A 576,716-nucleotide genomic window follows, 5' to 3' on the forward strand; every position below is an offset into this window, starting at 1 on the left:
TATGTGGTTTGCTGATACTTAAAATATCTATCCTTGCATTGTTAGAACTGTCAGGCGTCAGCAACATCGAAGCATAGGAACGTGCCCAATGACTCAAAAGGTAAAAATAAAGGCGTAAAAAAAATGTAATACTATAAATAATGTGCCAAGTGAAATTTACAAAATGAATAGCCTACTCATCTCTCCACTACAGCTCCTCAAATCGTTGCCTGTCAAATCTGTATTAAGATATCACTTAAATCAGAAAAATAATAATAATTAAGGCCACAATAATAATATAAAATGTCAACCGAAGTATGTGTGTCTGTGTGCATTTCAAGAGAGTGCTGGCTCAGACTGATGCATGTTCATATATATTTTATATAATGTATATCAAACTAAAACTAATACAGCATCAAACTTAAAAAGGATCAAGAAAAATAAAGAACAGTTGGTTGTGGAGCCTTTTGAAATTAAAACCAGGCTGGTCGGAGCAGAGCAGGAGGGGTGCAGATCAGGAACATTGAGCCTCTGGCTGCTTGTGAGGGTCGGGTGGGAGGGGGTTAGGGGGGTCCGTCACTGGCTGGGTGAGTGGAGGGGTAGGAGGGTGGGGGGGTCAATGAGGGTACGGGCCAAATGCAGGTGGAGATGAGATAGTCCAGCATTCTCCAGGAAATGGTTCTTCGTTTTTTTTGTTTATCTTATTGAAACACAACACGTCTAAAATAGCAGCCGTACTATAGTGGGAAGTCCTTGTTCGTGATGCTGTTCTTCTACTCAAAAGTTTATTTTTAATATCCTTGATCATACTGTAAGAGTGTGGGCAGAGAAAACCATGACACTGCAATTAAGTGAGGGGCGAGAGTGTTTGGCTGTGTGATTGTGGTTGCTTCTCTGTGCATACGTGTACACTAGGCATTCAAGTATGATGCACAGGCCAAGAGCAGAGAAGCTTACATGTGAGTTTTGTGGGTGTGTTTGTGTCTGAGTAGTGTACTGTATGTTGTGTATTGTGTGTTTGAGAGTTCACATCTGTGTGAGAGGGTGGTCGGTCTCTGTAGACCCACTGGGACCATGCTAGAGCTCTTCACTACTCTTCCAGCCAGTCCCACCACCACATGGCCAGGCCAGTCAGTCCTACTCTTTAGCTTCCAGGAACAGGGTCTCCTGAGGGAAAAGCTTGGCCTCCAGTAAAGACGAGGCTGGGTCTAGCTGGGTGATCTGCAGAGAAGGAGAGAACAAATCAAGAACCATGAGACTAGTTCACATTCATACAGGTTACATGACAGTCATTACAAGTCTTTGTTCTAGCTTGAGTTGGAAATGACCTTTCACTACATGTTTACATCAGGGTTTCTTAAAGGGATACTAGCATGCTAGCAGATACCCATAGACTTCCTATCATTTTGATAACGCTAATTAGCAGTGGCTCGCGAAACTACCTCTAACTTCCTTCATACTAGACACAGACATAAAAATGGTATCCATGAGTTCATCTGACTCTGGGGAAGTAGATAAAGGGCCTCATTGCCAACATCCCGAAGTATCCCTTTAAACTATGGGTCGGGACCCAGTGGGCCATGGGCATGTGCTAAGTAGGTTACGAGTTATGAGAATACATCTATAATAACACACTATTTCTTAATTTGTGACGTTGGAGGAAGATTGTCAATTTCTAATTTGGGCATCGAGCTGAAAAGGTTTAAGAACCCCTGGTTTACATGAAAAGTATTCAGTTGCAATGTGCTGAGGAAATAGTACAAATGATCAACTAGTCCAATTCTTAGCCTTTATCTCCTTGTACACATCTTTCTATGTACCTTAGGATATGTACACAAAAGTGGATCTCCCAATGTACGCCTTGCAACGATATGTACTCTGCGTGGTGTAAGTCTCTTCCATCATATAGAAAAGCTGGGACCGTGAGGCAGTAATCTGATCATTTATGTTCCAGTGGCCAGCGTTACGTTTCCCAGAGAGATTTATAATTTCTGTTTTTGTAAGGCTTCCATCCAAACTAAACTGCTGTGGTTTCTACAAGGACCTGCCTTGAACGATGTGTTACGACCATAAACGAACCCCCTCGCCCTACTGAATGAATGACCAAACACAGACTTAAGGTAGACGGTAATATTAAAGTGACACATTCACAGTGTATCAATAAGCGGCAAAATAATTCAAATCCAAGTTGAGTGCACCGGCAGCGCAAGACCATAATGCAGCTAATTTTCTTAGGTTACCCATGTGTCAACATGGCTATGTTGTTTAACATGAGGCGACCCTGCCTCCTAGCTTATGAGGGTTAATCACCGGGGGTCTCCAGTTACATAGGCCCCTGTCGTCCCCGTCCCCACACCTGGGCCCTCTGTCTACTGTGACGTGGGGGCCAGGCCAGGGCTTATCTGCTTGCCTGTGGTTAGACCTCCTATTATGATCACTGGGGTGGTAATTAACTAGCAGGCCTCAGACAACCAGCGCAGTAAGGTCAGAGTTCAGCTCACACTGATGAGCCCATCCTCACAAAGACAGATTAGGTGGAGAAACACCGCTGGATAAGGTAATGGCTGAGAGACCTTTGAGGAGGCTGAAACATGAGCACTGAAACCAAGTCAAACACCCACCTCTCCTCTCACCGTGGAGTCAGAGTTGGCTGCGTAACTATCCTTACAGATGTGTCTCTCTCAATCACTGCTCTGGCTGGGGGAGTAATCCCTGGAGTTGTAAATTGTCTTGCCCGGTTCTCCGTTGAAGTTGGATGTATTGTGACTTATGCTGCCAACAGGCTGATCCTACTCCCTGATATAACATCTCATGTTCTTCTGTTCTACCACACATACGGAAATAAAACACATTTTCCCTCAATGAGTCACCTTTCCTAATGAGTCATATTTCCAATGATCATTGAGTCATCAAAAGCTAACCTTCAATAGAGCTAGATAAAGTACATCATTTCAAAGCTATGATGCCTGGAGTTCAAAGAGGAGCAAGAATTCATCAGCAAACACAAATATTCCCAGAGGAAGGGGGAAATGTCACACCAATGGAGGCTGTTTGGCTTCATCTCCTCATACTAATTTCTCCTGTCATCTGGGCTCTCCGCTCCTCAGCATGACCTGAGGGCGTAAGTCAGCACAGGGAGGGGGTGTCACGGCAACCTACACAACACACCACAGCGAGGGGAAAGCAAGATGGCGTGCTGCTAACAGATTACATCCCAACGGGTGAATGCCTTTCTCCCCACCTTCTGCTCAGTATTTCACAAATGCCAGCTATGCAAATGAGCCTGACAAGCATGTTATTACACCACAGCATCAGGTATGAGTAAATGAGGGTTTAGGGAGGGTCAGGTGCGGCTGTGTGTGTGTGTGTGTTGGGGGGAGGGGAGAGCATCTGACTAAAAAGAAAGTAGAGAAACAAGATGCCACACTGACACAGGAGACAAGCGCCATTGGTGATTGTTTACATTGTTATCCAATTAACAGACCACAAGCATCGGGGCATCCGTCAACAAACAAAGCTGTTGTTTTCCTCTCCACTCTGCGTCGCAATCTCCATATTTTCACTGTCTGGCTCGGCCTAGACTCGATGAATTCTCTTCTCCCCTGACTGACACATACCGCAGCACATATACAGTCCAACATTATTCATGATATGGCTAACAAAACAATCTTATCAAGAACAGCTCTATGATAAAGGCAATGCACAAGCATTAGCATATGTTAGTATAGTAGATAAACCAACTAGGTGTAAGACACATCAACATGAAAGTCAAGCACCAGTGTGTGGAGGGTCATTTTAAGAGTGTTTTGAAGATTCCGGTTGAATCCGTAGCAGTAGTGTTTTCTCTAACGCTTGATGATGTTGATGGTGGATAATCCTCAAACCCTATCACACGTACTCATCCTGACAGGCCTAACACAGTGGCCAAACAAATCCTGAGCAGAGCGAGATGCCACCTTGCTTGAGAGATCCACTACTACTGTAAATGTTGTACATTTGTATGACGTATACATGCAAGGCTCCCTTGAAAAAGAGGCCTTGGTCTCAAATGGTACTTCCCTGCTAAAATAAAGCTTAAATAAAACAATTCAAACTACTGTCACAATAGTCTAATCCCGCTGAAAATGTAATCTAAAACTAAAATCTTTATTTACGTCTATGGCAAAAAACAAAACAAAAAAAAAAGCATTATTCATGTACACTACTTATGCAAGTTACACAAGGACTACAGAGGTTTCAGTGTGAACATCAATATGTGGGTTGTATAAAGAAAATAACGCACAAGATTAATTTCATTCCTACCATCGAACAGAGCTTCCACCCTCCCGCTGTAAGTATATGTTTGAAGGATTACATTTCTAGATTTTATTTGAGATCATGTTGGATCTCTACTTCCAATCTCTAGTGAAGGACTAGTAGGAACATTTCAGCATATTTATATGCGTTTGAGACAATCTGCTATTACATTACAGAAAATAATGTATTAACTCAATGTTACGGTCTTCAGTGTTATGATTGCATCATGTTTAACATAATTAAGAATTAAGTTGAAATTAAAATAAATATTGCAAATCACTTCATTAGCATGAATAAAACACATTTGATAACTTGAGTGAAAAAATAAAAACACCTGTCTCAAGATGTCAATTTCCAACAATTAAACATGCAGCTGAAATAACGCATTTTTAATGAAGCCATTTAGGTTCTATGTCAATTAAATCCAAATAGCTTGTCTGTTTTAAAGTTGTGTTGTCAAGTGTTTATTCGGCCAATTACAAAAGCAGTGGGAGATCATTATGTGCTTCCAGGAACGATGGCAACACGTAGAGCAGGGGTGTGAACAGCCCACTTCAAAGCGGGCCGCCGCGTAGCCTGAAGGAGGGAGGGAGGACTGGAGGTTGAAAGGGGGGACTGCCGTTACCCAGGGGAACAGGCCCTGAGCTTTTAACTTCTCTTGAACAGGGAAGCACTACGCTCTCACAAGACCTATCTGCTGCCTAGAGCAGAGCCAACACAAACAGCAGTCACACACACAGTTGATACAGCGTGAGACTGAGTACAGTATGCATGTACAGCACTGTGGGGCAGGGGTGTGATAAGTCTGTCAGAGCGCTATATCCTACATGGAGCTTTGGAGCTATACCCCACATACAGTCATATAGGTGGGAGAGGATATTGTGGAGTTTTGGGGAAAGAGTATGAATTTTGGGACTATATCAATAAACTGCAACTGTTCTTCCTGCGCACTTCATGGTTTCAGACTTGAAATGAACCAAGTGGTGCAGCTGATGTCCATTTCATTGCACTGTTTATTTTTTCTACAGCTTTGTCTAAATCATTCTACACATCGGCACTTTCAAACATTGTATTTTCAAAAACTTGGAACATCAATTAGGGTAAGGTAAAACCCGGCACAAAGTACAGTATCACAACATGAAGAAAAATAACACGTGTAGACAATGTTTTGGTGTCTGAAACCTATTGGGTATACTGTGCTAAATTAACTCATGACTGGAAAAACGTACAGCTGCGTTTGCACAGGCAGCCCAATTCTGATATTTTTTTCTACCAATTGGTCTTTTGACCAATAACATCAGATCTTTTCACATCAGATCTTTTCCAGAGCTGATCTGATTGGTGAAAAGACTAATAAGTTAAACAAATATCAGAATTGGGCTGCATGTGTAAACGCTGCGTGAGTGTAAAGAGAAATGTTGAAGCAGACCAAAAATGAAACTTCCCCAATAACAAACAAGCAGGCAAAAAACCCAAAGTATAAAGTCAGCAATGCATTTTCCTTTCTTTCGGTTTAATCATCTTGCACTAAATTGATTTCTTATTGCTGGCAATTCTCTTAAGTTGTCATGCATGGGAAGTAAGGAGAGATGAAGTTTAAACATTTATGGTGCATTACAAATGCAATAGTGGTACATCCACTAATCCGAGCAGAGCAACAGTGGGAGCGTCTGGAGGAGATTGAGGCTCATTTTAATTAGAGAGAAGAGCTGGAGGATTAGACGGACTGGGCAATGTGTTCCGATGCACAAACATACACTGGCACATTCTGCTAGATTGCGTCCCAAATGACACCATATTTCCTATGTAGTGCCCTACTTTTCACCAGGGCCAATAGGGCTCTAGTCAAAAGTAGTGCATGATATAGAGAACATGGTGCCATTTGGGACGTAGCATAAACTCTCATTTCTCCTCCTCTGCCTCATATCTACTGGAATTTCTAAGGAAATGAAGACACATTTTTTATCTTTGCCTAATTTCTCTTTGGTTTTAATTCTGAACACAAAACTGTGAATCCTTGGATTTTAAAGTTGTGAATAAAGCTATACACTATATTACCAAAAGTATGTGGACACCTGCTCGACGAACATCTCATTCCAAAATCATGGGCATTAATATGGAGTTGGTCCCCCCTTAGCTGCTATAACAGCCTCCAATCTTCTAGGAAGGCTTTCCACTAGATGATGGAACATTGCTGCGGTGACTTGCTTCCATTCAGCCATAAAAGCATTAGTGAGGTCAGGTACTGATGTTGGGCGATTAGGCCCGGCTCGCAGTCGGCGTTCCAATTCATCCCAAAGGTGTTCGATGGGGTTGAGGTCAGGGTTCTGTGCAGGCCAGTCAAGTTTTCCACACCGATCTCAACAAACCATTTCTGTATGGACCTCGCTTTGTGCACGGGGGGGGGGGGGGGGGGGGGGGGGGGGGGATTGTCATGCTGAAACAGGAAAGGGCCATCCCCAAACTGTTGCCACATATTTGGAAGCACGGAATCATCTAGAATGTCATTTTATGCTGTATCGTTAAGATTTCCCTTCACTGGAACTAAGGGGCCTAGCCCGAACCATGAAACACAGCCCCAGACCATTATTCCTCCTCCACCAAGCTTTACAGTTGGCACTATGCATTCAGGGAGGTAGCGTTTACCTGGCATCCGCCAAACACAGATTCGTCCGTCGGACTGCCAGATGGTGAAGCGTGATTCATCACTCCAGAGAATGCGTTTCCACTGCTCCACAGTCCAATGGCGGCGAGCTTTACACCACTCCAGACGACTCTTGGCATTGCACATGATGATCTTAGGCTTGCGTGCAGCTGCTTGGCCATGGAAACCCATTTCATGAAGCTCCCCACGAACAGTTCTTGTGCTGATGTTGCTTCCAGAGGCAGTTTGGAAGTCGGTAGTGAGCATTGCAACCGAGGACAGACGATTTTTATGCGCTACAGCACTCGGCAGTCCCGTTCTGTGAGCTTGTGTGGCCTACTACTTCGCAGCTGAGCCGTTGTTGCTGCTAGACATTTCCACTTCACAATAAGAACACTTACAGTTGACTGGGGCAGCTCTACCAGGGCCGAAATTTGACGAACTGACTTGTTGGAAAGGTGGCATCCTATGACGGTGCCACTTTGAAAGTCACTGAGCTCTTCAGTAAGGCCATTCTACTGCCAATGTTTGTCTATGGAGATTGCATGGTGGTGTGCTCGATTTTATACACCTGTCAGCAATGGGTGTGGCTGAAATAGCCAAATCCACTCATTTGAAGGGGTGTCAACATACTTTGGTTTATATAGTGTATCTGCTTGAATAAATGAACGCAAGTGTGTGTGTGTGTACACAGTATATTAAACATTAGGAACACACTTTCCTAATATTGAGTTGCCCCCCCACTCTTTTGCCCTCAGAACAGTCTCAATTCGTCGGGGCATGGACTCTACAATGTGTCGAAAGCGTTCCACAGGGATGCTGGCCCATGTTGACGCCAATGCTTCCCACAGTTGTGTCAAGTTGGCTGGATGTCCTTGGGTGGTGGACCGTAATTGATACACACAGGAAACTCTTAAGTGTGAAAAACCCAGCAGCGTTGCAGTTCTTGACACAAACCGGTGCGCCTGGTACATACTACCATACCCTGTTCAAAGGCACTTAAATATTTTGTCTTGCCCATTCACCCTCTGAATGGCACACATACACAATCCATGTCTCAATTGTCTTAAGGCCTAAAATCCTTCTTTAACCTGTCTCTTCCCCTTCACCCACACTGATACGGAGATGGTCAGATGACGCGGATGCTACGCTACAGGACTGTTTTGCTAGCACACACTGGAATATGTTCCGGGATTCATCCAATGGCATTAAGGACTATACCACCTCAGTCAGTCATCGGCTTCATCAATAAGTGCATCGATGACGTCCCCACAGTGACCGTACGTACATATCGCAACCAGAAGCCATGGATTACAGGCAACATCCGCATCGAGCTAAAGGCTAGAGCTGCCGCTTCAAGGAGTGGGACACGAATCCGGACGCTTATAAGAAATCCCGCTACGCCCTCAGACGAACCATCAAACAGGCAAAGCGTCAATAAAGGATTAAGATTGAATCCTACTACACCGGCTCTGATGATCGTCGGATGTGGCAGGGCTTGAAAACTATTACGGACTACAAAGGGAAACCCAGCCGCGAGATTCCCAGTGATGCGAGCCTACCAGACGAGCTAAATGCCTTTTATGCTTGCTTTGAGGCAAGCAACACTGAAGCACGCACGAGAGCACCAGCTGTTCCGGACGACTGTGTGATAATGCTCTCGTTAGCCGATGTGAGCAAGACCTTTAAACACGTCAACATTCACAAAGCCGCGGGGCCAGACGGATTACCAGGACGTTTACTCAAAGCATGCGCGGACCAACTGGCAAGTGTCTTCACTGACATTTTCAACATCTCCCTGACCGAGTCTGTAATACCTACATGTTTCAAGCAGACCATAGTCCCTGTGCCCAAGAAAGCGAAGGTAACCCGCCTAAATGATTACCGCCCTGTAGCACGTCTGTAGCTATGAAGTGCTTTGAAAGGCTGGTCATGGCTCACCTCAACAGCATCATCCCGGATACCCTAGACCCACTCCAATTCGCAATCTCAATCGCACTCCACACTGCCTTTTCCCACCTGGACAAAAGGAACACCTATGTGAGAATGCTGTTCATTGACTACAGCTCAGCGTTCAACACCATAGTGCTCACAAAGCTCATCACTAAGCTAAGGACCCTTGGACTAAACACCTCCATCTGCAACTGGATCTTGGACTTCCTGACGGGCCGCCCCCAGGTGGTAAGGGTAGGCAACAACACTTCTGCCACGCTGATCCTCAACACTGGGTCCCCTCAGGGGTGTGTGCTTAGTCCCCTCCTGTACTCCCTGTTCACCTACAACTGCGTGGTCAAACAACTCCAACACCATCTTTAAGTTTGCTGAACTACACGGGAGGATCTTGTCAATGGCAGCTGGGACTATAGTCACCAAGAAAACAATTGGTAACACACTACGCCGTGAAGGACTGACATCCTGCAGCGCCCGCAAGGTCCCCCTGCTCAAGAAAGCACATATACATGCCCGTCTGAAGTTTGCCAATGAACATCTGAATGATTCAGAGGAGAACTGGGTGAAAGTGTTGTGGTCAGATGAGACCAAAATCGAGCTCTTTGGCATCAACTCAACTCGCCGTGTTTGGAGGAGGAGGAATGCTGCCTATGACCCCAAGAACACCATCCCCACCGTCAAACATGGAGGTGGAAGCATTATGCTTTGGGGGTGTTTTTCTGCTAAGGGGACAGGACAACTTCACCGCATCAAAGGGACGATGGACGGGGCCATGTACCGTCAAATCTTGGGTGAGAACCTCCTTCCCTCAGCCAGGGCATTGAAAATGGGTCGTGGATGGGTATTCCAGCATGACAATGACCCAAAACACACGGCCAAGGCAACAAAGGAGTGCCTCAAGAAGAAGCACATTAAGGTCCTGGAGTGGCCTAGCCAGTCTCCAGACCTTAATCCCATAGAAAATCTGTGGAGGGAGCTGAAGGTTCGAGTTGCCAAAAGTCAGCCTCAAAACCTTAATGACTTGGAGAAGATCTGCAAAGAGGAGTGGGACAAAATCCCTCCTGAGATGTGTGCAAACCTGGTGGCCAACTACAAGAAACATCTGACCTCTGTGATTGCCAACAAGGGTTTTGCCACCAAGTACTAAGTCATGTTTTGCAGAGGGGTCAAATACTTAATTCCCTCATTAAAATGCAAATCAATTTATAACATTTTTGACATGCGTTTTTCTGGATTTTTTTAAAAATTCTGTCTCTCACTGTTCAAATATACCTACCATTAAAATTATAGACTGATCATTTCTTTGTCAGTGGGCAAACGTACAAAATCAGCAGGGGATCAAATACCTTTTTCCCTCACTGTATATACTATATTACACTGCTGCTACTCGCTGTTTATTATCGATGCATAGTCACTTTACCCCTACCTACATGTACAAATGACGTGGACTAACCTGTACCCTGCACATTGACTTGGTACCCCTGTATATACAGTGGGGAAAAAAGTATTTAGTCAGCCACCAATTGTGCAAGTTCTCCCACTTAAAAAGATGAGAGAGGCCTGTAATTTTCATCATAGGTACACGTCAACTATGACAGACAAATTGAGAAAAAAAATCCAGAAAATCACATTGGAGGATGTTTAATGAATTTATTTGCAAATTATGGTGGAAAATAAGTATTTGGTCACCTACAAACAAGCAAGATTTCTGGCTCTCACAGACCTGTAACTTCTTCTTTAAGAGGCTCCTCTGTCCTCCACTCGTTACCTGTATTAATGGCACCTGTTTGAACTTGTTATCAGTATAAAAGACACCTGTCCACAACCTCAAACAGTCACACTCCAAACTCCACTATGGCCAAGACCAAAGAGCTGTCAAAGGACACCAGAAACAAAATTGTAGACCTGCACCAGGCTGGGAAGACAATCTGCAATAGGTAAGCAGCTTGGTTTGAAGAAATCAACTGTGGGAGCAATTATTAGGAAATGGAAGACATACAAGACCACTGATAATCTCCCTCGATCTGGGGCTCCACGCAAGATCTCACCCCGTGGGGTCAAAATGATCACAAGAACGGTGAGCAAAAATCCCAGAACCACACGGGGGGACCTAGTGAATGACCTGCAGAGAGCTGGGACCAAAGTAACAAAGCCTACCATCAGTAACACACTACGCCGCCAGGGACTCAAATCCTGCAGTGCCAGACGTGTCCCCCTCCTTAAGCCAGTACATGTCCAGGCCCGTCTGAAGTTTGCTAGAGTGCATTTGGATGATCCAGAAGAGGATTGGGAGAATGTCATATGGTCAGATGAAACCAAAATAGAACTTTTTGGTAAAAACTCAACTCGTCGTGTTTGGAGGACAAAGAATGCTGAGTTACATCCAAAGAACACCATTCCTACTGTGAAGCATGGGGGTGGAAACATCATGCTTTGGGGCTGTTTTTCTGCAAAGGGACCAGGACGACTGATCCGTGTAAAGGAAAGAATGAATGGGGCCATGTATCGTGAGATTTTGAGTGAAAACCTCCTTCCATCAGCAAGGGCATTGAAGATGAAACGTGGCTGGGTCTTTCAGCATGACAATGATCCCAAACACACCGCCCGGGCAACGAAGGAGTGGCTTTGTAAGAAGCATTTCAAGGTCCTGGAGTGGCCTAGCCAGTCTCCAGATCTCAACCCCATAGAAAATCTTTGGAGGGAGTTGAAAGTCTGTGTTGCCCAGCGACAGCCCCAAAACATCACTGCTCTAGAGGAGATCTGCATGGAGGAATGGGCCAAAATACCAGCAACAGTGTGTGAAAACCTTGTGAAGACTTACAGAAAACGTTTGACCTGTGTCATTGCCAACAAAGGGTATATAACAAAGTATTGAGAAACTTTTGTTATTGACCAAATACTTATTTTCCACCATAATTTGCAAATAAAATCATTAAAAATCCTACAATGTGATTTTCTGGATTTTTTCCCCCTCATTTTGTCTGTCATAGTTGCCGTGTACCTATGATGAAAATTACAGGCCTCTCTCATCTTTTTAAGTGGGAGAACTTGCACAATTGGTGGCTGACTAAATACTTTTTTCCCCCCACTGTAGCCTCATTATTGGTATTTTATTGTCTTACTTTTTATTCCCATTCTTTACTTTAGTTTATTTGGTAAATATTTTCTTAACTCTTTCTTGAACTGCATTGTTGGTTAAGGGCTTGTAAGTAAGCATTTCATGGTAAGGTCTACACCTGTTGTATTCGGTGCATGTGACTAATAAAGTTTGATTTGATTTGATTCAAGTGGATTTAACAAGTGACATCAATTAGGGATCATAGCTTTCACCTGGTCAGTCTATGGCATGGATAGAGCAGGTGTCCTTAATGTTTTGTACACTCAGTGTATGTGCGTGTGTAAATGTTTTGTGTGTATAATGTGTGTGTGTGTGTGCGTGAGTTAGAGAGAGAGAAATGTTTGTACCCCCATGTTCCCTACAGACCAGGATGGCAGGCTGTCTGGGCGGGCAGCCCCCCCCCCCCACCCCCACACACACACACACACACAATTAATGGAAATCCAATTTTGTTTCCACCACTCCAATTAAGCAGGTAGTTAAAACCGTGCTCATTAGCTACCTGCCACAGCTCAGAGCAGAGCGTGGCTACCAGCTCTAATTACTTGGAGAACTCCGGTCAGTGCTGCGCTGTGCACCGCGGCTGAGGAGAATACTGCTGACTGTATTGTATCCTAAGTAGCCAGTGCTCTTTTGTGCATGTGCACTGGCTCCTAATTAATATTCACCAAATTAGAAATGCACTTGTGGATAGAAGCAAAAACACACTTGCGTGTGGACGCATGCACATGCATGAAAAACACATTTCTCATTAGCCCACCATGGCTTTTAATTATACAGCAATCTTCTAACTATCTGAACAGTCACACTCTCTGGGCACTGGGGATTGAGATGAGCAACAAACTCGAGCCACTTGCCGGGATGAGCCAATTATTACTGTGGATTTCTCCTGCAGAGATGTTACATTACAATCAGGACGACTGAGCATTCTGCTGAGTTTATGATGACTGCTCAGTACCTGTAGTTAGGGAACTGCAGGCACTGAGCAAAGAAAGCTAAACATAAGAGGGTTAAATGTTAGTCATTATAGACCATGGTTCTATCTTGTTATAAAGCATCTGAATTGATGCGTGTGTGTGAGCTGTGTGAGTGTTTTTACTGCAGCATTTTAAGGCTGTACTCACGTTTCTGCGGGGGAAGGTGGTGAGCAGTTTGAAGTCGTCCCAGGGGTAGCCCTTGGAGGCCACAAAGTCAAACAGGACCTGCAGCTTGGTGCTGCCCAGGAAGCGCCGCACCAGGAACTCTCCACTGGGGGTTCGGATACGCAGCTTGCTAATTGGCTCTCCTCCCTCCTCCGCAGGCTCTGGCGGCAGGGCGTGCTCCAATGAGAGGCGGATGGCCTGGACAAAGGGGAGGGACAAACAGATAGGTCGTTAGGTACGGAAGACAGTGATTATTCACAGTTGGACAATATTAATTGTCATTTATAGGTGTGATTTATTTGCTTACTATATACCTACTTAAATGTTAAGATATAAATAACAGATTGATTTTGTAACTGTTTAATGTAACAAATTGTGGTAGAAATGGGCACTCAAACTACAAGGCAAAATTTAGATTCAACGTAATTTATAAGGCATCGAATCCTGACCTGTTCTTCTAAAACGTGTAGGCTTTAAGTTACCTTCATAAAGACATACAGTACAGCGCTAACTCGTGCCGAGGTAGATTAGATAACGGCCCAGAACAAAAAGGCTAGCCTCATCAACAGCAGAGAAATTAATCAGGTCTCCAGTGTCACAGAGCAGGACCTGCTGCTTCCGCGGGCTCTTTCCCTCCAGCTTGTTGTTCCTGTTTTGACAGTGGGTAGCATATGCTGTGACAACACACGGCAGCTTTATTTACCAACCATAATGCAATTATATTTTATAAAAGTGTACAACAGTAGTTCATTAGCACTTCCAGGCTTTGAGTGGGCACGTGCCGGAGGCTCTCCCCCAGGTAGGGGCCTGGTAAAGGGGCCCCCAGGGCCCCCTGCAGCACACGGATCTGTGGCGTCTAAAGCCACACGGCACGCCTCACTCAAGAGTCTGCTCCACACAAAGAGCACTCGGGGGCATCACCACTCACCGCAATAAAACAAACACCACCACAGGAGGGGCAGGGGGGAGGGGCCAGTGCATGCACCTGACAGAAGCACCATGGGGCCCCTGAATGTGTAAAATAATGACATCACCACTCCCCCCTCTGCCTACCTCTTCCTTTCATCTCCCGCTCCACAAAAAAAAAAATATATATCACAGAATGCATTCCCCTTGTCCTCGTGTGTGTTTACTGTGGTGTTTGTTTTCCTGCTGCCTGCGGGGTATTGTGGCGGGTGGTGCAGGGCAGAAACAGCCAGAGACGCACGGCAGACCGGAGGGTTCTGGTCTGTGGGTACAGTGTGTAGGCCAGGGAGGGAGTGAATGGCTGGCTGAGTGCTTGGCTGGGCTCCAGGTGTGGGACACCATGCTGCCTTGTTTACTCACACACAATGTCAAAGAAATGAGGCGTTGGAGCAACCAGGGGTAAGCAGCACACAGCTCTGAATGGTTGGGACAGGGGTTGTCCTTCCTCCACACGCCATAGACACACAGGCTCCGCTTAATGTCTCCCATCTTTCTACCGGACGACCAACAGCAGTAGTAGCGAGCGATAGCGCGAAACGATCTGGAACTAGATCTGTGTTTTGAATTCTAGCTTTGTTTAAACACAGAGGTTCCAGTGCCAGTTACTGTTGTGTGATGATTCATGAAGTTCTGATGTATGCACAAACTGTATGTAATACTGATGTATAGCTAGATGTAATCTATGAAGACGTGCAACCTGTGAAAGACTGTCATACACAAATCATGGCACACACACAGAGACATCCCTTTACCTCACCACTGTTGTACGCGATCATGGTTGTGGTATGATATGTGTTGTTGTGTATCTGTGGCTTATAACTTGTAGTCTTCCTCCAGGTTGTTTGCGTCTTCCTCCAGGTTGTTTGCGTCTTCCTCCAGGTTGTTTGCGTCTTCCTCCAGGTTGTTTGCGTCTTCCTCCAGGTTGTTTGCGTCTTCCTCCAGGTTGTTTGCGTCTTCCTCCAGGTTGTTTGCGTCTTCCTCCAGGTTGTTTGTGTCTTCCTCCAGGTTGTTTGTGTCTTCCTCCAGGTTGTTTGCCCCCTCTTGTCCCTTAGGCTTCATTAGTGACTCCACTAGTGTCTCTCAGTCTCCACTGTCATCATTAAACACACCCTCCTGCCTGCCTGCCTCACACAACCAGACACGTGAAACACATCAGTCGACCGGCTGAAAATACACCTGACACAATCATACAGGTCAGGTCAAAGAATAAAATGATGTTTATGTTTGCCCCTGTTTGAGCCTTTAGGGCCACAAGGTATCTGTATTTTGAATGTTTCCAAGGCAGCAGCTACTCTTCCTGGCATCCAAACAAGATTAAGGCAATTACATCAGATTTTTTTTTTTAACAGTCCATCATACAACACATTATTACACCATTACATATCTACAAAACAAAATGTATAATACCGCAATACAACAATATTACAACGTTACAATACACGTGTGTGTATAGTGCGTGTGTTAGAGTCCGTACAGTGCCTTGCAAAAGTATTCATCCCCCTTGACGTTTTTCCTATTTTGTTGCATTACAACCTGTAATTTAATTGGGTATTTATTTGGATTTCATGTAACGGACATACACAAAATAGTCCAAATTGGTGAAGTGAAATGAAAAAAATAACTTGTTCAAAAAAAATCTAAAAAATAAATAACGGAAAAGTGGTGCGTGCATATGTAGTCACCCCCTTGCTATGAAGCCCCTAAATAAGAGCTGGTGCAACCAATTACCTTCAGAAGTCACATAATTAGTTAAATAAAGTCCACCTGTGTGCAATCTAAGTGTCACATGACCTCAGTATATATACACACCTGTTCTGAAAGGCCCCAGAGTCTGCAACACTACTAAGCAAGGGCCACCACCAAGCAAACGGCACCATGAAGAACAAGGAGCTCTCCAAACAGGTCAGGGACAAAGTTGTGGGGAAGTACAGATCAGGGTTGGGATATAAAAAAATTGAAACTTTGAACATCCCACAGAGCACCATTAAATCCATTATTAAAAAATGGAAATAATATGGCACCACAACAAACATGCCAAGAGAAGGCTACCCACCAAAACTCACGGACCAGGCAAGGAGGGCATTAATCAGAGGCAAGAAAGAGACCAAAGATAACCCTGAAGGAGCTGCAAAGCTCCACAGCGGAGATTGGAGTATCTGTCCATGTCCATAGGACCACGTTAAGCCGTACACTCCACAGAGCTGGGCTTTACGGAAGAGTGGCCAGAAAAAAGCCATTGCTTAAAGAAAAAAATAAGCAAACATGTTTGGTGTTCGCCAAAAGGCATGTGGGAGACTCCCCAAACATATGGAAGAAGGTACTCTGGTCAGATGAGACTAAAATTGAGCTTTTTGGCCAGCAAGGAAAACGCTATGTCTGGCGCAAACCCAACACCTCTCATCACCCTGAGAACACCATCACCACAGTGAAGCATGGTGGTGGCAGCATCATGCTGTGGGGATGTTTTTCCATCGGCAGGGACTGGGAAACTGGTCAGAATTGAAGGAATGATGGATGGCGCTAAATACAGGGAAATTCTTGAGGGAAACCTGTTTCAGTCTTCCAGAGATTTGAGAAAGGGACGGAGGTTCACCTTCCAGCAGGACAATGACCCTAAACATACTGCTAAAGCAACACTCGAGAGGTTTAAGGGGAAACATTGAAATGACTTGGAAAGGCCTAGTCAAAGCCCAGACCTCAATCCAATTGAAAATCTGAGGTATGACTTAAAGATCGCTGTACACCAGCGGAACCCATCCAACTTGAAGGAGCTGGAGCAGTTTTGCCTCGAAGAATGGGCAAAAATCCCAGTGGATAGATGTGCCAAGCTTATAGAGACATACCCCAAGAGACTTGCAGCTGTAATTGCTGCAAAAGGTGGCTCTACAAAGTATTGACTTTGGTGGGGTGAAAAGTTATGCACGCTCAAGTTCTCTTTTTTTGTCTTATTCCTTGTTTGTTTCACAATAAAAAATATGTTGCATCTTCAAAGTCATAGGCATGTTGTGTAAATCAAATGATACAAACATCCATTTTAATTCCAGGCTGTAAGGCAACAAAATTGGAAAAATGCCAAGGGGGGTGAATACTTTGCCAAGCCACTGTATGCGTTTTCCTGTGTGTGTGTGTGTGTGTGTGTGTGTGTGTGTGTGTCTTCACAGTCAGCGTTGTTCCATAAGGTGCAGTTTTATCTGTTTAAAAACAGCCCCGGTAAGCCTGTCTGAGGTATAGGAAAAATACGTTGTATATACGTTATGTACAGTGCATTCGGAAAGTATTCAGACCCCTTAACTTTTTTAACATTTTGTTACTTTACAGCCTTATACTAAAATGGACTAAATTGTTTTTTTCCCCTCATCAATCTACACACAATACCCTATAATGATGGTTTTTAGACATTTCTGCAAATGTATAAAAATTAAAAAATGTAAATAATACGTTGACATAAGTATTCAGACCCTTTACTCAGTACTTTGTTGAAGCACCATTGGCAGTGATTACAGCCTCGAGTCTTCTTGGGTATGACGCTACAAGCTTGGCACACCTGTATTTGGGGAGTCTCTCCCATTCTTCTCTGCAGATAATCTCAAGCTCTGTCAGGTTGGATGGGGAGCGTCCCTGCACAGCTATTTTCAGGTCTCTCCAGAGATGTTAGATCGGGTTCAAGTCCAGGCCCTGGCTGGGCCATTCAAGGACATTCAGAGACTTGTCCCGAAGCCACTCCTGCGTTGTCTTGGCTGTTTTCTTAGGGTCGTTGTCCTGTTGGAAGGTGAACCTTCACCCCAGTCTGAGGTTCTGAGTGCTCTGGAGCAGGTTTTCATCAAGGTTCTCTCTGTACTTTGCTCCGTTCCCCTTTCCCACAATCCTGATTAGTCTCCCAGTCTCTGCCGCTGAAAAACATCCCCACAGCATGATGCTGTCACCACCATGCTTCACCGTAGGGATGGTGGAAGGTTTCCTCCAGACGTGACGCTTGGCATTCAGGCCAAAGAGTTAAATCTTGGTTTCATTAGACCAGAGAATCTTATTTCTCATGGTCTGAGAGTTTAGGTGCCTTTTGGCAAACTCCAAGCGGGCTGTCATGTGCCTTTTACTGAGGAGTGGCTTCCGTCTGGACACTCTACCATAAAGGTCTGATTGGTGGAGCGCTGCAAAGATGGTTGTCCTTCTGGAAGGTTCTCCCATCTCCACAGAGGAACTCTGGAGCTTTGTCAGAGTGGCCATTGGGTTCTTGGTCACCTCCCTGACAAAGGCCCTTCTCCCCCGATTGCTCAGTTTGACCGGGCGACCAGCTCTAGGAAGAGCCTTGGTGGTTCCAATCTTCTTCCATTTAAGAATGATTGAGGCCATTGTGTTCTTGGGGACATTTAATGCTGCAGAAATGTTTTGGTACCCTTCCTCAGATCTGTGCCTTGACACAATCCTGTCTCGGAGCTCTACGGACAATTCCTTTGACCTTATGGCTTGGGTTTTGTGCTGACATGCACAGTCAACTGTGGAACATTAAATAGACAGGTGTGTGCCTTTCCAATTCATGTCCAATCAATTGAATTTACCACAGGTGGACACCAATCAAGTCGAAGAAACATCTCAAGGATGATCAATGGAAACAGGATGCACCTGAGCTCAATTTCGAGTCTCATAGCAAAGGGTATGAATACTTATGTAAATAAGGTATCTGTTTTTTATTAATACATTTGCTAAAATTTCTAAAAACCTGTTTTTGCTTTGTCATTATGGAGTTGTGTGTAGATTGATGAGGGAAAAAAATTATTGAATCAATTTTAGAATAAGGCTGTAACGTAACAAAATGTGGAAAAAGTCAAGGATTCAGACCCCTTGACTTTTTCCACATTTTGTTACGTTACAGCCTTATTCTAAAATTGATTCAATAATTATTATTGTGCATGTAAACGTACTCAATGGGCCCCCTCCTGTTTACATGCAGTATATACAGTATATACTGCATGTAAACAGGAGGGGGCCCATTGAGTACGTTTACATGCACAATAATAATTAGATATTAAACTGATTATGGCAGTAGGCAGAGTATGGAAATAGTCATGTAAACACCTTCCTCTGCTTATCTTAAATCGGTGTACGGTCAAAATCAAGGTAAGCATACGCTGATTAAAACACCTGGAATCTTTTGAATTATTAGGACATGCTTAAATCGGCATTCCAGCGGTGCATTTGATCTGCGCATATGCCAGCACCAGCAGCGCAAGCCTCCCTCTTAAGCACGAGTTTAGTGAGTTCTGAAAAACTGAAAGTATGCATCTTATAGTTTTCACATACAAACTTTACATGTCCGAACTCAGAATCAAATAGACTTGCAAAAATAACATGGTTACTGTGGTAGAACGTTTATTTTGATTGCCGATTTTATGCATTTATCAAAAGTCCCATCAAGTAGCCTGATTTCAGATGTGTCCATATAAACAGGATTATTAGGGAAATCGTTCTTCTTGCAAAGCATGTAAACGTTTTAAACAAACTATTGCATTAATCTGACTATCCACCATAATCGTATTATTGTGTGCATGGAACCGTGCTCATTGTTGGGTATCATGTTTCTGAATATCTACAGTTGTTGCATACAAGCAGGGTCTGTTGGCGGAAAATAAACCATGGCAATGGGCTAGAGGACTACAGTGATATAATTAACAGCGGACAGACAGGGCTTTTGTCCGGGGCTGTTTAACTAATGTGACAAATCATCTCAGCTAGCTGGTTCACCTGATCCCTGCTGGCTGGAGAGTTTGCTGCTGAGTAAATAGCCAATCATCTGGCTAAAAAGAGCTATAACTACAGCATCCACAAATGCATTGCCACTGCCATAATTGTTTTTCTTTGTCCGACCGTGCTTTGTGCTGCCCCTTTTGTTCACTTGGTTTCAATATGAGCTTGTGTGTTGTAGGGCATTTGAACAGGACAATAACATCTCTGTATGACAAGCTTAACGGGGATAGGCCTTACTGTACACACTAGAGATTAGTACATGTTGCTCTGTGTCTCTGACCCCACCATGGGGATCACATGCTAGTATAAACTCCACAAACGACAAAGATAAGGAAATGTATGATACGCAGGAAGGAACAGACTCAAATATCAATGTTTAAAAAAAAGAAATCTTCAACAAACTGACCATGTGTTTTCAGTGTTACAACATTGTCTAAATGGGAAATGATTTATCTAAACAAACATGATGAGATAATGAGATATGGTTAATGTTCTCACCTCCTTCTCATCATCTGCTTCTTTCTGGATCTGTTGCAGGCGAAGCTGTTCTGCCTGCTCCCTCTCCTGTGCTTCTCTCTGAAAAAACAAATATATTTGTATACATCCAGCCATTCAATATCATAACATTATGAACAGTGATCAAGCAATAAATAACGTGACTTAACACGTTTACTGGGTAGATTCTCAATAACAACCATTTACAACACCCAGTAATGACCAGAATCATAACAGGATTATAAAAGGGTATACACTTTATATTTGTGTTGTGTGTAATATTTCACTTGAGGTTAATACTAAAATGTATAATCTTCAAAAACCCTCACACATCTATCTGATGAGAATGGATCCATGTCATTGTGTTGTAGGTGTTAGAGTTGATGACCAACCTTTTTACGGTCAGCCTCTAAAGACAGTTGGTAGGCCTCATCCTGCTCCCTCTTCACCATTTCCCTGGCTTCACGTTCATCCTGGATAGAGAAAGAGAACAGGTCAGAAAATACAAATATCTTAAAGTTATAAGCGAAACAATAACATCAATAACAATAGAAGCAGTTAAAATACTAAGTTGCTTTCGCCCTCTGCCACATGTAATATTGTGCTGTATTGAATAGCTGTGACTCTGGGCAGCAGAGCAGCAGGAAGTGGAGTAGAGCTGAATGAGAGAACTGAATGCTTTCTGCCAGACAAGGCTTGAAAGAGTATCATGTGGGAGAAGGGAATTCATTCGGGCCTTGACTTCCTTAACAGACCGGAGGGCGCTTTTCTTTTCCCTCAGAGCTCCTGTTTGCACAGAGGCCGACGGCTGCCTTTCTACCTGCTGTGTGTAAAGCAGGGAGAAAGAACTGTTTCCATTGTGTCAGCACTGGCATTTGTTTTGGAGCTTGGGAGACTACATTTTATTTTCTGAACCCCTGGACTTTGTGCCAATGATGTGAAAAGGTGACGCTATTGTGATTTGTGAGGTTTGTGCACTGGGCAGGGGGAGTGGTCAGTTGTCGCAATGAACTCTGAAAATGAAAAGGATACATTTGACCCTTTATCCTACAGACAATGTAGTCGCATGGTTGAGGACAAAATAATAATGGGTCACTTATTGTAAGTGCATTCGTCCAGTCATAAAATAACAGTTAGTGTAAAGTATTATGCTCTTTATTGTGCTCATTACCTTTGATGAAATATCATGAAACAAACAAAATAAACTATGGTTTTATTGTTGATGTACCACTCACAATGGACAAGACATGGTGCCTTTCTTCAATTATCTACAGATTATTGTATGGTGTACAATACCACTACTTTGTATCTGATATTAAAAGTGATCAAAGGAATACACTATTAAAACACTGAATGTTTTCCTGCTGATGAACACACAATTTGCAGTGAAAATAACTAACTAAACAGACAACAAGAAGCACGGCTGAGGCAGCAAAGTTTGCTCAAATGTGTGTGAAAGTATCTTTTTGGCTCTGCTGCTGTCCACCTCCCAGGCATGTCAGTCAGTGAGGAATGTGAGTGTGATGTTGGCAGATGTCTGTGGTGTCTGGATCTGTCCACAGAGGAGTGAGAGAGGAGAGCAGGACAGCCACAGACAGTGAGTAGTTGTGAGCTCAGAGCAGTCTGGGGCAATGGGTGCGACCATCCGGTACAGGAACAGGTCATTCTGCCCTGTGATGGGAGACGTGGTGGAGGCTTTGGCTTCACGTCAGAGTACAGCAACACCCTTAGAGCTTATTCCCATTGACGAGAGTAAAAGTAGAGGTAATGGGTTCTATATTAACACAACTAAAGCAATGGTAAATCTTAGGTAGCGTTATCGGTTCGGTGGTGTGTCAGAAATATTTTTGCTATTTTCACAACCAGAATTATGGGCGCAGTACCTGGCGGTGGCAAGAAAGGACTGGGTTTTGACTAATAATTTGTAAGTCGCTCTGGATAAGAGCGTCTGCTAAATAAAAACAATTATAATAATAAAATAATAATAAAAAAAAATTTATACAAAAATAAACAAGTTGTGGGTGTGTCGAGGCTTGGCCCCTTACTGGCCAATCAGAACATGCTCCATGGCTAAATATGTGGTTGCTTCAAGTTGAGAATTTACGGTCTTATGTATTGCATTGTCATCAACTCTAAAATCGAATGTTAGTCCGTTATAGGCTAGTTCGTTAAAAAGCTTTGTCCACATTGTTCTAATTGCATTGCTTCATTATGGAAATACATGGTTAAACATAGGCTATAGCATTCGCAGGGGCTAGGCCTACTGTAAATTGCAGTCTGGACATGAACATGCCAAATGTAGTCAATAAGCAAGATTAAATGTATTATGCTATTGATAAGGCCTAAAAAAAAAAAAGTATAATTCTAATTGTATTATAATAAAAACGAAAACTTGTTTTAAATAGGCTATGTCTAAATACAGTTACAGGCACCATAATTGCTCCCTGTGGGCATATAATACAGACAAGGCAACTGAGACTATGGAAGGTTTTACGCACATCCAAACATTTTACAGGAGCTGGATAAAGAACCAATATAAAGAGAAAGGGGGAATGTCCACTCACTCTTATACTGCTCCCAAATATAATGTTTTATATACATATTGGAACCATCTTACAGATCATATTTGCACTTCTCCTTATACTATTATTATAAATAGCAGATGAAATTGCATTTCATTCGAGCCATGTACATTCTCATTATAAACCCATGAACAGTGAATAAGTTTGGTTTTTATTCAAATTAAACAAAAACAATCTGTTTCTAAGAACTAACAACAATAATTCTAAATAGGATCGGGTCAGAAGCATGATATCATTAATCACATCTCTCGTTCAATGAGCATAATTCAATGTGTGCAGATGTAGGCCTAAGAGCTCTTTGGCAGGAGGCATGGATGTTTGTCCTATCGATTGAATATAGTTTATTAAATAGTATACACTAACCCTACAATAGGCTTAGTTATAACAAACATGTAGCCAATCTAGTTTATTTTATTTTATTGGCTTCAACATTGAAATATTCAACGCACTGCATGTTCGAGCCATGGACAATTGGATATTGTCCAAATGTTATAATAAGATTAGCATACCATCGCCGTTGACCATCTCCTGCTAATGACTTTGTCATGTGAAAGGTAAACAAACGAACAGGCAAATAGTCTAGGCTACAAGCGAATTCAGCACCAAGGACAGCGAGAGGAATTCCCGCGATTTGACAGTTGGGTCCAAGATGCAATTTCTTTCCAAAACGATGAAGGAAACTATAAGCAGTGTATTGTTATAACTTGATGTCCCTAAACAGACTTCCTACAGTAGGTATCGCGCATTCAATAGGTATCGCACATAGGCCTAATGAGAAATTTGCTGCATGGACTAAAATTATGTCCAATATAAAGAAAAAATAGGAATGTTTGTTGACTGTTTTGCTGCTTGTAAAATAAAAAAATAAAAAAATATATAAATATATATATATATACACATACACAGTGAGGGAAATAAGTATTTGATCCCCTGCTGATTTTGTACGTTTGCCCACTGACAAAGAAATGATCAGTCTATAATTTTAATGGTAGGTTTGTTTGAACAGTGAGAGACAGAATAACAAAAAAGAAATCCAGAAAAACACATGTCAAAAATGTTATAAATAAATTAGCATTTTAATGAGGGAAATAAGTATTTGACCCCCTCTCAATCAGAAAGATTTCTGGCTCCCAGGTGTCTTTGATACAGGTAACGAGCTGAGATTAGGAGCACACTCTTAAAGGGAGTGCTCCTAATCTCAGTTTGTTACCTGTATAAAAGACACCTGTCCACAGAAGCAATCAATCAATCAGATTCCAAACTCTCCACCATGGCCAAGACCAAAGAGCTCTCCAAGGATGTCAGGGACAAGATTGTAGACCTACACAAGGCTGGAATGGGCTACAAGACCATCGCCAAGCAGCTTGGTGAGAAGGTGACAACAGTTGGTGCGATTATTCGCAAATGGAAGAAACACAAAAGAACTGTCAATCTCCCTCGGCCTGGGGCTCCATGCAAGATCTCACCTCGTGGAGTTGCAATGATCATGAGAACGGTGAGGAATCAGCCCAGAACTATGATGATCTTAAGGCAGCTGAGACCATAGTCACCAAGAAAACAATTGGTAACACACTACGCCGTGAAGGACTGAAATCCTGCAGTGCCCGCAAGGTCCCCCTGCTCAAGAAAGCACATATACATGCCCGTCTGAAGTTTGCCAATGAACATCTGAATGATTCAGAGGAGAACTGGGTGAAAGTGTTGTGGTCAGATGAGACCAAAATGGAGCTCTTTGGCATCACCTCAACTCGCCGTGTTTGGAGGAGGAGGAATGCTGCCTATGACCCCAAGAACACCATCCCCACCGTCAAACATGGAGGTGGAAGCATTATGCTTTGGGGGTGTTTTTCTGCTAAGGGGACAGGACAACTTCACTGCATCAAAGGGACGATGGACGGGGCCATGTACCGTCAAATCTTGGGTGAGAACCTCCTTCCCTCAGCCAGGGCATTGAAAATGGGTCGTGGATGGGTATTCCAGCATGACAATGACCCAAAACACACGGCCAAGGCAACAAAGGAGTGGCTCAAGAAGAAGCAGATTAAGGTCCTGGAGTGGCCTAGCCAGTCTCCAGACCTTAATCCCATAGAAAATCTGTGGAGGGAGCTGAAGGTTCGAGTTGCCAAACGTCAGCCTGGAAACCTTAATGACTTGGAGAAGATCTGCAAAGAGGAGTGGGACAAAATCCCTCCTGAGATGTGTGCAAACCTGGTGGCCAACTACAAGAAACGTCTGACCTCTGATTGCCAACAAGGGTTTTGCCACCAAGTACTAAGTCATGTTTTGCAGAGGGATCAAATACTTATTTCCCTCATTAAAATGCTAATCAATTTATAACATTTTTGACATGCGTTTTTCTGGATTTCTTTGTTGTTATTCTGTCTCTCACTGTTCAAATAAACCTACCATTAAAATAGTAGACTGATCATTTCTTTGTCAGTGGGCAAATGTACAAAATCAGCAGGGGATCAAATACTTTTTTCCCCTCACTGTATATGTATATATTTTTTTGTGTGTGTGTCTAATTTACCCCCTTTTTCTCCCCAATTTCATGATTAAGATCTTTTCTCATCGCTGCAACTCCTCAACGGGCTCGGAAGAGGCGAAGGTCGAGTCATGGGTCCTCTGAAACATGACCTGCCAAGCCACGCTTCTTAACACCCGCTCGCTTAACCCGGAAGCCAGCCGCACCAATGTGTCGGAGGAAACACTGTTCAACTGACGACTGAAGTCAGCCTGCAGGTGCCCGTCCCGCCACAAGGAGTCGCTAGAGCACGATGAGCCAAGTAAAGCCCCCCCCCCCCCCCGGCCAAACACTTCCCTCACCTGGACGACGCTGGGCTAATTGTGCGCCGCCCAATGGGACTCCCGGTCACGATCGAACCCCAGGCTGTAGTGACGCCGCAACACTGCGATGCAGTGCCTTAGACCGCTGCGCCACTAGTGATATTTTAATAAAACATTGGTTATAGGCTACTGATGAGGCTACTGTGCACCTCTGCTGGCAAATGCCATAACCAATTGCGTTACCACTAAGACCAGCTTTTGGTGAGTGTTAAATATCACCAGTTGTGCTGCTTGAAATTGGCACACATTTTTTTCCAACCCTCCCACTTCAGCACAAGCGAGCTGATATAAGACAGGTAAATTACCAACCCTGGTGCCAGGGTAGGAAAATAGCAGAGCACTGGCTTTTACAAGTCCAAATTGCCAAAGCTTGTGTTTGACAATAGTGCTACCTGAACGGCAGCCGAAATCTAGCCCAATATGTACATAAACGTTTAAAAATTCACATTAGCAACGGGAATGTCACAAGCCAAGAGAGGGTTCGGTGACGTTCTTGCTTCGCTGCTCAAATGTACCATAAATGTCACAGTAGCCACTAACCAGTAGGTTACTGGTACGGATAGATACTGGTAGCATGCAAACTATTCAACTAGCTAGCTAACGTTATGCAAGCAACTACTAGCCTTGGGCTGTATACCATAAATACCATATACTGGGGTATTTGGAAATAGCCATGGGATGGTTTATTAATACTGTCAACACTGTTGAAACTATTTATTTGAAGTTTTTCCATACATGTTAATATTTGTAGCTACTTTTTAAGTAAATATCTGCAGTTAACTTGTGCAATACTTTAGGAGATAAAGCAGATCGTTTTCTTCATTTCACCGGTCACATTATGAAGCTTACCATAGTTCCCCAGAACAGTTGAGAAAGTCATGTGTTTGTTTTCAGAAAGCGGGCGCATGGGAGTCCAGCTGTGTATTGACAGGGTCGCATTTTACATTGAAAGTCAAGTGTTTTTTGCTTCAATAGCTTGATCAGGGACGTGCAACTATAGTTTTCCTTCACAGAAAATACATTAGTGCAACACATTTCGGCAGAAAATAGCTTCATTGTCATCAGATGACAACAGATGTGCAATGCTATTCCTAATATTTTTCTAAAAGTTAATCTTGCATTTTACCGGAGAACAGTAGACTGGAGAAAAGTAGCTACACAGTCAGCAGAGTGCTGTCTGCAGATACAGTGGGGGAAAAAAGTATTTAGTCAGCCACCAATTGTGCAAGTTCTCCCACTTAAAAAGATGAGAGAGGCCTGTAATTTTCATCATAGGTACATGTCAACTATGACAGACAAAATGAGATTTTTTTTCTCCAGAAAATCACATTGTAGGATTTTTAATGAATTTATTTGCAAATTATGGTGGAAAATAAGTATTTGGTCAATAACAAAAGTTTCTCAATACTTTGTTATATACCCTTTGTTGGCAATGACACAGGTCAAACGTTTTCTGTAAGTCTTCACAAGGTTTTGACACACTGTTGCTGGTATTTTGGCCCATTCCTCCATGCAGATCTCCTCTAGAGCAGTGATGTTTTGGGGCTGTCGCTGGGCAACACAGACTTTCAACTCCCTCCAAAGATTTTCTATGGGGTTGAGATCTGGAGACTGGCTAGGCCACTCCAGGACCTTGAAATTCTTCTTACGAAGCCACTCCTTCGTTGCCCAGGCAGTGTGTTTGGGATCATTGTCATGCTGAAAGACCCAGCCACGTTTCATCTTCAATGCCCTTGCTGATGGAAGGAGGTTTTCACTCAAAATCTCACGATACATGACCCCATTCATTCTTTCCTTTACACAGATCAGTCGTCCTGGTCCCTTTGCAGAAAAACAGCCCCAAAGCATGTTGTTTCCACCCCCATGCTTCACAGTAGGTATGGTGTTCTTTGGATGCAACTCAGCATTCTTTGTCCTCCAAACACAACGAGTTGAGTTTTTACCAAAAAGTTCTATTTTGGTTTCATCTGACCATATGACATTCTCCCAATCCTCTTCTGGATCATCCAAATGCACTCTCGCAAACTTCAGACGGGCCTGGACATGTACTGGCTTAAGCAGGGGGACACGTCTTGCACTGCAGGATTTGAGTCCCTGGCGGCGTAGTGTGTTACTGATGATAGGCTTTGTTACTTTGGTCCCAGCTCTCTGCAGGTCATTCACTAGGTCCCCCCGTGTGGTTCTGGGATTTTTGCTCACCGTTCTTGTGATCATTTTGACCCCACAGGGTTAGATCTTGCGTGGAGCCCCAGATCGAGGGAGATTATCAGTGGTCTTGTATGTCTTCCATTTCCTAATAATTGCTCCCACAGTTGATTTATTCAAACCAAGCTGTTTACCTATTGCAGATGCAGTCTTCCCAGCCTGGTGCAGGTCTACAATTTTGTTTCTGGTGTCCTTTGACAGCTCTTTGGTCTTGGCCATAGTGGAGTTTGGAGTGTGACTGTTTGAGGTTGTGGACAGGTGTCTTTTATACTGATAACAAGTTCAAACAGGTGCCATTAATACAGGTAACGAGTGGAGGACAGAGGAGCCTCTTAAAGAATAAGTTACAGGTCTGTGAGAGACAGAAATCTTGCTTGTTTGTAGGTGACCAAATACTTATTTTCCACCATAATTTGCAAATAAATTCATTAAAAATCCTACAATGTGATTTTCTAGATTTTTTTTCCTCCATTTGTCTGTTGTAGTTGACGCGTACCTATGATGAAAAAAATTACAGGCCTCTCTCATCTTTTTAAGTGGGAGAACATGCACAATTGGTGGCTGACTAAATACTTTTTTTCCCCACTGTGTGTGTGTGTGTGTGTGTGTGTGTGTGTGTGTGTGTATATATATATATATATAAAATATAGTTTTTTATCAAGGTATAATCTTCATAAATGATATCATAGGTAGGACTGGTGGAGTTGTCGCACATGCAGCTAACAGAAACATATGGAAATCTCTGCTCTACCCAAAATTACAACCAAATAATTGCAGCATTACCGCAAAAATGGAAGAGGAGTGGAAGGGGGAAAAAGTAAGGAACTTGTCTGTCGGCCCTGCATTAAAGACCATAATTGGTTAAAGAAAATTGTGATAAATAAAAATTATACCAGATTCATTTAAGGACCAAAGACTTGACAGCCGTCCCATATAGATTGCAAAATAGTTGGGAAGATTTTTGACATACCGATTCCATGGCAAATGGTTTATGAAATGAAACGCAAAACGACGCCGGATACAAAACTTATAATTTTTCTATTTAAATTATTATACAAAATTCTTGCTACCAATTCAACGTTATTTTTATGGGGGATACAATCTTCCCAGCTTGGCAGATTTTGCTGCGAAGAGACAGAATCATTAGATCATTTGTTTTGGTACTGTCCCACTATGCCCTCCGACGAACCATCAAACAGGCACAGCGTCAATACAGGACTAAGAACGAATCATACTACACCAGTTCCAACGCTCGTCGGATGTGGCAGGGCTTGCAAACTATTAGAGACTACAAAAGGGAAGCACAGCCACGAGCTGCCCAGTGACACGAGCCTACCAGACGAGCTAAATTACTTCTATGCTCGCTTCGAGGCAAGTAACACTGAAACATGCATGAGAGCATCAGCTGTTCCGGATGACTGTGTGATCACGCTCTCCATAGCTGATGTGAGTAAGACCTTTAAACAGGTCAACATTCACAAGGCCGCAGGGCCAGATGGATTAGCAGGACGTGTACTCTGAGCATGCGCTGACCAACTGGCAAGTGTCTTCACTGACATTTTCAACCTCTCCCTGTCTGAGTCTGTAATACCAACATGTTTCAAGCAGACCACCATAGTCCCTGTGACCAAGAACACTAAGGTAACCTGCCTAAATGACTACCGACCCGTAGCACTCACGTCTGTAGCCATGAAGTGCTTTGAAAGGCTCGTCATGGCTCACATCAACACCATTATCCCAGAAACCCTAGACCCACTCCAATTTCCATATTGTCCCAACAGATCCGCAGATGATGCAATCTCTATGGCGCTCCACACTGCCCTTTCACACCTGGACAAAAGGAACACCTATGTGAGAATGCTATTCATTGACTACAGCTCAGCGTTCAACACCATAGTGCCCTCAAAGCTCATCACTAAGCTAAGGATCCTGGGACTAAACACCTCCCTCTGCAACTGGATCCTGGACTTCCTGATGGGCCGCCCCCAGGTGGTAAGGGTAGGTAACAACACATCCGCCACGCTGATCCTCAACACGGGGGCCCCTCAGGGGTGCGTGCTCAGTCCCCTCCTGTACTCCCTGTTCACTCATGACTGCATGGCCAGGCACGACTCCAACACCATCATTAAGTTTGCAGATGACAACAGTGGTAGGCCTGATCACCGACAACGACAAGACAGCCTATAGGGAGGAGGTCAGAGACCTGGCCGTGTGATGCCAGGACAACAACCTCTCCCTCAACGTGATCAAGACAAAGGAGATGATTGTGGACTACAGGAAAAAGAAGAGGACCGAGCACGCCCCCATTCTCATTGACGGGGCTGTAGTGGAACAGGTTGAGAGCTTCAAGTTCCTTGGTGTCCACATCACCAACAAACTAACATGGTCCAAGCACACCAAGACAGTCGTGAAGAGGGCACGACAAAACCTATTCCCCCTAAGGAGACTGAAAAGATTTGGCATGGGTCCTCAGATCCTCAAAAGGTTCTACAGCTGCACCATCGAGAGCATCTGGACTGGTTGCATCACTGCCTGGTATGGCAACTGCTCTGCCTCTGACTGCAAGGCACTACAGAGGGTAGTGCATACGGCCCAGTACATCAAGGGGCCAAGCTTCCTGCCATCCAGGACTATAGCAGGCGGTGTCAGTGGAAGGCACTAAAAATGGTCAAAGACTCCAGCCACCCTGGTCATAGACTGTTCTCTCTGCTACCGCACGGCAAGCGGTACCGGAGTTAGGTCCAAGAGGCTTCAAAACAGCTTCTACTCCCAAGCCATAAGACTCCTGAACATCTAATCAAATGGCTACCCAGACTATTTGCATTGCCCCCCTACCCCTCTTTTACGCTGCTGCTACTCTGTTTATTATCTATGCATAGTCACTTTAATAACTCTACCTACATGTACATATTACCCCAATTACCTCGACTAACCAGTGCCCCCGCACATTGACTCGGTACCCCCTGTATATAGCCTCGCTATTGTTATTTTTACTGCTGCTCTTTAATTATTTGTTACTTATATTTCGTATTATTTTATATTGTATTTTTTTGTGATTCTTTCTTAAAACTGCATTGTTGGTTAAGGGCTTTTAAGTAAGCATTTCACTGTAAGGTCTACACCGGTTGTATTCGGCGCATGAGACAAATAAAATATTTGATTTGTAGCTTGTTTTTGGTCACAGGTCCAGGAATGGCTGAAGGATTGCAATATTTACCTTGAGCTAACGCTGCAGATAGCACTACTGGGTGATCTGAAAAGTCATAGTCAAATCGTCCAATAAAAATAATTTCAAATTGCAATCTGTAGAAACAATGAGAATAGAAGGGTTCAGAACTTTTGTGAAACATCACAGTACAGTTGAAAAATATATGGCAAATAGAAATCCTATATGGATGGTGTTAAGAGATAGATAGGAGGGGTTGAATGGAGCTGAAGTTTGGGGCTAATAACAACAAGATAACTAATGTAAAACATACTGTGTCCATAATAAGTATATAGGTTATAGGTTAAGAACTTTTGTGAAAGAGCACAGTTTGAAAGATATGGCATATAGAAGCAAACTGATGGACATCATGAAAATGATTGGAGAGGTTGAGGGTAGAGGAAGTTCAGGAGTAAAAACAAACAAAATAGAACTATTGTAAAATTGACTGTGTCCATAAAATGTATATAGTATGTATAAGATGGAAGTAGAGGCCTAAGCGTTGTTGTTCACTAGTTTACTCCAAGTAGGGGAGGGGTGGTGGGGTTGGAAAGTAATAATCACTATCGTACATTAACCACTCATTATAATTTGTTCTCCTGATTTGTGACATTATCACTTCACATTTCCCTCAATCCCGACAGGCCTGTGTAATTATCACAACCAGTGACTGTTATGGAGACAGCTCGCTTGTCAAGGTGCCAATTCTGACAGAAAATGAATTACTTCTTGTAATGAACAGAAACATTCTATATATGTAAAATTGAAAGCTATTCAATAAGAGAAATGTTGAATTAAAATACTGACCCATAAAGGACATTTTAAGTATTTAAGAATCAAATGGTATGGTATGCTAATTTAATAACTATTTCTGTTCACAGCAAAAGCTGTCATATTTGCTTTGCATCTATGAAGACAATAGCAAGGCAATCAACTGAGCTTCTCCCCATGAAAACCTGTCACTCAATTAATCATACTTCTCTAAATGCTCTGAGCTTATTACTGTAGCATCCAGTCTGGTCACACAGGACATACAGCTTGGTGACATGAGCAAATAGTGTACATACCTCGTTGCTTATTGGTCCTAGGTATTTTTCTGAAAGAATAGGCATCCAATGAGAACCTAATGGGAATCCCAGTTACAGACTGAGAAGTGTCAACACTCATCAGCTCACCTACAGTTACCCCCTGGCTGTGTGCAAAACAACACTAATGACAATTCCCATGACCGAGATGCTGTAACAAAACTAATCAACCACTGAAAAGGTCACTAAACTATAGTATTGTTACAACAACACCGTGGGAGTCTAACTCATTCCTGATATGATGTGACAGAGTAGAGGAATGAGAAAGACAGCCAGCCAGCCAGCCAGGCCTAGTGCTGCTGAAGAACATGAGACAATCTCAGGTTTTAATCTACTAAAACACACTGCTGCAGATGCCTTTCATCTCAGAGACTGTAACCACCTTGTGACCATTCATTCTCTAAATCTATATCCCATCAACAAGAGTGAAAGGTCTAAAGACAAGTCAGAGAGAGAGAATGTGTACTGGTATTCAAAGTAATCTCCCAGTGACAAGTTTACTCTAAGTATTGAGCACATTGGACTGAGCCTGATGACACGTCATCTCTTCCAGACTGCTGATTAATAAGAGGTTTAAACAGTACAAACAGGGTATGGAGTCATCTGTAATCACTAACAACACAAACTGTATGCCTGAGACAACATGGTCTAGAGCAGTCAGCTTAGGAGGACTACCTAAAGAATGCCTTTCTTTGGTTATTGGATGTTGAGTAAATAGTGAGAGAATGGTTAAATAAATCCATTCATTGTGACACAGAAAAGAGAGCGTTCATGAGGTCAGGTGAATGTCTGACACAGAGGGACCCCTGCCATACTGTCCCCACATTCCTGTCCTCACATGAAAGAATACCGCCTCTGTTTCGCTGCTTTCTTCTCAGAGTGGAGTTTGTTTGTGAAGTTTCTATTGGATTAAAGCAGCGATAGACAGAGAAGGGTGAAAGAGAGAAGAGTTTGTATCCTGCTCCCATTGTGAAGACCTTAGGCACAGTAAACTAAAACAAAATGGGAGGGAAATGAATTGTGCTTTCGCCCCCCTGACCCAGATAAAGGGCCTCTCAGAGTATGTATTCTTTGCCTTGGCCCTAAGTGGAGCTGGTGGCAGTCACAATGCATTCCGATTTGTCTCAGCATGTCCCCATTTAGCTCCCGGACAAACTATGGCATAATTATATGAGCTTGGCTCAAATGGCACAATAATTGGCTCCCTCTTGGCCTCCTGCGATGAAACAAATCATGGTATATTTCAGAGGTCATGGCCTAATAATGGCTTGCATTTCAAACATCTACTCCTACTTAACTCTGTTCCTCTGTGTGCTTTCAGAGTTCTTCTCATACATACTTCATCCTTGATGTCCTCTTGCTGCTGAGCTGTGAAGATTTCCATTGCACCCATTAGTCTCATCATCAACTCATCCACTGTCGTGTTGCCTTGAAAGAATAGTAAAAAAAAAAAACAGACATTTCAGAATTACAATTTTAAAATGCCTTTTGGGATAAAATAAAATATGTATGCACTCACTAACTAAGTCGCTCTGGATAAGAGCATCTGCTAAATGACTAAAATGTAAATGTAAAAAAAAAATGAGTCACACTATTTCAGCATTATTAGAGGGTCACAAAGTAAATGGTTGAACATATTTTAGAGCTCTTCAAAACCTATTTTCAACCAGAATGTGATTGTTCAACACATTGATATTGTTGATATTTATGCAGTCATTACCTTGAATAACATTTAAAACTTCATTTGATGTCCTCTTTCCCATGACAATAAGGAGCAGGGGGAACTGATCAGTCTTGTATGTCCGAATCGTCTGTGCCACCACACTGCCAAAGTGCCTTGTGCACATAGTGAGTAGTCTGGGAAAGGAAAAGACAGGACAGACATTTTTTCACATGAACAGCACTTGAATGAGGTACACAGCTCATAGCATTAAAGGAAAACTCCACCCAAAAACTAACTTTTGGTATTTGTTTCATTAGTCCATTCTTGACAAATGTTTTGCTTGTCAGCGCTCAAGTTTTCAAGAAATATAACTTTCAAAATACAGAAATCATCCCTGTATGATGCATTTAGCATCAGTTACATATCTTGAAAACTTGAGCGCTGACAAGCAAAACATTTTGGGACTATGTCAACAATGGACTAATGAAACAAATACCAAAAGATAGATTTTGGGTGGAGTTTTCCTTTAAGGAATTTAAAACCAATTCTGCCTTTTCTTCCAGGAGACGTCCCTGTCTAAATAAGCCAGGCAGACAAATTAGTATTCTCCACCAGAGGTGATGAATTGATAGGGCAGAGAGGATTTCTTATTCCATTACAAAGACAGAACTTTAAATTAACATTTCACTAGAATGAATAGGGTAGCAGCCAGGCCCTCGGAGCTCACTGTAAATGTCATAATATTAATGAGTCGCTATAGACTGAATGCAAATATAGATTAGCTTTTTCACTCGCATTTTAATAAGATCCACTTTAATAACTGGCTGGTAAAACAGAGGAGTAATGGAATGGGTGGAGGATGAGGTCAGAGAGGAGAGGGATGGATGGAGTGAGTGGTCTGGGTGTGGTTGCTACTCATTAATCATGAATTCAAAGTTGAGAGCGCTAGTTGCATTACTTTTCAAACTGTGCAATGGAACAATAGCGGCTCAATGCTTAACCATGGGAAGCATGAGCACCAATCTCCACAAGCATTCCAGGAGAAACAAGGTAATTTCTACCACAATCCTTAACCCCAACATTACTCTAACCCTAAGTCAACACCAAATAGCTCATGTAGTTGCTCATGGGTTCTGACAATGAGGCTGACTTGTCTTTTGTCCATTCTACTGTGGTTAAGGAGAGGGGTTCTCCCCCTGACACAGTGAAGTTAAGATGATGTCCATGCCCTGTCCTTGTCCCTGCTCTAGAGAGGGCCCTGAAAAGGCCTAACCATGGCCAGGCCAAAACAATGGACAGGAGTAATTCTAACCTGTCACCAAGGACTTGGGAACAATCATCAGGGCCTTCAGAGAAACCCAATCTTAATTCCCTTATTAAACACAACACAACCTCCTTTTGTTCCAATCAATCAAACACCTCAGGAGTCAAACCAAAACAGTAAAAACCTGTTTCAAGGAACCAACTACGTAATTGGACACAATACAGCCTTTTTCTTTTACACCATACAAAGCTAATGCTTGACTTTTTATTTTTACTCCTGAGTTTGTAAACCAAAAGAGAAAAAAAAAAATCTACATATGGCGCACAATAACAAGTACTGACACAGCATCACATACGAAGGATGAAAATTGTGTCAAAGGCTAGGAAGTAAAAATGAATTGCTCTCTCTTTCAGGCATAACATATCTTAAAGAATGTATAGCTTTGCTTCTCACAACAACCTTAATGGAGTTACTTATTTTCTAACTACTCGAAACACCTGGGCCCGGTTTCACGACAGCGATGGAATTTAGGATTAGGAGTGATTTAACGATGCATCTTTCCTACAACGGCTGAAGATAACATGAGTTTCCCAAAACACCATGCAGACAGAACGTTAGCTAAGTGCGTCATTGAGGCATGTGTCAATACTGATAGGATCGAAAGAAATGCAGCGCTGCTCTCGTATCAGCTTTCTCCATTCAAATCTTACCTTAACATCAGAAATATTCCACAATACTGATGACGGATCAGCTTCTAGAGACATACAGTGAGGGAAAAAAGTATTTGATCCCCTGCTGATTTTGTACGTTTTCCCACTGACAAAGAAATGATCAGTCTATAACTTTAATGGTAGGTTTATTTGAACAGTGAGACACAGAATAACAACAAAAAAATCCAGAAAAACACATGTCAAAAATGTTATAAATTGATTTGCATTTTAATGAGGGAAATAAGTATTTGACCCCCTCTCAATCAGAAAGACTTCTGGCTCCCAGGTGTCTTTTATACAGGTAACGAGCTGAGATTAGGAGCACACTCTTAAAGGGAGTGCTCCTAATCTCAGCTTGTTACCTGTATAAAAAAGACACCTGTCCACAGAAGCAATCAATCAATCAGATTCCAAACTCTCCACCATGGCCAAGACCAAAGAGCTCTCCAAGGATGTCAGGGACAAGATTGTGGACCTACACAAAGCTGGAATGGGCTACAAGACCATCGCCAAGCAGCTTGGTGAGAAGGTGACAACAGTTGGTGCGATTATTCGGGGGGCTCCATGCAAGATCTCACCTCGTGGAGTTGCAATGATCATGAGAACGGTGAGGAATCAGCCCAGAACTACACGGGAGGATCTTGTCAATGATCTCAAGGCAGCTGGGACCATAGTCACCAAGAAAACAATTGGTAACACACTACGCCGTGAAGGACTGAAATCCTGCAGCGCCAGCAAGGTCCCCCTGCTCAAGAAAGCACATATACATGCCCGTCTGAAGTTTGCCAATGAACATCTGAATGATTCAGAGGGGAAAAGGGTGAAAGTTTTGTGGTCAGATGAGACCAAAATCGAGCTCTTTGGCATCAACTCAACTCGCCGTGTTTGGAGGAGGAGGAATGCTGCCTATGACCCCAAGAACACCATCCCCACTGTCAAACATGAAGGTGGAAACATTATGCTTTGGGGGTGTTTTTCTGCTAAGGGGACAGGACAACTTCACCGCATCAAAGGGACGATGGACGGGGCCATGTACCGTCAAATCTTGGGTGAGAACCTCCTTCCCTCAGCCAGGGCATTGAAAATTGGTCGTGGATGGGTATTCCAGCATGACAATGACCCAAAACACACGGCCAAGGCAACAAAGGAGTGCCTCAAGAAGAAGCACATTAAGGTCCTGGAGTGGCCTAGCCAGTCTCCAGACCTTAATCCCATAGAAAATCTGTGGAGGGAGCTGAAGGTTCGAGTTGCCAAACGTCAGCCTTGAAACCTTAATAACTTGGAGAAGATCTGCAAAGAGGAGTGGAACAAAATCCCTCCTGAGATGTGTGCAAACCTGGTGGCCAACTACAAGAAACGTCTGACCTCTGATTGCCAACAACGGCTTTGCCACCAAGTACTAAGTCATGTTTTTCAGAAGGGTCAAATACTTATTTCCCTCATTAAAATGCAAATCAATAACATTTTTGACATGCGTTTTACTGGATTTTTTTTGTTATTCTGTCTCTCACTGTTCAAATAAACCTACCATTAAAATTATAGACTGATCATGTCTTTGTCAGTGGGCAAACGTACAAAATCAGCAGGGGATCAAATACTTTTTCCCCCCTCACTGTATCACCTATGGCTGCAAATATTGAGGCGGCTTATTCTAATGCTTAGCCTATAATAATTGACTAAATCAAGATTTGGCACATCATTGCACAGGTTGTTACACATCATGAAATATATTGACGCAAAAATGACCAACAGTGAACTACAATTAGCAAAATAGAACTCAATTGAATTAACATACATTTATTTTAATATTATTGAATTATATACATTTACATTTTAGTCATTTAGCAGACGCTCTTATCCAGAGCGACTTACAGTTAGTGAGTGCATACATATTTTTATTTATTTTTATTTTTTCATACTGGCCCCCCGTGGGAATCGAACCCACAACCCTGGCGTTGCAAACGCCATGCTCTACCAACTGAGCTACATCCCTGCTGGCCATTCCCTCCCCTACCCTGGACGACGCTGGGCCAATTGTGCGCCGCCCCATGGGTCTCCCGGTTATGGCCAGCTACGACAGAGCCTGGATTCGAACCAGGATCTCTAGTGGCACAGCTAGCACTGCGATGCAGTGCCTTAGACCACTGCGCCACTCGGCGTATGTAGGCTATACTGTAGGCTATTTATGCAGTAATCTCGGTTTTTATTTGAAGCATCTTTTTAATCCTTCACTTGTTTGTAACAATTGCAAAGAAATTGGCAACTTTGTATTTATAGTCACATTCGTTCTGAAGTCAGCGGCGGACACAGAAAGACCGATGAACATCTTGATTTTGTGTTTAGCAGAGATCTTCGGTGTATAAAGTAACGCCGATGGGCAAAAAAGCACCCAACAACGCACTTAGCTGTGGTCTGAGGCAGTTAATAAATAACAAGGATTTTCAAGATAACCTTTACTAACGATGGTTTTGGGAAACAGCTCGGAGATTTAACGATGCTCTTACGAAGGTTCTAACAATAAACTTGCTTTTGGGAAACCGGGCTGGTTGGGTAGAGTGACAGGTTTGAAGGGTGGATTTACAATAGTAAAATATGTCTAGTGAGATCTCGTCAACATCAGATTTATACCAGCATGTCACCTGTGCAACTAGAGACAAAACTCTAGATCACCTTCACTCCACACACAGAAACGCATACAAGGCTCTCCCTCACCCTCCATCTGGCAAATCTGATCATAAATCTATCCTCCTGCTTACAAGCAAAAAAACAAACAGGAAGTACCAGTGACACGCTCAATACGGAAGTGGTCCGATGAGGCGGATGCTAAACTACAGGATTATTTAGCTAGCACAGACTGGAATATATTCTGGGATTCATCAGATAACGACCACATCAGTCACTGGCTTCATTAATAAATGCATAGATGATGCCATCCCCACAATGACCGTACGTACATATCCCAACCAGAAGTACTGGATTACAGGCAACATCCGCACTGACCTGAAGGCAAGAGCTTGCGCTTTCAAGGAGCGGAATACTAATCTGGACGCTTATAAGAAATCCCACTACGACCTCCGACTAGCCATCAAACAGGCAAAGCATCAATACAGGACTAAGATCAAATCCTACTATGCCAGCTCTAACGCTCGTCGGATGTGGCAGGGCTTGCAAACGATCACAGATTACAAAGGGAAACCCAGCCGCGAGCTGCCCAGTGACGCGAGCCTACCAGACGAGCTAAATGCCTTCTACGCTCGCTTCAAGGCAGGCAACACTGAACCATGCATGAGAGCACCAGCTGTTCAGGACAACTGTGTGATCTCGCTCTCCGTAGCCGATGCAGGTAAGACCTTTATATAAGTTAACATTCACAAGGCCTCAGGGCAGGACAGATTACCAGGACAGGTACTCAGAGCATGCGCTGACCAGCTGGCAAGTTTCTTCAATGTCATTTTCAACTTCTCCCTGAACCAGTCTGTAATACCTACATGTTTCAAGCAGACCACCATGGTCCCTGTGCCCAAGAACGCCAAGGTAAACTGTCTAAATTACTATCGCCCCGTAGCACTCACATCTGTGGCCATGAAATGCTTTCAAAGGCTGGTCATGGCTCACATCAACACCATCATCCCAGACACTCTGGACCCATTCCAATTGGAAAATAGCCCCAACAGATCCACATGACGCAATCTCTATTGTACTCCACATACTGCCCTCTCCCACCTAGACAAGAGGAACACCTACAGTTGAAGTCAGAAGTTCACATACACCTTAGCCAAATACATTTAAACTCAGTTTTTCACAATTCCTGACATTTAATCCTAGTAAAAATGGCATGTTTTAGGTCAGTTGTGAAATGTCAGAATAATAGTAGAGAGAATGATTTATTTCAGCTTTTATTTCTTTCATCACATTCCCAGTGGGTCAGAAGTTTACATACACTCAATTAGTATTTGGTAGCATTGCCTTTAAATTGTTTAACTTGGGTCAAATGTGTCGGGTAGCCTTCCACAGGCTTCCCACAATAAGTTGGGTGAATTTTGGCCCATTCCTCCTGACAGAGCTGGTGTAACTGAGTCAGGTTTGAAGGCTGCCTTGCTCACACACGCTTTTTCAGTTCTGCCCACACATTTTCTATAGGATTGAGGTAAGGGCTTTGTGATGGCCACTCCAATACCTTGACTTTGTTGTCCTTAAGCCATTTTGCAACAACTTTGGAAGCATTGTCCATTTGGAAGACCCATTTGCGACCAAGCTTTAACTTCCTGACTGATGTCTTGAGATGTTGCTTCAATATATCCACATAATTAGTAGATGTTCTAACCAACTTTCCAAAACTATTGTTTGTTAACAAGAAATTTGAGGAGTGGTTGAAAAACGAGTTTTAATGACTCCAACCTAAGTGTACGTAAACCTCCGACTTCAACTGTATGTGAGAATGCTGTTCATTCACTACAGCTCAGCGTTCAACACCATAGTGTCTCTAAACTTATCACTAAAAGGCAGGAACTTGGGACTGAACACCTCTAGGGTTGGGCGGTATCCAAATTTCTATACCATACCAGTGTATTTTGCTCAAATCTATTTAGGCAACAGGGATCTTGATCCAGGAGGAGATTGAACGTCTCTGCTTGACATCGTCACTTAGCTAAAAAATTTGCTAACCAAATGCATAGCTGGAGCCCTGAGCTGGATATGACGACATCTTACTTTCTATAGTTATACTTAACATATAGTTTATAAGCAGTGGCGTAGCACGCACACACCCACCCCAAAATAAATACATATATATTTTTTAACAGTATTGAAAATCATACCGTCGGTATTTCAAAATACCTCGGTATACGGTATAAACGGTAGATCGCCCAAGCCTACCTTGGATGTGTTATGGCCAAAGCCACATTCCTGCTTCAAGTGTGAGTGCAGCTATTCGCATACCATAAATATCATAGTATATTGACAAACAAAATAAGGATACCAATTCAAACTATACAGGAGCTTCTCATCTAAACCATATTGCACAGAGTTGCACACTTGCTTAATGCAACAATTCACACGTGTGGATATTTTAAAAGCCTTTCATTTTCAATTTGGCTAACATTAAGGTAATTCTTACAAGGACGTGGTGTGGGAGAGCTGTTGCCTTTACACTGTACCACTCAGAGGGGGGTATGTGGTGATGGCCACCTATTCATCTCATTCATCCCCCGCCGAACTGCAATCAGGTCAAGATCCTGGTGAGGACGACAAGCACGCAGATGAGCTTCCCTGAGACGGTTTCTGACAGTTTGTGCATTAAGTCTTCAGATGTGCAAACCCACAGTTTCATCAGTTGTCCGGGTGGCTGGTCTCAGACGATCCCGCAGGTGAAGAAGCCGGATGTGGAGGTCCTGGGCTGGCATGGTTACACGTGGTCTGCGGTTGTGAGGCGGCTTATGGTAGAGAAATTAACATTAAATTCTCAGCCAACAGCTCTGGTGGATATTCCTGCAGTCAGCATGCCAATTGTGCTCTTCCTCAAAACTTGAGACATCTGTGGCATTGTGTTGTGACAAAACTGCACATTTTAAAGTGGCCTTTTATTGTTCCCAGCACAAGGTGCACCTGTGTACTGATCATGCTGTTTAATCAGCTTCTTGATATGCCACACCTGTCAGGTGGATGATTACTAACAGGGATGTAAACTAATTTGTGCACAACATTTTTGGGATCTTTTATTTCAGCATACGGAACATTTCTGGGATCTTTTATTTCAGCTCATGAAACATGGGACTAACACTTTACATGTTGCGTTCATATATTTTTGTTCAGAGTAGTTTGTGTCCTCAAAGTAGTGTAGTGTAAAGAGGCTCTAAATCAGCTCACTCGCTTTCTCTGCACAAAATGTTAATGTTTCCTAGGACTGTAAGGTTCCCTTCTTTACATCAGTCATGCGTGAGATCTTGAGAGACTGCTGCCACCTTACATCCACTCCAGTGAGCATCCAACAAGCTCTCAGGTGTGCTTTAGTCAATCACGTGGAATAGAAACCGGACGCTACTCACACAAAACACAGATACTTTCTGTGCAGACATGTTGAATGGAAAATTGAATTTCTCAGGAGAGATTCTCATGTTTTGAATACACAGTGCTTCTGAAGAACTCGGATGGCTGCACGATACCCTTCACTGGTAATGTGTTGAATAATGATTTCAATTCCATTTTTGATCGGTACAGCACCATATGATGCATTAAACTAGTTGAGATGTGGTGTGAAAGTGGGCAGTCAATACAAAACATGTAATCAAAAGCAAAACAGACATGGATAACAATCTGAAAGATGTAGTTTCATAGCATATGTATTCATTAAGTTCAATATTTTCTGTGTATGAGGTTAAGTGTCTATCTGGTATTTCAGAGACATTTCCCATGGGTGACAATAACATTGGCATGTTTTCAGCAGATTTGGTTTTATGCATAATAATGAATCATTAAACTAAGAGGACTGTGAGAATACAGAAGCAACCTAACTGGCTCATTTTACGCTATGGGGCCCTATAAATGTGGATACCTTCTTAATAGTTAGTCACTGCGACTCATGCCAATCACCGGTGACTCAGGATCAACCTAAGAGTTTCAAGTTAATGTCACAGTGAAATGCCTTTCTTGCAAACCCAACAATGCAGTAGTCAATATCAATGTAGCACAAAAAACTACATAAGGTAGAACAAAAACATACAATAAATAAAAATAAGAACACGAGAAGTAAGAAGCTATATACAGGGTCAGTTCCAATACCGTATTTACAATGTGCAGGGATCCTGGTGCAGGGATAAGTGCGTGAGAATGTGGGAAAAACTGTGTGTGTGTGTGTGTGTGTGTGTGTGTGTGTGTGTGTGTGTACACGTACAGGCGTTAGAGCAAGTAGAAGTGCACATTATGAAAAGCTCCAGATGTGGCTGGTCTTTAATCTGCAATAAAAAGGCTCAGCTGGAAGCAAAAAGCAAGAAGCAAAAGGGAGAAAGGGTACAGAATGAGCGAAGGAATATCCTTAAAGGAAATAAAAAAAGGAGTGAGGTCAGTGTCTGAGCCTCACCCCCGGTCTTTCGTAAACGCCTCCTACCAGGGGGTGGGCTTAGCCCTGAAGTCTAGTGGAAGGAAAATCTGGGGCCTGCCGCGGAGCAAGAGGCTGCTGCTGGGCCCCAATCAAACCTCCATCTGGCTACCGGCCCGCCCTCCTCCTCCATCCTCCCCACAACAGACACATCACACCTGGGCCGCTGCCCCATTCTTCCCCTTGGCTAGGGGAGGAGGAGAGCAAGGCCAGGGAGAGGCCAGCCTGGCTTTGGGGTCAAGAGTGGCGGGAGTGTAGTTGGGTAATGCTAAGCACAAGGAGTCACATACGGGAACAGCCACGGCCTAGGTGGAAATAAGAGTTGGAATTTCCTGTGAATTGGAAACTAACTGTTGTGAAGTTATGGAGGAGAGATTAAGTTGTTGTCACGTTGATAAAACAACTCCCTCAGCCTTGGGTAAATAGATATGGTCTCCCAGGCAACGCAGACTTCATGTGAGCTTCATTTCTAACTGACCCTCCATTGAGCCAGAATAGTGAAGATTGCCCAATTGGGGCCTCATACTGCAAACACAACTGCTTTTGTTAGCACACATCCCCCTCCCCAATGAAGAGGGGCTTGAGTTAAAGAGAAAGTGGTGTGGAGCGGACAACTGTGGGGTGGGGGCTGAATATCATCCACTTCTCAGACAATCTCTAATATTCAGTCTGTTCTCCAGTAGTGGATTCCTGAGATGTGATTAGGGCATAGAGTACTCAGACATACCTGGCTTTGTTAGCTTCTTTAGTGACATCCCAGGCCCATGTGATGAAGTTCTGGCTCAGATAGGACACTATGGAGTCTGCACACATCATCTGGGAGCAGAAGACGTTGCCGAGTACACTCTCGTCGTTGTGGAGGTAGATTGCCAGCAGTTTTCTCTGTGGAAACGGACAGCAGAGGTTTTTCATTAGCAGAGGTGTGAGGATTGAGAAGCCAATTAGTAAATGACCAGACAGACCCTGAAACACAGGGGCTTTGCCCAATAGAGCACTGGGAAGGGAAAACAAGTGTCCTTGCTCAGAGTCTGGTTATCTTATTATTGAAGGGAGAGGTTTTATACAGCTTTTGCGCGTCGTTCGACAGGAGACCGCGAGTAAAGAGACTACTTTCACCGACAACAAGGCCAAACCAGTGAAAAGCAGACACACTAAATCAAATGGAAAGGGAGTAAATAAAACTTCCTTTGAGGCGGCCAACGAGAAAACAAAAACAGACAAATCACTTTATTTTACACTAAAGGTTAGCAGCAGGAGCGGACAATATTGACGACGCTCTAAATCCATGGATATTGACACCATGAGCCACAGATTCTCAGGACTCACTGACAACTCATTAAAAAACAAAACACAGCCACAAACAATAGGTTATCTTGGATAATGTAGGAAATAAAGCCCTCTAAATTACAGAACACTCAATCAAATTTCTTTCTGACCCCCTATGTTCCTCACAACACTCGGAGGGGGTGATTTCTCAGGAGCTGCTGTATACACCAAAAGCAAAATCCACACAGGCAGAAAAGTGAGGGAAAGTTGTGCTATATTGTGGCCTGTGTAGAAAAGAAGTGGGAGAGCACTGCTGTGTTTGCTCAGCGATTAGAGGTTTAGAATAAGCTCCCCGGTTCCTAGCGGGAAGGAGCTTGAGGCGAATTCAGTGGCCCAATTGAACGCCCTGAAAAGATTAAACACTCATGCTGAGAAGACAAGCAAATGCAGCCTTGAGAGGAGAGGGTTTTTTTCTTCTCACAAAAGACGAAATGAGACGCGCACACACCCTCGCACTCATTATCTTATACACACGTGCACGTAGGCGCACGGACACGCACTCGTCCCTCTGCAACTTATAGAAAGTTCTAAGTCTCCAGAGGACATTTTCACAAAAACATACATTATGTCAAGAAAAGGGAAAAGCCCTCTTCTCTAATAACACCCAATCACCAACTTCCTCATTTTACTTAAACGGTCTTCTCTAACTGTTCCCATCTTCTTTTACGATTAATCTTCTGTAGTGCTTTTCTAAGCAGGGACAAATCGCCTGTAAAACCAAATTACTAGGTTCAACCCGAGCTAGAAAGTGACCCAAAAGGCACTGGTGTGAATCCTCCCACCTGCTCACCATACAGAGAAGGGGAAGAGGAGAGTGAAGAAGCATGAGAAAACCGATCCGTTCTGTGAGCAAGACTGTAGTGACTTTCACACAGCACCCTGTCAGTGTTCACTCTGTCTGTCCCTCTCCTAGTGTAGACTAGAGCCATGTGAACCAGGTAGCCGTTGGCCAGGAGCTGGGCAACCAGAATGGGCTCAGCTCACATACGGATGTATTTTGTGTCCGGCCTGGACCATATGATTATCTGCAACATGAGTAGGAATTCTCCCACACAGGTGCTCCACTGGGGGCTGAATAGAGTGACAACTGGCAGATGAAGACCAGTCTGAGAATAAAACTCGCAAAGAGTCTAAAATGTAGAACCAAACTCATCTTTAACCACATCAACCAGACACGGATTGTTATGATAACGCAACACGACACCAGTGAAAAAACAGGCATTAGTTTTGTTTTACACAATGAGTTTCTGTAGTATGGGTCATTAGAGGATAAGGTGAAAATACACCTGCCTGATAACCGTGGCCCCTGATAAACACACTACCATATGTCATTTGTGACAGCCATCCATTTTCATTAGTCTCATTCAGTTTATGTATGTGTGTAGTGGGAGGACATTTTTAATTATATCCAGTGTTTGGGAGCGTTGGAACTGGGTGAAAGTGATCATCCACAGCAGCCTCAAGAAAAGCAAACACTTCAAAATGAAGAACTCAAATTACTGCTCCCCTGACCCCACACACTGAGAACACACATTCAGATCAACGCTTTAACAGATGGTAGGTACATGATTTAACCGATTGAAAACACATTATTTTGTATTAACAGCTATATTTAGTCTAAACAGTTCTTATTTCTTTTTTTTTTTTTTTGGTGCAACAACTAGTCAAAAATGGAGTGAATACAAAACAATAGCATTCAATTGTAGAATTGCATTAAAATAATATACCTCAGTCTTTACACACATGAAACTATAATAGTCAAAATATTCAGCTGGGCTTCAGTTCACCTGGCTGGAACTGTTCTAGCAGAAACAAATTAAAATATTAAAAGCCACTAAAATGATCACTTTCACCAGAGCAGGGAGGGATGGATGAAAATATGTTTATCCATTTCCCTACCTGAGGTATCGATTTCTCCTCTCTCCCTCTCATTGCTCTTTTGCTAAACTACGGGGGATTTAAGCGGATACGCAAGTGTGATAAAACCCTCACCCCAGCATTGCTATGAATTTTGATGTGTGTCTTTGTGTGAGTGAGAGCAGGGTTACTCCGATTAACCACACCGTTAAGGGGATTTAAGGGGAGACTTGGCAGTGATGGGTGGCCTGTCTGAAGAGCCTTACTGCTGATCCCCTGGAGGGCTCAGCAGCCCAAAGCATTTTCATTAAGGCTGGATTGAGGTGCATCTCCCCCTCCAGAAACACTTCATCAAATGTAGTGTTTTACTTAGTGATTAGCCCGCCAGCCTTTGAGACTGAGCAAAATCCCTTCACGATCCCCTTCTCCTGAAATCTGCCCCATTCCAATAGCCACTTAATGAACAGCTAGTTGCAATGACAAGAAGCGAGCGATTTAGACCAATTTCGTCAAGAGGGAAGAGGGAGGAGGTGGTGGTTGGGAGGTTTCGGTATAGTTGACACCCAATGGTCACATCAGTGGGAGTCAAATGTGTGTGTGTGTTTCTCCAGGCTCATCTCCTCCAGGGCTACAGGCAGAGAGCAGGGGGTCAGCTGCATGTGTCCCTTCATATTGGTTTATTTTCATTGACACAATGTACAGTCTCCGGCTGCACCACAGAGAGGATATCCACGGCGAGGAGGCCATATTGTACTGGCTTAGCGAAGAGGATATCAGCTGGGATACAGGCAAGATGCCAACCGAGCCTCTGCCTCATGGTCTAAAAAACCCCAAACATCTTGCCGTGTTCTCCCATTGTAATAAGACAGTAATCCACACAAGCTGTCAGTTGATACAACCCTCCTCAAAAGGACAAAGCAGAAAAATGAAGAAAAATTGTGGGCTAAAGATAAAGCGGCAGCTGTCGTGAAACACATTTTATGAGGTTTATGAGAGGAATCAAATGGTGGCTCTTCTTGAACAAACACTCCAAATGCTTATTTTAAAAACCTAACTAGCATGTATAAAAAACATTTTTTTTTGACAATGGTCATGTAGGATAATGTCCTGTTAACCTGTAAATCATACTACCGAGACAGGCTCCTGTATTGTTACTTACATCTCTGGCTTTGCCATAGAAGGCCTCTTGAGATGCCGCCTCCAAAGTCCCAATGAAGAACACTGGATGACATTCTCCATACCTGCAACACACACAAAAAGGAGATAGATCATTAAGCAAGAATGAATGATCTTCCACATCGTTTTCCACATCAGATGCACATCTTTTGAGAAGCATAGACCCCTTTCAATGGTAACGATAAAACAATACTAAAAACGTACCTTGTGGAAAATTCGGCAGTAAAGTGCAGTAAGGCATCACCTTCATTTTCAGTGTTCTCTGGCACTGCAGAGACACACGCAGAGAGTAAAACGCATTAGCTTACTAACAGATTGATAAACAATAAATCAACCTTTTTGAATCGAGTGGTAGCATTATGCTCAGTGAGGTACGTACTCAAGGGGGCTTTCCGACAGCCTGTAGAAGACCCCATTCCGAACATCACTGATTCGTCCACTCCAAATTCAGATGCATCCTCAAAGTCATCCCCTTCGCTGTCGCTTACCATGTGGACATCTGCACACTGTACAAACACAGTCACTTCAGTATTGTTGACCCATCAAAACACAATGAAAAATGTAAAACAAGGCCAAATATACTGTGTGTATGTGTGTGTGTGTCTCTACCTCTTCTGTGGGCTGCTGGGTGTTGGCTGGTGAGGACCTTCGACACACACCGAGGTGATGGCAGGGGTAACTGATTCCAGAGGCAGCTAGTGTCATCTGGGGACAAACAACACTGACATCAGGAAAAAAAAGATTTACAATAAAAAATCTGAATAAACTTTATGCATTAATTACTATTTTAACCTTTGAAGGGTAAAATACACTGAACAAAAATATAAACGCAACATGTAAAGAGTTGGTCCCATGTTTCATGAGCTGAAATAAAAAATCCCAGAAATGTTCCATACGCACAAAAAGCTAATTTTTGTCAAATGTTGTGCACAAATTAGTTTACATCCCTGTTAGTGAGCATTTCTCCTTTGCCAAGACAATCCATCCACCTGACAGGTGTGGCATATCAAGAAGCTGATTAAACAACAGTATCATTACACAGGTGCACCTTGTGCTGGGGACAATAAACAGCCACTTTTCAAATGTGCAGTTGTGTCACACAACACAATGCCACAGATGTCTCAAGTTTTGAGGGAGCGTGCAATTGGCATGCTGACTGCAGGAATGTCCACCAGAGCTGTTGCCAGAGAATTGATTGTTCATTTCTCTACCATAAGCTACCTCCAACGACGTTTTAGAAAATTTGACTGTACGTCCAACTGGTCTCACAACCGCAGACCACGTGTAACCACGCCAGCCCAGGACTTCCACATCAATCTTCTTCACCTGCGAGATCGTTTGAGGGGGAGTGGGGGGGACTGTAATTCAGTAAATGAACTGTAATTCAGTAAAATCTTTGAAATTGTTGCATGTTGCATTTACACACTACATGACCAAAAGTATGTGGACACCTGTTCGTCAAATCTCATTCCAAAATCATGGGCATTAATATGGAGATGTTACCCTCTTTGCTGCTATAACAGCCTCCACTCTTCTGGGAAGGCTTTCCACTAGATATTGGAACATTGCTGCGGGGCCTTGCTTCCATTCAGCCACAAGAGTATTAGTGAGGTCAGGTACTGATGTTGGGCGATTAGGCCTGGCTTTCAGTCAACGTCCCAATTCATCCCAAAGGTGTTCGATGGGGTTGAGAGTTCTTCCACACCGATCTCGACAATCCATTTCAGTATGAACCTCTCTTTGTGCACGGGGGGGGGGAATTGTCATGCTGAAACAGGAAAGGTTCTTCTTCCCCAAACTGTTACCACAAAGTTGGAAGCACAGAATCGTCTAGAATGTCATTGTATGCTGTAGCGTTAAGATTTCCCTTCACTGGAACTAAGGGGCTTAGCCCGAACCATGAAAAACAGCACCAGAACATTATTCCTCCTCCACCAAAATGTACAGTTGGCACTATGCATGCGGGCAGGTAGCGATCTCCTGGCATCCGCCAAACCCAGATTAGTCTGTCGGACTGCCAGATGGTGAAGCGTGATTCATCACTCCAGAGAACGTGTTTCCACTGCTCCAGAGTCCAATGGCAGCGAGCTTTACACCACCCCAGCAGGCGCTTGGCATGCAAACCCATTACATGAAGCTCCCAATGAACAGTTACTGTGCTGACGTTGCTTCCAGAGGCAGTTTGGAACTTGGTATTGAGTGTCGCAACTGAGGACAGACGATTTTTACGCACTACGCACTTCAGCACTCTGCGGTCCCGTACTGTGAGCTTGTGTGGCCTATCACGTCGCACTTCACAATAACAGCACTTGCAGTTGACCGGGGCAGCTCTAGCAGGGCAGTAAATTGACAAACAGACTTGTTGGAAAGGTGGCATCCTATGACTGTGCCACGTTGAAAGTCACTGAGCTCTTCAGTAAGGCCATTCTACTGCCAATGTTTGTCTATGGAGATTGCATGGCTGAGTGCTCGATTTTATACACCTGTCAGCAATGGGTGTGGCTGAAATAGCCGAATCCACTTATTTGAAGGAGTGTCCACATACTTGTATATATAGTGCATTTGTTCAGTATAAATATACAGTGGGGTCCGAAATTATTGACACTTGACAAAGAGAAGCAAAAATTACCTTTCAACACATTACATTTTTTTTACATTTTAGTCATTTAGCAGACGCTCTTATCCAGAGCAACTTACAGTTAGTGAGTGCATACATTTTTCATACTGGCCCCCCGTGGGAATCGAACCCACAACCCTGGCGTTGCAAGCGCCATGCTCTACCAATTGAGCTACAGGAGGCCCTTGTGAGGATAATGGCACTAAGCCTTTAATTTATTTATTTTTATGATTAGGAGAACACGTTGGGAGGGAGTCTGAAACTTGGCTGCAAGTGGATCTTCCAGCAAGACAATAACCCCAAGCACACATCAAAATCAACAAAGAAAAGGTTAATTGGCCACAAAATCAACATTTTGAAACGGCCATACGTAAAAATGTATGCACACATGACTGTAAGTCGCTTTGGATAAAAGCGTCTGCTAAATGGCATATTATATTATTATATAATATCATAATCTCAGTCTCCGGACTTGAAACCCATTGAAAACCTGTGGATTTATTTGAAGAGGGCAGTCCATAAGCGAAGACGAAGGATATCAAGGATCTGGAATAATTCTAACCTACCTTTTTGAGAAATGTTTTTATTAATTGTTAAACAAAATGTATTTCGCTGAGCAATTGTATTAGTATATAGCTCAATATTGGAATGTATTATATATATATATATATATATATATATATATATATATATATATATATATATATATATATATATATATATATATATATATATACATATACATATATATATATATATATATATATATATATATATATATATATACATACATACATACATACATACATACATATACACACACACACACACACACACACACAGTGGGGAGAACAAGTATTTGATACACTGCCGATTTTGCAGGTTTTCCTACTTACAAAGCATGTAGAGGTCTGTAATTTTTATCATAGGTACACTTCAACTGTGAGAGACTGAATCTAAAACAAAAATCCAGAAAATCACATTGTATGATTTTTAAGTAATTAATTTGCATTTTATTGCATGACATAAGTATTTGATCACCTACCAACCAGTAAGAATTCCAGCTCTCACAGACCTGTTAGTTTTTCTTTAAGAAGCCCTCCTGTTCTCCACTCATTACCTGTATTAACTGCACCTGTTTGAACTCGTTACCTGTATAAAAGACACCTGTCCACACACTGAATCAAACAGACTCCAACCTCTCCACAATGGCCAAGACCAGAGAGCTGTGTAAGGACATCAGGGATAAAATTGCTCCATGCAAGATCTCACCTCGTGGGGCATCAATGATCATGAGGAAGGTGAGGGATCAGCCCAGAACTACACGGCAGGACCTGGTCAATGACCTGAAGAGAGCTGGGACCACAGTCTCAAAGAAAACCATTAGTAACACACTACGCAGTCATGGATTAAAATCCTGCAGCGCACGCAAGGTCCCCCTGCTCAAGCCAGCGCATGTCCAGGCCCGTCTGAAGTTTGCCAATGACCATATGGATGATCCAGAGGAGGAATGGGAGAAGGTCATGTGGTCTGATGAGACAAAAATAGAGCTTTTTGGTCTAAACTCCACTCGCCGTGTTTGGAGGAAGAAGAAGGATGAGTACAACCCCAAGAACACCATCCCAACCGTGAAGCATGGAGGTGGAAACATCATTCTTTGGGGATGCTTTTCTGCAAAGGGGACAGGACGACTGCACCGTATTGAGGGGAGGATGGATGGGGCCATGCATCGCAAGATCTTGGCCAACAACCTCCTTCCCTCAGTAAGAGCATTGAAAATGGGTCGTGGCTGGGGGGGTCTTCCAGCATGACGACCCGAAACACACAGCCAGGGCAACTAAGGAGTGGCTCTGTAAGAAGCATCTCAAGGTCCTGGAGTGGCCTAGCCAGTCTCCAGACCTGAACCCAATAGAAAATCTTTGGAGGGAGCTGAAAGTCTGTATTGCCCAGCGACAGCCCCGAAACCTGAAGGATCTGGAAAAGGTCTGTATGGAGGAGTGGGCCAAAATCCCTGCTGCAGTGTGTGCAAACCTGGTCAAGACCTACAGGAAACGTATGATCTCTGTAATTGCAAACAAAAGGTTTCTGTACCAAATATTAAGTTCTGCTTTTCTGATGTATCAAATACTTATGTCATGCAATAAAATGCAAATTAATTACTTAAAAATCATACAATGTGATTTGTCTCTCACAGTTGAAGTGTACCTATGATAAAAATTACAGACCTCTACATGCTTTGTAAGTAGGAAAACCTGCAAAATCGGCAGTGTATCAAATACTTGTTCTCCCCACTGTGTGTGTATATGTATGTATGCATGTATGTATGTATAGCTGCGGAAAACATTAAGAGACCACTGCAAAATTATAATTTTCTCTGGTTTTACTATTTATAGGTATGTATTTGGGTAAAAATAATTTAGAGCATTTATTTGCAGAAAATGACAACTGGTCAAAATAACAAAAAAGATGCAGTGTTGTCAGACCTCGAATAATGCAAAGAAAATAAGTTCATGTTCATTTTTAAACAACACAATACTAATGTTTTAACTTAGGAAGAGTTCAGAAATCAATATTTGGTGGAATAACCCTGATTTTCAATCACAGCTTTCATGCGTCTTGGCATGCTCTCCACCAGTCTTTCACATTGATGTTGGGTGACTTTATGCCACTTCTGGCGCAAAAATTCAAGCAGCTCGGCTTTGTTTGATGGCTTGTGACCATCCATCTTCCTCTTCCAGAAGTTTTCAATGGAGTTCAGGTCTGGATATTGGGCTGGCCATGACAGGGTCTTGATCTGGTGGTCTTCCATCCACACCTTGATTGACCTGGCTGTGTGGCATGGCGCATTGTCCTGCTGGAAAAACCAATCCTCAGAGTTGGGGAACAATGTCAGAGCAAAAGGAAGCAAGTGTTCTTCCAGGACAACCTTGTACGTGGCTTGATTCATGCGTCCTTCACAAAGAAAAATCTGCCCGATTCCAGCCTTGCTGAAGCACCCCCAGATCATCACTGATCCTCCACCAAATTTCACAGTGGGTGTGAGACACTGTTGCTTGTAGGCCTCTCCAGGTCTCCGTCTAACCATTAGACGACCAGGTGTTGGGCAAAGCTGAAAATTGGACTCATCAGAGAAGATGACCTTACTCCAGTCCTCTACGGTCCAATCCTTATTGTCTTTTGCAAACCTCAGCCTGGCTCTTCTTTGCTTCTCATTGATGAAGGGCTTTTTTCTAGCTTGGTACGACTTCAGCCCTGCCCCTAGGAGCCTGTTTCGAACCGTCCTCGCCGTGCACTTCACCACAGCTACCGTTTGCTATTCTTTTTGTAGGTCACTTGATGTCATCCTAAAACAGGGATTTGTAGGGAGTTTTTCCTAGCCACCGTGCTTCTACACCTGCATTACTAGCTGTTTGGGGTTTTAGGCTGGGTTTCTGTACAGCACTTCGAGATATTAGCTGATGTACGAAGGGCTATATAAAATAAAATTGATTGATTGATTGATTTGTTACTAGGATTAAATGTCAGGAATTGTTAAAAACTGAGTTTAAATGTATTTGGCTAAGGTGTATGTAAACTTCCGACTTCAACTGTAGGTAGGGGTAAAGTGACTAAGCAACAGGATAGATAATAAAATGTAGCAGCAGCATATATGAGTCAAAAGAGTTATTGCAAAAAGTGTCAATGCAAATGGTCAAGTAGCCATTTGGCTAACAATTTCGCAGTCTTACGGCTTGGGGGTAGAAGCTGTTCAGGGTCCTGTTGGTTCAGTGTCCTGCGGTAGCAGAGAGAACAGACTATGGCCTGGTTGGCTGGAGTTGGACAATTTGTGGGGCCTTTCTCTCACCGCCTGGTATAGAGGTCCTGGATGGCAGGGAGCTCGGCCCCAGTTGCCGTATCAGGCGGTGATGCAACCAGTCAAGATTTTACTTGGCTCATCGCGCTCTAGCGACTCCTTGTGTCAGGCTGGGCACCTGCAGGCTGACTTCGGTCGTCAGTTGAACAGTGTTTCCTCCGACACATTGGTGCGGCTGGCTTCCAGGTTAAGCTGGCGGGTGTTAAGGAGCGCGGTTTGGTGGGTCATGTTTTGGAGGACGCATGACCTTCACCTCTCCCGAGCCCATTGGGGAGTTGCAGTGATGAGACAAGATCGTAATTGGATATGACGAAATTGGGGTGAAAAAAAAAATATATATAATAATAAAAAATGAACACCCATGCCAAATCTTTTTAGCCTGCTGAGGGGGAAGAAGCGCTTTCGTGTCCTCTTGACAACTGTGTGAGTGTGTGGACCATGTTAATTCCTTAGTGGTGTATTTTGCTTATTCTTTTTTTATTAGGATCCCCATTAGCTGTTGCAAAAGCAGCAGCTGCTCTTCCTGGGGTCCACACAAGACATGACATAATACAGAACATTAATAGACAACAGCTCAAGGACAGAACTACATTATAAAAGGCACACACACGTAGCCTACATATCAATACATACACACAAACTATCTAGGTCAATGGGGAGAGGCGTTGTGCCGTGAGGTGTTGCTTTATCAGTTTTTTTTAACCAGGTTTGCTTTTCATTTGAGCAATATGAGATGGGGAACGGAATTCCATGCAATAATGGCTCTATATAGTACTGTACGCTTTCTTGAATTTGTTCTGGATTTCGGAACTGTGAAAAGACCCCTGGTGGCATGTCTGGTATGGTAAGTGTGTGTGTCAGAGCTGTGTGTAAGTTGACTATGCAAACTATTTGGGATTTAACACAATGTTTCTTATAAAAGAAGATGTGATGCAGTCAGTCTCTCCTCAACTCTTAACCAAGAGAGACTGGCATGCATAGTATTTATATTAGCACTCTGATTACAATAAAGAGCAAGACATGCAGCTCTGTTCTGGGCCAGCTGTGGAGACAGAGGAACATGAAGCGCTCGACCCGCTCCACTAAACAGCCTCATCGATGTGGATGGGGGCGTGCTCGCCCCTCAGTTTCCTGTAGTCCACAATCAGCTCCTTTGTCTTGCTGAAGTTGAGGGAGAGGTTGTTGTCCTAGCCCCACACTGCCAGGTCTCTGACCTCCTCCCTATAGCCTGTCTCATCTTCGCCGATGATCAGTCCTACCACCGTCATGCCGTCAGCAAAATGTATGTTGTTCGAGTTGTGAGCGGCCACACAGTCGTGGGTGAACAGGGAGTACAGGAGGGGACTAAGCACACACCCCTGAGGGACCTCCGTGTTGATGGTCAGCGTGGAGGATGTGTTGTTGCTCAACCCTCACCGCCTGGGGGTGACCCTTCAGAAAGTCCAGGATCCAGTTGCAAGGAGGTGTTCAGTCCCAGGGTCCTGAGCTTGGTGATGAGCTTGGAGGGGCTATGGTGTTGAATGCTGAGTTGTAGTCAATGAACAGCATTCTTACATAGGTATTTCATTTGTCCAGGTGGGTGAGGGCAGTGTGGAGTGCAATAGAGATTGTGTCATCTGTGGATCTGTTGGTGCAGTATGCGAATTGGAGTGGGTCCAGGGTGTCAGGTATTATGGTGTTGATGTGAGCCATGACCAGCCTTTCAAAACATTTCATGGCTATGGAAGTGAGTGCTACAGGACGACAATAATTTAGGCAGGTTACCTTGGCGTTCTTGGGCACGGGGACTACTCCGAGCATGCACTGACCAGCTGGCAAGTTTAGAAACATACATTTTCAACCTATACCTGACCCAGTCTGTAATGCAAACTTCTGCTTAAAACAAGTTGGCATTACAGACCGGATCAGGGAGAGGTAGAAAATGTCAGTTTAGAAACTTGCCAGCTGGTCAGTGCATGCTCGGAGTACGCGTCCTGGTATTCCGTCTTTTGACCTGTTTGAAAAGGTCTTACTCACATCAGCTACAGAAAGCGAGAGCACACGTTCGTCCGGAACAGCTGGTGCTCTCTCATGCATGGTGCAGTGTTGCTTGCCTTGAAGAGAGCATAGAAGGCATTTAGCTTGTCTGGTAGACTTGCGTCACTGAGCAGCTCACGGCTGGGTTTCCCTTTGTAATCCGTGAAACTTTGCAAGAACTGTCACATCCGTCGAGTATCAGCGGCGGCGTAGCAGGATTCGATCTTAGTCCTGTGTTGACGCTTTGCCTGTTTGATGGCTTGTCGGAGGTCGTAGCAGGATTTCTTATAAGCGTTCAAATTAATGTCCCGCTCATTGAAGGCGGCAGCTCTAGCCTTCAGCTCATTGCGGATGTTGCCTGTAATCCATAGCCTCTGGTTGGAGTACGTACGGTCACTGTAGGGACGACGACGTCGATGCACTTATTAATGAAGCCGGTGAAACTTGAGACTTCCTTAGAGTTTGCGCACCAGCTGTTGTTAACAAAGACACACCCCTCCTCCCTTCGTCTTACCCAGGTCTGCTGTCCGGTCTTGACAATGCATAGAAAAACCAGCGAGATGTATATTATCCATGTCCTTGTTCAGCCACGACAGAATATCACAGTTTCAGGTCCTGTTGATAGTATAGTCTCGAACAGAGCTCATCCAGTTTGTTCGCCATTGTCTGCACTTTCGACAATAGAACAGAAGGCAATGGCGGTCTATTTGTCACCGACGTAGTTTAGTCAGGATGCCGGCTTGTCTGCCTCTTTTGCGCCGTCACTTCCTCTTTCTAGTCCCGGATATTAGGGCCTGGTCCGAAGTAGAAATATTCATCCAAATCAAGGATAGAGACTGCTGTTCTGATGTCAAGAAGCTGTTTATGGTCATAGGAAATTATGTCGGAGACATTATGTTAAAAAAAAGTTACGATCAGCGTAAAAAATATATTTTCTTATTAGCCAAGTTGATTCTATTAATTTTTAAAAGGAATTGGATGGAAATCTCCTTGACTGTAAATTGAATCAGGTTGCCACACTTTGTTGGTTTGAAAGAGCACATTTCCAAACAACGGATCATAGAAAGCCAAGTGCTGTTAAAAAATGATCGGCACAGGGGATTGAGAGGCTGACCCTTTGAGCAGGACAGAGACGAGGGCTTTGAGATGTGAAGGAATGCCATGCTCTTTTCTCTAGCCTCGACAATCGAGTGGCAATCAAACGTGAGAATTGAACAGCAGCCGAGTGGACCCCCTTGACAATAAGAGGCTTTCCTCCTCCAAGGCCCTAATATGTGTATAAATAAAGTTGATCACTTCCCCTGCCAATGGGGGACCTTGAGGGGAGGGATGACATGTGTGCCGAAAAAAAGAAATAAAGTTGAGCGCTCACCCAAGCCAAGCTTTGACCCTGATGCTGCGGGACAAGTGCAGCTCCACAGCTCTGTGGCGGAACGCCGCGGGGCATAGGGGAGAGGTTAACCCCTCCCACACTGACCTTCTCTTCCATCCTTACACAATGAACAAGCTCCTCTTTTTTGGATTCTTTTAATTAACACTTGCATTGAAGGTTCTAAGCATTGGGGAGCAATGCAGGGAAATAATTCTCTCTCAGCCCCCCTCACTGCCTCTCTTTCTTTCCCTCTCTCCCTCTTTCTCTTATTCTCTTTCTGTTTCTTTTTTTCAGGCAGTGTTTGGATTAGGTCTCTGGCTGTGAGTGAGATAATTACCACTGACAGCTGCACTGACGGCACCCAGAGCCCCAATTGCACCTTGTTCAACAACTCTTTGATGAAGGGGGACAACAGAGCCTGAGAAAGAGAAAATAAAGACGGAGGAGAAGAGAAGAAAAAGAAGAAAGAAGCCCCACCCTAAACACCTGTTGGTCCCTTTTCAGGTTCCTCCTTGCCTGCTGCAGATATGTCACTCCTGATTAGGATCAGGGGTCCTGCACCAAGTGTGTGAGGTTCACACAGGCAACTCTGATCACCGGCTTCTCCACAGAGTCACAGTGGGAAAGGAATGCCTGTCTGCTGCTGGATCAACAGCGGGGTGTTTTACCACCATGTAGAGCTGGCACAATTATCGTCTAATCGTGTAACCGACAATCATGGAAAATAACCGTGAACTTAAACAAATCATCATAAACTTCTTAATACTTTCCTTTTAGGAGAAGGTGCATTACAAGCTCAAAACATTTATACAAAATAAAAATAATATAAAAAAGAGAATGTGGCCATTTCCCACATTACTCCAAATTCCATAATTGTCACTTCCCTACCACTATGCTCACAGACCAGAAGATCCAAGAAGTGGCCAAGCTAATGAGGAACATTAGCTTTATGCGTGCACGAGCATGCCCAAATTTTTTTGGGCCTATGGGCATTATCATAGAATTACATACAGAATCCCTATTCATTCAATAGGATCTATGTTAGCCTAGTCGTAAAGATTTCTCATTGAACTTTTACAACTTATTACCTTTTATTGTGGCAAACACAACCAGTCATGTTCTCATCTGATTGTCAAACAATTACTTCAAAGGGCTCATTTACTAGGCTACCAGCACACGTTCATTCACTTGCAACATTTTTCCATCCTCTAAACAGTGGTGAATGGAAAGAGACATCTGTTACACAAAACACCAAAAAGTGTCATGACATTTGGCATCATTAGGCCAGAATTTATGCGTCCACTGCTGTCCGCGCACGTCTCGTGTCGGCCACTCATCTCTGCCTTGGCAAAATGTGGCGCGTAGGCTAAGTCCATTCGTTCATTTTTCATGCCTCTGACATAAACTAATGATAAATAATGGTGTAATAGTAGGGGTGTAACGATCCATCTACTACATCGATGTATCGATTTATATTCCTATGATCCAACTACATCGATCTGTGCTCGGCGAGTTGGCCTTTTGGACAACATATATCAATCTAACATCGTTTTAAAATGTAATAAATCGATTGTATCGATACTAGGAAATAACCCATTGGATTTAAGCACGTCAGACTTTATATGGATGTTTTTTCTTAGCACTTTTAATGATAAAGGCTTTAAACATTACTCGATTCAGTCTGCCTATCCGTGACGTCATCGCCCCGCGCCAGCAGCAGCGCAAAGGCGCAAAGACAACAAAACATAGCATGGCTGACGACACAGGAGAAGCCGACGAGCGAGAAATTATCAAGCCACCATTGCGGTCCTTACAAGAAACAGGAATCTAGGAAACTTCACCTGCACTGTCCAGTATCCAGGTATTTATTTCAGTCACACTGGTTGAATTTTTGGCTAAAAGGTTACTGAATCGATTTCAAGTCACTGAATCATTTCGGATCGTATCGTTCTAAATGAACCAATATTGTCCTTGAATCGTATCGACAACCACGAATCGTGATACAAATCGAATCGTTGTTAAAACGAATCGTTACACCCCTATGTAATAGCCTATAGTTTTCTTGACATTTTGTTTGAAAAATGGTGATAGGCTCATGTTTTACTGGTACGGCATACCCCCACTATTTATTTTGCTGGGACGCCGTACCGGACCGCCTTACTTTTACCCGACTCAAAGTAGCATTAGCAAATGTATTTGGTCAGAGGGAGACGGATAGACAGCCTACATAGTCTCTCCTCCATAGAGCGTATGTCCTCCTCACAAAGTCTGGGCCCACTGAATGTCACCTAAAGACAGCAATCACACAGGGGTCTCTCTCTCAGCTTATCACTGAGCCCTGTCGCTACGGCAACCAGCAGGCCCCAATAAGCCTGCACGGGCCTGTCAACTTGAGAATCCATTAAAAGCCGGGAGGCTCGGAGCCGGGCCCAGAGCCCTCTGAGAGTGGCTGCATTAATACATTAGCAAACACCATGAAACACTGGATAAATGTCAGCAATTATGGCAGCAGAGAAAACAAGAGAGTCTAATAAGGATGTCCCACTGTCTGTCAATCACTCCCACAGGTGCAGGATCGCCCTGTCAATCAGAATGTCCAGAGCGCCTACCGCCTGGCTCGGCTTGTTTTCTCAAAGATGTTGAGGAAGGAGATTGTAATAAGGAGGTCTCACAACAGATCAATCATCTTTCACACCGAGGGCCTCCCGAGTGGCGCAGTGGTCTAAGGCACTGCATCGCAGTGCTAGCTGCGCCACTAGAGATCCTGGTTCGAGTCCAGGCTCTGTTGCAGCCGGCCGCGACCGGGTTAAGCGGGTATTGTGTCAAGAAGCAGTGCGGCTCGGTTGGGTTGTGTTTCGGAGGACGCACGGCTCTCGACCGTCGCCTCTCCCGAGTCCGTACGGGAGTTGAAGCGATGGGACAAGACTGTAACTACCAATTGGATACCACGAAATTGGGGAGAAAAAGGGGTAAAAATAAATACAACCCCCCCAAAAATATATATCATCTTTCACACAAGGTGGTCAATGGCCCTTTACCTCAAGGAACAACTGTTTGCTCATAATGTGCCTTTATCGTTTTTTCATCCCAGCCAATCACAAACATCTTTGTTTTGAGCATCAGCTTCATCATAATCTAAGGCACCATGGATATAGGCCTACAATTGGCCCAGCGTCGTCCGGGTTTGGCCGTCATTGTAAATAAGAATTAGTTCTTAACTGACTTGCCTAGTTAAATAAAAAAAATATAAAAAAATAATGCCAAATGAGCATCACTCTCTCGTTTCTGTGGCCAGGTTGCTTGCATTTCCCTTTACCCGCTATGTTTATATTTCACTTCCTTTTCATTTGAAATATCAAGTTACCTCACTGAATCACATTGCCAACCAAAACAAGAGATGTTTCGTCCTGCTCTGATTTCAATTATATGTAGGCTAACCCTTTGTGGCTCAATGCACAATGAAGGCACAGTATCAAGGAAGTGAAGTACGGAAATAAATAACTCGTTTCTCCACAAGTAAGCTCCTACCCGATTTACTTTCATGTACAAAAAAAAAAAAAAACTAGATTTTCAACATCCACAAGGATCAAAATGAAAGAGACTCTTGGCAATTGGTTGCCAAAAGGCTGTGTGGGTTGGAGTGGCTGGCAGAGGTGGTGCCCAGCTGAGCTTGTGAAATGATCTTTAACTCCAGAGAGCTGCTTCAGCAGTGTACAGTACACTACTATGCCTTCACCAATATAACGGCTGTTATCTAACAACATGTAGGTGTTTATCTGTGGCAGAATTTTTTTGCTCCACATTCACGCAATAATTTCTGATATTGCAACAGGTATTGGGTCTTTAATTATAAAACGGACGGGTATCAATAAAACCTCTTGGTTTGAACAATATTGATATCCAAATTGAATAAACATAAAATTATTACACGTTAAAAGGGAATTCTGCCCCCCCCCCCCCCACTACTAAACAATAAGTGAGAGCATATGCTGAGAATAATGAAAGCAGAGGTGAGTAGTAGTCAACGATTCTGACTCCTTGAAAATGTCATTTGAAGCCATGTCTGCCATGTTTATTGGTACAAATCTCTAGAGATGAGGCAGGGTTAATGAGATATGCAATGAAACAGCCAGGCTGGCATGCAAGGGCTTTTCTCTGTAATGCTCAGAGAGACATTTCAATAAGGGTCTGGAGAGGGCCATTATTGCAGTCAAGGCTTTCAATATCTCCTCCCAGGAAACATGGGAGCAGTGAGCCGCCTTAGCCAGGCTATGGCCAGGCACACGCCTATGACATACACCCACTTTCTAGTCATCCCCAAGCTACCTTAGCGCTTTGGTCGAGCCAAGGCTCATTGATAAGCAGCCTCACTCATATTCTGGAAACAGAACATTTGTGGACTCAAAGGGCTGTGGGTGTGAAGTGATATTGTACAATTTACTGTGGTTTCAGATTGGACTTGATCTCTCAGCTAGAGTTCTTGGTGCCCGTCTAATGAAAGAAATGGATAACAATTAAAATACACTGTGTACAAAACATTATCTTCCAATGAAAGACTGACCAGGTGAATCCAGGTAAAACGTATGATCCCTTATTGATGTCACTTGTTAAATCCACTTTAAAATCAGTGTAGATGAAGGGGAGGAGACAGGTTAAATAAGTATTTTTCAACCTTGAAATGATTGAGACATGGATTGTGTATGTGTGCCATTCAGAGGGTGAACAGGCAAGACAAAATATTTAAGTGCCTTTCAATGGGTATGGCAGTAGATGCCAGGCGCACCGGTTTGTGTCAAGAACTGCAACGCTGGTGGGTTTTTCACGCTCAACAGTTTCCCGTGTCTCAAGAATGGTCCACCACCGAAAGAACATCCAGCCAACTTGACACAACTGCGGGACGCATTGGAGTCAACATGGGCCAGCATCCCTGTGGAATGCTTCCGACACCTTGTAGACTACATGCCCCATCGAATTGAGGCTGTTGAGGGCAAAAAGGGTTGCAACTCAATATTATGAAGGTGTTCCTAATGTTTCGTACACTCAGTGTATATATGTTGTATAGAGTTTGTCATTTAAGAGGTTGCGTTTGGCCACAGTGTTTAGCTTTAGGACACAAAGAGCAAACAATTTGGAACAAAAAGGAAGTAGAACCTTTTGTCTCAGTCTTTCAGGAAAATACATGGTTGCAATGTAGGCCTATTTGCTTTCACAAGAGAGCAACCAAGCAAGTCCTAAAAGCTTCACTTAAAACTAAACAACAAAAGGTGCAGTTATTTTTAATCAATTCATCAAAGTGAATATTTGAATGTAGATGGGAAAAGAGAGAGTTCCCATCTGAACCACAAAACATTTATAGAACAGGTTACCGCACTCCGTACTAATATATCTAAAACAGAAATGTTATTATAATTATAATTCAAACAGCAAAGAAAACATTTAAGGGACCAACAAAATGTGTGCACAACAGCCCAGTTGCATTACCATCCACACAATTAGCATGGGAACATATAGGCCTAAGCTGTCAAATAAAAGAGGGGGGGGGGGGGGGGGGGGGTTCCTCAGGGCTTCGTGTGAGGATGCTTCTGAGCACTTTGACTAAGTTCAGCTGAATGGCTGGGAACCATGACCCCGGGCGGGAGAGGTCAGTGACACTCAATGACGTGAGCTTTAATGTCCACAGACAGAAGGACATGGGGGACAGTCTTTGACATCTTAATTAGTTTCAACATCTGGGAAGATGGTTTCAGCATTGAAAACATTGAACAGTTTCTCTCAATTGGGATCCACTACATATTGTAAAATAATAGACTTTTGTCTAGCCTTCATGGAATAAACTAACTGGGCCTTGAACCTTTAATCAACCGCTGAGCAGATAAAGACCTGCATGTCAAATGGGCCAGTTAGAAGAGCATCCTTGACGAGATATATTCTGCAATGAAAACATGGTAACACATTTTCCTCATGCCGGTGAACAACAGCTATAAGGGCCAAAGACAACATTGGTGTTCCCAAGCCCAAGAGACATGTTGGTGTATTTTTGTTCCTTACTGAATCATCAGATGCCGAAGCAGGCCAGCCCTCCCATTGTTGGTGTCGCACTGGGATGTTTGTCAGGTCTGAAATATTCCTCTTCACCTGAAAAATGACAATGGCAAATAATTATGAAATCAATCATTTCAGGTTTATCAAACATCCTGAAGGAAATAATTCTAACTGCAAATCCGTAAGTAGGCTGTACCAGACCATAAAAACAGTAAACGCATCATGAAATAGACAAAACATCAGTGTGTGCTGTGGGCATAGTTTTGATAGTTCCTTTCCACACCTCCTTCACAGGAGACCAAGAGATAGCCACACACTTTAGCATCACAGGGAATAACAAAGATGGAGGGAGGGCACATTGGACAGAGAAAGAGCCAGTGTTATCTGCATTATCTGCATTCTGCGGATGCCTCGCTTAATGCCCAGGAACAACAGAACCACGCTCTGAAATGAACAGTATTTCTCTTCTCCCACTCATGCGCGGTGTATTTGCACTTAATAACATTCCGTGCTTTTAAACAGTTAGCAGCGTCCCCGAGCGACACGCTCCGCCGTCCCTGGCCTGTTGGTTTAAAGCCCAACGCCAGCCTGATGTGCGGCGGCAGAGGGTGATCAAAGCAGGCGTCGTCTGAGCGTGTCGGGCGCTGGATTCTAGCGCATTACGCCCGCAGAATGCACTACCCTGCGGTGGTAGATACTGATGTTGAGCAAACTGGCCATTGTGGTGGAAAGCTCCCTCCACACACAGCCAAATCCTCCCTACAACACTCGGAGGGAGATGTATCTTTGGTGAGACCGAGGGCTCGTGCCCATAGAGGTGGAAACTCCAAGAACGTTACAAAAACAGAGGATGCCAAGCAAAGCATGCAGAGCTCACACTGGTCTATGGGGAGTGTGTGAACTTTCGCTCACTTTCAAATGAGCCTGTATACCATTTTCGGACCAATCTGCTAATATCAAGTTGATCTAAACCAAAAGGCTGGTTAATGAGGTACAAGACAGAGCCCCAACATCTACTACCATTACAGAAATGATTGAGGAGCAAACATCCCTCAGTGGAGTTCTTTTCCATATTGAAAAAATAATAATTTGCAGACAAGAGTGTTTTTGTTGGCGTGGTCACCTGGTAAGAAGCAGACCGGCCTGAAACTGCATTGGTAAAAGTTTATACAGTGCATTCGGAAAGTATTCAGACCCCTTGACTTTTTCCACATTTTGTTACATTACAGCCTTATTCTTAAAATTGATTAAATATTAATTTTCTCATCAATCTACACCCAATACCCTATAATGACAAAGTGAAAACAGGTTTTTAGAAATGTTTGCAAATTTATAAAATTTCAAAAACAGAAACACCAGACCCTCTGGTATGAGACTTGAAATTGAGCTCAGGTGCATCCTGTTTCCATTGATCATCCTTGAGATGTTTCTAAAACTTGATTGGAGTCTACCTGTGGTAAATTCAATTGATTGGACATGATTTGGAAAGGCACACACCTGTCTATATAAAGGTCCCACAGTTGACAGTGTATGTCAGAGCAAAAACCAAGCCATGAGGTCGAAGGAATTGTCCGTAGAGCTCCGAGACAGGATTGTGTCGAGGCACAGATCTGGGGAAGGGTCCCAAAACATTTCTGCAGCATGGAAGGTCGCCAAGAACACAGTGGCCTCCATCATTCTTAAATGGAAGAAGTTAAGAACCACCAAGACTGTTCCTAGAGCTGGCCGGCCAGCCAAACTGAGCAATCAGGGGAGAAGGGCCTTGGTCACTCTGACAGAGCCCCAGAGTTCCTTTCTGGAGATGGGAGAACCTTCCAGAAGGACAACCATCTTTGCAGCACTCCACCAATCAGGCATTTATGGTAGAGTGGCCAGACGGAAGCCACTCCTCAGTAAAAGGCACGACAGCCCGCTTGGAGTTTGCCAAAAGACACCTAAAAGGACTCTTTAGAAGAACCATGAGAAACAAGATTCTCTGGTCTGATTAAACCAAGATTGAACTCTTTGGCCTGAATGCCAAGCATCACGTCTGGAGGAAACCTGGCACCATCCCTACGGTGAAGCATGGTGGTGGCATAATCATGATGTGGGGATGCTTTTCAGCGGCAGGGACTGGGAGACTAGTCAGGATCGAGGGAAAGATGAACGGAGCAAAGTATAGAGAGATCCATGATAAAAACCTGCTCCAGAGCACTCAGGACCTCAGACTGGAGGCGAAGGTTCACCTTCCAACAGGACAACGACCCTAAGCACACAGCCAAGACAACGCAGGAGTGGCTTCGGGACAAGTCTCTGAACGTCCTTGAGTGGCCCAGCCAGAGCCCGGACTTGAACCTGATCGAACATCTCTGGAGAGACCTGAAAATAGCTATACAGCGACACTCCCCATCCAACCTGACAGAGCTTGAGAGGATCTGCAGAGAGGAATGGGAGAAACTCCCCAAATACAGGTGTGACAAGCTTGTAACATCATACCCAAGAAGACTCAAAGCTGTAATTGCTGCCAAAGGTTCTTCAACAAAGTACTGGGTAAAGGGTCTGAATACTTATGTAAATGTGATTTCAGTTTTTTTTTAAATTGTTAATACATTTGCTAAAATTTCTAAAAACCTGTTTTTGCTTTGTCATTATGGGGTATTGTATGTAGATTGATGAGGGACATAAAAAAATCAATTTTAGAATAAGACTAACGTAACAAAGTATGGAAGAAGTCAAGGGGTCTGAATACTTTCCGAATGCACTGTACATAAGGTGGCGGCTGACATGGGGTCATGATATTCAAAACTAATTCTCTCTTCTCTGAAGCAGGACGCAAGTCTAAAACACACATGCAGTTCCTTTTTTTAATGAAGTGGAGTGGGGTCAGGCCAGGTGGCCAGTGTTATTAGAGAGTGTAATATCTGTGTTTGACCAGTGGGCTACAGTGATTTCTCCTCCGAGCGCTGACCGTCAGACAGGCGTAAACACTAGCGCCCAGCTGTAATGAAGAGTCTCCAGTCAGAGATTAAAGCAGCCTCAGAGAAACAAACTAACGCCCATACAGAGGTCCTGATGGCTGGCCACAGCACCTTAACAGGCCTACTCTATCAGAGCAGCCCAATCTCATAATGCTATATACTACACACTCAGAGCACAAAACATTAAGAACACCTGCTCTTTCCATGACAGACTTACCAGGTGAATCCAGGTAAAAGCTATGAACCCTTATTGATGTCACTTGTTGGATCCAGTTCAAATCAGTGTAGATGAAGGGGAGGAGACTGGTTAAATAATTATTTTTAAGCCTTAAGACATGGATTGTGTATGTGTGCCATTCAGAGGGTGAATGGACAAGACACAAGTTGTAAGTGCCTTTGAACGGGGTATGGTAGTATGTGCCAGGCGCACCGGTTTGTATCAAGAACTGCAACGCTGCTGGGTTTTTCCACGCTTAACATTTTCCCGTGTGCATCAAGAATGGTCCTTCACCCAAAGGACATCCAGCTAACTTGACAACTGTGGGAAGCATTGGAGTCAACATGGGCCAGCATCCCTGTGGAACGCTTTCAACACCTTGTAGAGTCCATGCCGACGAATTAAGGCTGTTCTGAGGGCAAAAGTGTACAACTCAATATTAGGAAGGTGTTCCTTATGTTTTGTACACTCTGTGTATACGTTTATTAAGTCCGATATTTCACTCAACGCATAACAATCTGCCAAAGTTCTCTGTATCCACATCCTCTGACATGAGCATAGTAGACAGAACTTCAAGCAGAGACAAAAAAACTAAAACCCAAGAATCTATACATTTTATGATTTGCAAGCAACTGAAATTTGACATGCAAACAAAGTAATGGTTTCAACAAAACTTCTATGAGTAAAATATAAAGGGAGAGTTGGGAAAGATGTTCATGTTTGCTTATAACGACCATCTTCGCTAATTCTCTCTGAAGCTGCCCTAAAATCAATTTCAACATAAAACCAGGATAACTTTAGCTATTGATTTTGAAATATTTTTTTACAAAATTGTGCTCCAAAGGATTAACTGATACTCTAAATCAGTGGTCACCTTCCTTCCTAGTCGATCACCAAACATTTCTGTAGGAATGCCAACGATAAAGGCTTAAAGACTTGCGCTCCTTTTTTTTGTGTTGCTCTGTTGGCGGTAGGTGCACTTGATTCAGAAGCCCTGTTGGCGGTAGGTGCACTTGATTCAGAAGCCCTGTTGGCGGTAGGTGCATTGATTCAGAAGCCCTGCGCAACGGGTAGGCAGTGTTCCCATTTTGAACCATTTCATTTGTCTGAAAATACATACTTCGCCTACCTGGCGGACCGGGAGATCTGTGGCTAAATCTAGTATGCCTACTGCGCTGGTCAATCGGATAGCTCAAATCACCGTGCCTACCTACAGCTTCCACGACCCCAGCCACAGGTCGTCAAAACATAAAACGCGCCTCTCTCTACTCCCACTCGCACTGCAGCCGCAATGAATGAGTAGCCAAGTGTATCAATAGCTAAGGCAAAACATTTACTTTTTGGTCCACCAGCCACTGCGGCAGGTAGCTTAAAAAATTAAAAATACAATTCTACCAGCCACTCAGATTTCTTACCAGCCAAAATATTTTTGGCCTGCTAAAATTACACCAACAAAACATTGATGAGCATGCTTTGTAATGTTTCTAAAACAATACATGTATTACCAGTAAGAAGTAAATGTGGTATATTGTTTAATTTTATTTTTTGTGACGGAGTCTTTTAACCAAAATATCACAGATTACATTTTTTAAAATACTGTGGTAGCGCCACGAGTCATTTTTGTGCCTGTGAGATTGAGTCTGACTAGTAGAAGAAGCCTTGTCTTCTCTGCACTAGCAGTTGAAACCCAAACATAGAAAAACAACCTAGCTTGTGAACAAAACAATTTAAATAGCCAAGAAACAAGGACAGTCTCACTTCAGCAGACGTTCGTTTCAAGTAAATTAGACCAACTTTTATGCCTGTGCGCAGCGCTTCTAAAAATGAATCCTTCACTCAGCTCTTCACGTGCGCACAGCCACTAGCCAGACAGTGTAGGTGGAATAGGCTATAGGATTCGTAGTTCTTTGACTTTGTGATATTAATTTACCAGCTATGAAACAAAACGGCACAAATACTTTTTAAAACAGCTACTGCAGCATTTATTTTACTAGAAATGTGATCATACTTGAGTATTTTATTTCACAAATGTGAGTGAAATGCTCGCACTGTGGAGGCCTGACCACCCGCCAAAGTGGCTGGTGAAATAGACATTTTACCAGCCAATGCCAAAATCTACCCGCATTTGGCAGGTGGCGGGTGTTAATTTAGGCCTGTCGACAGCCCTACGTTCTTGTTAATATTAGCAGCTCGTCATGTATTTTAATACCAAGGAGTATTTCTGGTCATAGGAACAACATGAATGAGGCACATGAGGCAGATGCGGTGTGACTCGAGTTTCGCCCTCAGGTGGAAGACAGTGTCCCCTCTCTCCGGTCAGGCTTACAGGAGGAAAGGCAAGAGCATGGACCGTGAGATGCGGATCCTCTGCTGCTATCTCCCTCTGCTGAGACTAATGCCAACAACTGGGAACTCTGGAAAAAAACCATGGGGAAAATCGCTTTGAACTATCATCCAACTCCGTCTTGAAGTTCATTGATGTCATGATTTGACCTCGTTTTTTCCGAGTTCCCAGTTGTTTTGAAAGCACCATGACCATCAAATGTCAGTCCAGTAAAAATAAAAAAAGCGAATTTATGCTCAGGTATGCCTCGCAAGTGCTACACCAACTGATCAATTTTGTTATCAAAGCTTGAGTTTTGAAATATAATATGGTCTGAGAAGAACAATATTGGCAGGTCAGGCATATAGCCAATGTTGTGATAATGTATTAGGCCTACTGCACAAACCTCATTCCTACATACCTGTTTTTATTAGGCTAATTTTACATTTTTTAAGTCACGTTTAAACATGTATTATTCTGCGCTGTAAATCTCGACTTGCTTTTTGACTGCGAAAGTGATCTTGACTAAGAAAAGGTTGGTGACCACTGCTCTAAACTATGATTTCTTAACTAAATATTAAAAATATTATTTAAGAAATGTTATTTGTGTTTTACATGATACCCACCAAAAAGCAACTATATCCTCTATAAATACAAAGCACTTGTTGAGTTTACCTTCTTAGATACAACTTAAAGATGTGTCAATCTATGGCAGTGGATAAGAATGCATAAGTGTTTGAGCTGAAGCACCACAAGCACACTAATAAACAAGGGCTGAATGAATTAAACTTTATCTCAAAGTAATCTGAAACTGCACTGTTCACAAGATCAAACTATGCAGTGAAATGCAGTAACATGCAGTCCATAATGTCACCACTAGATGTCAGCATCAGCATTTGTATAGAGTAGATTCACTACAGCGCTTTACAACAGTCAAAGGTCATGTACTAAGGCAACCTGGCAATGAGAGCTTGTTATCACACAGAACAATGAGCCAGATATTTCACCCGATGTATAAATGTGAAGTATCCGGTTGGCGTTTCCACACACGACCAAATATGGTCGTGAGAGGAAGCCCAATGGCCGGCAGTGGGAGAAGATGGAGCGACATGGATTTTGGCTGACATTGTGCTAATTTTCTCATCGATTAAACGTTTGATCTCAATACAGTTGTTTTGTGTTTCCAAAACTCTGTTACTAACAGAGTGGACTAAGTTTTGTAGACTTTTTTTTTTTTACTTTGGCAAAGGTTAAAACGTTTTTGTTTAGAAGGAGTGCAAGGACGAATTTAATTATTTAACACAAGCACTTCACAGAGTAGTCATTCCCTAACGGAAATATGCAAATACATACTAGAACTCGCCAATAGGCTCTGCTTGCTTGTTCTGCCGACTATGATTAATTTGCTCCCATTGGAAAAGATAGGCTGTGGTCTATCTTGGGTTAGTTATAACAATCTTTGTTGTTATGACAGGCAAAATGCTACCTGTTCATTACGAAAATGTTTTCTTACTGAAACCATAATGTAAATTACACTGTCATTCAATACAATTGTATTAGCTATATATTTTCAAGTCAACTGCAAATGTCATTCGCTGATAACTGAAAACATTCATGCAGGAAAATGTTTGCTGCACTGGTTTTAGTCACACGTTCTAATTGAGCTAGCTAGCTAGCTAGCTAACTAACACGCTTCTCATCATGAATGCAAGCACATGGCCTGAATGATAGATAGCGCAGATCTGTCTCGCTTTTTGCAGATTGCATGTTTCAGAAAATAACAATTTTCCCATTTTATTTTTGTATCAAGGATGAGTCAATGTTTACATTGGCGCCAGTCCAGTGGTTGCACATAAGTAGCACAGATTGATTGCTTGCTAGCTAGACTAACTACTTTGCTGGCTAGAAAGAGCCTAACTACAATACATTTCCAGCTAGCTAGCCAGCTAACGTTAACCAAGTGAGCATGTGATGAGGACAGGGCTGCTTACTTGATGAAGTGTACTTTTGATTATTTACTTATTCAAATACACTGTTGCTGGCTGCGGCAAGCTACTCACTATCAAACCACCATGCCCACTAATTCTCACATCGTGACTTAAAAATGACTGCAAATGAGCAGGCTTATTTGTTCATTCTATGTATAGAACATCTGAGCTTTATCTGAGGAATAAAGACTGATACAAATATTTCTGATAAAGGCTAATATCGGCCGATAACATCGGTCAACCGATTTATCGGTCCGGCTCTAGTATTGATATCTGGCTAAATAGAACCAAAATTTAAAAAAGGCCCAATTCAGCCTTTTTATATCAATATCAAATCATTTCTGGGTAACAATTAAGTACCTTAATGTAATAGTTTTCCATTTAAAACTGACAGAAATTGCCTTTTAGCAAAACACTTTCTCAAGCAACAATTTTGCTAGGACTGTCTGGGAGTGGTCTGAGTGGGGAGGGGAAACCGGAAAACTAGCTGTTTTTGGCAGAGAGGTTTGAAACTCTATGTTATTGGTCTATTAACCAATTTACTGCCTGGTGATGTCACCAGGCAAGCCGAAACTCCCGGCCATGCAAATCTGCTGATTAGAAGGTCTTGTGTAGATTGCAATTTCAACCAGCAACTAATCAGGAAATAACACTGATAAAAAATCTAATAAAACACTGTGTTGGTTTCATCAGCTGTTAAACAAATTTGACTACACTGGGCCTTTAACTATTCACCATGCCACCTCTATGTACTACAGCCTTTTGCTGGGCATTCCAATTAGAGATCTCATTAAAACCCCCAATCACCCAACTCTGTAGAAAAGTTGTGCTTTCACCAAAGCAATCTACTATTACTACTGCTGACCAACGCTATAATACAATCAAGTTTTCAAAAAAGCCCATCCCATTACTAGTAAGGCCAGTGATATTGACACACTCCGATAACCGTGCTGTCTAATGCTGCCCCCTGTCTTTCAGAGAACTGTATTCAATTTCGAGAGCAGCTTGAGTCGGGTCTGACTTTACCATATTATTAGCACACGAGGTTGGTGGCACCTAAATTGGGGAGGAAGGGCTCGTGGAAATGGCTGGAGTGGAATGGCTGGAGTGGAATGGCTGGAGTGGAATGGCTGGAGTGGAATGGCTGGAGTGGAATGGCTGGAGTGGAATGGCTGGAGTGGAATGGCTGGAGTGGAATGGCTGGAGTGGAATGGCTGGAGTGGAATGAGTCGGAATGGTATCAAAAACAGCAAACACATGGGGGTGGCAATGTAGCCTGTTTTTTGTCCCCCCCACTTTGGTTCTGAAATCACCCACTAATCAAGTGTTTGAGCTAGTAATATATCAATATTTATCCTTCACAAATTAGCTAGGACATAGCCAATGAATATCACAATTTAGGATTTCACCCCCAGCTTTTTTTCTCCTCCCGCTTTGGCCATGCAGTGCGCTTCGCAAAAGTGATTCTTCATTATTAAATTATTAACTTTACCCTGTGTATCTAAAAATGACCACATACATTGATTGTTTAAAGCAGAACTACCTAAACTATTGCTGATGGTGAACCTGAACAATGGAAATAAGGTATATAAGGTTCAGCAGGTATAGCCAGATGAGAGTTGCGTCTCCGGTAGCTTACGTTTATTCTGGTAAAACACAATTTGCAACAGCGCATAGACAACAATAACCTAGCAAATTACATAGGTTGTCACTCAACTAGTAAAGCCTAATATCGCGCAAGCCATTTTACCATTTGAATGCTGAATGTGCAAGATCAGTCACAGGCCGCCTACCTCACGTTGGTCAGCTCGCGAAGCTGGGCACAGTGTACAGTTTGACTAGGCTACATATTCCCTAGGGTTGTTCAGCATGCAAAATGACTTGTAGATCAATGACTGTCAACACAGTTACATGATTAGTTTGACACAAGTAACCCCTTTACGCATCAGTTGTCACAAAATGTTAGGTATTTACGGAAGGTAGAAAGAAAGTAATGTGAGCAAAACATTTTAGTGAATCGGCGATTCGTAACATTTTAATTGATTTTCTGACTGATGCATGCTACATTTGGAACGGTTTAACGTCTGCGGACCGATGCGGTCGTATCTTAAACATTTGAATCGGGGACCGATGCATATCGGTGAATCGTTACATATTATACTACATAATATAAAAATTTGACACATTGTACTATTTCTTAAAGCTGCAATATGTAACTTTTTGGTTGACCCGACCAAATTCACATAGAAATGTTGTTATAGATCTGTCATTCTCATTGAAAGCAAGTCTAAGATGCGGTAGATCAGTTCTGTGCACTATTTCTTTGTTTCCCATTCTTAAGTTTCGTATTTGCGTCTTTTACTTTACGTTTTGTACACTAGCTTCAAACAGCTGAAAACACAGTATTTTTGGTTATTGACAAGATATTTCACAGCAGTTTACACGGTACAATGATTCTCTACATTTGACATTTCTTGTTTTGTCACAAACAGAAATTAGGCAAACTATTAGAATTTTAGCAACCAGGGAATGGCGGAGCGACTTCTGCATATTGCACCTTTAACATGTAGCCTAATAGCCTAAACCCCTTTGTGTATGAGCAATTTCCAGAGGGCTGTGCCTAAAAAGGTAATAGCAGTAAAAAGAGATGCAGACAATGCAAAAAATAGTTTAATGTCACAAATACCTTTGAGGCTGTGTCATTTTACGTAGCCTATAGCCTACTTTGTCAGGACATAGATTGAAAATGAATTATCCACTGCAATTACACATATTTACATTTTAGTCATTTAGCAGACACTCTTACCCAGAGCGACTTACAGTTAATGAGTGCATACATTTTCATACTGGCCCCCCGTGGGAAACGAACCCACAACCCTGGTGTTGCAAGCGCCATGCTCTACCAACTGAGCTACAGGGGAATAAAGTGTTAATAACATAAAGAAAGCCCCTTCCCTGCTGTTAAGGCTGAGACCAGCATGTACTCGATATCACAGTGCTTGGGCGATATACACAGAAACATTAATGATCTAATCATTCTTAATGCCAAGTACTAGTAATCCTTGGCTGGAGCGCAATCAAAGAGAAGAAAAGGTTGCCGTTAAACAGTCACAAGCTCTCCAGCACCAGATGCCTTTCTTTCAGTCTCTCCCTCTCCATCTCTCCCTCTTTCTTTTTTGTCCTCCGTTCATCTCTCCAGCTGCAGAGTAGAAACGACAGGGGCTGGAGAAATCCCCCGGACAACTCGTCTGGTCACGGACACTCCAGACCCATCGGCCACCCCTATTCTACCCGCCACTTTCCTGGCAAACATTTGCTCTCCAGCTTAGCGTACCCCCACATTTTGGCTGGGAATGCCAATCAGAGCCCAAGCCCCGAGGCCGAACTGTGGCGAGCGAGGGGAGCTGTTCCCTGGGAGCCACAAGGCAAAGCCAGAGCTTTTGGCAAAGACAAACAAGAGGACAGGACTCTCCCCATTAATATGCACAAGCAGAGACCATTGGCTAGTCTTCAACGAAGACAAAAGTGGATGAGGGGGAGAAAGATGGTTTGCAGTGGGCTCCATATGTGGCCGGGTTGGGGACAGAATGGGCAAAAGGGAGCGGCCGGCATCTTTGAATATAGTGTTGCTTCTTTGTTGCTTTCTTATTTGGTCTTTCAGATCTCCATCATGACTGCAATACAATCCCTTACGTTAGAACTTTTACTTGGCAAGTAAATTAATAGACAACCAAAACTACATAATTCCCTGCACTACTTTTAAGAATGTCATTTTATGTAAAGTATTCCAAAACCCTTTGATGTTCTTTAGGCTTGGCACTTGACGATAGAAATTGCAGTTTTCTACCTGTAGCGATCACACTAGTTTTTTAACCATCACCTGCATTCTGCCTTATGTTCTACACGTTTTGGTGCAATAAACGTTGACCAAACAGTAAATAAGTGCCCAACAAGCACTGAACCACAGATCGATGTACAGGGGGATAAAGGTGCTTGGCCTCATTTTCTCTGAGGCAACAGAATGCCTAAAGACAAGCTTGCGTGAGGACATGGAGGCCTGTTTGAATTCGCTTTGTCCCCTTTCCAGCTCCCCCACCAAGCTACCAGCCTCTTCCTCCTTTCTTTCCCCCCCCCTCACAACAGGGACCCCTCCTCAGTGTTTGTAATCCCAGCAGAAACACTTAAGGTTCACAGTGGGCGCTCATCAAAACCATCTGCCTGAGGAAGGGGAGAGGCCGCCCCCACTCCACCGCTGCCGTATTAATCTCTTCAATTAGCACCATTACAAACCCTTCAAGTAGGCTGATTACAGTAATGGTCACCAGCGCCATACAGGCGGAAGCACTGAGAGCAGGGGATGCTGGGACCCATGAAACCAATCTAACTGATGCACCAACGCCACACAACAATACTGTCTGTCTGCAGTTTGGCTAATTATGAGAGACCGAAACAATAACCACTCACTGGCATTTTGGCATCGCTAGAGTCACCAGTAGCGGAAATGCTGCCATTGACATGTGCAGAATAACATGAAAATAACTTCACCACAATGGTGATACATTGGTATTTGAGTATCATCTTCCTTTTTCTTAATCAGATTGTTCTCTGCCTTGGGACTGTCAGAGACGTCATTGCAGTCTCAACATTCCTAACGAACTTTTGATTCAAACTTCAAAAGGAGGCTACTCCTTGAGTACGCCATGTACCCCGGCATGGATCTCATTAGAAAGAGGGATTTCAGTGACACTGTCAGTCCATGGGGAGCCTGTTACACTTAACGTGGAACTGACTTCCTGCTAATAATTAATGGAGACATTTCAGATTTGCATATGCTATTAAAAACAGGAGGAAGAGGTGCATCCTTATAATAGAACACTGTTTTGGTTCTCTGAGCTAACTTGAAGTGGAAACACTCGAGGCTAAAGCTGCAATGGATGAAAAGAGAGCAACTGAGATGCACTGATGACTCCAAGGCAGTCCACCCACCCAACTCCCTTCAACCCTCAAATCAAACTGTAGCTGAGACTGTCATAAGTGAAAGGGGCAAATAGGCAGTTGGTGGTCCCAGTATGAATATTTAATCTGCTACCAAATCCAGTGTTTGGTTTCAGATCGAGAAAATTAGCAGGCCCGTTCCCTGCCCCCACTGTCACCCCCACTACACAAACACATTTCCCACAATGTTACCTACAAATGCCAATTTGTCCTCAGATCAAACAGCGTCCAGCCATTTAGACAGTCTCTGGCAATGTGGACCTGATGGATAGATAATCTTGGAGAATAAAAATAAGATCTACCCTCTTGAGGTGCCGCAGCAAGCAAACAATGCACCACAGCTGTATGAGCAATTGTGTGTAAACTTCAGCATTCGTGATGAATATTGATATTCATTCCTATTGTAGCAACATGGCTGAGCAAAACTTTGCGATTGCAGTTATAGTTTATTAGAATTGTATAGTAAATTCTAATATTTAAAATGTTCCTACTCAGTGATGGCAGTTATGTTTTAGTGATGGCAGTTATGTTTTCTAAGAACTGTAATATTATCAAACCATACAACTATCTTACTGGTAGAATGCCATATCTTGAGGCCCTTCTAGTACTGACAGGACATTATGTGTAGAGACAGAGGGAGACCCACCTCCTGTATGGTTCTACTGCCGGGGAAGTTGAGGTTGTAGTCTCTCTGGGCTTCACGGTGGCTGATGATGAGCAGGAAGTTCTGATTTAACGACTCCTGGAGAACGCTGGAGAGGGAGGAATAAAAAATGAAAACATCAGAGTCAAGCGGAGAACAAGCAGAGACTTGTCAGACACTTATCCCTGCAGTGCTGTGGCTCCCTGCGTTTCCCCTGGGGCTCGTGCCCACTCCTCGGTCTCTGTCCAGACAGGCCTCGCCTGGTGCTGGGAACCCTGTGCTGCTCAACAGCCCCCAGCAGCCTTCTAGCCTGCTCCCTGACCCAGCATGGGGTGGCCAGGACACAGGGACACAGCAGGGACATCCCACACACAACCTGTTCCCCACAACACATGGCTGGTCTGGAAGTCAAGGGCATGTATTGATTTCTCAGAGGGTCTTTTCTCTGAACCTATACATTGGGCCAGTGTGGTTTTTAAGGGCAAACAGGTGGAGAGTGCTGGGTCCTAGCTTGCAGCTTTGGGCAATGACTGAGGATATGTGCAGCAGAACAGGGAGATACTTTGTGTGCTTCACAGAGAGATTCAAGTTTTGGAAGCTTCACTTATAATAAAATGTTGAGGTTAAGTAGCGGTTTGAGCAAACGCTCAGTCTGTGTTCGTGAATATGAATCGGGAGCTTAGTTCAAGCCAAGCAGTTAATCAGAGCTCAAATCCAAGCGAGGAGGAAGAGGAGAGTCAGAATTAATATGTAGCACACACATTAATTATGCAAGCACTGCCTTAATCTGTGCAGATCTGGACGAGCTTATGTTAACAGAAGCTCAAATGTACTGTAATGACGGCATATTTACATTGACTAAAACTACGAAATCAATATGTAAATGTTATGTTTGTTGTAGCTAACCGGGAAGATTGAAAATGTGTGGTGTGGAAGGACTGCATATATAATGAGTTTAGCAGGGACAGGCAGGCAGGAGAGAGAGAGGAATGGGGACTCACACACAGGGGATCAAGCTAATATCGCCATGATTTGTTTGGACACAGTCCTGATTGTTGCTGGCAGACTAAACCGCGAAAGGGAAAAGTGGGTAGCTGTGTTGTAGCGTTACCATAAGCCGTTGTGAAGACCGCAATAATAATAAATGGGTACTTATGGCTTTACACAGTAAACACTTTGAACATGAGCGGACTATGAGGTCCATACTGTGAGGTATTTGTCTCCTCTGTAACTTAGCTATTTGGCTTCCTGCAAGTTGGTCGTATTGAGATAAAAGATCTATGCAAACCTATGGCGGATAATTAATATCTTTGCTTCTGGGGTCATACTACCAACTCAACAAAAGTGCTTTCAGCTCCTCTCATGTTTTCTCTACACTTGACTCCCATCAGGCCATCCTGCTGTGAGGGCTTAAGGGTTACGTCAGTGTTTGCTTCAGCCGTCAGTGCACTCTATACATGGAGACACCGGGCCGGGCTCCGTCCTCTCAGGAGTACTTGACACGGCATGAGGTGCTCCAAGTAAAATGTCACTTAGATTTATAGACAGAAAATAAACAGTTTTGCAGGAGAGGAGGAGTCTCAACAGATTGGTTTCATTTTGAGATAAGCCTCCCTGCCACATTGAGGGTCCCCAGGCACAGAGCAGACACACAGACATTATTAAACTAGCCATGCCAGACACACACGCACACAAACTTTTTCCTTCACTTTAGAACATCACAATACACACACTGACCATCTCATCTGTGACATATGATCTAAAGAGGTCAAAACTACAGGCAGACAGACATGCAGAACCTTCTTTCCTCCACATTTTACATCCACTACAAAGGCAAATTAAGGCAAATACACAATCTCCCATTATCTGGTATGTCTTGGTCTGCCATTTTGTCTCAAGACTAAATCAGCATACTAATTGTTAATAGTTCCCTGTGCTTTTGGCCAGCCAGCATCTGAGGCATCAGTATCTCTGAGGGGTTAACAGACTGGGGAGAGAGGGAGGGACGCGGCAAATAAATACCAAATGTCTAATGATGCATTTGTATTTCACATGCAGAGTTCAAATTAAAATAACCTTCAATAAACACACTTCCTGGAAGCAACAGAAATAGATGAGTCACATTAAAATATTCATCTCCCTACATTATTTATGCAAGAGATTAGCTCCATCTAGAAAGCCTCCTATATTCACCATCAGTCAACATAGACACCGGGAAATGTTTGTTTGGCTCAGGAGTAGATCGTTGTAACTACCTTTGAGGGAGAGCTTGTCTGAAATCTCAAATGTATTTATTATCAAACAGAGGATTCAAATGAGTGGGCCTGGTGATAACTATTTGATTAGTCTGTTTGGTTAATGTGTGCAGAGATGTGCTTTGAAGTAATTGCCTACTGTGTCTTTTATTTGTTAAGTTATGTCCCATTTTCAGAAACTGCTCCCAATTATTACAAAGGAATAGGAACTAAATCAGAGGAACAATGTTCTCTTTTAGACTCAAGCAATGAGTAAATTAAATATGGACATAAGTTCTCCAGGCATAGTAATATACACAAATATTAGTGAAGTACTAAATACTGATGTCTATTCCAGCATGTAGTAAATATGATTATTTCTGAATAAATACATTACCACCAAATATAACTGCCTTCCATAACTTAAAACAGTTAAGCAGTAATATAAAAGTGTTAATGCCATATAATAAGCACAATTTATTTAGGCCTACATATTATTTCCAACTTATACTTTATTTCATTGGCTTTTCAGCTTGCTACCAACCACAAAGTCTAATTTCAGTTAGAATTACGCAGGCTTGAATGTACCCTCCTCAGTACAATTAAAAAGGGGCTACTGTACGTCTCAGTTGTTCCCTGTGTGATATAAAAGGTAGTACCCAAGGTAGCCCTGCTAGTAGTGCCTTGTCAGCCCAGTCAGTCTCCCGTTTCAGCAGGTATTAGGCCTAATACAGGGTTTGGCAGAGCGGTGGGGATGTCAGCTCTCTGACAGCAGCAGACTAGCAGCTCGGTGACTGCGCTGCTAAGGTTATTTTTAATGCTGCTGTGCTAACGGCTTGCCTGCCCTCCCTGCAGGAGGCCTGCTCCTCTGAGCGGTGTGATCGACATCCTCTTTCAGCAGCAAAGATGACTACAGGGTCGCCAAACACCCCCGCTAACTCCACCAAAATAGTTTATGGAAGATAATGAGCTCCTAACACTGAACATTATAGCGATAACACTTTGAAAATAGGAAATTGTGCCACTAAGAGACCGCAGTTTGCACAGTTAGCCAGAAAATGGCCATTAGCTGCCTGCTACACCGTCAAACCTCTACTTACTGGTTGTCAAAGCAGCACAGCCAACGGCAGCAGCAGCAGCATTCTTTCTTTCTGGATATCAACCCCCTACATATCTGTGAGATATTACAAAACTCTATCCATACAAGGCATTGCAATACTTGACCCATGCCGGTATCTGCCAGTCTCTCTGTGTCTGATTCAACGTGTTCTGAGAGGAACACAGGGGGAAGAAACATGAGACCAATTGTATTTCGACCGGTCCTCCAGTCTGACACACGTCGGTGCACAGTGACTGGTGTAGAGCCGGACTGGCTTTTCATAATGCATGGCAGTGCCACGTCTCTATCTCCTCAGTAACCCCACTGGGCCCCGACTGCCTCCCTAATCAACACATAATTACACAGACCCATGCCCTCCTGTTACAACCGACCACGGACACACTCCAACAGCACTACAGCTCATCAACAATTAGTGCCTTGCCTTTAACACGGTTCTCTCTCTACATTTGGTTAAATCTGATGTTGCTAAAGTATGTTCAGATAAAGATTGTATAAGTGTTCAACCAAATCCTAACAAGCCTTATTGGTTTGGTGCCATGCTGGCAAGCAGGTGCACCAGAGAGCATTATTACCAGGGGTGGGATTTCCTTATTAGTATGAACTTTACCTGGCTGATACAGATGAGAAATCAGATCAGACACAAAACCAGCCTTTGTGATGGGATTATAGCTCAATGATGAGTAGTTTGACATTTTAGATGGAAAGGTTGCTAAACCCTCCTTGGATTCATAAAGCTTGGTAGAATGACCTTCTAGAGTGGCTTAATGGATCCCCCTCAATGAATCTCAAATGTCTCTTGATATTACATAAGTGAAAGTGCTTTACTATTGGTATAGGAAAATAACATTTCCAGCAACAATGTGAAAGCTATGAAATTGATACAAATACACCTCTGAAAACCATTATTTACACTACATTTACATTTTAGTCATTTAGCAGACGCTCTTATCCAGAGCGACTTACAGTTAGTGAGTGCATACATCTTTCATACTGGCCCCTGTGGGAATCGAACCCACAACCCTGGCGTTGCAAGCGCCATGCTCTACCAACTGAGCTGCAGCTACTCTGCACAAAGAGAGTATTGCAGTAGCCTTTCATTTTAAATGTCAAAATACATGACAGAAACCTTCTGTGCACAAAAGGTCAAATATCTTTGTAAATATTCCAATCACATTGAAATCTATGGTATAATACTCATGGTGTGGTATGTAGTCCAGAAACATTTGTACCATTATTAGGTGTATAGTGCCACCTAGTGTTCAACATGTATGAAAACGTGGGCAACACTAACAGTCAATGCTAATGCATATTTCCATATCAGAAAAAGTGGCAGTGTCTATTTTACCAAGATACAGAGGCAATAATGCTTTTGCTGGGAGGGTATTCTACAATAATTGTGCTGCAGATAACACGACTGAAAACAAAAAAAATGAGCAACTAAGTGAAAATGACTGAAAACAAAAAATGTGTGAGTAAGTGAAAGTGAGTGAAGTTAGTTACCTGTTTTGGCTGGTGCTGGCAGTGGGGGAGATATCTGGGGTCAGCACATACAGGCTGTTGTTCTTGGGCAAGTGTAAACTTTGCAGAACCATCTGAGGACACAGGGACTGACGAATTAATAATGCACAGTGGTACTGTATCCATCCCCACTAGATGGGTGTGGGTGACATTTGTGAAACCTCTTGAAACCATTTGTGAAACCTCTTGTTGACATTTGTGAAACCTCTTGTTTCACCATTGTGAAAAATAAATTAAGATAAAGCAAAACATTTTGCAGAGAGATGGTTTAAACATGCTTATTTGAAGAGGCATTCCATTATCAAAACAATTATTTTGAGGGCAATACTCACACTGTCAGATACGTCTCCACTTTTCCAACCTTTCAACTGCATTTTTGATACGGGGACCTGAAGCTCCGTCTCCAGAATCTGTTTGATTTCCCCTACAAAGAATAAAGGAAAAAATACAAAATGTAATTGCAATGGCAGTTCAACATTAGATGGCAGTAAAAGACAAGTTACACAAAATCTTCAAATATGTTGTTTTCAATACAAAGTCAAATTACAGAATTGGGGCGCAAACATATGCTTAATTAATCGTTTAACACTACATTATTTTCACAACAAAAATTGTTTCAAAACTGGTTACAAAAGTGTTTAGATTCTGAGAAAGGGATTAAAGTCTAAAGACTAAAGCACTATACCTTAGTGTCGTATTTTTATTGTGAGGTTCATTTGACCAACATCGCTTCTTTTACCAGGAACTGACAATATTTTGGGTTGTCTAACACCACATCTGTAACACCCACATTGTCTCAGAGTAAGCAAGCAGTAAGGGTATGTGATGTGTAGGCCCATAGTTGAATGTTCGTGTAGGAACCATAGTATGAGTAGTGTATGGTGAGAGCATCTCCTCACCGACTGCGCTGCCCTCCTCTACAACCACTTCCACAGTGCGCTGGCGGTACTCCACCCGGAAGTTGAGCATGCGCGGCTGCCGCTCCACAATGTGTCGGGAGGGGAGGGCGGGGCAGAAGGCTGAGGAGGAGGATGGGGGAGAGGAGGGGGAAGACGAGGAGGACGCTGGTGGAGCCGCTGCTGCCTCTGCGTGGCTGTGAGGTCCATAGATGTTGGCCTGGGAAGCCACGCTGGAGAAGTTACTGTGACAGTTAGCAAAGGGTCAGACGAAGAGGAAGCATCATGTAGAGCAGTGTTATTAAAAAACTTTTCCAGCAGGGAACCCATATTTTTCCCCCACCAGAATTTCTGGCAACCCACCACAAATCTAATGACAACCTTAAAATTATTTTTCAATTACATTTGTATCCCATTTCACATAAAATAATCTGGAGTCCAAAGAAAAATTGGGGAACAAAAAAATCATACAAAAATAAATGTTGGTTAATTCTTATTATTTGAATGGCAACCCCACTGCCATTCCCTAGTGAGGTCGCAACCACAACTTTGAATCCCACTGATGTAGAGCAACACAGAGAGCATAATTGAATTGTTTACAGTCTTTCTTTCCTTTTGTTTCAACCACCAAAATACAATGTTATTCTTAGAAAATACCACGGATAAGACCACGAAATCAGAGCACGCCCCCCTCCAAAAAAAAAAAAATTCTGAGGCAACGACGGACGGCCACTCAGCAGCAATACAAACAGTTTCTGAGTCAGTGTAAACAGCCTTCACACCATGGATAATATGGGCTGGGCCCAACAGACATTGAATTGTCTGCCACAGTGCAAAAAAGTCTTTTTTTTCAGCCTCTCTCCCTAGGGCCTCTATGTCTAGGGCCTGAATTCCCCTGAGCCCCAGTCCCACATGGCAGTAAATAATGTATTTTCTCTCTCCCAACCCAGACAAAGACGCTTCTCTCTTCCTCTGGGGTCAGCACATATCGCGCTTGGAGGGGGAGCAGGGTGCCAAGGCCTTGCACAAAGGCTGTATTTATCCCACCTGATTACAATACCAAAAGGTTAAAGACGTTGGGATTCTGAGGCCACATATAAAATTGTCACAGAAAGAACTCCAATGTTCCATCATAACATCATAAGGCATAAAAACAACAGTCATCATACCATAAAACAGAAGACATAGGTCAGGCTTTGAGTTACCCACAGCCAGAAATTAGGCATACCATCATAGGTGGAAGAGCAGAGAGATAGAGGCATGGATCAGAAAACAAGTCAGTATCTGGTGTGACCACAATTCGCCTCATGCAGTGTGACACATCATGCATAATGTATTTCTATGGGCTTATTTCCCGACTAGCATGGTTAGGGCGGAGACGTGCATCTCGTCATCATATACAGATCTCTGGTGTAAATCGGAAGGTGCCCTAACCAAAGAAGACGAGACCAAGCTCACAACATGAGAACAAGCTGACATAAACGATCATAAAAAGAAAAATAACAAAACCTAGATTTTTGCGATACAGGCATTTGGAATATCGCGCAAAAACATACATTCGAATTAATCGAATTCGATATATTGCCAGCCCTACATCAGCAAACCGTTCACATTGACAGTTTGAGGTAATCCACCATTACCTAGTAAATGTTTAAAACTGAAACTGGAAATAGCGCGAATGAACACTTCCTGTAGCTACACAAATGAGAAAACCAGTGCACAGATACTTCAGTTTCAACCTTGGTGCAGAACTAACTTATTATTATCATACATATCCATCATAGAAGATGTTGGTGTTTTTGAGACCGGCCCATCTATCACATTATAGGCCTAATTCATTGTGAAGCTTCTAACTTCATCACACACGTAGACACAACCAATGACTAAATATATATATGGCGTGACAAAAATGAGGTCAAAATTCACCATGGACAGTATGCTACACATTTCACTTGGAATGTGATGGAAGGTTCAGATTACAACAAGTATCGTAATTTCACGTCACTACAAATTTGGCACATTGATACTAAGGATCGTTTACAGTCAGGAGTGTTTAAAATAAAACGGCTGTTCCATGTCATACATCTAGATGGCACTCTCCACCTATTCAATGTGGAGCAGGATATGGCTTTGTGGCTGAGAGCAAGCCTCCAGCTGGCTCTGGTCACCTCAATGGAGCCGTTTACTGTGGAGGAGTGCCATCCTACGAGAGCAGCCTGGTGCCAGCTACTTAGTATACGGGCTGGCTGCAAGTCACGCTGCCAGGCTCCATTCATAATTGTGTGCCCTTAAGAAAACCATGTTCTCATGCCCAAAGTCTTAAGAAACTTGCAAAATAAACCGTTTAACAGAATGTGCCCAGCCTGAATGTATTTGTTCTTCAGCTCAGTGTATTCATGAGTGCTGACTGACCGTTGAGCAAAAACTTCGTGCACAATGCCTCTTAGAGGCTTTTCTCAGTTAGTAACACTCTTAATTCCAGCTTTTGGCAAGATCTTTTTTTCTGGATTTATCCTCTTTCCCAAAACACTATTTTGATTCTGTTGATACCTACAACTGTATACTAAAATAACATATCAAATACTATCACAGCTTACAGTCTGTTCCATTTTTCTCCCTACCATTGAAATTCAGTAATTCAAAGCAATAACACGCCTACAATCTCTCTACCTTGAATATCATCTCAAACTATAACCACCACCAGAAATACTAGTCTTTCACCTGATATTGCCCAGCTTTGGGCTAGAAATCTGGTTGCTTGATTTCCGGCTACTTTGGTGTTGAAATCTTGACTGAGTTAACATGAAACTGAGCTTCCTGGGGAAATGAGATCCAAAGCCTCAATTTCCTGCACTGATGATCACAATTGTTTCCTTGTTGTTCCTCCATTTGTCACAGTTTGTGCCTACTCAACAGGCTTTGTACAAGAAACAGAGCTACATCTTCAAGAGGTCAAGTGCGCTTGTGAAAGCAATCATTAAACTGATGTTGCGGTTTACTACGTGTCCTGAATCTACATCACGCAGCAATCCTCATCAGGCCACACTAAGGTTAGGCCTATTGCAGCTTTACAACAAAAAAACAAACAAAAAAAAGCTATTTATTACTTTTTTTTAAACATCTAGGCCTACACATAGACGATGGACCAAAGCTGCACATTATAAAATGATGAAAATATGCTTTTTTGAGAAGAGAACAATTTTATTTTACAGGAGCATGAAAAAGTAACCACCACTTCTCTAAAATGTGCTTTCACTGTGAGTGATACCAGATACTATGACATTTCTATAATCTCTAGCAGAAGTTCATACAAATGATGTACTGTTCTATATTCAGTTCAGCAAAACAAGGTTTTCAAGGCATTGCCCGTACCTGTGCTTACAGAAAGTACATGAAGAGCGTGTTCAATGGTAGTTTGAAGCTGCTGGCCATGATTTCCATTTATGCAGATATTTCAAGTGAGTAAGAACAGGACACAGTTAGGTTAATATTGAAACGTTGAGGCATGAGCAATAGCTGACATACTGTTCCGTTTTTGCGTATGGATTTAACTGTGGCACTATACTTGCCTCCAGTAAAAGTTGTTTCTCCTATTTTGGCGTAAGTCATCATTGACTTCATGCAATATGGTCTCAACATTAGTGCAGTGGGGTGGATGTTTAGGAAACCGGCTACATTTTATTATCCATTCCTCACAAATCTGACCAAAGCCAACTGACAAAATTTGCACAGTGAACACTTAATTGACTCTTCTGAAGAGGCAACAGTCATTTCTGGCATATTACCTTTGCAAGATCCCATTCTCTTGTGGTATCACACCATTGATGGCCGCCTGTAAAGAGAGAAAAGACCATGGAATAAAATGTGTTGCAACTTATTACATTCCTGGAAGCATGCGTGTTCCAACTTCAAATCCTGATAACCTACAGTAAAATGTTCCCTTAACAGTCTACTGCCAGTTCCTGCCAATAGAATGACGGATTTGAATTTCAAATGCAACCTTTTGCAGCCATGCGTGTGGCTGTGAGTCACTTGACGCAAATATAATTCAAAACGGAAAAAAACCATTTAAATGTTACGGTACTTGCAGTGCATACACCGAATTCAAAATGGATGAAATATATTTTTACCCGTCCATTTCACAGACAATACCCAATAATTAAAGTGAAAACATGTTTTTAGACATTTTACCAAAATTATTGAAAATGACATACAGAAATATCTCATTTACATAAGTATTCACACCCCTTTGGCAGCCATTACAGGTGGGAGTCTTTCTGGGTAAAATCAGAGCCTTACGCACCAGATTGTACAATATTTCCCCATTATAATTTTCAAAATTCTTCAACTGCTGTCAAGTTAGTTGCCACAATTTTCAAGCAAATTTAAATCAAAACTATAACTCGGCCACTCAGGAACATTCACTGTCTTCTTGGTAAGCAACTTCAGTGTAGATTTGGTCTTGTGTTTTAGGTTATTGTCCTGCTGAAAGGTGAATTTATCTCCCAGTGTCTGGTGGAACGCAGACTGAACCAGGTTTTACTCTAGGATTTTGCCTGTGCTTAGCTCCATTACATTTCTTTTTTATCCTGAAAAACTACGCAGTACTTAACGATTACAAGCATACCCATAACATGATGCAGCCACCACTATGCTTGAAAATATGGAGAGTGGTACTCAGTAATGCGTTGTATTGGATTTGGCCAAAATCATAAGGCTTTGTCAAAGTTACTTGCTTTGACAATTTTTTTGCAGTATTATTTTAGTGCCTTGTTGCAAACAGGATGCATGTTTTAATAACTTCACCATGCGCAAAGGGATATTCAATGTCTGCTTTATTTTTATTTTTACTCATCTACCAATAGGTGCCCTTTGCGAGGCATTGGAAAAACTTCCCTGGTCTTTGTGGTAACTAGAAAGCAGCAGTGCCAGTGCTCAGTTGTACTGTAGCATGATTTGATTTAGTCAGGTTCACCATGTAGACTAAGCCTTTGTGGATGTCATGAGTAGAGAATTGTGAATTAGGCCTACCTAGGCCATCATTTTATATAAATAGCTCTACATTTGATAAAATGTATGTTTGCATAGAGTAAGTGGACTATCACTAGACATTAGCTTACATAGCTTTCCAACTGCAAAATCAATGATTTGCATTTAATTGATTGAACTAACAACAAAAATGCAGGCATAATATTCTAGAAACTACAACATAACAGTAATATCACTGTAAAGCACATACTGAAATATATATATATTTTTTTTAAATATAAACCTATAACTCACATTACTCAAGGGTACGTGCAACACTAAAGGCTATAGTCGCTACGCTGGCCAGGTTGTTCAACATAATTTGAATAGCAAAATAAATAGATAATATACTACCAATTTAAAAGAAGAACATTTAATCTGGTTCGTATGACCTACTGATGTTTGAACTTACCACTAAATCCCAATTATTGAGTTCTAAGAGCGTGATTGCCTCTGCAATGTCGTCAATGCCAGTGCAAGCCTGTGAGAAAAACAGAAACAGAGGTCATGTACATAACACACAAAGACCAATAGAAAGTGTAATTGAGCAGCTATAGTGCTAACTGACAACACCAGGGTTATGGGTTTGATTCCTGCACTGGCAACTGAATGTGTGTCACTATGACCTGTACTGTAGCCAAGTCACTTTGGATAAAAGCATCTGCTTAATAAACCAATATAATGTATTAAGAGATTGGGTTTATAGATCATTTTCAAACTGCTCCGTGTTCCCAAATGTGCCTCCCCTATACACTAATGGACACTGTGTGGAAAGTACACTACTCGCATAAATTACAATTATCAGTACCATAACACTGAATGATACTGTAATTACCTAGTATAAACTATCCTAATGTATCTAGTCCTTAATGAATGAGGGTCCTCCATTCAGTACATCACTGAGTGGTTTGACTAACAAGTTATAATAGGTTATTATCAGTATCAAGATACGTTACAGTGACCTAGTTTTATTTCCATTGCACTAACCACCTATGCTCAAGCTAGTATTCATGTGACATTGAAAGGATGCTTTTCCAGAATTCAGCAGAGTTAGCTGCATGAAGCCTAATGTGGTTTAACAAGGATCTAAAAAGGAGTGTGTACTGTGAAGAACTTCTGTCATCATGGATAGCCGACTAAACTATTTATGACTGAGTTGAGCGGCGACTAGTGTGGGTGGACAGGAGCTCCGACGTCACGTGTAAATTCGGCCTATTCTTTGAATGCAGACATACGTCGTTTTTTATATGTAGCTATTCCCCAGGTCGTTGCTGTAAATGAGAATGTGTTCTCAGTAAACTTACCAGGTAAAATATGGGTAAAAAAAATAAAATAAACTACAGTGAGGGAAAAAAAGTATTTGATCCCCTGCTGATTTTGTACGTTTGCCCACTGACAAAGAAATGATCAGTCTATAATTTTAATGGTAGGTTTATTTGAACAGTGAGAGACAGAATAACAACAAAAAAATCCAGAAAAACACATGTCAAAAATGTTATAAATTGATTTGCATTTTAATGAGGGAAATAAGTATTTGACCCCCTCTCAATCAGAAAGATTTCTGGCTCCCAGTTGTCTTTTATACAGGTAACGAGCTGAGATTAGGAGCACACTCTTAAAGGGAGTGCTCCTAATCTCAGCTTGTTACCTGTATAAAAGACACCTGTCCACAGAAGCAATCAATCAAATTCCAAACTCTCCACCATGGCCAAGACCAAAGAGCTCTCCAAGGATGTCAGGGACAAGATTGTAGACCTACACAAGGCTGGAATGGGCTACAAGACCATCGCCAAGCAGCTTGGTGAGAAGGTGACAACAGTTGGTGCGATTATTCGCAAATGGAAGAAACACAAAATAACTGTCAATCTCCCTCGGCCTGGGGCTCCATGCAAGATCTCACCTCGTGGAGTTGCAATGATCATGAGAACGGTGAGGAATCAGCCCAGAACTACACGGGAGGATCTTGTCAATGATCTCAAGGCAGCTGGGACCATAGTCACCAAAAAAACAATTGGTAACACACTACGCCGTGAAGGACTGAAATCCTGCAGCGCCCACAAGGTCCCCCTGCTCAAGAAAGCACATATACAGGGCCGTCTGAAGTTTGCCAATAAACATCTGAATGATTCAGAGGAGAACTGGATGAAATTGTTGTGGTCAGATGAGACCAAAATGGAGCTCTTTGGCATCAACTCAACTCGCCGAGTTTGGAGGAGGAGGAATGCTGCCTATGACCCCAAGAACACCAACCCCACCGTCAAACATGGAGGTGGAAACATTATGCTTTGGGGGTGTTTTTCTGCTAAGGGGACAGGACAACTTCACCGCATCAAAGGGACGATGGTCGGGGTCATGTACCGTCAAATCTTGGGTAAGAACCTCCTTCCCTCAGCCAGGGCATTGAAAATGGGTCGTGGATGGGTATTCCAGCATGACAATGACCCAAAACACATGGCCAAGGCAACAAAGGAGTGGCTCAAGAAGAAGCACATTAAGGTCCTGGAGTGGCCTAGCCAGACTCCAGACCTTAATCCCATAGAAAATCTGTGGAGGGAGCTGAAGGTTTGAGTTGCCAAACGTCAGCCTCGAAACCTTAATGACTTGGAGAAGATCTGCAAAGAGGAGTTGAACAAAATCCCTCCTGAGATGTGTGCAAACCTGGTGGCCAACTACAAGAAACGTCTGACCTCTGTGATTGCCAACAAGGGTTTTGCCACCAAGTACTAAGTCATGTTTTGCAGAGGGGTCAAATACTTATTTCCCTCATTAAAATGCAAATCAATTTATAACAATTTTGACATGCGTTTTTCTGGATTTTTTTGTTGTTATTCTGTCTCTCACTGTTCAAATAAACCTAACATTAAAATTATAGACTGATCATGTCTTTGTCAGTGGGCAAACGTACAAAATCAGCAGGGGATCAAATACTTTTTCCCCTCACTGTATTTTATGTGACGTTGGAACGCCAGTCTGCCCACACTAGTCACCGCTCAACTTCATCGTAAAACGTTGAGTTTGGTCAGCTACATGGATGACACACGTGTCACAATCCATAGGTTAGGCAATAGACTGACTGAAAAGGTGATTCCCCAAAATGCATGTTCTGCAATTAGGGCTGTGACGGTAATATGCCACACCGGCAGTCAAATTTCACGTGACCGTTTAGTCACGGTAACTAGGCTTCTCCAAAACTGCGCTCTGATGCCGCTGATGGTCATTAGTAGCCTACCAAACTTGCCAACTGCCAGTCGCTAATGGCCTGGTACTCCACGCTTTATACAATAACATGTATTCTTTCCCCCTGCCACTGTTCCAGCAGGTGCATGATAATGGTCTATTCTAAATCAAAACTAATTTCACATATATTACTTAGTATATGTAAAGACAAGATTAAATTGAGAATAGTCTGATGGGGGACAATATCTCCCAGCATGTGCAGCCTAAGACTAGAAACAGTGCATGCCTCATGTAGCCTAGCCCATAGGCCTATATGTTTTGATAAGGTTTCTATCACAACTCAAAACGTAGCCTATAGGTCTAGGACCCCTGGAACACGGTTGGAGAGCACATAGCCTACAGAGCCTAGTGAAACGTGTTCTTATAAACCCAGTCATTGCGCAATTGCGTGTGAAAACAGAGTTTTGACTGGCCACCATTTAAAAACAGGATCCCAGCTTTCTTGTGCTGCTATATTTATTGCTAAATTCTTAAAATTAAGCAGATTTATCCGCTTTACAACCGGTGTAGCCTGCCTGGCATACATAGGCGGCGCTTGAGTTTCAAGTTTGGGGAAGCCCATTTTTACCACAGAAATGCACCTTTATATTCATTCAATCACTGTTCGCAAAAAATATGTTTAATGCATGGCTGAGCACGTATAGCGTAGAGTAGAGCTAGGCTATAGGCTATATCAGATATGCTTCTTTCTTTGCATCTGGGGTAGCAGGTAGCTTAGTGGTTAAGAGCGTTGTGTCAGTAACCGAAAGGTCGCTGGTTCTAATCCCCGAGCCGACTAGGTGAAAAATCTGTCGATATGTCCTTGAGCAAGGCACTTAACCCTAATTGCTCCTGTAAGTCGCTCTGGATAAGAGCGTCTGCTAAATGACAAAAAAAAAAAAGTGGCCTTTTATAAACACATTTCTACTGCAATTCTACTGAACTTTATTGACTGGAGACATTAGCAGAATCTTTTTTAATACAACAAATTATAGGGTAGGCTACTCTGCTGACTGACAAACAGATCGATAAAAACGACATTGTCTATATAAAATCGGCCTACAAGAAGTGAATAGAATATGACGTCCATCTGAACTGGAGAAGGAAATTATTGTCCAAAAAACATTTCAGTAGCACGGACCCAAAAATTATAAATAGTGAATATGTGCAGTGCGCACTAACCGGGGATATTGCCGATGCTCTCCGCAGGCACCAATAAGTTAGGCTATACTATTGTTCTCTCAATTAAGTTTAGAATTTTGTTAACTAAAATACAGATTGGTTTTTTCATTGTCTTCTCTCTACAGCAAAAAACATTTACTTTCCAAACTGTGTTGTTTTCCCGCGATTGTATTTTCAAATATTGCGATATGCCTGGCTTGGCCTCTAATTTTCACAGACAGTCGCAAATCAACAATAACCTGCCCAAATTGCGCGCGCTGCCTTTCCTTCCGACTTTAGGCAATGTGATCTAAAACAATCCACAACTTCATTTTTTTTTAAGAAGCGAATGATCCTCTGTAGCCAAATCATGCATTTGTTGACTATTTTGAATGATTTTATTTATTTCTGTATAGACAGGAGTAGGCTAATTAGGCTATATAATTGTGGCTATTTCATTCAATTTACTTTAGGGAAAGCTTAGCTTCCCATTGTGGACGTGCCACCTATGCTTGCATATAAAAAACATAATGCACGTAACCTCCACTCGCTATTCGAGGGCAGGCTACGGATCACGTTTTTGTTATGGGCCATTCTAAATCAAAAATAATTCCACACATACACTACATGGCCAAAAGTATGTGAACACCTGTTCAAATTAGTGGACTCTGCTATTTCAGCCACACTCATTGCCGACAGGTATAAATCCATGCAATCTCCATAGACAAACACGAGCAGTAGAATGGCCCGTACTGAAGAGCTCAGTGACTTTCAACGTGGCACCGTCACAGGATGCCACCTTTCCAGTTTGTCAAATGTCTGCCCAGCTAGAGCTGCCCCGGTCAACTGTAAGTGCTGTTATTGTGAAGTGGAAACGTCTAGGAGCAACAATGGCTCAGCCACGAAGTGGTAGGCCACACAAGCTAACAGAACGGAATCGCCGAGTGCTGCTTCCAACTTTGTGGCAACAGTTTGGAGAAGGCCCTTTACTGTTTCAGCATGACCAGAAATGGTTTGTCGAGATCGGTGTGGAAGAACTTGACTGGCCTGCACAGAGCCCTGACCTCCACCCCATCAAACACCTTTGGGATGAATTGAAACGCTGACTGCGAGCTAGGCCTAATCGTGCAAAAACAGTGCCCGACCTCACTAATGCTCTTGGCTCATTTTTCCAACATCTAGTGGAAAGCCTTCCCAGGAGAGTTGAGGCTGTTATAGCAGCAAAGGGGGGGCCAACTCGATGAGCAGGTGTCAACATACTTTTGGCCATTAGTAGGCTATATGTAAAGACCAGGTTAAATTAAGAACAGTCTGCTCGGTGAGAATATTATCAAGTGCTTGTCAAATTGTGAATGAGAGACTGATGAAGTGTGTGCAGTCTGCAACCTGCACAAGAAACAGAGCAGAGCTCATGCCTTTCATGCGACTTTTTTCAAATTATCATGCAGCCTTAGAATGTATTAAAAATCTAAACATATAGCCTAACATTTGTATCACAACTAAAGTTGCATAAATAACTAAATTAAGCATATAGGAGGACCTGTTTCTTTGTTAACTGCTCAACACAGAATAGCCACATGTGCGTACTCCCTCGGAAATCGTTTGGGGAAAATATCCTTTCTATTTTGTTCAGCTATGTTTTATTGTATTCTTCATACTATAAAAAAAAAAAAAATGCCACGGAATTCTAAGCAAATATTTTCTGCTAAATGAACTAGTGTAGCCCACAACCATATGAAATAGCTAGATCAGGGCCTAACATAAGGAAAACTCAGAATATGCTATTCTGTTCTTCTGAAACAGGCTACATTTTCTTCAAATAATGTTTCTTTAGACATGTCTAAATAAATAATGCATTTATTGTTATGGTGTAGGCTATATTCAAATGTCTTTATTCAACTTTTTTAAATGTAGTTGTTTCAACGGTCCGCATCAGTGGCTTGTAGGCTATGCGTGGAAGCTAGGAGATGCTAAACGTGTTTATGTTATTTAATGGTCCATTACCGTGAGACCGGCAGTTATTTGCATGGCAAAATGTCATGACCGCCACAGCCCTATTCAGACTGCAATAAGACGCTAATATTTGTGTAAACTCTACATAGTTGTGTTCTGTGGGTATCACTGAGTAGGCTGATACCCCATTTCATGGGTGCACAATCCGTAAATTAGGCTGTACAGTGATACCGATTCCACTATTGTTGCTCACGCCGTTGTTGTTCACAACACACTGTTCCGGCTAGCCTAAAGCTTGTTTATATTCTGTCACGTGATGCACTGTTCTTCAGCTTTTTTGTGGCCTTGTTATTCAACAATCTGTTCAGGATGATACAGAGTTGATTTGAACGTTAGGTAGCTAGCCAACTAACTTACCTGGCTAATAATCATCACCGCATTACAGATACAGTCAATCTTACTCCAGCTCAAGCTTTCAAACACTAGATTTACAAAGCTGGGACACACATTGTACAAGAAATTCAAGTCTCAGCTGGTCAATAGTGACCAAGCAAGTTAGCAAGCTAGGTAGCTAAGCCAACACAAGTTAGCTAGCTGGCCAACTGTGTCAGTTGAGAATATTTACTATTAATATGGCTAACTTATCTAAGAGAAGACACCAAGCTCACTATATCATATTTAAATCCATGTTAGTTATGTACTCGGCTTTGTTGTTACTACTAGCTAGTCAGCTAGCAAATGACGTCCAGCCATCTAGCTACCAGACTGGCATTCCACATTATTGATAGCTAGCCAGCGAACGTTAGCTAAGACAGCTCCTTTTGGGGGCAGACAGCTCTTTACGAATTGCTCCGCAACAATGTAATTCCTCAGTACCAAGGACGTTCCTGTGTCTAGAATTTGTTAAAATGCATATACTTATTGGACAGTGGTGCAGCTCAATTAGTTAACGTTGGATAGATCGTTAGCTAGCATGCTAACTTGAGCTAAGCAAGCGTTAACTCGCTAGCTAGCGAAATGTGTTTGCCTTGTCAGCTGACGAGACAGCACTGTTGACATTAACAATGTCTATTGATGTACTTTAAGATTCAACATAATTCAACTAGGTAGCTAACTAGCTTTGTTATTGTAACATGAGGAAAGTTGGAACCCACCTGAAAGTCAGCCAGAATAATTTCTCTGTCCATGTTGCCATCGGAGGCCATCGCAGCAGTGACTGGCTAAACGCACGCTAGATATTCTTCTTCTATCGCTTGCTTTCTCGCTTCACTCACTCAAGCAAAGGCTCACTAAATATAATGTAAATATCGTCTTAAGTAAACTCAAGACATCAATATGCGGCAGCTATCTAAAGAGCAAATGCCGCACTTCGGGTTGGTTTGTACAGCTTAAATGAATTTAAATGATCTGTGTTATCGTCACTTTTTTTCTGGTCAGTATTCACGTCTATGTCTTCGCTTTACGGCAATGGCAAAGTGGGGTATCGTTCATCTTGCTGCAACGTTCTGAACACATATAAATGCAATGTATAGAGCGCGAACGGGTCTCCAAAGAGTTGCAGGGCTCTCATTTTCCTGAGAACTAATTTCATTCTATGCATTTAATTTTCTATCTACAACATTGGAACCTTTCGCCTTCACGGTATGCCAAAATTGTCGCATCGTGAGTAAGCTCAGCTGTTATACTTAAAGTGAAAAGCAGGCCTATCAGGACTACCCATCAAAAGAGACAGAAAATGTAGCTCAGTTAACGTTTATTTTGTGTGTAGTGGTTGGCTATTTTGCTTCACTACAAGGCCTATATGCTACTACTAGTGGTCAAGCCTATGATGTGTGTGTTGTGTCAAGTTGGAATGGTCCTCTGTAGCTCAGCTGGTAGAGCACGGCGCTTGTAACGCCAAGGTAGTGGGTTCGATCCCCGGGACCACCCATACACAAAAAATGTATGCACGCATGACTGTAAGTCGCTTTGGATAAAAGCGTCTGCTAAATGGCATATTATTATTAGGGTAGCTACTGTGAGTGACAGAAAAATTTTAAGAATGTCCAATTTGAAAATGGACCACAAAACGGATTGTAGGATTGTAATTTGTTTTAACATTAGCCTTACTTTTGAGCTTTCACATCAAATGTTTAATAGACTACTATGAGAAAACAGAACACAAACTTGAAGGACAGCTCCAATGGCCCACAATGTGCGTACTCAAGGCCTATACGCTACATATCTCATGTCTCACAAGAGGGCAATCGCTAACCCTAATTCTTTTTTACCATAATGAATTCAGTAGCCTAAATTATACCTAATGTCTCACAATGGTAGCCTTTTGATATGACCAGTTTGTGCAGAAAAAAGGCTCTGCTTCTGTGCTCTCCTCAAGTTTCATTGTTGTCTTTGCCAGAGAGCATGACAACCGAGCCTAACCAGAGAGCAATGTGAACTGTTCTAGAACAACACTCCGTGGCATTTCTTGGTTATGAAAATTGCACCCGGGAAAGTAGCCTAGGACGCTATCGTCGTAATTGCAGCCTCCACAGCCTTTTTGATGATCACGGTTTTCAGTCCCGCCCTCTCGCTGTAGTCGACTGTTATGTGGGCGTTAGGGTTCCGTATTTCAAAAATAGGCTAAAAGTGATGTCAAGAACAGCCTTTTTTCCTCAAATACTGACTGCCAACCAATCGAATGAGTGAAGTCATATGTAATATGAAGGCTATTGGTCGAAAATTGTGGAGGCTATATTCCTACATGACTAGGCTACATCTACCCGGCATATGCCTATTGCCTATTACAGGCTGAACTTGAAACTACTTAACCCATTGTGTGATTGATTTCATTTATTTACCCAACTTTACAAGTTTAGTAGCCTAAATCTTTTCAGTGTAACAGATGGTAGGCTATGCTGCTACAGTAATGTGCTCAGCAGAATAGGGTAATAGAACGTCAATATCAAATTACTAAACTGTTCCCGCGCACTGTCTGAACAAACACTTTAGGCTACTATTAATGAATCAAAGAAGGACGATATCCAGATCGTGTATCATCATTTGAAAATGGGCGGGAAGTTTACATAAAACTCTGAACAAGCATTTCTCCAAATGTCATTGGATAACCTAACGTTGTCAGAATGTTTTTTTCTAAACTCTCTTTCTCAGCCTCGGACTGGTAATCGACAATCAGACGCTACATAGTTGCAAGCCCTAATCGAAACGGCAGTCATCCATGGATACAGTTGCTGCAGGACATCATAGGCAACGTTTTTGAGAGCAGCAGACAGACCAATATTTTGGAGAGTTGCAGAGGAGTTGCACCTGTAGGCTAACCTGTATCGTCAGTCCGGGAGGGTAGTGGGCCATCGAACGCGTATATGAAATATAATAGCGTAATATGGATTTTTACTCAACGTCGATTTCGACATTGAATGTGAGTTGTAGCCTAATGCGTTGTAACTGTTCGGTGATATATCATGTAGCCTACAATCCCCCCTTCCCCCACTTTTAAGACATTATTAGGCTATAGGCTAAAATGTATGCGTAATTAGGGCAGGCTACAGTATAGCCTAATTGCGGAGTTGGATAGAATCAACTTGAATAACATGGGTCTATAAATTAACCGTGGGAAATATCCCTGAACTTTATTTTAGAATCTCAAACGTTATCGACTGCACGCGAACGGGGTTCAAGAATAAAGATACATTTAAACTCTGCAGGCTGGACGATTGGAATTCGTTTTTAGTTTTTCAACTTCGTGCATCTTGGTGCACAAGTTGACATCCAACATTCCAATCCAATGTGATAAAAAATTACATTTTTAAGGAAGGTGGTGATGACCATACACTTGAGTTGGAAATGGCGTGACATCACTGTTTTCCGTGATGATGCGAGTTGTTACAGCGGGATGGTATTAAAAGGGAGGCGGACCCTGGCAGTGTACCACACTTCTTTCAGCCTACATACTAAATTAGTTACTACATTTTCGCGTCACAACCAAGAAGACGTATAGAATCAAAATCAAGCACACATACCTTAGTATCAACTTTTTAAACCTGTATCAAATAACATTATTCTCTTTATTGTTTTCGTCCACCAAGAATGGCTGGAGTGGCAAACAGACTGAGCAGTGCATCTGCAAGAGGAGATTTAGCAGAAGTTGAGATGTTATTAATGAACGGAGCAGATGTTAATGAAAACAATGCATTCGGCAGGACACCGTTACAGGTTGGTTATGCATTTTATTTTATAAACATGTAAATCTATAAATTCATGATTCAGTCTATTTGATCGCTATGAACTTAAACCACCACATCTTAGCATATGTGTGTATTAGTATAGCCTAATGTAAAATAGAATGAACTGTGTGCTTTATTGACAAATAAAGTGTTAAAAGTATCCAGTGGGTACAATTCTGTAACTTGGACTTATAAGTATACTTGATCCAAATGATTTTCAACGAATAGCCTAATAAAGCATAAAGAGTATATGCTGTGTTAGGTGTCATATTTTTATTTGTATGATTTATGGAGAGTGCAGCAAAGTGACTTGTAGGCCTTAATTTAGTAGCAATATGTGAACCCAATGTAGACTAGAGTAATGATGTAGACCTATCTATGATTTACCAGAGACGTGAATAATCGCGAAATACATAATACAAAACTGTAATTGAAATGCATTATTTATTTGTTGTTGTTGAATATATTCATATTTTTTACATTCTGTAGACTAAAAAGTTTAGCAGGTTTATTATATATCTTGATGAGGGTGGTAAATCACATGGGTTCAAACACTATAAAGAAATATCATTGCTCAATAGTGATAATTACAGAAGATAATATAGTCAAGACCCTGATGCTTGACCTCATGCGCTACTCTTTGGGCAAGCATGTACACTCAAACACATAGGCCTATGAAACATGTAATTGGTTTCAACAAGACTATTTCTCAAATTGTAGGCTTATAGATAAAACACTAATTTGCTGTTTCTTCGTGTCATGATACATTTATGGTGGTTGATAACTTGGTTGGTTGGTTAGGCTATGTTTATACCTCCTTGGCCGATACCTCTGAATAACTGCCTTGGATCACATGGGGAATCTCACAGTGCAAAGTTTGCTTTAGTAATATAACTACAGTTTATTGTTTTGTCAAATTACACAGTCAAACTCATATGAAAAGCTAGCAAATTGCAGATTGTGAAAGATGGTTGATTTGGACAGTTCATGACCATGCTGGATAGATGTTCAGATAGGCTGATCTCTTATCATGTTATTGGTCCCAGGGCACAGATGAAAAGGCTGAAAGGGGTTCTTTGACCGAACCACACGTTTTTAAAAGATTTAGGCCAAGTTGCATTTAGCCTGTTGAATGTGTAATTCCAATTTAGGCCTATACTCAAATTCAAAGTGCTCTATAAGATTTACATTTGTTCATTAAAAAAAACGATATAAGTATGACATGTAGGCTAACGCACAAAACCGTAATATGCTATTAGTGTCACCCTTTCTCTTCCAAATGAAAAATATATGTTATGACTACTATTTCTATATACCTAATAATGATGACGAACTAAGGCTCTATGATTTATTAGAAGGTAATAGGTTTACATAATTTAGGTAAAAGACAAATTAAAAAAGGTTCAGAAAATGAATAAATAATCAATTGTTTTGTGGTTTAGATTAGTTTTTGATCGTTCCTTTTGAAAACAACAGGTGTAAATCTAGACCTGTCTCTCTTTGTAACATAGCCCTAAAGGATTCCTATTATCCATTAAAACAGTATACTTCTTACAGCCTACATGTTCTGTTTTTGCATATACTATACTTATTTATGTCGAAGTATTCTGCTCTCTACCCCCTCTCATATTCTATTATCTATGTTTTCCTTTTTTTTCTTTCTTTCTTTCTTTTTTACAGGTGATGAAACTTGGTAACCCCGCCATCGCGGAAGCGCTGCTGAGGGCGAACGCAAATCCAAACGTGCGCGACCATGTCAGAGGTCTCACCATCACTCATGACGCTGCAAGGGATGGATATGCAGACACCCTACGCATACTGATGGTTCATGGCGCAGACGTCAATCTCCTGGACAATGATGGCAATCTTCCATTGCATCTAGCCGCAAGGGAAGGCTATCTTGATGTGGTCCAGCTCCTTGTTGGTTCTACGACGGACGCCACAAGGTGCAACTCCAAAGGCCACACACCTTATGATTTGGCGACTACGAACCATAGAGTATCCATTGCGCAATACATTCAGGCGCACACTAATTAATTAATATATATCGGACAATCCTGGCTGGGATAGCGAGGTGGTAGGCCTAAAGAAAAACGAGGGAGAAAGTAGCAAAAAAATGGCTAATAGGCTAATCTACCTCTCTGGTTACAATGTATTTGGATGTTTTTCAGACATGATAGCCTCAATTCTCAATCATAAAGAATGGGCCTATCATGAACTCAGGGGAGTTACGTTTCCTCCTAACCTAATAAGAACACAGCCTAATCCCATTTGCTCCATCGCAGAAAACATTTGACGAGATTATATGCCACTAGAATGATCATTTGAATCTATTTAATATATTAAATATTTTCAGGTCCACAACATTTCCCTAACAACATCTCCAGCTGCTTTTTTTCCTATTTATTTCTCATGTTTGCCGATGTTCCCTAGTGGCATAAGTAAGGTGGGGATTTGTCTTTCAAATTCAATTCATTACCAACATTTTAATAACTATTTGAGATGTGAGTTTAATAATTCAACGACTATTTAAAATGAAATGAGGAACAACATTTTGTTGTTTAACTTCAAGACCATAGGCTGTAGGTATTAAAATAGACGACCCTCTTCATCCAAGGGAGGCTACTCTTGTGCGCATAGCAAATGTCTTATTTTGTCCCCATAGCCTATATTGTCATGGTTAATTCAACGCATGCTATTTTCAATAATAACGCAGTAACCTAGGTCTACCTTTATTCTCCTTGTCCAGACCATTGGTCATACATTATCAATCTATTAGTAGCCTGACTGATGCGGCGATTCTTTTCGATTTTCATTGCACTTGTAAATAATCAAATGAATAGATTTGGTAAGGAACTGTGAAAGCACGCGTTTACTAATATTCGCGTTTTATTTTGTACCAAAGACAACAACTGTCTGCAGGTCTGCATTGTTTTAGGCTTACCTGTTTGTTTAATTTTCTGATTGACTTTTAGATAACAATTTGGTTGAAATATAATGTATGTATGGCTTTAGTACCGGTAGGCCTCGTTTTACTGTATTGTCTTCTATTTGAATATTGCTAATCGATGTTTTTCACTGTTGTTGTCATTTGTGAGAAGAATAAATTAATTTGTCCACTGATTATTAGAAGTTTGCGTCATTTTTTGAATCATTAGACAATTTTTCTATATCCCACATGATGCTACTCAGCACTGCTGTTGTGATCAATGCACCAACATGAGAGATTGTGCCATATAATATAGACTCATTTAAGGAAAATATAGGCTATTGAAAGTAGGCCTACCCTATCTTGGAATGAAGTAATGAGCTGGACCGAAATGCTACACTAGGGGTCAAAATGAAAATGTAGAAAAATATTGTTACTCCAAACATTAGCAAGTTGATATCTGCTTTGCTTCTGAATGTTTTATCACTGTGATTATGAAATCATGTAATGTTAGTTTTAAGGTGGCTATAGAGTTGCTAAAGTTTCATGGTGCTATTCAAGCCGTCGAATGTCTATCCACTCACCACTTTGATAGGCAATTCTTAGATATATTCTTATATTATTGTTATTCCTTTGCAAATTAACAGTGCAATGAACATTCAAATACGAACTTCAAACATTCACGGCTTGTGCTGGCCACTTGGAGAAAAGCACAGCAAAGCCATAAAGTATAGGCCTAACCTGCTACTTTCGGTTAGGTGAGGAGGAACATGCCCTAATTTCAGTCCCACGGTCATATTTGAGAATTTTGGCACTTTGAATGCCAATATCATTTGTCTTTTAAAAGCGAGAAAACGTTTATTAGAAAGAAGTTTAGTCAAACTGTGAATGGCTATGTAATAGCCTAATAAAAATGTGGTTGACTTCTTCCTAGTCATGTAGGCTATCTCATCACGTTGTCTCTCAAACAAGCTTGATAATTAATGCAAGCAAAGCGATGAGACTACTTTTTTTAAATTGGGAAAGGCCTACACTACAGTTATGAAGGCAAAAGTAATCAGGTAGGTATCCGCTTGAATGTAATGATCCCTTTTACGCCACATTCACAGTGTTGTTTTGGGGGTGTCGGAGGTGGAACTGCGTCGGTTTATGTTCAGATCATTGTTATATTAGCCCAACCGGCCGGCAGATGGCGCTATTATTCCTTTGACGTTGTCATCGTCATCCAACTGGAATGTATGCAGCAGGCTAGTCATAATACCATAAAACCTAGTGGTCAAACAGGGAAATGGTTCCAATCGTTTTTCCACCATTCATTTTTCCCATAGAGGATTTTAGAAACACTTAAAATTAGGGCTGTGTTTTGTGTAGGCTTACCCTGGAGTGACATTTTCATAACCATATAAATCTCTCTCGGACAAGGTGACTTTTATCATTAAACCCCTACAACTTATCCAGAACGCTGCAGCCCGTCTGGTGTTCAACCTTCCCAAGTTCTCTCATGTCACCCCGCTCCTCCGCACACTCCACTGGCTTCCAGTTGAGGCTCGCATCTACTACAAGACCATGGTGCTTGCCTACGGAGCTGTGAGGGGAACAGCACCTCCGTACCTTCAGGCTCTGATCAGACCCTACACCCAAACGAGGGCACTACGTTCATCCACCTCTGGCCTGCTAGCCCCCCTACCTCTACGGAAGCACAGTTCCCGCTCAGCCCAGTCAAAGTTATTCGCTGCTCTGGCACCCCAATGGTGGAACAAGCTCCTCCACGACGCCAGGACAGTGGAGTCAGTGACCACCTTCTGGAGACACTTGAAACCCTACCTCTTTAAGGAATACCTGGAATAGTATAAAAGTAATCCTTCTACCCCCCCCCCCCCCCCCCCCACTCCCCCACAAAAAAATACAAGTGGTTGTCCCACTGGCTATCATAAGTTGAATGCACCAATTTGTAAGTCGCTCTGGATAAGAGCGTCTGCTAAATGACGTAAATGTAAATATAAAAATACATTCGGCTCTATTTACTCTCAGATTCGAAAATGCTAATTAGCATCAAAGTAGATGTCATGCAAAACTACAAATCCCTGAATGCTCCTGCACGTCATCTGTAGCTGACACCTTTGCTAACAGGCATTGTGTTAATTTAAAACTTGCACAAGACAGAATTGTCCATTTAAAGAAATGTAGCTAATTTATTCATTACTGCATCTAAAATCCCCTATGGGAAAAATGAATGGTGGAAAAACGATAGGAACTATTTCCCTGTTTGACCACTAGGTTTTATGGGTATTATGACTCATACTGTGGTACTCTATACGCTCATGTCCCTAGGCGACCAGCTCATAGGCCTATATACAACATCCTCCATTCAGGCTGCAATGGCTACGGTTTCCTAACTAGCCACTGAAAACAAAACAGGGAAAAATCAAATCAAATTTTATTTGTCACATGCTTCGTAACCAACAGGTGTAGACTAACTGTGAAATGCTTACTTAAGGGCCTTCCCAACAACGCAGAGAGAAAAAAAGTTGCAAAAAGTTAAGATCTGAGTAAAAAACACACAAAATATATGAATACTGTCATAATAAAACAATTTTCCACCACCATGCTAGAGTGGCAGAAAAGGCTATAAAGACAGTCACGATATTTCATTTCAGAATTGATTAAGATTAGGGTTAGTGTGACGAGTACTGAGTATACGAAGAGGCAGGACGCAGACGCAGGAATTAACAAGGTCAAGGTTTACTAAACAATGACAAAGAGAAATAACAAACATAGAGTAAATGACACAAAGCTAAACAATCACACACAACATCATCCAGAACAGTCCAGGGCTAAATAGGGGTGGTGATGAGGTGATGAGGTGCAGGTGCACTGGAGGTTGGGTTTTCATTCCGGTGTTGCCGAGGTGGTGCGCTCAGACCGGTAGCTCAGTAGACCGGCGAATCAGAGCGCCGGAGGGGAGCAACGGGAGGAGACGTGACAGTTAGGGTTAGGGTAAGGGTACCTCAATGTCCCCCGCCCACTCTGCCTCTCACCGCTTTCGTTCCAATTAAAAAATAAATAATGGGAAGCCGTTTGTTTCACTGTGTACGATTTCTCTGTATATGAACCAGGGGGCCAGGGTTCCAGTCTGCAAGCACGCTTTCCACTGTGCTCAGAGGGCACTTTCAGTACTGCAGTTTAGCTGAAGTCGAGCCCAAAAGGAAAATTCCCATAGACGGCCCCATAGAGAAGTCAAATTAAAACATTCCTAAAAATACACTTTTGTTATCACATTTGAGCCCAAAATATCCATTGATTTATTTAAGTAATTGTAATGGAGGCTGATTTTTACTCATCACACCGCCGCAGATATTAACATTTTATATTCATCCAATGTCTTATGTTTCTGGATGATATGAGGAAGTCGTCGCTGCTCGCGCTGCTCCATTGCTCACTGTGAGTGATAGTGCGCAGGCGTTATCGGCTCTGTGAAGCCGATGGCGACCACAACGAACCGGCGTACGCGAACGTGAGTAGATTACATTGAAAACAACAGGCGTCCATCTTAGACACTGACTCTAGTTCATAGATAGCTCTACATTTACATTTACATTTTAGTCATTTAGCAGACGCTCTTATCCAGAGCGACTTACAGGAGCAATTAGGGTTAAGTGCCTTGCTTAAGGGCACATCGACAGATTTTTTTCACCTAGTCGGCTCGGGGATTAGAACCAGCGACCTTTCGGTTACTGGCACAACGCTCTTACCCACTAAGCTACCTGCCGCTCTAGCCCAATCAGCTGGCAGATGGCGCTATTATTCCTTTTATGTCATTTCTCATCTGCGTCCATCTGGAATGTATGCAGCCGGCTATACACTTGTGTCCCCCAGCGACCGGCTCATACAGTCCGTAAAACATCCTCCACTCAGGCTGCAAGGGCATCGGTTTCCTCCTTAACTTGCTTTAATGGCGAGCTGCCCAGAAAAAAAATAACTGGAAAAATATGCATACTGTCGTAATAAAACAACATTTTCCACCACCATGCTAGAGTGGCAAACGCAGTCTGTTGTTTACCCCTGGCTGAACGCTGTGTGCAAAATCAGGATGTAGCATTAGCCACTCTAGGTAGAGACTATAAGGACCCAGCTGACGCTTAAACTGACTAGCAAAAACCTAAAACTGAACTTTACCATAACCCTAACCCTAACCAAAACCTTAACACTGACTCTAACTCTAACCCTAACCCTAACCCTAACCTAATCTTAACCATACCCCTTACCTAACCCTAATCTAACCCTTACTTTAACTGTTTTAAACTTCAATGGGTTGACGTCAGACTTGAGACCTCCCAAGGATCCCGTTTGGAGACTGCGTCCAAGATGTCCGATCGTTGAACAACGTAATCTACTCATGTTCACATACGCCGTTTCGTAGTTGCTGACATCTTTCTTACTGGGATTACTACGCATGCGCACTAGCACTCAATGCACACTGGACAGACAGCAGTATCGTGCGAGCATGCTCCGTGAACTCTGTCAGAGCGTGGATAGCTAAACAAGCCAACCGGAACATCCCCTGGCTAGTTGGGCTCATGTCTTAGAGCATGAATATAAAATGTTCATATCTTCACCTGTGAGTGATGGACAAAAATTATTTTGAATAACTCAATGGATGTTTTGTGCATAAAGGGGATGACTAAACTGTCTTATTAGGAATTTTCAAATTTGACTTCTCTATGGGGCCGTCTATGGGAATTGTCTTTCTGGGCCATACTTCAGTTAAACTGCAGTACCGAAGCAAAACTGTAGGTGCAGTCAAAAGCGTGCTTCCAGACCGGAACCCTGGCCCCTTGGTGAGGGAGTTGAACAGGGCGGGACTAAAGTTGGGAAAAGCTTAACTTTTTGCAAGTCCTCCACGATATTGCGGTGCGAGTGACCAATCAAAGTTCATCATAGCTTCCAGACCCCTAATGGATTGGCTTGCAATGGATGTTGATACCTAGCACTACCTAGCTTGCTTGCTAACTTGTTAGCACCCACATGACAACAGCTGGTGCGCAATCTCTAATATTAACCCCCCCCCCAGAGTCGATGTCCGGAAATCTAATAAGCATAATAAGAAAATCCCCATCAAAATCTGTTTTTTTGATTGGGATGCATCTTAATCCACCGCATTTGCTAATGTTGGCCTTCTGCATCTGCGGTGGAAGGTGGTCGAGCTACAGAGGTGTTTGTCAGACCAAGAGACATTCCGGAAATCGGTCTTCTCACGAAAACATCGGTAGCGTCCGAACGGTTTGGCCTACAAACTAATATGACCACTCTATCGAAAGATGAGACTCACGAACAAGTACATGTCAGTTGTTTTGATCTAGCCTCACAAGACTCGTCTGAAAAGTATACACTCAGTGGCCAGTTTATTAGATACACCCATCTAGTACCGGGTCGGATCTCCCTTTGCCTCCAGAACAGCCTGAAACGTTGCTCAATTGGTATCAAGGGACCTAACATGTGCCAAGAAAATACTCCCCACACCATTACACCACCGCTGTGATGTATACGCACGCAGTGAATCAGGGAGCAGGTGCAGAAAGAGAGTTTAATAAGACAAGGCAGATGAACAAAAAAACAGTAGCGTACTGAACGTGAAAACGAACCAATACTGCCTGATGACTGAGGCTACTGGGGGCTAAATAAAGGGAAGGTCATCAAGGTGAAGATGAGGTCCAGGTGTGTAATGATGGGGAGTAGGTGTGCGTAATGATGGTTGCCAGGACCAGTGGTTAGTAGACCGGCGACGTCAAGCGCTGGAGAGGGGGAGCGGGGGTAGGCGTGACACCTGGCAGGATGGGGCCATGGACTCATGCTGCTTATGCCAAATCCTGACTAAGCCATCAGCATGATGTAACAGGAACGGGATTCGTCAGACCAGGCAATATTTTTCCACTCCTCAATTGTCCATTGTTGGTGATTGCGTGCCCACTGGAGCCGCTTCTTCTTGTTTTTAGCTGATAGGAGTAGAACGTGGGGTGGTCGTTTGCTGCAATAGCCCGTCCGTGACAAGGACCAACGAGTTGTGTGTTCCAAAACGCCGTTCTGCACACCACTGTTGTACTACACTGTTTGTGGCCCGCCTGTTAGCTTGCACGATTCTTGCCATTCTCCTTCGACCTCTCATGAACAAGCTGTTTTCGCCCACAGGACTGCCGCTGACTGGGTGGTTTTTGTTTGTCGTAACATTCTCTGTAAATCCTAGACACTGTCGTGCATTAAAAGCCCAGGAGTCCGGCCGTTTCTGAGATACTGGAACCGGCGCGCCTGGCACCGACAATAATACCACGCTCAAAGTTGCTTAGGTCACTTGTTTTGCCAATTCTAAAGTTCATTCAATCGAACAGTAACTGAATTACTCGATCCCTGTCTAACTGCTTTATATACAGTGGGGGAAAATAGTATTTAGTCAGCCACCAATTGTTCAAGTTCTCCCACTTAAAAAGATGAGAGAGGCCTGTAATTTTCATCATAGGTACACGTCAACTATGACAGAAAAAATGAGATTTTTTTTCTCCAGAAAATCACATTGTAGGATTTTTAATGAATTTAGTTATGGTGGAAAATAAGTATTTGGTCAATAACAAAAGTTTATCAATACTTTGTTATATACCCTTTGTTGGCAATGACACAGGTCAAACGTTTTCTGTAAGTCTTCACAAGGTTTTCACACACTGTTGCTGGTATTTTGGCCCATTCCTCCATGAAGATCTCCTCTAGAGCAGTGATGTTTTGGGGCTGTCGCTGGGCAACACGGACTTTCAACTCCCTCCAAAGATTTTCTATGGGGTTGAGATCTGGAGACTGGCTAGGCCACTCCAGGACCTTGAAATGCTTCTTACGAAGCCACTCCTTCGTTGCCCTGGCGGTGTGTTTGGGATCATTGTCATGCTGAAAGACCCAGCCACGTTTCATCTTCAATGCCCTTGCTGATGGAAGGAGGTTTTCACTCAAAATCTCACGATACATGGCCCCATTCATTCTTTCCTTTACACGGATCAGTCGTCCTGGTCCCTTTGCAGAAAAACAGCCCCAAAGCATGATGTTTCCACCCCAATGCTTCACAGTAGGTATGGTGTTCTTTGGATGCAACTCAGCATTCTTTGTCCTCCAAACACGACGAGTTGAGTTTTTACCAAAAAGTTCTATTTTGGTTTCATCTGACCATATGACATTCTCCCAATCCTCTTCTGGATCATCCAAATGCACTCTAGCAAACTTCAGACGGGCCTGGACATGTACTGGCTTAAGCAGGGGGACACGTCTGGCACTGCAGGATTTGAGTAGTGTGTTACTGATGGTAGGCTTTGTTACTTTGGTCCTAGCTCTCTGCAGGTCATTCACTAGGTCCCCCCGTGTGGTTCTGGGATTTTAGCTCACCGTTCTTGTGATCATTTTGACCCCACGGGGTGAGATCTTGCGTGGAGCCCCAGACCGAGGGAGATTATCAGTGGTCTTGTATGTCTTCCATTTCCTAATAATTGCTCCCACAGTTGATTTCTTCAAACCAAGCTGCTTACCTATTGCAGATTCAGTCTTCCCAGCCTGGTGCAGGTCTACAATTTTGTTTCTGGTGTCCTTTGACAGCTCTTTGGTCTTGGCCATAGTGGAGTTTGGAGTGTGACTGTTTGAGGTTGTGGACAGGTGTCTTTTATACTGATAACAAGTTCAAACAGGTGCCATTAATACAGGTAACGAGTGGAGGACAGAGGAGCCTCTTAAAGAAGAAGTTACAGGTCTGTGAGAGCCATAAATCCTGCTTGTTTGTAGGTGACCAAATATTTATTTTCCACCATAATTTGCAAATAAATTCATTAAAAATCCTACAATGTGATTTTCTGGAGAAAAAAAATCTCAATTTGTGTGTCATAGTTGACGTGTACCTATGAGGAAAATTACAGGCCTCTCTCATCTCTGTAAGTGGGAGAACTTGCACAATTGGTGGCTGACTAAATACTTTTTTCCCCCACTGTAGCAAGCCATGACCACGTGACTCAGTCTGTAGAAGCGAACCATTTTCTTGAACAGGGTGATGTACATAATAAACTGGCCAGTGAGTGTATATAAGTAGTTTAGCACCAAAAAAAGGGGTTAAATATGGGTAAAACAATCTGTATGAATAGGTTATTCAATGCGTTTCTATGGGCTAATAGCATTAAGGCTATTAGCCCATTTGGCAAATCTGACCATAACTCTATATCCTGATTCCTGCTTACAAGCAAAAACATAAACAGAAAGTACCAGTGATGTTCTCAATACGGAAGTAGTCTGATGAAGCGGATGCTAAACTACAGGACTGTTTCACTAGCACAGACTGGAATATGTTCTGGGATTCATCCAATGGCATTGAGGAGTTTACCACATCAGTCAACGGCTTCATTAATAAGTGCATTGACAACATCATCCCCACTGTGACCGTACATACATATCCCAACCAGAAGCCATGGATTACAGGCAACATTTGCACTGAACTAAAGGCTAGAGCTGCCACTTTCAAGGAGCAGGACACTAATCCGGACACTTATAAGAAATCCCGCTACGACCTCAGACGAGCCATCAAACAGGCAAAGCGTCAATACAGGACTAAGATCAAATCCTACTATGCCGGCTCTGATGCTCGTCGGATGTGGCAGGGCTTGCAAACTATCATGGATTACAAAGGGAAACTCAACTGCGAGCTGCCAAGTGACGCGAGCCTACCAGACAAACTAAATGCCTTCTATGCTGGCTCCGAGGCAAGCAACACTGAACCATGCATGAGAGCACCAGCTGTTCTGCGTGATCACACTCTCCGTAGCCAATTTGAGTAAGACCTTTAAACAGGTTAACATTCACAAGGCCGCAGGGCCAGATGGATTACCAGGATGAGTACTCAGAGCATGCGCTGACCAGCTGGCAAGTGTCTTCACTGACATTTTAAACCTCTCCCTGACCCAGTCTGTAATACCTACATGTTTCAAGCATACCACCATAGTCCCTGTGCCCAAGAAGGCCAAGGTAACTTGTCTAAATTACTATCACCCCATAGCACTCACATCTGTAGCCATGAAATGCTAAAAAAAAGTCTGGTCATGGCTCACATTAACACCATCATCCCAGACACCCTGGACCCACTCCAATTCGCATACTGCCCCAACAGATCCCCAGATCACTCAATCTCTATTGCACTCCACACTGCCCTCTCCCACCTGGACAAGAGGAACACCTATGTTGAGAAGACTGTACATTGACTACAGCTAAGGGTTAAACACCATAGTGCCCTCCAAGCTCATCACTAAGCTAAGGACCCTGGGACTGAACACCTCGCTCTGCAACTGGATCCTGGACTTCCTGACGGGCCGCCCCCAGGTGGTGAGGGTAGGCAACAACACATCCGCCACGCTGACCCTCAACAAGGGGGCCCCTCAGGGGTGCGTGCTTAGTCCCCTCCTGTACTCCCTGTTCACCCACAACTGCCTAGCCGAGCACGACGCCAACACCATCATTAAGTTTGCTGACAACAAGATGGTGGTAGACCTGAGCACTAACGACGTTGAGACAGCCTATAGGGAGGAGGTCAGAGACCTGGCAGTGTGATGCCAGGGCAACACCCTCTCTCTCAACTTCAGCAAGAGAAAGGAGTTGATCGTGGACTACAGGAAACAGGGCTGTTGGAGCGGGTCGAGAGCTTCAAGTTCCTCAGTGTCCACATCACTAAGGATCTATCATGGTCCACACACACCAAGTCGTGAAGAGGGCACAACAACAAGCATGTTACTTCTCAGGAGGCTGACAAGATTTGTCCTGGGCCCGCAGATCCTCAAAAAGTTTTACAGCTGCACCATTGAGAGTATCTTGACTCGCTGCATCACCGCTTGGTATGTTAACTGCTTGGCATCCGACCGCAAGGCGGTACAGAGGGTAGTGTGTACGGCCCAGTACATCACTGGGGCATAGCTCCTTGCCATCTAGGACCTCTATACCAGGCGGTGTCAGAGGAAGGCCCTAAGAATTGTTAGAATCCAGCCACCCAAGTCATAGACGGTTCTCTCTGCTATCGCATGGCAAGTGGTACTGATGCACCAAGTCTGGAACCAACAGGACCCTGAACAGCTTCTACCCTCAAGCCATAAGACTACTAAATAGGTTTTATGGCTCAGTTGGTATAGCATGGCGCTTGCAACGCCAGGGTTGTGGGTTCGTTTCCCACGGGGGGCCAGTATGAAAATGTATGCACTCACTAGCTGTAAGTCGCTCTGGATAAGAGTGTCTGCTAAATGACTAAAATGTAAAAAAAAGTACGACTCATACTGTGGTACTCTATAGCGCTGTATAGTTCTGCATTAACATGATTGGTTGACGGTAGGTGCGGGCGGGAGGTCCTGTATAAACACAAACTCACTTCTTTGGCAACTTCCTTCACAACAGCTCTGCTCTGCGAAGCGCAAGAAGTATGAATGCCCTGACTTCTGCAGAGGCCATATCACAGTGAATGCTGTATGGCCACTGCAGACATCTGGCTGGCTGCACCCTGGTCTCAGAGCGTTTCGTATTATTCTGTATGTAAATCCGAGACACTCCTGAAGGAAACTCTAAAATGGCATTTCGTTTTTATGAAGATTTTAGAATATTCACATGAAAATCTGTCACTAATTGGATGAAAACCTAGCTATAGACACCATAAAGACCCTGGCAAGTGCGCTAGTTCAGTGTTACTTGTATTATGCCTGCAGCCCCAAATATCTAAAGAATAAACTACCAGCCAAACAAGTTTGTAAGAATTGTACTTCAACTCCCCCCTCATACTCATCTGAAGGTTGAGCTTTTTTTTGTCTCTAGCTCTGTAATGTGTCTATGTAATTGTATATGTATTTATGTTTTTAAAAAAGGGACCACAACGGAAATAAGTCCCCGACTTTAATCCCGATCACCTGTTAAAAAATCTTTGTGTATATACGTATTTTTTTAAACTGACAAATACAATCAATCAATGAATCAATCCAAACTGTGCTGCGGCCAATTGATGAATGGAAAGAGACATCTGTTACAAAACACCAAAAAGTTTAATGACATTTGGTAATTGTCAAGCCAAGCCTTCGATACTGGGTAAACCTACAAGGTAGGGAGGGAATTATTTTCTGTTTGTCGAGATTGACGTAGTCTATTTATTGTGGTGTTGAAAACGCAAACCATGATATTGAAGTGCCCGAAGTCGGTATGCTTTGTTTATTGGTTGTGTGGTGCATTGGCACAGAAACCTGTTGGTGGAAATTTGTTGCATATATTTTATATAATTATAAATATGGCATCAAAATGTTGAAAATCTGATTTCCCCCTAGCTGATCATTGTCTGCAGCGGGCTCTGATCGTAGTGTAATGAAACAGGCAAGGAGACTGAGCTTGTCTGTGGTGGTCGGTGAACCGTCAACCTTCTGGCACGTAGCCCTGCGTGGCATCGACTGTGCCACAAAAGCATGCTGAAGTGGCAAAGTCGATATCCACGTTTATAAACACAGGATCGCTATTTGTGGTCGTAAACATTATTTTGAGTTAGCTCCCTTTAAAAAGGCATGTGTAGATTTTCCTTTTGTATTTCGTGATTTTCATAATTCATTGGTCGAGTTTGTCTTCATGCGTGCTTGTCGATTGTAGGCCTAAGTCCTTTGATGTAGGCCTATGCCTTTTATTTCAATGCATGTGTATGATTAATCTGGCATAGGGGCCTAGTTAGCATTTGCTGTCAGCTGTTTTATGCACAGGTTATTTTCACATTGATGTAGGCATTCGAAGTCTACCTTGTTGTGACTTGATAGAATAGGCATTGCTTGACTTGGGCAGGAGCTCACCGGCACCTCACATTTTCGACTGCTTGAGCTCCTGTTCCTCATATAGAATCTTAGTTTTAAAGTGTTGTGGAGGTCCTGCACCTAAATATAAACACTACCGGCACCCAAAATACTGTAAGTACCAGAAACTATTTCAGTCCAAGTCAAGCACTGAGAATAGGCCTATATTATGCATCTGTTTCATGTGGCACTGTATAGGCTGTTCCACAAGTAAATTAGTCAATTAATGATGAGGCTGAGTAGTGGTTGACATTGTACACACCGTTCGACAGACCTTTAAACCTAATATTGCGGTGATAATTAATGGATGGGGTCAATTGTTTTTGCTGTTTTCCAAATAGCATTTTAGAGTTTTTAAATTGTGTAGAAATGCAGTAACTGGCTTGAATATGAACTCATCCTCTGTTACTGAATTTGTCTCACTAAGTTGCCCTGTGGCCCACTGCATTTAGTGCTGATCAACATCTACACCGCTAACGGTGTTGGTGCAACTCCTGGTCTCGGTACACCCTGGGGAGTAGGGTACTAAAAACTATTTTGACATGAATAGAGAATCCAGAGAGCCTTTGACCTCGTGCCCAACTGTTGGGAACATGACCATCTATTTGAATTGGTTATCTTTCTCATAGATATTGGAAAGAGATTTCGCTTTTTTTCCCCGAGAGATGATTCAGAAAAAGGGTGCTTGCAGCCAAAGAAAGCCTAACCACAATAAGCAGGATGTGTGTGTATATATACTTCCTATTTCTTTCTGCAGTGTATTCCGGTTAGGGAGAGTGACAGGAGGGTCTTCATCAAAGGCAGCTTCCTCCCACAGGCCTTCACAGTGTGGCATGTGCGCTGCAGAGACGATCAGTTTGTGTAGAACATGGAAGATGTAGTATGGGTTTTCTACTTGAATACTACTTTAGGATTACTACTTGGCTCTGTCTATGTGCAAAATATACATTTCTGAGTTCTAGGCTGCAGTGAATAAATAGGTCAACGTCTTATGTGTAAAGCAATTGTGAATGTTGTTTTTCTATTCTGTTTTTTTATGAGTGCAGATTGATTCTTATATTCTGTTGGAAATGTTGGTTGTGTTCTGACAATGGAGGCAAGTGTATTATTAATGTGACTTCCCTCTACTGGACATACTTTAAATTACACAAGTTCAAAATGTGCAACTGTTGGTTGGTTAATTCCGGAAATGGAAGGAGAACCTTTGTATAAACAACACAAATTGCTTGTGACTCGAGGGTTTGCAAACCAAAATCAAAAGACCAATTAGTGGAAAAAATATCAGAATTGGGCTGCCTGTGTAAACGCAGCATTAAGACACCATTAAATAAATCACATACACAAACATGTTCCATAGCATAGTTTCTATTTATTATTTGCCTGTAGTACATATCATATGCATATGTATACTTTACAAAGAAAATTCTCACAGGCACCCATACAAACACACATACAGGGTCCCCTGTAGCTCAGTTGGTAGAGCATGGCGCTTGCAACGCCAGGGTTGTGGGTTCGTTTCCCACGGGGGGCCAGTATGAAAAAGTTATGCACTCACTAACTGTAAGTCGCTCTGGATAAGAGCGTCTGCTAAATGACTAAAATGTAAATGTAAATTAAGCACGTGGCGCAATGAGTAAGACTGTCTTTTCACATGCAAAAGTGATTGCTGTTGATACAAATGTTTTATCTGCCTCCCCAATAAAGGCAGATAAAATGGTATATATCTTATGGAGAAGAGATATCTGGACGTTGCACCATGCTGCCTTGTTTAAAACATGACCGAGCGGCGCTCCTCCCTCACCGCTTTTGCCCGTTCATGTCATGGGCCATAGACCGGTGCACCACAGCTCAGGTTAATAGAATTCCCTCATTGTCTGGGGATGAGGGGAAAACAGTGATAACAAGTTACTACTTCCTCTGTGAAATAGATAATGTAACCTTTTTCAAAATACTACCTGGGACTAAGAAAATAGATTAACATTTTATGCTTTCTTGTGCTTTCATAGTAATTTATGGGAAATTGGCATATTTCGCCCCTAACTATGAGAAAATATAAAATCTTGTCAATCATGTTTTAAGAGGTTTTAATTTAAAAGGCAACTGCACTTCCTGATTTGGCCTCGTTTTAGATTAGGTTCATTAAGAAATTAGTCAATTCAAACGCGAGTTGGTTTCGGGGTGCGGTTTGATGTGGTTATCTTGTGTGTGTTCGCAGGTGGGAAGAGTTAGCCAAATAATTTAGCCAATTAGCTTCAGCCGGCTGGTGTGCAACCCTGGCAAAGTTTGTTTGACTTTGGATAGCCTATCTCTGTAGATAGTTAGGGACTGTCAATAAATTACACAATGTAAATGGGACAATATTTTCATGTTGCACATCTTTTAGATGTCTCAAACTCTTTCAATATTTATATATGAATTTCTACGATTTATATTTGATTTTAAAACGCCCACACCAGTAGAAATCCACTTTTTAGAACCAGAGCTTACCCATGATGTTGCACAACAATTTAAGTCAATAAGTCATTGTTTTAGTCAAAGTACAATATATTTGGGCTTGAAGTGACAAATGCGAACTGCCCACTTGGTGCAAATCTGTGAATGCAGTGTCTTTCCCTATGATATGACATACAAATTATTTTCAGCCTGTTTAATTTCAGGGCTGGGTTCTATTTGAATGTTACAACCCACCAGAGTATGGCATTGTTTATTAAATCAGAAACAGCTGCTGTTATTCCTCTTCGCAACTGAGATGAGCCAAACAGCCTTGTGTCCAATTGACCGCCTGAGCCATGGAGCCAATTAAAATAGGGGGTGCAAACGTATGTTTTTGCACCTCTTTTTTTTACCAGAAAATTATCATAATCCTTTGGATAATTTGTCAATTTTCACATTTTTTAGATAGTCTGTATAAAAGTAAAAAAAAAAAAAGCATATATATATATATATATCTGACCATTTTATAAATGGTATAATTGGGTGATATGATAGCATTTTGAAAACCCGCTGCCCCTGTTGCCCCAAGATGAATGGTTTTGACCGCTAATGTTTTCCTTCACTACTACAGTTACATGTCATTTAAGGCGTGCATGATCATGAGCAAAGTCATTGTAGTCTATCATTTCACTTCCACTGTGAGAACCATGAGCACGGGCTGACTTGGCTTTACTGCAGCTGAAGCCTTCCAGCAGTCTTCCTACTATATCAATAGTTCAATAGTTATCCATATAACCGGAGCTTCATCTTATTCTTTCTAACTATTTCTATGCCGGATTCGCGGGCGCAATTTATGGAAGATGCCCAAACATTGGTGATAACAATAGATGGCTAAGTCAGATAGGCCAGTGGTTTCCATCTGTGGCAAAGTTTTCCCTAAATCAATGCTTATAACAATTTTTGTACCCCCTCTCCTTGAATTTTCTTTGCGTCTCAGCCATATTTCTGTCAAAATCTGATTGTTTTTTGCAAATTCTTTTGATTCGACAGAATTGGCTGTAGGGCAAACTATTTTTCAAGGGAAGCGGGTGACAACTATCAGCCCTCAACAAACACATTTAAAGAACCTTGCTCCCTTCGGTCTCAACGTAGACTTTGATCTGAAGCCATTCTTGTGATTATTGTGATTTTGTTATTCATTGTTAATGTTTGCAGGCATATGTAGCCAAATTGTATCTATGGTCGTATGCTATCCATTCATGTTTTTTGTATGTTCTGTTTATCTGTGAATTAACCAATGATATCAGGCCACACCCGGCCATGATTACAGACACCTTTGTGTGTCCTTTGACACTATATCAACTAGTGACCCGCAGTGTTTGTCATTATACCATGATGAAAACAGCTTGTCTGTCGAAACGTTGGTTATTAGGTTATTCAATTATTGCATCTGAGCTCCTAGAGCGTGAGGATCTCCTTTTCTTTTTCAACTGAATAACAACTTAAACATTAACTTATTCATAAAAACAGCAGCTCTTTGCTGTATTCGTTGAGTCTCTCTCTAGTCATGGTTTTAAACGTTTTGAAATCTCACAGTATCAACTTTGCTGTGCGTTCAATGTTTATTTTTATAGTCTACGGCTCGAGGAAACTGTGCAGACACGGTGATCTGAGCTATCTGATTGGCCAGCGGTAGGCCTATAGGTGCACTTGATTTGCTCCCTGGGCCTGCTGGGTAGGTGGAGTTCTACGTTCAGACACATGAAATGGCTCACAACGGGAACACTTTGCCTTCCCGGGCTGCTGAATCAAGTGCACCTACCACCAACAGCGCGAAACAAATGAAAAAAATAGGAACGCAAGGCTTTATTGTTGGGTTTTTTACAGAAATGTTTGGAGATCGACCAGTCGATCGCGATAGACCGGTTGGTGACCACTGCTCTAGGGCATGTGACTAAATTCAATTAAATGAACTCAATGACTCCAGTGTGTATGCATTATGATAAATCATATGGCGTACTTTGTAATAAGATTAAGACACTGAATTGGGTGCAGTGAACGTTGAATATTTCTGATGTGCAATTTAAGAACTGTGTTAAACAAGAGCAGTTACGGAGCATTATGATTGAAAATACATTTTGACCAACCCCTAACAGGCCTAATCCTTTGTAATAATCAAGTGCAGACCCCAAACCTCTTCATCCAATAAATCACCTTTTAACTGATCTATCATTAGTCTAAGAAACTCACCAATTAAGGATACAATGTCAACTTCAGGAAAACAGACCTTACCAATGTGTTGAAACAATTACTATGGTTTGAAAAAAAAAAATCATGTAAATAATGGGGAACATTTGAATTCATTTTCAAAAATGTGTAAGCATATGCTGAACTCTTCCACTGAGACTAGAATAGGAAGTGCAAGTTCCTCTGACTTGTGTACATGTGCATTCATCGTTTGCTCATCTGTGTTAGTAAATGTAATCCACTGAGTCCTTATGATGACTTCTGGAACAGATGTTGAGTTGAAAACAATGTTGAGGAGAGAAAAAATATCTTTGCAGATATCAGTATTTCTAGAGAGTTTTCAAGTGTTTCTTTCCTTCCCCTCCCTTCTAGGGCGTTTTCTACAACAGTGTGGTAGTGAGAGAGAGGAGAATTCTGGGTGTGGATGGATGGTGACACATGACAGTAAGAGACAGTCTTGTCTTGATTACCAGTATCCACAGTCCTTCCCCAGCTGGGGCTTTCCTGTCCAGCAGGCCTGGCCAGCTCAGAGCAGAGGCCCCCTCTCTGGGTTAGCCATCCATGGCCTCCACCAACCCTCTACAGCACCCTTCATCACCACCACATGGTCCTCACCTGCCCCCAGAGACCCTGGCCCTCCAGGGTGTTGGAAGTGCGGTCTGCTGGTTGTGGGGGTGCTGGAGAGGGCAGCATGGGTGGAGCAGGGGAGTAAGTCAGAACAGTGAGCAGGGGTGATGGTGGTAGTGGGGTGATGATGTGTCTCAATTGGTCTCGTAAGAGGAGAGCAGCGCAGCATCCACTGGCTCCATGCAGGAGGGGCAGGTGAAGGAGCGCATCAGCCAGTCATCTATACAGTCCATGTGGTAGATGTGCATGCAGGGCAGGAACCGGATGGGGTCTCCATACACAAAGTCCATCATGCAAATCACACACCTGCACAGATGGGGAGACAACAATGTGTGTATCAGTATTTGTATTTCTTTAGTACAAATTGACATTCAGCAACAGTAAGTGATATGCATGTGTATACAGAGATTACGCAGATGCCTATTGTCATTCAGTACGAGGCATATTCATCCAACATGATAAAAAAAATGTGTATTTTAATGCTTGGAGATGTGTTGTGTTTGAGTGCTGTTGCCGGCGGTACTCACTCTCTAATTTTCTTTTCGGAGCCATCCCTGCCAGCGTCGTACACTCCCTTGGGGAGGTGGTGGATGAGGCCGATGCGTTGGGCAATGCGGACCTGCTCCTCCTCAGTCAGCTGGCTGGCCATGCGGGCCTGACTGGGCATGGGGTGGTACACTGGCAGCTGGCTGGCCATGCGGGCCTGACTGGGCGTGGGGTGGTACACTGGCAGCTGCTGCTGCATGGCCACACAGACACACAGAAACATGCACTTAGAAACAGAGACAGACAACTCAGGCCTCATACATAACTTGTGGCATAGCTGTTTTCCAACCACAATGTCCAAGTAATATGTAGGAGGCGTTAGAGCATACGTGGTGAACAACAAACCTATTGTGTAGCGCTGTGGAAATTCCCAGACATAGGCCTGAGAATAGACCTTGGTAACTCAGGGGATTACTGAAAACACAGATGTTGAAAAAAATAACAGTTTCATCACCATCAATGGGTTTACTGGAACAACAGCAGCTTATTTATTGTAAATATAACATACAATGCCATTACACTGTTTTACATGCAAACAACCAAGTTAAAAGTGATATGAAGTCAGAGTATCACTGTAATATAGAACAAGTATATCAGAGGTGGTTTGAAACGATAGACCCAGTAGGTGGCAATCTTTCCCAAGTCAGAGCACTTTCACGCCAAAAAAGGGGAACATGGGTGTTTTCAGTTCAAATTGCTGTAACTGAGAAAATGCAATAAACAAAGCATACTATTGAAATCAGTTACCATTGAAAGGAGTGATTGGCAGCGGGTAAACTATTAGAGCATGCAGTCAATGTCTTAAGCCCATGGGAGGGTTACAATCTCTAAAAGCAGAGTAAATCACACGGTCAAAGATAGTTCCATATCCAACACTAATACCATGAATTTAGTCAAATAGCTCACTGTGTCAGACCAACAAAGCCTGCATGATTCATTTGGAATAGAGGCAATTTAGACTGCATATTTCATTCTAATTTCTCACTCTGTTCTGTTACACCTTTGTGTTGTGGTTGGTGGATGATTGAGAAACGAAAACATACTCTGAGTTTTTTCACATGTAGTCTAAAATATGTCAGCGGCAACACTCAACACCACACTCATCATGAGGAGACCTAAAAGAATGTCAATGGATAGAAATGTCTAGACATTTTTTACTGGTTGAGCATTATGTGCTAGATATTAAAAAGTTGTCATGTCATGCTCCACTGAGCTACGAGTGTTTATATTTTATGATAATTTGATTGCAGACTATTTTGTAAAAGGGATAGTGGGTCATTTTGGCAATCAAGCCCTTTATATGCTTACCAGCTAGCATGCTAGTGTTGCTGTAGACTTCCAGTCATTGTGCTAACGCTAGTTAGCAACGGCGCCAGAAACTACCTTCAACCTTCTTTCAAACTGCATTCAGAGACATAATAATGGTACTCATGAGTTCATTGGACTCCGGGTAAGTAGAAAAATGGGCTTACGGTTCATTACCCTATCTCCACACTTTTCCCTAATTAACCATAACTTAATCAGTTCTCATCCTACATACAGTGGGGAAAAAAAAGTATTTAGTCAGCCACCAATTGTGCAAGTTCTCCCACTTAAAAAGATGAGAGAGGCCTGTAATTTTCATCATAGGTACACGTCAACTATGACAGACAAATTGAGAAGAAAAAATCCAGAAAATCACATTGTAGGATTTTTAATGAATTTATTTGCAAATTATGGTAGAAAATAAGTATTTGGTCACCTACAAACAAGCAAGATTTCTGGCTCTCACAGACCTGTAACTTCTTCTTTAAGAGGCTCCTCTGTCCTCCACTCGTTACCTGTATTAATGGCACCTGTTTGAACGTGTTATCAGTATAAAAGACACCTGTCCACAACCTCAAACAGTCACACTCCAAACTCCACTATGGCCAAGACCAAAGAGCTGTCAAAGGACACCAGAAACAAAATTGTAGACCTGCACCAGGCTGGGAAGACTGAATCTGCAATAGGTAAGCAGCTTGGTTTGAAGAAATCAACTGTGGGAGCAATTATTAGGAAATGGAAGACATACAAGACCACTGATAATCTCCCTCGATCTGGGGCTCCACGCAAGATCTCACCCCGTGGGGTCAAAATGATCACAAGAACGGTGAGCAAAAATCCCAGAACCACACGGGGGGACCTAGTGAATGACCTGCAGAGAGCTGGGACCAAAGTAACAAAGCCTACCATCAGTAACACACTACGCCGCCAGGGACTCAAATCCTGCAGTGCCAGACGTGTCCCCCTGCTTAAGCCAGTACATGTCCAGGCCTGTCTGAAGTTTGCTAGAGTGCATTTGGATGATCCAGAAGAGGATTGGGAGAATGTCATATGGTCAGATGAAACCAAAATATAACTTTTTGGTAAAAACTCAACTCGTCGTGTTTGGAGGACAAAGAATGCTGAGTTGCATCCAAAGAACACCATACCTACTGTGAAGCATGGGGGTGGAAACATCATGCTTTGGGGCTGTTTTTCTGCAAAGGGACCAGGACGACTGATCCGTGTAAAGGAAAGAATGAATGGGGCCATGTATCGTGAGATTTTGAGTGAAAACCTCCTTCCATCAGCAAGGGCATTGAAGATGAAATGTGGCTGGGTCTTTCAGCATGACAATGATCCCAAACACACCGCCCGGGCAACCAAGGAGTGGCTTCGTAAGAAGCATTTCAAGGTCCTGGAGTGGCCTAGCCAGTCTCCAGATCTCAACCCCATAGAAAATCTTTGGAGGGAGTTGAAAGTCTGTGTTGCCCAGCGACAGCCCCAAAACATCACTGCTCTAGAGGAGATCTGCATGGAGGAATGGGCCAAAATACCAGCAACAGTGTGTGAAAACCTTGTGAAGACTTACAGAAAACGTTTGACCTGTGTCATTGCCAACAAAGGGTATATAACAAAGTATTGAGAAACTTTTGTTATTGACCAAATACTTATTTTCCACCATCATTTGCAAATAAATTCATTACAAATCCTACAATGTGATTTTCTGGATTATTTTTCCTCATTTTGTCTGTCATAGTTGACGTGTACCTATGATGAAAATTACAGGCCTCTCTCATCTTTTTAAGTGGGAGAACTTGCACAATTGGTGGCTGACTAAATACTTTTTCCCCCCACTGTAGCTTCTAATGTTACAAACACAGTACTTCCACTGCTTATGAAATCGCCTTTTCTGCTTAGCCATTAGAAATACGGACTGATCTTTTTATTTGGACACACTGTGTTACATCAGCACTTTTCATAGAGGCATGGCGTGCATGCCAAAGACCTCAATTTCATGCATTTGCAGATTAACATAGCAAGTATTAACACTTAAGTTAAGTAAATGAATCTCTGCAGTCAGGCCTAAATGTTCTTCAAAAGTGACAATATCTCCACTGATAATCAGCATAGTTTAGGCCTAATAAGCAAAAAAAAAAAACAATCCCATTCCCAATAGTATTGGAAGAGATTATATTAATTTCCAAATACCATTCCATTTAGTTTGTTCCGCTAATTGAACATAAGTGGGGCATTTAAGCATTATGTAATAGGAATAACCACCACTAAATCAGGGTTTCTATGGTGTCCATTCTATGGTGTCCATTTGTCAGAAGTTCACAAAAACCAGTCAAAGCTATAGGCCTAGTTGTGTATGATCTGGGAATCTTCTCAATGGGATTGGCTATCATGTACATGTCATGTGATGTGTGGTATGTCTCTGTGGTGTGTCTGCATGAAGAGAGCACATGGTCTGTAGAGTCCTGTCCTTCCCAATCCTTCATTCTGTCCTCTCTGGGGTTATTTCTTCTCTGGGGTTATTTCTGTCAGTCTGGCGGTGAGACGGGAGTTCAAACCAGTTCACGGTCTGTCTCAGTCCAGTCAGACGTTTAGCTCACACAACTGCCTGCCACACCTATTTACAGGAAGCTACAAGCAGGTCACAGACTAACTCCACTCAAAACCAACACTGAGCCTCAATTGTACTAGTGAGGCAATTAAGTAGTGTTGACATGCATAGTACTGTATGTAACATGTGCACAACTAGCTAAGAGATGGGAAGGAGTCTCGACTCTTTGTGGGCTTATAGCAAAACCTGGATGACTGAAAATAAATAAGCACCTTTCTTTGACAAAAAAATTGTGCAGGGTGAAAGCTGTACTTAAAATAACAAAACAGGTTCAGCCCTCAGAATGCAACCCTCTTGGAATCTGCTTAAGCCCTTTCACCAGGTGGCCTGAGTGCCGAGACCGCTGCAAATACATGTCAGAACACGCCTGCCATCTCCACTCTGCCTCAGTCACACTGAGATGACATCACAGCAGACCAATGGGCTTCAGGCACTAGTGCTGTCTCATGGAAACCTCTCTCACAGTAGTCATCCAAGTTCACCTCAACACATGTACACACATTTACTAAATATAACATCTCTCAAGTATGCACATTTGAATGGTTCAATTAAAACTTAGTTTTAATAGATGTAAAGGCCAAAAATGCATATCTGTTACGTTATTTGCACTGGGCACTGTAGTGTAAAGCATGAGTGATTAAGTTTCCTGTGGGATTTCAGTCACAGTCCCTCATGCCCTTATACAGTCACTCTGTGCTTTTTAAAAAGCTGTGACTCAGCATTTAATAAACAAAATGACCAGGACATCATCATTTTCAGCCCTGAACTGTCTTCTCCCCGTCCACTTGTGTGTGTCAAAAACAGGCAAGTGTCAGAATGCATTTTTCAGACGACTAGGGCAAGGCAGCGGCAGCTGTGCGGTGGTTGGGCCAGGGGACACAGTGCAGCGGTCAGCAGTCTCTTTGTCCCGGGGCGTCAGCTGGGACGTGGAGCTAGCTCTGCCTCTCCTCTCGGCAGAAAACCCACAGGGTGACAAGGAGGACAGGAACATGACACTGTCACTAGAACGGACACCCTTCAATTACCTAATCAGAAAGCTAGCCAGTGTTATACGATTTAGGGCCTCTCAAGACTAAAATGAGACCGAGTGATCATGTCACTTGGCAATCTTAAAAACCAGGGCAGTAATCAAATTGTTAACTTCATCTCCATAAAAGCGTCCACATGCTTCCCATCCAAAACAGTTTGGAACAGTTTGTGCATTATTATGATGACATTTTGTGACGTTTATGTTCGTTTTGGTCTTCGGCAAGGGTTTTTTCGATTGTTCGTGCACACAAACTTTCATTCAATGAGAGACTACTCGTTTTCATGCATATTTTTCTACTTGAGAAATACTGCAGCAAACATCGTAGTTAGATGTAAAATTGTGCGACTACGATCTTTTTGGCAAAAACGTCAATTAATTACAGATTTCTTGAGTTATCTTAGATTAATATTGACTATTTTGAGGAAGTGTATACTGGCTACGGTGTCTCAAGATGGACAAAGAGTTAAAAAATATATATATATACACTATTTCAATTGAAGGTCTTAAGGGAGTAAGCGAGAACACTTGTTCGGTTCGCCTTGCCTCATACAGGCCAGATTTCTGTATTTTGAAAGATACATATCTTGAAAACTTGATTGCTGACATGCAAAACATTTTGGGACTATATCAACAATGGACTAATGAAACAAATACCAAAAGATCGTTTCTGGGTGGAGTTTTCCTTTAAGGGTAATGTAGGTGATGGGTAAGCTGAAGATAAGTGTTAGCATGAGGAAAAGGGGAGCGGCAGATAGACAGACAGGACGCCCATAGAGCGGGAGAGAGAAAGAGAGAGCGGAGCCACAGAGCAGCCCTGTGTGCACTGCCAAGCTCCAGGAAGCCAGGCACTCAGCAGACAATACCGGCTGCCAGCCTTCCCCCACAGACTCACTGGAGATACAGCGATAGAGAAAGCGAGAGAGGGCTTGGATTTGCTTCTCTCCTACCATCCTCTCCCCCACCCCTCAGTTCAGACAAACAGGCATACAGATGCGCCCTCTCAGCCTGCAGTCTGAATTCCAGGCCTGTGCCCAAAGCATCCACACAGACACAGGCCAGTGACCACGGGGACCCTGCCACTCCCTCAGTGGCTTCCTCCAGGGAACAAACAATGGCAGGCTCTACTAGCTGCACTGTTGAGCCTTGTCTGAGAGCCTGGCACTGAAGCACAGCCCGGGAGATACCCAGCAACAGTGACACACACATGCTTCATGCTCCACAGATAAGTGTTGGAGTGCAGCCATCCGAGCCTCTTTTGATAAAGAGAAAGCCTGATTACACAGATTGTTCTTCAGCCAGTTTTCAAACAGCAATGCCATCAGTGATGCAATGATGCTGCTTTCACAACAAACAAATCTTCAGGAGGTTCATGAGGAAGAAACTGAAAACACTGTAGTGTACTGTACACCCTCGTAGTGTATAAGGACATAACAGGGGAGAAAAACATCACTGGATGTTGTGTTACATTTTCTCACAGGAAAACCTGTAACTGTCAGATGAGTCATATCACATTATTCGATCAATAGCACTTACACAAGCTGGGGGTATGAAGGGGGAAACAGTTGGTTATCTCAGTGGGGAAGGTTAAACAAGCAAATGTAGATGTAACAGCCAATCAAAGCCTGAGTCAGAATAGTAACAGACTGTACCAGTGCGGTTGTTCTACATTAGAGACCTGAGTGGTAAACTACGACGCAAGCTGGATCTACTCAGGCTTTTATAAAGCTAGCCAGCCTCAGTTAGCTTCACATTCCAGCTCAGGCTTAATTTGTACTACGACGGTGAATATTGCTCGTCCACCTGCCGCTAACTCTAGCAAGCTTGATGGGAGAGCATAATATACAAGGAAATTCTCAAAGCTGCTAATGAGAACCTTGACGACCTTTTACCTAGCCGGTGGGGATTCCAGTGGGGTACGCCCACCCAGGTAGTGGCAGTGCTGGCAACACTGGCTGCAGTAACCCATGGGGAGGGGGTCACACTCGGACAATCAGAGAGGGGGTTTATCATTGTGGCCCAGGTGGCACAAAATAATCAAAGGTCTGACCGCATGGAGATGCTTGGGAAAATGGTTACAACAGGGGATCAGAGTGTTTGTGTCTCAGGTGAAGAGGGTGGATCTGATCTCCATCACCTAGGACTTGACATAGATTAAGTAGATTAAACAAATCTCATATTGTTATCAATTTCTGCTCAATCTGCATGCTTTCTCAATCAGCTTTAACTGTATGTGCACTCGTAAATCAAGTTATTTCTCGAGTTGGGCTCTGGGATATAACAGCCGTTGAGTATCTGATTTTATGGTGAATTGTGGAGGAGGGGGGTTGAGTGTGTTGGAGTATGTGAGTATGTGCTTGTCTGGCATCTGTTGTGGGGGGGTGGGGATGTTGGGGGGGAGGGGGGGGTATGGGATGGACCACGGGAATTATTTGCTAGGATAATAATTGCTTGTCAATGAATTAAATGTAATACAATGGCAATCCGGGTTATATGTTAGAATCCTACGCGTGAACTGCCAACATTATTACGCATATTAATTGATAATGATGGGAAATAGGATATGCATAATTAAAAAAAAAATGTTATATAGATATATATATATATATATATATATATATAGAGGTGAAAGCATTGGAAATGCTTTTGGCGGTGAATCTGCTTCTGTTTTGTGGGTGGCACTGTGTGCTGTTTTCGATGGATGGGTCCTGGCCTCTCGGGGCCTTCGGGATACGGAGGGACGTGGGTGGGATGCTGAACACTGGGATGACGGCTTAACTTGGGATGGGGAGGGGCTTTAGCGGGGGAATTAGTGGAGAACAATTGAAGGGTTACTCCGTAGCAATGCAAATATCACGGTACAGCTATATGGACACTCAATCATTACGCTATTTTTTATTGGTAAATTTACAAACATACATAATGATAAATAGACTTGAAACTTGTATCTCATTATGGTGTATGGTGAAATAAGTATAGCCAGTTATAATTGTAATGGCTTAGCTGATAATAACAAAAGAAGAACAATATTTACATGGCTCAAAGAGAAGGAATATAATATCTATTGTATACAGGAAACTCATTCAACAATTCGAGATGAAGTAGCGTGGAAAAAAGAATGGGGGGGGGAAATATACTTCTCCCATGGGCAAAGAAATTCAAAAGGGGTGATGATATTAATTAATAGTAATTTCAATCCGAATGTGCAAATTATCCAAATAGATACGCAAGGTAGATGGATTATTTTAAATATGTTATTGGACCATAAACAGATATGTCTCATTAACCTTTACGGACCAAATAATGATAATCCACAATTCTTTGACAATATATATAATAAATTATCAAGCCTGCAAGCAACTCAAGACAATATTATTATGGTGGGGGATTATAATACTGTTTTAAATAGCTCAATGGACCGTAAAGGAAATCACACCACAAACAATCACCCACATGCTCTTAAAGAAATTGTGAATGTCATGGATACATTAGAACTAGTAGATATATGGAGGCTTAAATATACTGATCTAGTGAGATATACATGGCGGAGACTGAATCAAGCTAGTCGTCTTGACTTCTTTCTTATCTCATTCTCGTTGGCACCAAAAGTAAAAAAAGTGTTGATAGGGGACAGAATGCGGTCGGACCATCATATAATAGGCATATACATTACTCTTACTGAATTTCCACGTGGGCGAGGATATTGGAAATGTAATCAAAGCCTATTGGATGATAATTTATTTATAATTAGAACAAAGGAATTTATAACTGACTTTTTCCAACATAACATAGGTACAGCGAGTCCCCTTATTGTATGGGACACCTTTAAATGTGCCTTTAGAGGCCATGCAATTCAGTACTCATCTCGAAAACAAAAGCAATTTAGGTCAAAATAGTTTATACTAAGAAAGGAAATAGAAAGTCTAACAGAACAGATAGATGGCAATAAAAACTAACTGGTAGAAAACTATTGCCAGTTACCAGAGCCTGGGATAAACATTTTATCATAAAAATACACAATTGGATACTTAATTGCAAATCAGCAATGTTACAGACAGGACACCCTGTGCATGACAGTGCGGTACAACAGGGAAACGAGTACAGTAATACTGATATTGGACATCTATGAACACTTGAGAGCATATAGGAAGATTCCTTTTCTTTTTGCATCTCCTATCGTCAAGCATTTCCATGGAAGCACAGCCAGATCAGGTGAGGCTAGACAGCTGATTCCCTGTGGGAGTGGGAGACCAATGATCAGCCGGCGAGCCAGGTAACAGAACAGCTACACACAAAAACACATCTGGGGAATTCACTGGTAAGGAATTACAGTGAGGGAAAAAAGTATTTGATCCCCTGCTGATTTTGTACGTTTGCCCACTGACAAAGAAATTATCCGTCTATAATTGTAATGGTAGGTTTATTTGAACAGTGAGAGACAGAATAACAACAAAAAAATCCAGAAAAACACGTCAAACATTTTATAAATTGATTTGCATTTTAATGAGGGAAATAAGTATTTGACCCCTCTGCAAAACATGACTTAGTACTTGGTGGCAAAACCCTTGTTGGCAATCACAGAGGTCAGACGTTTCTTGTAGTTGGCCACCAGGTTTGCACACATCTCAGGAGGGATTTTGCCCCACTCCTCTTTGCAGATCTTCTCCAAGTCATTAAGGTTTCGAGGCTGACGTTTGGCAACTCGAACCTTCAGCTCCCTCCACAGATTTCTATGGGATTAATGTCTGGAGACTGGCTAGGCCAGGACCTTAATGTGCTTCTTCTTGAGCCACTCCTTTGTTGCCTTGGCCGTGTGTTTTGGGTCATTGTCATGCTGGAATACCCATCCACGACCCATTTTCAATGCCCTGGCTGAGGGAAGGAGGTTCTCACCCAAGATTTGACGGTACATGACCCCGTCCATCGTCCCTTTGATGCGGTGAAGTTGTCCTGTCCCCTTAGCAGAAAAACACCCCCAAAGCATAATGTTTCCACCTCCATGTTTGACGGTGGGGATGGTGTTCTTGGGGTCATAGGCAGCATTCCTCCTCCTCCAAACACGGCGAGTTGAGTTGATGCCAAAGAGCTCGATTTTGGTCTCATCTGACCACAACACTTTCACCCAGTTCTCCTCTGAATCGTTCAGATGTTCATTGGCAAACTTCAGACGGGCCTGTATATGTGCTTTCTTGAGCGGGGGACCTTGCGGGCACTGCAGGATTTCAGTCCTTCACGGCGTAGTGTGTTACCAATTGTTTTCTTGGTGACTATGGTCCCAGCTGCCTTGAGATCATTGACAAGATCCTCCCGTGTAGTTCTGGGCTGATTCCTCACCGTTCTCATGATCATTGCAACTCCACGAGGTGAAATCTTGCATGGAGCCCCAGGCCGAGGGAGATTGACAGTCTTTTGTGTTTCTTCCATTTGTGAATAATCGCATCGTTGTCACCTTCTCACCAAGCTGCTTGACGATGGTCTTGTAGCCCATTCCAGCCTTGTGTAGGTCTACAATCGTGTCCCTGACATCCTTGGAGAGCTCTTTGGTCTTGGCCATGGTGGAGAGTTTGGAATCTGATTGATTGATTGCTTCTGTGGACAGGTGTCTTTTATACAGGTAACAAGCTGAGATTAGGAGCACTCCCTTTAAGAGTGTGCTCCTAATCTCAGCTCGTTACCTGTATAAAAGACACCTGGGAGCCAGAAATCTTTCTGATTGAGAGGGGGTCGAATACTTATTTCCCTCATTAAAATGCAAATCAATTTATAACATTTTTGACATGTGTTTTTCTGGATTTTGTTGTTGTTATTCTGTCTCTCACTGTTCAAATAAACCTACCATTAAAATTATAGACTGATCATGTCTTTGTCAGTGGGCAAACGTACAAAATCAGCAGGGGATCAAATACTTTTTCCCCTCACTGTATGACCTTGGGTATGCATTTTAAATCATCCCATTTTAAAATGTTCCTTTCACCATTGTTACAGCTGTGTGAAGGTGAGCACCTTAGAGATTGTGAAGTCAGCATCTAGCCCACTTGAAGCTTTGTTTTAGCTATTTTCATTCCTTTCTTTTCTATTCCCTCTTGCCTAACTCTCACACCTTTCGCTCCCTCCTGCAGCAGGTCTGACAGCTCATTAGACGGCCCCTCCAAAGCAAACTCCCTCTTCACAGTCCGAACTGAGCTCGCCGGCTCAAAGCAAAACGCTGACAAGACTTCCAATCACCAGAGCGGTGTCTGTGATACATGTCTCCTCCTTTAGCCTCCACTGCTTTTTCCCTCCGTTCCCTCCAGGCCTCATGACACCTTTGAGGGGAGATTTAGTGTTAGTTCTCAGTCCAGGGCAGCACACGCTCCTAGTGAGTCAGACCATTCTCTCCCCCCCAGCCCTGGCATACACAGCCAGGGACAGGCAGGCAGCCTTTTAATGTCTGCAAGATGTTCGATCCAATGCGGTCTGACCATAAGACAACAGGATAATGGCCTTTGTGCTAGACTGAATATGATTACTAAAACAGGGCCTCTGCTCTGTAATTGGGTGAGGGATAAAGCCCCACGGATTAGTCATGCCAGGGAACCTGATGACGGTAGCTACAGTGATGGGACCTGCTTTTCAATATGGCCCAATCCCATCGCCCTCTCCACTGGCCGAGACAGACAGCGATGAGTCAGCACATTCGCCAGCTGCTTTCCAAATTACCACTCACTCTGCACACCGCTTCCTCTCACAACAGACAGCAAAGTAACATAGCACATAGTAGGGGAGCCTTCCTCCTCAGCGCACAGTGAAGTGGAGGGTGATTACAGAAACACAATTCCCCAATAAACATCTAATTTGAGCTAGTATTCAAGGTGGATGTGTTAGTCTTGTTTATTACAGTATTATTCACCACAAAGAAAATACAACTGTTCTTGGTGTTAACAGCCTCACTGCTGGGCTGAGAACTGTAGGAGTCAAATGGTATTTATTCCCTAAAGAAATAATCCTAGTCTAATAAAGTGATTTCTTACATTTCTTGCCTGAGATTATTGTAGGCAAAAATGTAGTAAACCCATAAACCTAGGATAATTTGTGAACGTTGGCAGCTTTCTACTCTGCAGGTTTGATGATTATAGACATTTGCAACTTAGAGGAATTGTGCAGTAGTTTAATGAAAATAGCCCAGAGACGTGCAGCTCCAAGGCTGTCCAAACATATCAAGCATGGACAGGTCTCTGTTTAAGAGAAGAAAACACTATCGCAAATGCTTGGCGAGCGCCAAAGGCAAGCGTCTAGATTGGAAATGATGCGTGCTCTAAAGTGGGTCTCTGGCCGTCCTTTGTTCAAGCCGCGGTTCAAATAGGCATTTTCATAGACAGACTTGAAAGCCAGATCAGTGATTATAGCAAAAAAGCAGGTTAAACTATTTTGATTAAATAATTAAATTATTAGTGGGTCTCATGGTTGTGGAAGGCTTATATTTTAGCCTAGGTATAATTTCACAAGCCCTGAATTCATATAAATATTGCTGACCGTTTTATTTATTTTTGACATCGTGAATCGCCCATAAGTAAAATAAATAAATAATTGAGATATCACCCAGCCCTAGATTCAAACAAGCCTCTTAATGTTGAAAAATCCAACAAGCGCCTCAGCTATATAACCAGGATATTGCACAACGCTGCCTGCCAGACTGTTACAGGAAAACAGCTCCAGACTGTTGAATTCCAGCCCTTTTTATTAATTCCTGATCCTGGACTCAAGTAAACACAGAAATTCTGAGAAAAAGAGAGGTGGTGGTTTCCATCAGAAAAACACAGGATCTGGGGTTTGTGTAAATCTGCGTTTCTGTGCTACTGAGTATAAAATGTTTTTGGTTCTTTACTATTGTATTATTATAGGGTCTATTCTGTACAGATGCCACTGGTTAAGAGGTTGTTTTCCCTTGGCTTTTAACTAGTCTCATGGGTATTGTAGGTCTTTGCATTTTGGTGACATAAAAATTACTTATTTATTCGGTTCTGTACTCCCTTATAACGTTGACATAGGAAGTCAACTTCAGGTCTCAGACACACCTATAGTGTACAATAGAGTACTTAGCACCTCAATGTAATTTGCAAACAGAGTGTGCACCGATTTTACATGTAGAATCATGTGAAAAATGTCTACAGCGGGTTGTCCCTAAAACACAGCGTACTGAAAGATCGGAAGACGAATGCTAGCGCCACATTCGTTGCGATGTGTGCGAGCCGTTAGTTCTACCTGTTGAATGGTAAGTTGTTTAGAAATGTACTTTTTTTTGTTGAACAATTACATATTCTAAATGTAGGTTAGTGGAAAATCTAAACAGATAAGTTACAAGGAAAAGTACTTCTTGAACAGGGTTAGGAATAAGTATGCATCATTATGCAATCTGTATATGATCTGACTTTATATTATCTTTTACCATATGTCTTACAGTCTTGTAATAGTCTGGTAAGGCAAGCCATGGCCCGCGTCAGCCACAGCCATGGGAGCGCTTTACTGGAAGGGTTCGGCAGGGGGCCTCCAGTTCTCAAGTTCTGTGCATAACATGCTTATCTTCTCATTTGAGATGGGGCATTAACCTGGTGACACGCATTCCTTCCCGGCTAAAGTCTAACATAACATGGGCAAATTACAGAAAAGGAATCAATATTTTGAGAAATAACCTGGTCATAAAAATGAGGGAGCACAAAGACTGTGCTGTTTTCTCATTGGCATAATAGTTTGATCTGTTTTCTCCAATGTAGGCTGTTGTCATTGCCTGTACCAGGAAGCTTACAGGTTCTGATTAACATTCTGCTTTTGAATTAATCTTTCTTTATTGTGCAAAAAGCAAAGGTGAGAGCTTCTGTAGTTTTTGGTCTAGGCCTATATCTGGTATATTGTTATTCTCCCTTGAGCAAAAACAAAACAAAAAAAGCCAGCCTTTGTCTTTTCTCCCTCAACACTTCCAGCAGTATGAGCAGCTCCAGTCTCTTTTTGCTGTAGAGTATGAATGAATACTAGGCTGTTTTCATAAAATGCATTGCTAGATAATTTTGGATTGCCTGAGTCCCTTGGGTCAGTGCTATGTGATCACGATGACGTTCTCTAATGGAGGACATGACATGACGTTCTGATAAAAATAAAGGCTGCAGCAACCGTCAATTTATGACACCCTATCCCTGTAGAAATAGAACAAGAACAAAGAGGACAGCTAATAGGACAGCTAGTTGATGGTTGTGTGCAGCATTGATAAACAATGTAAGGCTGTATATACCTGCCAAGTCCGCTGATTATGACTGTTTGTTTACATGAACATCTGAAAAACATAACTGGCTGGCAAGCTATAGCATGCTGTTTGTATTTACTTCGGGTAGCCAGCGCCACGTAAAGCACCAAGTTCCTTTGCATGTCGAACCTTGAAAAAATAGCTGTCCTAGCTAGCAAGCAAGTACTGTAGCTAACGTTACATTTTTAGCTAACGTAGCTGGCTAATTCGGGTGACCTACCTGGTATGGTGGCGGTGGTTCCTGGTCTATATCTGCCCCGTCAGCATAACTACCTCTATCCGATTGTGATTCATGAAGCAAGGAAATATCATCCGAGGTTGGAGATTTTAGACAATTTCCCATTTCCTCTTCAAACTCCTTATTTCTTTGTCGCTTTGCAACGTCTACAGGCCACTTTCCCTAACCTTTAAGTAAAAATTCACGCCGTATGCACTATGCAATCTTATCGAAATCAACACATTGCAAATAATCTAACAACCCACTAGAGCTGTTCTTGTTCAACACAAACAAAACATACGCACACAAAGAGCCTGGCTAGCTGATTAACACTCTCGCGTGGACGACCATCTAAATATGATTACGGTTGTTCATTCGTTTATTTTACGCCTGCTACGTTAGGCTAATCACTAGCTAGAACAACTCTCACAACGCCTATGCTCAAATTGAACAAACCTAATCATTAGTGTTCTAAAAACAAATTCTTCTTTTTAGATTTGAAGACCCTCTGAAAGTGGCTTTTCCAGCCCATGGAACATGAAACACCGCCCCTTGATGCATCGACCAATCAACTGCGATCTGTATTAAGGAAGCTCTCCACCATCTCACCAATCAGATGGTTGTTAAAATGATATCACTTTGTGTTGTTAAAATTATTAAAATAATCTTTGGTAATGTTTAACATGAATTACAGTTTGTATGTACAGATAGTTGTTTGATGGCGTTTTTCTTCTGCATAACTGCGTCTGCATGTAACGGTATCAAGGGACGAAGAATAGTCAAAACTGCCATACTAGGCAGCCAAGAACCAACCACAACATGTATAAGGCACATTCAACTGAACTGCATAGTAGTAGTGGTATAAAAGGCCTATATTATGTTTTTGTTGAGAGGGGGGAAGAAGTTCAGTTGAATGTGCCTTATACAGTACATATCGTGTTTGGTTCGTGGCTGCCTAGTTTGGCAGTTTTTACTTGATACCTTTACATGAAAGACAAAAAAGTGATGGACTATCACAAACAATAATCGATTTGAAATCCAGACAGCAGCTCAGTGCAGTTCATCAAATTATCCAAAAGCAAAGGGGTAGTACAAGAGTAAAAAAATAACCATACTCAATTTGAGTTACATATTTAATCTTAAATTACAAAACAAACATTCAGTATGTACAGGTCCAGGAATGTCAATCTGCTCAGTAGCCATGCCCCATATAATATTCTGACCTCAACATCACTGAGCCACTAAGATTTGTTGTACTATTTATATAAGTAAATTCAAAGAAAACAATGGAACAAAACAAGAAAATGTCTGACCTAATCATTAGAACATATGACTTAAATGTAAATGTAAACATCCCAAATTAGAACATCTCTATATTTAAAATAAATTAAGTTATATATTTCCTTCACCCTTTAGAGAAATCTAAATTGACTCCTGGTCAATTGCTTTTACACCAAAACGTATTCTAAGAATGAACAGCTAAATCAGCTCTAATTCCAACATTTAAACTCAAGAGACCACTCTAATGCTTAGGTTTGGATACTCATTTTGTTGTACAGAGTTTAACTAATCATAGAACATGAAAAAAAGTAACCCTTTTTCTAATTACAAATAACATTGATCATACACAGTTTATTAGCACATTTATTACACAGGAACGTAACTATTTAATGTACAGTGGTGTAAAGTAACTAAGTAGTTTTTTGGGGTATATGTACTTAATTATTTATATTTTTGACAACCTTTACTTTTACTCCACTACATTTCTAAAGAAAATGTGTACTTTTTACTCCCATACATTTTCCATGACACCCAAAAGTCCTCGTTACATTTTGAATGCTCAGGGAGGACAGCAATGTTGTCCAATTCACGCACTTATCAATATAACGCGTTGTCATCCTTACTGGTGGAATCACTAAACACAAATAAAGCGTTTGTAAATTATGTCTGAGTGTTGGAGTGTGCCCATGGCTGTCCGTAAAATAAAATAAAATAAAATAAAAAAAATAAAGTTGTGTCATCTGGTTTGCTTAATACAAGGAATTTGATGTATAGCATTTACTTGTACTTTTACTTAAGTATGACAATTGAGTACTTTTTCCACCACTGTTAATGTACAACAACTCCCTGTAAGCCATTCTTGTCTATGTTGATGTTGGAGCTGTATATTTATATATGGAAGGCTCTAGTGGTTGTCAACGCTTCACTCACTACAGATGGAACTGGCAGCCTGGCTTTCCTGTGTCAATCTGAAAGACTTGTTTGTTTGAGTTCAAGTACTGTTGGATTGTGTCCACATGAAGAGAACAAGGAAGGAGCCTGCCTTTCTAAAAGACACATTCATCTGTCCACTTAAAATGGGACAATTTTGTAAAAGGCGCCATTGCAGTTAATAAATAAACACAGACAAAATAACCCCCTACCATCACACATGTATTCCTGCAATGTGTTTGTATGGCTGGATGATTTAACTTTGTGCAGATGTCAGTGGGCACTATTTCCACAAAAATTCAGTTGGATTGGTCATGCATTCCTTCACAGAAAGTGGTTCAGTTGATCCAATGTGCAAAAATGTCCCTTGAGCTGTTCAGAGTGGGGAGAGAAGGGTGAAAATGAAAATATACAAATCAAACCAGTCGTAGAAGCACAGAGATAAAGGCATTAGGGCAGGAGGTTATCTGCCATAGAACACGGTCAACAAGACAGACGTTGTCCAAGATTGGCCACAGTGCTTTTAGTCATTAGCTCTGAGCAGAGGGCAAAACCCATGAGAATACCTTTAACCACTCAAATATGTTGCAGAAACCCTTGTGACAGGTGTGAAAATACGTGTTTACCAGCAAATGTATGTATTTATGCTAGAGGGTGAACATTCAGGCATGGGTATCTAATCATAGGTTTTTGCAATAGACTGATGAGACCCTGTACATCTCCATCCAGCAGTGTGGTATTTTCTATATATTGCGTATATTTTCTTTGTCTGAGTAAATACTATTTTCTGTATGCTTTTGACCGTTCAGTGTACATTATGCTTGTGTAGTGTTGCGGTTCTTTCTGAGAGCTCGGTGGCTGGCCAGTCATATGCTTGTTGCTGGTAGTGGGTGGTTTGGTACTCTGCCTCATCCCTGCGGCATTGGTCTGTGCACTGTGGGATGGCTGGACTTTGGCCCTGTTTTGCCCACACCAGCTATGGGCTGGAGGGCATGGTGTGAATCCCATTCTCTCCTGTGGCCTTGGCCTTGTGCAAAGCAGCCTGGATTCGGAAATGTGTCCGTGATTCCATGGAGTAGTTTTTGTAATTTTGCCTGTAAATATTGGGGAACAATGAAAAAGCCTGGCCAGATGATTTTACTTTACATACTAATAGAATTCTTGTAAACAAGTCAGGTTTCAGAATTTCAATGAAATGTTGTATTGGGATGGGTTGAGATAATTATGTTGCGCAAGGACCAAGACACTCACTTGGCTGTCTCCAGTAGTTTGATTCCCTCCTCCTTCCTCCCTTGCTCCAGACACAGCAGCCCGTGCTCCAGCAGTGCATTGGGAACCAAGTAGTGATCGAACTTGATCTGTGTTTCACTGACAAGAGAAAAATACAGCAGAGATCAGGATTGAAACAAGAAAGGAGGTAATTGCTAAACTTGTAAGGAATAGTATTACTTTTGCAAGGTATATTTACATTTTAGTCATTTAGCAGACGCTCTTATCCAGAGCGACTTACAGTTAGTGAGTGCATAATTTTTTATTTTCTTCATACTGGCCCACCGTGGGAATCGAACCCACAACCCTGACGTTGCAAACGCCATGCTCTACCAACTGAGCTACACAGGACTAGTAAAATAGTAGGTCTCTTCTACTGTCATATTGTGAAAAGTTGAGTGTGTTCTGAATATTGGTGTGTGCGACTTTGTGTGTTTGTGTGCGAGTGTGTGTGTGTGTGTGGTGCTCACTTGCAAAGGACTAGGGTGAAGTAGGCCTCAGCCTCCTCCTGGTGTCCCAGGTGCTTCAGACAGAGACCTCTAAGCAGGCTCACCAAACACTGGTCGTCTATGGAGAACTCTGTCCCTGAGGAACACAACGTACAACACTCAGGCCCCATCACTCTCACACACAACACTCTACTAAGCAGTGCTGCTAAACATGATAATCACTAGATAAGAAAGGAGTTGCCTAAATCCAATCATTAATGCTGTTCCTAAATGAATGTGTAGAGGCAGTACCAACTCTCCAGGGGGACACACGTTTGTGTTACTTACTTGGGCTATTGTCAAGTTTTGCCTGTGCCTCGTCCAGTGTTTTCAGCATGCCCTCCGTGAGGTCTTTGTGTTTACCGATGACTGTGTAGCCGTTCCAGATGTACATCATCTCCTGCAGAGGACAGACAAGGCCACCGGGTATCACAGTAATCCACACCAATATAATAGTAGTATTATATTACACTATAATTACAATGTAATAGTGAACATGCTGTCAAACCATGCAATACTAACCAGAGGAGGTGCAGGTAGCGTTATTGGGTTCTCAGTCAGGTAGCGACGGGCTTTTCGGATGGCAAACTTCTCAGTTGGCAAAGACTTTCCAGCAATTTTCTGCTTAAGCCCATGTACCTGCCTGGAATGGATAGACAATGGATACATATAATATATTGATTCATTTGGATAGGATGACTTGATTATCTAAGATCCCTGTGTAGAAAGAAATGAATAGAGTACAAAGCATAATGGTGACACAGGGGTTTGTTTATTGCAGTGACCTACCTGAACAGCGCTACCTCGCTCTCCCCGAATGGTTGGCATTCCTCCCTGGTCAGCATGCTGAGGTAGGCACCTTTCATATAGGCATACGTTGCCTGGAGGGAATTGTGCATGTGTTACTACTGAAACTCTTTAGGCATCATCATAAATGTTGCCCTCTAGAGACTAAGTGGAATACATTAAAAGCTGTAAAACAAGCAAATCTATATTCTGTTAAGACTTTGTCGCATGTGCCTGCAAGATAATGCAACCATTACTGTACTGAAACAGATGTAATGTCCTTCATACTGCACTATATAGAACTGATACAAACAGACAGGCCTGGATGAGATCTTTAAGGTCAGGGCCCTCCGTAAGGCTCACAAAATCATTTTAGACCCAAGTCACCCCCTGTACCTGGACTTTGAATTACTCCCCTCTGGGCGTAGGTATAGGGCACCCCTCAGCAGGAAAAATAGAACGAGACAATCATTTGTGCCAGGTGTGATATCCCTCTTAAATAGCTCTGGCAAATGTTCCCATTGACCCCGTAAGGCCAGCAGGCTAGTCTTTGTTTTAAATGTTTTAAATGTTTTATTTCTTATTTCTTACTTTTATTGGTGCGTGACTGTTATTGAAAGTTGTATTGTCAATCTTGTTTTGTATTTAACGCCACTTTAAATGTGTACATGACACTGCAACAAAATTTCCCCATGGGGACAATAAAGTAAGTAAAGTAAAGTAAAGTGATATGCACAAATACAATAACTGCAGAATGTCCCACCTTGGACCATGTATTCTCTTTGCTGAGCAGATCAGCATAGAAGTAGGCCATCTTCCAATGCCTTTTGTATGTGAAACACCACATCAGCTCCCAGTAGCACATGTGATGGAACTGCTTCCACTGTTGCTGAGCTTCACAGCACTCCTCAAAGCGCTCTATAGCCTGGTACACACAAATACACACACATGAAAACGGATGGTTTGTAGTCTAAACACAAAAATAATTTTGGTAGTAGTCAAAATCATTGATCCACACTTACAGCATCCAGGTTTCCTTTGATAACCTCTATTCGACCAGCGAAGAACAAGAAGATAGATCCCTTAAAACAACAAAGGTATAGAACACTGTTTCACTATGAACTGTTTTGATGGGAATGAGTGTGTGTACAGGCCACCAAATAATTCGCAGTAGTTTCACAAAACCAATACAATTGGAATATGATTTTACTGTACTGCTATAAACTATACAAATGTCCTCACTGACCTTAGGATACTGTTTGAGATAGGGCTGAAGGAGTTTCTCTGCATCCTCCACATCCCCCTCCCCAGTGCCTGCAAGCCGTGAGGAGAAAAATACAATGTTATTTAATGTTAGTTTAGTCCATTCGTGCAAGATATGATCAGGGTTTCCCTTTCCTGGCGAGACCACCAACCAGAATGCGACTAGGCTATAGAGCTTGTTTTGGCAGTTGAAAAGGTCAGTGCGGTAACCTTTGATATGTGGTAACATCAATCTGTCTCTCACCCAAGATGAAGCTCATGAAGGTGTGGTAGCAGAGCAGCAGCATGTTACACAGGAAGGACCTGAAAGTCTGCCCTGCTGAGCCCTCCGTCAGCTGCTGCAAGCCAAACTCCTGCAGACACACACAACGCAGGACACTGGGGACTTAGCACAGTCCATCCAGCCCAGTTCAGTCCAGCTCAGCATCTCACACACGTAATCTCTGGGCCACCAGGTTAACAGTAGGAAACCTACCTTATTTCCTGAGAAACCCACAAACTCCAGCAACCTGAGGGTCCGTGTGGGCAGCATGGAGATCATCTGTACACAACCCAAGAACACAGGAGTGGACGAGTGAGAAGATGAGACAGATATTGTACCAATCAGGGCAATGCGTTGAGTTACACTGAGTTGTTATATAACCATCACACCAAAATGGTCCTTCTATACAATCTACCAGCCCAGCAAACTGGACCACAAACATTATCGACATGAAGCAGTTCCCTTACCAGGTTGAAGGCTCCCACTCCAAGCTTGACCCCACCTTCAAAATGCCCATGATTGTCACCATGGACGTAGGTAGAGGACTGGAGGACCGTATGAAGCTCTCTGAAATACAGATAAATAATAATAATATGCCATTTAGCAGACGCTTTTATCCAAAGCGACTTACAGTCATGCGTGCATAATTTTTTTTTTTTGTGTATGGGTGGTCCCGGGGATCGAACCCACTACCCTGGCGTTACAAGCGCCGTGCTCTACCAGCTGAGCTACAGAGGACCACAGATGTACATTCTTTACTATAGTATGAGTTGAGAGGGCCTCCCAAGTGGCGCCTTCGATCCCAGGCTGTGACCGGGAGCCGTGTGGGCACAACTGGCTCATCGCGCTCTAGCGACTCCTTGTGGCGGGCCGGGCGCCTGACTACGGTCGTCAGTTGAACAGTGTTTCCTCCGACACATTGGTGCGGCTGGCTTCCGGTTTAAGCGAGCAGTGTGTTAAGAAGCAGCGCGGCTTGGCGGGTAATATTTCGGGGGACGCATGAGTAGACCTTCGCCTGACTCGACCTTCGAGCTCGTTGGGGAGTTGCAGTGATGAGACAAGATTGTAACTACCAATTAGATACCACGAAAAAGGGGTAAAAATTTTTTAATGAGTTGAGACATCAGGGGAATGCACTATAAAGGCCATACACTACGTCAAGAGTGCTTACTTATATGTCTGGTAGCTATTCCTCACTTTGATTCCTCCCTTGATGAAACTGATCATGCTTTCATCCTACAGAAAAAGGGGGAAAGAACAATTTCAATATCATAAACTTGTAAATCTGTATCAGTGCTGCGGAGAGATCGTGTGTGTCAGTGGGTGATGTGGTAGCAGTGGGTTACCTGAAGGAAGGTGAGTGCTGCCCTCTGCAGGAGACATTCTGCATAGCACACTTCAGCATGGAGTTCCTCTGAGGTGAAAATGACAGCACAATTATCTTCTGACATCCTGAAACCATTACATCAGCAGGAGGCTGCACAGTAAACCCACAGACAAGAAACACATTTTAAACTGTATTCTCAAGTACTGAACAACCATCAAGGTGTAATAGGTTGGCAGGTAGCCTAGTGGTTAAGAGTGTTGGGCCACGTAACTAGTTTGAGTCCCCGAGCTGACTAGGTGAATTTTTTTATCTGTTGATGTTCCCTTGTGTAAGGCACTTAACTCTAGTCGCTCTAGAGCATCTGCTAAAATGTAAATGTAATAAATTAAACATCTCTCAAAAACAGAGTATATTTTACAGTAGCAGGGTTTTATTTATTTACTTAGGAATCCACAGCTATAAAACAATGATAAGAGTGATAAGATAAGAGGCTTGTGGTAAAACAATATGTCTGTGTCTTAGTGTGTACTGAAGTTAGAATGTACTGAAGTAAGTATGTTCTAACCTTCTGTGAAGTTTCTGTTGCTAAAGGTTGACTTCTTGCGGAACCTGGGAGAGATTACATACAGAACTTAATTACATTTTATTTTCACACGAAATCCAACATTACAGTGTTTGATGAGACAGACATAGCATAGTTGGTTCACAACAATTCAACACCAGTCTGTGGATGTGTGCTAAGAAACTGGGAATTCAACACATTCTTGTGCTTGGATATTGAAAAACGGTGACATATAGTAACCACATTCATTGACAGACATTGACCGACAGTATTGCTAACTCAGATCATGTTTCAGTATTGGGAATTACATGAATGATATGGATTAAGGGAGATACAAGCATATAATGAGTGGTTTACTGTAACCACTGTGAATCAGTGATCCATGGGATAATGTTAAACCTCCTGTAAAAGTTGTATTTGCGTAGATATCTACACTTCATGCAAATCAGTGTGGCCCAGACACATTTCATGGCTTGTGTAGATAAGATGTAGAGCATCGCTCAGATTAGCACAGAGTCCTGATCATGGGGTTCCTCCTGAGCCCCCAGGGCCTCAGACGGTGTGGCAGGCCCAGTCCTGGAGTTTGTATGTGTGTGTGTCCCACCCTTTGGAGAGGCGTGTCCGTACAGGACATTTTCACACACTCACTGTTACAGGCCGCTCTGAAATTCCACCAGCCAGCGAGATCTAATAGGACCTGGGTGATATCTGCTCTGTGATTATCTCACAGAACATGGAGCTAACCAGCCACCACAGACCAGGATGAACATCTCCCAAAACAGCCAGAGGTTCTCCCCACTGGAATGGCTGGGTTTCTCCAGAACCAAATGGATTTCCCCTGTATATTGTTGTTCTTCATAATAGGAGTTAATGAGTTAAATGTGTCTTGTTTAGTCACAAACACGTGTTACAAAATTCACAAAGTGGTTTCACTTGATCAGATCATGTGGTTCCTCTCTTCATGATTGACTGATCTTATAGGGGAGCCTTACCACTGAGCCAAAGCGTTTGTTTTTGCTTTTTTTGCCTCTAAATGAAATAAATACATACAATAACTTTGAAGATCTGTTTTAGTAAAGACCCATTACAAATTAGCCTTACCGCTGACACACTGCCTGAGCTTCCTTCATGGTGTTGCCCGCTGCCAGGATGTGCTCCGGGTCAAAGGTCATCATGGCCTGCATCTCCAGTATGGTGGCGTATGTGAGCGCATGGTACATGCTGTCTTTGATTCTGGGAAGGAAGAAAAAAAGAATCCGAAATATTGAGCTCTATTTTTAGCAGCGATTGTTGCCTTCGCAAAATGCAGTCAGATGGCTCAACAAAAAAGATTCCTTTGTATGTCTTCAAAACAAAGGAAGAGGAGGAGCACAAGTATGGATGTCCTTACTGTCAAAGTATAAGTATATAATAATTGATATTCAATATGTAGTATATTTAATGTATTTTCTGACCAAACACTCTTTAAAAGCCCAGCTCCTTTAAGTTACAATATGTTCCCTTGGAAACAGGCCCATGTGAATTCCCTGAATGTCACACTGTGACACTAACATTCCACAACCAGGAGTGCTGGTCTGACTTGTTCTCAGCAGGTCCCACCATAGTCACAGTGGCAGGATGGGACAATGCTGGTGCGAGTCTCTTCACTGGAATGTCGCATGTCTGCATGCCTGACATTTCACATTTCACAATAACAGCACTTACAGTTGACCGGGGCAGCTCTAGCAGGGCAGAAATTTGACGAACTGACCTGTTGGAAAGGTGGCACCCTATGACAGTGCCACATTGAAAGTCACTGAGTTTGTCTATGGAGATTGCATGGCTGTGTGCTCGATTCTATACACCTGTCAGCAACGTGTGTGGCTGAAATAGCCAAATTCACTAATATGAAGGGGTGTCCACATACTTTTGTATATATAGTGTCTTTTTTCAAGGGGAGACAAATCAGGAGCTATTTAGTCAGGAAAAAGAGCATCATGGTAAAAACAGGCCATGAATTGGGATGTTTGTGCCTGCTGCCTGCCTGCCTTCCGTCTGCTGTTGTTGACTGTTGTGGAGACGGAGATGGACAAGGGCCAGTGGAGACTGTGACGGGCCTGCACTCCTGACTCCTGAAGCTTAATCACCATCATGGGTAAATCTAATCTAATGTTCTGCAAAAAAAAAACACCACCTTAAAAAGAGCCAGCCAGCAGGAGAGAGGTGTTCCGTCTCATCATGCACATGCACGTGAATTCCACAACCTGACAGCGCTCACGTTGAGTGCCAACATAAGGCAACTTTAGTTGTTTGTAAGTGTGGTCAAATTGCTCTGACACAGTTCCTAAGAATAAAGCATTAGAATGAGGGAGCTCTGTTAAGCTGGTTACTCTTGTCTTCAGAGTAGTACGATTTATAGTGTAAGTTGCTATCCATCGTGTCTCTGCCTTTTAGCCTGAATTGTGGACAGCCAATGAGATGGAGACATGCTAGGTGGTGACGCTACACCCTCTGTCTGAACATGTGTGTTCCATTTCTACGTGTTGCACAGTATAGCAGCCCCTCCCCTACTTTTTACTATGTATACTAGATCAACACTTCCACACCTAGTGTAAAACACTAGCAACCAAGTACTTCATTGGGACAGGACAATTACATAAGGCATGCTGCTGTTCCTGCCCAGTCTGCATGTTTGAACAGCTAACTAGTAGCTTCAGAGAGCAGCAGGCAATGCAGAATCTGTCTAATCCGAATATAAAGCTGTGAAATTAAAAGGCTGTCTGTTTTGATGTCATTGCAGTGCCTTCCTTTTTTAAAAACAGATCTAACTGCAAGCCTTTGTCTCTTTCACTATGAACATATAGTAGCTTATGATCATCTTGCTGTTTGATCAAATGTATATTTCAGCAAATATATATTGCTGTGTTTAGCATTCTGTGATATGAAAAAAGGCAAACCACAGTATAAACATACTCTCTGCATTATTACATGGGTTTAGTATAAAGGAGAACGCCTGCCACTGTGTGTGCTGTGCTGCAGAGATTCTGGACTATACCTGGCCCAGCTTACTGCGTCAGTACAGTACATCAGCCTGAAGGGAGGAGAGGAGAGGAAAGGAGGGAGAGCGAGAGAGAGAAAGAGAGACGCACTGCTATTTCAGCACCACAGGCTTTAACTACAGGTTTTTTTTTTTCATTTAATAGATTTTCTCTTATTACTGTTCTCTCACACAGTACTGTGTAAACCTATGCTCAACACACTAGGATGCTGATGACGTGGAGGCTTTTCTCACAAAGGTTTTCTTTGAATACCGGTAGCAAACAAAGGAAGCCAGAGGGGAGTTTAAATGCCTATACCTTTGCTCTGCCAACAGAACTCAGTCTACCATCACTCCCATCGCCTCGCCCCAGGGTAACAGCTGACAGAATATGCCAAGCCTTGCGTGGTAAGAGCAAGAGGGTTGGGCGATGGCAGGTTTGACAAGATTACCCTTTGGGGTAAATATTCCCTTAATTTAAAGCTTGACTCGGCTACCATGTCCATTTCAGAACTAAAAGAGGAGATCAACATGGAAACTGGGAGGGATTAGCTAAGTACTGTATATCCATTGAGTTGTGTAACACTAGGGAGGGCTGGAGAGAAACTGTGGTTTGGGAGTGGCCAAAGAAGAGAAAAGATTGTATGTTGAGAAGGTCATGATAATGAAGGAGAGAATTCACAGAGAGTAATAGGAAACTTGATGATGGTGTGTTTGAACACAATGCTGAAGGGGTGTCAAACAGGAGAGGTGAAGTTTATGAAACTAGCACAGAGTGTACACTGTACTGTAGCACCAGCCTAGCCTGGTCCCCCAGGTTATGACATGACAATGAACAAGAAAGGAGTTGGCGAAGCGCAATCTGATCAGGAAACCAGGCCTCTTGCCAGTGCTATTTGGTGTTTGTGAAAGTAGCACACAGTATTACCACCTGCCACTTGTGTCGACCCACACGACCAGGGTCCAGTTCTCTCACCTGCAGCGAAGCCTGGACAGGGCCTCCTCAAAGTCATTCCTCAGGAACAGGTCCAGCGCTGCCATGCAGTCCTCCAGGGCCACAGACAGGTCTGACTTCTGGGACCTGAGATACAGAAAATAGGAAATGGGAAAGAGACAGATGAAGGGTTGGTCAAATAAGTATGTTACTTTAACACATAATGATGGGTCTTGGACAATACCTACCATTGGTCCTCAGTGCAGAACCTAAATGTTAAAATAACACATTCTATTTTTGACGTCCCCTCAAACAAGTAAATAATTTGCCTCTGAGATAAATTAGGTTTACATTGTCGAATGAAAGAAGTTTATTACTGCCAACTTCCCAGTGGACCTAAATGTGTTCTATTATGTTATGAATGAACCCCAGGACAAAATCATGTTTGTTCATGTCAAGAACTAGGTGAAATGACTATGAGCTCTATATAGAGTAGCATGACATAGCTTTAACTACAAAGGAGCATTTCACTGTCTATTTACAGTAACGGATATCTTTAAAAAGAGCCACGTCACTTCTTTTTTCTCTCCCAGGCAACTCTGCTGCAGTGCCCTGTTCTGTTCTTAGTAGTAGGGCAAGAGGAACACAGAACACCTCCAAACGTTCTGTGAGGAGTGCAGGTCATGATATTGTCCTAGTCTCTCACCTGATCTGAGCAGGCTTCTGCATTGTTTTCTCTGCTGTTCTAGCTACCATCGAGAGTTATTTTACTGCTATCATCTTAAAGCACATTTATTCTCATCTGACAAGATTATTGGATTTTTTCCCACAGCTTCTTCAGTGAGCAGCTTTCTCATTCGCTCGGCATGAAAAAATGGATGATTTAATCAAAATAAGTGGGGGTTCACCAAATCTTTTAATATAGAGTAATCTTCATCCCAAACAAACAAATATTGATGTCAAGGCTCCCTACCATTAAAAACAAGAGCACTAAACAATAGAGCACTATGCACTTTAATTGTTTAAAAGGTTTGTTTACAACAGATATTTACTGGTACAGTAGGTACCTTTGAAACCAGAGTGTGCCCTCAGTTTCATTTCATAAAGAGATTACAAGAAAACGGTCACATAGGGTCCAGAGTTATACCCAGACAGAAACAGCAACCATTAGGCTGAGGGCTCTGATGTTCAACAGGCTGAAAACCCCTATGGTCCTATGCCACACTATTTTGATACCAAAACCACCCCAAGGTCGACAAAATGTCTTCCCAGCAAATTGGGTTCAATGTATTAAGCCAAACAATGGAGGCTGGCCTATCTCTACAATGAGGGTAACTAACTGACAGCCATCCCTTTACATTCCAGCAGATCAGTGATACAGAGGACCTCTTTATGCTGGACCATGCTTGAAATCTCTCAAAAACTATAATGAATCCATTAGGTTCCATATGGAACAACAGACCTTTATTTCCTTCCCTTCACAGGCTAATGACATGGGGATGACCATACCATCCTTCTACCCTATGAGCAGCTTATAGGTCATTCACTTCCTGCTCACTACAACACACAGTCATGAATGTCAGTGCAACACAGACAGTCTTGGTGCCAATATTACCACACATTGAGTCTCCATAAGGCCCAGTTTCCAATCAGTTGCTACAATCAGCAAACACCTTTAAAAGTCCCGAACAGTCATTCTGATTCCCATGTAAAATAGCCTTTTGAGTGACTAAAACATCAGCCACAATATTTTACCCGATAACTACCTCGATGACTGAAAAGACAGACTAAGTGGGCGGGGAGCTCACCATGACTGACAGTTCTTTGAAAACGCTTATGACGCATGTGAGCAGTGTTGCAGTGAGATAATGTCAAGAAAATTTGCTGAGACATAAAGCAACTCAAACAACATTAAAATTGCATACATCCAATCCTGTCATTGTTTCACAAATTGTTTGGTTATTGTAAAAGCATCAATATAGACCAAATGTTGGCTATATAATTTGTGTAGCTAGCCCAAAAGTAATTGTCAGCACTGTTTATCAAGCTAGCTAGCTAGTCCATCTTAGACATTTTTTGTTGAAACAGGTTGAGGTCTGGGTACATTACATATATTGACTGCCAGACAATGTTCATACAGTGGCTTGCGAAAGTATTCACCCCCCCTTGGCATTTTTCCTATTTTGTTGCCTTACAACCTGGAATTAAAATGGATTTTTGGGGGGTTTGTATCATTTGATTTACACAACATGCCTACCACTTTGAAGATGCAAAATATTTTTTTTTGTGAAACAAACAAGAAATAAAACAAGAAAACAGAAAACTTGAGCGTGCATAACTATTCACCCCCCTCAAAGTCAATACTTTGTAGAGCCACCTTTTGCAGCAATTACAGCTGCAAGTCTCTTGGGGTATGTCTCTATAAGCTTGGCACATCTAGCCACTGGGATTTTTGCCCATTCTTCAAGGCAAAACTGCTCCAGCTCCTTCAAGTTGGATGGGTTCCACTGGTGTACAGCAATCTTTAAGTCATACCACATATTCTCAATTGGATTGAGGTCTGGGCTTTGACTAGGCCATTCCAAAACATGTAAATGTTTCCCCTTAAACCACTCAAGTGTTGCTTTAGCAGTATGCTTAGGGTCATTGTCCTGCTGGAAGGTGAACCTCCGTCCCTGTCTCAAATCTCTGGAAGACTGAAACAGGTTTCCCTCAAGAACTTCGCCATCCATCATTCCTTCAATTCTGACCAGTTTCCCAGTCCCTGCCGATGATGGTGTTCTCGGGGTGATGAGAGGTGTTGGGTTTGCGCCTGACATAGCGTTTTCCTCGATGGCCAAAAAGCTCAATTTTTGTCTCATCTAACCAGAGTACCTTCTTCCATATGTTTGGGGAGTCTCCGACATGCCTTTTGGCGAACACCAAACGTGTTTGCTTATTTTTTTCTTTAAGCAATGGCTTTTTTCTCTTCCGTAAAGCCCAGCTCTGTGGAGTGTACGGCTTAAAGTGGTCCTATGGACAGATCCTCTAATCTCCGCTGTGGCGCTTTGCAGCTCCTTCAGGGTTATCTTTGGTCTCTTTCTTGCCTCTCTGATTAATGCCCTCCTTGCCTGGTCCGTTAGTTTTGGTGGGCGCCCCTCTCTTGGCAGGTTTGTTGTGGTGCCATATTCTTTCAATTTTTTTATAATGGATTTAATGGTGCACCGTGGGATGTTCAAAGTTTCGGATATTGTTTTATAACCCAACCCTGATCTGTACTTCTCCACAACTTTGTCCCTGACCTGTTTGGAGAGCTCCTTGGTCTTCATGGTGCCGCTTGCTTGGTGGTGCCCCTTGCTTAGTGGTGTTGCAGACTCTGGGGCCTTTCAGAACAGGTGTATATATACACTGAGATCATGTGACAGATCATGTGACACTTAGATTGCACACAGGTGGACTTTATTTAACTAATTATGTGACTTCTGAAGGTAATTGGTTGCACCAGATCTTATTTAGGGGCTTCATAGCAAAGGGGGTGAATACATATGCACGCACCACTTTTCCGTTATTTATTTTTTTGAAACAAGTTATTTTTTTCATTTCCCTAGACCAATTTTGACTATTTTGTGTATGTCCATTACATGAAATCCAAATAAAAACCCAATTAAATTACAGGTTGTAATGCAACAAAATAGGAAAAACGCCAAGGGGAATGAATACCTTTGCAAGGCACTGTATATCATGACTATCAATGATGTCAAGCAGTTTGTATGAATCCCCCCCTTTTGCATGTCTCTTGATGTAACGACATGACAACTGCGTCCGAGTTTTGGGAAAACCTTCCCCCGCTTTTGTTCCATGCTGGCTGAAGACCTAGCTAACCAGTAACTAGCTAACGCCAGACACAGATGAAAGCGGAAACCTATAAGTATATTTGCCTTAGATGAATATGGGAAACCTCTTCGCTGACACGCTGCAGTAAAATTTTCAAGGCATGCCTCAGAACTCTGGTATCAAACATAACATCACTACAAAAAAAACGTAATAATCCCGCCTCCTGAATCCAAGTGTTTGACATGGGGGAGACCAGAAACTTTATGATAAAACTATGATCAAAGTTCTCTCTACTACCGCACAGCAAGCAGTACCGGAGGGCCAAGTCTAGGTCCAAAAGGCTTCTTAACAGCTTCTACCCCCAAGCCATAAGACTCCTGAACAGCTAATTTTCATTGTCTGTTGTATTCGGCGCATGTGGCAAATATATTTTGATTTGATTTGATCAATGTAGAAGCAACAGTCATTTTTCATACTTTGGTAGTCCTACTTTGATTTGGTTTCATCCAAATATCATAACATTTCATGAAAAACATGAATTTGACTGTTCTGGACCTTAAGATTTTTTTTTTCTTATTGAATAAACAAAACCTGCTGACGCACATCAAAAAATTACTTGGCTGTTATGTTGGAGAGTTGGTTTAGTTGTTTATCAGACCAAAGATAACAAACTTGTCCAGAAGAAAGTACAGATGGAAATCAGACAATACTTGTTCAAAAGTGCTAAAGTAGGACATGTTTCAAGTTCTATTAGTCGTATGTACAGGATACACATGGCATACTCCGTCCAAACAAAATGCTTACTTGCAGGTTTCTTCTTGACAATTCAACAACAATAAGAAATAAAAGATAAGAATACGAACACAAAGTAAATGGCTCAGTAGAATAGAATATACATTTTAGCATAAGTATAATACAGGAAGGCACAATTTATAGTGCAATATTTACACGTGCTTTGGGGAAGGGGGGATTGGGGGGCAAATGTTTACATTGTGCAGTATTTAGCAATAATAATAAGTCTGGTAGCAGCAGTTGTGATGTGTGTGTAGCATGAATGTGTGTGTGTGAGTGTGTGGATGAGTATATACATCTGTGTGGGTGTGTGCGAGTGAGTGCATGTTTGCGGCGGGGTTGTGTTTCGGAGGACGCACAGCTCTCGACCTTCACCTCTCCCGAGTCTGTACAGGAGTTTCAGCGATGGGACAAGACTGTAACTACCAATCGGATATGACAAAATTGGGGAGTAAAGGGGGTAAAAAATCATTTTAAAAGGTCATTGTGGAGTAGGTGTCAGGAAGTCCAGGATCAAGTTGCAGAGGCTGTCCAGACCCAGGGCTGTGAGCTTGGTGTCGAGTTTGGAGGGAAAACTTGTGTTGAATGCTGAACTGTAGCCAATGAAAAGCTTTGGCTACAGCGCTTTTCCTCTTGTCCAGATGTGTTAGGGCCGTGTGAATAGCGATGGAAATTACATCTTCCGTGGATCTGTTGGAGCGGTAGGCAGATTGGACTGGGTCCAGTGTACCTGGTATGATGGCCTTGATGTGGGCCATGACCAGCCTCTTGAAGCACCTCATGATGACTGGGGTGAGTGTGACGGGGCAATAGTCATTTTCGGCATGTCACCTTGTTTTTCTTGGGCACTGGGACGATGGTAGTCTCTTTGAAGCAGGTGGAGACTACAGCCTGGGACAGGGACAGGTTGAAGATGTCAGAGAAGATGCCGCCAGCTGGTCAGCACACACTGAGGACGCAGCCAGGGATGTTCTTTTGAGAGTTTTCCTCACGTCAGCCTCGGAGAACGAAAGCACCTGGTCGTCCGGAGCAGCGAGTCTTTCTGGATGGCTCAGTATTGTCTGCCTCGAAGCGAGCATAGAATGTGTTAAGCTCCTCTGGGAGGGAGGCTTGGGTGGGCACCACACAGCTGTATTTGCCTTTGTAGTCCGTGATAGTCTGTAGTCCTTGACACGTGTTGTGAGTCTGAGTTGTCAAACATCAATTCAAGTTTGAGTCTGTATTGTCTTTTTGCTTCCATAATGGATTTGCGGAGCTTGTATCTGCTTGCCTTGTACGCCGAATGCTGCAGTTCGGGCTATCAGCATGGTACGGATATGTCCGTTCAGCCAGGGTTTTTAGTTGGGGTTATGTCCAGATTGTTATTGTGGGTACAACATCATCAACACATTTCCTAATAAAGCCTGTGAGTGACAATGTATATTCCTCAATGTTAATGGATGAGTCCTGGGTGGATGAATCTTTGAACATATTCCAATCAGTATTATCAAAACACTCCTGCAGCATTGAATCTGCCTCCTCTGTCCAGCACCTATCTATTCTCTGTGATGGTGGCTCCCTCTTGACTTGCTTCTTGTAGGCAGGGAGTAGGAACAGAGACACGTGTTCTGATTGGCCGAAGTGAGGGCGGGGATGGCTTTGTACGAGTCACGGATGTTTGTATATACATGGTCCAGCACGTTGTTTCCTCTCATGGGGCAGGATACATGTTGGTGATATTTAGGAACTTTTTTTTTTTTTAACGTACTTGGTTAAAATCAACTGTGACAATAAAGACTGCTTCCGGATGAGAGGATTCTTGCTGGCTAATGCTCTTGTACAGATCGCTGAGTGCCACCTTGATGTTCGCTTTTGGCGGTATGTAAACAGCTGTGAAAATAACACATTTTAATTCACTTGGCATATAGTGAGGTCGGCATTTTAGCATCAGAAACACCAAGTCAGGTGAACAGGAGCTCCAGATGGTTTCAACTTCGGTACAGCAGGAATTGTTGATGAGGAAACATACACCTCCCCCTACTCTTACCAGTAGTCGCCGTTTGACCCATATGGAAAATGGAAAAGCTTTCTGGTTGAATAGCAGTCAAGTGTATTGTCCGTAAGCCAGGTCTCTGTAAAAACAAAGACATGACATTCTCTGTAGCCCATCTTTTCAGCCTAGCTTGGAGTCCCCCGTAGTTTAACATTGCACACTTATAAAGACTGTTAACCATAAACTCAAAAGGGGCATAGATGGGTCTGAGAAATTGCATTATAATGTACACACAATGGAGGCTATTGTTTCCTGAAAGGTTGCGCATAGTATACATTGTCCAGATAATTAATTAATTGAAGTCAGCAACTCTGCAATGGTGATTTCTCTGGAGGGCAAATTGCACAATAGAGATCATTGCTCTGAGAGGTAATCAAACATGCACACATACTCACTCAGACGAACAAACACACACACACACACACACACACACACACACACACACACACTGATACAACATTGCTTTATCTGCATTCCTCCTGAAAGCTTTCACCAGTGTTAATTTACATTGAATTAAAGTACTAGTAAGTCAAGAAATGCCAACAAAGTAATACTGCAGTAAAACAAGCTGCTTCTAAACACAATGAAATCATCAGACAAAAGAGAAGAGGTGGATCTTTAAAAATAGACCTGTCTAGTTTTTCCGGATACATCTAACTTGAGAACCCTCTCTTGTTTCAATCACTGTAGAAATTATTACTAGTGACAGTATATCACATTCAAACACACACACAAAACCACAAATGCAGCATCTCTCTGTTTACTTCAACACACTGTCAGTACCTATCACTTCACCATGCAGCAGTATCTACATAACTCTTACCCGTTTGATAGAGTTTCTGCTTCTCCTGACATTTTCATCTGGCAGACAGAGTACTAGAGGGAGGTAGAGCGACAGCAAACGCAGAAGAGAATTGACTATCTGGCTCAGGCCTTTCCAGCTGCGCAGCGCGACACAGTCAATCCCTCTGGCAACAGCAGCAGGCAGGAGAGGGGAGGAAGAACGCAGCCCTTAATAAGATTGGGATGACTATCACACAGAGAAACTAAACATCTTCCACCCCCCAACTCTCCGCCTCCACAAACACACACAGTCCCTTAACTCTCCTCCTCCTGTCCCACCTCTTCCCATCATCACACTCACGCTACACACTGCAGTTTCTTCTCTGATAGGCTGATGCAGTAGCAGGGCTGGCCTAGCTGCACAGGACTAGAGTCAAATGATACAAAACTAAAACCATAAGCCAAAACATTCACTATGCACCACAGAAAGGTGGTACCCTGAGTATAACATCAACCAAAGGCGATAGGCTACTGCACTCAGACGACCGCAAAAAAAACCCAGCAGAACTAATTCAGATCCCTGAATATCTTGAATGGAAGACGGCAATATCCCTCGGCAAGACAGACAGAGATGTACAATGACTTTATGCCGGTGAGAGGAAGAGTCCTGCTAAGAAGGAAGCCTTTACTGCAGTGACTCAGGCTGACTTCTGCAGCAGCAGCACAGACGCACAGACGCACTGCCTCGGGTTCCCCCTATTACAGAGTCAGTAGAACACTGTGTAACGAGAGAGAGATGAGTACCACTGAGATCCAGCAATTACACTACAGCCAATCGCTCTGGAAGTGAATGACCCATGGAAATAGCCAGCCACTTATCAGAATGAGCTCTCAGACTGCTGTCTAAATGTAGGTCATAGAGGAGGAGTGATCTACAACATGGTAAATCTGTGAATCTCAAGACACGCGCAAAGAGGTCAGCTCAGGCACACACACACATGCACACACACACACACACGACTTTGCCTCAGTCAAGGTTAGTTAGTTTCCTCTGGGGAACATTATTCAGCAGGCAGTGCAGCAGGGACACATCAGACCAGCGTATCATTGCCCCCATTATACGTCACTCCTCTGTATCTCCACCCCTCTGACAGCCATAGGGTATACAAGAAACCTGTCCTTGTATTTTATTCATTGAGCGATGCCAGAGTTTACCAACAGTACACACTAGGGTCATGTGTGGGTGGATCATCTTCTTCGATGTATGAATACATTTATGTTACACAATGAACATCTTGCCTCCGGATGCAAAGCCTTGCCTGAAAAAAGTGGATTCAAATTTACATTGAGTGTTTCGTTATCTTGCTCTCTGAGATCTGTATCAGTTGAAGTGTTTACATATATGAGCATTAGGACAGCATCTAGGGGTTAAATTCAGGCTCCTGCTCTTTTTGACTCAGGGAATTTACATTCCTTTCTGTAATAAATTATCATGGGAAAGCAATTCATTTTAGGGAAAGCTCCACCTCCCACGAAATCCATATTTAAGCAGTTATTTCCTCAAAGAAATGAGATAAAAATGTTGTGTCGGCAGTTGTGGTAAGGTCTAAGTAAAGTCTCTCTGCTTGTTTAAGACCTTAGGAATGATCAAATATCGATGTCATACAATATTGAACAAATAAAGACCGGAGGTAGTGTAGCCCAAGGAAATACTGATGGCATAACCTAAGGAACCCAATGACACACTGTGCCAAAGGTAGAACCAACCACATCTTATCTTCATCTCTACACCTGTAAGGCAATATGACCCTCCTCTCTTTCTCTTCATGGTGGAAATGCCTGCCGGATATCAAAATCATGTGATGTCAATAAATCTGTGTGGTCACAACAACAGCCTCCTTCTCACATGTATAGAGTTAAAGCCGACCAGTTGCTGCGGAATGGTGAGAGGCATTGAAATCAAATGATATCTCTACGGTTGAGAATATAGTCTGGTCTTCCTCTTGATTCCACCCTGCCTGGACCGGAGCTGAGATTATAGCCAGCATTAATGGCGTACTTATCTGAATTATTAATATGTTGAACAGCAGGAAGGAGAAATGTCATTGCCCTCCCGCTTACTGGTGATTTTCAATACCCTTTCCTCTAACTCAGGGGTGTCAAACGTACGGCCCGCGGGCCGGATCAGGCCCGCAAACGGGTTTAATCCGGCCCGCGAGATGATAAAAAAAATAAAAAAAATAAAAAAAATAAAAAAATGTAAGTATAAAAATGCGCTGCAATTTTTCAATTAAATAAACTGCTGTTCCAATTGCGTCCACTGGATGGCGCAATAGCAATTGTGTTAAGCAAGCAAACTGTTTATACCGGGGCAGAGCAAGTAGGTCAAGCACGTGCAGCCAATGAGCTACTTTGTTTTGCCCGCGATATTTATTACGGCTTCTACTTTTAACATTATGTGCTTTGGCACCCTCATTGCCCCAATATGTCTCTGTCAAAAAAGAGAAAAATGGACGCAGAGTGCAGAGTGTTCCAAGAAAAATGGTCATCCTATTTAATCACGGAATTGAATGGGAAAGCTGTATGTTTGGTGTGTTCAGAGCATGTTGCAGTGCTGAAAGAATATAACCTTCGTCGCCACTATGTGAGTCTTCATGCCGACAAATATGACAACTTTCAAGGACAGTGGAGATGAGAGAAGGTGAATGGACTGTTGGCGGGTCTGAAGAAACAGCAGTCTGTGTTTACTCACAGCCGAGACATCAGTGACGCTGCAGTGAAAGCTAACTACCTCATTGCTAATGAAATCGCAGTGGCTTCAAAACCATTTAGTGAGGGTGAATTTGTAAAAACATGCATGATGAAGGCAGCGGAGATTGTGTGCCCTGAAAAGCGGCAGGCTTTTGCAAATATCAGCCTGACAAGAAACACAGTTGCAGACAGGATTTCCGATCTTTCAGTGGATTTGGACAGCCAGTTGAAGCAAAAAGTAAAGTCATTTATTGCGTTTTCGGTTGCAATTGATGAAAGCACGGACATTACAGATGTTGCACAACTGGCCATTTTTTCATCCGCGGAGTTGATGACACATTGACCGTCACCGAGGAGTTCGTGGAGTTGGTGCCGATGACAGATACAATGACAGCAGCTGATATTTTTACCGCACTCGTCGGCGCGCTGGACAGGGTCGGAGTGGACTGGTCCCGCGCTGTCAGCCTGGCTACAGATGGTGCGCCCTCAATGATCGGGAAAAAAGCAGGCGTTGTGACAAAGTTCAGAGAGAAAGTGCAATCTGCAAATGGAGGACGTGATTTTTTGACTTTTCACTGTATTTTGCACCAGGAGGCTTTGTGTTGCAAGTCATTAAAGATGGATAACGTCATGAAGGTGGTCATCCAAACTGTTAATTTCATCCGATCCAGAAGCCTGAATCACCGTCGGTTTGACAGCCTTCTCAGAGAGAAAGACCACATCTATGGCCTGCCATACCACACTGAGGTAAGATGGTTAAGCCTAGGTGCTGTGCTGAGGCGTTTCTTTGATTTACGAGAAGAAATTGAACAGTTCATGGAAGAAAAGGGCAAACCAGTGTTAGAATTTCATTCCGCAGAATGGATGCCGGACCTTGCATTTATGGTGGATGTTACAGAGCACCTGAATAACTTGAACAAACAGCTGCAAGGGCGCAACAAAGTTGTCACGCAGTATTATGACAGCATACGTTCTTTCAAGTTGAAGCTGTCATTGTGGGAGACGCAACTTGCCGGTGGTGATGCAGCTCACTTCCCCTGTCTGAAAAATGTGTGCGCGACCCAACATGTGGCAGACATGAAGCGGTTCAAAGATAAAATAACGGGACTGTTACGGGAGTTTGAGCAACGCTTTCAGATTTATGTTTATATGTTTTTATGTTGATGTGCTATTGTTTTTAATTGATTTTATTTTATTTGTATATTTAACCTATTCTTGACTCTGTGGTTCTTGCACTTGTTTGGGGAACAGGATTTCATTATTTTTATCTACATTTCTGCCTGAGAAATGACACCCTGATATAGTTCTGTGATCTGTGATATACTTCTGTGAATCACTGAGGCATTGTGTGTTTGTGTGTTCTTTGTCCTCAGAACTTTCAAATAACTTGAGGTGTTTTATGATTAATAGTCATCTTGTGCTTTTGGACACTGTCCTCAGACTCCAGCTTTATGTTTATATGTTTTTATGTTGATGTGCTATTGTTTTTAATTGATTTTATTTTATTTGTATATTTAACCTATTCTTGACTCTGTGGTTCTTGCACTTGTTTGGGGAACAGGATTTCATTATTTTTATCTACATTTCTGCCTGAGAAATGACACCCTGATATAGTTCTGTGATCTGTGAAACAGTTCTGTTAATCACTGAGGCATTGTGTGTTTGTGTGTTCTTTTTCTTTAGAATTTTCAAATAAACTTGACGTGTTTTATGATTAATAGTGATGTTGTGCTTGTACTATTTTGGACACACTGTCCTCAGGCTCCAGCTTTATGTTGTATGTTGATCATATTAAAACAAAGAAAACAATCTGAAGTTGTTGTTTTTAAGTTATATATACCATGATTTTTCCGGTCCGGCCCACTTGGGAATAGATTTTCCTCCATGTGGCCCCTGAGCTAAAATGAGTTTGACACCCCTGCTCTAACTACTCAACCCTGTATATCACCCAGCCATCAGCCATTGACTCTGAGACTTACGTGTTCAATGGTTCTGTAGAGTTGAGTGAATCTTTGTTGTCTGGTAACTGTAACCTGAAACAGGGGGACAAAATTTAGGCCATTTAGAAAAAAAGGTGAGCACAAGGGATGGAAACTATTTGAATAGGGACTGTTGTGTGAGTAACATAATATTGTAACCCATAGAAATCCTGACACAGAAAAATATTTTCAGTGCAGGGGTAGATTAACCAAAATGTAATATGTATTTTGCCCAACGAAAGTCTATCAATAGAATTCTGTTGTCAAACATGCCTAGGGTACAGAAATTGACAGAAGGGATAACTTACTTGAAATCTGTGTGGATGGAGTCAAGTTCTGGACTGTTTATGACGGACAACCTAGAAGCAAAACCATGCTGTTATGAATGACTAAATGAATCAGATCCCATTCAATGCCTTGACATAATGAGAAATATATATTTCACAGAAACTGTTCCATGTACAGTAAACTTACAGTGTTGGGGAGCCATTGGGGTCGGCTGAGATTTCTTCAGCCTGCATGGTGTCCCTAGGGTCACAGTATACCAGACAGAATATACAGTAAACACTAGGGGATTAGTCTCATTTACCAATGCTGAGATCGCCAATGGTAATCCAATTCCTCTCCTGTAGTTGCTAATCTACATTTACTATTCTAGTTTACTTTCTATTTCTATTTCAGTTCATTGGTTTGTACACTGAACAAAAATATAAATGCAACATGCAACAATTTTACTGAGTTACAGTTTGCCTCATGCAGCGCGATACATCTCCTTCGCATGGAGTTGATCAGGGTGTTGATTGTGGCCTGCAGAATGTTGTCCCACTCCTCTTCAATGGCTGTGCGAAGTTGCTGGATATTGGCGGAAACTGGAACACGCTGTCGTACACGTCCAGAGCATCCCAAACATGCTCAATGGGTGACGTCTTCTGTGTATGCAGGCCATGGAAGAACTGGGACATTTTCTGCTTCTAGTAATTGTGTACAGATCCTTGTGATATGGGGCCGTGCATTATCATGCTGAAACATGAGGTGATGGCGACGAGTGAATGGTACGACAATGGGCTTCAGGATCTCGTCATGCTATCTTTGTGCATTCAAATTGCTATTGATAAAAAGCAATTGTGTTCATTGTCCGTAGCTTATGCCTGCCCATACCATAACCTCACCGCCTCCATGGGACACTCTGTTCACAACGTTGACATCAGCAAACTGCTTGCCCACACGATGCCATACACGCTGTCTGCTATCTGCCCGGTACAGTTGAAATCAGGATTCATCCGTGAAGAGCACACATCTCCAGTGTGCCAGTGGGCATTGAAGGTGAGCATTTGCCTACTGAAGACTGTTACGATGCCGAACTGCAGTCAGGTCAAGACCCTGGTGAGGACGACGAGCATGCAGATGAGCTTCCCTGAGACTGTTTCTGACTGTTTGTGCAGAAATTCTTAAGTTGTGCAAACCCACAGTTTCATTAGCTGTCTGGATGGCTGGTCTCAGACAATCCCGCAGGTGAAGAAGCCGGATGTGGGGGTCCTGGGCTGGCGTGGTTACATGTGGTCTGCGGTTGGACGTACTGCCAAATTCTTGAAAACGACGTTGGAAGTGGCTTATGGTAGAGAAATGAACATTCAATTATCTGGCAACAGCTCTAGTAAGTATTCCTGAAGTCAGCATGCCAATTGCACACTCTCTCAAAACTTGAGACATCTGTGGCATTGTGTTGTGTGACAAAACTGCACATTTTAGAGTGGCCTTTTATTGTCACCAGCACAAGGTCCACCTGTGTAATGATCATGCTGTTTAATCAGCTTCTTGATATGCCACACCTGAGGTGGATGGATTATCTTGGCAAAAGAGAAATACTCACTAACAGGGATGTAAACAGATTTGTGCACAAAATCAGAGAAATAAGCTTTTTGTGCATATGGAAAATGTCTGGGATCTTTTATTTCAGCTAATTAAACATGGGATTAACACTTTACATGTTCCATTTACATTTTTGTTCAGTATAGCTTTATATTCAGTAGTGTATTTTTCCTTACCAAAGCATATCATCTGAGAGGGAGTGGTAGCTGGTGCCATATTTTTACATAGGCCTCACTCCAGAATAAACACCAGTAGAACAACTTGTATAATTACTTCGTAACAAGCCAGTAGCATAGCCAGAAAACATAATTATACATTTATGCCATGGGGCAGAGAGAAAAATGTGCAGTTTCATAGCTAATCTCATGCTATTCTACACCTTTTGCCATGAGGCTGAGAAAAAAAGTCTGCTGTTTTAAAGCTAATTTCCTGCAATTCTACACATTTTGACATGAGGCAGAGGGAAAATAGCAGTTTTATAGCTAATCTCATGCTACTCTACACATTTTGCCATGAGACAGAGAAAATGTTGCTTTTTTAAAGCTAATTAAAGCTTAAATATAGATGTGCTGACTGTGATAAAGGCACTGGATTATGAGCCATCTTGTTTGCTAAATGAACAAATTAAATAGGCAGTGGCATGGAGCATATAGCCATAGAAGCACAGTGACATATGCCTCAATTTGGTCATATCCGTGGCTTATTGGGGCTTTCAGTTAGTTATTTTTGGCCACCCATCCCATGAGTGTTCATGTCATTCCAGTTCATCTGAATGTCATTCCAGTGCACTGCTAGCTATGAATTCTATCTGATGGTGTTTGCATGTTTAGGTAATAAGACAAATAATGTCCCATTTAAAACACAAAATAAAATTATTGGGTGTGCCTGTTTCCCCAGTGGGTGGGCCCGTGCCTATACAACTGTAACAAGCTACTTAGTTAGTAGCCTATAGTTAGTAAGCAGTTTGGGCACCTAGTTCTTTCCTTTTGTATTTTCTAAGAAAACAGTAGTAGAAATTCGGTAACTGCCTATACATATTTGATGTATTGTTATTACAAAATAATTCCTTTATAGTTAGCGTAATTTTACCCCATCTTCATTGAACTTCCTTTACTGTACATGTATCTCCAGATGTAGGCCTAACCACTAGTGATGGCATGTCATGTTAAAGAGCAACATGGTGGTACTGTGATTACAAATGTCCTTTCCCTAGATTATACATTAGAGAAACTACTCCTAGATTATACATTAGAGAAGCTATTCCTAGATTATACATTAGAGAAACTACTCCTAGATTATACATTAGAGAAGCTATTCCTAGGTTTGAAAGTTTTAGTGTGAATTGATGGGTAGAAACAGTCATAAATCTATTTTTGTGTGGTAATTTTTTAATACGTCTATTACATTTCCCACTTCATGCGGTCTCCATCTTAATTCTAAAATAACACCTGGCAATAACGTTCTAATTTCTAACAAATACAAAAGTTTGGGTCCCTTGTATCAGTATGGTTACACAACCACTCAATGTTTATCAAATTCGTCTAGCTACAGACAGGTTAATCAAAATGTCGCACTACATAAACCAATCACTGTTGTGACCACAAATACAACATGCTTAGGATGCTGTATATTGTAAATAAAAGATTGCTGGGTTTCTTCGGAAAAACCCTTGGCTATTGCAACTAGCCTAGTTACGTGGATTTTGTTACTCACCCTTTGTCATTTTTCTTCACGCTGCGTCTCCAACCAGTGATAAAACTCATTCCAACGCACTGAAATACTGCAAACGTGCAGAATATCCAGAAAAAGTGCAGGGCCCGATTATCCTTACATGGACATTGGGTTTTACCTGTGCCCAGGTGATGACCGTCAACGGCGAGTGTTACAGAAAGTAAGAGATAAAAGTACAGTAGGCTACATGTGTATTTGTGAGAACTATACCTTCCTCCTTCCTGACTTAGTTTAAAAAGGTGTGGATGTTCTCATCACTATTAATCAGATCGTGTTTAAAGTGCAACGAATGTGGCTCAGTAGTGTTGCTACTAAGTCTTAGTGCTCTCCAAATTCCAGGGGATGTCTGGCTGGTGGTGACAACTGAACTGAACTGAACGCCCACTCGTTGGAATACAGTACAATTACATGATGACGCTCAGTACACACTGCTAGTCTACAAATGGTAATTGGCAGTCATTTGGCTTTTCACCATGATGGCATGCATCATTTCACATTTATCATTGTAGTAGATTGGTAATACACATGTCAGTTACTACACAATGGCTGTCTGTTTTTATTGACCCAACCTGGTCTCAGAGCATTAAGCATTTAGAGACTCCATTTAGTATGATACGTTACATTTCTTATGGTATGTATTAACTTATGGATGTCCATCATCCATTTTGTATAAGATACGAATTTGAAAAATGCAGGATAAGTTAGGAATTTGCAAAACATACAATATGTTACAATTTGGGAAATGCACAATATGTATGATTTTGCAAATGTGTAATATGTAACAAAATCCAATTTGTTGTGGCTAACGTTAGCTAGGTGGCTAATGCTAATGTTAGTTAGCTGACTAACGTTAGCTAGGCTAGGGGTTAGGGTTAGGAGTTAGGGTAAAGGTTTAGCAAAAAAGATTTAAGGTTAGGGGAAGAGTTAGCTAACATGCGTTGTAGTTGCAAAGTAGCTAAAAAGTAGTTAGTAGTTGAAAATATGCTAATTTGCTAAAAGTTTCCACGATGAGCTTCAAACACTAGAAATTTGCGTTGCTAGACATTTGCGTTATACGACCAACCACCCACTTTTCGTTTTTGGATAAAGTAACCTTCTGTCTTATGTAACCATACCAAACATAACATAACATACACATTTTTGGAGTGTCCCGGATTTAATTTTACCATGTTACATCTAGTCTATGAGACCAGGCTGTATTGACACCCATCCCCACACAAAAAAACATTTTCAACAGAGTCCAGTGTTCTTTGAGAGGTTTATATTTATTATTCTGTTTTCAATTAAATGTTTCACTTAGTATATTCTGACCATTACTGACATGTTAAAAAATGACAACTCAAATAGGCTTACAATAAGCCCGTTTTTAAAAGCCTTTAGGTAGATGGCTTAGAAAAACAAGTGGTTTTTTATTTGAAAATAGAGAAGTCTATACAAATTACATGATGATCAATAGTATCTGACAGCCTTTAAATACTAGATGATGGTATAAAAGGAACACAGCTGTCTCTGGAGAATTGACAACTCTATTGTATTTACAAACAGAAACATTTCTTGAATGAACAACACTAGGAAGTCCTAACTGACCACAGTGCTCATTTACAGAATGGTCTCTACTGATGAACCTAAAAAAACAGGATGAAAAGCAGGAAAAGGGTCCATGAGTTGTACATTGGTCAGAAAACAAATAGCCCAAATTACTTGAATCTCGCTATTCCCTTGTCAACGGTGTACTTTCACAGTATAGCCCTCTTGATTAATTACATACGTATTCTCTTTTAATCTGGAAACAAAAAAACATTGCTATGGTATGCTTTGAGATGGTAACATGTTTTAAAGTTACATTTACCCCCCCCCCCCCTCCCCCTCCAATTCTGCCTCCCCTCACCAACACAAAAGGGCTTTTTAAGTAAAACCCTCAAGTGACTGAAGTTCACAGACAGAAGAACAGCCTTTGTACAAAAAGGCGAAGGATACTTTCATCAGGCAGTTTTTAAAATGCGGTCAATCACGGTGGGATCACCTCAGTGAAACACAAAACATAAAAAAAACAAGATGCTTAAGAATGCTAACATGTGCAGCAGCCATTTGCTTTACAACTGAACCCCCTACTGATGGCTGTATTCAACTGAAGCTAGGTGTTAAAAATGCAGAGCGTATATACAGGGGAGAATTTGCCATAGTTGGGCCAGGAGTTTTTCCTGAGCAGGAAAATTGGGGCCTAGTTATAAACTATACCTATTGGTTATAACAAGGTTACATAACTCCCTGACGCAGAAGACATGGCTAAACTATTGTATCTCTAAACAGGTGAGACAGGGTGACATTGTAGATTTTGGTGACAGAATCAGACAATTTACAGAAGCCAGCTATTCTAGTAGGGAGTATTTTCACACACAACATGTATATGTATTTGTATTTATTAGGGATCCCCATTAGTTGGTGCCAAGGCAGCAGCTACTCTTCCTGTGTGTATTACACTCAGCCTGTATCCAGTTTCTAGTTAACAATTCTAATCATTACATATTTTTCAACTTAAAATACATTTAAAAACATCTTCCTGTACAACCAACCTACTTTCCAAAATCTTGACATCTCATTTGTTCAAACAACATTACTTCATGAACCACACAATCATTGTTTGTGGTCAATAGTTGTCTCTTGACTATTGGTGGGTAGTGTTGGGTGGGTAGCAGCCTACATTTGGGGCTACATGCAGAGGTCTGGACATAACTGAACATAAAATAGTGGTTTTACTGGTTTACTTATTTTTAGCAAATGTACAACCCTCAGTACTGCTATAAACCTTTAAGAATGAATAGAGAGTATTTGGAGGATGACACAGAGTGAGGTTAACGGAGTGAGTAACCTGGTAGTTATTATACAGTTTTTACAAGATCATTATTACTTTCCCTACAGATAATGAGCATGTGAGTCTTGTTCACTGCCTGGTGTTTGGGATATAAAGATGAATTTAAGGGCACGTTGAAGAGAGGAAGAGTTGAGAAAAAGGTGAACAACCTATAGTATGGTGATTAGAAATATACGCACAAATTCAAATCAAGTTAAGTGTAGTCAAAGTAGTCATGACAACCACCATGACCTAATGCATGGATTAACAGTGTTTATCTGAAGCGGGATCTCCTCTTTTCCCTTTCTACCCTCTGCACTGTTTGACTTCCGCTACTCTATACATAAAATGGCTACTCACGTAAGGACATATGTCAGGTCATCTCTAAGAATAACTGTTTTTACACAAGCACGAGCAAATCCTCAACTCAGACATGAAATCTAATTCACCACATATTGTACATGTCTGGTGTATAGCCAAATGAATCACATATGGATTACAATTTGACATTGGTTTACACCCAGATTAATTAGATGAACATTACTCTTAGTATCTTGTTAGAGTTAATCATATCATAAAATTCATATTTTCAAAAAGAAAAAACAAGTGGGAAGACAGGAAAAAAAGGCATGTTGTGTTAGCCATTTTTGTAGTTCATAACTTTAAAGCTCAACACTCTTGCATTCAATCTCAGGGAGAAATGGTTACCATAAGTGCTCAATACTATCTGGTGGTCTGGGTCTGAGCAGGCTTCTAGACAAGAGCATTGCAAACAGGGGCAGAACTTTTGCAGTTAGTTATTAACAATTAGGTCTGTATAGATATACTTAACAATCTCCATGTATATTTACTGTACGAGGGCTATTGAAGTCTAACAGAGAATATCACAGTTCTATACCCACCACTTGGCCAAACACCAATGAAAACAAACTGAAAATGCCAATAATGAGCGAAACAAAATGAGAGGTTAGGAGAAAATTAGGGGGTTAATGGGTGGGAGGAGCCAATACTCAACATCTCTTCATTGGGTCCGAGTAGGCCGTTTAGTTCAGTTCTCCCACCCCTCCCTCCTTCCTTTGGTTAGTGATAGGTCACACAGGGCGACCGGGAGTCTTTCAGGAGAACTCTGACTTGCTCAGGGCAATGGCCAGCTCCAGATCCTCTTGCTCCTGTTGTGCCTGTCTGGTCAGGCGCTCTTTCTCCTCCCGCTCACTCTCCCTCTTCGCCCACTCAATCATGTCCTCCTCAGTATGGTACTGCTGCTTCACACCACATAGAAACACACACACACAAACCCGTCAGAACACCTCAGACGCAGCATATTCTACATTCCCCCCCGATGGTGGCCACTGCACTCAACCTCCCCCATCTTGACACACACTTACAGGACCTCAGCAGGTTCTGAACTGTCCTGTATTAAGCCATTTCACTGCAGCAGCAGCAGCATACTGATCCCCTTGACATCCATTGTTTATGGTAAGCTGCACCATTCTATGCATTTCAATAGAGCTTTTTGTCTGTTCCAAAAGCGAACGGTTGCAATTTCCTATTATAAATGTTTAACATGAACATACATCACATGTATTAGCTCCAGATCAGTGATAGGGGGGCAATTGAGTGGCTGAAATCCCTGTACAGCTGTAAAGCATGTCTGCAAGTGACAGGAGTACAGCATTCACAGGTCAATTTCACACAGCAACAGACACATCATGCACATTTTAGACAGTGGGATTATGAAATCTGGTATATTTAAGCAATTAGGGCCGAGGGGGTGTGGTATATGGCCAATATACCACGGCTAAGGGCTGTTCTTACGCTTGACGCACTGGATACAGCCCTTAGCCATAGCAGTAAAAATTGTTTTGTCATACCTGTGGTATACGGTCGGATATACATTTTACATTTTAGTCATTTAGTAGACGCTCTTATCCAGAGCGACTTACAGGAGCAATTAGGGTTAAGTGCCTTGCTCAAGGGCACATCGACAGATTTTTCACCTAGTCGGCTCGGGGATTAGAACCAGCGACCTTTCGATTACTGGCACAACGCTCTTAACCACTAAGCTACCTGCCGCCCCATATACCATGGGTGTCAACCAATCATCATTCAGGGCTCAAACCACCCAGTTCATAATAGTGTTTAGAGCACACACGATGAGAAGCACGCCTGGTTCTGCAGTGTCCCATCTATACCGATGTGAACACAAATTAATACAGTATAGTACTGCAATATACTGACTATTGGCTATGAGATTGCCAATGTATATTTCTTAGCACTAAAGTTGATGTGGTGGAGAGATGTGTTAGAGAGAGATATGTGGTTGGTAGAGAGAGTGAGATGTGGTTAGTAGAAAGAGAGAGAGAAAGCAGGTCCTGATTCACATTGCTCATTATGAATTGAGTGACTTCGACAGTTGTGACCCATTAATCAATCATGGGATACAGTCTGACAGTACAGCAGGAGATTGAATTACAGTGGATTTACAACCTGGACAAAATATACTGTAGATGGCGTAAATGTCTCAGAAAAAGTATACAGGCGGTTATGAACAACATAGCACTGCTACGTTTACTTTACTGTGTCAATAGATCTGTTGAATTGGATGGTAAAGTACGTGTAGATGTTCCAGCCTTGTCTAACATGCAGTTATTCACATTTAATATAAATGGTTGGTGATGGATGTAACATGATTGTGGGAAAATGGCAAAGTAACTTCAAAGTATATCAAAATACTGTAACATCTTACCTTGATCAAATACAACAGATCTAACCAACATCCATAAATGCTTATACGAAGCAAGTAAAACTAGGTTTGTGAATTCGGAAGAAACCGATTATGTTTATTTTTTACAGCTCAAGTCATAATTCAATCCGGGATTTGATTACATCAGAATTGATGCATCATAATAGAACGTAAAAATTTGCAAACATCAGCAATCTGTGGTAAATCAACCTGGTGAATATGGATATACATGGGGCCCATAAGATGTTTTATTGAGATAATTTGACTGAGGAAGAGATGAGTAAAGACCCAGAGAGCGCAGAAATCTTTCTTCCACAGTGCTTGGTTGCGTGAGTGGTGATGGCAGGATGAATGGTGGGATGCAGACGGAGGAGTGCTTCCAGTCAGAGTGAGAGGGTGATGGAGGAAGATCTGTAGAGGGTCATCGGGAGCCAGCCAATCAGACACAAGGACAAAGTGCGTGCAGGGCAGGGTGCAGGTCATGCAGGGTGGAGGCAGTAGAGGGAGCAGGAGGAGTAGGAGCTCGGTCAAGCCTTTTGTCCTTTCTGTGGGTGTGCTAACTACATTTACATCACAAGAGCCAAAGCAAGCAGTCTAGCCTTTCCATCCACAGCCAACCAGGGGCTCCTGAAGGCTATGCGTCATGAAGAGGAAGATTTGGTGTGTGCCTGAAGTCCAGTTAGTGGTGACTAAGGTCACTCAGTGAAAATGTTATCCATTTTAAATATATTATAATATGTTTATTAATACATACCTACAGCTACACTATTAAAGGAGTAAAGTTAAGGCAGTGCAAGTTATTTGAGGGAACATCAATTACAAGTCTGAATTAAAGTTCAATTTAGAAATAAACAAATGTAATTAAAGTTAAGCAATAAGGTCCAAGGAGGTGTGGAATATTGGCCATATATCACAAACCCCTGAGGTTCCTTATTGCTATTATAAACTGGTTAACAACGTAATTAGAGCAGTAAACATAAAGGGTTTTGTCATACCTGTGGTATACGGTCTGATACACCACGGGTGTCAGCCAGTTCAGTGCTCGAACCACCCAGTTTATAAATATAAATAAACTTCACATAAAGAAGCATAACATTGACAATAAAGGACTAAGGGATACATAAAGGAAGAATGAATATACAAAATATTTACAGAAAACCATAGAAGGGACTTCTCTTTAGCAAAACAAAGGAATGCATTTAAAATAATGCAATGTATAAAATACATCTATATTTCCTTAAGGATTTAATAAATGCTCCTCAGGTAGGTACAATACCAGTCCAAAGTTTAGACACCTACTCATTCAAGGGTTTTTCTATATTTGTACAATTTGTTATATTGTAGGATAATAGTGAAGACATCAAAACTATGAAATAACACATATGGAATGTAGTAACCCCACAAATGTGTTAAACAAATGAAAATGTATTTTACATTTGAGATTCTTCCAATAGCCACCCTTTGCCTTGATGACAGCTTTGCACACTCTTGGCATTCTCTCAACCAGCTTCATGAGGTAGTCACCTGGAATGCATTACAATTAACAGGTGTGCCTTCTTAAAAGTTAAACTTGTTGAATTTCTTTCCTTCTTTATGCATTTGAGCCAATACAGAAGATAGCCCTATTTGGTAATAGACCAAGTCCATATTATTGCAAGAACAGCTCAAATAAGCAAAGAGAAACGACAGTCCATCATTACTTTAAGATATGAAGGTTAGTCAATACAGAACATTTTAAGAACTTTGAAAGTTTCTTCAAGTGCAGTTGCAAAAATCAAGCGCTATGATGAAACTGGCTCTCATGAGGACCGCCACAGGAATGGAGGACCCAGAGTTACCTATGCTGCAGAGGATAAGTTCATTAGTTACCAGCCTCAGAAATTGCAGCCAAAATAAATGATTCAGAGTTCAAGTAACAGACACATCTCAACATCAACTGTTCAGATGAGACTGTGTGAATCAGGCCTTCATGATCAAATTGCTGCAAAGAAACCACTACTAAAGGAAACCAATTAGAAGAAGAGACCTGCTTGGGCCAAGAAACACAAGCAATGGACATTATACCGGTGGAAGTTTGTCCTTTGGTCTGGAGTCCAAATAGGAGATTTTTGGTTCCAACCGCCGTGTCTTTGTGAGACGCGGTGTGGGTGAACGGATGATCTCCGCATGTGTATTTCCCACCGTAAAGCATGGAGGAGGAGGTGTTATGGTGTGGGGGTGCTTTGCTGGTGACACTGTCTGTGATTTATTTAGAATTCAAGGCACACTTAACCAGCACAGCTACCACAGCATTCTGCAGCGATACGCCATCCCATCTGGTTTGGGCTTAGTGGGACTATCATTCGTTTTTCAACAGGACATTGACCCAACACACCTCCAGGCTGTGTAAGGGCTATTTTACCAAGAAGGAGAGTGATGGAGGGCTGCATCAGATTACCTGGCCTCCACAATCCCCCGACCTTAACCCAATTGAGATGGTTTGGGATGAGTTGGACTGCAGAGTGAAGGAAAAGCAGCCAACAAGTGCTCAGCATATGTGGGAACTCCTTCAAGACTGTTGGAAAAGCATTCCAGGTGAAGCTGGTTGAGAGAATGCCAAGAGTGTGCAAAGCTGTCATCAAGGCAAAGGGTGGCTATTTGAAGAATCTCAAATATAAAATATATTTTGATTTGTTTTACACTTTTTTGGTTACTACATGATTCCATATGTGTTTCAATGTCTTCACTATTATTCTACAATGTAGAAAATAGTAAAAATAAAGAAAAACCCTGGAATGAGTAGGTGTGTCCAAACTTTTGACTGGTACTGTATGTAATTTCAGAGTTTGGCTTTGGATGGAGGCTGAGACTGCTATTTGATGGATGGCTTGTGAGCAAGGAAACAGAGGAGGGCGACCTAGTCGGAGTCAGGAGGAGGAGAGGGGGCAGGTGAGGTTCTCACTTTGTCAAAGCTGGCAAATCGGTCTGGGTCCCGTGCGGGCTGGCGGGGTGAGGATGGGGCAAAGGGGTCCTGGGCAGCATCCTTGGCGGGTTGGGAGAAAGGGGTGTCTCCTGAGCCCTGGGGCAGAAAGGGCCCCCTTCTGTGGAACGTGTCCGACGTCTCGGACCTGGAGATGTCGGCTCTCTTACCTGGATTCAAAAACACACAAACATCAGACACACACCAGATGCCAGGGTTTCCGTTAGGAAAATGTGGCGCGGGACAACGTGATCGGGATTTTTATTTATTAAATCGGCCATTTGAGAAATTTACCGGACCCATATGCATTGGGTGCATAACCCATTAGGGCGTCCAACCATTGTGCTCAGAATGACAGAAATCACATTTCGATGATGGTAATGCATCTTAACAGAACATGCAACCCTATTTGAAAACATTTTCCAAAATGCAATTAGCTGGAAAACACCATTTTAAACAGAGCACCTGGGAAAACATTCTAAACAGCGCACCTGATAGCGGTTCCATATGTGACAGAGATGAAAATCTCTGTTAGAAACTTAGAAAGAGGGGGAATCTAAAGACACAACAACTAGGATGGGTTGCTAATATGACTAGGATTGTGCCTTTGGCTTCTGGACTTCGAAACCTCCATGTTTGAATACCAATGCCATTCTGCTACTTGCAATTGGAAGCAGAAAAGCAACAACAACATAGAGTCTAGAAACAGCATGAAAGAAAATTAGCTTTCCAGAGTTGGGAGCAGCAGGAGGACTGACCTGGGGGTGGAGGGGGAGGTCTGGTGGGCGTTCCTGTCTTGGGGGGCAAGGCTGGGGGAACATCAAGGCTGCTAGGCTGGCTGTCCTCCTTGAACAGGTTCTTGTTGTTGGACGAGTTGGATGAGGCGAAGGGGTCAGCACCGTTTGACTTGGAAACAACCAGAGGTCCAAAAGATCATGACTGACTGCTCTCCCTCTTGTGTTCATGTTTACATCAACAAAACCACCACCTCCTTATCACATTCCCCCTCATTATTAATGCGGTTAGCAGGCAGTCCTCTCCAGACATGCACACACGTCAAACTACTCCTTACAGTGAGGGAAAAAAGTTTTTGATCCCCTGCTGATTTTGTACGTTTGCCCACTGACAAAGAAATGATCAGTCTATAATTTTAATGGTAGGTTTATTTGAACAGTGAGAGACAGAATAACAACAAAAAAATCCAGAAAAACGCATGTTATAAATTGATTTGCATTTTAATGAGGGAAATAAGTATTCGACCCCCTCTCAATCAGAAAGATTTCTGGCTCACAGGTGTCTTTTATACAGGTAACGAGCTGAGATTAGGAGCACACTCTTAAAGGGAGTGCTCCTAATCTCAGCTTGTTACCTGTATAAAAGACACCTGTCCACAGAAGCGATCAATCAATCAGATTCCAAACTCTCCACCATGGCCAAGACCAAAGAGCTCTCCAAGGATGTCAGGGACAAGATTGTAGACCTACACAAGGCTGGAATGGGCTACAAGACCATCGCCAAGCAGCTTGGTGAGAAGGTGACAACAGTTGGTACGATTATTCACAAATGTAAGAAACACAAAAGAACTGTCAATCTCCCTCGGCCTGGGGCTCCATGCAAGATCTCACCTCGTGGAGTTGCAATGATCATGAGAACGGTGAGGAATCAGCCCAGAACTACACAGGAGGATCTTGTCAATCATCTCAAGGCAGCTGGGACCATAGTCACCAAGAAAACAATTGGTAACACACTATGCCGTGAAGGACTGAAATCCTGCAGCGCCCGCAAGGTCCCCCTGCTCAAGAAAGCACATATACAGGCCCGTCTGAAGTTTGCCAATGAACATCTGAATGATTCAGAGGAGAACTGGGTGAAAGTGTTGTGGTCAGATAAGACCAAAATCGAGCTCTTTGGCATCAACTCAACTCGCCATGTTTGGAGGAGGAGGAATGCTGCCTATGACCCCAAGAACACCATCCCCACCGTCAAACATGGAGGTGGAAACATTATGCTCTGGGGGTGTTTTTCTGCTAAGGGGACAGGACAACTTCACCGCATTCAAAGGGACGATGGACAGGGCCATGTACCGTCAAATCTTGGGTGAGAACCTCCTTCCCTCAGCCAGGGCATTGAAAATGGTTCGTGGATGGGTATTCCAGCATGACAATGACCCAAAACACAAGGCCAAGGAAACAAAGGAGTGGCTCAAGAAGAAGCACATTAAGGTCCTGGAGTGGCCTAGCCAGTCTCCAGACCTTAATCCCATAGAAAATCTGTGGAGGGAGCTGAAGGTTCGAGTTGCCAAACGTCAGCCTCGAAACCTTAATGACTTGGAGAAGATCTGCAAAGAGGAGTGGGACAAAATCCCTCCTGAGATGCGTGCAAACCTGGTGGCCAACTACAAGAAACGTCTGACCTCTGATTGCCAACAAGGGTTTTACCACCAAGTACTAAGTCATGTTTTGCAGAGGGGTCAAATACTTACTTCCCTCATTAAAATGCAAATCAATTTATAACATTTTTGACACGCGTTTTTCTGGATTCTTTTGTTGTTATTCTGTCTCTCCCTGTTCAAATAAACCTACCATTAAAATTATAGACTGATCATTTCTTTGTCAGTGGGCAAACGTACAAAATCAGCAGGGGTTCAAATACTTTTTTCCCCTCACTGTATCTACTTGAGGTTAAACAAATGTCCCTATTAATAGCTAGTGATCCCTAGTTCTCCTCACATCACAGCCATGATGGTACACACCAAGGACAACTAGAGAACCCAATCAGGACTTTACCTTGGCCAGGGCGCTGAAGTCCGCAAATCCCACTCCAAATGATTCGTTGCCAAACACAGCAGCAAATGGATCTGAAGGACACACAATGTGTAGACATTGTTTAACAACACACACAGTTTAGCCAGACAGGGTACTACCATCTGCACTACCACCCACTCCCCAGAGGTAGGCTCCATCCCTGGAGTCTTACCTGGGTCAGAGCCAGTATTTCCTGCAGTGCCTCCAGGTGCAAAAGGGTCATTGGTTGCTGCAGTGAGATCCTTCTGGGAAACACATATGTCAGTTATACAACTCTAACCCTACAAAAAGTGCACACCTAGCTAGAATAATTAAGGACAGAAGGAACAAGTGCACAGTAATTCTTCATTACCATGCACAGACTGGGTCTATCTGGGAGCATAATTAACACAATGTGCTGGTGCAAGGGGAGGAACTGGGGGGGAAATTGGGGAACTGCCTGAATGAGTATTCCTGAGGCATATAGACAGTTCAGCACGATGGCCCCACTCACAGTGGGGAGCTCAGAGCCTGGCTGGGAGCAGCTGAAGGGATCCGGGCCTGCAGTACCCTGGGAGCCAAACGGGTCTGCCTCTGCCAGGGAGTCCATCTTGGATCCAAACGGATCCGCATCCACGTTGTTGACCTTGGTGCTGAAGGGGTCCCTGGCTGCCTTGTTGTTGGGTTTGGAGCTGAAGGGGTCCAGTCCTGCAGCGTTGTTGAGCGGAGCTGCAAACAGGTCAGGCTCCACTAGGCTGGCACTGCCACTGAAGGGGTCGGTGGGGGTGAAGGGGTCAGCAGAAGGGAAGGGGGCGGTCGAAGACTGCTTGAAGAAGGAGTCAGCAGAAAAGGGATCTGTACCCTTAAATGGGTCTCCTCCAAACGGATCTGTTGATGAAGATCAGCTACATTATAGGTTTTTACATTCAAAATATAGGCTAATATGAAAATATCCGATTTGGTGGCTCACATGCATAGCTGCATTGATTGAACTTATATTGAGTTAACAAGACTCACTCACCGGAAACATCTGCCTTTCCAAATAGATCATCTTTAAATGGATCATCTGCACGGACAGAGAAGGAAAGACAGACAATAGAATCAGTTGGGACTCATCTTTCATTACATAAATACAGTGCATTCGGAAAGTATTCAGACCCCTTTAACTTTTTACACATTTTGTTACGTTACAGCCTTAGTATAACATTTATTAAATCGTTTTTTCCCCTCGTCAGTACCACATAAAAGACAAAGCAAATATAGCTTTAGAAATTTTTGCAAATGTACAGTTGAAGTCGGAAGTTTACATACACCTTACCCAAATACATTTAAACTCAGTTTTTCACAATTCCTGACATTTAATCCTAGTAAAAATTCCCTGTCTTAGGTCAGTTTGGATCACCACTATATTTTAAGAATGTGAAATGTCAGAATAATAGTAGAGAGAATGATTTATTTCAGTTTTTATTTCTTTCATCACATTCCCAGTGGGTCAGAAGTTTACATACACTCAATTAGTATTTGGTAGCAATGCCTTTAAATTGTTTAACTTGGGTCAAACGTGTCGGGTAGCCTTCCACAAGCTTCCCACAATAAGTTGGGTGAATTTTGGTCCATTCCTCCTGACAGAGCTGGTGTAACTGAGTCAGGTTTGTAGGCCTCCTTGCTCGCACACGCTTTTTCAATTCGGCCCACACATTTTCTATAGGATTGAGGTCAGGGCTTTGTGATGGCCACTCCAATACCTTGACTTTGTTGTCCTTAAGCCATTTTGCCACAACTTTGGAAGTATGCTTGGGGTCATTGTCCATTTGGAAGACCCATTTGCGACCAAGCTTTAACTTCCTGACTGATGTCTTGAGATGTTGCTTCAATATATCCACATAATTTTCCTTCCTCATGATGCCATCTATTTTGTGAAGTGCACCAGTCCCTCCTTCAGCAAAGCACCCCCACAGCATGATGCTGCCACCCTTGTGCTACACAGTTGGGATGGTGTTCTTCGGCTTGCAAGCTACCCCCTTTTTCCTCCAAACATAACAATGGTCATTATGGCCAAACAGTTCTATTTTTGTTTCATCAGACCAGAGGACATTTCTCCAAAAAGTACGATCTTTGTCCCCATGTGCAGTTGCAAACCGTAGTCTGGCTTTTTTATGGCAGTTTTGGAGCAGTGGCTTCTTTCAGGTTATGTCGATATAGGACTCGTTTTACTGTGGATATAGATACTTTGTACCGGTTTCCTCCAGCATCTGCACAAGGTCCTTTGCTGTTGTGCGGGGATTGATTTGCACTTTTCGCACCAAAGTACGTTCATCTCTAGGCGGTATACCCGAGCGGTATGATGGCTGCGTGGTCCATGGTGTTTTATACTTGCATACTATTTTTTGTACAGATAAACATGGTACCTTCAGGCGTTTGGAAATTGCTCCCAAGGATGAACCAGACTTGTGGAGGTCTACAATTTTTTTTCCTGAGGTCTTGGCTAATTTTCTTTGGATTTTCCCATGATGTCAAGCAAAGAGGCACTGAGTTTGATGTAGGCCTTGAAATACATCCACACGTACACCTCCAATTGACTCAAATTATGTCAATTAGCCTATCAGAAGCTTCTAAAGCCATAACATCATTTTCTGGAATTTTCCAAGCTGTTTAAAGGCACAGTCAACTTAGTGTATGTAAACTGGAATTGTGACACAGTGAATTATAAGTGAAATAATCTGTCTGTAAACAATTGTTGGAAAAATTACTTGTGTCATGCACAAAGTAAATGTCCTAACCGACTTGCCAAAACTATAGTTTTTAACAAGAGATTTTTGGAGTGGTTGAAAAACGAGTGTTAATGACTCCAACCTAAGTATATGCAAACTTCCGACTTCAACTGTATATATTACAAAAAACTGAAATATTACTCAGTACTTTGTTGAAGCACCTTTGGCAACGATTACAGCCTAGAGTCTTCTTGGGTATGACGCTACAAACTTGGCACACCTGTATTTGTGGAGTTTCTCCCATTCTTCTCTGCAGATCCTCTCAAGCTCTGTCAGGTTGGATGGGGAGCGTCGCTGCACAGCTATTTTTAGGCCTATCCAGAGATGTTAGATCGGGTTCAAGTCCGGGATATGGCTGGGCCACTCAACGACATTGAGACTTGTCCCGAAGCCACTCCTGCGTTGTCTTGGCTTTGTGTTCAGGGCAATTGTACCGTTGGAAGGTGAACCGTCGCCCCAGTCTGAGGTCCTGAGCGCTCTGGACAAGGTTTTCATTAAGGATCTCTCTGTACTTTGCTCTGTTCATCTTTCCCTCGATCCTGACTAGTCTCCTAGTCCCTGCCGCTGAAAAACATCCCCACAGCATGATGCTGCCACCATGCTTCACCATAAGGATGGTGCCAGGTTTCCTCCAGACGTGACGCTTGATTGTCTTTCTGGAAGGTTCTCCCATCTCCACAGAGGAACTCTGGAGCTCTGTCAGAGTGATCATTGGGTTCTTGGTCACCTCCCTGACCAAGGCCCTTCTACCCCGATTGCTCAGTTTGGGCGGCCAGCTCTAGGATGAGTCTTGGTCGTTCCAAACTTCTTCCATTTAAGAATGATGGAAGCCACTGTGTTCTTGGGGACCTTCAATGCTGCAGAAATGTTTTGGTACCCTTCCCCAGATCTGTGCCTCGACACAATCCTGTCTCGGAGCTCTACGGACAATTCCTTCGACCTCATGACTTGGTTTTTGCTCTGACATGCACTGTCAACTGTTGGAACTTTATATAGACTGTGTGTGCTTTTCCAAATCATGTCCAATCAATTGAATTTACCACAGGTGGACTCCAATCAAGTTGTAGAAACATCTCAAGGGTGATCAATGGACACAGGATGCACCTGAGCTCAATTTCTAGTCTCATAGCAAAGGCTCTGAACACCTATGTAAATAAGGTATGTTTTTTATTTTTAATACATTTGCAAAAAAATCTGAAAACCTGTTTTCGCTTTGTCATTATGGGGTATTGTGTGTAGATTGATGAGGGAAAACATTACTTAATCAATTTTAGAATAAGGCTGTAACGTAACAAAATGTATTAAGAGTGTGCTCCTAATCTCAGCTAGTTACCTGTATAAAAGACACCTGTGAGCCAGAAATCTTTCTGATTGAGAGGGGGTCAAATACTTATTTCCCTCATTAAAATGCAAATCAATTTATAACATTTTTGACATGTGTTTTTCTGGATTTTTTTGTTGTTATTCTGTCTCTCACTGTTCAAATAAACCTACCATTAAAATTATAGACTGATCATTTCCTTGTCAGTGGGCAAACGTACAAAATCAGCAGGGGATCAAAAACTTTTTTCCCTCACTGTAAGGAGTAGTTTGACGTGTGTGCGTGTGCATGTCTGGAGAGGACTGCCTGCTAACCGCATTAATAATGAGGGGGAATGTGATAAGGAGGTGGTGGTTTTGTTGATGTAAACATGAACACAAGAGGGAGAGCAGTCAGTCATGATCTTTTGGACCTCTGGTTGTTTCCAAGTCAAACGGTGCCGACCCCGTCGCCTCATCCAACTCGTCCAACAACAAGAATCATGTCTTTGTCAGTGGGCAAACGTACAAAATCAGCAGGGGATCAAATACTTTTTTCCCCTCACTGTACAGTAGGTTTGTCAAGTTTGAAATTGCTCCTGTTAGTTTATTGTACTATTTGAGAGGTGGAGGGGTAACTCACGGTCAGTGAAGGGGTCTGACTCGAAGAAGTCCAGTCCAGGGAGTGGAGGGGAGGTTGTCTGTGGAGGTAGCGCAGGAGGGGTAGCATGGGGAGGCTCAGTTGACTCTGGTCTCTGTTCTGGCTCTGGGGATTCCACCTGCTGAAGAAATACAGGTGATTAGTACAGTCCAGTGGTCAAACATGAGTCCAGTAGACCTGGGTTCAAATACTATTTAGTGTATTTCAATTACTTTCAAAGGCATATGGAATTAAGTATTTGGAGATATCTATCTATACACACACACACACACACACACACACACACACAGACTCCCAGTCAAAAGTTTGGACACATCTACTCTTTCAAGGGTTTTCTACATTGTAGAATAATAGTGAAGACATCAAAGCTATGAAATAACACATATGGAATCATGTAGTAACCAAAAAAGTGTTAAACAAATCAAAATATATTTTATATTTGAGATTCTTCAAATAGCAACCCTTTGCCTTGATGACAGCTTTGCACACTTGGCATTCTCTCAACCAGCTTCATGAGGTAGTCACCTGGAATGCATTTGAATTAACAGGTGTGCCTTCTTAAAAATTAATTTGTGGAATTTCTTTCCTTCTTAATGCGTTTGAGCCTATCAGTTGTGTTGTGACAAGGTAGGGGGGTATACAGAAGATAGCCCTATTTGGTAAAAGACCAAGTCCATATTATGGCAAGAACAGCTCAAATAAGCAAAGAGAAATGACAGTCCATCATTACTTTAAGACATGAAGGTCAGTCAGGACCTCAGACAGGTGTGAAGGTTCACCTTCCAACAAGACAACGACCCTAAGCACACAGCCAAGACAACGCAGGAGTGGCATCGGGACAAGTCTCTGAATGTCCTTGAGTGGCCAAGCTAGAGCCCGGACTTGAACCCGATCGAACATCTCTGGAGAGACTTGAAAATAGCTGTGCAGCAAAGCTCCTCATCCAACCTGACAGAGCTTGAGAGGATCTGCAGAGAAGAATGGGAGAAACTCCCCAAATACAGGTGTGCCAAGCTTGCAGCGTCATACCCAAGAAGAATTGATGCTGTAATCACTGTCAAAACGTGCTTCAACAAAGTACTGAGTAAAGGGTCTGAATACTTATGTATACACTACGGTTCAAAAGTTTGGGGTCACTTAGAAATGTCCTTGTTTTCGAAAGAAAAGCAATTTTGTTGTCCATTAAAATAAAATGGATCAGAAATACAGTGTAGACATTGTTCATGTTGTAAATGGCTATTGTAGCTGGAAACGGCTGATTTTTTATGGAATATCTACATAGGCGTACAGAGGCCAATTATCAGCAACCATCAGTCCTGTGTTCCAATGGCACGTTGTGTTTGCTAAACCAAGTTTATCATTTTAAAAGGCTAATTGATCATTAGAAAACCCTTTTGCAATTATGTTAGCACAGCTGAAAACTGTTGTGCTGATTAAAGCAGCAATAAAACTGGCCTTCTTGAGACTAGTTGAGTATATGGAGCATCAGCAATTGTGGGTTCGATTACAGAACCAAAATGGCCAGAAAAAAATAACTTTCTTCTGAAACTCGTCAGTCTATACTTGTTCTGAGAAATGAAGGCTATTCCATGCGAGAAATTGCCAAGAAACTGAAGATCTCGTACAACGCTGTGTACTACTCCCTTCACCGAACAGCGCAAACTGGCTCTAACCAGAATAGAAAGAGGAGTGGGAGGTCCCGGTGCGCAACTGAGCAATAGGACAAATACATTAGAGTGTCTAGTTTGAGAAACAGACGCCTCACAGGTCCTCAACTGGCAGCTTCATTAAATAGTACCCGCAAAACACCAGTCTCAACGTCAACAGTGAAGAGGCAACTCCAAGATGCTGACCTTCTACGCAGAGTTGCAAAGAAAAAGCCATATCTCAGAATGGCCAATAAAAATAAAATATTAAGATGGGCAAAAGAACACAGACACTGGACAGAGGAAGATTTGGAAAAACTGTTATGGACAGACGAATCGAAGTTTGAGGTGTTCGGATCACAAAGAATAACATTTGTGAGACACAGACCAAATGAAAAGATGCTGGAGGAGTGCTTGATGCCATCTGTCAAGCATGGTGGAGGCAATGTTATGGTCTTGGGATGCTTTGGTGGTGGTAAAGTGGGAGATTTGTACAGGGTAAAAGGGATCTTGAAGAAGGAAGGCTATCACTCCATTTTGCAACGCCATGCCATACCCTGTGGACGGCGCTTGATTGGAGCCAATTTCTCCTACAACAGGACAATGACCCAAAGCACAGCTCCAAACTATGCAATAACTATTTAGGGAAGAAGCAGTCAGCTGGTATTCTGTCTATAATGGAGTGGCCAGCACAGTCTCTGGATCTCAACCCTATTGAGCTGTTGTGGGAGCAGCTTGACCGTATGGTACGTAAGAAGTGCCCATCAAGTCAATCCAACTTGTGGGAGGTGCTTCAGGAAGCATGGGGTGAAATCTTTTCAGATGACCTCATCAAATTGACAACTAGAATTTACACAATATTAAAATACTCCCATGCATTTGCACCAGGTCTGTTCGGTATTTGAAATATTGCCAATACTTTCAAATAGTAGGCTATTAATAGGAAAGTATTTTAAAATACTTCACATTATAGTAGTGTAGGTCATATGGGGCGGCGCACAATTGGCCCAGCGTTGTCCAGTGTAGGGGAGGGAATGGCCGGCAGGGATGTAGCTCAGTTGGTAGAGCATGGCGTTTGCAAAGCCAGGGTTGTGGGTTCGATTCCCACGGGGGGCCAGTATGAAAAATAATGTATGCACTCTAACTGTAAGTCACTCTGGATAAGAGCGTCTGCTAAATGACTAAAATGTAAATGTAATTATTTAAAAATACTCAAATACACAGAAAATAAGTATTTAAATAAATGACCTGAACCAAGGTCTGGAGTCCGAGGAGGAATCCCATGACTAAAGATGATGAGAGTATATTGTACCTTGGGAGTGCTAGCTTTAGACGACGACTCCTCATCTTCTTTTTCTTCTTCTTTGACCTCTGCTTCAAATTCAGCAGTAGGACTCCCGTGCTCCTGAAGGGTGAAGGCAATGGGACTAATGTGCTCCTGAGAAAAGAGAAGGAAAAACAGGAACTTCAGACCCCATGATGGCATGACAACACACACAAATGGCACTCAGACATATGAACAAATTATAAATGACACAGATATTTCAGAGTATAATACACTGCTTAAAAAAATTAAGGGAACACTTAAACAACACAATGTAACTCCAAGTCAATCACACTTCTGTGAAATCAAACTGTCCACTTAGGAAGCAACACTGATTGACAATACATTTCACATGCTGTTGTGCAAATGGAATAGACAACAGGTGGAAATTATAGGCAATTAGCAAGACACCCCCAATAAAGGACTGGTTTTGCAGGTGGTGACCACAGACCACTTCTCAGTTCCTATGCTTCCTGGCTGATGTTTTGGTCACTTTTGAATGCTGGCGGTGCGTTCACTCTAGTGGTAGCATGAGACGGAGTCTACAACCCACACAAGTGGCTCAGGTAGTGCAGCTCATCCAGGATGGCACATCAATGCGAGCTGTGGCAAGAAGGTTTGCTGTGTCTGTCAGCGTAGTTTCCAGAGCATGGAGGCGCTACCAGGAGACAGGCCAGTACATCAGGAGACGTGGAGGAGGCCGTAGGAGGGCAACAACCCAGCAGAAGGACTGCTACCTCCGCCTTTGTGCAAGAAGGAGCACTGCCAGAGCCCTGCAAAATGACCTCCAGCAGGCCACAAATGTGCATGTGTCTGCTCAAACGGTCAGAAACAGACTCCATGAGGGTGGTATGAGGGCCCGACGTCCACAGGTGGGGGTTGTGCTTACAGCCCAACACCGTGCAGGACGTTTGGCATTTGCCAGAGAACACCAAGATTGGCAAATTCGCCACTGGTGCCCTGTGCTCTTCACAGATGAAAGCAGGTTCACACTGAACACATGTGACAGACGTGACAGAGTCTGGAGACGCCGTGGAGAACGTTCTGCTGCCTGCAACATCCTCCAGCATGACCGGTTTGGCGGTGGGTCAGTCATGGTGTGGGGTGGCATTTCTTTGGGGGGCCGCACAGCCCTCCATGTGCTCGCCAGAGGTAGCCTGACTGCCATTAGGTACCGAGATGAGATCCTCAGACCCCTTGTGAGACCATATGCTGGTGCGGTTGGCCCTGGGTTCCTCCTAATGCAAGACAATGCTAGACCTCATGTGGCTGGAGTGTGTCAGCAGTTCCTGCAAGAGGAAGGCATTGATGCTATGGACTGGCCCTCCCGTTCCCCAGACCTGACTCCAATTGAGCACATCTGGGACATCATGTCTCGCTCCATCCACCAACGCCACGTTGCACCACAGACTGTCCAGGAGTTGGCGGATGCTTTAGTCCAGGTCTGGGAGGAGATCCCTCAGGAGACCATCCGCCACCTCATCAGGAGCATGCCCAGGCGTTGTAGGGAGGTCATACAGGCACGTGGAGGCCACACACACTACTGAGCCTCATTTTGACTTGTTTTAAGGACATTACATCAAAGTTGGATCAGCCTGTAGTGTGGTTTTCCACTTTAATTTTGAGGGTGACTCCAAATCCAGACCTCCATGGGTTGATAAATTTGATTTCCATTGATAATTTTTGTGTGATTTTGTTGTCAGCACATTCAACTACGTAAAGAAAAAAGTATTTAATAAGATTATTTCATTCATTCAGATCTAGGATGTGTTATTTTTGTGTTCCCTTTATTTTTTTGAGCAGTGTATATTGCCTTCACAAGGTTGTCCTGTGGTACTGGCCAGACAGTGGAAGATAGGCTGTTATAGAGGTCTTCGAAGGCATCAGACTTGGCCTCTGGGGTCTTAGGCCTATCCTCCTCCTCTACTTCTTCTTCTATCGGTTCAGCCGGCTCCATCCGTGGCTGGCTGGCTGGAGGCTCCACTCTCAGCTCCTCAGGCTGGTACTCCTGGTGCTGCTCCTCCGCTGAGCCGTTCACCAGCACTGGATCCTCCTCTAGGGCATTCTTCCAACTGAGCTGGGCCGTGACCGTCCGCTCCTCCAACTGTAGATCACTCAGCTTCTGTTGCACCTGCCCTCAGTACAGACAGAGGTAGAGAGAGCACAGGGACATAAGGGAGAGAGAGAGCTGGGAGATATATATTTACAGTATCTCACAAAAGTGAGTACACCCCTCACATTTTTATAAATATTTGAGTATATATTTTCATGTGTCAACACTGAAGAAATGACACTTCGCTACAATGTAAAGTATTGAGTGTACAGCTTGTATAACAGTGTAAATTAGCTGTCCCCTCAAAATAACAACACACATCCATTAATGTCTAAACCGCTGGCAACAAAAGTGAGTACACCCCTAAGTGAAAATGTCCAAATTGGGCCCAAAGTGTCAATATTTTGTGTGGCCACCATCATTTTCCAGCACTGCCTTAACCCTCTTGGGCATGGAGTTCAGTGGCAACCTGTGAAGCTCTGGTGGAGTCCTCTTCCACTCCTCCATGACGACATCACGGAGCTGGTGGATGTTAGAGACCTTGCACTCCTCCACCTTCCGTTTGAGAATTCCCCACAGATGCTCAATAGGGTTTAGGTCTGGAGATATGCTTGGCCAGTCCATCACCTTTACCCTCAGCTTCTTTAGCAAGGCAGTGGTCGTCTTGGAGGTGTGTTTGGGGTCGTTATCATGTTGGAATACTGCCCTGCGGCCCAGTCGCCGAAGGGAGGGGATCATGCTCTGCTTCAGTATGTCACAGTACATGTTGGCATTCATGGTTCCCTCAATGAACTGTAGCTCCCCAGTGCCGGCAGCACTCATGCAGCCCCAGACCATGACACTCCCCCCACCATGTTTGACTGTAGGCAAGACACACTTGTCTTTGTACTCCTCACCTGGTTGCCGCCACACACGCTTGACACCATCTGAATCAAATAAGTTTATCTTGGTCTCATCAGACCACAGTACATGGTTCCAGTAATCTATGTCCTTAGTCTGCTTGTCTTCAGCAAACTGTTTGCGGGCTTTCTTGTGCATCATCTTTAGAAGAGGCTTCCTTCTGGGACAACAGCCATGCAGACCAATTTGATGCAGTGTGCGGCGTATGGTCTGAGCACTGACAGGCTGACCCCCCACCCCTTCAACCTCTGCAGCAATGCTGGCAGCACTCATACATCTATTTCCCAAAGACAACCTCTGGATATGACGCTGAGCACGTGCACTCAACTTACATTTACATTTACATTTACATTTTAGTCATTTAGCAGACGCTCTTATCCAGAGCGACTTACAGTTAGTGATTACATTTTTTTTTTTTTATACTGGCCCCCCGTGGGAATCGAACCCACAACCCTGGCGTTGCAAACGCCATGCTCTATCAACTGAGCTACATCCCTGCCGGCCATTCCCTCCCCTACCCTAGACGACGCTGGGCCAATTGTGCGCCGCCCATGAGTCTCCCGGTCGCGGCCGGCTGCGACAGAGCCTGGATTCGAACCAGGATCTCTAGTGGCACAGTTAGCACTGCGATGCAGTGCCTTAGACCACTGCGCCACTCAGGAGCTCTTCTTTGGTCGACCATGGCGAGGCCTGTTCTGAGTGGAACCTGTCCTGTTAAACCGCTGTATTATCTTGGCCACCGTGCTGCAGCTCAGTTTCAGGGTCTTGGCAATCTTCTTATAGCCCAGGCCATCTTTATGTAGAGCAACAATTCTTTTTTTCAGATCCTCAAGAGAGTTCTTTGCCATGAGGTGCCATGTTGAACTTCCAGTGACCAGTATGAGGGAGTGTGAGAGCGATGACACCAAATTTAACTCACCTGCTCCCCATTCACACCTGAGACCTTGTAACACTAACGAGTCACATGACACCGGGGAGGGAAAATGGCTAATTGGGCCCAATTTGGACATTTTCACTTAGGGGTGTACTCACTTTTGTTGCCAGTGGTTTAGACATTAATGGCTGTGTGTTGAGTTATTTTGAAGGGACAGCAAATGTACACTGTTATACAAGCTGTACACTCACTACTTTACATTGTAGCAAAGTGTCATTTCTTCAGTGTTGTCACATGAAAAGATAAACTCAAATATTTACAAAAATGTGAGGGGTGTACTCACTTTTGTGAGATTATATATATATATATATATATATATATATATATATATATATATATACACACACACACACATACACACACACACACACACATACATACTCATTGAAGGGTTTTAATTTATTTTTACAATGTAGAATAATAGTGAAGACATAAACTATGAAATAACACATATGAAATCATGTAGTAACCAAAAAAGTGTTAAACACTGCAAATCAGGCCTTCATGGTCGAATTGCTGCAATGAAACCCCTACTAAAAAGGACACCAATAATAAGAAGAGCCTTGCTTGGACCAAGAAACACGAGCAATGGACATTAGACCGGTGGAAATATGTCCTTTGGTCTGGAGTCCAAATTTGAGATTTTTGGTTCCAACCGCCGTGTCTTTGTGAGAGTGAATGGATGATATCCGCATGTGTATTTCCCACCGTAAAGCATGGAGGTGGTGTTCTGGTGTGGGGGTGCTTTGCTGGTGACACTGTCTGTGATTTATTTAGAATTCAAGGAACACTTAACCAGCATGGCTACCACAGCATTCTGCAGCGATACGACATCCCATCTAGCTTGGGCTTAGTGGGACTACATGTACAGTCATTTAACAGACTACCATATGTTTTTCAACAAGACAATGACACAACACACCTCCAGGCTGTGTAAGGGCTATTTTACAAAGAAGGAGAGTGATGGAGTGCTGCATCAGATTACCTGGCCTCCACAATCCCTCGACCTCAACCCAAATGAGATGGTTTGGGATGAGTCAGACCGTAGAGTGAAGGAAAAGCAGCCAACAAGTGCTCAGCATATGTGGGAACTCCTTCAAGACTGTTGGAAAAGCATTCCAGGTGAAGCTGGTTGAGAGAATGCCAAGAGTGTGCAAAGCTGTCATCAAGGCAAAGGTTGGCTATTTGAAGAATCTCAAATATATTTTGATTTGTTTACTACATGATTCCATGTGTGTTATTTCATAGTTTTGAGGTCTTCAATATTATTCTACAAATAGTTAAAATAAAGAAAAACCCTTGAATGAGTAGGTGTGTCCAAACTTTTGACTGGTACTGTGTGTGTGTGTGTGTGTGTGTGTGTGTGTGTGTGTGCACGCATGCATTCATTATGTTATTTTAATGGACAAAACATTTAGCTTTTCTTTCGAAAACAAGGAAATTTCTAAGTGAACCCAAACTTTGGAACGGTAGTGTGTGTGTGTGTGTGTGTGTGTGTGTGTGTGTGTGTGTGTGTGTGTGTGTGTGTGTGTGTGTGTGTGTGTGTGTGTGCACGCATGCATTCATTATGTTATTTTAATGGACAAAACATTTAGCTTTTCTTTCGAAAACAAGGAAATTTCTAAGTGAACCCAAACTTTGGAACGGTAGTGTGTGTGTGTGTGTGTGTGTGTGTGTGTGTGTGTGTGTGTGTGTGTGTGTGTGTGTGTGTATATACATACATACATACACACACACACACACATACATACATACATACATACATACATACATACGTATAGTGAGGGAAAAAAGTATTTGATCCCCTGCTGATTTTGTACGTTTGCCCACTGACAAAAAAATGATCAGTCTATAATTTTAATGGTAGGTTTATTTGAACAGTGAGAGACAGAATAACAACACAATCCAGAAAAATGCATGTTATAAATTGATTTGCATTTTAATGAGGGAAATAAGTATTTGACCCCCTCTCAATCAGAAAGATTTCTGGCTCCCAGGTGTCTTTTATACAGGTAACGAGCTGAGATTAGGAGCACACTCAATCAGATTCCAAACTCTCCACCATGGCCAAGGCCAAAGAGCTCTCCAAGGATGTCAGGGACAAGATTGTAGACCTACACAAGGCTGGAATGGGCTACAAGACCATCGCCAAGCAGCTTGGTGAGAAGGTGACAACAGCTGGTACGATTATTCGCAAATGGAAGAAACACAAAAGAACTGTCAAATCTCCCTCGGCCTGGGGATCCATGCAAGATCTCACCTCGTGGAGTTGCAATGATCATGAGAACGGTGAGGAATCAGCCCAGAACTACACTGGAGGATCTTGTCAATGATCTCGTCAATGATCTCAAGGCAGCGGGGACCATAGTCACCAAGAAAACAATTGGTAACTACGCCGTGAAGGACTGAAATCCTGCTGCGCCCGCAAGGTCCCCCTGCTCAAGAAAGCACATATACAGGCCCGTCTGAAGTTTGCCAATTAACATCTGAATGATTCAGAGGAGAACTGGGTGAAAGTGTTGTGGTCAGATGAGACAAAAATCGAGCTCTTTGGCATCAACTCAACTCGCCGTGTTTGGAGGAGGAGGAATGCTGCCTATGACCCCAAGAACACCATCCCCACCGTCAAACATGGAGGTGGAAACATTATGCTTTGGGGGTGTTTTTCTGCTAAGGGGAGAGGACAAATTCACCGCATCAAAGGGACGACGGACGGGGCAATGTAACTTCAAATCTTAGGTGAGAACCTCCTTCCCTCAGCCAGGGCATTGAAAATGGTTCGTGGATGGGTATTCCAGCATGACAACGACCCGAAACACACAGCCAGGGCAACTAAGGAGTGGCTCCGTAAGAAGCATCTCAAGGTCCTGGGTGGCCTAGCCAGTCTCCAGACCTGAACCCAATAGAAAATCTTTGGAGGGAGCTGAAAGTCCGTATTGCCCAGCGACAGCCCCGAAACCTGAAGGATCTGGAGGAGGTCTGAATGAAGGAGTGGGCAAAAATCCCTGCTGCAGTGTGTGCAAACCTGGTCAAGACCTACAGGAAACGTATGATCTCTGTAATTGCAAACAAAGGTTTCTGTACCAAATATTAAGTTCTGCTTTTCTGATGTATCAAATACTTTTGTCATGCAATAAAATTCAAATTAATTACTTAAAAATCATACAATGTGATTTTCTGGATTTTTGTTTTAGAATCTGTCTCTCACAGTAGAAGTGTACCTATGATAAAAATTACAGACCTCTACATGCTTTGTAAGTAGGAAAACCTGCAAAAATCGGCAGTGTATCAAATACTTGTTCTCCCCACTGTATGTATATATATGTATACATACATATATACACACATACATACAGTTGAAGTCGGAAGTTTACATACACTTAGGTTGGAGTCATTAAAACTCGTTTTTCAACCATTCCACAAATTTCTTGTTAACAAACTATAGTTTTGGCAAGTCGGTTAGGACATCTACTTTGTGCATGACACAAGTCATTTTTCCAACAATTGTTTACAGACAGATTATTTCACTTATAATACACTATCACAATTCCAGTGGGTCACAAGTTTACATACACTTAATTAGTATTTGGTAGCATTGCCTTTAAATTGTTTAACTTGGGTCAAACGTTTCGGGTAGCCTTCCACAAGCTTCCCACAATAAGTTGGGTGAATTTTGGCCCATTCCTCCTGACAGAGCTGGTGTAACTGAGTCAGGTTTGTAGGCCTCCTTGCTCGCACACACCTTTTCAGTTCTGCCCACACATTTTCTATAGGATTGAGGTCAGGGCTTTGTGATGGCCACTCCAATACCTTGACTTTGTTGTCCTTAAGCCATTTTGCCACAACTTTGGAAGTATGCTTGGGGTCATTGTCCATTTGGAAGACCCATTTGCGACAAGCTTTAACTTCCTGACTGGTCTTGAGATGTTGCTTCAATATATCCACATAATTTTCCTTCCTCATGATGCCATCTATTTTGTGAAGTGCACCAGTCCCTCCTGCAGCAAAGCACCCCCACAGCATGATGCTGCCACCTCCGTGCTTCACGGTTGGGATGGTGTTCTTCGGCTTGCAAGCAGCCCCCTTTTTCCTCCAAACATAACGATGGTCATTATGGCCAAACAGTTCTACTTTTGTTTCATCAGACCAGAGGACATTTCTCCAAAAAGTACGATCTTTGTCCCCATGTGCAGTTGCAAACCATAGTCTGTCTTTTTTATGGCCGTTTTGGAGCAGTGGCTTCTTCCTTACTGAGCGGCCTATATAGGACTCGGATATAGGACTCGTTTTACTGTGGATATAGATACTTTTGTACCTGTTTCCTCCAGCATCTTCACAAGGTCCTTTGCTGTTGTTCTGGGATTGATTTGTACTTTTCGCACCAAAGTACGTTCATCTCTAGGAGACAGAACGCGTCTCCTTCCTGAGCGGTTTGACGGCTGCGTGGTCCCATGGTGTTTATACTTGCATACTATTGTTTGTACAGATGAACGTGGTACCTTCAGGCGTTTGGAAATTGCTCCCATTGATGAACCAGATCTGTGGAGGTCTACAATTTTTTTTCTGAGGTCTTGGCTGATTTCTTTTGATTTTCCCATGATGTCAAGCAAAGAGGCACTGAGTTTGAAGGTAGGCTTTGAAATACATCCACAGGTACACCTCCAATTGACTCAAATGATGTCATGGCTTTAGAAGCTTCTGATAGGCTAATTGACATCATTTTCTGGAATTTTCCAAGCTGTTTAAAGGCACAGTCAAATTAGTGTATGTAAACTTCTGACCCACTGGAATTGTGATACAGTGAATTACAAGTGAAATAATCGGTCTGTAAACAATTGTTGGAAAAATTACTTGTGTCATGCACAAAGTAGATGTCCTAACCGACCTTCCAAAACTATAGTTTGTTAACAAGACATTTGTGGAGTGGTTGAAAAACGAGTTTTAATGACTCCAACATAAGTGTATGTAAACTTCCTACTTCAACTGTACATACATATATACTTGGGTTGGAGAGAACCAAACATGATTGATGAAAGAGAACGCTTGGTAGCATGACATGCAATTTATAAAATCTAAATATAACATTCGCTCACCAATAAATCGCATGTCATCCTACCAAGCATTCTCTCTCAATCATGTTTTGATCTCTCCATTTACAATCTTTGCCACAACCGTGATAGTAATGATGGTGAGTCAAAGTAGACTCACCTGAGAGTAGGAGTCCTTGACAAACTCCTGCAAGGGAGTGAACTGCTCCCGTGCTGCCTGCACCTTCTCCTCCAACTGTTGGCTCTCCTCCTGTAGCCGAAGTAGCTCCTCTCTGGCCTGCACCAGCTGCTCCTCGTACTCCTCTATCCTCTGCTCCTGCTCCGTGTGCTCCGCCTCTAGTGACGAGATCTAAACACACACACCACAGAAAGAGATGCAAGATGTGAGAAAATAGTTAAAACAAAATGGTGGACAATCTGACTGTGACTAGATGTACATTTGACCACCAAATGCAGTTGCTATTGACTGGTTCCTCTCTGAAGGTGATCCAGGTGCTGTGTGAGGTGGTAGTTGGTTGATAGGTCCTGTAGTCTCACCAGCTGGTTCTCATGGCTGCACTGCTGGCGGATGTGACCAAGCTGCTCCTCCAGAGTGGTCTTCTGCTGGTCCAGCTCCTCCAGAGCATCCTGGACCTCCTGGCGCTGAGACTGCAGCCGCTGCAGCTCCCCGCTCTCCTTCTGCACCTGATTCTGCAGTTCCTGAGGAGGGCAGGGATAACAGTCACAACATCCAGAGAAAGACGTGAGAAAAGGAGCAGAGGCACACATGTGGGAGTAGCGTTTGACTGAGCAGAGTGTGCAGAGAGGAGTCAGAGTCAATCCATTATGACTGCCAGAATATAGTGACAGATATTTAAAAAAAAAACTAGCTCAGCCTTGACGAGGTGCTCCACCGCAGCAGAATAAAAAAAATCAACGTGCGCTTCACCAAAGTACCATCACACTTAGTGTTTATGCCCACATGATGTTTCTCGAGGAAGTGTGTGTAATCAGCCACTCCTCAGCACAGGCTCTGAGGGATGAACAACAGATGAATGTCTTCCTCCGTTTCTTCAGAGGAGCTGCTGCACTAAGCTCTGTCTGTTTAAAGCAGCCAGGCAGTCGCAGCCCAAAATAGAAGCCATTTATCAGACCAACTCCAGCACAGTGGCAAGGCACTCCTGCCCTCATCTCCTAATCATTAAAGTGTGAGTGCTACAAGTACCAAGGATTCAAGGCTAGCCTATTAAAAAGCTAATAGTTTATTGATCCCTATTTGCTTAGAATACTTAATATTCAGCAATTACAGTACTGATTTACTTTACATGTACTGTAGGGAGAATTATTCCTGATCACTGTGCAAATGTTAAATAGTTATTGAATACTACTCATTGGCCTTAATATTCACTGTATAATCCAATCTCAGTTGCTCATATACCTATTGAAAAACAGACTAGTTTTCCCATTATTAATATATTAATTCTGGCTAATTGGCAGTGACTGGGCATTGCTGAGGTGAACCCTTGGGTGAGGAAACAGTGCTGTCCGTCTAATGACAGCCTTTCACACCAATGGCAAACAGTACCAGAGAAAGCGCAGCCTTTCACAAATACACAGCAGAAAATAACTAAATATTCAATGCAGGGTGATATTGCCATATTCCTACACAGTTTGCTCACTTGGGTTCAAGTGTGGCCAAGACTGGCAATATAAAAGGTGTACAAGGGTTTAAAATGTTAATGAAGTACTCTCAGAGCGAGTGGGTCAATAGAGAACAGGACCTGAGAGGATGAGATAATTAAACCTGACATTCATACAGCCAGTAATGACTAAATAGAGACTGGTATCAGGTTTACAGCGGATACCCCTCTGCTATGGTACTGGCTTATTCAAGAACACGTGATACTTTCAAAAAAATGCATTTGCATAAAATAATAAGATAGCCAGACCCAGATTACAGGATATGAAAGTATAATTTAATATACAGTTAGATCCAAAAGTATTGGGACAGTGACACATTTGTTGAAATTATACAATAACTATGGAGGTTAAAGTGCAGACTGTCAGCTTCAATTTGAGGGTATTTTCATCCATGTCGGGTGAACCGTTTAGAAATTACAGCACTTGTTGTACATAGTGCCCTCCATTTTATGGGACCAAAAGTATTGGGGCAAATTTTCATTTTAGTCATTTAGCAGACGCTCTTATCCAGAGCGATTTACAGGAGCAATTAGGGTTAAGTGCCTTGCTCAAGGGCACATTGACAGATTTTTCAATTATCGGTATAATAAAGTAGTCAAAGGTTTAGCATTTGGTCCGATATTCCTAGCACGCAATGATTACATCAAGCTTGTGACTCTACAACCTTGTTGGATGCATTTGCTGTTTGTTTCAGATAATTTTGTGCCCAATAGAAATGAATGGTAAATAATGTATGCACTTCCTCTAAATAGGTTATATTAATAAATCAATTTATATCCTTGATCATAACATGGAGGTAATTCTGTCAAAATGTATCACTGAAGCAAGAACTATACAGCTTGAGGCTACATCGCATCAGTTCAGCTCGCGCAATTGAGATCATCAACATCATAAAACATCAACGTCAACATGGTGCAATATAGATGTATATAGAACCAGTGGCTCTGACTCAGACAGGGAGGGTATGTTTGTCTCTGCTGCTCAGCCATAGCTTCATAGCCTAACAGATTCAAGCAGACCACCTCTAACAAATTCAACAAGAGCAGCTGAACAGTAGACTGATTTGACATAAGAAAATGTATTTATAAAACCAATAGAAAATCAATTTACAGACAACACAGTCATGAAGTGGATGAAATGAACTGAAACAATAGAAGGGCAGTGAGAGAGTTGAGGCATGCAGGCAGCACGTTTACTGTACCTGGACTTCACTGGTCCTTTCTCTGATGCTCTCCTCCTGCTCTTTAATTTCCTGTTCCACGTTGCTCTTCTCCCTGGAAGACCAGCACAGCAGACATGAGTATTTAATCACCGTGGAGACCGAGGGCACCCCCAGCCAGGCTACCACCCCACCACCATCTCTACAATCTTCCCCAGCCCCAGACGACAGCTCCTCTCCCTGCACTACCATCCTGATCCTGTAGCAGACCACACCGAATGACCAATGCATGCAGCAACAGCCTTGAGCGAGAGAGGGTCTGTGTGTGTGTGTGTTCTGGCAGATGGGAGAGCAGAGAGAGAGGGGTAGGACTGTGTGTGGCTGCCTGGAGGAAGTGTCAGATGATTCAGCTTAGAGAGAAAGGGGGAGGGATGAAGCTCTATACCTCCCATCGTTCGTTTCCCTGTCTGTTCATCCTCCCATCCCATCCCTTTCCTGCATGGTCAGATGACAAGGTAAAACAGAGGGAGCAGAGGATTGGGATACAGTGAGGGAAAAAAGTATTTGATCCCCTGCTGATTTTGTACGTTTGCCCACTGACAAAGACATGATCAGTCTATAATGTTAATGGTAGGTTTATTTGAACAGTGAGAGACAGAATAACAAAATAATCCTGAAAAACGCATGTCAAAAATGTTATAAATTAATTTGCATTTTAAATGAGGGAAATAAGTATTTGACCCCCTCTCAATCAGAAAGATTTCTGGCTCCCAGGTGTCTTTTATACAGGTAACGAGCTGAGAATAGGAGCACACTCAATCAGATTCCAAACTCTCCACCATGGCCAAGACCAAAGAGCTCTCCAAGGATGTCAGGGAAAAGATTGTAGACCTACACAAGGCTGGAATGGGCTACAAGACCATCGCCAAGCAGCTTGGTGAGAAGGTGACAACAGTTGGTGCGATTATTTTCAAATGGAAGAAACACAAAAGAGCTGTCAATCTCCCTCGGCCTGGGGCTCCATGCAAGATCTCACCTCGTGGAGTTGCAATGATCATGAGAACGGTGAGGAATCAGCCCAGAACTACACGGGAGGATCTTGTCAATGATCTCAAGGCAGCTGGGACCATAGTCACCAAGAAAACAATTGGTAACACACTATGCCGTGAAGGACTGAAATCCTGCAGCGCCCGCAGGGTCCCCCTGCTCAAGAAAGCACATATACAGGCCCGTCTGAAGTTTGCCAATGAACATCTGAATGATTCAGAGGAGAACTGGGTGAAAGTGTTGTGGTCAGATGAGACCAAAATCGAGCTCTTTGGCATCAACTCAACTCGCCATGTTTGGAGGAGGAGGAATGCTGCCTATGACCCCAAGAACACCATCCCCACCGTCAAACATGGAGGTGGAAACATTATGCTTTGGGGGTGTTTTTCTGCTAAGGGGACAGGACAACTTCACCGCATCAAAGGGACGATGGACGGGGCCATGTACCTGTCAAATCTTGGGTGAGAACCTCCTTCCCTCAGCCAGGGCATTGAAAATGGGTCGTGGATGGGTATTCCAGCATGACAATGACCCAAAACACATGGCCAAGGCAACAAAGGAGTGGCTCAAGAAGAAGCACATTAAGGTCCTGGAGTGGCCTAGCCAGTCTCCAGACCTTAATCCCATAGAAAATCTGTGGAGGGAGCTGAAGGTTCAAGTTGCCAAACGTCAGCCTCGAAACCTTAATGACTTGCAGAAGATCTGCAAAGAGGAGTGGGACAAAATCCCTCCTGAGATGTGTGCAAACCTGGTGGCCAACTACAAGAAACTTCTGACCTCTGTGATTGCCAACAAGGGTTTTGCCACCAAGTACTAAGTCATGTTTTGCAGAGGGATCAAATACTTATTTCCTTCATTAAAATGCAAATCAATGTATAACATTTCTGTCTATCACTGTTCAAATAAACCTACCATAAAAATTATAGACTGATAATTTCTTTGTCAGTGGGCAAATGTACAAAATCAGCAGGGGATCAAATACTTTTTTCCCCTCATTGTAAGTGGGAACATTTGCACAATAGGCGGGGCCTCTTCGGATAATCTGCTCTCCCTACCAAGTCCAAATCTTTCTCCTGGATCTTTATCAAATGGCAATAACAATGCCATTCATTTAGCAAGGTAGAACATCAAATGTGCCAAAAGGCTGGCCAATAGAATAGTAAACGTAAAAAATTATTCACTCAAACAATGAAAAAATGCCAAGTATGTTTTTTCCATTCGCATTTCCACAGTTCACATTAATCAAATATAATTCATAATAATGTTGTTTTGATCAACATGAAGAATTCATCTGTCCGCCTTTCGTTTCAACCAACAGCCAAACATGTAGAGACATGGTGTAGGACCAGTGGAGCGAGAAGCTGAAGTGAGGTAGGAGATGTGCGAGTCAGGAGTACCGACTTCACTGACTGTATAATTTAGATGCCCTGACTGGCAACTATCCAGAAACGACTTCTGTAGACATCCCATGCACCTAGGAGCATCTCTCCCAATTTAACAGCCCAAAATAACAGAATTCTGGTTTCAGACAGCCAGTCTAAATCTATGACACCCTCACCCCTCTTGCTCTCAGCTGAAGAATACACCGCTTACTCCATGGCCCCTCCAAAAGGGTAGCGCATGCTTCCCTTCCTCCATGGCCCCTCCAAAAGGGTAGCGCATGCTTCCCTTCCTCCATGGCCCCTCCAAAAGGGTAGCGCATGCTTCCCTTCCTCCATGGCCCCTCCAAAAGGGTAGCGCATGCTTCCCTTCCTCCATGGCCCCTCCAAAAGGGTAGCGCATGCTTCCCTTCCTCCATGGCCCCTCCAAAAGGGTAGCGCATGCTTACCTTCCTCCATGGCCCCTCCAAAAGGGTAGCGCATGCTTACCTTCCTCCAGGGACAGCAGCAACTTGTCGTTGACACTTACAGCAATACCGAAAAACAAACATATTTGCTGCTTCCTGTCCTATCCTCAATCTGAATCTAAAATCCTTCTCATTTTCTCCTAATCTTGCCTAATAAACTTCAAAACGTACAGCTGCTATGCAGATACTGATTAAGACTACTACTTTCACACTTATTTTCTCACTCTTTCCTTACCAGAAAAGGGAAGTGTAACAACAACAAACTGTAAAGAAACCCATTTCATTTCCCCTGTGATCTTGCTGCTGTTATGTCTGTAGTGGGGCAGCTATGGGATGTGTATGCAGCTGATAAAAGATGGTCTGCACTTCCTCAATTCAAACAGAGAGGGAAAAGCCTATCCCAGTGTTAGTCTTAATGAGCTGCGTTACCAACCCTCCCAGCATCCCCAAATGCCCCGTCAGCCCTCATCAGAGAGAGAGAGAGACCGAGAGAGAGAGAGACCGAGAGAGAGAGAGAGAGAGAGAGAGAGAGACCGAGAGACCGAGAGAGACCGAGAGAGACCGAGAGAGACCGAGAGAGAGAGACAGAGACAGAGAGACCGAACCTCTGGAGACCCTCTTCTCTCCTTCCTCACTCAGCCTCCCAGTCCCAGGACAGCTGGTAAGCCTCCCATCTCCCCCCATCTGCTCTGGCATTAGACAGCAAAACACACCTCAACAGGAACGTGTGTGTGGGTCTCTTTAGACAAGATTCCACTTACACCATTACAACTGTACCGTGTATTGCCAGAAATAGTCCAATGTGGTGAGACAAAGCGAGGCCTACTTCAGAGAGGGGTAGTTACAGTGGGGGGGAAAAGTATTTAGTCAGCCACCAATTGTGCAAGTTCTCCCACTTAAAAAGATGAGAGAGGCCTGTAATTTTCATCAGAGGTACACGTCAACTATGACAGACAAAATGAGAATTTTTTTTCCAGAAAATCACATTGTAGGATTTTTAATGAATTTATTTGCAAATTATGGTGGAAAATAAGTATTTGGTCAATAACAAAAGTTTCTCAATACTTTGTTATATACCCTTTGTTGGCAATGACACAGGTCAAACGTTTTCTGTAAGTCTTCACAAGGTTTTCACACACTGTTGCTGGTATTTTGGCCCATTCCTCCATGCAGATCTCCTCTAGAGCAGTGATGTTTTGGGGCTGTCGCTGGGCAACACAGACTTTCAACTCCCTCCAAAGATTTTCTATGGGGTTGAGATCTGGAGACTGGCTAGGCCACTCCAGGACCTTGAAATGCTTCTTACGAAGCCACTCCTTCGTTGCCCGGGCGGTGTGTTTGGGATCATTGTCATGCTGAAAGACCCAGCCACGTTTCATCTTCAATGCCCTTGCTGATGGAAGGAGGTTTTCACTCAAAATCTCACGATACATGGCCCCATTCATTCTTTCCTTTACACGGATCAGTCATCCTGGTCCCTTTGCAGAAAAACAGCCCCAAAGCATGATGTTTCCACCCCCATGCTTCACAGTAGGTATGGTGTTCTTTGGATGCAACTCGGCATTCTTTGTCCTCCAAACACGACGAGTTGAGTTTTTACCAAAAAGTTCTATTTTGGTTTCATCTGACCATATGACATTCTCCCAATCCTCTTCTGGATCATCCAAATGCACTCTAGCAAACTTCAGACGGGCCTGGACATGTACTGGCTTAAGCAGGGGGACACGTCTGGCACTGCAGGATTTGAGTCCCTGGCGGCGTAGTGTGTTACTGATGGTAGGCTTTGTTACTTTGGTCCCAGCTCTCTGCATGTCATTCACTACGTCCCCCCATGTGGTTCTGGGATTTTTGCTCATCGTTCTTGTGATCATTTTGACCCCACAGGGTGAGATCTTGCGTGGAGCCCCAGATCGAGGGAGATTATCAGTGGTCTTGTATGTCTTCCATTTCCTAATAATTGCTCCCACAGTTGATTTCTTCAAACCAAGCTGCTTACCTATTGCAGATTCAGTCTTCCCAGCCTGGTGCAGGTCTACAATTTTGTTTCTGGTGTCCTTTGACAGCTCTTTGGTCTTGGCCATAGTGGAGTTTGGAGTGTGACTGTTTGAGGTTGTGGACAGGTGTCTTTTATACTGATAACAAGTTCAAACAGGTGCCATTAATACAGGTAACGAGTGGAGAACAGAGGAGCCTCTTAAAGAAGAAGTTACAGGTCTGTGAGAGCCAGAAATCTTGCTTGTTTGTAGGTGACCAAATACTTATTTTCCACCATAATTTGCAAATAAATTCATAAAAAATCCTACAATGTGATTTTCTGGAGAAAAAAAATCTCAATTTGTCTGTCATAGTTGACGTGTACCTATGATGAAAATTACAGGCCTCTTTCATCTTTTTAAGTGGGAGAACTTGCACAATTGGTGGCTGACTAAATACTTTTTTTCCCCACTGTATTTGCTCCAACACACCAACAAAAAGCCAGAGCTAACCCATCTCTCAAATACAATTGGGTACATGGACGAATACAACTTAGCGCTCTACAGTGTGATCATTTTACAAGGATATGCGTCTAAATATTTTGCTGTGCGACCTAGAATGTTTATTTAAGAGCACCAGTGGGCCTTGAAAAATTAAGGATTCTAGCTTTATTACCTCAAATGACACATGCTCCTTGGTCAGCGTAGAGCCCTGCAACTCTGATGATTGCCACTCACCTTTGTAGGTCGACAATCTCATTGCTGAGTGAGTCCAGTTCCTTGATGGCAGAAAAGTCTGCTGCCAGATTTGCTGCGTTGCTCTGGTGGGGAGAGATCATTCAAAGCAAACGATTTGTTTACATTCACGCGCTTTACTGACCCTACAACATATACACAATGTCTAAACATTAAATTGACAGAATGGCAAACACGACGTGGAATAACGTAAATATGAGCCTCCAGCTAAAATGGCAACTGATTTAATCTCGCCAGTTAAATCAAACCCATTTTGCTGAATATATAAGATGCACAAAATTACCCATACAAGATGGGAGATTAAGAAATGCATGAACACTGAAAGCACATCTACATGCAAACACAGATGGATAAGGAGGGCACTAAAATGACTACTTGAACTAGGAGAAAAACAAAGGGTAGGAAGGGGTAGGTACATGGGTGGGTGACACTGCCAGGGGTTAAGCGGGAGACACAGTGAAGCTAACACTCAGGAGTCCCCAGCTAGAGGGAGATCCCACCTTGTGTACAATGCATGAGTCATGAGGAAGAACGCAAAGAGACAGCATACACAGACAGGGTCAGAGACACAGCAGCAAGCTAGAACACAAAAACCCACACCACAGGAGAAGGGAAGGAAACGATTAGTAAAACGTCAGGAAATATCAGTTTTCAAATCTACATCACCATCAAGTAGCCTATTCATCAAAATACACAACTCCTAGTCATTCTTTATAGAGAAATACACCCGATTCAAACAAGATATTCACAGTTTGTGATTATTGGATGTCTAAGAGGGGGTTAAATGGTACAGGATGATAGGAATGAGTTACCTGCGTGGCTGCTAGGCTCAGTCTGTCTGAGGGAGGGATCATTTCAGGAGAGAGGTTCTGGGGTGGGTCCACACCCTTGGTCAGTTTCTGGTTAATTAGATGCAGCGCTAGCGCAAACTGTTCCCTGGTTAGCTTCCCCATGTCCCCAATGTCACAGAGCTCCCTGTGGAACACAGTTGACCACATTACACAACTAAAAGATCCATTTACCCTTCCGGCAATGGGCATAAAATTGACTAAAACTATGGGCCGGTTTCACAGACCCATATGAAGGCTAGACCTGCTCAATGGAAAATCTTCTTATTTTTAGGCCAGGAATTGGCTTACTCAGGGTCCAGAAAGCAGCCCTGTATAACCAATGTCCATGTTACATTAGTAAATTCAAGTGCAGGCAGCCAGGCACCCCATGTTATCTAAGAAACTGTTCCCTGAATCTTACCAGATGTGTGCTAGTGTGGCAGAGGGCAAGCCAGTCTTTAAGAAGATATCTCTGACTTCAGGCCCAGACACCAGCCCATCCACGTCAAGAGCTGTCTTTGCAAACACCTCGTCATACTTGGCTTTGTCTGGAGGAGATACAGCCCACTGAAGAGACACAGAGGGGACAGGATGGTTATAGAGATATGGATTAGGTCTTGCCGTCCCACTTTCATACCTTCATACTGGGATGAATATTATACTCACTGTGACTGGGGTCACTGCTGGTTTGGAGGGCAGGGTTTTGGACCCTGAAAGGGAGGAACGGCTCTCTTTGATGGAGGGGGGTGAGGGTAAAAGGGGCATCACAGGGGGTACAGAGACAGTGGGCTTTTTCCTCTTGGAGGGGGGCACTAGAGGAGCAGGTAGAGACATGGGCACGGGCTCCCCCTCCAGAGCTCTGTAGACCAGGTACATGGCCTAATAGAGCAGAACAGACATAAATACACATACATAAATCTGCCTATCATGTCATTTCAATATAAGATCAGGGAAGTCCAATATTTACAAAAAAAGTATTTTATTTGAGAAGCACACACTAAATCTTACAGTCCACATTTCAGCCTTGCCACATCCTAAAGATTTGACAGCAAGCATCTGGCTATTACATAAGTGCATGCGTTCATTAAATGTGAGAACTTCAAATATAGCGCAACCCTGATTCAAACAGTGCTCCATTTTGAGATACAGGATCCTTGATAGAAAGCAAGGACACCTTGAAGCCAAGTGTACATGAGTGCAAACAAATATTGATGAAATATAAATAAAAGCTGGAGAAGGCTATCCAGAACATGGGCTCATCAAGGGCAGTGTAATATATATATATATATATATATATATATATATATATATATATATATATATATATATATATATATATATATATATATATATATATATAAAAACAAGTTGGCTGTTATTGACAGACTACATTTCTACTGCATGACTTTCCTCATTCCTTTCCACTTTAATGATAAATATATTCCTTACCACAGCAAACTCATCTCGGTCGAGCATACCATCTCTGTCTAGGTCACTCAGTTCCCATACCTGCAACATTTAGGGAATTCAGTACATTTAGCAATGAGTTCAAAACATTTATCTAGTCGGTAAAATAGACCAGTCGTAGACTAAAAGCAGATCAATGTTATGTCACAAATAACAACCCAGTCAAGCCTTTTAAAAGCAGCGGCTGTGTTTAAAAACACAAGACCACCACCCAGTGGACAACTGGGCATACGCATTTACTCTGATGGCCACCAAAACTAATTAATTATGAGCCCTGTAGATATGATATGCTGCTTACCCTTCCCAGTACGTCCACTGGAAGTTTAGAGTTCAGCAAAACTGGTTTGACCTTCTCCCCAGAGAGCATGCCACTAACGGGGGAGAGGCTGTCGAAGATGGCATCAAATTTCAGCTTCTCTTCCGTCTGGAAAGTCATATAGAGACATGATATAGGTGCATGATTCAAGCATAATTTCTACTTCAGATAAAAGTAATCAGGTGGATTTTGCGAAGTTCAGCACTCCCCTTAAATGGCTTTGAAAAATGGATTTGAATGAGGTAAATGTTCAAATAAAATGTGTCATCCACTCTTTGTTTCTGCTTTCATTATAAAGGGAACAGGACAAAATGACCAGGCTACACTCTTAAAGAAATAGTAATAAGTTCCCCTCACCTTGACCACCCATGGGCCATCAATGGACACTCCCCCAGGTAGAAGTGGGCTGCTTGTGTCATGCTGAGGAGAAAAGGCGTTGCATCATCAACAAAGGTGACCTTTTCAGCTCAAAGCCCATAAACGTATAAACTTGGCTTATAAACCAAACATTTGCTTATTACATACAGGATTTACAGTATGCTGCCTGTAAAAATAATAATAAAATAAAAATATTTTTTACAAAAAAAAAAAATTCGGCCAATGTTTACATGATCCCCTTTCAAACAGTCCCATTTTTACAACATTCTTGCCGGAATAAGGCTTCTGCTAAATTACTAAAATGTAAATGTATAAGCCTTTTACACATCCCATGCGCATGCCGCCACCGGTGAGGAGTGGGAGTAGGAGTGTGCCAATGCGGGTAGGTGTCTATTTGAATAAATCCCTTGAATATACACCAACACAAATAAATAAATTATGAAGTCATTTAGGCAGGTCTTAAGAAACATTAAGACTAAGAACATTTATTTTCAAAAGAATAGAATAGCATATTTTGAGTTTAATGATGTTACTTGTCTGTGCAGCCTATAGGCGACATGGCTGTGCCATGCAAATGAAATCAATTGCACGTTATTTAGTTTATTAAACAGACACTACATTTACATTCCCATGCCCTGATCACAGTCAACACACATATTTTATATTAAGGATAATTCCCTGAGACAGTTTCTGACAGTTTGTGCAGAAATTCTTCGATTGTGCAAACCCACAGTTTCATCAGCTGTCTGGGTGGCTGGTCTCAGACGATCCCACAGGTGAAGAAGCCTGATGTGGAGGTCCTGGGCTGGCGTTGTTACACGTGGTCTGCGGTTGTGATGCCGGTTGGACGTACTACCAAATTCTCTAAAACGATGTTGGAGGCGGCTTATGGTAGGGAAATGAACATTTAATTATCTGGCAACAGCTCTGGTGGACATTCCTGCAGTCAGCATGCCAATTTCACACTCCCTCAAAACTTGAGACATATGTGGCATTGTGTTGTGTGACAAAACAGCACATTTTAGAGTGGCCTTTTATTGTCCTATTTTTACATTTTAGTCACTTAGCAGATGCTCTTATCCAGAGCGACTTACAGTAGTGAGTGCATTCATTTTCATATTTGTTTGTCCACAGCACAAGGTGCACCTGTGTAATGATCATGCTGTTTAATCAGCTTCTTGATATGCCACACCTGTCAGGTGGATGGATTATCTTGGCAAAGGAGAAATGCTCACTAACAGGGATGTTTGTGCACAAAATTTGAGACAAATAAGCTTTTTGTGCGTATGGAACATATCTGGGATCTTTATTTCTGCTCCTGAAACATGGGACCACCACTTTACATGTTGGGTTTATATTTTTGTTCAGTATATATACACACACACACATTTAAATTGAGAGAATAAATGCATTAAAAGCATTTCTGTGAAGCTTTGTGATTAACGAGGACAAGTTTGATGTCGGACAATAATAGAACTTTCAAGATTTAATGCGTGCCAAAGCCGGTAAGATGAAAGGCGATGTTTTATACTGAGGCAGTTGGTGCAAACGAAAGTACAGGCTTTGTTACCAGCAATACCTTTCAGATATAAGGAAAAGGCAGTAAAAAGTTGTCAGCATGATAAAGTTGGCAGGTTTTCGTCTTGGTGTCAGTGATGATTGTACTCACAAACTTTGGGGGGGGGGCTGCCAAACTGAGACTCTTGAGTGCCACCTCCAGTCCATTTTGGGCACAGGCCACCAACCGGAGAGCAATGAAGAATTGCTGATGGGAGCAGAGACAATAAGTATATTGTGGTTATGTCATAAACCTTACTTCATTCAAGGAATCTTTGGAATACTTCTAACATGACATTGGAAATCTACTACCTAAAAGTTGGCCTACCTGTTTGTTAAGGCACCCCTTGCGTTCTGAATCTGCCAAATCCCAGATCTAAGAAGAGATTTTTAAATCAGTTAAATGACATCAGTCACACAGAGATTCCCACAAACTACCATACTGGATAAGTTCCATAGCTTGATGTCTGGCCATGAGCTGTGTCCTCTTATCTTACCTTGCCCAGGACGAGGTCTGCTAGGCCTGATCTCTTCAGGAACAAGGCTGCATCAGCAGCTGCCACCCGTCCACTACCAGACGGGTCAACCTACACCACCGGGCAAAACAAGTAAACACTAGAAAGAAGAACTAGCCAGTAAAAGCACCAGATCTCCAGCCAGTTTGTGCTGATTTAGCACCAAATAAGATTCCATTCCATTGAATAAACAGGTACGCTTGAGTATAGGCTAATACTTTGAGATCATGGGAGGCCTTAATCCATCACATTTTCCCATTGCAGTGTCTAACCATTTTACTTAGCCCTCTTAGAGCCTGCACTGCCAGGGTTAGCAAATAGTTATCATTAATTCATAAAGAAGCTTCCTCTAGCACAGAGTAGATCACAGAGTGGAGAAAAGCCTGGAGACATGTTCAGCGCAGCTCTGCAGTTGCTAGCTAATGCGGAACAGCATTTCCAATTCTATCTGGTGTCCTCATCTGAACAGCCCTGACAGACCATCGAAAGGACAGATTCTCTTTTACTCAGCTTAAAACCTAGGTACTACCTGCTTTAGTAAATCATGGAATCTGCCCATAGGCTTTTCACAATAATAAATCAGAAAAAGACCCCTTACCTGTTGATAGTATTTTTCATAGACAGGATTTCCACTTGAGAGCTGTGGAGATAGACATAAAATACTACATACATTTTCTGATCATAAAAACCGCCAACATCAACCAAACTGCAAAAGCTAGAAAGCATAGGATAGGACTTCTGAATAGAAAAAGATAAGCCGTTAAATAAAGCTAGGTCTAAGCCTACATCTCAATCTGTGCAAGCATCAGCTAGTTAAATAACCAGTCCACTGTCTAGAACACAGTACACTCACAGTAGACCAACTAGCTGAGATCCACAAGTGGTTGTTTGACTTCTGGCCAAAGCTGTAGTACATTGCCATTACAGCTGCCAAAAATTAAGGCAAATACACTACAGACAGGAATATTTACTCTTCAGGAAATCAATAGGTTTACTCTGAGCATTTCGCATTTACATTTACGTCATTTAGCAGACGCTCTTATCCAGTCCCATCATGTTCATCTTAATAGTTATTACTCAGTGTGTCTATTCCAGTTACTCTTTCATGAAATACCAAGACAGTGTTTGAATGCCATTTAGGCTAATACATCCACAGGCTGGCAATGTGTACATCAGTACTGTGTGTGCCTCTGGAAACCAAGTTGTTTGAAAAGTAGAAAGCTTAGTCCAACGAACAGGCTAAACGAAGTAGCCTACACTAGCACATATTTTACACAATGAATCAAACAAATAGCCTAGCCTATGTATACAATCAGATCAGGAGAAGACAGTCATCTGCCTATGATAATATAAACGAGACAGGCACTATAGCATCTTGTTTACTGTTCTAGTACAAATGGCTCCTCTCAAGTAATGTAATAAAGGGATGGGTGGGGGGTATAGTCTGCTGATGAGCTGGACTTCCTGATATTTACTTCCTGTGGTTTCTGATGATGCATCCACAATGAGAGTGTTGTACCAGTAAGAGCTGTTTCTGTGAATAGGCTCAATATTGGACATGCTCTTCTCTGTACTTTTACTAAATCAAATGTTAATGTCAAATTTGAACAAAGTGCAACTTTACAATAGCATATGATGATTATAAAGGCTTTATAAAACATATAGATCTAGCTCATTGAAAAGCACATAATGACATTGCCTCATACTTTAATAGTCAATTCATAATCTGATAATTATTCACTATTTACCTTTCCCCAGCCCTCCCCTCCCCATTTTCTTTTGCAAACAATTGTGTGACTGGAAGTGTTGGCGGCCTAAACACAATCTTTGTGTGACTAATTGCACAGCAGTGAACACTCCCAATCATTCTCTTCACAAAACCGCAGCAGATACTATACTGTGCTGGTGTGTCTTGAGTACTTTATTGTCCTATCCCTTATCTTCCTCTGCACAGCCCTGCTGTCTAGTAACCTAACATAACAGGCATAAAAGAAACTAGCTGCCAAGAAATTGCACAAAGTGTAGCTAACAGCCCCAATCTTTTGGTTAGCTGACTAAACTCCACATTTTGGTCAGTTATAGCTTAGCCTAGGTAAAGAACATGTCACTGCATATAGTGAGAAATTGTAAAATCCATAAGACAAAGATATGAATCATTGCATAATTACATAGCTAGTTAGTAACATGTATAGCTAAAGCAAGCATGATTCAGTCAAAATATGTAGTTAGCTGAGAATAACAATATCATCAGATGACAGTCCTTGACCATAGTCAGGATGTTGGCTAAACTAGTAAATTTAGCTAATAGCAATACAACACTGGCAAATAATTTCCACACTCACAATTTATAAGCCATACAACCTATCCTAAATGTCAATATGATAACCAAAACATAGGTCTGCAGCATAGCTGGCCAGTGTGTGGCAGAGGTATCATATCGGACAACGGGCAGCTAGTTCCTCTTCTCACTAGCTAGCTGTGATGATAGGAAGCTAACAAATTTAATTAAAAAAAATCTAAACTGACAATGCAAACTATTACAACTGGATAGCTAGTTAGCTACATAACGCTGACTTTATATCCCCTACCCAATACAATAACGTTAACTAACCCAGCGAGTAGCTAAAGTGGGTTGCAGCTATCTAGCCAACTCTATGTTGCTAACTAACTGACTAGCTAGCTTTGCTAAGCTAGCTAGCTTTACTAAACTGGCTAGCTAGCTGACTAGTTCACACAGCATACTACTTTGAGTGCAAACTGGTATCATTAGTTAGCTAGCTAACGTTCCTATTGCAAAGCAATTTTGACAGTCGAACAACACCATGGGGAACAGCAAATTCACTTTTTTCTTATCGACAGTACTTTTATTTCAAGATTCAGCAAAGGCAATTAAGTTAATAGAATCAAAAGAAACAAACTACTTTACTGTACGCAAAAGTTCTAGCTAGCTAGCTAACAACTTATCCAACCCATTCCGAAATTGACACTACACAAGTAGCTACTGTTAGCCTAGCTAGCTAACTACGCCCTTACTTATGCAGTCCCCAAGAGACGAGGCAAAACTTTTCCCAGTCATAGCTAGCTAGCTAGGTTGGGAAGAACTTCCAAATCAAAGAGTTAAAGAGACCGCGGGGCACACCCGTTTTAATGTCAAAATCCACCGACAGTCCTCAAATTAATTGGCACAACAAGAAGACACCTACACACTAATCACAATTAGTTTTGAGTTAAAATACATGGTTACCTGAGTCAGGGAGAGACTGGCAGCCATAGTGTTTCTATTCCCACTAGCTACTTCATTCTGCGGTGCGATCACTGAGGTATGGTTGCGATAGATTAGAGATGGCTTTAAAACCTGGCGCTGGCGTTATTGTACTGGAATGGGTTGTTCACTCAGCTACGTCAGATGGCACTGCAGAAGTGCGCCCGCTGATGTGAGTGAGATGAACGAATGTATGCGGGTCAAAGAATGGCTGCCTGCAACGCTGCAAAACTATCCACTGGTAAAGTGAAGTTGCTCAGATGATCTATTCTACAGTATTAATTTACCCGCCTCAAATTACGCGACACACACAATTGGGGAACAATATACCAAAAATAAGAATGAGGACTGAGAGAAAGCAACAATAATTGAGTCACTTCCTTTATGTTTTATTCTTGGACAGTAATCTGTGTATCATAATTTATTTATTGCACAATCAAATTATCATCAATCAATATTCTCCCCAGTACAAAATAAGTTTTACAAAATGGCCAACTTCCAATCAGCTTGGGACAAGTCTTGAGGGTACAGCAACATACAACATACATTGACCCCAAGATAAACATATCAATTGACAGGGATCACTCCCTCCTGCTTAGTGTTTTAGAAAGCTGAACGGCTTTATAAATGTAATCTGATAATTTGTGTTATTTTTCATAACATTTGATTTACGGTAGCCTGAGTTCGCTTGAGTAGTTCCATTAGTGAAAACTCAGTACACAGTGACCCTAAACCAACACACATTTGTGCTGAAATAGTGCTGAATGATTAGTGCTTTGAGGTCGGTTCCGGTTTGATTATTTAAAAATAATCATGGTTTTCTATTTCGATTATTTGGGTTGAATGCTGTAACAGAATGAAACAATTAATAAAAGTCCCATGATGGTGGTGACTGTTCGTTACTGCTTATCACTTAACCATAATTTATTCACATTACATTTCAGTTGTGCATATTACATTTGTTTTATTTGACGACTATTTCATTCCAAGTCATCTTCTCATCTCTACAGAGCTGCTGCATACGCCATCTACACAAAATAACTATTGTGTAGTTATTCAAAGTAAATAAGGCATACCTTTATGACTGCTGAATACCAACTAACACTTAGATAATGTATTTTCAGGTAGATATACCTCGCGGGGCAACAGCTGCTCTCTATATCCCCTCACGATCTCGCATTCTTCTGCCTCTTCCGTGGCAGGCATAAAATAAACAGACCGGACAAGTAGATGCGCAATGGATTATGGTCATTGTAGTTTAGTTTAAAAAAAAACATGTTCTATGCACTATGTAGAGTATTGGCCTGTTGGAAACTACAACTCCCTACTACATCATACAGTTCAGGCTGGATCAGATTTATCTTTAGAGAAACTTCAATGTGCGCATTGAGGAAAAAAACTAAATGGAATTCAAATAACGTCCTTCTCTTAGTTGTTTAAGAACCAAAAAAATTGTCGACATTTCAGTTAATCGCTCAGCACTATGCTGAAAAGGAAAAGCATTACTTTCACACCATGTCCAAAACGAAAAAAAGGGATGAGAGATTCCATGTTAATGCTATATACATCCTTGGGGTAAAGGCACAAAAATGTGTCAGATTATTAAAGACAAACAAAACACTATTTGAGGTAAAGATTAGTCAGGAAATTGTAGATGGTCAATATCCTTAAATAAAAAAACAATTTAGTGTTAGCAGTAGAGCATTGTTTACAGAGAGAAGATGACAACATCCAGAAATTTCACTTATCAAAAACAATTGCTGGCATAACACCACTGCTAGAAAATGCTTGTCTCAAATCTAAAGATAACATCTTTCTAACATCTCCAACATTGACAAATCTGAACTCCCATACCACATGGAAACAGAACAAAATAATTGCTGTGCTTAGTCAGTTTGTACCCATTCCCTTGTCATGTAAATAAAACAATACCTTCCCCACCCAAACATAAATGGGCAGCTTCAATGACTAACAGAATGTCCAATAAAGTCCAATCTTCAGCCTTGATCAAATGGCTCATAGCAGACAGGGTTTCTTTTCAGAAGTTCCTGTTTGAGTTTATAACTCATCCTTGAGTTTAGAGTCTGTTTCTTCCTCCTCCTTGTCCTCTTCTTCTTCTTCTTCTTCTTCTTCCTCGTCATAGTCTTCTTCCTCCTCCTCCTCTTTTTCCTCCTCCTCCTCCTTATCTTCTTCATCTTCCTCATCCTTTTTATTAATCTCTTCTGCCTCACGTTTCTTTCTCTCCTCCTCTTCCAGACTGTCCTTCATCTTCTTTTCAGGGTCCTGTGTATACAGAAAAAAAGCCCAGTTATTGACAGGGTAGGAGATACTGCACACATCACCTTTTAGAAAAGCCATATTATATGACAACTCAATCTAATAACAGGAACTGTTTTGGTGGTAAATCACTAGAGACCATCGACTAACCTTTGTTGCACCCCATGTCTCGTTCCCCACTTCTTCTGCAAGTTTTGGGTCATTGGTGATGAGGAAATTGTCAAATATAGTGCCCGACTTCACCTGTAAAATAATGAAAAGGTCATTGGTTAATATCTATTCATTCTCAAAAAACAGTCTCAAAAGAATAGTAAAAGTTAAACATTAAACAGCGTCACACTTCAATCAAGGATCAGAGTCAGTAACTCTACCTGCCACAAATCCAATCCAATCACCCCCATGCTGGCATATTGGTAGATTTCAGGGTCAGCAGTGTAGTCTGGGTTGTCAATTTCAGGGTGCACCCATTTCCCCTTGTAGGCAGGATTGTCAATCTGTTTGGGTTTCCACTCCCCCTGGGAAAAACAATGTCAGAAAGTCATTATTTCCCTATGCAAAATAATTTTTTTCACACTAAGTATCCAAGCAAGTAGCTAGAAACAACTTAGTCAAAATGGCAAGAGGACATCTCACCTAGTGTAGTACAATCACACCTGATCCTTGTGGCCATCAGTACAAACAACCATGGAGGCCTACCTTATAGTCGGGGTTCGTGACCATGGGAGGCTCCCATTCACCATCCATCTCATCATCCCAGTCATCAGGCTTCTTGGCATCAGGGTCAGGGATGTTCTCAGCCACATCCCAGTCCTAAAAGAAACAGCGGCTTAATAATGTCCTTTGCACTGATAGTCATCTGCATTTTCCACAGAAAACAAAATGGTGTTCTGATGCATTCTTTTGTGTATCTTCTAAATGTACCTCTGGTTTCTTGTCTTCAGGATCATCCATTTTCTCCTTCTCATCCCAGTCGTCTGGCTTCTCAGCATCAGGGTCCTTTATGTTCTTGGGGGGAAGGAAGTCCCAGTCCTCCTCTAGGCTTCCAGACTCTACTTTCTTGTTGTCGATCTTCACCTCATAGGTGTTATCCGGATTGACTACCAGTGTGTACAGGTGGGTATACTCATCATCCTAGGGAACACACAAGCAAAATTGTTAAAGGTGGTGGTTTTATCCACAAAACAAGTAACTAAAACGCATTAGTTTGTGATATGATTTGATTAAGAAACTGCAACAAAATAATAAATGTCTCTTTAACCCATTTATAAGTCCAACACTATTAAAACGTCCTACTGAGAAAATGGTGGGACAGCAGAAATGTTACTACAGATAAGATGGTGAAGCTCATAGAAGACAAATACAACTGCTAGCATTGAATAGAAAATATAGCAGAACTGCTATAGCAGAACCACAACAATGCTTCTTACCTTGCATCTTATATCTTTGTTGATCAAGTGATTCTTGCCTTTGTAGTTGAAGATCACATGAACTTTCTTAGTACCTGGACCACAGATGTCAGGACCTAAGACAGACAAAACAACCACAGGAATGTAACTTCACACAGACAATAGCATGTGGTATAAAGTAGACAGGCAACTGATAACAATACCTAGGGGACGCTCAATATAGAATGGAACATGACAATGGTCCATTCCACCCTTACATATGTAGGCTACTCTCCAATGTTTTCGCTTACCAATAGGATAATGTAGACTCACCAAACATGATGTTGTATGTGGAATCTCCATGCATTTCCTCCTGGTTGAGATCAGCTGGGAACAGCTTGATGTAGCCTCCACCACAGTCAATGTTCTGTTCATGTTTCACAGTGAACTGGATTACCAGTGGCTGGTCTTTGTTGCTGAATGACTCAAAGCGGGAGGATGCAGAGTAAAAGCGAGCATCCTGGCTGGTTTTAAGGCCTGAATTTTTTTAAACACATAAGAAATACTTCACAAAAACTCAAGTCAACCCAAGGGCAACTCTGCTCAAATTACCTATTGAGAAACAGCTAGATGCACCAAATCTTATTGCTGGATCCTAAAATGGATGCAAGACAGAGGTACCTTTGATCTCTTCTCACCTTTGTCTTTCTCTACATCACCATAGAATTTCCCAGCAGTGAGAACAAACGTCCCATAGTCTGACTTATGTTTGGATTCCACCCATCGGCTTTTCCAGGCATCTGCAAAATGGTCATACAAAATCAGGAGTAAGTCACCTGAACACTGAGGGCAGAGTCACTTGGCAAGGGCTAAGGAACTAAGTAGTTGTTCTGGGAAAGGGAGAGGATAGGGGGCAGTGCGTGCAACCCATTGATGGTATTTTGGATGAGTAATCACTAAATCAGAACATATCATCTAAATGTGAATGATATTTTGAGCATGCCAAGTAGATTTTGCATAAAGTGAGCAGGCTATGAAGTTGTGTCTCTGCGACACTCATCCAACATATGATATGTAGTCTAATCATCACATTTACAATTTCCAAAAACAATTATAAAAACAAGTACTAGTAGGTTCAGTATTTATGCATAACTTACCCCCATCTTCAAATTGTTCTCGGAAATAAACAGAGGACTCGGCAAAAATTGATGCGACCGATAGGGCCATCAAAAGCATCAACTGGGTTGTCATTTCAGCTTGCCAAATTACCACCCTCTAAAATAGAAAAGACAATTAGCTATATATAAATACTATTAATTATATATACACTGCATGTAGCAGTACAAATAGCTATGGCTTGTTACGCGCTATATTCGTCAAATTCCTTTTCTTCAAAACCTGAACTGGCAAGCCTCAAATACCGCTATTTGCTGCTGATGCTCTTCTCTCGGTTCAGAACAGATGTCTGGTTTTCATTGGATAGCAAGCAGCTCGAGAGAACGCGTAACAACTTCTAACCAATCGAATTAATTGAAAAAAAGCATAGGACAAATCGTTTCAGCCAATGCCAGCTGACCACGCATTTCTTTGACACACGCCCCCCCAGTAGTCGAAAGAGTACGCGCACATGATATTGCTGGCACGGCGCCCCGAATGAGCCGAGGTTGCATTTATGCAGCAGAATGAGTCTAAATTAAAAAACTCAATTTACCCTGCGCACCTGATGAGATAAATCAAGTGCACCTAATGACATTCTATAATGAACAAAAATATAGACGGAACATGTAAAGTGTTTGTCCCATGTTTCATGAGCTGAAATACAATAACCCAGACATTTTCCATTCACACAAAAAGCTTATTTCTCAACAACAACACAAATGCACACATTTGTTTACATCCCTGTTAGTGAGCATTTCTCCTTTGCCAAGATAATCCAGCCACCTGACAGGTGTGGCATATCAATAAACTGATTAAACAGCATGATAATTTCATTATGGCTGGGTACAATAAAAGGCCACCCTTAAATGTGCAGTTTGGTTACACAACACAATGCCACAGATGTCTACATTTTGAGGGAGTGTGCAATTGGCATGCTGACTGCAGGAATGTCCACCAGAGTTGTTGCCAGAGAATTGAACGTTCATTTCTCTACCATAAGCCGCCTCCAATGTCATTTTAGAGAATTTGGCAGTACGTCCAACCGGCGTCACCATCGCAGACCACACCAGCCCAGGACCACCATATGTGTCTTCTTCACCTGCAGGATAATCTGAGACCAGCCACCCGGACAGTTTATGAAACAGGAGTATTTCTGTCTTTAATTAAGCCTTTTTGTGGGGAAAAACTCATTCTGATTGGCTGGGCCTGGCTCCCAAGTGGATGGGCCTATGGCTGCGCCCCTGCCCAGTCATGTGAAATCCATAGATTAGGGTCTAATGAATGTATTTCAATTGACTGATTTCCTTATATGAACTGTAACTCAGTAAAATCATTGAAATTGTTGCGTTTATATTTTTGTTCAGTAATAGTAATAGTGGTCCAAATATTAGGTAACCAACTGAGCTAAAAGAATCAACTGATTATGCAGGTTTTACATTCAACAGTAAACAGACTCACATTTATCAAGGATGTTTTATTAGTCTAAAATGACTTAAAATCCATTCCTCTGGGATAACACACATTCCCTTTTTTTCAGCAGCCACTTTCTTGTTTGCCTGTTCTGAGTGACACTAGGACACTGACCATAATACCTTTGTTTTTACACACAATGATATGGACAGGGGTCATTAAATAGCAAAAAAATATGGAGACGGGCACAATATTATAAGCCATATCATAAGCAGAATATATTCAGAATGCAGTCTCACAGTTTCTTATGAAACCAAAGCTGTGCAGTGTATATGCTAATAATACATTTCTATATTGATGGAAAACGGGCAGATGTCATAACACAGCAAAGTAGAGACAACAGAACATTTACAAAGACTTACTGATATGTGTACTGAACAAAAATATAAATGCAACATGTAAAGTGTTGGTCCCATGTTTCATGAACTGAAATAAAAGATCCCAGATATGTTCCATATGCCCCAAAAGCTATTTTCTCTCATATTTCTGCACACATTTCTTTACATCCCTGTTAGTGAGCATTTCTCATTTGCCAAGATAATCCATCCACCTGACTGGTGTGGCATATTAAGAAACTGATTAAACAGTGTGATCATTACACAGGTGCACCTTGTGCTGGGGACATTAAAAGGCCACTCTAAAATGTGCAAGTTTTGTCACACAACACAATGCCACAGATGTCTCAAGTGTTGAGGGAGCATGCCATTGGCATGCTGACTGCAGGTATGTCCACCAGAGCTGTTGCCAGAGAATTGAATGTTCATTTCTCTACCATAAGCCACCTCCAATGTCCTTTTAGAGAATTTTGCAGTAGTCCAACCGGCCTCACAACCGCAGACCACGTGTCACCACGCCAGTCAAGGACCTCCACATCCGGCTTCTTCGTCTGAGAAGCTGATGAAACTGAGTATTTCTGTCTGTAATAAAGCTCTTTTGTGGGAAAAACTCATTCTGATTGGCTAGGCCTGGCTCCCCAGTGAGTGGGCCTGGCTTCCATGTGGGTGGGCCTATGGCTGCTCCCCTGCCCATTCAAGTGAAATTCATAGATTAGGGCCTAATGAATTTATTTCAATTGACTGATTTTCTTATTTGAACTGTAACTCAGTAAAATCGTTGAAATTGTTGCATGTTGCGTTTATATTTTTGTTCAGTATATGTACTTGCTAATTACAATCTTCACTACGGGCTATTTTGTGCAAGTAACACATTCCATTTGACAAAAAAATTATATCAAAGCATTGTTGGAATACTAAACTGCAACAGTAAATGCAACATTAAATCATTCAAGATCAAAATAATTGTAAGGGGGAAAAAATTGGGAATACTCAGACCATTTAGTTCAGTAAACATTTCAACAACATTAGCGACTGCCTGTATTATTGCACACTTACACTACTTTCTTCAAACCTGAATTGTAGTTATTCAGTAGGTTAGAAATGACTTAAAGTGATGTCATACTGTTTGTAGCCTGGAAATATTTAGCCCACCTGTAAATCAAGTAATCAATAAACAACTCCAGAATAATCATATTAAAAATGCCCTTAAAAAGTTAATGAAATTATATTTGATATAGTTTACTGTAATATACAGTATTTCCTCCTTTGCATTGGAAGTGCCAGCCACTGCTTAAGCAGATAGTTGTAAAATATCCTCAGTGCCAACTAAACATACAGTGCATTCGGAAAGTTCAGACCCCTTCCCTTTTCCACATTGTTACGTTACAGCCTTATTCTAAAATTGACTGCAAAACAAATCTCAAATCTACACACAATACCCCATAATGACAAAGCGAAAAACGTTTTCAGAAATGTTTGAACATGTATTAAAAATAAAAAACACAAATACCTTATTTACATAAGTATTCAGACCCTTTGCTATGAGATTCGAAATTGAGCTCAGGTGCATCCTGTTTCCACTGATCACCCTTGAGATGTTTCTGCAACTTGATTGGAGTCCACCTATGGTAAATTCGATTGATTGGACATGATTTGGAAAGGCACACACATGTCTATATAAAGGTCCCACAGTTGACAGTACGTGTCAGAGCAAAAACCAAGCTATGAGGTTGAAGGAATTGTCCGTAGAGCTCCAAGACAGGATTGTGTCGAGGCACAGATCTGGGGAAGGGTACCAAAAAATGTCTGCAGCATTGAAGGTCCCCAAGAACACAGTTGCCTCCATCATTCTTAAATGGAAGAAGTTTGGAACTCTTCCTAGAGCTGGCCCCCCGGCCAAACTGAGCAATCGGGGAAGAAGGGCCTTGGTCAGGGAGGTGACCAAGAACCCGATGGTCACTCTGACAGAGCTCCAGAGTTCCTCTGTGGAGATGGGAGAACCTTCCAGAAAGACAACCATCTCTGTAGCACTCCAGCAATCAGGCCTTTATGGTAGAGTGGCCAGACGGAAGCCACTCCTCAGTAAAAGGCACATGACAGCCCACTTGGAGTTTGCCCAAAGGCACCTAAAGGACTCTCAGACCATGAGAAACAAGATTCTCTGGTCTGATGAAACAAAGATTGAACTCTTTGGCCTGAATGCCAAGTGACACGTCTGGAGGAAACCTGGCACCATCCCTATGGTGAAGCATGGTGGTGGCAGCATCATGCTGTGGGGATGTTTTTCAGCGGCAGGATCGAGGGAAAGTTGAACGGAGCAAAGTACAGAGAGATCCTTGATGAAAACCTGCTCCAGAGCACTCAGGACCTCAGACTGGGGCGAAGGTTCACCTTCTAACAGGACAACGACCCTAAGCACACAGCCAAGACAACACAGGAGTGGCTTCGGGACAAGTCTCTGAATGTCCTTGAGTGGCCCAGCCAGAAGCCGCACTTGAACCCGATCGAACAATTCTGGTGAAACCTGAAAATAGCTGTGCAGCGACACTCCCCATCCAACCTGACAGAGCTTGAGAGGATCTGCAGAGAAGAATGGGAGAAACTCCCCAAATACAGGTGTGCCAAGCTTTTTATTATTATTTTATTTTACCTTTATTTAACTAGGCAAGTCAGTTAAGAACAAATTCTTATTTACAATGACGGCCTACACCGGCCAAACCCGGACGACGCTGGGCCAATTGTGCGCCGCCCTAAGCTTGTAGCGTCATACCCAAGACTCAAGGCTGTAATCGTTGCCAAAGGTGCTTCAACAAAGTACTGAGTAAAGGGTCTGAATACTTATGTAAATGTGATATTTCAGGAGAAATTATTTTGTGCTAAAATTTCTAAAAACCTATTTTTGCTTTGTCATTATGGGGTATTGTGTATATATTAATAAGAGGAAAAAACCTATTTAATCAATTTTAGAATAAGGCCGTAACGTAACAAAATGTGGAAAAAGTAAAGGGGTCTGAATACTTTCCAAATCCACTGTAAATATATACATGCAAATACTAAAACTACAGAGTTGACCTGAGCTTGACCTAAAATCAGTGCATAAAAGTAGTCTAATGAGCAGGGTAAAAAAAAAATCTAAGTTGAAAATCCACACTTGTAAAATCTCTTATTTTGTAATCAGATAGAATCTTACTGGAGCCAGATGTCCTATGCTTGCTTTCTTGGCAGTGTAGGTTGAGGAGTGGGCATACCACATCGCAACAATGTTCAATATGTCAGCAGGTCATACTTTTTCCTTTTTGCTAAAATACTGTGTGTGTTTTCTGGGTTGCATTAGTATGTTTAGGGGAGGAAGAAATTGATTCTCTGTGGTATGGATTTGCAGCCTTGGGCAGAGAATAGCCTCTCCTCCTTGGGTACATATAGCATGGCCTTTGCCACTTCGTCCAGGGTTCCTTCGTCTGGCTCCAGACCCCGCGCTGCATAGGCATCACGGGCACAGAGCTTGACATGACGGTACTCCAGAGGTAGGAAGGGCACAAAGAAGTCAATAAGGTGACCTGACATCAGCTCACTCTGTGCAAAGCCTCCTGGAAAACAGACAAACTGGTAAATCCACAACTGAACATGTTGCAGTTGCACTTAAATGTTATGTAATTCAAAATGTTTTAAGTGGTTTCTAACTATGAGTTTCTTCGTTCACAGTGTAGTGTTCACGAGAAAGACATCTTCAATCTTGCCTGTGAAAACATATATGCTTCAAATTAGTGTGAGTGATTGTAAAGCCACTGCTGGTACCTTGAGATTCCATAGCTTCAGCTCGTAGCCGGTGTTCCAAGTCCTCCATCCCAATGTCCTCTCTGTTCTGCCCTGAGTGCCAGAAGTCCAAGGACACATCATTGATGGTTGTGCCACCAATATTACTACAAGGAAATATTACAAAACATCTTGGTTAGAGGAAAATATCTGAGACATTTACTCATGACTTGGACAGTAAAGTTTCCTTACATGAGTTAGTGGAAGAGACCTTGCAAGAATTGAAAGGGTATGTATGGCTAACCTGAGGAATAAGAAGACAGCCCTCCTGTAGCTGACCCCATCCACATTGTCATAATGGTCCATATAGGGCTTGATGGCATCTATAAGGCCCGGGTGCAGTTTCTCAGCCTCATCAAAGATGAAAAGTGTCTGTGGGCAACGCAGCACCATGTCCCGGATAGCTTCTCTAAGCTGGCCCTGGAATAGAGCGCTATGGTGAGCACAAAAATATCACCTCTCTCTCTCTCATATTTGGTGTGCAATATATTCAAGAGATTAAAATGCACCTGTATTCATGCTACATGTTTTTATCAACTAAAAACATATTTATTTGTTACAATTTGCTGAGTTTTGACTAGCTATATTGTTTAACTCCTGCTATGGTCTAGATCAAGTTGTGTAATCGAACATAAATGAGTTATGTTCTGCACATGTTCCTGGCAGAGAGGAGTCATGTCTGTGCCAGCTAAGCTCACCTTGTATGTGTCCACCAGTCTGGCATGGGGGAAGTGGAATGGGGCAATGAACAGACGCACACACTCGCTCTTCACTCCGTCCCGGTACAAGTTGTCAGCTATAATCCGTGCCACAAAATTCTTGCCTGTGCCAGACCAGCCATGGAAGGAGAGGGTCAATGGCTTATTGGATTCAGGGTTACTGATGAAGCCTTGCACAGCCTTCAGAACCACTGATTGGGCAAGGTGCTGCCCGTGAAGCTTTAGCTGTAGATCACTAGCCAGACCTGGGGGGGGGGGGGGGGGGGGGATGTCAAATCCAGACAAAATGAGGACTACACAAAAACGACATAGCTGGTGGAACATACATGAATGATAATGTCTGCTCAATATGACGTTATCATACCTGTAATATTATTTGTTATCCGACAATCCCCTGATTCACAGCACTGTCCCAGGCTGCAATACCACTGTGACAGCAAACGGATGTAGTCCTGAGGAAATCCTGCCCACAGGTCCCTAGTAGGTACTGAGAAGAGCACACAAATGTAATAGTGTACATATCTAATAGTCTTATAGACATAGCTGTTGCAACAAATTGAACACTATCATTTCTGCTCAAGGCAAGTTGTGCAAGGAAAAGCCTGCGACTTTTTCATATCATACCTAGGATTGTAATCACTGATTCATAAATAAGATTTTTCCTCAATATTTTCGAATAAATACGCTAATCATTGTTGCTCACTGTCTCTGCATTGTAATAGAAATAGACCTGTGTAACTAACTGATCCTAACTACACCCGAGACAGTCGGGAGAAGTGTGTCAATTTGAATATTTCATTTTTGCTGAAGAAAAACCTTTCAGGAAAGAAAATAATTCCTCACCTTGCTGAGTCGTATCATCTTGATTCGGTTGACACTCCCCTTCCCATAGATTACAATAAATATAATTGAAATAATACGTAGATGCATTTGAAATACTGTCAAATTGAAAGAAATCTGCATTTGCAGAAACAGCCCAAAGGAAGGGCAACAGTTGGTAGAGGAACATCAGTGATGTCGTGTATTTGCGGTTATTAGAAAGTGGTCGTCAGTGGCGGCGATCTTCTATCCCCTGACTATTCAAACCTCTCCACCGGCCTATGATGCAAGCAGGCAGTCCTGAAAATGGTATTAATGGGAAAACACAGGAAACGCTCCAGTTCGCGACGTCATATCCTTCACAAATTGTGCGTCACGAGGAGTCACCCTATTCGGAGTTAATACATTTGCACTAGAATTCTTTTTTTATATATACATTTTTAAATTTTAACTTTATTTACCTAGGCAAGTCAGTTAAGAACAAATTCTTATTTACAATGACGGCCTACACCGGCCAAACCCGGACGACGCTGGGCCAATTGTGCGCCACCCTATGGGACTCCCAATCACGGCCGGTTGTGATACAGCCTGGAATCGAACCAGGGGGTCTGTAGTGACGCCTCAAGCACTGAGATGCAGTGCCTTAGATCGCTGCGCCACTCGGGAGCCCATATGTTAATTATGTATTCAGTATTTTCTTCTTTATACCTGTGTTTTGTTAGACATGTTTGATGTAGGGATGTCAATTGTTGATAATTTTGAATAATCCCAAAATCAAAAACAATAGTTCCATTACCAAAAAATACAAAATAATTAAAACGATTCACCCTGATAAAAGCCATGCGTGCTCCCGTCAGATTATAGAACGCAAAAACAGCAGTGATGCAGGTTTACATTTGTCATTTAGCAGAAGCTCTTATCCAGAGCGATTTACAGTTAGTGAATGCATACATGTTTTGTTTTTTGTCATACTGGTCCCCCGTGGGAAACGAACCAACATCCCTGCCGGCCAAACCCTCCCCTACCTTGGACGACGCTGGACCAATTGTGCCATCAAGTGTTAATATATACACTATGCATGTTCACAGCCCTCCCATACATTTGATAGTGATTTTATACTACTCCATTGGGGTCGGTTTAATGAGGCAATACACTAGATAAATAGGAACTAACGGCAGTTGAAACAAAGCATTTCCCCGCAACCGTTTCCTTAAATTGAGGGAATGGGCTGGAAAAATATAACCGCTCAAAATCATATACAGCCATACAAGGATGGACCCACAACTATAAAAAAAAATTGTTAACCTTTAACAATTTACTAACGAGTAAACAAGCATATTTTAAATTGATGGGTTACAACAGTTGAAGCTCATGGGGCATTTAAGTTCACGAAAATATTACGCACCAATTTAAGATTTAATGTAAGGCCAGGCAATTGAAATATATGTATTTTTTTTAATATGTCGAACTCGCCACGGGATCTGCAATAAAATTGTGTTCATAGCTTATGCCTGCCCATACACCCACCGCGGGGCACTCTACGTTATCAGCAAACCGCTAGCCCACACGCGGTCTGCGGTGGTGAGACCATTTAGATGTACTGCCAAATTATCTAGAACGACGTTGGACGGAGTTTACGGTACTGAAATTAACATTAAATTCTCTGGCGGACATTCCTGCAGTCAGCATGCCAATTGCACTACCTCAACTTGAGACATGTCGCATGACAACTGCACATGAGTATTCTTTAATTGTCCCCAGCACCTGTGTAATAATGCAGTTTAATAAGCTTCTTGATATGCCACACCTGTCAGCTGGATGGATTCTCTTAAAGGCAAAAAGCTCAGAGGGATGTGAACTAATGTGCACAAAGTTAGGAAACCGATTTTATTTCAGCTTGTGAAACCAACCTCGTTTACATTTCTATATTCAAGAAACAAATGTTAGAGTAAAAATGTAGTAGCTGCATAGTACCCCTTCCCAGACTAAATTATTGGAGGCCTTACTCTGGCTTGCACCAACAGTTACTGGCCAAACTAGTGATTTATTATGTAGGGCTTCGACACAAAATGCCAGGTCTAGAGTTGTGCCTACTATGCAATGTGGAAACATTGCACTGCTAGCCAAATGGAAACTAGCAATTTGACAACATACCCTGACTGAGGCACTACTACTACCATGACAGTCAGACCAACAGGAATTAGGTATTCACGTCAAGACAGGGATAATTCCACTAATTTTATTGACATTGTTACTCAGAAACACACAAGATACAAATCTGAAGTTAAAGACTGGTCTCCCATGGTGTCATCTTCTGATGTCGTATCATTTCTGTGGAATTGCAAAGAGATCTAAGCAAGATGCATGCACAACCACAAACTCAGAAATGCCATTGTACAACCTCAGATATAAATGGAACGGTATATATAATCACAAATCATTTGGCAGAATCTCTTCATCATAAGTTGATAAAATTATGGGCAACTGCATTACATAGGCTTACCTTGTTCTTAACTGCACTAGAGGTTGTAGTTGTGAATTCACTTGCCACCTAAAGAGAGATTGAGTTAGTTGAGAAATTAAAAGTCAGGGGGCAGTAATGATACATTTCCAGGTTCCTCAGTTATGATAATGTCCACATAAAAATTCAGGTCAGACATTTGTTGACATCACTGAACCCAGTTAAGTGGATAACCCAAATGGATGTATACCAACCTGACAGGGACAGCTGTACATTAGTTCCAATCCTTCGTGCCAGTTTTCACTGCTCCTGCAAATAAGTGACAGATTATCAAAATAACCAAGACTCAAAAGAATGCAATGGGCAAGGGAGTCAATCTTCCAACTGAGTGTAACAGTACGTCCTCAACAGTAGCAGAGACCTAATTCAAAGTCTTCCTTTTAGACGGCATCATTCGTTAGTTAAGATCGAAATACCTTGTGTAACTCACTTCAGTCATCCTCTAGCCACACCAGAGCCTTGTTCTGCATCTACTGGGCCTGAACAGAGATCAGATTTTAATCAAAACGCTCACGGTTTCCAAAAACAGAAAACAAAAAGAACCAATCTAATCAGAGTGTGTAACAATATTGTCCTCAACAAGATCAGAGACCTGATTCAATGTCATCCTTTCAGATTGCACCATGTCGTTACCCTTCATTTCATATGGAATCTTTGTAGCTTACCCCAGATTTACAGCCAAGCCAGACTTGAGAATCTAGGATCCTGTCTTGGCACGCAGTCAGAAACTTGAGTTCTGTAAAGACAAATACTGTCAGGGTTCTATAGTGGGGGGGGGGGGAATGATATGTCTGTTTTTAAAGTAACGATACATCAGATAGGAGCGAAAGACAATGCTGAGAATTCATCATTGAGTATCAGCTGAACTATGCTGTCATCATTGTATCAAGTATTATCAGCCTTAATTAAACAAATCAATCTACCTTTCGTCAAAGTTTCAGTCACACGACAGTTCTTTCCATTGGCCTCTGAAAAATGGAAAGGTTAGAAAATCTTAATGCAGTGAGTGGAAAACCTACTGAAATGGCTACATGCTAGGAGCAAAAGAGAATGCTGCTTGTTCATCTGCTGAACTACGCATTCATTGTATCACATGATAAAGTATCATTAGACTCATGTTGGTTGAGTGCACAAGGTAGTAGCTTACCATGGCAACCGGTTCAGATGGTGCCATTCCCACAGCCTACGCCATCTGCAGATTATAAAAATAAATCAGCAATTTAGGCCCAGAAGACTGGACTGGTGTAATTTAAGGCAGCTGAACTGCATCAGTAAAAACATTTCTTTCATTATTTTTCAGAGAGATTCCCAATGTTTTTAAACAGTCATCACTTACAGTACATAAAACTGCAATTGCTATGACATGCATGGAAACTTACCGAATGCCACATCTTGTGTCTGCAGCTGTAAAGGAATAATGTATGGTTAGCCTTCAAAAGATCTTAACAGGTAGTTCAAATCACGTGCTGTGCCTCAGAACATGCAATTGGTGGTTGCAGATTCATCATCCTGACAGGTCAAGAGTAGCAAATGGGGTCATCAGTGGCACAGGGCATAATTTCTTGGGTTTAACACGTGGACGTTGGGTAACACTGATAATCATGCTTACCTCATTTTTTATCTTCAACTCATGTTTGCTTCTCAGCAATACCTGCGAAACACAAATCAGTCTCTCGTATGACAAAAGCCCACAAATGTAAAGTCTATCGCAAAAATGTTACGCAATCCCTTCTGTCCACTACTCATGATATAGTCAGCATGAATAGGAGACAAGTGCTTTAATTTAGCAGAAGGGAGACAGGAGATTAATGCAAAAACGGTCCTAAGACCAGACAATGGCAGTTAGTTGATTAACTAGGAAAGTGAAGTAATATTGCAACAAAACAATAAAGTGTTCCCAACCAGTCAGAATGGTTGGCGTTTCCTCAATTTAACTCAGATGTCCCTACCAACACTTATTTCATCATGTAAGATTGGGAGGCCCATCTTGCCTGGTTACTCGTTCACTGCGTTGGAGTTAACTAGGCTTTCTATATTAAACCGTGCACTAGAGTTAACTTCTTTCCTGGTTTAGTGGTTCCTAACTCGGTCATCGAGTACCCCCAACAGCACACATTTTTTTGTAGAGCCGAACAAGCACACCTAATCCAACTTGTCAACTGTTGGGGGGTATTCTAGGACTGGAGTTAGGAACCACTATCCTAGAAGATAATTGTGCTAGTGATAAAGGAGACTAAACTTGTTCACGACACGTGAGACACGTGGTGGAGTTAGGCCTGCTAACTAAGGCTAGCAAGCGCAAAACGACCTAGCTAGGTCCTTTCGCAAGATTATGACACACTTATCAAACATAGCTAATCAACTATGACGGCAAATACAAATTGATACATAAATGGAAGATTTAAATACATAAACTCTAAACTACAAGACAACACCATTACCTTTCTTCAGAATCCGGGAGGAGAAGGAGACCGAAGGAAGGGTGGAGGCTGAATTTATATTGAATGTATTCGCATTGGTTTATGGGAAAAGTCAGCATCTTCTTCTGTGATTGGCCAAACACTACTTTTTTTTGAAGCCCCCTCGCCCCGGCACACAGAACGGGTTAGCTGAGGGCGGGCCGAACCCACCCACCACACGTTTTCATTTGCGCAGGCTTTCCAAACAGACAAGCGGGGTTGGCAGGGACATGGCTAGAAGGAATCCAGCTTTTGTGAAATTAACATAAAGATTTGACTTTTCGTAGCAGGTTAGGAGAACGTACGCAGCAGGTTAGGAAAAGGGTTAGGGTTAGCAAAAATGAAAAAAATGTCAATTTTAGACGTTAATTTGACAAAAGCTGGATCCTTTCTAGCGACGAGAGGTTCGTAGCCACAGTGTCATCCTACAAATACCTAGGTATATGGTTGGATGACAAGTTGTCCTTTAAAGTTCATATGGATAATCTTGCGAGGAAGCTTAAATGGAAATTGGGTTTTATTTTCGTAATAAGGCTTGCTTACCGCTTATGGCTAGAAATAAGCTTGTTCAGGCCACTTTTCTCTCTGTAATTGATTATGGTGACTTGTTGTATATGCATGCAACCTCCTCTGTCTTACAGACACTGGACTCTGTTTATCATGCATCCTTGCGCTTTATTACAAATGCCAAGTCACTCACTCACAGAACAAAACGTATAAGATCTCCTAAACCTATGTTTACTGCATACCTTATTTTCGGCGTTTATCAATAAACACCATTCATTTTCCTCATAGGCTTTGTCCAACGAACCATGGCGGAGTTGGTGCGTTACTATTTCTCTCTATTCTCATTGGCTACTGGGTCGTACCACTGAGGTATAGGTTGGACACAAACATTTCCCGACCCCCAAAAAACGATCATTTTAGTGTAAGACCCAGTATGAATGGGGTAAATTAAAGCAGAACCAGAGAACACTTTTGAGAAGTTTAGCCAACATTTATTTTCTTAAAGCATCCAGAAAATATCTGGTGCATCTTAATTTGATCAAGACCAAACCACGTCCACAAATTGCGATGGATACAACCAAATAATTTCTAATTATGTGCTCTATAAAGTGGCTATGATACACCTGATTTTTTTCCAGGCTTGGGTGCATTTCAATAGTAAAGTGGATTCACCTCCTTATTTCCTCCACCTGCACTAATGTGAAAGCAATAAGGACAGGTGAAACCAAAAGGGATCCACTATATTTCTTACACCTGTTTATTTTTTTCAATTAGTGAAGATGAAGGACGGGAGAAGAGAAGAAGCCACTTTTGAGATTCACCTTTAGTATGGGCTACAATGTTGAACTGATTGTAGACTAAGCCATGTTCACATTGACAGTTTGAAATGACTCAAATCCTATTTATTTGCATATCCGATTAGAATCTGGTATTTTTCATGCAGTCTGAACAGCCAAAAAGCAATAGGATATTTCAAGCCACATTTCAAACCACCTACAAAGGTGATTTGAAGTCAGATACAAAGCTGATTCCTGTGACTTGTGTCTGAATGGTCAAATCTGATTTATTTGCCTGCAAGTGGTTTTTGGACTATTATTTGGCATATATTGTTGCTTGCTAGCTACTCTGTTGACAGTTTGACAATAACATGTGGTAGCTAACTAGCTTGTTAATTGTTTACAAACAAATCAGTGAATGTGCTATAAAGCTAAACAGCTACCTAGCTAGCTAGTTGACTGCTGTGGCTAGACAAAAATGAGTTGTTTTGAAATTTGGATAATCTTATCCATTGAGGCTTTAAAAGTGTTCTTACACTAAGATTTTGAACATTCAAAGCAACTGGGAAAAATCCATGGCAGGTATTGTTGTCACCTTAGCTTGCTACATAACTTCTGAGTGATAGGAAGCACGAGAACCACCAGCAATCAGCCTACACCACTGTGCACACACACATCCTTACTATGACAACTAGTGTAGCCATGTCCGCAAATGACTGCTGTCTGAACACACACAAATCCAATTTGGTCACTTGTAACTTGCTGTTTGGACAGTCAGTAGTACAAAATGGATTTGAAAAACAAAACTGATTTGAGCATTATGCACTTGTACTGCTTCAGCCACAAGCTTTTTCAATGAAGGATGTCAAACACAGCAAAGAAGTAAACTCATGGAGATTTAATATTATGCATCAATAAACATGAAAATCTGATACAATCAATCGTTATGATTCAAAGGAAATAAAAAATACATTTTGTTCCGATTGCTCTTTTGAAGTGATACTGAAATGTATGGAAAGGCCTCGATTCAATATTAATTTACAAAGACATAACATGAAGAACAAAAAATGGCTTGAGTTTGTAACCTCTGTAAATTCTATTATATTAGACGATACAGTATTTACCTACTTTAGAAAGAAAAGGGTGATACTCCACCTATACAATTCGGTTAAGTGAACTTGTTGAGTTTTTCACCACAGGCAATCATTGCGTGCATGTATTCAGCAGGAATGTGCTCTATATCGCTACAAATGGTTTTGGTCACAACATGGAGACAAGTCCTCTTCCTCGACTCCACCTACTGTCTATCTTACAAATGCAGACTTCTTGGGTTCTTCTTCTGGTTATCTTGAGCAGATAAACATACACTAGTCCAGGGGTGTCAAACATCCGGTGAGGAAATATAACCAATTTTCAATGCTAACCCTCTGGACCTCGTTGAAGACAGAATGCGGCCCCCGGGGCAAAATGAGTTTGACACCGCTGCACTAGATGGAGTTAGTACATGGGGAGAGAATGTCAACGAACTTGAGAGGGGACAAATGTAGAAAAGAAAAGGAATGGTTCCTGATTTATTGCCATAGAGTTCAAATCCTCAAATATTTAGTACTGCCAGAAAGATAAATAAAATACAAAAAGAGAATATATATTCATCATAAGTATCTATATATAAACAGCTGTAGCTAATTGTAGGCAAGCCAGGTTGTCCCCCTTGTGATTCCACTATAAGGCCGTCTAACTCCTGGAGATACACCATTCATTCCTCAGTCACCAGCTTCCCTGAGATACAGAACGCTGTTTTTCAAGGTTTTTTCAATCCAAACTCCCTTCCCCTCAAGGAAAAGGACAGACCCTTGAGGGATCCTCCTGCCAGATTGTGAGGGCTTGTTTGTGTAGCCTAAGGGCATTGGTACTGTCTTTGTCATGCTTTTTTTAGTCGTTCAGGGGATGGAGAGGTGGAGGTGGTGGATGTGGGGTTGGCGAAACAAGGGTTATTATTTTTTATATTGTAGATGTTTCTTCTTGATTTCATTAAATTGTATCTTCGAAAATGCAAAGCTGTGATCATGTTCAATCATCAGTCATTCCAAGGCTTGGATAAGAAGTGGTTTGCAAAAGAGTTCTTATTAAGACTCAGAGATCTGCATCTGTGGCCTCAGTGCGTCTGTGATCCAGTTCTTTTCAGTAGAGGCTCATCGTAGACCCAGCACTCCCCATCCTCATGGAACAACTGCAGGGATTAAACATGGAGACTTAATCAGTGGGGACTACAATACTGCTTTCAAAAATCCAAAAGGTACAGTGACTTCAGAAAGTATTCACACCCCTTGACTTTTCCACATTTTGTTGTGTTACACCCTGAATTTAAAATTCATTACATTGAGATTTTCTTGTCACTGGCCTACACACAATACCCCAAAATGACAAAGCGAAAACAGGTTTTTAGAAATTGTTGTAAATGTATTAACAATAAAAAAACAAATACCTTATTTACATAAGTATTCAGACCCTTTGCTATGAGACTTGATATTGAACTCAGGTGCATCCTGTTTCCATTGATCATCCTTGAGATGTTTCTACAACTTGATTGGAGTCCACCTGTGGTAAATTAAATTGATTGGACATGATTTGGAAAGGCACACACCTGTCTATATAAGGTCCCACAGTTGACAGTGCATGTCAGAGCAAAGACCAAGCCATGAGGTTTAAGGAATTTTCCGTATTGCTCCGAGACAGGATTGTGTTGAGGCACAGAACTGGGGAAGGGTACCAAAACATTTATGCAGCATTGAAGGTCCCCAAGAACACATTGGCCTCCATCATTCTTAAATGGAAGAAGTTTGGAACCACCAAGCCCCTTCCTAGAGCTGGCCGCCCGGCCAAACTGAGCAATCGGGGGAGAAGGGCCTTGGTCAGGGAGGTGACCAAGAACCCGATGGTCACTCTGACATGGCTCCACAGTGCCTCTGTGGAGATGGTTGTCCTTCTGGAAGACTCTCCCATCTCTGCAGCACTCCACCAAAGCAGGCCTTTATGGTAGTGGCCAGACGGAGCCACATGACAGCCCTACTTGAGCCCGCTTGGGTTTTGCCAAAAGGCACCTAAAGACTCTCAGACCATGAGAAACAAGATTCTCTGTTCTGATGAAACCAAGATTGATCTCTTTGGCCTGAATGCCAAGCGTCACGTCTGGAGGAAACCAGGCTCCGTCCCTACGGTGAAGCATGGTGGTCGCAGCATCATGCTGTGGGGATGTTTTTCAGCGGCAGGGACTGGGAGACTAGTCAGGATCGAGGCAAAGATGAACCGAGCAAAGTACAGAGAGATCCTTGATGAAAACCTGCTCCAGAGCACTCAGGACCTCAGACTGGGGCAAAGGTTCACCTTCCAACAGGACAACGACCCTAAACACACAGCCAAGACAACGCAGGAATGGCTTCGGGACAAGTCTCTGAATGTCCTTGAATGGCCCAACCAGAGCCCGGACTTGAACCCAATCTAACATCTCTGGAGAGACCTGAAAATAGCTGTGCAGCAACGCTCCCCATCCTACCTGACAGAGCTTGAGAGCATCTGCAGAGAAGAATGGGAGAAACTCCCCAAATACAGGTGTGCCAAGCTTGTAGCGTCATACCCAAGAAGACTCGATGCTGTAATCGCTGCCAAAGGTACTGAGTAGAGCGTCTGAATACTTATGTAAATGTGATATTTCCGTAAAAACAATACAAAACAATAAGCAGAAATTTATAAAAACCTGTTTTTGCTTTGTCATTATGGGGTATTGTGTGTTTTGCTTTGTCATTATGGGGTATTGTGTGTAGATTGATGAGGGGAAAAAACTATTTATTACATTTTAGAATAAGGCTGTAACGTAACAAAATGTGGAAAATGTCAAGGGGTCTGAATACTTTCCGAAGGCACTGTACTTTCCATCTAAGTACAATCATCACCGTGAACTATTAACCTTGATATGGAGTGGATGGCTGTTAATATTGCTGTCAGGGCTCTGGAGATGTATGATAAGAATAGGCACACTCACCCTAGTTTCCCACTGCATTTCATTCTCCTTCCTCTCCCTGGCCTCGCCCCTTTGCTTCTCCTCCAGCCTGTGCTTGGCTTCCGTTGCTGCATCGATGTCTCTCGACTTTAGGCTGACCGTCACATCCTTCCAAAGGCTGAGGGTCAAACAGTGACCAAACAATAAATATATTGCTAAATCTGAAAATATTGTGCCTGGCTGGATTGACAGCCACATTAAACTGGATGCCATGACAGGAGCTACTACCCCAAGTCCACAGAAAGGGGACTGGACAGAACACATAAAAAACATCCACTTATTACTGCCCACGATAAAACGAAGAGAGCCTTCTCACCTGCGCGACTCATACTCCAGCTGGTCCTCCAACTTCCTCACCTTCTTCTTGATACAGCCCATTTTCTTTGTGTCAATGAACAAGGAGTTTTCCTGGATTCAAGAGATAGAAAGTTTGGGTTGAAAGTGTCTTAAATTGTAACACTTTCTAGATTGCTTTTTATGTATGAGGTCAACCTTCAGTGTGAACATGTTGAGGTCAGGGATTAAAAACATGGGACATAGTTATTTCCTTAAAACAACAAAACCTTCCTGAAAATCACATACAGTGGGGAGAACAAGTATTTGATACACTGCCGATTTTTCAGGTTTTCCTACTTACAAAGCATGTAGAGGTCTGTAATTTTTATCATAGGTACACTTCAACTGTGAGAGACAGAATCTAAAATCCAGAAAATCCAGAAAATCACATTGTATGATTTTTAAGTAATTAATTTGCATTTTATTGCATGACATAAGTATTTGATCACCTACCAACCAATAAGAATTCCGGCTCTCACAGACCTGTTAGTTTTTATTTAAGAAGCCCTCCTGTTCTCCACTCATTACCTGTATTAACTGCACCTGTTTGAACTCGTTACCTTATAAAAGACACCTGTCCACACACTCAATCAAACAGACTCCAACCTCTCCACAATGGCCAAGACCAGAGAGCTGTGTAAGGACATCAGGGATAAAATTGTAGACCTGCACAAGGCTGGGATGGGCTACAGGACAATAGGCAAGCAGCTTGGTGAGAAGGCAACAACTGTTGGCGCAATTATTAGAAAATGGAAGAAGTTCAAGATGACGGTCAATCACCCTCGGTCTGGGGCTCCATGCAAGATCTCACCTCGTGGGGCATCAATGATCATGAGGAAGGTGAGGGATCAGCCCAGAACTACACGGCAGGACCTTGTCAATGACCTGAAGAGAGCTGGGACCACAGTCTCAAAGAAAACCATTAGTAACACACTACGCCGTCATGGATTAAAATCCTGCAGCACACGCAAGGTCCCCTTGCTCAAGCCAGCGCATGTCTAGGCCCGTCTGAAGTTTGCCAATGACCATCTGGATGATCCAGAGGAGGAATGGGAGAAGGTCATGTGGTCTGATGAGACAAAAATATATATTTTTGGTCTAAACTCCACTCGCCGTGTTTGGAGGAAGAAGAAGGATGAGTACAACCCCAAGAACACCATCCCAACCGTGAAGCATGGAGGTGGAAACATCATTCTTTGGGGATGCTTTTCTGCAAAGGGGACAGGACGACTGCACCGTATTGAGGGGAGGATGGATGGGGCCAACAACCTCCTTCCCTCAGTAAGAGCATTGAAGATGGGTTGTGGCATGACAACAACCCGAAACACACAGCCAGGGCAACTAAGGAGTGGCTCCGTAAGAAGCATCTCAAGGTCCTGGAGTGGCCTAGCCAGTCTCCAGAACTGAACCCAATAGAAAATCTTTGGAGGGAGCTGAAAGTCCGTATTGCCCAGCGACAGCCCCGAAACCTGAAGGATCTGGAGAAGGTCTGTATGGAGGAGTGGGCCAAAATCCCTGCTGCAGTGTGTGCAAACCTGGCCAAGACCTACAGGAAACGTATGATCTCTGTAATTGTAAACAAAGGTTTCTGTACCAAATATTAAGTTCTGCTTTTCTGATGTATCAAATACTTATGTCATGCAATAAAATGCAAATTAATTACTTAAAAATCATACAATGTGATTTTCTGGATTTTTGTTTTAGATTCCTTCTCTCACAGTTGAAGTGTACCTATGATAAAAATTACAGACCTCTACATGCTTTGTAAGTAGGAAAACCTGCAAAATCGACAGGGTATCAAATACTTGTTCTCCCCACTGTATTAACACATTGATATCCAGCAGAGATCACATTTTTTAACTGAACTCACCCCAGATGCCCACTTAGCATACATCACTCCATTCCACTCTCCTTCAATGGAGCAGAATGACTTCTTGTCATTGGGAGGACTACAAACAAACACATTTGTAATATATAATTAACATCACAACAAACAAAATATTTCCATATACTGCTGTGAGCACAGTTAATAAAGCAAGAATAGGCTAACACTCTGTGCATGATTACAAATAAGAAAACCCCCTTACAAGATCTCAGCGGTGATCCTGTGCTTCTTTCCACCGTAGAAGGGCTTAGTGTGAAACACAATGCTGGCACTGTAGCCCGTTTTGGAGCAGTTGATGTTACACTCTCCACCCAACTCCACCCATGGGACAGTCAGGATCGACCTGAAGAGAGAAGGAACACCCCACTACATGTCAGGTCAGGGAATCCAGATAACATGTTATTCCCATTTATACACACTCACTTTACATACAGTACATTGTGTGTGCTGTGCTGGAATTATGTTTTATTGTGAATTGAAATGGGGCTTTTATTTCCAGCACCACAAACTTGAGACAGTGTGTGTTATTTACTCTTCAAGCATGAGCCTACCTGCCATATCCATTGGGAAAGGTGAGTATGTAGTGCTCGTCATGTTCCAGACAGGACACACAGCCTAGAGGAGAGAAGGGGGAAGCACACACTTCAGAATACACAAAACACACTAAGGTTTTAGTAAGTGTGTGAGCACACATGTTTATGGACTATGTGAGCTAAAGAAGTCTTCCCATGTATAGTAGTTGGTAAATATTTGGTGTTAACAGAAAGCCTAAGTGCTTGAAACGATGTCTTACCCTGGCCAATATTGTGCACTCCAATTGACATTCCTAAGAACTTTGACTTGGTCCAAATGTGGGCGTTGAACTGAATCTTTTTGCTGAGACACTCTGCGTAGAATGCAGAAACTACAAGGAAGAGGAAAGGCAACAGTACAGTTAACATGTATGGCTCTGGTACTCTGACAGCTATGTGGAATATCGAGTGGGAGGGGAGACTCACTGGGGGGGTGATGAGAGACCTGCTCTGCTACAAAAGACACACTGTTGGCTGAAGACCATGGCACTGGACCCTCTGACGATGGCTCCTGTGGGGTGGGAGGAGGGGTCGGGGGTAAACATGAATTTATTAGTAAAGGCTTGATGAAACAATTAAAAACACTTGCCTCAGTATCACAAAACTTAAAATTGATTATAAACTGGGTGGTTCGAGCCCTGAATGCTGATTGGCAGACAACCGTGGTATATCAGACCGTATATCACGAGTATGACAAAACATTTATGTTTACTGCTCAAATTACGTTGGTAACCAGTTTATAATAGCAATAAGGCACCTCGGGGGGTTGTGGTATATGGCCAAAATACCAAGGCTAAGGGCTGTATCCAGGCACTCTGTGTTGCGTCGAGTGCAAGAACAGCTCTTAGCCATCAGGGCTCTGGAGATGAACAACCCCCTCGTGCCTTATTGCTTAATTATAGTATTACTAAAAACCAGCATATACATTAAATCATATGAATATAAGTTGTCAGTCTTTACTGTGGTACAATGCTCACCATTGCAGTGGGCTCCTCACTCTCTGAAGGCAGGTCCCAGTGGCAGAAGAAGACCTCTCCCAGGATGGGGTTGTACGGCTTCTTGGCCACTGAGCTTTTCCTCCCTGCATGGAAGGCTGACATGTACCACTTCACCACCTGTACCATCCGCTCCTTGGGCTCCAGCTGATCTGCGATACTGGGGATAAAAACATCAGCTGTCACACCACTGGATCGAAGGTTGTGACACCATCTGTGCAGAATGCCCTCAATGGAAATTATGGGGGAGATTCTGAAAAGCAATGTTTTTCTTATTTTGTATGACTGTTTGAAGTGGTGTACCTGACAAACAAATCCGGATGTGCAAAAAAGTCAGCATACATCTCCAGCAAAGACCTCCTCTCCAAGATAAATGTGGGCAGGACCACCTGGGGAAAGAGAAAAAAAATAAAGAAACAGTTAGCAAGAGAGAGATAAAGAGAGACGGACGGACGGACAGACAGAGCTCTTACCTTGGTGAGGTCCATGCCCAGTCGCACCTGGGACAGCAGGTGCATGATGACACTCTTGTGCTCCTCCACAGACTCCCCCTGATCCTCCGCCTCGTCATCATGGCTGTCAAATTGATCTGACCAGAGCAGACAGCAGGCAGTTAAAAACACCTACAGTAGGCCAGCCACCACTGATAAAGGACATCCTGACATCCTCTTTTCTGTTACTAAATAAAACATCTGCCAAAACAGAACAGGAACAGAATGTGTGATGTTGTTGTTCCATAAAAATTGGTTATTGTTGGGGGTATACAGGTGCGTGGATAAGTAGGACAATGTGCGTGTGTGCATTTGTGTGTGTGCGTTCATGTGTGATTGTGTGCATCACCTGCATCAGTGGTGCCGTTAGACATGGAGGAGTTGAGGGACTCGTTAGTGTCTGGACGTTTCAGCACTGTTCCGTCATCGCTGTGAGGCAAGGCAGCAGGAGGCCTAGAGGAACTGACAGAGAGGAGGATGGAGAGATGGAGGGATGCAGAGAAAGATAGAACTGATTACCTGACAGGAAATATATAAAGGCACAGGTTATAAACACACCTCTAGCAAAACACAATCAGCTTATATGATAATTAAATAATCTATAAAATCATGAAATAAAGAGCTAGTGAGAGGATGTGGTGAAGTGGATCATCTCCCTCCCGTCCTTGGTCCCTGTAAACCCCAGTACGCCAGTGAACTGCGGTATGGATGGATTATGATAAAGACAGTATATACACTCACTCTAGAAGGTGCTTGGGAGACGTGCTGTTCTGGTAGAACTCGTCAGCGTCGTAGAATTCATCTTCGCTGCTGGAGTAGGAGAAGTCAGGGACCGAGTTGGAGGGGATCGTCATGTGACTGGGGGAGGCACCGCTGCTGCTGGGGACCGAGGGGCCACTCCCTGAAACACACAGATAGACAGAGAGAGAGGTGGGGGTGAGCAGGGGGTCACAGCTGAGACCACAAACGGGCTTACACCATGTATAGCGATGGCTAACTGTTTACTCTTGTAAATAAACAATTATAACTGCTTTGAACTAAACAATACACAGAGGCTCAATGCAGGGTCTTTCTTGTCAGTGATCATATGGGCACCATTTGTCTGTTCATATTGTTCCCACATTGTTAGGGAACCATGAGGAGTTTATTCTTTGCATAATCTCCCCTGCAGTGCAATGTGTGCTCCCAGGCTTCTTCCTTAGTGCACTGCACAGGATTTATTTTGCAGCATCAGCAGAATTGGAAACAGGCAAGACCCTCCAACATAACCCATTTTAGAAAATAGAATGAGTAAATGAAAAAATGTCACTGAAAATGTCATAATTACAATTACATTTTAGTCATTTAGCAGACGCTCTTATCCAGTGCGACTTACAGTTAGTGAGTGCATACATTTTTCATACTGGCCCCCCGTGGGAAATGAACCCACAACCCTGGCGTTGCAAGCGCCATGCTCTACCAACTGAGCTACAGGGGACTAACCTGTATCTGTACTCTGATGAGTTTCACAAATGTACACAAAATCAATACTGTTATCGTCACGAATACTGCCGAGGCTGCTCCTCCTCCTTGTTCGGGCAGGCTTCAGCGTTCGTCGTCCCCGGAGTACTAGCTGCCACCGTTTGATGTTTGTTTGGTCATGTCTAGTTTAGTGCACCTGTTTCGTATTCTGTCCTGATTATGTCACCTATAAGTTTCCCTGTGTTATGTTTTGGAGTTGTGTGTTATTGTCCACATTGTCGTTTGTCTTTTTTCGGTATATGTTGTGCTTAGTGTAGTTTACGCGTTGCGCGTATTCTTTGCCTCCTGTGTGTTCGAGGCCATTTATTTTGGATTGTCTTTGAGTCTCAGTAAAGTCGTTTTGACTTATCCGCTGTGTCCTGCGCCTGACTTCACCACCACATCCACAAATATACCGTGACAGTTATATTTGTGTGGTGATCGTGACCAGTGATTAAAGTGTTAAACAAACAGATGGGTTAACTCTGATCGCCGGTTGCGGTGAAAAAAGTAAAGTTTCTTATTCTTTCGATGCATTTTTCCGCAAAAGGTGGGTCAACTGTTGAGGGAAAAAAGCTGGGTAAGCTGCGTTTACCCTCCACTACACCAGTGATTGTGACATGATACTCAAGTCCCTAAATGCAAGTGTTCGGTAACATAACGGAATGTTTATCTGGCTGCTAGCAAAGTGTTGATGACCTGACCACTAGAGTGAGGTGACCTCTGACCTGTGCTGTTGGGAGTCGGAGTCTGCAGACTGCCCATCACCGTGACAACAGCCCCCACCGGTAGAGTGGAGGGCCGCTGTTCTCCTTTACACATCTGAGAGCCATCTACAGAAAGAAAGGAGACAAGAGAAAAATAAGAAAGCTCTGGCCTTAGAACAACACTGCTTTATGATGCAACAGATCAAAGTCATTACAGACCTGTGTGGGAGCAAGCTTTTCAATCACACAAAAACTGCAAAGCAGTCAGTCTAATATAAACCTGTGACTGTGAGAATGTTAATGTCACCAAACTGTGCTAACATGGGGTCTAGACCTTGGGATTGGATTTTTGTGTCAAATTTCATTGAAAGCTGAATTTAGATTGCTCTACATTGGGAAAGGTCATTGCCAAGTAGACATGCTGAGAAATAGAGATTCAAGCACACCAGGTGGCACTGTGGATGTGTGTTTCAGGAAATAAACATTTATCAGGGACAAATATCTGAAAGTATTAAATCCAAGGCTAATCTATGTCCTTGATTTTTTGAATAAAAATACGCCCCATGTCAGCTTGTGTATGCAATATCAGTATGTGAACTCAAAAGGGCTATTTTTATTCTGATGAACAAATCTTCCTGATTCTTGCAACCAATAGAATGTTATATATATGGGGGATAAAACCATCCCAGCTCTGCAGATTTGGCTGCGAAGAGACAGAATATCATTAGATCATTTGTTTTGGTACTGTTCATATGTAGCTTGTTTTTGGTCGCAGGTTCAGGAATGGCTGAAGAATTGCAATTTTAGCTGGAGCTAACTCTGCAAATAGCACTGCTGGGTGATTTTTAAAGTCATAGACAAAATCGATCAATAATATAATAATACTTTTAGCAAAAATGTTTGTCATTAATTTACAATCTGTAGAAACTGCAATATTAAAGCTGATCTACCCCTTTAAAAAAAAAGTATATATATATATACACACTGCTCAAAAAAATAAAGGGAACACTTAAACAACACAATGTAACTCCAAGTCAATCACACTTCTGTGAAATCAAACTGTCGACTTAGGAAGCAACACTGATTGACAATACATTTCACATGCTGTTGTGCAAATGGAATAGACAACAGGTGGAAATTATAGGCAATTAGCAAGACACCCCCAATAAAGGACTGGTTTTGCAGGTGGTGACCACAGACCACTTCTCAGTTCCTATGCTTCCTGGCTGATGTTTTGGTCACTTTTGAATGCGGGCGGTGCTTTCACTCTAGTGGTAGCATGAGACGGAGTCTACAACCCACACAAGTGGCTCAGGTAGTGCAGCTCATCCAGGATGGTACATTAATGCGAGCTGTGGCAAGAAGGTTTGCTGTGTTTGTCAGCGTAGTGTCCAGAGCATGGAGGCGCTACCAGGAGACAGGCCAGTACATCAGGAGACATGGAGGAGGCCGTAGGAGGGCAACAACCCAGCAGCAGGACTGCTACCTCTGCCTTTGTGCAAGGAGGAGCAGGCGGAGCACTGCCAGAGCCCTGCAAAATGACCTCCAGCAGGCCACAAATGTGCATGTGTCTGCTCAAACGGTCAGAAACAGACTCCATGAGTGTGGTATGAGGGCCCTACATCCACAGGTGGGGGTTGTGCTTACAGCCCAACACCGTGCAGGACGTTTGGCATTTGCCAGAGAACACCAAGATTGGCAAATTCGCCACTGGCGCCCTGTGCTCTTCACAGATGAAAACAGGTTCACACTGAGCACATGTGACAGACGTGACAGAGTCTGGAGACGCCGTGGAGAACGTTCTGCTGCCTGCAACATCCTCCAGCATGACCGGTTTGGCGGTGGGTCAGTCATGGTGTGGGGTGGCATTTCTTTGGGGGGCCGCACAGCCCTCCATGTGCTCGCCAGAGGTAGCCTGACTGCCATTAGGTACCGAGATGAGATCCTCAGACCCCTTGTGAGACCATATGCTGGTGCGGTTGGCCCTGGGTTCCTCCTAATGCAAGACAATGCTAGACCTCATGTGGCTGGAGTGTGTCAGCAGTTCCTGCAAGAGGAAGGCATTGATGCTATGGACTGGCCCGCCCGTTCCCCAGACCTGAATCCAATTGAGCACATCATGTCTCGCTCCATCCACCAACGCCACGTTGCACCATAAACTGTCCAGGAGTTGGCGGATGCTTTAGTCCAGGTCTGGGAGGAGATCCCTCAGGAGACCATCCGCCACCTCATCAGGAGCATGCCCAGGCGTTGTAGGGAGGTCATACAGGCACGTGGAGGCCACACACACTACTGAGCCTCATTTTGACTCGTTTTAAGGACATTACATAAAAGTTGGATCAGCCTGTAGTGTGGTTTTCCACTTTAATTTTGAGGGTGACTCCAAATCCAGACCTCCATGGGTTGATAAATTTGATTTCCATTGATAATTTTTGTGTGATTTTGTTGTCAGCACATTCAACTATGTAAAGAAAAAAGTATTTAATAAGATTATTTCTTTCATTCAGATCTAGGATGTGTTATTTTAGTGTTCCCTTTATTTTTTTGAGCAGTGTATAAGAATAGAAGAATTACAACAAAAACGATATATATATATACACACACTACCGTTCAAAAGTTTGGGGTCACTTAGAAATGTCCTTGTTTTCGAAAGAAAAGCAATTTTTTTGTCCATTAAAATAACATCAAATTGATCAGAAATACAGTGTAGACATTGTTAATGTTGGAAATGGCTATTGTAGCTGGAAATGGCTGATTTTTTATGGAATATCTACATAGGCGTACAGAGGTCCATTATCAGCAACCATCAGTCCTGTGTTCCAATGGCATGTTGTGTTTGCTAATCCAAGTTTATCATTTAAAAAAGGCTAATTGATCATTAGAAAACTCTTTTGCAATTATTCTTCTAGGCAGAGTTGCCAAGAAAAAGCCATATCTCAGACTGACCAATAAAAATAAAAGATTAAGATGGGCAAAAGAACACAGACACTGGACTTTGCAACTCTGCCTCGGTCAGCATCCCGGAGTCGCCTCTTCACTGTTGACGTTGAGACTGGTGTTTTGTGGGTACTATTTAATGAAGCTGCCAGTTAAGGACATGTGAGGTGTCTGTTTCTCAAACTAGACACTAATGTATTTGTCCTCTTGCTCAGTTGTGCACCGAGGCCTCCCACTCCTCTTTCTATTCTGGTTAGAGCCAGTTTGCGCTGTTCTGTAAAGGGAGTAGTACACAGCGTTGTACGAGATCTTCAGTTTCTTGGCAATTTCTCGCATGGAATAGCCTTCATTTCTCAGAACAAGAATAGACCGAGTTTCAGAAGAAAGTTATTTGTTTCTGGCCATTTTGAGCCTGTAATCGAACCCACAATTGCTGATGCTCCAGATACTCAACTAGTCTCAAGAAGGCCAGTTTTATTGCTTCTTTAATCAGCACAACAGTTTTCAGCTGTGCTAACATAATTGCAAAAGGGTTTTCTAATGATCAATTAGCCTTTTAAAATGATAAACTTGGTTTAGCAAACACAACGTGCCATTGGAACACAGGACTGATGGTTGCTGATAATGGGCCTCTGTACGCCTATGTAGATATTCCATTAAAAATCAGCCGTTTCCAGCTACAATAGCCATTTACAACATTAACAATGTGTACACTGTATTTCTGATCAATTTGATGTTATTTTAATGGACAAAAAAAATGCTTTTCTTTCGGAAACAAGGACATTTCTAAGTGACCCCAAACTTTTGAACGGTAGTGTATATAAAATAAAAACATATTTAGATGGGAGGGATTGAGTGGAGCTTAACAGTGGGACTAAAAACAACAAGATAACTAATGTAAAATATACTGTGTCCGTAAAATGTATATAGGTTCAGAACTTTTGTGAAACAGCATAGTTAAAAATATATGGCAAATAGAAATCAAAACGGAATGGTTTTCAGAGATAGATGGGAGGATTGGATTAAAAACAAATTAAGATAACTATAGTAAAATACATTGTGTCCGTAAAATGTATATAGTATGTATAAACTGGAAGTAGAAGCCTAAGTGTTGTTGTCCATTAGTTTACTACAATTAGGGGAGGGGTGGTAGGGTTAAGGGAAAATAATAAAGGAAAATGTATTTTAAAAAATAAAATAATAAATATATATAAGGGGTATTGGAAATGATGCAGACAATTACATTGATGGAAGCTACAATCTATCTGCAATATTAAAGCTGATCTACCCCCTAAAAAAATTGTTTTTAAAAATATCTTCCTGATAGGACTGTAGATGATATTGTGTTTTTGGCTCTCTGTATACTGTACCTGTAGGGAGTGTGGTCTGTGTTGGCATGGCTAAGTTGACTAAAGAAGCGTCCAGAGGGTGAAATATCCCATCCACTGGGTTGATGGTGCTCTGTACAGGGCGAGACAAAACGGTGCCAGTCTTAAAACATAAAAGATACATTTGCAACTTGCATTGCTCTAGAATGCAGTCTGTAGTAACACTTAATGCACCAACACGGTGCAGACTACCATGACAAAATAAAATACACACTGCTAATGACTGGAAAGATCAATTACCTTTCACTCTGCTTCCGGGAAATATTGGTTAATTAACTTCTACCTAATCAATATGTACCTACTTATATCACAACATTTACTGTAACCTAATACTATCCAGCATATTTGCAGCAAAATCTGACAAAACACATTCCAGTTAACTACAGAATGTAATGGCATAACGTCTCCTATTGAACTTATCCTGTGATGTGAAAAACACAGGGTCAAGCTATATTTCTCTATGGCCGATATCTCTGTAATGTACGGACACACATTATACAAAGTGCACTGCTGCCATAGCTTTCTGGATCAGTGATACATTTGACCGTGTCTAACTCTGTCAACAGCAACACTAGAGGAGAGGCCTCTAGAGAGGTTAGAGCTAGAGAGTGCTTAAGCCATGGTTGGAAGAGGGTCTATACATGTAATGCTAATGGCCAGAGAGATTACTCTCACAAGGCCGGCCTGGTGGGCTGATCCTACGGGATTCCAACTTATAAACATCTACGGGAAGAGAGTAAAGCCAGTAAACAGCCCTTGATGGGTTGACATCTATTAGTCCTTGATGGTTCAATAGGCATGCACAGTTAGGAAAAATCGATAGCAAGTTGGGGGGAGGGTATAAGCGCACTCACACACACGTGCGTCATAAAAGAATCAGAATGATGTTCTGTGTCTAAAATGAGGGGTAAAGACAAAAGTTCCCAACTATTATCAGCAACAGAAAAGCAAAGGATATTCAGCTGGAAAAGGGGATAGTGGCGTGACAAAGGAAAGAGCAATATACCAAATAAAGCCATTAATCAAATCAAATGGCTTGCATTGTTACGGATTTGATTTGTCTTCTTTTCTATAGTTGAGAGTGAATTAAGCAGAAAAGAAGAAGAGAGGTTTGGTTGATCTAGATTTGTCTTATGGACAGAGAACGTCAAAACTTACTATCAGTCCGTTTGCGTGTTGCTGTTCGTTACTTTGATCCTTAAAATTTTGAAAATAAAATGTTACTTGAGGAAGGTTAAACTGTTTGTATGTAATGATGATATGAGCTTGTTAAGAGCTTATCTTTCAAGAAACCAAACACGTCATTTAGAAAGTCAGAGCATTTGTTATGCTAACATAACACAAGAAAAGCATTATGAGCTCAAGGATTATCGAGTGTGTGAGAATCACCTCTCCAAAATCTCAAAATGGAACCTAATGGAATGTAGCAAACTGCCCACAATAAACAACAACCCAGGCTGTAGTCAAGTGGAAAACTACTGGCATGGCTAAAACAAGCAGTGCACCGTGATGTTCTCACAACAATGACATGACAGTAATGCAATGAGAGCCCCAACACCAGGGGTGGGCAACAGGTTAGATCTGTCCCGCGAGCCCATTCGATCTGGCCCGCGGGTTTTTGTATTTTTTATTTTGGGTTAAAAGAAAACACTCCAGGCCACTCTTGAATGTCTAAAACTAGATAGAAAGTATGTTGAAATTATAAAGGACCTATACGTTTTCAAATAACTGCCCTTTTCTTGGCTCGCTTTTGACGAACAAATCAGTTAGAAAAAAAATGTGAAATCCCGATGTGGCCCTCGAGCCAAAAATATTGCCAACCCCTGACCAACACAGTCAAATGAATTAACCCTTTTTACCTTGGCAATCTGCAGCAATACAATACAGTGCTTGATGGACTCTACCATACTCTGAAAAGAGAAACAGCACAGACAATAAAACACTGCACTCAACCTCAGACAAGAGGTGGTTCTGAAAATAAGGACATTTAAAATGGGGTTTTACTTACACATGTGGTTTCCTTCAAATTTTCAATTTTCTAAAAAAGGAGAGAAACATAATTACAAAATGGCTGTTTCACTTCCAACATTGTTTCAACACCTGACTAGACTTGGAAATCATGACTGAAAGTTAGGTAAATTTAGAAAGATTAGCACAATGAAACCAAAGCGGAAACCTGCTTTGTTCAAACTCTTTCACAGCCATGGCATTAGACTGGACGAGCAATGATGCCATTCCAACTATAGTTGTGTTCTATGTTCACCACTACATAGTAGGTCATTGTCCTCACCATTTTAAATAAGCTACAGAGTTGAAATGTTCCAAACTGACCAAAAACAAACTCATGATCTCAATAAGGAAGTGAATCACAGCTAAGGCATTTACAACCTGTTTGCTCACCATTTATTAACTCATTACTCCCACATTTGTAAATCTTAGTAAGCTAGTTATTCACACATGTACTTTATATACATATTCTTTTACCAGGTATTGCATGAATGGTATGCCCATCTTTTTGTGAGAAATTACACTGGTCACTCAAAACATTTATAAAGTATTTTTGAAGTATAAATAGCACTAATTTTAGATTAGGGACTGAAAACATATTGTACTAATGATTAGTAAATGGTTGATTCATGTGGGAGTAATGATTAATAAATGGTGAACACAATTTATAAATGCCTTATAAATGGTTTATTACTGACCCTTAAAATAAAGTGTTATAAAATATTATCTTTGAGATTCATTCATTATCAGGCATCGTTCTGGTGACAAGAGATGAAACAGATGTCACTCACTCTACATGACTCTTCTTTGCAATCTTTGATTTTCTCGTCGAAGAGCTGGAAGAGAGAGGGGATGCAATCTAAATCTGAGCTGAAGAGGATACATGCAAATCAAGAGCCAAATTAAAAAACATTAATCGATGATGCATTGACAAGTCACTCACCAGTTTTATTAAAGTCACTGTCATACTTAGTCACCCAAATGTGGAGAAACCTCACCTTTAACTGATTAATTAGAATTTGTAGGTATGCGTCAGCCTCTGCAAGTTTCTTATCAAAGTCTTGGACACTTGGAACAAATCCTGTCTCTGCCTCCTAAAATAGAAGGGGGAAAAACAGCAGAACATTCTTAGTCTAACTTTACAGCACGGTATGACAGTTTTCTGCTACCATCTGGTAACCTATTTTAGACTAAGAATTTTACTCTGTCATTGCCTCTACTCTGAAAGTTTGTAGGCAGATGAAAAAAAAGTGTTTAAATTCCCTGGTGGGGCTTTGAAAAGGCAGGTTGTAGCAGCACAAAAACAGCAACAGTTTGGGAGAAGCTTCCAGCATTGTACTGTAAGTGGAGTGATATGAATAGTTCAACTAGCATTGTTTAAAGGCTACATAAAAGCTTTGCCTGGCAGCCTGCCTGCCTACTTAATTGAACACATTTTATGGCATCAGCAAAATTGAATCAAGAAACCCATGGCAAAGGGAATTAAGTTGTAAACGTTTTAGAGAGAACACTAGACTTTATCTTCATGACTCGGAATATGTGTTTGTGTGTGTGCAGGAGGAGGTTGGGGAGACTTGTCCCATCCCGAGTCTGACCTATGGTCAATCACCTTCCAAGCCCTTAGGCTACCATCATTATCCACAGACTTACAGATCATTTCATTGCATAACATCCATTAGGTGGTAGTATGTATTTGCTGAACAGATGTGACCAGACGCCTGACTGATGACATTAGGCCTAAATCAACAATAGCCCCTTCTATACCTGGAACACAACGAGGCTAAAATACAGAAATGAAATACGCCGCAACTTCCTCAGAAACACCTCGAAACTCATTCTTAACCAAAGCATTCTGACCTTACAATATTACAACTCTTAAAACATATCCATAACCACTTGCTCAGTGCTACTCTGGTTCTAGAGCGTCCTATGGTCCGACAGAGGCCTTTGGACTATGCCTGTTTCTCAACTGAAGTGTTGAGAAACAGGGTACCCCCCTGTATATATAGCCTCCCTACTGTTATTATATTTTACTTCTGCTCTTTTTTTCTCAACACTTTTTTGTTGTTGTTTTATTTTACTTTTTTATTAAAAATAAATGCACTGTTGGTTAAGGGCTGTAAGTAAGCATTTCACTGTAATGTCTACACCTGTTGTATTCGGCGCATGTGGCCAATAAAATTTGATTTGAGTTATCTAGGCCTTTTTTTCTTAACTTCCTTTAGGATAAAAGGTGGTTTGCTATCAATAGAAGTAAGTTGCTTACTGTTGCTGGCCAAAGAGGTGCCTGAGCAAAAATAAATAAAAACAGGCACTTTGCTACACTAAAGCATAGCCCTCTTTAAATTTGTGGGATAGAGGAGGCTGGCATTAGTGCTCTTTAGAGCTTGGGGGCAAACAGAAAAATAGTACTTCTCCTCTCTAAAAACCTAAAGTGGGGAAAGTCCCAGCAGTAAGGGCATTTGGATTCTCCTGGGTGTTTTTCTTTTATATGTGTGTGTTCAAGCAGACATCCACACAGCTTCATGTCTGTTTCTAAGAAACAGTTAGCTCTGGGGTCTCTCTCTTATTCTTCCTCCATCAACGAAATCTGAAGAGGCAGAAAAGAGAATGACAGATATCAAATCCACTGTAATAAAAATAAAAATACAAATGTTGGTTCTGAATCTGAAATCAACATCAACCCACTTGGGGGAAATGCATCCTCATGGTTATGTTGACTACAGTCATAGTGCTGGCATCATGGATTGATTTTCACACCTGTATTGTTTTAACACCTGATTCCAAAAGACACATAAAATAGAGTAATAGAGTAACACCCCCCCACCCCAGTGATCAAAATCATTCCATCCCAATTTTCACAGAGAAGTTGTACCATACACTATTTATATATCAATCACTGTTGAGTGGGGCCCTGATGTAGGCCTCCTGTAGCTCAGTTGGTAGAGCATGGCCCTTGCAACGCCAGGGTTGTGGGTTCGATTCCCACAGGGGCCAGTATGGAAAATGTATGCACTCACTAACTAAGTCGCTCTGGATAAGAGCGTCTGCTAAATGACTAAAATGTAAAAATGTATTTGAGGTTCAATAAAATACTATCAATGACACTGACCTCATAATCGCAGAGGGACAAAGCCTTTGCATTACAAACAAACCACGGAAAAAGAGAGTCCCTCTTGCTCTTTATTTCTGTTATGTCTACACAAGTTCATATTACCATGATGGAGGGGATCTTTCTGCTTGACTAGAGCAGCTTGTAAACCCAGAGGACGGTCATGTAGGCTAGAGACTGCAGCTTCGGCATGTTCACTAAATCTGTGGCTAAAAGAGCTTCCTCTAACCAGACAATACCTCCCTATTCTAGTCTACCACTGCCCACACCCACCAGACACGGGAAACCCTCCCATTTGGCTTTCCACACAGCATGACCCAGTTAGGGACTGCATCATCGCACTTCAACCGACCGTTTCCCTCCAGTGTGGTACTCACAGGATGCCGAGCTCTGAGGGACATGCCTCGTCAGACTGCACAGGCCAAAGCTGACCCTAAAGCTCCTCTCTCCTCCGCTACTCAAACACACGGCTGTTCTTGTGCTCTCCACTCTTCCAGACTGCCAGCAGAAACCACACCAAACTTGTCTGGTACATGTATGTTCTACATCAGCTGAGCAGCAGCATACACAGGCAAAGTTAATCCAGGATCCTTCTCTCTCTTACAGGAAGTACAGACTTTCTTACAAAAAAAAAAAGGCAGCACAAGCCAATGTGACAAGCAACAACAGCTGCCCTGATTGGATAAAGCTGCGGGCAGATGCATGTCTGACAGAGTAAGCAGGGCTCTGATTTGTTCCAGGTCACATGATGTCACTATGACTGCATGCTGACATAGTGTTTGCAAGCAGGCAGATACACGCAGTCAGTAAGCAGTGTTCTTTTTCTTTCCACAGAGGGCGGGGAGGGGAGAGAGTGAGGCAGAAGGAGGGGTGGCAGAGGGGAGGAGTGGGTTAGAGAAGGAAAGCGGAACAGAACGTAAATAAACAACTGGAGGGTAGAATGAAGGGAGGTGAGAGAAAATATATTTATGAGCCAATCGAAGGGCACAGATTAAATTAAGAGTTGGAAATTGGCAGTTCATAGAGCGACTAATAGACAGCACTCTATATATGGCTTTCACAGATAAACATGTTGTCCATTACCAGCCAACAGCCCAACTAAGCTCCCTGTGCACCTAACCACACAGGGACACTCTTTAGGGCTGGGCAATATGGCAGAAAAATTATATCTACATTTTTTTCAAATTTATCGTAAATTAATGATATACACTACCGGTCAAAAGTTTTAGAACACCTGCTCATTCAAAAGGTTTTTCTTTATTTTTACTATTTTCTACATTATAGAATAATAGAGAAGACATCAAAACTATGAAATAACACATATGGAATCATGTAGTAACCCCAAAAAGCTTTTATAATGTTTTCTCCAAATAAGCTTTGTTGTACAATTAAAAGGTCAAATACACAGCATTTAAAACAGTCAGCAATAATCTAATGAATTCAGGGCTTGTGAAATTATACGTTTTTTTTTGCAATAATCACTGATCTGGCTTTCAAGTCTGTCTATGAAAAAGCCCTTTTTGTTACAGATTTAACCAGAACCATGCATAATGCACATTCACTAATAATGATTAACTTCTTGCAGTAGGCATTATAGAAAATTAACACAGGTCAAACAATTTCTCAAGCACAAGCCCAAGTGCTAGTGAGTAGCCAGCTAATCTTTATATTTCAAGTTTACCCGAACTTGGATATATTTGCTAGCTAACAAGGTAGAACAGTTGAATGTCTGTCTCCAACTGTTTGAACAGCATGCTAGCCTGTCCACTTTGTTCAGATGATGAAATCAAGTGGCCTACCATATTTCTCAGAATGAGAAAGAGTTGCCTATTCCTTACATAATTGTGTTTTATGCTTATTGCACATTAATAAATGACTAGACAGCTAGTATAACAGTCTTTGGCTAAAATGCTGCTAGCGGTACATGGTAACGCAATGCTGCGTGCGACAAACTGAGCATACATTTTCCAGAATCAATGAGTACGGTTACATGCACACAATAATATGATTCTTGTGAATAGTCAGATTAACATAATAGTTTGATTTAAACGTTTACATGCTTTACAAGAAGACAGATTTCCCTAATAATCCTGTTTACATGGACACATCTGAAATCTGGCTACCTGATGGAACTGATAAATGCAGAAAAATCAGCAATCAAAATAAACGTTATACCACAGTGCCCATGTTATTTTTGTGAAACCTATTTGATTCGGAGTTCGGACATACACAGTTTGTATGTGAAAAAGTATAAATATTAGAAATGGTTACGTTTTTCCCGAACTCACTTCACTTGCGCAAAAGAAGGAAGCTCACGCTGCTCGTGCTAGCAAATGTTTACATGTCCTAACACAGAGCATTCAGAAAGTATTCAGACCCCTTTACTTTCTCCACATTTTGTTACGTTAGCCTTATTTGAAAATGTATTAAATACATTTTTATACAATACAATCTACACACAATACACCATAATGACAAAGTGAGAACAGGTTTTTAGAAATGTTTGCAAATGTATAAAAAAACAAACAGAATGTTTTATTTACATAAGTATTCAGACACTTTGCTATGAGACTCGAAATTGAGCTCCGGAGCATCCTGTTTCCATTGAACATCCTTGAGATGTTTCTACAACTTGATTGGAGTCCATCTGTGGTAAATTCAATTTATTGGACATGATTTGTAAAAGGCACACACCTGTCTAGATAAGGTCCCACATTTGACAGTGCATGTCAAAGCCAAAACAAAGCCATGAGGTCGAAGGAATTGTGCGTTGAACTCCGAAACAGGATTGTGTTGAGGCACAGATCTGGGGAAGGGTACCAAAAAATGTATGCAGCATTGAAGGTCCCCAAGAACACAGTGGCCTCCATCATTCTTAAATGGAAGAAGTTTGGAACCACCAAGACTCTTCCTAGAGCTGGCCGCCCAGCCAAACTGAGCAATCAGGGGAGAAGGGCCTTGGTCAGGGAGGTGACCAAGAACCCGATGGTCACTCTGACAGAGCTCCAAAGTTCCTCTGTGGAGATGTGATAACCTTCCAGAAGGACAACCATCTCTACAGCACTCCACCAATCAGGGCTTTATGGTAGAGTGGCCAAAAAAGCACCTAAAGACTCTCAGACCATGAGAAACAAGATTCTCTGGTCTGATGAAACCACGATTGATCTCTTTGGCCTGAATGCCAAGCGTGACGTCTGGAGGAAACCTGGCACCATCCCTACGGTGAAGCATGGTGGTGGCAGCATCATGCTGTGGGGATGTTTTTCAGAGGCAGGGACTGGGAGACTAATCAGGATCAAGGGAAAGATGAATGTAGCAAAGTACAGAGAGATCCTTGATGAAAACCTGCTCCAGAGCACTCAGGACCTCAGACTGGGGGCGAAGGTTCACCTTCCAACAGGACAACGACCCTAAGCACACAGCCAAGACAACGTAGGAGTGGCTTTCGGACAAGTCTCTGAATGTCCTTGAGTGGCCCAGCCAGAGACCGGACTTGAATCCTATCGAACATCTCTGGAAAGACCTGAAAATAGCTGTGCAGCAACGCTCTCCATCCAACCTGACAGAGCTTGAGAGGATGTGCAGAGAAGAATGGGAGAAACTCCCCAAATACAGGTGTGCCAAGCTTGTAGACTCATACCCAAGAAGACTTGAGGCTGTAATCCCTGCCAGAGGTGCTTCAACAAAGTACTAAAGGGTCTGAATACTTATGTAAATGTCTTATTTCCGTTTTTATTTTATTATTAATTTGCCCAAAATTCTAAAAACCTGTTTTTGCTTTGTCATTATGGGGTATTGTGTGTAGATTGATGAGAGAACAATAAAAAAATAAAAATAAGGCCGTAACGTAACACAATGTGGAAAAAGTCAAGGGGTCTGAATACTTTCCGAATGCACTGTAACTCTAAAGATTGCGCAGAAAACCAGGTGTTTTAATTGGCATATGCTTACTTTGATTATGACCTTGTGCTGATTAAGATAAACAGAGTAAGGGGTTAACATTACTATTTCCATAGTCGGTCTACTGCCATAATCAATTTAATATCAAATTATTAGTGTACATGTAAAATGTACTCAATGTTCCTTGATACCCCCGTTTTAGTAGTCTGCTCTGGGCGCAATTTGAGGAGTGGAGAAAAGTTTAACTTCTCTTCTATTACAGTAAAATAATGTCTCAATGTGTTTCGGTGTCCATATGACTGATTCTGTTGGACCAAACCTCAAATGCAAATAGAGAGTTAAAACTGCTTGTCAGAGAGGAAGAAGTGATCTCTCATCTTTGTTATTGTGAGTGGCATGGGGAGTGGCTTGGTGTGTGTGTGTGTGTGTGTGTAAATGGGAAGGTGCACAGTGGCAGTGCACACCGCACAGAAGGAGCGAAGGAGACGAGAACTCATTTCCATCTATTCTCAGATGACTCCTTAACCCGCTCTCTGATGAGGACCAGTGCTACTAGTTTGGATGAGGCTGACAGAGGCATGATATTCATTCTGTATCCCAATTTCCGGCATCCAAAAGACCTCCACAAATACGCTCCAAAAGGATAAACATGAACTGCTATTGCTCAATGTTCTCAACAGTTCCTCTATCATTTCCTGTGGTCTTAAGTAATCAAAACAGTAAATTTAAGAAATACTACATTATGGTCTTTCTTTGAAGGTTAAAACACATACTCACATACACCTTGAATAAAAATAAAAACGATGCACAACAGCCAAAGTTACTCCCATGTAAATATGTTGATCAATATCTCTCTCCTCTCTAGCTGAACTCAGGGGCATGGCACTAGCACAGCCAGCATCACTAGTGTGAAGCTAGTCTGAACATATCAGTGAGTGAGTGACTTACCCGCAGTTGGAGGGTGTGACGGAGAATAGTCCCCTCTAAGGCATGGATCCACTTCTCCCGTTCATCTGCATCTCGAGCTGAGAGATAAACCGCACAAAACAAACCAGATGAGCCATAGTACAGATGGGAATTATTACAACAGCAACGGAGTGCATAACCTAATAGCTACAACAAGGACTAGAGCACCTCATCTGTGCTCATCTTGCCCAACTAGTTAACTATGTGCTCATTGTGCTGTGCTGTGCAGTTGCTGAGGGGGTTCTTGTAACCCTTCTGGTGCGTCGCTGGGCGAGAGAGTAGGAAGGCAGGTCTCCTGACAAGAGACACAGCCAGTTGCCAGGCTAGGCTGCACCCTCATAGCAAATAAACAGAGCAAATAAAGCCTCTGATATTTACACTGACAAGCCCAGAGTCCATGGAACCTCTATACTCTTACTGTTTCCACATTGGATTTACGGTATTTTGCCAGTAAAAAATAATTGGGCAATGTTTATATGACCCCCTTACAAACAGACCCATTTTTAACCACATTTTTGCCTGTATATGCCTTTTATACCTTCCGTGGGCATGCCGGGGAAGAGTGGTAGTAGTGGTGTGCAGATGTGGTTGGGCATCTATTTTAATAAATCCATTGAATATACACCATCAAAAAGAAATCCATTATTAATTTGTTTAGGCAGGTCCTAATAAATATTATAAGACTAATAAAATGTATCTTCAAAAAAATTGAATGGCATATTTTGAGTTTAAGTATATTACATCCAAATTAATGAAAATAATAGTTCATTATTTTGTTCATTAAAACCGACAAGACACCTACCCCGATTACAGTGATATTTTGAAACAGAGCCCATCCACGTTTCAACTCTTTTCTACACTCTCTCCACTTCGTTGGGGAGCAGGCATTAAAATTGAGTGCATCTTCATCATGATACCGATCCTATTTCCAAAAGCATGCGAGTCTGGTGTTCATATTTCACAACCTCCGTGGGCTTTTGGAGTTGCCTTTACACGATCGGGCAACATAATAGTCCTAAACTTGATTTAGGCTACATTATTGCATGCTTAATGTTTCTGATCAGTGACAGATGGGCAAACGAATAGATGAGCTATGCCACCTCCACTTATTTATCCAGCCAGAAACCAATTACCCAAATAGCCTACACAGATGGAGATTCAGTGAAACAAAATCACATTGATTGATTATCAGACAAGTCAGCCTAGGTACATGGAAAATGTTCTAATAAATGAGCCAACTAGACAAGATGATAATGCGCAGCAATCACCTCAATTTAGCTAACATTTTCCCAGCCAAATTGTAGCCTAACCAACACCCAAACGGAGATGCAGTGAAAACAAAAATCTGACATCAATTGATTTATCAAGACGAGTCCCAACGCTTGTCTCAAAGTAGCGTGATGGAGCTGTCCCAATCAAAGCCGTGCTGAAATTATCATCTAGTTGACGACACATGGGTTGGCTATTGCTTCAAATGTATTACAATGACTCGATGCATTTGCGAGTTTGTTGGAATTGCATTAACCTACATTATTCCAATACTTTCCAAATTCAGTGATATTTATTCCCACAGCAATTATTTATGGATCCAGCCAGATGTGGATTAAAAAAAACAGTACATGCTTAGTGGTGGCCTATGCGAAGAGATGGGAGAAGTGACATGCTTCGCAAAGTTTAGAACTGGCAGGAGGATGGTTAACTGGCGCTGCTTAGCAACCATCAAGGGTTTAATGCCCGATGTCCACCAGATGCATATGCATTTTGTTTTGCCAGATGTCTAGCACGCATTTTCCGTACTTGACGCACATGTGCTTCGCTTTTCAACTTGCTAATAGCTAGCCAGTTGGAGTCTGTGGGTGTACTTTCGTTTGCACAGTAAAGCAACGCAAGAGTTGAAAATATTGAAAACATGCGGTACACAGAACGCACCGAAGCCTTGTGCGGCATCCCCAACGTAGCATTGCGGACTGCTCTATTGACAGTGAATGACTTCCCCCGGAATGCAAAATGTATGATGCAGTTGGTGGACATGAGGCGTAAGAGCGTAGTGCGTGCCAAAGGCCGCCTCAGCATTCCCGCCAAGTTTCATACTAAGCCTTAGGCAGAACTTTACCGAAATGATTACTAGGTCCTTAGGCAGAAATAAACGTTTTTGCTTTGATACCGGCAATACCTTTCAGATATAAAAGAAAAGGCGGAAAAAAAGTTGCCACTATGGTAAATTTGGCTGGAAAACTTCTTAGTATGAAAGGGATATCTGATTGACAGATCAAGGGGACAGAGAGACAGTAATTTCCATATTACAACCTGCATTGTGATAATTGCGTTGTTTGCTCTATAACCTGTTAGTTCAAATGCCTTACCACCATGATATATAGGCCTAAGGCCGAGACAATAAGAAGACAGCGGCAGAATAAATTCAACCACACATTTGTTTCATCACAAAACATCTGTCCACAAAGCATATTGCATGTAACAAACAGTTACATGACCTACAGCATGGCCAATCAAGTTAATGTTTCCGACATTTTCGGACTTCTAAACACAGGAGAGTTACCACAAGTCGCAAAGAAAACAGGAGCTGCCTCCACTATTCCAGCACCATTTCAACATCATCAAATCACCTATGCTTAGTCTAATAGTGACAATTAAAAGATACCATAAACAATTTAGTCCAATCAACGTAAGCTAAATGATGTGGCTGTCCATGTTAGTGATTTCTCTGTGTGTGTGTGTGAGTAGAAAAAAATATGTTGACTTATACCCTACTTGTAGAGACACGCCAATGCCATCCTCATCTCTTTCATTTCTCCTAAACTGCCTATGACTCTATCATACAGTAGGCTACACGCTTTTAGTTTTTGTTGTCATGGCTTAACTGCTTGCTCGGTTGCCTAACTTCCTTTCATGGGCAATGATGAGCCAGCTAGTTAACATTAGCCTACTACATCTAGCTACATGTTGCACTTCCATCCTCTCAGGCCAGGGGCACAATGTATGAATTTACGGTTGGATTTGAATCGTCATTATAATCATTGTCCAGCACCGAGAATTAAGTAAAACCACAAGTCCAAATCCCGATCTCTATCCATGACTAATATAGGGATATTGACAATTTTAGCTAGCTAGCCACAGGAGGATAACGCATCAAGATGCAACAATTCAAGTTCTGTCAATGACATATGACTATTGTTGTGATGTGATTGATGTGAAACCCAATCCAAGCTGGCTTCCCTTGACACCTTTTTTGCTGAGCCAGGACCACTCACAGTTGAGCTCACTCAGTTTAGTTCAACGCTGATTGGCTATTATTTTATTTAAAGAATTATCAAGGGAGCCCAAATGCTCGCTGGCTTTCCTTGCATTGAATGCTACAGGCGGCAACAATATCATACTCTTTTTGACCAGACAGCATCAGATAGATGGGCTAGACATACAGAGACAGAGGGACGCTGTTTGCTCGCTCTGATACCTTCTCAGTTGAGATACATTCAGCCTCTTTCGAATTGAAGGAAAATGATGAAACACAGAGATGAAAGATAAATTATTGATGTTGTTTTCTTGGTTATAAAAATTCGGAGGCCTGGCTTCCCTTGGCATCTATGAATACACGCCACTGCCGAGAGAAGATAAAGCTTGAAATGAAGAGTTAGTAAAATGAATTAAAACATTAGTAGCCTGAGTCATCCTGTTATTCTGAATGATGGCTGTGGGAATTGAACAGGAGGGTTAGTCTGTGGGTTAATCCCTCTAAATATGTCTATCCAGTTAAAGTTAAACAGTCCAAAATCTGAAAGGGAACATTGACACATTTTCATAAATGTTTGCCACATTTCATCAACAGAGAAATGTTATGAACATAAACATTTGATAATTGATCGTTTTCTGATTGCAATTAAGGAAACAGCGTTGCGAAAGCATGGAATAAGCTGAATATTAAAAAAGGAACAGACAAAAACAACTAAATCATAATAGACAATCCAGTATTTCATCACAGGAGGTGACGGGGGCCTGGGGAGGTTTAATCGACATGTAAAATACAGTGTACCCAGATGATTGATGGATAAGAGCTCAGGATGAAAGCCCAACGCTTTTAAAGACATTAGAGGCAGCCAGGGCTCATGCCAAGCCCTCACCGCATTGCCTCACCACCCTCTCACCTCCATGTCTGTGCTAATTTAATTTAGGCACACTTTTCTTAGCAAAACCTTTCTATAGATTTGTGTTTACCCCATAACAGTAATAGGGTCAATCTGCCGTGAGAATGGAGCAAAACAAACAACATCCTGTATTTTAAGCAAAGAATTGTGTGAAATACTGTATGTTGGTGTCAAATCAATGTCCAACAAAGAAATAGGGAAAACACAGATGCTTGCTAGATTATTAGATTGAAAGATCACTACTTACTACTTGGTTGCATGGCATGTAAAGAGCTAACGAAGAATCTCCCTTCTACCTAAAGCTCTTCGTGTGACAGTAAGGGTGCACTGTTTGGTCAGTTCCACAACTATCTGTGACTTGCAAGCAAACACTGTGCCATCCCTGTGTGATATTTACTGTGCATGACAAACATGATCACTCCTATCTAGCCAGCAGAGGGAATACATCTAGCCAGCAGAGGGAATACACAGTCTGTCATAACACCAGCCATCATTACTGGGGTCAGTCTTAAGTGAGATATAGGCTACAGACATTGCTGATGAAGTGATAGCAACAGCAAATCATTAACAACAGTAGAATATATTGAACACTTACGTAACTTTGAGACCAATAAAACAAATTGTTCTGTACAGCACAAACACTTCAGTTTGGTAGACCTCGTGGTTACAATTTTCTTCATTTATATAATATGAACTTGGAAAATCTGAACTCTTCGTATGACTGTTTTACATTAACAACAGTGGTGTCTTGAAGCCCAGGCAGGTCATAAACCTGTGCAGCGCCTCAGTGTTCAACACAGAGCCCAACAGGCCCTGACATGGCACGTACCCACAACCCAATTAGGGCCTAATGCTCCCCCTCTACTCAGGAAGGTAGGTGGCTCCTCTGGATGAAAGCAACGTTTATTATTATTATTAACTCCTGGGCCATTAGTGCACAAAGCGGTCATTCTCCAGAGCACATTTTATTACTGAAAGCCAGGCCCAGAGAGATAGAGGCGGGGGCGGTGGAGAGACCTGAAAGCCTTCAGCAAGGTGACAGCAGTCACACAGGCGCTAGCAGTGTGTCTAACAAGCAGATAATTCAATTTCCTCTCTGGTTACGTATTTTCACATTCATAAGACACACCAATCAAAACTGCTCTGCTGCCTTCCTTCAAAGGATGTGAATCATATTTTGTTCACTTCTTCTGCCTCCCCTATTTGGCTGAATTAATGGAATGTTTTATAATAAGGAGAGAGAATGTAGATGGTATGATGCACAGCAGTTTTTGGTAAACACAATAAAGTAGTATCTTGATTGGAGGAGAGAGAGGGGTTGGAGTAAATCTCTGTGTGTGCTAATGAATGCATGTTCTTTTCAGGAAGAAAGCAAAGACTAGATGTTCTTTCCTAGTTACAGACTGTGCTGCAGCAGACTGTGGCTGTGCGGTCACTGTGCTGAGGTAGGAGCTCCCTGGGGAACAGGTAAGAAGACAAGGAATCACAGCTCCATTCCAGTCACAGCCCCTCTCTAACACACACATTTACATACAGATGAACTATCCCCCAAGATAAGCTCAATACCTAGTCATACATCCCTTTGAGTGTACACAGTGCTATACTCCAAAGACTGGGTATGATCATACATACATTTCCAGAACCACTAGACCCCCTCTCTACAACAGGCAACCTGCTCATCATGGGCTTGGCCATTGCATTCAGCAGTTTCCCAGGCTAAGCATTTTTGTCTGTATGGGGGCCAGGTAAAGAGCTCTTTAGCACACGGGGAGGTGTGCTGTGGAAGTGGGGAGGGGGAGTTGAAGGGCTCTGATGCTCCGCCAGAAAAAGAGCCTGATGAATTATGGACGATCCTCGAAATAGAAATACAGAGCCTCTCTCTCTGCAGCCTTCATCTGTAGCTGCCCCATACCTCACCCATGCTCTGCTCCAGTCCTCCTCTGACACAGCCCCCCTGCCTGCCTGCCAGCCACAGCAACACACCAGAATAAATGTGTGTAACATCAGCTGGATCCTGAGTAATGTATCTCCAGCAGGAAACATCTGGAGTAGCGCATATATCTTCGGTATCCTTTTCATGTCGAAATGAGTATGTTCCTTGTTGTGATGTTGGTGATAGAAAATAATTCCCATAGGCTTGGTTGACAGATGGGTTGTGAAATGGCCGTGAAGTTCCCATCTTTTCTACGTAATCTTATAATAGCTTTTCAACTTGGAGGCATCATCTGGAGGAGCATCTTTATTTCACCCCCCAGAGCTAGGAATCCAAAAGTCTTTCAGGGCTGCATCATTTAAAGGGTGAACTCAGATGACATTTACTGAATACGCATAATAGAGCAAGTAGACCAAATGACAAAATTAAAACTGGCTTAGTTATGACCATAGAAATAGGAATTATAACTCGAACAACTTGACATATGAATTTCAAATTGAATCAGATTGATAACAATATCATAGAATTATGACCTTAGCGAACATAATCTTAAACAGGTGACCTGACAATGCACCTCTTAGAAACAACCGTCCATAATATTGTTTCTTTAAACCATCAAGCCTTTGAAACATATTTTCTAAAAGTGAATGAAACATATGATACGTCTTCCACGATATACAACCGCTATAGAAAACACAGTAAATCAAAGCAAACGGTAAGCTACAAAAACCACCAACCCAAATACGTAGGAAAAGGCTACTATCACTGCTTCACTAAGTCATGCCCTTCGACCTGCTAACAGAGGCCAGCATGCAGACATCTCCTTACCCTTCCTATTGTAGAACCACAGCATACAGTTTCGGAACATAGCAATGGGAGATGGCATGAAGGAGGTGGAGGTGGGCCCACCGTGGATAACGTGCTGGTGGTGGTAGTGGTGGCTGTGTCGGGAGTGGGGGGGATGGAGGCATGAGGATGGGGTTGTGACAGGGTGGAGGAGGTTAGAGACCTGGAGGAGAGCGGTCCGCTGGGTGGACGGACGGTGCAGCTGCTGTCCGGGGGAAAGGGGTGGGGTGAGGGGTGTCTGGGAAAGGGGGCCAGTCCTGTCTCTGGGAAGTGTCGGTGTTCAGGGTGGGGAGCGGCAGTGCAGATAGCTCGGCTTTTAGCTCAGCAGTATTTGTTTTATTCCCAGAGGCGGTAGAAAATGCAAGTAATCTTCCCAAAAAAAAGAGCCTCCTTCGCTTCTTTCCATTACAGAATAATCTTGGTGTGGAATAAATCTTGCTTTAGCCCCTACCCATTTCACTTCTACTTTGCAAAGCTGCCAGATGCTGCTGATGAAAAGGAAGGTTCCACATAGAGACGACGAGCAATTCAAATGCCTAGATGTGTGTCTGCTTGTGTTGGCGCACCGACAGAATAATCCTCCTTTTAAAAAGGCAGGAAAGAGCATACGAGAGAGAGAGAGAGAGAGAGAGAGAACAAACTACAAAGAGAGCCTATATGCGAGCAGCCGGCCGTATGCAGCATTGACAGATTCACTCCAAACGACAGGGAAGTCAGCAGAGTGGGAGGTGAGGGAGACGGGAGGAAAAAGAAAATAACAAGAGACTCACCTTGAAAATGGAAAGTCTTCTGGTCCACAGTGATGGTGAATGTGCTGTCGTCCTCGTCATCGATTCCTATTACAGCTCCCTGGGAAACCAAAAAGGAAGAGGAGGCAGTGAGACGTCACCATCCCCCTCTCCTGCTCACGCTCTATCAAAAACCCACCGAGGCATGGGAGAAAAGAGGAGCGGGTGTCTGGGTGGAGTGTGAGAGGCAGGAACAGGTAGAGAGGAGACAGACATTGGGGACCAGCAGCATGGAAGGAAAGAAAATCACTGCAGAACTGTTTGTGGCTTGGCACCTAGCAACAGTATATCTCAAACCTGCTTGCTAGTCAAAACCAACCTTTAAAATTAAAATAAAAGAAAGGCATATGCTTATCTTTTAATTAAGTCAAAAATGTATAATATAATTAACCACAAATCTGCATTAAGACTTTCCATGTACTGAGGGTGAGGTGTAGGCGTCCATTATCACAGAGAACCACTATGTGATGACTCATTAAAAGACAATGCCCTGGCTGCTGGCTTCACACAGAGAGACAAAGGCACTGGTACAAAATGAGGAACGGGCATTCAACGAGCCATGAGTAGAATTAGGCTAGAAATAATGTAACCTAGGCTGAGTGTGTGTTTATACATGTGGTGTGCATTTAGCCTGTGTGTGTGTCTGAGGACTAGAAGAAAATGCCATCACCTCATAAGTAAATCCACAAGTACTGTCCCAACTATCTAAAACTTGTACTAAGGAAGAAATATACTCAACTAGGCTACTAATCAGTCAATGTATAGCACAATTCAATATGCAACCAGGCTACACTTGCAAGTTAATAACTTTATGCTAGACACTTTTTTTTATAGTAGATAGACTAAACTCCCAAACATTACAACACACAAAACTCTACGTAAGGTCAGACTTTGTACACGTATATGAATCTAGGAGAATGCTGTTCAGAGTAAGATATGTTCACTATACCTGACAACACTAACATGCGAATGCTCATATACCTTCAAAATCAGCACAAAACAGATGAAAGTCATAAGAAATGTTGTCTTCTTAATTCCATTATCAATCATCTGACCCACCAACAAGAAAAAGAGGGGTATCAATTTAGCATGCTAGAGAATCTAGCCAACTGTTGTTTTCTCAAAGCTGTGGATAGCAGCTGAGTGTGTGGTGTGTGATGTCTACGAAAGGTCTTTTTTACATGAATGTGAACATTGTCTCTAGGCAAAAATAAACAAATTCTGACATCGGGTTGTGCTAATCCTTCGAATTATTGCCAGAACGTAGGTTAAAAAAACAAAACAAAGACACCTACGCACATGATGATATTCGCACGTGATACTCTTACACTAAATGGGTTATTAAAATGCGTTTTTCAATTGTGGGTACTGAATTAAAGATGGTATGTTTTCCCAATTCTCACCTCTACTCATAAAAGTATTAGGATAAAGAATTCAAATCCTGCTTCATCTAGCCTTGACACAAAAATATACCAAACAGGTTTCCCCCAAGACATTTCAATCTATCTAACTATTTGTTTAAACTTTAAAAGTAAAACCTCTGTTTGAGCTGCAGTTCAAAGTCAAAGCAGATCTCTGATCGCTTTGCTACTAAATTAAGTTAATAATAATATAATAATGGTTAATTCCTTGAGGATAGAAATAACAAAATGGTTACAATGGGCCAGCTAGGATCCATTTTAGGAAACGCTTCATTAAAATACTATTGTTAGTGTCTATTCCAAGTACAAGTAATACATCAAATGCTGCCATCTGGTGGCAATATGTTCACAAACTTCTAGAAAGCGCTTATATTAAATAGCCTTGTATTGTATTGCCAAAGAACACCTACAACAACAGAACAGTATTAGGCTAGTTAGGAAAATAGCTACTTATTCAGCGGGTGCAAATTGTCCCTCTAAGCACATAGGCTAATGAGCATGGTCAACAACCCAAATCAGTTCCTTACCCTGAGACGCACACAGCCTCTTCTAGAGCCACGCATCATCTTGTCCTTGGACTGAAAATGAACAAGAACAAATTAGGTTTCAAGCATACTATACAATTGTTTTATATCCGCATACTCCGTTCACACACATTTCCACTCCAAGTTTAAGTTTATTCATTATCAACTTTATCAGTGGAAAGTTCCTGGAACATCATACATGTAGATAGCAAGCTAAGATTCTCTGGTAAAAATCACTGCAAGACAGAATTGTGAGTTTCCTAGTATTGCATATCATCTGCAAGTATGACATAGCTATAGTATGACATAGCCTGGTCCCAGATCTGTTTGTGCTCTTGCCAAGTCCATTGCTCATTGTCTAGCCAAACGTTTGGTATACCCATGATTGATAATACGTTGACATGATAGCACAAAGACTGGCACTTAGGCTATAAATGACATTCACCGTAACCAAAAGTGTCCCTATTACGGTCGTTCAGTGTAGGGTCATATTGAATTTGTTAAGTGCCAGCAGATGCAGGTAACTCCCAAAATAAAGAAAACACGAGTAAATGAAGGATAAAGTATATTGAAAGCAGGTGCTTCCACACTGGTGTGGTTCCTGAGTTAATTAAGAAATTACAACATCTCATCATGCTTAGGATCATGTACACTGAACAAAAATAAACACAACATGTAAAGTGTGGTCCCATGTTTCATGAGCTGAAATAAAAGATCCCAGAAATTTTCCATACGCACAAAAAGCTTATTTCTCTTCAATTTTGTGCACACATTTGTTTACATCACTGTTAGTGTGCATATCTCCTTTGCCAAGATAATCCATCCACCTGACAGGTCTGGCATATCAAGAAGCTGATTAAACAGCATGATCATTACACAGGTGCACCTTGTGCTGGGGACAATAAAATGCCACTAAAATGTGCAGTTCTGTCACACAACACAATGCCACAGATGTCTCAAGTTGAATGGAGCATGCAATTGGCATGCTGACTGCAGGAATGTCCACCAAAGCCGTTGCCAGATAATTGAATGTTAATTTCTCTACCATAAGCCGACTCAAACGTCATTTTCAAGAATTTGGCAGTATGTCCAACCCGCCTCACAACCGCAGTCCACTTGTATGGTGTTGTGTGGGCGAGCGGTTTGCAGATGTCAACGTTGTGAACAGAGTGCCCCATGGTGGCAGTGGGGTTATAGTATGGGCAGGTATAAGCTACGGCCAACAAACACAATTGCATTTTATTGATTTTATTCTAACTCAGTAAAATCTTTGAAATTGTTGCGTTTATATTTTCGTTCAGTATATAAACATTTCCAGTTGCCCATTATTTTGGCTACCATGGCTAGAATAGATCTCAGTGACTTTGAAAGACGGGTCGCAAAGGACCATAGGGGGTTTAAATGGTGTGTGCGTGCGCGTCTCAGTCATCAGATCTCAACCCAATTGAACACTTATGGGAGATTCTGGAGCGGCGCCTGAGACAGCGTTTTCCACCACCATCAACAAAAATCTAATCAAATTGTATGTCACATGCTTCGTAAACAACAGGTGTAGACTAACAGTGGAATGCTTACTTACGGGCCCTTCCCAACAATGCAGAGAGAAAAAAAGAGAAATAATAGAAAAAGAACAACACGAGGAATAAACACAATGAATAACAATAACTTGGCTATATACATTGGGTACCAGTACCAAGTCAATGTGCAGGGGTATGAGGTAATCGAGGTAGGTATTTACAGAGAGGGGAAAAAAGTATTTGATCCCCTGCTGATTTTGTACGTTTGCCCACTGACAAAGACATGATCAGTCTATAATTTTAATGGTAGGTTTATTTGAACAGTGAGAGACAGAATAACAACAAAAAACCCCAGAAAAACACATGTCAAAAATGTTATAAATTGATTTGCATTTTAGCAGTCTTATGGCTTGGGGGTAGAAGCTGTTCGGGGTCCTGTTGGTTCCAGACTATGTGCATCGGTACCGCTTGCCGTGCGGTAGCAGAGAGAACAGTCTGTGACCAAATTATGGAATTTATCGTGGAAGAATGGTGTCGCATCCCTCCAATAGAGTTCCAGGCACTTGTAGAATCTATGCCAAGGCGCATTGAAGCTGTTCTGGTGGCGGGGCCTCCCGAGTGGCGCAGCGGTCTAAGGCACCGGGCTGTATCACAACCGGCCGTGATCGAGAGTCCGATAGTGCGGCGCACAATTGGCCCAGCGTTGTCCGGGTTAGGGGCCGGGCGCCTGCAGGCTGACCTCTGTCGTCAGTTGAACGGTGTTTCCTCCAACACATTGGTGCGGCTGGCTCCTTGGTTAAGTGGGCGGGTGTTAAGAAGCGCGGTTTGGCGGGTCATGTTTCGGAGGACGCATGACTCGACCTTCACCTCCCGAGCCCGTTGGGGAGTTGCAGCGATGTAAAGAAAATAATTATATATATACACAGCTCTGGAAAAAATTAACAGACCACTGCAAATTTTACTTAAATCAGCATCTCTACATGTATGACAGCCATTCTATTCCAGTGTCTGTTGAATTCCAATACAGGCACACCTCATTCTACTAAATTAGGTACTGATTAGGTGATCACCTGAACCAAATCTTATTTAACGAGGAAAAGTATAAAAACCACTGCTGTGGTCATCACTATCCTCTTGCAATAGGACCAGCTGGATGGCAAAAAAAAGTGTTAATAGTACCTCATAAGTAATAACTATGGACCATGCCAAAAGAGTTGAAAAGGAAAGTTTTGAGTGAGGAAAAGAAGGGTTCAATTCTGGCTTTACTGGCAGAGGGATACAGTGAGCGTCAGGTTGCTTCCGTCCTTAAAATTTCTAAGACGGCGGTTCATAAGAACAAGGTCAAACAGCAGACATTGGGGGCAACAAAGATACGGACCGGCAGAGGGCAAAAACGACTACTGACCGGGATGACCGCCAACTAATTTGAATGTCACTCAACAATCGTAGGATGACATCAAGTGACCTACAAAAAGAATGGCAAACGGCAGCTGGGGTGAAGTGCACGGTGAGGACGGTTCGAAACAGGCTCCTAGGGGCAGGGCTGAAGTCGTGCAAAGCTAGAAAAAAGCCCTTCATCAATGAGAAGCAAAGAACAGCCAGGCTGAGGTTTGCAAAAGACCATAAGGATTGGACCGTAGAGGACTGGAGTAAGGTCATCTTCTCTGATGAGTCCAATTTTCAGCTTTGCCCAACACCTGGTCGTCTAATGGTTAGACGGAGACCTGGAGAGGCCTACAAGCCACAGTGTCTCGCACCCACTGTGAAATTTGGTGGAGGATCGGTGATGATCTGGGGGTGCTACAGCAAGGCTGGAATCGGGCAGATTTGTCTTTGTGAAGGACGCATGAATCAAACCACGTACAAGGTTGTCCTGGAAGAACACTTGCTTCCTTTTGCTCTGACATTGTTCCCCAACTCTGAGGATTGGTTTTTTCAGCAGGACAATGTGCCAGGTCAATCAAGGTGTGGATGGAGGACCACCAGATCAAGACCCTGTCATGGCCAGCCCAATCGCCAGACCTGAACCCCATTGAAAACTTCTGGAATGTGATCAAGAGGAAGATGGATGGTCACAAGCCATCAAACAAAGCCGAGCTCCTTGAATTTTTGCGACAGGAGTGGCATAAAGTCACCCAACATCAATGTGAAAGACTGGTGGGAGAGCATGCCAAGACGCATGAAAGCTGTGATTGAAAATCAGGGTTATTCCACCAAATATTGATTTCTGAACTGTTCCTAAGTTAAAACATTAGTATTGTGTTGTTTAAAAATGAACATGAACTTATTTTCTTTGCATTATTCGAGGTCTGACAACACAGCATATTTTTTGTTATTTTGACCAGTTGTCATTTTCTGCAAATAAATGCTCTAAATGACAATATTTTTTATTTGGAATTTGGGAGAAATGTTGTCAGTAGTTTATAGAATATATATATTTTTTTAATTTTACCCAAACACATACCTATAAATAGTAAAACCAGAGAAACTGATAATTTTGTAGTGGTCTCTTAATTTTTTCCAGAGCTGTATATATATATAAGCTCTTCTGGCGGCATGTTGTGGCCCAACGCCCTATTACAGATGCAATCAGTCATATCAGAAGCTAGCAGATTACTTACCAACAACAGCTGCAAATTCAAATAAAACTACATCACGTTTTGAAGTTCTCTTTCCTTGCTTTGTCTAACAACACTATCATGAACCTAGCAAATAAGTTTTGTTGGTCAGAGTGCAGTATTTATTTTGTTTCATAGCATAAACATTTGTTATCCCATTTCGCACACTGGCTTTAGCCACGGAGGGAGCAGGCTTGCCCAGGAAAGTGCAGGGGGTTGCCTAGCAACACCTGCCTCGGAGGGAGATGATGTCTGTACAGCGCAACAAATTCCCATGATTTGTGAATCTGTTCCGACCGAACAGCTAGCACAACAGCTAAAATGGCTGTGAAAAAAATAGATTTCAACTAATAGGGAGAAGTATTTAACAAAATAACTACATTCGCTAATCATAAACTATTTACATATAGGCCTAATAGAAACGTGGGTACATTTGTGGACAAGATTCTTACTTACTCAACCTTTAAGACGCTGTATGTTGGTGTTTCCTTTATTTTGGCAGTTACCTTTAGTTTGACTTGCATGAGATTGGGATACTGGGTTTCCCTGTATCGTGAAACCTTCCCATCTTTGTGAATGACAGTAAAAGGGGCATATTTGTGGCTACCTGTGAGATAGTTTGATGGGACACAGTGGAGCATATTATTTTCATGATGTTCCTTCTGTTCAATGGTCATATACACTCAGTGGCCAGTTTATTAGCTACACCCATCTAGTACTGGGTCGGACCCCACTTTGCTTTAAGAACATCCTGAATTATTCTTTGGGGCATGGAAACATTGCTTAATTGGTATCAAGGGCCCTAACATGTGCAAGGAAAACATTCTCCATATCATTACTATACCAGCCTGTACCGTTGACACGAGGCAGGATGGGGCCTTGGATTCATGCTGCTTACGACAAATCCTGACTCTGCCATCAGCATGATGCAACAGGAACTGGGATTCTTCGGACCAGGCAATGTTTTTCCACTCCTCAATTGTCCAGTGTTGGTGACCGCGTGCCCACTGGAGCTGCTTCTTCTTGTTTTTAGCTGATAGGAGTGGAACGCGGTGTGGTCTTCTGCTGACCATCCGTGACAAGGACTGACGAGTTATGCATTCCGAGATGCCGTTCTGCACACCGTTGTACTGCACCATTGTTTTCCTGTTTGTGACCCACCTGTTAGCGTGCACGATTCTTGCCATTCTCCTTCGACCTCTCATCAACAAGCTGTTTTTGCCCACAGGACTGTTGCTGACTGGATGTTTTTTGTTTGTCACACCATTCTCTGTAAACCCTAGACATTGTCGTGCGTGAAAAGCCCAGGAGGCTGGCTGTTTCTGAGATACTGGAACCAGCGCACCTGGCACCGACGATCATACCATGCTCAAAGTCGCATAGATCACTATTTTTGCCCATTCTAACATTCAATCGAGCAGTAACTGAATGCCTCGATGCCTGTCTGCCAGCTTTATATAGCAAGCCATGGCCACCTGACTCACTGTCTGTAGAAGCGAACCATTTACGTGAACAGGGTAGCATACCTAACAAACTGGCCATTGAGTGTATATGACCAATGATTCTTGACTTAGCTATAATGCCTAAAGCGTAAATCATAGTCCACAGACGTTGAGGCGCGATAGTCCGGCATCCCATTGTGACATAGATAGGCGGGAGCCCATTATCAGCAGGGAACTCACAGCCTGAACAATCACCTGCCCACAATTCCCAACCAACGCATCACCTGTATGCGTCCTCTATTCATTTGACAGTGGTTAAATTTCTCCAGCCCCATCCCTCAGTTAACCCATCAAAGTGGCAGGGTCAGGCTGTTGAAAATGGTAGAACGAAATGGCTTTAGGTTGTCAACGATGTAAAGGCATAATAGTGCCATCTTCGGCAGGCTATGTAGCTTTATGAAGGGTGCAATCAATGATAAGGTAGCAAAAAAAATTTATAAAAAAGAGGGATGGCAATGTTACTAGCCGACTACCACCTGGTACTCTACCCTGCACCTTAGAGACTGCTACCCTAGCCATTGAACACTGGTCACTTTAATAATGTTCACATACGGTTTTACCCACTTCTTATATAACTACTGATGTACACACCTTTTCTATTCATATACTGTCTATATACACTACCCGTCAAAAGTTTTAGAATACCTACTCATTCAATGGTTTTTCTTATTTTTTAAAAAACTATTTTCTACATTGCAGAATAATAGTGAAGACATCAAAACTATGAAATAACACATATGGAATCGTGTAGTAACCAAAACAGTGCTAAACAAATCAAAATATATTTTATATTTGAGATTCTTCAAATAGCCACCCTTTGCCTTGATGACAGCTTTGCACACTCTTGGCAATCTCTCAACTAGCTTCACCTGGAATGCTTTTCCAACAGTCTTGAAGGAGTTCCCACATATGCTGAGCACTTGTTGTCTGCTTTTCCTTCACTCTGCGGTCCGACTCATCCCAAACCATCTCAATTTGGTTGAGGTCGGGGGATTGTGGAGGCCTGATTGTGTTTAACACTTTTTTTGGTTACTACATGATTCCATATGTGTTATTTCATAGTTTTGATGTCTTCACGATTATTCTACAATGTAGAAAATAGTAAAAAGAAAAGAAAAACCATTGAATGAGTAGGTGTTCTAAAACGTTTGACCGGTAGTGTATATCATATACATATATATTTAAATTCAGGACTCTGACATTGCTCATTCTGATATTTATTGATTTGGGAGGATTTGTGTATTGTTTTGTATTTTTCGGTATTAATGCACTGTTGGAGCTAGAAACATAAGCATTTCGCTGCACCTGCGATAACATCTGCAAAATATGTGTATGCGACCAATAAAATGTGATTTGATATCTGCTAACATTAACTCTGCCTCTGGTGACAGCAGACCAAAACGGTGAAGTCTACTATACATTTTTGTTACGCAGGCAGACTAAGCAGGCACATTTTTTTTGCTAGGTATTTACTTCACTTGACTAGTTGGCTAACGTTAACTCAATGAGCTGACTAACATGAGTTAGCTAAATAACCTTGTCTCCTCCCTTTGCTGACATTGTTATAATTGTTCCTGCTACGTTGCTTTAAATGTCTCGAAAAATCAACAGTGTTGAAGCCTAACTGACAGCAAAACATGGACATGAAAAATAGATAGCTAGCTAGATAGAAAGATAGATAGAAAATGTTGCAGACAAACAACAAGGGAAGAACACGGCCGCATCATTCCAGGAAGTACAGAAAATGCTGGCATTTAATTTGCTAGTTGCTAATCTGGCATGGATATGATTGGTCAATAATGAATCTGTCACGCAAAGTCCCCGCCCTTTTCTGACAGCTGAGATTCGCAACTCCCGGCACACATGGCGCGTTCAAAACAACTGGGAACTGGAAATCTCTGACTTCAGTGCGTTCAAGACGGGAAAAAACGAAATCCAACTGAGAAAAATCGTTTTAAAACGGTCATCGAACTCGGAATTCCAAGTCGGAAACTCGGGCATCTTTCTATTGTTCCGACTTTCCAACCTGAAGTTCACGTACGTCATGATTTGACCCCCGAGTTCCCAGTTGTCTTGAAAGCACCAACAGGGAGGCCGCTGTCCCGTTTCCAGCACTCGGTTTTGACAAGCTTTAGCAAATAATACTACCGGACCCGGGAGCTTATCCGCGTATTCATTATGAAGTACAAGGAAATACGCACCGTGTAGTATGACAGTAAACCCGCATTGTAGTCCAAAACAAACCAGCGATACTGCCAACCTTTCATGACGTTAGTCCATTTGCTCAGCGGTCCCTCCATGATGGACGCCATCTTTACACTTGGCCAATATTCTGGGGGAGGAGTCAGTATGGACAAAAACGTTTCTACCACGTCACGGGATGGCAAGACTTGACAGCATCCTTAACAGCTGACAGATTGTGAAACATTTTAAATTATAATTTTGCTTTCTCATTTTATGTTCCATAGGTGCACATGATTATAACACTATAGGCCTATATCTTCATTTGGGCCATTATGCCAGGTTGCAGTGCACTCATGATTTCAAATACATTGGACATGTTCAAAATGGCATAGCTCCCATACTATTTAGTAAGTACTACATAATGAGTATGTGCATGGCCTTGTGGGCCCCTAGCATGAAGTATATGGGGTAGCATGCTTGAAAAAAGTATGTCATAGTACAGTTGCTGAAATTTTTTATCAGTATCTGTTCATTATCCATGAAATATTTCCAGATTTTATTTTATTATCCAGAAGAATGCATTTGCAAAATGAGTGGGCCTAACAGAGAAAATATATACCAAATACAGTTGTATATTTGAAATATTTAATATGATTAGTATAAAGTTCATACTCACATAGTTTGCAAGTATTTAGCAAATAGTACCCCGGTTCAGCACACATCCGTTGTATGACTTTGAGTTCAATGGCCATGTTCAAATACTCAAAACAGACACCCTTCCTCCACTAAAATGATCACTGATAACCTAATACACAGTTTATTGAAGCAAAATTAAAAAGGTATGTAACGGAGGAAGGTCGCATTAAAATATTTCAGATGACAGTTCCAGGCGCAGATGCGATATAATCTAATGCCAGGGTCAGGATGTGCCTTAAATTAAGAAAGGTTTGAATCACATGCCACAAAATTATGCAACCCCTAACTGCCCCTGGGCTATAATCATGTTTCAATCAATATCATTAGTTTCCTCCCATTAATTATATTCTATTTACAGTAGTGTACTTTAAATATTGACCTTCTGAGGAATAGTAAATGCATCACAGGTCATTCAGATGTATTAATCTGATTAACACAAGGCAAGGATTGAGCTGGTGGCTTGAGGTTGCGCTCTCTTTATTTATCTTTAGAATTTTCACAAATCAAAAAGATAAATGGACCTTAGAACTGTTCAACATTATATTTATTATTTACATCAAATTTAAACATGGCTAGGGAGAACTTCACAGTTAAATAGTATTATGTGAGCTTTAAATAAAAAAGTTAATATGTTAACCTCTGCCATTTTTATCACTGTTAAATTCACATTTTCAAAATGAAGTGTATTCCATTCTCATTGCACTCATAGAACTGAAGAGGAAGTGGCCTTTGGTATATGATGCGTACATACTATTTCTTCAGCACTGTTCAGATCAAACAGAAAAGTTGCAGGATCCAAAACATGACGTACAACATAAATACAGCAACAATAAATAAAGGACAAATAGCTTCATCATCAACACAAACTGGGTAGAAATTAATTGATGCGCACTTGAACCAAAATGAACCAAAATGAAATAAATTGTTAGCAAAATTATTGCAATCATTGCAAACTAATTCTCGTAGCGTGACAAGCCTTGATCATTACACTCTTGCGCCAACAATAACAAATGAGACAATCACAAGTCTATGGGATACTCGTCTCACTTGAGCAGTTTGGCAATAAAGCATAAGAAAGAGATGTTCTAAGCATAAATAAGCAAGGGTGACAGGCAAAATAATGGAAGGCCAAATTGGTAATCAGTCATTAAGAATTTCACAGACAGCAAGTGGAGGATGCAGAGAGTTTAATAGTTCAGATCCTTAATACTACAGAGCAGCTTTGGGGAAGTGCACCAGACTCATGTTTGTGTAGTTTGTTGGAAATAAAACACTTATTTTGCAACTGTCAGAGACAGAATTATATGGGATCACAAGTATGGACCACTATCAGACCAAGAACAAGCTGTATTTGACCATCAGTCCATCTATTATAATATAGGAGACAAATTGCACATTTTATTTTCAAGTTAGACTCTTAATTTACTCCCAGTAATATAAATGTATGTTGTAGTGATATTTATACTTGGCCACAATCTCATGGCAAAATGTGTCATCTGAAAACCAAAGCACAAGATATTTACAATTACACGTCGCTGTATATCCGTTTCTTGACTTAGTAGTGCACTATACATACAATATATTTCACAAAAGGCACCATGAATCATTGGAAAAACATTGCTGTATCCAGTAGCAAGAAAATAAAAAGAAATACCTTTATATAATTTGGAACCTCACAGTGTAAAGAAACAATTGGTTTCATGACATCCTATTAGTCAAGACGACGTTTGAATGACCAGAGACACTGAAGCTCATCTGCTGGATTAGATAGGTTGTGTACCACAGAACAGACATGGAATGAACTGTGAAAAAAGATTGGATGTCAAATGGCACTACTAGAGTTTATACTAAGACGAAATGCAATATACCAATCAATGTCTACTACTTCATAGGCTTTATCCAGTGTACACCAACGGTTCCAACATCTCAAGTGGGCATTAGGAGAATTTTCAGTCGAGGGACACACCGTTATAAGCAAGCTTTTTTTGTTTTGATTGCTTGATACATTAGCCAAATTATTATAGAGAAAGGATTGCAGGCACGGGTGACACTTGCTATTTGTGCACAATACAACAAACAGGATGAAATGACTTCCAACAATATGAAATGGAAATGTTTGCGTAGAGATGATCAAAAAGCGTCTAAAAGGGATATTAGTCATCTTCACTCATTTATGTGGCCCCAAAGTGCTCATCAAAAACAGAACACTGATGTTGGTATTGAAATGACCAGAGAACTTCAACAGATTAAACACCTCATCTTCTCAAAGGAAGATGATAACAAAACTCTTACAGGTGTACGGTCCAACATTTACATGATCGAGAAAAAAAAATACATTCATTTTGCAGATGTTCAGATGGGGTTGGGGGCCTCAGTCCTGCAATAAACTTTCTACTAATGTTTATTTTCATAGTCAAATACTTATCCAAGCAAACGTGACCTTAAACCTTTTCCTGGATATGAAATTAAGCAAATATTTACATAACGTTTTAAAAATATGTCTGTGCTTTTAATAAAAAACTATAATTAATTTAAATTCAAGTTCATACATAAAGACATTCTAAAGTTAAAACCAAATAATGTACAAATAAATCACTCATTTGCTAGAGACATACCGCAGTTTGCGTTGAGATTAGTATTTTGTCAGGGAGTGGCTGTATTTGCAGATTTTCAATAATTTAAGAATCTATAGGCAGTGAGGGAAAGGGCCACAGGGAATTCAACACTGTCCAAGGACACAGAAACACTGCCCCAAACCACCTGCCCATGTGCTACCTTGCGCTCGCCTCACTCTTCTCATAAACTCCGAACATTTTAGATAAATGTGCAAGGGAATTTGGACATAAATATTAAAATACTCACATTTTCCATTCCGATTTTAAGTGAAAATATTCCAGAAATAATCAAACCAAATCAAATGGCAGAAAGTAGACCTGATTAAGTGGAACACTCATCTATTTTCCAGGTGACAATAGTTTTGAACAGTGACTTCCTGTCACAGGAACTCTTCATAGTTGCCAGGAGAATAAACCAAAGATAGTAACTCAGCCAAGAAACAAAGTGGAGAATAATTATGGCTATGATGACTATGACACATATGCAAACTGACTTTGTTCTTTACCAACACTCTGGGACTGAATACCTGGCTGATTTACTCCACATTCGGTTAAAAGAAAGGCCTTAAAACCTGGTGGAAAAGTTTGAACTTGGGGCAAAACAGTTACTTGGTGTAAATTGAACCACATCTAGTTTGGTATCAACAATGTTTATGTACAAAGGTTAGATCAGTGTTCTCCACTGGCATTTTTGAGAAAGATTCCACTGTAAACAATAAGATATCCAATTTGTAGTGATTTTCTGAGGTACTTTTGAGATTGTTCTCGGTCCCCAAAATGTTAATACAACCAGAAACATAAAAAAGGGAATACAAAGAAAAATGTTTTGACAGGGTCCGATGGCTACCTCTGAACCACATCACTGATTTCCTTGATGCAGATGTGCAAGTTGTCCAGAGCAGGGCTAGGTCCTGGGCCACTGAATGCCCCTCCGATTCCAGAGGAGGACGATGCCCGCAGCTCCTGCAGACTCAGCTCTAATTTGCCCACGGCCTCCCGGAAGGCAAACTTGTTCCGCATCTGTGGGATGCAGTCCACGTAGCCAAAGCAGTAGTCTAGCAGCTGGTGGCCAGCATCTAGGACCTGGCTGCTGGAGGAGGGCTCGGGGCTGCTGTGGAGGGCACCTCTCAGGCACTCGGCACACTCCAGCAGAGCCTCCTTACTGATCTTCTCTGGTTGAACCCGCTCAGCCTGCTGTCGAGTCCGACGCAGAGGCTTAGAGCCACCAGAGGGGGCTGTGGAAGAAGCAGTGATGGTGGCACCGTTGGCCATCTTAGTGGGGGTAGTGTTAGTGTTGTTGGCAGAGGAAAAGGAGGAGGCTGAAGGTGGTGGAGGCACTTGTGGTGGTGGCACTGATGGTCTCCCTGTTCCCACTTCCCTTGCTCGTCCCGGTCTTTTCACCCCATCACCGTTGACCTCCACAGCCCCTACGACCTGCTCCTCTCCATCCCCGCTGTAGGAGTGCCCAATGAGGCGCAGGGTTGGAGGGGGAGGGGGAGCACATTTGGGCTTGACCAGTCGTGGTCGGTCCCGGTCTGCCTGGTGCTCCGATAGCAGTTTGAAGCGGTTCCCCTGAGAGTCCATCCCTACCAGGTGCACATCGGCCGGGCTATGCTTGAGTGTGGGCGAGATCAGCACTGGAACCTTGTGGTTGTGTGGTGCCGCCGACGGGCCTGATCCCACTGTTTTGGAGGGGGACGTCCATCCCTGTCGGTCCTGTCCTCCTGCCTCCTGACCCTCCCTACACCGTAGAGCCCCCGAGTGACAATCCAAATCGGCCTCACTCCCAACCCCAGGTGCCCTCACCCCCCCAGAGCTCCCCCCCACCCCTCGGGGAAGCAGCTTGGCTTTAGGCCGGTCCCTGATCTGAGCTGTGCCCTCATCCATCTTACGGAGCAGGGTCTCAGAGGTCTGTGCTGCCCCGTTCTCAGGCTGCGAGGTGGTGGAGGCAGTGCGCTCTAGAGGAGGTTTATTGCGGTTTCTGGGTAAAGTCAGAGCCATCCTCTCCAGGTCAGGCAGCCCTGCAGTCATGGAGGAGGTAGAGTTGGACCTGGGGAATGGCTTGGTCCCCCCACCCCCCTCTTCGGTCCCAGTGGACTTGCCAGTCCGTAGCCCTAAGGTCTTTTTGATGAGGCGGGGGGTGAAGAAACCTGCCAGGCCTGCCCAGCTGCTGCTACTGCCCACCTGCGAGGGCGGGGCCCCAGATATGTGGTTGGCAGAGGACTTTTGTCCAAAAGTGGCCCCACAGCAGCGTGACTGGACGTGGTTCCCCTCTCCATGGGACGGTGAGAAGCCCAGGCCGTCAGCCTGGGGAAGGGGAGGGACACTGAAGCCAGCCGTGGGCTCATACTTCTTGTGAGGCTGGGTCTCCATCTCTCTGAACGAGCTGCTCCTCTTGGGCGGCATGGGCAGGCTCTGCTGCAGCTGGGATGAGGGAGACTTCTTCTTCATGAAGGAGCTGAAGAAGCCAGCCTTGCGGTCCCGTGTGAACGTGGTCTCCTGGGAGTCCTCCAAGAGGCTGCTGGGGGATTTGTCCCTCTGTTTCCGAGGCAGAGCAGGAGAGCTGCCTGACCGGCCATCCCCTGCCAGCAGAGTGGCTGCCAGACCTGCAGAGAACAGAGGACATTGAGTTAAACAGGTACCAGAGCTGCAGCCTCTTTTATCAACACTAATAACACCATTATTCAACGTCAATCTGCATTAGCGCAAACTGGTGAATCTCATAGGCTGGCTGCCAATTTGCTTTGACAACCGGCATATTCTCTCTCTCCAGAGCCATTCCTGTTTCAATACATTTGTGGTGCCACCTTGTACTAGGGATGTGAAGCTGCTCTATACGTTTAATTGATGAGAGCCACAGTGAGCCAGGCAGCTGAGTCAGCATGGCAGGAAGCCACCTCCCTTTTGTCACCACCACTCATGCTTCATCATCCCGACTTAACTTAGGGATGTATGTTACGCATTGTCGAGAAGGAACCTGCAATTAAGCATTTCATTGGACGGTGTATACCATGTGTATCCCAGACATACGATTAATACAATTAGAAACTACGCTGTGTTTGTTATTGTGTGTTCACTGATCAATCATACTGGTAGTGGAGAAGTATCATGGGGATGATTAAATGGTGTGAGAAAGGAGTGAGTATAAGGACTGACGGGAACATAGATTGCATTTGTTTTTTCCGCATGAACACAACATGCAATAAAAACACTTTATTGTCACTTGATTGCACATAAAACATGAAAGACAACATTTCAAAAACCATACAAAATACTCTTGTGGGTCAGCCAATTTTAATTCAGGTATTGGTACATATGCAGTCATTCTTCGTGTTTGTTAGAGTTGTATGTGTTATATGTAAGTTGTGTGTGTAGGATGCAACAAGGAGAGACAAGAGGATTAGAATTCAACATCCTCAATCATTATGTTAATACAAATGAAAGATGAGTGACAAACATGAACACAGACATGAATACAGATGAGTACAAACAGGCCTATTTACCCAGCCTTGTCTAATCATGTCAGGAAAGAAGATTTGATGGAGATTATGTGGTTTATAAAGTCATGCAGATCCTCAATGGTGAATTATATATGGGAGAGGAGTGAGAATGCCTTTCATCTAAACCCTGCATCTGGTATTTGGCCAAATGCAATGCTTTAAAAGGCCCAGTGCAGTCAAAAACATGATTTAGCTGTGTTTTATATATATTTCCACACTATGAGTTTTGAATAATACTGTGAAATTGTGAAAACGATAATGCCCTTTTAGTGTAAGAGCTCTTTGAAAAGACTGCCTGAAATCTCAGCCTGTTTTAGTGGATGGAGTTTTGGCCTGCCTGGTTAATAGACCAATGAGACTTCCAAACCTCTCTGAAAATAACAACTAGTTTTCCCCTCCCCACTAAGACCACTCCCAGACAATCCTAGCAAAATTGCTGCTTGAGAAATAGTTATTTGCCAAGAAGCTATTTTTGTATCCCTTTGACAAATTTTTTCAGGTAAGGTACTTAATTGTTACCCAGAAATGATTTGATATTGCGATAAAAACGGCTGCATTGGACCTTTAAGTGTTGTGGTTGGATATGGCAACAGTCTCCACTGCATATTATCAATGAGGCTAGATAAGTGACATTACAGTAACTCTTTATAAATTATGAGGAAAGCTCTATATATGATGCTAAAGGAGCTGTGTTGTGATTGTGTAAGGACACTGAGATAAGATAGTGGTGCGTTTAAGGGATGGGTAAGGTGATCCAGTGATGTTCAGTCTGCCAGGTACACAGCAGCCATTCTCCTCAGCCTGCGGGCATGGCGGCGGGCAAGGCGGGTACCTGAGGGGCCGTGTGTGCTGGGCTCCTGTCTGCCATCCAGACCCCCCTCGATGTTCTCCTTGTTCTCCGCGTGCATCTTGAGTGTGCGCGACTTGGAGGGCAGCAGCGGCATGTCGTGGCTGAAGGGGTGCGGTGACGGACCGTGGCCAGAAGCGGCAGTTTTACACAGCTCCTCTGCTACCTCTGCAGAGAGAGGGAGCCATGGGAGAGGAAAGGAATGCTTAATTACGTGGACATTTACATTAGACCGTTATACACATAGAAATAGTAGTACTTCATTAACTGGAATAAATGCAGAAACCAATGCTTAGAGTTTATAGTGCTTATCTGAAAGCCCTGCAGTATCCCTGTATTCCCCACACCTCAGTTCAGCCTGCCCTTTCTACATTTTATTTTATTTATTTTTTTGTCATTTAGCAGATGCTCTTATCCAGAGTGAGTGCATATATATATATATTTTTTTCATACTGGCCCCCCGTGGGAATCGAACCCACAACCCTGGCGATGCAAGCACCATGCTCTACCAACTGAGCTACACAGGGCCCTTTCCTCACTCTAATATCATCCTCCGTCTCTCCCTGAGGCACCAGGCATGCTGTACCACTATGAAAAGGCCCTACAGAGATGTTTACGCACCATTAAGAGCCATTCCCCCTAATATCCACAAATGTGTGCTCTTTAGTGCCAAAACTGACAGGAATGAATGGAGTCAGGCAGCAGAGCGAAATGCCTCCAAGAGGGGGAAGTGTATCCGACCATGTTTAAGCCTTAAGGGTAGTAATGTGACTGTATGTCGTACAAGTACCTTCGGAGATGCTAGAATCGTGGAACATTGTCTCAAAGGCCTGGTGGGTCTCTGCAAATGAGGGTCGGTCCAACGGGCTCCATTGCCAGCCTGATAGCAAACCAAAATAAAGGTCATGTTATTTCTTACTCCATGGACAATTTAGGTTACATAGCTATAAGTGAATGGATGATAGTGTGAGGGACTGTGTGTTGGTGGTACAGTGTGTGGACTGAGTGCAGTGCCCATACTCACAGGCCCTCATCAGCTCGTGGACCTTAGGTGGACAGCCCTCTGGCTGCTCCATGCGGTAGCCCTTCTCCAGCAGGTCGTATACCTGAGACAGGTCAATACCTGGGTACGGAGACATACCGTACGTCGCTATCTCCCACAGCAGCACACCGAAAGCTGAGGGACGAGAGACCGTCATAGGATGAGAAACACGCTCACACTGATGTTGACTGATTTAGTACATGTGAAGTGCTTGAAAATCTGGTTCTAACTCACCCCACACATCAGACTTGATAGAGAAGGTGTTGTAGGCCAGGCTTTCCGGGGCGGTCCACTTGATGGGAAACTTGGCTCCGGCATGGGCTGTGTACGTGTCCCCAGTCATCAGCCTGCTCAGCCCAAAGTCAGCCACCTTCACCACGCTGTTCTCTCCCACCAGACAGTTCCTGGCCGCCAGGTCCCGGTGGATGAAGTTCTTCTTCTCCAGGTACTCCATGGCGGAGGAGATCTGCGTGGCCATGTAGAGCAGCACCACAGCGTTCACCTCCTCCCGGTCACACTCCCTCAGGTAGTCCAGCAGGTTGCCGTGGGGCATGTACTCTGTCACGATGTAGAAGGGAGGCTCCAACGTACACACACCTGGACAGAGGCAAGCCAACAGAGGTTAGACTCAGGCCTCAGAGCCTGGAAACCCAACAGCCGGTAGAAATGCCATGTGCTGTTAGTAAGTGGAGCTGTATTGTGAGCAGCACTGACCTAGCAGCTGCACCAGGTTGGGATGTTTCACCTCCTTCATGACTGCTGCCTCTTTCAGGAACTCCTCCACCTCCATAGTGTCCTCCTGGAAGTCAAACAAGCAGAAAGGTCAATATTCACTGGATTTATTCAATATCTTCGTACCAGGATACCAAGGTGAACAAAACAAGTTAAACTGTGATTGAACATATCTCCAGTCTGGCAGTAGTCGTTGCCTCCATCGAGTTTCATGTTGATGTAATACAACATTCAACCAGCAGGTGGTGACCAACCACCACTAAATACCACACCTCCTTCATATTACATGATCCCATAGATGATTTTACAAAATAGAGACACTAGATGGAGAGATCTTACAGGCGACATCCAAATCACACCACCAATCTATAGAACAGACTAACCTTCAGTGTTTTAACTGCGACGGTGAGGTTGTATTTCTTCCAGACTCCCACGTACACCTCTCCGTACTGCCCCCCACCCAGCTTGTGCTTCATGGTGATGTCGGTGCGCTCCATCTCCCACTTGTCGTGGATGGGTGACACACCATAGACTGTGGGCTTGTTGCACTTGGGTGCCGGGTAGTGGAGTGTGGTGACCAGGCCGTCGGCCACGGTGGAGTGGTGGTGGACCAACTCGGCCAGGGTGCTGAAGCGGCTCTCTGCCGTGACGTACACCTTGGGACAGACACAGGGTTATGGTTATTCATGTGTACGACAGACAGAGACAGCAGCACCATGGGGAGGAACCAGAGACGGCCAAAAAAGACAGAGCAGAGACATTAGCAGGGACAAAGCAGTTTCACAACAAAAGTGAAGAGATGGAAGACGAGAGGACAGAGAGAGAAGTTAAAGAGAGAAGAGAGACAGACCATCTGTAGGTCCCAGACCCCTAGCTACCTTGCCCTCTGAAGCAGTGTTGATGCGGTAATGGTAGACGCGTCCCTCATAGCGCAGGGAGATGGACAGCTGTCCTGGGCTGCTCTCGCTCTCCCGGACCAGGAAGCTGCCGTTGATGAGGCTGCTGAGCAGGTACTCTGCTGCACTGCGCGACACAGGCCCGTGGTACCAGCTGTGCTTCTCCAGGCTGTTGACGGGCGTAATGTAGTTGCTTGGCACCCAGCCCTGGCCGTTCTTCGAGCGCACCTCGCTCCACTCCCCATTCTGGTTGTAACCGAGCACCCTTAGCTTCTCACCTGGGCAGAGAGGGACAGGGAGAGAGTCAGGTAAAAGGACATCTTTAAACATTCAGAGCCACTTCAGGACATTAGCACCGATTGAAGCTTGACGCTTTTGACTCCTCCATAGGCTTTAAATAGCCCCCATTGATGCATCATTTACTGCGGTGCCAAAAGGTAGGGCAGGGCATGTAGTGACCTGGTCTGCTGCATTGTTTGCCTCCTATGAGGTCAGCAGTGGAGACTGGAGGAGTGCCTCTTGCATAGAGACAGAGAGACTGCAGTACTGTACTGTATAGGAGCTGTGTGGCTGTGGAACTGAAACACTCCCTGGCTGTCCGGAAGCTCCCTGTAGCCATTCAAAGTTGCTCCCAATGAAAGGATAATGACATTCAGATGTTATGGTACAGCTTGGAGAGGGGACTGCGCCAAGCTTTCTTCCACTTATCCTCTCTTCTCACTGTCCCCCTCTCGCGCTCTCTCTCATCCTCCTACTCGTTCGCCCTCTGTACATCACAGGCTAAGCCGAGCGAGCTGCAGACTCAATACCCTCTGGTGCCACAGAGGCCATAGATATTGACACTGGACAGCCACGGAGGCAGAAAAACAACATTGGGCCAGCCAAACCAGTCACACTACACAGTTTCCTCTGCGACACACCGTGGTCAGCCAGAGAGCTGGCTCCGGGTGGAAACAGTGAATGTCAGGCGGCCGGTGGCGGACATTACTGGTCTGAGGCATGGCATTGATCTGAGACCGTGATTAAGTCCCTCTGATCACCCACTGCTGGGTTTATCCACCTGTTATTATTACAGTTGAAAGGATTCCACATTAAATGTGCATTAGAGCCAAACAAGGGTGTGGGAGGGCTGGCCTGCCTGCCTCTCCATTGGGCACTCAGTGACTCACAGTCTAAGCATTAGCCTCATCTCAGGCAGCAGCCATGGGGCGACTTGTGGAGGCAGGCATCGGCTTATTAAGATATTGCTTTAATGCTTTTATATCAGTTAATTTAACGCTCTCACACAAATATTATTTTAAGCTTGTTACCCAGTTTGATCCGCAGGGACACGGATTAAATACAAAGAGAAAGTAGAACAAAGGAATTGGAATAAACAAAAATATAGTTCACTGGATGGTACAATGGTACCATACTTTGAGGAAATCTCTAGAGTAAAAACTGCCCTCCCCTGCAGAATGTAGGGGCCCCATACCTCTGGGAGCGAGTCATCTTTCGATAAAGGAGTGGTTTGTGATGATGCAGGATGAGGAAATGAAACCAGGGTATCTGTTTGGAAAGCCTATTGATAAAAAGCTCTTTCAGAGTACATACCTTTCGTGATGCTCAGCGTGTTGTCGCCACTGGCAACAAAGTCATAAAGTGCAACAAAGAGGTTGGGATCGCTCTCGGCAGCACCCAGCAGGTTCTCCTTGGAGCTCCAGCGTACCGCCTCCGTCAATGCTGCAGAGTCCAGGCCGAAGGGCCGGTGGAGGGCCTCTGGAGAGAGGGAGAGAGGACAGGGAGGGATGGATAAAGAAAGTGGTTGGTGAGTGGATCAGAGAAGTCAAGCTGCCTAAAAACTCTGGAAATCTCACCTCAACATATATCAACCACATGATTAAACAGTGCCACAGGTATGCCTAACAAAGCACATACGCACACAAATTTACAAAACAAATGCAGTCTGTCTTTTAGAGAACCCAAAACCAGCATCCCTTTCCTATCGCCCACTTATGTTTTGCCACAATCAGTTCTTCTGTTCCTTTAACAATCGGCTCAAATCAAATTTGAAATAAGACTACCATTTACCAGTGCCAACATAATATCAGTAGCTGTCCAATGAATAGGCAGCCTGAGTCTACCCAAATAGACAGACAGAAAGAACCCGGTTGAAGGAGTAGCTACCTGAGAGTCTAGGCCCGTCCACATCCTTTGCCCCAGTATAGGGCCGGCCGGTCAGCCTAACCCACTCTTCCTCAAAACTGCTGCTGGGTTGAAGGGTCCTCAAATACATACTCTGCCTGTCCACTCTGCTCACTTCACTTTCTACGCACACTAATCTGAGATGTGAGGACTAGATCCTACATTAAGTTTCTACTTGGCTTCTCTCTCTCTCCCCACCCCCCCCGCCTGTATATAAAGAGTGTAGGAGCTGCGGGGAGGGGCTACGTCTGTCGGCGTGTTCGGAAAGTTACTGCGGGCCTCCACGCCCACACAACATGCCTGAGCCTCACTCACAAGGCTCCTCAACAGCTGCCAACAACCTCTACATCATGCCTGGGCAGCTGCTGAATGGGGCTTACTGACTGCCAGGAAGAGAGGGATATGAGTGAAATAAAGACAGTGAAGGAGAGGGGAGAGGATGAAAGAAGCCTTTAAAAAAGAAAGTTGAGAGTGGGCATGGTGAGAGCAATCTATTGGCGGAAGATCATTTTTCTCCTTAGATGAAAAAGCAAACATCAACTCATTCATGTAGCCTATAAAACAAAAGAATGACTGGCTGGCTACACCCAAGTCATACATTTACAGTAAGTGACTGGAAGCATCAGAAGTCTGTGGTGGTCAGTAGCTAAATGGTTACCAGTAAATAATTTACTGAAAGGCATCATTACTTCCTATTACACTTCCTTTTAACCATGATGTTCTACACAGACATAAAAAAACAATAGGGTCCGATAAGTCAGGATACACACTGTGCAAGATTGAGTTGAATTCCAGCTTGGCCTCAACAACTATGAAGTCATGCATCTGAACCAAATAGTTGAAAAACAGCCCAGATCTCCAAATCCAGCCTAATGATGGAACGTGTGAAATGGGGAGTAAAACAGGAAACACACTGAACTAAAGTATGCAGTGCGCCATTCTAAAACACAAACTACTCAAGTATGCAGTGCTCCATTCAAAATATTCAGCAAGCAAACTCTGTCAATACACAGTACACCACATGGAAGCAGTATAGTAAATCTGTCAAGACATCTCCTGAGGACTAAAGTGGCCAAGACGTCAGGTGTGACCCTGCCCCGTCTACACGTAATGTTCTCCCACCTTTGTTCCCCACAAGCATATGCTGCAGGTCGGTCGCCGTCAACTGGCTCAGCCACAGTTCCCAGTACATCTTCCACTTTGTTCCCAGTCAGCCAGGGCACTCCCAGTACCACAGACAGACAGACGTCTGACCAGTTCCCTCTCTCTAAACTTCTCCACAGAGGCAGTGAATGAGGGAGTCACTGAGACCCCCCACACGTTTTATTTATTCACCCTGAGTGACTTAGGGCGTCTGAAGCACTACTAATAGGTTCCCGCTGGGCTGGGTTTGCTTTTCAACCCAGAGGCTTCCACTCTCAGCTTTTGATGTGGCTTTCAGAAGTCAAACTTTCCAAGGCCGGTCCAGGGAAGTAAATCCATGATCATGGTTCTCCGTGGCGAAAGACCACTGTGGGAGAGAGAGGGGGGTTTGCTGTGTGTGTCAGACAGAGGAAAGCTGAGCTCACTGGGGAGGTGAGTTGTGGTGGAGGCCCCTTTAGGAACAGAACAGAGCGTGGGGTAGGGTAGGGGCAGTCTTGAGGTCCACAGCAGATAGACGTTCTAGTGGTCCTATGGGAGAGGGCCCCAGTGCCACGTGCTGAGACCCACTCATAGCCTCTAGGGAGAGGCTGAACAGACTGAGGAGGAGGAGGGATGGAGGGAGGGCAAGAGGGCACTGCTACAAGGCCTAGATTGCCTCATGTCAGAACAACACTGCTGCAGCATATCACACTTTCATCATACACTACAGAGTGCAGGCCGCAATACTTTTATACATAGTCACCTTCAAGCCTCTTTCCTACTGAGAGCTGAAGAACATTTGAAATTCAACTTATGAAGTGTTAAATAGTTGCCGTCAGATAATGGCCACATTTCTATGTATTAATTCAATTTCAGTCCATTTTCTATATCATCTAAGGATAAGATTGATTGATCCAAACTCATTCACAGATCATTGAATAAACTCATTCAACACAATCATAGAAAATAAATAGCTGATCTGAAATATGAACCACTAACCAACAACAACCACTGTCTGGCAAAGCATAAGCCTCAGGCCTCATTTTACAACTACTGACTATTCCTCAGTGAGGCTGTGGACATCTTCAGATTGATCCACACCAGTTGGCATGTCATGCATGAGGTACGTCGTGTGCCTGTCAGAGTGCCAGTATGGGTGTGTGCCTTTGGTGCGGAGGGTGGCTGAGGACTGGGGGCAGGGACTCGGGGAGTTGGCCATGACAGCCCCAGACAGCTGAGACAGTGTTGCCCCTCCAGCCCTGCTTCAGCTCAATGGGCATATTGAGAAAGACTGACTCCCTCTGGACAACCTACCCCGCCCCAGCCGCTCCCACAGCTGTTAGTAAGGTCTGTCCAGGCATGTGGCAGCTGAACCAGCCACCTTTGCACCCTCCCAATCCCTGTACAGGACCACATGTGAATCATTTCACAGTGCCCTGTCACACTACCTAGTCTAATACAAAACATTACCAGGCCTCAGTCAGTGTAATACAGTTAGCCTATTACAACGACTGACACCACCTAAACCACATGCAATATTATGCAGCACAACCCTCCGCTGGCCTGGGAATATTTTATTGCCCCATTGCAAAACAAAGCAACATCATGGCCATAAATACCTCCTGAATGATCACAGCTTTCAGAGAGAGAGCTGGACGATATGTTAACAATAAGTTAAGACAATGTCACTGATGGAGGTACACAACACACCACAAGACAAATTAATGAGATGAACACACAGACAGACAGACAGGCTTTTAGCCAGAGGAACAGTTGGTCAGAACAGGCTGACAAACCTTTAGCTGAACAGACATGGACTGCAGTGGACACTGCCACTTCAACTCAAATCTGTAGAGGGCAGTGGTACAGACGGAGATCCCCATGAAGTAGTCTAGTGGAGAGGCTGAGTGGCAGAGTTGGCAGCAGCCATCTGTTGTTGTTAATGAGGAGAGGACACACAATGTCACCATTCACATCAAATCACAAGTGTGGGGAGTCCATCTCTAGCGGTTTGTTCGATTAGGAAAAGTGGATCATCCTTAAATGTATTACCTCTCCAGGCAAAGTGAGCATTAGACTGTTTTCACATTGACGATAGCAAATTGATATTTTCGAGAGACCATACTGTTGTGTAAACTTGATAAATTATCACATCTGGAGCACTAACTCAGACACTCACCCGTCTCGTTGAGCTCAACACTACTACGGTATAAATGGTAATAGCAGAGCATTGTTTTTGAAAACGGCTAAAATGTATCAATATTCTCCTTATATTTTAGACTTGTTTTTATTGATTTAACCTGAAATTGCAGCAACAGCCGGTTACATTCTGAAATTGTGACAGTAGCTGCCGCCTGCCGGCTGCACTGAGCCACATAAAACTATGGAAACCCATTCCTGTCACCATATGTTTTAAAATAAAAAATAGAAAGGTCGATAGGCCTACTATCTCAAATTGAGATATGCAAATACATTTTTAGATGTGTAAGTCAAACTACGCAAGTCAAAATGTTGAGATAGTTGATCATACAAATAGAATGAATGGTGGGAGGAAATTGTTTTCCTGGCTAACCTAACCAGGTAAAACTCCTGGTATGACATAGTAATAAATTAGCTGGGAAATGTTTTTTGAGATGGGCTGTGAATGTGACCAGATCTTTCCTGAATCAGGTCATTTGTATTTTGTTGTTTTAACTCCTGGTCCTAGGAAGGATGAAAACGAAATCCTGTCAAAGAAGTCACAAGGTGAATCAGTCTAAACAACAGTACTTTGTCCCTCTTTTCAACGCTTTTGGGTCAAATGCCAGCTCGCCACACGTTTGCTGACGGCCCTACTGTGCTGATCTCAGCAAGGTGGATAGATGGAAATCGCCACACAATGCTACAAATGAAGAAACATAACCGATTCAATGCATTTGGCAAGTATTCAGACCCCTTGACTTTTTCCACATTTTGTTACATTAGCCTTATTCTAAAATTGATTAAACCCCCCCCCCCCCTCAATCTACACACAATACCCCATAATGACAAAGCAAAAACAGGTTTAGAAATGTTTGCTAATGTATAATTTTTTTTTAACAATTAAATATCACATAAGTATTCAGACCCTTTACTCAGTACTTTGTTGAAGCACCTTTGGCAGCGATTACAGCATTGAGTCTTCTTGGGGATGACGCTAAAAGCTTTGCACATCTGTATTTGGGGAGTTTCTCCCATTCTTCTCTGCAGTTCTTGCTCAAGCTCTGTCAGGTTGGAAGGGGATTGTTGCTGCACAGGTCAGGTCTCTCCAGAGATGTTCGATCGGGTTCAAGTCCGAGCTCTGGCTGGGCCACTCAAGGACATTCAGAGACTTGTCCCGAAGCTACTCCTGCGTTGTCTTGGCTGTGTGTTTAGGGTTGTTGTCCTGTTGGAAGGTGAACCTTCACCCCAGTCTGAGGTCCTGAGCCCTCTGGAGCGGGTTTTCATCAAGGATCTTTCTGTACTTTGCTCCGTTCATCTTTTCCTCAATTCTGTCTAGTCTCCCAGTCCCTGCCACTGAAAAACATCCCCACAGCATGATGCTGCCACCACCATGCTTCACTGTAGGGATGGTGCCAGGTTTCCTCCAGACGTCACACTTGGCATTCAGGCCAAAGAGTTCAATCTTGGTTTCATCAGACCAGAAAATCTTGTTTCTCATGGTCTGAGAGTCCTTTAGGTGCCTTTTGGCAAAACCCAAGCGGGCTGTCATGTGCCTTTTACTGAGGAGTGGATTCTGTCTGGCCACTCTACCAAAAAGGCCTGATTGGTGGAATGCTGCAGAGATGGTTGTCCTTCTGGAAGATTCTCCCATTTCCACAGAGGAACTCTGGAGCTCTGTCAGAGTGACCATCGGGTTCTTGGTCACTTCTCTGACCAAATTGCTCAGTTTGGCCGGGCAGCCAGCTCTAGGAAGAGTATTGGTGGTACCAAGCTTCTTCCATTTAACCTCTTAAGGATCGGACCCTGTTTTTCAATTTTCGCCTAAAATGACATACCCAAATCTAACTGCCTGTAGCTCAGGACCTGAATCAAGGATGTGCATATTCTTGATACCATTTGAAAGGAAACATTAAGTTTGTGGAAATGTGAAATTAATGTAGGAGAATATAACACATCATCTTTGAAATGCTAGAGAAAGGCCACAATATAATATTGCAGTTTAGGCTCAATTTAGATTTTGGCCACTAAATGGCAGCAGTGTGTGAGCAAAGTTTCAGATTGATCCAGTGAAGCATTGCAATACTGGACTATTTTGTATTAAGTCTGCCCAAATTGGTCAATTTATACGTTTTCAAGTACATAACTATAGAGAACATACAAAAATGATATGGTAATACAAAATGTAAGTTTACACACTCCCAGGAATGTCATACATGATGGATCATTAGCTTATACACTAACTTTCACACATCTAGATGGCTGGGCGGGGTGGGTGTGGAGCCAGAGACAGCAGGGGTTCAAACTGTACCCAGTTCCTACATTTGAATATAAAAATTGATTTTATCAAACAAAACTATGCTACATTTTATCTCTGGGACCCTTAGGATGAAAAATCAGAGCAAGATTACTGAATGTAAGTACATTATTTATCTTCAGAGGTTAATGTATCAAACCAGTTGCCGTGATAAGTTTTGTTGTTGTGCACTCTCCTCAAACAATAGCATGGTCTTTTTTCACTGTAATAGCTACTGTAAATTGGACAGTGCAGTTAGATTAAAAATAATTTAAAGCTTTCTGCCCAATGTCTACGTCCTGGAAAGTTTGCTGTTACTTACAACAGTCATGCTAATCACATTTGCGCACATTAGCTCAACCATCCCGTATACGGGACACCGATCCTGTAGAGGTTAAGAATGATGGAGGCCACTATGTACTTGGGGACCTTCAATGATGCAGTCATTTTTTGGTACCCCCCCAGCGGCAGGGTCTGGGAGACTAGTCAGGATAGAGGGAAAGATGAACGGAGCAAAGTACAGAGAGATCCTTGATGAACACCTGCTCCAGAGCGCTCAGGACCGCAGACTGGGGTGAAGGTTCACCTTCCACCAGGCCAACGACCCTAAGCACATAGCCAAGACAACGCAGGAGTGGCTTCGGGACAAGTCTCTGAATGTCCTTGAGTGGCCCAGCCAGAGCCAGGACTTGAACCCCATCGAACATCTCTGGAGAGACCTGAAAATAGCTGTGTAGCGACGCTCCCCATCCAACCTGACAGAGCTTGAGAGGATCTGCAGAGAAGAATTGGAGAAACTCCCCATATACAGGTGTGCCAAGCTTGTAGCGTCATACCCAAGAAGTCGAGGCTGTAATCGCTGCCAAAGGTGCTTCAACAAAGTACTGAGTAAAGGTTGTGAATACCTATGTAAATCTGATATAAAAATTGTTACAAAAATAACATTTACTAAAAATTCTAAAAACCTGTTTTTGCTTTGCCATTATGGGGTATTGTGTGTAGATTGCTGAGAAGAAAAAAACAATTTACTCAATTTTAGAATAGGGCTGTAACGTAACAATGTGTAAAAAGTCAAGGGGTCTGAAAACGTTCTGAATGCACTGTATGTATGCTCTATATGCATTTTATTTTTGGGTGGTGGGAATGGGTTTCCATATAAAACATCTCAACTTCTCAACTCCCTGGTGAATTACACCCACGTTTACATTCGCAATTTTCTTTTACCACATGCAGTCTAATGATTTGCATGATATTAATAAAAGAAGCATGGTTTGTTGTAAGGTAGGCCTACTGTACTTTTATATTCGTATTAGCTGGGTAATCATTCATTTTTTATACATTTTACATTTTAGTCATTTAGCAGACGCTCTTATCCAGAGCGACTTACAGTTAGTGAGTGCATACATTTTTTATACTGGCCCCCCGTGGGAATCGAACCCACAACCATGGTGTTGCAAACGCCATGCTCTAAACTGAGCTACACGGGGCCCTGATAGGCTCACATTACTTGATGACATGTTGTTAGCAGTAACTGTGTTATTGTCTTGAAGCTAAAATGGAATGAGTGTGCAGACGAGAATATAATCCCGTTGTCTGGACATGCTTGTGAATTGTTGCGTTATTCAAGACTGTAATATGGTTTTGTTGAAATAATTAAGAGTGTAGTAGGCCTAATATAGTTAGCAATGCTTAGCCTCCTGGCTTGTGGCTACTGTGACATTTATAGTACTTTTGAGCTGTGAAACAAGAACGTCAACTGAACCCTCTTGGCTCGTGACATTCCCGTCGCTAATATGAACTGAAAAGTGAATGTACATATTATGTAAATTTAAATTTCGTCACGATAACTCTATTCAGTGAGAATAAGCCTTTAGTATCAACTTGAAAAGTCTTCAGTGTAATCTGATTTCAACACAGCAGGGGCTAATAATATTCTTCCAGACAGTTGAGTCACTATGTTCGACAGCACTGCCAAAAAGCATGGGGCGACATACAAGTACAGAACAACACACACAACCCAATAAGCGAGAGACAATTCTAACATGGCTTGACATTAACTTTTTTAGCCACTTGTCCTTCGCTCAAGTCACTTGTCCAAAAATACAAAATTGTCTAACAACATGGGCCAAAAAGGTGGCTGGTATTGACAATGGAAGGCTGTTGGTCTCTGATCCCATGCATTATATCTCCTGCCATTGTGGCCTTGACTAAGGCACTTAACCCTCCACAAAGTAAAATACTGCTCTGATAGGCTACTGTATAAAACACATGTCGTCTGTCAACCCTCCATCTGGAAAGTTCATGGGTGTGCAGGCCGTTTATCCAAACCTGCTCAAACACAGGCAGCTTATCAAGGTCCTGTTAAGCAGCTGATTTTTTTTCTACAATGTGGTGTGTTTGAGTAGGGCTGGAGCAAAGGCCTGCCCACCCAGTAGCTCTCCTGGACTCTCCTGGAGGAGGGTTGGCCACCCTGCAACATTACAATTACAACCAAATACTTTTTATGTCTTTATAAAATAATTCCCTCATTAAATGAACCACGGCCCAAATGGCTAAGGTGGGTGAGGTAACCAACTAAGATGTTTATCTATTTGTAAGATAAAATATTCAGTGTTCAGGGGAGATCTTGACAGCATCGGAGTTACTTGTCAATTAGGTTATTCTAAGAATATTTATTTACTTTGTCAGAATTACATGGCCAGTATTGAATAGAGGAGAATTCTAGCCAATTTTGAGCGCTTGAGAGATGGTTTCACAACCAGAGTATGCACCATTGGTTTCATCAACTGCGCACCCGTATCAACTGCGTGTTGGCCATTTGCGGTTATACACGAGTGCCGGTGGAAAGTTATTTTAGGACATCGGACATGACATTAATGCATGCTAATAGCTACAAATGGTTATCTAGAGAGAGAGCCAATTCAAAATACTACATGACCAAAAGTATGTAGACACCTGCTCGTCGAACATCTCATTTCAAAATCATCGGCATTAATATGGAGTTGGTCCTCCCTTTACTGCTATACCAGCCTCCACTCTTCTGGGAAGGCTTTCCACTAGATGTTGGAATATTGCTGCGGGGACTTGCTTCCATTCAGCAACAAAGGGGCCTAGCCCGAACCATGAAAAACAGCCCCAGACCATTATTCCTCCTCCACCAAACTTTACAGTTGGCACTACACATTCAGACAGTTAGCTTTCTCCTGGCATCAGCCAAACCCAGATTCTTCCGTCGGACTGCCAGATGGTGAAGAGTGATTCATCACTACAGAGAACACGTTTCCACTGCTCCAGAAACCAAATGGCGGCTGACTTGTTTGAAAGGTGGCATCCTATGACGGTGCCACGCTGAAAGTCACTGAGCTCTTCAGTAAGGCCATTCAGTAAGGCCAATGTTTGTCTATGTCAGCAACGGGTGTGGCTGAAATAGCCAAATATACTAATTTGAAGGGGTGTCCACATACTTTTGTATATATAGTGTATATTGTGTAGTTTGGCTGGGTATTTAGTTTGTTCACACAGCATGGCTTTTCCAGGATTTTCATTACTTTACAAAAATTGTATAACTTACTAGCAATTATTATCAACAACTGCAAACGCGGCTAGGCTCAATTTGATCTCAAAAATGCATCTTGAGACTGCATGACATCTTGCGACCACCGCAGAGATTGGGAGGATAGGGAGCAAACCATTGCATCAGGACGACACTGAACCAATTCTGATTGGAGTAGCCCAATTGTTTGATAGTGATTTTTGCAGGGGATTTTCTTTTTTACTTGTCCATTCTATAATCTGTTTGTCCCCCAAAACAAAACACTTGCCCCGGGCAAGCGTTAATGTCGAGCCCTGTCTAATGATGAAACTTTCCTTGAACACTGATCACCCAACTATTTAAAATTAGGCCTACACATTTAGGAAACACACACTCAAGATTAACATAATTGATTCACAACTTTTCCTAAATCAGGCAGATTAGGGTGAATAGCTGAAGTTTGATACAGACAGCTTTAAGTAGCTTTCGTAGTGGTGGTTGTTGTGCAAACTGTAATGGAAGAGGACAGCACCAAAGCCCTTAAGGTCTGGTCAGCACCTTAGTGGCGCTAATAGGCCTTACTGGCAGGACCCCTCCTCAACCCCCCTACCCATCTACATCCTGGTCCCATAAATGTCAGTGAGCAAATAATGAGACGTTAGGGTGCTGGGAAATGCCATGTATCATTCATCTACCCATGCTCCACTAAGCATGCACCAATTACAGACTGAGCAATGGCCTGTAAATCAGTCATTTTAATAACGGGCCTCTAGCCCTTCGCCTGCCCACCACAGCCCTTTAATTGGTTAATGTGGAGTAAGTGCATCCCCCCAGGCTCGCGCACAACACAGTAAGTGGTGGTCTATATAATTCTCTGTAGTGGACTAGAGCAGTGTTCCCCAACTCCAGTCATTGTGTACCCCCAAAAGTACACATTTTTGTTGTAGCCCTGGACAAACCCACCTGATGAAATTATGAGTTGAATCAGGTTGATTCGTCAAGGGCTACAACAGAAAAGTGTGTGCCGTTAGGGGTACTAGAGGACTGGAGTTTGGAAACACTGGACTACAGGAAGGCCTTCTGCCATGCCTCGCCTTTCCTTTAAACATTTTGGATGCACTTGATATTTGAGTGAGGCTGAAAATGATTCCATACAGAGACTGACTGATGTTCCTATTGATGTTTGCGTCTGATCAAAAGGTGAACAAAATCGAAACGCAGACTATTATTGCCTAAATTAAATCTTTCAATGTTAAGTTACAGTATTGTTTACGTCCAAATCAAACAATGAAGAGTGGAAAATGTAGGAAGTCATAGCATTTGGCATGTGCCTGCTATTGCTTTGTTCAACGCAAAAACTTGAAGAGCACCCCTATTACGTAACGTGTGACGCTCATTGGTCCACTCAGTTTGTACAACCTGAAGTATGTGGTTGGGCCTGGCAGTAGACTCCAATCTGTAAGTGGCTGTGGATAAGAGCGTCTGCTAAATGAGGTAAATGTAGACTACAGTTCCGTTGTGCTAGGCTGTGTGACGCAGCAGAAGGGTGTGGTATGATTGGCATCATCCACCACAAAGACAAGATCCAGCAGATCCCAGGAGAGGCCCAGCTCAGACAGCCAGCCAGACAGAGAGCGTTGGGGAGGGTCTTGCCCAATCGGATGGGGTGATATTCTTCCAGCCCAATAAAATCTGTGTTGCGTAGAATGCGGACGGAATCACAGAATCCAAACATTAAAACGGAATTCAACAATGTATTAAACTTAGTAGGAAATCAACTAAATGTATTGAAAAGACATTCATTAGCCCAAGTTAACATATGACATGAACAAAATGCATTGGTGGTTTGTTTTTTCCTTCAGCCTTCTAAAACGGCACAAGAAAGCCCCTGTCTGTGTGTGTGGTGCACGTGTAGTCTACACTTTGTGTAGCCGTTAGCGATGATGCTAATGATAACCTTCTTCTGGTGGTGATGAAAAGGCTTTCCCAAAAACCTTTGAAATTAAAATGTTAACTACAAAGTAGCCCATGCCTACCCGGTAGAATGATATCATGATTATTTGCATCAATCCAGTGGCCATTTGTTGTGCAAACTCTGCAATCACATGAGTGCTACAGAAACATCGCTAACCAAACAAAAGTCTCTGGTGCGCACCTTGCATTAAAGGATAATTACACCCCAAAATCCAAATTTCTTCTATTTTTCCCAGACCTCAAAAGTGGTCTGCTGATGTCAGGGCTCGACATTAACGCTTGCCCGGGGCAAATAAAAAAAATTGTTTAAGAAGCAGATTAGATTTAAGATGTCAAAATAGACAAGTAAAAAAAAGAAAAATCACGCACAAATGTGGCTACTCCCATCAGAATTGGCTCAAAGTGTCCTCCGGATGTGATGTGTTGACCACTGTCCCCCAGTCTCTGCAGAGTGCACGGGAGTTTAATTATTGTAGGCCTGCATTGACAGGCATGATCGATCTTTCAAATCATGCAGTCACGAGATGCATTTTTTAATCAAAGCGTGCCATGTGTGCACATTTGTTGATATTCATTGCTAGTTAGTGAGTTATTTGCCCAGTGGTCAGCAGTGAAAATCCTGGAAAAGTAATGGTGTGTGCATCACCTGCGTGTGCAAGTGGGACGTTGTCAGGGGGAGGGGAGGGGAGCAAGAGTGAGACAGAGAGAGCGAGAGATATTTGCACAGCAGGTAAAATAATGATATACAACAGTCCAACTACACTGAACAAAAATATAAAACGCAACATGTAAAGTGTTGGTTCCATGTTTCATGAGCTGAAATAAAAGATCACAGAAATATTCCATTCGCACAAAAAGCTTATTTTGCTCAAATTTGTTTACATCCCTGTTAGTGAGCATTTCTCCTTTGCCAAGATAATCCATCCACCTGACAGGTGGCATATCAAGAAGCTGATTAAACAGCATGATAATTACACAGGAATACCTTGTGCTGGGGACAAGAAAAGGCCACTAAAATGTGCAGTTGTCACACAACAAAATGCTACAGATGTCAAAAGTTGAGGGAGTGTGCAATTGGCATGCTGACTGCAGGAATGTCCACCAGCGCTGTTGCCGGAGAATTTAATGTTCATTTCTCTACCACAAGCCACCTCCAATATCGTTTTAGAGAATTTGGCAGTATGTCCAACCCGTCTCACAACCGTGTCGTTTGGGTAAGCGTTTTGCTGATGTCAACGTTGTGAACAGAGTGCCCGATGGTGGCGTTGTGGTTATAGTATGGGCATGCATAAGCTACGGACAACAAACACAACCGCATTTTATTGATGGCAATTTGAACGCACAGAGATACCGTGGCAAGATCCTGAGGCCCATTGTCGTGCCATTCATCCGCCGCCATCACTTCATATTTCAGCATGATAATGCACTGTCGCAAGGATCTGTACACAATTCCTGGAAGCTGAAAATGTCCCCGTTTTTCCTTGGCCTGCATACTCACCGGTCATGTAAACCATTGAGCATGTTTGGGATGGTCTGGATCAACGTGTATGACAGCATGTTCCAGTTCCCACCAATATCCAGCAACCTCGCACAGCCATTGATGGTTGTCACACCAGATACTGACTGGTTTTCTGATCCACGCTCCTACTTTTTTTTATTTTTAAGGCTTGTGACCAACCGATGCATATCTGTATTCCCAGTCATGTGAAATCCATAGATTAGGGCCTACTTAATTTACTTAAATTGACTGATTTCCTTATATGAACGGTAACTCAGTAAAATCTTTGAAATTATTGCATGTTGCGTTTATATTTTTGTTCAGCACAGATAACCAGCCAAACTACACTGTTTTGAATTGGCTATCTTGCTAGTTAACCATTTAGCTATTAGCATGTATTAAAATGTCATTGTCATGTCCAATGTCCTAAAATCATTTTCCACAGGCACTCGTGTATAACCACAACCACCAACTGCCGACATGCAGTTGATATGGGTGCGCAGTTGATGAAACAATGATGCATACTCCTGTTGTAAAACTTTCAAGCGGTCAACATTTTCTAGGATTCTCCTCTATTCAATACTGAACATTTAATTCTGACAAAGTTCTAAAATATTCTTAGCTTAATTGACAAGTAACTCCTATGCTGTCAAGATCTCCCCGAACACTGAATATTTTAACCTTAAAAATAGATAAACATCTTAGTTAGATACCTCGCCCACCTTAGCCATATGATTTCTGGTTCATTGAATGAGGGAATTATTTTATAAAGACATAAAAAGTATTTGGTTGTAATTGTAATGTTGCAGGGTGGCCAACCCTCCTCCAGGAGAGCCCAGGAGAGCTACTGGGTGGGCAGGCCTTTGCTCCAGCTGTGGCATGAAAGAGATGTATAGTAGCCTAGGCCTATCTGGCATGCACGAACACACCACACTGTAGAAAATCAGCTGCTCAACAGGACCTTGATAAGCTGACTCTGGTGTGTTTGAGCAAGGTTGGGTCAAAAGTGGTTTAAGCATCATTTTGGACTTAGAAAACCAATGAAATTGGATGTTCTATTAAAAAAAAAGTGATTGAGAGTGAAAACCTGAAAATTGTTTGAAAAACAGAACTCTGGACAAACAAAAGAGAAAATGGAATTTGTGAAAAACTAAATGGAATCAGGCAAAACAATTCAACACATTTTATAGGGATATTCGGATCTTCTTCCTGTATAATCAATGCTCAGCAGCATTACTGCAGGAGGAGGATCATTGTTCCTGAGAAACTATCCCAGTCAGCTTTTTCCTGGATCACAGCACCCCACAAACACCACAACACAACAACAAAAAACATGCTACAGGAGGGATGAAAGGAATCATGACATTGACAAAATATATTTGATGGAGCCAAATGTTTTCGAATAACCTAATTCACTCTGGTGGAGCTGTGGCACGAAAGAGATGTATAGTAGCCTAGGCCTATCTGGCTATCTGTGTGCCGAAGCGAGCCTCGCTTGCTGTGCGTCTTGTGATGGATTGTAAATCATGGGCAGCAGAGCAACTCAGCTGTCTTCAGAACTGGATAATTATAAACGTATTAACATTTTGGCCTCATCCTCCCCTCTTATTAGGCTACTATATACGTTTTAGGTAAGTTGTACATAGCTAGAATAATATGGAAATAGGCCTAGACCAACTACGCATAATTTCTTCCATAAGCTTTCCTCAGCTGTAGCAGCCCAACTTGACTCATTAGATTTTTCCACCTGGGAAATTTCACTACTTCTGTCCTAAAATATTTTTATCGCATAGACTCTGATTTTCATAATTATTTCCATTTAAAAGCTGCAACTTAAGGACATTAAACACTATTAAAATAGTTTGGAAAATACTCCTCATAACTTTAATTTGTGTTAATGCTTATGATTAGGCTTTTGGTTGTTTGGTTCGCACGCATGCATCCTTTCTGTCTTATAATGCTATCAGGTGTGCAAATTTCTCATTCAATTTTATAAATCATTATTACCTTAGGACTCCCATGTTTTTGGGTTATTCAAAATCAATTTAGCCTAGAACTCCGTTAGATTCATTCATTGTTTGATCATGAAATAACACGGCAGGAGAAATCTAGCATGCATTAAACTGAGAGTTGCTTAATAGGCAAACTCATATTCATATCAAATGGAGAGAAAATGTAAATGTTTTGGCTTCTATAAAAATAACATGACACCGGAGTGTCCCCTATAAAAATAGACTTTGGCTATTGGCCCAGATAATCCCAAATTCGAGAGAGAAAATAGAAATACAAATTCTGACCGAATATTTTGCTCTTAGCTCGGTCAACATTGTTCTCTTGCTTTGTGTAAATATAACCCATTTATTGAAATAGGCTGAAATCTGAATGTCAACCATGCACAGCCCTGCTGTGCGCTACCTGATCCAATTCTGATCGGATGTAATTGTTTGATATTGTGATTTCTTTACTTGTTCACTCTGACAACTGAAATCTATATTCTGGTTATCCAACTTTTTTTTATTTTATCACAGGACCACAGTGCATTCCGAAAGTATTCAGACCCCTTGACTTTTTCCACATTGTTACGTTACAGCCCTATTCTAAAATTGATTCAATAAATGTTTTTCCTCATCAAGCTAAACAATACCCCATAATGGCAAAGCGAACCTTTTTTGTTTGTTTTTTGTAATGTTTGCAAATTAATAAAAAATAAAAAAACAAATACCTTATTTACATAAGTATTCAGACCCTTTGCTATGAGACTCGAAATTGAACTCAGGTGCATCCTGTTTCCATTGATCATCCTTGAGATGTTTCTACAACTTGGAGTCCACCTGTGGTAAATTCAATTGATAGGACATGATTTGGAAAGGCACACACCTGTCTATATAAAAGGTCCCACAGTTGACCGTGCATGTCAGAGCAAAAACCAAGCCATGAGGTCGAAGGAAATGTCTGTAGAGCTCCGAGACAGGATTGGGGAAGGGTACAAAAACAATTCCGCAGCATTGAAGGTCCCCAAGAACAAAGTGGCCTCCATCATTCTTAAATAGAATAAGTCTGGACCCACCAAGACTCTGCCTAGAGCTGGCCGCCCGGACAAACTGAGCAATTGGGGGAGAAGGGCCTTGGTCAGGGAGGTGACCAAGAACCCGATGGTCACTCTGACAGAGCTCCAGCGTTCCTCTCTGGAGATGGGAGAACCTTCCAGAAGGACAACCATCTCTGCAGCACTCCACCAAATCAGGCCTTTATGGTAGAGTGGCCAGATGGAAGCCACTCCTCAGTAAAAGGCACATGACAGCCCGCTTGGAGTATGCCAAAAGGCACGTAAAGGACTCTCAGACCATGAGAAACAAGATTCTCTGGTCTAATGAAACCAAGATTGAACTCTTTGGCCTGAATGCCAAGCGTCATGTCTGGAGGAAATCTGGCACCATTCCTACGGTAGAGACTGGGAGACTAGTCAGGATCGAGGGAAAGATGAACAGAGCCAAGTACAGAGAGATCCTTGATGAAAACATGTTCCAGAGCACTCAGGACCTCAGACTGGTGCGAAGGTTCACCTTCCACCAGGACAACGACCCTAAGCACACAGCCAAGACAACGCCCAGCCAGAGCCCAGACTTTAACCCGATTTAACATCTCTGGAGAGACCTGGAAATAGCTGTGCAGCGACGCTCCCCATCCAACCTGACAGAGCTTGAGAGGATGTGCAGAGAAGAATGGGAGAAACTCCACAAATACAGCTTGTAGCGTCATACCCAAGAAGATTCGAGACTGTAATCGCTGCCAAAGGTGCTTCAACAAAGTACTGAGTTTTTGTATTTGTAATACATTTGCTAAAATAGCTAAACACCAGTTTTTGCTTTGTCATTATGGGTTATTGTGTATAGATTGATGAGGGGAAAAAACGATTGAATCCATTTTAGAATAAGGCTGTAACGTAACAAAATGTGGAAAAAGTCAAGAGGTCTGAATACTTTCCGAATGCACTGTAATAGGGTTCCTATGTGCTTTTTGAATCTCCAACAGATGTGACATTTCTGTGTACAGTCGTGGTCAAAAGTTGAGAATGACACAAGTATTGGTCTTCAAAGTTTGCTGCTTCAGTGTTTTTAGATATTTTTGTCAGATGTTACTTTGGTATACTGAAGTATATTTACAAGCATTCCATAAGTGTCAAAGGCTTTTATTGACAATGACATTAATTTTATGCAAATAGTCAATATTTGCAGTGTTGACCCTTCTTTTTCAAGACCTCTGCAATCCGCCATGGAATGCTGTCAATTAACTTCTGGGCCACATCCTGATTGATGGCAGCCCATTCTTGCATAATCAATGCTTGGAGTTGGTCAGAATGTGTGTTTTTGTTTGTCCACCTGCCTCTTGAGGATTGACGACAAGTTCTCAATGGGATTAAGGTCTGGGGAGTTTCCTGGCCATGGACCCAAAATGTTGATGTTTTGTTCCTCAAGCCACTTAGTTATCACTTTTGCCTTGTGGCAAGGTGCTCCATCATGCTGGAAATGGCATTGTTCGTCACCAAACTGTTCTTGGATGGTTGGGAGAAGTTGCTCTCGTAGTATATGTTGGTACCATTCTTTATTCATGGCTGTGTTCTTAGGCAAAATTGTGAGTGAGCCCACTCCCTTGGCTGAGAAGCAACCCCACACATGAATGGTCTCAGGATGCTTTACTGTTGGCATGACACCTCAGTCCTCAGCAGTCCAATATCAGTCTCTCCCTGATGTTTTTCCTGGAGAGAAGTGGCTTCCTCGCTGCCCTTCTTGACACCAGGCCATCCTCCAAAAGTCTTCGCCTCACTGTGCGTGCAGATGCACTCACACCTGCCTGCTGCCATTCCTGAGCAAGCTCTGCACTGGTGGTGTCCCGATCCCGCAGCTGAATCAACTTTAGGAGACGGTCCTGGCGCTTGCTGGACTTTCTTGGGCACCCTGAAGCCTTCTTCACAACAATTGAACCTCTCTCCTTGAAGTTCTTGATGATCCGATAAATGGTTGATTTAGGTGCAATCTTACTAGCAGCAATATCCTTGCCTGTGAAGCCCTTTTTGTGCAAAGCAATGATGACGGCACGTTTCCTTGCAGGTAACCATGGTTAATAGAGGAAGAACAATGATTTCAAGCACCACCCTCCTTTTAAAGCTTCCAGTCTGTTATTCTAACTCAATCAGCATGACAGAGTGATCTCCAGCCTTGTCCTCGTCAACACTCACCTGTGTTAACGACAGAATCACTGACATGATGTCAGCTGGTCCTTTTGTGGCAGGGCTGAAATGCAGTGGAAAAGTTTTTTGGGGGTTAAGTTCATTTTCATGGCAAAGAGGGACTTTGCAATTAATTGCAATTCCTCTGATCACTCTTCATAACATTCTGGAGTATATGAAAATTAATGTGTCATTCTCAAAACTTTTGACCACGACTGTACATTACATTCATTCTGGCAGGAGTGTATTAAGTCCTATGAATTATCTTAAATTACAGTAGTTTATGTCTTACGTTGTAGGAGCAGGTATGAACATTTTCACATATCTGTGACCAATGGTTCTCCTCAATTTCTTCCTTTAGATCTGTTTCCCATTTTTTCCTTATTAGGTTCTGAACCATCAGGTAGAGTTTCAATCAACCCTTGATATAACTTGGCAATCAACTTCTTTGGCGTAGGAGCTTCTTTCAGTATCAATCCATATTCAAGTGTGATACTGGATATAAGGATCTCCATGACAACGGATCCTTATCTTTCTTTTTAAGTAAGGTGATTTTAGCCAAACATAGTTACTGGGGAAGTTCATTTTGCTCTAGAGCTGTTGTGAGCATAAGTAACATAGGCTTTAGTAATTTGGGACTAAAAATTCCACTGGGAATACATAATTAAAAGGAGATTTCCCATTTTGTAGACTGATGGCCTCCAACAATATTTCCATCCATATTCATTTTCTCTTGATTCACTTATAATTGGTAAAATGGCTTTAAAGGGATACTTCGGGAGTTTGGCAATTTAAGGAAATTGTCTATATCCTCCTTTGACCTTTTGTTTTCAGATTAAAACATGTTATCACAAACTGTATCAAAGACTGAGTTGATTCCATAAGGCTCCATTGTCATGCTACCATCTGGGGTTTGAATGCTATGGATGGTTAGTTCCTCTTCCTCTTTCTTAATTTGCCAAGCAAGCATTTTCCCTGCACTTTCACCTTGATCAATATATTGTTGCTTGGATTTCATGGCAGCAATCGCTGCAGATAGGGTGTTTATTGGGTTATATTCAAGCTTCAGTGTTCAACTGTTGAAGGGTGTTAGAAATAAATGCTATCTAAACTATGTTGTTTTCTTTCTAAGGAGTGGATTTTCTGTTCTAGTATTTCTAATTCTTCATGGGTCTTCTTTTTCCTTATGTGAAGAGTAAGACATGATACAATTGCTCATATCTGCTTTAAGAGCTTCCCAGACAACAGCTGGGCATACTTCATTGTCTACACTTATTTGCAAAAATATGTCTGTGTGTTGAGATATAAGATACAGAGTTTTATCTCCAAGTAATAATGTGTTGAATCTGAGATTTCTAGTCTTAATGAGGTTGAAAGTTGTGGTGAGGTTTTCACCATGGCACTGTGTGGAGAGACCAGAGAGAGCCTTCTGTGTGGTGTAGAGATACAAGCCTAGAGATGATTACATTAGTTACAAAGCAAAATCACAGTCCAGACAGATTAGCCTGACAGGAACAAGCGGTACCTGCGGCAGAGAATATAACATCTCATTTCAATAGACCGCATGATATTATGGAAATTGTAAGGCAGTGTACAGCAGCAGCTGGTCTTCCATTAGATATGTTATATTTTTCCACAGTTAGGCTACGCTACACTAACTAGAATGAATCCTAAAACTGCAACTGTAGCAGAGAGGACAGACAGCCTTTAACTGAGCGACTGCTGGAATGACCATGAGGATTCAGGCCCGGCTGAAGAGGATTACACAGACTTCAGTGGGTCTCATGTTCCTGTGATAGTACACGGAGCTCGCTGAGATTACATTCCCATTGCTTCCATATGCAGGGCTTGGCCGCCCAATCTGCCCTGCACAAGGCACAGTATCAAAAAGGCTTTTGATAGCACCTGGGTTAGCCACTCTGTGACTCACAACATTCTCTTTGAAATGGGGCAAACGATCCCAGTCCATTGAGAGAGAAATGGGCCCTTTCTGTGTCTGAGCTCCTTGGTCTCACCCCTGCTGCTCAACACAAGAGAGCATAGAGACGACCCTGGCAGCGACACATGAAGTGCCAGATTAATGCAGACTCTGGTGTGTGATTAAACCGGAGGGGAAGAAGAGGGAGGACAGAGGATTATCCCGGGCAAAAGCAGTGCTCAATTTCAACTCCACTAAGATGACAAAGAGAGAGAACGAGAAAGGAAGATGAGTAGAGATAGAATGAAGATGAGGTATTTGAGCTGAGCTTAAGGCACAGAGAGAACAGAGTCTCGGATGAGGGTGATGGTGGACAGACTCAGTCCCGCTGAGGTTGAACGGTCCAAGCCAGGTGCCTGGATCTCTGGATAAGCACTGAGAGCAGTCAGCCACAACCCAGGCCAAGTCCTGGAACCCAATCAACACTAAACAGGTTTTGCATTTCAAATCAGACCTCTTCAGCAGTCCAATAGACCAGTCCCCCCACATGGAAAACCAACAGTACCATCATAATGTTCATACAGCATCAGGGTGGAAATTAAAAAACACTCACCACACACCAAATGCGGGTAGATTTTGGCATTGGCGTTAAGGTTGGGCGGTATACAGATTTTCATACCGTCAAAACTGTTCTTTTTTTTTTTTACACACAAAACAAATTTAGGCTACAGGGATCTTGATCCAGGATGGGATTTAATGCCTCTGCTGTAAGCAAGAATCTTGACATCTATCCACTTAGCAAACCAAATGCAAAGCTGTAGCCCTGAGCTGGATATAATTTTGATTTTGACACATTACATGTATTTTTAGTTATACTTAACTTATAGTTATAAGCAGTGGCGTAGCACCCCCGGCCCCAAACTAAAAAACAATCCAAAGCCCAAAATGTAGAAGTTGGTCAAATTGACCTGAAAGGCTACTAAAGTGTTACATAGTTTTGTTCACACGCTAGGTTGTTTTTCAATATTAGTTTGAGTTTACTGCAACTGTCTGCTGGTAGCGCAGACAGAGATGATCATCTCTGACAGACAAGGAGTGCTGTTACCACACTAATGGCCCACCGCTTAAAGGGGCAGCTGAACATTTTTGTCTCATCTAATGACTCAAATATCTAGGGGTAAATTGTGCTTGATTGAGCATGGAACAGTCCAAAAACCATTTATTCATTTACTGTAAGACTCAACTAATTTAATTGTGCTCCTAAATAACTTATGTACTCCTTGTAAAAAATTTTTTAGCGTTAGAGTCCTGAACTAATAATAATAAAGTCGTATCACTCAGCATTTTGTGGCAGGGCAGGCACTTTGTTGATTCTTAATGTCCAAGTTGGAAAACTGTTTCAGTTTTACTTTTGTATCGAAATTATTTATTTTAACATGGGTAAAAGACTTGGGTGACAAAAATGAAAGCATTGAGCAATATACTAAATTACTTCTTACTAGTAATACTTTTTTGTTTTAGAAATATTACAAGGCATGCTCATCAGTTATTTGTGAATACTGGTGTAACAATGTGGAAAAATATTTTGGCTCGTAAAAAAATCTGGAGTGTCTGGTATATTTTTGTATCTACCTGTCACAGTGGCTGGTGGACCAAAAAGTTAATTTCCCACCCTGTACAGCATTGTTATATCTGAACCTATATGATCTAAGTTTCACAAGAGAGTGAAGAGACAGTAAATAATTTGCCATTCTGTAGTGTAAACAAACTCAGTAACATGATATACCGATAGGTGTGTGAGTTTCAGAGCGCACATGGGAGGTTTCGTCAGCATCTGCAACACCAATGAGTCGACTCAAATCATTTCCTTTCCTTTGATGAATCCTGTGTTTAATGAGAGCAGAATGAGTTCCACTGGGAAGGAGAGGGCCAGGGCACGGTTAATGCAGTCAAAAAGAACCAAGATTAAAATGCTGCCTGTAGTCTCCAGCCTCATGCTTTCACCAGTCAGGCACATGGAGAGAGGGGAAGGATGAATCATTCATGAAGCAACCATCCCAGAATATATACAGTCCACTGTCATAATCATTGTGCTTTATGAAATGCAGAAGCATACACACCCTGGTAAACATGCAAATGAACACAACTGCCCTGCATTTATAGGGATGAAAAGTATGAGACTGAGCTCCTTCTAGTGGCTGAAGGATGCAACTCTGGGTGACACATGCTGGGTAGGGCAGAGGACCCAGTCACCCAGATAAGACACCAAGGGACATTATTACTGCAACACATCAGGTTTAAATTAGTTAAAATCTCACAGCCGCCTCCAAAACTCTATTTTCAGTACTGTGTGATTTATTTTGGTTGTTGAGGCCTTTGCAGATATAGAAAAGTGGATTTATATAATCCAATTTTATCCCTAATGCAAATCATCTTAAATGTATCAGGGATCATGTGCAGATCTCCTTTGTCCTGCCTGCCCTGCAATTCATTCCATTTTATGAAGGCAAGCGGAGAAAGAACACGTAGAGCAGAGATGTTGTTAAATACAGTGCATTCGGAAAGTATTTAGACCCCTTGACTTTTTCCACATTGTGTTACGTTACAGCCTTATTCTTTAAAATTGATTTTTTATTTATTTTTTATTCCCCCCTCAATCAATCTACACACAATTCCCCATAATGACAAAGCAAAAACAGGTTAAGGAATTTTTGCAAACGTATAAAAAAAATATATATATATATATATATATATATAAAAAACAGAAATATGACATTTACATAAGTATTCAGACCCTTTGCTCAGTACTTTGTTGAAGCACCTTTGGCAGCGATTACAGCCTCGAGTCTTCTTGGGTATTACGCTACAAGCTTGGCACACCTGTATTCGGGGAGTTTCTCCCATTCTTCTCTGCAGATCCTCAAGCTCTGTCAGGTTGGATGGGGAGCATCGCTGCACAGCTATTTTCAGGTCTCTCCAGAGACGTTCGATCGGTGTTCAAGTCCGGGCTCTGGCTGGCCCACTCAAGGACATTCAGAGACTTGTCCCGAAGCCACTCCTGCGTTGTCTTGGCTGTGTGCTTAGGGTCGCTGTCCTGTTGGAAGGTGAACCGTCGCCCTAGTCTGAGGTCCTGAGTGCTCTGGAGCAGGTTTTCATCAAGGATCTCTCTGTACTTTGCTTCGTTCATCTTTCCCTCGATCCTGACTCGTCTCCCAGTCCCTGCCGCTGAAAAACATCCCCACAGCTTGATGCTGCCACCACCATGCTTCACCGTAGGGATGGTGACAGGTTTCCTCCAGATGTGACGCTTGGTATTTAGGCCAAAGAGTTCAATCTTGGTTTCCTCAGACCAGAGAATCTTGTTTCTCATGGTCCGAGAGTCCTTTAGGAGCCTTTGGCAAACTCCAAGCGGGCTGTCATGTGCCTTTTACTGAGGAATGGCTTCCATCTAGCCACTACCATAAAGGCCTGATTGGTGGTGCTGCAGAGATGGGAGAACCTTCCAGAAGGACAACCATCTCCACAGAGGAACTCTGGAGCTTTGTCAGAGTGACCATCGGGTTCTTGGTCACCTCCCTGACCAAGGCCCTTCTCCCCCGATTGCTCAGTTTGGCCGGGCAGCCAGCTCTAGGAAGAGTCTTGGTGGTTCCAGACTTCTTCCATTTAAGAATGATGGAGGCCACTGTGTTCTTGGTACCCTTCCCCAGATCTGTGACTCGACACACATCCTGTCTTGGAGCTCTACGGACAATTCCTTCGATCTCATGGCTTAGTTTTTGCACTGACATACACTGTCAACTGTGGGACCTTATATAGACAGGTGTGTGCCTTTCCAAATCATGTCCAATCAATTTAAATTTACCACAGGTGTACTCCAATCAAGTTGTAGAAACATCTCAAGTATGATCAATGGAAACAGGATGCACCTGAGCTCAATTTCAAGACTCATAGCAAAGGGTCTGAATACTTGCGGAAAAAATTAAATGTTATTTTAATGCAACAATTTCTATAAACCTGTTTTCACGTTGTCATTATGGGGTATTGTGTGTAGATCGATAACAAACATTTATTTAATCAATTTTAGAATAAGGCTGTAATGTAACAAAATGTGGAAAAAGTCAAGGGGTCTGAATACTTTCCGAATGCACTGTAAATGTGGCCTATTTCCTAATCAAGTATATGAAACCTGCTCTCAACCTGCTGAACTGTTTATGGGCTTGATAGCCAAATCTTCACTTCTGTGAATTCTGCAAACAAGAGAGAGCCCAAGGCAAAGCCAAATAAGAGGCCATAGTTCCACACAAGCGCCATAAAAGATCACTTGATCAGCATTATGCTGGGTGAGCACTCTAAAGTCATCATGTGGTTGGGGGGAATGCAAGCCTTCTTGGGATTCCATATTGCGTATCAGAAAGATACCATTACCTTCAGCTCCAAATTGCCAAGTAGGCTTTGGTTTTCATAACGCTGCAAAGATAAACTTATTGTAAGAGCCGGACACAATGAATAAATAATAAAGAAATGCCTAAATGAAATTGTGGCCAACAGGGACGAGCTGAGTGAACTTGCCTGTGGGGGACAGGGCGATGCAGAGGCCATTGATTCAGAAGAACTTGTGTGCGTCCCCACATTGAATCACTTCCTTCAGGCAAAAATACATTTACACACGTACTACACACACACACCTCAAAAGGGTCACAGACTGAGGCATCCATCTCAAATAGCCACGGTATCAAATGCAATATGATCATGATGTCATTGTACTTTCATTTGGGGAAAAAATTGGCCTAGGCCTTTTACAACTGACAAACCATACAAAGGATTAACTATTCAACACTAACAACCACAAAACGGCTAAAAGGAGGAGGGCAATGAATGCAAAGTTAAACAAACTGTACAACTCTATGCACAAGGACTACTTCATTTCCACAGAAAATTTTACAAAAAACATTTACTTGAAGAACAGTGGAGATGCAAAGATTGCTAACATAATGACAGCACAGAAAGACGGTTTATGTTTGTCTTACATTTTAAAGTGAAAAATCTGGAGTCTAAGCATCACTGTGGAATTACCCAGGAAGAACCGCCAAATCATCTTGCTGACTGTAAAGAAAAGGAGGAAATGGGCTTTGTTGCAAAATAATAACTTCCTTAGAATCAGCCATGGTGACATAACTCAGCCAGATGTGAAGGGGTCAAATCCTATGAATAGACAAAACCATGTTCGACATACACTGTAGACATACTGCTGACTTTACTCACATGGCCCAATGGTTTCACAACACATTGCTTTTACCCAACAGTGGCACTGCCAGGATAGAAGTGCATCATATAGCCTTACATTAGAATTGCTCCTGCTCGGTCAAGGAGAGAGTTGCACAGACAAATGCTTTCAGACTTCCATTATATTGTGAGGGTTTACAAGGTAACACTTGGCTATGCACCAGTTATAAAAAGGACACTTGGACATTTGAAAGTACAGACAGTGTGCACTTTGCAGGTTTGCGTTTCCAGCTGAAGAGGTTAATTGTGGAGATGTGACAGGTCTCGCTTTGCCCCTGTGCAGAGAGCTGCAAAAACAACTACTGGACGAGCCTTACACTCTCGCCATTCCCATCACATCTGATTCCATGCAAGACTGACTGACCTTCCCTTGGGTAAGGCAAAGCTCAATGGAAGCAGTAGAGACTGGATAGTTGTTGCAATCGTGGATGGATATAAAGTATATTCGTCAGACACAGAATAATAACATTCCCCTCAACTTCTGTAACATAATGCATCCCTAAATGGTCTTACAGAACCTGATAACATAAACACAACAGCAAATACTTCTACAGTTGCTCGGAGCAGGACTTTGCTGACTAATTGTAATACTAGTTTCTCCATAGAAGATCCTTACTGATAGCCTTGACTAAATCCTGAGTGTCATTGACACATAGCAGGCCTAGATAGCAGCATAATGAATGTATGTATATAGGCCTATATCCAGTTTGACCCTCAGAGACCACCAATGTGAGTGTGCCACTGGGGCACTACTACTACATCGCAAGGTTCACCACTGAGGATTTTAGTACCTTAGTTACAACATCTATGAAAGAGAGTATCCTCAAGGAATATGTCTTACACAAACATAATTCAAATAGTTACTTTGCACAACAATTTTCAGCTGAGTAGACTATGTTGTAAAATACAATACGTGCAAACCACTCCAGGCTTAAATGTGGTACTGTTGTGGCTGCCATAGTGAGTTAATGGAGTGGAATTGCCACTGCATCCCGGGTGGCAGAGATAATCGTTTAACAAGCATCTCGGAGTCTAGGTCGCCATAGAAGTGAACGGTCCTTTTTGCTGCTTGCAGCTGTGCAGTCCTGAAACGCCGTTGTCGGGCACACAGTTGACTAGCAGTAAACTAACTAGCTAACACGTAGCTAACTAGCTAGCACGTAGCTAGCAAACGTCAGCTAAATAAATCAGTTTGACTAACTTAACTAGCTAACGTCATTATTTGACATACCAGTTGATAAAATAAACAATGTTATAATAATGCGTATTTTCCTACCTGAATGCTGGGTGAATATATTAATTGCTGGGTCCGGCACGTTGACGGCAGCAACCCTGCCTGGTGGCGTTCCAGTACTGCTGACTTCCCGGGGTCTCCTCCCTGTGCTTCCCCTGTTCCCCTTGCCCGGGTGTTGTTGCGGTGGTGGCGGTTGGAGTCCTGTCGAAGCCCCCTCACCGACGCGGCCTACCTGTTGTCCCATCCCCGCAGTTCAGTGTAAAGATGTTCGGGACGAAGCTAGCCAACCCTACACACTCCTGATTCACATCACCCAACTATGGAGCGGCCTGTTCCGAATAGTCTTCCTCAACACCCTTTTCTCCAACCGACTCCTAGCTAGCTAGCTTGCTATCTCGCTAACGTTAGCTGTTAGCTCGATAGCTAGTATCGGTGTGAAATCCACCCACCTTGCCTCAAACAATAAAGCAAAAGTCACTGAAAACTCTCTGCCAACGGTCCGTGGGATCTCGTGGCAGGAATGTTCAGTCCCCCACGTCCGAGTTTCTACGAAATATGAACCCTTCAGGGTCGTTTCGCCGTGCTCCGACCACTGCGCGCCCCTTCTGCCGCCGCCATCTTTACCGCAGAATAGAGTTTACTATTTAGCAAGAGGATTTCACCAGATCACATTGATTCTTTACCGTCCCCAACGTTACAAGGACCTCAGAGCCACTAGACGGACAGCCCGAGGACCAACCAATGATTATATACATCATTGACCCTCTACCCTATTGGAGTATGAGATTCCCTGGACCAACTACTACCATGATTGCGTTGTTCATTTTACATTTAAGTCATTTAGCAGACGCTCTTATCCAGAGCGACTTACAAATTGGCGCATTCAACTTAGGATAACAAGTGGGACAACCACATCTTCATCACAGTAAGTACACTTCTTCAAACAAGCAGCTGTGAGCAAAGTCAATGCAATCAGGGACAACTACATCTCGATCACAATAAGTACATTTCTTTAAACAAGTCAGTGCTAGCAGGTGAAATAAGTCAGGTGTTAGTTTAGACAAAAGACAGTGGTAGTAAAGGGGGGGGGGGGGGGTAGAAGGATTACTATTATACTATTCCAGGTATTCCTTAAAGAGGTAGGGTTTCAAGTGTCTCCGGAAGGGGGTCAGTGACTCCGCTGTCCTGGCGTCGTGGGGGAGCTTGTTCCACCATTGGGGTGCCAGAGCAGCGATGTTTGAAATAAGACCTCTGGAAAAACGAAATGTATATTTTCAACCTTTAACATAAAGTATTGAAATATTATCATAACATTGATCTACTGTTATTTGTGTTTTAGCTATTTATCCCATAAAAAAAAACACTTTAAAAAGACATAGCCTATGGCTGTTTTCTTTTGGCAGTGACAGATAATATCCATACTGTGTTTATGTCATCACCCCTGACATGACACAGTTTATGCTTCATGCCTGCACAGTATTTTCTGTACACTCTTGTGATTTCATGGACATTGATCACAACTGTGAATGAACTGAATACATGTTAAATTAACAATAAACTTAGTGACAAGAAGCATTTGACAAAATCCATTCCAATTTTAATTGTCTTAACATTGTGAAATGTACAATATTCTATATGGAAGGTTGTCCTACATCAGAAACCAAAACTGTGCTTTTGAAGTAAAAAATACAGCAGTCACAATTCTAACCCAGAATTTGGTAACACAAAGACCAACAATAGACACTTTCTCAAAGATTCATAGCTTAGTTTTCAAGCGGACACCACCTGACAAACAATACCTAATGCACTGTAATGATAATAACATCGAGCATATCTCATACAACACCCATTTTAACATAAATGTTTTAAACAACATAACTCCATAAATTGAACTCAAGAAAAATAGATTAATGTCAATCTCTGTTCAAAATATAGATATCTGCACAAAAGTATCACTCTGTAGTAAAACAAAAATAAATGTTCTAAATGATCAGAAGACATCACGAGAAGCTCAGAGGTTGCAAGTGAGCTGTTGTCTCAAAACACTGAAATAGGACCACAAATAGTAATTTGTAGTAAACAGCACAGAAATGTATCCCAATTGAAATACAGGCAGGCTGAAGTAGTCTTGGAATAAAATCTCTCGAGAGGATATATATCACTTTACATTTTCCTCAGATAACACACAATTGTAAGCGGTTCCGTTTAGATAATTACTTATCTACTGAGTAAAATGGAAAGTTATGGATCATTTGGGATTATCAATTGACAATGGATTGTCGGTGTGGTAATTATGAAATATTATATTATAGCGCCATCTGCTGGTTCAGATTATACATTTAAATCCCAAAAATCTTAACTGACCGAGAGAAAAATATACAGTGCATTAACTTTATAAATAAACCCCTTAACTTTTTCCACATTTTGTTACGTTACAGCCTTATTCTAAAATTGATTAAATAGTTGTTTTTCCCTCATCAATCTACACACAATACCCATAATGACAAATCTTACCCACTAAGCTACCTTACTTCCTTTTTTGGAGGAAACCAGGCACCGCTCATCACCTGGCCAATACCATCCCTACGGTGAAGCATGGTGGTGGCAGCATCATGCTGTGGGGATGTTTTTCAGCGGCAGAGACTAGGAGACTAGTCAGGATCGAGGGAAAGATGATTCGACACAAAGTACAGAGAGATCCTTGATGAAAACTTGCTCCAGAGCGCTCAGGACCTCAGACTGGGGAGAAGGTTCACCTTCCAACAGGACAACGATCCTAAACACACAGCCAAGACAACTCAGGAGTGGCTTCGGGACAAGTCTCTGAATGTCCTTGAGTGGCCAAGCCAGAGCCGTAACTTGAACACATATCGAACAACTCTGGAGAGACCTGAAAATAGCTGTGCAGCGACGCTCCCCATCCAACCTGACCGAGCTTGAGAGGCTCTGCAGAGAAGAATGGGAGAAACTCCCCGAATACAGGTGTGCCAAGCTTGTAGCGTCATACCCATGAAGACTTGAGGCTGTAATCACTGCCAAAGGTGATTCAACAAAGAACTGAGTAAAGTGTCTGAATACTTATGCAAATATGATATTTCAGTTTTTTATTTTTTATACATTTGCTAAAATTTCTAAAATCCTATTTTTACTTTGTCATTATGGGGTATTGTGTGTAGATTGATGAGGGGGAAAAAACAATTGAATCCATTTTAGAATAAGGCTGTAACGTAACAAAATGTGGAAAAAGTCAAGGGGTCTAAATACTTTCAGAATGCACTGTATATAGTTAATCACAAAATTGACATTTAGAAAAAAATAAACCATCAGATATGCAATACCTCATTGAAGCTGACATGCAATCCCTAATATACTATTAGTTACACAATGAATGGCAAGAGTTAGTGTAATTATGTAATTTCTGACAAAGGCAAATAAAGCATTTAAAGGTTTGTACAGTACATTCGGAAAGTATTCAGACCCCTGACTTTTTCCACATTTTGTTACGTTACAGCCTTATTCTAAATTTGATTAAATTGTTTTTTCCCCTCATCAATCTACACACAATACCCCATAATGACAAAGCAAAAACTGTTGTTTTTTTTAGAAATGTTAGCAAATGTATTGAAAATAAAAAACGGAAAAATTTTATTTGCCACATGCGCAAGTGTAGACATTACCGTGAAATGTTTACTTACAGCCCTTAACCAACAATGCATTAATTTTTTTATAAAAAAGTAAAATAAAACAACAACAACAAAAAAGTGTTGAATAGTCTGGGTAGCCATTATTAGCTGTTCAGGAGTCTTATGGCTTGGGGGTAGAAGCTGTTGAGAAGCCTTTTGGACCTAGACTTGGCGCTCTGGTACCGCTTGCCGTGCGGTAGCAGAGAGAATAGTCTATGACTAGGGTGGCTGGAGTCTTTGACAATTTTGAAGGCCTTCCTCTGACACCGCCTGGTATAGAGGTCCTGGATGGCAGGAAGCTTGGCCCCAGTGATGTACTGGGCTGTACGCACAACCCTCTGTAGTGCCTTGTGGTCGGAGGCCGAGCAGTTACCATACCAGGCGGTGATGCAACCAGTCAGGATGCTCTCGATGGTGCAGCTGTATAACTTTTTGAGGATCTGAAGACCCATGCCAAATCTTTTTAGTCTCCTGAGGGGGAATAGGGTTTGTCGTGCCCTCTTCACGACTGTCTTGGTGTGTTTGGACCATGATAGTTAGTTGGTGATGTGGACACCAAGGAACTTGAAGCTCTCAACCTGTTCCACTACAGCCCCATCGATGAGAATGGGTGCGTGCTCAGTCCTCTTTTTTTTTACTGTAGTCCACAATCATCTCCTTTGTCTTGGTCATGTTGAGAGAGAGGTTGTTATCCTGGCACCACACGGCCAGGTCTCTGACCTCCTCCCTATAGGCTGTCTCGTCGTTGTCGGTGATCAGGCCTACCACTGTTGTGTCGTCGGCAAACTTAATGATGGTTGGAGTCGTGCCTGGCCATGCAGTCATGGGTGAATAGGGAGTACAGGAGGGGACTGAGCACGCACCCCTGAGGGGCCCCCGTGTTGAGGATCAGCGTGGCAGATGTGTTGTTACCTACGCCCGTCAGGAAGTCCAGGATCCAGTTGCAGAGGGAGGTGTTTAGTCCCAGGATCCTTAGCTTAGTGATGAGCTTTGAGGGCACTATGGTGATGAATGCTGAGCTGTAGTCAATGAATAGCATTCTCACATAGGTGTTCCTCTTGTCTAGGTGGGAAAGGGCAGTGTGGAGTGCAATAGAGATTGCATCATCTGTGGATCTGTTGCGGCGGTATGCAAATTGGAGTGGGTCTAGGGTTTCTGGGATAATGGTGTTGATGTGAGCCATGACCATCCTTTCAAAGCACTTCATGGCTACAGACGTCAGTGCTACGGGTCGGTAGTCATTTAGGCAGGTTATCTTAGTGTCCTTGGGCACGGGGACTATGGTGGTCTGCTTGAAACATGTTGGTATTACAGACTCAGTCAGGGACATGTTGAAAATGTCAGTGAAGACACTTGCCAGTTGGTCAGCACATGCTCGGAGTACATGTCCTGGTAATCCGTCTGGCCCTGCGGCCTTGTGAATGTTGACCTGCTTAAAAGTCTTACTCACAACGGCTACGGAGAGCGTGATCACATAGTCATCCGGAACAGCTGGTGCTCTCATGCATGCTTCAGTGTTGCTTGCCTCGAAGCGAGCATAGAAGTGGTTTAGCTTGTGTCACTGGGCAGCTCGCGGCTGTGCTTCCCTTTGTAGTCTGTAATAGTTTTCAAGCCCTGCCACATCCGACGAGCGTCAGAGCCGGTGTAGTACGATTCAATCTTAGTCCTGTATTGACTATTTGCCTGTTTGATGGTTCGTCGGAGGGCATAGCGGGATTTCTTATAAGCGTCCGGGTTAGAGTCCCGATCCTTGAAAGCGGCAGCTCTACCCTTTAGCACAGTGCGGATGTTGCCTGTAATCCATGGCTTCTGGTTGGGGTATGTACGTACGGTCACTGTGGGGACGACGTCATCGATGCACTTATTGATGAAGCCAGTGACTGATGTGGTGTACTCCTCAATGCTATCTGAAGAATCCCGGAACATGTTCCAGTCTGTGCTAGCAAAACAGTCCTGTAGCTTAGTATCTGCGTCATCTGACCACTTTTTGTTAACCGAGTCACTGGTTCTTCCTGCTTTAGTTTTTGCTTATAAGCAGGAATCAGGAGGATAGAGTTATGGTCAGATTTGCCAAATGGAGGGCGAGGGAGAGCTTTGTATGCGTCTCTGTGTGTGGAGTAAAGGTGGTCTAGAGTTTTTTTTCCTCTGGTTGCACATTTAACATGTTGGTAGAAATTAGGTAGAATGGATTTAAGTTTCCCTGCATTAAAGTCCCCGGCCACTAGGAGCGCTGCCTCTGGATGAGCGTTTTCCTGTTTACTTATGGCCTTATACAGCTCATTGAGTGCAATCTTAATGCCAGCATTGGTTTGTGGTGGTAAATAGACAGCTATGAAAAATATAGACGAAAACTCTCTTGGTAAATAGTGTGGTCTACAGCTTATCATAAGATACTCTACCACAGGCGAGCAAAACTTTGAGACTTCCTTAGTATTTGATTTTGTGCACCAGCTGTTGTTTACAAATATACACAGATCGCCACCCCTTGTCTTACTGGACTCAGCCGTTCTATCCTGCCGATTTAGCGTATATCCCGTCAGCTGTATGTTGTCCATGTCGTCGTTCAGCCACGACTCGGTGAAACATAATATATTACAGTTTTTAATGTCATGTTGGTAGGATAACCGTAATCTTAGGTAATCTAATTTATTTTCAAATGATTGAACATTGGCTAATAGGATTGATGGAAGAGGCAGTTTACTCGCTCGCCGTCGGATCCTTACAAGGCACCCCGACCTACATTTACATAAGTATTCAGACCCTTTACTCAGTACTTTGTTGAAGCAGCGATTACAGCCTCGAGTCTTCTTGGGTATGACGCTACAAGCTTGGCACACCTGTATTTGGGGAGTTTCTCCGATTCTTCTCTGCAGATCCTCTCAAGCTCTGTCAGGTTGGATGGGGAGCATCACTGCACAGCTATTTTCAGGTCTCTCAAGAGATGTTCAATCGGGTTCAAGGCTGGGCTCTGGCTGGGTCATTCCTACGTTGTCTTGGCTGTGTGCTTAGGGTCGTTGTCCTGTTGGAATCTTGGTTTCATCAGACCAGAAAACATCAGACCAGAAAATCTTGTTTCTCATGGTCTGAGAGTCCTTTAGGTGCCTTTTGGCAACTCCAAGCGGGCTGTCATGTGCCTTTTACTGACCGTCTGGCCACTCTACCATAAAGGCCTGATTGGTGAAGTGCTGCAGAGATGGTTGTCCTTCTGGAATGTTGTCCCTTCTCCACAGAGGAACTCTGGAGCTCTGTCAGAGTGACCATTGGGTTCTTGGTCACCTCCCTGACCAAGGCCCTTCTCCCCCGATTGCTCAGTTTGGACGGGCGGTCAGCTCTAGGAAGAGTCTTGGCATTTCCAAACTTCTTCCATTTAAGAATGATGGAGGCCACTGTCTTCTTGGGGACCTTCAATGCTGCAGAAATGTTCTGGTAACCTTCCCCAGATATGTGCCTCGACACAATCCTGACTCGTAGCTCTACGGACAATTCCTTCGACCTCATGGCATGGTATTTGCTTAGACATGCACTGTCAACTGTGGGACCTTATATAGACATGTCCAATCAACTGAATTTACCACAGGTGGACTCCAATCAAGTTGTAGAAATATCTCAAGGATGATCAATGGAAACAGGATGCACCTGAGCTCAATTTCGAGTCTCATAGCAAAGGGTCTGAATACTATAAGGTATCTGTTTAAAAAAAAAAGTTTTTATAAAAACCAGTTTTCGCTTTGTCATTATGGGGTATTGTGTGTAGATTGACAATTGTTTTATTTAATCAATTTTAGAATAAGGCTGTAATGTAACAACATTTGGAAAAAGTCAAGGTGTCTGAATACTTTCCGAATGCACTGTACAAACATAGCAGTACTGTTAGCTATTCGGAACAGTAACTCACAATCGGAACCTGCCAAAGCTACATATATTTTGGCACTAATCAAGTGAATACATATAAAGTTGAAGTCGGAAGTTTACATACACCTTAGCCAAATACATTTAAACAATTTCACAATTCCTGACATTTAATCCTTGTAAAAATTCCCTGTCTTAGGTCAGTTAGGATCACCATTTTATTTTAAGAATGTGAAATGTCAGAATAATAGTAGAGAGAATTATTTATTTCAGCATTTATTTCTTTCATCACATTCCTAGTGGGTCAGAAGTTTACATACACTCAATTAGTATTTGGTAGCATTGCCTTTAAATTGTTTAACTTGGGTCAAACGTTTCAGGTAGCCTTCCACAAGCTTCCCACAATAAGTTGGGTGAATTTTGGCCCATTCCTCCTGACAGAGCTGGTGTAACTGAGTCAGGTTTGTAGGCTTCCTTGCTCGCACACACTTTTTCAGTTCTGCTCACACATTTTCTATAGGATTGTGGTCAGGGCTTTGTGATGGCCACTCCAATACCTTGACTTTGTTGTCCTTAAGCCATTTTTCCACAACTTTGGAAGTATGCTTGTGGTCGTTGTCCATTTGGAAGACCCATTTGCGAACAAGCTTTAACTTCCTGACTGGTCTTGAGATGTTGCTTCAATATATCCACATAATTTTCCTTCCTCATGATGCCACCTATTTTGTGAAGTGCACTAGTCCCTCCTGCAGCAAAGCACCCCCACAGCATGATGCTGCCGCCACCCCCGTGCTTCACGGTTGGGATGGTGTTCTTCGGCTTGCAAGACTTCCCCTTTTTCCTCCAAACATAACGATGGTCATTATGGCCAAACAGTTCTATTTTTGTTTCATCAGACCAGAGGACATTTCTCCAAAAAGTACGATCTTTGTCCACATGTGCAGTTGCAAACCGTAGTCTGGCTTTTTAATGGCGGTTTTGGAGCAGTGGCTTCTTCCTTGCTGAGCGGCCTTTCAGGTTATGTCAATATAGGACTAGTTTTACTGTGGATATAGATACTTTTGTACCGGTTTCCTCCAGCATCTTCACAAGGTCCCTTGCTGTTGTTCTGGGATTGATTTGCACTTTTCGCACCAAAGTACGTTCATTTCTAGGAGACAGAACGCGTCGCCTTCCTGAGCGGTATGACGGCTGCGTGGTCCCATGGTGTTTATACTTGCATACTGTTGTTTGTACAGATGAACGTGTTACCTTCAGGCATTTGGAAATTGGTCCCAAGGATGAACCAGACTTGTGGAGGTCTACAAATGTTTTTCTGAGGTCTTGGCTGATTTCTTTTGATTTTCCCATGATGTCAAGCAAAGAGGCACTGAGTTTGAAGGTAGGCCTTGAAATACATCCACAGGTACACCTCCAATTGACTCAAATGATGTCAATTAGCCTATCAGAAGCTTCTAAAGCTATGACATCATTTTCTGGAATTTTCCAAGCTGTTTAAAGGCACAGTCAACTTAGTGTATGTAAAGTTCTGACCCACTGGAATTGTGATGCAGTGAATTATAAGTGAAATAATCTGTCTGTAAACAATTGTTGGAAAAATTACTTGTGTCATGCACAAAGTAGATGTCCTAACCGACTTGCCAAAACTATAGTTTGTTTACAAGAAATTTGTGGAGTGGTTGAAAAAATAGTTTTATTTACATTTTACATTTTCGTCATTTAGCAGACGCTCTTATCCAGAGCGGCTTACAAATCGGTGCATTCACCTTATGATAGCCAGTGGGACAACCACTTTACAATATATATATATATATATATATATATATATATATATATATATATATATATATTATTATTTTTTTTGGGGGGGGGGGGGGTAGGGGGAGGGTAGAAGGATTACTTTTATCCTATCCCAGGTATTCCTTAAAGAGGTGGGGTTTCAAGTGTCTCCGGAATGACTCCAAGTGTATGTAAATGTAAACTTCCGACTTAAACTGTATAATTGATCAGTTATATTGATAATGGTAACATTGGAGCATCCAGCTGCAACAGCAGTTTCCACCAATTCAAGCTCAGGTGTGGAATTAATTACTGATTTGTATAGAATTACTTTCAATATTGCTTTTGAATAAATACATATTCTTAATTAGCATTAAATTAATCTGATGTGCATAAAGCTGCACATCTGAAAAAACATTCATAGTAACATTCACAGTAGTCCTACCAGTAATCAAATTGCAAACAAAGCTACATTTTGTTGAATAATCTAACAAATCCCTCAACATGATTGAAAACACCCTGGGGACCAGTACACACAAAATACAGAAGCTGAACATTTAAAAAAAACTTTAACTAGATTATTTGCAGAATATATTACTGCATGTTTGATAAGAGGTAAACCTTTAGGCAAAGCTGCCTTTTCACGATTTACCATATTGGCCTTGAAAGTGGATTTCAAATGAAAGAGTATGGTAATTTCACCCAGCTAAAAGGAATGAGAACTTTGATGAAACTAGAAAGGGCGCCAGCTAGCCTAGCGGTTAAGACCATTGCCCCAGTAACCGAAAGGTCACTAGTTCAAATTCCAAAGTCAATTTGGTGAAAAATCTGCAAAAAAAGCACTTAACCCTACTTGCTCCTCTAAGTTACTCTAGATAACAGCCTCTGCTCAAATGTAAAGTAAGTTAATATACAAGACTAAATTGAGTCTTTTCCAATATGTGCAGTGATTACCTCCTGAAGGGGGCAGTATCGCTGTACATACCACTCCTGGGAGTAGAGGCAGATGATGACCCCCTGACCGAGAAACAGAGCAGTCCACATGATCACATTCCAAATTGGGCCTTTTCTCTTATCGTGAAGAACGAAGTTGAACATCACAGACAGAAGTTGATAAATTGGAGAACAGCACAGTAAAGAAAATTATGAGAGAGCGGTTAAGATGGAGAGACAGATATGCTACAAAGGAGAAAAACCTAGTTTTTTAAATATATTGTGCCTGTTGTATTGTAATGAAGGTGTCTTACTTCCGAAAGCACACGAAGAGGCAGAAGAGGACTGGGTAGAAAAAGCCAAAGCAGATAGCCAGGATGTACTCATGCACTACTGCAGACACAGTGAAGACCAAAAATATGCCTGCAGCCAGGAATGTCTTCTTTGACATCTGTCAGGTGGTGGAGTGGGGAAAGAACCGTCAGAGGTAAGGATGGGCGTGGAGAAAATTAGATCAATTTCACTTGATCAAAGTTGGCCAACTTGTTTAAGGTTAGAATTACAAAACAATGGGAGGGATATTTCATAAGTATTGTAAAAACAGAGATTAACATTAAAGCTAAGTGCAACAATAACGCAACACTCACCCATAGGAATTCACAGTATACATAGTGATGCAACCAGTTGTGTACCACCACGTTCCAGGTGTGGTAGTAATTGGCAAAGGATGTCGAGTTCCACCAATCATGTAAAGCAAAAGCTCTATAAAAAAAAAGGTTAAGAAGAGAACCAGAACTCCTAGAGAGAGGAAAACACACAGAGATGACATATGATTCCCTTCCTTCCTTCCGTTCATTAAACTATTGCTCTAGAAATATAGAGGTAGTTAACATAATTGTCCAGACTGAGTGACCCAGTACACCAGGGGTTCCCAAACTTTTTCACTCAGGGCCCGCTTCCAGCATTGGGGAACATCCCGCACCCCCCCTGCGCGTATGCGCACGCCACATCTATTTCTATGGGCACAAGCACTGTTCATGACACAAAATGTTCACACCCCTTTTGTTGGCGGAGAGAATTTTGCAGGTTAAAATGTATGTGCTAAAAAACCTAGCTGACACGGGCTAGTTGATCTGGACATTTATGACACATTATAAATAGCTCTCTAAGGTATGCAACGACTGACATGACTAGAGGAAAACTGATGATGCACTACCCAAGTGTACCTTGTGCATTCTACTATTACAACTTTCAAGAGTAAGTTGAAAGCCAGACTGAGTACCTTAAAAAAAGAAAATTGGTCTGGGGCTGTGTATATATACTCTACCAGTCAAAGGTTTGGACACACCTACTCATTCCAGGGTTTTTCTTTATTTTTACATTGTAGAATAATAGTGAAGACATCAAAACTATGAAATAACACATAGGGAATCATGTAGTAACCAAATAAGTGTTAAACAAATGATGAGGTAGTCACCTGGAATGCATTTCAATTAACAGGTGTGCCTTGTTAAAAGTTAGTTTGTGGAATTTCTTTCCTTAATGCGTTTGAGCCAATCAGTTGTGTTGTGACTAGGTAGGGGTGGTATACAGAAGAAAGCCCTATTTGGTAAAAGACCAAGTCCATATTATGGCAAGAACAGCTCAAATAAGCAAAGAGAAATGACAGTCCATCATTACTTTAAGACATGAAGGTCAGTCAATACGGAAAATGTCAAGAACTTTGAAAGTTTCTTCAAGTGCAGTCGCAAAAACCATCAAGCGCTATGATGAAACTGGCTCTCATGAGGACCGCCACAGGAAAGGAAGACCCAGAGTTACCTCTGCTGCAGAGGATAAGTTCATTAGAGTTACCAGCCTCAGAAATTGCAGCCCAAATAAATGCTTCACAGAGTTCAAGTAACAGACACATCTCAACATCAACTGTTCAGAGGAGACTGTGTGAATCAGGCCTTCATGGTTGAATTGCTGCAAAGAAACCACTACCAAAGGACACCAATACGAAGAAGAGACTTGCTTGGGCCAAGAAACATGAGCAATGGACATTAGACCGGTGGAAATTTGTCCTTTGGTCTGATGAGTCCAAATTTGAGATTTTGGGTTCCAACTCCTGTGTCTTTGTGAGACACATAGTAGATTAACTTATTATCTCTGCATGTGTGGTTCCCACAGTGAAGCATGGAGGAGGAGGTATGATGGTGTGGGGGTGCTTTGCTGGTGACACTGTCAGTGATTTATTTAGAATTCAAGGCACACTTAACCAGCATGGCTACCACAGCATTCTGCAGCGATACGCCATCCCATCTGGTTGGCGCTTAGTGGGACTATAATTTGTGTTTCAACAGGACAATGACCAATCAGGTCATCACTGTGTAAGGGCTATTTGATCAAGAAGGAGAGTGATTGAGTGTTGCATCAGATGACCTGGCCTCCACAATCACCCGACCTCAACCCAATTGAGATGGTTTGGGATGAGTTGGACCGCAGAGTGAAGGAAAAGCAGCCAACAAGTGCTCAGCATATGTGGGAACTCCTTCAAGACTGTTGGAAAAGCATTCCAGGTGAAGCTGGTTGAAAGAATGCCAAGAGTGTGCAAAGCTGTCATCAAGGCAAAGGGTGGCTACTGTGAAGAATCTAAAATCTAAAATATATTTTGATTTGTTTAGCACTTTTTTGGTTACTACATGATTCCATATGTGTTATTTCATAGTTTTGATGTCTTCACTATTATTCTACAATGTAGAAAATAGTATAAAATAAAGAAAACCCCTTGAATGAGTAGGTGTGTCAAACTTTTGACTGGACACATGCCTGCCGACCACTCGCGCGCCCCACAGTTTGGGAACCATTGCAGTACACAGTATAATGAAGATGCAGGAAGAGTGTCATGCCGATGGGACAGGCTGGCTGTGAGTGAGGATGTGTTGACTGGAGTTACCTGGCAGGATAGAGTTGAACACACACAGGACCATGGCCCACAGGTCAAAGATGTTGACCTCTGACATGGTAAGAGAGCAGATCAGGAAGGAGAAGGGTGGAAGGCAAAAGGTGGCAGGGGGAGCAGTGAGAGGCTCAGTACCTGAGCTTACTTCTCTCCTTATCGGACAGATCTCATTCTCTCTTTTACATTGTGTGCAAATAAGGGAGCTCTCAGGATTTGAATGTTTGCTTTGATTTGTTGTGTACAGTACAGATAGGACATGTGTTAATTTCACCCATGTCTATTATGATGCGATAAGATGTGAATAAGATGATTCATAGTTCAGCCAATTAAACTGTTCAACAATACATAAAGCAAAACATGTTTTAAGTGACTTTTTGTCTTCAGTCTGCACTTCTCAATTCACTGTGAAACTTTCGTTTGGCCACTCAGTCACCTAGGTTGACTCCTACAACGTATTTTATTCGTCCTCACTACTATGCAATACCCAATGACTCAAATCCAACAAGGGTTTGGATGTCTTAAAAGCAGAATTGCCTCTTTCTGTACCTCTTCATTATCCAGCCATGTAAATAGTGGGAGAGAGATGCAGATTAGCATAGTATTTTACGTCACGTTAGCTCGCTCTGTTAGTTATAAGCTCTTTTTCTAACGCACAAATAACGGGATATGAAAACAAACAGTCAAGGCAAAGCAGTTTGCCAGGGTTTAAAATGACAAGATTACAGCTCACATAGGCTTAAGGGATATTTAGTCAGTCCAGTAGGGATTTGGCAGTGCAGAGCCATGGCACACAACACTGTCTGTTTTACGAGTATAGTAGGCACATCCACACACAGTGACAGAACTAAGAGGACTTTGTTGAATCATTGGGACTCAATCATTGACAGGTGACTCTTGAGAACAGACAACACTGTTAGGAGGACGTGAGATCAGCATGCAGGATCTAATCACTGGCTCAGAACCAATAGAACATATTTGACCTGCTGACAACACATTCTCTATTTGATAGTAGTCTAACCTCTGCTTTCCTCTTCAGTTGGAAGTTTTTGCTGATGTGTTGCTCCAGCTCCATTTTTCCTGAAATAAATTGAGAAAATGTGATTAAAGCAAAGCAATAAATTGTGGGTCAGACTTTCATATTCATTCAGTTCCAAAGTCTACCAGTGCCGGTGAGTAATATGAATCCCAAATGACTTCAGGACCAAGTTGCAAGGTTACCCATGAGGAGGATGAATATACAGATGTAGGATCTTAATTTGAGCCAGTTTGCTACAGAAGGAATATAATCCTGTAGCAACAGGAAATGTGAATTATTATGTGGATTATAATTCATGGACATTTTTTGTAGGGGTTGATCTATTATTTGTTAAGTCTGACATTTTAAAGTGGAAATTACAAACGTTAGAAGCAATTTTTAACTTTGAATACACTACACATATGCATTTCCTGCTTAGCAGGAAAATTCTCAGCAACAAAAGAGTAATCAAATTAAGATCCTACATCTGTAGGCCTACAAGTAAACAATACCATGTAGGGTGTCCAATCAAAAACGCATCTTTTGATCAGTAAAATAAAATGTTAATTGTGTATATAATCCTCTAAAACAACCAATGGTTCAAACCTCATGTCTCTATCATAATCCGTTGGAGTTTTTACCCTTGTAGGATGGCTAGAATTTGGGTGACTAAATCATTGGAAGCCAAATAATCGTTTTGTAAAGAATCTGGAAAATTGCAACTAGGCTGGATTCTGTGCAAGAATTAAGGCTACTGGCAAGCTGACAGGCCTACTTTACTGTTGAACTCATCATCTTTCTGCAGAACATAGAACAACATAGACGCAAGATGGATATCAACTTTGAGACATGACATTCATATTTTAGTATACGATTTTCATATTAATTCGAAATTCCTTTTTCTAAGATTTGTCACAAAAACAAGCGTATCTCTGAAATGTCAACGTAGCACTTTTACAATTAATTTTGTTTGTGTCATGCTAATTTAGCTTTTTTCAACCCGCGGAAACAACTTTGAAGACGACGACCACAAAATGTAAAATCCTCAAAAGTTGTTACGAGAAACCTGCAGGTGCTTATTATCGGATGTATTTAGGTTATGAAATCGGACTTTTGGGATATAATGTTAATGATATGTTAGCGAAAGACCCCGCTGAACGATTCAGAACATGAATAATCAGATTTGTCTTGGTAAAATGTATTTTATAACATAATATGGAAGTGAAATTTCGACTCTGGGCAGAGCGGGTGGACACTCTATACCAAGGATCATCAACTAAATTCAGCCGCGGGCCAATTTTTCTTGAATGGATGGTTGGGGGGCCAGATCCATCACCCCCGAAGCTGGACAGAACCCACCGCATTGACCCTTCCCCAGCGGGTGGAGACGGCAACTCCAAGCCTAGAGTGTATATATAAAAATATATATAAAAAAAAATACAAATACTATGATGTTCAAACTATTATTATTTAATTGTTTTGCAGTGGGGCAATGATTTTGCCTTGGCGCAGTGCTACAGCTAAATTAATGCAGCAGAAACACTGCCAGGTTATCTTCACTCAGAATTTAGACTGAGGTTTGGGCGTTGACTATGTGCAAATAAAACAACCCCTTGTCTATGAAATCTGAGAGCTCAACCCATGACCTAAGAATTGCACAATATCCTGTTAAAGTGTCCCCACAAGGATCAGTCTTACTTTTCATAAACATAGACACTGCCCAACTGTTCAACCATCTTTGTGTTGCAGGCCTGATCACTGACAACGATGAGACAGCCTATAGGGAGGAGGTCAGAGACCTGGCCGTGTGGTGCCAGGATAACAACCTCTCCCTCAACGTGATCAAGACAAAGGAGATGATTGTGGACTACAGGGGGAAAAAAGAGGACAGAGCACGCCCACATTCGCATCGACTGGGCTGTAGTGGAGCAGGTTGAGAGCTTAAAGTTCCTTGGTGTCCACATCACCAACAAACTATCATGGTCCAAACACACCAAGACAGTCGTGAAGAGGGTACGACAAAGCCTATACCCCTCAGGAGACTGAAAAGATTTGTCATGGGTCCTCAGATCCTCAAAAAGTTATACAGCTGCACCATCGAGTGCATCCTGACTGGTTGCATCACCGCCTGGTATGGCAACTGCTCGGCCTACGACCGCAAGGCACTACAGAGGGTAGTGCGTACGGCCCAGTACATCACTGGGGCCAAGCTCCTGCCATCCAGGACCTCTATACCAGGCGGTGTCAGAGGAAGGCCCTAAAAATTGTCAAAGACTCCAGCCACCCTAGTCATAGACTCTTCTCTCTGCTACCGCACGGCAAGCGGTACCGGAGCGCCAAGTCTAGGTCCAAAAGGCTTCTTAATAGCTTCTACCCCCAAGCCATAAGACTCCTGAACAGCTAATCATGGCTACCCAGACTATTTGCATTTCATCATATTCTCACCTCTTCTAAGGTGTGATGATGATGAGTGATGCCTGCTATGATGTCTTTCCTCCTTTTCTATGTCACCACCCCACCTCCGGTTGCAAACTGGTCTCAGAGCATTTTGTATTATTCTGTACGTAAATCCGAAATACTTACGGTAGTATGATATGTTACATTTTGTATGATATGTATTAATTTGTGGATGTTCATCACCCATTTCGTATGATATGTGACGAATTACAATTCGTATTATATGTTACGAATTTGTAAAACTTATAATGTTACGGATTTGCAAAACTTTCAATATGTTATGAATTTGCAAAATGTACAATATGTTACGAATTTGCTAAACTTACAATATGTTACGAATTTGCAAAACACCTATGTTCTGAATTCTAGCTAGGTGGCTAATGTTAGCTTGCTCGCTAACGTTGGCTAGGCTAGGGGTTAGGGTTAAGGTTAGGAATACGTTTAGAAGTTAGGTTAAAGGGTTAAGGTAAGGGTTAGGGGAAGGGTTAGCTAACATGCTAAGTAGTTGCAAAGTAGCTAAAAAGTAGTAAGTAGTTGAGAAGTTGATAGTAAACGCAAATGATAAAGTTGTTCGTGATGAGATTCGAACTCGCAACCTTTGAGTTGCTAGTTGTTCGCCGGGAAGGGTTAGCTAACATGCTAAGTAGTTGCAAAATAGCTAAAAAGTAGTAATTAGTTGAAAGGTTTCTAATTAGCTAAAATGCTAAAGTTGTCCGTGATGAGATTCGAACTTGCAACCTTTGGGTTGCTAGACATTCACGTTTTTTCCTTAAGTAACCATCTGTCTTATGTAACCATACCAAACTTAAAATATGATACTAAATGGATTGTCTCGGATTTACATTTACATATAGAATACTACAAAATGCTCTGAGACAAGGTTGCAACATCAATCAATCAATCAATCAATTTTATTTTATATAGCCCTTCTTACATCAGCTAATATCTCGAAGTGCTGTACAGAAACCCAGCCTAAAACCCCAAACAGCTAGTAATGCAGGTGTAGAAGCACGGTGGCTAGGAAAAACTCCCTAGAAAGGCGAAAACCTAGGAAGAAACCTAGAGAGGAACCAGGCTATGAGGGGTGGCCAGTCCTCTTCTGGCTGTGCCGGGTGGAGATTATAACAGAACCATGCCAAGATGTTCAAAAATGTTCATAAGTGACAAGCATGGTCAAATAATAATCAGGAATAAATCTCAGTTGGCTTTTCATAGCCGATCATTAAGAGTTGAAAACAGCAGGTCTGGGACAGGTAGGGGTTCCATAACCGCAGGCAGAACAGTTGAAACTGGAATAGCAGCAAGGCCAGGCGGACTGGGGACAGCAAGGAGTCACCACGGCCGGTAGTCCCGACGTATGGTCCTAGGGCTCAGGTCTCTCAGTTGGCTTTTCATAGCCGATCATTAAGAGTTGAAAACAGCAGGTCTGGGACAGGTAGGGGTTTCGTAGCCGCAGGCAGAACAGTTGAAACTGGAATAGCAGCAAGGCCAGGCGGACTGGGGACAGCAAGGTGTCATCATGCCCGGTAGTCCTGACGTATGGTCCTAGGGCTCAGGTTCTCAGAGAGAAAGAGAGAACGAGAGAATTAGAGAGAGCATACTTAAATTCACACAGGACACTGGATAAGACAGGAGAAGTACTCCAGGTATAACCAACTAACCCCAGCCCCCCGACACATAAACTACTGCAGCATAAATACTGGAGGCTGAGACAGGAGCGGTCCGGAGACACTGAGCAGAACATGAGCAGAGGAGCTCAGCATACATAGGAGTGGATTGGAACCCAAATTAATCATGAATAGTCACTAGGCTTATTTGTTTCCCTCTCCAGACCAGTATAATGGGAATCATGCGCTAAAGTGTGGTGAATTCAATCTGTCTACATCGTTAAACCAACCAAGCTGTCCATGTAAGAAACCTCAGTCAGAGTACAGGCAAGATATCACTAAAGTTATGTTAGAGCTTGGAGTTTGGTGAGAACATTGATAACAGTCCTTGTACACTATTTACATTGAATCATCTCAATTTCAGTTTTGTGCAAGCATGGGCAATAACTGCAAAATTGTTGCTGCAGAAGAGAAGACAATTAGGCCTCCATTAAAACCTTTATTTTGCGTGCAAGTACTGTTGTAGTAGGCTACTAAAATATATTGTACATTGTTACAGGCCAATAGGGCTCTGGTCAAAAGTAGTGCACTATACAGGGAATAGGGTGCAATTAGGGACATAGTTTATGAGTCATTGAGGGAGTATTATTGCAACCATAGCCCATCTATGCATATTCTGTATATGTGGAGGTGATAATAAATTATATCCAGGAAAACATGGTTGAAATGAATGACAATATAAGCAATGAGGATCTGTGTAATTCCAGCGCTGGAATAGGTTTACTCACTGTGATATAAATACAATCTGTGTGGGATTAACCTCTATTTTTATGCTTTTGGCTGGAGGCCATAACAATTATTGCTTTGCAGCCAAAATATTAGATTATTTATAATAGTGCCCTGGCATAGATAGGTCTAAAGCTCTATGGTCTAAAGGCGTGTGTGCACGGGCGAGCACTGTAGTCTTTTTATAAGTCTTGACTGACATCAACTGGCCAGGCGGTGAATTACAATGATTATGTGGAATGAGTTGTAGCGTAGTTGACATAAAGCAGCAATGTACTAGGTGTGTATTAGGCTTGAATGGCGGGAACCAGGTTACCGAGATTTACCGCCAAAAATCACTCCCTTTCCCCGGGATAAATAACTGCAAGAAACCGTTAAATTATAATAAATTATTTATATGAACAGCATGGCGTGAAATGGAACTGTTAAATTATATGCAATGCCTAAATCTGGCTTTTCTACGGCCTCTGCATGATGAATCATCAACGCTCAGGGTGGGGACAGACAGCCCATCTCAGTATGGAGCGCAGTTCACAGACCCATCATCTCATCATGGTAACTTTTTTTCTTGTGATAGGTAGGCCTAGATTTGCTGCAGCATAGCCTATGCTACAGTAATATAAAGACCGAATGTGCGTCTAATTTACCCATCTCCATCTGGCTTTCGGGGTCACCATATTTTTTATTGTAAAGATTATTATTTATTTTTTAAATTGCAGCTGCAGAGTTTTAAAACAGCCTATCACGCGAATATCTTTGCTTTAAATCAGTGCACGGGCGAGCTCTCTCTCGCTGTCTTTCTTTCTCTCTCTCCAGATAATCCTGTTCTAGATTTATATATAGCCCTATATATAGATGTCCTAGACTACCTCTTTCATGTAATAAATGCAATGCAGTATTAACCTTATAATTATCTAATTAATGATGGGTTATGCATAATACGCTTCTAATTTATAGCGGCTGTCTCTTGCGCAATACGCACGCACCTGTGCTCGGCTGGCCTCTCCTTAAAAAACACTCCTTAGCTCTTGGACTAGAATAACTTGCTGGGCACAATTTCTCTTGTATTTCTTATACCAATAGACTATTCGAAGAGGAATGCAAGATGTTTTTTGCTGAATTTTAAATTACAGAAGCCAATAGAACTTATGGGTAGTTTGAAAGAAAAGCGAACGAGCGATGGCTGTAGGCTATAGCAGTTATTTATTCAGACCCATAACCATTCAATCTTCGTGAAGAGAAGTGAAAGCCTTCTGCATCTAATTCTAGTTATATATTATTCAAGGATGTCATTAGAATGATGAAGATAAGGACAACAAAACCTCTTTTCATTTAACCGTTGAAAGCGTGGAAGGAATGAAGCAACAATAGAGGAGGAGGTAGGCTAATAACATTAGGCGAAATATTATGAAAGGTATTAATGCGTCAGCCTATTGATTATACAAATAGGCCCTATTATACATAAAAATTTAAATCAAATTCGCTAGCCTATACTTGTAACTTTGTAGGCCGAATGTGCTGCACCAGAATCGCATGTTTTATCATGGTTTGAATGATGTGCGTAATTCCAGTCCATATAAGTATAATACAATACAATACATTAATACAGTTCACGCTCAAAAAGATTAGCCTACTGGAGCTAGTTTCATTTATTTACCCAAGAGAGCATATAGCTAGCTATATCTATGGGCTTTTGTATTTTTCTGTCCTGTGTATTGTGCAGTAGCCTATATCATATAGCCTATCCTATTGGATAACGGCACAATCATTTGGGCTTTCTTGGGCTCGGGCTCATTAAATGTCTTTTAATGTAGGGTTCATAAAATGTATTTAATGTATGGCTCATCAGGCTCCGGTAGCATCAGGCTTGAATTTTCGATCAAAGCTCTATGCAAATCCAGACATACAGTGCATTCAGAAAGTATTCTGACTCCTTGACCTTTTCCACATATTGTTAAGTTACAGCCTTATTCTAATATTTTAAAATTGATTAAATAAATACAAATCCTCATCAATCTACACACAATACCCCAGAATGACAAAGTGAGAACAGGTTTTTAGACATTTTTGCAAATTTATTAATAATAAAAAACAGAAATACCTTATTTATATAAGTATTCAGACCCTTTGCTATGAGACTCGAAATTAAGCTCAGGTGCATCCTGTTTCCATTGATCATCCTTGAGATATTTCTACAACTTCATTGGAGTCCACCGGTGGGAAATTCAATTGATTGGACATGATTTGGAAAGGCACACACCTGTCTATATAAGGTCCCACAGTTGACAGTGCATGTCAGAGCAAAAACCAAGCCATGAGGTCGAAGGAATTATCCGTAGAGCTCCGAGACAGGATTGTGTCGAGGCACAGATCTGGGGAAGGGTACCAAAACATTTCTGTAGCATTGAAGGTCCCCAAGAACACAGTGGCCTCCATCATTCTTAAATGGAAGAAGTTTGGAATCACCAAGACTCTTCCTAGAGCTGGCCGCCTGGCCAAACTGAGCAATCGGGGGAGAAGGTCCTTGGTCAGGACCAAGAACCCGATGGTCACTTTTCCAGAGCTCCAGAGTTCCTCTGTGGAGATGGGAGAACCTTCCAGAAGGACAACCATCTCTGCAGCACTCCACCAATCAGGCCTTTATGGTAGAGTGGCCAGACGGAAGCCACTCCTCAGTAAAAGGCACATGACAGCCCGCTTGGAGTTTGCCAAAAGGCACCTAAACTCTCAGACCATGAGAAACAAGATTCTCTGGTCTGATGAAACCAAGATTGAACCCTTTGGCCTGAATGCCAAGCGTGTCATCTGGAGGAAGCCTGGCACCATCCCTACGGTGAAGCATGGTGGTGGCAGCATCATGCTGTGGGGATGTTTTTCAGCGGCAGGTACTGGGAGACTAGTCAGGATCGAGGGAAAGATGAACAGAGCAAAGTTCAGAGAGATCCTTGATGAAAACCTGCTCCAGAGTGCTCAGGACCTCAGACTGGGGTGAAGGTTCACCTTCCAACAGGACAACAACCCTAAGCAAACAGCCAAGACAACGCAGGAGTGGCTTCAGGACAAGTCTCTGAATGTTCTTGAGTGGCCCAGCCAGAGCCCGCACTTGAACCCGTCTCTGGAGAGACCTGAAAATAGCTGTGCATTGACGCTCCCCATCCAACTTGACAGATCTTGAGAGGATCTGCAGAGAAGAATGGGAGAAACTCCCCAAATACAGGTGTGCCAAGCTTGCAGCGTCATACCCAAAAGACTCGAGGCTGTAATCACTGCCAAAGGTGCTTCAACAAAGTACTGAGTAAAGGGTCTGAGTACTTATGTAAATGTAACATTTCAGTTTTTTATTTTAAAGAAATAAACCTGTTTTTGCTTTGTCATTATGGGGTATTGTGTGTATATTGATGAGGATTATTTAAAAAAAATCCATTTTAGAATAAGGATGTAACGTAACAAAATGTGGAAAAAGTCACTATAGGCCTATTTATATGCTTTATAATGCTTTTAATGACACTTCCGGTTTTGGCGGGAAATACCGGGTTACCTGGGAGAAAAGTGATTTATTTTCTGGATGGAACATTTGTAAAATACTGGGAAAATATTCAACCCTAATTTATAATGGTCTACATTTTTCTTTGGGTCTTACTTCACAACCATTCCTCAATACTATTATATAGTTTGAACCAATCTCCACACCGCAGTCTCCCAGAAAGTGAAGAACCCTTTTTGTTGCATTTTTCCTGATTGCTCTGCTAGTGTAGTTAACAGGGCAGGCAATGGTCAGGCGCTGAGTGGCAGAGTGGCTGTGTAACCGTAGAAACCGGAGCTGGACCACATCAAGATCGGCATAAAGAAACTACAGTAGGAGAGAGAAATAATTTGGATCAGTTACAGTAATGCAGTTGTAGATGGATTCTAAATGTACAGTGCGTTATGTCTTACCTTACAGCCACCATCAAGCTGGCTAAAACTTTTTTTCTGGTTCCCATTTTCCTAATATCTAAGGAAAGATCAATCAAAACATGCCTTTTCAAAATGAATAAAATAAGTTTAAATGATGTATGTGATAAATTATGTTAGCCATAATTGATGCACACTAGCTAGCTAGCCTTCAAAATTCTGCTGAAGAGATAAGCAAAGTTGTACGGTTTCAGGATAAGCTTCTTACTTGTGACTGCACAGGAGGTATACAGGTCACCCTTCTGCAGTGAAGTTACAGAACACTTGCAGGGCATCAAATGGGCAGCCCTGGTTAGGGTCCACGTAAAAGTGTCCTGGAAAGATCACACCTTTGTAAAACTAACCAACACATTATTGGACAAATGACTCTCTAGCTGTAAAAAAGACGAGAGGAGGTTGGCTTCACTAGATCTGTTGCCTACATCAGCTCAGTGGCCAGTCTAACTGCTACCTGCTGAGCTCTACTCACCATCCTGCAGGGGTGGGTGAATCAGCCCCAGCTCATTGCAGATGGTTGCTCTCTTTGGTGTCCTGAGGCCAGCTAAAGGAGCTGCTTGAGTCCTGGTCAGGCAATGAGTCAAGCGTTCTCCTGGTCATGGTCTGGTTTGCTGGGAAAACAGGGCTATCCAAAAACACTCACTTTAGGAGGTTTTACTAATAACTAAAGACTGAGACATGGAGTGCAGGTTACGCAATTGCTTTGAATAAATATTTAGTGTGGACTGCAGAGTATGATTCCTCAGTCTTACAGTATAATAAACAGGTATAGATTACAATAAATCCAACTTTTTAAAATCGTATTATTTTTCCAAGGGCTCCAGGTCGCCTATTTCTTGGATGGCCAGGAGGACCTGCTTTTCCAGACACAGTAAGCCTCCTTATCCAGACACAGTAAGCCTCCTTACTGGTAGTTCACGCTGACCTCTCACTCCTTTAGCTTCAGGCATTCCTTGTATCCCTTTCATTCCATGATAGATTTAGATGGAAATATAACCAATAGAATGCCAAATGGTTCCTTACTCTCTTTCCAAACAGACCCTGCAAAATAAAACAAACAATATTGACCAAACAAGACTTCAAAATGTCATAATTGTAACAAACTTACTGGAGAACACTGAGAAGGGTTGTGAAATATGGGCAAAATACATACAGGGAAACCCTTTTTCCCAGGTGGACCGCGAGGACCAATGTCTCCCTATAAATTACCAATACATTGACATAAACTGATAAGAAATATTGTTCTATTACTGTTATCAAAATGTATCAGGATATGATTCCTTTAAAACAACTAATATGGAAAAGAGATACCACAAGCTAACCTGTATGGCTTTTGGACATAGCCACCCTTTATTCCCTGGCAGTCCTGTATTCCCCTAAATAAAAGAAGACAGAAGAGTCATCTGCTGTCTAAATGTGAGGTGTTGTTGATTGATTTCCAACTTCATTCCAGCCTACTTTAACTCCACGTCGTCCAATATGTCCCTGTAGGCCTCTGCCACCAGCCTGACCCTGAGAGAGAACAGATATAAATGAGCGATGATATGGTACCATAGAAAACTACTACTGTTGTTTTACACTATAACATAGGTGTTATTGAGTATTGACACCTACAGTTGAAGTCGGAAGTTTACATACACCTTAGCCAAATACATTTAAACTCTGTTTTTCACAATTCCTGACATTTAATCCTAGTAAAGATTCCCTGTTTTAGGTCAGGTAGGATCACCACTTTATTTTAAGAATGTGAAATGTCAGAATAATAGTAGAGAGAATGATTTATTTCAGCTTTTATTTCTTTCATCACATTCCCAGTGGGTCAGAAGTTTACATACCCTCAATTAGTATTTGGTAGCATTGCCTTTAAATTGTTTAACTTGGGTCAAATGTTTCGGGTAGCCTTCCACAAGCTTCCCACAATAAGTTGGGTGAATTTTGTCCCATTCCTCCTGACTGAGCTGGTGTAACTGAGTCAGGTTTGTAGGCCTCCTTGCTCGCACACACTTTTTCAGTTCTGCCCACAAATGTTCTATAGGATTGAGGTCAGGGCTTTGTGATGGCCACTCCAATACCTTGACTGTTGTCCTTAAGCCATTTTGCCACAACTTTGAAAGTATGCTTGGGGTCATTGTCCATTTGGAAGACCCATTTGCGACCAAGCTTTAACTTCCTGACTGATGTCTTGAGATGTTGCTTCAATATATCCACATAATTTTCCTTCCTCATGATGCCATCTATTTTGTGAAGTGCACCAGTCCCTCCTGCAGCAAAGCACCCCCACAGCATGATGCTGCCACCCCGTGCTTCACTGTTGGGATGGTGTTCTTCGGCTTGCAAGCGACCCCCTTTTTCCTCCAAACATAACAATGGTCATTATGGCCTAACAGTTCTATTTTTGTTTCATCAGACCAGAGAACATTTCTCCAAAAAGTACGATCTTTGTCCCCATGTGCAGTTGCAAATCTTAGTCTGGCTTTTTTATGGCGGTTTTGGAGAAGTGGCTTCTTACTTGCTGAACGGCCTTTCAGGTTATGTCGATATAGGACTCGTTTTACTGTGGATATAGATACTTTTGTACCTGTTTCCTCCAGCATCTTCACAAGGTCCTTTGCTGTTGTTCTGGGATTGATTTGCACTTTTCGCACCAAAGTACGTTCATCTCTAGGAGACAGAACGAGTCTCCTTCCTGAGCGGTATGACGGCTGCGTGGTCCCACAGTGTTTATACTTGTGTACTATTGTTTGTACAGATGAACGTGGGACCTTCAGGTGTTTGGAAATTGCTCTCAAGGATGAACCAGACTTGTGGAGTTTGAAGGTAGGCCTTGAAATACATCCACAGGTACACCTCCAATTGACTCAAATTATGTCAATGAGCCTATCAGGAGCTTCTATAGCCATGACATAATTTTCTGGAATTTTCCAAGCTGTTTAAAGGCACAGTCAACTTAGTGTATGTAAACTTCTGACCCACTGGAATTGTGATACAGTGAATTATAAGTGAAATAATCTGTCTGTAAACAATTGTTGGAAAAATTACTTGTGTCATGCACAAAGTAGATGTCCTAACCGACTTGCCAAAACTATAGTTTGTTAACAAGAAATTTGTAGAGTGGTTGAAAAATGAGTTTTAATGACCAACCTAAGTGTATGTAAACTTCCGACTTCAACTGTATACAGCACCTTTAAGCCATGCTGGCCAAACTTCCCCTTCTCTCCTCCAAGCTCTGGAGTACCCTATGCAAAATAGCAATATCAGAGAGCTTGGTTATCAAGCATATAAAAAACGCCTGAGAATATAGACAGGGATTTACAATCAACCATGAACGTAAAGGTTTCAAATATATTGGTTTACCATTGGCCCCATTGGCCCTGCAGGTTCTCGTTTTCCTTTTGATCCAAGATTACCCTTGACAAAACATTGGTGGAAGGTTCTGAATGTAAACCACGGCAAAATAAAGATTTTTGGTCAACTAGCTCTTGTTGTATTTCTGTGTGCATGCACTAAAGTTTACCTTTGTTGGGTATCTCAATTAGTCAAACACAGGTCGTACCTTAGACACTGGTGCTCCGTGACCACCACTCAATCCAGGTTGTCCACTTTGACCCTGTAACATTAATCATTAGAGTAGGGATGCATCAAGTTCCAACATACTGTAGACTTATACTGTTTAAAACACTATGCTTAGATCTGTATTTTACTCACCATCTTCCCTGGTAGACCAGGCCTCCCAGGGGCTCCTCTGTAACCAATATCACCCTGGAGACTAATCTAATCAAAGGAAGATCTATTAGACAATATGTGCTGTTTTATGTCTTGGGGCAACTGGTTGACAAATAGATAAATAAAGATTATGCTTGGGCACCAGACAATGCTTACATTATCTCATTTGTTTCCTTCAACCCCCAGCAATCCATCCAAACCAGCAAGTCCCTGTGATAACAACCCAAACAAGAGATAGAAAAAAAATGTCACATCAATAGGATCAACATCATCATCATAACATGGTATATTGTAATCTCTGTGAAAGGATCATGCAGCTGTGAATGGGTGTCATAGTCAATGTGGCCTATAGGAATACTTGCTGGCTTTCCAGGTCTTCCAACTGGTCCATCCGGTCCCAATGGGCCTTCTCCCTATAAGCAAGAGGAGGAAAATGTGGCACATAATAAAAGTTCAAATTGAACAATTGACTATTCGCTTCAATACATTGTGGGGGAAAACCTTGTGGGGAAAAGGGTTTGGTAGATGGTACAGCAAGCATTGAAAGAAAGAACTGATTAAACTCACCTGTTTGCCTCTAACTCCCCTGCTTCCTTTCTTTCCTGGGCTGCCGTGCAATCCCTTTATCGAAGATAAATTAGAAAATCAGGTCAGACACAACCACGTTATGTGAAGATTGTGATATTTCAAAAGGCATTGTATACTGCAATGACATGACCGCTCACCTTTGGCCCTTCTATTCCTTTACTACCTTTCTCTCCAGGGGGACCAGCAGGCCCAGGTCTGCCTTTACTTCCTGGAGACCCGGTTAAATCCCTCTTTCCCAATGTCCCCTGTGTACAAACACCCACACACGTATTCAAACTTTAATGAAACAACAGCTACTAATACTGTGTATTTTAAAATTAAATATCCCACCATTTTGCCTCTTGTTCCAGACTCTCCTTTCTTCCATCTTGGACCTTGTAATCCCTGAGAAAAACACAGAGGAAGGAGAAGGATAGTAGATGTGGAGGCTAAATCTATGAGAAAACCTTTAAAAAAGTAATTATAATAAAAAGTTGCAGAGTAAAACATACCACATCTCCTTTGAGAACCACCGGTCCCAGTCTTTCCCCTCTCCCCATAATCTCCCTGGGATCACAAATTGCATTCAAATTGAATCATAGTAACTCAAATCCATATAAACTGGTTAAACAATGTGAATTACTCAACATCCTTAAGGTATCTGGATAAAAGCATCTGCTAAATTACTAATATGTAAATGTAACAGATTGAATGGTGCATTATACCTTTGGTCCACAAAATCCACTTTTCCCATCGACTCCTCTTTTTCCTGGTAAACCCTGCAATGACAAGACATTAAGTGTCCTTTATGTATTCTCAGGTTAAATTAACTGTAAATACTGTGTTTTGAAATCAATCCTCACTGTTGATACTTTTGGTCCCACTAAGCCTGTAGGCCCAAACCTTCCAGGAGGCCCCTATAGCATCAGAGAGAAAACTCCAGTCAGACACTCATTCGCAACTCAGAACATCTCTCTCAGCAACATTTCAGCTTCATACTGTATATTTACAAATAGTGGTACCATAACAACCTGAGTCTACTTACTGTGGTTCCAGGGAGCCCCTTCTCTCCCTTGGCCCCTCCTCCTCCGGTGTTGCCCCCTGGTCCGTAGCGCCTAGCTAGGCCTGATGGGCCTCTGATCCCCAGCTGGCCCTATCAACACACATCCACATCAGGAGAATTAGGAATCAGGCAGGAATCTAATTTCAATCAAATTCATGGATTTATGTGGGGTTGAAAAGCCATCCTTTGTTTGCTGGTTTGTGACTCACCTTTAGTCCTGGAACTCCTTCGCTCTCTCTGTCTCCTGAGGGCCCTGAGTATCCCTGTGAATCAAAGGACACCAGCATTAGCTCCTTTTCATAGATACAGTATAAACTCACAGGAACACTGATTCTGTGGCATCATCACTTTTATACAATGGGTTACCAACATATTCAAATAATGATTGACATATTTTCATTAAAAACGTTATTTTGATTAATTTATTCATACTATTTAATCCTTCCACAAGATATAGTCCTGACACAAATCTAGGGTTGCTACCCATGCCGGCTGGTCATTTGTTCTATTGGTTCGGTTGCCAGAGACGTGACCCAGTCGTTCAGTCTTTTTGTTCTCTATCTACGGATGCGACCCAGTCGTTCGTTCTAAATGTTCCATTGCCATACTGGCTGGCAACGTTCTTATCCCTTGCTTGCTAGCTAGCCAACTACTGCTAGCTTACAGTCACGCCAAACAGTGCAGACAGAATAACAACAGTAGCTGCATTTGCATTTGTTTAAGCTGTTTTCTAGTGACATTTATTTGGATACATCCATAACAATGAGCTAATGACGCGCGATTTTGCCTGGCATAAAAAATTTGCTCTCTCGTCAGCACACTGTTGTTCAGAGGAGCTAGCCAACTGTTAAGTTGCGTCAATTCAAATCTGGTATTGGGAACAAAAGAGGTCAACACGACTTCTAAGATATACTAGTATTTTAATTAATGCAAACACTTCAATGGTAAATATGATGTTCGTATATACGGGTCCACTGAAATACCACGCAGGGCACTCAGAGAACTGAGCCATTTGTTATAGGTTCTTCTTTAAATACTCTGACAGAGATAGTTCCCGCTCCCTGCTGGCCTATCAGAGTAGAGTCTGAGCGTGGTTTAGACTTACTCAGCCTATCGTTGGCGCACAGGCTGGTCCCAGCCCCTTGGCGCTTCACCGTTGCTTCATAAGTTGTTATCATCACAACCTGTCCCGAGTCAGCACCCATAGACACAGTTCCCCTGTACTTTCCCACCCTAACTATACTCTTTGTACCTACGCCCTTGGACGGTTCACAAAGAGGCAGTGTTCGTGTATGTGAGACACAAGTTCTTATCTCCCCCTACTCCCTAACAGCTCATCACATGAATCACAGCTTGTTATGTTAAACAATTTATATCAGTACAGTACAAACCTTTTATGTTTAATCATTAATGCATTCTTTCTAAGCTAGGCATCACATTTCTAGTTATAAGAAAATAATTTCCCACACAACAACACAGCTAACACAATAACTTCAAACTGAAGTTGGAAAGATTGCAAACTAGCTGCACTTCGTTTTGTTTGACTTTTTTTCAATTGACATTTCTTTGTATATATCCATAAAAATGATGCCAGCTGATTCATGATTTCGACTGGCTGAGAAACACTGTCTGCATGTCTGTCTCGTCCCGACTCCCAACCCCTACACGTTCATTACTATGGGACAGCTGGAGATCGAATTTGAATATTGAAACAATGTTGCAAATGTCGGAGAGACAGACATCAAGGTTTATACAAATCTCCGCTGTTGAAAACTAAATGTTAGTCTAAAATAAATATGTCTAAATGCTTTTTATAGTGGAGATCAAGTATATAACTTGCCTGGCTGGGCTGATCAGACAGTGGATTGTGCAATCAGATGGAACAGAGTAAATAGGCAATTTAACGTCATAGATTTAGCTGCTGGTAACTTGTGGAATAGACACCGGCTGGAATGCGCTTTTAACCAATCAGCATTCAGGATTAGACCCACCCGTTGTATAATTCTAGAATAAACACACCACCTACCCTTAGGTCCTTGTTGACCTTGATTGCCTTCGTCTCCCTGGATTCCTTTTCCACCTCTTTCATTTTACATTTACATTACATTTTAGTCATTTAGCAGACGCTCTTATCCAGAGCGACTTACAGTTAGTGAGTGCATACATTATTATTATTTTTTTAATTTTTATACTGGCCCCCCATGGGAATCGAACCCACAACCCTGGCGTTGCAAACGCCATGCTCTACCAACTGAGCTACCTCCCTGCCGGCCATTCCCATCCCCTCTTTCCCCATGAGCTCCCATCTTCCAATGGGAGAATATGTCCATGAGTCTCCCTGTAGATTCAGTCAGACACACTTTACAAAGCTCTGAGAATAGAACAAATGTGATCCTTACTGTGCTTCCTCGTTTCCACCTTGGACCCTTCTGACCTCGGTTTCCCTTAAGTCCAAGATTCCCCGGAAGCCCATTAGGACCCTCTTTGCCTTTGGCACCCTATGTAAAGGATGGTAAACAAACTGACAAACACAATTCACTGAAACACTGACAAATACAACTGCTTTGTAACATCCCCTAGTCAGATATAGCTATGCCAAAAGCTATTAAAACGGATGACAATGTTTCGGTTTGGTAGCAAAATACAGTACTAAGCAACCTTTCCATAATTTCAGAGACTTCAATTCTTTGCAAAGTAAAGAGAGTGTTGAAACCAGCATATTCTGTATGGGGTATCAGGGACTTACCCTGACTCCTGGCTTTCCTGGTTTGCCAGTGATACCTCTACTTCCAGAATCCCCCTGTTGAAAAATAATAACACCATGCTTAGTCAATATGTTTCATTTTATAATTTTACAGACTGCTGTATATTAGTATGTGTAGCAAAGAACAGAACAATACTCACACTCTTCCCAACTGGACCTCGAATCTCTGTTGCTCCAGTTTTCCCCACCATTCCCTAAGACATGTAATCATCAGCAATAAGTGTTGAATATGGTACAGTGCATTCGGAAAGTACTCAGACCCCTTCCCCTTTTCTACATTTTGTTATGTTACAGCCTTATTCTAAAATGGATAAAATATATATTTTTCCCATCAATCTACACACAATACCCCATAACGACAAAGCGAAAACAGGTTTTTAGAATTTTTTGCAAATGTATTAAAAATAAAAAACAGAAATAGCTTATTTACATAAGTATTCAGACCCTTTGCTATGAGACTCGAAATTGAGCTCAGGTGCATCCTGTTTCCATTGACCATCCTTGGAGTCCACCTGTGGTCAATTCAATTGATTGGACATGATTTGGAAAGGCACACACCTGTCTATATAAGGTCCCACAGTTGACAGTGCATGTTAGAGCAAAAACCAAGCCATGAGGTCGAAGGAATTGTCCGTAGAGCTCCGAGACAGGATTGTGTCAAGGCACAGATCTGGGGAAGGGTACCAAAACATTTCTGCAGCATTGCAGGTCCCCAAGAACACAGTGGCCTCCATCATTCTTAAATGGAAGAAGTTTGGAACCACCAAGACTCTTCCTAGAGCTGGCCGCCCGGCCAAACTGAACTATCAGGGGAGAAGGGCCTTGGTCAGGGAGGTGACCAAGAACCCGATTGCCACTCTGACCGAGCTCCAGAGTTCCTCTGTGGAGATGGGAGAAACTTCCAGAAGGACAACCATCTCTGCAGCACTCCACCAATCAGGCCTTTATGGTAGAGTGGCCAGACGGTAGCCACTCCTCAGTAAAAGGCACTTGACAGCCCGCTTGGAGTTTGCCAAAAGGCTCTGAAAGACTCTCAGACCATGAGAAACAAGATTCTCTGGTCTGATGAAACCAAGATTGAACTCTTTGGCCTGAATGCCAAGTGTCACGTCTGGAGGAAACCTGGCACCATCCCTACGGTGAAGCATGGTGGTGGCAGCATCATGCTTGTGGGGATGTTTTTCAGTGGAAGGGACTGAGAGACTAGTCACCAGCACCATGTCACACAGCTGGCCGTGCTGACGCTGCTCATTCAGACCCTGCAGGAGGAAGTCAGCCTGCTCCGCCCAACGATACACCTGAGACACAGAGCAACAGGCTACTGTCCATTTGCGTCCATCCAAAATGGCAACAAGAATCGATAAAGAGGCTTGCAGGGAAGCTTATAACCTCGTCAGAGACGATAACACGGAGATAAACTGGGCAGCGTTTAAATATGAGGGCCATATGATTGTGCCGGCGGGCCAGGGGACATGATTATGAAGAATTCAAGAGTCAGTGCACAGATGATGTGCGTCTCTTTGGCTTTGTGCGGATCACAACGGGTGATGCCATGAGCAAGCGGGCCAAGTTCACCCTCATCACCTGGATAGGGGAAAATGTGAGCGGCCTGCAGCGTGCCAAGATCAGCACTGACAAGACACTGGTGAAAGATATTGTCCAGAACTTTGCCAAGGAGTTCATGATCAGTGATGCTCGTGAGCTAGAGGAGGACTACATTCGCACTGAGCTGAAGAAGGCAGGCGGGGCGAACTATGACGCCCAGGGAGAGTAAAGCAAAGTCCACCAGGGCGGGGCAGGGGAGGGGCTGCTACCTTTTGGGGGAGGGAGGGGTCTTCATGCCTGGATGAGAGAGAGAGGGGGGGATATACACACATGCACAAACATGCACACACAGATAAACACATCAACACAACAGCAACACAAAAACTCTCACAAAAAAGCACATTGAGACACACTCAGACATATGCCTACAGTCCTATCCTCAGCCCTCTTACCAGTCAGGGCATGGTTGATTATCTACTGTACTGTGCATCATCTCACTCTCATCTCAGCTAAGGCGCAACATTTAGAACTATCTCAATCTGGGGTGCTGTGTTTGTGTTACAACTGGAAAAGACACGTTACTGTACTGTATGTCAGAATGGCAGAAGGATTCTCTTTGTCTCTATATGATTGGACTTATCATCATTGTGCTTTTACTGTATCTTCCTCTGTGGTTGTAGTCCAAACATGCATCATTGGTCAATAATGTGGTCCTCTGTAGCTCAATTGGTAGAGCATGGCGCTTGTAACGCCAGGGTAGTGGGTTCGATCCCCGGGACCACCCATACGTAAAAATGTATGCACACATGACTGTAAGTCGCTTTGGATAAAAGCGTCTGCTAAATGGCATATTATTATTATTATTATTATTTGATTGAGGGACAGATAAACGGAGCAAAGTACAGAGAGATCCTTGATGAAAACCTGCTCCAGAGTGCTCAGGCATAGATTTATTGCACAACCAACCTGTGGAAAGCATGACGACATACTGCAGCTGGCACTGCTGACATTTCTAGTCACAATGAAAACCTTCATAGTCAGAGTATTACCTTTGCCCTGCTTAAAACATTTACTTTGATGAGTTTGACTTTGATGAGTTTCTGTCACCTGTCCACTGATATCTAATGTGTTTGTATGGGTTAAACTAAGGCATAATCTACACAACTTTTGAAGTCCTAGTCATTCTTACCCACTCACCCAGCTGCCCTTTGCTACCCTTCTCTCCTCTGTAACCCTGAAGACCCTGTTAGTACAAGTAGAGAGCTCTGTCAAGTCAACAGCACTGACACTGGAACAGTCTCCATTTATTGATGTATACCACATCTTCAGTCTTTGTACAGGTGTCCTACCTGTTCCCAAGGTTGTCCTGGAGGGCCATCATTAGAATCTATGCAATCAATTGCATCATTCCCAGGTCTTCCTGGAGGCCGGGCATCCCTGGTGGTCCAGGACCCCCCTGGAAACAGACACGGGCGGCAGGAGATGAGGGAATTCAGTCTTAAACTGTGTGCTCAACCCTATAGCCAATGATAATGGCAGGCAACATGCAGCCCAAGGGCCATGTGAGGTCCAGTTAAAAAAATGAAAGCGACCCACCCAAATTTGAAATTCAATTGTTTAGTAAGTAGTTATGCCTTGGTGTAGATTCTGATACCTACGATTTTCCCCCCATCTCCTTTTCTTCCAGTAATTCCCGGTGGTCCCGGGAATAATAACAATCCCTGACTTTCAGTGAACAAGCACTATCAGTGACGATGATATTGTTACAGTAATAGTGTATGTTTACTTACAGGAGGTCCGGCATCCCCAGGGGGGCCAAGAGGCCCTGGAAGGCCTTTCAGTCTCTGAAGAGAAAGAACCAAAGCTCTAACTGACATACAGTACATAGACTGTAATCATATCTCATACGGGGTGGCAGGTAGCCTAGCGTTGGGCCAGTAACCGAAAAGTTGCTGGTTCGAATCCCAGAGCTGGCAAGGTGGAAAAATCTGCTGTTCTGCCCTTGAGCAAGGTAGTTAACTGCCAACAACAACTGCTCCTTGAAGGGGATGTCAATTAAAGCAGCCCCCAGCACCTCTCTGATGCAGAGAGGTTGGGTTAAATGTGGAAGACACATTTTGGTTGAATGCATTCAGTTATACAACTGACTAGGTATCCCCTTATGATGGAATACTTTTCACTTGATATGCTGCATTGCGTTTACAATAAACTGTGATCTCAACTCTTTGGGTATACAGAGGGTTCATTCACTACACTGCCACCTAAAGGGCATATCCTCCAATAACATGGTCTAGAAATGATTGATATGAGATGAGATCACCTACCGGCCATGTTGCAACAAGCTTTCTGAATAAAACACAAACGTTTGAAGAATTACAAAGAAATCAAAGGTCTGAATATATAATCAACGGTTTTATGCTGAAATATAATCACAATTTCTGAAAGAACAACAACTAAAATATAGCTGCGAGCAGCAATGAACGGGGTTCACAGGATGACAGAAAGGACACAAGATCAGTTGGATAACAAAGGAACAATCTTCCTATGTGTAATCAGTGAAAGCATTACCATGTTTATCTCTCAATACCACAAGGATGACGGAAGTGAAGTTTAGTCTAGTGCTGTAGGTTGGTTATCTTTGAATGTAGAAGGTAATAATTCTTAAAGTCATTACTTAATGGCGCCGGAGAAGATGGCTGCCGATTTACAGCCCTCTAACCAATTGCACTATTATGTGTGTTTTTCCGCGTTATTTGTAATTTATTTTGTACATAATGTTTCTGCCATCGTCTCTTATAACCAAAAAGAGCTTATGGATATCAGGACAGCGATTACTCACCTCGTATTGGACAAATAATTTTTCTTCAACGAGGCGGCCGCGAAGGATATCCTACAGACACCCGACAAGGCCCAAATCCCTGTCATTCGCATGAGGAAGAGACGGAGATATCGTGGACGTAGGTCGGGGTGCCTTGTAAGGATCCGACAGCGAGAGAGTAAACTGCCGCTCCCATCAATCCTATTAGCCAATCTTCAATCATTGGAAAATAAATTGGATGACCTAAGATTACGGTTATCCTACCAACGGGACATTAAAAACTGTAATATCTTATGTTTCACCGAGTCGTGGCTGAACGACAACATGGATAACATACAGTTAGCGGGCTTTACGCTACATTGGCAGGATAGAACGGCTGACTCCGGTAAGACAAGGGGTGGCGGTCTGTGTATATTTGTAAACAACAGCTGGTGGACAAAATCAAATACTAAGGAAGTCTCGAGGTTTTGCTCGCCTGAGGTAGAGTATCTTATGATAAGCTGTAGACCACACTATTTACCAAGAGAGTTTTCATCGCTGTCTATTTACCACCACAAACCAATGCTGGCATTAAGATTGCACTGAATGAGCTGTATAAGGCCATAAGTCAACAGGAAAACGCTCATCCAGAGGCAGCGCTCCTAGTGGCCGGGGACTTTAATGCAGGGAAACTTAAATCCGTTCTACCTAATTTCTACCAGCATGTTAAATGTGCAACCAGAGGAAAAAAAACTCTAGACCACCTTTACTCCACACACAGAGACGCATACAAAGCTCTCCCTCGCCCTCCATTTGGCAAATCTGACCATAACTCTATCCTCCTGATTCCTGCTTATAAGCTAAAACTAAAGCAGGAAGCACCAGTGACTCGGTTAATAAAAAAGTGGTCAGATGACACAGATGCTAAGCTACAGGACTGTTTTGCTAGCACAGACTGGAACATGTTCCGGGATTCTTCAGATAGCATTGAGGAGTACAACACATCAGTCACTGGCTTCATCAATAAGTGCATCGATGATGTCGTCTCCACAGTGACTGTACGTACATACCCCAACCAGAAGCCATGGATTACAGGAAACATCCGCAATGAGCTAAAGGGTAGAGCTGCCGCTTTCAAGGAGCGGGACTCTAACCTGGACGCTTATAAGAAATCCCGCTATGCCCTCCGACAAACCATCAAACAGGCAAAGAGTCAATACAGGACTAAGATTGAATCGTACTACACCGGCTCTGACGCTCGTCGGATGTGGCAGGGCTTGAAAACTATTACAGACTACAAAGGGAAGCACAGCCGCGAGCTTCCCAGTGACACAAGCCTAACAGACGAGCTAAACCACTTCTATGCTCGCTTCGAGGCAAGCAACACTGAAGCATGCATGAGAGCACCAGCTGTTCCGGATGACTATGTGATCACGCTCTCCGTAGCCGATGTGAGTAAGACTTTTAAGCAGGTCAACATTCACAAGGCCGCAGGGCCAGACGGATTACCAGGACGTGTACTCCGAGCATGTGCTGACCAACTGGCAAGTGTCTTCACTGACATTTTCAACATGTCCCTGACTGAGTCTGTAATAGCAACATGTTTCAAGCAGACCACCATAGTCCCCGTGCCCAAGGACACTAAGATAACCTGCCTAAATGACTACCGACCCGTAGCACTGACGTCTGTAGCCATGAAGTGCTTTGAAAGGCTGGTCATGGCTCACATCAACACCATTATCCCAGAAACCCTAGACCCACTCCAATTTGCATACTGCCCCAACAGATCCACAGATGATGCAATCTCTATTGCACTCCACACTGCCCTTTCCCACCTGGACAAGAGGAACACCTATGTGAGAATGCTATTCATTGACTACAGCTCAGCATTCAACACCATAGTGCCCTCAAAGCTCATCACTAAGCTAAGGATCCTGGGACTAAACACCTCCCTCTGCAACTGGATCCTGGACTTCCTGACGGGTCGCCCCCAGGTGGTAAGGGTAGGTAACAACACATCTGCCACACTGATCCTCAACACGGGGGCCCCTCAGGGGTGCGTGCTCAGTCCCCTCCTGTACTCCCTGTTCACCCATGACTGCATGGCCAGGCACGACTCCAACACCATCATTAAGTTTGCCGACGACACAACAGTGGTAGGCCTGATCACCGACAACGATGAGACAGCCTATAGGGAGGAGGTCAGAGACCTGGCCGTGTGGTGCCAGGATAACAACCTCTCCCTCAACGTGATCAAGACAAAGGAGATGATTGTGGACTACAGGAAACAAAAGAGGTCTGAGCACGCCCCCATTCTCATCGACGGGGCTGTAGTGGAACAGGTTGAGAGCTTCAAGTTCCTTGGTGTCCACATCACCAATGAACTATCATGGTTCAAACACACCAAGACAGTCGTGAAGAGGGCACGACAAAGCCTATTCCCCCTCAGGAGACTGAAAAGATTCGGCATGGGTCCTCAGATCCTCAAAAAATTATACAGCTGCACCATCGAGAGCATCCTGACTGGTTGCATCACCGCCTGGTATGGCAACTGCTTGGCCTCCGACCGCAAGGCACTACAGAGGGTAGTGCGTACGGCCCAGTACATCACTGGGGCCAAGCTTCCTGCCATCCAGGACCTCTATACCAGGCGGTGTCAGAGGAAGGCCCTAAAAATTGTCAAAGACTCCAGCCACCCTAGTCATAGACTGTTCTCTCTGCTACCGCACAGCAAGCGGTACCGGAGTGCCAAGTCTAGGTCCAAAAGACTTCTCAACAGCTTCTACCCCCAAGCCATAAGACTCCTGAACAGCTAATCATGGCTACCCGGACTATTTGCACTGCCCCCCCACCCCCACCCCATCTTTTTACGCTGCTGCTACTCTGTTAATTATTTATGCATAGTCACTCTACCCACATGTACATATTACTTCAACTACCTCAACTAGCCGGTGCCCCCGCACATTGACTCTGCACCGGTACCCCTCTGTATATATAGCCTCCCTACTGTTATTTTATTTTACTTCTGCTATTTTTTTCTCAACATTTTTTTTGTTGTTGTTTTATTTTACTTTTTTATTAAAAATAAATGCACTGTTGGTTAAGGGCTGTAAGTAAGCATTTCACTGTAATGTCTGCACCTGTTGTATTCGGCGCATGTGGCCAATAAAATGTGATTTGATTTGATTTGATTTAATGTATTGACTTTACATATAAATATGAATATTTATAAATATATACACTACCGTTCAAAAGTTTGGGGTCACTTAGAAATGTCCTTGTTTTTGAAAGAAAAGCAATTTGTTTGTCTGTTAAAATAACATCAAATTGATCAGAAATACAGTGTAGACATTGTTAATGTTGTAAATGGCTATTGTAGCTGGGAACGGCTGATTTTTTTATGTAATATCTACATAGGCGTACAGAGGCCCATTATCAGCAACCATCAGTCCTGTGTTCCAATGGCACGTTGTGTTTGCTAATCCAAGTTTATCATTTTAAAAGGCTAATTGATCATTAGAAAACCCTTTTGCAATTATGTTAGCACAGCTGAAAACTGTTGTGCTGATTAAAGAAGCAATAAAGCTGGCCTTCTTGAGACTAGTTGTGTATCTGGAGCATCAGCAATTGTGGGTTCGATTACAGGCTCAAAATGGCCAGAAACAAATAACGTTATTCTGAAACTCATCAGTCTATTCTTGTTCTGAGAAATGAAGGCTAATCCATGCGAGAAATTGCCAAGAAACTGAAGATCTCGTACAACGCTGTGTACTACTCCCTTTACAGAACAGCGCAAACTGGTTCTAACCAGAATAGAAAGATGAGTGGGAGGCCCCAGTGCACAACTGAGCAAGAGGACAAATACATTAGAGTGTCTAGTTTGAGAAACAGACGCCTCACAGGTCCTCAACTGGCAGCTTCATTAAATAGTACCCGCAAAACACCAGTCTCAACGTCAACAGTGAAGAGGCGACTCCGGGATGCTGACCTTCTACGCAGAGTTGCAAAGAAAAAGCCATATCTCAGACTGGCCAATAAAAGAAAAGATTAAGATGGGCAAAAGAACACAGACACTGGACAGAGGAAGATTGGAAAAACTGTTATGGACAGACAAATCTAAGTTTGAGGTGTTCGGATCACAAAGAAGAACATTTGTGAGATGCAGACCAAAAGAAAAGATGCTGGAGGAGTGCTTGATGCCATCTGTCAATATGATGGTCTGGGGGTTCTTTGGTGGTGGTAAAGTGGGAGATTTGTACAGGGTAAAAGGGATCTTGAAGAAGGAAGCCTATTACTCCATTTTGCAACGCCATGCCATACCCTGTGGACGGCGCTTGATTGGAGTCAATTTCCTCCTACAACAGGACAATGACCCAAAGCACAGCTTCAAACTATGCAATAACTATTTAGGGAAGAATCAGTCAGCTGGTATTCTGTCTATAATGGAGTAGCCAGCACAGTCACCGGATCTCAACCCTATTGAGCTGTTGTGGGAGCAGCTTGACTGTAAGAAGTGCCCATCAAGCCAATCCAATTTGTGGGAGGTGCTTCAGGAATTATGGGGTGAAATCTCTTCAGATTACCTCAACAAATTGACAACTAGAATGCCAAAGGTCTGCAAGGCTGTAATTGCTGCAAATAGAGGATTCTTTGACGAAAGCAAAGTTTGAAGGACACAATTATTATTTCAATGAGAAATCATTATTTCTAACCTTGTCAATGACTACATTTCCTATTCATTTTGCTATATTTCCTATTCAAACTAATTTAATGTATGTTTTCATGGAAAACAAGGACATTTCTAAGTGACCCCAAACTTTTGAACGGTAGTGTATACGCTGACTGTGCAAGCAGCAGGACGTCCGGTTTCTCATTTTCCCAAATAAAATATCCACTTTTCACTACATGCAGACCACATAATAGGGCAACAATACAGTATGCGATTATACCGATGTACTAATCATGATATTTCACATTGTTAATCTGGATAATTTAAATCTAACATTAATTTGCATGAGACAAAGCCCACTTGATCAATAGTTATTGCTCTAGTATCCTATGGTGCCACTGGTGCCAATGACATCTATAGTGCCACCAACTGGTCTGGTGGAGCCATCTATGATTGCAGTGACTTTATATTCACACAGCTTCTAAGGACATATACTGTACATAGGGTTTACATAAGAAATGTCATGGCCCCATGTCCATCGGTTCAGTTTATATAGCCCTGGTATGATTTGGTGACATCTAATGGTGTAGCGTGGCCGACTTTGAATGCAGCAACTAATCATTCTCATTTATTGAGTCTATATACCAAATTTGGAGTCAATCGGACTTATGGTTCACGAGAAGAAGATTTTAAAAGTATTTCTAGCATTAGCATATGTGCTAACGTGCATCTATAGGCACAGTGCGGCCACATTTGAATGCAGCAACAATTTTTTCTCAAAACCATTTTAGATTGATGTAATGAGTCTAAATACAAAATCATATTCACCTTAGGGATGTCCATGATAGTGATGACAAGTTGATATGCCACTGTGGAGTGGATTTACAGTGGTTTAATTGGACATAAAATCTGATTGGGCCTACATTCCAAATTTGGTATAATTTGGTCCTATGGTTCATGAGAAGAACATTTATGTAATTCTAGCATATTTAAGCATATTAACGTATGTGCTAAATTGCTAATATGCATCTACTGGTATAGTGTGGTCATCTTTGAATGAATCAATGTTATTTTCTCAAACTCTTTAGGGGCTATTGTGATGAGTCCAAATAACACATTTGGAGTGAATCTGACTTTTAGTCCATGAGAATAAGAATTTGTGTGATTATTTTAAGCATTAGCGTTACATAATCAAAAAAGTGAATCGTTAATAGTTTCGTTATTTTTTAAGGTATCAATACCCAACTTAACATGGTTCACCAAATAAGTCATTGCCACCATTAAGAAGTCAGTCAGAGCCAGAGACACAGACAAAGACAGGGATAACACCTGAAACAGATAAGTTAAAGATCCCTCATAAGATAGGAGGGCTGAGTGAAACCTCCACACTGCAGAATGATAATGTAGCAAAGATCACTAGAAATAGTACTATAGTAAAAGATGTAGGGTTTGATACTGGCACAGTATCAGAGTCCCCCCTCTTCGCTCCTGATAGGCCATCTGAGCGTGACAGATCCAGTGAACTGGCTCCCTCCTCTGAACCCTATTTATCTGGGAAAATAGAGGAGCCACAGGGTCCAGGAAGCATCACAAACAAAACAGTATCTTCACAAACCTCTGGACCTGCTCATCAGACACACCAAACCAATACAGCCAGAGATGTCTCTGGGACGAAAGGTGTAGTAGTACCATCTCAGACTGTGGAGACAGCCATTCTCAGTCCCACTGCATGGTCAGAAAACCCCACTGCACCAGCCCTGCTGACCCAGGAGTCAGACAGTGATGAAGAATTAATAGGCTCAGGGAGAAAAGCATCAGTGAGGTTAGATGATTTACAGATTCCACCTGAACCCAAACAGGCCTTTGGGCCTACAAGACCAACAGGGTCTTTAGAACCCACCATACAACCCAAATAATATATACTGTTACAGGAGACGGTCGCAGTTCCGGAATGACCCACTAGGTGTCATCCTCCGACAACTTTAGGCACTTCCTCACTCACAGTCTGGACTAATGATAAAGAAATGTAAGATAAGATATGACTAAAATGTCACACCCTCAGTTAAACTAATAATGTATGACTATTTGTAAACTAGAGCTTAGAGAGTTAATCAAATGTGCTTATATAAGATGCATATTTGCCCAGCAACAGAGTATTTGTGTCTTGTAATTAGGCAAGCAGAAGGGTAAAACGTTGAAACCAATAACAGGAGACCAGTTTCAAAAACAGATGTCCCCACACAGGCAAGGGGAGTGAGAGGCTTGCAGAATATTGTGAGAACAGCGATAACTATGTATGGGAATAGAGAAAAAATGCAGCCTGCCCGAGCAAGGAGCGGGGTGGGATTTTTCCTCTGATGTGTGTGTATAAAAAGATTGTGCTTCCATTTTGGGACAGAGCACTCTGATGAATAAAGGCTGACCATTGCAGAAAGGGGTCTTTGTTTAATTCATTATTTAAACTAGAGATTTACAACCTCTGGGAATTATTCAAAGATTTAAGAAGTAGTTGACTTCAACCATTGAGATAACAAAATTCTTGTGACAGCTTGGTCCTTCGAGCCGGATCTCAAGATCCGTTGTTGTTGTCCCACGGAACCCTGAAACCGTGCACGGGCGGATCTAGGATCTAGGATCCGTGAGACAAAGACCTGACATCTGAGATTGATGGTTTAATTCAGGCCGGTGGTGACCTGGTTCATGACAGGAACGGTGATGAGATCTAACCAAAATTGAAAATCCCACCCTGCAAGAATAAGGTCAGTGGCGACGCGCACCACTGGCTTGGTGCGGGGGACAGGAACAGGCCGGGCCGGGCTGGCGATGCGCACCACTGGCTTGGTGCGAGGAGCAGGAACAGGCCGGGCCGGGCTGGCGACGCGCACCACTGACTTGGTGCGAGGGACAGGAACAGGCCGGATCGGGCTGGCGACGCGCACCACTGGCTTGGTGTGAGGGGCAGGAACAGGCCGGGCCGGGCTGGCGACGCTCACCACTGGCTTGGTGCGAGGGGCAGGAACGGGTCGGGCCGTACTGGGAACACGCACCACTGGCTTGGTGCGAGGGGCAGGAACGGGTCGGGCCGTTTTTTGGGGGGAATTTAATCTGTATCCTGCAGTAAAAATTAATAGTTTAAATTTGCTGTAGTGAGGTTCCGTCAATAATCCAAAACGGGATCGACATCACGGTAGCCCGTTTTTAGACGTTTATCTAGAGAAAACCCAATGCGCCAGTATTCTAGATAAATATAAAACTGGGAAAAGGCCGGGTGTAAGATCAAAAACGGAGTGGGGGTCCGAAATTGACTCCAGGTAGTTGAGGCCATTGCCAAAAATAAACGAACCTTGTGTTGCGTTCAATCTGGGATTGTCAATAGTACACAGGAAGGAAGTAAACTTCGGTGTTTTTAGACGTTTATCTAGAGAAAACCCAATGCGCCAGTATTCTAGATAAATATAAAACGGGGGTGAAACTTCAAGGAGGGAAATAACTATTATCGTGTGAGATAGATACATTAAACAAGTCAAAAGTCATAACTCTATCCGTTTCAGTGAAAACTGGAGCCTTACAAACTCTAGGTTACCAATAGTGTTAACTATGCCTCTGTCTATCCCTGTTCTCTCCTCTCCGCACAGGCTATACAAACGCCTCACACCGCGTGGCTGCTGCCTCTCTAACCTGGTGGTCCCTGCACGCACAACCCACATGGAGTTCCAGGTCACCGGCAGCCTCTGGAACTGCCGTTCTGCGGCCAACAAGGCCGGTGCGAGGGACAGGAACAGGCCGGGCCGGGCTGGCGATGCGCACCACTGGCTTGGTGTGAGGGGCAGGAACAGGCCGGGCCGGGCTGGCGACGCGCACCACTGGCTTGGTGCGAGGGGCAGGAACGGGTCGGGCCGTACTGGGAACACGCACCACTGGCTTGGTGCGAGGGGCAGGAACGGGTCGGGCCGTACTGGGAACACGCACTACTGGCTTAGTGCGGGAAGCAGGAACGGGCCGGACCGGACTGGCGACACGCACCACTTTCTTGGTGCAAGGAGCGGGACTGGGTTCCTTTATTAACCCCCGCTCCTTCTGCTGCCTAACCAGCTCCTCTCGCCATGCCTCTACACTTTCCTTCTCCCTTATAGCCTCCTGTAGCGCCTCCCTCTGACCGAATAACTCCTGCTCCCTCTGAACCAATAGCCCCCGTAACATGGTGGCCTCCTAACCTGCAGATCCGCCCTGTCGCGGCCTCCTGCTGCCTCGTCGTCCACACCGTGTTCCCCCCCAAAAAAAAATGATTGGGGTTGCCTCTCGGGTCTCCGTCGTCGGCACTCCTCTTCCCGTGAGGACTCCTCCGGGAGCCCCCACGAGTTAGGGAACAGAAACTTGTCGTTGTCGTCATCCTCCGACTCCTCAGTATAATACTGTTCCCACTCCTCTTCCCAAGGTCGTAGGGACCCAAACTGAAAACCAACCGGGTGCAGTGGTCGGGGCTCTTCTCTCACGCTCCCCGACCACCCCTTTAGCCCCCCAAAAAAAATGTTCTTGGGGCTGCTTCTCGGGCCTCCTCCTCGGCCGGCTTCCGTGTTGCCGTTGCTCCTCTCCTGCCTGGGCATCTACCTTCGCCCATGGCCCTTTCCCCGCGAATATCTCTTCCCATGACCACAATTTGCCCACCTGTGACATGGCAATTCGCTCTTCCTGGGCACGCTGCTTGGTCCTCGTTTGGTGGGATCTTCTGTCACGTTCGTTCATCGACGGGTCAGACCAAGGCGCAGCGTGATATGCGTACATGTTTATGAAATATTAAACACAACGACAAAACAACAAACTAAACTAAACGAAACGTGAAGTCCAAGGTACACAAAAAACATACCTCAACACGGAACAAGATCCCACAACCCACTAGTGCCAATAGGCTGCCTAAGTATGGTCCCCAATCAGAGACAACGAGCGACAGCTGCCTCTGATTGGGAACCACACCGGCCAACATAGATCTAGACATACTAGAACTACAACATAGAAATCCACAACATAGAAACTACACACCCTGACTCAACATATACGAGTCCCCTGAGTCAGGGCGTGACACTACCTGTTCACCTGTGTATTTATGCCCTCACTTCCTTGTGTTCCCTTGCTCAGTTTTCTCTGTTAGTTTCTCTATGTCCAGCAGTATTACTCAGTGTCTGATCGGAGACCAATGTACAGGTACTTGAGAAGTGTTCTCCCTGTTTCGTTATTTGTTACAGTCGTAGGTAGTATTTCGTATTTTGGCTGTCAGTTAGTCCGTTATTTTGTATTTTGGCTTCGGGACCACCAGTAAAGATCATTTTTTCACCATCTCTGCCTACTGCCTACTGTATATCCTGCACCGCACCTGGGTCACACCTCACACCAAGCCTTACACATTTATAGAAAACCATGAAAGAACCAAGCAATGCTGTACTGTGGAAGTGAGATAAAAATGAAATAGCTAAATCGAAAGGATTTAGGCAGTCATTAGTATTGGCAACAATCACAGTCTTAACGATTGGGCCTTCATCCTATGTTGCATATGACCAGGAAAAATCCTCCTAACACAACAAAACAAAGCAAAACACAACAATCTTGTCCAATCATCCTTCTAAAGTCTTGCATTGTAATTCTAATAGCACTCATTACTTACTTTAACATGTAAGGTACTGTCAATGTAAAATCGAGCACAGAAGAAGCAGAATAAAAGCAGAATCCATTACAAATGCATTTCAATACAATAAATCCCTTGTTCTTCCCTTACACCAGAATGTACCCCATAGAGCTGATAGTACAGGAGATGGACTTACATAACTGAGTAACAGCAGAACCACGGCAGGGCCCTGCATCACTGCAGACCAGAGCTGACCATGAAGCCTGATCCCTCTGACTGCAGTAAGAGCGGGTCTCCCTGTCTCACTCACACACACACTTCACCCAGCACCCAGGCCAGTGCTAGAACAGACCCCTCCATGAAGAAGGGCCAGTGCTGGACAGGCTCCCACAGACACAGACACAGGCCATATCAGTGACTGGAATGACCAGGAAAATAGCCCTAAACCACACTAGTTGCCACACACAAATCCACAAAGGTGACAGTTCCACAGTTGCAGCCCCAGACGGTCAGGTCAGTATTCACCAGGGAGCTTCTTACGAGTAAACATCAGTATATTCCATATGCATTGGTCACTTATTTTCAGACGGGAGTGCTAGTTGTTGGTGTGTGTAGTATGTGTTAGTCCTGCTTTTTTCATGTGCAGGGAAGGACAGAGTGAGGGGAGACGTGAGGTTTTATTCAGGCAGGGCATCACTGAGGTAGCAGCGTCATCCATAGAAGCCTTGTCACTGACGAGTGCCAGGATGAAGGATGGCTACTGAGATGGCAGGACTCAGAGACCACCCACACCACACGCCTGCCTGGTTTAGACAAGGCATACAGGACCAACAATTACAATATGATGATGGTTCTCCATTGATTTTAATATTCACTCTTTGGTTAGGTCTGCACAATTAGAGCTCTGTCTGATATCAGGCAGAGCTCTAATTGTGATTCGTATTCAAAAAACAAAGATCTTAATAGCTTCAAATGCTAAGAGATATTCATTTGATTCAAATTGACAAAATTCCAATAATGCTTTGAATGCATTGTTAAACCGTTAAATTATCAAGAGTGATAGTCCCCTGTAGCTCAGTTGGTAGAGCATGGCACTTGCAACGCCAGGGTTGTGGGTTCGTTTCCCACGGGGGGCCAGTATGAAAAAATATATGCACTCACTAACTGTATGTCGCTCTGGATAAGAGCGTCTGCTAAATGACTAAAATGTAAAATGATAACAGTTTAAATAAAACAAGTTAAATAATTTGTAAGATAACATAATATAACTATTACTCCACCAGAAGATATGACCAATCAGCATATATCACCAAGTTATATTCACCTGTCCTCTGATTAGTCCAATCAAGCCAAACTTTTTTTGTGCCATTGAACTTCACATTGAGCCAACCTAAATACTTCACAATTCAAACACTTCCCCCTCAATCCTCCCTTCCCCAAAACATGTGTAAATATTGGACAATAAATTGTGCCTTCCTGTATTATACTTATGAAAATGATTATTCTATTCTATTCTTTATGTTCGTATTCTTATATTTTATTTTTTCTTATTGTTTTTGCATTTTCGAAAAGGAACCCGCAAGTAAGTATTTAGTTGGACGGTGTATACCATGTGCATCCTGTACATACGACTAATAAAAACATGAAACTTGACCTTCCTCACTGGTGCATCCCCCTCTTTTCCCTGGGGTGGGAGGAAGACTGCGGCCGATGTGAGGAATGTAGCACGGGGGTCAGAAAAGCAGTGGGCTTACGGTAAAGGGTGTGTGGTAGGGCTGGATGGCCCCTCCCAGCAGAGTGAGACCCTGGGTGGAGACCTCCAGGCCAGGGTAGTTCCTCCAGGGTATACTCTCCAGCAGGCTGCAGTCAGCATACACCTCCAGTCTGGACAGAGAGACAGACAGGGCCAGCCAGTGCCAATCTACATCCCACATGAGGCCTGCTGGAAACCTGCCCAGAGGAACTGGACACAGAGAGAGAGAGATGTGGTGGATCAGTAGACAACTGGTACAGAGCCACTCCACTGTAGAGGACGTTGTGCCTATGAGCGATAGTATCTTTGTGAGGTGGAAAAAGTAATTGAGCTTTTTCTTAAGGGCAAAATAAATGATACGCTCGATGGATTTTCATAACATTGTAATAGGAGACATATGTCACGTCAACCATTCTAATGACATGTATTACAAAATCATCAGCCATAGCTCCTTGCGGTGAGGATAAGGACGTGACTGTGTGTGTATATCTGCATGTCTATCTGTTGGTACTGTCTCACTCGTAGCGGCGGCTCCAGGTACTGATGAAGGTGAGTAGTCCAGATCCTAGTCTCAGCTGTAGCAACTCCTCCCCTTCCTCTGACAGCACCGCCAGCAGACTCCTCTCCTCCACCCAGGCCCCCCCCCGCCCCCGCCCCCGCCCCCGCCTCAGTCTCATCACAATGCTCAGCTCATCTGAAAACCTGACACACACACACACACACTCACGTCTAACACATCAGGCTCACACTGCATCATCAACCACAAACAGTCTTGACAGTCTTGTCTATGCAATCGTGACTGACGCAAATTAGCAAGCCAAATAAGGCTATTTTGCATTCAAAGTGGAGTGAAATGTAATTGTCATGTTTCAGACAGGATAAGTGATATACTGGTAATTTAAACACATACAGTGAGGGAAAAAAGTATGTTTTCCCACTGACAAATGATCAGTCTATAATTTTAATGGTAGGTTTATTTGAACAGTGAGAGACAAAATAACAACAAAAAAATCCAGAAAAATGTATGTCAAAAATGTTTTAAATTGATTTGCATTTTAATGAAGGAAATAAGTATTTGACCCCCTCTCAATCAGAAAGATTTCTGGCTCCCAGGTATCTTTTATACAGGTAACGAGCTGAGATTAGGAGCACACTCTTAAAGTGAGTGCTCCTAATCTCAGTTTGTTACCAGTATAAAATACATTCTTTGTCCTCCAAACACGACGAGTTGAGTTTTTACCAAAAAGTTATATTTTGGTTTCATCTGACCATATGACATTCTCCCAATCCTCTTCTGGATCATCCAAATGCACTCTAGCAAACTTCAGACGGGCCTGGACATGTACTGGCTTAAGCAGGGGGACACGTCTGGCACTGCAGGATTTGAGTCCCTGGCGGCGTAGTGTGTTACTGATGGTAGGCTTTCTTACTTTGGTCCCAGCTCTCTGCAGGTCATTCACTAGGTCCCCCCGTGTGGTTCTGGGATTTTTCCTCACCGTTCTTGTGATCATTTTGACCCCACGGGGTGAGATCTTGCGTGGAGCCCCAGATCGAGGGAGATTATCAGTGGTCTTGTATGTCTTCCATTTCCTAATAATTGCTCCCACAGTTGATTTCTTCAAACCAAGCTGCTTACCTATTGCAGATTCAGTCTTCCCAGCCTGGTGCAGGTCTACAATTTTGTTTCTGGTGTCCTTTGACAGCTCTTTGGTCTTGGCCATAGTGGAGTTTGGAGTGTGACTGTTTGAGGTTGTGGACAGGTGTCTTTTATACTGATAACAAGTTCAAACAGGTGCCATTAATACAGGTAACGAGTGGAGGACAGAGGAGCCTCTTAAAGAAGAAGTTACAGGTCTGTGAGAGCCAGAAATCTTGCTTGTTTGTAGGTGACCAAATACTTATTTTCCACCATAATTTGCAAATAAATTCATTAAAAATCCTACAATGTGACTTTCTGGAGAAAAAAAATCTCAATTTGTCTGTCATAGTTGACGTGTACCTATGATGAGAATTACAGGCCTCTCTCATCTTTTTAAGTGGGAGAACTTGCACAATTGGTGGCTGACTAAATACTTTTTTCCCCCACTGTATCAAACCACGTGGTTTATCTTTAGCCTACTGAGACAAAGACAAGCAGCCATGCCTGATGAGCCACAGCTCTCTCCATCATCATAAATATATCTGCTACATCTAAAGCAGTGAGCTATGATTTATACATTATATAGATTTAATAAACAATAGAATCATCAAAGATGAGACCAAAACATCTGCTCAAAAATAAATCTCTCTTGTCCTCATTTCGCCGGAGTCAAAATGCTGTATTTCCGCTGTCATAAGTTGATTTTCAAAAGACGATTTGTCACCACAGCTTAGTTGACATTTCATTAAAGAGGATTAATCTTATTTAATGGTTCTTTACACAGATATGCAAACATATTTTTGTCAAAGTCATAGACAGGCATCTAGATTAAAATACAGTATAAACAGTGCATTAAATTAGACATGTATTTATTTATATATACTACATACAGTCGCTAGTGAGAGTCTACACACCCCTTGCACAGTTTTCACATTTTGCTGCTTTAAAATTACATCTAAAAAGAGATAAAATTAGGTTTTTTCCCTATTGATCTACATAACCTTCTCCACATTTTCAAAGTGAAAGAAACATTTAAGAGTTTCATTCCAAAACGCTATATATAAATGTTCAGACATTTTGGTAAATTAGCTTGTATTGTTTAAAGAACTTATGAAAGAGGTTGGGGTATATTTTCACCACCTAATCATGGCATGGGGTTGTTCAATGACAGACATGTATTTGTTTGATATCAATTACTTGATGTTTTCATTTCAGAGAGACAAATAATCATGTTGCAAAACGTTATATATCTGCCTCACTCTCAGAGAAATAAGTACAACTGCTAGGTTTTACACAGTCAAACGTGATAAATAACACAACATTTTATAAAGAACTGCCCAAATGATACATTTGTGACATCTATATATATATATATATATATATATATATATATATATATATATATATATATATACAGTGAGGGAAAAAAGTATTTGATCCCCTGCTGATTTTGTACGTTTGCCCACTGACAAGGAAATGATCAGTCTATAATTTTAATGGTAGGTTTATTTGAACAGTGTGAGACAGAATAACAACAAAAAAATCCAGAAAAACGCATGTCAAAAATGTTATAAATTGATTTGCATTTTAATGAGGGAAATAAGTATTTGACCCCTCTGCAAAACATGACTTAGTACTTGGTGGCAAAACCCTTGTTGGCAATCACAGAGGTCAGACGTTTCTTGTAGTTGGCCACCAGGTTTGCACACATCTCAGGAGGGATTTTGTCCCACTCCTCTTTGCAGATCTTCTCTAAGTCATTAAGGTTTCGAGGCTGACGTTTGGCAACTCGAACTTTCAGCTCCCTCCACAGATTTTCTATGGGATTAAGGTCTGGAGACTTGCTAGCCTACTCCAGGACCTTAATGTGCTTCTTATTGAGCCACTCCTTTGTTGCCTTGGCCGTGTGTTTTGGGTCATTGTCATGCTGGAATACCCATCCACGACCCATTTTCAATGCCCTGGCTGAGGGAAGGAGGTTCTCACCCAAGATTTGACGGTACATGGCCCCGTCCATTGTCCCTTTGACGCGGTGAAGTTGTCCTGTCCCCTTAGCAGAAAAACACCCCCAAAGCATAATGTTTCCACCTCCATGTTTGACGGTGGGGATGGTGTTCTTGGGGTCATAGGCAGCATTCTTCCTCCTCCAAACACGGCGAGTTGAGTTGATGCCAAAGAGCTCGATTTTGGTCTCATCTGACCACAACACTTTCACCCAGTTCTCCTCTGAATCATTCAGATGTTCATTGGCAAACTTCAGACGGTCCTGTATATGTGCTTTCTTGAGCAGGGGGACCTTGCGGGCGCTGCAGGATGTCAGTCCTTCACGGCGTAGTGTGTTACCAATTGTTTTCTTGGTGACTATGGTCCCAGCTGCCTTGAGATCATTGACAAGATCCTCCCGTGTAGTTCTGGACTGATTCCTCCCCGTTCTCAAGATCATTGCAACTCCACGAGGTGAGATCTTGCATGGAGCCCCAGGCCGAGGGAGATTGACAGTTATTTTGTGTTTCTTCCATTTGCGAATAATCGCACCAACTGTTGTCACCTTCTCACCAAGCTGCTTGGCGATGGTCTTGTAGCCCATTCCAGCTAATGGTAGGTCTACAATCTTGTCCCTGACATCTTTTGAGAGCTCTTTGGTCTTGGCCATGGTGGAGAGTTTGGAATCTGATTGATTGATTGCTTCTGTGGACAGGTGTCTTTTATACAGGTAACAAACTGAGATTAGGAGCACTCCCTTTAAGAGTGTGCGTCTAATCTCAGCTCGTTACCTGTATAAAAGACACCTGGGAGCCAGAAATCTTTCTGATTGAGAGGGGGTCAAATACTTATTTCCCTCATTAAAATGCAAATCAATTTATAACATTTTTGACATGCGTTTTTCTGGATTTTTTTGTTGTTATTCTGTCTCTCACTGTTCAAATAAACCTACCATTAAAATTATAGACTGATAATTTCTTTGTCAGTGGGCAAACATACAAAATCAGCAGGGGATCAAATACTTTTTTCCCTCACTGTATCCATCTTTGACAAAATTGCTCAAGCTCAGTAAATCTGGCTGGGAGTCATTGATGGACAGCAATATTCAAACCTTGTCTCAGATTTTTTTCAACAGATTTAAGTCAGGATGGAGACTGGACCATTCAGGAACACTCAAAGCCTCTTGGAAATCTGGTGTAGTCTCAGTCCTGACTTTTGCCTGAAAATCAGAGACAAGGTTTGAATATTGCTGTCCATCAATGATTCCCAACTAAATTTACTGAGCTTGAGCAAGTTTGTCAAAGATGGATATAATGTTTCCCTAAGAGTTGTGCAAGGTTGGTAGAATCTTATTCCAAATTATTCACAGCTGTAATGGCTGCCAAAGGTGCTTCCACCGAGTATTAATTCTGGGGTGTGAAGACATACCGAATCAATACATCTTCGTTTTTATTTTTTTCATTTGGAAAATGTTCTATAACTTTCTTCTACTTTGAAAATGTAGATTATGTTGTGTAGATCTGTAGGAAAAATATCAATTTACATTTTAAGACAGCAAAATGTGAAGACTGTGCAAGAGGTGTGTAGACTTTCACTTGGCACTGTATATACCAGATTTATTTTTCGTTTTCTATACCAGCAATTTATGAGCAACATAAAACTCATCATGTTTCACAGGCCAGTAGAACATTGGACCAAATACTTCCTATTCACATTTCAGAAATATGTCCACAAAACAAATTACAACACGGCAAGTGATATAATATAAGCTCTCTTTTGGGGAACAATCACTGTTCAAAAGCTGGAATGTTTAAAAGTGGAAATGTTCAAATGCTGGGCTCAAAAACCACATGTGTAAACATAATTCTGTTGGGGTCTGATGAGAGAGAACGCCACTGAGTGGACATGGATCCATCAACTGCACTGAGTCACCCTACTCACAGGCAGGCACATTTTATCCCTATCACCATAACCATCACCATAATGTTGCTACAACACAGAGCTGTATCAGGGTAAAATCTATTTTTATACAGCACTGTAAACCTGTTAGCAAAAACTGACTCGGTCAGTGTTAAAAGTGACATGGGAGTTAACTTTAAAAATAAATCATAGTTAGGAATCATCCATAAAAACATCCATGTTGAAATCATTTGCATCAAAGGACAGATATTATTCATTATTACACAAAAGGAAACACATCCTCAAGACACTTGATTCTATTTACAGGAAAAATGGCTTTGTAGACTTTCTTTTTCAGTAGTATCCAGCACATGAACATGATAGTCTCTCTAGAAATCCAAGTTGTTTCCCACAATTTTCAAATGCTCTGGCTTAAAGAGAATGTCCAGTACTTTTGTATACTTTTTAGCCAGTAGTTCTGAAAGTAGAGCTCACGAGACAAAAGTGGTCCCCGAAAATGGTGTACTATATCTCGTGCAGATATGTGCACCACGTCTTTGCTCTCTCTCTCACTCTGCTGTGTGTGCATGATGTGCAGTCACTCAAATGGCGAGGGACTCGAATTGCTAGAACTCATTGGTTGAACTCGAATTGCTAGTGGGCTGGCCCTCGTGGGGCAAAATGTAGGGAAAATGGCGCAGCACAGCTTCCAGAAAAACAGTTGCTTTCAAACAAGGGATTTCGTGGCTAATTGCTGATAGATTATGCATGTATGAACTACACATTAACACATCCAGCCCAGAGTGGGATGTTTAAAAAATACTTAGTAGTCGCCAATGTTCCAGAGCATGTCTTTAACAGGGTCTGGTTTTCCAGACTATGGACATGACAGCAGTATCCAGACCATGAACATTACACTATGTCTGTTGTTTCCATATAGTTTTGTAGGAGAGGCCAGTCTTGCTGCTGTCCAGTCAAGGTCTATAGTTCAGGGCTGGCCCTCTCCCAAGTCCTCAAAGTGGACATCATGCTTAATCCAATGAGGTGACAGTGACAGACAACAGCATGGTAGTGGGTCCTCTGTCCAGAGACACACTGAAGGTCACACAAGGACACACCCACCATGTTTAGGCTGAAAATGAGAACTTGAGCATTGACATGAAATTACACTGGAACACCTGACTTGAGAGGGTTCAAAGCCCTAGAGCTCTGGAAATGTACAGTTCCTATCAGGGAAAAGTAATGTCCTTGCTTAATGGGTCCCAACTAGCACATAACATTCTGAGAACCATATGTTTCTTAGAGCTTGGTGAGAGTGTGGTTGTCCTATGGTTATTTTGCATACAACCTTCCCACAAGGTTCTGAGAAGGGTGCAGGATACCCAGCTAGCAGATAACTTTCTGAGAACCATATACATTGAGTGTACAAAACATTAAGGACACCTGCTCTTTCCATGACATAGACTGACCAGGTGAATCCAGGTGAAAGCTATGATCCCTTATTGATGTCACTTGTTAAATCCACTTCAATCAGTTTAGATGAAGGGGAGGAGACAGGTTAAAGAAGGATTTTTAAGCCTTGAGACAATTGAGACATGGATTATGTATGTGTGCCATTCAGAGGGTGAATGGGCAAGACAAAAGATTGAAGTGCCTTTGAACAGGATATGGTAGTAGGTGCCAGGCGCACCGGTTTGTGTCAAGAACTGCAACGCAGCTGGGTTTGTCACGCTCAACAGTTTTGTGTGTATTAGGAAGGTGTCCTTAATGTTTTGTACAATCAGTGTATTTCTTAGTTGGGAATTTCAGTACTTCAGCATAACGTTTTCTGCAGGCTTCCTCATGGTTCTATTTAAAGTCATGTTCTCAGAACATTAAGAAAAGTTTCCATAAAAACATTAGTAACGTTCAAAGTAGTGATGATACGTTTGATACCGGTGCTCTGAGGCATACGTCAAAATCGCTAAGCAGGTTACTTCAAAGCAGTGTGCCTATGCTTGTTTCACTTTATCAGAAGCACGTGATCAATGACGTCCGAAGCTTTGTTTTGTCGAGCAACCACCTGATTGGTTTGGTATTGGTTTTGGTAGAAGACAAAAAGGCTACTCTGCACAGGCAACATGGCGTGTGCGACTATTATAATTTGGCGGTTCTAAATGATTTTGACCAGCAGGTGCCACTAGTGTACAACATGTTGATCAAAGCCTCGAGTAATGAACCTATTTTTGACACAATTGGCTGGAAATGCCCAATGCTTCAGGAAGCTCAGTTTCCCCATCACTAGTTCAAAGAACGTTCTGAGAATGTTATTTAAAAACATATACATTCTGTTCTCAGCGTCAACAAAACTCTCTCTATCCTCTATCCTGTTAAGTGTGTTCAGGTGTGTTGGCCGCGCCCACTAATTGGCCATGCCTGATCTTAATGAGTGCTTGTTTCCTTTGAAATAGGGTTTTTTGAATAGACTAAAATTAACAGCTTTGTATGAGTTTAAAAAAACATGGCATGCTAATAACTCCATCCTGGTGGCACAGTGGACTAATTCCATGGATAGGGAACAGAACATCATAGATTCGAATCTCACTGGCGCCGTGACACAATAAAAAAGAAATGTGTTTGCATGATTAATGCCTCAGAAAATCAATTTCCATGTGTCCTATCTGTGCTTGGAGTTCAAAACAGTTAAACTACCTGTAATTTCCATTATCAGAATGTTAATAAAACCTCCCAGGAAAACTTTCAGGGAACCATTGTAAAATGTTCTCAGAACCTTCCTGCAACATAAACATTTTATTTCCCAGAACAGGCAACATTTTCACTTCCGTTCTTAGTATGTTTAAAAAACGTTCAGTTTTACTGGTAAGGAAACTTATGGCTTCGTACCCAGGACCAAAAACGTACGTTCCCACAACTTCCAAGGAACCCAATGTGCTAGTTGGGTTGTTTCAAATAAGTGTCTGATGTGACAACCAATGTCTGCTTCAGATCCCTACACACCAATCACTGTTTCATCATGATCCACAAAGATCTAACAATTGAGAACTTCTTATCTTACAGGAAGAAAATAGTACCATTTCAACATATTCCTGATACTTCAGTGTCACATGCTATTTTCAGCTACATACTGTACTTAAAACATACTTATTATTTTCATAGGTCTAAGCAGTGAGGATACAGTTGAAGTCGGAAGTTTACATACACTTAGGTTGGAGTCATTAAAACACGTTTTTCAACCACTCCACACATTTCTTGTTAACAAACTATAGTTTTGGCAAGTCGGTTAGGACATCTACTTTGTGCATGACACAAGTAATTCACTGTATCACAATTCCAGTGGGTCAGAAGTTTACATACACTATGTTGACTGTGCCTTTAAAAAGCTTGGAAAATTCCAGAAAATGATGGCTTTAGAAGCTTCTGATAGGCTAATTGACATAATTAGAGTCAATTGGAGGTGTACCTGTGGATGTATTTTAAGGCCTACCTTCAAACTCAGTGCCTCTTTGCTTGACATCATGGGAAAATCAAAAGAAATCAGCCAAGACCTCAGAAAAAAATTTGTAGACCTCCACAAATCTGGTTCATCCTTCGGAGCAATTTCCAAAACGCCTGAAGGTACCACATTAATCTGTACAAACAATAGTACGCAAGTATAAACACCATGGGACCACACAGTTGTCATACCGCTCAGGAAGGAGACGCGTTCTGTCTCCTAGAGATGAACGTACTTTGGTGCGAAAAGTGCAAATCAATCCCAGAACAACAGCAAAGGACCTTGTGAAGATGCTGGAGGAAACAGGTACAAAAAACTAGTCCTATATCGACATAACCTCAAAGGCCGCTCAGCAAGGAAGAAGCCACTGCTCCAAAACCGCCATAAAAAAGCAAGACTACGGTTTGCAACTGCACATGGGGACAAAGTTCGTACTTTTTGTATGTCCTCTGGTCTGATGAAACAAAAATATAACTGTTCGGGCATAATGACCATCGTTATGTTTGGAGGAAAAAGGGGAATGCTTGCAAGCCGAAGAACACCATCCCAGTCGTGAAGCATGGGGGTGGCAGCATCATGCTGTGGGGGTGCTTTGCTGCAGGAGGGACTGGTGCACTTCACAAAATAGATGGCATCATGAGGAAGGAAAATTATGTGGATATATTGAAGCAACATCTCAAGACATCAGTCAGGAAGTTAAAGCTTGGTCGCAAATGGGTCTTCCAAATAGAAAATGACCACAAGCATACTTCCAAAGTTGTAGCAAAATGGCTTAAGGACAACAAAGTCAAGGTATTGGAGTGGCCATCACAAAGCCCTGACCTCAATCCTATAGAACATTTGTGGGCAGATCTGAAAAAGCGTGTGCGAGCAAGGAGGCCTACAAACCTGACTCAGTTACACCAGCTCTGTCAGGAGGAATGGGCCAAAATTCACCCAACTTATTGTGGGAAACTTGTGGAAGGCTACCCGAAACGTTTGACCCAAGTTAAACAATTTAAAGGCAACGCTACCAAATACTAATTGAGTGTATGTAAACTTCTGACCCACTGGGAATGTGATGAAAGAAATAAAACTGAAATAAATCATTCTCTCTACTATTATTCTGACATTTCACATTCTTAAAATAAAGTGGTGATCCTAACTGACCTAAAACAAGGGATTTTTACAAGGATTAAATGTCAGGCATTTAAAAAAAAACTGAGTTTAAATGTATTTGGCTAAGGTGTATGTAAACTTCCGACTTCAACTGTACATTCTCCCCAGTTTGAGTTATCCGACTTTGTTCAAACAACAATCAAAATGCAACTGGTGAACTTTTGCACTGTACGCCAGCAGTGCACTCCCCATATCTTCCCTGTCTTATTGATTTGGCAAACATATTGCACTCCTACAAACACACAGATACACACACAGACAGATGCATGCTCAGTATACGCCCTGACAGCATACTTCAGACTGAGGACCCCAGCCCAAGTTTTGCTGTCCATCATCCTCCTCTTCCTCTTCCTCTCCCAGTCCCGGCCCTAACAGTGGTCATCGTCGTCGGTGTCACACAGGAGCTCGCAGGCGGCCACAGAGCTGGCCTGACCCAGGCGTTTATGTAAATGTCCGTTGGGGACCTGCCAGTTGTGTCTGAGCTGAGGGGCAGAGCTGATGGTGTTGGCTCGACCCAGACTGGTTGCAATGGCCGCCTCGAAGGTCAGAGTCTCCTCCAGGCCTGAGGAGTCTGGGCTGTGGAAATCCTCGTGCAGGGGCAGGTATGGCTCCGAGATGTACCGGTGAGGGGAGGCGTGTGGGTGACTGACCCCTAACCCTGGGCCACTCACCCCTACTACCACCCCCACCCCCAATCCTACTCCTGCCACCTGGGCTGGCCTCTCCCCTTCCTCCCTCCACGAGGGCTCCTCCGTCTCTCCGGGGGCCTCCTGAGTCCAGGCTCTGCCCTCGCTGGCATCGGGGGGGGAGGGGTGGGCTCGGCATATCAGTGGGGAGTAGGAGATGTGAGGGCGTGGCCGCGATGGCGTCTGGGGGAGCTGGCGCCGGCCACATGGGGCGCTGGACTCAGAGTTAGATGGGCCTGGACTGCCTGAAGTGTCCCCCTGCAGAGAGAAGAGACCTCACACATCAACCAGGCTTCAGTGGTAGTAGGGGTATTTATTGACAGGTAAAGCCAGGAATTGATTAATAACAGTGTCAGGGCCGTTAAAAGAACACCCACCTGTCTATGGAGGACATTTGTGTGTCCTTCGCTGGGGGAGCGGGCCTGCTTGCGTTCCTGTGACGGGTCCTGGCCACGCTCCTCAGAGTTGCAGCGGGACACGTCGGGAGACAGCAGGTGGCGCCGCTCTTTGGAGCGCCCCCGCTCTTGATCCACTGGTTCCCTGAGGTTGGACTTGATGCCTGAGAGGCAGGGAGAGAGAGGGGAGCTATGAAGAGGAGCACATACATCATAGTAAACACACAGCTTTCATCATGGGGCTTCTGAAACTGAGAACTTCCACTGTTCTTCAATAGTTCTTCAAATGCTAAGGAACAGGACCAGTGAATGGACCCTAAGCGATGGCATAGTGAACACATTCCTACTTTAAACAGAGTGAAGGAAAAGGAGCCATGTAAACTGTAACTGTGTATAAGGTACCTCTGATGCTCCTCTGTCGTGGTCTGTACAGACGGTCAGAACTGACCCTCTCCAGAGAGTACTCCTCCTGCCACAGCCCATTCACGCACTGATCACCAATAGTGGAGAAGGAGCGTTTCATCAATTTGCTGCTGTCTGTCCCAACCTACACACACAGATAAACACACATACAGTACACACACACATATGCATTAACAATTGGTTGAGAGAATGTGGGAGGGTAGGAAGTGTGTGGAGTACTAATCTGAGTTCTGAGCAGAAGACTTTCTCTCATCCAATACACATATTACATGTTTAATACATGCTATTTACATAGCGCTTTTCAAGGACCCAAAGCCACTTCCAAGGCATATTACCTTGGACTAAAAAGACAACGTTTTGGGAAACCTGGCACACAGACATTTTTGCCACGCAAGGATTAGAAACCATCAAAGTATGTCATCCACACTGAACAACCATTGAAGGTAACAGCTGAAATCATATGTATCAACCTAGTAACACCCAATCCTTCACTTCATGGCTGATTGACTGACTGACTGCTGTATCTATGTCCCTGCACTTCCCCAGTGTTCATCAATCCATCTGAAGCCCCTACAGACACTGTCTGCCTGGGTCCTGTTCTCGCTGAGTCCCCATGGGTAGAGGAGGGGAGGTGAGGGGCTGTTCAGTAACAGGTACCTGTGTGTCTACAGCCAGCTGAGGCATAGACGAGGCTCGGATAGAGACTGCCCACCCGGGCACCTTGAGTGGGGCATCCTGCCTGTTAGTAGGGCAAAGGATGCGGTTAAACTCTTTGCGCTCTGGAACCTATATAGTCAGAGAAAGAAGGAGAGGAGAGAAACACAGAGTTTGCAGCAATGACGTCAGGGGACCAGCAGAGGGCTACAGTACCAACACGTCACAAGCAGATGTGTAGTTTGCTGACTGACATACTGTAGAGTTGAGCTATCAATATTGGATAGCCGTACACCCTCTTAACTCAGAGTAAAAGCACTGGCTGTGCACAACGACAGCCAAAGCACTGTGTGTTGGCAGTGTAATGTATTCATTATTCACTATTCATTGTGAACCTGTTTGTGTGGTGCCTGTCCGGATTGCTCAGAAGTACTGTGGGTTGGAGTACCACTGTCAACGAGGGGCTGACAATCAGGTGGGGCAGGGCAGAGAGGAGGGGCTGAGGGGAGGAAGGGAGCTGTGTCTACATGTGCAACAAGGGGTTAAAGCTGGCGCTTGAATAACTGAAAGTCATGAAGCGGAGGAAAGAACCAGTCACAGGCATGCAGGCATAGGAAACCAAAATGCCTCACTCTTCACCAAAGAGCTGAGAAGAGCTGAGAAACCATAACCACAAAATATGAGCAGTATCCTCCAACAAAACTCTGTACAGCTGCTCAAAGAATAGAGAGGTGGGTGGGAGTCCCATATGGCAAACAGCGCTGTATGATGACAAAAGTGCCAAATACCGGCACAGCACAGTTAAACCACAAAACCATGAGAGGAGTGCTGAGTCTGACACTAAACCACTAGAGACAAGCCCCCGTCTCCGTCTCTGTTGCATTCACACACTTACAGAAAGGCACACACTTTCATGTGTGTGCCTCAGTCACACTCCCCACAGTGCCAGAGCTCAGCAGAATCACAACAATCTTGCAAAATAAGATTAATATGCATGGTCCATCAAAGCCTATGGCGATGAAATTATGATACCATTTCAAAGAAATGGGTGCGCAGTGATAATGTCTAAAACAAGGGACAACACTGTGTGGAGTGGACAGCATGGTGAGACATTACCATGGTGAAGTTGGGAATGACACAGAAGGGGGCAAGGCAGCCGTATCAGCTACTACAATCCAGCACTGCTAGATAGAACTGGATTTGACTGTGTAGAGTTCATTAGAGTGTGTATGGGTTAAAATGTAGGTGTGTGTTTGAATGGCTTTGAGTGTAAGGTATGACTCACAGATGAGAAACTAATCTGTGCTGGGTCTAATAGTTATGATAAAAAATTGTTATTCGGCTGTCCCCATAGGAGAACCCTTTAAAGAACCCTTTTTGGTTCGAGGTAGAACCCTTTTGAGTTCCACGTAGAACCCTTTCCACAGAGGGTTGTACATGGAACCCAAAAGAGTTCTACATGGAACCAAAAAGGGTTCTACCTGGAACCAAAAAGGGTTCTCCTATGGGAACAGCTGAAGAACCCTTTTGGAACTCTTTTTATCTAAGACTAAGAGTGTAGGGATCAGCAGCAGTGCTTTTTACAATGTTGTTTCAGACAAGAGTTTGATGATGAAGTAGAATACACTGGCACCATACATCAAACCTCTCGACACAAATCACAAATCACACCCCACTAGCGTCCGGATACTGCATACTGATTGGGCTGTGCCAGAGACAACTAATTGACTGGACACAGTGACACAGTGATGGGTGGGGGAGTGGATGAGTCAGAGTTAATCCAGTCAGACGCTGCAGTTTCTGGGGCAGACAGTCTAAATTTCCCCCTCCCCTCCCCTTCTCTCTGGATCCCAACCACAGCATACCAGACTTTAACCCAATCCCATAATAGCTCACTGGAGGTTTACCCATCAAAAGTCTAATGCATTAAGTGTGTAATACTAATAACACAATCATTCCCCCATTAAGTGTGTAACATAGTAATACATACATATAACATATGGTGTGACACACTGTATTGTACTGCACTGTTGAGTGAGCTTGCAAGTAAACATTTCACGGCACCGTTTATACCTGGTTTAAACTGTGTACGTGCGGAATACACTTTAAAGGCATAGTTCACCCAAATTACCAAATAAAATATTGGTTTACTTACCTTGTAAGCAGTCTATGCACATCATGTCCAAATCATCCGAAAGTATCTCAAATTGATTCAGAAAAATACTAATATCAGTCCCATGACTTGAATGTGATTTGTGCCACAAATGCTAAAATGTTAGCATTTAGAAACAGTGCGAGCCACTGCCAGGGAAACTATACCAAAGGATAGATTGCTGTCATACCTTGTACACTGAACAAAAATATAAACGCAACATGCAACAATTTCAAAGATTTTACTGACTAGCAGTTCATGTAAGGAAATCAGTCAATTGAAATCAATTCATTAGGCCCTAATCTATGGATTCCACATGACTGGGAATACACATATGCATCTGTTGGTCACAGGTACCTTAAAAAAGGTAGGGGCATGGATCAGAAAACCAGTCAGTATCTGGTGTGACCACCATTTGCTTCATGCAGCACGACACATCTCCTTCGCATAGAGTTGATCAGGCTGTTGATTGTGGCCTGTGGAATGTTGTCCCACTCCTCTTCAATGGCTGTGCGAAGTTGCTTGATATTGGCGGGAACTGGAACATGCTGTCGTACACGTCGATCCAGAGCATCCCAAACATGCTCAATAGGTGACATGGCTGGTAAGTGTGCAGGCCATGGAAGAACTGGGATATTTTCAGCTTCCAGGAGTTGTGTACAGATCCTTGTGACATGGGGCCGTGCATTATCATGCTGAAACATGAGGTGATGGCGGCGGATAAATGGCAAGACAATGGGCCTCAGGATCTCGTCACAGTATCTCTGTGCATTCAAATTGCCATAGATAAAATGCAATTGTGTTTGTTGTCCTTAGCTTATACCTGCCCATACTATAACCCCACCGCCACCATGGGGCACTCTGTTCACAACGTTGACATCAGCAAACCGCTCGCCCACACAACGCCATACACATGGTCTGCGGTTGTGAGGCTGGTTGGGCGTACTGCCAAATTCTCTAAAACGACATTGGAGGCAGCTGATGGTAGAGAAATTAACATTAAATTCTCTGGCAACAGCTCTGGTGGACATTCCTGCAGTCAGCATGCCAATTGCATGCTTCCTCAAAACTTTAGACATCTGTGGCATTGTATTGTGTGACAAAACTGCACATTTTACAGTGGCCTTTTATTGTCCCCAGCACAAGGTGCACCTGTGTAATGATCATGCTGTTTAATCAGCTTCTTGATATGCCACACCTATCAGGTGGATGGATTATCTTGGTAAAGGAGAAATGCTCACTAACAGGGATGTAAACAAATTTGTGCACAACATTTGAGAGAAATAAGCTTTTTGTGATTATGGAACATTTCTGGGATCTTTTGTTTCAGCTCAAGAAACATGAGACCAACACTTTACATGTTGCGTTTATATTTTTGTTCAATATACATACACTGCTAAGGAAATCAACGTCATTTTTTTATTTTGGTGAACTATCCTTTTAATTTGATTTGATTTGATTACTGCGTTGAGTGAGTGTGTTTCTGGGGGTGTTACAGTACCTGAGACCTAGTCCTTACCAGAGTGTGGAGCTGGTGGTGGAGCTGGTGGTGGAGTTGGTGGTGGTGGTGGTGATAGTGGTGGTAGTCCTCCTCTTTGTCCTCCAGGTCCTGGGACATGGGCTGCATGAACATCTCCTGGGGGGAGATGGGACTCAAGGCCACAAAACCTCCTCTGGTCCTGATGGAACAGATAAGACAGACAGACATTCAGAGAGGGAAAGGGAAAGGGGGATACCTAGTCAGTTGTACAACTGAATGCATTCAACCGAAACGTGTCTTCCGCATTTAACACAACCCCTCTGAATCAGAGAGGTGCGGGGGCTGCCTTAATCGACGTCCACGCCAACGGTGCCCGGCATGCCTATCTAGGATGAACACACACATCTATTAACGTACGTGTACCCACACGCACACACAGGCTTGGGGACTTTAGGAGTCAAAAAGCATATTTACAGGGCAGATCCAGCGCTGTGGGTCATAAAGGGGAGGGCTTTGGCACTGCAGAGGATGTCCTGAGGCAGAGAGGATGCGTCCATACGCTGGAACATGGGAGCGTGTTTCTATAGGGGATGAGGATGAAACAGATACAGTATGAGAGTATGCAGACTACTCTTCAGAGGCCATGGTTTCATACTGTACATAGAGGTATACCTGCTCCTCCAGCTGTTGCCTGAGCTTCTTGGCTTTGCTCTGCTTGTAGTAGTCCATGATCATCATGGCTGCGTAGATCTTCCCAATGGTCATATGATTGGCTGGAAGAACAAATGGCATAATGTCACTCATTTGGAATTCTTTGAAAACCAAAACTACTATAGTAAATAGTTCAATTACATTGACTAATGCCAGAGGTACTATACATTCTTACTGTCACCTTTGTGGATGGGGACGAGCAGGTCTAGCGTCTTCTGAGAAAGGTGTGGCCAGATGACACTGATCTCCTTCTGTAGGTCTGAATCCATCTGCCCCCTGTCCTCCCCTCCTGGAACCACCACCACAACAACAGGAGATAAAGCATGCAGCAGGTGCTCATGGAGGCAGTTGGTCAACAGTGTGTGGAGAAAGTTGAGAAGAACAACAAGTTCAGAGAGTTGTTCATGTTCAGTTATTTAACATATTAGCGCCTGACCTCTGGCTATTTTGACCTCCAGGGCAGTTCGGATCAGGGCCATGAGGGTGGAGGTGAAGTGAACAGACATCTCCTCATCCACGGGCATGTTCATCAGCACCAGCCTCTGAGGGTGTCCATGGAAGGGAAAAAGGGGGGAGCAAAGCAAATATTACTCACTAACCAGGAGACAACATGTTGCCAGCAAGAGGAGCTCAGTTAACCATCTATGCCTTACAGTAATACTGTATACAAGTCTCTACTACTTGATGGTGTTCAAGCTAAACTTACAATCTAAGGATTATAAATGCATGTTATAATAACACAATTCTCTAATAATAATGACATTGTAACAACAGCCAAGAGACTCACAACACAGCATGCACAAAGAGGGTAGTTTCATTTCTGCCATTGTACAGAGGGCAAGGGTATAGATAGAGGAAGTAATCAAGCAACAGTGATTGAGAAAGATTGTTTGACATTCTGACACTGTACAGTGTGGCTCTATGAAATACATGTCAGCTTTTTGCACCCGCTTCAAAACCAAAGCATTCTTACTGACCCTGAAGACCAGTTATTCCACAAACAGCTCTTAAACACACAAAACATTACTCAGTCAGTTCTCTGCCAAGATGCAAATCAATACAAAAAATAAAACACCAAAGCACAATGCTTATTTATTTTTACTGTACGTATTGTCATCTGCCAATCAAAAAACACCATCGCGAATTCTCTTACAATTCGACAAGCGACACATTACGATACGATAAACAACAGCCAATTTCCACACTTCATTTGGAATTGGGTATATGCCACAGAGGGCAAGGTTTTACTTTGCCTTCTCCATTGACCTAATGTAGAAATGTTGCCTAGTTGTCTTTGGTCTACCTTATAAGCCACTTTGGAGGGACATTTCTTGCCGAGGCCTAGAGGTGGCGACATGTCAGTCAGCATCTCGTACATGTCAGTGTAATGAATACGCCCGCTGGGGAGGAGGCAGGGAGCAGGGCAGATGACAAGGAGGAAGAGGAGAAGGAAGGGCAGGGAAGGCATTCCCAAGGAATGGAGGAAGAAAATAATATTTAAAAAAGGAAGAGATATCAGAAAGAGGGTTATTCAATGGCATTTCACAGAAAGGATTAAATCAGGTTGTGGTCTTTCTGTGCAGACTTGGCATAGAAAAGAGGGAGAGGAAGAAATCTAAAATCAAAGACCAGAGAATGACAGCAGGGTCCTCTGTGGTTCTGGCAGACACTTACCTGGCATCCTAAACCTGCAACGTTACTGCTGAGTGCTGTCAGGGATGGACTTACAGTAGGTCCCACTATAACCCTTCTCATGATTCTACTATAACCAGTCAACTAAATCAGAGGTACCAGATCCAACCAGCCACAGAGAGACAGAGTGTCACATGAATCAGCACACTGGTTTTGTGTAGTTGTTAGTTACACTAAATGTTCCAATAGTTCATTGCTCTGCATCTACAGCATGAAGTGCATAATGATATTGTCTGCATGCTAGAGGATGACCTGTCTCTTTGTATCCTGAAGCCATAGCCCAGTCATTCTTTTGCCTGGAGCAGAGCCAGAGCGGTCCCACTACAGCAGTGCAAGCAGGCCTTAGAGGGGTAGTGAAAATTGGTGGAGAGGAATGGTAGGGGGCAGAGGAAGGTCCCAACGGTAGGAGGGGGTTAAGGAATGGTAGGGGGCAGAGGAAGGTCCCAACGGTAGGAGGGGGTTAAGGAATGGTAGGGGGCAGAGGAAGGTCCCAACGGTAGGAGGGGGTTAAGGAATGGTAGGGGGCAGAGGAAGGTCCCAACGGTAGGAGGGGGTTAAGGGAGCGAGGGATAGTGGAGTAGTGGTGGGGGAGCCAAACCTTGCAGGCCACGGAGTAGGGGCAGTTCTTTCCAAAGCCCAGGGGAGGGGAAATAGTGCGTACAACTGTGTACATCTCCTTATAGTGAATCCTTCCACTGGAAAGAACATACATTTCTGTAGTTAACAATAAACACAGAGATTCAGCTTTGCTGGAGTTTACTAGAGCTGGATTGCCACCATTGTCCTAACAAGGACCTGGAGAGCAGAGCATCAGGACATATCGGACAGCAATTAGCCAAATATGCAATACTATTCACATTGTGAAATGTTTTGGACTTGAAGGCCATATGGTGGTTTCTGTAAGTAGTTGGGTGAAACATTAGAATAACTGTAAAGTAGTAAATAATTCCTACATATAATGACATGCTGTATAACGTGTGCTGTGCTGCTACTTTGTATGTGTTAGTTTTTGTTGTTGGGCCTCTGACTTACCAAGCAGCTCGGTCATATTCACCCCAGATACGAACAAACTCATCCAGATGATGAGGCCCCAAGATGGAGGAATCCCGGGTTAGGTACTCAAAGTTGTCCATTATCACAGCCACAAACAGATTCAGCATCTGAACAGTGATTAGAGGAGGTCATAGACAAGGAACTACAATAGGTGTGTATGAAGGTTAATATGTATGCATGTAAGTGTCTCCTTCAACTTCTTCCTCTCATTTCTGGTAAGAGACGGTCTCCTAGAGTAGGACTCTTAGAGTAGGACAGTAGGACTCTTAGAGTAGGACTCTTACCAGAAATGAGCTGAAGAAGATGAAGGAGACAAAGTAGAAGTAGGTAAACTCAGTTCCACAGCGCTCCTCATGGTCTGACGTTAGAGCTAAGGGGTCTGGCTCACACTTCTGCCCCCCTAAACACGACAGCATGATCTCCTGCCACGACTCCCCCGTGGCACTCCTGCAGGCAGACAGCAGTGTGTTGTTCAGTGACTGAGCCCCATTTAGCCACTGTGTGACACATGAAGGATATCCTACCGTACCTGAATAGCAACATCAAAGCACCAAAGAAGGTCTTGAAATTGTTGTGTTGGTTGATGTGAGTCTCCTCATCCAGTCTGATGTTTCCAAAAACCTTGAGGAATATTTAAATTGAATCAAATCACATTTCTTGGGTCGTGTACACGTGTTATGCCTATGTTTCTAGCTCCAACAGTGCAGTAATACAATACAAAACAATACACACAAATCCCCCCCCACACACAAAAAATATATATCAGAAATATCAGAACGAGCAATGTCAGAGTCCGGAATATATATATATATACTCTACCAGTCAAAAGTTTGGACACACCTACTCATTCAAGGGTTTTTTCTTAATTTTTACTAGAATAATAGTGAAGACATCAAAACCATGAAATAACACATATGGAATCATGTAGCAACCAACAAAGTGTTAAACAAATCAAACTATATTTTATATTTGAGATTCTTCAAATAGTCACCCTTTGCCTTGACAGCTTTGCACACTTTTGGCATTCTCTCAACCAGCTTCACCTGGAATGCTTTTCCAACAGTCTTGAAGGAGTTCCCACATATGCTGAGCACTTGTTGGCTGCTTTTCCTTCACTCTGCGATCCGACTCATCCCAAACCATCTCAATTGGGTTGAGGTCGGGGGATTGTGGAGGCCAGGTCATCTGATGCAGCACTCCATCACTCTCCTTCTTGGTCAAATAGCCCTTACACAGACTGGAGGTGTGTTGGGTCATTGTCCTGTTGAAAAACAAATGATAGTCCCACTAAGCCCAAACCAGATGCGATGGCGTATCGCTGCAGAATGCTGTGGTAGCCATGCTGGTTAAGTGTGCCTTGAATTCTAAATAAATCACAGACAGTTTCACCAGCAAAGCACCCCCACACCATAACACCTCTTCCTTTACAGTGGGAAATACACATGCAGAGATAATCTGTTCACCCACACCGCGTCTCACAAAGACACGGCGGTTGCAACCAAAACAAAAGGACAAATTCTACCGGTCTAATGTCCATTGCTCGTGTTTCTTGGCCCAAGCAAGTCTCTTCTTCATATTGGTGTCCTTTAGTAGTGGTTTCTTTGCAGCAATTTGACCATGAAGGCCTGATTCACACAGTCTCCTCTGAACAGTTGATGTTGAGATGTGTCTGTTACTTGAACTCTATGAAGCATTTATCTGGGCTGCAATTTCTGAGGCTGGTAACTCCAATGAACTTATTCTCTGCAGTAGAGGTAACTCTGGGGGCCTCCTGTAGCTCAGTTGGTAGAGCATGGCGCTTGCAACGGCAGTGTTGTGGGTATGAAAAATGTATGCACTCATTAACTGTAAGTCGCTCTGGATAAGAGCGTCTGCTAAATGACTAAAATGTAAAAAATGTCTTCCATTCCTGTGGCGGTCCTCATGAGAGCCAGTTTCATCATAGCGCTTGATGTTTTTTGCGACTGCACTTGAAGAAACTTTCAAAGGTCTTGAAATGTTCCGTATTGACTGAGCTTCATGTCTTAAAGTAATGATGGACTGTCATTTCTCTTTGCTTATTTGAGCTGGCCTAGGTCTTTTACCAAATAGGGCTATCTTCTGTACACCCCCCCTACCTTGTCACAACACAACTGATTGGCTTAAACGCATTAAGAAGGGAAGAAATTCCACAAATTAACTTTTAAGAAGGCACACCTGTTAATTGAAATGCATTCCAGGTGACTACCTCATGAAGCTGGTTGAGAGAATGCCAAGCGTGTGCAAAGCTGTCATCAAGGCAAAGGGTGGCTATATTTGTATTATAAAATATATTTTGATTTGTTTAACACTTTTTGGGTTACTACATGATTCCATATGTGTTATTTCATAGTTTTGATGTTTTCACTATTATTCTACAATGTAGAAAATAGTACAAATAAAGAAAAACCCTTGAATGAGCAGGTGTGTCCAAACTTTTGACTGGTACTGTATATATATATATATATATATATATATATATATATATATATATATATATATATATATATATATACAGTGTACAGTGGGGAAAAAAAGTATTTAGTCAGCCACCAATTGTGCAAGTTCTCCCACTTAAAAAGATGAGAGAGGCCTGTAATTTTCAGCATAGGTACACGTCAAATATGACAGACAAAATGAGAAAAAAAAATCCAGAAAATCACATTGTAGGATTTTTAATGAATTTATTTGCAAATTATGGTGGAAAATAAGTATTTGGTCACCTACAAACAAGCAAGATTTCTGGCTCTCACAGACCAGTAACTTCTTCTTTAAGAGGCTCCTCTGTCCTCCACTCGTTACCTGTATTAATGGCACCTGTTTGAACTTGTTATCAGTATAAAAGACACCTGTCCACAACCTCAAACAGTCACACTCCAAACTCCACTATGGCCAAGACCAAAGAGCTGTCAAAGGACACCAGAAACAAAATTGTAGACCTGCACCAGGCTGGGAAGACTGAATCTGCAATAGGTAAGCAGCTTGGTTTGAAGAAATCAACTGTGGGAGCAATTATTAGGAAATGGAAGACATACAAGACCACTGATAATCTCCCTCGATCTGGGGCTCCACGCAAGATCTCACCCCGTGGGGTCAAAATGATCACAAGAACGGTGAGCAAAAATCCCAGAACCACACGGGGGGGCCTAGTGAATGACCTGCAGAGAGCTGGGACCAAAGTAACAAAGCCTACCATCAGTAACACACTACGCCGCCAGGGACTCAAATCCTGCAGTGCTAGACGTGTCCCCCTGCTTAAGCCAGTACATGTCCAGGCCCGTCTGAAGTTTGCTAGAGTGCATCCAGAAGAGGATTGGGAGAAAGTCATATGGTCAGATGAAACCAAAATATAACTTTTTGGTAAAAACTCAACTTGTCGTGTTTGGAGGACAAAGAATGCTGAGTTGCATCCAAAGAACACCATACCTATTGTGAAGCATGGGAGTGAAAACATCATACTTTGGGGCTGTTTTTCTGCAAAGGGACCAGGACGACTGATCCGTGTAAAGGAAAAATGAATGGGGCCATGTATCGTGAGATTTTGAGTGAAAACCTCCTTCCATCAGCAAGGGCATTGAAGATGAAACGTGGCTGGGTCTTTCAGCATGACAATGATCCCAAACACACCACCCGGGCAACGAAGGAGTGGCTTCGTAAGAAGCATTTCAAGGTCCTGGAGTCTCCAGATCTCAACCCCATAGAAAATCTTTGGAGGGAGTTGAAAGTCCGTGTTGCCCAGCGACAGCCCCAAAACATCACTGCTCTAGAGGAGATCTGCATGGAGGAATGGGCCAAAATACCAGCAACAGTGTGTGAAAACCTTGTGAAGACTTACAGAAAACGTTTGACCTGTGTCATTGCCAACAAAGGGTATATAACAAAGTATTGAGAAACTTTTGATATTGACCAAATACTTATTTTCCACCATAATTTGCAAATAAATTCATTAAAAATCCTACAATGTGATTTTCTGGAATATTTTTTCTCATTTTGTCTGTCATAGTTGACGTGTACCTATGATGAAAATTACAGGCCTCCCTCATCTTTTTAAGTGTGAGAACTTGCACAATTGGTGGCTGACTAAATACTTTTTTTCCCCACTGTATATACTGAGCAAAAATATGAACGCAACATGTAAAGTGTTGGTCCCATGTTTCATGAGCTGAAATAAAAGATCCCAGAACTTTTCCATACGCACAAATGTGTACAAATTTGTTTACATCCCTGTTAGTGAACATTTCTCCTTTGCCAAGATAATCCATCCACCTGAACAGCATGATCATTACACAGGTGCACCATGCGCTGGGGACAGATGTCTCATGTTTTAAGGGAGCGTACAATTGGCATGCTGACTGCAGGAATGTCCACCAGAGCTGTTGCCAGACAATTGAATGTTCGTTTCTCTACCATAAGCCACCTCCAACGTTGTTTTAGAGAATTTGTCAGTACGTCCAACCGGCCTCACAACCGCAGACCACATGTAACCACGCCAGCCCAGGACCTCCACATCCGGCTTCTTCACTTGCGGGATCGTCTGAGACCAACCACCCAGACAGCTGATGAAACTGAGGATTTCTGTCTGTAATAAATAAATAAAGCCCTTTTGTGGGCAAAAACGTATTCTGATTGGCTGGGCCCTGCCCAGTCATGTGAAATCCATAGATTAGGGCCTAATGAATACATTTCAGTTGACTGATTTCCTTATATGATCTGTAACTCAGTAAAATCGTTGAAATTGTTGCATGTTGCGTTTATATTGTTGTTCAGTATATAATGGTGTGTGTAGACAGTATGGACAGTATATGAATAGAGATATGTGTTGACTCAGTGCTGTATGCAGAATCGACACATTCACACCATGCAATGACGAACCAAAAAGTGGCAGAATAGACCAAGGGTGTGAGCAACACCTTACCTGCATTCCGATGATTGCATATATGAAGAAGAGCATGGCAATGAGCAGACAGACGTAGGGGAGAGCCTGAAAGAGAAACCCTATGTCATGATACAGTAACAGTACCAGACGTAACACACACACACCTGGCTTCAGTATCAAGTGTCTCTTTCCAGTGCTGTACTGTAATGTGAGTGGAGCTGACCTTAAAGGACTGGACAAAGGTCCAGAGCAGGATGCGGATGGTGTAGCCCTGCCTCAACAGCTTGATTAGTCGAGCAGCTCGGAACAGCTTCAGGAAACCCATGTTGAAGGTCTCAATTGACTAAAGGGAGATGAGAGCAACACTAGCACTATGTATACAGTTTATTTACAGTACACTGTATAGAAATGGCAATGCAATCAGCCATTTATTGATATTCAGTCATGCTTTTTTACCTGCAGGTCTACCACTATCTCTGTGATGCTGCCCAAAACCGTGATGAAGTCAAATATATTCCAAGTGTCTCGAAAGTAGTTCTGGAAAAGAGCGGAAAACATCCATTCTTCAGTAGATGTTAGTAGCATTGCACACAGTATCAAATCATGATGTTATGGGCAGTACAGATGTAGGATCAAAATTTGAGCCAGTTTGCTACAATAGGTAAATAATCCTGAGCAACATGTGGATTCTAATTAATGGACATTTTTGTAGGGGTTGATGCATTTTTCGTTAGGGCAAATCAAGTCTGAAATTACAAACTTTAGAAGCCTTTTTAAAACTCAAATACACTACAAGTTTGCATTTCCTGCCATGCAGGAAAAGTCTCAGCAACAAAAGAGTGATCAAATTAAGATCCTACATCTGTTGGTTTAAACTCGTTCCTCACCAGAAAGCCAAAGGCCATGATCTTGAGGACACACTCCACAGAGAAGAGCACAGTGAAGGCTGTGTTCAGGTGTTTCAGCACAGCCTCGTACATTGGTGGGGCTGAGTAATACTACCACCACATAGGAGAGCGAAAGAGAGAGACACCATTAAACACAATTGGAATGACCCCAAATTACTTGGATGCACAGATAACCCAAAATGACACAATGAACCCAAACACACAGCATCTTGCTCAACCACCATACAACTGTAGAACTATAGCCACAGGTTCATGGCAGATTCCCTCTGATACGTAAATAGCGTAACATTGAGCTGAGCTGAGGCTAAAATGAATTATTCATCTGAGTTGTACAGGCAGAGTTAATGATGTTAAATACAAGCAGGTAGATTTAGATCAATATTTAATAAAGGCTGAGTCATCCTATGCTCTGTCTGATGGCTCTCTCCCTCTGTCTGACTGAAGGCTTTTTCTTGGAATAAATGAAATGCTCACAGGGATGGAAATATCCCAGACCGTTAGCTAGAGCCCAGCCCAAGGTAGAGGGACATGCATCTCACAACCCAATCAACTACAGCAGAGGTGTCACATTCATTTTGCCCCGGGGGCCACATTCGGCTGGATGTTTGACACCCCTGAGCTACAGCAACAGGCTCCATAATACCTTCTGCACCACAGGGACTGCTATTAGCCTTTATAAATGGGATTACTTCAGCGTATGGGTTAGGTTGTACATTAGAGATAATGAACAAGATGTAAATTAATGTATTGTTTGTATGCGATCATTATCCACACCTTCATCATCAGGACAATGGTGTTGAGTGCAATCATGGCCAGCACGGTGTACTCAAAGGAGGGGGAGACCACAAAGTGCCAGAGGCGATACTGGAACGTCTGTCTGTTCTGGGGCATGTAGCGGGTCAGGGGTTTGGCACTTATGGCAAAGTCAATGCAAGCCCTCTGTAAGGAAAAGCACACAAGAAAGAAAGTTGAAGAACATTTTATTTAGCAGGAAACAGCCTGGGAATAAGTACGGTATGTAGCAGCTAGCTCTGGGAAAGTCCTTATATTTTATCCTTGAAGTTGACACATTGCTATATGGACTGCTGGGAACATTCTGGTCAGTATCGGCTGAGGGATACCTGCTGGGAGAGTTTGTGTGTCTGGAAGGGAACTCTCACTATTCCTGTATATTTACCAGGCGTTTTCCATAAGCCAGTGTGCTCCTCTGCATAATCACCTGTCAAGACTGAGCAAGTTAAGTCTAAAAGCACAGACGGGGTCATTTTGATGTGTGTGCTACATTCCACCAGCAAACCACATCACTAACACATACACTGATGGTGTGTTGTATGTTATCACTTGAAAGTCTACATTTCAGATGGAATGTCTATGTTCCATTTGGTTTGGTTGAGGATTCTGCGTAAAGTGTGGGTGTGTGACCCCATCACCTCATTCTTCTCCAAGCTGCACTCCTCCATCATCTTGTCTCCCTGCTCCTGGAAGGTGATGATGATGAGAGCCACGAAGATGTTGACAAAGAAGAAGGGGAAGACCACAAAGTAGATGACATAGAAGATTGACATCTCCATCCTGTTGCCCTGGCTTGGTCCTCTGTCCTCCTCTGTCACGTCCACAGAGTGCTGCAGGACCCTGGACAAAGACGCAGATCACACTGTGCTCAGCACTGGACACCTACACTGACATTCTGAAGCATATTTCAGTCTAGCCTACGTACAGTTGTGACATAGTGAATAGTGTGTATGGAAAGAGTGAGACTTACTGTGGCCAGCCCTCCCCAGTGGAGACGGTGAACAGAGTGAGTAGGGCCCAGACTACGTTGTCATAGTGAAAGTCATGTCTCCTCCACTCCCTCCTCTTCACCTCCTTCTTGTCTTTCTCATAGTCGATGTAGAAGCCTCTGATAGGTGGAGACAGACACACAGTGTACAATAGACATTCAGTGGACAAAGAAACAGTAGAAAACATGACAATACTGTAGGTCTCCAATAGGTCTCCATCCACCTCAACTATGTTAGTGTTCTGTAAGGCCCTATGCAGGCAGCTCAGCAGACACCTACTGGCAGTCCTTCTCTGTGTCTTTGGATCCGTCGGTGCAGTAGAAGAACTTCCCCTTGAACAGCTGCACAGCGATGACAGCGAAGATGAACATGAAGAGCTTGTAGACGATGAGGATGTTGAAGACGTTCTTCAGCGAGGTCACCACACAGTCAAACACTGCCTACACACAGACAGAGGACGAAGCACGAGGGAGGGCAATTGAAAAAGAAAGTCAATGAAAGTGAGTGATATGCTAAAATTGTAGGGGTTTAGCTTTCGTCCAGTTACAGATGTAGGATCTTAATTTGATCACCCTGTTGCAGGAGGACATTTAACACTTGTAGTGTATTAAAGGTTTAAAAAGGCTTCTGAAGTTTGTAATTTCCACATTGAAATTTCAGATGTGATTTTCTCTAACGAATAATTTATCAACCCCTACAAACATTTTCATTAATTATAATCCACGTAATAATTCACATTTCCTGTTGCTGCAGGATTATTTTCCTGCTGTAGCAAACTGGCACAAATTAAGATCCTACATCTGTAATTACTGATTTGTTGAGGGTGACTTCTAACTCAAGTGGTATAAATAGCATACAATTGTCCAAAATGATCCCAAACTGTTGTTGCTACATGATTGACTGGAAGAGGATTGTATTATTCTGAATATCTTTATTTCACTTTCCAGTCCCAGGATAATCAGGTCTATTGATTGCAGTTTGCCCGGGAGCACCTTTTTATTTTTTATTTTTTTATTTCACCTTTATTTACCCAGGTAAGCCAGTTGAGAACAAGTTCTCAATTACAACTGCGACCTGGCCAAGATATAGCAAAGCAGTGCGATAAAAACAACAACAACACAGAGTTACACATGGGATAAAACAAAACATACAGTCAATAACACAATAGAAAATATATTTACAGTGTGTGCAAATGTAGTAAGTTATGGAGGTAAGGCAATAAATAGGCCATAGTGCAAAATAATTACAATTTAGTATTAACACTGAAGTGATAGATGTGCAGAAGAAGATGTGCAAATAGAGATACTGGGGTGCAAATGAGCAAAATAAATAACAATATGGGGATGAGGTAGTTGGGTGGGCTAATTACAGATGGGCTGTGTACAGGTGCAGTGATTGGTAAGCTGCTCTGACAACTGATGCTTAAAGTTAGTGAGGGAGATAAGAGTCTCCAGCTTCAGAGATTTTTGCAGTTCGTTCCAGTCATTAGCAGCAGAGAACTGGAAGGAATGGCGGCCAAAGGAGGTGTTGGCTTTGGGGATGACCAGTGAGATATACCTGCTGGAGCGCATACTACGGGTGGGTGTTGCTATGGTGACCAATGAGCTAATGAATTAAGATAAGGCGGGGATTTGCCTAGCAGTGATTTATAGATGACGTGGAGCCAGTGGGTTTGGCGATAAATATGTAGTGAGGGCCAGCCAACGAGAGTGTACAGGTCACAATGGTGTGTAGTATATGGGGCTTTGGTGACAAAAACGGATGGCACTGTGATAGACTACATCCAATTTGCTGATTGTTGGAGGCTATTTTGTAAATGACATCGCCGAAGTCAAGGATCGGTAGGATAGTCAGTTTTACGAGGACATGTTTGGCAGCATGAGTGAAGGAGGCTTTGTTGCGAAATAGGAAGCAGATTCTAGATTTAACTTTGGATTGGAGATGCTTAATGTGAGTCTGGAAGGAGAGTTTACGGTCTAACCAGACACCTAGGTATTTGTAGTTGTCCACATATTCTAAGTCAGACCCGCCGAGAGTAGTGATTCTAGTCGGGCAGCGTTCGATTGAAGAGCATGCATTTAGTTTTACTAGCGTTTAAGAGCAGTTGGAGGCTATGGAAGGAGTGTTGTATGGCATTGAAGCTCGTTTGGAGGTTTGTTAACACAGTGTCCAATGAAGGGCCAGATGTATACAAAATGGTGTCGTCTGCGTAGAGGTGGATCTGAGAGTCACCAGCAGCAAGAGCGACATCTTTGATATACACAGAGAATAGAGTCGGCCCGAGAATTGAACCCTGTGGCACCCCCATAGAGACTGCCAGAGGTCCAGACAACAGGCCCTCCGATTTGACACATTGAACTCTATCTGAGAAGTAGTTGGTGAACCAGGCGAGGCAGTCATTTGAGAAACCAAGGCTATTTAGTCTGCCAATAAGAATGCAGTGATTGACAGGGTCGAAAACCTTGGCCAGGTCGATGAAGACGGCTTCAAGTACTGCCTTTTATCGATCGCAGTTATAATATCGTTTAGGACCTTTAGCGTGGCTGAGGTGCACCCATGATCAGCTCGGAAACCAGATTGCATAGCGGAGAAGGTACGGTGGGATTCGAAATGGACGGTGATCTGTTTGTTAACTTGGCTTTCAAATAATTTCGAAAGGCAGGGCAGGATGGATATAGGTCTGTAACAGTTTGGATCTAGAGTCTCACCCCCTTTGAAGAGGGGGAGAGACACCTGACTAACTGACATCCTGGTTCACTCACACAGTTATCAGTCTGACTCATTTCCTCCAGGTTTGACAGAGACACTCTTCCCGGCAGCAGAAATTGGATGTGTGAAGTTTGGGAAATCAAGTTGTGACTAAATGTTTTCACGCTCAAACGCTCAGGTTTATCACCCAATCTTCTCTCTGGCTGATTCTCTGCTTCCTGGAAACCCTCTTGTGGAAACAGATGTGACTAAATGGATGTAAAGTAATCTCCATCTGTTTAACAGTGGCTTCTGCCCTCACCTGTTACCATCATACCACACATACACATTACCTCAGCTTTGATAAACCCTGAACACCCTGATATAACTCCCATGTAGTCTATCCCTCAGACTGTTGACTGGAGCAGGCACTCTTAACATAGGAAGTCATCTCTGCGAAAAGGGTTACCTTGAGTTTCGGTAGTCTCTTGATGGTCTTCAGGGGCCTCAGGACGCGCAGCACCCGAAGAGACTTAATGGTTTTGATGTCCCGTCCTTTATTATTTCTACAAGTAGACACACGTAGAATGAAGACCTGTTGAACTCACTCTAACATTGAACTAACCATATTACTTATTACAGGAGAGGTTTTACATGTCTGATTAGAAAGATATATGCACAGTGCCTTCATAAAGTATTCATACCCCTTGACTTATTCAACATTTTGTTGTGTTACAGCCTGAACTCAAAATTTATTTTTCTCACCCATCTACACAAAATACTCCATAATGACCAAGTGAAAACACGTTTTTAGAAATGTTTGCTAATTTATTGAAAATGAAACAAAGTATTCACACCCCTGAGTCAATACTTTGTAGAAGCATCTTTGGTGGCGATTACATCTTTGAGTCGTCTTGGCTATGTCTGTATCAGCTTTGCACATCTGGATTTTTCCCCATTCTTCCTTGCAGATTTTCTCAAGCTCTATTAAGTTAGATGTGGAGTGGCAGTGAACAGCAATCTTCAAGTCTTTCTATAGATTTGCAATGGGATTCAAGTCTGGGCTTTGGCTGGGCCATTCAAGGACTTTCACATTCTTGTTCTGAAGCCATTCCAGCATTGCTTTGGCTGTATGCTTGGGATCATTGTCCTGTTGGAACGTATATCTTCGCCCCCAGTCTAAGGTCGTTTGCACTCTGAAGCGGGTTCTCATCAAGGATTTGCCTGTATTTGGCTCCATTCATTGTTCCCTCTATCCTTACCAGTCTCTCAGTTCCTGCTGCTGAAAAGCATGATGCTGACACCACCATGCTTCACGGTAGGGATGGTGTTAGACAGGTGATGAGCTGTACCTGGCGCTTTTCATTCAGGCCAAAGAGTTAAATTTTTGTCTTATCAGACCACAGAATGTTTTGCCTTATGCTCTCAGAGTATTTCACGTGCCATTTTGCAAACTCCAGGCGTGCAGTCATGTGTCTTTTTCTCAGGAGTGGCTTCCGTCTGCCTCTGTCTCACATAAAGTCCAGATTGGTGAAGTGCTGCAGGGACTGTTGTCTCCCATCTTTGCCAAGGAACTCTGTAGTTCTGTCAGAGTGGTCATTGGGTTCTTGATAACCTCCCTGACCAAGGTCCTTCTTGCCCGGTTGCTCAGTTTGGTCAGACGGCCAGCTCTAGGCAGAGTCTGGGTAGTTCCATATTTTTCTAATTTCCCAATCATGGAGACCACTGTGGTCTTGGAAACGTTCAACACTCTAGACATTGTTTTATCCCCTTCCCCAGATACATGCCTCATCACAATTCTATCTCGGAGATCTACAGACAGTTCCTTGGACTTCATGGTATAGTTTCTGCTCTGACATGCAGTGTCAACTGTGGGACCTTACACTGAGTGTACAAAACATTAGGAACACCTTACTAATATTGAGTTGCACACCCCTTTGCCCTCAGAACAGCCTCAATTCGTCAGGGCACGGACTACAAGGTGTCAAAAGCGTTCCACAGGGATGCTAGCCCATGTTGACTCCAATGTTTCCCAAAGTTGTGTCAAGTTGGCTGGATGTCCTTTGGGTGGTGGACCATTCTTAATGCACACAGGAAACAGTTGAGCGTGAAAAACCCAGCAGCATTGCAGGTCTTGACACCGTCAAACCGGTGTGCCTGTCACCTACTACCATACCCCGTTCAAAGGCACTTAAATATTTTGTCTTGCCCATTCACCCTCTCTGAATGGCACACATACACAATCCATGTCTCAATTGTCTCAAGGCTTAAAAATCCTTCTTTAACCTGTCTCCTCCCCTTCATCTACACTGATTGAAGTGGATTTTAACAGGTGACATCAATAAGGGATCATACCTTTCACCTGGATTCACCTGGTCAGTCTATGTCATGGAAAGAGCAGGTGTTCCTAATGTTTTGTACACTCAGTGTATATAAACAGGTATGTTTCTTTCTAAATCATGTCCAAACAATTGAAATGGCCACAGGTGGACTCCACTAAAGTTGTAGTGACATCTCAAGGATGATCAAAGGAAATTGGATGCACCTGAGCTCAATTTGGAGTGTCCTAGCAAAGGGGTGTGAATACTTTTGTAAATGAGATATTTTTCTATTTCATTTTCAATACATTTTCACTTTGTCCTTATGGGATATTGTGTGTAGATGGGTGAGAGAAAAAAAAGCAATTTTGAATTCAGGTTGTAACACAACAAAATGTGGAATAAGTCAAGGGGTATGAATACTTTCTGAAGGCACTGTATGTAATGAACTATAGAGGACACATAGGTTCCTGTTGAAGAGAACAGAAAGAAAGGAAGTGAAGAAAGTGTTTACCCCAGCACATTCCTGGCAGTCCCACAGCAACACAATCCACAGGAGCAGAGGACGACAGAGAGAAAAACATGGATTCTGAACATGTACAGTGGGGAAAAAAAGTATTTAGTCAGCCACCAATTGTGCAAGTTCTCCCACTTAAAAAGATGAGAGAGGCCTGTAATTTTCATCATAGGTACACGTCAACTATGACAGACAAAATGAGAATTTTTTTTCTCCAGAAAATCACATTGTAGGATTTTTAATGAATTTATTTGCAAATTATGGTGGAAAATAAGTATTTGGTCAATAACAAAAGTTTCTCAATACTTTGTTATATACCCTTTGTTGGCAATGACACAGGTCAAACGTTTTCTGTAAGTCTTCACAAGGTTTTCACACACTGTTGCTGGTATTTTGGCCCATTCCTCCATGCAGATTTCCTCTAGAGCAGTGATGTTTTGGGGCTGTCGCTGGGCAACACGGACTTTCAACTCCCTCCAAAGATTTTCTATGAGGTTGAGATCTGGAGACTGGCTAGGCCACTCCAGGACCTTGAAATGCTTCTTACGAAGCCACTCCTTCGTTGCCCGGGCGGTGTGTTTGGGATCATTGTCATGCTGAAAGACCCAGCCACGTTTCATCTTCAATGCCCTTGCTGATGGAAGGAGGTTTTCACTCAAAATCTCACGATACATGGCCCCATTCATTCTTTCCTTTACACGGATCAGTCGTCCTGGTCCCTTTGCAGAAAAACAGCCCCAAAGCATGATGTTTCCACCCCCATGCTTCACAGTAGGTATGGTGTTCTTTGGATGCAACTCAGCATTCTTTGTCCTCCAAACACGACGAGTTGAGTTTTTACCAAAAATTTATATTTTGGTTTCATCTGACCATATGACATTCTCCCAATCCTCTTCTGGATCATCCAAATGCACTCTAGCAAACTTCAGACGGGCCTGGACATGTACTGGCTTAAGCAGGGGGACACGTCTGGCACTGCAGGATTTGAGTCCCTGGCGGCATAGTGTGTTACTGATGGTAGGCTTTGTTACTTTGGTCCCAACTCTCTGCAGGTCATTCACTAGGTCCCCCCGTGTGGTTCTGGGATTTTTGCTCACCGTTCTTGTGATCATTTTGACCCCACGGGGTGAGATCTTGCGTGGAGCCCCAGATCGAGGGAGAATATCAGTGGTCTTGTATGTCTTCCATTTCCTAATAATTGCTCCCACAGTTGATTTCTTCAAACCAAGCTGCTTACCTATTGCAGATTCAGTCTTCCCAGCCTGGTGCAGGTCTACAATTTTGTTTCTGGTGTCCTTTGACAGCTCTTTGGTCTTGGCCATAGTGGAGTTTGGAGTGTGACTGTTTGAGGTTGTGGACAGGTGTATTTTATACTGATAACAAGTTCAAACAGGTGCCATTAATACAGGTAATGAGTGGAGGACAGAGGAGCCTCTTAAAGAAGAAGTTACAGGTCTGTGAGAGCCAGAAATCTTGCTTGTTTGTAGGAGACCAAATACTTATTTTCCACCATAATTTGCAAATAAATACATTAAAAATCCTACAATGTGATTTTCTGGAATTTTTTATCTCTCAATTTGTCTGTCATAGTTGACGTGTACCTATGATGAAAATTACAGGCCTCTCTCATCTTTTTAAGTGGGAGAACTTGCACAATTGGTGGCTGACTAAATACTTTCCCCACTGTATATCTCAGGGTGGAAGTAACATGTATATCACAAAACGGAGTGAAAAACAGTGCTATGCTACACTGGTACTGTACACTACCCAGGAAGTTATAACCTATGCAAGGTCACATGACTCACGTGAGGGCGAAGGCCACCAGAGCTCCGACCACCACGATAAAGTCCAGGATGTTCCACAGGTCCCGGAAATAGGAGCCGTCATGGAGAATCAAGCCCTGGTCTATCATCTGACAAATAGACATCTTGTTAAATTATTTGAAAACAGAACTCCGCTAAATATTTGCATTTGCCTCACTGTTAATTAGCTAAATACTATACATTCTGTCTATCCGACATAACATTTTCTTGGGACTAACAGTTTATGCCAAACATGTGCATGTACCTTCTGCCCAATCCAACTGAATCTGCTACAGTATGTCATTTAGCAGACGCTCTTATCCAGAGCCACTTACAGTTAGTGAGTGCATCATTTATTTATTTTTTCATACTGGACCCCCGTGGGAATCGAACCCACAACCCTGGCGTTGCAAGCGCCATGCTCTACCAACTGAGCTACAGGGGGCTATGCCCTATGTCATGCCAATATGTTTGGTAATGTTTTAATACAGGATCCTTGCTGATTGAATAAAGAATACTGTATTTGTGTTCTATTAGGTCATAACTTACCTTCATTATCATTTCAAAGGTAAAGACACCTGTGAACACGTAGTCAAAGTAACGCAAAACCTGTGGGGTAAAAAGTAGACAAATATATGAACTCATTAATTACAAAACTGGACTCCAGGGTTTGATGAAGAACATTTCATTCCTTGCCATCAGCATCAGCTCATACATTAGAGGAGAACAAAGAGCACTTAAGATCAGAGAGAGACTGAGAGCTTTTGTTTAATGTGTTGCATCTGTTCTTCACCGCTGAACTGGGGACATATTTCTCTTTTAGGAAACCAACTTCTCTCTTTAATGGTCACATTGATTAAGTTGAACCTAGGGCAAGTCTATCTCTATTTCAGACATTGTAAGATGATGCTTTCAAGTGGAGCCCTTCTCCGCTGATGGATATGTGCTTTGATTAGCTTCTTAGCGTGTCACAAGGCCCATTGCATTCACTTCTCAATTTGCTTCAACCACCAACATCCAGAGAAGCCCCCCCATCAAGTCACCATGGGAGACCTTCACAAAGCAATTAACGTAATGCTTTCTTTCAGTCTTCCAGCTGCTCAGCTAGTACAGGGCCTGATATAAGACCCCAGGAACACATTCCCAATTATTTGTTTTTACTAGAAGGAACTTCTGTAACAAAGTACAAAACAATGGCATCAACAATAGGAATGCTGCATAATTCCAGATTGTACTAGATCGACACTGTTTGTGCTATCTGTCTAATTTGTTGTTGTATGAAGAGCCTAAACCAGAGGCGGGGGTAGGGAGTGTGATGTGATGATTCTACACCCCTCAACACCCTCCTCTCCTCTATCTGGCTCCTCCGTGTGAGCAGAGAGGGACAACTCTAATATTACTGTCCCTCTGTGAGATCAGCGATACCTGTCGGAGACAGCATCAGGCACAGACGCAGGCACAATCCCTGTCACGAGCGTGCATTTGCACTCACGTTATGCTGTGAGAAGATAGTACAGCAGAGGAAAACAAAGCCAAACAAAAGCAATCACACACCAAAGACAATGGCCTAGCCACAATGAAGGACAGTTAGAATAATGAGGTTCAAGGTCAGAGAGGAAAACAGCCATCTGTTGAGTCCATGTAAAGCCCAGTGACCAGACTGGCTCTCACTTTGTTCCAGTCGGAGGTGGCTGACACGGGGTCCTCTGCAGCCAGGGCGATACTGCTGGCAGCGATTACCAGCAGGATGCACATCTCAAAGTAACGCAGGTTCACCACATAGTGACAGGCCCGGCGGATTCTAGAGAGGGAACAGAGGACACAACCGCTCTGATTGAGAAACAGAGAGACAGTTGTCAGAGCAGGACTGAAACAGGTGTTTTGTTTCTATATCTCTATCATGCCTGTGTTTGATGGTGAGAATGATGGTATTAAGATGATGGTAAGGATGATGGTGAGGATGATGGTAATAAGATGATGGTAAGGATGATGGTGAGGATGATGGTATTAAGATGATGGTAAGGATGATGGTGAGAATGATGGTATTAAGATGATGGTAAGGATGATGGTGAGAATGATGGTATTAAGATGATGGTAAGGATGATGGTGATGATGATGTAATAGGAGGAGCAGAGAGGAGCAGAGGGAGACTTACGGGTTGCCAGGTTTGAAGATGAACATGCTGTCAGGTGTGACAGTATTGACTGGGCTGGCCACCTCCTCCTCGTCCTTCTCAGGCTTGGATGCCTCCACGTCTTTACTGTTGCCTGGAAGAGGTGGAGAGTGTGGGTGTGCTGCTCTGATTGTGGTACCATTCTGTGATATCAGGGGTACAGTGCATTCGGAAAGTATTCAGACCCCTTGACTTCTTCCACATTTTGTTACATTAAAGCCTTATTCTAAAATGGTTTAAATAAAACAAATTCCTCATCAATCTACACACAATACTCCATAATGACAAAGCAAAAACAGGTTTTTAGAAATGTTTGCAAATGTACTAAAAATAAAAAACAGAAATACCTTATTTACATAAGTATTCAGACACTTTGCTATGAGACTCGAAATAGAGCTCAGGTGCATCCTGTTTCCATTGATCATCCTTGAGATGTTTCTACAACTTGATTGGAGTCCACCTGTGGTACATTCAATTGATTGGACATTATTGGACATGATCTGGAAAGGTCCCACAGTTGACAGTGCATGTCAGAGCAAAAACCAAGCCAGGAATTGTCCGTAGAGCTCCGAGACAGGATTGTGTCGGGGTACAGATCTGGGGAAGGGTACCAAAACATTTCCGCAGCATTGAAGGTCCCAAAGAACACAGTGACCTCCATCATTTTTAAATGGAAGAAGTTTGGAACCACCAAGACTCTTCCTAGAGCTGGCCACCCAGCCAAACTGAACAATTGGGGGAGAAGGGCCTTAGTCATGGAGGTGACCAAGAACCCGATGGTCATTCTGACAGAGCTCCAGAGTTCCTCTGTGGAGATGGGAGAACCTTCCAGAAGGACAACCATCTCTGCAGCACTCCACAAATCAGAATTTATGCTAGAGTGGCCAGACAGAAGCCACTCCTCAGTAAAAGGGACATGACAGCCCGCTTGGAGTTTGCCAAAAGGCACCTAAAGGACTCTCAGACCATGAGAAACAAGATTCTCTGGTCTGATGAAACTAAGATTGAACTCTTTGGCCTGAATGCCAAGTGTCACGTCTGGAGGAAACCTGGCACCATCCCTACGGTGAAGCATGGTGGTGGCAACATCATGCTGTGGGGATATTTTTCAGCGGCAGGGACTGGGAGACTAGTCAGGATCAAGGGAAAGATGAAAGGAGCTAAGTACAGAGAGATCCTTGATGAAAACCTACTCCAGAGCGCTCAGGACCTCAGACTGGGGCGAAGGTTTACCTTCTAACAGGACAACGACCCTAAGCACACAGCCAAGACAATACAGGAGTGGCTTTGGGACAAGTCTCTGAATGTCCTTGAGTGGCCCTTCCAGAGCCCAGACTTGAACCCAATAGAACATCTCTGGAGAGACCTGAAAATAGCTGTGCAGCGACGCTCCCCATCCAACCTGACAGAACTTGAGAGGATCTGCAGAAAAGAATGGGAGAAACTCCCCAAATATAGGTGTGCCAAGCTTGCAGCATCATACCCAAGAAGACTTGAGGCTGTAATCGCTGCCAAAGGTGCTTCAACAAAGTACTGAGTAAAGGGTCTGAATACTTATGTAAATGTGATATTTCATTTTTTCATTTTTTATAAATTTGAAAACCTTTCTAAAAACCTGTGTTTGCTTTGTCATTGTGGGGTATTGTGTGTACAGTGAGAGAAAACAGTATTTGATCCCCTGCTGATTTTGTATGTTTGCCTACTGACAAAGACATGATCAGTCTATAATTTTAATGGTAGGTTTATTTGAACAGTGAGAGACAGAATAACAACAAAAAAATCCAGAAAAACGCATGTCAAAAATGTTATAAATTGATTTGCATTTTAATGAAGGAAATAAGTATTTGACCCCTCTGCAAAACATGACCTAGTACTTGGTGGCAAAACCCTTGTTGGCAATCAAAGAGGTCAGAAGTTTCTTGTAGTTGGCCACCAGGTTTGCACACATCTCAGGAGGGATTTTGTCCCACTCCTCTTTGCAGATCTTCTCCAAGTCATTAAGGTTTCGAGGCTGACGTTTGGCAACTCGAACCTTGAGCTCCCTCCACAGATTTTCTATGGGATTAAGGTCTGGAGACTGGCTAGGCCACTCCAGGACCTTAATGTGCTTCTTCTTGAGCCTCTCCTTTGTTGCCTTGGCCGTGTGTTTTGGGTCATTGTCATGCTGGAATACCCATCCACGACCCATTTTCAATGCTCTGGCTGAGGGAAGGAGGTTCTCACCCAAGATTTGACAGTACATGGCCCCGTCCATCGTCCCTTTGATGCAGTGAAGTTGTCCTGTCCCAATAGCAGAAAAACACCCCCAAAGCATAATGTTTCCACCTCCATGTTTGACGGTGGGGATGGTGTTCTTGGGGTCATAGACAGCATTCCTCCTCCTCCAAACACGGCGAGTTGAGTTGATGCCAAAGAGCTCGATTTTGGTCTCATCTGAACACAACACTTTCACCCAGTTCTCCTCTGAATCATTCAGATGTTCATTGGCAAACTTCAGACGGGCCTGTATATGTGCTTTCTTGAGCAGGGGGACCTTGCGGGCGCGGCAGGATTTCAGTCCTTCACGGCGTAGTGTGTTACCAATTGTTTTCTTGGTGACTATGGTCCCAGCTGCCTTGAGATCATTGACAAGATCCTCCCGTGTAGTTCTGGGCTGATTCCTCACCGTTCTCATGATCATTGCAACTCCACGAGGTGAGGACTTGCATGGAGCCCCAGGCCGAAGTAGATTGACAGTTATTTTGTGTTTCTTCCATTTGCGAATAATTGCACCAACTGTTGTCACCTTCTCACCAAGCTGTTTGGCGATGGTCTTGTAGCCCATTCCAGCCTTGTGTAGGTCTACAATCTTGTCCCTGACATCCTTGGAGAGCTCTTTGGTCTTGGCCATGGTGGAGAGTTTGGAATCTGATTGATTGATTGCTTCTGTGGACAGGTGTCTTTTATACAGGTTACAGACTGAGATTAGGAGCACTCCCTTTAAGAGTGTGCTCCTAATCTCAGCTCGTTACCTGTATAAAAGACACTTGGGAGCCAGACATCTTTCTGATTGAGAGGGGGTCAAATACTTATTTCCCTCATTAAAATGCAAATCAATTCATAACATTTTTGACATGCGTTTTTCTGGATTTTTTTGTTGTTATTTTGTCTCTCACTGTTCAAATAAACCTTCCATTAAAATTATAGACTGATCATTTCTTTGTCAGTGGGCAAACGTACAAAATCAGCACAGGATCAAATACTTTTTTTCCCTCACTGTAGATTGATTAGGAAAAAAACAATTTAAGCAATTTTAGAATAAGGCTGTAATGTAACAAAATGTGGAAAAGGTCAAGGGGTCTGAATACTTTCAGAATGCACTGTATCTCCAACCCCCCAAGGTTTTCATACACCTCTCAGCAGAACTATTTTGAATGTGATTAGAGTATACTGAATGTACATAATAATTATGTGATAGAATAAGGACACCCTTGATGATTTTACCTGTGATGGGGGTGAGCTCTAGTGACAACTGAACATCGGTCACCTCGATGGCGATACTGGAGCTCAGAGGGGACTGATTCAGAGTGGTGGCGTTGCTATCGGTCTCACTGTCTCCTGTGGGTCCCTCTGGTAGCTCCAGTACTGCAGCCTGAGATGGCTGCAGGGTGGGTGGTTCTGACTGTGGACCCTCCTCCCTGTTCTGCAGCTCAGGACCCCCAGTCTGGTCAGGGTCCCCCTGTCTGTTGAGGAGCAGAGGGACAAGGGACAACATCTAGGCTCTGAGTCTGGATTCACTGGGGATTTGTATTAATGGCACCCTGAAGTCTGATACATTGAAAATAGGAGAATATTGACTATTAACACTTTACAAACAAAGTCTACAGAATACTATACAAACAGTCTACTATGTATTGAACTAACAGAACTAGCTGTATATCAGTGTGAGCTTTTCCTCACCTGTGTTCAGCCTCCCTGGTCTCAGAAGGCTGGCTGGTTTCTCCCTCGTTACCGTCTTTCCTCACCTCCTCCACTGGGTCCTCTGGGGTCTTCCTCTCCATGCTGACACAGCGACTGCTGCCCTCCGACTGAGGCGAGTCCAGACCTCTGGCCCCAGCCTGAGCCTCACGGTGCCCTGTGCCCTGTGGCCTCCTGAGCCTCATGCCTGCCATGTCAGTGGTCAGTGTGTCACTAGCAGGAGGGCGGAACTTACGCACCGCTCTCTGCCTTCTCTCCCGATTCAACCTGGGGCTCCAGCGGCCATTGAGGCCTTGGTGGCAGTGGTTGGGGATGCCAAGCTTGCCCTCGGGGCATGGCTCAGATTCTGTAGGCTCCGGTATGAACACAGCTGTGGACGTGGGGGGGTCAGGCAGGGGCGTGTCAGTGGGTATGGGTGGCTCTGCTAAAGGGCTGGATAAGGGGGGCTCAGGAACACCCATGGACAAGGCTGGTTCCTCTAGGGGCATGTCCATGGGCTTGGGGGGCTCAGCTGTGAAGGCTGTAGGGTCAGCTGTGGGATCAGCCAGCTTCAGGCTGCCTGTGGGTGTGCCTGTGGCTTTGAGGTGGTGGGGGCAGCCAGGGGGCGCTTCCTGCTCATCACTGGGGCTGCTGAAGAGGATCTCTCGGCTGGACATCTGCCGGTGCCTGCGCAGTTGACTGGTTCTCTGCTCCCACACAGACATGGTCATCCGTCTACTCCTCTCCCTCCTGGACATGAAAGAGTTAGAGGAATTCAGTGGCGGGCAGGGGGGCCCCTCGGCGAGGCTCTCAGCCTTCTCCAGAGAGTAGGCAGGCCGGCTCCTGTGTATTGCTCTTTTCCTGTACAGGTAGGGTCTCCTCCTCCTGCTGGGAGAGAGGACAACAACACTGTCAGGATGAGCAGTAAGGGAGATAGCAACACAGTACTTGTCTATAACAGTGATATACACTGAATGCTGTAAGCGCTACTTTTCATTTGAAATCAATTCCAAAATGTGTTCGAATTGCTTTTGAATTTATTCTACTTGCTTGTGTACAAATGTTTGTGAAATATACACTTATAAATAAAACATTTGTACAAAACCAGTGAGCAGTTGGAACACATTCGAGAAAAGGCAATCCAGTCTGATTTTCAAAGCTTGGTAAATAAGATCCAGAATTCTAATTAAGCATTTATAAGGGAAAACAATTTACTGGATCAATGAAGATGTTATGTGGTAAATTAAGCAAAATGTAACTAGGAAGTTGTAATAACTACAGTATAAGGAAAGTGGGAGATGTAGAAACCAGTGGAACTGATATAAAATGCAGAGCCAAATACTGTAAGATTATGGAAGTAAAACAAGGAATGTAATAAAATGAGAACAGAACATTTACCCAGTTAAGAAAATCAGGCAGTTTGTTTTGAAATTGAAATGAACAGACAGTGTTAATACTTACTCGTACTTGTACTCTTGTGTGGTCCGTGTTATCAATAAGCGATTGGTTGAAAACAAGACATTAGTGCTTTTGTGAGCAGAGACAAAACAGACCCTGAGACACAGTCCAAAACGCAAGACTCTACAGAGGCCATTGTCAATTTGAGTGGACCAATATCAGTCTATAAATCTACTGTTTTTCTGTATAGACAAAATAATTATTCTCTGTATTACCAGGTAGTATAATCCTTATTTATAATTATTCAAACAAATGAATAATGCCTAAATGTTTTGGTGTGTGCCTCCAGGAAGGCAAAGCGCCACATGACAAACAGGATGGTAGCAGTATTAGAACAGTAAGAACAACATCAACATCAACAGGTGCAACATATAACATATTCAGGAAGTTTGAAATGTTAAAGACATTCAGAGATACAGTATGGCACAGGAATAAAACACAGAAATGGACTTCATTGGCACAAACATAGCAGAGACATATTGTTTAGGCAAAGCAACCAATATCAGTTTGCATTTTGTGTGCAGATTTCCTCCCCAATGTTGTGCCAGGGTCACATTGGTCATGCTGGTCAGAGAGAGACATGCACCCTCCGCTCCCCAAAGGTCTACGGTATCAGAAGTCACAGACAAGCTGCAACCCTATTCACTTAGTCAATAACATCATCATCATGCTCTGAAGGTCAGTTGTGTAAGAGCCCCCGGAAGGAAGACGGGTCACAGCATTTCACCCCAAACATCACAGACATGATGCAATGCAACCAAAATTCTGACTGTTTTCCAAACACAGACACTGGGAAACTCTATGCTATTTAAATCTCATCGATGTGATTCGACAAGTGCCTGACCCTGAATATGTCAGATGGTTTATACTAAGGTATCCTGCAAAAATCACAGATCCATCCGTATGCCTCAACCTGGATAAATCTAGATGAACATTATGTTTGTTAATTCTGCATAAGAAATGAATAGAACTGGTTAAATTTGTAGCATCCAAAGCTCTACTAACATCTACTCCTGCTGTACTAACGTAATGCCAAGGAGAACTAATGCTGCACAGCATGAGACCAACATTTTTAATCATGTAACATTTAAAAATGCCTTTTTCCGCTCATGTGGTTTGAATGCCCATGCAATATGCTGTTCATTTCCAACATGCACACTCTCTCTCTCTATGCTACACCATGCGCATGTACATGCATTTCCACCAGACAGACTGGGAGTCCTGTAAGCTCGGTGAGGCAGACCATCCATATAGGAAATCAATATTGTGAGCTTTGATTAAATAACATTACTTTATGACTCGTCTCTTGTAACCCAAATGGCATGTCCAGATGTATGTAACCCATACCCTTCCTGATACTTGGTAATTCTTCTAAAAACATAATGGTTACAAAAAAATCAGTCTTGTGAAAATGAAGGAGCCTAAGTACTGCAGTAAATTTCTCTCATGGGAATGATACAATAATTTGGATGCCAGTAATGCTGTCTCTATGACGACGGTATAGGCTCATCCCTGCAGATACTAGGAAGCCTGCTGGTAGCCATGGTGATACGAACGTCATTATGAAGGGCTCTATGACTGTCTGGGGCTCCATAATACAGCTCCACGTACAGTAGCCTGTACCTAGATAAAACAAACTAAATCAACTATAATGTACCAGTAACACAAACTATAATCGAATCTAGCTCAAACCTCGGGCTCTAATGCATTGCAAGACAAATTTCCCTGTCCATTTGCAAAAACCTAATTCCAAGGCATAGCACTACGTAAGAAAATTGCCCATAGTGAAACTTTCTCAGCCTCAATCCCTCCTGTCCTTCAATGTTGGCTGTGCTGCAGCAGCAGCCCCTGGTGAGACTACACAGTGTTAGTACTGTTAGTTAGCAGTCTGTTAGAGTCCTGAGGGAGACAGAGAGGAAGGGGAACAGGCAGCAGGGGTAACCACACAACTTACTCTGATGACATCAGGGAAGACATGGCCCCTACTTCCTTTGCTTTCTGGAGCGCATGTTTCTGATTGAAAGCAGCTTCTTCGTCCTCTTCAACCTAGATATAAGATTGCATAGAACAGAATTTTAAAAAATCACAGATGCTGTTGAGAGCAGCTATCATCTTCAGTTATGAGAAGACTAGTACATTCTTGAAAGGAGATTTCACCTTGGTTAGTTCCTGGGCATTGGCCAGATTGTCCACAGCGATGGCCAAGAAAACATTCAACAGTGTGTCTGGTCACAGTCATGTCAAGGACCTTAATCTACAGAATCCACACATCAGACATCTCACATCTACAGTCCGGAAAGTTATTTTCTGTCTGAGAAAGGATACAGTTACCAAAGAGTGTGAGCACAATGAAGTATATGGAGGACCACATTCCTGACTTCACTCCTCCCTGGGAGCGGATCCCATTGTACATCACCTCATTCCAGTCTTCTCCTGTCAGGATCTAGATAAGGCATACCACACACCCCAGCATTCAGACAGGAGATATATGTAGATAATCTGTAGGTTCATGACAATCCAAGGTGCAATGTAAGATTTCCACATGCAAAGCTTTGATTCCTGTCAATCGTACGGATCGCTTCCTAAATCAAAAACACAATACTTTACTCAATCAAAACAATTGAGTTGGGCCAGACCTGAAATACAGTCATAATGGCTGCAGGAAAAGTATCAAAGTTTGTAGGAGTGTAGTCTTCAAAGATGAACCTGCATTGAAAAAGGAAGACAGAGAGGACATCGAGTTGAGCCAGGATTTTAAATTATTTTTTCTTCCCAGAGAGAGAAAACTTTTCTGGATAATAGAAGTGTGACTTTTTCCAAGGTCTGTTTTCTTTTCTCTATTCCAGTGGCCAGGCAATATCCGTCTCTATGCACTGCATTCATTGAAGTGACAGTTTCCCAGAAACAGTCCTTTACCCGTAGGAACATAGCTGCACAACAGCTAAGACTAGATGTGTGACAGAATCTGCTAGGGCAAGACTGAGCCCTGTCAGGGTGTTTCGAAATGTGCAACAGTGGATGAAAATGTACACTGTAAAATCTAATTTATCACAAGAAGTATGACGGCATGATGACACAAACCAAACAATCAGTTGTAATACATCCACTTTGATTACATCGACTGCCAGTATCCATCATAGGTTGCGATTAGACTTGACCTGATAGACATGCAATGGTAGTTTGTCCTTGTCTCTACGGTACAGTACCTGCCACCAAAGAGCTGCATGCCCAGCAGAGCAAAGACCAGGATGAAGAGGAAGAGGAGGAAAATGAGGCTGATGATGGACTTCATAGAATTCATCAGGGATACCACCAGGTTCCTCAGTGACGCCCAGTACCTTTCAATCACAAACAACCAGAGGCGGGATTAGTACCATTTGAATTCAGCCAAAATAAGAGACAATCAATTAATTAAAAATGTATCAATTTTGTTATTGTGAGGGTTTCAATTGATTTGTCGCCAGCCTTGCAATGAACATATCTTATCCCTAGCAGGAGGCTACCAACATCACACTGACGTAACACCCAGCAACCTCATAATCTAGGACATTGATACTTAAGGGCCAGTGCTTGTGTCACGGATTCTGCCGAGGCTGCCCCTCCTCCTTGCTCGGGCAGGTTTCGGCGTTCGTCGTCACCGGAGTACTAGCTGCTGCCGATCTATGTTCTATGTTTCTATGTTCTACCTGTTGTGTCAGATTGTTTCACACCTGTTGCCCATCTTGTGATTACTCCGCCCCTATTTAACCCTGTGGCTCCCATTGTGTTCTGTGCGTGTTTGTTGTTTGTTCTCGGATGTCGTTGGTGAGCGGGTTTATTCCTCCCTGCGTGGAGGCTTCTTGTTTCTTTACGTGATTTAGTAAAGATACATTTTTTCCTTGAGTTCTGTGTCCTGCTCCTGACTTCAGTCTACCGCATACACTGACACCGTGACAGAAACACGCACCTCTATGGAGTCAGCAGGAACGACTGGATCTACCGAGACGATGGAGGAACGAGTCCAACGTCAAGGGACGATACTCCAGAATCTCTGTGCTACGATGGAACAAGTGTTCCAGATGATGGAGCGAATTGAGAGAGGTGGTATCCCTTCACCATGTCCAACCACACCACCACCTGCTACACTGGCTACCACTTCGCCACCTGGGTCCAGGGGAATTCGGCTCTCGCTCCCGAGGACATATGACGTTACACCTGCCAGGTGCCAGGGATTTCTCCTCCAGGTAGAGCTCTACCTGGCCACCATTCACCCGGCGCCCTCGGGATACGAGAGCGTGTCCGCCCTCATCTCCTGTCTATTGGGGAAGGCGCTTGAGTGGGCAAACGCAGAGTGGGGAAATATAGACTCGAGAACTGTCCGCTACGAGGATTTCACCCGCCGCTTCCGGGCGGTATTCGATCATCCACCTGAGGGGAGAGCGGCGGGAGAACGTCTGGTCCACCTACGACAGGAGATGAGGAGCGCGCAGGATTTTGCGCTGCAGTTTAAGACTTTAGCAGCCAGCGCAGGATGGAATGAGCGGGCCCTTATCGACCACTATCGTTGTAGCTTAGGGGAGGACGTCCGTCGGGAACTGGCCTGCAGGGACACCAATTTCAACCTGGACCAACTGGTGGACATGTCCATCAGGTTGGATAACCTGTTGGCAGCCCGCGGACGTTCTGATGGGGGTCTGTCCATTCCATCCCCCAGCACCTCCGAGCATACCCCCATGGAGCTCGGAGGTGCTGCAGGTAGGGAGACTGGGAGAGAGACTGTCCCCTGCACCAAGTGTGGCCGCAGAGGACACACTGCTGATCGGTGCAGGGGAGGGTTCTCAGGAGGTCGAGGCAGCAGGCAGAGCACTGGTCGACCGTCTCAGGTGAGTAGGCACCTGACTAACTCAGAGTTCCCTGTTGCTAATATGTGTATCGACATTATGCTTCCAGAATTTTCTCCCCATTCCCAGCATAAGGCGCTAGTAGATTCAGGCGCGGCTGGGAATTTTATTGATCGCCAGTATGCACGTAGCCTAGGGATTCCCACAGTGTCTGTTGATAAACCTTTCCCTGTTCACGCATTAGATAGTCGCCCGTTAGGGTCGGGCATAATCAGGGAGGTCACCGCTCCACTGCTAATGATGACGCAGGGGGGTCATGAGGAGAGGATTAGCCTCTATCTGATTGATTCTCCTGCGCATCCTGTGGTGTTGGGACTTCCCTGGTTAGCCATTCATGACCCCACGATTTCATGGCAACAGAGGGCTCTCAAGGGATGGTCCAGTCAGTGTTCAGGGAGGTGTTTAGGAGTTTCCTTGGGGGCAACTTCGGTGGAAAGTCCAAACCAGGTTTCCACCATGCACATTCCATCCGAGTATGCCGATTTGGCTATCGTCTTCAGTAAAAAGAGGGCGACTAAATTACCACCCCATCGTCCGGGGGATTGTGCGATAAATCTCCAGGTAGGAGCTGCACTTCCCCGGAGTCACGTGTATCCTTTGTCTCAGGAGGAGAAGGCGGCTATGGAGACATATGTCACCGAATCTCTGAGGCAGGGATACATTCGGCCATCCACTTCACCCGTTTCCTCGAGTTTCTTTTTTGTGAAGAAGAAAGATGGTGGGTTACGCCCGTGCATTGATTACCGTGGCCTAAATCAGATTACCATCAAGTACCGCTATCCATTACCTCTGATAGCTAGTATGACGGAATCATTGCACGGGGCACGCTTTTTCTCTAAATTGGATCTCAGGAGCGCGTACAACCTAGTGCATATCCGTGAGGGAGATGAGTGGAAGACGGCATTTAGTACCACCTCTGGACATTTTGAGTATCTGGTCATGCCATACGGGTTAATGAATGCTCCCTCAGTTTTCCAATCATTTGTGGATGAGATTTTCAGGAACCTGCACGGACAAGGGGTAGTGGTGTATATTGATGACATCCTTATATACTCCGCTACACGGGCCGAGCATGTGTCCCTGGTGCGTAAGGTGCTTGGAAGACTGTTGGAGCATGACCTGTATGCTAAGGCAGAGAAATGCCTGTTCTTCCAGGAGTCCATCTCTTTCTTGGGGTACCATATGTCCGCGTCAGGGGTGAGGATGGAGAGTGACCGCATTTCGGCCGTGCGTAATTGGGCGACTCCAACCACGGTAAAGGAGGTGCAGCGATTTTTGGGTTTTGCTAATTACTACCGGAGATTTATCCGGGGCTTTGGTCAGGTAGCAGCTCCCATTACCTCGTTACTGAAGTGGGGGCCGGTGCGTCTGCGGTGGTCAGCGGAGGCGGACAGGGCTTTTAGTCATCTGAAAGACCTGTTTACCTCGGCTCCAGTGCTGGCTCATCCGGACCCCTCTTTAGCCTTCACGGTTGAGGTGGATGCGTCCGAGGCTGGAATAGGCGCTGTACTGTCTCAGCGCTCGGGTATGCCACCTAAACTCCGCCCCTGTGCCTTCTTTTCGAAGAAGCTCAGCCCGGCGGAGCACAACTATGATGTGGGGGACTGGGAGCTGTTGGCTGTGGTCGAAGCTCTGAAAGCGTGGAGACATTGGCTTGAGGGGGCTAAACACCCTTTTCTCATTTTGACTGACCACCGCAATCTGGAGTACATCCAGGCAGCGAGGAGGTTAAACCCTCGCCAGGCAAGGTGGTCCATGTTTCTCACCCGTTTTGTTTTCACCCTTTCTTACAGGCCAGGTTCCCAGAACGCTAAGGCAGATGCTCTGTCCCGACTGTATGACACAGAGGGGAGTCTGGTGGCACCGGTGGTGTGGGAGGTTGACGCGGAGATCGAGCGGGCATTGCGCAACGAACCCACTCATCCTCAGTGTCCAGAGGGTCGTGTGTACGTACCGCTTGATGTTCGCGATCGGTTGATCTATTGGGCTCACACGTCACCCTCCTCTGGTCATCCTGGTATCGGTCGGACAGTGCACTGTCTTAGTGAGAAGTACTGGTGGCCCACCTTAGCTAAGGACGTGAGGGTTTATGTTTCCTCCTGCTCGGTGTGCGCCCAGTGTAAGGCTCCTAGACACCTGCCCAGAGGGAAATTGCAACCTCTACCCGTTCCACAACGACCATGGTCCCACCTATCGGTGGACTTCGTGACGGATCTTCCCCCCTCACAAGGGAACACCCCGATCCTGGTCGTTGTGGATCGGTTTTCTAAGTCCTGCCACCTCATTCCGCTGCCCGGTCTCCCTACGGCCCTACAGACAGCTGAGGCCCTATTTACACACGTCTTCCGGCACTAACGGGGTACCTGAGGATATAGTGTCTGATCGGGGTTCCCAGTTCACCTCTAGGGTTTGGAGGGCGTTCATGGAACGTCTGGGAGTCTCGGTCAGTCTGACCTCAGGATTTCACCCCGAGAGTAACGGGCAGGTGGAGAGAGTCAACCAGGAGGTGGGTAGGTTTCTGAGGTCGTATTGCCAGGACCAGCGGGGGGAGTGGTCGGTTTACCTCCCCTGGGCAGAGATAGCCCAGAACTCCATCCGCCACTCCTCTACTAACCTGTCTCCGTTCCAATGTGTATTAGGTTATCAGCCGGTCCTGGCACCTTGGCATCAGAGCCAGATCGAGGCACCTGCGGTGGACGAGTGGTAGGAAGCTTTGCCCCAGTGATGTACTGGGCCGTACGCACTACCCTCTGTAGTGCCTTGCGGTCGGAGGCCAAGCAGTTGCCATACCAGGCGGTGATGCAACCAGTCAGGATGCTCTCGATGGTGCAGCTGTAGAATTTTTTGAGGATCTGAGGACCCATGCCAAATCTTTTTAGTCTCCTGAGGGGGAATAGACTTTGTCGTGCCCTCTTCACGACTGTCTTGGTGTGTTTGGACCATGATAGTTCGTTGGTGATGTGGACACCAAGGAACTTGAAGCTCTCAACCTGTTCCACTACAGCCCCGTCGATGAGAATGGGGGCGTGCTCAGTCCTCTTTTTTTTCCTGTAGTCCACAATCATCTCCTTTGTCTTGGTCACGTTGAGGGAGAGGTTGTTGTCCTGGCACCACACGGCCAGATCTCTGACCTCCTCCCTATAGGCTGTCTCATCGTTGTCGGTGATCAGGCCTACCACTGTTGTGTCGTCGGCAAACTTAATGATGGTGTTGGAGTCGTGCCTGGCCATGCAGTCATGGGTGAACAGAGAGTACAGGAGGGGACTGAGCACGCACCCCTGAGGGGCCCCCGTGCTGAGGATCAGTGTGGCAGATGTGTTGTTACCTACCCTTACCACCTGGGAGCGGCCCGTCAGGAAGTCCAGGATCCAGTTGCAGAGGGAGGTGTTTTGTCCCAGGATCCTTAGCTTAGTGATGAGCTTAGAGGGCACTATGGTGTTGAATGCTGAGCTGTAGTCAATGAATAGCATTCTCACGTAGGTGTTCCTCTTGTCCAGGTGGGAAAGGGCAGTGTGGAGTGCAATAGAGATTGCATCATCTGTGGATCTGTTGGGGCGGTATGCAAATTGGAGTGGGTCTAGGGTTTCTGGGATAATGCTGTTGATGTGAGCCATGACCAGCCTTTCAAAGCACTTCATGGCTACAGACGTCAGTGCTACGGGTCGGTAGTCATTTAGGCAGGTTATCTTAGAGTCCTTGGGCACTGGGACTATGGTGGTCTGCTTGAAACATGTTGGTATTACAGACTCAGTCAGGGACATGTTGAAAATGTCAGTGAAGACACTTGCCAGTTGGACAGCACATGCTCGGAGTACACGTCCTGGTAATCCGTCTGGCCCTGCGGCCTTGTGAATGTTGACCTGCTTAAATGTCTTACTCACATCGGCTACGGAGAGCGTGATCACATAGTCATCCGGAACAGCTGGTGCTCTCATGCATGCTTCAGTGTTGCTTGCCTCGAAGCGAGCATAGAAGTGGTTTAGCTCATCTGGTAGGCTTGTATCACTGGGCAGCTCGCGGCTGTGCTTCCCTTTGTAGTCTGTAATAGTTTTCAAGCCCTGCCACATCCGACGAGCGTATAGGACCTCTATACCAGGCGGTGTCAGAGGAAGGCCCTCAAAATTGTCAAAGACTCCAGCCACCCTAGTCATAGACTGTTCTCTCTGCTATCGCACGGAAAGCGGTACCGGAGTGCCAAGTCTAGGTCCAAAAGACTTCTCAACAGCTTCTACCCCCAAGCCATAAGACTCCTGAACAGCTAATCATGGCTACCCGGACTATTTGCACTGCCCCCCCACCCCATCCTTTTTACGCTGCTGCTACTCTGTTAAGTATTTATGCATAGTCACTTTAACTCTACCCACATGTACATATTACCTCAACTACCTCAACTAGCCGGTGCCCCCGCACATTGACTCTGCAACGGTACCCCCCTGTATATATAGCCTCCCTACTGTCACTTTATTTTACTTCTGCTCTTTTTTTTCTCAACACTTTTTTTTTTTGTTGTTGTTTTATTTTTATTTTATTTGTTTAAAATAAATGCACTGTTGGTTAAGGGCTGTAAGTAAGCATTTCACTGTAATGTCTGCACCTGTTGTATTCGGCGCATGTGACCAATAAAATTTGATTTGATTTGATTTGGTTTCGGCGCTCGCAGGAGACCTGGAACGCTGCCCATGTACGTCTGCAGCGGGCCATCAGGCGGCAAAAGGCGAGCGCCGACCGCCACCGCAGTGAGGCCCCGGTGTATGCACCGGGGGACCGGGTCTGGCTCTCGACCCGAAACCTGCCCCTTCGCATGCCCTGCCGGAAACTGGGTCGGCGGTTTGTGGGGCCATTCAAAGTCCTGAGGAGATTGAACGAGGTATGTTATAGGTTACAACTTCCTACTAATTATCGTATTAACCCCTCGTTCCATGTGTCTCTCCTCAGGCCGGTGGTAGCTGGTCCACTCCAGGAGAATGAGATACGGGAGGTTCCTCCGCCCCCGCTGGACATCGAGGGGGCACCGGCGTACTCGGTTCGGTCCATTTTGGATTCGAGGCGTCAGGTGGGGGGCCTGCAGTATCTCGTGGAGTGGGAGGGGTACGGTCCGGAGGAACGGTGCTGGGTTCCTAGGAGGGATATCCTTGATCCATCCATGTTGAGGGATTACCACCGCAATCATCCCACTCGCTCCGTGCCGCGTCCTCCTGGCCGTCCCCGAGGCCGGTGTCGACGCACGGCTGGAGCCGCGCGTCAGGGGGGGGGGGTACTGTCACGGATTCTGCCGAGGCTGCCCCTCCTCCTTGCTCGGGCAGGTTTCGGCGTTCGTCGTCACCGGAGTACTAGCTGCTGCCGATCTATGTTCTATGTTTCTATGTTCTACCTGTTGTGTCAGATTGTTTCACACCTGTTGCCCATCTTGTGATTACTCCGCCCCTATTTAACCCTGTGGCTCCCATTGTGTTCTGTGCGTGTTTGTTGTTTGTTCTCGGATGTCGTTGGTGAGCGGGTTTATTCCTCCCTGCGTGGAGGCTTCTTGTTTCTTTACGTGATTTAGTAAAGATACGTTTTTTCCTTGAGTTCTGTGTCCTGCGCCTGACTTCAGTCTACCGCATACACTGACACCGTGACAGCTTGCTAGCAGGTTGACGTTTATTGTCATGAATCTTGCCCTGGAGGCAGAACTGAGGGATTTCCGCTAGGTGGGCCAGCCGCAATGTCAAAATTGGCTATTATTGTAAAGACTCCTTAAAACAAAGGTTAGCTTTTTTTGGTCTTCATTTAATGTTAGGTTAGGCATTAGGGTTAGCAGTGTGGTTAAGGTTAGAGTTAGGGTTAGGTTTAAAATCAGATTTTATGACTTTGTGGCTGTGCCAGCTACTGACCCTTCTGCAGAGCTGCCTCCAGGGCAAGATTCATGACAATAAATGCCAACCTGCTGCTTGCAATGCATTGCCTCATTGCATACTGCAGGAATAATGTTATAAACCAATAAGCAGGAGTAGTGAGGAGGCCTTGGACTAACTTGGTGATCTTGAATATCCTCAGCAGACGGAGAGCACGCAGCACACTGATGCCAAAGGACATTCCAGGCCTGAAGAATCCCCACATCACCTCAAAGATGCTGCCCACTATCACCTGTTAACAGACCCAGTAACAACATTACTGACAGCGGAAACAGCACAACAACAGCAGCCTTCAACATACAGTGCACAGAGAGACAAAGATGAAGGATGTCTGTTCGCACATGAGTGCAGAGGTGACGGTTTTATATAGATTCTATACAGTTTATGTCAGAATTGACTTTTCGTAGCATGTTAGGAGAACTTACACAGCAGGTTAGGAGAATTAGGTTAAGGTTAGGAAAAGGGTTAGGGTTAGTTCAAATTCAAAAAATCTCCCGATGCGAAACGAACATGCAACTTTTGTCATCCCTTTGACAAAAGCTGTATCCCATCTAGCCATTACCAGAGGTGACAGAAACAGAGCAGATACATTTACTGCACTTCATTAACTAAATTATGCCCATCAGTGTTAATTTCATTCAAAAGTCTTTAAGTCACCACCCATTGTTGTAAGTAAAGCATTTCCTCTCACTCCCTCATAATGGGGGCAATGTTACAATCTATTTCCCTGTCTTTCCCTCTGGCATGGTCTCTCCATGTTGGTTAGGGACGAAGGATAAAAATAAAAGCACTCACTCCGCAGTCGAAGCGATTGAAGGCGGAGTGGAAGTAGAGTCTGGGTCCCAGGCTGTACATCTTTAAACACATCTCAGTGAGAAACAGACCCAGGAAGAGGAACTCTGCATAGTCTGAAATACGAACAACAACAACCCTCATAAACATAGTAGGAAACAAACATTGCAAAGATTAACGTCACCCCACTTGATTTATTTTGGATGGAGATGATGGTACGTACCCGTGTATGTGTGTGTGTGTGTGTGACTTACAGAGGAACACAGACAGCCAGTGGGGCTGGTTGTGATGGACGATGGCAACACAGAGTGTGTTGAGGGCCACCAGGCCCAGTACGGTCCAGTAGAAGATGTGTGTCTTCACCATGCGGCGGATAGAGATACGCAGCAGACGCTCCTTACGCTTCAAATAAGCCATGGGTCCTCTTTTAGCACTTCTGATGCTGGCTCTGGCCATCGGGATGCCTAGAGGGGAGAGTCCTTCTCATCTATTTAGCTTAGCCCCTGACTGTAACATGTAATGATGTCTGGAAATAATGAGCTGCCATTTCCAGTTTATTCCCAATACGCCAATGACAATCTCCTCCTCTGTACTGACAGAGTCTAATATGGAGGGGGTGCCTGCTGGCAGATCATTCAACCATTCAGGGTGTTAGCTACGAACCATTGCTCTTTTCATTGCCTATGTACATACACACACACACACACACACTCACCCACAGAAGAGATGTCACCATACTGCTGGTCCAGTCCTCTCCTCTTGATTGTGGCCCTCTTCAGCACTGCAGCCAAAGGTTTCACAATGTCAGCCCGCAGAAAGCCCACACAAAACACAACATTTATGACACTCCAGCACAGAGAATGTGTCAGGACACACACAAGTAGATATACAAGATCATGACGGCATTACTAATGAGGTGAGAAGAGAATAGTGAAAATAACAAATGCATTTGCATGCCACTGTGTTCGGTGCTTTGGGTATTGTAAAACAAGAGCACAAACAGATGCCTTTAGTACACATGGGTAAGAGATTACAGCAACATGATGTTAATAAAATATGCAGAATGATGAACCCGACTAAACTACAACTAATTGTTGTTGTTGTTGGTTCTATTCTCTCGGCTATAGCCCATGCTCACAGTAAGTTTATATGGAGATCACTGGTGCAATGTCTAATTTTAGCCATATCATTCTAAAGAGCGGTTTTGAGGCACACATCTAATTCTATATGTCCCTGAAGCGGAAAATACAATGAATTATCAGGGTGAGTTGAGCTGTTCCTCCATCCAATTCTCCTACACCCTCACCACCTTTTGGTACAAATCTAATTGATTTATTCATATTTACCTAGACTTTCCCCCTTTTAATAAGCCACTGAACCAATAGGAGTGTTTGCACGAGGCACACACTGGCTGCACCCGGTCATTTCATTTCAGTTGCTAAGGCAACATCGGCGCACTCCTTAATCAAAGCTATTGCATCTTCTGCATTTACAGCTACTTTTTGTTCTCTGGTGGCAAATTTTATTTTTGGAGGTCAGAATGGCTCGTGGTTTATTTGTAAGTGGGTTTGTGGAACAATAGCTGGGTCTATTTTAGCGTTCATGTCAGACTCAGTTGTTGCAAAGGAACAAAAGGTGGCAAGGAAGTGTAGAATATAAATTGTTCCTCACCATGGTTACCGCTTGTATTCCATTCAGACAGCCTCGTGGGAGCTGTCAATCAACATTTAATAAAAACGATTTGTTTGTTGGGGGGGGAAAAATCATGCTTCACTTGATATGGTCATAACTTTGTGTAAGTGTGTGTCTGATATGTCTGGTAGGTTAAGATGATTGCTTTTGGGGGTACAGCATGCACAGTCCTCAATAGTCCTAACCAAAGTTGTTTTTGAAGTGCACCACACCAGAAGCAACAACAACGGTATTTTAGGTATAGCTAAAATGTGCTTCTAAATATGTATTTGGTATACATACAGTACATATCATGATTATACACAAGCCCAGAGACATACAGTGCATTCGGAAAGTATTCAGACCCCTTGACTTCTTCCAAAAAAAAAGTATTCTAAAATTGATCATCAATCTACACACAATACCCCAATATGACTAAGCGAATACAGGTTTTTAGAAATGTTTGCAAATTTATAAAAACAAAAAACTGAAATACCTTATTTACATAAGTATTCAGATCCTTTGCTATGAGACTCGAAATTGAGCTCAGTTGCATCCTGTTTCCATTGATAATCCTTGAGATGCTTTCACAACTTGATTGGAGTCCACCTGTGGTAAATTCAATTGATTGGACATGATTTGGAAAGGCACACAACTGTCTATATAAGGTCCCACAGTTGACAGAGTATGTCAGAGCAAAAACCAAGCCATGAGGTCGAAGGAATTGTCCGTAGAGCTCCGAGACAGGATTGTGTCGAGGCACAGACCTGGGAAGGGTACCAAAACATTTATGCATCATTGAAGGTCCCCAAGAACACAGTGGCCTCGATCATTCTTAAATGGAAGAAGTTTGGAACCACCAAGACTCTTCCTAGAGATGGCCGCCCGGGCAAACTGAGCAATCGGGGGAGAAGTGCCTTGGTCAGGGAGGTGACCAAGAACCCGATGGTCACTCTGACAGAGCTCCAGAGTTCCTCTGTGGAGATGGGCGCACCTTCCAGAAGGACCATCTCTGCAGCACTCCACCAATCAGTCCTTTATGCTAGAGTGGTCAGACGGAAGCCACTCCTCAGTAGAAGGCACATGACAGCCCGCTTGGAGTTTCCCAAAAGGCACCTAAAGACTCTCAGACCATGAGAAACAAGATTCTCTGGTCTGATGAAACCAAGATTGAACTCTTTGGCCTGAATGCCAAGAGTCACGTCTGGAGTAAACCTGGCGCCATCCCTACGGTGAAGCATGGTGGTGGCAGCATCATGCTGTGGGGATGTTTTTCAGCGGCAGGGACTGGGAGACTAGTCAGGATCGAGGGAAAGATGAACGGAGCAAAGTAAAGAGAGATCCTTGATGGCAACCTGCTCCAGAAAGCTCAGGACCTCAGACTGGGGTGAAGGTTCAACTTCCAACAGGACAACGACCCTAAGCACACAGCCAAGGCAATGCAGGAGTGGCTTCGGGATAAGTCTCTGAATGTCCTTGAGTGGCCCAGCCAGAGCCCGGACTTGAACCCAATCTAACATCTCTGGAGAGACCTGAAAATAGCTGTGCAGCGACACTCCCCATCCAACCTGACAGAGCTTGAGAGGATCTGCAGAGAAGAATGGGAGAAACTCCCCAAATACAGGTGTGCCAAGCTTGTAGCGTCATACCCACGAAGACTCAAGGCTGTAATCGCTGCCAAAGGTGCTTCAACAAAGTACTGAGTAAAGCGTCTGAATACTTTTTGTAAATGTGATATTTCCAGGGTTTTTTAATAGATATGCAAAAAAATGAAAAACCTGTTTTTGCTTTGTCATTATGAGGTATTGTGCGTAGATTGATGAGGGGAAAAAACAATTTAATCCATTTTAGAATAAGGCTGTAACGTAACAAAATGTGGAAAAAGTCAAGGGGTCTGAACAATTTCTGAATGCACTGTATTCATACAGGATAACATACACGTTTAAAGTCTTGGGAGACAAAACTTCTCAAAACACTATTTTTGAGAAAGTAAATTACTGTCACAGTCAACCAAACAGATAGTACTGTACGTTCCAACACTCAATGAGACAAAATGTATACATTTAATACTTCAGGAGAGACTGAAATTGACTGAGAATCAACAACACTTTTTCTTTCTCCCTAGCACTTACCTACGTAATACAATGTTATCTATGCATCATGCACAGTGCATAGGGTACTATGACATTAATAAATTAACAATTCATACAAAATGACATGTTTTCTACGAATTATATGTTTCAATGTAGGCCTATGTTATAGTTATGTTTACAGCGTGTGGTTGACAGTTTTAGAGGACAAGCAGATGATAATGAATCTATTCAGATATTCATGGGTGTAAAATAGAATCCCATAAATCCAGTACAGACAGATTAATTGTAAACTATGTAGTGGTGTAAAGACAATATAACCATTGGGCCATCTTTCCAGACTTACCATCAAGAGCTGATGGTCCTGAATTCTTATTATCCTCTGCAAGCATCACCTCCTCTGCAAAGCAGACCCAACAATGAAGTCTGATTCATACAGTAGAAACTTAAATATCAAGGACATTGTGTTTCTGAGGTAACTTTTCAAAAGCTTGATGTGTATTGAGTCTATAGTGGTTTCAGTACCTGCTCTGTCGATCCAGGCCCGGTAGCCATTGAGTTCCCTCTCAATCTGCTGTTGCCTCCGCAGCTTCATGAACGCCCTGCGGTTCTCCACCCGCTCCCTCTCCTTGGCAAACTCCCTGCAAGCCAACAACAACAAAAGATAATGACTGTTCTTAGACCTGTTGTTCAGCGCTGACCTGACCTCCCTCATCATTCAGACACCAGGGAGAGAAGTGTGGGGGGGGGGGGGGGGGACTCAATCCTTGTCTCCTTTACAAGCAGTTAATTAGAGTAGATTGTGCGTTAACCTTTTGTATAAAACTAATTAACTTGTGCAGACAGTGACAGTGTGTATTAAAGCTGTCAGCCACCCCAGCACAATGAGATGCTGTAACGTCGACTCACCCTGAGAGCACTCCCAATACCAGGTTCAACACGAAGAAGGAGCCGATGATTATCAGAGGGATGAAGTACATGCAGTTCCAAGTGGGGCCTAAAGCATCGTTGGTCTGTGGAGATACAAAACAAAGAGCTGACAATGAACCGGACTGTATTATTATACTGTATATACAAAGTATTCACACCACTTGACTTTTTCCACATTTTGTTGTGTTACAGCATGAATTTAAAATGGATTAAATTGATAGTTTTTTCACTGGCCTTCACGCAATACCCCATAATTTCAAAGTGGAATTATGTTTTTAGAAATTAATAAAAAATTAAAATCTGAAATGTATTCAGTCAATAAGTATTCAACCCCTTTGTTATGGCAAGCCTAAATAAGCTGAGGAGTAAGCATTTGCTTAAAAAGTAACATAATAAGTTGTATGGACTCACTCTGTTTGCAATAATAGTGTTTAAAATGATTTTTGAATGAGTACCTCATCTCTGTACTCCACACATACAATTACAGTGCATTCAGAAAGTATTCAGACACCTTGACTTTTTCCACATTTTGTTACGTTACAGCCTTATTCTAAAATGGATTAAATTGTTTTTTTCCCTCATCAATCTACACACAATACCCCATAATGACAAAGCAAAAGCAGTTGTTAAAGATTTTTTTGAAGAAAAAAAATGAATAAACATCTGAAATATCACATTTGCATAAGCATTTAGACCCTTTACTCAGTACTTTGTTGAAGGACCTTTGGCAGCGATTACAGCCTTGAGTCTTCTTGGGTATGAAGCTTGGCACACCTGTATTTGGGGAGTTTCTCCCATTCTTCTCTGCAGATCCTCCCAAGCTCTGTCAGGTTGGATGGGGAGTGTCGCTACACAGCTATGTTCAGGTCTTTCCAGAGATGTTAGATTGGGTTCAAGTCCGGGCTCTGGCTGGGCCACTCAAGGACATTCAGAGACTTATCCCGAAGCCAGGGTCATTGTCCTGTTGGAAGGTGAACCTTCGCCCCAGTCTGAGGTCCTGAGCACTCTGGAGCAGGTTTTCATCAAGGATCTCTCTGTACTTTGATCCGTTCATCTTTCCCTCGATCCTGACTAGTCTACCAGTCCCTGCCGCTGGAAAACATCTCCACAGCATGATGCTGCTAACATCATGCTTCACCGTAGGGATGGTGCCAGGTTTCCTCCAGACGTGACGCTTGGCATTCAGGCCAAAGAGTTCAATCTTGGTTTCATCAGACCAGAGAATCTTGTTTCTCATGGTCTGAAAGTCTTTAGGTGCCTTTTGGCAAACTCCAAGTGGGCTGTCATGTGCCTTTTACTGAGGAGTGGCTTCCATCTGGCCACTCTACCATAAAGGCCTGATTGGAGATGGTTGTCCTTCTGGAAGTTTCTCCCATCTCCACAGAGGAACTCTGGAGCTCTGTCAGAGTGACCATTGGGTTCTTGGTCACCTCCCTGACCAAGGCCCTTCTCCCCCGATTGTTCAGTTTGGCCGGGTGGCCAGCTCTAGGAAGAGTCTTGGTGGTTCCAAATTCTTCCATTCAAGAATGTGAGGCCACTGTGTTCTTGGGGACCTTCAATGCTGCAGACATTTTTTGGTACCCTTCGCCAGATCTGTGCCTCGACACAATCCTGTCTCGGAGCTCTACGGACAATTCCTTTGACCTCATGGCTTGGTTTTTGCTCTGACATGCACTGTCAACTGTGGGACCTTATATAGACAGGTGTGCCTTTCCAAATCATGTCCAATCAATTGAATTTACCATAGGTGGACTCCAATCAAGTTGTAGAAACATCTCAAGGATGGTCAATGGAAACAGGATATACCTGAGCTCAATTTCGGGTCTCACTGCAAATGGTCTGAATACTTACGTAAATAAGGTATTTCTGTTTTCAATTTTTTATACATTTGCAAAAATGTCTAAAAACCTGTTTTTGCTTTGTCTTTATGGGGTACTGTGTGAGATTGATGAGGAAATACATTAATTTAATCCATTTTTGGAAAAAGTCAAGGGGTCTGAATACTTTCCGAATATACTGTATCTGTAAGGTCCCTCAGTCGAGCAGTGCCTTTCAAACACAGATTCAACCACAAATACCAGGGAGGTTTTCCAATGCCTCACAAAGAAGGGCACCTATTGGTTGATGGGTAATAAACAAACAAACATTGAATATCCCTTTGAGCATGGTGAAGTTATTAATTACACTTTGGATGGTGCATTATACACACCCAGTCACTACAAAGACAGGCATCCTTCCTAACTCAGTTGCTGGAGAGGAAGGAAACCACTCAGGGATTTCACCAGGCCAATGGTGACTTCAAAACAGTTACAGAGTTTAATGGCTGTGATAGGAGAAAACTGAGGATGGATCAACAACATTGTAGTTACTTCACAATACTAACCTAATTGACAGAGTGAAAAGAAGGAAGCTTGTACAGAATAAAAAATATTCAAAAACATGCATCCTGTTTGCAATAAGGCACTAAAGTAAAACTGCAAAACATTTGGCAAATGTACTTTATGTCCTGATTACAAAGTGTTATGTTTGGGGCAAATCCAACACAACACATCACTGAGTACCACTCTTCATATTTTCAAGCATGGTGGTGGCTGTATGATGCTATGGGTATGCTTGTCATCAGCAAGGACTAGGGAGTTTTTTCTGATAAAAAGAAATGGAATAGAGCTAAGCACAGGCAAAATCCTAGAGGAAGACCTGATTCAGTCTGTTTTCCAACAGACACTGGGAGACAAATTCACCTTTCAGCAGGACAATAACCTAAAACACAAGGCCAAATATACACTGGAGTGGCTTACCAAGATGAAATTGAATGTTCCAGAGTGGCCTAGTTAAAGTTTTTACTTAAATCAGCTTGGAAATCTATGGCAAGACTTGAAAATGGCTGTTGACAGAGCTTGAAGAATAAAATAAATAATAATGTGCAAATCTTGTACAATCCAGATGTGCAAAGCTCTTAGAGACTTACACAAGAAGGCGTAGCAGTGCGGTCGTGTTCTCTGTTGTGTGTCCGTGTAAATAACCAGTTTTTTGTATTTTTTTGTATTTTACGTATATATTTCCCTATCACACTTTTCATCCTTCTACTAAATATACTTTCCTGCAACCCGCCTCACTCAATGTGGAACGGATTCTATTATTTACTCACCTTTATCTAGAATCTCCAGTTGAAACTAGCTAGCCAGCTAACTAGCTAACGAGCTACTTGCTATTAGCCACCGTTAACGGTTTTCACCCAGAACATCGGATGTCTGCCGGAATAACTGAATCACTGGACCTTAACACCGGATCGCAACTAGCTAGCCGCAACCGAATGGATGTTGCTGTAGGCTAATCACCACTGCCCCCGAAGCAAGCACCAGTTAGCCTTGAGCCAGGCCCATCTCCCGGCTATCTACCTCTCTGTCAACCAGACGGGACCTCCTAGAGTCGACACGGAGCCCCGCCGATCTATCAAAACTGGTCTGCCGACGTAATCGTCTGTGGTTTCAACAGGCTTCCCGTTGCGATGACCACGAAGATCCATCTGCTAGCCACAGCCCGCTAGCACACGCAAACAACAGCCGTGCTTCCTGCTCGCTGTGCTGTAGCACCAATTCGAGCTGCTCTCGGACTCACATATTGCTGTTCACTGGACCTTATGATCACTCAGCTGCACAGCTGATGCCTGCTGGACTGTTCCTTTACACGGTACCCTGTCCTGTTTATCTGTTTAGCCTCAGCCCAAACTTTCATCGCCATTACCAGTTGTTACCTTAGCTCTCTCTGATAACACCTGTGATTGCTTTATGCCTCTCTCTCATGTCAATATGCCTTGCCTATTGCTGTTCCAGTTAGTTCTTATTATACAATTTCACTGTAGAACCCCAAGTCCCTCTCAAACTGTCTCAAATAGCTCCTTTGTTCCACCCCCCATACACGCCGAGACCGGCTCAATCGGTGCCTCCAGTGATGCTATCTCTTTCATTGTTACCTATAACGTTTAGGTTTACCTCCACTGTACTCATATCCTTCCATATCCTTGTCTGTACATAATGCACTGAATCTATTCTACAACGCCCGGAAATCTGCCCCCTTTATTCTCTGTACCCAACGCACTAGAAGACCAGTTCTTAAAGCCTTTAGCCGTATCCTTATTCTAGTACTCCTCTGTTCCTCTGGTGATGTAGAGGCTAACCCAGGCCCTGCAGCCCCCAGTATCACTCCTACTCCCCAGAAGCTATCATTTGTTGACTTCTGTAACCGTAAAAGCCTTGGTTTTCTGCACGTTAACATCAGAAGCCTCCTTCCTAAGTTTGAGTTATTCACTGTGTTAGCACACTCCGCCAACCCTGATGTTCTAGCAGTGTCTGAATCCTGGCTTAGGAAGGCCACCAAAAATTCAGAAATGTCCATCCCAACTACAACATTTTCCGTCTAGATAGAACTGCCAAAGGGGGTGGAGTTGCAATCTACTGTAGAGATAGCCTGCAGAGCTCTATCATACTATCCAGGTCTGTGCCCAAACAGTTTAAGCTCCTACTTCTAAAAATCCACCTTTCCAGAAATAAGTCTCTCACTGTTGCCGCTTGCTACAGACCTCCCTCAGCCCCTAGCTGTGCCCTGGACACCATATGTGAATTGATTAACCCCCATCTATCCTCAGATTTCGTACTGCTTGGTGACCTAAACTGGGATATGCTTAACACCGTGGGCCATCCTACAATCCAAACTAGATGCCCTCAATCTCACACAAATTATTACATTTACATTTTAGTCATTTAGCAGACGCTCTTATCCAGAGCGACTTACAGGAGCAATTAGGGTTAAGTGCCTTGCTCAGGGGCACATTTACGTCATTTAGCAGACGCTCTTATCCAGAGCGACTTACAAATTGGTGCATTCACCCTATAGCCAGTGGGATAACCACTTTCCAATATTATTTATTATTTTATTTTTTTTGGGGGGGGGTAGAAGGATTACTTTATCCTATCCCAGGTATTCCTTAAAGAGGTGGGGTTTCAAATGTCTCCGGAAGGTGGTGAGTGACTCCGCTGTCCTGGCGTCGTGAGGGAGCTTGTTCCACCATTGGGGTGCCAGAGCAGCGAACAGTTTTGACTGGGCTGAGCGGGAACTATGCTTCCGCAGAGGAAGGGGAGCCAGCAGGCCAGAGGTGGATGAACGCAATGCCCTCGTTTGGGTGTAGGGACTGATCAGAGCCTGAAGGTACGGAGGTGCCGTTCCCCTCACTGCTCCATAGGCAAGCACCATGGTCTTGTAACGGATGCGAGCTTCAACTGGAAGCCAGTGGAGTGTGCGGAGGAGGGGGGTGACGTGAGAGAACTTGGGAAGGTTGAACACCAGACGGGCTGCGGCATTCTGGATGAGTTGTAGGGGTTTAATGGCACAGGCAGGGAGCCCAGCCAACAGCGAGTTGCAGTAATCCAGACGGGAGATGACAAGTGCCTGGATTAGGACCTGTGCCGCTTCCTGTGTAAGGCAGGGTCGAACTCTCCGAATGTTGTAGAGCATGAACCTGCAGGATCGGGTCACCGCCTTGATGTTAGCGGAGAACGACAGGGTGTTGTCCAGGGTCACGCCAAGGCTCTTCGCACTCTGGGAGGAGGACACAACGGAGTTGTCAACCGTGATGGCGAGATCATGGAACGGACAGTCCTTCCCCGGGAGGAAGAGCAGCTCCGTCTTGCCAGGGTTCAGCTTGAGGTGGTGATCCGTCATCCATACTGATATGTCTGCCAGACATGCAGAGATGCGATTCGCCACCTGGTTATCAGAAGTGGGAAAGGAGAAGATTAGTTGTGTATCGTCAGCGTAGCAATGATAGGAGAGGCCATGTGAGGATATGACAGAGCCAAGTGACTTGGTGTATAGGGAGAAAAGGAGAGGGCCTAGAACTGAGCCCTGGGGGACACCAGTGGTGAGAGCACGTGGTGCGGAGACAGCTTCTCGCCACGCCACTTGGTAGGAGCGACCGGTCAGGTAGGACGCAATCCAGGAGTGAGCCGCGCCGGAGATGCCCAGCTCGGAGAGGGTGGAGAGGAGGATCTGATGGTTCACAGTATCAAAGGCAGCAGACAGGTCTAGAAGGACAAGAGCAGAGGAGAGAGAGTTAGCTTTAGCAGTGCGGAGAGCCTCCATGACACAGAGAAGAGCAGTCTCAGTTGAATGACCAGTCCTGAAACCTGACTGGTTTGGATCAAGAAGGTCATTCTGAGAGAGATAGCAAGAGAGTTGGCTAAAGACGGCACGCTCAATAGTTTTGGAAAGAAAAGAAAGAAGGGATACTGGTCTGTAGTTGTTGACATCAGTGGGATCGAGTGTTGGTTTTTTGAGAAGATTTTATCTGGAGAGAGAGGGGAGAAAGAAGTCAAAGCATAGGGCAGGGCAGTGTGAGCAGGACCAGCAGTGTCATTAGACTTAACAAACGAGGATCGGATGTCGTCAACCTTCTTTTCAAAGTGGTTGACGAAGTCATCCACAGAGAGGGAGGAGGGGGGGGGGGGGGGATTCAGCAGTGAGTAGAATGTGGCAAAGAGCTTCCTAGGGTTAGAGGCAGATGCTTGGAATTTAGAGTGGTAGAAAGTGGCCTTAGCAGCAGAAACAGATGAAGAAAATGTAGAGAGGAGGGAGTGAAAAGATGCCAGGTCGGCAGGGAGTTTAGTTTTCTTCCATTTCCGCTCAGCTGCCCGGAGCTCTGTTCTGTGAGCTCGCAATGAGTCGTCAAGCCACGGAGCTGGAGGGGAGGACCGAGCCGGCCGGGAGGATAGGGGACACAGGGAGTCAAAGGATGCAGAAAGGGAGGAGAGGAGGGTTGAGGAGGCAGAATCAGGAGATTGGAGGGAGAAGGATTGAGCAGAGGGAAGAGATGATAGGATGGAAGAGGAGAGAGTAGTGGGAGAGAGAGAGCGAAGGTTCCGGCGGCGCGTTACCATCTGTGTAGGGGCAGAGTGAGTAGTGTTGGAGGAGAGCGAGAGAGAAAAGGATACAAAGTAGTGGTCGGAGACATGGAGGGGAGTTGCAGTGAGATTAGTAGAAGAGCAACATCTAGTAAAGATGAAGTCAAGCGTATTGCCTGCCTTGTGAGTAGGGGGGGACGGTGAGAGGGTGAGGTCAAAAGAGGAGAGGAGTGGAAAGAAGGAGGCAGAGAGAAATGAGTCAAATGTAGACGTAGGGAGGTTGAAATCCCCCAAAACTGTGAAGGGTGAGCCATCCTCAGGAAAGGAACTTATCAAGGCGTCAAGCTCATTGATGAACTCTCCAAGGGAACCTGGAGGGCGATAGATGACAAGGATATTAAGCTTAAATGGGCTAGTGACTGTGACAGCGTGGAATTCAAATGAGGAGATAGACAGATGGGTTAGGGGAAAAATTGAGAATGACCACTTGGGAGAGATGAGGATTCCTGTGCCACCACCCCTCTGACCAGATGCTCTCGGGGTATGCGAGAACACATGGTCAGACGAGGAGAGAGCAGTAGGAGTAGCAGTGTTTTCTGTGGTAATCCATGTTTCCGTCAGCGCCAGGAAGTCGAGGGACTGGAGGGTAGCATAGGCTGGGATGAAGTCAGCCTTGTTGGCAGCAGAACGGCAGTTCCAGAGGCTGCCTGAGACCTGGAACTCCAGGTGTGTGGTGCGTGCAGGGACCACCAGGTTAGAGAGGCAGCAGCCACGCGGTGTGAGGCGTTTGTGTAGCCTGTGCAGAGAGGAGAGAACAGGGATAGGCAAGTAGTGGGTTAGCTAGCACTCGTGCTTCGCCGGGGTCCGCCGAATACAATACTTACCTACAATAATTACCTACAATAACCTACAATAACCTACAATAACTACCTAAGTAAACTACCTATAATACCTGACTACAATATCTACCTACAATCTAAATACATGGTTTAAGCTTTACTCAACATCATATAAGAAGCCAAGCTTACCTCCTGCTAGAGAAAACACAACCTCTCCCGACCACCGCGCTCAACCCTAAATCCGTAAACATGGGCACCCTCATAGATATCATCCTGACCAATTTACCCTCTAAATACACCTCCGCTGTCTTCAACCAGGATCTCAGCGATAACTGCCTTATTGCCTGCGTCCGTAACGGGTCCGCGGTCAAACGACCACCCCTCATCACTGTCAAACACTCCCTAAAACACTTTAGCGAGCAGGCCTTCCTAACTGACCTGGCCCAGGTATCCTGGATGGATATTGATCTCATTCCGTCAGTAGAGGATGCCTGGTTGTTCTTTAAAAGTGCTTTCCTCTCAATCTTAAATAAGCAATCGCCATTCAAAAAATTCAGAACTAAGAACAGATATAGCCCCTGGTTCTCCTCAGACTTGACTGCCCTTGACCAGCACAAAAACATCCTGTGGCGTACTGCATTAGCATCGAATAGCCCCCGCGATATGCAACTTTTCAGGGAAGTTAGAAACCAATATACACAAGCAGTTAGGAAAGCAAAGGCTAGTTTTTTTCAAACAGAAATGTGCATCCTGTAGCACTAACTCCAAAAGGTTTTGGGACACTGTAAAGTCCATGGAGAATAAGAGCACCTCCTCCCAGCTGCCCACTGCACTGAGGCTAGGTAACACTATCACCACGGATAAATCTACAATAATCGAGAATTTCAACAAGCATTTTGCTACGGCTGGCCATGCTTTCCACCTGGCTACCACTACTCCGGCCACCAGCTCTGCACCCTCCGCTGCAACTTGCCCATGCCCCCCCCCGCTTCTCCTTCACACAAATTCAGACAGCTGATGTTCTGAAAGAGCTGCAAAATCTGGACCCCTACAAATCATCTGGGCTAGACAATCTGGACCCTTTCTTTCTAAAAAATAGCAGCCGAAATTGTTGCAACCCCTATTACTAGCCTGTTCAACCTCTCTTTCGTAACGTCTGAGATCCCCAGAGATTGGAAAGCTGCCACGGTCATCCCCCTCTTCAAAGGGGGTGACACTCTAGATCCAAACTGTTACAGACCTATATCCATCCTGCCCTGCCTTTCGAAAGTTTTTGAAAGCCAAGTTAACAAACAGATCACCGACCATTTCTAATCACACCGTACCTTCTCCGCTATGCAATCCGGTTTCCATGCTGGTCATGGGTGCACCTCAGCCACGCTCAAGGTCCTAAACGATATTATAACCGCGATCGATAATAGACAGTACTGTGCAGCCGTCTTCATTGACCTGGCCAAGGCTTTCGACTCTGTCAACCACCGCATTCTTATTGGCAGACTAAATCGCCTGGTTCACCAACTACTTCTCAGATAGAGTTCAATGTGTCAAATCGGAGGGCCTGTTGTCTGGAACTATGGCAGTCTCTATGGGGGTGCCACAGGGTTCAATTCTTGGGCCGACTCTTTTCTCTGTGTATATCAATGATGTCGCTCTTGCTGCTGGTGACTCTCAGATCCACCTCTACGCAGACGACACCATTTTGTATACATCTGGCCCTTCATTGGACACTGTGTTAACAAACCTCCAAACGAGCTTCAATGCCATACAACACTCCTTCCGTAGCCTCCAACTGCTCTTAAACACTAGTAAAACTAAATGCATGCTCTTCAATCGAACGCTGCTGGCACCCGCCCACCCGACTAGAATCACTACTCTCGACGGGTCTGACCTAGAGTATGTGGACCTCCCGAGTGGCGCAGTGGTCTAAGGCACTGCATCGCAGTGCTAGCTGTGCCACTAGAGATCCTGCTTCGAATCCAGGCTCTGTTGTAGCCGGCCGCGACCGGGAGACCCATGGGGCGGCGCACAATTGGCCCAGCGTCGTCCAGGGTAGGGGAGGGAATGGCCGGCAGGGATGTAGCTCAGTTGGTAGAGCATGGCGTTTGCAACGCCAGGGTTGTGGGTTCGTTTCCCACGGGGGGCCAGTATGAAAAAAATAAAAAATAAAAATAATGTACGCACTCACTAACTGTAAGTCGCTCTGGATAAGAGCGTCTGCTAAATGACTAAAATGTAAATGTAGAACGGATTCTATTATTTAGCCTCCAACTGCTCTTAAACGCTAGTAAAACTAAATGCATGCTCTTCAATCGAACGCTGCCCGACTAGAATCACTACTCTCGGCGGGTCTGACTTAGAATATGTGGACAACTACAAATACCTAGGTGTCTGGTTAGACTGTAATCTCTCCTTCCAGATTCACATTAAGCATCTCCAATCCAAAGTTAAATCTAGAATCAGCTTCCTATTTCACAACAAAGCCTCCTTCACTCATGCTGCCAAACATGCCCTCGTAAAACTGACTATCCTACCGATCCTTGACTTCGGCGATGTCATTTACAAAATAGCCTCCAACACTCTACTCAGCAAATTGGATGTAGTCTATCACAGTGCCATCCGTTTTGTCACCAAAGCCCCATATACTACCCACCACTGTGACCTGTACGCTCTTGTTGGCTGGTCCTCACTACATATTCGTCGCCAAACCCACTGGCTCCAGGCCATCTATAAATCACTGCTAGGCAAATCCCCACCTGATCTTAGCTCATTGGTCACCATAGCAACACCCACCCGTAGAATGCGCTCCAGCAGGTATATCTCACTGGTCATCCCCAAAGCCAACACCTCCTTTGGCCGCCATTCCTTCCAGTTCTCTGCTGCCAATGACTGGAACAAACTGCAAAAATCTCTGAAGCTGGAGACTCTTATCTCCCTCACTAACTTTAAGCATCAGTTGTCAGAGCACCTTACCGATCACTGCACCTGTATACAGCCCATCTGAAATTAGCCCACCCAACTACCTCATCCCAATATTGTTTTTTATTTTGCTCATTTGCACCCCAGTATCTCTATTTGCACATCATCTCTTGCACATCTATCATTCCAGTGTTAATACTAATTGTAATTATTTTGCACTATGGCCTATTTATTGCGTTACCTCCATAACTTGCTACATTTGCACACACTGTATATATACACTGCTCAAAAAAATAAAGGAAACACTAAAATAACACATCCTAGATCTGAATGAATGAAATAATCTTATTAAATACTTTTTTTCTTTACATAGTTGAATGTGCTAACAACAAAATCACACAAAAATTATCAATGGAAATCAAATGTATCAACCCATGGAGGTCTGGATTTGGAGTCACCCTCAAAATTAAAGTGGAAAACCACACTACAGGCTGATCCAACTTTGATGTAATGTCCTTAAAACAAGTCAAAATGAGGCTCAGTAGTGTGTGTGGCCTCCATGTGCCTGTATGACCTCCCTACAATGCCTGGGCATGCTCCTGATGAGGTGGCGGATGGTCTCCTGAGGGATCTCCTCTCAGACCTGGACTAAAGCATCCGCCAACTCCTGGACAGTCTGTGGTGCAACGTGGCATTGGTGGATGGAGCGAGACATGATGTCCCAGATGTGCTCAATTGGATTCAGGTCTGGGGAACGGGCGGGCCAGTCCATAGCATCAATGCCTTCCTCTTGCAGGAACTGCTGACACACTCCAGCCACATGAGGTCTAGCATTGTCTTGCATTAGGAGGAACCCAGGGTCAACCGCACCAGCATATGGTCTCACAAGGGGTCTGAGGATCTCATCTCGGTACCTAATGGCAGTCAGGCTACCTCTGGCGAGCACATGGAGGGCTGTGCGGTCCCCCAAAGAAATGCCACCCCACACCATGACTGACCCACCGCCAAACCGGTCATGCTGGAGGATGTTGCAGGCAGCAGAACATTCTCCACGGCGTCTCCAGACTCTGTCACGTCTGTCACATGTGCTCAGTGTGAACCTGCTTTCATCTGTGAAAAGCGGCGAATTTGCCAATCTTGGTGTTCTCTGGCAAATGTCAAACGTCCTGCGCGGTGTTGGGCTGTAAGCACAACCCCCACCTGTGGACGTCGGGCCCTCATACCACCCTCATGGAGTCTGTTTCTGACCGTTTGAGCAGACACATGCACATTTGTGGCCTGCTGGAGGTCATTTTGCAGGGCTCTGGCAGTGCTCCTCCTGCTCCTCCTTGCACAAAGGCGGTGGTAGCAGTCCTGCTGCTGGGTTGTTGCCCTCCTACGGCCTCCTCCACGTCTCCTGATGTACTGGCCTGTCTCCTGGTAGCGCCTCCATGCTCTGGACACTACGCTGACAGACACAGCAAACCTTCTTGCCACAGCTCGCATTGATGTGCCATCCTGGATGAGCTGCACTACCTGAGCCACTTGTGTGGGTTGTAGACTCCGTCTCATGCTACCACTAGAGTGAAAGCACCGCCAGCATTCAAAAGTGACCAAAACATCAGCCAGGAAGCATAGGAACTGAGAAGTGGTCTGTGGTCACCACCTGCAAAACCAGTCCTTTATTGGGGGTGTCTTGCTAATTGCCTATAATTTCCACCTGTTGTCTATTCCATTTGCACAACAGCATGTGAAATGTATTGTCAATCAGTGTTGCTTCCTAAGTGGACAGTTTGATTTCACAGAAGTGTGATTGACTTGGAGTTACATTGTGTTGTTTAAGTGTTCCCTTTATTTTTTTGAGCAGTGTATTTTCTGTTGTATTTTTGACTTTATGTTTGGTTTTACCCCATATGTAACTCTGTGTTGTTGTTTTTATCGCACTGCTTTGCTTTATCTTGACCAGGTTGCAGTTGTAAATGAGAACTTGTTCTCAACTGGCTTACCTGGTTAAATAAAGGTTAAATAAAAAATAAAAAATAAAGACTTACCCAGTAATCACTGACAAATGTGATTCTAACATGTATTGACTCAGGGGGTTGACTACTTATCTAATCAAGATATATTAGTGTTTTATTTTTCATAAATGTTTAACAAATATTTTTTTCTTCCACTTTGACATTACAGAGTATTCTGTATAGATCTTTGACAAAAAAAAGACAATTAAATCAATTTTAATCACACTTTGTAACACAACAAAATGTAATGGGGTGTGAATACTTTCTGAAGGCACTGTCCCAACCCAATAAATGGAGCCCCACATTGATGTTCCACACCTGAGATCCATGAGTGTAAATCAAGTTTTGACATCATCAACAATGGAACAAAAGCCAGTACGTTTTACACTGGCTTGAGTCAAGAGCTAGTCAGAGCCGTGTTGACTTGTAAGCAATTGCTTGGGATCATGGTAACACCACCGTTAGATCATTATGAATACAAGGGCAGATTTCCAGTTTTTCACCACATACATGTATAGCACCAATAATTAAGATAGCTGTTGGAGATGAGGAATGTTGACACCTGCAGCAACACCTCTGTCCTCTGGCTCTCAGGGTGTTTGGAGGGTCTCTGTACTGTAGCCCATACTGTTCACATCTCCGTAGGTAGCTCTGCACTGCCTCAACACCTCCCACGGGTTCCTCTCCCATGGCGTCCCACTCTCACTAATGGATTAATAAGCGCAAAGGTACAAGTTACAGTCCTATCTCAAGACAGGATTGAGCCCTATATGGAGATCCTTGTCTCTGGCTCTGTTCCTTCCTACAGTCAGAGCTTATTAATCCATTAGTGAGAGTGGGACGCCATGGGAGAGGAACCCGTGGGAGGTGTTGAGGCAGTGCAGAGCTACCTACGGAGATGTGAACAGTATGGGCTACAGTACAGAGACCCTCCAAACACCCTGAGAGCCAGAGGACAGAGGTGTTGCTGCAGGTGTCAACATTCCTCATCTCCAACAGCTATCTTAATTATTGGTGCTATACATGTATGTGGTGAAAAACTGGAAATCTGCCCTTGTATTCATAATGATCTAACGGTGGTGTTACCATGATCCCAAGCAATTGCTTACAAGTCAACACGGCTCTGACTAGCTCTTGACTCAAGCCAGTGTAAAACGTACTGGCTTTTGTTCCATTGACCTGCGGTCCACCTTGTCTGCATGCTGCTACACCTTGGGGAGCTCTGCGCTTTGTCAGACAGCAGCGTTCAGACAGTGGTAGTTTTTAACAAGCTATTAGGATGTACCACAGTCATGAGCCAGGCAGAGGCTAGCTGACTGACTACAGGAAGGAAACAGAGTTCAAACACACATCCTCAGTCTCACAGTTAAACACATCTCTCTATTACTTAATGAGGCCTGGGAGCCTATTCTGTTCTCTACCTCCGTGTGACATGTTCCTTTGTCCACGATTCGTCAAGAATCGTAATGTAACTTGAATCTTGACTTTGGGGAACATAATACAGGACTATAGTGTAGATACTGTATATCTGAAACTGAAAACCAAGTTCATCTGTGTTAAATAAGAGACAGAGAGAAATAGTATTGATTAGCTCTGGGCCAACATGAGAGGGGGAGAGTGGATCCTGTATGGCAGTAAATGGATTCTGTATCAGAGAATGCAATGAAAACAATAGAAAAGAAAAGCATGTGTACTCAACCTTGTTTTAGCAGAATGCAATGAAGTGGGTGGAATGGTTTGTTTGTGAGTGATTTACTGAATGTGTAAGAGTCTGTGTACACGTGTTTCACTGAGTGTGTGTGTCTGTGTACAGTACGTGCATGCGGTGTGTGTTCCTGTAGAAAGGAATATGAAACAGCACTAGGTATTAGTCTGCAGGCCCTTTTAACCTCTTACGGATCAGACCCTTCTTTTCAATTTCCGCCTAAAATGACATACCCAAATATAACTGCCTGTAGCTCAGGACCTGAAGCGAAGACATGTATTTTCTTGATACTATTTGAAAGGAAACACTTTGAAGTTTGTGGAGATGTGAAATAAATGTAGGAGAACTTAACACAATAGATCTGGTAAAATAAAAAACAAACAAAACAGATGTTTTTGTTGCATCATATTTGACATGAAAAAGAAAAGCCATATATTCAGATAGGAAGCTGGAGGTAATTTAGATGTTGCCTACAAGAGGGCAACAGTGTATGTGCAAAGTTTCAGACTGATAGCTTCAAGAATGAGGGAGCTACATAACATTTAGTATGAAATCACCCAGGTGTCCCTCACGAGTTTGCCCAAATGTACCCAAGTGGCCTCCAAGTGACCAAATTGGTAAATTGATACATTTTCAAGTACATAACTATAGAGAACATACAAAAATGCTATGGTAATAAAAAAATACAAGTTTACACACTCCCAGGAATATCATACAGGATGGAGCATTAGCTTCCCTACATAAAAGGTACTAACTGTGAGAGGTGATTTGAAGGAGTCAGGCGCAGGAGGGTAAATCACAGAATACAGAGTTTATTCCATAGTACAGAGTTACGCTGGATAGCGTCAAACAATCCAGTGCACAAAACAGGTGCACTGGAACAAAACAGGCACACAGGGAAAATATACCCCGGCAATACAAAATACACGTAGCTCAACCGAGCTACTCTCTCCTCACAATATAACAATCACCCACAAGGACAAGGGGGCAGAGGGAAAACGTATACATGTACTAATGAGGGGAATATGAACCAGGTGTGTGTAATAGACAAGATAAACAAATGGAATGATGAGATGAGAAGCGGCAGTGGCTAGAAGGCCGGTGACGACGAACGCCGAAGCCTGCCCGAACAAGGAGAGGAGGCAGCTTCGGAGGAAGATGTGTCACTAACAGGAGATGCGACGAGAATGCTGATCCAATGCCTCCCAACACAGAAGTGAACTATTTAAGATAAGGGCCAAGTTAGCAGCCAACACTGATCTAATGTCATAAGTGAACACACCACAAACCACACACAAAGTGAAAAAAATACAAAAAATAAAACTATTTACACACAATTTGCAATTACAGTATTTAGAACACCCTCAGTCCTCTACACATTATTGTGCTGTAGTGGTGGAGTAGGGGCCTGAGGGAACACAGTGTGTTGTTAAATCTGCGAATGTATTGTAATGTTTTTAAAATTGTATAAACTGCCTTAATTTTGATGGACCCCAGGAAGAGTAGTTGCTGCCTTGGCAGCAGCTAATGGGGATCTATAATAAACATAAATACAAATACAACGACGCCTCCCTGCTGTGCTCTTTTGGTCCTGAGGCACATTCATGTCAGAAGTTCAGTGAAAATTAAGGGGGCTGTACTTTCCAGTCATGTCCAGCTGAGGTCCTGGCTGCCTTTTCGGTCAAAATGTTGGTGGAAGTGGCTCCACATCATCTTCTGGGCTGGCCTCTTCACACATCTAGATGGCTGGGCGGGGGTATGTGTGGAGCCAGAGACAGCATCAGGGGTCAGACTGAATAAATACAACAATTCAGTAAGAATACTTTTACGGATGAGCCCTGCATCAATACATCAAATAAACAACACATATCTATAAACATATATATTATATAGAGTAGGGGGAACACAATCCCTGTGGTGAAGTGTGGGTACCAATGGTAAATAAGGCTGGTGAGGGGAGGACGGCTCGTAGTGGTGGCCGGGGTGGGGTGAGTGGAATGGTATCAAGCACATGGTTTTCGTCTGTTTGGTGCTGTTCCATTCACTCCATTCCGGCCATTCCACTCCATTCCGGCCAGTGTTGTGGGCCGTCCTCCCGTCACCTGCCCCCACTGGCTTTTATATATATATATATATATAGACCCACAATGTATAGCGAATGTGTATTTTATGTTGACTTTGACATGCTGTGGCTGTGGTTTTCGAGTGCCTTGTTTGCTATTCATACACATATTTCATTAGTAATTATATATACAGCTCTGGAAAAAATTAAGAGACCACTGCAAATGTTTCTTAAATCAGCATCTCTACATGTATGACATCCATTCCATTCCAGTGTCTGTTGAATTCCAACACAGGCACACCTCATTCTACTGAATTAGGTACTGATTAGGTGATCACCTGAACCAAATCTTATTTAACGAGGAAAAGTATAAAAACCACTGCTGTGGTCATCACTATCCTCTTGCAATAGGACCAGCTGGATGGCAAAAACAGTGCTAATAGTACCTCAAAAGTAATATTAATCAGAAAATAACTATTGACCATGCCAAAAGGAAAGTTTTGAGTGAGGAAAAGAAGGGTTCAATTCTGGCTTTACTGGCAGAGGGATACAGTGAGCGTCAGGTTGCTTCCATCCTTAAAATTTCAAAGACGCCGGTTCATAAGAACAAGGTCAAGTAGCAGACATTGGGGACAACAAAGCTACAGACCGTCAGAGGGCGAAAATTACTCTCTACTGACCGGGATGACCGCCAACTCATTCGAATGTCGCTCAGTTGGTAGAGCATGGCGCTTGCAACACCAGGGTTGTGGGTTCGTTTCCCACGGGGGGCCAGTATGAAAAATGTATGCACTCACTAACTGTAGGTCGCTCTGGATAAGAGCATCTGCTAAATGACTAAAAATGTTTTTTTAAATGACATCAAGTGACTTACAAAAAGAATGGCAAACGGCAGCTGGGGTGAAGTGCACGGCGAGGACGGTTCGAAACAGGCTCCTAGGGGCAGGGCTGAAGTCGTGCAAAGCTAGAAAAAAGCCCTTCATCAATGAGAAGCAAAGAAGAGCCAGGCTGAGGTTTGCAAAAGGCCATAAGGATTGGACTGTAGAGGACTGGAGTAAGGTCATCTTCTCTGATGAGTCCAATTTTCAGCTTTGCCCAACACCTGGTCGTCTAATGGTTAGACGGAGACCTGGAGAGGCCTACAAGCCACAGTATCTCGCACCCACTGTGAAATTTGGTGGAGGATCGGTGATGATCTGGGGGTGCTTCAGCAAGGCTGGAGTCGGGCAGATTTGTCTTTGTGAAGGACGCATGAATCAAGCCACGTACAAGGTTGCCCTGGAAGAAAACTTGCTCCATTTGCTCTGACATTGTTCCCCAACTCTGAGGATTGGTTTTTCCAGCAGGACAATGCGCCATGCCATACAGCCAGGTCAATCAAGGTGTGGATAGAGGACCACCAGATCAAGACCCTGTCATGGCCAGCCCAATCTCCAGACCTGAACCCCATTGAAAACTTATGGAATGTGATCAAGAGGAAGATGGATGGTCACAAGCCATCAAACAAAGCCGAGCTGCTTGAATTTTTGCGCCAGGAGTGGCATAAAGTCCCCCAACATCAATGTGAAAGACTGGTGGAGAGCATGCCAAGATGCATGAAAGCTGTGATTGAAAATCAGGGTTATTCCACCAAATATTGATTTCTAAACTCTTCCTAAGTTAAAACATTAGTACTGTGTTGTTTAAAAATGAACATGAACTTATTTTCTTTGCATTATTCGAGGTCTGACAACACTGCATCTTTTTTGTTATTTTGACCAGTTGTCATTTTCTGCAAATAAATGCTCTAAATGACAATATTTTTATTTGGAATTTGGGAGAAATGTTGTCAGTAGTTCATAGAATAAAACAAAAATGTTAATTTCACCCAAACACATACCTATAAATAGCAAAATCAGAGAAACTTATATTTTTGCAGTGGTCTCTTAATTTTTTCCAGAGCTGTATATAAAGCAATCAAAGAAAAAATCTAAAATGTATCTCAAATGAATAATATGCAACCATTCAAACAACTGCATTAGCATGAGTAGAAAAAACGTATTTCACTTACCAGTCTAAAGTGGCGTCATCTCCTTCCAAAAACATATCTTCAGCTGTTGAATCTAAACTATATTCACTAAGTCCTCATCTACTGGTTCTGTGACACTTTCCCGGTCGATTTCTTCTATAAACTCATCCAAATCTGTATATCTGCACTTTGATTTAGCTTTTCCAGTATTAGTACCCATATTGTACTTTCAAAATTTGCAGAAAACTTTGTTTACTAAATCGAGCTATGCGTAACGCGATGCGCCACTTCCTTGTTTAGATTTCCAATGGACAGTAAACCGCGTTGCGCGCGTGCTGAATACACAGGCTTTTCCTCAGACAAAGGACCATCTCATACTCCTGTAATGCCCAGCTCATTGGCTATCTAGCGACCTATGTTTCAAAACAATAGGTGGTCATTGAACCAAGATACAGTCAATCAAGTGAACACCGCCCGTCTCATCGGTGCATAATGATGTTGTGTCTTCATGTCTAAAATTGTTTCTATATCGGATATACCTAATGCAGAATGACGAAGGAAAGGCTGGTTACCTTCTGGAGTGTCTGAGGAATATATAGGAACCTAAATTGACTGGCTGAAACAAGGTTTAGCTTTTGATTTTCACAGATTTCTTTCTTTACAAGTTGAATGAGTGGGAATACAACATCGATCGTGCATACAACATGGATCGTGTTAGGATATAAAAATTGATTTTATCAAACAAAACTACGCTATATTTTATCTCTGGGACCCTCAGGATGACAAATCAAAGCAAGATTACTGAATGTAAGTACATTGTTTACCTTGAGAGGTGAATGTATCAAACCAGTTGCCTTGATAAAAGTGTTTTGCTGTTGTGTGTCTCTTCAAACAATAGCATGGTATTTTTTCGCTGTAATACCTACTGTAAATTGGACACTGCAGTTAGATGAACATAATTGAAGCTTTCTGCCCATATAAGACATGCTTTTGTTTACAACTTCACTGTAGTCACATTATCCGTATTGAGCAACAACTGTCCCGATTTCGGGACACCCATCCAGTAGAGGTTAACCAGAGTAGACTCACATTCCCTCCCTTCCACTGTCTTTCTTCATTCCATAATAAATTACATTCACCATAATGTAAGTCAACATAATGTAATCACTGCAGCAAATCATCTGCTTCCATCAATTTAAATAAAGAACCATGAAAGCAGCGAGCAGAAAGTATGGTCTGGCATCTATGCTCTGTGGGTAGGCCGACAATAAACTGTGTTACACTTCAGCTGGTAGAGCACGGCGCTTGTAACGCCAAAGGTAGTGGGTTCGATCCCCGGGACCACCCATACACAAAAAAATTTATGCACGCATGACTGTAAGTCGCTTTGGATAAAAGCGTCTGCTAAATGGCATATTATTATTATTATTAAGCAGTGAAAATTACATCTTCAATCTAAATCAATTAAATGTGTTTTCCACTACCTTACAGAAGATGTGTTAGGGTAATCTTCCTGTGAATCTCAATCCCAGGGTATCTATAACTGTAACTGCATAATTAACCTGGTGAGATCAGTGGTTTTCAGAGGCTGTCTAGCTGTAGCCTATGGCAAGCATGTTCTCCAGTGTAGTAAACCCCCAGGCACTTTCATTATCAAATTAGCATTTTGATTAAATGCTGAAAGAAGTTAGAACATTCAGTCCTTGTGTCCGCAACGGAGTCCTTTGCCAACACAACAAGGCCAGGGGACTTCAACAGTCGTGGATAGGCAGCTAATTGATTCTGGCTCTGAAAAGAAATTAATTAGGAACAAGCTGACAAAATGCTCTTGTATCATGTTTTAAATGTTAGTTTTAGTTTATGCTATCCACATAGATGCAGTTTTTTATTTGTAAATGAAGGTATTCACCATACATTGGCACATGCTGATGTCCAGTTACTAATAGCCCTCGGTATGAATGGATTGGAAGTTGTTAACGAACATCAGAATTTTCAATAGGCAGCCTTTCACATTCAGAGTGACAACTACTCCACTGTGACATTAGCATGAGGTGGGGAAAGAGGAAGAGGCATTAATGACGACAATTGATTCAGCTGGCCGAGGGAGGGAGAGGGCAACATGATTGAGTTTGTTTGAGTTCGGCAGGCACATGATCAGATCAGGGAATTACAGTCTGCACCCCTCCTGAAATAGACACTGCCTTCTGCAACATAAAACCAGCCAGGTACAGTACTGGTAGTTTGGTACTGGGATGTGCTGAGGAAAATGCTTGGTGACATCATCTCACTCAAACAGAATGTGATGTATGTATGGAGAACAGGAGGAGTAAACTCTTAACCTGGTCCTTGACATGCTGATACAACTGCTCTTCCCAGTCTAGGCACTGGCCCCTTTACATGTTGCATTGAATGAATCAAGGTACACCCTTTGAATGGCACCCATACACAATCCATGTCTCAATTGTCTCAAGGATAAAAAATAATTATTTAACCTGTCACCTCCGTTTCATGTATATTGATTGATTGAAGAGGATTTAACAAATTACATCAATAAGGGATCATAGCTTTTAACTGGTTTCACCGGGTCAGTCTATGTCATGGAAAGAGCAGGTGTTCCTAATGTTTTGTACACTCAGTGTACATTTACATTTATATTTACATCATTTAGCAGACGCTCTTATCCAGAGCGACTTACAAATTGGTGCATTCACCTTATATCCAGTGGGATAACCACTTTACAATGTTTATTTTAGTGTTTTTCTGTTTATTTTTTGTATTTTTATTTTATTTATATATTTTTTATTTTTTTGGGGGGGTGGGGTAAGGGGGGGTAGAAGGATTGCTTTATCCTATCCCAGGTATTCCCAACACACTTAAAATTACTCTCTGAATGGAATCACCATTTCCCTATTGTCCTTATGATAATTCACTGATTATTGTTCTCAGTCTGTTTGCATCCAATCTGGCATAAAGAGTGCAACTGATAACTCGAAGAATAGTGTTGTCACACCAGTCTTCGCTTTGGCTCCCTCTCCTGTCCAGCTCAGGCGTTCGGTGTCGCCGGCCTTCTAGCTGCTGCCGAACCTACTGCTGGCAAACGCCCTTCACTCATCAACCCCGGACTTGTCTCGTCATCATTACACACACCTGGTTCCAATCCCCACTCTATCACTGTATACAGTGGGGGGAAAAAAGTATTTAGTCAGCCACCAATTGTGCAAGTTCTCCCACTTAAAAAGATGAGAGAGGCCTGTAATTTTCATCATAGGTACACGTCAACTATGACAGACAAATTGAGATTTTTTTTCTCCAGAAAATCAAATTGTAGGATTTTTTATGAATTTATTTGCAAATTATGGTGGAAAATAAGTATTTGGTCACCTACAAACAAGCAAGATTTCTGGCTCTCACAGACCTGTAACTTCTTCTTTAAGAGGTTCCTCTGTCCTCCACTCGTTACCTTTATTAATGGCACCTGTTTGAACTTGTTATCAGTATAAAAGACACCTGTCCACAACCTCAAACAGTCACACTCCAAACTCCATTATGGCCAAGACCAAAGAGCTGTCAAAGGACACCAGAAACAAAATTGTAGACCTGCACCAGGCTGGGAAGACTGAATCTGCAATAGGTAAGCAGCTTGGTTTGAAGAAATCAACTGTGGGAGCAATTATTAGGAAATGGAAGACATACAAGACCACTGATAATCTCCCTCGATCTGGGGCTCCCCGCAAGATCTCACCCCGTGGGGTCAAAATGATCACAAGAACGGTGAGCAAAAATCCCAGAACCACACGGGGGGACCTGGTGAATGACCTGCAGAGAGCTGGGACCAAAGTAACAAAGCCTACCATCAGTAACACACTACGCCGCCAGGGACTCAAATCCTGCAGTGCGAGACGTGTCCCCCTGCTTAAGCCAGTACATGTCCAGGCCCGTCTGAAGTTTGCTAGAGTGCATTTGGATGATCCAGAAGAGGATTGGGAGAATGTCATATGGTCAGATGAAACCAAAATATAACTTTTTGGTAAAAACTCAACTCGTCGTGTTTGGAGAACAAAGAATGCTGAGTTGCATCCAAAGAACACCATACCTACTGTGAAGCATGGGGGTGGAAACATCATGCTTTGGGGCTGTTTTTCTGCAAAGGGAACAGGACGACTGATCCGTGTAAAGGAAAGAATGAATGGGGCCATGTATCGTGAGATTTTGAGTGAAAACCTCCTTCCAGCAAGGGCATTGAAGATGAAACGTGGCTGGGTCTTTCAGCATGACAATGATCCCAAACACACCTCCCGGGCAACGAAGGAGTGGCTTCGTAAGAAGCATTTCAAGGTCCTGGAGTGGCCTAGCCAGTCTCCAGATCTCAACCCCATAGAAAATCTTTGGAGGGAGTTGAAAGTCCGTGTTGCCCAGCGACAGCCCCAAAACATCACTGCTCTAGAGGAGATCTGCATGGAGGAATGGGCCAAAATACCAGCAACAGTGTGTGAAAACCTTGTGAAGACTTACAGAAAACGTTTGACCTGTGTCATTGCCAACAAAGGGTATACAAGTATTGAGAAACTTTTGTTATTGACCAAATACTTATTTTCCACCATAATTTGCAAATAAATTCATTAAAAATCCTACAATGTGATTTTCTGGAATTTTTTTCTCTCATTTTGTCTGTCATAGTTGACGTGTACCTATGATGAAAATTAAAGGCCTCTCTCATCTTTTTAAGTGGGAGAACTTGCACAATTGGTGGCTGACTAAATACTTTTTCCCCCCACTGTATATACTCCCTCTGCCATTTGTCTTTGTCGGTCATTGTAAATGTTACTTGTTTACCTGAGAGGAATCTCTCCTACTATTTCCTGAGTACTTTATATTTTGCACTTTGGGTTCGCCCTGTGTCTTTTGTTTATTAAGATATATTTTGAGCACAACAGCGTTTGGGTTTAGTCCCACTTTGATCTATGGTGCTTAAATAAATTCAGTAGTTCTAAACCTGTGACTGCCTCCTGCCTACTCCTCTCTACACCAGTGACAGAATGACCGACCCAAGAAAACAGGAAGCAGCAGGACATCCCAACCTCTCTGCTGTAGGAGCGAAGTTCCACCACCACAACTCGTGTCTGGAGCGCCTCAGGACTGCCATGGACGAGGTGCTCCGGGCCATACGCCAACTGCAGGCTACACCACCACCTTCCCATCTCCCTGCGGTTGCTCCAGCTACCCCACCACCATCTACATCACCCGGTCCGATCAGCAACGTCCACCTGCCCCTCCCGGAGCGGTTTGATGACACCCCAGCTCACTGTAGGGGGTTTCTCCTGTAGTGTGACCTCCACCTTGCCCGTCATGCTGGGAAGGCCTCCGAGAGGGACAAGGTGGCCTTGGTGATCTCCGTGCTGACAGGCCGGGCTCTGGAGTGGGCGCACGCCGTCTGGGAGAGGGACGGTGAAGTGCAGTCCTATGAGCGCTTCACCCAACTCTTCTGTGCCGTCTTCGACCACCCAACAGAGGGCAGAGAGGGAGGTGAGCGTCTCCTCCGTCTACGCCAGGGGTCCAGGACAGCATCGGAATACACTCTGGAGTTCCGGACGGTGGCTGCGTCCACTGGCTGGAGCGAACAGGCCCTGTTGACGGTTTTCCGCAGTGGGCTACAGACGGCCATCCAGACTGAGCTGGCCTGTTGTGATGAGCCATCCGCCTGGATAAGTCTCCTGCGTGCCCGTCGTCGCCCATCCTGGGGGTTCAGGTCTCTCCCAGGAATCTCCAGCAAGACTGAGCCCATGGAGGTGGGCACGACGCACCTTCCCCCTGCGGAACGTCAATGCCACCGTCAACAGGGTCTCTGCTCCTACTGCGGGGAGTCGGACCACCCCTGGAACACCTGTCCCAGAAGGAGAACCAGGCGAGAAAGCAACAGGCCGAGGAGCGCTCCTACACCTTCCCAGGTAAGCGTGGACGTGCCTTGCTCCTCTCTGTCCACCCAGCCCGTCCTCCTCCCTGTCACCTTCCCTTACTATCCTGGTCCCTCACTGAGTCCTGCCCTAGTGGACTCAGGTGCTGCAGGCAATTTCCTAGACCGGTCAGTGGCCTTATCATTACGCATTCCTCTAGTCCCTTTACAACCCCCTATCCCAATCCATGCCCTAGACAACCGTCCCCTAGGAACAGGACTGGTGGGCTAGACCACGATTCCCATTTCCCTCACAGTTAATCACAACCACCATGAACGCATTACTTTCCTCATCTTAGACTCTCCTGCACACTCCGTAGTTTTAGGTTTCCCCTGGCTACAGTTGCATAACCCCAGTATATCGTGGACAGAGAGGAGGTTGTTGGGTTGGTTGCAGGAGTGTCAGGGGAGCTGTCTCTCTGTGTCAATCTGGCCACCTCCGTGGAAAGTCCGGACCAGGCCACCCACGTCCCTATCCCGGAGGAATACCGGGACCTACAGGTGGCCTTTTCGAAGACTCATGCCACGTGCCTGCCCCCTCATCGCACATGGGACTGCACTATCAACCTACTGCCTGGTTCTACCCTCCCGTGGGGGCACATCTACCCTCTCTCGCATGCAGAGACCGAAGCCATGGAGGCCTAATTCCAGGAGGCGCTGGCCCAAGGATTAATCCGTCCGTCCGTCCACCTCTCCGGCCTCCTTCAGTTTCTCTTACGTAAAAAAGAATGACGGAGGTCTCCGCCCTTGTATCGATTACTGGACACTGAATAAGGCTACTGTTAAATTCAGTTACCCACTGTGATCGAACAGATGCACGGTGCTAAGTACTTTACTAAATTGGATTTACGCAGTGCCTACAACCTGGTGCGCATCAGTGAGGGGGATGAATGGAAGACCGCCTTCAGCACCAGCACCGGGCACTACGAATACAGGGTAATGCCCTACGGCCTGACAAATGCACCCTCTGTGTTTCAATCGTTCATTAACGAGGTGTTTAGAGACATGTTGGGTCGCTGTGTAGTGGTGTACATAGACGGCTTCTTGGTGTACTCCACTACAGGCGAGCAACATGTCTCTCATGTCAGGTCCGTTTTGGAGAGGCTGATAGGGCATCACCTATACGCCAAGGCGGAGAAGTGCCTTTTCTTTCAGCATGCAGTCTCCTTCCTGGGCTATCGGATATCCACCGTGGGAGTGGAGATGGAAGAGCAGAGGGTTCATGCAGTATGGTCGTGGCCTGTTCCATCCAACATGAAGGCGGTGCAGCACTTCCTTGGTTTTGCCTACTATTTCAGGTGCTTCATTAGGGGTTTCAGCACAATGGTGGCCCCTCTCACCTCCCTCCTGAAGGGAGGTCCTCGACAGCTGCGCTGGACTGGGGAGGCCAATGAAGCCTTCGGTGCACTCAAGGAACATCTTACTAACGCACCTGTTGTGGCTCACCCTGACCCGTCTCTGCCCTTCATCGTGGAGGTGGACGCCTCCGAGGTTGGAGTAGGCGCTTTTCTCTCCCAATGCACTGGATCGCCGTCTAAACTCAATCCATGAGCCTTCTACTCACGGAAGCTATCTCCAGCAGAGCGGAATTACAACGTGGTGGATCGTGAGTTGTTGGCCATCAAAAAGGCGCTGAAAGCATGGCGGCACTGGCTGGAGGGTGCTAAACACCCATTCCTTGTCTTGACGGACCACCGGAACTTGGAGTACATTCGAGCAGCGAATTCTTAACTTTACCATCTCCTACCGGCCGGGATCAAAGAACGTTAAGGCCGATGCATTGTCCCGGGTGCATGACACAGAGGATCGGAGGGAGAAAGTGACACCCATTGTTCCCCTGTCCCGCATTGTGGCTCCTGTCGTGTGGAATGTGGACGCGGACATCCGTCGAGCCCTGCGACAGGAGCCCTCACCTGCCCACTGTCCCTAGGGATGTATCTACGTGCCCTCTGATGTGCGGGACCGTCTCCTCGCCTGAGCACACACAGAACCTGTGTCGGGGCACCCGGGTATAGCCCATACTATCTACCGTCTCTCCGCCAAGAACTGGTGGCCCACCGGGTTTACGTCTCTTCCTGCTCCACCTGCGCACAGAGCAAGACACTTAGACACCTCCCCTATGGCAAACTCCACCTGCTGCCGGTTCCAGAACGACCCTGGTCCCATCTCTCCGTGGACTTTGTCACAGACCTTCCCCCCTCGGAGGGGCACACCACCATCCTGGTCGTTGTGGACCGGTTTTCATAAGCCGGTCGTTTGATTCCTCGGCCTGGTCTCCCAACGGCCCTGCAGAGGCTCTCTTCTCTGACGTCTTCTGGCACTACGGGATCCCGGAGAATATCGTGTCTGACCATGGTCCTCAGTTCACCTCCCGTGTCTGGAAGGCCTTCATGGAACGACTGGGGGTCATGGTCAGCCTCACCTCCGGGTACCGTCCCCAATCTTATGGGCAGGTGGAAAGGGTAAATCAGGAACTAGGTAGGTACCTTCGTAGTTACTGTCAGGACCGGCCGGGGGAGTGCGCTGCGTTTCTGCCTTGGGCAGAATATGCACAAAACTCCCTTCGTCACTCCTCCACTAACCTCATACCCTTTCAGTGTGTTCTAGGCTATCAGCCGGCCCTGGCACCCTGGCACCGGAGTCAGATCGAGGCTCCTGCAGTGGACAATTGGTTCCGGCACACGGAGGAGGTATGGAACACAGCGCACACCCGTCTCCAGCGCGTTGTCCTCTGGCAGAAGGCGCAGGCCGATCGTCACTGCAGTGTGGCCCCGGTCTTTCACCCCGGTGACAGGGTCTGGCTTTCTACGAAGGACCTGCCCCTCCACCTGCCCTGCCGGAAGCTGAGCCCGCGATTTGTGGGGCTGTTCAAAGTCCTGAGGAGAGTCAATGAGGTGACGTACAGATTACAGCTCTCCGTCAACTACCGTATCTTACCCTCATTTCATGTATCTCTCCTCAGGCCGGTGGCAGCTGGTACTTTGGATAGTGCTGGACCCCACGACGCACATGGGTTCGCCCTGTGCCTTTTGTTTATGAAGATATATTTTGAGCACAACAGCGTTTGGGTTTCGTCCCGCTTTGATCAATGGTGCTTAAATACATTCAGTAGTTCTAAACCTACGACTGCCTCTTGCCTACTCCTCTCTACACCAGTGACAAGTGTCAGCTTAAAATGTCTGCCAGTAACATCCCAGCTCAGCCAAATCATGCCCATGTGTTTAGGATGTAATTGAGTGTGATCAGATAAGGAGGGTCAGTGGGCAGACGGTAGTAGTGAGGCAATGGAGGCATGTGGCTGGGAGATTAAGAGTATAATTGACCTGCTCTCACTTTCCAGCCCATTCATTGCACTTATTTACCCTACTCTCTTGGCACAGATACACTCCTACTCTATATACTGTGTGTGTTTGTATCGTTGTGTCATGCTTAATTCATTTGATTCCTCAAGTACAGAGTGCAATCAATTGGGTTCATAAACACAGAACAGGGAAGCAGCTGTAAAAGGATGTTTGAGTGCGTCCCACAACAAATATCAGACAGTTTGAGTAATGACCGGTAAAACTAGGTGTCTAGGGTAAGGAGAGCTACAACAATGTCTGAGTCCCCAATGACGCAGAGGGTCTATTTGATTCAACCAAGCAAAGGCAAAAGGCAAACTAATGTATCAAAGGATGACATAACTAGGTCAAATAATAGGCCTATTTTCCCCAGTCAGAGGACAGGACATGGTTAGAGAGAAACAGATGTGACTCACGTTGTAGAGCACAGTGGTCCAGCCCTCCATGGTGATGCACTGGAAGACAGTGAGCACAGCAAACAGGATGTTGTCAAACTGGGTGATGCCGTCGTTGGGGCCGATCCAGGTGTCACGGCAGGTGTACTTGTCAGGGCACTTCCTCACCCCACACGGGAACTCTGACTCAGACTTGTCCACCGTCTCATTCTCTGACAGGGGGACAAGAGATAATTAACTTCCTCAACTGGTTCATATTGACCAGAGTCCATTAAAGGCTCCGCAGGCTAGGCTGGAGATTTAACAAAAGGATGCAAACCAGAAATCAATCGAACTAATCGTGTTTTTCCCATGAGAGATGGGATTACTTTATAGAAATGTCTCACTTGTGAGAAATGACTCGCATCTACTGGAGATGCATGAATAAGTGCCACAATATGATGATTATAGTGTAATGCATGACTCAATGAAGTGAGCAGCAATAGCAACTCTCTGTGTGAAAGTCCTTTCCTGAAAGATTACATTATTAATATGCTATTTGACTTGTGTAATGTGTGATTATAATAAATCGTCTCTCTAAAGCTAATAGTCGGGTAACTAAAGCCCCCTCATACAGTGAGGTCCCCACATAACCTTTATGATGACATCATCTGAAACATTACACTACAGCTGCAATGTTGGAGCTAGAAACACAAGCATTTCGCTGCACCAGCGATAACATCTGCAAATCTGTGTACGCAACCAATAAACTTTGATTTGATTTTGATTTGATTCCAGAACAATCTCCCCTGGCTAGAGTCATGTGACCTGGTCAGCCAATCACAGGCTGTACATGGTGGGGATCTCAAACCCCCAACATAGTCTGTGCTTTAGTTGGACACAGAGGTGCAGAGAGACAGATCACAGATCAGAAGAACTCACCACCTTAACTCTACTCACACTGGACATTTCCTGACCAATCCTCCACCCTGGACTTCCTAACCGTGTGTTAGTGCGTGGATGACAACACAACCACTTTCACCTATTCCATCAGTCCACTTCATTTGCTGTGTGTGTGTGTGTGCGTGCGTGTGTGCCTGTCTGTCGTGTGGTAATAAACTCGTATTCTGTACATCTGTCTCCTACTGGTCATTCACCCTTCTAACCCAAGGGCCCAGGCCGATTGTACCTATATCTAAACTGGCACCTCTAGCGGAGTCCATCACTAGTTGGTGGCACTAGATACAATTAGATACTGTATTAAATCTAATATCTTTGAAATGCAGTAAAGGAATACTAGAATGCATGATATAACTATTTACTGTAGCAATCCACTGAAACAGTCTGTCAACATCAGAGGACATTTTGTGACAAGTCAAGCCATGAGTGATATTGAACCCTCAACAAAAGATGAGCTGAAGTTTATGTATTCATCAGGTGAGGACAATCTGTTTGAAAATGCCAATTTCATAATCTTCTCTATCTGTGACAACTCAATCCCTATCATGAAAAACTGAAGGAATAAATCCCACAGTAAGCTTGTTATAAGACCACATTACCTGAATAAGAAATTATGTTGAGGCGATAACCCTTTATGTAGATCTTTGTAAATAGAACTGTGTAACCCACTTAACTATAACATGCTCCGTGCAGCGAGGCAATAACATCTATGACTTTATAATTAGTCGTGGTATTGAGCTGCTATATTGTGGGGTTTAATTACATAGGCAGTCATTGTGGCTGTGATTACACTTACAGGTGCAGCCAAGCATGGTATTGTGTGTTTCAGGTCTGTTGCGTAACATAGCTGGGTCGTTCCAAGAAAAGAGTGCCTTTTGCATATTTTAAGTAGAAATTGTGCACCAATATGGAATTTTAAAAGCCTGTTATATTAAATGAACTGCCCTTTAATATAGACCACATGGAGAATTCGATAAATCTGATTTTTTATATGAATAAAGGCTTGCTAAAGTGCAATAATTCAGCATTGTGACATGTCCCTCTGTCAACCCTGTGTCACTTCTAGGAAGATTTTAACCCACTTAAATCCCACCATCATTGTAAAGCCCTAGTTATTTTGTTGCTTTGACAAAGTCATTTCTGAAGATTATTATTTATTTCATGGTCAACCCTGTTACATGAACTTAACTCTCTTTTTGATATTGTGAATATTTTTCTCTAAAGAAACATTGAACATCTAATAGTCAAATCATAGAGTAAAAGCAGGTGAGCTGGTTCTACTCTTTCTGGCCATTTTCTGGTGTTTTGTGGTGGAAAACTGAGTGGGTCGAGCATAACACGTCAACCCTGTTACCCATAGACAGGCTAGAAAATTTCATATTTTGTTGTAAAGCTTGCATTAAATTGCCACTCCCTGTTGCGTACTACAAGCTTCTATTCCCCCTGTCACAAGGGGATTTTTGGCTGATTTAACAAGAAATCATCAACCCTGTTACTTTATTTGGCACTTATTTGGCACTTACTAAAGTCATTTTTTTATTGAACCTCTTGAGATGGGAAAACCAGTTTTCTATGAAGTTGAACATGTGCTCTTTATGACAGAATGTTTATGACAGAAGTTACACTTCTCAAAACAAGGCACCGATTTGGTGGAACGACACAGCGATTATCAGCCGGACCACTGAGCATACATTACACTGGGCGGGCGGGCAGGTGGGAAGAAACAACAGTGAACCATCACAGGACGTTTGTATAGCCTATCATTACAGCTGAGGAAGCCTCGCAGAAAATAATAATCCACTTGTTGTATAGGCACAGTATAAGCCTGCTGATAAATGATCACCTTGAAGAATGTTTATGATGATGTACCCTAAATGTTTATATATAACAGAGCTAATGATCACCTCAGCACAATATTCATGTAGGTGTTTAAAAATATTCTATGAAGCTAGGTGTTTAATTATGCAAGCATAGGCTATAAGCAAAGTAAAGGTATAAAAACACGTAATACAACAGATTCAGCCTCATATAAAGCGACACCAACTGCTACAGAAGCAACCCAAATTGATATGCAGAGCATTGAGTGCCCTGGATTACTGTAGACTTGAGGAGATCTCTCTAAGGCCCTCTCTCTGTGTGGGTGTGTCCCAAATGGTACCCTATTCCCTTTATATTCCCTGGTCATAATGTAGTGCACTACAAAGAGAATAGGGTGGCCATTTGGGACACATATTCTGTCTTACCCAGGATATTGGGCATGGGCAGACAGGTGTTGTGAAGCTTCCCACTATAGAACTCCAGGCCGATGATGGCAAACATGAGAATGGCGAAGAAGAGTAGAAGGCCGATCTGCAGCAGCGGCACCATGGCTTTCATGATGGATTTCAGGACTATCTGCAGGCCTGGTCACACACAGAGAGATAGAGAGAGAGACAACCGTCATGTGTCATCAGTGCCAACAATGAGTCACAGCTCCAAACAATTATGGATGGAAAGTGTGGGAACCACTTAGAGCAGATACTGTCAGCACTCTCATTATGACAGCACTCTCACTTTGGCTAACACAACACTTCCACTAAGACATTGTTGCCCGTCCTCATTTTGGGAGTGGTTTTCAGTCTGACTCATTAGGGATTAACTATACAGACTCCAAAATGAGGTTGGACAGAGGTATTGCAAACGCCAGAAGAACAAGTACAGATACCTATATGTATACTGTACACATATATACTGTATATATAGACAGAGCAGATCCATGGACATCCATCCAGTACATGTGATCTGGTGGTGTAGGCTACTCACTGGGGATTCCAGAGACCAGTTTGAGGGGTCTGAGCACACGGACGGCCCTCAGGGTCCGCAGGTCCACTGGGATGTTCATGTGAGCTCCCGCTGTGGCCAGAATCCTGCATATACACACACAACACACAAGACAGAGATTATTATTCAATCAGTTATACACTGTTAATATTCCATTAATATTTCAAAGAGAATGTAATATGTGAAACATTATCTGAATCTTTGTGTAGATCCAGGACGCGTTATGACTGAACCTATCCCATAGTGAGGGGTTAATGTATTGGCACTGGTGCCTCTAGATAAAGTACTTGTTGTATTCATCACATCAGCTCCCCAGATAAAGATGACACTTCATCATTACACAGTCTGATTGTCTCTAATTAAACTATTTACCTACGCAATTAGAACACTGTGTCCCCTTTGATGCTATTAGCACAAAATTGTCTCAAAACAACACGACACAGTCTATAAAGGCTATTAGCTTCTATATCTTAACATTTAATTGGTCTACAGTCAAGACTATTCATGGGTATTACTCATGAGTAATACCTGAATCTTGAAAACAATGAAATAGCATTGGTCAAGACTCAAGAAACATGATTGGCAGATCAATATTGCAGTGAAATGTTCCACTGCTCCTACTCTGTTTAAAGCTAACACTCGGCAGCTATCCTAGCACTTCATCTCCGGGTCTTATCATCTGAGTCATCTGTCAAATGTGTGCAGCTAACCACATTAGTTATGTTTTCCCATCAGACTGGAGTAAAATGAGACCAGCCATTACAGATGTGACCCACTCAGAAGGTTCAGGAGCAGCAGGGAAGGGAAGGGGGTTCTAGGGTTCAAGCAATCTGTTTTTACTGGTACACCAGGCAGTGAATGCAGGAGAAAACAAGTCTTATTTTTGTCTGCACTGCGTAGGAGGAAGGCACTGACAAATTCTATTTAGGAAATGAAGACTGCAGCTCCATCAATTTAACTTCAGGCTAGTACGAGGTAAAGAAAGAGACAAGGTTCCTGTCTGTGTAAGTGGGCGTTCCCGCTCTTGCATGAGCATGCTTTCCCGCTCACATGGGAAAGCATTCTCACATGGGAAAGCATTCCCCCCCCACCCCCCTGCCCCGCATGCCCAGAAAGAAATAGCCTATTAGGTGTTTTTCTCTACCCCCTGGATGAATGGTGCAGTCCACAGGCTCTAAGTAAATATCAGCTAGTACCTGGAACACATGTGAAGCAGGCCATTATAAAATGCAAATGTTATCCTTTCTTTGATGTGCCTCCTAATAGGAGGGAACTCATTGGAGATGCAGTGCAGCAGGTAAAATAGACATATGGGAGGCCGGTGTGTTTACTTTTGACTGTGTATTCTCAGTCCCCTCTCCTCCTTCATCGCTCCTTCCCTCCTCTACGTTATAGTGGCACTATGCTGTGAACACTTGGGGGGGGGGGAACCAGAGCCTCCGCCCCCTATTTTCACCTCACCCCCTTTCTCTCTTACACACTTCCAGTGCGATTCACTCCACACCATAATAGGAGCGATAGACAACCCCTGGTCACCCCTCTCACTGCTTTCGCCCTCATTAATTTCTGCCCTTCCCTTCTCTTTGCCCAGATCTGACAGTACGCCAGTGTTGCAGATGATGCGGCTGCAGTTGATATGTCTTCATAAAACAAAGAAGGGAGAACCTTTTTCAACCATTGTTAGGCCTATATCTCAATTTTGTAATTTTCTGTTAACAGTGCTACACAGAAATAATACAGAGTATGTTGAATATGGCACAGATCCAATTATAGTCTGAAAAGAAGAGCTGCAGCCATATTGTGGTGAGGATTAGCCACATCTAGGGTGTCAGGACACTGGGGTGTCAGCCATTTTAATTAAGACTGGACAGAGCTATTAAAATAGCACGTCCATACAGAGATATAAATTATATTATTCCATCTAGGATGAGCTGAGCACAGACACACTTGAGCCTCCTCCCCTTCTCCAAATCATTACCAAGTCTGGGCTGCTCCTTAGTTGTTATGGAGACAGGGGGGATCTAGGAGCTAAAAATGTCATCCACATTTAGTCTGCTGATGGACTTCCTGCTCAGGCAGACACCTTTGTGATTTGTGAGGAGCCAGCCAGGTGAGCTGTATTCTAGTCTGGTCTATATTAGTGGACAGAGAGAGTGGGCTAGGTACATGAGCTTAATGATACAAAGTTACAGCCTTCCAGTCCATTCAACAGAAGGCATTATAAAATGCAAAGAGCAAATCTATGTGGGAGGTGCACATTCCTACAATTGAGTATTCCATTCAGCAAATACAGTTTACACAACAAAATTCAGAGGCAACAGCGTTCATTTTTTAACGTTTTCAGCCTGGGAGCATAATGCGGCATATTAAAACCCTGTGAGGAGTGAGGACACTGTGGGAGGCTTCAGAAGGAATGGAGGCTCTTTCTTTGTGCTAGAAAGCAGAGCAGTGTGGGAGTACCTCAGCAGCACAAAGCCTGGGTAAGGACAAATCCACTGTCACAGATTCACTACATGCCAGGGAACAATCTACTGTCACTGACTTCACTACATCATGCCAGAAAATAAAAGCTGTTCACTTGGGCACTCAGCTGCAGAATTCAAACTCATTACTATTCCTATACTTCTCCATTTCTGATAATTATCTGCTTGTGCCGACAATGTGACACAACTGTAAATCCATAGACAAGTAACCACCATAATACTTCACATGACAGTGACATACAGTACAGGTGTAGGATCTTAAAGGGATACATTTTTATGTCTCCGTGTGCAGTTGCTAACTAGCACTAGCACAATTGCTAACCAGCGTTAGCGCAATGACTGGAAGTCTATGGGTATCTGCAGATACCCATAGACACTGGAAGTCTTTGCACTAACGCTAGTTAGCATTGGTTCTCAAAACTACCTCTATCTTCCTTCATACTGGACACAGAGACATAAAAATGGCATCCGCAAATTAATCTGACTGGGGAAGTAGATGATGGGCCTCATTGCCAAAATCCCGAAGTCTCCCTTTAATTTGAGCCAGTTTGCTACAGCAGGAAAATAATCCTGCAGCAACATGAAATGTGAATTATTATGTGGATTATAATTAATTGACATTTTTATAGGGGTTGATACATTTTTTGTAAGGGATAATCAAGTCTATTTCAAAGTGAAAATTACAAACTTCAGAAGCCTTTTTAAACCTCAAATATACTACAAGTTTTACATGTCCTGCATTTCAGAAAAGTTATCCTGCAATAGGGTCATTCAATGAAGATCCTTCATCTGTAATACATAAGTCATAATGCTATCAATATCATGACATGATTGACACCTGTCATTACCATTATGTCAACTGATAGACAGCTGTCATTTCTCGAGGCCAAATCTAGGTTAGGACGTTATCTAACTGACAACTTTCATCTTGAGGACATGGGGAGTTCAGCTGTACCTTTGACATCTTTGCTTTTGATAGATTGCTGTAACTAAGGTCTACCTTTATGCCTTCACCGTTTCTACAAGACACCCGTTATGTGTTTTCCCATGATGGTGTGCTATGTGGAGCATGCATGCTGCTTTATAGCCTGAGACAGAGACAGAGACAACAAACCCTGTCTGTCTCAGTCAGTCAGTCAACCTGACCCTGGGCTGTTCTCCTGGTAACACACCGCCCACACTAGTCACAAGAACAGCTCTACATCATTCCTCAATACTACAGGACAATATCCAAAATACAATATCCTACTTCTGACTCACATGGCCAGACTTTGTGTGATCGTGGTGACTAGATTTGGTTTCGACGACATAGCCAATAACCAATAACACATATGGACCAGTAACAAATATGGCCAAACATTACTGTACTGTGTACAGTGTATATGTTGACCACATTCAATGGAGTGTGTTAATTACTGCTCTTTAGCCTATGTGTACTGTATAGTCTCTCACCAACCCTGCTCTGTTGCTCTGTGTCTTAACAATCATTCACCAGATCTATTATTCATCTTGGCTAAAGAGCAAACACTTAGCTAATTGTTACACATCCAATACGGACAGCCAGTGATGGACACCTAAGGATAGTTAGACAACAGAGATGCAAAAGTGTTAAGGATTGCACCTCGATTTGATATTAGTAAACTGGAGCTTGCTGATTATTTCCAAACACTGTGCTAAGCCTTGGGCATTGATTCACTGGGGATTTCATAGGAGCTCATAACCAATATTTGTACTTTATAAAGGAGAAGTGCATCTAGACATCTTGTAATCCGCTTGCTTTCATATTCATAATTTTGTTTTGTGGAAGATATTTGTCTCTTCTCAGAATGTAGGTTAACTTTTATAACACAAAATAACATGCCATTCAATGTGTTATGTGAATTCTATCACTCTGCGTATTTATAGTCAGAAAACATTTACCCATGACCGTTTCTAAGCGCCTTAAACAGTTCTCAATCTATCTGGATGAGCATTCTCTCTCTGGCAGCCATCTGTTGTGAAAAACAGTTTATGTTACACCATGATGCCAGGATGAAATCATGTTTTCTCAGAAACAAATTGTATTCTCAGGCATCTTACACCAGTGGTTACTGTATCACCTAGTAGCCTACATTACTACCTTACACTGCTACATTGCACTCCATACTGACCCAGCAGGGTGGGGTAATGCCCAGTTTCTTCCTCCACTGGGTAACCACCACATGCAAACTTCAAAGGGCCTTTCATTTCATCATCTCTGATGGTAAAGACTTCTTCACATCTCTCTGTATCTCCATGCATCATAGGGAACCCATGGCCTTGGCTTCACCCCTGGATCCTTTGCTTGAGGCTCTCACTGGACCAGAGGGCCTGAGCTAATGCATACTACAACTACAGGGATCACGCCACTCCATTCAAAATGAACGTTTTTTTTTGCATGGGTCTCAGGCTCTAACTGACCCAGCCTGTGGGAACTGGATCCACACCAAGGGATGCCAGCCCTTTCAGACAGTCCAGGAGTGGGCAGCTATCAAAGGACATGATGATGATGATGTCTGTGTAGCAGCAGTGAGCCTGTACCACCTCCATGTGCCTAGGCATGAAAAATGTTTAGCTTCATATAAACTACAAAGGAGTTAGAGAAGGCATCCTGCAGAAGTGAAAAGGCAATTTCACTTGAATTAGCCATTTGAAGCTCCCTAAGGGTACATTTCAGTAAATACCCTGTCCCATTAAAACCCTCTGGCTCCAAAACAATGACAACAGCACACATTTATACAGGAAATGGGAAAAGAGGGAGTTACATTAAAATTGCTTTTCCACAAACAAACACCACAGGTGCAAAATGTATAGTGCGTAGAATTAAAATGGTATTGTTGGACAATATTCATCCTAATCAGACAGGTGTTTTACATGGACGATACATTGGAGATAATATAAGGCGAGTACTGGAAACTATAGAACACTATGAAACATCTGGGAAACCAGGCCTGCTATTCATAGCTGACTTTGAAAAGGCTTTTGTTAAAGTACGACTAGAGTTTATATATAAATGCCTGGAACATTTCAATTTTGGAGAATCTCTTATAAAATGGGTTAAAATCATGTATAGTAACCCTAGGTGTAAAATAGTAAATAATGGCTATTTCTCCGGAAGTTTTAAACTGTCAAGAGGAGTAAAACAAGGTTGTCCACTATCGGCAGATCTATATATTATGGCCATCAAAATGTTAGCTATTAAAATCAGATCCAACAATAATATCAAGGGATTAGAAATCCAGGGCTTAAAAACAAAGGTGTCATTGTATGCTGATGATTTATGTTCTCTCTTAAATCCACAACTTGGATCCCTCCCCAGCCTCATAGAGGATCTAGATAAATGTTCTAACTGCTCTGGATTACAACCAAATTATGATAAGTGTACTATATTACGTATTGGATCACTTAAAATACAACTTTTACATTACCGTGTAGTTTACCAATAAAATGGTCTGATGGTGATGTGGACATACTCGGTATACATACAGTGCCTTGGAAAGTATTCACTTTGTAAAGCCACCTTTTGCAGCAATTACAGCTGCAAGTCTCTTGGTGTATGTCTCTATAAGCTTGGCACATCTAGCCACTGGGATTTTTGCCCATTCTTCAAGGCAAAACTGCTCCAGCTCCTTCAAGTTGGATGGGTTCCGCTGGTGTACAGCAATCTTTAAGTCATACCACAGATTCTCAATTGGATTGAGGTCTGGGCTTTGACTTGGCCATTCCAAGACATTTAAATGTTTCCCCTTAAACCACTTGTTGCTTTAGCAGTATGCTTAGGGTCATTGTCCTGCTGGAAGGTGAACCTCCATCCGAGTCTCAAATCTCTGGAAGACTGAAACAGGTTTCCCTCAAGAATTTCCCTGTATTTAGCGCCATCTATCATTCCTTCAATTCTAACCAGTTTCCCAGTCCCTGCCGATGAAAAACATTTTACATTTTTTACATTTTAGTCATTTAGCAGACGCTCTTATCCAGAGCGACTTACAGTTAGTGAGTGCATACATTTTTCATACTTCAGATGTTTAGTGCATGCTGCCACCACCATGCTTCACTGTGGGGATGGTGTTCTCGGGGTGATGAGAGGTGTTGAGTTTACGCCAGACATAGCGTTTTCCTTGATGGCCAAAAAGCTCAATTTTAGTCTCATCTGACCAGAGTACCTTCTTCCATATGTTTGGGGAGTCTCCCACATGCCTTTTGGCGAACACCAAACATATTTGCTTTTTTTATTATTTTTAAGCAATGGCTTTTTTCTGGCCACTCTTCCGTAAAGCCCAACTCTGTGGAATGTACGGCTTAAAGTGGTCCTATGGACAGATACTCCAATCTCAGCTGTGGAGCTTTCCAGCTCCTTCAGGGTTATATTTAGTCTCTTTGTTGCCTCTCTGATTAATGCCCTCCTTGCCTGGTCCATGAGTTTTGGTGGACGGCCCTCTCTTGGCAGGTTTGTTGTGGTGCCATATTCTTTCCATTTTTTAAATAATATATTTAATGGTGCTCCGTGCGATGTTCAACGTTTTCAGATATTTTTTTATAACCCAACCCTGATATGTACTTCTCCACAACTTTGTCCCTGACCTGTATAAAGAGCTCCTTGGTCTTCATGGTGCCGCTTGCTTAGTGGTGTTGCAGACTCTGGGGCCTTTCAGAACAGGTGTATATATACTGAGATCATGTGACAGATCATGTGACACTTAGAATGCACACAGTTGGACTTAATTAGTTCAATAATGTGACTTCTGAAGGTAATTGGTTGCACCATATCTTATTTAGGGGCTTCAAAGCAAAGAGGATGAATACATATGCACGCCCATTTATTTTTTAGAATTTTCTGAAACAAGTAATTTTTTTCATTTCACTTCACCAATTTAGACTATATTTTGTGTATTTCCATTACATGAAATCCAAATAAAAATCAATTTCAATTACAGGTTGTAATGCAACAAAATAGGAAAAATGCCAAGGGGGATGTCACGATCATCGACAGATGAAGCGGACCAAGGCGCAGCGTGATAAGCGTACATTCTTTATTAGTGTACACAACACAAACCAAAACAATAAACAAACGATACGTGAAGTCCTAGGTTACAACACAAACCTCTACGGAACAAGATCCCACAAAATACTAGTGCCAAACAGGCTGCCTAAGTATGGTCCCCAATCAGAGACAACGAGCTACAGCTGCCTCTGATTGGGAACCACCCTGGCCAACATAGATCAAAACGAACTAGAACCAAAAACATAGAAAACAAAACATAGAAAATCCACACCCTGGCTCAACATATAAGAGTCCCCAGAGCCAGGGCGTGACAGGGGATGAATACTTTTGCAAGGCACTGTATATAAGTATTCAGACCCTTTGCTATGAGACTCGAAATTGAGCTCAGGTTCATCCTGCTTCCATTGACCATCCTTGAGATGTTTCTACAACTTGATTGGAGTCTACCTGTGGTAAATTCAATTGATTGGACATGATTTGGAAAGGCACACCTGTCTATATAAGGTCCCACAGTTGACATTGCATGTCAGAGGAAAAACCAAGCCATGAGGTCGAAGGAATTGTCCGTAGTGGTCCGAGACAGGATTGTGTCGAGGCACAGATCTGGGGAAGGGTACCAAAACATTTCTGCAGCATTGCAGGTCCCCAAGAACACAGTGGCTTCCATCATTCTTAAATGGAAGAAGTTTGGAACCACCAAGACTCTTCCTAGAGCTGGCCGCCCGGCCAAACTGAGCAATCGGGGGCGAAGGGCCTTGGTCAGGGAGGTGACCAAGAACCCGATGGTCACTCTGACAGAGCTCTGGAGTTCCTCTGTGGAGATGGGAGAACAATCCAGAAGGACAACCATCTCTGCAGCTCTCCACCTATAAGGCCTTTATGGTAGAGTGGCCAGATGGAAGCCACTCCTCAGTAAAAGGCACCTAAAGACTCTCAGACCATGAGAAACAAGATTCTCTGGTCTGATGAAACCAAGATTGAACTCTTTGGCCTGAATGCCAAGCGTCACGTCTGGAGGAAACCTGGCACCATCCCTACGGTGAAGCATGGTGGTGGCAGCATCATGCTGTGGGGATGTTTTTCAGTGGGAGGGACTGGGAGACTAGTCAGGATCAAGGCAAAGATGAATGGAGCAAAGTACAGGGATATCCTTGATGAAAACCTGCTCCAGAGCGCTCAGGTCCTCAGACTGGGGTGAAGGTTCACCTTCCAACAGGACAACGATCCTAAGCACAAAGCCAAGACAATGCAGGAGTGGCTTCGGGACAAGTCTCTGAATGTCCTTGAGTGGCCCAGCCAGATCCCGGACTTGAACCCAATCCAACATCTCTGAAGAGACCTGAAAATAGCTGTGCAGCAACGCTCCCCATCCAACCTGACAGAGCTTGAGAGGATGTGCAGAGAAGAATGGGAGAAACTCCCCAAATACAGGTGTGCCAAGCTTGTAGCGTCATACCCAAGAAGACTCAAGGCTGTAATCCCTGCCAAAGGTGCTTCAACAACAATCCTGCTTAAAGGGTCTGAATACTTATGTATGTGTGATGTTTCCGTTTTTTTACAAATAAATGAGCAAAAATGTCTAAAAACCAGTTTTTGCTTTGTAATTATGGGGTATTGTGTGTAGATTGATGTATTGTGTGTAGAAAAAACGATTTAATCAATTTTAGAATAAGGCTGTAACCTAACAAAATGTGGAAAAAGTCAAGGGGTCTGAATACTTTCCGAAGGCACTGCACAGGGGGACCTTCAGTTGAGTCTTGAGAGGCCTGTGGGCGTCCTAGAGCAAGACACCCAACATGTACAGTACCAGTCAAAAGTTTGGACACACCTACTAATTCAAGGGTTTTTCTTTATTTTTACTATTTTCTACATTGTCGAATAATAGTGAAGACATCAAAATTATAAAATAACACATGGAATCATGTAGTAACCACCAAAGTGTTAAACAAATCAAAATATATTTTAGATTTTAGATTCTTCAAAGTAGCCACCCTTTGCCTTGATGACAGCTTTGCACACACTTGGCATTCTCTCAACCAGCTTCATGAGGTAGTCACCTGGAATGCATTTCAATTAACAGGTGTGCCTTGTAAAAAGTTTGTGGAATTTCTTTCCTTCTTAATGCGTTTGAGCCAATCAGTTGTGTTTTGACAAGGTAGGGGTGGTATACAGAAGACAGCACTATTTGGTAAAAGACCAAGTCCATATTATGGCAAGAACAGCTCAAATAAGCAAAGAGAAATGACAGTCCATCATTACTTTAAGACATGAACGTCGGTCAATACGGAACATTTCAAGAACTTTGAAAGTTTCCTCAAGTGCAGTCGCAAAAACCATCAACCGCTATGATGAAACTGGCTCTCATGAGGACTGCCACAGGAAAGGAAGACCCAGAGTTACCTCTGCTGCAGAGGATAAGTTCATTAGAGTTAACTGCACCTCAGATCGCAGCCCAAATAAATGCTTCACAGAGTTCAAGTAACAGACACATCTCAACATCAACTGTTCAGAGGAGACTGTGTGAATCAGGCATTCATGGTCGAATTGCTGCAAAGAAACCACTACTAAAGGACACCAATAATAAGAAGAGACTTGCTTAGGCCAAGAAACACGAGAAATTGACATTAGACCCGTGGAAATCTGTCCTTTGGTCTGATGAGTCCAAATTTGAGATTTTTGGTTCCAACCGCCGTGTCTTTGTGAGACGAGGTGTAGATGAATGGATGATCTCTGCATGTGTGGTTCCCAACGTGAAGCATGGAGGAGGAGGTGTGATGGTGTGGGGGTGCTCTGTTGGTCACACTGTCAGTGATTTATTTAGATTTAAAGGCACACTTAACCAGCATGGCTACCACAGCATTCTTGGATATGTCATCCCATCTGGTTTGGGCTTAGTGGGACTATCATTTGTTTTTCAACAGAACAATGACCCAAAACACACCTCCAGGCTGTGTAAGGGCTATTTGACCAAGAAGGAGAGTGATGGTGCTGCATCAGATGACTTGGCCTCAACCCAATTGGGATGGTTTGGGATGAGTTGGACCGCAGAGTGAAGAAAAAGCAGCCAACAAGTGCTCAGCATATGTGGGAACTCCTACAAGACTGTTGGAAAAGCATTCCTCATGAAGCTGGTTGAGAGAATGCCAATAGTGTGCAAAGCTGTCATCAAGGCAAAGGGTGGCTACTTTGAAGAATCTCAAATATAAAATATAAATCCTTGTGGATTTTGATGTGTTACTGGGGTCATGTCTTACTGGAAGAACTCCTTGAGGCCAAGTTTCAGCCTCCTGGCAGAGGCAACCAGGTTTATGGCTAAAATGTCCTGGTACTTGGTAGAGTTCATGATTCATTTGACCTTAACACTACATGATTCCAGTGTTGTCACTAGAAAGCACACGGTATATTAGCATATAAGTCTGTCTGAGTTACAACATGGCTGGATATTTTAAGTAGTATACACTGAGTATATCAAACATTAAGAACACCTTCCTAATATTGAGTTGCACTCCACCCTTTTGCCCTCAGAACAGCCTCAATTCGTCGGGGCATGGACTCTACAAGGTGTTGAAAGCATTCCACAGGGATGCTGGCCCATGTTGACTCCAATGCTTCCCACAGTTGTGTCAAGTTGGCTGGATGTCCTTTGGGTGGTGGAACATTCTTGATACACACGGGAAATGTTGAGCGTGAAAAACCCAGCAGCGGTGCAGTTCTTGACACAAACCGGTGCGCCTGGCACTTAAATATTTTGTCTTGCCCATTCACCCTCTAAATGGCACACATACACAATCCATGTCTCAATTGTCTCAAGGCTTAAACATCTTTTTTTAACCTGTCTCCTCCCCCTTCATCTACACTGATTGAAGTGGATTTAACAAGTGACATCAATAAGGGATCATAGCTTTCACCTGGATTCACCTGGTCAATGTACACTACATGGACAAAAGTATGTGGATGCCTGCTCGTCGAACATCTCATTCCAAAATCATGGGCATTAATATGGAGTTGGTCCCCCCTTTGATGCTATAACAGCCTCCACTCTTCTGGTAAAGCTTTCCACTAGATGTTGGAACATTGCTGCGGGGACTTGCTTCCACTCAGCCACAAGAGCATTAGTGAGGTCGTGCACTGATGTTGGGCGATTAGGCCTGGCTCGCAGTCAGTGTTCCAATTCATCCCAAAGGTGTTCAATGGGGTTGATGTCAGGTCTCTGTGCATGCCAGTCAGGTTCTTCAACACCGATCTCGACAAACCATTTCTGTATGGACCTCGCTTTGTGCACTGGGGCATTGTCATGCTGAAACAGGAAAGGTCCTTCCCCAAACTGTTGCCACAAAGTTGGAAGCACAGAATCGTCTAGAATGTCATTGTATGCTGTAGCGTTAAGATTTCCCTTCACTGGAACTAAGGGGCCTAGCCCGAACCATGAAAAACAGCCCCAGACTATTATTCCTCCTCCTCCAAACTTAACAGTTGGCACTATGAATTTGAGCAGGTAGTGTTCTCCTGGCATCCGTGATCTTAGGCTTGTGTGCGGCTGCTCCGCCATAGAAACCCATTTCATGAAGCTCCCGACAAACAGTTATTGTGATGACTATGCTTCCAGAGGCAGTTTGGAACTCGATAGTGAGTGTTGCAACCGAGGACAGACGATTTTTACGCGCTACGCGCTTCAACACTCGGCTGTCCCGTTCTGTGAGTTCGTGTGGTCTAACCCTTCGTGGCTGAGCTGTTGTTGCTCCTAGACGTTTCCACTTCACAATAACAGCACAGTTGACCAAGGCAGCTTTAGCAGGGCAGAAATTTGACAAACTGACTTGTTGGAAAGGTGGCATCCTATGACAGTGCCACGTTGAAAGTCACTGAGCTTTTCAGTACGGGCCATTCTACTGCCAATGTTTGTCTATAGAGATTGCATGGCTGTGTGCTCGATTTTATACACCTTTCAGTAACGGGTGTGGCTGAAATAGCAGAATCCACTCATTTAAAGTGGTGTCCACATACTTTTGTAGTGTGTAATGTTTTGTACACTCAGTATATGTTGACCACTGAGACCAGATGGGGAAACAGAAAGGTTGCTCAAATTCAATATCCTGGTCATATCTATTCTAGTTCAGGGCACTACAGCCTTTAGAGGAGACCACAGAGGGACTGAGCAAAGGCAAGAGGAGGATAATTCAATACTGTATGTGGTTAATCTGCCTTCACCTTTATCTCTGAGGATATAAACTGATTTAGGTCATTACCACTTTATAACAATGCAAGGTGACAAAGAGCAGAGGACAGAAATGGGGACCTTTTACTACATGGCTGGATATTTTTTAAGTAGTATACACTGAGTATACCAAACATTAAGGAACACCTTCCTAATATTGAGTTGCACAACACCCCTGTTCAAAGACACTTAAATCGTTTATTTTGCCCATTCCCCCTCTGAATAGCACACATACACAATCCATGTCGCAATTGTTTCAAGACTTGAACATCCTTCTTTAACCTGTCTCCTCCCTACGCTGATTGAAGCAGATTTAACAAGTGACATCATTAAGTTTTCACCTGGATTTACCTGGGCAGTCTATGTCATGGAAAGAGAAGGTGTTCTTAATGTTTGTACACTCAGTATATGTTGACCACTGAGACCAGATGGGGAAACATAAAGGTAGCTAAAAGTCAATATACTGGTCATATCTATTCTACACTGAACAAAAATATAAACGCAACATTCAACAATTTCAAAGATTTTACTGAGGTACAGTTCATATAAGGAAATCAGTCAATTAAAATAAATTCATTAGGCCCTAATCTATGGATTTCACATGACTGGGAATACAGATATTCATCTGTTGGTCTCTATGGTAGAGAAATGAATGCTCTCTCCTTTATTCAAAACTTGAATTATGCCTCAAGTCTTTGTAAGAGGGCTACCTCAGACCTTATCACAAATAGAACAAACTGTCACTTCAACGTCAATTCACCAAACCTTTACAAAGTAATAATGCCGACTGTGAACATCAACGGTTTCACCTGATTTCAAAAGCCTTTCAGTCAGCTCTTTTAGGCCAGAGCAGACAGATAACATCTCTCCCTGTGTCTCTCCCACTCAGCCTCTCTTTGAAGCACAGCAGCATGTGCTCACTGTGGTACTTGACCATGTGATTATCATTCACTAAATGTATACTAAATTAGAGATAAAACACATCCCTCTACTGCCTACTCTAACGCAATTCATAATGTTGTTGAATGAAGTGAAAACAGTCCACACAAAAACTACATAAAGGAGTCATGTCACTGATATGTTTCCTCTATGGCATCCAACGCGCATTGCCCAGAATATACAGAATTCTGCATGACTAAAAATATTTCTAGTTGGATGTCCCAAAGCATTAAGTGAAACCTCAGAGTCTGTTGACATCCTGTCCCTGTATCCCAGACCAACACTGCCAGGGCTTGTCAGATCCTCCCTCAGGTTCAGTAAAGCAGTGCCACCGGGCAGCAGTACTGTGTGTTCCCATTCCAGAGCCACGTTGTCACAGAACACACTTCCTAACATCAGCCCTGAGATAATAATAGTGTGTGAACAGATCAGCACAGCACCACAATCACATGCCTGTTAAAGAGAACCAGCAGACTGAATATCTAAGGGCTCAGAGAGTACTTATCACCTCTGAACGTAATTTCCGCACCAAGTGTGCACCAATTTTACATGTAAAATCGTGTGAAAAATTTCAGCAATCAGACATCTACAGCGGGTGGTCCTTAAAACACAGCACACTGAACAACCGGCAGATGAATGCTAGATTCACATTTGGTGCATTTTGTGCGAGGCTTAATTAACACAGTCACTGCTTCAGGGAGCTGTGACCAGTCCAGCAGTACAGTCACAGCACAGTCAGCCCTCACCTGTGAACTCCTCCTGCTCACTCTCTAAATGTGACGCTAACCGCAGGCTCCCAAGCCTTACTTCTCTTCCCTCATTACGGCTCAGTCGGCTCTGTCAGCGCCAGTTTCTTTGCTGATGCTGTGACAGAAGGGAAACTAAGAAACTCTCCCATTAGGAGCCTGTCCCTCTTAGCCAAGCGCTGTATTTAAAAAAAACTGCTGGGATATAAAGCCCAGTACGAACAATGGGCCTACTAGCTGTGACAGCTGTTTGTCTGTCCTGTCCGTGTGGGCACCCCCGCACCGCTCCGTCACATCCTCCAGTCCTATCCTCTCCTGTCCTGTCCTCTCTTCACTTCTCCTCTCCTCTTCTCTTCTTTCAGACACAGTTGTAAATCTTGCCTGGAGCCAGGGATTGAATTTCTCCACTTGTGAAAACTCTGCCATATACATGTCTCAGTCCCCAGCGTGGGTTATAAGCCATCTGATACATAGCCGGATAGAGGGGAAGCAGGTCCAAATCATTCATGTCACAATCTCCCTGAAGACAGAGGAACAAAGCTGCGACTAGAGTTTGAAACAAACATGGTATTGTCGGTGTATTCTGGAACATGTTGCTCCTACAGGGACATTTAAAAAATGTTCAACTTCATATTCATTATTTCCAGCACCACCCGTCAACATATGTAAAAATGGCACATTTCTATGATAGAGGAAGATACAGTGCCCTCAGAAAGTATTCACACCCCTTGACTTTTTCCACATTTTGTTGTGTTACAGCCCTGAATTTAAAATAGATCAAATTGAGATGTTGTGTCACTGGCCTACACACAATACCCCATAATGTCAAAGTGGAACTCTGTTTTTTAGACATTAAAAATGAAAAGCTGAAATGTCTTGAGTCAATAAGTATTGAACCCCTTTGTATTGGCAAGCCTAAATAAGTTCAGGAGTAAAAAATGTGCTTAACAAGTCACATAATAAGTTGCATGGACTCACTCTGTGTGCAATAATAGTGTTTAATAATAGTGTTTTAATCCATCTCTGTACCCCACACATAAAATTGTCTATAAGGTCCCTCAGTCGAGCAGTGAATTTCAAACACAAAGACCAGGGAGGTTTTCCAATGCCTCTCAAAGAAGGGCACCTATTGGTAGATGAGTTAAAAAAAAAAGTAAAGCATGGTGAAGTTATTAATTACACTTTGGATGGTGTATCAATGCACCCAGTCACTGCAAAGATACAGGTGTCCTTCCTAACTCAGTTGCCGGAGAGGAAGGAAACCGCTCAGGGATTTCACCATGAGGCCAATGGTGACTTTAAAACAGTTAGAGTTTAATGGCTGTGATAGGAGAAAACTGAGGATGTATCAACAACATTGTAGTTACTCCACAATACTAACCTAAATGACAGCATGAAAAGAAGGAAGCCTGTACAGAATACAAATATTCCAAAACATGCATCCTGTTTGCAATAAGGCACTGAAGTATACATTTTGATATTGTTCCTGGTCTGGTCGGGTGAGGTTGTATTTTCTCTAGCGGGAGGTAAGCTTGGCTTCTAATATGGTGTCGAGTAAAGCTTAAACCATGTATTTAGATTGTAGGTAGGCATTGTAGTTAGGTATTGTAGGTCGTTTATCTATGTAGATATTGTAGGTTATTGTAGGTAAGTATTGTATTCGGCTGAGCCCGGTGAAGCACGAGGCTAGCTAACCCACTACCTGGACCAATAAAGCTAGCTAGCTAGCGGGTAGCTACTGGTAACTATTAGCAACTGTGGATAATTGTTTCCAATGTAATTTCACACTTAAGAGTACCTGTAATTATGCCAGCTAGCTAGCTACCATTCAGCTGTTTTTCTAACCTCATTATCTGAAGCGTTAACATTAGGTAGTTAGTGGCTACTGTACTGGAAATGTAACTAGCTTGTTGCTACCTGGATAGCTAACTAAACAATAGCTGGAACGACCTAGCTGTAATATTTGGAGACGCTTTCTCTCCGTTGAGACAGATGCGAACTGGCTGAATCGATTCAGTGGCTAGCTTTGCACTTAAATGGCTAACAGTAGCTACTAAGGGTAAGTTATAACCTACATTTATTTTTGTTTTGTTTTTACATACTGGTAACAAGAGTCGTTCAAGGGAATTCGGGACATGGGTGACTAGTTAACGTTAGCTTGGCTCTCTCTGTGTGTTTCGTGCCGTCGGAGGAGGGGTGGTTCGTTGGCAGAGAGCAATGGCTAGCTAGTATGCTAACTATTCTAGCTAACTAACTGGCTGAATAAGTTGACGACGTACTCACTCAAACTGTCAAAACTAACCCAAAACTTTACACAACGTTAGACACGGACACGAATGATCTGTTTGGCGTGTTAACACACTGGTTTGTTGTAACCGAGTATTGGTGCTAAACCGTGTTATTGGAGGCTGGCATGCTAGTTGGCTATGGCGTCATAGGAATCGGTGCCCTGGACGGTTTTCACGGAAGAATACTGTACCAAGTTAGTTAGCTGAATAAACTAAGTTAGAGTCTATTCCTAGAAAACATTGAACTGCTGTAGTTTACAACAATTATAATTTCTTAAGTGGAAGTTGGGAGAGTTATACACTGCTCAAAAAAATAAAGGGAACACTAAAATAACACATCCTAGATCTGAATGAATGAAATAATCTTACTAAATACTTTTTTCTTTACATAGTTGAATGTGCTGACAACAAAATCACAAAAATTATCAATGGAAATCAAATGTATCAACCCATGGAGGTCTGGATTTGGAGTCACCCTCAAAATTAAAGTGGAAAACCACACTACAGGCTGATCCAACTTTGATGTAATGTCCTTAAAACAAGTCAAAATGAGGCTCAGTAGTGTGTGTGGCCTCCACGTGCCTGTATGACCTCCCTACAACGCCTGGGCATGCTCCTGATGAGGTGGCGGATGGTCTCCTGAGGGATCTCCTCCCAGACCTGGACTAAAGCATCCGCCAACTCCTGGACAGTCTGTGGTGCAACGTGGCGTTGGTGGATGGAGCGAGACATGATGTCCCAGATGTGTTCAATTGGATTCAGGTCTGGGGAACGGGCGGGCCAGTCCATAGCATCAATGCCTTCCTCTTGCAGGAACTGCTGACACACTCCAGCCACATGAGGTCTAGCATTGTCTTGCATTAGGAGGAACCCAGGGCCAACCGCACCAGCATATGGTCTCACAAGGGGTCTGAGGATCTCATCTCGGTACCTAATGGCAGTCAGGCTACCTCTGGCGAGCACATGGAGGGCTGTGCGGCTCCCCAAAGAAATGCCACCCCACACCATGACTGACCCACCGCCAAACCGTTCATGCTGGAGGATGTTGCAGGCAGCAGAACATTCTCCACGGCGTCTCCAGACTCTGTCACGTCTGTCACATGTGCTCAGTGTGAACCTGCTTTCATCTGTGAAGAGCACAAGGTGCCAGTGAAGAATTTGCCAATCTTGGTGTTCTCTGGCAAATGCCAAACGTCCTGCACGGTGTTGGGCTGTAAGCACAACCCCCACCTGTGGATGTCGGGCCCTCATACCACCCTCATGGAATCTGTTTCTGACCGTTTGAGCAGACACATGCACATTTGTGGCCTGCTGGAGGTCATTTTGCAGGGCTCTGGCAGTGCTCCTCCTGCTCCTCCTTGCACAAAGGCAGAGGTAGCAGTCCTGCTGCTGGGTTGTTGCCCTCCTACGGCCTCCTCCACGTCTCCTGATGTACTGGCCTGTCTCCTGGTAGCGCCTCCATGCTCTGGACACGACGCTGACAGACACAGCAAACCTTCTTGCCACAGCTCGCATTGATGTGCCATCCTGGATGAGCTGCACTACCTGAGCCACTTGTGTGGGTTGTAGACTCCGTCTCATGCTACCACTAGAGTGAAAGCACCGCCAGCATTCAAAAGTGACCAAAACATCAGCCAGGAAGCATAGGAACTGAGAAGTGGTCTGTGGTCACCACCTGCAAAACCAGTCCTTTATTGGGGGTGTCTTGCTAATTGCCTATAATTTCCACCTGTTGTCTATTCCATTTGCACAACAGCATGTGAAATGTATTGTCAATCAGTGTTGCTTCCTAAGTGGACAGTTTGATATCACAGAAGTGTGATTGACTTGGAGTTACATTGTGTTGTTTAAGTGTTCCCTTTATTTTTTTGAGCAGTGTATTTGAGTGTTTCAGTGAAACGTAAGTGAGGGAGGCCCCGCTCTCTCGCTTTCCCAGATGTTTAGTTCATTTCATTCCGATCTCCTTTGCATTATTGTAGCCTTTTTCTGTAGCCTGTCAACTATGTGTCTGTCTATCCCTGTTCTCTCCTCTCTGCACAGGCCATACAAACGCTTCACACCGTGTGGCTGCTGCCACTCTAATCTGGTGGTCCCTGCGCGCACGACCCACGTGGAGTTCCAGGTCTCCGGCAGCCTCTGGAACTGCCGTTCTGCGGCCAACAAGGCAGAGTTCATCTCAGCCTATGCTACCCTCCAGTCCCTCGACTTCTTGGCGCTGACGGAAACATGGATTACCACAGAAAACACTGCTACTCCTACTGCTCTTTCCTCGTCTGACCATGTGTTCTCGCATACCCCGAGAGCATCTAGTCAGCGCGGCGGTGGCACAGGAATCCTCATCTCTCCCAAGTGGACATTCTCTCTTTTTCCCTTGACCCATCTGTCTATCTCCTCATTTGAATTCCATGCTGTCACAGTCACTAGCCCATTCAAGCTTAACATCCTTGTCATTTATTGCCCTCCAGGTTCCCTTGGAGAGTTCATCAATGAGCTTGACGCCTTGATAAGTTCCTTTCCTGAGGATGGCTCACCCCTCACAGTTCTGGGTGACTTTAACCTCCCTACGTCTGCCTTTGACTCATTTCTCTCTGCCTCCTTCTTTCCACTCCTTTCCTATTTTGACCTCACCCTCTCACCGTCCCCCCCCATCTTTACTAGATGCTGTTCTTCTACTAATCTCACTGCAACTCCCCTCCAAGTCTCCAACCACTACTTTGTATCCTTTTCTCTCTCGCTCTCCTCCAACACTACTCACTCTGCCCCTACTCCGATGGTAATGTGCCATCGCAACCTTCGCTCTCTCTCTCCCGCTACTCTCTCCTCTTCCATCCTATCATCTCTTCCCTCTGCTAAATCCTTCTCCCTCCGATCTTCTGATTCTGCCTCCTCAACCCTCCTCTCCTCCCTTTCTGCATCTTTTGACTCTCTATGTCCCCTATCCTCCTGGCCGGCTCGGTCCTCCCCTCCTGCTCCGTGGCTTGACAACTCATTGCGAGCTCACAGAAGAGGGCTCCGGGCAGCCGAGAGGAAATGGAGGAAAACTAGACTCCCTGCGGACCTGACATCTTTTCACTCCCTCCTCTCTACATTCTCTTCCTCTGTTTCCGCTGCTAAAGCCACTTTCTACCACTCTACATTTCAAGCCTCTGCCTCTAACCCTAGGAAGCTCTTTGTCACCTCCTCCCTGCTGAATCCCCCTCCTCCTCCCCCTCCCTCATCGCTCTCTGTGGATGACTTCGTTAACCATTTTGAAAAGAAGGTTGACGACATCCGATCCTCATTTATTAAGTCAAATGACACCGCTGGTCCTGCTCACATTTCCCTACCTTATGCTTTGACTTCTTTCTCTCCTCTCTCTCCAGATTAAATCATGCGACTTGTGACGGCCGGCCACCCAACAACCTGCCCGCTTGACCCTATCCCCTCCTCTCTTCTCCAGACCATTTCCGGAGACCTTCTCCCTTACCTCACCTCACTCATCAACTCATCCTTGACCGCTGGCCATGTCCCTTCCGTCTTCAAGAGAGCGAGAGTTGCACCCCTCCTCAAAAAATCGATGTCAACAACTACAGACCAGAACTCGAGTGTGCCGTCTCTAGCCAACTCTCCTGCTATCTCTCTCAGAATGACCTTCTTGATCCAAACCAGTCAGGTTTCAAGACTGGTCATTCAACTGAGACTGCTCTTCTCTGTGTCACGGAGGCTCTCCGCACTGCTAAAGCTAACTCTCTCTCCTCTGCTGTTATCCTTCTAGACCTATCCGCTGCCTTTGATACTGTGAACCATCAGATCCTCCTCTCCACCCTCTCCGAGTTGGGCATCTCCGGCGCTGCTCACTCTTGGATTGCGTCCTACCTGACAGGTCGCTCCTACCAGGTGGCGTGGCGAGAATCTGTCTCCGCACCATGTGCTCTCACCACTGGTGTCCCCCAGGGCTCAGTTCTAGGCCCTCTCCTATTCTCTCTATACACCAAGTCACTTGGCTCTGTCATATCCTCACATGGTCTCTCCTATCATTGCTACACCGACGACAAACAATTAATTTTCTCCTTTCCCCCTTCTGATAACCAGGTGGCGAATCGCATCTCTGCATGTCTGGCAGACATATCAGTGTGGATGTCGGATCACCACCTCAAGCTGAACCTCGGCAAGACGGAGCTGCTCTTCCTCCCGGGGAAGGACTGCCCGCTCCATGATCTCGCCATCAGAGTTGACAACTCCATTGTGTCCTCCTCCCAGAGTGCAAAGAACCTTGGCGTGACCCTGGACAATACCCTTTCGTTCTCCACTAACATCAAAGCGGTGACCCGATCCTGCAGGTTCATGCTCTACAACATTCGCAGAGTACGACCCTACCTTACACAGAAAGCGGCACAGGTCCTAATCCAGGCACTTGTCATCTCCCGTCTGGATTACTGCAACTCGCTGTTGGCTGGGCTCCCTGCCTGTCCCATTAAACCCCTTCAACTTATCCAGAACGCTGCAGCCCGTCTGGTGTTCAACCTTCCCAAGTTCTCTCATGTTACCCCGCTCCTCCGCACACTCCACTGGCTTCCAGTTGAGGCTCGTATCTACTACAAGACCATGGTGCTTGCCTACAGAGCTGTGAGGGGAACGGCACCTCCTTACCTTCAGGCTCTGATCAGACCCTACACCCAAACGAGGGCACTACGTTCATCCACCTCTGGCCTGCTAGCTCCCCTACCTCTACGGAAGCACAGTTCCCGCTCAGCCCAGTCAAAGCTATTCGCTGCTCTGGCACCCCAATGGTGGAACAAGCTCCCCCACGACGCCAGGACAGCGGAGTCACTGACCACCTTCCGGAGACACTTGAAACCCTACCTCTTTAAGGAATACCTGGAATAGTATAAAGTAATCCTTCTTCCCCCACCCCCCATAAAAAAAGGTGGTTGTCCCACTGGCTATCATAAGTTGAATGCACCCATTTGTAAGTCGCTCTGGATAAGAGCGTCTGCTAAATGATGTAAATGTAAATGTAAGTAAAACTGCAAAAAATGTGGGATTTTTTTAAAACTTAATGTCCTGAAAACAAAGTGTTATGTTTGGGGCAAATCCAACACAACACATTACTGAGTACCACTCTCCATATTTTCAAGCATGGTGGTAGCTGCATCATGTTATGGGTATGCTTGTCATCGGCAAGGGAGGTTTTTTTAGGAAAAAAACAAACAGAATAGAGTTAAGCACAGGGAAAATCCTAGAGGAAAATCCAAGCTTTCCAACAGAAACTGGGAGACAAATTCACCTTTCAGCAGGACAATAACCTAAAACACAAGGCAAAATATACACTGGAGTTGCTTACCAAGATGACATTGACTGTTCCTGAGTGTCCTAGTTACAGTTTTGACTTAAATAGGCTTGAAAATCTATGGCAAGACTTGAAAATGGCTGTCTAGCAATGATCAACAACCAACTTGACAGAGCTTGAATAATTTTTTAAATAATAATATTGTCCAATCCAGGTGTGCAAAGCTCTTAGAGACTTCCCAGAAAGACTCACAGCTGAAATCACTGCCAAAGGTGATTCTAACAAGTATTGACTCATGGGTGTGAATACTTATGTAAATTAGATATTTCTGTATTTCATTTTCAATACATTTCTAAAACTGTCTAAAAACATGTTTTGACTTTGTCATTATGGAATATTGTGTGTAGATGGGAGAGATAAAAACATTGTTTTATTCCAATTCGAATTCCACAGCAAAATGTGGAATAAGTCAAAGGTTATGAATACTTTCTGAAGGCACTGTAAGTGTTTCCAATGACACCATCGGTGTGCATTATGTGTAATGTAAATGTAATGTAAATGCATTATGTGATTTTAACCAATTATGAGTAGGCATTGACTACTAATTGTTGATGATGCCATTGGAAACACTTATCTTCCTCTATCTTTTAGAAACGCGCGATTTTCATACGTTGATGTTTGGGTGGTGCTGGAGATGATGGTCCTCTGTAGCTCAGCTGGTAGAGCACAGCGCTTGTAACGCAAAGGTAGTGGGTTCGATCCCCGGGACCACCCATACACAAAAAAATGTATGCACGCATGACTGTAAGTCACTTTGGATAAAAGCGTCTGCTAAATGGCATATTATATATTATATATGAAGTCCCTTTAAGTCTATCAATTCTTCTAGCAATCTAAAGCTCTGGTCATGGATGTACTGCATGTTAAGAATACTGCCATAATAAACTATTTCAGTTTTCTAACCAAAAGTGCTGTGCCCTTTAACTGACTCTGTTTTAAATGTATAAATCTACACCATATCATGCTGGAATTATGATGACGAATTCTGATTGAGTCTCCCTACTCACAGAGCAGTGACACACACAGAGCAGTGCCAGTATCACAGTGAGTCCTGTGAGGAAGGAGCTCAGTGCCATGTGTTCTCAGTCTAATGGAGGGGCTGTGGGAAACGCCATTACGCATGGGGGATTCTTCTCTTCTCCTCAACATGCTGCTGGAGACGTTTCCACTTGTAACCAGGCCTAAGATTACCAACATTGTATTTGCTTTTAAATCACTACAGTCCAGAGCTAGCAAATAACAGGCTTTAGGCTCGATTAGCCTACTGCTGTACTTGCAATGATGCATATAAACCCTGGATTGCTGTTACTATTGAGAGGCTTTGAAGCCACCGGTCGGCCATTTTGGCACTCCCCAGTAGGAGCAGTCCTCCGTAGGAATGAATGGAATTCTACAGTATTTATATTAAATGTTTCAAGGACCAAATTACATGTATTTCAGTATTTTTGTTGTTCTAGTGGAGACATTAACATTAGTAATCTCAAAAAAATTGTAATTTAAGGAAAATGTTTTTTATTTTTTGCTCAAATAATATAATTTAAAAGTATGCACTTACGTGTCTGTAATAGAATACATGTGGCAAAGACGAATGCAGACATTAATACATGCATTTCTATAGCTTTCAAAAAATGTTTTACACTGGTGGGGGAGTGCCAAGATGGAGGTATGGTGGCTTCAACAATGCATTCCCTATCAGTCATCTAGTGTATCATTTAAATCATTATGTACTGGTAATCTGTACTTCCTGTGTTTACCTCCTGTTAAGCTTCCACAAACACACAAGACACTTAAGTACAGAGATATCGCTCACACATGCATGTAAGTGCACACACAAAATCCCTTTCTCTTTCCCTTAACTTACAGTATAGTTGAATACAATTACAGCAGAGAACAGCATTACTCCTAATAGCAGAGAAATATACTGTTGAGCCCTTAAACCAGGGTTCCCCAACTTAATTTTCATTGTTGGACATAAAAGACTGTAAAAACACCAGGAAATCAGCTCCAAGTGATTTTCATTTCGGAAATCTGTTCCCAAGTATTCCCACGTATAATAGAGAGACATATGTGATCGTATACAAATAATAATTCATAATTATTGATTGGATTTATATAGCACTTTTCTACCAACTGAGGTACTCAAAGCGCTTTACATAGTAGGGAGAAATGTGTAGCACCCACCTCAGTGATACACGGCGACCATTTTTGTGCCAGAACGCTCACCACACATCAGCTATCAGGTGGAGAGGCTAGGAGTGATATATGCCAATTAGGAATGAGGTGGCCATGATGGAATGTGGCCAGGTTGGGAATTTAGCCATGACACCGGGGTGAATACACCTACTCTTACAATAAGCGGCATGGGATTTTGAATGACCACAGAGAGTCAGAACACCCGTTTTAACGTCCCATCCGAAAGACGGCACCCTACACAGGACAATGTTCCCAAATGTAATCAAGGTTTGAAATTATTGTTTTAGTCAAATATTATATCTGTTTAGGCTTCTTGCGGTTAATTTGCAGTCTACAAATATTTGTTTTATTATGTTCCGGGCCCCCGACCATCCGCTCAAGAAAAAATTGGTCCGCAGCTGAATCTAGTTGATGATCCTTGCCTTAAACAGTTCCTTTTCCCTCTGACCTCTGTCTGCACATGACTGTTCATTAAAAACTAATGGATACTGATGACTCATCCACTATTACCAGCAAATCTCATAATCTTCACTCATTTCTTAATAAGGTTGCAAACCCCTGTCGAAATTCTAAATGTGTGTGTGTCTGTGAGAGAGAGCAACAGCGAGAGGGAGATTCATTGCATTACAATACGGTTGCCATGGACAGAACAATAGTAAAGAAAAAAACATCTAAACCTCACTTCATTATACTGAAAATGAATCAAATGAAACCTACACACGAATTACCTCCAAACTATATAAAGTCCCCCACAGTGATGGCTGTTCATAAAATGAGATTGGGGCATACTGTAGTCATGCTGTAGACTGTTTCATGTGAAATATACTGGTCATGCTGTATTAATGATAACAGACTGCCAGACCTGATGTCATACATGCTTGACTGGGAGCTGATATGTGCTCTGATTTACTATCAGTCAGAAAGCAGATGTCATCTACCATTCAGGCCCATGAATCATTCAACTCTCTCTGTACGTTCAAAGTGGAGAAAATACAACACAGTTGTCAACCTGTCCATCAGTCAGTGCTGGAAAGTGGAAAGTGCTCACTAAGAGTAATAAAATGATACGAAACGTTATAATGATACATCTGGAAGCTGAGATCACTTGGCAAGGGCCAGTAACTGACAGGTGAGGTAAGAAACTACTGCCAAATACAGTCATCTAAACTGGAATAGAAAACCCCTCTGATCATTGCATTAAAGGCCCAGTGCAGTCAATATTCTGTGTTTTATATCATATTGTACAATAGCTGATGAAACTAACACTGTAAAAGTGTGGGATTTTTTTAAATCATTGTTATTTCCTGATAGTTGCTGTTTGAAAATACAATCTACACAGGACTTTGTAATCAGCAGGTTTGCATGGGCAGGAGTTCCAGCTTTCCATGGTGACATGTCAAATTAGGTAAATTGGTTAGCAGACCAATAACAACGAGAGTTCCGAAACTCTCTGCCAATAACAGCTAGTTTTCAGTTTTCCCCTCCCCACTCAGACCACTCCCAGACAGTCCTAGCAAAAGTATTGCTTGTGAAACAGTTTTTTTGAGTAATAGTTTTTTGCTAAAAAGCTATTTTGCCTATTTGAATGGAAATCTATTACAGTAAGGTACTTAATTGTTAACCAGAAATTATTTGATATTGATATAAAAACAGCTGCATTGGGCCTCTACCAGTGGCAACCCGTCATTCAGGGCTCTGTTTTTGCACACACATAAAATTACAATATTAATAATAATGTTTTTATTAATTTTTTGGTTGCCTGTTTTGCATGTTATTTTGGCATTAATACGTGTCACATATCAGTTTGCAAACAATGTAAAAAATTAAAATAAATAATTTAGTTAATAAAGCCGCACACAAACATGGTCTCTTTTTTGCTTTCTTGAGTAAGGCAGCTCCAAAATGCAGGTGTTTCAGCCTAGCTCAGTGCTTTCTGTGGTGGTGGGGCAGACAGTATAAAATACGGAGTGTAGGGGTTGGTAATGTTCTCTAGTTGCGCCGTGATTGGCTCAGTGTTCTGTCACTCATGGGGACACTATGTCACCGCCAAATCTAAGGGTAGGGCTCGAAAATTCAAGCCCCTTGGGTGCTGCCATAGAGTTACATTAGAAGTGCCCATCCAAGAAGGCTCAAGGTCATTGGCCACAGATGAAAATGACGTCAAATCACGTTATATCTACGGTAGCTTTGATTGGACTGATCATGTCTACATCATACTTTCAAAATCTTAGCTAGCAGTCATCATCATGAATCAAGTCAACAATCTACTGGCAACAACATTGTAGGTCTTGCCTACGCCTAGCGAACAGTTTTTTTAATTATATGAGAAAAAAATATTCCAGCCAGACAAAATTAAACGGGCATATTTATATAATGAATATGAATTCGGAGGACAGAAATTATTAAATATTAAAGGATTAGACCTATCACTAAAAGCTTCAGTCATACAAAAGTTATACTTACATCCGAACTGGCTCTCTAGCAAATTAGTAAGATTGTCTCACCCAATGTTCAAGAATGGCCTTTTCCCCTTTATTCAGATTACAACCTCTCACTTTCAGTTATTTGAAAAGGAAATCATCTCCCAAATATCACTATTTCTAAAACAAACCATAGAAAGTTGGTTGCAATTTCAATTGAATCCTCCAGAAACAACAGAACAAATAATGCAACAAATAGTGGTTAAACTCAAATATACTAATTGATAAAAGATTTTTTACAAAAAGGTATAATCTTCGTAAATGATATCATAGGTAGGACTGGTGGAGTTATGTCACACATGCAGCTAACAAAAACATATGGAAATATCTGCTCTACCCAAAATTACAACCAAATAATTGCAGCATTACCGCAAAAATGGAAGAGGAAAGTGAAGGGGGAAAAAGTAAGGAACTTGTCTGTCGGCCCTGCATTAAACATAATTGGTTAAAGAAAATTGTGATAAATAAAAAAGTATACCAGTTTCATTTAAGGACCAAAGGATTGACAGCCGTCCCATATAGATTGCAAAATAGTTGGGAAGAGATTTTTGACGTACCGATTCCATGGCATAGTGTTTATGAACTGATACCCAAAACGACGCAGGATTCAAAACTTATAATTTTTCTATATAAATTATTATACAAAATTCTTGCTACCAATAGAATGTTATTTATATGGGGGATAGAATCTTCCCAGCTCTGCAGATTTTGCTGCGAAGAGACAGAATCATTAGATCATTTGTTTTGGTACTGTCCATTTGTAGCTTGTTTTTGGACACAGGTCCAGGAATGGCTAAAGGATTGCAATATTTAACTGGAGCTAACCCTGCAGATAGCAATACTGGGTGATCTGAAAAGTCATAGTCAATCGATCAATAATATAACAATATTTTTAGCAAAAAAAAACATTTTCAATTTACAATCTGTAGAAACAATGAGAATAGAAGGGTTCAGAATTTTTGTAAAACATCACAGTACAGTTGAAAAATATATGGCAAATAGAAATCCAATATGGATGGTGTTAAGAGATAGATGGGTGGTGTTCAATGGAGTTGAAGGATGGGACTAATAACAACTAACAACAACTAATAACAACAAGATAACTAATAATAAGCATACTGTGTCCACAATAAGTATATAGGTTATAGGTTGAGAGCTTTTGTGAAAGATATGGCATATAGAAGCAAACCGGATGGACTTCATGAAAATGATTGGAGAGGTTGAGGGTAGAGGAAGTACAGGAGTAAAAACAAACAAAATTGAATTATTGTAAAATTGACTGTGTCCATAAAATATAGTATGTATAAGCTGGAAGTAGAGGCCTAAGCATTGTTGTTCACTAGTTTCCTCCAATTAGGGAAGGGGTGGTGGGGTTGGAAAGTAATAAAGGGAAATATATATTTTTAAAGGATATGTACAGTGGGGAAAAAAAAGTATTTAGTCAGCCACCAATTGTGCAAGTTCTCCCACTTAAAAAGATGAGAGAGGCCTGTAATTTTCATCATAGGTACACGTCAACTATAACACAATTGCACAATTGGTGGCTGACTAAATACTTTTTTCCCCCACTGTATATATATGTATGTATGTGTATATATATGTATGTATGTGTATATGTATGTATGTATGTATGTATGTATGTATGTATGTATGTATGTATGTATATATATATATATATATATATATATATATATATATATATATATATATATATATATATATATATATATATATAGCTCTGGAAAAAATTAAGAGACCACTGCAAATTTTTCTTAAATCAGCATGACAGCCATTCCATTCCAGTGTCTGTTAAATTCCAACACAGGCACACCTCATTCTACTGAATTAGGTACTGATTAGGTGATCACCTGAACCAAATCTTATTTAACGAGGAAAAGTATAAAAACCACTTCTGTGTTCATCACTATACTCTTGCAATAGGACCAGTGCTAATAGTAAGCTCAAAAGTAATATTAATCAAAAAATAACTATTGACCATGCCAAAAGAGTTGAAAAGGAAAGTTTTGAGTGAGGAAAAGAAGGGTTCAATTCTGGCTTTACTGGCAGAGGGATACAGTGAGCGTCAGGTTACTTCCATCCTTAAAATGTCAATGACGGCGGTTCATAAGAACAACTTCAAGCAGCAGACATTGGGGACAACAAAGCTACAGACCGGCAGAGGGTGAAAATGACTCTCTACTGACCAGGATGACCGCCAAGTCATTCGAATGTCACTCAACAACCGTAGGATGACATCAAGTGACCTACACAAAGAATGGCAAACAGCAGCTGGGGTGAAGTGCACGGCGAGGACGGTTCGAAACAGGCTTCTAGGGGCAGGGCTGAAGTCGTGCAAAGCTAGAAAAAAAGACCTTCATCAATGAGAAGCAAAGAAGAGCCAGGCTGAGGTTTGCAAAAGACCATAAGGATTGGACCGTAGAGGACTGGAGTAAGGTCATCTTCTCTGATGAGTCCAATTATCAGCTTTGCCCAACACCTGGTCGTCTAATGGTTAGATGGAGACCTGGAGTGGCCTACAAGCCACAGTGTCTCGCACCCACTGTGAAATTTGTTGGAGGATCGGTGATGATCTGGGGGTGCTTCAGCAAGGCTGGAATCGGGCAGATTTGTCTTTGTGAAGGACGCATGAATCAAGCCACGTACAAGGTTGTCCTGGAAGAAAACGTGCTTCCTTTTGCTCTGACATTGTTCTCCAACTCTGAGGATTGGTTTTTCCAGCAGGACAATGCGCCATGCCACACAGCCAGGTCAATCAAGGTGTGGATGGAGGACCACCAGATCAAGAACCTGTCATGGCCAGCCCAATCTCCAGACCTGAACCCCATTGAAAACTTCTGGAATGTGATCAAGAGGAAGATGGATGGTCACAAGCCATCAAATAAAGCCGAGCTGCTTGAATTTTTGCGCCAGGAGTGGCATAAAGTCACCCAACATCAATGTGAAAGACTGGTGGAGAGCATGCCAAGACGCATGAAAGCTGTGATTGAAAATCAGGATTATTCCACCAAATATTGATTTCTGAACTCTTCCTAAGTTAAAACATTAGTATTGTGTTGTTTAGAAATTAACATGAACTTATTTTCTTTGTTATTTTGACCAGTTTTCATTTTCTGCAAAAAATGCTCTAAATGACAATATTTTTATTTGGAATTTGGGAGAAATGTTGTCAGTAGTTTGTAGAATAAAACAAAAATGTTATTTTTACCCAAACACATATCTATAAATAGTAAAACCAGTGAAACTGATAATTTCGCAGTGGTCTCTTAATTTTTTCCAGAGCTGTATAGATACAGTGGGGAGAACAAGTATATGATACACTGCCGATTTTGCAGGTTTTCCTACTTACAAAGCATGTAGAGGTCTGACATTTTTATCATAGGTACACTTCAACTGTGAGAGACGGAATCTAAAACAAAAATCCAGAAAATCACATTGTATGATTTTTAAGTAATTAATTTGCATTTTATTGCATGACATAAGTATTTGATACATCAGAAAAGCAGAACTTAATATTTGGTACAGAAACCTTTGTTTGCAATTACAGAGATTATATGTTTCCTGTAGGTCTTGACCAGGTTTGCACACACTGCAGCAGGGATTTTGGCCCACTCCTCCATACAGACCTTCTCCAGATCCTTCAGGTTTCGGGGCTGTCGCTGGGCAATACAGACTTTCAGCTCCCTCCAAATATTTTCTATTGGATTCAGGTCTGGAGACTGGAAGGCCACTCCAGGACCTTGAGATGCTTCTTACGGAGCCACTCCTTAGTTGCCCTGGCTGTGTGTTTCGGGTCGTTGTCATGCTGGAAGACCCAGCCACGACCCATCTTCAATGCTCTTACTGAGGGAAGGAGGTTGTTGGCCAAGATCTCGCGATACATGGCCCCATCCATCCTCCCCTCAATACGGTGCAGTCGTCCTGTCCCCTTTGCAGAAAAGCATCCCCAAAGAATGATGTTTCCACCTCCATGCTTCACGGTTGGGATGGTGTTCTTGGGGTTGTACTAAATCCTTCTTCTTCCTCCAAACACGGCGAGTGGAGTTTAGACCAAAAAGCTATATTTTTGTCTCATCAGACCACATGACCTTCTCCCATTCCTCCTCTGGATCATCCAGATGGTCATTGGCAAACTTCAGACGGGCCTGGACATGCGCTGGCTTGAGCAGGGGGACCTTGCGTGCGCTGCAGGATTTTAATCCATGATGGCGTAGTGTGTTACTAATGGTTTTCTTTGAGACTGTGGTCCCAGCTCTCTTCAGGTCATTGACCAGGTCCTGCCGTGTAGTTCTGGGCTGATCCCTCACCTTCCTCATGATCATTGATGCCCCACGAGGTGAGATCTTGCATGGAGCCCCAGACCGAGGGTGATTGACCGTCATCTTGAACTTCTTCCATTTTCTAATAATTGCGCCAACAGTTGTTGCCTTCTCACCAAGCTGCTTGCCTATTGTCCTGTAGCCCATCCCAGCCTTGTGCAGGTCTACAATTTTATCCCTGATGTCCTTACACAGCTCTCTAGTCTTGGCCATTGTGGAGAGGTTGGAGTCTGTTTGATTGAGTGTGTGGACAGGTGTCTTTTATACAGGTAACGAGTTCAAACAGGTGCAGTTAATACAGGTAATGAGTGGAGAACAGGAGGGCTTCTTAAAGAAAAACTAACAGGTCTGTGAGAGCCGGAATTCTTACTGGTTGGTAGGTGATCAAATAGTTATGCAATAAAATGCAAATTAATTACTTACAAATCATACAATGTGATTTTCTGGATTTTTGTTTTAGATTCCGTCTCTCACAGTTGAAGTGTACCTATGAAAAAAATTACAGACCTCTACATGCTTTGTAAGTAGGAAAACCTGCAAAATCGGCAGTGTATCAAATACTTGTTCTCCCCACTGTGTGTATATATATATATATATATATATATATATATATAAAAAATAAAACAATCTACTGGCAAATCCTTTTTAATCCTTGTCATATGAAGAGAAATAATGAAGAGAAATTATAGATAAAACGTATCTATACGCATCGGCCATTGGACATAAACATTACACAACAAGTTGGAAATCGCATATTCAACAATGAGTGGTTTGGAAGGAATTAGTGGCTAACTGCAAGCATTGCAAAGCAATCACTAGCCTGCTATTCAGTGGAGTGGCTGTGTGGTCCCAAGTCTGGTTTATGGGTCTCTTTTCCAAGCTTAAAATGATCAACTTTCAACATGGGCCATGCTGTCAATCCAGCATGATTTCTGCCGCACTCAAAACAACTGTTAACTCGGAACTGGGAAATCTTACTTCAGTGAGTTCAAGACAACTGGGAACTCAGGAAAAAACAAGCTCCGACTAGGAAAATACGTTTTGAATGGTCATCCAACTCGGAATTGTAAATCGGGAACTCTGTCCTCTTTCTAGAGCTACAACCTGAAGATCACTGACATCATCATGATTCAACCTTGTTTTTTTCAGAGTTCCCAGTTGTCTTGAAAGCACCATAAATCCAGAGAATGCCAGACTTTGATGACAAAGTTTGATGACATAATTTGCCCACAAAGGACCTCCGCGCCACCTTCCTGTTCAAGTGAGCACAGCACAACAAGGTGAGTCCAAAAATGTATTGTATGCTGCTGCATAAATGACGTAATATGCCAGGGAGATATGTATATTGTAGCTAAGAAAGTAATACTAAGTGTTTGTTGTGTAGTAAACTGTTGGTAGCCCATGTGCCTCACCCTAATAATTTGGTCTATTATCCCCTCTTAATTTCGCCTACTGTTCTGACTTGGTGGTGCACATGTAGCCTGTAACCTGTTTTAGAGAAATGTAATCATGGAATATTGTAAGAGCTATCATTGCCTGCTTATATGCCCCCTTTATTTATCTTACGATTCTGACTTCGTATACAGGGAGAACACTGTAAGAACGGCCCATGTTCTGAATTCTGTCGCTGTACATTTAAAAAGTGCTGAATAAATAGTTACAGTGAGGGAAAAAAGTATTTGATCCCCTGCTGATTTTGTACATTTGCCCACTGACAAAGAAATGATCAGTCTATAATTTTAATGGTAGGTTTATTTGAACAGTAAGAGACAGAATAACAACAAAAAAATCCAGAAAAAACGCATGTAAAAAATGTTATGAATTGATTTGCATTTTAATGAGGGAAATAAGTATTTGACCCCCTCTCAATCAGAAAGATTTCTGGCTCCCAGGTGTCTTTTATACAGGTAACGAGCTGAGATTAGACACACACTCTTAAAGGGAGTGCTCCTAATCTCAGTTTGTTACCTGTATAAAAGACACCTGTCCACAGAAGCAATCAATCAATCAGATTCCAAACCTCCACCATGGCCAAGACCAAAGAGCTCTCCAAGGATGTCAGGGACAAGATTGTAGACCTACACAAGGCTGGAATGGGCTACAAGACCATCGCCAAGCAGCTTGGTGAGAAGGTGACAACAGTTGGTGCGATTATTCGGGGGGCTCCATGCAAGATCTCACCTCGTGGAGTTGCAATGATCATGAGAACGGTGAGGAATCAGCCCAGAACTACACGGGAGGATCTTGTCAATGATCTCAAGGCAGCTGGGACCATAGTCACCAAGAAAACAATTGGTAACACACTACGCTGTGAAGGACTGAAATCCTGCAGTGCCCGCAAGGTCCCTCTGCTCAAGAAAGCACATATACAGGCCCGTCTGAAGTTTGCCAATGAACATCTGAATGATTCAGAGGAGAACTAGGTGAAAGTGTTGTGGTCAGATGAGACCAAAATGGAGCTCTTTGGCATCAACTCAACTCGCCGTGTTTGGAGGAGGAGGAATGCTGCCTATGACCGCAAGAACACCATCCCCACTGTCAAACATGGAGGTGGAAACATTATGCTTTGGGGGTGTTTTTCTGCTAAGGGGACAGGACAACTTCACCACATCAAAGGGACGTCAAATCTTGGGTGAGAACCTCCTTCCCACAGCCAGGGCATTGAAAATGGGTCGTGGATGGGTATTCCAGCATGACAATGACCCAAAACACATGGCCAAGGCAACAAAGGAGTGGCTCAAAAATAAGCACATTAAGGTCCTGGAGTGGCCTAGCCAGTCTCCAGACCTTAATCCCATAGAAAATCTGTGGAGGGAGCTGAAGGTTCGAGTTGCCAAACGTCAGCCTCGAAACCATAATGACTTGGAGAAGATCTGCAAAGAGGAGTGGGACAAAATCCCTCCTGACATGTCGTCTGACCTCTGTGATTGCCAACAAGGGTTTGCCACCATGTACTAAGTCATGTTTTGCAGAGGGGTCAAATACTTATTTCCCTCATTAAAATGCAAATCAATTTATAACATTTTTGACATGCGTTTTTCTGGATTTTTTTTGTTGTTATTCTGTCTCTCACTGTTCAAATAAACCTACCATTAAAATTATAGACTGATCATGTCTTTGTCAGTGGGCAAACGTACAAAATCAGCAGGGGATGAAATACTTTTTTCCCTCACTGTATATTGACTATGTCGGTCCTAGCTTGCTCATCAATGTCTTAATTGAAATTACGGATTGCATTTTATCTGCTTGTCGTCCCCTTATGCCATAGTTTGTACATCTCAATTGTCAGTAGAAACCACATTTGTTTAAGCAAGTCAGCCAGATCAGCTATGTTTTTTTTTTAAAGGCAGTAAATGAGGCTGAATGAACTGTTTCGCTGCCAGACAAGGCTCCGCTGATAGCCAGGTGTAGCAGTGGTAAGGTGTTGGGACTGCTGTTGGGACTCTGCTGTTGGGACAGCTTTATGTAGGCCCTAACAGTTTGTGGGCACCGTTTGTCACCGTTATAGTGCAATTAATGTATTGTTTAGTGTTGTGTTGTGTAGTGGCTTTGCTCGCATGCATCCCCCCCCCAAGATTTACATGCTAAAATCGGCACTGGCCTCTACCAATGTCAATACTGTATGCCTGGTAAACCAAGCAATTTGAGGAAATTAGCAAAATGATCTCATAAGCAGACAGTTTTTGATTCATTTTATATTCTATTTACATTGTTATTGTCTGACATTAACCTCTAAAAGTCTAAGCCTTTGGGGGGGGGGGGGGCGGGGGGGGTTATACTAAGATAACATACAGTGGGGTAAAAAAGTATTTAGTCAGCCACCAATTGTGCAAGTTCTCCCACTTAAAAAGATGAGAGAGGCCTGTAATTTTCATCATAGGTACACGTCAACTATAACAGACAAATTGAGGAAAAAAATTCCAGAAAATCACATTGTAGGATTTTTAATGAATTTATTTGCAAATTATGGTGGAAAATAAGTATTTGGTCACCTACAAACAAGCAAGATTTCTGGCTCTCACAGACCTGTAACTTCTTCTTTAAGAGGCTCCTCTGTCCTCCACTCATTACCTGTATTAATGGCACCTGTTTGAACTTGTTATCAGTATAAAAGACACCTGTCCACAACCTCAAACAGTCACACTCCAAACTCCACTATGGCCAAGACCAAAGAGCTGTCAAAGGACACCAGAAACAAAATTGTAGACCAGCACCAGGCTGGGAATACTGAATCTGCAATAGGTAAGCAGCTTGGTTTGAAGAAATCAACTGTGGGAGCAATTATTAGGAAATGGAAGACATACAAGACCACTGATAATCTCCCTCGATCTGGGGCTCCACGCAAGATCTCACCCCGTGGGGTCAAAATGATCACAAGAACGGTGAGCAAAAATCCCAGAACCACACGGGGGGACCTAGTGAATGACCTGCAGAGAGCTGGGACCAAAGTAACAAAGCCTACCATCAGTAACACACTACGCCGCCAGGGACTCAAATCCTGCAGTGCCAGACGTGTCCCCCTGCTTAAGCCAGTACATGTCCAGGCCCGTCTGAAGTTTGCTAGAGTGCATTTGGATGATCCAGAAGAGGATTGGGAGAATGTCATATGGTCAGATGAAACCAAAATATAACTTTTGGGTAAAAACTCAACTCTCTCGTGTTTGGAGGACAAAGAATGCTGAGTTGCATCCAAAGAACACCATACCTACTGTGAAGCATGGGGGTGGAAACATCATGCTTTGGGGCTGTTTTTCTGCAAAGGGACCAGGACGACTGATCCGTGTAAAGGAAAGAATGAATGGGGCCATGTATTGTGAGATTTTGAGTGAAAACCTCCTTCCATCAGCAAGGGCATTGAAGATGAAACGTGGCTGGGTCTTTCAGCATGACAATGATCCCAAACACACCGCCCGGGCAACGAAGGAGTGGCTTCGTAAGAAGCATTTCAAGGTCCTGGAGTGGCCTAGCCAGTCTCCAGATCTCAACCCCATAGAAAATCTTTGGAGGGAGTTGAAAGTCCGTGTTGCCCAGCGACAGCCCCAAAACATCACTGCTCTAGAGGAGATCTGCATGGAGGAATGGGCCAAAATACCAGCAACAGTGTGTGAAAACCTTGTGAAGACTTACAGAAAACGTTTGACCTGTGTCATTGCCAACAAAGGGTATATAACAAAGTATTGAGAAACTTTTGTTATTGACCAAATACTTATTTTCCACCATAATTTGCAAATAAATTCATAAAAAATACTACAATGTGATTTTCTGGATTTCTTTTCTCATTTTGTCTGTCATAGTTGACGTGTACCTATGATGAAAATTACAGGCCTCTCTCATCTTTTTAAGTGGGAGAACTTGCACAATTGGTGGCTGACTAAATACTTTTTTTCCCCACTGTATGTGTCATGACTTCCGCCGAGGCTGCCTCCCCTCCTTGTTCGGGCAGGTTTCGGCGTTCGTCGTCACCGGCTCACTAGCTACTGCCGCTCCCATTCTCATCACTCCACTTGTCTTGTCTTGTCAATCACACACACCTGGTGCTCATCCCCTAATTAGTCTGTGTATAAGTGTTCCCTCTGCCCCTTGTCTTTGTGAGTGATTGTTCTATGTGGGAGGAGAGTAGCTCGGTTGAGATACTCTCTCATTTATTTTGCCAGGGTTGATTTTCCCCTGTGTCATTACATTTATTGTATTTTCTGAGACTGTGTTTGGTCAGGGAGGATTGTTTCCCCTGTACCTGTTTCGATTGCCGTTGTAGGCGCATTGTATGTCTGGAAGGAATAAATCTGCATTCGGTTATTTTACTCCTGCGCCTGACTCCGTCCATCATTCACCACAATATGGAATTGTTTAGCTATTTGATTTTGAATTTTAGGACCCCTGTTGGTATAAACAAAATTATATTGAAAAATGATTAGATAAAATATTGAATTTGGACTTTACTGCTATGTTAGTTTGTAGACCTAACCGTTCGGATGCTACAGACGTTTTCATTATGTCTCCTGGTCTGACAAACAGCGCTGTATGTCTGCCACTTTCCACCGCAGATGCGGAAGGCCAACATAGGCAGATGCAGTGGATTGAGACGCAACTCATTCAAAAACCAGATATCTCTAGCTTAAAAAGACGGATTCTGATGGGGATGTTTTAAATTATGTTAATTAGATTGACGCACAGGTGTGTCAATCGACTTTAGGGGGTTAAGGGCTCAATTTTAACGAACCTAACGCAATAGTAAATCTTAGCACTGGCGGTAGCCCTACAGGTTGGGGCTGTGTCAGAAATATTTTTGTTATTTTCACAATGGGAATTATATGCACAGTAGCTGGCGGTGGCGTGAAAGGGCTGGGTTTTGATTAATAAATAAGTTGTAGGTGTCGAGGCTTGACCCCTCAAAGGCCAATCAGAACGTGCTCCATGCTTCAAGTTGTGTATTTACGGTCTTTTATGTATTGCGTTGTCATCAACTCCAATTCGAATGTTAGTCCATTATAGCCTAGTTTGTTAATTAACCTATCATAAACAAAATAACAACGTGTGTAGGCTTTCCCATCGTTGCTAAATATGTTGAACATGTTTGCAGCTCACATTGTAAGTAATTGCATGGCTTCGATACGGAAATTCAGTATATTGTTAAACATAGCATTCACACTGATATAAGGGCTAGGCCTACCGTAAATTACATTTTGTTTTCCATGTCTGAGCCATGGACATGCCAAACGTTGTCAATAAGCAAGATTAAATTCACTAGCCTATTGATAAGGCTTAAAAAGAGAGTGAAAAATGTGAATACAATTCTAATAAAAACGAAACATCAACTTGTTTTAAATTGGCTATATCTAAATACAGTTAAAGGCACCATATTGTCTCCCCATTGGGCATATAATATTGAGGCAACATTGACTATGGAAGGTTTTACACAGATCCAAACTCTACACAGGAGCTGGAGTAAGATCCAATATAAAGGGGGAATGTTGACTTAACATTATACTGTTCCCAAATATAATGTTTTATAAACATCATGGAAGGACCTTACAGATCGCATTCACACTTCTCCAGAAATAACAGAAGGCTCCTAAATTGCATTGCATGCGAGCGATGGATTTTCTCACCATAAAGCCAAGGACGGTGAATCATTCTAATAAGTTTAGGTTTTTAATGAAATGAAACAAGCAATTGTTAGAGGAAAATAACTTAAATGTTTCTAACTACGAGGGTCACCACCTGCATCAACTCATCTCTCATTTCATGATGGGCATGTGGACACAGGTAGCCTACATGGAGGGGGTTTTACGTATGTCCAAAATAATAACGGGAGCTGGCTAAAATACTGATAGAAAGGGGATGTCCGCTCACTGTTGCTGCTCCTAAACGTATTCTTTTAATTAAGCTTTGGTGATTAATTTCTTATGTTTCTAATTACGAGGGTTAACGGCCCAAAATGGACATTTCCCCTCTTGTTACATGAGCATATTGTCACGCCCTGGCTCTGGGGACTATGTTATGTTGAGCCAGGGTGTGTAATTCTATGTTTGATTTTCTATGTTGGGCTGAGTGACTCCCAATCAGAGGCAACGAGTGTCAGCTGGGTGTCTCTGATTGGGAGCCATATTTAACTGTCTGTCTTTCACTTTGTGTTTGTGGTTTCTTGTTCATTTCGGTTTGTGTTAAACTGTAGACGTCACGTTATCGTTTATTGTTTTGATCGTGTGATCAGTAATAAAAAGATATGTTCACCTTCAACGCTGCGCCTTGGTCCTCATCTCTAACCAACGATCGTGACAGAAGAAACCACCATAACTGGACCAAGCAGCATGAAGAAGAGAGAGGAAGGACTTGGGAGCAGTTGAGTAGGAGTCTCGACTGGGCCAAGCCAAGAGAAGAGGAGAGAGGTTGGAGTTTGGAGCAGTGGGGTGAGAGTCTGGCGAGAATGATGGAGGCCTGGCCCACGGGGAGGAGAGACCCCCAGAAAATTTTTAGGGGGGGGGCTCACGACGTCGGGGCAGCAGGAGGCCGCTATGGAGCGGTCCAGCGGGGTTGCAGAGGAGGCCGCCAGGTTACGGGGGCCACTGGTAGAAGAGGGGATGGAGGGTGTAGAGGCACGGCGAGAGGTACTGGCGTGTGTTGCCAGTCCGGTCCGGCCCGTTCCAGATCCCGGTGTAGAGCCAGTGGTGTGTGTCCCCAGTACGGTCCGGTCTATTCCTGCTCCCCGCACCAAACCTACGGTGTGCGTCGACAGCCCAGCCCGGCCCGTTCCTGCGCTCCGCACCAAGTCTGTGGTGCGCGTCGCCAGCCCAGTCCGGCCCATCCAAGCTTCCCGCACCAAGCCAGTGGTGTGCGTCGTCAGTCCGGCACGGCCCGTGCCTGCTCTCCGCACCAAGTCTATGGTGCGTTTCGTCAGCCCTGTCCGGCCCGTTCCTGCTCTCCGCACCAAGTCTGTGGTGCGCGTCGCCAGCCCAGTCCGGCCCATCCAAGCTTCCCGCACCAAGCCAGTGGTGTGCGTCGTCAGTCCGGCACGGCCCGTGCCTGCTCTCCGCACCAAGTCTATGGTGCGTTTCGTCAGCCCTGTCCGGCCCGTTCCTGCTCTCCGCACCAAGTCTGTGGTGCGCGTCGCCAGCCCGGTCCGGCCCGTCCAAGCTCCCCGCACCGGGTCAGTGGTGCGCGTCGTCAGCCCGGTCCGGCTCATTCCTGCTCCCCGCACCAAGTCAGGGGTGCGCTTCGTCAGCCCGGTCCGGCCCGTTCCTCCTCCACGCATCAAGCCAGGGGTGTGCGTCGTCAGTCCAGCACAACCCGTGCCTGGGTCATGTCCGGAGCCGGATCCGCCGCCGAGGCGGAGTGCCCACCCGGTCCCTCCCCTGTTGTGGTTGTTTGGCGCGGCCGGAGTCCGCGCCTTTGGGGGGGGGTACTGTCACGCCCTGGCTCTGGGGACTATGTTATGTTGAGCCAGGGTGTGTAATTCTATGTTTGATTTTCTATGTTGGGCTGAGTGACTCCCAATCAGAGGCAACGAGTGTCAGCTGGGTGTCTCTGATTGGGAGCCATATTTAACTGTCTGTCTTTCACTTTGTGTTTGTGGTTTCTTGTTCATTTCGGTTTGTGTTAAACTGTAGACGTCACGTTATCGTTTATTGTTTTGATCGTGTGATCAGTAATAAAAAGATATGTTCACCTTCAACGCTGCGCCTTGGTCCTCATCTCTAACCAACGATCGTGACACATATGGGCACTGTGCATCACAGCTGGATAGGTTGCGCTTCCACTCTCAAATCAATGTCATTACCATCTGCGTTACCGCTAAGACCTGCTTTTCGTTGGTCTTAAATCTCACAATTTGTGCTCCATGAAATTGTCACTTTTGCACTTGTTTTGAAGGACACACCTCAAATATTACCACCCCTCCCACCTCAGTGCACGCGAGCTGATGTTAGACAGGTAAATTGCCAAACCTGGTGCAAGGGGTGGAAAATGCCAGAGCACCAGTTTCTACATTGCGAAATTGCCAACTAACGCGCGTTTGACACTTTCGCCGCCTTGGCACCAGCCAAAAATAGAGCCCTAAAAGTACAAGATTTGGTATCAAGAGATTGGAATGCACTCACCCGGCACATATCCCTAAAAATAATGTAATGTAAAACCTGAAGAGGAAAATGTATCAATATACGCAGTGTGAGAAGACAAATGTCTGAGTAGAGTAGTAATCGTGTATCTCAAAGGTTAGATACGACAGGTCATTTAGGGGGAAAATGAGGCCAGATGAGAGGAGTCTACGGAGAAAGTCAGCGGAGTAACCAAATCCATTTGAATTCACTGCTCCTCGCTGGGTTTTAATTAAATCTCTACTTTGGGCTGTGGTGTGGTGGGTTCGTTTCCCACGGGGGGCCAGTATGAAAAATGTATACACTCACTAACTGTAAGTTGCTCTGGATAAGAGCGTCTGCTAAATTACTAAAATGTAATGTAAATGTAATGCAGAAGAAGAGTAGCTACAGCCAGACCACTCCCCTCTCACCTGGCTGGGAATATCTGACAAGGCATAACATCTCCACATATGACCATCCACACACACATCAAGACACACAGCCAGAGAGGAGGGGTGAGGTTGGGGGTGATGGGCACTGTGGGTGAGGAGACATTATCAGAGCTTTAAGGACATGGCTCCACAGCACCAGTCTGACACTCCTCTCCCACCCCATCCCTTTCTCCTCTCCTCCTTTTCCTCCCCTCCTTTCAGCAGAGAGCTGGGCCTTATTCAGCACTGTGAGCCTGCGCTCATTAATAATGAAACGCAGAGAATCATGTAAAATTCTGTAAGAACCTTGCCACCCTTTGTACTTTTGCACTATGGAATGGATTAATATTTCATCTGTGTGCGTATGTGTGTGTATTGAACCAGAGTTGGCCCTGATGTTTTCAACAGAGGTGGCGTGTAGCCTAGCAGTTAAGCGCGTTGGGCCCGTAACCGAAAGGTCGCTGGTTCGAATCCCCGAGTTCACTAGGTGAAAAATCTGCAAGGCACTTAACAATAATTGCTCTGGATAAGAGCGTCTGCTAAATGACTCAAATGTAACAGGCAGTGCTGTTAGGAAGATAAACTGTCTTCGTCCTCAGCCTCTCAAGAGAATCCCTTACCCCTTTTAGATCAGCAAATAACCTGTAGTAACCTTTTCATTGTCCACTGCAATCATTTGCTCCAGGAGTCTAGACAGTGGAAACATATATTCCTTTCCATTGTGTGTAAAAGCCTAAAGGTGAACTGTATTCTTGTGTGTTATTTTAGTTGAAGACACTAAGAGCCCTAAAGCTATGCGTCCGCAAGATTTGATTATTCCACGGACAGTGTTTTGTTCTTGGCATCTGAACTGAGAAGATGTGCCACGATATTTGCCTCAGAAATTAAATTAACTCCTTCCAGGAAATTAACAACATCCATCTGATAAAGTCAAATACACATGAAACAGTCTGTTAAACATGCCAAGAACATTGATGAACATTCAATAAAACCTTTCAAAAATCAATATAATGAACTAGGCTAGTGCAAGTGCAATACACCCGTCTTATTTGAGCAAGCAGCCATGAACAGGGTGTTGAAACAGGAGGGTGTTATACAGCAGTATATTAACAGTCCTGTAGTGTTTCAGCTGACTGAGACAGCCTACCGTACTCACCCACTCAGAACCACAATGAAATCCATGATGTTCCAGCCGTTTCTCAGGTAGGAGCCTTTATGGAATACAAATCCCAACGCCACCACTTTAATCCCAGCTTCAAAGCAGAACATCCCAATGAAGTAAGGCTCTGTCTTTTCCTGTGAATAAAAAATTGACATATCAGACAAAATGACTAAAATGTAAATGTTAACTACAGTACAAAGTGGTCATGATAACATGAAAGGTTACAGAACAAAGCATATACAGTAACAGCATTTGTGTGGACACATTTATCACGCTTTAGGTTAATGGAAAAACACTTAAATCTGTTGAAAATTAAACACATATAATGAAACATTCCTCTAAAGAATACATATACTACAGTACATAACAAGCAATCATTTATGTTTTTCCCTTTTCAAAGGCTTCTCTCAGACTCTTACATGTGCTCAGGAAAGGGCTAATTAAATTTTTCTCTCAGCAGGCAGGTAAGCACTCTCATGTGCTCACAGATGTACAATTAGCATGATAATATATATATATATATATATATATATATATATATATATATATATATATAATAGCTGTCATAGCTATTTATCGAATGAGAACCAATTAATCCAGGTATTTTCACACTCTACTGGAGGAAACAATAAAACACAACTGTAAAACTAACAAGCTACTAACGGGTTAGAGGGGATAACTGTGACATGCCAAAAACACCACTTTTATATAATGCTATAGTATATACAGTTATTTGTACTTTGTTTGGTTAAAGTGTAACATTGTTACACATGTTAAATGTGTCTTAAAGATAATCAATGATTTTGCATTCTGAGGCAGCAGGGAACTCAGAGGACCAATTTGGACCTTTATGGTCTATGCAATGGCTCAATAGGTATACTGCATTCAGAATTAATTCATACATAATGCAGGAAATACACAGTAACTCAGACATTTATTATATGCCTTTAACAAACAATTATTTCATTTTTCGGAACAATTGTTTTTATTGGATCACAATGGCAATAAAATCTATAAAAACAATACAATTTCCCCCCCCTTTTTGAACAACCCCATCCTCTCACCCCCCATCCCAAACATACCCCTGGCGGCCCCACCCCATCCCCAATCTTAGTCAACACATACTATAAAATAACAAAAACATACAAATCAAATAATAACAACAACAAACACTAAAATAAAATAAAACAACTAATTTCCAAGCTAACAATGTATTCTAAAGTCATAAAACAATATTAAGTGTTCTCTTTTTGCTGCAACTATCCATTTCTCTCCAATCTTTGGAGAAAATGTCAGATTACAATTAAATACCAAATTTCATGAATAAGGAATTGGGAGGGAAATTGTGTTTTTGAAAGAAACTTCTGCAAGTATGGAGAATCCCACTGATGACGACTGACTTAAAACACAGTGTATTGGTAGATGGTTTACTCACCAGTCTCTTGGACATGGGGGTCTTGTCCTCTCCAGGCAGGTGCTGCTCCAAGGCCAGGACGATACAGTTGGCGATGATGGTGGCGAGGATCATGTACTCAAATGGAGTGAAGCAACAAGTTAAGGAAGAATACTTTGTCACAATATACTTAACATAAACTCTATTCTCCTAATTTTTGTCACAGTTTTCCAAATAAAGTAACCTGTGAGATTACAAAACAAAGACATAATGCAGTATTTCAGTCCCAAAATGAGAGAGATATCATAGAGAGTGCTGAGGCCTAATAATCCCCATACAGAATGACAAGGATGACAGTATCATCCCACCTATCTAAAACACCCCCTTCCTACTGCCTCACATTCCTAAGACATCTGATGAAAATCCCTCTCATTGATTAAATGTCAGAATGCATCTATTCTTCTGACTTCTCTGTTGGCAGGCAGACCAGTGTTAATCCAGCCTGCTGCTGAGCACCTGGCAGTGCTGCTGCTGCCTCCTCCTCCTCTCCTCCATACAGCTGGCTGATGCACAGAGACCCTGACTGTCAGCTCCTCACAATGCCCTGAGGCCATCTAGCCAGCCATGGAAAGGAGAGGGGCAGGAGACTCTGCTGTCCACAGGAGCTGAGGACAGTAGTAGGAGACAGGCCATAACCCTGAAAGCTGCAGGACAGCTGGAGGAGAAGTGAGTCTGGGCGCGCTGGGGATGTGTGGGAAGAACAGGAGGCTGATCGTACAAAAAGGGGCACTTTACTACAAGCTTGCCAAGGGACCCCTGGTGATTGGTGGTTCAAATGTGGCACAGAGATGAGCGAAGGTTGCACATTTCTCACATTTTGTGCGTGGGCACTGGATTTCCTTTGGCTGTGTGGAAAAATTAGGTAGAGAATGAGGGAGCCTACATCTCCTCAGTGGGTGGGTGGGGGGGGGGGGAGAGAGATCAATGCAAACAGAGCTGGCAGCTGGAGTTGCTGCCTGGAGGGTCACAGAGGGACGCCCCTTATCTTCTGAGCATTAAACAACTAAATAAATAGAAGTTCCAATAGAGTCACACTTCTACCATTCTGCTGAGATGAACTTCCTGACCTGCTCTAATGGGAGCACTGAGCAATCTATATTCAACCAGGACTTATAGAAAACTCCTGTCCTCTTACATGTGCTAGCTGTTGCTGTCTCACAAAATGGGAACCAACCTTCCATGATTCTCTCTGTCATGGGCCCTCCTCCACAACCACACCGTACTGTACCTCCATCCCCTCAGACACAAAGAGCAGCTGCAAGAGGACCATTGACACTGCACTCAGAGAGAGAGAGAGAGAGAGAGAGAGAGAGAGAGAGAGAGGGGAGGAGACAGAGAGGTATCCACGGCAACAGGCTCCTCTCAGCCAAAAGTCAGCGCTCACATTTAATTGGCGGCAGTCAGAGCTATCGCGACTCCTCACATGTTGCAACAGCCCTCCTGACGATCAATACCAAGTCCTGCCTTGTTCATTTAATTTGTGTATAGAATGTCTTCTTCACTCAGTCAAGAGTCATTTCCACAAAGCCATGTGTTTTTGTATCATCCAATGAGAGAAGTGTGATTTCTCTAGGAACAGGTGTATCTACAGTATCATCTTATAATTGGCCTAAATTGAGGAGGATTGGGGCTGGGGAGAAACCTCTAGGTTTTTTATCCCAATATATGTATAATTCTGTTTTATCATTGTATGAAATGCCTTCTGAGAAAACTGTGTCATTTATCCACAAAGGGGCTTTGTAATGAGGGCTTGTGGGGACGTGTGAGTCACAATGACAAGTTTGCGCTGGTTCTCGCTCTTAAAACAGGTTAAAAATAGCAGTGGAGATGGAACGTGATATAGGGTGCATCTGTGCACATGTTCTTAGATTGGATTCAAATCTTATTACACACATGGGGAAAAATAATGAATCGCTGTGGCTGAGTCTTGGTTCTCTTTCAATTACTAGTTTCAATATCTCACATGTGGGATTCACCTGAATCTCAGAAGCTCGAAAAACCAATCGCACACGTCTGTCAGAGACAGACAGGTCAAGTTGCAAATGAGGTGAGCCTCTCCCCTCATGATAAGGAGCCACTTACTTACTTACTTACTTACTTACTTTATTGTCCCCATGGGAAACTCGCCCGCCCTCTAGTCATTCTCACCTCTATTCCTCACGAAGAGTACTTCTCTAAGCTTTCCTCACCATGACTTGATCCCTGTTTTCCTGCTTAACTGTTCACAGGTGTGCCGTGAGGTTACGCCGCCGAGCGCAGGTCTTTCAGCTCTCGTCTTCTGTGTTGGATAACTTTACCGAAAGGAAAGTTTGCGATTCGAGTAAGACAAAAAAAAAATAGCATTTTCTTCCCTTTGTCTCCTGTGGTAGCTAGCATCACACAGCTAGCTGCGGAGACTTGGCTAGTTTAGCTGCAAGGCTTAGCCAACCTGGCTAGCTTGCCGCAAGGCTAGCTATCCTACCGACTAGCTTTTTTACCTGGAAGGGTAGAATTACTAGTACGCACTCTCGTTTAGCTCAGCCCACTACAGTGCCGAGTTGGCTAGACCGACCATCCTAGCTTCACTGATTATCGGTCGAGAGACAAGCTTTTTTTAGTCGCAAGACTAACAAAGCGCTAGTTTCCTTTGGCTAACATTGTGCTAACTGGCTAGGCTACTAGCCAATGAGGTGAACACTAGCTACGTTCACATTGTTAGAGGATTAACTTTCTCCGGCTAGCACTGTGCTAACTAGCTAGGCTATTAGCCCACATCCTAGCTTCACTAGACCGACCGTCCTAGCTTCACTGCTTGTCGGTCGAGAGACACGCTTTTGATGGCCGAAAGATTAACAAAGCACTAGTTTCCTTTGACTAACATTGTGCTAACTACTACTAGCCCATGAGGTGAACGCTAGTTACATTCACACTTTCTCCGGCTAGCACTGTGCTAACTAGCTAGGCTATTAGCCCACATGGCGAATGCTAGTTACATTTCACTTTGTTCTCGGATTAGCTACCTTTTTGGAGCAGTGGAGCCTGCTAGCCCAGCCCAAGGGGTACCCAGCAAGGCCCCTGCCCCAGCACTGGCACATCCGTGTCCATGTGGGGCAACCATATCAGACAAGGACAAGCACCCCCTGTGAGTTGTCTGCCTGGGTCTCGAACACTTTCGACGACCCCCAGTCATGCATCCATTGTAGGGATTTTCCTGCTAACACCCTCCGTCGAAGAGTGTACAGAGCAGCCCAGCGTGGTTTGACTCCCGCACAGCCTTCGAGCGAGGAGGCTACCTCACAGATCCAGCCACAATTCTTGGATGGCTACCCCAAGGTCCTTCACCCACTCTTTTAGGGCCTGGCCCCGGAGGAGGGGGAAGGGGACCACGATGAGGACAATGGCGAGGGCATGACTGACCTCCTCCAGGCAGTGGAGGAGGAAGAGGATGAGGAGGCGCAAGCCCTTACCTCTAGGCCCTCTTCCGCCCTTAGCGGTGCGTCGATGGTGAATAACAGTTATTTGCTCATTGATGTCTGCAAACGAATCCGTGGGAGGTGGTAGCGTATCGAGGGACTGATACGATAGGAGGAAACTCCCCTCTCGCACCGTCCCAGGAAAGCGGCTCCTCCCAGCCATCCCAGCTTGCGCGGCAGAAGCCAAATGTAAATGGGACAAACCCTTGACCGGCTAAGTCCAAACCAGACTTTTTGCCAACATGAATGTCAAGGACATGGAGGAGCTGGACCTCAACAAGCCACCGGTGGTCAAGCAGTCACCAGTGGTGTCAGTCGCCACCAAGCACTGTCGCTATGTTACAGTGGTTCAACACTGGGGGGGGTACGCCTCATTCTGGACCTACGGTTATCTGAAAAAGTTCACGTTCGGTATGTTTACGTTCAATGTGCTGTCTCTCTATTCGTCGAGGCGACTGGTTCACATTACTTGACCTGCAGGGCGCTTATTTTCACATAAGCATCCTGCCAGCACACAGGAGGTTTCTAAGGTTTGCTTTTCAAAGGCACAGCCTATGAATACCTCGCTGTTCCATTCGGCTAGCACTAGCTTCCCGAACATTCAGCAAATGTGTAGAGGCAGCTCTCACAGCCCTGAGAAAAAATCAATCAGATACATTTTATTTTTTGGGTCAGATAAAGGTGACCTCCGCATGTCTCTCGGCTCTCCGTTACTTAAAGACCCCCTCAATCTTTTTGTATCGCATGACAACAACTTGAACCAACCGCTGTTCTTTGTGCTAGCAGGAGACCATCATTGGGGGTGGACGCTCTGGCACACCCTTAGCCGAGGTTGTTGCTTTAAGTTTTTCCTCCCCTCAGCTTCATAATCCCCACTCTAGTCAGAGTGGGGGAATAAGGCTCATCCCTCATCTTGGTAGCCCCTCGATGGCCAGGCATGCTCTGGTTAGCGGAGATCATTCTCCTGCTGTATGATGAGCCCTGGAAACTCCCGTTACGCAGGGATCTTCTGACCTAAGCAAACTGAGAGATTTTCCACCCTCACCCAGACACCAAGGCCCTATGGGCCTGGCCTGTGAGAGGTTAAATCTGGGTGCAACAGGTTTGCCTCTCAGAGTCATTGAGACTATCCAGAGTGCCAGGGCCCCACGTGTATGGAAACAAGCGATGCGTTTTTGAGAATTGGTGTGACCAAAAACGGATAATTCCTTACCAATGCTCTGTATCCGAGGTTTTATGCTTCTTGCAGGACCTTATGTACAGAGGGAAGGCTTTCTCCACTGTTAAGGTCTAGCTGGTAAAAAAAAACCTTGTTATGTCATTTTATGAAGGGTGTACATCGCTTACGTCCAGTTTCCAAGCCCTGTCTTGGGATCTGTCTATTGCGCTTGAGGCTATTTCAAAGCAGCCTTTTGAGCCGCTGGAATGCGTGGAGATTAAGTATCTCTCCTTCAAGACCGCTTCACTGGGCGCCCTTATGCGCTGTCAGTTCACCATTCGTTCCTATAGTTTGCCCCAGACTTTTCCAAGGTTTCCTTGTTGCCTAACCCCGCCTTTATGCATATGGTTAGCGACAATTGTAATTGTCTGTCTCACCTTAGAGGTTGTGGCTTTCCACGCCTCCCGTCACTTCTACGGAAGATGAGCATCTCCACCGTTTATGTCCAGTACGCACTTTGCACATCTACTTAGATCTACTTAGCACATCTACTGCAAGGGGAGGCCCCTCTCTCATCAATGGTTATCACATTGGATTGTGGAAGCTTTTATATTGGCCTATAATAGCAAGGGGTTACAGCCTCTGGAGCGTATGAGGGCTCACTCCACCAGAGGTATGGCTACCTCTTGGACACTGTTCAAGAGCATCACCTTACAGGAGATTTGCGATGCCGCAAGTACCAGGACATTTTAGCCAAAAACCTGGTTGCCTCTGCCAGGAGGCTGACACTTGGCCGCAAGTGGATCTTCCAGCAAGCCAATAACTCCATGCACTAATCAAAATGGCGCCGGAGAAGATGGCTGCCGTTTTACAGCCCTCAAACAAATTGTACTATTATGTGTGTTTTTACGCGTTATTTGTAATTTATTCTGTACATAATGTTTCTGCCATTGTCTCTTATAACCAAAAAGAGCTTCTGGATATCAGGACAGCGATTACTCACCTCGTATGACCTAAGATTACGGTTATCCTACCAACAGGACATTAAAAACTGTAATATATTATGTTTCACAGAGTCGTGGCTGAACGACGACATGGACAACATACAGCTAGCGGGCTATACGCTACATCGGCTGGATAGAACGGCTGACTCCGGTAAGACAAGGGGTGGCGGTCTGTGTATATTTGTAAACAACAGCTGGTGCACAAAATTCAATACTAAGGAAGTCTCAGGGTTTTGCTCGCCTGAGGTAGAGTATCTTATGATAAGCTGTAGACCACACTATTTACCAAGAGAGTTTTCATCTATATTTTTCATAGCTGTCTATTTACCATCACAAACCAATGCTGGCATTAAGATTGCAATGAATGAGCTGTATAAGGCCATAAGTGAACAGGAAAACGCTCATCCAGAGGCAGCGCTCCTAGTGGCCGGGGACTTTAATGCAGGGAAACTTGAATCAGTTCTACCTCATTTCTACCAGCATGTTAAATGTGCAACCAGAGGAAAGAAAACTCTAGACCACCTTTACTCCACACACAGAGACGCATACAAAGCTCTCCCTTGCCCTCCATTTGGCAAATCTGACCATAACTCTATCCTCCTGATTCCTGCTTATAAGCAAAAACTAAAGCAGGAAGCACCAGTGACTCGGTTAATAAAAAAGTGGTCAGATGACGCAGATGCTAAGCTACAGGACTGTTTTGCTAGCACAGACTGGAACACGTTCCGGGATTCTTCAGAGAGCATTGAGGAGTACACCACATCAGTCACTGGCTTCATCAATAAGTGCATCGATGATGTCGTCCCCACAGTGACTGTACGCCATGGATTACAGGCAACATCTGCACTGAGCTAAAGGGTAGAGCTGCCGCTTTCAAGGAGTGGCACTCTAACCCGGACACTTACAGTGGGTTTTCCTACTTACAAAGCATGAAGAGGTCTGTAATTTTTATCATAGGTACACTTCAACTGTGAGAGACGGAATCTAAAACAAAAATCCAGAAAATCACATTGTATGATTTTTAAGTAATTAATTTGCATTTTATTGCATGACATAAGTATTTGATCACCTACCAACCAGTAAGAATTCCGGCTCTCACAGACCTGTTAGTTTTTCTTTAAGAAGCCCTCCTGTTCTCCACTCATTACCTGTATTAACTGCACCTGTTTGAACTCGTTACCTGTATAAAAGACACCTGTCCACACTCAATCAAACAGACTCCAACCTCTCCACAATGGCCAAGACCAGAGAGCTGTGTAAGGACATCAGGGATAAAATTGTAGACCTGCACAAGGCTGGGATGGGCTACAGGACAATAGGCAAGCAGCTTGGTGAGAAGGCAACAACTGTTGGCGCAATTATTAGAAAATGGAAGAAGTTCAAGATGACCGTCAATCACCCTCAGTCTGGGGCTCCATGCAAGATCTCACCTCGTGGGGAATCAATGATCATGAGGAAGGTGAGGGATCAGCCCAGAACTACACGGCAGGACCTGGTCAATGACCTGAAGAGAGCTGGGACCACAGTCTCAAAGAAAACCATTAGTAACACACTACGCCGTCATGGATTAAAATCCTGCAGCGCACGCAAGGTCCCCCTGCTCAAGCCAGCGCATGTCCAGGCCCGTCTAAAGTTTGCCAATGACCATCTGGATGATCCAGAGGAGGAATGGGAGAAGGTCATGTGGTCTGATGAGACAAAAATATAGCTTTTTGGTCTAAACTCCACTCGAAGTGTTTGGAGGACGAAGAAGGATGAGTACAACCCCAAGAACACCATCCCAACCGTGAAGCATGGAGGTGGAGACATCATTCTTTGGGGATGCTTTTCTGCAAAGGGGACAGGACGACTGCACCGTATTGAGGGGAGGCTGGATGGGGCCATGTATCGCGAGATCTTGGCCAACAACCTCCTTCCCTCAGTAAGAGCATTGAAGATGGGTCGTGGCTGGGTCTTCCAGCATGACAACGACCCGAAACACACAACCAGGGCAACTAAGGAGTGGTTCCGTAAGAAGCATCTCAAGGTCCTGGAGTGGCCTAGCCAGTCTCCAGACCTGAACCCAATAGAACATCTTTGGAGGGAGCTGAAAGTCTGTATTGCCCAGCGACAGCCCCGAAACCTGAAGGATCTGGAGAAGGTCTGTATGGAGGAGTGGGCCAGAATCCCTGCTGCAGTGTGTGCAAACCTGGTCAAGACCTACAGGAAACGTATAATCTCTGTAATTGCAGACAAAGGTTTCTGTACCAAATATTAAGTTCTGCTTTTCTGATGTATCAAATACTTATGTCATGCAATAAAATGCAAATTAATTACTTAAAAATCATACAATGTGATTTTCTGGATTTTTGTTTTAGATTCCGTCTCTCACAGTTGAAGTGTACCTATGATAAAAATTACAGACCTCTACATGCTTTGTAAGTAGGAAAACCTGCAAAATCGGCAGTGTATCAAATACTTGTTCTCCCCACTGTATAAGAAATCCCGCTATGCCCTCAGATGAACCATCAAACAGGCAAAGAGTCAGTACAGGACTAAGATTGAATCGTACTACACCGGCTCTGACGCTCGTCGGATGTGGCAGGGCTTGAAAACTATTACAGGCCACAGGGCCAGACGGATTACCAGGACGTGTACTACGAGCATGTGATGACCAACTGGCAAGTGTCTTCATTGACATTTTCAACATGTCCCTGACTGAGTCTGTAATACCAACATGTTTCAAGCAGACCACCATAGTCCCCGTGCCCAAGGACACTAAGATAACCTTCCTAAATGACTACCGACCCGTAGCACTGACGTCTGTAGCCATCAAGTGCTTTGAAAGGCTGGTCATGGCTCACATCAACACCATTATCCCAGAAACCCTAGACCCACTCCAATTTGCATACCGCCCCAACAGATCCACAGATGGTGCAATCTCTATTGCACTCCACACTGCCCTTTCCCACCTGGACAAGAGGAACACCTACGTGAGAATGCTATTCATTGACTACAGCTCAGCATTCAACACCATAGTGCCCTCAAAGCTCATCACTAAGCTAAGGATCCTGGGACTAAACACCTCCCTCTGCAACTGGATCCTGGACTTCCTGACGGGCCGCCCCCAGGTGGTAAGGGTAGGTAACAACACATCTTCCACACTGATCCTCAACACGGGGGCCCCTCAGGGGTGCGTGCTCAGTCCCCTCCTGTACTCCCTGTTCACCCATGACTGCATGGCCAGGCACGATTCCAATACCATCATTAAGTTTGCCGATGACACAACAGTGGTAGGCCTGATCACCGACAACGATGAGACAGCCTATTGGGAGGAGGTCAGAGACCTGGCCGTGTGGTGCCAGGATAACAACCTCTCCCTCAACGTGACCAAGACAAAGGAGATGTGGACTACAGGAATAAAAAGAGGACTGAGCACGTCCCCATTCTCATCGATGGGGCTGTAGTGGAACAGATTGAGAGCTTCAAGTTCCTTGGTGTCCACATCACCAACGAACTATCATAGTCCAAACACACCAAGACAGTCATGAAGAGGGCAAGACAAAGCCTATTCCCCCTCAGGAGACTGAAAAGATTTGGCATGGGTCCTCAGATCCTCAAAAAATTCTACAGCTGCACCATCGAGAGCATCCTGACTGGTTGCATCACCGCCTGGTATGGCAACTGCTCGGCCTCCGACCGCAAGGCACTACAGAGGGTAGTGCGTACGGCCCAGTACATCACTGGGGCCAAGCTTCCTGCCATCCAGGACCTGTGGACCAGGCGGTGTCAGAGGAAGGCCCTCAAAATTGTCAAAGACTCCAGCCACCCTAGTCATAGACTGTTCTCTCTGCTACCGCACGGCAAGCGGTACCGGAGTGCCAAGTCTAGGTCCAAAAGACTTCTCAACAGCTTCTACCCCCAAGCCATAAGACTCCTGAACAGATAATCATGGCTGCCCAGACTATTTGCACTGCCCCCCCACCCCCACCCCATCTTTTTACGCTGCTGCTACTCTGTTAATTATTTATGCATAGTCACTTTAACGCTACCCACATGTACATATTACCTCAACTACCTCAACTAGCCGGAGCCCCCGCACATTGACTCTGCACCGGTACCCCCCTGTATATATAGCCTCCCTACTGTTATTTTACTTAACTTCTGCTCTTTTTTTCTCAACACTTTTTTGTTGTTATTTTACTTTTTTATAAAAAAATTAATGCATTGTTGGTTAAGGGCTGTAAGTAAGCATTTCACTGTAATGTCTACACCTGTTGTATTCGGCGCATGTGGCCAATAAAATTTGATTTGATTTGATTTAAAATCCACAAATAAATAGTTAATTGACCAGAAAATCTACATTTTGCAATGGCCATCTCATTCTCTGGACTTGAACTCCATTGAAAGCCTGTGGTTTGAATTGAAGAAGGCAGTCCATAAGCGCAGACGAAGGATATCAAGGAGGAATGGTCTAAGATCTGTATGGAGAAATGGTCTACGATCCCTCCCAACATGTTCTCCAATCTCATAAAACATTTTAGAAAAAGGCTCAGTATTGTTATCCTCGTTAGGGGAGGGTGCTAGAGTATTGAAAACAGGGGTCCCAATAATTCCCCCATTTTTTTTTGCATACAATATAACTCAGTATTTGTATTATTTATTTAATCCAGTTTTTTTTGCATATCTTTATCAACGGTGCCAATAATTATGGACCCCACTGTGTATATTACATACAGTGCCTTGCAAAAGTATTCAGCCCTCTTTGTCACGGTTCAGACAGACGACCAGAGGACCACAATTGCGTCACACCAGAAAGTTTATTAAAACTTAAGGGAAAAGGGAAGTAGGGAGTGAGTGAAGGCTCCAGGGGTAACAGGGATCCCGTCCAATGTGCTGGGTCTGTGCCCCCCCCCAGTGGCAGCGATGCGTCCTATGAAGCCGGTGGTGGGTGGTCCAGAAGTCCTGGGGGGGGGGGAGACACAGACACAACAAGGCGGATGAAACAAGGCAGCAGTACAGTTCAAGGGAAATCCAAATACGTAGTAGCAAGGCAGAAGGCTGGTCAGAGTTACCGGGATCGAAGAGTAGTCAGGAGTCGTTATGGCAAAAAGCAGGTCTGGATCTCCTGGGGCAGAAGAGTATCCAAACATCAGGCAGGTCCGGGAACACAAAACCAGGGTGAGCCAGAAGCGCGAGCAAACAGGTTCCGGGTGTGAGCTTTGCAGACGATCTGACAAAGGAGAGCTGAAAGACAGGGCTTTAAATACTGGGAGAGGTAGTGGGTAATGCAGCGCAGCTGGCAGAGTAATTAGAGCAGAGCAGAGCAGGGACAGGTGGAGCTAGTTAGGCTGAGTAGAGAGAGTGGTGAGCAGAGTGGAAGACAATTAAGGTGGTAACCCGGTGGAGTGAGAGGCTCATGACAGAACCCCCCCCCCAAGGGACGGCCCCAGAAGTCCCAAGAGCAACACCACGCCGGGCGGGAGGAGGGGAGCCGGAGGAGGGCTAGAACTCCTCCGAACGGTCCGAGTGAACGTCCTCATCCTCGGAGGAAGCCGGAGGGCCGTGGTCGGGAGATGGGACAGGTCCCGAGACAGGATCAGGCACAGGACAGGAAGCCGAGCGGGCAGGACGGTTAGGGACCCCTCTGGGGCGGCCCCTACGGATTGCAGGTTGATCAGGATGCCGTTGGTGGAAGGCGGTGATGAGAGTCCTATCCACAATCCGACTAGCTGGCACCCAGGTCCTTTCCTCAGGTCCATAGCCCTCCCAGTCAATGAGGTACTGGAGACCCCTACCCCTCCGTCTGGACCGAAGCAGGCGGCGGACGGTGTAAACCAGACCACCATCGACGAGCCGTGGAGGAGGAGGACAAGGCGCAGCAGGGACCAGCGGACTCTCATGAATGGGCTTAATCTTAGACACATGGAAAGTGGGGTGCACCCTCAGGGAATTAGGCAGTTGGAGCCGGACAGCAGTTGGGCTAATCACTCTTATGATAGGGAATGGGCCAATGAACCGAGGTGCCAGCTTCTGCGACTCCACCCTGAGTGGCAGGTTCTTCGATGACAACCACACCCTTTGACCAACATGGTAGGTGGGAGCAGGAATTCTCCGACGGTTGGCCCCGGTAGTGTAGCTGGCAACGGATCTGAGGAGTGTGGCTCGGGCTTGTGACCAGGTGCGGCGACATCGACGGGCAAAAGCAAGTGCAGATGGGCAAGTAACCTCCTCTTCCTGGCTGGCAAATAGAGGAGGCTGGTATCCATAAACACATTGGAAAGGGGACATACCGATGGCAGAGCAGGTCAGAGAATTGTGTGCGTACTCCACCCATGTCAATTGCTGCGACCAGGAGTGGGGGTTGCGTGAAGTCATGCATCGCAGTGCCTTCTCGAGCTCCTGATTTGCCCGCTCTGACTGCCCATTGGATTGGGGATGGAATCCGGAAGTCAGACTGACTGTGGCTCCCAGCAGGTGACAGAACTCCTTCCAAAAAGCGGAGGAGAATTGTGGACCACGGTCAGAAACTACATCCTTTGGCAGTCCGTGGATCCGGAAGACGTGTTCCAGGACCACCTGGGCGGTCTCCTTGGCGGTTGGGAGCTTGGGGAGGGGAATGAAGTGTGCCATCTTGCTGAATCGGTCAACTATGGTGAGAATGACGGTCATGCCACTTGAAGGGGGCAGCCCCGTGACAAAGTCAAGGGTGATGTGAGACCAGGGACGTCTGGGCACAGGCAGGGGCTGCAGCAATCCGGCTGGGGGCTGGCAGGACGACTTGTGTTGGTTGCAGATGGGGCAGGCTTGGACGAATTCCCGTACATCCTTTCTCAGAGAGGGCCACCAGAACCTCTGGGCGAGCAGGTTGTAAGTGCGGGTGGAGCCAGGGTGACAAGCTAGGCGGGAGTCATGTCCCCACTGAACGACCTGGGACCTCAGGTTTTCGGGGACAAAAAGGCGGTCAGCTGGGCAAGTGCTGGGACCTGGCTGGTTACGGAGAGATTCCAGCACCTGTTCCTCAACAGCCCAGGTCAGAGCTGCTACGATGCAGGGACTTGGCAGAATCGACACAGGGTCCTTGGAGGGGGTGTCATCCTTCTGGAATTGACGGGAGAGGGCGTCTGGCTTGGTGTTGCGTGATCCAGGCCGGTATGACAGAGTGAAATTAAACCTGGTGAAGAACAGGGCCCAGCGGGACTGCCTGGAGTTCAACCGTTTGGCCGTGCGGATGTACTCCAAGTTCTTATGATCGGTCCAAACGAGAAATGGAATGGTGGACCCCTCCAGCCAGTGACGCCACTCCTCCAAGGCAAGCTTCACAGCCAGCAGCTCACGGTTCCCTATGTCGTAATTGCACTCAGAGGGGGACAACCGACGTGAGAAAAAGGCACAGGGATGGAGCTTCCTATCCTCCGCAGCCCACTGAGAAATCACAGCACCAACTCCCACATCCGAGGCGTCCACCTCCACAATGAATTGCCGGTCCACATCAGGCATCTGGAGGATGGGAGCGGAGGTGAACCTCACCTTGAGGGTACTGAAGGCTTTGTCGGCTGCTGGGGTCCAGGTGAAGGGTTGCTTGGTGCTGGTTAGAGCAGTGAGAGGGGCAGCAACGGTACTGTAGTTCCGGATAAACTTTCTATAGAAGTTAGCAAACCCCAGAAACTGTTGCAGCTTCTTTCTGTTCTCCGGAACTGGCCATGAAGTGACTGCTGATACTTTGGCAGGATCCATTTGGATACTTCCCTCTGCCACTATGTACCCCAGGAAGGCCACTGTCTTGACGTGAAACTCACATTTCTCTGCCTTGGCGTAGAGGGAATTCTCCAGAAGACGGTGAAGGACTTGCTGGACATGGCGGGTGTGTTCAGACAGGTTTCTGGAGTAGATTAAGATGTCATCCAGGTAAACGAAGACAAACTTGTTTAACATGTCCCGCAGTACATCATTCACTAGAGCCTGGAACACAGCAGGAGCATTGGTGAGTCCAAAAGGCATAACCAGATACTCGTAGTGGCCTGTTGGTGTATTGAATGCGGTTTTCCATTCATCTCCCTCCCGGATCCGCACTAGGTGGTAAGCGTTTCTGAGATCCAACTTGGTAAAAACAGTGGCTCCCTGGAGCAACTCAAAAGCAGAGGTGAGCAGAGGCAGAGGGTAACGGTTTTTCACTGTGATGTCGTTGAGTCCCCTGTAGTCGATGCAGGGGCGAAGAGATCCGTCCTTCTTCCCCACAAAGAAGAAGCCAGCACCAGCAGGAGATGAAGATGAACGGATTAATCCTGCGGACAGAGAGCCATTGATGTAGTCCTCCATGGACTTTCTTTCAGGAGCAGACAACGAATAAAGACGGCCCTTTGGAGGGGCTGTTCCAGGGAGGAGGTCGATGGCACAGTCGTACGGTCGGTGAGGGGGCAGAGATGTGGCTCTTGCTTTGTTAAACACTTCTCTGAGACCATGGTAGCATTCTGGGACATTGGAGAGGTCAGGAGCGGAGTTAGTAGGTACTGGCCGAGGGGGTAGTGCGGCAGCAAGCAGGCAGGTTCGGTGGCAGTCCTCTCCCCACTCCCTGATCACCCCGGTCACCCAGTCGAGCTGAGGGTTGTGCCGGCGGAGCCATGGGTAACCCAGGATGAGGGGTTGGCCTGGAGAGGGGAGCAGGTGAAACTGGATAGTTTCTTGATGGTTTCCGGACAGACCCATCGAGACCGGGGCCGTGACATGAGTGACCGATCCGAGTAAGTGTCCGTCCAGTGCCCGGGCAGGAATAGGAGGTGTCAAACGGAGGTTCTCCAGTCCCAGTTGGCGTGCCAGCTTGATGTCCATTATGTTGGCTTCGGCGCCAGAATCCACCAGAGCAGCCAGGGTGTGAGTTGAGTCAGAGAGGCGGAGGTGAACTTGCAGCAGGGGTTTGCGGTCGGAGGACTGGATGGTCATTGAACTCAACCGGACTCCCCCTATGCCCGGTGAGCTTCGGCCCTTTAAAGGGCAGGTTACCACACAATGTCCATCACCTCCACAATAGAGGCAGAGGTTTGAGGTGAAGCGGCGCTGGCGCTCTGCAGGAGTGAGAGAGGCTCGCCCAATCTCCATAGGCTCAGACTGATCAAGCTGACCTGGGTGAGTGGCAGTAGATGACAGGAGCCCAGTCGGATCTCTCCGAATGCCGGTAGTAGGTGGACCTTGGCGCCCCCTCTCACGACGACGGGTCTGTATCCTTCTGTCGATCCTGACAGTCAGTGCGATGGCTTCATCAAGAGTGGAAGGCAGTTCATGGGAGACCAACTCGTCCTTGATATAGTCAGCCAAACTATGGAAGAACGCGTCCACCAACGATGGTGTGTTCCAAGAACTTCGTCTAGCCAGGGTTCGGAAGTCGATGGAATGGTCTGCGACTGTACGTCTGCCTTGTCGAATACTGAACAGTTCACGAGACGCCTCTGCGGTTGGTGAATCCAGGTCAAACACCTTCAGCATCTCCTCCGCAAACAGGTCGAAGGTTGCACATGCGGGGGTTTGACGTTCGAACTCTGCTGTTCCCCAGAGTCGAGCTCGGCCCGTCAGGTGAGTGATGGCATACCCAACTTTAGCCCCCTCCGTGGCGAAGGTCCTTGGCTGCAAGGAGAACTGAAGTCGGCAGCTAGTCAGGAATGGCCGGACCTGGGTTGAATCGCCGTTGAACCGCTCGGGGTCTCCAATCTTGGGTTCCGGAGCAGCGGCTGCAATGACCGGGGCAGGTAACTCGGGGGCAGGGCTGGTGGGCAGACTGGCTGGGGTAAGGTTGGTGAGGAGTTGAATGATCATGGCGAGTTGTTGTTGCTGCTGCTGGAACTGCTGCTCATGCTCGTCGGTTTCCATGTCGGGGGAAGTGTGCGCTGAGTCCATAATGGTCAGATCGTACTGTCACGGTTCAGACAGACGACCAGAGGACCACAATTGCGTCACACCAGAAAGTTTATTAAAACTTAAGGGAAAAGGGAAGTAGGGAGTGAGTGAAGGCTCCAGGGGTAACAGGGATCCCGTCCAATGTGCTGGGTCTGTGCCCCCCCCCAGTGGCAGCGATGCGTCCTATGAAGCCGGTGGTGGGTGGTCCAGAAGTCCTGGGGGGGGGGGAGACACAGACACAACAAGGCGGATGAAACAAGGCAGCAGTACAGTTCAAGGGAAATCCAAATACGTAGTAGCAAGGCAGAAGGCTGGTCAGAGTTACCGGGATCGAAGAGTAGTCAGGAGTCGTTATGGCAAAAAGCAGGTCTGGATCTCCTGGGGCAGAAGAGTATCCAAACATCAGGCAGGTCCGGGAACACAAAACCAGGGTGAGCCAGAAGCGCGAGCAAACATGTTCCGGGTGTGAGCTTTGCAGACGATCTGACAAAGGAGAGCTGAAAGACAGGGCTTTAAATACTGGGAGAGGTAGTGGGTAATGCAGCGCAGCTGGCAGAGTAATTAGAGCAGAGCAGAGCAGGGACAGGTGGAGCTAGTTAGGCTGAGTAGAGAGAGTGGTGAGCAGAGTGGAAGACAATTAAGGTGGTAACCCGGTGGAGTGAGAGGCTCATGACACTCTTGGCGTTTTTTCCTATTTTGTTGCATTACAACCTGTAATTTAAAATGATTTTTATTTGCATTTCATGAAATGGACATACACAAAATAGTCCAAATTGGTGAAGTGAAATGAAAGAAATTACTTGTTTCAAAAAAGTATAAAAAAATAAATAACGGAAAAGTGGTGCGTGCCTCTAAATAAGATCTGGTGCAACCAATTACCTTCAGAAGTCACATAATTAGTTAAATAAAGTCCACCTGTGTGCAATCTAAGTGTCACATGATCTCAGTATATATACACCTGTTCTGAAATGCCCCAGAGTCTGCAACACCACTAAGCAAGGGGCACCACCAAGCAAGCAGCACCATGAAGACCAAGGAGCTCTCCAAACAGGTCAGGGACACAGTTGTGGAGAAGTACAGATCAGGGTTGGGTTATAAAAAAATATCAGAAACTTTTAACATCCCACGGAGCACCATTAAATCCATTATTAAAAAATGGAAAGAATATGGCACCACAACAAACCTGCCAAGAGAGGGCCGCCCACCAAAACTCACGGACCAGGCAAGGAGGGCATTAATCAGAGGCAACAAAGAGACCAAAGATAACCCTGAAGGAGATGTAAAGCTCCACAGTGGAGATTGGAGTATCTGTCCATAGGACCACTTTAAGCTGTACACTCCACAGAGCTGGGCTTTATGGAAGAGTGGCCATAAAAAAAGCCATTGCTTAAAGAAAAAAATAAGCAAACACATTTGGTGTTCACCAAAGGGCATGTGGGAGACTCCCCGAACATATGGAAGAAGGTACTCTGGTCAGATGAGACTAAAATTGAGCTTTTGTCTGGCACAAACCCAACACCTCTCATCACCCTGAGAACACCTGGGAAACTGGTCAGAATTGAAGAAATGATGGATGGTGCTAAATACAGGGAAATTCTTGAGGGAAACCTGTTTCAGTCTTCCAGAGATTTGAGACTGGGACGGAGGTTCACCTTCCAGCAGGACAATGAACCTAAGCATACTGCTAAAGCAACACTCGAGTGGTTTAAGGGGAAACATTTAAATGTCTTGGAATGGCCTAGTCAAAGCCCAGACCTCAATCCAATTGAGAATCTGTGGTACGACTTAAAGATTGCTGTACACCAGCGGAACCCATCCAACTTGAAGGAGCTGGAGCAGTTTTTTTCTTGAAGAATGGGCAAAAATCCCAGTGGCTAGATGTGCCAAGCTTATAGAGACATACCCCAAGAGACTTGCAGCTGTAATTGCTGCAAAAGGTGGCTCTACAAAGTATTGACTTTGGAGGGGTGAATAGTTATGCATTTCTTGTTTGTTTCACAATAAAACATATTTTGCATCTTCAAAGTTGTAGTCATGTTGTGTAAATCAAATTATACAAACCCCCCAAAAAATCCATTTTAATTCCAGGTTCTAAGGCAACAAAATAGGAAAAATCCCAAGGGGGTGAATTCTTTCGCAAGCCACTGTACAGGATGATTTTAAACAAGCATGAGGAAAAGCCAAATAGTGCTTGTAGATGGATTATAATAGTAAAAAAAGACATTTAAACACAACAGGTGGACATTTTTAAAACTGTTGAAGTACATTTCTAGATGAACAAATACTGCCATTATCTTATGAATGAATGTCAGGGTTATATTCATTCATAAGATAATGGATTGATGGAAGGCAGCTTGTTGAGATAATAAGATCTAGAATAGCAAGGCTGTCTTAAGAAATTAGCGAACATAATTTTCAATGATCGCAATAAAATGCTGCACAGATCAACCAAGAATACAGGAACCAAGAGTAAATGCAAATGTAGGGACATGCCAATGCCAGATCAGTTATGCCATCTGAAATTGGATGAAGCTGATTTGCCACTCCTGCTCCTGGGGGGGGGGGGCTCTAGAGGGTGGCGTCAGTCAGCACCCCGCCCCTCAGACCTGCTCTCCCATGGACAAGATCCATTATTAAAGAAGTACCTACACCCCGGGGCACTTCCTGTAGCAGCCTCCCAGTGTTCATCAGACAGGGAGAGCAGGAACTCTTCCTCCCCAGGCCCCCTGCACCAGAGTGGGCCACGTGTTTCCTTAGGCCTGCCTGGCTCCTCCACCCAGCCCCTGCCAGTCTCCACATCGACCCCTGTCACACCTGCTGCTCCTGCATCATGCCAGTCACGGATGCCTGGAAATAAACCCCTCATCGCTTTTAATTGAGCAGTTGAAAAAAATGAGCTGCTTATGCCAGGAAGCATGATAATTCTGCACACAACTATGACCTTTTGATAAGGGAAAGGGGGATACCTAGTCAGTTGTACAACTGAATGCATTCAACTGAAATGTGTCTTCAGCATTTAACCCAAACCCTCTGAATGAGAGAGGTGCAGGGGGCTGTCATGCACAGAGAGCGGATTGTGTGTTGTGTAAGTGTGTGTGTGTGTGTGTGTGTGTGTGTGTGTGTGTGTGTGTGTGTGTGTGTGTGTGTGTGTGTGTGTGTGTGTGTGTGTGTGTGTGTGTATGCATGTGTGTATGTGAGAATGTCTTACGAAGTTCACAGTGGATATTTTGCCAGAGCTCTCTAAATGCTAAAGCTCAAGCTTATGAACATCAGCCTGTGCTGTGTCACATCATGATAGGAAATTACTCAAATGAGATCATCAGTTACAGTTCTAATCACTTTATACTACATGATACAGCAGACTGATCAGACATCATTAGACGTAATGTTTGTTAATTAAATTGACAAAGTTAATTAGATGAAATGAGACACTCCCTACACAATGCCACATTAACCTTGGGGTTAGTTTCTGCACTTTCCACCCAACAAAACAGAACGATAGCCACAAACTGCCGAGAACCAGTCAGGAACTGCATAAACAACGATATATTTGCAAGGAACACAACAATAGATGGATTGAGGTTTGGAACTTTCTTTCTTATTGGTCTATTAACTAATTTACCATCTGGTGATGTCACCAGGCAGGCCATAACTCCATCCCACCAAAACAGGCTGAAATTTCAGGCGGTCTTTTCAAACAGCTCTTACACTAAAAGGGCATTATCATCATTTTCACAAATTCACAGCTTTATTCCAACCTCATAGTGTGGAAATATATATAAAACACAGGAAAATCACACTTTTGACTGCACTGGGCCTTTAAAATGATAGTGTAAGGACTATTACGCTATAATAGTATATCAGAAAGCCATTCAGCTGGGCAGGACAATAATAACAAACCTGGGACACCTGGTATAGGCCTACTGTAGATAAACAATAGCTGACCAACACAAGGGCATTGTGTTGCTTACTTTTCACTAAGAGAAAGGCAATCCATTTGCTTTGGTGTGGTGCCAAGTCATTTCCAGGCTATTAGTGCCCCTCTCAGCTTTCCATCCCTCCACCTCCTCTCCATCTCCTCTCCTCTCCCCTCCACCTCCTCTCCATCTCCTCTCCTCTCCCCTCCACCTCCTCTCCCCTCCACCTCCTCTCCCCTCCACCTCCTCTCCCCTCCATCTCATCTCCTCTCCTCTGTGACGTGGAAATGTGGTGATATCCCTCAAATCTACAGCCAGTGATCATCACGGTCGGCAACACCTGCATCTTGTTGACAGAAAGTCATTAGCTGCATGGAGGGAAATGGAGGTCTACGTGTCTAATTCAGTTTCCACTGACTGGCATGCGAGTCACGCTCTCCCACTAGGACAAAGGCAAAGACAATCATGCATGTCAATCAATATATAATATACAGTACTGGAGTTTTCCAATGATAACACACATTATTTTGTTTGTTTTGACCATCAAACAAATAACATCCATTGCTTGTCTGATGCCGATTTCCCTATGATATCCTGACCATATTACATTTTCATAATAAAATCAACCAATGAAAAAGGTGGCATTAAATTATATTCAAGAGTGCCTTCAGATATTGATCCAATTTAGGCAAATCAATTCAACAATGTGAATTAACCATACATTGATGGAAAGACCAGAGAGAGGGGTGTGTAATAAGGCCAAAAGCTATAATGTTAACATAACATGTAGAATAACAAGGAATCTGAAATTCTCTGATAAAATAGATCTATACCTACAGCATTGCACTGCTACAAGAAAACCATTACTATCGAGTAAAAGACTGTCCATCTAACCAGGTTTCAGTCTCAAACACTTGATCATTGCAGTTGGTAATTTCTGGCAGTCAATAACAGCTCCATCATGCTAATTCAAAACCATCAACAGAGGCTTGAATCTCAACAGGTTAATAATGTGAATCTAGCACCACAATGAGGGGCCACTGTATTGTTAGTGTTATACTAGCTATATCTCTTGACTCAATGTCTGTAGGACTTTTAATCAATGACACACAGCTGAAGCCCTAAAGTTTTAACCATTTGGAAATCATTCAGCACCATGCATGGATAGCACTTTCACTCAGTGGGAAACGTGATCAATGGTTTAAAACAAGTCTGCCTTAACTTCGAGTGGATTGTCAGTGGTCAGTGAAGTGAACCTCAGTGTGTGTGTGTGTGTGTGTGTGTGTGAGTGTGTGTGTGTTTGGGGGGCTGGAGGGGGTTAATAGATGTTGGAAATCAATTTGTTAAAAGATGTAACTAGGCAGATAAGTCAAATCTTTGGCTTTGTGGAATAAAACCCCACCCTCCTATAAGTATCAGCTATACAACCGCTGCTGGTGCTTCCCTGGTGCTGAATTATACTGTTCTTTATGATAAGAGAACCATTAATACGATAGACAATTCTATATAGATAAGAACTTTTGTTGAAAGTGTGTGTGTGTGTTTACACTTAACCAAAAGGATATGGCCACTCTATGACCTTCTTTGCGTACTTCCGAACAATGTTGTCCTCTCCGAAAATGAAGAGTGATCTATTGACGGTGAAACAGTTCTGTCTGACAGGGATGGGGTTGTACAGGGCCATGGTGCGGGCTCTCTGCGCTTTGGTCTGTTTAAAGGCTGGGGAAACTCCATCACCTGTAGACACAGCCGCTCCATCCCGGGTCCTGTTGCGCTCGGAGCCCCCATCCCCGGACCCCAACAAGGCGGGGACGTCGTCTCCAAACCGGGACATTCTGCGAGGAGCAAGGAAAAAAGGAGAGAGGAGAGAGGGTTAGACCCTGGGAAGCAGGGTGGGGTAGAGCAAGTGATTTGACCAACAAAAAAAAAAAGACTTGTTTTAGTCCATCATAATGTCCTTAGCCAAGGCAACAAGTGATGATAAATATTCATATCCGCATGTGGAGTTGTTCACAAATAAATATTCCTCAGTTTTGAAGTTCACAGTTTGAATTCAAGCCTTTACTTCTTTGACCGTGGGCTATCTACTTTTTGTTAAGAAATCAAAGTCGACGCATCTCTTCAACGAGTGGGTATGTTACAAAGCAACACATCAATTGTCCAAGAGACCGCATTCAAAACCATTAAGCAAAAATATAAATAAATATAATTCGAGACTCAAAATGTAAAATGTAGGCTAAACTTAAATCTATTCCCTGAAACAAATCTCCATAAGATCCATTGTGGAGGGGCAGTCCATCCAGACCCCACCAAAACTGTTCTCAGCACAAAAGCCACCATAAATCACGTCTCCCGAAGGTTTGTCCTCATGAGAGAAAAGAACAAGAGCATTTTGTACGGTGGATAAACCGACATCTTAGCTTCTTATTACACCACCTGTCCTCACTCTCTCATCTTCTCTTGCACATCTGCCATAAACCTATTCCCACTGCAAAAAAAATAAAGCACTGCGCAAACTTTTTGCCTTTTCAAAAATCTTGCTTGCTTTTCGTTGCCACACGGACCACACCACTTCTCAAGCCTTCGATGCGCAACAAGCTAAACTGGTAGTCACAAAGGTACAATCACTATGTTTGTGCTGTCTTTTCAGCAGGCTTATCCGCAATGAGGTGGCAACTGTTATGCGAAGCAAGGCTCTACATTACGCACAGAAAACGCGTCTCCATGTTTTGCCCTATGTTTGCCTTTATCTTTAGTCCTTACATTTCAGATAGGCTATGTGCCTCAAATTCAATACCATGAGATAAAGGAAAAATATATTTTGTATAGCCATGGTGACAATTCAAAAGTTGAGTCATAATTTTTGTATTAGCTGCCCTAAAATTAAACCTCAAACCTAGTAATGAAAGGTATTTGAATGCAAGTAAAAAATAAAAAATGCATATAGATAAATAGGCAAATATTATCAAGATAAAATATTTAATGAATAATGTGGAATCTGTTCACGCACCAAAATGTAGAGTAAACACATGTTAGAAATTCATTACAGAGGAGGCGTGAGACATTTTCAGAGTAGGTTCTCTTTTTAGCAGTTCTCCACTATGAGACAGTCTGTATGGAGATAAAAGGTAATTGCTGGGTAAAAGTCACTGTTTTAGGGCATGATCTCCTAGTGAGTGGGCGTATTGCTGCTGTGTGTTCTGAGCGGGAAATGGATATGTGGAGTGAGCACAAGACAGAGGAAACTGCTAGCCTACTTCACCGAAACACTGGCAGATTCCCCAGTTCCAAAACGACTCAAGTATCACACATTACATGTGGATACAACATCTGTAAAACATTTTATAAATGTGGAGTAAACGTGCAGTCTTATTCCAAAACTAACATAGAAACTCAAATTGGAAGCCAAGAAAAAAACCTTCAAAGATTTCACACTGAGGAGGGAAATGATGCTTACACTTGCTAGACTAACCACAGCCCACAAAAACCTGTGTGCTCGGACTGTGAAATCATTACCTATCGTCATATCATTTCTGAAACTGAGAGATTAAAATGATGCTGATGTGGGTAGAAAGGATAGGTGCTAATAAGGATCTATTGGCGAGTTAAACTAGCACAGTGAAACCAATAGGCACTGGTAGAGTTAATGACTATGAAGAGGGCAGTGATCCAGTGACCCAGTATCGTCTCGAGGACATTAGATAGACAGCTGCACTGCATGGAAGGCCAAAATAGAACAAGGTGGAAATCATGCTTTACTTTGTCCAAGGTGAAAAGACATTACAAAGCTCAATGTATATTTCTGTAAAGCCCAAAAAAACACACAAAAAATTTATATAATTGACGGACAATAAAGGTAGATGTGTACAGTGTCCATGAAATGAGTAGTGCAAAGGTATAATGTTTCAGATTAAAGACACATTAGAAATGATACAAACAATGAAATTGATAGGACCTACAGTCTATCTGAAATATTAAAGCTGATCTAAAAAAAAAACACCACCCCCCCAAAACAAAAATCTCCATTAGTATAAGAGGAAAGGATCACAGACCTACAGGACAAATTAACTGACTATTTCTGGAAGCATCTGTCAGCATTGAGGTTTAAAAGGAGCTGCTTGGCTCTTCTCTGAAACCTGATTATGAGACTGATGTTTGTCTAGATTAGTCTTGAAATAAACAAGTCTCTGTTGGGGACACATCCAGATTGTGTTGAATGATGCAGAAAGGCTCTGTGAATAGAAAATAATAGACCTGCTCTGTAAATAAGGTATTCTCTGCAGAAAGCCCCTCTAACCACAGAGCCATCCAAACACAAAGGCCCCAGCCTCCCCAAATGTCACGACTTCCGCCGAGGCTGCCTCCCCTCCTTGTTCGGGCAGGTTTCGGCTGGCATTGGGGTCCGGGTCCGGGTGGAACGAGCGGGCCCTGATCGACCATTTCCGGTGCCACATAAGGGAGGACGTCCGACGGGAGCTAGCCTGCCGTGAAGCCATGCTATCGTTCTCCCAACTGGTGGACAGCCAGAGGACGTCCTGGTAGGGGTCTGCCCGTTCCCACTCCGGACGACTCTGACCCCGAGCAGATGGAGCTGGGGGGAGCCGCCGGTCGAGAGAGCGCAGGAGGACAGCGACAGTGCCACTCTGGTGGCACGAAGGGACAATCCACCTCACGTCGCAGTCAACGTTCCTTTGGGGCTGGAGGCAGTAGGCAGGGTACTCACGCATCACCCCAGGTAACGAACACCCAAACTTGTTCAGAGCCCTTTATAGCGTACTGTACCTTATCTATCTCCTTCCCCGATCACCTGGTAGTTTCCCAGTGTAAGGCGCTAGTCGATTCAGGCGCAGCTGGGAACTTTATGGACAGGGCATTTGCACGCCGTCAAGGCATTTCATTGGTTCCCCTATCCATTCCACTCCCCATCAGAGCACTTGATAGTCGACCATTAGGGTCCGGGTTGGTTACTGGAGGTTACTGTACCAGTCACCATGATTACAAAGGAGACGCATGTTGAGCAGATCCGTGGTTAGCCCTTCACAACCCCAATTTTTCATGGCCGCAGAGGGTTCTTATGTGGTGGTCGCGTGAGTGTCCGGGTAGGTGTCTAGGTGTTTCCGTTGGTGCGACCACGGTGGAAAGTCCAGACGGTACCCCCACCGTGCGCATTCCCCCCGAATACCATGATCTGGCGCTCGCGTTTTCCAAGACGCAAGCGACTAAATTACCACCTCATCGGGAGGGGGATTGCGTGATAAACCTTCGGGTAGACGCTGTACCTCCCAGGAGTCATGTGTATCCCCTGTCGCAGGCTGAAACGGAGGCTATGGAAACATACGTCACCGAGTCCCTGCGCCAGGGGTATATACGTCCTTCCACTTCACCTGCTTCCTCGAGTTTCTTCTTTGTGAAAAAGAAAGATGGCGGTTTACGCCCGTGCATTGATTATCGACCACTGAATAAGGTGACAGTACGATTTAGTTATCCTCTTCCCCTCATTCCTTCAGTGATTGAGTCAATGCATGGGGCCCGTTTTTTCACCAAATTAGACCTCAGGAGTGCCTACAACCTGGTGCGTATTCGGGAAGGGGATGAGTGGATTCAGCACAATCTCGGGGCATTATGAATACCTGGTGATGCCCTACGGTTTGATGAATGCTCCATCCGTTTTCCAGTCCTTTGTGAACGAGGTGTTTTGGGACATGCTTGGTCGTGGGGTGGTGGTCTACATCGATGACATCCTGGTGTATTCCGCTACGCGCGCCGAGCATGTGTCCCTAGTTCGCAAGGTACTGGTCCGAATGATCTTTATGCCAAGGCAGAGAAGTGTGAGTTTTTCCAGCAGTCAATCTCCTTCCTCGGATACCGCATTACTACCACAGGTGTGGAGATGGAGGGAGATCGCATTTCTGCCGTGCGTAATTGGCTGACTCCAACCACGGTGAAGGAGCTCCGCCCCTGTACCTTCTTTTCGAAGAAGTTCAGCTCGGCGGAGCAGAACTACAGCGTTGGTGTTCGGTAGCTGCTGGCAGTTGTCCGAGCTTTGACGGGGTGGAGGCATTGGCTCGAAGGGGCGAAACACCCTTTCCTCGTCTGGACAGACCACCGTAACCTGGAGTACATTCGGGCAGCGAGGAGGCTGAATCCTCGCAAGGCCAGGTGGGCCCTCTTCTTCACCCGGTTTGATTTCACACTCTCATACATTCCGTGTACGAAGAACGTGAAGGCAGACGCACTGTCTCGGCTGTATGACACAGAGGAGAGGCCCAGAGACAACACTCCCATACTCCCGGCCTCATGCATTGTGGCGCCGGTAGTATGGGTGATGGACGCGGATATATGCGCTTATCCGTGATCGTCTGATCTACTGGGCACACACATCACCCTCCTCTGGTCATCCAGGTATCGGTCGTACAATGCGCTGCCTGACCGAGAAGTACTGGTGGCCTACCTTGGCTAAGGACGTGAGGGTGCATTTTTCCTCCTGCTCAGTGTGCGCCAAGAGTAAGGCACCTAGGCACCTCCCAGCGGGTAAGCTACAACCTTTACCAGTTCCACAAAGACCATGGTCTCACCTTAGTATTGATTTTCTTACTGATCTTCCCCTCTCCCAAGGTAACACCACCATCCTGGTCGTTGTGGATCGCTTTTCAAAGTCCTACCGCCTCCTTCCTCTGCCTGGTCTCCCCACGGCCCTAAAAACTGCGGAGGCTCTGTTTACTCACATCTTCCGGCACTACGGGGTACCAGAGGATATAGTGTCCGACCGAGGTCCCCAGTTCACGTCTAGAGTCTGGAAGGCGTTCATGGAACATCTGGGGGTCTCGGTCAGCCTGACCTCTGGATTTCACCCCGAGAGTAATGGGCAGGTGGAAAGGGTGAATCAAGATGTGGGTAGGTTCCTTCGGACCTACTGTCAGGACAGGCCGGGGGAGTGGTCGGTGTTCCTGCCATGGGCAGAATACGCTCAGAACTCTCTCCGCCACTCCTCCACTAACCTAACACCCTTCCAATGTGTTTTGGGTTACCAACTGGTCCTGGCACCGTGGCACCAGAGCCAGACCGAGGCTCCTGTGGTGGATGACTGGTTTCGGCGCGCGGAGGAGACTTGGGACGCTGCCCACGTTCGCCTCCAGCGCGCTGTGCGTCGTCAGAAGGCGAACGGTGACGGCCACCGCAGGGAGGCCCCGGTTTTCGTACCAGGGGATAGGGTCTGGCTCTCGACCCGGAATCTACCCCTCCGCCTGCCCTGCCGGAAGCTGAGCCTGCGGTTTGTGGGGCCATTTAAAGTCCTGAGGAGGATAAACGAGGTTACATACAGGTTGTTACTCCCCCCTGATTACCGTATTAACCCCTCGTTTCATGTGTCTCTCCTCAGGCCGGTGGTAGCTGGTCCGCACCAGGAGTCTGAGGTGCGGGAGGTTCCTCCACCTCATCTGGACATCGAGGGGGCCCCGGCGTACTCGGTCCATTCCATACTGGATTTGAGGCGTCGGTTGGGGGGCCTTCAGTATCTCGTGGAGTGGGAGGGGTACGTCCGGAAGAACGGTGCTGGGTCCCAAGGAGGGACATCCTCGATCCCTCCCTGTTGAGCGTCAAAGGGGGCGGGGGGGTTACTGTCACGACTTCCGCCGAGGCTGCCTCCCCTCCTTGTTCGGGCAGGTTTCGGCGTTCGTCGTCACCGGCTTACTAGCTACTGCCGATCCCATTCTCATCACTCCACTTGTCATGTCTTGTCTTGTCAATCACACACACCTGGTGCTCATTCCCCTAATTAGTATGTGTATAAGTGTTCCCTCTGTTCCCCTTGTCTTTGTGAGTGATTGTTTATTGTGAGAGCGAGTAGCTCGGTTGAGCTACATTTCACTGTGTATTTGCCAAGGTGGATTATTTTCCCTTGTTAGTTTCGTTTTGACGCTGGTTTATTTTTGACACATCTTATTTATGTGAACGGAATAAACTCTGGACTTCAGTGTTTTACCTCCTGCGCCTGACTCCTTCATTCACACCTCGTCACACCAAGCTGTCAGAGCCTTCTCTGAAAAGCCAATAGGACGTCTCTGTAGAAACATAAGTGCACCAGGGTGGGGAATGAGTAAACACAAGGACTGTGTGTGTGTGTGTGAGTGTGTGTGTGCCGCGAGCGTGCCTATGAGCATGTGTGTTTGTGTATGACTTGTCAACACATTTTCATAATGTATTGAATGCACGTGATGAAGAACATGGGAGCTGCTTCAATAACACAAAATCGAGAAAAGGTTATGACACCGGCTTGGACATATTGTCATGTCATGGTGTATTAAAGTAACAAACACACTTTTCCTACTGATCTACAGTGCATTCGGAAAGTATTCAGACCCGTTGACTTTTTCCACATTTTGTTACGTTACAGCCTTATTCTAAAATTGATTAAATAAAAAAATGTCCTCATCAATCTACACACAATACCCCATAATGACGAAGTGAAAACTGGTTTTTAGACATTTTTGCACATTTATATATATATATACCTTATTTACATAAGTATTCATACCCTTTGCTATGAGACTCGAAATTGAGCTTAAGTGCATCCTGTTTCCATTGAGCATCCTTGATGTTTCTACAACTTGATTGGAGTCCACCTCTTGTAAATTCAATTGATTGGACATGATTTGTAAAGGCACACAGTTGACAGCGCATGTCAGAGCAAATACCAAGCCATGAGGTTGAAGGAATTGTCCGTAGAGCTCCAAGACAGGATTGTGTCGAGGCACAGATCTGGGAAAGGGTACCAAAACATTTCTGCAGCATTGAAGGTCCCCAAGAACACAGTGGCCTCCATCATTCTTAAATGGAAGAAATGTGGAAACACCAAGACTCTTCCTAGAGCTGGCCGCCCGGTCAAACTGAGCAATCGGGGGAGAAGGGCCTTGGTCAGGGAGGTGACCAAGAACCCAATGGTCACTCTGACAGAGCTCCAGAGTTCCTCAGTGGAGATGGGAGAACCTTCCAGAAGGACAACCATCTCTGCAGCACTCCACCAATCAGGCCTTTATGGTAGAGTGGCCAGACAGAAGACACTCCTCAGTAAAAGGCACATGACAGCCCGCTTGGAGTTTGCCAAAAGGCACCTAAAGGACTCTCAGACCATGAGAAACAAGATTCTCTGGTCTGATCGCCAATTGTCACATCTGGAGGAAACCTGGCACCATCCCTACGGTGAAGCATGGTGGTGGCAGCATCATTCTGTGGAGATGTTTTTCAGAGGCAGGGACTGGGAGACTAGTTAGGATTGTGGGAAAGATGAACGGAGCAAAGTACAGAGAGATCCTTGATGAAAACCTGCTCCAGAGCGCTCAGGACCTCAGACTGGTGCGAAGGTACACCTTCCAACAGGACAACAACTCTAAGCACACAGCCAAGACAATGCAGGAGTGGCTTCGGGACAAGTCTCTGAATGTCCTTGAGTGGCCCAGCCAGAGCCCGGACTTGAACTCTATTCCACAACATACAATCTTCCCAGCCCTGCAGATTTTGCTGCGAAGAGACAGAATCATTAGATCATTTGTTTTGGTACTGTCCATTTGCAGCTTGTTTTTGGTCACAGGTCCAGGAATGGCTGAAGGATTGCAATATTTACCTGGAGCTAACCCTGCAGATAGCACTACTGGGTGATCTGAAAAGTCATAGTCAATCGATCAATAATATAATAATACTTTTAGCAAAAATGTTTATTTTCTATTTACAATCTGTAGAAACAATGAAAATAGAAAGGTTCAGAACTTTTGTGAAACATCACAGTACAGTTGAAAAATATATGGCAAGTAGAAATCCAATAAGGATGGTGTTAAGAGATAGATGGGAGGTGTTGAATGGAGCTGAAGGATGGGACTAATAACAACTAACAACAACTAATAACAACAAGATAACTAATGTAAAGCATACTGTGTCCATAATAAGTATAGAGGTTATAGGTTGAGAGCTTTTGTGAAAGAGCACAGTTAGAAAGATATGGCATATAGAAGCAAACTGGATGGACATCATGGAAATGATCGGAGAGTTTGAGGGTAGAGGAAGTTCAAAATCAGCAGGGGATCAAATACTTTTTTCCCTCACTGTATGTGTATATATATATATATATATATATATATACAGTGAGGGAAAAAAGTATTTGATCCCCTGCTGATTTTGCACGTTTGCCCACTGACAAAGAAATGATCAGTCTATAATTTTAATGGTAGGTTTATTTGAACAGTGAGAGACAGAATACCAACAACAAAATCCAGAAAAAAGCATGTCAAAAATTTTATAAATTGATTTGCATTTTAATGAGGGAAATTATTATTTGACCCCCTCTCAATCAGAAAGATTTCTGGCTCCCAGGTGTCTTTTATACAGGTAACGAGCTGAGATTAGGAGCACACTCTTAAAGGGAGTGCTCCTAATCTCAGCTTGTTACCTGTATAAAAGACACCTGTCCACAGAAGCAATCAATCAATCAGATTCCAAACTCTCCACCATGACCAAGACCAAAGAGCTCTCCAAGGATGTCAGGGACAATATTGTAGACCTACACAAGGCTGGAATGGGCTACAAGACCATCGCCAAGCAGCTTGGTGAGAAGGTGACAACAGTTGTTGCGATGATTCGCAAATGGAAGAAACACAAAAGAACTGTCAATCTCCCTCGGCCTGGGGCTCCATGCAAGATCTCACCTCGTGGAGTTGCAATGATCATGAGAACGGTGAGGAATCAGCCCAGAACTACATGGGAGGATCTTGTCAATGATCTCAAGGCAGCTGGGACCATAGTCACCAAGAAAACAATTGGTAACACACTACGCCGTGAAGGACTGAAATCCTGCAGCGCCCACAAGGTCCCCCTGCTCAAGAAAGCACATATACATGCCCGTCTGAAGTTTGCCAATGAACATCTGAATGATTCAGAGGAGAACTGGGTGAAAGTGTTGTGGTCAGATGAGACCAAAATGGAGCTCTTTGGCATCAACTCAACTCGCCGTGTTTGGAGGAGGAGGAATGCTGCCTATGACCCCAAGAACACCATCCCCACCATCAAACATGGATGTGGAAACATTATACTTTGGGGGTGTTTTTCTGCTAAGGGGACAGGACAACTTCACCGCATCAAAGGGACGATGGACGGGGCCATGTACCTTCAAATCTTGGGTGAGAACCTCCTTCCCTCAGCCAGGGCATTGAAAATGGGTCGTGGATGGGTATTCCAGCATGTCAATGACCCAAAACACACGGCCAAGGCAACAAAGGAGTGGCTCAAGAAGAAGCACATTAAGGTCCTGGAGTGGCCTAGCCAGTCTCCAGACCTTAATCTCATAGAAAATCTGTGGAGGGAGCTGAAGGTTCGAGTTGCCAAACGTCAGCCTCGAAACCTTCATGACTTGGAGAAGATCTGCAAAGAGGAGTGGGACAAAATCCCTCCTGAGATTTGTGCAAACCTGGTGGCCAACTACAAGAAACGTCTGACCTCAGTACTTGGTGGCAAAACCCTTGTTGGCAATCACAAAGTCATGTTTTGCAGAGGGGTCAAATATTTATTTCCCTCATTAAAATGCAAATCAATTTATAATATTTTTGACATGCGTTTTTCTGGATTTTTTTTGTAGTTATTCTGTCTTTCACTGTTCAAATAAACCTACCATTAAAATTATAGACTGATCATTTCTTTGTCAGTGGGCAAACGTACAAAATCAGCAGGGGATCAAATACTTTTTTCCCTCACTGTATATATATATATATATATATATATATATATATATATATATATATATATATATATATATATATATATATATATAAAAAGTTTTGCAGTGATTTCACTCGCTGACGTGTATAGGGTTGGACATGCAAAGAGAGAGAGAGAGTATCCCCCAGACGAGCCGGCCAGTGTCAGGATACCTGATGTTAATCATCCCCAGGTGGATCAAAGTTATGATTAAGCGCAACTGTCTCTGCTTCCCTATTTAAGCCCCTTTTAATTAAAGCAGCTAGCCAAGGAGTATCAGCTTGAAAGATTCTGCCGCTACTGCATAATGCTGCATCCTTGTCATTTTAACAGTAGTTGCCATAGCGACAGCACACCCTTGAATGTCTGATTTGTCCTCCTACTTGCCAACACTGGGCTTTGGGCACAAAAGACACCTTCTCCTTTTTCCCCAACCTCCACCACAGAGCCTGCTTCTCCCGAAGAGCCACACAGTTATATTGTGAAGCACACGTCAAAATGCTTCATCCCCCAAAGGACATGATTATCTAGTCTTTCAACAGGTATGGTTTAAACTTTAGAGTGTAGTATGTCATGTATTTAGATAGAAGCCTATGTAAACATAGCTCAATAAACAAAGGAAAGATAGATATTTTTCAGTCTTATTTTCACCCATCGTCTCTGCCATTTCAGTCATGAATAGCTAGGAAATAACATTGTCAGCTTCAGGTAAGGTAGTTATCTATACGGTTAGAAAACATGATTATGTAGTCAAAAGGGTCCACAGCTTGTATCAGCAGCCCTTGGCACAGGACTTCTATGCTAACTGTTCAAATCCATGCACTGAGACAACAACATAGACAGTCACGTCATGAAAACTTTAAAGGGGAAATCTGCAGTAAACAGCTGAGGGATGGGGCTGGAGAAATGTGTCTGGAGAAATGTAATCCCTCTCAAATTCATAAACACAGCTATGGATGCAAGGACTGACCACCCATGAGATCACAATCACATTGTTTACAAACATTGGAGTAAAACAAGCTTATATTTTGGGTTCTGATGGTGTACAACCGTTTAACTATGCGCATGAGGCATTTATAAGTTATATTCTTCAAGAATCAATGGGTGTATAGCAATAATTTCAAAGTCCAAAAATGGATGTACCAATGCAGATTTCCCTTTTAATCAGCCAGTCAGTGTGTAACTGCACACATTTTCATTCAAGCCAGTACTTGACACACATGACACCTGTGCTTTACTACTCTATTTTAATGCACATTATAGTGATACTGTCTGTCATTATAGTGCTACTGATAGCAACAAAAGTACAGTGCAGGAAAAATAGAAAGACTCCAAACACCATGATTGTGTAATGAAACCATGAAAAGTAGTGCATCTAACCTGAGATCTGGTGTTTGGAGGTAGTTTGAATGTAAACCCAATGTAAGTGTTATGAGACACAGAAAGTGTTTTAAAACAGAATAGAAGTACTCTGAAACACCCGAAGTGGTTCTTCAATCTGAATATTGATGTTTTTAAGAGCGTTGTTTTTTAAAAAGGCAGCATGTTAAAGGCAGCATCAAAACACACAAAATACTTTTTTTGCAGACTGTGTCTCTCATACAATGAAATAGTTAAGACATGTAAATGGTTTATAGCTTAAACATTGATTGATGATAAGGGCCTATGGAGAATATTTTTTGTGTGATTCCACCGTAATTTCAAATCATGAAATCAAAATGTATTTGTCACATGCGCCGAATACCATGAAAAGCTTACTTACAAGCCCTTAACCAACAATGCAGTTATGAAAAATAAGAGTTAAGAAAATATTTACTAAATAAACTGAAATTTAAAAAAGTAACACAATAAAATAACAATAATGAGGCTACTTAATAATGAGGCTACAATAAAATTACAATAATGAGGCTACTTGCGTTCGGAAAGTATTCAGACCCCTTGACTTTTTACACATTTTGGTAGGTTACAGCCTTATTCTAAAATTGATTAAATAGTTTTTTCCCTCATCAATCTACATACAATACCCCATAATGACAAAGCAAAAACATGATTTTAGACATTTTTGCTAATTTATTAAAAATAGAAAAACTGAAATATCACATTTACATAAGTATTCAGACCCTTTACACAGTACTTTGTTGAAGCACCTTTGGCAGCGATTACAGCCTCGAGTCTACTTGGGTATGATGCTACAAACTTGGCACACCTGTATTTGGGGAGTTTCTCCCATTCTTCTCTGCAGATCCTCTCAAGCTCTGTCAGGTTGGATGGGGAGCGTCGCTGCACAGCTATTTGAGACTTGTCCCGAAGCCACTCCTGCGTTGTCTTGGCTGTGTGCTTAGGGTCATTGTCCTGTTGGAAGGTGAACCTTCGTCCCGTGTCTGAGTTCCTGAGCGCTCTGGAGCAGGTTTTCATCAAGGATCTCTCTGTACTTTGCTCCGTTCATCTTTCCCTCGATCCTGACTAGTCTCCCAGTCCCTGCCGCTGAAAAACATCCCCACAGAATGATGCTGCCACCACCATGCTTCACCGTAGGGATGGTGCCAGGTTTCCTCCAGATGTGACGCTTGGTATTTAGGCCAAAGAGTTCAATCTTGGTTTCATCAGACCAGAGAATCGTGTTTCTCATGGTCTGAGACTCTTTAGGTGCCTTTTGGCAAACTCCAAGCGGGCTGTCATGTGCCTTTTACTGAGGAGTGGCTTCCATCTGGCCACTCATAAAGGCCTGATAGGTGGAGTGCTGCAGAGATGGTTGTCCTTCTGGAAGGTTCACCCATCTCCACAGAGGAACTCTAGACCTCTGTCAGAGTGACCATTGGGTTCTTGGTCACCTCCCTGACCAAGGCCCTTCTCCCCCAATTGCTCAGTTTGGCCGGGCGGCCAGCTCTAGGAAGAGTCTTGGTGGTTCCAAACTTCTTCCATTTAAGAATGATGGAGGCCACTGTGTTCTTGGTACCCTTCCCCAGATCTGTGCCTCAACACAATCCTGTCTCGGAGCTCTATGGACAATTCCTTCGACCTCATGGCTTGGTTTTTGCTCTGACATGCACTGTCAACAGTGGGACCTTATATAGACAGGTGTGTGCCTGTCCAATCAATTGAATGTACCACAAATGGACTCCAATCAAGTTGTAGAAACATCTCAAGGATAATAATGGAAACAGGACGCACCTGAGCTCAATTTCGAGTCTCATAGCAAATGGTCTGAATACTTATGTCAATAAGGTATTTCAGCTTTTTATAAAAACCTGTTTTCACTTTGTCATTATGGGGTGTTGTGTGTAGATTGCTGAGGATTTGTATTTATTCCAGCAATTTTAGATAAAGGCTGTAATGTAACAAAATGCGGAAAAGTCAAGGGGTCTGAATACTTTCCGAAGGCACTGTATACAGGGGGTATCTGTGCCGAGTCAATGTGTGGGGGTACAGGTTAGTCGAGGTAATTGAGGTAATATGTACATGTAAGTAGGGGTAAAGTGACTAAGCATACATAATAAACAGCGAGTAGCAGCAGCGTAAAAAAAAGGGGGGTCAATTCCAAATAGTCCAGGTAGCCATTTGATTAACTGTTCAGCAGTCTTATGGCTTGGGGGTAGAAGCTATTAAGGAGCCTTTTGGATCTAGAGTTGGCACTCCGGTACCGCTTGCCGTGTGGTAGCAGAGATAACAGTCTATGATTAGGGTGTCTGGAGTCTTTGACAATTTCTAGGGCCTTCCTCTGACACCGCCTGGTATAGAGGTCCAAGATGGCAGGAAGCTTGGCCCCAGTGAAGTACTAGGCCGTACGCACTACACTCTGTAGTGCCTTGCGGTCGGATGCCGAGCAGTTGCCATACCAGGTGGTGATGCAACCAGTCAGGATGCTCTCGATGGTGCAGCTGTATAACTTTTTGAGGATCTCAGGACCCATGCCAAATCTTTTCAGTCTCCTGAGGGGGAATAGGCATTGTCGTGCCCTCTTCACGACTGTCTTGGTGTGTTTAGACCATGATAGTTTGTTGGTGATGTGGACACCAAGGAACTTGAAGCTCTCGACTTGCTCCACTACAGCCCTGTCGATGTGAATGGGGCGTGCTCGGCCCTCCTCTTCCTGTAGTCCACAATCATCTCCTTTGTCTTGATCACATTGAGGGATAGGTTGTTGTCCTGGCACCACACTGCCAGGTCTCTGACCTCCTCGCTATAGGCTGTCTCATCGTTGTCGGTGATCAGGCCTACCACTGCTGTGTCGTCGGCAAACTTAATGATGGTGTTGGAGTCGTGCTTGGCCACACAGTCGTGGGTGAATAGGGAGTATAGGACGGGACTAAGCACACACCCTGAGGGGCCCCCGTGTTGAGGATCAGAGTGACAGATGTGTTGTTGCCTACCCCTACCACCTGGGGGCGGCCCGTCAGGAAGTCCAGGATCCAGTTGCAGAGGGAGGTTTAGTCCCAGGGTCCTTAGCTTAGTGGTGAGCTTTGAGGGCACTATGGTGTTGCACGCTGAACTGTAGTCAATGAACAGCATCCTTTTGTCCAGGTGGGAAAGGGCAGTGTGGCATGCAATAGAGATTGCATCATCTGTGGATCTGTTGGGGCGGTATGCGAATAGAAGTGGGTCTCGGGTTTCTGGGATGATGGTGTTGATGTGAGCCATGACCAGCCTTTCAAAGCACTTCATGGCTACTGACGTGAGCGCTACAGGTCGGTAGTCATTTAGGCAAGTTACCTTGGCGTTCTTGGGCACAGGGACTATGGTGGGCTGCTTGAAACATGTAGGTATTACAGACTCGGTCAGGGACATGTTGAAAATGTCAGTGAAGACACTTGCCAGTTGGTCAGCACATGCTCGGAGTACACGTCCTGGTAATCCGTCTGGCCCTGCGGCCTTGTAAATGTTGACCTGCTTAAAAGTCTTACTCACATTGGCTACGGAGAGCGTGATCACATAGTCATCCGGAACCGCTGGTGCTCTCATGCATGCTTCAGTGTTGCTTGCCTCGAAGCGAGCATAGAAGTGGTTTAGCTCGTCTGGAAGTCTTGTGTCACTGGGCAGCTCGCGGCTGTGCTTCCCTTTGTAGTCTGTAATAGTTTTCAAGCCCTGCCACATCCGACGAGTGTCAGAGCCGGTGTAGTATGATTCAATCTTAGTCCTGTACTGACTCTTTGCCTGTTTGATGGTTCGTCGGGTTACAGTCCCACTCCTTGAAAGCCGCAGCTCTACCCTTTAGCTCAGTACAGATGTTGCCTGTAATCCATGGCTTCTGGTTGGGGTATGTACGTACGGTCACTGTGGGGACGACGTCATCAATGCACTTATTGATGAAGCCAGTGACTGATGTGGTGTACTCCTCAATGCTATCTGAAGAATCCCGGAACATGTTCCAGTCTGTGCTAGCAAAACAGTCCTGTAGCTTAGCATCTGCGTCATCTGACCACTTTTTTATTAACCGAGTCACTGGTGCTTCCTGCTTTAGTTTTTGCTTATAAGCAGGAATCAGGAGGATAGAGTTATGGTCAGATTTGCCAAATGGAGGGCGAGGGAGAGCTTTGTATGCGTCTCTGTGTGTGGAGTAAAGGTGGTCTAGAGTTTTTTTCCCTCTGGTTGCACATTTAACATGCTGGTAGAAATTAGGTAGAACTGATTCAAGTTTCCCTGCATTAAAGTCCCCGGCCACTAGGAGCGCTGCCTCTGGATGAGCGTTTTCCTGTTCACTTATGGCCTTATACAGCTCATTCAGCGCAATCTTAATGCCAGCATTGGTTTGTGATGGTTAATAGACAGCTATGAAAAATATAGATGAAAACTCTCTTGGTAAATAGTGTGGTCTACAGCTTATCATAAGATACTCTACCTAAGGCGAGCAAAACCTCGAGACGGCTGTTGTTTACAAATATACACAGACCGCCACCCCTTGTCTTACCGGAGTCAGCCGTTCTATCCTGCCGATGTAGCGTATAGCCCGCTAGCTGTATGTTGTCCATGTCGTCGTTCAGCCACGACTCGGTGAAACATAATATATTACAGTTTTTAATGTCCCGTTGGTAGGATAACCGTAATCTTAGGTCATCTAATCTATTCTCAAATGATTGAACATTGGCTAATAGGATTGATGGAAGAGGCAGTTTACTTGCTTGCTGTCGGATCCTTACAAGGCACCCCGACCTACGTCCACGATATCTCTGTCTCTATCTCATGCGAATGATGGGGATTTGGGCCTTGTCGGGTGTCTGTAGGATATCCTTCGCGTCCGACTTGTTGAAGAAAAATTATTAGTCCAATACGATGTGAGTAATCGCTGTCCTGATATCCAGAAGCTCTTTTTGGTTATAAGAGACGATGGCAGAAACATTATGTACAGAATAAATTACAAATAACGCGGAAAATCACACATAATAGTACAATTGGTTAGAGGGCTGTAAAACGGCAGCCATCTTCTCCGGCGCCATTATATTTGTTAAGATGGCTCTGTTTTTAGAGGACTGTGGGTAATTCAAAATTGTTTTACTTCATGATTATTTTACACAATGTTGTATGCATGTTTGAAGAAAGAAAAGTATAATTTTATATTAGTATTAAGCAGCTTGTTGTGCCATGAGGTGTAATGGATCATGATGAAAAGATATGAAAACCGTCAGCCAAAATGACGTTCAGTGATGAGACGAGCCATTCCCACATTTCTATCTTTTAATGGTATAGCCAAATACAGTATCCTGTGATGCTTGCTGTGAAACCGCCAGTTACTTCTGGTGGATTGAGCACTTTGCTCAACAATGCCTGCAAAGGGGCTAAACTGGCAAATGATCAGATACATAAATCAATGAAAATACTCTAGAACAGGGGTCTCCAACAGGATGATCTCAAGCTACCAGTAGCTCACAGCCCATCAAACAATTCTGAAAGTTAATGTAATTTTCACGTGTTCCACTGCAAACTGTCATAAACAAATCTCACAAGAATCAGACACCATAAACTCCCAGCTGCTACCTAATCAACGCAACGTTGACATTATGCCACCCCTGGTTCGCCACTATTGGATGTGTAGTGTCAGCATTTGTTGCTGGTATGTCATACCTAAGTTTGCTTATCTTGCCAATGAATAAGTCATTAAAGTAGTTGGCAATATCAGTGGGTTTTGTGATGAATAAGCCATCTGATTCAATGAATGATGGAGCTGAGTTTGCCTTTTTTCCCTAAATGTAATTTAAGGTGCTCCAAAGCTTTTTACTATAATTCTTTATATCATTTATTTTTGTTTCATAGTATAGTTTATTTTTATTTTTATTTCGTTTATTCACATGATTTCTTCATTTGCTGTATGTTTGCCAATCAGTTGTGCTGCCAGACTTATTTGCCATACATTTTGCCTCATCCCTCTCAACCATACAATTTTTCAATTCCTTATCAATCCAAGGGGATTTAACAGTTTTTACAGTCATTTTCTTAATGGGTGCATGCTTATTAGTAACTGGAATAAGCTATTTCATAAATGTGTCAAGTGCAGCGTCTGGTCCTCATTACACACCACAGACAAACAAATATTATTTACATTATCAACATATGAATGACTACAAAACTTATTGTATGACCTCTTATACACTATATTTGGCTTTGCCTTTGGAACTTTGGTTTTCCTAGATATGGCTACTATATTGTGATCACTACATCCTATGGATTTGGATACTGCTTTAAAGCACATTTCTGCAGCATTAGTAAAGATGTGATCGATACATGTTGATGATTTCATTCCTGTGCTGTTTGTAAATACCCTGATAGGTTGACTGACAACCTGAACCAGGTTGCAGGCACTGGTTACAGTTTGAAGTTTTTGATATGATATGGCCTCCGCAGAAGTCAGGACATTCATACCTCTTGCGCTTTGCCAAGCAGCGCAGAGCTGTTGTGAAGGAAGTGAGTTTGTGTTTATACACGGCCTCCCGCCCTCACCTACCGTCAACCAATCATGTCAATGCAGAGCCCTCCACATTGTTACAAAATTTGAGAGGCGCACGGCGATGCGGTATAGAGCTCAATTTGGCCTCTGTGTGCCTCCTCCAAAACACCTACATTGTCATTGCACAAAATGGTACGCAGCATCATCTGGATATGTGTGCAACAAAAGTTCAACATTCACCTTCTGCTACCATTTCCATCAGCCGTCTACGCATACAATTTGATGCATATGTTCGATAAATCCAAAGTATGCACCAAACAGAACGCACTGCAACTGCCTTTGCAATTCAATGCTGCAAGACTAACGCTGAGTTCCATTGGAAATTAATGTACTTCTGGTGTAGGTGGGGCCAGATGCGCAATTAAAGGGGAATGACACAAAAAAATCAAAATCTGTTAGTTTTCTTCCTGACCCCCCCATAAATGGTCATCTGATGTGATTTAAGCATTGACATGGACTCAGAACATGCAATTTCGTTGTTTCTCTATGAACAATTGTAGAGTGAAAAACAAAAAATATAATTTGCGAAAATATAAAACATTATTTGGAGAAACAACTGATTTTATATTGCCCCCCTTAGAGTTGTTTATTAACCATTATTTTACCAGGTATATTGACAACAAAAATAGTGCAGTACTTTCTCTTTTACACTAAGGATCTGGGGAAGAGTTGCAGGGGAGAGGAGAAGAGAATAATGTGCCTATTTGAAAGCTAGAAAAAAACAATTGTAGCTCGCAACATGTTTCATTTCTTTGAAGTAGCTCTCATGCTAGAAAGGTTGGAGACCCCTGCTCTATAAGAAGTGATCTAATTCTGCACTAGACATGATTTGAAACACCATACTAGTGTTTTGAAGCTTTAGAGAGAGGAAACGGCACCAAAAGATAAGGGATCTAATTCTTGTTTTCAACCTTTTCCAATAGTGCTCCCAGTCCCTGGCACGGTGTTGCGCAACACTTGATTAAGTGGTGTAACGACACAGTGCCACGTCTCAAAACATCTCAGGATGATGTGTTTCAATACTCCATCAAAGTTAAGGTTGTCTCCTTTGCGTTGGTGGCAGCTCAGTTGCCACTAGTTTTGGTGTTACAAAGCACTTCATTTTAACAGTGTAGATGGCATGATGAAAAATCTGGCAACCAAGCCATTGATGCTAGCAAGTTTATTTTTAGCACCATTGAGTTGTTAATGATTGGATCATCAGAAGACTTGACCTTCATTCATCTGGAGTGTTTTCTACAGAACAATGTTAACAGTCCTTGTGAAAATCATGCCTGAAACTTAACAGCTGATGTTCATTCATCAGAACTCTGAAGAACAATTAAGTACATGTATGGCATTGCTGCAGGATTTCAACCCCAGCCTTAATTGGAGCGGTTAAGTGTTTTCTTTGCACTGTTATCTAGCACCCAACGTGTCCTATTCTCAGCCGTTACTAGAAAGGCAGTAATCATAACCCCTCATAGCGTATATAAAAATCATATAAATCATAATCCCTCTTCAACAATATTGGTGCTGTGAAACAACAAACATGTTTTCTGTTCAAACCTACACATTGTGTATTGATCCAGATAGAGATATAATTAAGTTATAATTCAACAAGTGGTAAAATGGTTAGTTGATCAAAACAGACACATGTAGTCCCTGTTGGAAAATTCAGCTACCAGCTCAACCATGTCCTTACAAGTTTGTCCAAACTGGTCTACCAACTTATTACCAGCTTGACCTGCAACTGACCAGCTCATACACCAAGCTGGTCTAAGATGGATTTTCCAGCAGGGGTGGAAATATTGACTATTGCCATTACAGAAGAGGAATACCAAAAGTAATTGAATAATACAAAATAAAAACATTGTTTGTACATGCATTTGTACATCAGATTGGCCTTCTCACATGAGATTATAGGCACTTGTGTGGCAATATCAGCATCTGTGCTGTGGCTGTCATGGGATGTGGGTGTGGAAGTCTTGTGATAAGGTGTTCGCTGAGCTTTTACCTCTCTCTGGTGGAGTATTGTAGGTACTGTCTCTAAAATAGTCAAACACCTATTCATTCCAGAGATGACAACTTTCAAAAATATGTATTTAATTAGGAGTCCAGTCTTCTTTGCCATAATGTATAAACCCAATAATCAAGGCTGTGGGATTATACACAGAGTCAATATCCACAATGAATCGACCTCTCTATTTCAATGTCACTTGGAGAAGGAATGAATCAAAGGGAAATGTTTGTGGCAAAAGTAGGGGGGTGTCTTTCAGCTCAAAAGTAGGGATGTAATTTTACAGTTTAAAAAAATGCAGAGGGAAATTAAGTCAAAATTGGGATTAATCAAAACTGCCATGAATAAACCATGTCTAATCTGAAGAGAGTAACACACTGGGCAAAAACTGGTTGAATCATAATTGTTTCCACAACATTTCAACCCAAAACATTTTTATGTGATTAAGTTGAATCAACGTGGAAAACTGATTGGATTGCAAAATGTCATCAATGTAAGGGAATTTCATCTTTTTTCTACCTAACTTTTAACCTAAATCCAATGGCATGGTGACATTTTTTGTTGATTTCACGTTAAAATTCACGTTAGTTGAAAACTCAACCAAATGTAAATCAAAACTAGACGTTGAACTGACGTCTATGCCTAGTGGGATGTTCTCACCGCAGTCTACTTTTTAAATTAAACAATCCATCTGTTCATATATCTCTATCTGACAGAATAATAAAATGAAAGGAATGTATTAATATTCATGCTGGCAGCACAACAGATCAATATTGTCCAGAGTGGGCTGTAAATTTCTCTCTGTGTATAGTAGTCTGCTAATCAGAAGCTGTTCCCCTGAGCCCTCCCTGCCAGGCCTGCCGGGTTTACTAGTGGCACAGAGCCACTGCACCAGGACCAGGGCGGGAGGGTGTTGGTGCCCGCTTTGCACCTGCCTGGTGCCCTCCCTACCTCCGCCAGAAAAGGGAAACTTCACAGCTGAGACGGGGGCTAGGCAGCAGATTGCCTGCTACCTACTGTAACTGAGGAGAAGAAGAGTAGGCAAGGTGGCAGGTAGCCTAGCGGTTAGAGCATTGGGCCAGTAACCGAAAGGTTGCTAGTTCAAGCCGACAAGGTGAAAAATCTGTTGCTGTGCCTTTCATCAAGGCACTTAACCCTAATGGCTCCAGGGTCACTGTTGATAATGGGTGTGTTTGAGTGGTAAGGAAAGCAACCGACTGCAGACGAAAGCTGGGGGCAGGTGAAAGTCCAACAGCAAGACTCAGATCATATATAAAAGTTTATCTTTACCATGTAGAAATAAACATGGCTCCAACCCCCATATCACACTGAAATAATATGTGTCTACATTGTACAATCAATCAGTGAGAGAGAGCATCAAATATCACATTCATTTGTATACAGTGCCTTCGGAAAGCATTCAGACCCCTTGACTTTCCACATTTTGTTACGTTACAGTCTTATTCTAAAATGGATTAAATAAATAAAAATCCTCATCAATCTACACACAATACCCCATAATGACAAAGTGAAAACTGGTTTTTAGACATTTTAGCAAACAGAAATACCTTATTTACATAAGTATTCAGACCCTTTGCTATGAGAATCGAAAATTGAGCTCAGCTGCGTCCTGTTTCCGTTGATCATCCTTGAGATGTTTCTACAACTTGATTGGAGTCCACCTGTGGTAAATTCAATTGATTGGACATGATTTGGAAAGGCACACACCTGTCTATATAAGGTCCCACAGTTAACAGTGCATGTCAGAGCAAAAACCAAGCCATGAGGTCGAAGGAATTGTCCATAGAGCTCCGAGACAGGATTGTGTCGAGGCACAGATCTGGGGAAAAGTACCAAACAATGTCTGCAACATTGAAGGTCCCCAAGAACACAGTGGCCTCCATCATTCTTCAATGGAAGAAGTTTGGAACCAACAAGACTCTTCCTAGAGTTGGTCGCCCGGTCAAACTGAGCAATCGGGGGAGAAGGGCCTTGGTCAGGGAGGTGACCAAGAACCTGATGGTCACTCTGACATGGCTCCAGAGTTCCTCTTTGGAGATGGGAGAATCTTCCAGAAGGACAACCATCTCTGCAGCACTCCACCAATCAGGCCTTTATGGTAGAGTGGCCAGACGGAAGCCACTCCTCAGTAAAAGGTACATGACAGCCCACTTGGAGTTTGCCAAAAGGCACCTAAAGACTCTCAGACCATGAGGAACAAGATTCTCTTGTCTGATGAAACCAAGATTCAACTCTTTGGCCTGAATGCCAGGTGTCACGTCTGGAGGAAACCTGGCACCATCCCTATGGTGAAACATGGTGGTGGCAGCATCATGCTGTGGGGATATTTTTCAGCGGCAAGGACTGTGAGACTAGTCAGGATCGAGGGAAAGATGAACGGAGCAAAGTACAGAGAGATCCTTGATGAAAACCTGCTCCAGATCGCTCAGGAACTCAGACTGGGGCGAAGGTTCACCTTCTAACAGGACAATGACCCTAAGCACACAGCCAAGACAACGCAGGAGTGGCTTCGGGACAATTCTCTGAATGTCCTTGAGTGGCCCAGCCAGAGCCTGGACTTGAACCCGATCTAACATCTCTGGAGAGACCTGAAAATAGCTGTGCAGCAATGCTCCCCATCCAACCTGACAGAACTTGAGAGGATCTGTAGAGAAGAATGAGAGAAACTCCCCAAATACAGGTGTGGCAAGCTTGTAGCATCATACCCAAGAAGACTCGAGGCTGTAATCGCTGCCAAAGGTGCTTCAACAAAGTACTGAGTAAAGGGTCTGAATACTTATGTAAATGTCCTATTTATTTTCTTCGTTTTTTATAACTGTGCAAAAATGTCTAAAAACCTTGTTTTGCTTTGTCATTACGGTGTATTGTGTGTAGATCGATGATTTGTTTTAATTTTTTATCCATTTTAGAATAAGGCTGTAACAAAGCAAAATGTGCAAAAAGTCAAGTCTGAATACTTTCCGAATGCACTGTATACATGAATTGTGGCAAAGTTGGTTCCTGTTTCAGTCATGTCTTTGGTCACATTTGCGTGGGTCAAACAAAAACACCCTAATGATTGGTTGGCAATCGAGCCTCCCACAATGAAGGCGATGGCTGCAGGATGAAGTTGGTAAAGAACAACTGCAGAAACTTGCAGTCGATTGCAGTCAAAACATTCTGACTTGCGCCTTCCACATGTAGGCGCAAGTCAGAACATTTTTAACCCCATAATGCAAGACACTTTGAAAGGTGGTGACCAACGATGGTCACCGACATGACAAAAATGATCAGTTCGAATGCGCCCAATGGCAGACCCTGACCTCTCAGGGGGAGTTGGGATATGCAAAACACACATTTCCAATTCACACATGCGTATAATACACACTTGTACATGTGAAATAGGACTAATATAAGCACCCACCAAATTATTATTATTATTAAGACTGGACTGGCAGAGAGAGAAGGAAACTTCTGTGGATGGTACTAACTACAAAGAGAGACTTCTCACCGACTACTCTGTCTGTCCTGGCCAGGGTTCAGGGTCTCTCCCACTCCACCCACCTCACAAATGTACTAGCACCCATAAATAAACCCACAGAAATCTTTCCATCTCCATCTCCCAGCGTGATTGAAATCCTTGAGCAGGAGAGAGTGGCATTATGTGTATGAACACCCGGTAATGAAAGTGATGTGGGTTTGTGCTAGGCTTGTTCTCTCCACGTAACTACTATCTTCAACAGAGAGGTTGACCGCACTCCACTATAATGATATCAAATTGCAATCCCCTCCTTAACTGAAGCAATCAAAGTCAAGTCATCAGAATGTTTTGTGGTTGATAAAACAGAATAAACTCTAACATAGGAAGGAGATTGTATATGTGTCAGCAGTCCAGGGGAAATAGCAAATACCACCAATGGATTTTCAAGTTGCTGCCATTCCCTTCTGATGAAATAATGGGATTAATGTGGCTTATTATGAATGCTGTCAGAATCTAGTAAAACGTGCACGCATGTGTTCTTATGTGCGTGTGCATGTGAACTTTCAAATACAGCACTTTATCAATTGATTGGGGTTAGTATATTACCTAAAATGCTCCTGCAACAAGAGAAACCACTTCTGTGAGCCTCTTATATCATGCAGTTCCCCAAAGATCCACAAGAGGGAGTAGAGATATAGCTATATGCCAGTCGATTGATAAAGAAATGCTGGGAATGACGCTTCCGTGCGTCAGCTATTTATCAAACAGCTCCCAAGATCAACATTAGTCACCAGACCCAGAACATTTGGGTTTGTTTGTTAGTGATTTGGGGAGTCTAAATGACAGATTACCCACATGCAGAGAGAGAGAGAAAGAGAGAGGGAAAGAGAGAACAAGAGAGAGAGGGAAAGAGAGAGAGAGCAAAGACAATACATTTGAGCTTAAAAGACTTTCAGTCCCAAATGGGGCATTAGCAGCAAGCTTGTTCACCACGTAGCCTACTGTACAGGATATCCTGGGTGTTGAGAACATAAGGAAGACAAGGAAGGCTAGGAAATCAGACCATAAAACCCAACCAATACAGATAGGTCCCACAGAGGGAACCATTTCATGGAGAGCTCCTGCCCAAATGAAATAATTCTCCCTCAACAAAGGCAAGAGTAATTTCACAGCATGCCAACAGCAATGAACACAGCTTCACCTTTGATATTTACTGTAAATCTGCTATATAAATATGCAGGGGAGTGATTCCACAGCAAAGGACAGAGCATGCATTCATCCATCCTGCATTCTCATCACAGACACATGACAGACCCTCTAGCGCAGAGTTCTCAAGCTTTTTGGGGCAGGGGACCCCTTTTGTGATTGCAAATTCATCAGGGAAGGTTGGATGGTTTAATATCGCACATACGTGAGTTCACTAGTGGAGTACAGGTTTCCTAACTACTCGTTGCTGCCTGCTGATATCTGGAGTGCAGTCACTGCATCTCTATCCTCTGAGAAAGGGAGTATGTAGCAGATCAAGGAGGCATGTAGCGGATAGTGGGTTTGATTCCCAGGACCACCCGTATGTAGAAAATATATGCACGCCTAACTTAATGATCTTTGTGAGGATGGGGGACTAATAAAGCTACTGGAATGACTGGAATAAATCAGAAAAGTGTTTACAGTAAGCTAGGAACTCATCTGAGAAGATTCTTAATGATAAAGCAGTCATAGCTGTTCAACACATAGATGTTGACAAACTGATGAAAATACAACTGAATCAAATCTCACCATCAAACAGTGTGGTTGACATGTTATTTCAAGATATTGCCTGCATTCAATGAGATATCAATAAATCGGTACCCTTTAATAATTAAAACACACACAGAGCAATATGGGTGCCGTATATACAGTGCATACAACTGTCGGGTCATATTGAATGAGAGGACCAGGGCCATATGTCACAGGTTGGTCTCTGGAGAAGCTGTGCTTTGTTGTTGGAGCAGAGACCTGAGATGCATGGTGGTAATATTCTGCTCTGTAAGAGGGGGTAGAAACACACAGAGAAAATGATCATGCTATAGGCCATAAAGGGGTGTCTTCATTTTCTTCACACTGGATTCACATGTTCTATACCGCTACACACAACTGTCTGTGACATTTGTTTTTAATTCATCTAATGGCTGAGGTGGTTACTATATGATAATTCAATCTATATCGCTGAATGGAATAATTACAGCCCAGTCCCCCCCAAAAGATCTCCAGTTTTCCAACCTCTCTTTGTTACTACAGCAAAAAATAACAAATTAATCAGACTCATCCAAAAAATGGGTCTATAATCAGATCCCCTTCACATTGCCATTACGATTGACGTTGGCTATGCCTTCACTCACTACTGTTGTTAAAGGCCTTGTAAATGCCTTGCAGTGGTAGCTAATGACTGTGTCTATCAAAAGCCTTTCTTTGTCTGGGCCTCTCAGGTTTCTCCAATTTGATAATGTATCACCTCTGAACAGAGAAAGCTCAGTCATGATGTGAAGCACATTCAAGAAATCTTCCACTTCTTGTATTCAAGGCTGACTATGAATTTAACTCAGATTCAGCTGTTATAAACATCTAAAGCTATACATACTAGTCTTTTATGTTACACACACACTAGATCACATATGATTTTATATACTGTTATTTTCATAAACCCTCCCTAATATTGCACAGTTTGCAAGGTAATAATCAAATGGCAACCTACTGCACCAGATAAAACAGCACTGTTAACCTCTTAAGGATCGGACTCTTTTTTTCCAATTTCGTCAAAAATGACATACCCAAATCTAACTGCCTGTAGCTCAGGACCTGAAGCAAGGATATGCATATTATTGATACCATCTGAAAGGAAACACATTGAAGTTTGTGGAAATGTGAAATTAATGCAGGAGAATATAACACATTAAATCTGGTAAAAGATAATACAAACAAAAAAACATGCGTTTTATTTTTTTATTTTTGTTCCATCATCTTTGAAATGCAAGAGAAAGGCCACAATATAATATTGCAGTTAGGTGCAATGTTGGTTTTGGCCACTAGATGGCAGCAGTGTGTATATGCAAAGTTTCAGATTGATCCAGTGAAGCATTGCAATACTGGACTATTTTGTATCAAGTCTGCCCAAATGTGCCGAATTGGTCAATTGATACATTTTCAAGTACATAACTATACAGAACATACAAAAATGATATGGTAATACAAAATGTAAGTTTACACACTCCCAAGAATGTCATACATGATGGATCATTAGCTTTCACACATCTAGATGGCCGGGCATGGTGGGTGTGGAGCCAGAGACAGCAGGGGTTCAAACTGTAGAACCCAGTTCCTACATTTGAATATAAAAATTGATTTTATCAAACAAAACTATGCTACATTTTATCTCTGGGACCCTTAGGATGACAAATCAGGGCAAGATTACTGAATGTAAGTACATTATTTACCTTCAGAGGTGAATGTATCAAACCAGTTGCCGTGATAAGTTTTCTGTTGTTGTGCACTCTCCTCAAACAATAGCATTGTCTTTTTTCACTGTAATAGCTACTGTAAATTGGACAGTGCAGTTCGATTAACAAGATTTTAAGCTTTCTGCCCATATAAGACATGTCTATGTCCTGGAAAGTTTGCTGTTACTTACAACAGTCATGCTAATCACATAAGCACACGTTAGCTCAACCGTCCCGTATATGGGACACCGATCCCGTACAGGTTAAACCCTGAAACTTCAAAACCCCAGCGGTCTGAATGACATTACGACGTCTCAGGGGACTCTCCCCGATCTGAATCACCACTATCTACCCCTCCTCCGGGCATGTTTTGAAGAGTAAGGGAATCTGTCCATTCAGGCCAAGAAACCCTGACACTCCTCCCTGGTTCCTGACACCCCATAAAAAGACTGGGACCCGTCTTCTGACAACTCTACATCCACTACACCACCACCACACACTCTCTCCTAGCTAATGTGATATTAACTTACCATGGCAGTCTGCAGCTTGCTCGAACACAACACAACACTACTGCACTACCACAACAGAGATGAATGCAGTTTATGAGAGTAGTCCATCACACTGACAGTCTTCTTCGCCCTGATCACCCCAACAACAAGTCTGTAGTTGTCATGATTGAAGACTTTAAATGCAATAAACTAAAACATTACTGTGCTACATGCAGTGGAACTGCATTCCTGCACTTTTCTATGACATACAGTACCAGTCAAAAGTTTGGACACACATACTCATTCAAGGGTTTTTCTTTATTTTTACTATTTTCTACATTGTAGAATAATAGTGAAGACATCAAAACTATGAAATAACACATATGGAATCATGTAGTAACCAAAAAAGTGTTAAACAAATCAAAATATATTTTATATTTGAGATTCTTCAAATTGCCACCCTTTGCCTTGATGACAGCATTGCACACTCTTGGCATTCTCTCAACCAGCATTACCTGGAATGCTTTTCCAACAGTCTTGAAGGAGTTCCCATATATGCTGAGCACTTGTTGGCTGCTTTTCCTTCACTCTGCGGTCCGACTCATCCCAAACCATCTCAATTGGGTTGAGGTCGGGGGATTGTGGAGGCCAGGTCATCTGATGTAGCACTCCATAACTCACCTTCTTGGTAAAACAGCCCTTACACAGCCTGGGGGTGTGTTGGGTCATTGTCCTGTTGAAAAACAAATGATAGTCCCACTAAGCCCAAACCTGATGGGATGGTGTATCACTGCAGAATACTCTGGTAGCCATGCTGGTTAAGTGTGCCTTGAATTCTAAATAAATCACAGACCGTGTCACCAGAAAAGCACCCCCACACCATAACACATTTACATTTACATTTAAGTCATTTGGCAGATGCTCTTATCCAGAGCGACTTACAGACTTACAGTTAACACCTCTTGCTCCATGCTTTACGGTGGGAAATACACATGCAGAGATCATCCGTTCACCCACACCGCGTCTCACAAAGCCACGGCGGTTGGATTAAAAAATCTCAAATTTGGACTCCAGACCAAAGGACACATTTCCACCAGTCTAATGTCCATTGCTCGTCTTTATTGGCCCAAGCAAGTCTCTTCTTCTTATTGGTGTCCTTTAGTAGTGGTTTCATTGCAGCAATTCGACCATGAAGGTCCAATTCACACAGTCTCCTCTGAATAGTTGATGTTGAGATGTGTCTTTTACTTGAACACTGTGAAGCATTTATTTGGGCTGCAATTTCTGAGGCTGGTAACTCTAATGAACTTATCCTCTGCAGCAGAGGTAACTCTGGGTCTTCCATTCCTATGGCGGTCCTCATGAGCGCCAGTTTCATCATAGCGCTTGATGGTTTTTGCGACTGCACTTGAAGAAACGTTCAAGTTCTTGAAATGTTCTGTATTGACTTACCTTCATGTCTTAAAGTAATGATGGACTGTCGTTTCTCTTTGCGTATTTGAGCTGTTCTTGCCATAACATGGACTTGGTCTTTTACCAAATAGGGCTTTCTTCTGTATACCCCCCTACCTTGTCAAAACATAACTGATTGGCTCAAACACATTAAGAAGGAAATAAATTCCACAAATTAACTTGAAAGAAGGCACACCTGTTAATTGAATTGCATTCCAGGTGACTACCTCATGAAGCTGGTTGAGAGAATGCCAAGTGTGTGCAAAGCTGTCATCAAGACAAAGGGTGGCTATTTGAAGAATCTCAAATATAAAACATATTTTGATTTGTTTAACACTTTTTTGGTTACTACATGATTCCATATGTGTTATTTAATAGTTTTGATGTCTTCACTATTATTCTACAATGTAGAAAATAGTTTTAAAAAATAAAGAAAAACCCTTGAATGAGTAGGTGTGTCCAAACTTTTGACTGGTACTGTATAAGTGCTGGCTGACAGACACATCAGATAGGGTTGATGAATAGGCCTTCTCAACAAGTCATCATAAATAATGAAGCTGTAACAAACCACTCTGACATTTACACTGTGCTGCTTCACTGAGGCAGCTTGATATATTTATAGGCTGATGAGAACAAATTATTTTAGCTGTGTATCGGATGCAGTCGTATAAAGGCCACACCTATTGCTTTATTTGTGAAAGTTTTTCTATGACCTTTCATGACCTCTCAGTCTTACATCCTGTTCACAGGTTTATAGAGGACCTCTGAGCCTAACTTTCAGGGTCTGCTGTTGACTGGTGTAATCAAGCATGTACGACCGGCTCAAAACAAAGCGATCAGAGGATAACCTAAACTGAGAGTTGCACTTACAGATACAAAGTGCAGCCATTTCTATAAGCACATCGATGGGCAGAGATACACTGAGAAAATGTGACAGAAAACAACCAGAGGGGTTTCAGTTTCCCTGTGTCAGGATCCAGTCAACCCAAATCCTCCGCACACAGGAACACCTCCACCTTCCAGCACACTGCACACTACTCTCATGCCTACCCTAATCCTCTCTATACCACCACCACAACCAACCAGAACCCTGTGTTTGAGTTCAACCCCCATGTGCCATTCTCAATCACAATCTCATGGTCACATGGTAGCAGTCTCACACACTTGTTGTCTCTCCATCTCTCAGTAGACTGATATGAGGAAGGCATTAGAATAGTGGAGTTGCTGTGGTCACTAGAACAGACCCCTCACCTTTATACCTGTGCCAGGTAACCATAGCTACAGGTTCTGACACAAGCTTTATGTTTTAATGAGTAGAACTGTTTAAAAAAAGACATGTTCTGAAAACATGTGGTGGTTTCTATGGAGATATAGTTATGGACACGGCCAAGGTAATTTGCAGTCAGGTATTGAACAGAATTGAAAATGGTGTAATGTGTAAACACACATGCTGAGATAGTGCACTGATGCTGATCTGATGTTTCATGTATGGCAGCTGAGCCTTCCTGCTCCTCTCTAGAATGTTGATTCAACTTCCCTTAAAATGTATTTTGTGCATATGCCAACATACGCATGTCTAGCACTGTCACCGGAAGACAATGACAACAGATAGCATGTTTTGTTGTAGTAGAACATTAGATCAATCATCTTCATGACACATATGAGGGATAGTGTTGAGATGATAACAAAAGTAACTCCCACATACTGTCACGCCATCACCACCCGACTAGGGCAATTAAAGTACGTTTTTGGAGCCAATGAATGTGAATCATCTGATTGAATGAGGAAGTACAAGACAAACTGACGCCTCACCAGATTTTATGTGATATTTGCATATTAGCCACCTCTTACTGCTCTAATTTCTTTGCTTTGGTTTTTCTACATGTTGTACATGAGGAGCTGCAAGTTAGCAAATCAATGATGTTCCCTTATACAGCATTTGTTAGGCATAGGCCCATTAAAGTGGAAAATAACACACATCGCAGTGGTCTAAGGCACTGCATCGCAGTGCTAGCTGTGCCACTAGAGATCCTGGTTCGAATCCAGGCTCTGCTGTAGCCGGCCGCAACCGGGAGACAAATGGGGCGGCGCACAATTGGCCCAGCGTCGTCCAGGGTAGGGGAGGGAATGGCCGGCAGGGAGGTAGCTCAGTTGGTAGAGCATGGCGTTTGCAATGCCAGGGTTGTGGGTTCGATTCCCACGGGGGGCCAGTATGAAAATAAAAAAGAATAATGTATGCACTAACTGTAAGTCGCTCTGGATAAGAGCGTCTGCTAAATAATGTAAATGTAATATATCCTTTGAGAAGACTGAATAACCTCTAGGGCAGGGGTGTCTTCACGAAGGTCCAATGAGCCACACTTAAAATGGATTATATTTCCATGCCGTCAAATAGTCCTCTATCCATCGCTTTTTGAATTTTCTATACTCCCTGACTGTCTAGCTTTCGTTTTGATTACTGTTAACAAGCTGGACAGAATGAAGAGACTTTAGATGTAGGTCCATTATCATTTCTACACAGTTTCGATTAGGTTTAAGTCATTCCAATGTCGTTTTTCGATTGTTTTCCCCCGGAAAAAAAGAATACCAATTCCGGATGTTTGACACCCTTGCTCTAGTGTTGTTGGAGTCTATAACAATGTTTACCTGTGTTTATGTGGAGGAGAAAGGGAACTAGGAAGGTGAATCACTGCCACTCTCTTGAGCAACAATCACTCATAATTTCTGAGTATAGAAATAACTTGTGAGGTGCAGAGCGAACATAATAACAGAGAACATATGCTTGGGTTCCTGTCTGAAAGGACACCTTGTGTGTGTGTGTTTTCAGGTAGAAGGCAGAAAAATGGTAGACCTACAACACTTTAATTCCTATCTTTTCTTTTTGGTTTGATGTTGAATGTGCATTTCCACCCCAGTGAGCAGCCACTCACTGAGTCCCACCATAAAAGTAATTACAGATAAGTGATGATGGGGTGAGATTATTATGCCTCTAGGCTTGGCTGACTGATAGCAAACAACAGATCCATAACTTGATGTTGCATTACAAATATTACTATGGGAACCTCTGGGAGCCTCTCAGCCTATCAAACTATTCAAACTATTCCTCATCCACATACCCAGTGAATTATAAAATAAATCTTCAAGCAAAGTTCCTTACATGCCTGAATACTAAACTCAATTTTGGGATGGTCACATCCCTCTGCAGCTGCCTCTGGCTCTGCTAACACAGGTTCCTTCCCACCAACGGCAGGGACAAACAGTTAGCATTTCAATGCTTTCCTCCTCCCTCACTACCACCCTCTTCCATGTCTTCACCTGCTGCAACCTTGTGCACAGAACTGTTATTTGTGGGAGCCAACCCTTCCGAGAGAATCTACGTTTCCATACGGCTGCACATTCAAAATTGTCCCCCTCATCCCTGCTGATAATGCATTCAAATTGGAGCGTCATTAAAAAACCTATTACGTGTTTGTGTGTGACTCTCTATTTTCCTACTAGCAGCTGACAGAATCATCCTAAATGACAGTGAGAGGTAAAGGCCATGGTAATAACACAACCTGACTGGGACGATTATTGTCCCAAATAGAGTAACATCAATTATCTAGGGCATAATGGGACAACCCAAACTGTGAAAATCATTCGAACAGGCCAGCTGACACAGCAATTAACCAACTATCCCTTTGTCACACACCCTCTGTTTTCCAATTTCACAACACATAAGAAATGCTATCAGCTTCTTAAAGCATGTCAGGACATCCCTCTGTACCCCTCCTACTCCCCTGACAATGCCTTAATGGAAACCAATGGGAAGGGTCAGGGCAGAGAATTAAAGTAGCAATTCATAATTTTACAAAATAGATTAGTTTAGACAAAATAACCATAGGGTGATTTTTGTTCTTTTGATCAATTAATGTTTTTCTTCCTATAGCTGTGGGCATCCTAGTGCAAAACAACTGACATGTACGTGTTCGGACACTACACACAGAAGTTGGCAGAAGAGGCTGTACCGACTTATGTACAGCCTCTAAGACTTTATGCCTTTATGTCTCTGTGTACAGAAGTTAGAGTTAGTTTCGTGAGCCAATGCTAACTAGCGTTAGCGCAATGACTAGAAGTCTATGGTTATCTACTAGCATGCTAGCAGATACCCATAGACTTCCAGTCATTGTGCTAATGCTAGTTAGCAATTGAGCTAGCGCTAGCTAGCAACTTCCTTCAAACAGTATCGACGAGTTAATCTGACTCTGGGGATTTAGATAAAAGGCCTCATTGCCAAAATCCCAAAGCATCCTTTTAACAATGAAAAAACATAGCATTCCTCCAGACTTCACAGTAGTATCATTAAACAGAGTCCTTGGTAATCATATCACAAGTAAAAAGGAACAACTGCAAATACACACAAATCCAGTCCATTGTTGGTTCAAAGCCATGGCAAGAGATGTTTATAATAATCTATTATCAATCTGGAGGCGGAAGAAACACACACCTGGTTAGGCGAGGTGCTGCTAGCAGAGTAGAACACTTGAAAAAGAAAAGGAGAGCTGCACACTCTAGGAGCTCAGATGCAATAATTTAATACCAAAGTTTCGACAGCCAAGCTGTCTTCATCAGTATATACCCTTTTGAAGACAGCTTGGCTGTCGAAACTTTGGTATTAAATTATTGCATCTGAGCTCCTAGAGTGTGCAGCTCTCCTTTTCTTTTATAATAATATATTAAACACTTCTTTCATTGATCTGTTTAATTCATGTTGACAAATGTTTCTCTGCACACTGTAACTGCTTATGAGAAAGAGCTTATCAAAATGTTCCCTCTATGATTTCATTAAAGATGAAAGTCACAGTGAAACCATGTTCCATGGTGAAGCTAGGCTTAAATCAGTGAATAAAAGTTAGAATAAATAATAGAAAGATGTTTCACAGTCTGTCTATTTCACAGACTCATTCCTGTATATACTCTCCAGTTAGAATTAAACCCATATATCTCCAGCCACAGGTAATGGTCCTAACACGTGTTAGCTTGCTAGCTTAGAGAGGAGGCATGTTGTACTTACTCCCATTCCTTGCGCAAGGCCTGTGGGGTGCTCTGGATCTTGTGAGCCTGGTGGGCCTTAACGATGTCCCGCTGCTCGATGAGGCCCCCCCGGCGGCGCTTAATGACGATGGGGCTGACGGGCCAGTCGGGGTCCATCCCCAGCACTCCCTCGACCCCGTTGTAGGAGCTGTCCACATCCAGGGAGAGGCCATGGGGGACGTGGGCATTGTGGGGGAGGTAGAGGGTGTCGAAGATGGTTGTGTGGGAGAGCAGGCTGTCTGACAGGCTCTGGGGTTCCATTAGGGAGCAGGAGCGGGAGCCGCTGGCCAGGCCAAGACGGTCCTTGTGCCAGTTCTCTGACTCGGGGTGCAGGACATAGCGGTGTGGGGTGCTGCTCCCGCACACCCCCACCCTGGCAAGCTGGGGCACCCCAAGGGCATTGTGGTCCGCCAGGGTCTGAGCACTGACTGAACAGGAGCCCAATTCCAACATTGTGGGGCCAGGCTCTCAGCATAATGCTGTGGAGAGAGGGTGAGAGAGACAGTTAACACATCACACTGGGGAAGATGCTGGGGTTTATACAGGAACTCCCAGTGGGAAGGCAGAGGTCTATTCTCACATACACACACTAACTGATTGAGATCTCAACAGATCCCTGTTCCAATTTTGTACAATTCAAATTAGTTCACAGTACACACAGTAAGTGATGTCATTTTCAATAATAGAACTGTGTATACTGACAATGGCGCCGGAGGAGATGGCTGCCGTTTTACGGGCTGGCGGGGTTTTCGGTGCATCGGCAAGATAGAACATCTGCCTCCGGTAAGACAAGCGTTGGCGGTCTGTGTATATTTGTAAATAACAGCTTGTGCACAAAATCTAATATTAAGGAAGTCTCAAGGTTTTGCTCGCCTGAGGTAGAGTATCTCATGATAAGCTGTAGACCACACTATTTACCAAGAGAGTTTTCATCTATATTTTTCGTAGCTGTCTATTTACCACTACAAACCGATGCTGGCACTAAGACCGCACTCAACGAGCTGTATAAGGCCATAAGCAAAGAAGAAAATGCTCATCCAGAGGCGGCGCTCCTAGTGGCCGGGGACTTTAATGCAGGGAAACTTAAATCCGTTTTATCTCATTTCTAACAGCATGTTAAATATGCAAGCAGAGGAAAAAAGCTCTAGACCACCTTTACTCCACACACAGAGATGTGTACAAAGCTCTCCCTCGCCCTCCATTTGGCAAATCTGACCATAATTCTATCCTCCTGATTCCTGCTTACATGCAAAAACTAAAGCAGGAAGTACCAGTGACTCGCTCAATACAGAAGTGGTCAGATGATGCAGATGCTAAATTACAGGACTGTTTTGCTAGCACAGACTGGAATATGTTCCGGGATTCTTCCGATGGCATTAAGGAGTACACCACATCAGTCACTGGCTTCATCAATAAGTGCATCGATGACGTCGTCCCCACAGTGACCGTACGTACATTCCCCAACCAGAAGCCATGGATTACAGGCAACATCCGCACTGAGCTAAAAGGTAGAGCTGCCGCTTTCAAGCAGCGGGACTTTAACCCGGACACTTATAAGAAATCCCGCTATGCCCTCCGACGAACCATCAAACAGGCAAAATGTCAATAAAGGACTAAGATTGAATCGTACTACACCGGCTCCGACGCTCGTCAGATGTGGCAGGGCTTGCAAACTATTACAGACTACAAAGGGAAGCACAGCCGCGAGCTGCCCAGTGACACAAGCCTAACAGACGAGCTAAATTACTTCTATGCTCGCTTCGAGGCAAGCAACACTGAAGCATGCATGAGAGCATCAGCTGTTCCGGATGACTGTGTGATCACGCTCTCCGTAGCCGATGTGAGTAAGACCTTTAAACAGGTCAACATTCACAAGGCCGCAGGGCCAGACGGATTACCAGGACGTGTACTCCGAACATGCGCTGACCAACTGGCAAGTGTCTTCACTGACATTTTCAACCCGTCTCTGACTGAGTCTGTAATAACAACATGTTTCAAGCAGACCACCATAGTCCCTGTGCCCAAGAACACTAAGGTAACCTGCCTAAATGACTACCGAACCTATAGCACTCACGTATGTAGCCAGGAAGTGCTTTGAAAGGCTGGTCATGGCTCACATCAACACCATTATCCCAGAAACCCTAGACCCACTCCAATTTGCATACTGCCCCAACAGATCCACAGATGATGCAATCTCTATTGCACTCATCACTGCCCTTTCCCACCTGGACAAAAGTTACACCTGCGTGAGAATGCTATTCATTGACTACAGCTCAGCGTTCAACACCATAGTATCCTCAAAGCTCATCACTAAGCTAAGGACCCTGGGACTAAACACCTCCCTCTGCAATTGGATCATGGACTTCCTGACGGGCCGCCCCCCAGGTGGTAAGGGTAGGTAACAACATATCTGCCACGCTGATCCTCAACACGGGGGCACCTCAGGGGTACGTGCTCAGTCCCCTCCTGTACTTCCTGTTCACCCATGACTGCATGGCCAAGCACGACTCCAGCACCATCATCAAGTTTGCAGACGACACAACAGTGGTAGGCCTGATCACCGACAACGATGAGACAGCCTATAGAGAGGAGGTCAGAGACCTGGCCGTGTGGTGCCAGGATGTCAACCTCTCCCTCAACGTGATCAAGACAAAGGAGATGATTGTGGACTACAGGAAAAGGAGGACTGAGCACGCCCCCATTCTCATTGATGGGGCTGTAGTGGAGCAGGTTGAGAGCTTCAAGTTCCTTGGTGTCCACATCACCAACAAACTATTATGGTCCAAACACACCAAGACAGTCGTGAAGAGGGTGCGACAAAGCCTATTCCCCCTCAGGAGACTGAAAATATTTGGCATGGGTCCTCAGATCCTCAAAAAGTTCTACAGCTGCACCATCGAGAGCATCCTGATCAGTTGCATCACCGCCTGGTATGGCAACTGCTCGGCCTCCGACCGCAAGGCACTACAGAGGGTAGTGCGTACAGCCCAGTACATCACTGGGGCCAAGCTTCCTGCCATCCAGGACCTCTATACCAGGCGGTGTCAGAGGAAGGCCCTAAAAATTGTCAAAGACTCCAGACACCCTAGTCATAGACTGTTCTCTCTGCTACCGCACGGCAAGCGGTACCAGAGCGCCAAGTCTAGGTCCAAAAGGCTTCTTAACAGCTTCTACCCCCAAGCCATAAGACTCCTGAACAGCTAATCAAATGGCTACCAGGACTATTTGCATTGTCCCCCCACCCCCACTTTTTACGCTGCTGCTACTCTATGTTTATTATCTATGCATAGTCACTTTACCTCTACCCACATGTACATATTACCTCAATTACCTTGACTAACCTGTGCCCCCGCACATTGACTCTGTACCGGTACCAACTGTATATAGCCTCAAAACTGTTATTTTACTGCTGCACTTTAATTATTTGTTTTTTATTATATTTTTACTTATCAATTTTTTACTTAACCCTTATTTTTCTTTAAACTGCATTGTTGGTTAAGGGCTTGTAAGTAAGCATTTCACTATGTTGTATTCGGCGCATGTGACAAATTAAATGTGATTTGATTTGATTTGATTTTGACTGAGCTATCTTGCTGCTGCTATGCATAATTGATTTACATTGAGGAATGGAGCATTCAGTAGTGGAATTTGGTGGATGGATGGATGAATCAACAGGGCCAGTGAATGAATGCAGATTTAGAAGGGTTCATTTGTTCAGCAACGCCTCATATGCAATTTGCCAAGAAAATACTCTCAACATTTAAAATGACAAAGACTGTAACAGGTTCCCCAACCCCTTAGCGTGGGAACCAATTAAATAGGCTGTAAACAAATGTGGTAATTTAATATCTCCAGTGATATGCTTCATCATAATCATAGCCTCCTAGGAGCAACAGCAGGAGGACTCATCAAACCTGCTCATCCACAAGGTCCTTCAAGGATTTCACTCATCATCTTTAGACGGAAGTACAATCCTCTTAAGACTTTTATGCCAAACTTCAGCCAAACTCTGGACAAGGAGGGAAACAGTGCCTTCAGAAATTATTCACACCCCTTGACTTTTTCCACATTTTGTTGTGTTACAAAGTGGAATTAAAATGTATTTGTCATTTTTTGTCAACGATGTACACAAAATACTCTGTAATGTCAAAGTGGAAAAAAAGATTTTTTTTTTATTAATGGAAAATAAAACAGCCACCAATTGTGCAAGTTCTCCCACTTAAAAAGATGAGAGAGGCCTGTAATTTATATCATAGGTACATGTCAACTATGACAGACAAAATGAGAAAGAAAATCCAGAAAATCACATTGTAGGATTTTTAATGAATTTATTTGCAAATTATGGTGGAAAATAAGTATTTGGTCAATAACAAAAGTTTCTCAATACTTTGGTATAAACCCTTTGTTGGCAATGACACAGGTCAAACGTTTTCTGTAAGTCTTCACAAGGTTTTCACACACTGTTGCTGGTATTTTGGCCCATTCCTCCATGCAGATCTCCTCTAGAGCAGTGATGTTTTGGGGCTGTCGCTGGGCAACACGGACTTTCAACTCCCTCCAAAGATTTTCTATGGGGTTGAGATCTGGAGACTGGCTAGGCCACTCCAGGACCTTGAAATGCTTCTTACGAAGCCACTCCTTCATTGCCCGGGCGGTGTGTTTGGGATCATTGTCATGCTGAAAGACCCAGCCACGCTTCATCTTCAATGCCCTTGCTGATGGAAGGAGGTTTTCACTCAAAATCTCACGATACATGGCCCCATTCATTCTTTCCTTTACACGGATCAGTCGTCCTGGTCCCTTTGCAGAAAAACAGCCCCAAAGCATGATGTTTCCACCCCCATGCTTCACAATAGGTATGGTGTTCTTTGGATGCAACTCAGTATTCTTTGTCCTCCAAACACGACGAGTTGAGTTACCAAAAAGTTCTATTTTGGTTTCATCTGACCATATGACATTCTCCCAATCTCTTCTGGATCATCCAAATGCACTCTAGCAAACTTCAGACGGGCCTGGACATGTACTGGCTTAAGCAGGGGGACACGTCTCGCACTGCAGGATTTGAGTCCCTGGCGGCGTAGTGTGTTACTGATGGTAGGCTTTGTTACTTTGGTCCCAGCTCTCTGCAGGTCATTCACTAGGTCCCCCCGTGTGGTTCTGGGATTTTTGCTCACCGTTCTTGTGATCATTTTGACCCCACAGGGTGAGATCTTGCGTGGAGCCCCAGATCGAGGGAGATTATCAGCGGTCTTGTATGTCTTCCATTTCCTAATAATTGCTCCCACAGTTGATTTCTTCAAACCAAGCTGCTTACCTATTGCAGATTCAGTCTTCCCAGCCTGGTGCAGGTCTACAATTTTGTTTCTGGTGTCCTTTGACAGCTCTTTGGTCTTGGCCATAGTGGAGTTTGGAGTGTGACTGTTTGAGGTTGTGGACAGGTGTATTTTATACTGATAACAAGTTCAAACAGGTGCCATTAATACAGGTAATGAGTGGAAGACAGAGGAGCCTCTTAAAGAAGAAGTTACAGGTCTGTGAGAGCCAGAAATCTTGCTTGTTTGTAGGTGACCAAATACTTATTTTCCACCATAATTTGCAAATAAATTCATAAAAAATCCTACAATGTGATTTTCTGGAGAAAAAAATTCTCAATTTGTCTGTCATAGTTGACGTGTACCTATGATGAAAATTACAGGCCTCTCTCATCTTTTTAAGTGGGAGAACTTGCACAATTGGTGGCTGACTAAATACTTTTTTCCCCACTGTATATCTTGATTAGATAAGTATTCAACCCCCTGAATCAATACATGTTAGAATCACATTTGGCAGCGATTACAGCTGAGTCTTTTTAGGTAAGTCTCTAAGGGCTTTGCACACCTGGATTGTGCAATATTTGTCCATTATTCTTGAAAAAATGTGTCAAGCTCTGTCAAGTTGATTGTTGATCATTGCTAGGCAACCATTTTCAAGTCTTGCCATTGGTTTTCAAGCCGATTTAAGTCAAAACTGTAACTAGGCCACTCAGGAACATTCAGTGTCATCTTGGTAAGCATAGATTTGGCCATGTGTTTTAGGTTATTGTCCTGCTGAAAGGTGAATTTGTCTACCAGTGTCTGTTGGAAAGGAAACGGAACCCGGTTTTCTTCTAGGATTGTGCCTATATTCCGTTTATTTTTATCCTAAAAAACCTCCTAGTCCTTGCCGTCCTTGTCAATAACATGATGCAGCTACCACCATGCTTGAAAATATGAAGAGTGGTACTCAGTGATGTGTTGTGTTGGATTTGCCCTAAACATAATGCTTTGTATTAAGGGTAAAAAGTGTATTTCTTTGCCAAATTTGTTGTAGTATTACTTTAGTGCCTTACTGCAAACAGGATGCATGTTTTGGAATATATTATAGATTTTATTTTTTTATTCTGTACAGGCTTCCTTCTTTTCAGTCTGTCATTTATGTTCGTATTGTGGATTTATGTTAGTATTGTTGATCCATCCTCAGTTATCTCCTATCACAGCCATTAAACTCTGTAACTGTTTTAAAATCACCATTGGCCTCATGGTTAAATCCCTGAGCGGTTTCCTTCCTCTCCGGCAACTGATTTAGGAAGGTTGCCTGTATCTCTGTAGTGACTGGGTGTATTGACACACCATCCAAAGTGTAAAATTAATAACTGCACCATGCTCAAAGGGATATTCAATGTCTGCAGGGTTTTTTACCCATCTACCAATAGGTGCCCTTCTTTGCGAACCATAGGCAAACCTCCCTGGTCTTTGTGGTTGAATCTGTGCTTGAAATTCACTGCTCAACTGAGGGACATTACAGATAATTGTATGTGTGTGGTACAGAGATGGGGTAGTCATTTAAAAATCATGTTAAACACTATTATTGCACACAGAGTCCATGCAAGTTATGTGACTTGTCAAGAAAATTTTTACTCCTGAACTTAATTAGGCTTGCCATAACAAATGGGTTGAATACTTATTGACTCAAGACATTTCAGCTTTTAATTTTTAACTGATTTGTAAACATTTCTAAAAACATACAGTGAGGGAAAAAAGTATTTGATCCCCTGCTGATTTTGTACGTTTGCCCACTGACAAAGAAATTATCAGTCTATAATTTTAATGGTAGGTTTATTTGAACCGTGAGAGACAGAATAAGAAACAAAAAAATCCAGAAAAACACATGTCAAAAATGTTATAAATTGATTTGCATTTTAAAGAGGGAAATAAGTATTTGACCCCCTCTCAATCAGAAAGATTTCTGGCTCCCAGGTGTCTTTTATACAGGTAACGAGCTGAGATTAGGAGCACACTCTTAAAGGGAGTGCTCCTAATCTCAGTTTGTTACCTGCATAAAAGACACCTGTCCACAGAAGCAATCAATCAATCAGATTCCAAACTCTCCACCATGGCCAAGACCAAAGAGCTCTCCAAGGATGTCAGGGACAAGATTGTAGACCTACACAAGGCTGGAATGGACTACAAGACCATCGACAAGCAGCTTGGTAAGAAGGTGACAACAGTTGGTGCGATGATTCGCAAATGGAAGAAACACAAAAGAACTGTCAATCTCCCTCGGCCTGGGGCTCCATGCAAGATCTCACCTCGTGGAGTTGCAATGATCATGAGAACGGTGAGGAATCAGCCCAGAACTACACGGGAGGATCTTGTTAATGATCTCAAGGCAGCTGGGACCATAGTCACCAAGAAAACAATTGGTAACACACTACGCTGTGAAGGAGTGAAATCCTGCAGCGCCCGCAAGGTCCCCCTGCTCAAGAAAGCACATATACAGGGCCGTCTGAAGTTTGCCAATGAACATCTGAATGATTCAGAGGAGAACTGGGTGAAAGTGTTGTGGTCAGATGATACCAAAATCGAGCTCTTTGGCATCAACTCAACTCGCCGTGTTTGGAGGAGGAGGAATGCTGCCTATGACCCCAAGAACACCATCCCCACCGTCAAACATGGAGGTGGAAACATTATGCTTTGGGGGTGTTTTTCTGCTAAGGGGACAGGACAACTTCACCGCATCAAAGGGACGATGGACGGGGCCATGTACCTTCAAATCTTGGGTGAGAACCTCCTTCCCTCAGCCAGGGCATTGAAAATGGGTCGTGGATGGGTATTCCAGCATGACAATGACCCAAAACACATGGCCAAGGCAACAAAGGAGTGGCTCAAGAAGAAGCACATTAAGGTCCTGGAGTGGCCTAGCCAGTCTCCAGAACTTAATCCCATAGAAAATCTGTGGAGGGAGCTGAAGGTTTGAGTTGCCAAACGTCAGCCTCGAAACCTTAATGACTTGGAGAAGATCTGCAAAGAGGAGTGGGACAAAATCCCTCCTGAGATGTGTGCAAACCTGGTGGCCAACTACAAGAAACGTCTGACCTCTGTGATTGCCAGCAAGGGTTTTGCCACCAAGTACTAAGTCATGTTTTGCAGAGGGGTCAAATACTTATTTCCCTCATTAAAATGCAAATCAATTTATAACATTTTTGACATGCGTCTTTCTGGATTTTTTTGTTTCTTATTCTGTCTCTCACGGTTCAAATAAACCTACCATTAAAATTATAGACTGATAATTTCTTTGTCAGTGGGCAAACGTACAAAATCAGCAGGGGATCAAATACTTTTTTCCCTCACTGTATGTTTTTAGAAATGTTTACAAATCAGTTAAAAATTAAAAGCTGAAATGTCTTGAGTCAATAAGTATTCAACCCATTTGTTATGGCAAGCCTAATTAAGTTCAGGAGTAAAAATGTTCTTGACAAGTCACATAACTTGCATGGACTCTGTGTGCAATAATAGTGTTTAACATGATTTTTAAATGACACGATGACATTATGGGGTAATGGTGTGTAGATCAGTGGCACAAAATCTCAATTTAATCCATTTTGAATTCAGGCTGTAACATAACAACATTTTGAAAAAGTCGAGGGGTGTCAATACTTTCTGAAGGCAGCTGGCCTTCAGACATCCACAAGAGTGGAAAGAATCAATACCATCTGTGCTGCCTCACTGAGAATAACACAGAAAACCACCATCAACCAGGCTGGGAAAAAGCACCAGTAAATTGTTATGACCCACTTGAGTTAAGAATAGTATTGTAATTTTGATTTCAACACAGTAATTTGATCAACTGAAGGGACAGTTCCAATAACACAGGCTTGTCAGGAGAAAACTGTTTACTTTGTCTAATTTCTCACTGTATCAGAACAATCCATGGATAACTGCGACATTTTGGACAAGTTGTTTTCTTTTCTTCCATGAGGAGGGTTAATTGAAGTAAATATTGTTCAGTATAATTTTTCAGAAAACAGTTTGTTAACAGAATTAAGCACACACTGACACTACATAAATTATGAAGATTAAGCAAATCCATCACACTGACTCAAAATGCAGCTACCATTGCAGCTCATTAAAACAACTGAAAGTGTGGCAGTTGGTGACAGTGCTAGTAGGGTGTTTAGCTTTATGTTCCTATATTTACCATGGCCCAGGTCTCCTAGATTATTTCTAGTACAAACCAGAGAACAGATAGATAGGCAAAATGCCTGAGCCCCTGTGGCAAAAAAAAATCTGAACAGCCAACTATTCCATCCACCTAAAAATAATGAAAACCAAATACTTTATGCCATGGTATCCTATTTGGAAACCTGTCAAATGGAGAGATACACGGAATGTTTACCCTGTCAGTCACACATCAGCAACCATTACAAAGGATGTATGGTAGAAATTACCCACAAAATGTTGACATTTTCACAACAGTCATTCCCATCTAAATGACTCCTACTTGATAGCTGTATGAAGGCCCTCCGAGCAGTGAAAGGAGTTTCCCTACTCTATCTGGCCCTACTCTGTCTGGCCCTACTCCATCTGGTCCTACTCTATCTGGTCCTACTCTGTCTGGCCCTACTCTATCTGGCCCTACTCCATCTGGTCCTACTCTATCTGGTCCTACTCTGTCTGGCCCTACTCTGTCTGGCTCTACTCTATCTGGTCCTACTCTATCTGGTCCTACTCTGTCTGGCCCTACTCTGTCTGGCCCTACTCTATCTGGCCCTACTCTATCTGGCCCTACTCTGTCTGGCCCTACTCTGTCTGGCCCTGTCTGGCCCTACTCTGTCTGGCCCTACTCTATCTGGCCCTACTCCATCTGGTCCTACTCCATCTTGCTCCCACCAACTGGGAGATAATGACAGGCCAATTGGTGACGCCAGCGCCAGATTCCAGGGAAGCGAAATCAGCCAGATTATTTGCAGCGGCATATTAATGAATGTGCTTCCAACAGAGTCAGAAAACCGCACACCTGCCGCTGCCAAGTCTCCTCCCAGGGGTCTAATTAGACTATTTAGCTGCACTGGTGTTTGGCTAGAACAGAATGAAGAAAACCCTAGTAAAATAAATATGAATTTGTTCAAACAATGGAGCTATTCAGGTTTCTGGCACAGGGGCTCTGTCTAAAAGGGCAGAGTCGTACATTGATCTCAAGCCTAATTAATCAATTTGCAAATTATGTTTCAAAGTGGCTTTGAGAAAGCTAGCTCAACTGGCAGAAAGAAATAGCTGTGCGAATTCAATCTCTTGACTTGATAGACCCGAGCCAATACAGTTTACTGATGATATGAACATTTCCCCCGTGAGAGAAACAACACAGAAAGAATCATGATAAATCGTCAGCAGAAGAAGGGAAACCTTGTGGAAATCAATACGCTGTAACAGGTTACTGCAATAACATAGCCATTACCAACAAAAAACAGTATTTGAAAATAGAAATCTGACTGCTGTCAACAGGTAAGTAATGCATACTACAATCTCTAGAGACAAGCAGGTTGAGAACACAAATCAGTTGTTCCATATCACATACAGCACTGAACAAAGCCTCTGTCCATAAAACTAAAAGCACCAGACCAGAGTCAATCCATTCAAGCCTTATCTGTGAACACTGTTTGTATTTCCTCCACTCAGGGCTCTAGATCACTGGTTAACAACCACCACATATGTTTATTGAAATATCCCACTTTATTTTGAAGGTACTGTATATAGTCCAACTTGTTTGAGTCACTGTGTGAAACATATTCTTCATGGTTCATATAATCCTAGGTTGGTAAAGCTGGATGTGAATGGGTGAAAGGACCAGGTGTTGTGAGTGTGTGTGTATCATTGCTTAACAGCTGTGTAACAATCACCTCTCATTACCCGCTGCTCATGACCATGATCATTACTATAAAACCACCAGCCCTTAGCCCTAGTGTCACACCAGTCACTTTGCTTTCCAAACCAACAACCAACTGACAAAATCCAAATTGGTGAGACCTGAAACATTCGAAAGGAAATATTAACTCTCAGAGATAAAATCATGTTTTATGCTCATCAGAAGATTTTAAATTAAATCCTAGAGTGACTGATTATTAGGAGTGAAAAGAAAAGATCTGAGGAGAATAACCTCTTGAAACACCTGCTGCCTATGACAGAGCCTGATTAACCATGGTTTCTGTCTCATCTCTTCCTCTCCGCTGTTGATTCACCTCCCTCCGATGTGGCCAAAAGCTGTCAGGAAATGTTAGCACAGCTCATGTCAACACACTGAGAGGAAATGCTGGACATGATCAAATCCATAGTCTTCTTTCAACATTTCAACATTAGAGAAGCAATGTAAGGAACATAAATGCAATGAGAAGCACTTTGTGAATTGCACGTATAAAATTGCATATTCTTACATATATTGCAATATCACCATGCTTAGGATATAAATGTTATTTTTTGGGTCTCTCCATCGCCACGAGACCAAGTCAAGACCGAGACCGTGAGGGGACAAGGGGTCCAAGACCGAGTCAAGACCAAGACCAGAAAAATCCGAGTCCAATTCAAGACCATGATTGTAATTTTGTCAAATCACCACCATAATAAGAGTTCAACATTTCCAGTATTTCTGTGTTCATATTTCAGAACAACATATGGAGGGAAAATAGAGCCACTCTACAAATTATTACTAACCCAAACACAGTGGGGAACAATGGGCCTTTTACGCCTTCTGAAAAGGGCTAAGGATTTATAAAATAATGATTATAATAATAATACAATAATAATGACAATGATATTATTATTTTCAATGATGTTCTGATTTAATCTCTTCAGTTTTTGTTGGAAAGGAAAGGGGTTAACATCGAAGAGAAAAAAAGATCCAATCAGGATTTTTTTTTGCTGGTCTCTGGGGAGATAAATCTAGCTAGCCAAGTCAGCCATTGGCTAGGCCATTATAAGCTAGATAAAGGCATCTGCCATCAAATGTCTTAGGGCAAAATTTTGGAGTGACAGTGGAATCAACCAATCACATTTTGACTTAATGAGTGGGACCGTTTTTACAACAAAATATGGAAACTTCTGCCTTCTTGAAGGCAAACAGGTCACTGCGCAAATCGAGTAGTAGTTTTCCCATGGTCTAGCTAGCTAGCTTTTGTTGTTGGCTAGTTTGCAGTGGCTGCAGCAGGTGTTATCAAAGAGGATGTTGCTAATTTGTTAGCTTCTCCCTTTTCAAGAATCACTTTCAACAAGAAGTTAAGTTTCAAATCATCATCATCTGGTGAATGGAACTGTGTTTTTTATTGCAGCGCGCTTACTGTTGTTAGTCATCTCTTTGAAAATAACTTGTGTGTGAAACATTGTTGCATTTAAAGTGGAATTGACAGCATTTTAGCAACATGAAATCTTATTAAAATCTGTTCATTACACCCCCAGGAAGAATATGACACTTAAAAACAATTTCTCTGACAAGCGACCACTTAGATACAGTGGGGGAAAAAAGTATTTAGTCAGCCACCAATTGTGCAAGTTCTCCCACTTAAAAAGAGGAGAGAGGCCTGTAATTTTCATCATAGGTACACGTCAACTATGACAGACAAATTGAGATTTTTTTTCTCCAGAAAATCACATTGTAGGATTTTTAATGAATTTATTTGCAAATTATGGTGGAAAATAAGTATTTGGTCACCTACAAACAAGCAAGATTTCTGGCTCTCACAGACCTGTAACTTCTTCTTTAAGAGGCTCCTCTGTCTTCCACTCGTTACCTGTATTAATGGCACCTGTTTGAACTTGTTATCAGTATAAAAGACACCTGTCCACAACATCAAACAGTCACACTCCAAACTCCACTATGGCCAAGACCAAAGAGCTGTCAAAGGACACCAGAAACAAAATTGTAGACCTGCACCAGGCTGGGAAGACTGAATCTGCAATAGGTAAGCAACTTGGTTTGAAGAAATCAACTGTGGGAGCAATTATTAGGAAATGGAAGACATACAAGACCACTGATAATCTCCCTCGATCTGGGGCTCCACGCAAGATCTCACCCGTGGGGTCAAAATGATCACAAGAACGGTGAGCAAAAATCCCAGAACCACACGGGGGGACCTAGTGAATGACCTGCAGAGAGCTGGGACCAAAGTAACAAAGCCTACCATCAGTAACACACTACGCCGCCAGGGACTCAAATCCTGCAGTGCCAGACGTGTCCCCCTGCTTAAGGCAGTACATGTCCAGGCCCGTCTGAAGTTTGCTAGAGTGCATTTGGATGATCCAGAAGAGGATTGGGAGAATGTCATATGGTCAGATGAAACCAAAATATAACTTTTTGGTAGAAACTCAACTTGTCGTGTTTGGAGGACAAAGAATGCTGAGTTATATCCAAAGAACACCATACCTACTGTGAAGCATGGGGGTGGAAACATCATGCTTTGGGGCTGTTTTTCTGCAAAGGGACCAGGACAACTGATCCGTGTAAAGGAAAGAATGAATGGGGCCATGTATTGTGAGATTTTGAGTGAAAACCTCCTTCCATCAGCAAGGGCATTGAAGATGAAACGTGGCTGGGTCTTTCAGCATGACAATGATCCCAAACACACCGCCCGGGCAACGAAGGAGTGGCTTCGTAAGAAGCATTTCAAGGTCCTGGAGTGGCCTAGCCAGTCTCCAGATCTCAACCCCATAGAAAATCTTTGGAGGGAGTTGAAAGTCTGTGTTGCCCAGCGACAGCCCCAAAACATCACTGCTCTAGAGGAGATCTGCATGGAGGAATGGGCCAAAATACCAGCAACAGTGTGTGAAAACCTTGTGAAGACTTACAGAAAACGTTTGACCTGTGTCATTGCCAACAAAGGGTATATAACAAAGTATTGAGAAACTTTTGTTATTGACCAAATACTTATTTTCCACCATAATTTGCAAATAAATGCATAAAAAATCCTACAATGTGATTTTCTGGATTTTTTTTCTCATTTTCTCTGTCATAGTTGACGTGTACCTATGATGAAAATTACAGGCCTCTCTCATCTTTTTAAGTGGGAGAACTTGCACAATTGGTGGCTGACTAAATACTTTTTTCCCCCACTGTATGGTCATTGTCACGTTTTCATAAATTCTTAGAATGTTTGGGAATTACGTATACTAAGGCATTTGTGAAAATTCAATAGCAATATAGAGTGGGAAAGCGGCCGTGCGTTTGGACAATTAATAGACACTGCAGTAAATAAAACCGAATATAAACAGTAAATAAAACCGAATATAAACAAACCAAGCACCCAAGCTAACTGGCTAAAGTTGGCAAGCTTGTTAGCTAGCTACTTCGAGACAAAAATTAGAGAACACCTTACTCTGACCATTTTACTGGCCGTAGCAGAGCTAGTTATGCTGTTTACATGTTATCTAGAGCGTTCTTGACTAACTATTACTTTTTTTGCCCACGTTTATTGACACCGGTCATATTCAGCAGGTCTTGTGTGTTCATAAATTCATCAGTTGTTCTGCGCTCTGGCACACTCAGAAATCGGAGTAGCCAGAGTGAATTTGAGAACCGGTCTCAAGTACTATCACACTGGTGGGCATTCACTAACAGCGAATATGCAAATACTGTATATACATCTTGATAAGTGGTTAATGTTTATGAGTGGTTATTGTTTATGAGTGGTTATTCCCCTTGTTTACCACAACAACAACAAAAACACTGAGGTTAAGAGATGTAATTTCCAGAAAAGGCATCAGAGGGGAAATATTTGAGTGCTATTGACATCCCCTCTTGAAGATTAAAAGCAGGTACTGTAAACTGTTCATTGGGAAAGGAGACCAGCTAGGCATCAATGAACTGATGATCTGAGCCCAATCATGAACACAGTAGAACAGGTCATAAACAGTCTTTGCCGCATGCTTTAAAAACATGACAGGATAAATAATAATTTTTAAGACTTGAATTAATTAAGACATTATTGTGTGCTATTCAGATGGTGAATGGGCAAGACAAAAATATAAGTGCCTTTGAACGGGGTATGGTAGTAGGTGCCAGGCGGTTTCCCCTGTGTATCAAGAATGGTCCACCACCCTAAGGACATCCAGCCAACTTGACACAACTGTGGGAAGCATTGTAGTCAACATGGGCCAGCATCCCTGTGGAATGCTTTCGACACCTTCTAGAGTCCGTGCCCCCGGAAGGTGTTCCTAATGTTTGGTATACTCAGTGTACTAAGAGATTCATTGAGATTACAGTTATTTTTGGACTGCTGTGTGGGTGGTCCAATTTAACTACATTTTGTGGATGCTCTTCTTGCAAAGCACAATTTCCTTGTCCTTGTGCCACAACAAATCCTCAGCATTATGTTGCAATGAACGAACCGCGGGTGCAATTCTATTCAGAGTAGGCTATACCTACTCAGGGACTTGCCACAGACATGACTCACATCTTGTTTCAGGATGAAAACACATTAAGTAAATAGATCAAATCAAATCAAATTTTATTGGTTGCATACACATATTTAGCAGATGTTATTGTGGGGTGTAGCGAAATGCTTGTGTTCCTAACTCCGACAGTGCAGTAATATCTAACAATTCACAACAATACACAAATCTAAAAGTAAAATAATGGAATAAAGAAATATATAAATATTAGGACGAGCAATGTCGGAGTCCGGAGTACAAATATATATAATATATGTGATGGGATGTATAGACATTATGGACAGTATGTGGATAGAATATTTAGTATATCTGTAGAATAAGTAGGATAGAATAGTAGCTATATACAGCAATAGTTGAATAGGATGGCATTGACTAGAATACAGTATATACATATGAAATGAGTAAAACAGTATGTAAACATGATTAAAGTGACCAGTGATGTCTATGTACATATGGCAGCAGCTTCTAAGGTGCAGGGTAGCCGGCTAGTGACAGTGACTTAAGTTCAGGGCAGGGTACTGGGTGGAGGCCGGCTAGTGATGGCTATTTAACAGTCTGATGGTCTTAAGATAGAAGCAGTTTTTCAGTCTCTCGGTCCCAGCTTTGATGCACCTGTACCGACCTCAACTTCTGGATGATAGCAGGGTGAACAGGCCGTGGCTTGGGTGGTTGATGTCCTTGATGATCTTTTTGTCCTTCCTGGGACATCGGGTGCTGTAGATGTCCTGGAGGGCAGGCAGTGTGCCCCCAGTGATGCGTTGGGCAGAACGCACCACCCTCTGGAGAGCCCTGCGGTAGTGGGCGGTGCAGTTGCCATACAAGGCGGTGATACAGCCTGACAGGATGCTCTCAATGGTGCATCTGTAAAAGTTTGTCAGGGTCTTAGAGGCCAAGCCAAATTTCTTCAGCTTCCTGAGGTTGAAGAGGTGCTGTTACACCTTCTTCACCACACTGTCTGTGTAGGTGGACCATTTCAGATTGTCAGTGATGTGAACGCAGAGGAACTTGAAACTTTTCACCTGCTCCACTGCGATGTGGATGGGGGCATGCTCCCTCTGCTGTCTCCTGAAGTACACGATCAGCTCCTTCGTTTTGTTGACGTTGAGGGAGAGGTTATTTTCCTGGCACCACTCCGCCACGGCCCTCACCTCCTCCCTGTAGGCTGTCTTGTCATTGTTGGTAATCAGGCCTACTACTTTTGTGTACCAACGGGCCTCCTGTAGCTCAGTTGGTAGAGCATGGCGCTTGCAACGCCAGGGTTGTGGGTTCGTTTCCCACGGGTGGCCAGTATGGAAGATGTTTACACTCACTAACTGTAAGTCGCTCTGGATAAGAGCGTCTGCTAAATTACGTGAATGAATGAATGTGAATGTGTCGTCTGCAAACTTGATGATTGAGTTGGAGGCGTGTTTGGCCACGCAGTCATGGGTGAACAGGGAATACAGGAGGGGGCTGAGCACGCACCCTTGTGGAGCCCCTGTGTTGAGGATCAGCGTAGTGGAGGTGTCTTCACCACCTGGGGGCAGCCCGTCAGGAAGTCCAGGACCCAGTTGCACAAGGCGGGGTTCAGACCCAGGGCCCGAGCTTAATGATGAGCTTGGAAGGTACTATGGTGTTGAAGGCTGAGCTGTAGTCAATGAACAGCATTCTTACACACAGTTGAAGTCGGAAGTTTACATACACTTAGGTTGGAGTCATTAAAACTCGTTTTTCAACCACTCCACAAATTTCTTGTTAACAAACTATAGTTTTGGCAAGTCGGTTAGGACATCTACTTTGTGCATGACACATCGGACTGCAAGATGATTAAGCGTGATTCATCACTCCAGAGAACGCGTTTCCACTGCTCCAGAGTTCAATGGCGGGAACTTTACACCACTCCAGCCAACGCTTGGCATTGCGCATGGTGATCTTAGGCTTGTGTGCGGCTGCTCGGCCATGGAAACCCATTTCATGAAGCTCCCGATGAACAGTTCATGTGCTGACGTTGCTTCCAGAGGCAGTTTGAAACTCGGTAGTGAGTGTTGCAACCGAGGACAGACTTTTTTCACGTGCTTCAGCACTCGGCGGTCCCGTTCTTTGAGCTTTTGTGGCCTACCACTTCGCGGCTGAACTGTTGTTGCTCCTAGACGTTTACACTTCACAATAACAACACTTACAGTTGACCAGGGCAGCTCTAGCAGGGCAGAAATGTTACGAACTGACTTGTTGGAAAGGTGGCATCCTATGACGGTGCCACGTTGAAAGTCACTGAGCTCTTCAGTAAGGCCATTCTACTGCCAATGTTTGTCTATGGAAATTGCATGGCTGTGTGCTCGATTCTATACACCTGTCAGCAACGGGTGTGGCTGAAATAGCCAAAACCACTAATTTGAAGGGGGTCCAAATACTTTCATATACAGTTGAAGTCGGAAGTTTACATTCACTTAGGTTGGAGTCATTAAAACTCGTTTTTCAACCACTCCACAAATTTCTTGTTAACAAACTATAGTTTTGGCAAGTCGGTTAGGACATCTACTTTGTGCATGACACAAGTCATTTTTCCAACAATTGTTTACAGACAGATTATTTCACTTATAATTCACTGTATCACAATTCCAGTGGGTCAGAAGTTTACATACACTAAGTTGACTGTGCCTTTAAACAGCTTGGAAAATTCCAGAAAATGATGTAATGGCTTTAGAAGCTTCTGATAGGCTATTGACATACTTTGAGTCAATTGGAGGTGTACCTGTGGATGTATTTCAAGGCCTATCTTCAAACTCAGTGCCTCTTTGCTTGACATCATGGGAAAGTCAAAAGAAATCAGCCAAGACCTCAGAAAAATAATTCTAGACCTCCACAAGTCTGGTTCATCATTGGGAGCAATTTCCAAACGCCTGAAGGTACCAAGTTCATCTGTACAAACAATAGTACGCAAGTCTAAACACCATGGGACCACGCAGTTGTCATACCGCTCAGGAAGGAGACGTGTTCTGTCTCCTAGAGATGAACGTACTTTGGTGCGAAAAGTGCAAATCAATCCCAGAACAACAGCAAAGGACCTTGTGAAGATGCTGGAGGAAACAGGTACAAAACTATCTATATCCACAGTAAAACGAGTCCTATATCGACATAACCTGAAAGGCTGCTCAGCAAGGAAGAAGCCACTGCTCCAAAACCGCCATAAAAAAGCCAGACTATGGTTTGCAACTGCACATGGGGACAAGATTGTACTTTTTGGACAAATGTCCTATGGTCTGATGAAACAAAAATAGAATTGTTTGGCCATAATGACCATCGTTATGTTTGGAGGAAAAAGGGGGTAGCTTGCAAGCCGAAGAACACCATCCCAACCGTGAAGTACGGGGGTGGCAGCATCATGCTGTGGGGGTGCTTTGCTGCAGGAGGGACTGGTGCACTTCACAAAACCTTTGCTTTCTTGGGTACAGGAACAATGGTGGACATCTTGAAGCAAGTGGGTACAGCAAACTGGGATAGGGAGAGATTGAATATGTCCGTAAACACTCCTGCCAGCTGGTCTGCGCATGCTCTGAGGACGCGGCTCGGGATGCCGTCTGAGTCGACAGCCTTGCGAGGGTTAACACGCTTAAATGTCTTACTCATGTCGGCCATGGAGAACGAGAGCCCACAGTCCTCGGGAGTGGCCTGCGTCGGTGGCACCGTGTTATCCTCAAAACGGGCGAAGAAGGTGTTTAGCTTGTCCGGGAGCAAGACGTCAGTGTCCGAGACGTGGCTGGTTTTCCCTTTGTAGTCCGTGATTGTCTGGAGTCCCTGCCACATACGTCTTGTGTCTGAGCCGTTGAATTGCGACTCAACTTCTGTACTGACGTTTTGCCTGTTTGATTGCCTTACGGAGGGCATAACTGCGCTGTTTGTATTAAACTATATTCAGTCACCTTGCCGTGGTTATATGCAGTGGTTCACAGTTTCAGTTTTGCGCGAATGCTGCCATCTAGCCACGGTTTTTGGTTTGGGTAGGTTTTAATAGTCACAGTGGGAACAACATCCCCTATTCACTTCCTGATGAACTGTCAGATCATTGCAATGCCCCTGATTCACACAGTGAATTCAGTGCAAATGTATCTTTCAGCTCCCTAGATGTATTGTGCTCAAAGGTGAGCAAGGTTCAGCTGTATCATCAATGCAGTTTAGTTCCTTTACAATCAGACTCAGAAGGTTAACTCTCTTACAGTGAAAGGTCTCATAAAATGTTACTATTTTCTGTCAGTCTTTCTGCAGAGGGTGAAAAGAAAAGGTCTGTGACCCACTCAGATACTGCTGTTTGTTTGTCACCATGGCACATAACACGATGACCAGTAGACATTAAAACCCACAGAAAAACATTAATGATTAGGTCCAAATAATTAGAGGAAACGCGAAGAGCATAGAGCATCAGGTTAGTAAATGTTCATGTTATAGCAACATTATCTACACAACATATACTGTGGATTCACAAACACTATTATGCCACCATAATGCTCAGCATAGAACATATTGGAAAATAAGGTTGTATGTTGTATTTTGAGATGCGGTTGCTGAGCTTTTCATTGACTACCTTCAATTTGAGCTGACTTTAAAACTATCACAACCGGAACTAAGCGGACATATACACACCTAGTGTCTTATAACACCATGACAAATCACGTTACCGGTACCAATAGGTCCTGATGCAATCAACCCTACAATAAAACACAAGCTATTTCTGTCCAGGAGTTCTCACAATAAAGTCTTGCTTTACTGCTCTAAGGCAATAAATACTCAAATTAATAAGTACTCAATTGGATTTCTGATTTATGTTTTACACCCCTAATCCCACATCTGTCAGGGTTCACACATATGGATGGCGACACAGTGAACATTTTGGTTAGCTTAGCCATGGGGAGTGGTGAAGGGAGGAGGCATGGGGAGGCTCTTTATTTATAAAAATGTAAACTGTAAACTGGCTATGCTACAGAATCAGGCAACACGAGCCAAAAGCAGCATGCTGTGCTTTTAAAATAAGTCATTTTTCAGTATTGCTTCGAGGATAGAAGAGAGAAGAACTGTATCAATTAAATACTCTCTGTAAACAGATCTGTTTGTATAATGTCTTCCACTAAGAAATGCATAGGCCACATTTTTGAGAAATGGCCTACTAAAGTACACTCTTGAATAAAAACTGCCTAATCTATTAAAGTTGAATGTTCTAACTTGAATGAAAGAGGGCAACTGTTTATACTTTTTGAGTAGTCTCAGGACTCTGTTTTATGGTAGAGTGTGCTTAGGTTTGTCCTTGGATTGAAGGGACCATGGAAATGGCCTCTGAGAAAGCCATCTGTCTGATCTCACAAACTTTGTTTAGCGACTTAACTGGCAGGGTGAAAACACATTGCTCTACTTCCTGATGTCTTCTCTCATCACAAGTGACTTTAATTAGCACATTTAGAGATTCTAATTATCACCAGGACAAACAGTGTATGGTCAAAACATGAAACCAAACATGAACTTGACAAATAATAATCAACGCCAATAATCCCAAAGTGCGATATTTTCACTGCTGTCAATGTGAAGCCATTGGTCTTCTGTTCTCCTTCTTAAATGCATTACAATTAGGTTGTGTCTACACTTGACACTTACATGCGATTTCTGCAATCAGAATACGAAGATCGCATTGAAAAGTCGCTTCCTGGTCTGATTGTGTTCAGATCTGGCTGACCACTTCAGGACGTGGTCAGGGAGGCATTATGTGCGGATTTCTCCTCAGTCTGGACCCAATCAGGCTAACGAAAGTGCATACAGTGGGCAACGTCATCAGCACTCTTCGCACAAGTCTCTAGAAAACATGTGTTTTGGGACCGACAGGCACCTTTTCATTAAAACGTTGTAGGAAATACGTTCCTTGCGTGTGAGGAACGTGTTTGCTGGCCTCATAAATGCTAGCCAGCTAGTTAATATTTAGAAAAACTATTTTTTGTTTGGCTAGAGTTATGCTAACCCGTTTGCGATCCCTTTAGCATTGCTTGCTAGCTTGCTGGCCAGCTACAGAGGTTAGCTGGCTAGTTAGCTACAGTAGTTAGCTACTGCTCTCAGTTGTTGTTGTGTTATCATATTTATCTAATTCCACCATTTGTAGAATGCATTCTGGCATTTGAATTTAGCGTGGGAAAAGGGAATTCGGACACACTGTGGATACGGTAGACGCATGACGCGTTCGGACTTCCATGATCAGAACTCGAATACTAAAGCTGCATGGACTGTCAAGTCTAGACACAGCCTTAAACACCTAAGAGTAGTCTGTTTTATTTCATCTTGCAACAATCAGGAGAAGTGGAAGGTTTGACCCCAGGTTAAAAAGAGAGGGCTGTGCAGTGATGAAGCTTACTCAATAAGCACACTGAGCCTAAAGGACTGTCATCTTCCATCCAAACACAAATTATTCTAGCTATTGCTTTGCTGTCAACCTTAGCAGACCTCAAAGTAAACATGCTATAGCTAAAATTCTGAATTTAATTACCACATCACTACACACATATCATTAGCTGGTAAACAAATATACTATCATAATGCTACAAATGTACTTATGCATATTTTGAAACAGATAATGTTATGCAAAGTCTGAATAATATCTACAACAGTGACTTGTTTTTTAATGAATATGGCCTGCACTTAATTGGATTTTCAGTGCTTTAGATGGGACTTTATAAAGTTATTAGATTGAGTTTTTAGAAGTCCTAGCTTAATTCATTGTATTGTCTTTAAAGGATGTATCCTCCTCTGTCTAGCTGTGGTAATCATTGCTTTTACCCACCTCTCTTATTGTGTTGGAAAGGTTCTTGTAAAAACGTCCAGCTCATCTCCTTTCCAAGACCCAAACTTTCTTTAGGTTTTTCTATTGGAATAAGGTCACGTCAATCCTCATAATTTTATTAGCCAATCAGCAGCCTTTTTTCCTGGGACTTAGCATAATACCCGACCAGGCAGGGCCTCAGGCAGTTTGTAGTTTCCATTCTGATGACAAACCTGTTTTTATCTCTTGCTTATTCCACCTCCTTAGAAGAAATTGCTTTTTGTTCTGATGTTTATTGTGCGTGCAGCTAAATGTAAGTGCCAAAATCTTGAGTCTGTTGTAAATATGTACCATTTGTGTTAAACTTGTTAGCTAGCTATCTTGCCTACTCCCACTAGCGTTAGCATTATCATTATCATCCGGAATGCATTACTATTTAGCATGCTTATTAGCGATTAGCATTTGTTAGCATTTGTCTGTGGTGCTAGGCTATTTTCGAATGTAGATCGCTCATGCTTATTATGTTGTTTTATAATGTGTAGATATTTCTACATTGCTCTATTGTTCTTTGTACATATTTAATGTGTTTGGGTCCACATAGCCTGTTTAGTTGTTGACATGCAAATAGGCATATTTTTCCCATACTGTGTTATAGCCTAAGTTCTCCTCTTTTCTTTACAGAACCACAATTATTATCAGAGAGAGTGGTGTTGTATGTACAGTGGGGGAAAAAAGTTTTTAGTCAGCCACCAATTGTGCAAGTTCTCCCACTTAAAAAGATGAGAGAGGCCTGTAATTTTCATCATAGGTACACGTCAACTATGACAGACATTGAGAAAAAAATATCCAGAAAATCACATTGTAGGATTTTTTATGAATTTATTTATCAAATTATGGTGGAAAATAAGTATTTGGTCACCTACAAACAAGCAAGATTTCTGGCTCTCACAGACCTGTAACTTCTTCTTTAAGAGGCTCCTCTACAAACAAGCAAGATTTCTGTCTCTCACAGACCTGTAACAATTTTTTTTTTTGTCATTTAGCAGACGCTCTTATCCAGAGCGACTTACAGTTAGTGAATACATTTTTTTTTTTATATATACTGGCCCCCCGTGGGAATCGAACCCACAACCCTGGCATTGCAAACGCCATGCTCTATCAACTGAGCTACATCCCTGCCGGCCATTCCCTCCCCTACCCTGGACGACGCTGGGCCAATTGTGCGCCGCCCATGAGTCTCCCGGTCGCGGCCGGCTGCGACAGAGCCTGGATTCGAACCAGGATCTCTAGTGGCACAGTTAGCACTGCGATGCAGTGCCTTAGACCACTGCGCCACTCAGGAGTAACTTCTTCTTTAAGAGGCTCCTCTGTCCTCCACTCGTTACCTGTATTAATGGCACCTGTTTGAACTTGTTATCAGTATAAAAGACACCTGTCCACAACCTCAAACAGTCACACTCCAAACTCCACTATGGCCAAGACCAAAGAGCTGTCAAAGGACACCAGAAACAAAATTGTAGACCTGCACCAGGCTGGGAAGACTGAATCTGCAATAGGTAAGCAGCTTGGTTTGAAGAAATCAACTGTGGGAGCAATTATTAGGAAATGGAAGACATACAAGACCACTGATAATCTCCCTCGATCTGGGGCTCCACGCAAGATCTCACCCCGTGGGGTCAAAATGATCACAAGAACGGTGAGCAAAAATCCCAGAACCACACGGGGGGACCTAGTGAATGACCTGCAGAGAGCTGGGACCAAAGTAACAAAGCCTACCATCAGTAACACACTACGCCGCCAGGGACTCAAATCCTGCAGTGTCAGACGTGTCCCCCTGCTTAAGCCAGTACATGTCCAGGCCCGTCTGAAGTTTGCTAGAGTGCATTTGGATGATCCAGAAGAGATTGGGAGAATGTCATATGGTCAGATGAAACCAAAATAGAACTTTTTGGTAACTCAACTCGTCGTGTTTGGAGGACAAAGAATGCTGAGTTGCATCCAAAGAACACCATACCTATTGTGAAGCATGGGGGTGGAAACATCATGCTTTGGGGCTGTTTTTCTGCAAAGGGACCAGGACGACTGATCCGTGTAAAGGAAAGAATGAATGGGGCCATGTATCGTGAGATTTTGAGTGAAAACCTCCTTCCATCAGCAAGGGCATTGAAGATGAAACGTGGCTGGGTCTTTCAGCATGACAATGATCCCAAACACACCGCCCGGGCAACGAAGGAGTGGCTTCGTAAGAAGCATTTCAAGGTCCTGGAGTGGCCTAGCCAGTCTCCAGATCTCAACCCCATAGAAAATCTTTGGAGGGAGTTGAAAGTCTGTGTTGCCCAGCGACAGCCCCAAAACATCACTGCTCTAGAGGAGATCTGCATGGAGGAATGGGCCAAAATACCAGCAACAGTGTGTGAAAACCTTGTGAAGACTTACAGAAAACGTTTGACCTGTGTCATTGCCAACAAAGGGTATATAACAAAGTATTGAGAAACTTTTGTTATTGACCAAATACTTATTTTCCACCATAATTTGCAAATAAATTCATTAAAAATCCTACAATGTGATTTTCTGGATTTTCTTTCTCATTTTGTCTGTCATAGTTGACATGTACCTATGATATAAATGACAGGCCTCTCTCATCTTTTTAAGTGGGAGAACTTGCACAATTGGTGGCTGACTAAATACTTTTTTTCCCCACTGTATGTGTGTGTGTGTGTGTGTGGATCTTCATTAAACCCTTGAACTGGAATTACTGCTTCCTCGTGTTCTGAACTGACACCTTGTGGTGGTTGCTACCGGCCTAAAATCCAGCACCTACGTTTTTTATCCCTTTTTATTGGTCCTTCGAATTCATAAACAACCCATATTTTTCTGTTCTCTTCCCACACTCTGACGCTTAAGTTTATCTAGTTTGTGCCTCCTTCGTTATTAAGACTATTTAATGAATGTGGGTAAAGTTTGGGTTAATGCACTCATCATGAAACACTCTACTCGCTGAAACATGAAGTCCTTTGAAAAGTATGACCAAAACAAAGTATCTTTTAAAAACACAGACAGTTACGTAAGCACTTGGCCATGTTTGGAACATTACTAAAATAGGTTGTACTTTTGAGAGCACGCAAGCTGGACTGAACAGTGGCGCTAGTACAAGGCCATTTCTACATAATGACTTCAGAAGCTGAAGAAGCACTAGGTGCAAAGTGAAGTGAATGGAAGCAGGTGACTCACTGCTCATTGGATTTGGACAGGATTCTTAGACTACTCCACTGTCCAATCTTATCTCAACTACCCTCCATTCTCTCCCTGGCCTAAAATACAAGCAAACCGAACTGTAATGATGCGTAACTTCAACTTTAAAAATAGGGATAAAGAGCAGTTATGTTGATTCTTGCCTCCTCCCATAACCGTGGTCGTCAACCTGGGCTCATGAACATAATTGCAGACACAATCTGAATGCCAATCAACCCGTAACATAGGCACTGGAGATCTGAGAGGATAGGTGTCTGCAGTGGCAGAGGGTAAGATGGAGTTACTGTATACCACCATATTGCATACACCTATCCAATCCAGATCTATAGGTGCCCATAGGGTTTGAATAGGCTTATTATTATACTAAACATGGGACCAAAACTTTACATGTTGCATTTGTATTTTTGCTCAGTATATGTGTTGCTTCTATGTTTCATGAGCTGAAATAAAAGATCCCAGAAATGTTCCGTATGCAAAAAAAGCTTATTTCTCTCAAATGTTGTGCACAAATTTGTTTACATCCCTGTTAGTGAACATTTCTAATTTGCCAAGATAATCCATCCACCTGACAGGTGTGGCATATTGAGAAGCTGATTAAACAGCATGATCATTACACGGGTGCAACTTGTGCTGGGGACAATAAAAGGCCACTCTAAAATGTGCAGTTTTGTCACACAACACAATTCCACAGATGTCTCAAGTTTTGAGGGAGCGTGCAATTGGCATGCTGACTGCAGGAATGTCCACCAGAGCTGTTGCCAGAGAGTTTAATGTTAATTTCTCTACCATATACCGCCTCCAACGTTATTTTAGAGAATTTGGCAGGACGTCCAACCGGCCTCACAACCACAGACCACGTGTATGGTGTCGTGTGGGTGAGCGGTTTGCTGATGTCAATGTTGTGAACAGAGTGCCCCATGGTGACAGTGGGGTTATGGTATGGGCAGGCATAAGCTATGGACAATGAACACAATTGCATTTTATCGATGGGAATTTGAATGCACAGAGATATCGTGACGAGATCCTGAGGCCCGTTGTCGTGCCATTCATCCGTCGCCATCACCTCATGTTTCAGCATGATACTGCATGGCCCCATGTTGCAAGGATCTGTACACAATTCCTGGAAGCTGAAAATGTCCCAGTTCTTCCATGGCCTGCACACTCACCAGCCATGTCACCCATTGAGCATGTTTGGGATGCTCTGGATCAACGTGTACGACAGCGTGTTCCAGTTCCCGACAATATCCAGCAACTTCGCACAGCCATTGAAGAGGAGTGGGACAACATTCCACAGGCCACAATCAACAGCCTCATCAACTCTATGCAAAGAAGATGTGTTGTGCTGCATGAAGCAGATGGTGGTCACACCAGACACTGACTGGTTTTCTGATCCACGCCCCTAATTTTTTAAAAAGGTATCTGTGACCAACATATGCATATCTCTATTCCCAGTCATGTGAAATCCATAGATTAGGGCTTAATGAATGTATTTCAATTGACTGATTTCCTTATATGAACTGTAACTCAGTACAATCTTTGAACTTGTTGTGTTTATATTTTTCTTCAGTATATGATCAGGTCATGTGCAGCTGCATTCCAAATTGATGATTACATGTGTGCAGCCAGCTGTGGGGAGGATTGAAACTAACCCAACCTTCATTTATGTTGTGATGCAATCACAACCACAAGTCTCACAAAATATCCTATTTACAATTTGTAGTAAATTTTGACAGTAGAATCTATGCTGTTTTCTAAATGAGAAGTTGGTTTTTAGGGGCAGTTTCTCTTTAACATACAGTTTACACCTGTTCCTGTGAGGTCTTAGCTGAGTTTATAGTGTACCTCCGACTACATTTAATTGATACTTATAAAAATGTCCATTCTTTAATGATTTCCTTGTACCTGTGTTTGTCCTGTGTAACTGCGAGATTTGCTTTGGATGAAGAAATGCATAGTTTTTGATAAAAGCAGGATTTTACTTGACACGCCTAGGGTGCCGTTGTTTGTTAACAGGGAAGTAGCAGTCTGTCATTGGACTGCAGACATTTTTAGTTTGGGCAGGGGACGCATAGAATGTTTTTTTTTTTTAATAAAAACTATGAATTTCAAATCCAACGGCCAACTCTATAACAATCAAGACAAGTACAGGTACACAGTAAGCGTAAAATAGTGGATATTTATAAAAGTATCGAGTGGTGTCCCAACTTCCTACTCTATTGGAAAACAGTGGATTATGGGGCGCAGTTTGACAGACGTCACATACAATCAATGAATTTCAGCACCCGAAGAAAAGGCCGCATTTACACGGGACAAACAAAGATACAAGGAAAGGATTAAAGAATGGACATTTTTACACATTTCTACTTATATTGACTCTATGGGCTCATCGCGCTAGAACCCCGTATGGAAGATATCCATATTACAGGGATCTAAATCTAAACTAGAGCAAGTGAGGTGACGTCCATGAAGGGGAGTCAACCAGGCCAAATGGGAGGGTAGGGTAGCCTACAATTTGGCAGATCCATTGAGATGTAGCCCAGATGTCTAAATTGCGCTTGCCGCCCATGCGTAAACAGGCGCAGTTACTTATTGGATACATCTCATGACAGGTAGTTTGTCCAATCCATTAGAAGACGAAAATGCTCCAACAAACCCCGTCAAACACTTACAATTGCAGACCCCATACAATGTTTTTAGAATGTCTAGTGGTTGCCAACCAAAATCATTACACAATTCCCTCCGGTAGCACATCAAGCTCTGAAACCTCACCGAAGTGATACAGCCAGGGCTCTTCAATTTTGATTCTAAACTAAGAAATGTAATATGAATCCATGAAAAACCTGCCTGGATTCATCCTTGTAACCGACTGTCCACGCAATGCAAAAGTTGTCTGTTTACACTCTCCATGACAAAAACGTATCTTTCCTATGCTTTCAGATGGGAAAAATGCACAAAGCTAAAAATATATTATGACTTCCGAAAACCGCTGTGAAATTGGCAGTCGATATAGCTACAAGTACAACATTCTAACAGGTTATGCCTTCCCATTTCATTCTAACTGAAACGACAGTATTGAAAGAAAAACATATAATACAATTTTACCTAAAGATAATGGCTGTCTCTCCATTTTTTTCTTCGATTCCTCAAAAAAACAAAGTGTTCTTAGGTAACGTTCATGTTCATCGAATAATGTCCTTGTTGTGAGTGGAAAGATAGAGCCGGGCGGATATACTGAATGAGAGATTGACTGTCTGCTGAGTTTCACGGAGTCATTCAGGTTTGTTCACCACAGGGGGACCGCGAGAGTCACAGTGCATTTGCCAATTTAAGAATATGAATAATTTACTGCCACCACATTGTTCATATAGCCTAATGTAATAGACATACAATAGTGGCCATGGGCCAGTTGTTAATTATTATATTTCAACATCTTATTAGTAATTCAAAATTCACTTTTTGTAATTGCCCTGTGTGTTTTAGACCTACCCTATGAACAAGCAACGGCGTGTAGCCTATAGAAAATGCAGGTTAAAGCATATGCTTCTCACTGGGCACAGACGTCAGTTCAACGTCTAGTTTTGATTTAAATTTGGTTGAGTTATCAACTAACGTGAATTCAACGTGAAATCAACAAAACATGTCACCATGTCATTGGATTTAGGTAAAATAAAAAATATGAAATGCCATTATGTTGATTACTTTTTGCAAATCCAATCAGTTTTCCATGTTGATTCAACGTCATCATATTTATTTTTTGGGGGGGTTGAAATGACATGAACAACTTAGATTCAACCTGTTTTTGCCCAGTTGGTTTTGGTTTTAAAAGGCTCATAATTCTTAGTCATTCGTTTCTATGTTCAATTCATGACTCTCCTTTGAGCAATCTCTCTCGTGTTAAAACAATTTATCATATTTTCTCTTTATGCACTCCAATGCCATAGGGACCAAAGAGTGAAATTAACACATGCCACATAATACCAGACATTTAGCAGTAGGCTATCCTGGTATGGAAAGCCGTTTTAACATATATTAATTGAATTGTTTATATAAATTGTATTTTGTATATCAATAATGATGAAAAAGTATATCAATAATTAGAATTGTTGATATCAATTGTAAAAAAATAAATATGATAATGACCTTCATGGGGAGGGGATTGCGTTTGCATGCTCCTTCATACAGTTGCTAGTGAAAGTTTACACACCCCTTTAACACTTCACATTTTCCTGCCTTAAAATTACATCTAAAAAGGGATCAAATTAGATTTTTTTCCTATAGATCTAACCCTAATCAATAAAGAAATGAAAATGTATTGATTGCGTATGTCTTTACACCCCAGAGTTAATACTTGGTGGAAGCACCTTTGGCAGCCATTACAGCTGTAAATCATTTTGAATAAGATTATACTAACCTTGCAGAACATATCCATTGTTTTTGTCAAAATTACTCATGCTCAGTAAATTAGTTTGGGAATCATTGATGGACTACAATATTCAATGCTTGTCACTGATTTTCAAGCAGATTTAGGTCAGGACTGAGACTACTAGACCATTCAGGAACACTCAACACCTCTTGGAAAGCCATTCTGGTGTATCTTTGGCTTTAGAATTTGTGTAATTGTTCCGCTGAAAAATACAACTCTATCACAGGGTTAGGTTTTCAGAATACTTTTTACCTGTCCTTTGCGCCTTTCATATTTATTTTGATCCTAACATACTCCCCAGCCCCTGCCGGTAACAGTCATATCCATAACATGATGCTGCCACCACAATGCTCACCCTATTCAAAATGATTCACACCTGTAATGGCTGCCAATGCTGCTTCCACCAAGTTCCCCTATCTTCATGCTGTATACAAATTACTGTATCTGCAGGCGGAAAGCAGACTGAACCAGGTTTTCCTCTAGGATTTTGCCTGTGCTTAGCTCCATTCCGTTTCTTTTTTATCCTGAAAAACTTCCCAGTCCTTAATGATGACAAGCATACCCATGACATGATGCAGCCACCACTATGCTTGAAGATATGGAGAGTGTTACTCAGTAATGTGTTGTATTGGATTTGCCCCAAACATAACATTTTGTATTCAGGACAAAAAGTTAATTGCTTTGCCACATTGGTGCAAACAGGATGCATATTTTGGAATATTTTTATTCTGTACAGGCTTCCTTCTTTTCACTCTGTGAATTAGGTTAGTATTGTGAAGTAACTACAATGTTGTTTATCCATCCTCAGTTTTCTCCTATTAGAGCCATTCAACTCTGTAACTGAAATCCCTGAGCGGTTTCCTTCCTCTCTGGAAACTGTTAGGAAGGACGCCTGTATCTTTGTAGTGACTGGGTGTATTGATACACCATCCAACGTGTAATTAATAACTTCACCATGCTCAAAGGGATATTTACATTTTAGTCATTTAGCAGACGCTCTTATCCAGAGCGACTTACAGTTAGTGCATACATTTTTCATATTGGCCCCCTGTGGGAATCGAACCCACAACCCTGGCGTTGCAAGCGCCATGCTCTACCAACTGAGCTACAGGAGGCCTGCATATTCAATGTCTGCTTTTTTTCTTTAATAGGTGCCCTTCTTTGAGAGGCGTTGGAAAACCTCCCTGGTCTTTGTGGTTGAATCTGTGTTTGAAATCCACTGCTCAACTGAGGAACCTTACAGATAATTTTATGTGTGGGGTACAGAGATGAGTTAGTCATTCAAAAATCATGCTAAACACTATTACTGCACACAGAGTGTGTCCGTGCAACTTATTATTACATTTACATTTTAGTCATTTAGCAGACGCTCTTATCCAGAGCGACTTACAGTTAGTGAATACATATTTTTTTATACTGGCCCCCCGTGGGAATCGAACCCACAACCCTGGCATTGCAAACGCCATGCTCTATCAACTGAGCTATATCCCTGCCGGCCATTCCCTCCCCTACCCTGGACGACCCTGGGCCAATTGTGCGCCGCCCATGAGTCTCCCGGTCGCGGCCGGCTGCGACAGAGCCTGGATTCTAACCAGGATCTCTAGTGGCACAGTTAGCACTGCGATGCAGTGCCTTAGACCACTGCGCCACTCAGGAGACTTGAAAAGCACATTTTTACTCCTGAACTTATTTAGGCTTGCCATAACAAAGGGGTTGAATATTTATTGACTTAAGACATTCAGCTTTTCATTTTTAATACATTTATAAACATTTATAAAAACATATTTCCACTTTGACATTATGGGGTATTGTGTGTAGGCCAGTGACACAAAATGTAAATTTAATCAATTTTAAATTCAGGCTGTAACAAAACAAAATGTGGAAAAGGTCAAGGCGTGAATACTTTATGGTCAATCCGACATCTGCATTGGCCATGCAGCATTTACAGTGATATGTCCTCTGCAGAAGTCAGGGCATTCAGTTGTCAAGGAAGTGAGTTTGTGTTTATACAGGACCTCCCGCCCTCACCTACCGTCAACCAATCATGTCAATGCGGAGCTATACGTAGCCCTCTGCATTGTTACAACATTTTTGAGGCGCATGGTGATGCGGTACAGAGCTCAATTTGGCCTCTGCATGCCTCCAGAGGCTCTGCAATTGCGTCACACCATCCATACAACGCCTCCGACCACATTTTCAAATCAAGCATAAATCGGCTCTTAAAATCCAATTATAATCCAAAAGTAGTGTGAAATGCACTCATAAGCAACATGTACAGTAAATAGAGGCTTTTTTGCTGGCATTCTATAAGAACTCCCCAATGTTCTGCCACCAACTTGCACGCATCACCCTCGTGTGGCAATGTTTGCAAACACAGAAAGGGGTCTATACAGAGCCCTCAGCATTGATACAAAATTTGAGAGGTGCACAGCGATGCTGTACGGAGCTTGATTTGGCCTCTGCATGCCTCCGGAGGCTCCGCAATTGCGTCACACCCTCCATACGAAGCCTCCAACCACAATTTCGGATCAAGCCATCAGACTGATGAACACTTGAACTGGACTGAACACATGCACTCACTCACACACACACTCACACCCACACAGACATCCACTCATCCACACACTCACAACTGCTGCTACCAGACTCTTATTATTATGCTAAATACTACACAATTTAAACACTTGCCCCCCAATCCATCCTTCCCCAAAACATGTGTAAATATTGGACTATAAATTGTGCTTCCTGTATTATACTTATGCTTAAATGTTTATTCTATTCTACTGAGCCATTTACTTTATGTTTGTTTCTTATATTTTCTTATTTCATTTCGTTGTTGCATTGTCGAGAAGGAACCTGCAAGTAAGCATTTCGTCGGATGGTGTATTATATTTGTATCCAGTACATACGACTAATAAAACGTGAAACTAATTTAAACTAAAACTAAATAGAACGATACATTTATAACATGAATGTGCACCAGTTATGTTTTCTTATATTATCTTTAAAACTACTAATACTACTTTGAATGTTGTAACTATCAACTGTCCCATTAACAATCACCCATATTAACAAACATATTTCATTTCAAATGTCACATTTCTCTAGAAGGGCCCTATTGGATTAAACTACTGTTAAACTACTCTGTTCATCCTTTTTTGCTGATCTGGCATAAGGTTTTACCTACAGTTGTGGTCAAAAGTTTTGAGAATGATACAAATATTAATTTTCACAAAGTCTGCTGCCTCAGTTTTTATGATGCCAATTTGCATATACTCCAGAATGTTATGAAGAGTGATCGGCTGAATTGCAATTAATTGCAAAGTCCCTCTTTGCCATGAAAATGAACTTAATCCCCAAAAAACATTTCCACTGCATTTCAGCCCTGCCACAAAAGGACCAGCTGACATCATGTCAGTGATTCTGTCGTTAACACAGGTGAGAGTGTTGACGAGGACAAGGCTGGAGATCACTCTGTCATGCTGATTGAGTTAGAATAACAGACTGGAAGCTTTAAAAGGAGGGTGGTGCTTGAAATCATTGTTCTTCCTCTGTTAACCATGGTTACCTGCAAGGAAACATGTGCCGTCATCATTGCTTAGCACAAAAAGGGCTTCACAGGCAAGGATATTGCTGCTAGTAAGATTGCACCTAAATCAACCATTTATCGGATCATCAAGAACTTCAAGGAGAGAGGTTCAATTGTTGTGAAGAAGGCTTCAGGGCGCCCAAGAAAGTCCAGCAAGCGTCAGGACCGTCTCCTAAAGTTGATTCAGCTGCGGGATCAGGGCACCACCAGTGCAGAGCTTGCTCAGGAATGGCAGCAGGTAGGTGTGAGTGCATCTGCACGCACAGTGAGGCGAATACTTTTGGAGGATGGCCTGGTGTCAAGAAGGGCAGCGAGGAAGCCACTTCTCTCCAGGAAAAACATCAGGGACAGACTGATATTCTGCAAAAGCTACAGGGATTGGACTGCTGAGGACTGGGGTAAAGTCATTTTCTCTGATGAATCCCCTTTCCGATTGTTTGGGGCATCCGGAAAAAAGCTTGTCCGGAGAAGACCAGATGAGCGCTACCATCAGTCCTGTGTCATGCCAACAGTAAAGCATCCTGAGACCATTCATGTGTGGGGTTGCTTCTCAGCCAAGGGATTGGGCTCACTCACAATTTTGCCTAAGAACACAGCCATGAATAAAGAATGGTACCAACACATCCTCTGAGAGCAACTTCTCCCAACCATCCAAGAACAGTTTGGTGACGAACAATGCCTTTTCCAGCATGATGGAGCACCTTGCCATAAGGCAAAAGTGATAACTAAGTGGCTCGGGGAACAAAACATCGTAATTTTGGGTAATGGCCAGGAAACTCCCCAGACCTTAATCCCATTGAGAACTTGTGGTCAATCCTCAAGAGGCGGTGGACAAACAAAAACCCACTAATTCTGACAAACTGCATTGATTATGCAAGAATGGGCTGCCATCAGTCAGGATGTGGCCCAGAAGTTAATTGACAGCATGCCAGGGCGGATTGCAGAGGTCTTGAAAAAGAAGGGTCAACACTGCAAATATTGACTCTTTGCATAAACGTAATGTAATTGTCAATAAAAGCCTTTGACACTTATGGAATACTTGTAATTATACTTCAGTATACCATAGTAACATCTGACAAAAATATCTAAAAACACTGAAGCCGCAAACTTTGTGAAGACCAACACTTGTGTCATTCTCAAAACTTTTGACCACGACTGTATACAACAAGAATAATGTCCTTGTTGGAAGGAAGGGTGGATGGATGGATGTTCATCCAGTAGAGGGTACTATAACTCTTTCTTTAAAATTTCCTAGCTACTATAGTTGGACATTTCTCAAATGAAATCTTAGTATATGCAAAGATAATCTATATATAGATAATATTTAGCCTCTTCCTCTCTGATATATGTCAGTACCTAACCACTGTATCTAACCATTCTGTCGTTTGTGTGTCTGATCTAAATGTGTGCCGTTTCTCTTATTTTATCAGAGTGACCTGAGATAGGAGATTGCTGAGGCAGAGCCTTGTAGAAATAAGTCTCCGGGCCAGAGCCCTCGACTATGTACCTAGTTTGAGGAGTTGGCAAGGTAACTTTGGTCAGCTCTGAGTCAGTGGCATAGGCAGAAATCTTTTGATGTCAGGGCCAGAAAAAATGTAGGTGGGCCAAAATTGTTCTATCTGTGAAACGACTGTAGGAAATTCATAACACTCTGCGCTTGGGATTCTTGACCAATCACGTTCACGTTGTCATGCTGCATCACGCGGTTGGCATGGTGGCTGTTTGCGATATCACACCCACATCAAACCACACCCACAAAACAGTTCTCACTCATGGTTTCTTTGCATTTGTAATGAGCAAGCTAAAAAGCCAGGCCAAAACAGTGTGCTCTTTAAAGTTGTCAACTGGGTGGGGCTTCCTACGGATTGGGAGCGATCAGCCAATGATCAGAGCATTATCTTTTTCTTCAAGCATTTCACTGAACTTGTGCATGGGACAAATTTTTTTGAAATAGTGTGCTATGGT

General features: G+C 43.2%; 11 protein-coding genes and 1 long non-coding RNA gene across 23 annotated transcripts; 2 read left to right on the plus strand and 10 right to left on the minus strand.

Moving 5' to 3' along the window:
- Positions 1–340: 340 nt before the first annotated feature.
- Positions 341–94,936, minus strand: faf1 (Fas (TNFRSF6) associated factor 1). 2 transcript variants are annotated; one of them, XM_084185358.1, is made up of 19 exons: positions 94,649–94,936; positions 87,577–87,645; positions 85,922–85,968; positions 82,140–82,369; positions 81,573–81,664; positions 81,223–81,314; positions 76,372–76,477; positions 63,252–63,338; positions 47,955–48,050; positions 47,725–47,851; positions 47,550–47,613; positions 47,329–47,410; positions 43,714–43,868; positions 33,977–34,113; positions 33,596–33,684; positions 20,725–20,805; positions 20,336–20,413; positions 13,112–13,327; positions 341–1,200 (listed from the first exon to the last, which is right to left on the minus strand). In XM_084185358.1, the coding sequence occupies exons 1-19, from the start codon at positions 94,697–94,699 to the stop codon at positions 1,117–1,119; spliced, it is 1,983 nt and encodes a 660-aa protein (XP_084041484.1). In that variant the 5' UTR covers positions 94,700–94,936; the 3' UTR covers positions 341–1,116. The 2 variants fall into 2 exon arrangements, with proteins under 2 accessions (XP_084041484.1, XP_084041483.1); XM_084185357.1 differs by having other exon boundaries at positions 82,140–82,381.
- Positions 94,937–97,580: 2,644 nt separating this feature from the next.
- On the plus strand, positions 97,581–100,835 carry cdkn2c (cyclin-dependent kinase inhibitor 2C (p18, inhibits CDK4); the record flags this gene model as incomplete). The annotated part of the gene is made up of 2 exons (XM_084185366.1): positions 97,581–97,706; positions 99,398–100,835. 2 exons carry the CDS (start codon positions 97,581–97,583, stop codon positions 99,752–99,754), a joined length of 483 nt encoding a protein of 160 aa, XP_084041492.1. The 3' UTR covers positions 99,755–100,835.
- A 13,021-nt stretch (positions 100,836–113,856) lies between these two features.
- LOC311148397 (RING finger protein 11-like) lies at positions 113,857–135,879 on the minus strand. The gene is made up of 3 exons (XM_084185365.1): positions 132,795–135,879; positions 118,342–118,553; positions 113,857–118,120 (listed from the first exon to the last, which is right to left on the minus strand). The coding sequence occupies exons 1-3, from the start codon at positions 132,915–132,917 to the stop codon at positions 117,949–117,951; spliced, it is 507 nt and encodes a 168-aa protein (XP_084041491.1). The 5' UTR covers positions 132,918–135,879; the 3' UTR covers positions 113,857–117,948.
- Positions 133,914–160,691, minus strand: ttc39a (tetratricopeptide repeat domain 39A; the record flags this gene model as incomplete). Of its 2 annotated transcripts, XM_084185360.1 has the most annotated exons (21): positions 133,914–136,096; positions 136,254–136,370; positions 136,742–136,856; positions 137,048–137,159; positions 137,282–137,402; positions 137,549–137,640; positions 138,309–138,470; positions 138,568–138,627; positions 138,792–138,859; positions 139,053–139,161; positions 139,284–139,349; positions 139,538–139,637; positions 140,242–140,306; positions 140,417–140,484; positions 140,963–141,006; positions 142,061–142,192; positions 144,952–145,056; positions 157,060–157,113; positions 157,368–157,418; positions 157,534–157,587; positions 160,642–160,691. In XM_084185360.1, the coding sequence occupies 21 exons, from the start codon at positions 160,689–160,691 to the stop codon at positions 135,979–135,981; spliced, it is 1,863 nt and encodes a 620-aa protein (XP_084041486.1). In that variant the 3' UTR covers positions 133,914–135,978. The 2 variants fall into 2 exon arrangements, with proteins under 2 accessions (XP_084041486.1, XP_084041485.1); XM_084185359.1 differs by lacking the exons at positions 157,060–157,113; positions 157,368–157,418; positions 157,534–157,587; positions 160,642–160,691 and adding an exon at positions 152,370–152,634.
- A 1,220-nt stretch (positions 160,692–161,911) lies between these two features.
- LOC311148388 (epidermal growth factor receptor substrate 15-like) lies at positions 161,912–205,457 on the minus strand. Its single transcript, XM_084185345.1, has 25 exons — positions 205,400–205,457; positions 202,754–202,795; positions 202,138–202,227; positions 201,969–202,016; positions 201,753–201,848; positions 200,063–200,125; positions 199,688–199,813; positions 199,372–199,431; positions 198,589–198,801; positions 198,344–198,489; positions 197,905–198,067; positions 197,075–197,157; positions 191,513–191,585; positions 189,169–189,330; positions 188,792–188,980; positions 181,510–181,827; positions 179,685–179,810; positions 176,709–176,847; positions 173,017–173,061; positions 172,510–172,883; positions 172,189–172,261; positions 171,999–172,069; positions 169,971–170,118; positions 169,195–169,382; positions 161,912–164,772 (listed from the first exon to the last, which is right to left on the minus strand). Exons 1-25 carry the CDS (start codon positions 205,424–205,426, stop codon positions 164,626–164,628), a joined length of 3,210 nt encoding a protein of 1,069 aa, XP_084041471.1. The 5' UTR covers positions 205,427–205,457; the 3' UTR covers positions 161,912–164,625.
- Positions 205,458–206,286: 829 nt separating this feature from the next.
- LOC311148394 (calreticulin-like) lies at positions 206,287–210,530 on the minus strand. Of its 2 annotated transcripts, none has more exons than XM_084185362.1 (10): positions 210,501–210,530; positions 210,237–210,354; positions 209,778–209,879; positions 209,413–209,616; positions 209,122–209,216; positions 208,616–208,825; positions 208,391–208,504; positions 208,066–208,209; positions 207,845–207,937; positions 206,287–207,700 (listed from the first exon to the last, which is right to left on the minus strand). In XM_084185362.1, exons 2-10 carry the CDS (start codon positions 210,328–210,330, stop codon positions 207,476–207,478), a joined length of 1,281 nt encoding a protein of 426 aa, XP_084041488.1. In that variant the 5' UTR covers positions 210,331–210,354; positions 210,501–210,530; the 3' UTR covers positions 206,287–207,475. The 2 variants fall into 2 exon arrangements, with proteins under 2 accessions (XP_084041488.1, XP_084041487.1); XM_084185361.1 differs by having other exon boundaries at positions 210,444–210,501.
- A 1,170-nt stretch (positions 210,531–211,700) lies between these two features.
- On the minus strand, positions 211,701–217,695 carry LOC311148396 (torsin-1A-like). The gene is made up of 6 exons (XM_084185364.1): positions 217,418–217,695; positions 216,939–217,061; positions 216,554–216,819; positions 216,100–216,275; positions 215,838–215,962; positions 211,701–215,629 (listed from the first exon to the last, which is right to left on the minus strand). Exons 1-6 carry the CDS (start codon positions 217,581–217,583, stop codon positions 215,382–215,384), a joined length of 1,104 nt encoding a protein of 367 aa, XP_084041490.1. The 5' UTR covers positions 217,584–217,695; the 3' UTR covers positions 211,701–215,381.
- Positions 217,696–219,618: 1,923 nt separating this feature from the next.
- On the minus strand, positions 219,619–222,391 carry LOC311148400. Of its 2 annotated transcripts, none has more exons than XR_014614891.1 (10): positions 222,356–222,391; positions 221,524–221,565; positions 221,294–221,318; positions 221,062–221,106; positions 220,838–220,882; positions 220,580–220,650; positions 220,345–220,393; positions 220,109–220,163; positions 219,897–219,944; positions 219,619–219,724 (listed from the first exon to the last, which is right to left on the minus strand). It is a non-coding gene; the product is annotated as an uncharacterized lncRNA (long non-coding RNA). The 2 variants fall into 2 exon arrangements; XR_014614892.1 differs by having other exon boundaries at positions 220,331–220,393.
- Positions 222,392–224,539: 2,148 nt separating this feature from the next.
- On the minus strand, positions 224,540–266,160 carry LOC311148391 (oxysterol-binding protein-related protein 9-like). Of its 7 annotated transcripts, XM_084185356.1 has the most exons (24): positions 266,020–266,160; positions 258,185–258,235; positions 256,219–256,297; positions 248,492–248,568; positions 241,530–241,625; positions 241,323–241,367; positions 240,533–240,562; positions 240,384–240,434; positions 239,683–239,721; positions 238,507–238,597; positions 234,221–234,325; positions 232,734–232,893; positions 232,342–232,454; positions 231,975–232,090; positions 231,805–231,890; positions 231,484–231,661; positions 230,933–231,017; positions 230,728–230,838; positions 230,486–230,549; positions 230,137–230,277; positions 229,920–229,998; positions 228,030–228,121; positions 227,696–227,831; positions 224,540–225,886 (listed from the first exon to the last, which is right to left on the minus strand). In XM_084185356.1, exons 1-24 carry the CDS (start codon positions 266,128–266,130, stop codon positions 225,812–225,814), a joined length of 2,211 nt encoding a protein of 736 aa, XP_084041482.1. In that variant the 5' UTR covers positions 266,131–266,160; the 3' UTR covers positions 224,540–225,811. The 7 variants fall into 7 exon arrangements, with proteins under 7 accessions (XP_084041482.1, XP_084041477.1, XP_084041476.1 ...); XM_084185351.1 differs by lacking the exon at positions 241,323–241,367 and having other exon boundaries at positions 266,020–266,134; XM_084185350.1 differs by lacking the exon at positions 239,683–239,721 and having other exon boundaries at positions 266,020–266,134.
- A 998-nt stretch (positions 266,161–267,158) lies between these two features.
- LOC311148387 (tyrosine-protein kinase ABL2-like) lies at positions 267,159–305,381 on the minus strand. Of its 2 annotated transcripts, none has more exons than XM_084185343.1 (10): positions 304,819–305,381; positions 277,924–278,088; positions 276,313–276,608; positions 275,818–276,090; positions 275,417–275,501; positions 274,937–275,299; positions 274,685–274,837; positions 274,451–274,540; positions 273,646–273,828; positions 267,159–271,919 (listed from the first exon to the last, which is right to left on the minus strand). In XM_084185343.1, the coding sequence occupies exons 1-10, from the start codon at positions 305,018–305,020 to the stop codon at positions 270,157–270,159; spliced, it is 3,573 nt and encodes a 1,190-aa protein (XP_084041469.1). In that variant the 5' UTR covers positions 305,021–305,381; the 3' UTR covers positions 267,159–270,156. The 2 variants fall into 2 exon arrangements, with proteins under 2 accessions (XP_084041469.1, XP_084041470.1); XM_084185344.1 differs by lacking the exon at positions 304,819–305,381 and adding an exon at positions 278,497–278,758.
- Positions 305,382–337,158: 31,777 nt separating this feature from the next.
- On the plus strand, positions 337,159–338,268 carry LOC311148399 (coactosin-like protein). The gene is given in 2 exon segments (XM_084185367.1): positions 337,159–337,370; positions 337,372–338,268. Coding segments are annotated over 2 exon segments (429 nt in total). The 5' UTR covers positions 337,159–337,241; the 3' UTR covers positions 337,672–338,268.
- A 24,550-nt stretch (positions 338,269–362,818) lies between these two features.
- Positions 362,819–541,440, minus strand: LOC311148386 (voltage-dependent R-type calcium channel subunit alpha-1E-like; the record flags this gene model as incomplete). The annotated part of the gene is made up of 49 exons (XM_084185342.1): positions 362,819–363,394; positions 363,514–363,695; positions 363,934–364,078; positions 364,612–364,740; positions 368,280–368,439; positions 368,715–368,821; positions 368,913–369,013; positions 369,133–369,240; positions 369,388–369,493; positions 370,255–370,351; positions 371,676–371,803; positions 371,981–372,143; positions 372,226–372,317; positions 376,630–376,695; positions 376,814–376,933; positions 377,047–377,127; positions 377,478–377,588; positions 378,273–378,437; positions 378,929–379,130; positions 379,261–379,398; positions 379,559–379,719; positions 382,437–382,533; positions 384,800–384,811; positions 386,608–386,714; positions 387,154–387,213; positions 388,276–388,405; positions 388,760–388,871; positions 392,261–392,499; positions 392,717–393,601; positions 396,126–396,217; positions 396,329–396,396; positions 396,497–396,614; positions 396,808–396,877; positions 397,378–397,509; positions 405,065–405,177; positions 405,741–405,853; positions 405,992–406,201; positions 406,453–406,518; positions 407,409–407,450; positions 409,845–409,898; positions 410,024–410,139; positions 410,408–410,511; positions 438,559–438,749; positions 441,720–441,878; positions 442,279–442,382; positions 484,489–484,628; positions 485,930–486,035; positions 506,912–507,181; positions 540,968–541,440. The coding sequence occupies 49 exons, from the start codon at positions 541,438–541,440 to the stop codon at positions 362,819–362,821; spliced, it is 7,521 nt and encodes a 2,506-aa protein (XP_084041468.1).
- Between the last annotated feature and the right edge of the window lie 35,276 nt (positions 541,441–576,716).

This window comes from Coregonus lavaretus (genome assembly GCF_964263955.1).
Source record: "Coregonus lavaretus genome assembly, chromosome: 21".
NCBI classification, from domain to species: domain Eukaryota; kingdom Metazoa; phylum Chordata; class Actinopteri; order Salmoniformes; family Salmonidae; genus Coregonus; species Coregonus lavaretus.

What these genes read in the sequence shown, in the direction of transcription:
- faf1 (XM_084185357.1), bottom strand. Translation starts at nt 94,699, where the DNA reads ATGGCCTCCGATGGCAACATGGACAGAGAAATTATTCTGGCTGACTTT. An exon ending in CCCAGCAGCCCACAGAAGAG is followed by an intron (nt 47,852 to 47,954) that starts GTAGAGACACAC and finishes GTGTTTGTACAG; the next exon opens with TGTGCAGATGTCCACATGGT. An exon ending in AAGCAGATGATGAGAAGGAG is followed by an intron (nt 13,328 to 20,335) that starts GTGAGAACATTA and finishes CCCTTTGTCCAG; the next exon opens with GCCATCCGCCTCTCATTGGA.
- LOC311148397 (XM_084185365.1), bottom strand. Translation starts at nt 132,917, where the DNA reads ATGGGAAATTGTCTAAAATCTCCAACCTCGGATGATATTTCCTTGCTT. An exon ending in AACCACCGCCACCATACCAG is followed by an intron (nt 118,554 to 132,794) that starts GTAGGTCACCCG and finishes GTGGCCATGCAG; the next exon opens with CAGCAGCTGCCAGTGTACCA. An exon ending in TCCGAAAAGAAAATTAGAGA is followed by an intron (nt 118,121 to 118,341) that starts GTGAGTACCGCC and finishes CCATCTGTGCAG; the next exon opens with GTGTGTGATTTGCATGATGG.
- LOC311148388 (XM_084185345.1), bottom strand. Translation starts at nt 205,426, where the DNA reads ATGGCTGCCAGTCTCTCCCTGACTCAG. An exon ending in ACCGAGATGAGTTTGCTGTG is followed by an intron (nt 198,802 to 199,371) that starts GTAAGGAATATA and finishes CTGCTCTATTAG; the next exon opens with GCCATGTACCTGGTCTACAG. An exon ending in CACAGGACAACCTTGTGAAG is followed by an intron (nt 179,811 to 181,509) that starts GCAATATACACT and finishes CTCTTTTCTCAG; the next exon opens with GAGCACATTAGTCCCATTGC.
- LOC311148394 (XM_084185362.1), bottom strand. Translation starts at nt 210,330, where the DNA reads ATGACAACCCAGTTGATGCTTTTGATGGCCCTATCGGTCGCATCAATT. An exon ending in CACATACAACATCATGTTTG is followed by an intron (nt 209,217 to 209,412) that starts GTGAGTCTACAT and finishes TGTCTGTCTTAG; the next exon opens with GTCCTGACATCTGTGGTCCA. An exon ending in AGACATGGGGTGCAACAAAG is followed by an intron (nt 207,701 to 207,844) that starts GTTAGTCGATGG and finishes CTGTATACACAG; the next exon opens with GACCCTGAAAAGAAGATGAA.
- LOC311148396 (XM_084185364.1), bottom strand. Translation starts at nt 217,583, where the DNA reads ATGTTCCTCTACCAACTGTTGCCCTTCCTTTGGGCTGTTTCTGCAAAT. An exon ending in AGATGATACGACTCAGCAAG is followed by an intron (nt 217,062 to 217,417) that starts GTGAGGAATTAT and finishes TGCTCTTCTCAG; the next exon opens with TACCTACTAGGGACCTGTGG. An exon ending in TGAAGCTATGGAATCTCAAG is followed by an intron (nt 215,630 to 215,837) that starts GTACCAGCAGTG and finishes TCTGTTTTCCAG; the next exon opens with GAGGCTTTGCACAGAGTGAG.
- LOC311148391 (XM_084185356.1), bottom strand. Translation starts at nt 266,130, where the DNA reads ATGGCGTCCATCATGGAGGGACCGCTGAGCAAATGGACTAACGTCATG. An exon ending in GTTTACTGTCATACTACACG is followed by an intron (nt 258,236 to 266,019) that starts GTGCGTATTTCC and finishes GTTCATTTTCAG; the next exon opens with TCCAAGGACAAGATGATGCG. An exon ending in AACACGCAAACGGACTGATA is followed by an intron (nt 238,598 to 239,682) that starts GTAAGTTTTGAC and finishes CGCCCTGTACAG; the next exon opens with AGCACCATCAACCCAGTGGA.
- LOC311148387 (XM_084185343.1), bottom strand. Translation starts at nt 305,020, where the DNA reads ATGGGACAACAGGTAGGCCGCGTCGGTGAGGGGGCTTCGACAGGACTC. An exon ending in TATCAAGTCTGATGTGTGGG is followed by an intron (nt 274,838 to 274,936) that starts GTGAGTTAGAAC and finishes CTCGTCCCTCAG; the next exon opens with CTTTCGGTGTGCTGCTGTGG. An exon ending in CGATTCTAGCATCTCCGAAG is followed by an intron (nt 273,829 to 274,450) that starts GTACTTGTACGA and finishes CTCTCTCTGCAG; the next exon opens with AGGTAGCAGAGGAGCTGTGT.